Consider the following 418,007-nt stretch of genomic DNA (forward strand, 5'->3'; position numbering starts at 1 on the left):
TAGTTATCCTAAAACGTGATAGTCTTATTGGCTAAATCTGATTCTGATTTTCAGTCGTTTCCGACCATAGGTGATTTTGTAGGCATTGCCCACAAAGTCTTCCTGGTGAGAATTTTACAGGGTAGTTCACCGTTGCTTTTTCCAACCCCTCAATTTTATCCGGGCTCGGCATCTGGCTGGGACGTATTCATGAATGTAATCCATGTGTGTTCACTGGACCGGTTTGCCTGTTCTGGGGGACGAAAAACCTGAGTTTCCGGGTGAAAAAACTCCCTACCTCAGTATGAGACCGGATAATTCACCTTTAGTCGAAAGAGACCAGATAAAGGTTCCTGACGTCACTGACGGGAATCGAACCCAGGTCTTTCCAGAGGGCTTCGTCTATACTGACTGAGCTACGGAGGCCCCTTATTGGTGAAATGGAAAACTTATTGGCTTATCGATTTTTATTTAGTTGACGACCAAACTGGTTACCGTCTTCACGTATGTGAAGACGGTAACCAGTGTGTCATATAGAGGTATACATACGTCTTCACGTATGTATGCCTCTATATTACAGGCCTCTTCATCTTTTCCAGATATAGAAAAACAATGACGTTCACAGTGATACAGTGTTCAAATTAAGTTCATTATTTTATTGACTATTTCGATGTATTAATATGCACATGTATTTATTTAGCATAATTATTCTATCAAAAATTTGTACAGTAATAATTTGGGAGTCTACTCGTAATGGAAGATTATTATAATGAATTATAATATTATATACTTATTTTAATTCATATTATAATATTATAATATGAATTATAATATTATATTTTAATAAACTGTTATTATATTAATAACATTATAATATTAAATAATTTTATAATTTTATTATTATAATAATTTATAAAGGTGTATTACAGTATGTGTTTTACTTTATTATTTTTCACTAAGTCCTGATTAAAAATAAGTAACGGCAAGTTTTTGATATGCTTCGCTGATAAAATTAAAACGAAGTTTTAGGACTTTGTTTTAATAAACTGTTATTATTATTATTATTATTATTATTATTAAGAGAGACCTCCAGAGAGTCAGAGACTCATCGAGGCAGGCCACATACTACGCGCGCGCGCGCACGCACGCACACACACACACACACACACACACACACACACACACACACACACACACACACACACACACACACACACACACACACACACACACCAGCTATCATACTTATTCTTGAATTCATGCACACTGCTTGCACTCACAACATCCAATGACAATCCATTCCAATCACGCACCACCCTCTGAGAGAAAAATCCGGCCCTTACAACCTTCTTGGCAGCCTTAATTCTCAGCTTCCAAGGATGCCCTTGCGTCCTTTCCCCACCCTCCATAAATTGAAAAATCCCATCAATTGAAATCTTGTATGACCCTTTAAGCAGTTTGTAAGTCTCAATCATATCACCCCTCTTTCTCCTATTTGCTAGTGTCTGCAATCTACAAATTCTCAATCTGTCTTCATAATCAGTATTCCACAATCCTCAATTTCTAACACTCTCCTTTGTACCCTCTCCAATATGTCAGAATCACATCGGAGACCAGACCTGCACACAATTGTCCAAGTGAAGTCTTATTAAGGCCTTGTAAAGAGGCAAAATAACATACTTATCTTTACATATGAACGTTCGTTTAAGTATTGCAGTTATCTTTTGAGTTGTATTTGCAATCTTTGACACATGGCCCCTGAACTTCAACTTCCTATCTATTAACACTCCTAGATCCCTAGCCTCATCCCACCAATATAATACGACATTGGATAGGTAATCATGCCGAAGTGAATGACTTTACAATTACTAACATTGAACTGACACCCATTTTCCCATGCCCACAATTCCAGCTTATTCAAATCATTCTGCAAGGACTGCATATCAGCAGCATTCATGATTACCCTGCCTATCTTTGCATCATCAGAAAATAACTGTATTCGCTTGTCAAATCCTTCCCAATATCATTAATGTACAGATTGAACAACAGTGGACCAAGCACTGATCCTTGTGGTACACCACTTGTTACCTTAAACCTTGCAGACTCAGATCCCCCGTATACCACTTTTTGATATCTGTCAGTCAGCTATCCTCTTATCCATGCTAATGTTGTATAACCCAAACCCATTTTCTCCAATTTATGCAGCAGTCTGTCATGATGTATTCTGTTAAAAGCCTTAGCAAAATCCAAAAGTATCATGGTGTATCCATTCCCCTTGTCTAGTTCAATGGTAACATTCTCACAGAATGTGAGCAAGTTGCTAAAACATGACATTCCCTTAGTAAACACATGTTGTTCATTGCAAAGTAGAGATTCACTGTAAACCCATTTCTGAAGCGGGCCTTAACTAATTTTTCTAAAGTCTTCACCACCACTCCTGAGATACTAATTGGTCGATAGTTTGGTACATCGGTCTTTGCACCACTCTTATGCAATGGAATTACCATACATTCCTTCCATTCATGCGAAATCGTCCCTGTTCTGAGACTCATATTAAACATCCTGGTCAAAGGAATGATCAATTCAGCTGAACACTCTTTTAGCACACATGCTGATATTCCATCAGTCCCTATTGCTGAATTCTTATTCAGTTTGTACAAGAGCTCTAATACCTCGGCATCACACACCTGCGTTTCTTCATCTAGTGAAGAGGTAGGTAGCTCAATGTTGCGTTCACTAGGTTGATAGCTTTTAACGAAATGGGCACTCATTAACTGAACAACCTCTTCTGCATCAGTAACCCTCACTCCATCTGGATTTAGAAGAGTTATTCTTTAATATTCATTCTTTCTTTTACTTGCAGCATATCGATAGAATTCTTGTGGGTTGTCTTTCGCACGCAGAGCCAGTTTCTTTTCATAATCAGACTTTGCTTTCCGTACAACAGTTGTAACTATTCTAGCCTGCTACTTATAACGTTCATAACTGACGTCATCCTTATGCAAACGGTATTCCTTCCGTTTAACAAATACCCTTGCATAAATCAGTTCTTATGCAAAATTGTTAAAAAAATATCTGTCCTAGCATATGGATATAATTTGTCCACGGAGATGTTTATATTTCATAATTTTAAAACAAAATATTTCAGAAATGTTAATATCAAGACCTTTAACTGATATAATATTCTTCGAGGAATTATCGGGTTATAATCCAAGTATTAGAATTAATAAGAAAAAATAACATTAATACTTGAGGGATATTAGCATAGCATAATATGACAAAACAAATGGTACTTTCAAAGAAACATCGAAGAAAAACGAAATAGTAATATACGTGTCACGTTAAACTGTGTTGGATTATACTTTGCTGTTTGACTCCAAACTGTCTTTTAAGAGATTGCGATGAGTTCAGTAATTATATAATAGGCTATGCGGTTCCTTGAACCAAAAAGATGGGTATCATCACTGGTATCACATATTATGAAAATTGTCAGCCGTTGTAGTAGCAATTATTTTTTTATGAAAAAACAAAGTGGTCTGGACATTGGTGATTAAAGAAGGCGTTTCAAATATTACGCAATGTTTTCCCGGATACAGTGACATGCGGGTTTGAGCATTATTGTAACTGTAGCAACCAGTCGTGGGTGGTACACTAACGACAAACACTGCGCTGATGAGTGGAATATTTTTTTTTATCCTTTCATGGAATTTGTTACACGTTTTAACATGAATTTACAGAGTTGCAATCGCTGTAGACTTTTTTCAAAGAACCGATCAATTCACAGCGAATTTGATCATTTTAAACGCATGATATTTTGTGAAATAATATCATAGGATTACATAGACCAGATGACGGCAAATGTGGCTGCTGTTCACCGTTTCAATGCAATGAAAGGCACTTGATTTCCAGCGATGGTTAATTGCAAAACAGCAGTAGTAATGATTTAGTTGATTTTTAATTGTCGTTTTAGTAATATCCTTTTAGGATGACATGGTGTCCCAAATTTTAAGTGTCTCTCTTAATATCTTCAAATGATCCATTTGAATTTTTGTAGGGCTTCTGGGAGAGTTCATTGTACCCATGAAACTCTCGATCTCCGTCTTTGTAGTGTAGATTTCTCTCCAAAGTGATGATGCTACTGATATGCTCTAATTACCAGTCCAGGCTCCGACCTCCATTCTTTCCAAAAAATGGTACAATAACAAATACATATAGAAAACCTCATTAATCTCTAACTTCTTCACTAATTGAGATCTCTAATCAACCACGGCTAATACAGATTTCACGATATCTATTTGAACCACCTAATTTTGGAAAAAACATCTGTGCAGAAAGTGACTAAGAGAAAGCTGTTTTTTATATATATATATTTTCTTGTGATTTGATCAGGTCTGTTTCAAAGAACGTCTATGAAAATTCGTTAGCTAACGTTTTTCTCTACTGCATTTTGCAATTGTATATCCATTTTCTTCTGTCTCGCTCACTGAGTTGACGAAAGACAGCATTTTACTCTTCAACTTCTCTATTAATATCTGAGTGCTTCAGTCTGATGAAAGAACAGAACATTAAGTCCCGGATGCAGCAAAGTATTTGTTATTCTGTGTATTATCTTCAACAGACAGCAATCAAATTTATTAATGTTAGACTCTCTTACTGAAACATTTCACCGCTCATTTTCTGCTCTGTGAGATATACTTTCCATATTTTTCTTCCAGCTGATTGAAATGTGTAAGTTTTATATTTTTTATATATTTTTTTTATTTTGGAAAATAGATTTCTAAAGAAAAACTGTCAGTGATAATGTACTAACTTTCTTTCGATGAATAACCCTTTGTTCGTAAAATGTTTGAAGTCAAGGAAAAGACTGGTCCATCTTTATTGAGTCGTTCATGTACAGTACACACTTTTCTTAATTAATCGTTGCTGCATCTATCCTTTGGAGGTTAAGAAAAGCTTCAAAAAGGCAGAGGAAATGGAATTGAATTTTTGTTGTTGATGTGAATTATGCATACACTATTTACTAAATACATTTTCTGTATGCCTATGAGCTGTTCTTTGTACCAGTCACTTTGTTAATATCCTTGCGTATTTAGTAAATTACAAGCATACTGTAAGATATTTCTTGTAATGCGTTTTATTAAGTTGCTCTTAATTCTTCTCAATGAAATATCTAATATTAAAAAATAAGTACTCCTCGATTTTGATATAACGAAGTAAAGTATGGATTCTGTTTTGAACACTGCTTAGCAAACATAAGAAACCTAAACCGAAAGAGTGTCATATGATTTCTTCGGATTCAATATTCAAGCGGTCAATGCCTATATTTCACATTTAGATTAGTAGTAGGGGTCCCACTCATGACCAGATCAAGATCAAGATAAGGAATCGTGACGCGATTGTTTGCTGTTTTCAGATGAAGATAAGTGACGTCATTTGTTATTTGTAAAACGTGACGTCATTTGTTAGTTGTAAATAAGTGACGTTGTTTTGAATGGAAAGGGAGATATATTAGTGGATAAGGAATCGTGTCGTGATTGGTGGGACATTTTTAACCTGATCAAGATCAAGATAAGATAAGGAATCGTGACGTGAATGTGTGTTATTATAGAGTTTGAAATGTTTGGAATTTCGCTGGGCCCTCGTCTGTGAGGGACATCACGTGGTGTGTTTGGTTTGGTTGTCTATAGATGAGTGTACTAATTTTCCAATACATTTTGGGGTATTTCTTTTAAAGTATTTCTGTTAAAGGGTTGGGAAATCTTAGAGTAGAGTAGAGTCGTGATGGCGGCCGTGTTTAGGTTTTCTGAATAATTTAATTATATGCTAATGTCACTCAAACATACAGTTTTTTCTTCTTCTATAGATGGCTGTACTAATTTTCCAATACATTTTGGGGTATTTCTTTCCTGTTAAAGGATGAGAATTCTTAGAGAAAGTCGTGCTGGCGGCAGTGTTTCGAGCTTTTCTGAATAATTTAATTATATACTGGTGTTCCTCAAACACACACACAAATTTTTTTCCCCATAGCTCATCCGTATTTTCTTCTATATTCATATTCTAATTCAAGTTCATATTTTATTCATAATTCATCCGAATATTTTGATTTGTCTAAAATTAAGATCTTAAAGTTCAATAAATAAACAAATCGTGTGTGAATTCACGACGATTTCAAAAGTGATCTTACTTAAACATACATAACACATAAACGACACTGTTCTTTTACGTTTACACATTTTATTGCACAGATATTTACAATATAATATGCAAAAATAGGAATTTACAGACATCACCACTGTCTGTGAATGGAATTGTGGGCGATGTTTTTGAGATAAAGATATCTTGGAATTTTTCCCAGGGTGACACACATCCGTCATTTTCATCATATTTTGTGTTTGGTGTCTATAGATGCGTGTACTAACTTTCCCATACATTTTGGGGTATTTCTTTCCTGTTAAAGGGTGGGAATTCTTAGAGTAGAGTCTAGCGGCGGCTGTGTTTCGAGTTTTTCTGAATAATTTAATTATATGCTGGTGTCTCTACGGCATTTGAAAATAAATTAAAATAAACGCACAGTTAAATGGATTACAAAACCTTTTGTATGTATTCTAGAAATTCTAATAATAATTAAAATTACTTGCTATCTTTCCAGAATGGCTCTTCTAAATGCGAATATTCCAAAATAGTTGAATTTTATATCCACACCACAACACAAACACAAAAACCAGAAAGAACGAAATATCTGTAAATACTGTAAACTGAAATAGTTGGGTACTTCTTCCTTTAGATTTCAGCCAGTAGGATCATGCTATGTTATCGTCATGAGTAATAGCCCCCCAGCGAGCGGTTACTACAAATCGCGGTTTTCTTCAAAGGGGTCTTTTCATGAAGATGAAATGAGTCATATCCATAAATTGCGGTATTGTTCAAAAGGTATCATTTTATCAAGTTTGGATGTTTCTCAAATACTTACATATGACTAAGTGATTATCATTCACATGATTGTGATGACATATCTTAAAATTATTCATTCCTGAATTGCTGTAGTAAATGAATGCTTACATTTATTTTTTTTAAAACCAATATTGACTATTAATTTTACCAGTGATTCCTTGTGCTCTTAACCTATTTCTACAACTGAAATGTATTTATTTTATTTATTTTTTTCTTTAGCTTTAGTAATTTTAAGTAACAGATATGCAACAAACTAGGTTTTGAACTCGCCATTGCGTTTTCTGATAGAAATTTCTTTTGCCAGCACAACAAATAAATAGTTATTTCTTATTATTTCAAATGAATATTAGCTCTGTAATATACTTTGTTAATTTCTATGTTACCTTTTATTTGACTGGCTCTGTAAAATAGCCAAATTCTTACAGTATTGTAACTTTTCAGGTGACACTAAAATTCTGGCTATTAATTTAATACCCGATTATTCCTTTTGCTTCCAAAAGTTGACAGTTTCTTGAAATATTTGAGGGATTGCATGAACAAATAAGACTTTTAATTCAGTGAATCAAAAAAAAAGTCTGGTTAGTTTTTGATATGAAATTTCACAAGTAAAAAAAAATGTTATGGTCTTACTTAAATTTGTATAACACATCAACGACACGCAATTTGTTCATTTAAATTTACACATTTTATTTGAATGAAATATTATTTACAAATTGTATTTACTGAATCTAACATACAGAAATAAATAAAGTGAAAAATACAATCTATTTTTTTTGTTCCTTAATCTTCTTATTGTTAAATTTGCACTGTTGTTCAAAGTTTCTTCCCATGCTTGTGGAATCGCCATCATGTGGTTTTTGACAATGTGACTCATATCTGAAAGTTAATTTTCATCTGGCGATCGTTGGGAATTTATTACTGTAGTAAAATTAAGGGTTGGATATTTATTTTTTTTAAGCCATGATACTTTAATATTAGATTTTTAATATTTCAGAAAAGCTCGAAACACTGCCGCCAGCACGACTTTCTCTAAGAATTCTCATCCTTTAACAGGAAAGAAATACCCCAAAATGTATTGGAAAATTAGTACAGCCATCTATAGAAGAAGAAAAAACTGTATGTTTGAGTGACATTAGCATATAATTAAATTATTCAGAAAACCTAAACACGGCCGCCATCACGACTCTACTCTACTCTAAGATTTCCCAACCCTTTAACAGAAATACTTTAAAAGAAATACCCCAAAATGTATTGGAAAATTAGTACACTCATCTATAGACAACCAAACCAAACACACCACGTGATGTCCCTCACAGACGAGGGCCCAGCGAAATTCCAAACATTTCAAACTCTATAATAACACACATTCACGTCACGATTCCTTATCTTATCTTGATCTTGATCAGGTTAAAAATGTCCCACCAATCACGACACGATTCCTTATCCACTAATATATCTCCCTTTCCATTCAAAACAACGTCACTTATTTACAACTAACAAATGACGTCACGTTTTACAAATAACAAATGACGTCACTTATCTTCATCTGAAAACAGCAAACAATCGCGTCACGATTCCTTATCTTGATCTTGATCTGGTCATGAGTGGGACCCCTACTACTAATCTAAATGTGAAATATAGGCATTGACCGCTTGAATATTGAATCCGAAGAAATCATATGACACTCTTTCGGTTTAGGTTTCTTATGTTTGCTAAGCAGTGTTCAAAACAGAATCCATACTTTACTTCGTTATATCAAAATCGAGGAGTACTTATTTTTTAATATTAGATATTTCATTGAGAAGAATTAAGAGCAACTTAATAAAACGCATTACAAGAAATATCTTACAGTATGCTTGTAATTTACTAAATACGCAAGGATATTAACAAAGTGACTGGTACAAAGAACAGCTCATAGGCATACAGAAAATGTATTTAGTAAATAGTGTATGCATAATTCACATCAACAACAAAAATTCAATTCCATTTCCTCTGCCTTTTTGAAGCTTTTCTTAACCTCCAAAGGATAGATGCAGCAACGATTAATTAAGAAAAGTGTGTACTGTACATGAACGACTCAATAAAGATGGACCAGTCTTTTCCTTGACTTCAAACATTTTACGAACAAAGGGTTATTCATCGAAAGAAAGTTAGTACATTATCACTGACAGTTTTTCTTTAGAAATCTATTTTCCAAAATAAAAAAAATATATAAAAAATATAAAACTTACACATTTCAATCAGCTGGAAGAAAAATATGGAAAGTATATCTCACAGAGCAGAAAATGAGCGGTGAAATGTTTCAGTAAGAGAGTCTAACATTAATAAATTTGATTGCTGTCTGTTGAAGATAATACACAGAATAACAAATACTTTGCTGCATCCGGGACTTAATGTTCTGTTCTTTCATCAGACTGAAGCACTCAGATATTAATAGAGAAGTTGAAGAGTAAAATGCTGTCTTTCGTCAACTCAGTGAGCGAGACAGAAGAAAATGGATATACAATTGCAAAATGCAGTAGAGAAAAACGTTAGCTAACGAATTTTCATAGACGTTCTTTGAAACAGACCTGATCAAATCACAAGAAAATATATATATATAAAAAACAGCTTTCTCTTAGTCACTTTCTGCACAGATGTTTTTTCCAAAATTAGGTGGTTCAAATAGATATCGTGAAATCTGTATTAGCCGTGGTTGATTAGAGATCTCAATTAGTGAAGAAGTTAGAGATTAATGAGGTTTTCTATATGTATTTGTTATTGTACCATTTTTTGGAAAGAATGGAGGTCGGAGCCTGGACTGGTAATTAGAGCATATCAGTAGCATCATCACTTTGGAGAGAAATCTACACTACAAAGACGGAGATCGAGAGTTTCATGGGTACAATGAACTCTCCCAGAAGCCCTACAAAAATTCAAATGGATCATTTGAAGATATTAAGAGAGACACTTAAAATTTGGGACACCATGTCATCCTAAAAGGATATTACTAAAACGACAATTAAAAATCAACTAAATCATTACTACTGCTGTTTTGCAATTAACCATCGCTGGAAATCAAGTGCCTTTCATTGCATTGAAACGGTGAACAGCAGCCACATTTGCCGTCATCTGGTCTATGTAATCCTGTGATATTATTTCACAAAATATCATGCGTTTAAAATGATCAAATTCGCTGTGAATTGATCGGTTCTTTGAAAAAAGTCTACAGCGATTGCAACTCTGTAAATTCATGTTAAAACGTGTAACAAATTCCATGAAAGGATAAAAAAAAATATTCCACTCATCAGCGCAGTGTTTGTCGTTAGTGTACCACCCACGACTGGTTGCTACAGTTACAATAATGCTCAAACCCGCATGTCACTGTATCCGGGAAAACATTGCGTAATATTTGAAACGCCTTCTTTAATCACCAATGTCCAGACCACTTTGTTTTTTCATAAAAAAATAATTGCTACTACAACGGCTGACAATTTTCATAATATGTGATACCAGTGATAGTACCCATCTTTTTGGTTCAAGGAACCGCATAGCCTATTATATAATTACTGAACTCATCGCAATCTCTTAAAAGACGGTTTGTGGTCAAACAGCAAAGTATAATCCAACACAGTTTAACGTGACACGTATATTACTATTTCGTTTTTCCGAACACGAAAAACGAAACTTGTGTTCGATGCCATAACGAAAGTTATGGCATCGAACACAAGTATTTTATATGAAAGTGCAGGTATAAATAAGAAAGCATATTTTATTAATCGGCTTAGTAAGTTCAATAAAGTTAAATCAAATGAAAGGGTTACTTTGAAACTCCTTTGCGAATCAAATTTTGTTTCGAATGCTCATATTAAAGATAAATAATGACACTGAGACATAAGTTCAAGCTTATATTTTCCATCCAAGTGAAAAACACAGTATCTGAATTGCAGAACTCCCAGGAATGTCCATCTTCTACTTTACAATAACATAAGAATCAAAAATTAATGGAATCACAGTCAAACAGGAATAACCCTCAAAGTCTCCGTATAAATTGCTCGTCCACATCAAAATGTCTTAGTTTATTGAAAGACCCGTTGATCGACTAGTAACATCACAATTGTAGTATGTCATTAGACATTCAGGTACTTGATATTAATTTCCAGTAGTAGGAAGTTACTGTCATCATTAGCGTTGCCCTCGTGTTTCTCGACTTGATGATTTACTTTTATCGTAGTGTCTATAAAACTCGATAGATGGCATCACAATCTTTGAAATTCAAAATTATCTCTGCTTTACTGTGCCGGCCAGAGAATGTATTTGACTTGCTGTTTTCATCTTGAATGTGTTGTAGCAGGAACAGTAATGAAATGAAGTTCGCATCAGTTTTGATTTGTAATACTCTCACAGTTGGCCTCTGAGTTGAGATTTGAGAAAGTTTATCTTTAATGAATTTGCAGGCTGTTTGCAACAAGCCTGCGTAATGATGTCCAGCAAAAAAGAAGGAAGGAAGAACATGGGAGTGGGTAATTAAAAAAGAAAGGAACTTTCTCTGATCGATATCCTAGATGTTTCTAGAAGTCTATGAGGAAGGTAGCAGAAAACGGTATCGCTCAATAAAACAGGCACTGATCCCAGAACGGGGGAAAATCCGATAAAGTCTTCTGTAATCACAAGGCACCCCCTTTTTATTAAATGTATTCATTTCAGTCTTCTTTCTTTGAATATTTCCATGGCAACACGGATTTTCTGTAGTTGCAAAGACCTAAGGAAGAGTCAGTCAGTCAGCCAAAGCTGTCCAGAGATAGCACGCCACTAATCTGAGCTCCAGCAGGCACATCCACAAGTGACGTGTGATAAAATAGTTTATACCAGCCAATCACTAAGTTAGAAAGGTCCAATTTTTCTAACATGATTTGAGCCACTCCCATGAGCACCTTTTTTTCCATACGACCGTAGTCACCCCACACTGCCACCTGTTAATAAAAAACAAAAGAAAAAATAATTCTCAATGGACTCGACACTTACTTTATACTAAAATAAGCACGGAATATATGTGCATGCATTGAATAAAGTACACTAGAATTTAAATTAATATTTCTCACTTTTACATTTTACATTTTTTTATGGGAAACAGGAACAAGCAAGCAAAAGATGCATACAATAAAGGAAAAAAGCGAAAATTCGTACAGATTAAAAAAAGCTGTACGAATTTAATTTAAAAGAAAAAGCGCGTTAAAATAATTCAGATAAGTAAGTTTTAATTTTAAACATATATATGTATATATATATGTGTGTGTGTTTGTGGCATGTATATTAAATGAATTCCTTTTAAATAATTGGAATTATTCATGTGATAGTAAATCACATGAACTAGGAAAACTTGCACAAATAATATTGAAAGTGTAGTTCGTTACTTCCATTTGAAAATATCTGGGATAGAATATCCATAACGATCAAACTGGTAGGCACGTAAGGTAGCACCGAAGTTCTCAAATCCGATTGTAAAAACCAGTCATTGTTCTATATCATTTCAAGTTTCTCAGTAATGACTACTGGTTTATGTCACTAGTAGCCATTACTGAGAAAATGTAAACTTCTATAATTTATTTATTCATTTCTTTAACAATTTTATCAATTTCAATCAAAACCTCTCTAATTCGTCTTGTCTCTGAAGTTTATCACCTTCAAAATCGAAGTATTTTTCTTGTTAACAATACCCATTCACTCTGGATATCATTGGTTTCCCTCTTCTTTCTCTCTCTCTGCACTTCATTCAACATATCAGTATACTTGTTTTTTAGACAGTAATTCCACAATAATGACGCTTTGGTATCTAATGGAAAGTTTCTGAAAATTAATAAAATAATTGTTTTCAGTTTTGGTAGTTTTAGTAGAGTGGTGCGAAATTTTCATATTAGATTATTATTGCTAAGTTCTTTTTTACATCCTCCACTGTTTTAACTTTATGCATATCGAAATAGTATGCTACCCTTGGATTTTTCTACTCAGATGAAGGGCATTATATTTTTCTCTGTAAATCCGAATTATTGTTTTTCCGAGAAACAAAATATCATATTTAAGTGTACTTGAAACACTCTTTGCTTTTCTTTATTAATTACCCTTCCTATTTTGGTATCGTCTACTTCATCATTAAACTTTTAATTTAATAATCAATATCGTTGATCAACATTAAGAACACTAATGAATCTAATATATTTCTCTCTGTGCAATACTAGTAAGTAGTTTAGGGTCCAAGCGGCATGATCATCCAATACTGCTGTCGTTTTTCCTTCCTTAATCGTCCTTATGACAAAAATGATACTTTACGTTTTCCCCAAATTTGCGAATAGGACTAACTATTATGCAGTGTATTTATTCTGAAATGCAAATATATAATGTCGAATTTATTTCCAGCATCTAATTCCTTTGTAACAGTATAATAGCAATTAATTAAGTTTGATAAACTGGACTTGTCCTTTACAAAACCCTGTTTTTTTTTTCTATTCACTTATAATTTTATTTGCATTTAATCTTTAACAATATACGATTATAGTGTAATTCCGTGTTTCGCATTTTATCTTCCTTTATGAGCTGGATAAATAATTCATTTTGTTGACTGGAAATGACTTTTTTTACTTTTTGTACTAGAAATGTTCTTTCCCAGTCACTAGTTGTCCTAAATTCAATGAAACCTCACTATTAAGTTAACGGACTGATTGAAGCATCCTTTTGCCGGAGGAGATTTATTTATTTTCTTCCCTGAAGTAAATAAACCATTCTCCTAATGAAATAAATCTCAAGATTTACCTACCAAAACAATGAGTGAGCAGATAAAAGCTTATGATAATCCAACCCACGAAAATTTGTAAACCTACAGAAGGAACAAAACACGATACGATACTTTTTAAACGACTTCAAACCCCACAAAAAAAGCAGATTCGCACCACATAGTGATAATCATTTACCACCTGAAGACAGAATACTCGGGTGACAGTTTGGGATTTCAACCCAAATCTTATAGGTTGAAATGAACAGCAAATAACCAGGCTGGCAAATGGCATTTGGGCACGCCTTGTGTCATATGCTATTTTATTAACAGGTTTAGTGTAATTTCCATTACGTTAGGGTGTAGTTTTTACTAGACGATGAAAAGTCATCTGCCAAAGAATAGTTATTATTATTATCTGAAACTTCCAGGGAGTCAATCAAAGAACTCATCGAGGGAGGCTAATAAATCACCTAAACTAGCTGTCATACCTTCCCTTAAATTCATTCATACTAGATGCACTCACTATCCTTTAAAGGCAAACTGTTCTGCTGACTCACTGTTCTGTGAGAGAGAAACTTAGCTCTTACCCTTTCTTGACTGCGAAAAAACTTAAGTTCCATGGATGACTCTGTACTCTCTCTCCCCACCTTGCATATAAAGAAAAATTTCATCAGACGATATCCTATAACATCCATTCAGATTTATAGACCTCTATCATATCACCTCTCTTTCTTTAACCAGTCCAATCCACATGCTCGCAATCTGTCTTCATAATCTAAATCTCATAATTCGGATATAATCTTAGTAACTCTTCTTTGCACCCCTTTCCACAGCTGCTTTATCCCTTTAGAACCCGAGAGACCAAATCTGAGCACAATAATCCAGGTGAGGTTTTATCAAGGCCTTATAAAGAGGCAAAATGACTTCTTTATCCTTACATGTTAAGGTTCGCTTCAACATCGCAATATTCTTCTGAGTTGTATTTACAACTTTTTCTATGTGACCTTTGAACTTCAAATTCCTATCCACCATTACGCCAAAATCCCTAGCCTCATCAGTTTATTGTAGCATAACCAAGCTTATATAATATGTCGTTGGAAATCTCATCACACCAAACTTTACACTTACTGACATTAAACTGATAGTCATTTTCTTTTGCCCAAATTTCCAGCCTATTCAAATCATTTTGTAAGTGATGGATATCAGTACCATCCCTGATTGCCCTGCCTATCATCGCATCATCGGCAAACAATTGCACATCTAATGTTAGACCCTTCCTTATGTCACTAATGTATAGATTGAACAAAAATGGCCCAAGGACTGAACCCTGAAGTACACCACTGGTCACGTTAAATCTGACAGATCCACACCCACCACATACTAGTTTTTGATATCTGTCAACCATCCACAGATCCATGTCAAGAATTTATATTCCAATCCCATATTCTCCAGATTATGCAAAATCATTTCTGAGGTATCCTATCAAATGCCTTAGCAAAATCCACCATTATCATAGTGTATCCATTCTCTTTATCTAACTCGGCCGTAACATTGTTATAAAATTTGAGTAAATTGCTAAAACATGATCTTCCTTTACTAAACTCATGCTGCTCATTGCGGAGTATAGCTTGTTTTTCTACCCATTTCTGTATGCGAGTTCTTACCAACTTCTCTGAAATCTTCACTACTACACCAGAGTTACTGGTAGGTCAATTAGGCGCATCAGTGTTTGCACCGCCCTTGTACAATGGAACTGTCATCATTCCATCCATTTCTGTGGTATCATTCCTGAGTTGAGACTCAAGTCATAGAAACATGTGAAAGGCCTAGACATTTCGGTTGAACATTCCTTTTAGCAGACGTGCTGAAATTCCATCTGTCCGTATAGACAAATTCTTATCCAGGTTATGCAACAGCTTTTCAACTTCATTTTCATACGGCTCTAACTCTTCATTCAATGTAGCATTAACACTGTACACTATTACATACACCTGTGTTGCTTATCCGAAGTTAAGCAGCCTTTGTTTACATACATCGTATTTAACAAACAAAGTTGGCCTGGTTGGCCGAGAGGATATCATACCCGCTCTCCAACCAATTGTGGATTCGAATCCCAACTTAGGCATGGATGTTTGTAAAAGCTTGCTCTAGACGAGATTTTTGAGTTTATAAGGTTTGTCTTGATTGAAAAAAAAAGTTAAATAAAAACTGCTAAACTGCTTTGTATTTTGATATATGCATTATCAAAAGAAGCAATATAAAGAAGGGAATCTTATTAGGAAAATAAACTTCCATTATTTTACACCGAAAAGACTATTGATCCAAAGTTTCCCAGATAGGAAAAATAATATTTGATCCAGTTTCCCGTGAAAACAATTAGGGAATTTCCCAATGATTGATGAAGCCACACATGTAATGAATTTATAAAGTCCATATAGAAACGAAACCTCCTGGAGAATAATAAGTTTAATATATTACCTGTAAGACACATTTCCTATAGTTTTCATGGAATGCTAGTTGTTGTTGGTACAAGGGATCCAGTGTTCTCCTGACTGTTGACGTTTTAGCCTTGGCGACACACTTCCTGCCGTTTACCAAATATAATTTGACATACGGAGCTGAAAAATTAATGAAGTAGCGTTATTATTTTCAGGTTCATATAGAACAGTGTTTAATTAATAATAACTTGATTACAAAACTACAATGAAAGTTCGTTATAATGAGTTATCCTTGCGAGTTATCCTCGTATTATCAAAAAACATCACAGTAACGAAATTGCACTATCTGTTTTAAAATATAAGAAAAACAATTTATGAAGCGTTGGAAATGAATAACCTAATTCTATGGTAACATTTATGAAGTAGCGAAGACTAAGGTAAGCACTGCCTACGATTGAGCCTCATAATGTTTCCTCTCATTGAGAAGCATTTAATAAAATAATCACATATATTTGAGTTTATGCATTCTCAGAAAACTTTGATTTTTCACATCATCTATGGGTTATGGTGACCATATTTATTTACGCAAATTCGGGACAAACATTTTCTGTCAATGATGGAGGGGGGGAACCATTTATGTAAATTTACATTTTGTCTTAGTTCAATTTCTGAAAGTTTTCAGTTGATATAATCTTTTCAAACATGAAATTTCGTCGAATAACTCGTTGTCCGACAACTCTTTCGTCAAACTATTTTCTTGCAAAATCCGGTAAACCGAATTTTTTTAATATAACCCATTTCGAGTGCTTCACCATAGTTCCAAATAGGATACACAGTTTCCATAAAAGTTCACGAATTGTTTAACAAACTATTCGTTTTGTATATATTGCTATTGTTTATAGTTTTTTTTTTATTTAGCGAAGAATTTAAAGTTACTGGAACAAATTCGCAAGAAACTCTTTCATTATATTTCTAGAGAACAAATTGTTAATTGACTAATTAACATAATTGTTCATTAACTGTTCTATTAACGCGAATATAAGAAAAACATTAAGTAACCCTGTAGGTAGCACTATTCGCGTTATGAAATAATATTGCCGCCGGTGGGGGTGGTGATGACTTAATTATATTTCGTTTGAAAAATACCGTAACCTTATGAAAAATACTGTTTTTGCCGGAAACCTGCGAACTGACAAGACATTCAGTATTTCAGTTTTCTCGTGAGATTGAAAAAATAAAATAAAAAGTACTAACATCTTAAAAACAGTACTAATTAAAAAGTTCGGGTCGTTTTCCGGTATATTTACTAATGCCGGACAATGTATTAGAATCATGGAGGGTTGGCCACCCTGTCTATGTAAGTCATGCACATTTAAAATATAACCGTGTACCTTGAATTTACCAGAATCCACTCTTAATCAAAATATTGGTTTTAATTATTTACGAGATATTTTCATTTAGATGGGATTCTCATAAAGCCAAAATAGTATGTTGGTGTGCCATTTACTCTCAGATTTTCTTGTAAGCTTGAGATACCAACGATGTCTTGTACGCTTTATCAAACTACTGTGTGATTAAGTTGAAAATATTTTTACCTTTTGAAGTTATTTGTGTACAAGAGTTAGGAAAACAGGGGCAATTCTTAAAAATTGCATTTCAGTATTTATTAAATCTTCCTACATTCAGATTTAAAAATATATTTGTTAAATATTTTTTTAAAACATTTTAATTAATGAACGTTTTCTTTTAGAATTTCGAAACAATACTATTTATTTCAGCAAGTTTGATAGTTATAATTTTACTTTATATATTTGTGTATATCAGTATACATAAAATATATTTATGTACTGTATACAGTATATACACAAAACATTTTGAAACAACAAATAAATCAATAAGTGGATTCTCTTTATATTAAACAATTTTCGAAAATTTTAGATACTGTTTAAGGTTTTTAGGATATGCAAATATGCAATGTTTTATTATGAAAATTCGAAAACAAATCAAGCGATGCCGTCCGTCAATGTCTGATTACCTCCCTTCTCGAAGAGCACTTCATTATTTAAGAACTGTTAACTGTTTTTGTTTGAACAAACAGGGAATTACGCTAAGTATTTTGGACATAGTGAAATGATAATGGCAAAAAACTAAAATTTATAGTACTATTCGGATAATATTTATACCCTTATTAGCATTTTTATTGCTTGAAGATTTCAGAGAAAAGTGCCGGAGAGCATACGTCTAACCAAGCCTTTCGTCACACCATTTGTCCATCTAACAAACTTCATATCTACCTCCATTCACTCCAGATTACTAAACAGATCAGATTATCATGCTGGTACCCTCTCAAGTTCTTTTCCAACATTCAAGAATATCATAAGGTAGGCATTGCCTTTATCCAACTTTGCTGCCGCTCTATTACAGAAACGGAGTAAATTACTAAGGCGAGATCTTAAATTAACAAATTCATGCTGTTCTCTATAAAGTGTTATATTTTTATCCATTCATTTTTAAATTCTAGATTTAACCAACTTTTCCAAAACCTTAACCTCCATTTCTGAGATAGTAATAGGTCTGTAATTTTCAATCCACCTTTAAGTAATTACATACTCTCACCCTCCTTTCTCTCTCTTTTGGGGCTTTGCTAGAGCTCAGTCTTAAACAGTGCAGTCAAAGGTAGGGCTACTTTCTTTGCACATTTACTCAACACGCACGCCAATATCCCATCGAATTCCCATAGCAAAATTCACATTGAGATTTTGAAATATTCCAAGCATCTCCATTTGTTCTACCCCAAAGTCTACACCAATACCTGTCACATCAGGCACTGATTTACCTACATTCCAATGATAAACATTCTCAAAATAATCACTCAGTAATTCGACTATTTCTTCTGGTTCTGTTACATCATACTATTATAATTCTGTAAAAATATATTTCCATGATCGATTTTCCTCATCTGTCTACATAGCGAAAGAACTGTGGGATTCCTTTGGGTAACTAATTTCAGCTCATAATTTGATTTTTTTTTCTTCCTTACCACATGAAAATCTTTCTTTCCTGTACCTTGTACTGTTCTTGAGCTTGCTGATTGCAATCCACCTTACATTTATTCACACAACATTTACTTCTTTTGCATCGCATGCGTATTGCTATTACTCATCCATTTGATACTCATCTGTTTCATTTTGCTAGCCACAGTAATGCAGTTCGATTCTTCTTCCTTCAAATATCTCTTATTTTCCATGCACTTTGACTCCCACCCTTGCAGATTCTCATGAGTTGGAACTGCTCTAATCTTTACATAATTTCCAGATCTCTAACTACATATAATCTTCCATGTTAACCAAAGATTCAACATACCTAAACATCTCGCGGGACAACAATGAATGGTCGCTCTTCCCAGTTGGAGATAAAATGCTAATGATAAAATGCCGAAGCTATCACCAAATCCAACTCTCTCGAACCATGAGTTCCCTCCTTCACATGTTGTTTCCAGTAACTTTCTTAAGAGCTGTATAAATTTCATTCCCTTTCCCCATTCCCCTACTCTCCTTTCCTATCCCAAAGTCTCCCATAATAATGACTCCGGTCTTGCTCACAGAACTTTTCTGCTGATGCATATCATGTATATATACTCTTGCACTCCCAGGTGTATAGCAGCAATGAACAACATATTTTATCTCGCTTGTCCATATCTCACACCAAACGGATTCGAATGGACTGTCTCTCACACTCATCCACTGCCTTTCCGGCAAATCTCTAACATTGTCGGTTGCAATACCTCTATTATTATCTATTATTATTAACCTCAATACCAATAACAATAATCTATTATTATTATCCCACCTCTTATTTTGTTCTCTCTTTGAAAACACTGTAACCATTATGCTCTTTTCTTGTAACTGTATCATCCTTTGTTAATCAAGTCAAAGATAAAAAAAGTAATAACCAATTGGGTCCATCAGAATCGCTTGCTTCAATGCTCCCTGCATACACCTACTAGTTCCCGGACATTCAGTGTCTAGTTCTGCTAATTATATCTCTCCTTGACCAGTACTTCCTTCCAACAACGAACTTAGAAATTATTTAGCTGAATACCATCTTTCAAATATAATTTCTTTAATTCATCATAGTCACTCCATAATTCTATTAACCGCACACCATTCTTTCTATACAACATATGAATCAATTGATTGGTTATTATGTCCCTTCTGTTTAGCTTATTACTATTATTAGACACCTCCAGGGAGAGTCCAAAGACTCATCGAGGGAGGGAACCTGCTTCACAACTCTGCCTACTCCGCTCAGTCCACCAACTGACCGCAACTACACCAACGCCATCTACCGCCGACCACCACCACTAGTATTTCCAAAGACAATCGCAAACATCCATGTCCACGGCGGGATTCGAATCCGCAGCCTTTTGGCTAGAGCCGATACCCTAACGACTCGGCCAGCAGGCTGGCCGTCGCTTCGTTCAGTAACATTTTCATACCCTGTCATATCCATTCACATCCCCTGTTTGGTTTCTACAAGCGTCTCACATCTTTAGTTTTTGCTACATGAAAACACGATTTCTTTACATTCACGTTACGTAGATCCCTTATCGTGGAATGATCATATAATATATCCTTATTGTTTTCTCATTCATTTCGCTTACTCTTCTGTCTCTTCCCAAGAACCTCCCCTTTCCTTGTTCCTCTCTATCTTGGTATCACATCTTTCGACATCTGTTATATTTTCACACCTTTGACTACTCCCTTCCTGACTCTTTCTATCCATCGCATCCACCTCTGATTTTCTCTCACTTTCACACCTGACATTATTGTATTATATTTCAGGTCTCTTTATCCCACAATACTCTCTTTTCAACTCAGACTTCGTTTCATCTTTTTGCTTACCTGTTCTATACTGACAAGCAATGGTTTCTGGCCACTCTACGTCTAGCCTTCATTGGAAGACCAATGAAGGACGCTAAGTCTGAATTAAAAGTGCTATATTCTTCGCATCATTACCACTAGGAACGATCAGATCGGATAGCAAGTGCGGTCTTCCTCTTCATCTGCCTAATGGAATGGAGACCACAGTCTGTGTATGATAAAATTCTGATGCAATTTCTTGCTCCTTATGAACATAAGATTCTTTTGAAATTTCGCTGCGATAAGTTTTCGAGAGGTTTCTGCTTATGTAACGGATAGTCATTAGTAACCGCAATTGCAGATATATCAGATATTATCCGAAAATTATTGTCTTAAACAGCGAATCAGCGAATGATACTAGGTAAAACCAAAATTCTTATCTTGAGCGATGTACTATATAAAGTTATTTGATGCAAATAACTCAGTAAAGAATAATTATCTTCTCTGTTATATAGCACATAAGCTAATAGGCATGAAGTAATGGCAGGTTAGTTTACGAGCCGTTAATCATTTTCAAAGAAATTAGTAATATAGCATTTAAAGAAGGTTGATGCAATTAATCAACATCTATAATAAGTAGAAGAGTATGTTAACACTTGACATTTAACTCTATGCTGTGACGCTCAAAGGCAATTACAGCCCTATAGTTTGGCATAACGGAATGTATTCACGATTACTCCTTCGCAAAATTGTGAAAGAGCTATATAGCCCAAATGCTATTGTTTACAAAAATCAATTGCCAGCGAATCCGTCGTTCTTCACAATATGTATTATGTTATGCTACATTGTATATCTTCGAAGTGAACCAACCAATATTTCTCTACAATGATTCACACACACACACACACACACACACACACACACACACACACACACACACACACACACACACACACACACACACACACACACACACACACACTAAGGTATGCAGAACAACCACTTCTATCGTGGATAGAATGAACTTTAGGCACTATGAAAGAACGTATTAATATTGTTTTAATATTTTATGTAACTCACTCTCAGTAAACGTGTTAAACGTATATTACAATAGTACTATGAGTGAGGTTTTTTATTTTTATTACATTTTTTTATTTATTTTTGACATCGTACTGAAACCTTGCTCTGGAGACCTGGTGGAATTTTTTAAACTACTCACTGTCTACTCTGCCCACTTTTTTTCAAGGCTATTTACTATGCTGAAACCTAAGATATTAGATACCACTACTTAAGGAAGAACACCACATCGTACCAAAATTTACCTTTGCAACTGTATCCTTTAAAGGTGTAGTGTCAGTGGAGTTATATGGACTTTAAAGCTTTGGACCCCTCCCTAACTGATTTCAAGATATTCTCTTGGTACGATCTAGTGTTCTTCCTGAAGTAGCCGTTTCCAGGAAGAATGTTCTTAGTTTTCAGCATAATAGCATACTAGCGATATAGGGGACTTACCATTCTTTAATCCCCAGGTTAGTAGTTGAATAGCACAGGATATTGTTGAGGGATTTTAGGCCTTTTCTGGTCCTGCAAGTTGGACCATAATATGCAGCACTGTTTTTAGTGCGACCATGAAATTCCTACACACACACACACACATACAGGTATAAACCTTCATACCTGGTAACGTTTTGGCTCCTGACTTTGGCTGTAGTCCTCTGGCTCGGATGACTTCGATTTCAAGGTTTCCCTTTCGATCACAGAGACTTAGCTGGACATCCCCCAAACTAGGAGAGGCCAGGGCCTGGCGACCTACTACTTGACCAGGCCCTAATCCCTCAACGAAATCGGAAAACTCCCCTTCTGGAGCTATCCTTAATGAAGGCACCCATCTATAGAAATAAAGGAAATACCTAGTTGAATATGATAATAAAGAATCTTGTTATATTAAAATATCGTCTCGGTACAAACGAAATAAAATAAAATAAATGCTCTTAATCAGTTATTTATTGTTCTCATCTTTTGATTCTTTATCAGAAAGACTGAATTAGTTTTATTACTATTTTAATATGGCGCTTGTTATATAGTACACTTTCCACTGTATGCACTATTTATTTATTGTCTCTTAATCAGTTATTTATTGTTCTCATCTTTTGATTCTTTATCAGAAAGACTGAATTAGTTTTATTACTATTTTAATATGGCGCTTGTTATATAGTACACTTTCCACTGTATGCACTATTTCCTACCTGCTAGCCCCGTATGAGACAGGCTAACTTATCTCAGCTGAACAGTTTTGTACGAAGCGCATAAGTGGAGAGTTAAAATAAACTATACACTTGTGCTAAAAAAAAATGTTGTTTAACTTCAACTCACCATTCTGAAATAGAGCTAATTGGATTATATCTATTCTTTCCTGATATTTCCCAACATAGTATTATTATTATTATTATTATTAGAGACCTACACCTACGGGGAGTCAAGGGCTCACGTGGGAAGCCATACATGACCCACGTCATATGTGATATCTTCTTTTAATCCCGTTCATACCAGATGAACTGACGACTTCAACAGGCAAAGTTTTCCACTCATTTACTGCTCACATTCCTTACTTAAGCGTACACAAACTTAACTTCCAGAATGCTCTTGTGTCCTCTGAACCGATATCTTATAATAACTTTGCAGAAGTTCTATGGATCTCAATCATATAACCTTTTTCCTGTTAATGGGTGTCTGCAGCCACATATATCGTCAATCTGTCCTCGTAATATATACCATATTCGATGTAATCTGTGTAATCTTTGCACCTGTTCCACAGCTTCTTTATCACTTCGGAGCGGAATATAATAGAAATATTATATTCAATGCAGTGCTTTCTGTAATGAAGTTTATGCAAATTTTAACAAAATAAAATTAAATAATAAGAGAAGCGCCAAATGCAAAGAAATCTCTAAATCATCGGAACTGGAATATTTTGAAAGCAAAAATGTAAAGTTTATTTAAATGTTCCAAATAAATCCTATTTCAAGCAAACAAATCTGGCTGTGAGCTACACTTAATTAACATGAAAAACTTCTTTCATAGATGAACTAGAAGCGGATTGAAGAGTGGAGAGCCGATTTGAATCTATCGAGTGATTCCGCGATAAGGCCGCGGACTGAACTTCATGGAAGTGCCATAACAATAATAATTAATTAATCATAATATTCCAAACTTATCCTTAATGCGTCTGAATCTGAGTCAATATTTACGAAAATTATAAATGTACTGTAGCAAACTAATTGAGTAATTATCAGAATAAAAAGTAAAGGTGTATCATAGTTATATAAAATTAATTCATATATTTCTTGGAATGTATCCTAACGAATTTCTAAAGAGTTATCAAACTTTTTTAGCCTACTATCGGAGTGTATATTGTAACGAGAACATAGCTAAATGTGCGTTTGATATTTCAATTAAAGAAAAGGAGTCAGTCACAAATGCAGTTATATCACTCGCAGTCTTAATGTGTCTTATTTGGAAGACTGAATTTGAAATTGTCACAGAATTAATATGTTGACTCCGTGTAAGTCATGTAATGATAAACATATTCAAACTGCAAGGAGAACGGTCTATTTTTAGCCAATTGCATTGCTCTTGTACCAATTTCCAATTATATGTTGGTCCTATTTTCTGATAAATTCAGTTTTCCTGGAGGCTTCTCTGGATATGTATTGAGTGCATATATGTTCATAATATTTTTGTATTCATGGACTTATATCTGCTATCTGAATTTTATTATGATTGTTACTAAGAGAAATATAGTTAGAAACGGCTATGAAATAGAAACATTTACGATAATACAATGATGATGCAAAGAATGCAGCTCCAGAAGAGGTTACTATGTTTTGTTTGATTAATACCACGCTGCTACTATTTACGCAGTTATATGATTTGATCAAGTACTAACTGCATTCTAAAAAAAAGACATTATCGGATTAATTGACTTTCAAGTTATTGAAATTTAGAAGTGTTTGTCAGTTCCTTTGTTGACTCCTTTTAAGTTTATCTTGAAATATTCTACGCTTTCATTATTTCAGTTAATGGTTATTTTTCTAATCTAAAAGTTTTATAAAAACATGTATCGGTGGATAACATTATTTTCTATGATCATTCATCGATGTGATGTTCACTATAAAACTATGAAAAATATTTGCATATTATGCATTGAAAAAAGATAGGTACCAAATTAATTTAGTATCCATATTTTTAATGAATCTGTTTACTAAACCTGTTAACATTCATCATGAAAATACATCTTTTAACTGCTCAGATATGCCTGAATAATTAACACGCAAAACCTAAATTAATATTTTTAAATATTTAATATTTAAAAAAAATTAAAGCATTTTAAAATATGTTACGACGGTCAGTTTATATCTATCCCTTCACAGTGTAACATTTTAGAGATCTATGACTAGGGTGTGATATCAGTGTGATGACGCCACAGCAATAGATGTAACATGCAGAACAGTGGTCATTTTAAACATTACAGAGTTTAACTCGAAATCAAGTACTAATTGCATTCTAAAAAAAAGACAATATCGGATTAATTGACTTTCAAGTTATTGAAATCGGAAAGTTTCAGATTTTCTGAATTGAATTTAACAGAATATTAATACGCTTGTTAATAATCATAAATTCATGTAATATTTTAAGCACTGATAATAGTAGGTTTATGTGATTATTAAGTGAGAACTGCGCAGTAATGAGACAAGAAAAATGAAACTATTATGTTTGGCGTTTAAGAAGCAGAAATCCAGGAAATTACCTATAAAAGTAATTTCCTGGAATGTTTAGGATTTTAGAATTTTATAGAATTTTATATGTGTGACATCTATAAAGATGTCATCAAATGATTCTGACAGACAGTGACAAAATTTAGCATATGCAGTGATTTAAGAAAGAGTATGTTAGCAATTTACAAGTAAGGGACATTTTGAGTATAACAACAGATGCAATATATAATAGAAAAACAAATAAGAGCAACCAATGAACGAGCTCTCTATCTTGATAAAAATAATCATAAACCAACAAATCTTCAACATCAAAATATACCATCTACTGAGGTAAAGTTAATTTAAACGTAAATGTGGGTACCCTCTGAAGATTTATTTCCGTTAATGCACTCCGACATTGTTATCCACACTCCTTTTCGAACTCATTCAAAAAAAGTACTGTATCACTAAGTTGTCCCACATATCTTTATTACAATTGTAGATATGTGCTTTTTGAAGTAATGTATGTCCCATTTTTTTTAATGTTGGGATGGAAGCATTGTTCCACAAACTTCTTGAATTTTAATAATGCAGTTCTAACATTTGAATATGGATGGACACTCTTCTCCTTTTTCTTAAATATGCAAAAACTCTACTAGTGCTTATATTTTGTCATTTTGTTTTTTTTCTCGTAGTCTGTGTATATTTGTTGATGAGTAAACAATTTATGCATTTCTCTATTTTCTTTTGAAAAAAAAAAAAACTTGTGTCTGTAGCTATTTGAATAACAATTTACTTAATGGCTTTATTTTTGAATATTAAAAAAGAATATGGAGATGTCAGTTTAGTTTTCAAATCTTCGTGCTGATAAAGTACAGCAAATGTGTGGATCGATTAATTTCACAATATTAATACGAGCACTAAATAAAAATTTAAATTTTACACTCTTTTCTGAATTCTGACATATTGTTTAATTCCCTTGGTTTGGTTTAGTTTAGAATTTTATGTGTGCTGTTTTATGAATAAAGTTGCTTAAATCGTCCACTAAATAGCTGAAACTCACTAATCTAATAAAATATATAAATATTAAGTAATGAATGCAAACGTATATAAAAATAAGGTATATTTCAAAATTAAGTGATACAAATATGAATAATTTCTAAAGAAAATGTTAGAAAATAGTTTAGTAGTTAACATGAACTTAACACTCTCAAGTGAATCAACCTCGATTTGATTTTATTAACAAAATCATTCGATTAAGGTGTCGCGTTTATCCTTCTGTAATTAAAATAACTCTAGCACCGTTAATAATTGAGAAATTAATCGCGGTTTTATGATATTTCTAACACGAAGGGTTTTTATACAATATACAGCTGGTCTCATAGGTATTAGGAAAGGTTTTTCTCCTCTCGGAGGATCGAGTTTTTCATCCTTCCAAATAGGCAAAGCTGCCCGAAAAACTATTAACAGGCATATTAAACAGGCCTCATAGCCTAAGTTTTCTTAGTCAGGGAAAAAAAAAAAAACTAAAGCACATGAATATCGTTGGTGGACCAACGATTACATAATCTAGAAACTTTACTCCAGAGGCAGATCAAACATGGAACTTCTTCCAAGCCATTTAGTCCTTAATGAAATAGTCGGTGGTCATATGATCTACTGCTTGAAGACACTCACGTATCCGTGTCATAGTGGGATTTCCGCTCTATGCCTTGTAATTTGGAAAGCTGACACTCTCTCCACACCTGCCAAGCTGACTGTAATTCCTATTGTTGTGCAGTCGTTTAAAATACCGAAGAAAGTTTTAAGTTATCAACTGTTGCTTTTTTTTTTCAAAATACGCTGATTAACAAATTACATATGTATTTAAAACCGACGAGAATAAAATGTCAATTTCGCAAGTTCACTAGTGACGAGAACGGCTTTTGTCATAGTGGAGATACCCTGATTAAGCCGCGACGACCCACTGCTGTAGTTGTGACAGTGTTCAAACCAATTTTAACTTGTGGATCTAAGAGCTGAGTCAGAAATAAAACTTGACCAAAGACTAGAGACAGCAGATATTAGAGTCCTGAGAAAGTTTAGGGGCGTGAACAGATGGCATCAATGGCAATGTGGTATTAAAGACGAGGATATTAGGAAAGAACTCGACGTTGTTAGCATCCAGGAATGTGTTAGCAGAGCTAATCTCAGGTTGTATCAGATTGTGACCATTACAGATTGTAAGCTAATGTGTTAAAGTGCAGTGTGCAACTGTTTCATAAAACAGAATAGATATATTGCACATAAAAATATACATGCGTATTGATATACGCATGCAAAATAAAAGAATAATAATCAAATAAAAGAAATAAAAGCAAAAATATAATAAATATGATATATTATATCAAGAATCTAATAACTTAATAAATAATAATGTTAATAACAATAATTTAGTAATTACGTATTAGTCATTGCACGTTAAGTATATTATATACCAGAGTTTTCCAGCAGTACCTCTCACTCTTAAAATATATATTTCACTTCTCTATTAAGAATAAATTCAAATAAACACATTTTACACAAATATTAGCTATGAGGAAAGATACTTTTATATAAAACTGAATATAAACTTTTTAAATATAATATACTCTTAGAAGATCAAAGAAACCACTTCAGCACAGTAACGATTTCTAAAATTAGCATTAGATATTTCATACGAAAAATAACAGTGCATCATCAACAAGCAAGCAATTTAATTTAGAGGCAGAATACAAAGCAAATTCAACAATCGGTAAATTAGAAATCGCAGGCACCGCTTGCTAGAAGTTAATATATCAAACAAATGATTAATCAGTTTTGCTATGTGTTAAAAATAAGAGATTCCCAAACATTCGAGATTGACAAGCATCCGAATTTAAATCTGAATGATTTAAATTCGGATCGCATAATAAATCCTTTAAACTTTCCTTGAACAGATATTCATATTTAAAACCACTTATATGAATAATGCGGTTATCATTCCAACGGATGCCCTGTTCACCATTATCATTATCATCATCATCATCAAATTCCTGACATTTACCCTCGAGGGGTATACAGGATATGATAGTACTACATGAAAAATTTACATCATTACTAACTTCCTATCTACAATTTTCCTCGAAATCAATCAGTTACCAGTCAAAGCTCCACCATTCTCAGATCTTATATTTCTATCTAATAAGGCACTTTTTACCGTATCAATCCACCTATATCTTCGTCTGCCTCTGGGTCTTTTTCGTGCCAACCTGGCAGAGAACAGATATTTTGCTAATCATTCCTCTACCATTCTGTTTACGTGACCATACAACCTGAGATTAGCTCTGCTAACACATTCATGGATGCTAACAACGTCGAATTATTTCCTAATATCCTCGTCTTTAATACCATATTGCCATTGATGCCATCTGTTCACGCCCCTAAACTTTTTCAGGAATCTAATATCTGCTGTCTCTAGTCTTTGGTAAAGTGTTTTATTTCTGACCTAGCTCTTAGATCCTTAAGTTAAAATTGCTTTGAACACTGTCTTGCATACAGCTAATTTAGTGTTTTCACTAATTTCTCTCTTATTCCATATAAATTTATTCAGTTGACTTCCTACAATACCAGCTTTGTTGATTTTGTTGTCTATTTCCGTATTTAATTTACCATCTTCAGTAAAAATCGTGCCTAAGTAGCTGAAATGTTTTACTTGTTCTATAAGTTGTCCATTCACAATGCAGTTGATATGTTCAATGTTTCTGACTATTTTCATTGTCTTTGTCTTTTTAATGCTGACCTTCATATCATATCTATTACAACAGTTATTCAGTTTACTAAGGGAATCTTGCAGACTTGTAACGGATTTACTTAGAAGTATAACATCATCATCATAAAGCACAGAGCTGACGTTAACATCAACAATTTTGATATCAGGTTTAATACACTTTCCTTCATAATGTAATCCATATAGATAATGAATAACAGAGGGGATAATGTACATCCTTGTCTGACACCAGATTTAGCATTAAAGCATCTTCTTGTACTTCCGTCAATTCTAACTGCTGATTTACAACTAATAAAGACTATTGCTTGATATAATGCCCCACCGACAGCATACAAATGTAGCGTTTTTAATAGCTTCTCTCTTAACGCCTTGCCATATGCTTTTCCAGATCTACAAAACATAAATACAGATCTTTGTTCCCATGACTTCTCAACTATTTGTCGTAAAGTGAGAATCCGATCCTGACAGCCTCTATTTGGCCTGAATCCAGCTTCTTCTTCACCACGCTTTTCTTCCACAATTCTTCTCAACCGTTTCTCATGTATACTGGCATAAATCTAACCAGGAACACTCAGTAGAGAAATACCTCTGTAATTCTCACATTCAGTTTTATTTCCCTTTTTATGTATGGGTACTATGAGAGCTCTACTCCAATCATCTGGAATTCGTCCCTCTGTCCAGGCCTTCTGAACTATGCAGCGCAGCCACTGTAAGACCTTTATACCTCCATACTTGAGCATTTCTTGTCGAATATGTCGAATATCATCTACTCCTGCTGCCTTTCCACATTTCAGGCTTTTGATGGCTTTTTCTACTTCAAGTATGGATAAGTATTCCTGATTGCATGCTTGGTCAGTGTTTTTTATCACTGTGCTGTCATCACTGCTTGTTTCATTTAGCAATATTTCGAAGTAATTACTCCATACTTCAGGGATATATTTCTCCAGTTTTCATATCGCCTTTATCATCTCTGTTTCCTTTTACAGCATTCTTTCCTCCATTTCTGAGCTTCTTCAACAACCTCCAGAATATCTTGCCACCTTCTTGTTATTTATTTTCTGTGTTTTACCAAAGTCTTCCCATGTGTTTGCTTAGCTAGTTTTACACAGGGTTTAGCTTTCTTACATTTGTCTCTGTATTCTCTAAGAGCACAAGCTGACTTATTTGCCAGGAACTTTTGATCTGCTTTCTTCTTTTCCTTCGCTGCCTCTTTAACTTCCTGTGTCCACCATGGAGTTGTGATTTTTCTCTCCTTGCAGACAACCTCACTTCATGCCTCTCTCGCTGAATCAATCAGTTTTCTTCAGAGCTTGCCATTGAATCTCCAAGGGTTGATTCCTGTTCTTAAACTTTTTCATTTTTATTTGAATAATTTTTGTATATTTTAGTCTACAGTTCACATCTGACAGCTTCTCAAATTTTATTTGCTTTAAAACTTTCTTACATGTTCTTCTTTTCGATATGAAATTCAATTTTATCCTGCTCAACAGTAAATGGTGATTACTTCCAATTTCAAATCTTCTGTACACTAGTGTCCTGCACAAGAGAGAAAACATCACTATCAACAATAACATAGTCAATGAGACTTTTCTTATTCCTTGCATCTTCTCCCCATGTAAATTTGTGCATATTGTTCCAACATGAAAATGTGTACAAATTCACATGGAGAGAAGAGCAAGGAACAAGAAAGTCTCATTAACTGTGTTATTGTTGATAGTGATGTTTTCTCTCTTGTGCAGGACACTAGAGTGTACAGAGGATTTGAAATCGGAAGTGATCACCATTTAGCAGGATAAAAGTGAATTTCATATCGAAAAGAAGAACATGTAAGAAAGTTTTAAAGCGAATAAAAGTTGAGCAGCTCTCAGACGTGATCTGTAGACTAAAATAAAAAAAAATCAGCTAACTGCTTTTTTCCCCATATATAGGGAGTAGGCGAGGCTGTTTTTAAGCCCTATCTAACTTTTGGAGACTGAGTGGGCAGTTCAATCTCCACTGGTACCCAATCAGAGATAGCTGGCCCAAGCCTATCACTAATTAAGCGGCACGCAGTGAAGAGAGACAGCTCAACAAGTGCCGCTATTTCGTGGTCCTTAACCCTAACACTCGTATTTAATGTCTGAAATAATGCGGGTTCTACGGTCGATTTTCTTGAGTTTCCTGGACAAAAAATCCGAGTTTGCGGGAGAAAAACCCGCTTGCCCGTGCTAAAGATCGACTAACTCGGGAACCGGTCGAAAAAAGGATTAGAAGAATTTCTTCTAGTCACCGACTAGATTCGAAACCAAGAAGTCTTCCTTCGTGCAGTTTAGTGCCGTGTTGTGCAAACGTCACATCCACTGAGCTACACAGGCTCTAGACTAAAATATACAAACATTATTCAGATTTTCCTCTGTTCACCGAGTGATGAAATTTAAGATATCGAATGCAATGCTGATGTTTACTCGATCGTTTTCTTTTATTCTTTTTCTTTTTTTTTTCTTATTTTGTTTTTCACAGAGCGGTCATTCTGTTCAAAATACGTCAAGTTACGTTCGTTATACATCCGATAAACAATGGATAACGACAGAGCGACAGTTTGTCTTTCGCAACTGTAAATCGGTGCCATTGGCTCTTGCATTTTGGTGTGAGACCGACTGATGAGATTCAAGGCGCGAATGCAGTACTGAAGTTCGCTAATTCATTACAGTCGCAAGAAATCCGATAAACAATGGATAGAGAAAGTGGCGACAGTTTGTCTTTCGTTGTTGGTAAAAAATTTAAATTGTAATCATTGCCAGAAATGATTAATCAATTATTTCATTAATTAACCTTCTATTTCACAGATTTTGCTGTTTCTGGTTTATCGATTGTTGTAATTTGTATTCTCTCCTTGAATGAATGTAGAACGAACATTCCATAATAAATATGTCTGTTGCTAATTTTGAATAAACTATTACAGTGTAGAATATGTTTTTTAATCTGCTGGTATCATAGGTATCATTAAAGATATGATAAAATATTGCTTTGAAGAATCTTTCCTTGTATGTCGTATTGTCTTCAATTTACGTTTTAAAAATACATTTGAGGTGTTTATAAGAGGATATAATGTCCTTTACTTTCTAAAAACTACCACGACCCTCTGAGTTTAATTCTATAGTATTGTGTGATAACCAAACTACCTCAACCAAGCAAGGGTTTTTAAAATTATTTTTTCTCTATAAGTCGCATCCATCAACACCAGCATCCCTCCCCGAAAATTACTCGAACCCTTGCTTTGGAAACCTCTACTACCCATATAATATGTTAAGAAAAAAAAAAAAAAGGAGGCGATTTTAGTATTAAAGGAAATTGAATTTATGCATATTTGTAACTTACCGTGTTGTTTGACATTATCAAGTAATGTCAAACCGCGTTAACTCACAAATTTCGTAAATAAATTCAGCAGAATTAAGTTACAAAATAAGAAACTTATTGGCACATTATGAATACAGATTTGTTCATTCTTCTAGGATGCATATACTGGAATGCCCTTTGTTCATTTCTCTAAAATGGATATATACAATACAGTACATTAATATCCTAAATGTTACCAACGCGCTTACACCTTTTCTATCAGATTTGTGCAATAAGCCCACAGTACCTGGAGAACTATGTATGCTGCTCCCTTTAATTTTTGTCATTGAAGATTATTAATTTAACAGTTAGCAAGTACTATTTTTCTCTAGTTGAATGGTGGCTGTTACTCAGCAGGCTATCGCAGTAAATTCAGCATGCCGATGCATTACTGAAGACGATTCTCTGCACACTGCGTTTATAATCTTGTGTGGGTAAGAAAGGGTACCAGATGACTATGAAGACTTTTGACGAATGAAGCACTCTTCATTCATCCTACTCTTTCAACAATCCAAGTAATTTTCAGACTGTCATCGTTCCGGATAATCTTCAACCAGTGCCTTAAACATTTACCACCCTTCAGTTTGGAGATGATAATCCGGTCACCTACTCTTCAATGCCACCAAACCGCAGTCTTGCCTTTTCACTCCCAGTGAAAAGGCAAAACTGCGGTTTGGTGGCATTGAAGAGTAGGTGACCGGATTATGACCAGTGAAAAGGCAAAACTGCAGTTATCTTCCCTTACTCTCTCAGTAATACATAAATCACCAAACAAAATCAGCTCTCTCTCTCTCTCTCTCTCTCTCTCTCTCTGCTTGGAATGACAGTTACTTCCAGTCTTTACTAGCATAAACACATCGGTAGCTTCCTCAATCTCTAAAATGTGCATACTTTTCCGCTTAAGATGCTATTTTTCATCCACCCAGCGACTAAGTTTATACAAATACCAAATTCGCCCATCCTTAGACCTCTGTTTATGTTTGCGGGCTATGCACCCAACACCTTCCTAAAAATCCTTGATGCCTTACAGATGAGAGTATTCGTCTCGTGGATTATTGCTCCTTCCCAGACTCATTTCATGCGCTATCCCATAAACGCAATTTCAGCTTCTTTGTCTCTTCAGGTACATGGTCACTTCTCCGCTGAACTGATAACTCACATTCCTCCATTTTCTTTTCTTCCTGTTAAAGCAATAGAGCAGCTGCCCAACATCCCCTTTCAGTACCACTGGAAACACATTGAACCTCATTCTCTTCCTCCTCATTTATTCTATCTACCTCTGTGCTCTAGAACAGCTCTCTTCCTCACATAGTTTTCTCGAGACTACAACCTTCCATCTCTTCAAAAAAAAAAAAAGAAGTCAATAGATTTCGCCTTTCTCAGTCCTTACTCCACCCTACACACGACACTGTTCTGCATAGATTTTATACCTCCTCCTCGTGTATGGGATAAAAATACACATACTCGCCAATAATGTAATAGCTACTTAACCTTTTTATTAAAAATTTGAAACTCTAATTTTGTAGGAAAAAATTATAAACGAAATTATTAAAATTAAGGTTAACTTTGCTTATTTAAGGTTTTAGGTGCATTGTTAATTAGTGTTGCTTCCTTCGTTTTTCCGTTTGTCTGCTGCCTCATAAGCCCAATACTCTTGGCACGTGTAGTAGCCAACATTCTTCAAGAGTACAAAACATCATTTAAATGCTTTATCATGTAATAATTTGAGTCAATATCAGGGCAGGATTTTTGCGTATCTTAATATGGTGTCCACGAACATCGGAAATATGAGGTAATTGTCTCTAGGTCGTTCAGTTATGAGAATATGCGTCCGACACATTTCGAATTTAGTTTACAGCTTGGATGGCGAAGATGATCACATCATTGTTTCTCACATCACTTACAGCAAAATCAACCTCTACGGTGGTGTGCATTATTATTATTATCTTTTCTATAACCATCACTTTTAAGCTAGAAATTATTAAGTGACGTGCGTGATCTAAATTAGTTTTTAAATACATGTACATAGTTTTTTCAGTTGTTCGTTCCGAAACATTCTCGGGTCTCATCCACAACATGTGAACATTTTTTCTCACTTTTTCAGCTTTCCTTTTGTGTTAGAAGTGAGTAATCCATCATTTTATGTGATTGCCTTCACATTCTAGCTCTACTATGTGTTCATAAAAAAAGTTAACACGTGTACTTTTTGAGCATACCTAAACAATCCAGCCAAGCCTTCCATAGCATGACTGCAATCGTTTTTTATTTACTTACGGATTTTGGCATACGTCTACCTTAATAATAGTAAGCAGAGTAGCATCTTTCATATTTTCCTGCTACGAATTACACTTGGTTCCATAAACTAAGGAATAGAGAAAAATAGCGAAATATTTGGGAAATAAAGGGAAAAAACATATGAAAGGCAAGTAAATTATGTAAAAAGTGACGTTGAATCTGGTTATTGTATACAAATGAGTCGCACTCAGAGCGTATATGCAAATGAGCCATGGCATAAAAGCGAACGTTTTGGATTGGTTTTCATTTCATGTCTAGAGTGAAAACAAGGAATTTCGTGATAACCAAATTATTGGATATGGCTGCAACACATCATTTATATGCCGGCCAAGGTCGTCAGACGGATGTAGCCAGATGATTGCATAAGTCGTCCGTGATTCACAGACTGGAACCAAATCCAACTGTCACAAACATCATCCCAAAGAGAGATAGATAAGTGAAGGAAGAACTATTATCTTCCTTGCGAAACAGGAGTGATTCTCTGAATCAGCTACGATATGAACTCGCATCGCTACAAGATATACTTCCACTGTGCGCAGAACGCATCACGAAGGTAGCCTGTATACTATGCGTCCGGTAGTCTGCGTGCCCCTGTCCCCACCCTACAGAGAGAAAGTTTGAAATGTGCTAAGCTCTACATCAACCGGATCCAAGACCAATGCGGAGCCGATATTGTTTACAGACGAATTTTGATTTGCTCTACAAAGCGAAACCAGGCGTGCTTTGGTCTGGAGGGAATAGGAGTCAATTTATCATCCTCTAATATCCGTGAAAGGGATATTTATTGTGAAGGTAGTGTAATGATTTCAGGACTCATCTCGTTGGATGAACTCGCCAACCTGTATATGCTTCTTACAGTGAATGCAGAAAATTATATAGACGAGGTCCTGTACCCCTATGTCCGTTCGTATGAGCGTGCGATGAACATTCTACAAGACAATAATGCTCGTCCTCATCGAGCGATGGTCGTGGACCACTATCTACATGAAGAGACTATCGTACGTATGGTGTGGCTAGCGAGATCTCCTGACCTTAATCCTATTGAACATGCCTAAGATGCTCTAAGTAGACATGTTGCTTCTCTCAACCAGCCCCTCCTCAAAACTTCAGGGACTTAGGAAAACTTTGCAAAATGAATGGTTCTTATTGCCAACCGAGCTCCTAGACACCATTTTAAACAGTATGAAACATCGTTTTGAACGATGTGTTGCTGTGAGTGGCGACCACATTCCTTACTGAGGCACTTTGACTCTCTCATTTTGACCTCTTGTTTTTTTTGACTATTGATTTCATGTACTGATTTGGTAGTGAATTAAACTATTTATTCATAAATTTCGTGGGTGTTTTTCGCATTTCATATCAGTTAGAAATTTTTGAGATGGTAGTAACACGTTTTCTCTCTGGATTAGAAAGTACCTTTTTCCTTCTACCTAGCAAGTAATTGTATTCATTTTTATTGCTATTTTATTCTGAAATGTCTTGAAATATCTTTTAAGCTAAGTGCATACAGAGAGAGAGAGAGAGAGAGTAGTTAAATTTACATCACATTGCTCTTTGTAAATGTGCACAGCACAGCACACAACCTGTTCAAGTGACACTTATGCATATCGTGATGAACAAGTCACTTCATTGGACGCGTGATATTCATCATGGTGTTTTAATATTTCATGTTTTTATCGTGAATTTAATCATTGATGATTTTTTATCGAATATCATCAATGTTAAGAAACTTTTGTTTGCTTAGGTTAAGAGGACCGTCAGTGGTATGATTTTTCTGGCCAAGAGAAATGAGAAATATTTATACTTCCTTATTCATTCCATATAATTTACTTAAAATGTAGTTATGACAGTAATTACAAATATTAATAAGTATTATAATTAATTCAAAAATACAGATAAACACAATTCCATAGTTTTATTACCATGCACATAGATGTTTTATAGCGAAAATCGGAAAAATAGTGCTTGTAATGGTTTGATTTAAGATTGCACTGGCCAAGATGTTTTGCCTTCATAGGATTGTTAACATGATATCGCTGACAAGATCTCATAATTTGAAACAGATCAGTGTAATAACGTGTAAACTCTTGACTTTAGTGTAAAGTACTAAAATCAAAAGGATTTTAGTAGGTTTTGATGCCGAATAACATCATCATGATCTTTTCGTCTTTCAATATTTCATTTGATTTTTCAATTGATTTACATTGTATTGTACTGTGTTATATTATATTAGTCAAGTTATTTCTGTTTGTTTCACTTCAAATTTTATTACTTAAAATGTGAAGTGAATGCATAACATATAATAATCACTAAGGTAAAGCCACCCAACGCTTCTACATACCCGACATGATCACCAGATTGCCATTTGATAAGATAAATCTAGGGATCTACAGAGAGCCGAAACGAGCGAGCGAGATGAAAAATTAGACTGAAATTACTAAAAAAAAAAAAAACTCAAACACCAATACAAGGATACGGACACGCCTCCTCCACCCCACCCCTTCCTTCAAAAAGATTAAAGAGGGGGCATGCGATGGTTATCCGTGGCCGCGTGTACTCGTCTCTACACGTTAAACAGGAAAAAAATGCAGTTATGTATATCTTTTTATATACTGTTTATGTATATATTCCCGTACACATAAACGGTTCAAACGTTACCCGCGTTAGCTATGAGTACTGAACATATCCCGAAACCACCGCCGTCTAATATATTCCTCAGATAAGCTTCAAGGAAGACATCAGAAACGCCACTGAACAAAGAAGCAAAATGGTCACTGCAGCAGTAACAAAAACAGTCATGGATATTTATCAAAAACGAACGTTCTCAGTATTTTGTATTGAACAGTACTGTATAGTATTGAACAGTACTGTATATGAGCATTGAACAGTACTGTATATGTGTATCAGCTCAACATAAAAAAAAAAAAAAAAAAAAAAAAAATATATATATATATATATATATATATATACTCTGTCCAAACGCTAAACACGAACACTATTTTTGAAGACTACAACCTCAAATTCAGACGAACCAGCTTGTGACAATCGAGTAGAAAGCGGGTACACATTGAAATTTTCGAATCACGCGCAAAATGGTCACGTGGTATCACCCAACTCAAGATGGGTGATGCCACGTGACCATTTTGTAAACGAATGCTCTAAGCGAATTGTGTTTGAAGGAAGGTGTCTGATATTGCCAGAGAGATTGGAATTTCACATAGCATTGTATTCAGGCTCTGGGCAGCGTTACAAACCAATGGAATATGTTCCAGACGATTGCCAAGAGGTCGCCCTCGCTCTACCATGAAACAAGAAGACAGATTTTTGGTTATAACAGAAAAACGTAATCGACGCAACACGGCAGGTCAGTTTGCAACTTCGGGTCCATTCAAGAACAGGAACGCGATTATCTCAACAAACTGTGGCAAGACGTCTGCGACAGATCGTCCTATACGCACGAAGGGCTGTAGTCTGCGTCCATTTATCCACAGCTGATCGTAATGCACGTTTTCAGTGGTTTTTGGCATCATTAAAAATTGTGCAAGATATCAGTGGGCAAATCTACTCTGCAGGTGAGAGTCTTTTTAGTTTTTCCTCCGATTCCAGATGACAGTTGATCTGGCTTTAGAGTGGTACTGCTTATCATCGCGAGAATGTTATTGAAAGGGATTGATACGGCGGTGCTGTGGTTTCTGTTCACACCATACTTAATGGACGCCGAGCTACAAGTGCTGGGAAAAGGGAATATGACTGAGGAACGATATTGCAACGAAGTTCTTTAACGTGATGTGTGGTCGTTCCGTGGTGCTGTAGGTGAAGAATTCATTTTATGGATAACAATGTCACACCACATCGTACAGAACCGTGGAGATACTTCTGGAGACCGAGGATATTAATCGAATATAGTGGCCAGCACGCTCCCTAGATCTCAATCCCATACAACACGTTTGGGGCACAATAGTTAGACGCATTGCTGCTCTCGAAATTCCCCTCCAGAAAACTATAAACACCTTATCCTTTCTCTGGAGGAGTGGGTCAGTTTGCCTTAAGAACTCCTGAATTACTCGGTGCTAATCATGGTATGATGTTGTGAGAACTGCATCGCAGTTCGGGGTGGACATATTCCATATTGAAATGTCTTTCCGCATAGTTTTTAAGTCCTCAACTACGTCCTTAGGAAATTTGTAACTTTTGCCGAATACATATTGCAGTTTAATTCATACGAAATTTCTGTGTAGATTTTTTCGTTTTGCTGAAATAATTTCCTTTAGACTATGTTGTAGAAATTATGCGGACCTCTTCGCATTTCACAAAACTTTATTTTCATGACTCATAATATATCCGTCGTTCCTCTAGCAGTTACTCATTCTTTCTTACAATTATTGAGATACGAGTCCAAGTGCATACTACATATATCAAGTTATTTTCTAGAGCTTTATTTTTAATATTATTCTGTCATTGTTGCCATTGGTTCACTTATAGGTCACAAATGAGAAAGACTGATATGAATGATTACTTCTGATCACTGATCAAATATTTTATTGCTAATTTAGTCTCAAATCGGATACACAGGCTTACTATTAACACTTTCTTGGATGTTATTGCTAGCTTGGTTTTTTTAGTTGAATTATCTCATTTAATGTCAAACTGGTTATGATTTCTGGTGTCTAGTAACCCATACCCTTCCAGTCTAAGGGGGGAAATGTCGCTTCTTTTTTCGCGACTTTTTGTAATAGGTTGGAATGAAACAAATGAAATAGAATTTATCACTTAGTAGAACTTTCGTCTATTGGACAAAATCGAGAAATTTCGTGTTTTTGGTGATCCCACCAAACGCGTGCAAAAGTACTCCAGGAATAAATGGACTTGGAATTATTTGCAAAATGAGCAGATGTGGCTCTATCATCCCTTACGTTTGTTTTAACAAAATACGCAATTTGAGATGCATTTTATGTACTTTTAGCGACTTCTATGATTTAGATATGCAGAGAATGCTTTGAATATCCTGAATGCTCATATTTTTATTCATATTATATTTTTCTCTGTGCTCACTTTTGCATTCTACTTGTATGTTTAACGGTTATGAATTGCTAAGTGAATTGTCTTAGTCTCAACAAAAATGAGATTTTCGTCCTGAGGTTTCATTTCAAGTTTCAGACATTTCAAGTTTTCATTTATTTTGTTTATTTTGCGGTTCTGCTTTTTTTTGTTCATAGTTTGTGTGCTCTTATGCACACAAACTATGAACAAAACTTCCTGTAAATGTATTGCAAATGCACATCTATTTGTGACGTTTCTGTTTTGACTTTCATGTTTTCAGCATATACAAATTTAACAGACACAGCAGATGATACCGTCGCATATTTGACATTTTAAATGATATGCACTTGTGTAGGGCTGTTCATTTTTGTTTCGATAAGAATGGAACAACTAAGTTTTGTGAAGTAGCTGTTTTCTGCTTTGGCTGACAAATGAGCGATTATTGACACGAAATCATACAATTTACTTATATAATAAATACATACCTCTATAAATAAATCACCATATATAATAGGTTATACATATTTGAAAAACATTAATAAGTTGAAACATAATGCAATAATATTAATTTAATAGCTTTAATTAAACATTTCATTAAATTAGCGGATATCATCAAATATTTTATTTATTCAAAACTTTAATGTATGAGTATTTTAAATTTTATTATATTAGAATATAATATAGTTTGTAAAATAAAAATAAAACAGGGTTTGAACACAAAGGGGAAATGTGAATCCATCTACTACACCACCAGCAATACCATCATATAAATGCATGCAGAAGTCTAATACAATAACACAACACCAGATTGCCACATCAGACAGGAAGCAATTTTTTTTAAAAAAGGGAACACCAACCATCACCATAATTTTACAGTGTCATGCTAACATTGGGCAGCTCACAGGCCATGCTACCAGAACACACATAATACAGTTAAGTAAACGAGCATTTTATGTAAACAGACACAATAGTGAATTTTGTACTAACATAACGTTAGATATGGAAACAGATTTTATGGCACATCATCATCAAGTTTTTAACTAAATATCTAGATGTATAAATTATCATGTGTTGGTTTCTTTTACTATGATGATATAAGACTTGGTTCACTAAAAAGCATTTGTAAAATACTTAATTCCAGATGAAGCCAGCAAAATCTAAACTCATATACTTAGTTACTCTTAATGTGTGCAAACTACCAGAAAGTTTAGTTTGAATATATCAAAAAAAAGGACTTGGTATATAGTGCAATGCATACTTTATCAATTCATTTTATTGTGTATATATATGAAATGAATCTAGTAATAATAGCTTTATGGAATTGCCCAAGGCGCATTCAATCAATTATTGCTGTTCAGTTTGAGTTTTGCATTTTGATAGTTACAACTTTTTGTTGTAGCTGTGGAACTTAACAACAAAACATATGCAGGAAAAACTAATTTCCATAACTTTTGGTGCCATTATTTCTATCTTACTTCATTATTTATATTCAAAAGTAAAGCAGCTTGTAGTATGTAGTGATTCTGGGCATATATCATAGGCGAGATTTTATTTTCATTAATATATAGCATTTATATCTTATTCAAATGGACTCATATTACATTCTACATCCGTAACACCATGAAAGGCTGTTAGCCTATATTATATCATTGGTACCATTTGTAGGATACTCCTGTAATCCTGCTCTTCAGGCCAATATGAAACTCTTTTTCAGCCATCTCGGGTCAGACATGAAACTTTTTCAGTTACTATCAATAAGCAATATAGTAGCTTCACCCTTTAGGTGATCATGAAATGTATCACCTAAAGGCATTCACAAAACATCCATGCCCACAGTGGAATTCGACTGCACATTTATTTGAGAGCGGATACGCTAGCTACCATCCAGCCAGGTCCGTGCCAGGTGGCCGAGCTAACTATTATTGCTTGTGTCATAAGGATGTCTTACCTTTCTTTAAATTATCTTTAAATTAATACTAATATACTAGCGTTGGCAACTAGCTTTAAAACTTAACACAGTGCTAAAATTCGACAAAATTAACAATAAATCTCATTTGGTATACTGATGTTTCACAAGAAAGCATGTCCACGGATTTATATCTTCGTTGAGGGGGGATGCAATCTTTGGAACAAGCTAACTACGGTATATAAATACTCATTCATGTGTAACATATTTGTATACACATACTTCCCAGTTTCCTTCTTATTTAAATTTTATATGCACAATTGAAATTAAATACTTAAGTACTTTTATTTCCTTAATAAGGCAAAGAAATGCTCAAAATAGTGCCTAATGACAGGGTCTGTCAAATAAAACCGCATCTGGTATTACTACAGGTTCAGTAGAATGCTATAAGAAAATGTTCGCGCTTTAATTAATACCTATCAAAAGTTATAAGTTAAACGAATATAAAAAATAAATTCTTATATTTATTTTAACGGTAGTAATAGTCATTCGAACAGAGGCTGTCATCAAACAATCATTGATCTTCTGTGACCCTTAATGTACACCAGATTCCTTTTGCATATATCATTGATTAAAACATAATTCTGTGGTTTTCAACTGTCCCTTTTCATTAACAAAGTTCTCGAAATCCTCAATAAGTGCTGTTGGTGATTAATGAATTTTTATGACACAGTCACTTAGTATGTCCACATTTGAAGGTTTAAAATCATTTCAGATATAAACGCCGTTTCAGTACCGTTTACAGTACTTTATTTATGCATTATTTTTTATTGATTTATTTAATTTTGAGATAACGACATCAGTAGAAATTCTGTATTCATGACAGATCCATTAGCGATGGTATTATCCGAATTGTTGAACAAAGTGAATGTGAAAACAAAGTGAAAGTTTTTATGTTGTCAGAAATTTTGTCGAATATGCGTACCTTTTTCAGTTTTCCCACTATATCACGGCTGTTATCATCGTTGCTCGAATGACTATTGGCTATGTTTAACCTTCCGTCATATACGTATAAATGACAACACAGGCTACTTGTCGTCGGTAAAAGCAATCATCACACTTGATTTCTTTCAGACTATAACTACTACGAGGACCTAATAAGAATACCCGAGTTCCTTGTTATTTCTCACCGAAACACTCTCAAAACGATATTCTTGATTTTTCTACTCGAAATTATTATTTCAGATTAGAGATTATTTAGTTTTCCTCATTGCATCATATTAAGAGTAGTGCTACCACAAAGTCAATATGAAGCTTAACTAGAATTAAGAATTTCAATTTTGGAAATGAAAATAAAATTAATAATAGCCTTATATGATTTTATAATGAATTCCTTATTGTTAATTATATGATGCAGAAATAATGAAATTAACATTTTTGAAACAAGACACTTATTAAGGATTTGGTTCAGTACACTTCATTTAAACTTCATAAAGTCTTCATAGCGTACAGAACTGAGGAAATTCTGTAGTGCCATAAATCCTGTTTCTTTAAAACTAAAGCAAGAAATTCATTTCTTTACTTCACACAAATGTAATCCAATAGAAACATGACACCAAGTATTCGGTAGAAGTCTAATAGCCTTCGAATAGAAGAACAGCATAGGGAATGAAAATGTTAGGATCAAACATTTAGGGAAAATCCGGGAAGGACAGTGTGACATATCACAGACACTTCAGAAGGAATGAGGGGGTAAATAAGTAAGAAGAACATACTAAGGACGTGAACAATGGGTGTACTGGGGGAAAAAAGATATCAGTGACAAGGTAGGAAAACAGGTGAAAAACTATTAAGTATGCAAGTAAAGAACATGGAAATGTGTTCAGATTGGTGAAGTACACTTGTAAATGAAAGTGATACACCATTTGAGCATGCGTGAACATCAAGCAACGCTTACGACCAAACAAAAGCCATGCACATATTAGATGGACTAATTTTGCTGAAACACTGTGAATTTGATCCCTATTTTTAACGCCATTTTTCTGCGATTTTATCTCTTTCTGATTTATAAACACTTTTATTGTTGCTCTTTGTAACTATTAAAAGTAAAAATGAGTGTAGTCATTCATAATTTAAGTTGAAGAGTTTAGTGCTAAACCAATTTAAAAACACTCAAATATAATACTTTCCAGATTTTATTATTATTATTACAGTCCAAAGGCTCATCGAGGGAGGACACCTACTCTCCATCTCTTTGTCTCCACCAACTATAACTAACCGCAACTATACCAACGCCATCTACCGCCCGCCACCACCACTAGTATTTGCACAGACAATCACGAACATCCATGCCCACGCCGGCAATCAAACCCGCAGCCTTTGGCTGGAGAGCGGATACGCTAACCGCTCGGCCATCCAGGTCTGCAGTTAGCGTATTATCATTTGAATCTCGCTGAATATTCTTCTCTACGACAGAATTTCTTGCTATTAAAGAATTTATTCGAACCGTTAATATTATATTAACGGTCGGTTCGAAATTTTTATATTCAACACTAAAATTCCCAGTGTAGTTTTTTTTTTTTTAATTTAATGATTATATATATATATATATTAATGTGGACTAATCGCGCAGGAGAGGAGAGAAGAGAAAAGAACACTTCTTCCTGGCGGCTTTTTTTTTATTATTCTTATTTTCACAGTGTTTGAAATGGATGCTTAGGTGATGACTTTTCCGGTCCCGCTTATAGCATATATATTACATAAATTTAAATAATTTACCGTCAGTTGAAGAGCTCTTACAAAGGTTTCAGGTTAAAATTCGGGTCTTTGCAGTCAATGGGTAAATGCGCTATGAGAGAGAGAGACTTGCAAAGACTAATTTTTGGTGTATGTAATACATTACTTAAAAGCCTCCGTAGCTCAGTTGGTTTATACGAGCCCTTTGGTTGGAAAGACCAAGGTTTAAATTCCGTTTATGACGCGAGGAACCTTTATCAGGTGTTTTCAATCAAATGGTGAGTTAACCGGTTTCATATGGAGATGGTTTTTTTTTTCTCTTGGAATCTCGGGTTTTTCGTTCCTCAAAACAGGCAAACCGGTCGAAGAAAACATGATAGAAACAAACAAATATAGGAGACCTCGGGAATAAGAATTAACACCCTTTTCCACCGGATTTGGTTTCGAATACTTGCATGGCACAGGGCGGTTCTACGCTTAAGAGTAAATCAGAAAGGAAGGAAGGAAGAAATAATTACTTGGGAGAATACAGCCTTTGAAGAGTTGTGCTTTCTCCTACAGATACCGTCTTTGAATTAGAAACGTTTATTTTACGTATTGGCATGCGACTGCCAATACCTATCCTCTTCAATTCCCTGCGCATAGATCGGTGAGATATGGGTCGAGAACAGCCTTCATTAAATGATTCGGTCAACTACTGCATATATGTAGTTCTGTTTATCCATACAAGCCTTCTCGACGGCGATATCGTCGAGAAGTGTAGTCCTACGACAGACTGTCGTAGGACCCCAGTTATGAATCTTAGACAAGCGATGTGAGTTATTTTTCCACCGATTCAACACTCGGGATATCTCACCTTTTGAGAAGCCAGTGAGCTCTGCTGTTCCAGAAGACGGGAACCCACAATAAGCCCATATCGAACTCTGAAGGATCCTTTATTTTTCCCATTGCAATTAATACTATTGACTATTACTGACCAGAAGCATTCTTAACTAGTTGCCTAGAACACGTGGTGATGCACTTGACCAAGTATTTCACATACACGCTGCGTAAGTGACGTTACATGTATCTGCATAAAAGTTTCTAATTTAGTGGCCGGTATGTATAAGACGATATGCATTTCGGATAACCTGGACGCTATTTTCAAGACCGGAGCTGTTAAGCAAGACTTGGTTGGAATACAACTTTGCTAATGTTCGCTTCAGTGTCTCCCACAGAGCTCTTCGTATTCATGTACTTCATACCACTGCTACTTATCTTATGAACAAAGGAATCATAATTACATTCATATAAAAGAAAAATGTCTGTGTTCATATTTCTAACTAAAAATAGTTGAGACGGTCTTATATTTAAGAGAACTACCGATTTAGTTTAGTGCCTCAGTAGCATAGCCTCACTGAAAGCGGATGCGAGATTCCTCATTGAGTGGAAAGATCTGGATTCGAATCTACATAGTGCATAAGGCGACTTTATAAGTGTTTTTCAATTAAAGGTGAATCGTTTAAATTTATGCAACATACGCGATAAATGGGGTTATAAAACTTCAACTAAGCATGTTATTCGAACACATTTAAAATATCAAAAAAATTGTCAGAAAGAGTCCTATTTCTCTTCTTCCCTCTGTATGCACCTCTACTAATCATGAATAAATCGATTTCATCATTTGAAATATATTCATTTATATTCATTCTCATTTTTATAAGATCTTTTGAGAATTTCAGCATAAGTAGGCCAAAATGGAGGCAGAATGTTTTTCCTCTTAAAGATATCTACAGTTGGCATACAATTTTCAACCATATTTGGAAGGCAGTCTCTTTTGTTCTGAGAATTTCAATACAATTTGTTCAAAATAAAGAAAAGGTATAGGAAAGGATTTTTTTCTCCTCCCCTCAGAAATTTATGGATTGCGTCGTTCAACATTCTCGAATAGTCTGACTGAAGTTGAAGCGCACATAAGAAGACTGAAAAAGTTGCTATTTATTTGTACAGAAGAGATTCTCTTCTACACTCACCTATATAGGTTACATCGCTGAGTTGATTTCTACCAAGTATGGATTAGAATCTATATAGTCGGTATTAAATCGCTTAAGTTACCCTAGTAATTTCATCACAAAATATTAAGAGGAGTTGTGTAAGATGGGGGTCCTCCACTGACGATGCCCCGGCTGAAGTAAGAATGTTTTTGTTCGGCTGATTTCGACAAAATTTGGAATGTAACGTTTTGTATGTGTACATTGCTTTGAAATATCTAGGGTTTTGGCACAATCGGATTAAAATAAGAAAAGCGGGTGGGTTTTCAGGAAAATGTTTCTTTCATACGCCTACATCTACAGGATAATACCGATTTCTTTAAAATTTGTAATATAGCTCATTTCTTATATTTCTCGTTTTTACACGTGATCTTTTTAGAAGATATTTTCTAAATTTAATTTTTTTTTGCTATAAGAAAGTAATACCTACCAGTGCGTGATGAACAGAACTATGCGAATCGAATCGAATAATTGCGATAACGATACGATCCTTATGAGGTGAAGCCTGAAGAAATCAGTGGCGTTGCTGATGATAATAACATTATTGAATACGAGAGATGTAATGCTGTAATAATAAATCAATTCTTTATTATTATTTTCTACCGCTTTACGGCTAATTGTTTGCAATAGAAACTCCTTTCTAAATAAATTATGAATTTTATCATTACGGTATTTATACTTTTAGTAGAGTTTCACCACCTATATTAAAACATCACTGAAGTGCACTTCGCCGTGTCATTTGCATTTTCCTAATTATATTACATTTGAATATTATAAGCACGTAATACCTACCAGTGCGTAATGAACAGAATTCAGGTTTGTTAAATGAGTTCAAATGTGTTAGAATCTGATTTTAACAAGTTTTTTCCCTACAAATCTCTCTGCTCATTCATAATGCTAATATTTTATAGGTCGATTTGTCTCTCGTGTATGGTATTATAGAAAAGCAGGAGTAGTGATCCCACCAATATATATCTCATCAATGTTTCATTATTACTTATCAGTATTTGATGTGCAAATTACATGGTCCCATGAATTTAATTTAAATGAAGCAATTGACGCATTCTAGTCAGGAATGAATTACTGCTGCCGCACATTATTACAATAATGATCTATTTTATTAGGTATTTCACAAAACGCATGACCGCTTAAATATTCGATTTGTTCTTCCTTACTCTGGGTGAATGATTTTATTTCAATTTTTAATATTAGGTGTACTGTTAAAATTTGTGAGTTCATCTCGGTTTGATTTTAAATCAGACTATTTTATGTAAACATGCAGAACAATTAATCGTAGTAAAATTTAATGCTGCAGGACATTAAAATGTACTCGGTCTACAGCAGCCAAGAAATAACAAACTACGAACTGAATGCACTATTTTATTTCAAAAACGTTCTTGCTGTTGATTAATTCTTCCTTCTCAATTGTTCTCTACAGTACCGAAAATTTAAACTTTCAGTTAGGTAATTAAAACTGGGAACAGTTTGAGACATAATAAATGTTTTTCAGTGTATAATCAGTTTTCAGATTGATAAAATCAACAGAATATATGGCGTTAATTATGTTTTCCCTCAAAACGGAATATGTGCTTCTCCATCACCCTTCCATAGACTGTTACTTACAGGGAAATGTCACCATGATTATTGTCCATATTATCACTCGTAGACATCTGTCTAGTATGGTTCATTAAAAGTCCACTAGGTGGTAGGTGGTACACTTCTTGGCTACGCTGAATACCACTAGACCTAGGTTTCCTACCCTTGCCTTCTGGAATGGAAAAGAAAAATACCATTTCACTTCAGATTATGAGTTTCAGCAAATGATCGAGTAGGTCTCTCAAACGAAATGGTGGCTGCTGAAAATAAGCACTTAGGAATCAGATTGGAATTAATAGATTTGAAAATTAAATGAATATGGATTGCACGGCTGTGTTAGAGTGCATGAACCGTGAGGCTTGGTCAATTTTTGTATGCATTTTTTAATTTCTCTTGGTTTAGGATGCTTGAAACTCCCGTACGTACTGTATAGTGATGGTCATCCGAACCATCTAGATATAATGAAATATGGATTATGTACACACACACACACACACACACACACACACACACACACACACACACACACACACACACACACACACACACACACACACACACACACACACACGCACACACACATAATTGTTTCCTAATATAAAGTAAATGATTTATTGAATGCACAATGCAAGAAAATGTGTGCATAACGACGTGTACTGTATTTAGGCAAAGTGTAATTAAATGCAGAAATTTGAGCAGAATGCAGACATGCTTAGATTAAGTGTTATTTTCATTTTAAAAATTCAGAAAATTAAGACTAAAGAATTTATTCTTTATTTTATGTAAAACGGAGGGTTAAGGATAGGATAAGCTAGGAACTGAGCGTCAGACTGTATTTTTTTTTGCCATCAAGCCTTCCATCAAGCAATATGATGGTGCAACATAGTGAATGAAAATCATCTTCAACCTAAAGATGCTCACCTAAACCTGTACCATAGTGGATTTCAAAATGACTCTTTTGTGCAGAAGCAGAGATTTTACTAGCCTCCGCGTACAATCTTCCCGGACTTAAAATCCGGCTTCTCCGTAAGTCACTTGCAAACGTCACAATACAACATTTGTCCTTTGTGAAGAGACCTGTGTTTTTGTATTGTATAGAAAGCGAGGAACATTTATAAAGAATTTTCAGCTGAAGATGACTGAACTGAAGGCCAGGTTCATATGATTTAGCAGAGTGTTTCCTGCTGGAAACTTGGATTTTTCATCACGCTTCATATCTTACTGTTCCATGAGACACGTCATTCAAGTCATCAGTTAAGGAGCTTCGAGTTGGTTAGTTACTCTTCAAGAGCGCAATTTTTAAATTTTGCATATCCGTTTCTCTAAACCTTTTGAGGATGAAAGTAATGAACCCTATTTCCTAAGCTGCTGAATTATTTTGTTATTAGCTGCAAAACTTTCTCTAATACTGTAGGCACGCTGCTTCTTCCAAAGTAGAAACATTTTTACTCCGAAACATTTCATGATATCGATCATTCATATAGCACAGAGGAATAAAACACGGAGGAACAAAGAGGAATATAATTTTTGTCACAAGCTTGTTTTGATATTATTTTTATCAAACCATCTTTTAAAACATTTACGCAGGTCTGCTATATTCTTCCTGTTCGTTTTTCAGTTTGAGGGGAATTTCACAAGTGTTACTCTGGGTAATATTTTTTTTTGGTATTTGATATGTTTTTATTACTGAGTTAAAATGTCTTTTCCTCTTCTCAGGACCATTCGTAGATTGTTTCAAAGAAAGGGCCTTTATGTTTGAGAAACTCAAGGTAGAATACTTTCAGAGATTATATTTTATGTTATGATATTTTATGAGATGAGATTTTACAAGAGATGATATTTTATGTTAATTTGACTAATCAGAGTGCCAGCTTTATATGGAGGCGAAGGAAGTTTTCTTCGCGGAACTCTTTTTTTTTTCGAAAAAATGGACAAAAACGGAATCGAGAATGTGCGCTACTACCGAGCAGCTTATGTTGTCAGTTGTCTCTCCCTCTTCAGAAATGACTGCTTACTATGTACTGAATCAGAAATGGGGTATGCACACTGGAGATACAGAATTACTACATTATACTGTAGTTATGAGTAAACGAAATTACATATGATTTTCTCATTCAAAGCGAGTCGTCTCTGGCAAGGACTTGTTTATTCTAGTAAAACATTTATGTTTAAAATACGATGAGATTCATTCGTTGTTAAAGACTGTAAAGCAGCCCGTTTACAATTAAGGTCCATTAATAATGCTAGCTAAATAACTAGTGTAGCTCATTCAGTTAGCTTTATTTTTATTATCATGGCTAAAGATAATTTTCAGTTTTCCTTAGAACAAGGAAAAATATTTAAAAAGAAATTATTTTTAGCCAGAGATTTATCTTAGACAAGCATTTTTCTTTATTTAGAATATGTAGTCGATTTGAAACAGAACTGGAGTTGTAAGGTAATGCGGAGATATATTAGCGTGATCTCTCACCATTGGAAAAGAATGTTTTACTATTTTATTAATGTTCGACAGATTTCTGTATATATGAATATCGCAGTCTGTGTTTATCTTCTGTATGGTGGTGGTTAAGTGCATAGGAATATTCTACTTACGGAAAGGTTTACAGATTGGCAGGCAATCTTCCGTAGTTAATAATATTTCATAGTGAATCTTGAATATTAGAGATTAGAAATTTTAGGTAGTTTAATTAGATACAGTCGTTAATCCTTAATCAATGGTGTGTGTGTGTGTGTGTGTGTGTGTGTGTGTGTGTGTGTGTGTGTGTGTGTGTGTGTGTGTGTGTGTGTGTGTGTGTGTGTTCCTACAGGAAACCATAATTACAGAAAGTTTTTACTGGGAATCAAATCATAACAGCACGTGATGCCACCGAATAACCAAAGGAAATGTTCTACATCCATGACCAAAAAATAAACAATTAAGAAAGAACAAAGCAACTAAACTCTAAGCAAACCGATAAAATAAACATAATAACACTATACCTTAACATATTAATCTTAACACTACATATCGCTTAGATATCAACATCCCCTCACCCCACACAGGTAGGGGTTGGGAAGGATGGGGAGGATAATCACCAACTTACATTAAGCTGTCACCACTCATGCTGCCCTCTCCATCCGAGGAAACGCTACTGGATGTCTTCAGCAGGTGTCGCACCTCATCAGGAAGGATTTCTTCGCTGCGTTGAACACTGAAAGTGGACGCTCGGTTGCGACGGAAACCTAAACGCTTTTTATGTCCTTAATGGTAAAACGATAGGGAAAGGAAAGGAAAAGGGGAAGGAAAGAAACGATCACACCACTGCACACCAGCGTTGGTCCCACTGGGAATTATGACCATTTGCATATACATACATACATACAACCATCATGCGCATGCTAAAAACACATATAATGCACACTCATGCAGCTATTAATCGTGCATCACATGAAAATCCACTTTTAATTACAAATAGCTCGTTCATTTTAATCATAATCAAGAGATTCTCATGTAGATCAAATTCACCAAGTCACGTTAATTAGATATTAATTTTAAAATGACTGCTGATTATAGAAATTACAGTATTCAGAATTTCAGTTCATTTGCACCTCTTTATTAATATCGCCTGGTGTTGTTCTTAGAAGTAATATCTATATAAAATCATAAACAAATTTTAATTGTTTAATTAATTTCACTATTAATTCTAAATTCACCTATTTGCTCCATTCATCTCCTGATTCAGAACTTCAGATTTCCTAATTTGATCAAAAATTTTCAATATTGATAATCGAAGTAATATATTTCGCAACTTAAAGATAAAATAACTTTGTTTCAGTTATTCGTTGTAAATTAATAACAAGTTTCACATTACTAGACTTATTATTATTCACTTATACACTTTTGTCAGTTAACTCATAAGTTACGAATTATTATTTTTTTAATTCTAATTATTATTAACGTGACTTTGTGATTTCATATTATATATAAAGAACAATTTACATAATGTACGCAAAATAATATAGACATTGAAATTATGCCTTTTTCAGTGTTAAATGCTTTTGCTCTTGAAAAACGAATTCGAATTAAAATTTCATACATCCAAGCTTTATATTATAAGAGTTTGATAAAACTGAAGTTTTATTAAGATAATTAACACATGAATGTAATAGATTAAAAATAAATAATTAAGTTATTAAAGTTCAGTAAAGTTGTGCCTTTTAAGTATTTTATAAAAATTATAATATTTAACTTAGAAAAGCAAAGCACAGGAATTCAAGACTTCATATGCAATACTGATTATTAGAAATTCGAAATATATCTGAAAACAAATTAAATTACTTTTCTACACTGATGTTCTCGATAGTGAACATTTATGTAATCAGCGATGGAAACTGAAATACACGCAGGCATGCCTATACAGCTTCTGAAGTACATATTTTCGCATAATCATTGTTAATTATGGTGGATATGGAATTTTAACTTATTACATCTAAAATATTTGGCTAATATTTTTAAGCTTCCATCTTTAAAAAAAAAATCTTAAAATTCTGTTTATTGGTTGAACTGTCGAATACTCTATTTTTTTCTCCTCCCTTTCCAAAAAGTCTGTACTTAGTTCCGGAAAACCATTTCTATCACATGAATAACGATTATTTAGGAATTACAAAAACTATTATAAGTCAGCACGCTAATATCTGATACATAAAACACACCCACATCCACACACACACACACACACACACACACACACACACACACACACACACACACACACACACACACACACACACACACACACACATGCACGCGCGCACTCACGCACGCACATACACAACCGAAATTTTAACGCAATTAAGCAGTTGTATTATTCAGTGTATTGACACTTCAACTTGAGCTTCACTTTTACAAGACTTCACGCACAAAGGCGATAGAGGACAAAGGAAAGGGAATACATGCATGCTTAAACCACACTTTTATTTTTGTAATACATTGATTTATTCATAATGTAGAATTTATACTCAGGATAACATCAGTAAATATTAAGATTACTTTCGTAATATTTTCATCCTGAAATTCTCGTTAGATAGATAATATATTACATCAATAAAAACGAATTCTCGAAGACGATTATTCATTATATATATAATCACAAAAAGGTTATATATAATGCATAACCGACAGTTCTTTACTGAATTAATATACATTTCACTCTATTACATCTTTCAGAAACATTACTTAATTTAATAAGTATTAAGCAATGTATCAGTGTAAGGAGTTTTTATATTCTCATAATTTCATTTAACAATATTTCAATTGGAAGGGTAATTAATAAGGAATAATTATTCATTTTGAAAATGGTTGCAGTGAGTATGTTCGGAAGTTCAAAAGTTTTATACATTTTAAAATATAACTGAAGTGCATTTCAGATTTTTGTAATCTTTTTAGCGGATAAATCTTTTTTTTACGTTTTAAAACTTTTATATGCATAAAATATATTAAATGAAATTAAAAAATATAAAATAGAATAAATAATAAAATAGTATTCAGGAAGCTAGAATTTCTGGAACTACCCTCTGATAGCAAATTATTTTAAAATAATAGAATAAAAATTAGGGAAAAATACCGTTAAGTCGTGATTCCTTTATTTTACTGTTCCACACATGTTAATGCGGATCACATATTCTATGGTTAAACTTATGGTGAGTTTAAACTAACATCCCATTACAGTTTCGGACTTTACGCTCGTCACATCTTAAGGAAAAGGGATGATAAACAGTTATAATTTCTTTTTTTTCCCTCTTATTTTAATTCTTCTGGTATTTTAAACTAGTTTGAGAATTTTAATCAGGGGGGGTTTCCGAAATTCAGGCCTGTTGACTACATTTCTGAGTATAAAATTGGATCAACGCTAACTAAAAGGTTCAGAAAATTCTGTTAAAATATAAAATAGAATAAATGAAGAAATGTAAAATTTCTTACATAAAATATTTTATTATATCTTAATTTTCAATAGGTATTACTTATTAACATAGTTTATTAGTGCAGTTCCATAGAACCCTACGCCTTTGCTGACGCGGTCAAATTTACCTTCGTAATTAACGTCCTATAACAAATATTGAACATAAGTGGAAATCACTGAATTACAACAATTACTTATTTTCAAAATTAATCTGGATTAAGTTTTATTAAAAAAAGTCAAGGAAAAAAATGTTCCCGTCCTAATATTAAGCAAAATAAATAAGTAAAACATAAAACTGACATAACTGACATTTTTTTAACATAACGTAAAAAAAAAAAAAAAAAAAAAAAAAAACAGACAATAACGATTGTGCATCGAGTAAAAAAATAAAATAAAATAGACCGATCTTCTTATTAAAAAGATGAGCAGGAAAAATATACAGATTACATTACATTACATTTCTGAGTATAAAATTGGATCAACTCGAACCAAAAGGTTCAGAAAATTCTGTTAGAAGATAAAATAGAATAAATGAAGAAAGATTTGTAGTTCTACTGTTGTCTGACAGGTTACGTTTATTGTATTTCTTTTGTGAATAATTTTAACCGTTCTCTTAGTTTAAATAACATTTGCGAGTGAAGTAGAGATATGCTGATCATTCAAATATATGCTCCTACAGAACAGAATGAGGAAGCAGAAATAGATATCATGTATGATGAAATAGAATGGTGTATAAAGGGAGTCGGAGGCAAGAAAGATCGAGTTATTTGTGCTATGGGTGACTAGAACGCAAAAGTTGGATCAGAGAGAACATCTACACACGTGGGCGCATTTGCACTAGGAATTCGGAATGAGAGAGGACAAAAGCTGATTGATTTCTGTAACAAGCACAATCTCACCATAACTAACAGTTATTTTGAGCAAAAACCAAGAGTAAGATACACATGGGAAAGTCCGAATGGAAGATACAAAAATCAATTAGACTATATTGTAGTGAGTAACGTTACTTTAATGGAATACGGAACTCAAAAGGTGCAAGTGCTGACTGTGGATCTGATCATAGACTGGTCTTAATGAAGATGAATATTTGCTTGAAATCAATAAAATTTAAAAGAAGTCAACACCTAAAATGGGATCTGTAAATGGTACACAATCCGATAATAAAATCAAAATTTAATGAAAATATTTCAGAACTGCTGTCTGCACATTTGCTAAAATCACATCAATAAAAGAAGAAAGAAAAAAACCATGGATAACTCAAGAGGTAATCAACCTTATTAATGAAAGAAGAACATGGAAAAGAGGAGCAAATGAAGAAGAAAAGTTAACACAAAACTTTGGATAAAAGAATCAAACAGTTATGTAAAAGATTGAAAGAAAACTGGATAAATAGGCAGTGCACTGAGATAGAAGAATTACAAAATAGAAACAAAACCAGAGAAGCATTCCTGAAAGTGAAAGAACTTAATGGAAAAACAAAACGTACACAGTCTAATAACATCAAGAACAAAGATGAAAACATACTCATTGATAAGGAAAAGATAAATGGAAGTTGGGGATAATGGTAACATGTTAGATGATTCATGACACCTTAAGTTAAACGTAACAACAGATACCACTCTACCCACAAGAAAGGAGGTAGAACATGTAATTAAGAATCTTCCTAATAATAAATCTCCTGGCTGTGGTAATATTCCAACTGAGCTGATGAAAGCTTTGACTGGCAATAATAACAACTATTTAGTGGAATCCATTCAGGACATCTATAAAATAATACCATTACCTGAAGTTTTACAACATCTATCTGCATACCAATTCCAAAGAAAAAGAAACATAATGCACAAAATTGTGAGGATTACAGAACTGTGAGCCTAATATCCCATGCATCTAAAATTATTTTAACCATCGTTAACAAACAAATTTAAAAAGCCATAAGCGGTGAATTGAGTAAACAACAGAAAGGCTTCAGAAGAGGAATGGGAACCATTAATGCTAACCTGGAACTAAAAATACTAATAGAAAGATCACTTGAAAGAAATAGAAACATTTACATATGCTTCATAGACTTTCAGAAGGCTTTTGACCGGGTAAAACATAATAAAATGTTCAATATATTAGATAAATTCGACATAGAAGATCATGTACTTAAGATTGTAAAAATGATTTGCACCAAACAGAAAATGCAGCTGTTTAACTGTGAGACTTCTGAAGTGAAAATAAAAAGAGGAGTTAGACAAGGTTGTATCCTTTCACCAAATCCATTTAATATCTATACTGAGACAGTGATGAAAAAGATTGAAAAACAAAAAAACAGGAATTAGTATCAATGGTATAAAATACAACAATCTTAGAAATGCTGATGAGACCATTCTAATAGCAGAAAACAGAAACAAATTAATCAAATTACTGCAGCTACTAACTGAAGTAGGTAAAGAATTTGGATTAGATATTAATGCAAATATATATATATATATATATATATATATATATATATATATATGAAAATCTCAAAAGAAAGCAGATCCGAGCCAGAAATATTCATAAACAGTATGAAAATTGAACATACAACAGAATACAAATATTTAGGCACCTACTTTACTGCAGATGGAAAGCAAGATAAAGAAATAAAAATAAGAACAGCCATAGCTAAAGATGCATTCTGGAAAATTAAAGGTCTGCTCAGAAGTTCTGTGAGTATCGAAACAAAGAAAAGAATGATACGAACATTAGTGTGGCCAATTTTCACATATGGAAGTGAGACCTGGATATTCAAGAAGAGAGTAAGGCAACGGATAATGGCCTTTGAAATATGGTGCTATAGGAGAGCTCTGAAAATCCCATGGACAGAACATGTGACAAATACAGATGTCCTACAGAGAATGAGAACACAGAGATCTTTATTACAGGAAATGATCCAGAGAAAGATGAGATTGGCAGGACATGTACTGAGAGGTTCAGCAGGACAGAGGATACTAACAGTTTTAGAAGAAAAAATTATGGGAAAAGGATCAAGAGGCAAAAAACGAAGGACTTGATATATAGTCATGTCCTTCGTTTGCCATGTATAGCCATGTTATGATGGACAGGATCACATGGCTATACAGAAACAAAAAGGAAAGCCACCAACAGAGAGAACTGGAAGGACATGGTGCTGCACCCTCTCACTGAGGAAGCTACATGAAGAAGAAGAAGAGTGAAGTAGCCTTAGAACGCAGAACAAAATGGTAATACAACCATTTTGTTCTACGTTCTTAGTTTTGAAACTTTTTATGCGAATATCACCCATGAAAAATTGTAAAATTATCGTACCTTATATCCTGGCTGGGGTAGCGGTTAAAAAATTCGGTATCCAGAGAGTTCATCGAAAAGGCAATTCATCGAACGAAAATTCATCGAAAAAACAATTCACCGAAAATTTTAAATTTTCGAAAATGTTATGAGAAAAGTGATCCATTTAGAACAAAAACATTTAGAACCGTGCAGAGTGAGTTAGCAATTCCATTTAGAACACTATAGTTTCTTATAGTCTTTCTTGTCCGATAACTGTTTCATGTCTGTTCATGGGACTAATTTGCCTGTTTCCGGGGGGAAAAGCCCAGCCATCTCCGTATTATGCCTGCTAACTTACCTTTAGCTGAACAGGACTGATAAAAATTATGCGCGTCGTAAATGGGATTCCCAAGTCTTGCTAACTAAACGGCTTCGTTTATACCGATTGAACTAGGCAGGCTCTATTATTATTGTTGTTGCTAGTAGTAATATGCGACTTCAATACAGCAATTATGGAATGAATTTTACTCAGATTCGCTATTTGAAACTTTTACAAGAAAATGTCGAACCAGTTTTCAGTTCAGCTATATTCGGGGCGACAAAGAAATAACGTGTCCAAATTATGTACTGTATTACAAAAACTCTCTGACTTAAGGAATTAGTAGGTTGCCATTACAAGAAGTTGCCATTACCCTGTCTGCATGGTTCAGTTTTTGTTCTAAATGAATCACTTTTATCATAACATTATCGAAAATTTAAAAATTTTTTTGAATTGTTGTTTCGCTGAATTGCATTTTCGACGAATTTTCTTTCGATGAATTGCCTTTTCGATGAATTTTCATGTAACCAATAATTCGAAAACCGTGCTTAGAATCCTAGCTACTTCTCGTTTGCAGCCGACCTGTAAAGTAATGACTCATACGGTACCGACATTTTATAAGTTTTACGAATTTTCGTATGCGAAATTGATATAAAAAAATTAACGAACGATAAACTAAAAGATATTTTTTCAGAATGTTTCAATTAAAATATTTACTTTCAAAAACCATAATTATTATAATATCGGTAAACATCATTAAATAGTGAATAACAACACTGTTGAACAACTAATAACGGCGAATGTGGACCTGCTTGAATGTTGATTGCTATAAAAAAGTACTACAATTCAGAAATGCAGTGATCTTTAATTATGGCTTTTATAGTGTATAATAGTAGTCGGACTTGGTATTTATTGACTTTTGATGCGTTTTGTACTCTTCTTGCATGTACCTATTATTGTTAATGAAAGATATGAAATAGGAGTCTGTGGCTGTGTCGAATGGTGATACTTTTTAGTTCAACGTTCTGTGTAGTATGTTTTATTGTTATGTGCTCGCATCGCTTGGCATACATAAGTATGAACATTATAAGAACATTATTATTTATTCTGATCCATAGTATTCCCATTCATTGACACCAAAAATCTTCTGTTCTCGCTTGCTGCTCGACCAGGTGGGAATTATATTCAGATGTATCTCATGTCATTGTAATCTACTTTCCCTGTTGTCAAGTATGTCTGAAAACCTCTATGCCAGTTACTTGCCCTTCTGTTGACTTATTATTATTTCCAGTAGCAACAGATCCTGCTCATGTCCAAGCGTCTTATAAAGCGTCAGCTACTGTAGTGGAACACAGTAGTGATTATTGGGAGTTTTTCAATTGGGAATAGTTTTCACAGTACTCAATATATAAATAAATAAAATAATAAATAAATAAATTAATTAATTAAAACAAATCGCTGATGCTTTGTTCCATGATACAAAATCATGCGGGCAAATTTTATATTCTAGAGGAAAGAATAGAAAAATTAATAGAATAAGCGAAATAAGAATACAGAGAATATGAGGAAATACAGTATACAAGTAGATAAGACTCAAGAGCTGCACTGTACAGGGCAGTTGCATCTTTCATAGAGCGAAATACAATGGAAGATTTTAAATATTAAATTCATTACAAAAAAAAAAGTAAGCCATCCGGGAAACCAGAACGTTAATCCTACTTTTAGCCATTTGAATGTTTTCCAAATGATGTCATATGCTCTTTGTTAGTAAACGAACTGTAAATTCATCGTATGAATTTCCGTTTGATGGTCATTTCGAATGTATTTCTGCAATATTCAAACTGTTATTTATTGTAGGCAATAGATAATTTTTGCCGCTTTCTGTGCTGCTACGACAATCATATTTATTGGAAGCTTGAAGTGGCGTGAAATAAAGGTTATCGTTATTGAAATAAAGGTGCATAAATGGTGTGCGTGCCCAAAAGGTTTGCTGTCAGGCTTGCTGTTGTTTTTGGAAGAAAGCATTGCCATCTCTATAGAAATCTGCTTCAGTACAGCCCTTATATTAACTGCTCAAATATGTGCTTTCTATTTAGATACTCCTGTACATTACAATAAAGTGTCCATTGCCCTCTGTATCATAGGATGGTCATTTCAAATGTATTTCTGCCATATTCAAAATTATTCGATGAACTCAAATTTTTCCTTAAATCTAAAGGATTTAAACCGAGAGATCTAGCTGGCTAAGGATAAAGACCTCTACCACTACAGAGATTGGATAGCGAGAGTTTATGAAAATACCTCCGCCGTAGTGTCAATTAGATAACATTATCCAAAGGTCCAAGCTGATTAGAGTGCTTCATGTGAACCCGCCCCTCCTCCTAAGAAAGGCTCTTAGCCTATAGCACATTAATACCAGTGCATGGGTTGGCTAAGAGTTTAATAATCTGTTAGTCCTGTTCTCGAAACTTTTTTTCAAGACACTTGAGCTTCCAATAAGCAGGGCGGTAGTTTCACTTGAAATTATTACTCTGAAATCAAATTCATTTACCACTGTTCACAAAGTATCCATATCCATTGTAAAATTCGAATTGATAGCTTGTTGGTTGCAGAGTGTAACCGCTCTCCATCCAAAATTTGATATCCATGATAGGCCTACCCGCTTGTAATCATTTCTCATGAATATAATAGATTACTTCATAAAATATGAGCCTCCTAGCTCAGTCAGTTTCGAGAAAGCACGTTTGTTGAAACGGTCTTGGTTCGAATTCCCATCTAGGTGTTAAATAATCTGTATCTACTTTTTTCAGTCGAATGTGAATTATCCGGTCTTCGTACTGAAATGGCGGAATTTTTCTTCTCGGAAACTCGGGTTCTTGTTCCTTAAAATGGACAACGAGAAAACACACAAACAATATATATTTAGGCAAAAGACTAACCAAATTTTCCTAAAACTGTGTTACGAATGGCCATTGGGAAAGTCGATCTGCCTAAACAGGCCTGTAAGTACAATAATTGTTATTATTAATTCATAAAGTATTCTGAAGTATTTATTAAAAATTAGCATAACAACAATACTACTGTAGTACCTTATATGAGCTATAATGGACTTAGTAAAGGCAGTATATCACTTCGACCATGCCAGCGCCTCATTTAACTAGTGTCTCATTTCCACTAGAGGACTCTTGCTATGTCGTCAATCATTTACTCTTTTATAGAATATCTTCTTAATTGGAGAAAATGCCAGCTAGATCCAAGATGTAGTAGATGACTTTCATCGTTGTAACACACACGCACCACCTTGCTTATTGAAGACGTGTAGTGACTGATGCCATATTTTGGCCTCGGAGAAGAGGTTCCGGGGTCTGTTTCTCCCCACTCTTCAAATATTCAGTGTAAGTGATATTTCATTGGCATGGCAAACATACTGTAGAGTTCCTTCCGAGGACTTTCCCATTTTCGAGGCTACAACAGTGAAGTGGGTCGGATAGCACATAAGACTAAATCTGAGGACGATGCGTTGGGAGGCTTCCCAATCACCTGGTGTATAATTAATTTTGCTTCACTCTACACTTCCAAATTGAGCATGGAGGAAGGCTAGATGGTGGTCTTTGGAGTTATGCCATAACACTGTCTCGAGAGACCGTGTTATGACATGCCTGGAAGCTCTGTGTATGTGTGGGCAGTATTTCTAAGATATCTCCACCCTCACTGTATGTCTCTTCCTGCTGTTTTTTTTTCGTCTCTGTGAAATGCCACAACGTCAGTAAACGCAAATATGTATAGGACTACTTTGGTTAAAAAAGAAAGAAACTTCCAACAATCTAAAAATAGAATATAAAAAACTCAAAAAACGTTACCAAACATTTAAAACTCAAACAGCCTTATCAAATATTTTACAAAAACTGAAAACCTTATTATAAATCTAAACAAAAACCTTCCCCATCTACTTCATCAATATTCCTGGCATAAACACTATTTGAAATTATGTACCACCACCTCCTAAACTGATATCTATTTTTGATCGAACCACACATTTCAGTTACAACAACCACAGTCTACATCAACTGTCCAACTTATACCATTTACCATAATGATATAACACATGTACCTTTATGCAGTATGCTATTTTCTGCTAAAGAATCTAGACCCTTCTTTTTGATATACTCTGCATCAAAATTGCCTTGCTTCATTATCCATCATTCATTGCTAGCTTCTCTGTTAACCTGATTTTGAAAAGCAGTCTGTCTTTTTTTATTTTTTTTATCCAGACATTGAAGTAACTTCCTTGGTGACTTTAATATTCACCATTCCATCTGGCTTCCTTTTGTAAGAGAAGTTATATTCGCTGTAAGCAATGACCTAAAACGAGTTGTTCATCTGCCAACCAGAATACCAAACATACCGATCCCCTCATCGAGCACTCTCGATTTTTTTTTCTTATCCAGTTCTCCCTCCATGTATACTGCTGAGATCAGTTTTCCTGTCGATAACTCAGACCATAATCTCATACAAGTTTCATCTCAAGTGGAACGTCCTTCCCTCTGCATTACATCAAGCTCAGTGATAAGGCTTTTTGGAGCTTCGACTCCTCTTTCTCGTGGTCAGAATATTGTGTGATCATGGGAAACAATGGATGGGCCCTTGCTTCCCACTTCATTCAAATTTCCATCCAATATCCAAGCTAAGATTATCCAAGAAGTGTGTGAAGGCAGTCCAAGACACACACACGTACACACACACACACACACACACACACACACACACACACACACACACACACACACACACACACACACACCACCCATATAAACGCCAGTCATGCCTTCTCTTTAAACCAGATTGCACTATTGCAACAACAGCTAATGGCACTGCTGACTTCTTGGCACCCATTTCTCTTCCAACGCTCTCAGAGATATTGCACCACAGGCCTCCCGTGGTCTTCTACCAGAGTGACATCAGAAGAATCTCGAACAACCAAAAGGGTTTCTTATTCTGCTGGTATTTCCCTATTTTCTCCAGTTGTACATAAGAGATGCACTTCTGATTTGACACTCTCCTTTATTATTTATATTCTGCCAAATGAGTATAATATCTACTATACTTTACTCATCTTGAATCCAATCCATAGCACGAAAGCAAGTCTGCATACAGACCATTTCAAAGAAAGGAGATAAACTCTCATGAAACTATCGATTTGTTACTCTCGTCTCGGTGCTTTCTAAAGTAATGGAAATGGTAATCAAGAGTCAACATCACGTGGAACTGCCAGCCAGTCAGTAATTACCAGTATGAATTTCACTCAAGATCCAATTCAGATCTTATCTACATCATTCACTTCTAGGCACCTGTTATGGGAATGTTTGAAGAAATCTGTGTTTGTCGTTCACTGCATGTAATGGTGGATGGTGTTCTCTATACATAAGTGACTTTCTCTCGCTGATCTCGAACTCTATCCAAGTTTTTGGTGATAGCAATCTCTTTTTCTTCCTTTCATATGGCAAATCTTGTGTTCAAACCTCACGATCTTCAAAGAACTTCTACAACTAGTGCCTTAAACACTGATCACCCTACCATCCTTCGATGGGTGATAGCAACCTGATCACCTTTAATGCATCCAAAACATAATTTTATGGGTTTTTTTCATTAGAGAGATTCATTAAAGGGAATTAAGAGACATTAATTCCCTTTCTCTTTGATTCTCTTAGTTTGTACCTTTGATAATGATGACACTCAGTCCATCAGCCAAAACAAGATCCCGCTTCTCGGATTCTAGCATAAACGAATCAATTTTATAACATCCTCGGCTTCCAAAAACACTTGACATACTAATCTGGCCAGCTACTAACTCTGTTCAAATCACAAACCTGCCCAACCTTGGAATACTGTTCTCACATTTTAGTGATGCATCTAAGTCCTCTCAAAAGAATTCTTGGTATTATCCGGATAAGGGTAGTTCGGTTGATTCACGAACCGTCTTTCGCAGACTCTCCAGCACTGTCTCACAACGGTCAGTTTCCGCATTTGTATGCGCGCTGTTGAACGGAACTGGCATCTCTCATCCACACATTTTAGTTAAACCTAGCAACACGAGCAAACGTTAATCAACATCCATTTATTGTTCAACTGCTAATCCACCTGACCTGCTTACTTCCATTCGTCTTTCATTCCACGTACCTCTGTTCTCTGGAATAGTCTTCCTAAAGAATTATTTCCGAAAGACCACGGCTCTTCATAAATAATATCATATGCCTTCTCTTTAACTTTGCCTGCACATGGATAGTGATAGCTAATAGGTTCTGTAACCGCTCGGTATGGAGGAGGGGGAAGTGATAAAAATGTCCATCATTTTCAACTTAGCACTTGTAGATTTCTAATACTTGGTTTACTTGTACAAATTCTTTTGTATATTCCCAGAAACAAAAAGAATAATAACTTCATCTGAGACCTAAGATGCGTATGCGTTGTTTCTTTCAACATCTACTGCCACTGACAAGTGAAAAACCATTCAAAAACCTTTCATTTTTGAATTGCCACAATACGCGTTAAATTGATGAAACAAAGTCTGGACGATTTAGGCTGGTATAGTATCTCAAACAATGTACCATGTACCACACCATAATAATGTTGTCATGGTTAGGTGCAGTGTGAGAGCTGGCATTGTCTTGCATAACACAGCACAATATTGCTGAGATTTGTCATACAATCGTAGAACATCAGAACAACAGCTCTCAATGTTCACTGTTAATTGCATAATTGAGTTCATTTGCCGTTATCGTTATGTTTCATGTTTCCCACTGTAGGTTGCGATTTCAACTTTTTTGAAGATTACATCCAGTGTTTCCATCTCAAACGTTCCGTTTGTTCTGCTTTTTTTCATAATCAGTGAAACCGTACTCAGGAATATCTAAAATTATCTTCTTTAATTCAAAAACTCTGTTACAGATGTCCAAACGATTTTGGCTATATCTTTTAAGTTGTCAGAAATGCGATCTGTTCCAGATGATAACATCTTAGGCAGATCCGATACTAATCTGCACTGATGTGCTATTTTTCATTGTAGGTCACCTTGTTGTCAAAAATAAGGTCACTAACTTTGTCAATGTTCTGATCAGTTAGTAATGTGGATGCCCCCCCCCCCTTCATCGATCAACTACAGTAACCTTGTTTCTGCCATTTTGGGGCATGCGAATCCATTTGTATGATTCGTTATGGCAACGGAGTGCCCATACTGTCTTATATATAAGTCTTAAATTAATTCCCACATATAATACAACTCCAGTCCATAAATAGTTGAATCGCTGTACGCTATTCTTCTTTGATGCATGATTAAGTGGATCTTCGGTGATCAATTAATAATTTTAAAGAGAAGCTTATTTTATTAGTCAAGGACAAACAGCTGACCTAAAACAGCAAAGTTTCTTATTCATCGAAAAAAAAGTTAAACGATTAAATATTGTGGATACGGATAGTATCGGACTAAAGTTCGTGATGACTTTGATTAACTAGAAGTACTTTACATTCCCAGTAAGGTGTGGCATTTCATGACCATGTACTGCTTCCTTGAAGATTTGATTACGATCTTTAATGTTTAAAATCCATTTTATTTGCGAATCGTATTTTTTTTCATTTAAACCAACAAAGAATCTTTCCGAAATTTAACTATATAAGAATAGGTGTATACACATGGATGCATTTTAATCCACGTTTCATTAATTGAGAACTGGTGGTTTGAATGGCATACGGTGATTTGGAGTATTCCAATTATTAAACATAAAAGTAGATAAATGAAAGAAAGGCAGAATGAGGGAAAATATTCTTCATTAACACAAATTTGTGTGAAGTATTTTGCTTTCTCATTTTTCTACAATCTTTGTCTACAAAAAAAGCAGCAGAATCTCGGTGTGTCTGTCTTGGGGAAGAAGACTTCCATTGATTGACGGACTTGAACTTTCCAGCACATAACTATAGGGAGTCATCCGTTTAGCCTATCAAGTTAACTGCAATATTCACAAGGATGTTAGATTTTTTTTTCAGTGAGTTAAACTTCATTAGTAATGTGTTATTTCTATCGCTGTTACATACAGGTCCACTGCTTGCTTAAAATCTTTCTAAAATGTCTTTATTAACTAGCATAAACTGACTGTCTCTTTTACTGTGAGCAGGTATCGGTATTTTTTATACTAGGGGAAAAAGATGTATTTTGCTTTAAAATTCAAATTCCTTTGTTGGGAAAATATTTTGTATTCAAGTATATATTACAGAATATTCGATAATAAAATGCAGTCTTAATTTTATTCAGTTTTAAGAATAATTGTTTCGCTGTTCATAATAACAAACACATAATAATTCAATCCATAACAATATACCATCAACTTGAAAAAAGATATTTGCAAGGCGTGAAGTGTTAAATAGTGCATGAAAAATATAGGAAAAAATTATGCACTTAACTTTTCATATATTATAATGTTAATTCTGTTATATATTAAAAAGAAATATAGCACGTAAACTTCTATAGAAATTATGAGGCCTTTAAATTTTAAATTTTAAAATTTCGATTTGTTAAGGTATCACATTGATTTTTGCTGAAAAACGGCCTGTACTACATCACTTTTATTTACTAGTATATAATTTTAGCAGTTTTGTAGTATGGAATATTAATAAATATGTTAAGCTTTGAAGTTGTAATACGAATCGAGTTTCATAAATAGCCAATGGGACCTTCATGCAACTGTTAAACTACTAATGGATGGAAGGTAATATGACAGATTTAGAAATATTGCAGTATCTGAATAATATATAGCATTTCGTTCTGAAACTGAATGAAACCCCCTTCTTTTACTCTTAAGTTTCATACAAGTAATCTCGACAACCCATTATTTCCACCTATTCAAATATCTTACCTGTGACACTAAGCTGGGAAGTACTACTGCTCCTTTTTGATAATCCTGCAAATTGCGTTACCCTATTTCCACTGCTGTATCCCCTTCCGTGATGGTCCACTAAGCCGCCTTTTTCGGTGATGGAACCAATGGCGGTGTCAGAAAGACTGCCGTCCACTTTATCCTCATTACCTCGGGACGGTCGAGTTGGGTGATTTGGATGAACAGGACCATAACCTTGCATCCTGGATGTGAATTCACTGCAAAGAGAAACTCTCGTTCATAAACTTTCGTGTCTGTTTACTTGGTGAAATCTTTTTAAATTGATCTAGTTTTAGAACATTCTTTGTATTTGCCAGAATGATAATAAGCATATACTGTATATTATTAACAGAGCTTAAGGTTCAAGCTAGAATTTACGGCTACGTTAAGTACTTCATTCAACTTTAGTTATTTTGTAAATATTGAGATGCAAACATTTTGATCTTGATATAAACAGCTAGATTCACATGCAGAGTAGTTGAAGGCATTTGCCCTGTTTAAAAATGAGTATATTTTCGATTTTAACCTCTTTTTTTTTCTCACCAAGCGATAATTACTTCTACTGAATTAATTCAGCATCAAAGAACGATTCTTCTCATCTGAAGAGAAACGTGTAAGGATCGAAATGTTCGTTCCATTAATGGAATTTTAACATATCATTATGATTTTTCAGGAGCGTGCTTTTAGATTACGGTAGTTACTTAAAGTATCTCATAGTATAATAAATCACCGTTATTTATTGTTAAAGATGGTTGTTTACTTTCTTTACGACTGTTTGATAATTGCAAACAATCTAGAGGGTGAATTAAATTGAAATAATTTAAATACAAAGAAAATATCTATTGAGTTACTAAGCATAAAAATTAAACGCAGTTAGGCGAAAAGGCTTGGTTAGTAGACCAGTTGTAGATTCACACAGAGCAGTTTTCTGTGGTGATTTATTAATTAAGATAAGCATGATTAAGAAGCATGACAATCCGTGTGTGTGTGTGTGATTCTTTAAAAATTATCAGGAATCATTAAGAATAAGAACTGAAAACTGCTTACCCGATTTACTTGATCATATTTGCATTAGCTGATCTCATACAGAGGTAGCACGTTTTTTTACCCCCCGGAAACTGGGGTCGGGTTTCATTCACACATACAACCAAATGGATCACAGTACACACGCAATTTACAGACAAAATATACAATTATTTGGCGGTAGATGGCTCTGTGTGTAGATGAGGATGGACAGTGGCGTAGTATTTTGATGGATTAAGTAATATAGATGGCGGGTTGTGCGGAGTGGAGTACTCTCCAGTGATGACTCTTTGGAGGTGTCATATAAGAATATTTTGTATTTAGCACAAATATTTACACATGCACAAAGAGCATCTAGAGTTTTGTTCCAACATATTGGTTTACACAATCTACAATGAAGTGCCGCATACATTTTCTACATTCATTGTAATTTTATGTAATATTCAATATATTTTTTTATTTATTTAATTACAAATTTAATTTCTTAAATTTGTAATAAAGGAGAATGTAATCAAGTTATAGATAATTAAACAGTTAAGGTTGAACATTGGTAATCAATAATGATATTGCAGCGATAATTCCGTTTATTATACTAAACTATACTACTACTAAGGTTCAGTATAAAACTTCTTAGTGCCCTATTGAAATAAATATACATTAATAAATCTATCAATCTATTGTTTCCCCTGTTGCATCACCCTTTTTATTTTTTCGTTTTTACTTCTGTTCTACTAACATTCTTGAAGCTTGTGTTTTAGCTTATCTGAGAATGGTTTGGGATAGCAATGCTTTCGTGGTTTTGATTTAGTATCTACTTTAATGAAGCATCCTTTTAACTGCAGTTATATTTCTGACGTTTAAAGATAAATAAATTGTAAGTACATTTATTTGTTAATTTTCTTTGGGTTTTATCTTCGGTTGGGTTAGATAAGTGCGAATTAAGACTGAAGAGGTCAGGGATATAGAAAAAGTATATTTATGAATATTTGTCTATTAATTATATGCATTTTCTCACTACTTTGCCAACAGAATAATCAAAGACAGAAATAATGAACAGAATTTTCAAACAGTATTATGAAGAACTTTGCAGTGACAAAGAAAAATTTAGATGCAGTCAACTTGAGGAAGAGTTTTGAATCGGATGTGCGAAAAGTTACAAAAGAAGAGGTCGAAACAGTCTCAAAATCGATGAAGCAGGCAAGCGTTCCTTCCAAAGATAGTAGTCGAGTAATGAAAGTATTGAAATTTAGAGGAAGATCAGTGGCTGATTACCTGGCCGAATTCTTCGTTGAAAACAAAGAAGAATCCCATACTCTTATAATAATGCATTAGTAATAATTATTTACCGAAGGTTAAAAGTAAATATGAAATATTACAGAAAAATATCCGATAATTGCATTAGTTTGTTATTGGCAATATACAAAAACAAATTCACAAAAGTAATGCCTCAGCTTGAGTATATACCATCACAAGAGCAGCATATAATCGAATAATATAATAAGCCTCTTTGTTTGCCCTTCATGAATTTTGAAAAGTATTTGACTCCATTAAAATCTCGGTTACTTATCTTAGAATTACTGTTAAAACAAGGAGAATTATACACGGAAACTTTGTAAGATATAACACATTCAGATACCTCTATCATTAATCTGCCAAATAAAAGCGAAACTTTTCAGATAAATAGGGGAATAAAACAGGAAATACAGTTTCTTCTACACTCTTTAGATTTGTCTTAGAGAAAGTTTTTCATAAATGAATTGGAAGAATGGAGGAGGTAAAATTAATGTAAATATTCTGACCCATGTTTTGTTGATGGTATAGTTCTCTTGGCAGGACATGCAGATATAAAAATAAAATTAAGGGAATTAGATTGAAGATAAATTCTAACAAACTAAAAGTAATTACGAATGCAAGTTTGACAGCAAAATGAATTATAATGAAAGAAGCACATATGTGTTTTTGGAACAAATAAAAATCAGAGATGCACAAGTTGACGATTTAAAATGGATAGCTTTGGTTGGATCTTCCAAAGTCATCCAACCCAGGGGTCGGCAACCTGCGGCTCCTGAGCCGCATGCGGCTCTTTGAATTAATAATTGCGGCTCTTTTCGTTATTAAACGATCTATCTAAACATAGAAGTAAAAAGAAATATTTTCTAGGTCAAATGACCCCTAACCATATGTCGATACTCAAAAAACGTCAGTTTACATTGGGCGCGATCAGCCAAGCAGAGCGCTATGCGAGCGCTACTTTGTATCGAAAATTAATCGCAAACCATATTAATTTAATTTGTAGCAAATGACGATCGCTACGATCGAGCTGTTGGCTCGGATACATTTTTGACGTCACGCTAGGCTAGCACATGCAGCGTTACGGTTACGCTTGCCTGTCTGAACGTGCCTATTGTCTTCGCATATAGTGCAATTGTGGTCTGTAAACTGCTCACTTTGTTAAAATGAATAAAGGTTTTGTAGTGGACGTTGTCGTGCTTTTATTTACTGGTGATTGTGTTAGGTAGCGTGAATATTGTAACATTAAGTTAAATATTAAGAGAATAAAAATATTTTTATAGTATTTAAAATGTCAGCAAAGAAGAGCAAGATAGAACAAAAAAATCGGGAGTTTAAAAGTGAATGGACCGAAACCTACGAATTTGTAGTAGCTTTCAAACAATAAAAAATCGAATATACAAAGACATTTTTTAAATAAACACGATACATTTGACAAAGCATGTCCACGGGGAGATCAAAGAAAAAAGGCAGTAGAAGAGCTGCAAGGCAAAGTAAACCTAACTAAATGTTCATTTTCCAAATGGATAAAAGCATCAAGAAATACAACTATTGCTAGTTTTGTGGCTGCTCAAGAAGTTGTTAAACGAGGAAAACCTTTTACTGACGGCGAATATGTGAAAGAATGTTTTCTTAAAATGTCCGAATATCTTTTCTGCGATTTTAAAAACAAAGCGGAAATAATTACAAAAATAAAAGACATGCCATTATCTGCTAAGATTGTAAGGGACAGAACTATACGAATGGTAGAAGATATAACAAATCAGCAGGTTACCGATCTAAATTCAACACCAGGATTCTCCATTGTCTGTGACGAATCATGTGATGTGAATGACATTGCACAGATTGTACTTATTTGTAGATACATAAACTCTCAAGGACCTCAGGAAGAATTACTCGATATACTGCTACTTACAGGACAAACTCGTGGAGAAGACATTGAATCTGCTGTTACCACTTGCTTGAAAAGTAAGGGTATTAATATTAACAAAATAATATCTATTGCGACCGATGGGGCGCCGAGAATGAAAGGTACAAAAAAAGGTTTTGTTTCTTTACTTAAAAAACAAATTTTTCATGACGTGTTTTCCTTTCACTGCATAATCCATCAAGAGATACTTTGTGCACAAACTTTTCCAAAAGAAATAACAGTAGTGATGGATTTGGTTGTAGAAATTTTTAACAAAATAATGGCAATACCGCTACATCATCGGAAATTTTGTAAACTTCTTAAAGAAATCAATTGCGAATATGCCGATTTTCTTTTGCATAAAAGAATAAGATGGCTTTCTAGAGGTGCGGTGTTGATGCGATTGCCACCTGCCTTGGAGAGGTTGAGTTGTTTCTAAGACAAAAGGACCTTGAATATGCACAGTTAGAAGATACTCATTGGTTACAAAAATTCTACTTTATGATGGATATGACTTCCTATTTAAACGCACTAAATATGAAACTACAGGGAAAGGAAAATACAGCAGTTTTGCTTTTAGAAGTGATTTCGTTTGAACAAAAATTATATTTGTTTGCGACATACTTAGAGAAAGGCACATTATTACATTTTCCTACGTTGAAGAAATATCAACAAGAACAAGCTGATAATTCCATAAATTTAACCTTTTTCAAAGAAATTGTAGTAAATATGTGATCTGAATTTAATGGGAGATTTGAGGAGTTTAGAAAGAACAAGGCAACTATGTCATTTTTATTGCGACCACTTGAAATTAATTCTACCGAATTAAATTTTTCACCTTTTGCTGGAATGGATGAGGCTACATTTCAACTTGAGTTAGAGGACCTGAAAACCAAGGATTTTAGAAATCTTAAAGCTGACCTGGAGGAGTTGGAAAGACAAAAATCTACCCTTGCAATACAACACAAATGGTCTGAAATAGATCTTAAAAAGCAAGATCAGATTGTATTTAACACGTGGAATTGTTTACCGGACACTTATATTTAGTTAAAAACATACGCATTTGGACTTCTATCGATTTCCGGTTCGACATATTTGTGTGAGCAAATATTTTCTAATATGAATTTTATTAAAAGTAAGTTGAGAAACCAACTAAACACCGTAAGTCTTTCATCATGTTTGAAAATGAAAATTACGGCGTATTCGCCGCATAGTGAGAAACTATCCGAAGAAGTTCAACAGCAAAAGTCACACTAAGAAGATATTTTAAATTAAAAAAATTAAAGAAATAGGTATGTTATAAGTTAAGGGGATAAAAATCCCTTATTGTTTTTTCAGCCAGTAAGCGAAACTAAGATCGAACACTAGGGGATTTTTATCCCCTTAACTTATATCAACCTCGCCAGAAAAAAATAGCCTTTTGGCTTTTCATCTTAGTTATAAATAGGTATGTTATTAGATTTTATACATATGCTTTTGTAAGGAGAAGGAAATCTTTGTTTTATTATTTAATATTTTAAAATATCATATAATTTCATGTGACATGTCACCCTTGTGTTGTGTTTTACAAGTATGATAACGTGTTACCTGTAAAAAAAAAAAATGTGCCGCTCCCTAATTTTTTTTTAACAGATATAATTTTAAAAATGGCTCTTCACTTCAAAAAGGTTGCCGACCCCTGGCCTATACATAAATTACCTATCTATTTTCATTCACCAATAATCATGTCCACTGCTTTGATGTTGATAGTACTCTCCTTTTATCCTACTTATATGACATACTATGCAATGCTAAGACACCTGAAGCTTAAAGATCGCCAGCCACTATTGCCATAAACACTGAACTCCATACCACCCTTCACTGGGGAGAGGATAATTCCCTGGCCACCTTGAATGTGACCAAAGCACAGCCTTTTGCGGTTTCTCTCGTAAAAGGGATCTCAGTTCACGTACCTTCACTATCAGTAATGCACAATTCAACAGACATGATCAAATCTGTCCATTCTGGCTGACATTTACCTTTAGTCTCTAATGGCATAAATATATCATATCAATAGCTTCCTTCGTTTCTAAAAAGTAGGCATTCTCTATCATTCATCATACTATTTTTCACTTGGCTACTTAATCTTACAAATCCCAAATCCGCCCATACTTAGAATACTGTTCACATTTTTGAAGTGAGTAGTGCACCGAAACAAAATAAAAATTCTTCATGCTGTCAGAGGAGAGCAATTCGGCCAGATGATCTCTTTCTATCTCTCTCTGACTCACTTGAACCACAATCTCAAGATAAACTGCTCCAGTGAACTGGCAATCATCATTCCTCCATTATTATAATTACAGCTATTTTGCCTGCTTCAGTTTAGGAGTACCCCTGTTTAAATGTCATTGGCTATTTACTCATGGATTCTTAGGGCATTATGAGTGTAGATGTACTAAAAAGTATATGTAGCCTAAGGAATAGAAAATTGCACATACCTTTTTCTGGGTTTTGTGGCTTTTCCTCAGTCTGCTATGTCGAAAACTGGAGTGTGTGTGTGGGGAGGGGGTAGGCAGTTTGGTAGAATAAGTTAGAAAAACCCGGGTTTTTTTTTCGTAATATATAGAAACATATACTTTGATATAGGGTGTGGAAAAAAGTTTAAGGGTTAATTTTTTTTTAAATAGGGAGGGGAAAGGGGAAAGGTGGTTGACGGGGTGTGGACCGTTTCGACTATTCGTGGTCGTCATCTGAACACATTGGGAAAGTGGAAGCTATGTCAGGTCGGGTGAGTGCTTCTGCTTTAGAGGTGTTTGTGTTGTCTCCTATTGGTCGGGGTTGTGACCTCAATTTTATGTTGTGAAGCTTCCAAACCTCGGAGATTATGTAGGGCCTGTGTACGTTGATAGAATTCGCATCACACTTTATAGCTATTGTTTCCGATATTCTGAGCATTGTTTCATTGTCTTGTCTGTCTATTATGATGGCCTTGTCTATCTGCGGGGTGTGTTTTTGTTCAAGGGCGTGAACGGCTATTTCCGTTTTTCCTGTGTTTTGTATACGATTTTTCTTTTTGATGTTGCGTTTTTTAGTGTTTAAATGTTCTGGAATAGGGATGTTACAGTCACGGAAGTGTTCTTGTAGTCTTGCCCATAAAGACTTGATGGTGGAACCTGTGTAGGTGATGTCACAGTCTTTTTGGCAGGGAAATTTATAGACTACATTGTGCTGTTCAAATATTTCTTTTTGTGTGTGAGGTTTGGTGGATTTTAGGAGGTTTGCCAGTTTTTGGCTTGTGGTGAATACCAGTTTGTAGTCAGTATGTTTGAAGATGTATTTATAGGCTTTGTATGTGTTTTGGGTGTATGGTAGTTTGATAATTTTTTGTGTAGGGAAGTTCGTTTTGGTACTTGGGTTGTTTTGGCGGTTTTTTGCCGTCTTGTTTGCGTAGTTAATCAGTTGTGTAGGATAGTTGCGATTTAAGAAGATCTGTGTTAGTTTTTTTATTTCGGCGTTTAAACTATTTTGATTGGTTGAAAATTTGTAAGCATTTATGAATTGTGATAAGATGACGGATTTTTTAACAGAATACGGATGGTATGAGTGAAAATGGAGGTAGTTTCCGATGTGTGAGGGTTTGTGGTATATTTTCGTGGCTATTTTGTTGTGTGTTCTGGTTAATGTCAAGTTTAAGAAGTTGATGGATTTGTTCTGTTCGGTTTCTGTGGTGAATTTTAATCTGTTGCTGTAGCTGTTTAGGGATGTTTTTAAGGTGGTGATGTGTGTGGGATTACCAATGCACAGAATATCGTCTACGTATCTGCCATAAAAGGTGATGCCGGGGGGAAGGGAAGGGTGGAGTAGAAGTGATTCTATATGTGCCAGGAATAATTCCGCTAGTTGTCCACTGATGTTTTGGCCCATGGGGAGTCCGAAGATTTGTATGTACATGTTGTTGTTGAACTTGAAGAAGTTTGCCGAGATTACTAGTTTTATTAAGTTAATAATGTCAATGGGCGTTAGTTTAGTACGAGAGTGTAGGGTGTGGTCTTCTGTGAGTAGTGTGTGTACGATGTCTAAAGTTCTGGGGACGTCCACGTTAGTGTATAATGAGGCCGCATCCAAAGAAGTGAGGATGTCTTCTTGGGATAGGGTTAGGTTTTTTATTTTTTTGAAAAGGTCGTCCGTGTTTTTTATCATGAAGTTAGACGTTGTGGTTAAAGGTTTGAGGAGTTTCGCTACGAATTTTGATAAAGGGGCTGTGGTGGTATTTTTGTAGGAGACTATTGGTCTCATCGGGTACCCGTCTTTGTGGGTTTTTATTTGTCCGAACATACAAGGGGTGCGTGTGGTGCGGGGGATTGTGTTTTTCAGTGTGGTTTTGTCAATTTTATTTTCATTTTTTAGGATGTGTAGGGTATCGTTGATTTGTTTTATGAGGTCGGAGGTGGGGTCAATTTGTATTTTTCGGTAGGTGTGTGGGTCGGTTAAGATGGCTGTTATCTTGTTGTGGTAATCAGCTTGGTTTGTGATGACTACGGTGTCCCCTTTGTCCGCTTTATTGATAATAATGTTCGGGTTCTTCTTTAGGGATAAAAGGGCTTCTTGTAAGTTGGAGGTGATGTTGGGTTTAATTATTATTTTACTGTTTATGATGTTGTTAATTTTGTGGAATATTGTTTCTTTGTTAGGGTCATACTCTAATTTCGCTTGCATTTCGGTAATGATGTCTCTGTTTTGTATGTATTTTGGGGAAACACCAAAGTTTAATCCTTTGTTCAGGATGGTGATTTCGTCGGGCGTGAGATTGTGGTGTGATAGATTGATAATGGAATTGTTTTTTGTTGGTTCTAGGGCGGAAATATCCGAAGGGTTGGAAGCAACGCGATTGTTGTATTGGGTGTTTGTTAGTGTGTACCATTTCTTTGCGTGTCGATCTTCTAATAATAGCGTGTAGTCGTTTATGTGCGATTGGGTATTATCCCAAAAAACTGCCCATTCGTTAGTGGTTAGTAGCTTTTTCAATCTGTTTTTTGTTTTGTGAATGTCATTGGTAATCCCACACACATCACCACCTTAAAAACATCCCTAAACAGCAACAGATTAAAATTCACCACAGAAACCGAACAGAACAAATCCATCAACTTCTTAAACTTGACATTAACCAGAACACACAACAAAATAGCCACGAAAATATACCACAAACCCTCACACATCGGAAACTACCTCCATTTTCACTCATACCATCCGTACTCTGTTAAAAAATCCGTCATCTTATCACAATTCATAAATGCTTACAAATTTTCAACCAATCAAAACAGTTTAAACGCCGAAATAAAAAAACTAACACAGATCTTCTTAAATCGCAACTATCCTACACAACTGATTAACTACGCAAACACGACGGCAAAAAACCGCCAAAACAACCCAAGTACCAAAACGAACTTCCCTACACAAAAAATTATCAAACTACCATACACCCAAAACACATACAAAGCCTATAAATACATCTTCAAACATACTGACTACAAACTGGTATTCACCACAAGCCAAAAACTGGCAAACCTCCTAAAATCCACCAAACCTCACACACAAAAAGAAATATTTGAACAGCACAATGTAGTCTATAAATTTCCCTGCCAAAAAGACTGTGACATCATTTACACAGGTTCCACCATCAGGTCTTTATGGGCAAGACTACAAGAACACTTCCGTGACTGTAACATCCCTATTCCAGAACATTTAAACACTAAAAAACGCAACATCAAAAAGAAAAATCGTATACAAAACACAGGAAAAACGGAAATAGCCGTTCACGCCCTTGAACAAAAACACACCCCGCAGATAGACAAGGCCATCATAATAGACAGACAAGACAATGAAACAGTGCTCAGAATATCGGAAACAATAGCTATAAAGTGTGATGCGAACTCTATCAACGTACACAGGCCCTACATAATCTCCGAGGTTTGGAAGCTTCACAACATAAAATTGAGGTCACAACCCCGACCAATAGGAGACAACACAAACACCTCTAAAGCAGAAGCACTCACCCGACCTGACATAGCTTCCACTTTCCCAATGTGTTCAGATGACGACCACGAATAGTCGAAACGGTCCACACCCCGTCAACCACCTTTCCCCTCCCTATTTTAAAAAAATTAACCCTTAAACTTTTTTCCCCACCCTATATCAAAGTATATGTTTCTATATATTACGAAAAAAAACCCGGGTTTTTCTTACTTATTCTACCAAACTGCCTACCCCCCCCCCCCACACACACTCTGCAGTTTTCGACATAGCAGACTGAGGAAAAGCCACAACACCCAGAAAAAGGTATGTGCAATTTTCTATTTCTTAGGCTACATATACTTTTTAGTACATCTACACTCATAATGCCCTAAGAATCCATGAGTAAATAGCCAATGACATTTAAACAGGGGTACTCCTAAACTGAAGCAGGCAAAATAGCTGTAATTATAATAGTTTATAAAGAGGAGTAACATGGGAGTTTTCCCAGAAATAATATACATCATTCCTCCAGTTTCTGTTGGACCTGTTAATTAAAGAGCAGAAGCTGACAAACATCCATTTTCAGTACAACGTAAACACACCAACTTGATTTTCCTCTTCCTATTTTATTCCATCTGCCTCTGCCCTCTGGAACAGCCTTGTAGATGAAGTGTTCTTCCACAACAACATCCATTTCTTCAATAAAAATGTTTATAAACTTCTTTCCCAACCCTCACCTACATCCCACAGACACAACTCTGATGTGCTAATACGTTCTTCTAACTCTAGTGTATGAGTTCGACGTAAAAATAAAATTTCATTTATGGCATACACTTTTCCTTCTTGTTATTCATTAGTTTCTTAAAATGCAATATTTCTCCGTGATCTTTTATGATGTAAATCGTAACAATGGCCTTTTATTATTTTTACACAGCGCTACATACTCGTATATATAAAAGTGTGACAAACTTTGACGTTTGTCACACTTTTTTGCCAATGTCCTGTCTAGACACACTCCTCTAAATTCCTCCTTCAACAGAAATATCAGCTACTTGTTGTATACGTCTAGTTCACACTCAACGCTTCATTTGTTTCAAGGGTGTTTTGGTTGACAGGACTTATTACAGGGCAGTCCGAGTTTTTCCTGACATGGTTATGTTTTATAAAACTGCCACAATATACGAAGCATTACATTATTGAGAAGTGGTGCACGCGGAAGAATGAATGCCAATGGATTCAATTAAAGGTTCAAGTTCTTATTAGGAAAAACAGCTCCAAGCCATTGCACTTATACTAACTTTACAGTTATGATACTGTTTTCACATGTAAGGTGTTACCCAGGGATCTGTCACATCCACATTAGCCCATTCTATCGGATAGGGGTGAAGCATGATTCGTCGCTCTGTATCATGGGCAGAATTCACATGCGCTACTGAGCAGTCACTATATTCGTTAGACAGCTTAGTCCATGCTGTTGTTTATCGTGCTTATGTACAGTTGTCCTTCTGTAGAACCGAGAATCTACCAGCTCTTATCTTGGTACCTTCTAATCTAAAATGAAACTTTGTCGACTCTTAGAACAGCTACAACAGCTGCGTGCGTAAGCCAGAGAACAGATTTTCAAACAGTACTTTGGTCCTTTTTTTGGGGGGGGGGGGGTTGTGAGTTTCGTGGCTGAGATGGAGCTGTCGAATTAAAAACAAATAACTACTGATGCCACTTATGTCAACTTATTATTTATTTTTGCGACATTTTAGGCTACGTTTCATTTCCATTATCAATACAGGAGAAAAGAGATAAACATAAAAAAGTACAATAATTAAATTGCATTCGCGTGACAATATATGCGCTAAACAGATAACTGTTGGAAGATGACTCAATCTATGTTATTAGAATTCAAAGAATAAAATAAAAATTTTAATTTAAATAATTAATTAATTACAATTTTTATTAAACCCATGGGCAAGGAGGATTATTTAGGATACCTTCCCAAAAATAGAGAAAGTTTAAGGCAATTGTTTTTGTTGAGATTAGGATTGTGAATGCGTGCTTTGCAGCTTTTTATACAATATTATCAGAAGAAAATAACTTTTGTGTTATTTCAATGAATTCTGTGGTACAAGGCATGGCTATCCAAACCAGATTTCGGACTCGAAATAAAATTTACTCTTTATCTTCCTTAAGATAAATTTGAGAACGACCAGTCTGCCCATAAAAGCACAGGCCGCAAGAACAAGGGTTTCTGTAAACTCCAGGATAAGAGAGAGGAGGATATTTGTCTTTTAGAGAGAGAGGGAAAGTATTTAGTTTATGAACTGGACTTAAAGAGACTTGTAGGTCAATCTGGCGAAGAAGTCTTTCAATTTTCTCTGATAGTCCTTTAACATATGGAACAGAAATTCTAGAAACTTCCGAGGAGGATTATGATAAAGGCTATAATTATTTATTAATTTATTGATTGTTTTTGTATTATAACCGTTGGAGATGAAGGTAGATCTGATAACAGTTCATTATTTAAAGGAGAATCAGCAACGAAAGATTTAACTACACCGTATTTCTGACAGGAGTCATGATGTGAAGCAGAAATAATGTATTTGCCAGTGTGAGTCGGTTTTCTGTATACACAGAACTGCAGACTGCCAAAAAATTTACTTAATTAATTATTTAAATTTTATTTTTATTTTATTCCTTGAATTCTAATAATGTAGATGAAGTTATTCTCTTCAAGTTGATAACATACATTGTCACGCGCTTGCAGTTTAATTGTTCTTTTTTGTGTTTATCTCTTTTATACTGTATTGCTAATCGTTATGAAATGTAACCTAAAAATATGCAAAAATAAATAATAAATTAGCGTAAGTGGTATCCGTATTTATTTATGTTTTTATTCCAATCGATTTCTGCTAATGTTGTAAACAAATAGATTAGTGATATGTCTTCCTATGATAACATCTCTTCTAAGTCGTAAGTTCTTCTGCACGTGCTTTTGAGAGTATACCGATGTACAGCTCTCTGTATAGGTATATCTCTTTTCGTAGCTCGTCACTGCTCTGTATGAAATCAAAGATAATACATATGCACACTTATTGATGATTACTCTTACCTGAGCGTTCTACTTCCTTTATGGTGATCTACATGAGTAGAAAAGGCACTGGTGATGCTGAACTTGGACAGTGAGCTGCTTTCAGAGTCGCTTTCCATACTGTGACTCATTTCTCGGGGTTCTTTCTCGGGACTCATCATCACTCCAATCCCTAATGCTGCTGCCATGCGGCTGCCTCCACCTCTTCGTATAACTGTACTCTCCACTGGAGCATTCCCTCTGTGCTGATGGACGTGATGTCTTTTGCTATACGACGGTGTATGTCTAGTGTTTATTTCACTGTCTGAATACATGCTTACTGGAGTCACAGCTGGAAGAGGAACAATAGTTATGCAGTATTAAGTTACAGTTATTAAAAATACAAGTAAGAAACAATATTTAACTAAGCTTATCCAATCAGACAGGTCTTAACTTTACCCTATTTGTATAGCGTAATAAAAGTGCTAAATAAGAAATCCTCTAACTGCATTTATTACCCATGAAAATGGAAAGCACTATTTTAGACAACATTTTTTTGGAAATCGATATGCAGCTTTCCCTTCCCCTTCCTTCATAATCACAGTAGTTCAAGTTCATGGCATTTTAACGAGTACTTATTTGTATGTACTTGTATTCTTTGATCGCTTTTTGCTGAGTTGCGGGGGTAAAAACTTGTATCTGTTTAAGAAAAATCTGCCATGCAGCAAAGATCGGCGAAGTATGATATCGGCTGAATAAAAGCCTGAAAAGACACGATGAAATTTCTTTAACTTTAAATCTTCTTTCTCTTGAAATCCATTAAAATTTTGGGTGACTAATGTTGAATTTTGGCTCACAACTGTGGTCATCCAGATTTTGTGTGCAAGTCCTACGGTGAGGTTTATGAATATCTTAGAAGATGACTACCTCGCTTACGGGACCTGAATTGACATCGAAAAGTGCAATGTTTTGTCTCTAGATGAGGGCCGGATTTAAGGTTGTTGTGATCCTTAATTATTGATGAATATATTAAACAATAGCCCAAAGTCATTCTAGGATGCTTTCACTCTTAAGCACCCGACGTCTAGAAGTTTTCCCTGTAAATACTACTTCTGTCTACAAGTCTGTCTAGTGATTATTACATATGTGCATTTGTTCATTATTAGTAGGCTCATATATGCGGAACCCTATCAAGGGCTTTGTTAAAATCCAAGCAGATCACGTTTTATGTGACTTCCACCCATTAAAGGTTATAAACCTATTCTACATTTAGCACCATGAGCTGAATGTTAGGTAACAATTCCGTTACCTAACATTCCTCTAGGGACCAAACATGACAATTTTCAAGCTGCTTCACGCCTCTAAATAAGGCGGTTGTCTCAAACACTTGCCTCCTAAAGACATTCACAAACATTCTTGCCACAGTAGAATTTAAACCATCAGCTGTCTGTTAGAGTGAAAATAATAGTCACTCAGCAACCCAGTCACAAAGCAGCAACATCCATTGTGCTATATATCACGAGAGTTTTTCGTAAATAAAAATAAAAAATAATAAGTGTATGTGTAAAACTGGAACACACCTCAGAGAGACTGTGCTGTGCTCTGTTCAGTAATTACTATTAAAAGATAACGTGTTGCAGAGTACATTCTGTGCTTGACGAGAAAAATATTTCTTCAGAAAATGACATTGTTTTAGTTACCAAAAAAAGTTTAAGATAATGAGATAGTTATATAATTTTTTCCGAAATGTTTGAATTTACCGCATTTTTGTTATTGTTGTGTCTAATGGTATTTTGTGGTGCTTTCTATTTCTTTATGAGGTAAATTCAGACCCACTGGAAAAAATTTTATTTAACTATCGCAGTTCGTTTCGTAACTCTAATGATGTCTTTATCTTTTAAAATATAAACGATACGAACTTTACCAGAAACACTGCCCTTTATCAGTGATTACATAGTTCCATAGATACATAAGTATTTGCCCACATTATCCTGATAATTTTAAAGGAAGTTCGATACTGTGCTCAAAAGATAGTTCTGAACCAGACATAAAATCCTTGTTTTATCTCATAAAATGAAGCAAACCTTTATTTCCTCAACAATATGAAATGTGAAATGAAAAACGAGTTGACATAATATTTAATGCATTAACCGTCCTTCAATTAGATTTAAGATATATGACGACTTATTTTAGGACATAGTTTTGTTTTTTAATTTATCAATTGTGTGAATAAGTTTGTTTATTCTATTTTGCTGTTTTTATTTATATGTCTTATTAAATAAATACGTATTGGAGTGAAAAATTCTTTATAATGCACCAGTAATTAATAGGTTCTATAGATTATGTGCGGGATTCGTTCAGGAAGTCCATACTGCATGTGATACAGCACAGTAATTTCCTTGCTCTTCCTCTTCTATTTTACTCGTATTAGTATTGATTCTTTTAAACCAATTTTATCAAACTGGTATGCCGATAATATGGAATAATGCAATTAATAAAGGTTTTATGCTGCTTGCTTCAATTGATCAATTTATTGATTCTAATAGGAACCGATTCGGTAGTACAAATAATGACTGCCGCTTCAAAGATATATTTAATGCACAATAGTTGTAAATAAAAATGTGCGTGAATGTTGTGCATGAATGTATAATGATGAAAATAAGAATTCCTCCGCGTTGTACTTGGCTGGCCTGGTTGGCCGCGTGGTTAGCGTATCCGATATCCCACCAAGAGACTGCGAGTGCTAATCCCACCAGGGGAATGGATGCTGGTGATTATCCTCCTAACTTTTTGTGGAAAGAATATCTGCGAACCTACCACTTCTTCTAGCAGAAGGCTTCACTCTCAAAATCCAGTGAATTACGGGAGTAGCCACACGGCGTCAAAATGACTTCACATGTGAATAACTAACTGACATTGTACTTGGCTCCAATATACCAAGTACTGTACATCGCACTGTATGACAGCAGAATATCAATTGCAGGGGGAAAAAATTACGCAGTATTCGGTCTATGCAAATTCATATAGATGGGCAGTTATGTTCCTTGTTAATACAACTTTTGCAATGCTGCTGCTGGAAGGAGATTTGCACAGGCCTGTGTATATCATTTTTGCATTGTCAAATACTGGTTTAAACATATCATATCATGCAGAAAGATGGACAGATAGATTATTCATGTTCTTCATTTTTTTGAATATGCAAACATCGCTTTGCTGTTCTTCTAGAGTAGAGGTCTTCAACCTTTCAGACAGTGCGGGCCGCATTAAAAATTTCAGTGAAACCCACGGACCACTAAGCTATACTTCGGTATTTAAAATTGTGAGATGCTTTCCAGATTCACAAGGAACGCTGTGCATTTGATACTTTACATAAAATCCTATAAAAATAAACTAAATAAACTTTATCTACGCTCTTAAAAAGCTTTAAGAGCGTAGATAGGAGTTAGGTTCATAAGTAAATACAATCAATACTTGAAAAAAGATAATTTAATGAAGAAAACATTCATTTTTTACAATGTCAATGGGAAATTTGGCAATGCTTTTCCTTGACTAGCTTGTCGATGTTGTTGGCATCAATGTTGGAAGTCGCTATGCGCAGAGTATTCTCGAGATGTTGGTCCGTAATCTGAGTTCTTGTCTTGGACTTCACATGCTTCATTCTGGAGAAGAACTGCTCACATAAGTACTGTGTGCTTCCTAACAAAGCACACATCTTCAAAGCATGCCGACGAAGATTAGGGAATGTGTCCTCAGAAATGTAGTCTGTAAAATGCAAGCAAGGGCACATTGAATAATTTTTCTCTCAAAGAAGATTTGTTTTGGAGTTCAAGCAGCTCCATTTGTACAGAGCCTGGCATTTCGGCAGCATTGAAAATAAATGTAATGAAGACTTCTGGCTACGAAAATCACTAAATCCCTCTTCGAACTCATTTCGCAACACGGCTAATTTTGTAGCGCATTCATCAAGAGACGAATAGTTGGACTCAGCGAGAAGCTGAAAATGAGTTAAAAATCTTTTTTTGCGAGTTGTGCCTCCCAAAGTTTGAGCTTGACCACTTTGATGTGATTAAACAGAGTGTGCATCAGTTGATCTTTGGATTGTAGTCGCGTATTTAGGTCATTCATATGCAACGAGATGTCGGTCACAAAGCAAAGTCTGTCATCCACTTCGGATCGTTGAATTCCGCAATCGGCTTCCCATTGGTTTGCATGAACTCCTGTATTTCTCTCCTTAAGTCAAAGACTTTTAAGAACCTTCCCTCTGCTCAACCAACGCACATCACTATAATAAACCACATCGACGTGATCCGCTTTGCACTCTTAGGTCATAAACTGTTGGAATTAACGATGATTCAATCCTCTTGCCCTAATAATGTTGACGACAGTCACAATAACTTTCATTACATTCTCAAATCCAATAGTTTCCGCGCACAAATTCTCCTGGTGGATTAAACAGTGGTAATGGACGAAATATTATCCTTCTAGTTCCGCTTCTTTCCCACCATAGCAGGGGCACCATCAATTACCACACCCTCGAGGTTGGTCAAGCTGAGGTCGAAACGCTGGAGCGTTTTCTTGGCGCTTCAAGAATATTAGTGCCTTCATAGGTACGAGCACTAGCAGTTCTTCTGTCATAGTGAATTGTTGATCAGTGCACGGACAAAGATAGCCAGTTGTGCTGTATCCTTCATATCTGTGCTCTCATCTAAAGCAAGTGAATATGACGTAAATTCGGACGACCGTTTTTAAAATTCCTTCAATGTCATTAGCAAGTTCTTTGACACAGTTCCCCAGATAAAGGCAGGTTTTTAAGCACTTAATATTTGGGCACAGAATTTTCCCAGCAGCGATGAGACACTATTTCACAAACTCGGCATCCAAGAAGACTTTTGATTTTTTAGCAATTTTTTCAGCTATTACATAACTTTGTTTGACGCACTCTTCACTCTCTTCCCTCTGCCTTTTAAACGTACCTTGCTGGCATTTTAAATCAATTTGGAGACGGTTCCCTTTCTCCCCATGAAGCTGCCCTTGAAGCTGATCGAAATGGGATGCATGCTTTGTCTCATAATGTCGATTTATATTGTATTCTTTTGATACTGACACTGACTCACGACAAATTAAACACACTGGCTTATCGTCGATCGGCACAAAAAAAAGTACAAATTAGTCCACTTTTCATTAAAAACCCGACAAGAATCACTTAATTTACGCTTTTTACTCGTAGACGCCATAGCGATGGAAGGTGAGTAGTATTAGGGGCACTAATAACAAGATCAAGATAAGATAAGGATTCGTGCGTGATTGGTCGGACACTATGAACAAGATCAAGATAAGATAAGGATTCGTGCGTGATTGGTCGGACACTATGAACAAGATCAAGATAAGATAAAGCTGTATCTTATCTTGATCTTGATCTTGTTATTAGTGCCCCTAATACTACTAAGGTGAACCTAAAAAATGATTCAAAATGGCCGTGTAACGGTTATTATCCACTGAATATGTCTCCCACTAATGAAAAAATCTGGCAATATAAAACCACAATAGGCTATGGCTGACACGACAAACCTGCGTGCACTTATCCACGAATATCACACTGTTCGCAACTGACTGATAGTTGATGAGATCCTCTTGCATTTATATGACAATAACGAAGTATCGAGAACCTTCGAGATGTATCTGGAAGGCACTAGACAGCGCACCCGAACGAACTACTGCTTCAGCCATCTTCCCGCGACGTTAGTACTAGTACTTAAGTGCGGCTTGAAGCTGTTAGATTGTTAGATGGTTGAAGAAGCGTGTCTATTTAATATTTATTTTTATAGGATTTTATGTAAAGTATCAAATGCACAGTGTTCCTTGTGAATCTGGAAAGCATCTTACAATTCTAAATACCGCAGTGTAGCTTAGTGGCCCGCGGACTTCATTGAAATTATTTTTTATTTAATCGCGTTTTAATGTTAAGTAGTTATTTTTTTCAAAATGGCCACGGGCCACGGCAAAGAGCTCTGCGGGCCATGTGTTGAAGACCCCTACTCTAGAGGAACACTATACGTAACATTACTATAGATTGCTTCGCTGTTCCTCTAGACCAGTGGTTCCGAACCTTTTTCACACTTGTGTACCCCTTTTAAACTCATTTCTATAAATTGTATCCCTTGTTTTTAAATATTGACACTTTTGTTCAGTGCCTATCTTAACGTAAAATAGTTTACTTGTTTTTCCGCCATTACTGATTATTTTTCATATACCCCTGAACGGCCCAGCACGTACCCCCGTGGGTACGTGCTGGGCCAACGAAAAATAATCAGTAATGGCGGAAATGGCCTCATTTCCACTATTTTACATTAAGATAGGCAGTGAACAAAAGTGTCAGTAGTTAAAAACAGATATTTTAAAAACAAGGGGTACAATTTATAGAATGGGTTTAAAAGGGGTACACAAGTAGAAAAAGGTTGGGAACCACTGCTCTAGACTATAGTCTACAGCAACAGCAAAGCGAAGTGCAATTTTTTGTGGTCTCCGATTATCACACATCAAGTGACATTTATCAATATTTGGCGTCGGCCAACTATTGATATATGCCGTATGCCGGCAGAAATGTTTGTCATTGTATACCATATATTGGCATTATGCGCATTTAAACATATAGACAGAGGATTTAGTCTTCAGGTGAGGAAAAACCTCCGATCTGGTTCAACACGTTAATCGCTGGGACTGGTAGATCATTGTCATTATCTTCTTTGAAGAGAGAGAGAGAGAGAGAGAGAGAGAGCATTATGAAATGTTCATAACACTGTAATATATCAAACAAGGAAATCTTAGCAAAGGGTTTTCGATTTATCTTCGTAAAATAAATCTTCAGTTTCTCAAAATTTCAACTGAAGATTTTTGCGTATTTCTTCATAAAATGGATAGTTAAGTGCTGGTATATTAGAAAATTAATATAATAATATTAACTGATGTGCAATTTAATTATTGATCGAGCAATTTATCTTCTATAATTACTAAAAAAGTCATGATTTCCTAATATCCGAAAACAGAACTATACGAGTATATTTCTTAGAATTGTTCCTCATCTCGAGATAAATAAACTATATTCATTAACAGTATTGCTGTTACAAGGAAACCTGTCGCGAATTTATTGAGATGAAAAGGGAAACACTTACCTCCAGACCGTCCCGATAAATTCATTTTTTGTCTTGCTCTTTCTTCTAGATCAAGAGTCATTTGAATTCTTGTTGCTCTACGAACTGATGGTGGAATTTGTGGCAGCTGTCTTTTTTTCATTGAAGGTGTTCCAGTAGGTGTCCCACCAACGGAATGGGGATGAATAGCAGAGCGATTTGTCATTCTTGATAAATCTTGAACAGGGGATCTAGGCCTGAATGGAAATTTATGAAAGAAAAAGAATGATTGCCTTAAACATTTAATAAAAATAACCACTATCTCTATATTAATCTTTGTTAAATAGCTTATTAATTAAGAATGCCTGCGCGGTTAGCTTAGTGGCTGTGCGCTTCGCAACCATTTGACTGGGGAAGGAGTGTCCTAGGTTCGATTCCCGTCGACGACGAGAGGAGCTTAAGGATCATCCTCGACCATAGCCAGTCTTGGACTTGGTTCTTCATCCCGTAAGCAGACAAACCAGTCCCGTGAACACACAAGGATTACAGTCATGAATATTGCCAGCAGAAGAGTGGCAAACCGGCTGCATTAATACGCCAGTAATCCCTCATTAGGAGGGGACTCAACCCGTCCTTGGACGGATGAGAACAATAGGATAAGATTAATTAAGAATAATTAAATATTTTAATCGGATTATATTTCCATTATCATAACACGAGTGGGATGTTTTGTTTTTGAGTGTGATATTCAGACTAATCTTGTGTGACAAACAATAGTTTGGTCCCAAGCTAATGTTGTCACATTATGCTGTAAGAGTTGCATATCTCCGTCATTCTCTCATAATAGTACTTATCCTGTTACTATGTTTATCTGAATGCTTACCATTTCAACAGTGCTTTCACAACAATAGTGCTTATCTCAGTAATGCTCTGTGTGTGTGTGTGTGTGTGTGTGTGTGTGTGTGTGTGTGTGTGTGTGTGTGTGTGTGTGTGTGTGTGTGTGTGTGTGTGTGTGTGGTTTTCAACTGTTGCTAATGCCAAGCTTCCCTTATTAAGACGTTTTGCATAATTGTGTGAAGTAGGTTTCGTGGATGCATACTGTTTGCCAATTTAAGTTTGTGTGCGTGTATGTGGTATTCTACTGCTGGAGTCAGGCTGGTGGCCTGGAATCAGAAACATTTAAATTATTAACATTGGATTTTAATATTCATAGAGTTTTAATTTTCATTAAATATAAATAAAGGAAGGCTGCATGGTACAGAAAAGAAGAATAATTGAAGATAAATGAGCAGAAATACGATCACTTAACGCGTTTGTGTTTGGACTGTGAGTGTATGCTCTCTTGTTGCATAATGCTGTAATATATTGAAGAAAGTAGGTGGAATTAAATACCAAATAGGACAAGTAGCATTTTTTCATCACATCCTAAACTTGTAGCGTCTCAGCTTGTAGCGTCTCAGTTGGTATAGAGCAGTGTTTCCCAAACTTTCAGTACCTGCGTACCCTTTTAAAATTAGTAGCATCGGCATACTCACTGTCAGACAAATGGAATTTGGGGAAGGTGTTTATTTTTTAATATTTGTGATATAATAAATTACAAACTTAAAATATTTTGCCGCACGAGCGGTGAAACAATCGCTGTGGTCGAACTAGTCGAATTTGAACTTTTAATGCAAACACTTCGAACCACGTGCTTGGAATGCGATTTCCAATGCGTGTCGATTAGACGCAGCCCTAAACCGAGATTAGTCGATACATACCAAAAAACACATTTTGTTTAAAAATTCCTTGAGATTTTTTTACATATTCAAAAATTAATTATAGAATAAACCAGTGCTTATCTGTGAATAAACATATAAAATAAAAACACTGGTATAGACGATGTTATTTAAGAAAGACTGTGTTAGATTCCCTTCATCTCAAAAGCCCTGATTGAAGGCTCTTGAGCTGAAGGTAAAGTTAGCCAGTCTCATACGGAGAGGGAGGGTTTTACATCTCGGAAACCAAAACAGGCAAACTGCCCAGAAGAAAAAATGCAATTTATAGCTGTGGCAGACAATGTAGATAGGATTAACTGTCCTATCACAAACAGTGAAGCTTCTAAGAAAAGCGCTTGCTTGGCAGTGACAGGATATTCAGTCTAACACGAAAAGGAAGATTGACTCTTAAATCTGTGATGGAAAATGAAATTAATTAATGCGTGGAAAGAGACACTTGTTAATTCACATCAAGTGTCACTGTTTTTTTTTTTTTTTATATAAATTATTAATTAAATCAAGAGAGATAAAATCAAAAGGAACATTATTTAAATTAAAGGGATATCAAATCCCACATTGTTTTAAAACCGAATAAGAAACTCAAAGATCGGAATCAAAGAGTTTCATGCCGAACGTTGCCCTAGTTTGTACTACGTACTTAGACTACGTGCTTCAGCTCACGCTAGTAGTCGCCGGTACTTTTATAGGTACTACTATATTCGGCATGAAACTCTTTGATTCCGATCTTTGAGTTTCTTATTCGGTTTTAAAACAATGTGGGATTTAATATCCCCTTAATTTAAATAATGTTTTACATCGCCGAAATGAAGCCTATTGGCTCTTTATTTTAAATAATCAAAAGGAACATTTTTAATCTCTTCAAATTATATCGAATTTTCCAGTCTTTGTTTAGAAATGTCTGCTTAGTTAGATTCATAAGAAATATCAGTTAGAGTTTTAACGAAAAAAGGACATATTACTCAAAATTTATAGACATACTAGAAAAGTCTACATACATCAGTCTTTGCACCACTCTCTTTCAACAGAATTACCATATATAATCTTTCCACTCCTGCGGAATTATTCTAATTGAATAGACATGTATTCTTATTCTTAGTCTGTTTGTCAGAAAGATAGGTGTGATTCCACCTAGAAAGTGAAGAATGGGTTTAATTCCATATAGAAAGAGAGGATTTCAGATTTCGGTGACAGGATGTTTCCTCTTGGTTATCCCAGCATTCTTAAAACAGACCAAACTGGACTGAGAACACTGGCAATTTCCAGACATAATGCATTTGCCTTAGCATTCATTGTTTTGGCGTATTAATAGCTAGCCTTTAAACTTAGCTATATTCACTTTATGTCTATATTTACATTTTTTAAATTCTTATTTCCATTTTTTTTCTTTCATAGTATTTTCGAAATACTCTCTGTAGAGATTCAAATCGGATGTTTAATAAACGTTATCTTTCTTCCGCCCAGTTACAGATACTGAACCGAACAACATGTCGGTGTGTGTGTGTGTGTGTGTGTGTGAGAGAGAGAGAGAGATGAAGGCTTATGAGTCACTTTGAGGAGATGAGGATGACTACCATAAATATTTAAGAGAATTTCAGATCAGTCTATTTGTTCGATTAGTTTAAATACTATTATCAGTCAAAGTGCGATAAAATTCTAACATTACACTTCTCATACGCCTGCATGTCTTTCTCACTGGTACACTGTTCCTATCTAATTAGTCTATGATTAGACTCTCCAAGCAGAAAATGTTAACCTTACGCCCTTGGTAACCACACTCTTACTTATTTTCCCTTAAGTGAAAAGCAAAACCTGGAAGTTATTACTCGTTTGAATGAAAGATTTAAAATGTGTCTTACCTCATTTCAGGAGGAGACAGAGACCGAGATGATGTCTCTGTGCCTCTTCTAGATGGTGACCTTGATCGAGTACTTCCTTCACCTGGAGCCACCGATCTAGAACGTCCTCTAATACCACTAAAATCAGCAGCAATAACAGTATCTCTCCTTCCTCTTGTATACACGTCATCTCTGCCTATTACTGCAAACGAAATCTTTATTTGAATATATCAAAAATAATTGTAATGATACAGAGTAATCCACACTTACAATTATATATATATGTGTGTGTGTGTGTGTGTGTGTGTGTGTATATAAAGGGACCACAAAATCGAATTTTCAGTTATGGTGTTATTATTATTATTATTATTATTATTATTATTATTACATAATGGCATTTCCATATAGTCCGTAGACATCGCGGGAGGTCCATTACAAAAACATTAATTATCAATACCAGTACAGTGTCTTTTATATTTTACCTGGAAATTATTCATCGACAAAACGCACACATCCGACTCTGGCAAGCTATTCCGCACAGTTACAGATACTGAACCGAACAACATGTGTGTGTGTGTGTGTGTGTGTGTGTGTGAGAGAGAGAGAGAGAGAGAGAGAGAGAGAGAGTGACAAAGAGAGAGAGAGAGATGAAGGCTTATGAGTCACTTTGAGAAGATGAAGATGACTACCATAAATATTTAAGAGAATTTCAGATCAATTTGTTTGTTCGATTAGTTTAAAGTATTATCAGTCAAAGTGCGATAAAATTCTAACATTACACTTCTCATACGCCTGCATGGCTTTCTCACTGGTACACTGTTCCTATCTAATTAGTCTATGATTAGACTCTTCAAGCAGAAAATGTTAACCTTACGCCCTTGGTAACCACACTCTTACTTATTTTTCCTGGATGACCTCTAGTTTTCCTTACATATTTGTGTACTGAAATATTTCCTCAAAATCAATCCAACAAACCCCATCTAAGCAACTTGTATGTTTGTATCATACCCCCCATCTGTCTGTCGGTTAGCCTCTGGAACTCACAGATCTTCAATTTTCTCATATGGAGCATCACACAGACCTGTTATCATCTTGGTTACTCGCCTCTGAATCCGCTCTGCCTCGTCCACATCTCTAAGAAGCCCACTCGACAAGTTCTGTGCATAATCCAAATGAGGCGTTATAAAAGTCTTATAAAGAGGAATGATAACTTGCTTATCTCTGCATGCCAGAATTTTCTTCAATAATCAGGGAATCAGCTATTTTAGCCACTTTTGCGACATTCCCTTTGAACGTCAACTCCTTATCCACCAACACCCCGAATTTCTGGCTTTATCACTTTCCTGGAGTACACTTCCCACAATGTGATACACAGCCGGTAATATTTTCACCCCAAAATGCAGAACGTTACACTTTGCCACATTAAACTGACATTCATTCTCCTTTGTCTATACTGCCAGTCTCTTTAAATAATCCTGTAAAATATCAACATCATCATGTTTATTGACACTATTGCTCTACCTAATTTTCCATCATCTGCAAACAGCTGCATATTTCCCCTCAGATAATTTCTTATATCATTAATGTATGAATTTAATAGCAGTGGCCTAAGACACTCAGAACTCTGTGACACTCCACTAGTCACAGCTTTCTAGAGGTTTCTGCTTCTGAATAAACTATTGTATGATACCTCTCGAACAGTCACATTCTTTTATCTACATCACGAGCTTCAGGTTCATACCTGTTTGATGTAATTTATTTATTACATTCCATGCAGTATCCTGTCTAACGCCTTTGCAAAGTGCAATAGTATCACGGTGTAGCCATTACTTTTGTTCAAGTGAACTATCTCTTTATTATAAAAATTAAGTAAGTAAGATACTAAAACATGACCCACCCTTCATAAAGCCATGATGTTGCCCCCCCATGCAGTACCATACCTATCCACGCATTCCTGAATTTTGTCTTTAACGAATTTCTTCAAATGGTGTAGGTTTGCGAATGTTCGCTTTTTCAAAACCAGTTTTTGTCGAAAGTTCGTAATGGACTAAAATTTATAATAAATTGAAAACATATTTTTGTTGATCAAGAGCTGAATGAAGGCAAAATGAAAGCTAACAATTATGGTGCACATTGCTTTGTAAACATACTTCCCTATACATGAGATAAATTTTTATGTTCATGTTTTCATAGTAGTTATGAACTTCAAACTGTATCTTCCGTATATTTGTTCGCATTGAATTCATTTATTTGTTTTCCAGAGTTTGGCATCTTTCAGGAATCTTTTCCTGGGTGTATAATTCTGCTACTGAAAAATTTATTTGGAAGCAGACTAATTTTCATTGCACTCAATTTTAAGAACACATCTTCAACAGTCTTGATACATTTGTTGGCAAACCAAGACTGAGATAATGATTCAGACTAGCATTTGGATAACATTCTTCCATTCCTATAAGAACTGTTTTCAAGTATTATTATTATTATTATTATTATTATTATTATTACTATTACGTGACATCTCCAGGAAATCTAAAGACTCATCGATGGAGGGCACCTACTTAACAACTCTACGTCTCCACCACTCAATCTACCAACTACAACGAACGGCTTCCTTCATCTACACCAACGCCATCCACTGCCGACCACCACCACTAGTATTGATTGGTAGAAACATTAGAATTACAAAATTTAAAAGTCCAACGAAGTAAACTAATAGTAGAAATCACAAAAAGCATCTTATATACATTATTATTTTGCAAAACAACAACGGAGAGTGATTGTATGAATAGAGACCATCAACATTACCTTTTAATCTTAATTTACCGAGAGAGGAGCCAACATTTGTATCAGGGATCGCAAACTCATGAATCGCTATCTATATGCTGCTCTCTAACGCCTTTTGTACTATTCACCATTCATCGTTGTGTGTAAAATGTCACTACTTCAATACAGGCATTGTGCATATCAGGAAAAAATTTCCAAAAAATATGGCACTTAATATGGCAGTAAAGCAAATGAGTAAAAGACAAGGAATGTTACTGACAGGAGTTTATGACTGATCCCTTAATGCGCTTAAAAACCGAGTGCTAAGCTAAATCTTTTTCTTTACGAATTAATTAAATCAGAAATAACAATGTATCGGGTGTCATAAATAATATCGAAGAAGTATATTAGGTTGGCAGTCTCAGTTTATAAAACTGTGTAATTAAATGTTAGGCAGTTGTAATAGTCTATACTAAATATTGCAAATGCTTGACTCATGACATATCTATTATCAATCCAGTACGTACCAGTTCCAGATCGTTTTCGACTTTGTGATACCATATCTCTTCGCGATCGTCGTTCAATTGCATCTTCCGATATGAATGGTGAGCTACGGCTACTACCTACAGAGCTAACACTAGCTCCGTCTACACCCAGTATTCTCCTTTCTGGAGGTGACAGGGATGAAGAAGAAAAAAAAAAACATTGGTTAATATTGAGATCCTAAAATTAAAAAAAAAGGGGGGGGGGTTATCATGCTGCGCAAAACAGCACAGTAATATGTTGTTTTGCGCAGCATGACGAATCATAAGCGGATATATTGTTTGAAATTATTCATATATTTCATATACGAACCTCATCGTAAGATCAAGAGAAAGTCTCATGCCCATTTATACAGTGTTATATCGGAGATTATTTGCTGTTATATAACAGCAAATCTGTTAAGTTGTCAATCATCAGTGAAAGTGATATTTAGCGTTGTTTTTATTGCAAATGCAGAAATAGTTCATTCACAAACGTTTTGAAACTGTTGTGTCATTAGCAAATTTTTAACTTGCTGGCAAAAAAAAATCAATTTATGTTATTAGTTCAAGGCTTTCATTATACTAAAAACTATTGATGTTTACATTTTGAGCCGAATATAAAGCAATTTTTTTCAAATAAAATGATGGACTAGGATTTCTTTGTACAAAATACTTTACCAGTTCTCATCACACAGAACAAAACGTACACTATCTTCCATTTTTGTTGTTATGTTCTTAATGTTGTTGATATCTTCCATTTCTGTTGATAATGATACATTGTTGTTAGGTCATTCTATCAATTTAGATAGAATGACATGACCTAATAACAAGGTATCATTGTTTTCACTACACGTTTTTTCTGCAAATATTCTGTAAAATCTGCGGAATACTTGCAAATTTTACAGAATCTTTTAACAGTGAAATAATGAGCGTTACATAAAACATGAGTGCAAATGCATGTGATAATGGAAATATAGCAACAGAAAAGCTTGAAACAACTAAAGAAATTGATTCTGAATAAACTGCAAGGGATCTTTAATTAAGTGCTAGAGAGAGTGAAAAGAAGTAAGGATGACCATGATTCCAAAGAAAGGCAATCTCTCTAAATGTGAAAGTATAGGTGTCTGGATTATTGCAAATATCATTAGAATAGTTTAAGATAAGGACTGGTGTGAGACACGGCTGTATGGTGTCCAGATTAATTTTTAGCGTAGCCATTGAATGGATTATGAAAATATTACAAGCATAAGGAGAGGAGTAGAATGTAATTTCACAACACAGTTGGATTATCTAGATTTGGAGGTGTCATAATTTTAATATCATCCAAACACACATATATCCAAGCAAAAGAAGGAGATTGTATAAGGCAGTTGTATAAGGTGGATTTAAATATGAATTAACAAAATCTTTTAAATTGACGACAATTGCCAAAACGAAATTAATAAGTTGACCAACACAGAATAGTAGTCAGTTTAATATCTCAGGCCGTGAGTTCGGTCCTCACCTAGAACAATATTTTTTTTTTTTTTGGCCAGCCTGGTTGGTCGAGTGGTTAGCGTACTCATTCTCCAACTAACAGACTTCTGGTACAGATCCATCAGTGGGCATGGATGTTCATGAATGTTTTCGTGGGTTGTAGAAACAAGAAAAAATTAAGAATTTTACATATATGAGAGCTAATATTGATGCAGAAGATGGAACTCGAGTAATATAACAAGATTAACGAAAGCAAATACTGCTTGCTTTCAGAAGAATTGAATAATATATGAAAATCATCAAGATAGCATAATAAAATCAAAATAAACGTTTTTATTAACAATGTGAAGGTCTTATTGTTACATGATTCAGATACATGGAAACTGACAAAGAAACTGAAAGCCAAATTAAATAGTTGTTTTTTAAAAAAAATGCATAAAATATTAAAATTATTTTCGTCACAGCGTAATAAGATATTCGATTTATATATACGGACAAAGCAAAAACGTATTGCCAGTGAAATAACAAGACCTGGCTGGAAATGGTTTAGCCATGTACTGAGAATGGAATGTGAAAAAATTACAAGCGTAGCTGGCTTTGCATGGCTTGCAGAAGGGGAAAAAAAGAAAAGGGGAGGTGTAAACTAACTTGACAAAGATTGTCAGAAAAAGAAAGAAAGGTGGCTGGCTAGTAAAATAGGAGAAAAACAGAATTAGTTGCAAAAGTTAGGGATAACTCAAGAAGATGGAGAAGAGCGTGATTTCCTACAATTTCTTCTGAAGTAATGAGTTTTCATCCACACTTAAAATTGTTCCAATTTATGCACAAATAAAAGGGTAAACACAAACTATGCTTTTCATTCCATTCTATAGATTGAGGACTGAGTAATTTTACGAAATAATTTTGCGATTATCAATGTGCTTCACGATTTCAATTAACTTTGTTACTCTGTAAGATTATCACCCATATTTTTTTGTGCGCATTGCATAATTCCTTTTCTAATTTATTGTCATATCTGACTTTTCTTTATTACGTTGCTTATTATTTTCCATTAAGATTTACGCATTGAGGAATAAAGTTTGGTTTTGCAGTAATAAACTGTATTGTGGTTTAGTTTTTTTATAATTGTAATCCCATAAGACGAATTTGATTTCTTTAGTTTAAAATTTCAGAAATAGTATTCTAGAATTGTTATAAAATCCATCTGAACATGCATACTTGTTTAATGTTCTTTATGGCGATGGGGGGGGGGGAGAGCTGCTTTAATGTTTTTAAAATATTCCTAACAATGATCTCTGGATATGTATTTATAACGCCTGGCCGTAAACAAAGGATTGGATAAGGAAATTGATATATTTACTAACTAAACCGTTGGTAAAATGTGGGCATACCATTGTATCTTCTTTATTGTATCATACATTGCATGTTAACTATCGTAAATATCTTATCAAGAATCATAATCACATTCATTTTCTCTAATGATTCTCTTGCGTATTATTATGGAAAAATACTTATCATTTGAAATACTTCATATGATAAGTATTTCTCCAAGTATATTTACAAAAACGTGTAATAAATAAAAAAGACCTTCCGAACACTGCAAAAACTAACATTCTGTAAAATCAATTTGAAACAAAAACATGAACTTACCCCTAGCCAAAATACCATCGTCATAATCTAGCTCCGATAACTCACTATCCGATAGTCTAGAAGTTGTTGAAGGTGGAGACAAATGGTCAGTAGATGTAACGCTGCTAGTGGCCTCTGTGTCATAGTACATGTTCTGCCTTCTCTATGACGATAAAATGATACTTTTTCACAATATAGCTATACTAGTATTAGGAAAAATAATAATTTATATATATTTACTTAAGTCTGACAGTAAATATCTTTGGTGTGAATGTCGACTTGACTTTTCTCTAGAAGCAGCAGAAAACAGTACATTTATAGGACATGAGAAGAATTCAGGACTTTTCGACTGAAAGTAACTAAGTCGATCTTTTATATGGAATGGACAGAGATTTCTCTCCACGAAACCAGATTTCCTCTCCAGCAAACTAGAGAAATCAGTAAAAAAACGCGCAATGTGTTTTATTACTCCCTCCCATCCACTGAAAGTTCCAAACCTATAGTACATTAGTACTGTAGGCAGGCTAAGAATAGTTTTGTGTATATATACAGGGTCATCAAAATTAAAGTATCCCTGTTTAAGGCCTTGTGAAGTACCATCCAATGATCCAAATGCTGCGAAACTTTGTAGGACTACGTTGTGCTTCATGCAGAAACAATATCGGAGAGAAATAAATGCAGTTCTAAATTTACCATCAGGGGCGTTGTAAACACCAAATGCATGGGATTTGCATACCATGCAACTCGGTAGGCGCCACGAGGGTTTAAAAAGATGGACATAGGATTTTTCCCTTCAATCTGGTTGTAATACCGGCCAAGGTAACATACCTTGGCCCAACGTGCTCTGCTCGTGAAGCTGCACTATCTAAACAATTGCAATGTTGTTGCTGCACTCCGCGAATTTCGTCTCCTGAACAAATGCCGAAGAGGTCCAAAATATCCAAGTTCTCTTCGACGAACGATTAGTCGTTTTGAAGAGACGGGATCGTTAGGATTTAGACCTGGCAGAGGTCGAAAACCAATCAATTCACAAGTGAATCAAGTTGCTAATGCCGTTGGTTCCTGAAGTGCACATCCTATATCAAGACACATGGATGTGCCTTACACAACTCTGGAAACGTCTACCGAATATTCTGTAGACGTGGTGGCCGTGGATGATTTTATGGAGCGATAAGGCTCATTTTAACGTAAACGGAGCTTTGAATACTACTCACAATTTCCGGGTAAGGGCTACGCAAAACGCGCATGCAATTCAAGAAATTCCTTTGCATTCACCCAAAGGTACTGTCTGGTGCTGGTTAACATCTTCGTTTATCATTTGACCGTTCTTCTTTGAGGAGACATTCGCCGGTCAGGTCTTGTGAGAGTCATTTTCAGGCAGGATGGAGACCCTCCACACACATATCGATCGATTCGTACAGGAGGTTCGGCGAGAACATTTCACGGAAGCCATAGTGATCGATTGATCACTATGGCTTCACTTGATCTGACCGCCTGTTTTTCTGTGGATTTTCAAAAACAAGCTTTATCGGGTTCATCCTGATAACTTGTTAGCGCTGAAAGATAACTTAACGCAGCTTGTGAGCTATATCAGTCCCGACTAGCTGTGTTCTGCCGTTGAACATACTGTGCAAAGGATGCAGTTTGTGACATACGGAAGAGCAGCACAATGAACAGTACAGCCGTACATGCATAATGGATGTGAATCAAAGTGAATTGTTAATGCTTCTATTGCTTTTCTCCTTATACACACAGAGAAAAATTACTACATCTACATTCGGTACATCATGCACGCGCACGCACGCACACACACACACACACACACACACACACACACACACACACACACACACACACACACACACACACACACACACACACACACACACACACACACACGTGCGTGTGTGTGTGTATGTGTGCGTGCGCTCGCGTATGCGTGTGGTGTATGTGTTTTTTCATGAACCGCCCTTGCATTTATAAAACAATATTTATGAATGCAGTTTTGCTTGCCAAATATCAAGGTGTTTAAACTAATAAGTAAAACGCGAAAATAAAGAAAGAGAGTTACGAAAAATGTAAATAAATTTATTTACAATACATATAGAAAGAAATAATCAGAACTTCCTTTAGGCATGTTTAATTAGAGAGGTTTCTCTTCGAGTAACAAAAAAAAAGGGAATTGTGTAAATGGTTAAAATATAAAGCTGAAAGTACCTATGTTATATTATAATCGCCATTCCTTTGGAAAAGATTCTGTTTTGTATCGAATATAAACTTTAATCCATTTAACTGATTCAAGGATCAACAGAGAACTAAATTCAGAAGAATTTGGTTTTCTGTTGATTCCAGTATATAACGAATATAATATTTTTGATTTTCAAGAAAAATAGGTCTTTTTTTTCTAATTCAACGCTAATTTCGAACTGCTGTTATCAGCTAACGAGTTTAAGGAAAGTCAAATAAAATTCCTGATTCCATCAACTTCTTGACACACAAGTGGATGAACACCTGAGTTAGATCAATGTCGTGTATGGACATTGATATACGGACTATATATATATATATATATATATTCTTCTTCTGGTTCCCATCTGCCATACGGCCGCGGGAGGGTAGCTAAATGCTACCATTCTTGGTAGAGATGATTATGAGCAAGGTGGTTTCCCGTTGCCTTCCTTGCCGTAAGTATTTATGACTTTAACCTGTGTGTTCACGGGGCCGGTTTGCCTGCTTGCGGGATGAAAAACCCCAGATAAACTGGCGGAAAAAACCCTGCTGCCGACGCCCAAGACCGGCTAACTTGGCTATGGCTGAGGAAGATCCTTAAGCTCCTCACGTCGTCGACGAGAATCGAACCTAGCACACTCCTTCCCCAGGCATATGGTTGCGAAGCGCAAAGCCACTAGGCTAACCGCGCGGACTATATATATATACTTGTTCTGGACAAGTTCTTTCAAACAAGTTCTTTCATATACCAACAGCTTTAAAAGTTCAGTGTGTTTTATGACATGCTAATTTTGATCTTCTCCTGTATACGGACAAATATGAGTATCATATCTGTCCTTATTTGTCGAGCTCTATATATACAGGTTGGTTCAAAATTCCACGTACAAACTTTGAGGGGAGGTAGAGAACATCACAATCAACCATATTCACATAGGAAAGCATGACTGGAAACGCTACCGGAAGGTACTAACAGGGACACAAAGATACAGAAATAACACAAGGCAGTAAGTAGTGTAAAAAACTATATTAGACGTAACTGAACAGTTCAATAGTAGTTGGATACATAATATGGTAAACGAGATGCATGTCTGCCATCTCAGCGTTCGTAAAACGACGCATGTTCTTCGTGCGACGTCGAAAGCTTGAATGAGGAAGCCCCAATTGCTCACCTGGAGTGCTGGCGAACAGCGCCACCCTATCACTTTCGGGTGGCGTTTCCGGTCATGCTTTCCTTTGTGAATATAGTTGATTTTGATGTTCTCTACCTCCCCTCAAAGTTTGTACGTGGAATTTTGAACCACCCTGTCTATATATATATATATATATATATATATATATATATATATATACACACACACACACACAAAAACACTATGTTAACAAAAGTATTTGGACATCTTACGCGCAATGCATATTTCGGAACGTGCTGCATGTTTTGCACTGTACTTGATGTCAAGATGCCATGTTCAGCTAAACTAACAGACTTCCAACGTGTGATCGTAGATTGGGTGTCACATCAGTGGTTTTTCCGTCCGTGACATTGCTACCCGTGTCAGTATACTGAAATCCACCATTGCTCATGTCATTCGTTGATGGAAATTTGATGATGCTACCACAGCACAAAACGTTCTAGGAGGCCACCGACACTCTCTGATCGAGATCGATGAACTCTGTCTTGGAATGTTCAAGCATCCCGCATATCGTCAGCGGCTTTCCTCGCATGGTTAAGGAAAATGCTGCAGGGACATCTGTCATCACTAGAACTGTCCCCAGAGATTAGCATGCCTTATGTTACCATGGCAGAGCTGCTGCGAACATCACTCCCCTCAACGCCAATTGTGCCACGACTGGTGTCTATCACACCTTTCTTAGACGCAGAGAATCGGAAAAAGGTTCTATGGAGCGACGAATCACGCTTTCAAATGTATCACTATGATGGTCGTGTTTGGATCTGGAGATTACCCGAGAAATGTTTCTGTCAGAACTCCATCATTCCACTGTCAAGTTTGGCGAAGACTTGGTAATGGTATGGGGGGTGTTTCAGTTTGGATTGAGCTTGGTCCATTGGTGGACGTGCCCAAAACCCTGACGTCTGATGGTTACCTGGACATCCTGGAAATTACTTTATGTTGTCTAGGATTCTTCATGTTGTTTATGAAGAATAGTTGAGTAGTATTTGTAATGAAAAGAATATGAAAAGGGTGGGTTTAGGGAGTGGTATGATAGTTATTGTGAGAATAATGGCTAGGGTTTGAATAATACGATGATCATTGTTCATGATATGGAACTCAGAAGAAGATCAGCTGCGCGTTGATCTTCTAAACAACAAACTGTTACAAGCAATCATTATGCTTTCAAAAAATAAATAACTCGGAAACAGAAGTTTTGGATATCATCTCATACAACCTAGATTTATCTTCCACAACAGGTCGCCTCAGACGTGTAGTTACGAAGTTGGTCACCATGCTGACTGTCATTCTATGATTGTATTTGTCTCCTCGCAGGCCAAATTACAATCCTACTCACTACGAAATAAGTGTTTCCCAATGTAGGAAGGGATCACTGAGCAAAATGAGAGATACTGAGTGATTGAATATTATTCATCATTATAACTGCAGTAGAACAACGGCGAGTGAATTACACACCACCTAATTATTACACTTTTGTTTAAAGATTATTCTAAATCATTACTTCGAGAGGGAGATTACTGGACACAATAACACTAAATTGATAAGTTCTTCTTGGGCACTTACACAGCATTAAGAATATCTACTGGTCTATTGTTTATTATACAGCTCTCGAATTAAAGGTGTCTGAGATGGAGTGTTTGTTTAGTTTTTCTAAGAGGAAATTATTTTTCAACCCATGATAAATGTAACTGCAAAATCTATGAGAGGTCCTTTCTATGTTTAGTAATATCTTTTAATATTTAAAATTTAATTTTAATATAATTTTATACATCTATTACATGGCAAATATTAGATCATAGATCATATCAGCTTCTTGGGATCGGAAATAAAATCAAAGATATCGAAACATTTAAAATTAGAGATAATTAGAAATAACCCTACCCTTCACAAATATGCGTTAGTTAGATTGGTAAGAGGGATTGCCCTATGCCTTTTTTCTCCTTTATAACATTAATTATAAAGTAACATTAATATATCTCTCTGAAACTATAATGAGAAAACGTATTGCTTATCGAAATATTATGTAGGCTAGGTAATGATGATGGTGATGTTAAATTGCATCGCTTCGTATTTTTCGCTCATGCACTGACTATGATCATTGGCTATATAGCTACAGTATAGCTAAACTCTTCAGCAGTGTCTTAAAAGTATAATAATAGCTATTAATCCACGGAATTAGTAATATATACAAGTTAGTTATCATTAAAGAGTAAAAAAGATTCTTATGTTTCAAGTCGATCATGAATAATAGATGAAATAAAAAATTTTCTAGGAAAAAACATAATGTTGACAATCCCCAAATTAGTTTGGTGTTGGATACCTTTAGCTGCAGCATAAGAAAGAAACAAAATCTTATATACTTGGAATAATAAAATAATTGTGCCTCTGTACATGAATTAGATGAAAAGTATTCAGACCAGATATTGGTAGTATATTATTCATTTACTTCAGTAAATTGATTGATCTGCTCTCGTGATTGTAATCTTTAAGCTTAAAAAATAAAAATAAAATAAAAGAACGTTTATGTTCAGGCACCATCATTATTATCATCTATTAAAGTGCTTCTCTCTCTCTCTCTCTCTCTCTCTCTTAGGTCGTTTTTTTTCCTACTATCTGGGGAGGGAAAGACCAAAAATGTGAACGGGAAGTCAAATGAATAAGTGCACGTGCATGCAGAACCTGTCAATGCTCACTGCTAAACACCCGACCTTAAGGCGTCGGGAATCTTTATTTGGTTAAGCGTCATAACGCGGGAAAACAGTGGTAGCCGAAGATCATAAGGTATTTTGTAATTTTAAAAGAGATATATTCAGGTTGGTACAATAATATTCATAAAAAGCAATTACAGTCGGTTTTTGTCAGATTTTTCTCCTTTTTTTTTCCATAGAAAATATGAAATACAGCTGTGTGACAAAGAAGTAATAATGTGAAATCTTCTGAAGCAAATATTACTCTCGGCTACAGTGGCAGTTACATCAATAAATATTGTACAAGTAGGGTTGCGCTGGCATCTTGTGACGTTTCGATCAATCCGATTACTATGTTGGCGAATTCATTTTTACACGGTGTCAATGTGGCGAATGTTTTGTATTTTACCTGCCTTTGCGTTTTTATGATTGGAGGACGGAGAAAAGGTAATATTATTAAAAGTACAGATATATTTAATTTTATATATGCAAGGAATATATAAAATTAAATATTATATATGCAAGGAATCATTAAGAACAAATATTGATTTTTTTCGATTTATCAACATACAATGAGTCGTGCTTCAGCATGCTCGAAGCCATAGACTTCCGTCTCCTGAGCCGTGTTCGTTGTTGAGTTTCTTTCCTAGGCATGCGAAATCTCCTGTTGAAAACTTAGAATCATAACTTCGCTAAAGTAAGAGTAGATCGCGTATTATAGATAAAATTAATAACAGTATGCACGTTTTTCCGCTGGTTTATCTCAAAAAAATTAGCGGAACCTGATAATTAAGTGCAAATGCTTATTATATTAGTTTCTGAGTTTATTACTCAGATTCTGTTTGTTCTTTTCATACTTCATAAACTAGTTGCATTATCATTATTAACACAGTGGCATTAAAGCTTCTTTAAAGGCACTGCTATACTGAAAAACTGCAAACAAATCACGAATTTTTACGAATGACAATATTTCACAGAAACTTACTACAATTAAAAATTAAATTTCTGTGTTGTAATATGTAACAAATATGATATGATGACTTCAGAGTATACTAACTTTAACGTAGGGCGAGACGTAGGAAATACGTATTTTATCTTCAGGAAATATCAAACTTACACCTGTCAAATTCTTGCTGTACACTCTTCTATAAAATTATTCTCTAAAAACGCTGTTAACCCTCTGACGTTTGTGAACAGTGCAAGCTGGGTATAGACAATCAACTAGCTCGCACTGTTGTTTTCTGCCCTCAGGAATATCGGAGGATGGAAAACAACAAATATGTTATTTGCAACTAGCATGAGTTGCAGTAAAGAGTTTGTGTAGTTTGAAATAGGTTAGAACCGAATGACGCATCTGTACAGCAAGTTATGTGAACCTTCTGAAGTAAACAATAACTGGTGTTGTGAGAAAACAGAGGTGGATTCAAGATAAGGATTGAGTCCTGAAAATAGGGGAGGACAAATTATAGTTAATGACATGCATAAAAAATATGATCGATACGCCAGTTGTTAACAACAGTAATTACTGGTAAGTGTTTCCATTATTGTTATAAACTTCGAGCTTGTTTTTCATGGTAGAAACTGCAGATTACAGGTTCGCTTTATGCGTAAGCACTAACCATTCTTTGAAATGGTGCTTTTCTATCGTTCCTTAACTCCAGAATAAGGAAGTAGGTCACATGCAGCGATGAATTCTGTCACCTCGTAATGTTTTCTCCTGATAGTGGAGTTCGAGTTTCAGAATGCTGAACTCCCATCATGCTCAAGCATTTCAGTTTGTACGAATTATTAGAATTAAGAAATTAATTTTGGTTTTGAGCGAGACTGTTAGTCATAGCACCAAAAAAAACCTGAATACAAAAGTTTATATTGGCATTTAAGATAAGGCTGTTGTTTCACTTCTGTCGATTCTCTGCAGTTGAATCGATGTCCGTCCGAAGCACGCTAATTAACAAGCCTGCTTTAATATGGCTCATCCTTCCTGAATATAGATCTAAATCCCATCGAACACTTTCGAGCTTACGTAACGACAGATAACGACGCTGGTCTAATACACTACTTTAAGTGATGTAATATCACAGTTCCATACGAGGATAAAGGGCGCCAGTTAGATAGTGACCATGCATATGCAGTATCTTCATAACAGGTACAGCAGAAACAGAACATCTAAAGGAATTGTATATTTGAAAGCCTAAGCATTCCTTGTTGTGTTCAAAACAGGAAAAATTCTATATCTACTCTTCATAAAAAGGAATAGATCATGTAGTAAAAACAATGAGTAAGTTTCATTGATAAAGAAGAGATACATATCTCGAAACATGATTAAAAATAAATAAATAAGCTATATAATATGTGGCTCAAGGACGAAGTCTTCCCCGTATATGCAATTTCTCCTCGATTCCTTATAATTGGCGAATCTTTCGTTAAAAATATATATCTTTTCGTTACAAATTTCGAAAACATATAAGCTTATGAGGCTAGCATAATATGTCTTTGAATTCATTGTGATCTAATGAACGAGTTGTTGTTTTGTTTGACCAAAGCTTGACTTTCCGGGAAGTGAAATCATTTCACCGCAGTTTGAGACCAGTTAACTCTCATTCGACGCTTGTCATGATTCAATAAACTTGCAAAATGTTTTCAAAAAACTTATTTCCTGTACCTAGGGTAAACCCTAGGTACAGGAAACAAGCTTAAAAACGCCTTTAAATTATACATTTTCGATATTGAAAATAAACTAATATTTAAAAATATCATATATACTTCTGTTTGAAATAATATCGACTTGTTAACATTATTTATTTGTTCGTCGAATTCTGAACAGGATTGTCAAATTCAGTTAATTAGTAAATACTTCCGAAAACCGCAGCATTTATTCTTAGATAATTATAGTTTTCGAACTTTAAATAGCTATTATGCATCATATTTAAGTAGTTGTGTTGGATTTCAAATACAGTAGTAATATTTTAGTTCTTTACTAATATCAGTTTCCACGAGAATTTATTAAAACTTAATTAATTAATTAAACATTTCCCCTGTTTTTTCTGTTTTAAAAAATTAGGCTTCTTGTATTCAGAAATATATCAGTCGCTTTTAATAATAAATTCTTTTTTTTTTAGTAAAGTGAAGCATTGTAACTTTGACAGTATATTTGACTAAATAAAATATGGCTGGGCGAACAGAAACGCATAGATATATAAATAATATAGTTTATGATTATTACACGCGAATACAGTTTAAAGGAGTGCTTAGTATCCTACCTCTTACCTATTTCTTAATAGCTTTATGTTGAATTAGCTGCTCGACGTTCCACATTCAAGAAGTAATGAACAGATACTTCCTCTTCTTCTTCTTCTTCCTATCATAATTATATTCTACAAATCGTTTATATTAGTCCGTTCTAGTTTCAATATGAATGCTCAAAAAATAATGTTTTGCTCCCGAATTAGCTGAAGATGATATTTTGTGAATTCCTACATACTGCTGGCGTTCTGCTAGCCCTAATAGTCGACAAAGACGCTCTGCAGAAATAACCTTGAGCTGCTGTAAATGGTTAATATGTGTGACCACGTGTCAAGCTTCTTCATGATTTGCTTCAACTATCTGCTAAGCCGCACAAAACAAAAATGTAAGATTCTACTTTAAATCCTAGTTTGAGCCAACTACACAAAAACCACTATTACATCACTCACCAACTGAGAAGCCAGGCTCTCTTCATGCGTGACCAGAAAGTACCATTCTCCTTCATCATCTAAAGGTGCCGTTGCCAACTCGATAACGACCTGCGAAATGGCAAGATTAAGTAACTTGCTACAAATAGCTTTCTTTAGATGAGCTTTCAGACATTTATCATAAGAATTCAGAAACTAAACAGTGAAGAAATTTCGAAATACTTAAAATTCAAGTGTACTTCTAATGTTTAAAAAAAGTTACATAGATAATGCTTGTACATTTTATAATAGTCTTTTTAAAAAAAGAACATTACCTAGTAATTTCTCTTTTTACAATTCCACTAAAACTACGACTACATTAAAAATAGAAGTAAAGTAGCTCCATCTCTTGAGCATTGCGGATATTAAATAAGATATGCGTTCAGACGAGTTTTGTCTGCTCCATATTACGTCAGTATGAAATTTAGTGAATAAATTCGTTTATCAGAGATATTAATATCGAACGATTTAGTGTAAATGTGAAGTGCTACAACTTAAAAGCTGTATTGTGAGTCTTTAAATGCATGAAAGTGGTTCTTTGATTAACAGGTTCGTAGAAAGTTATATAAATATCATAAAACTAAGAGAAGATAGATACATATTGTTGTCAGTCCTTACGCAGATAGTTACTAGAATAAACAGTTTGTTTCACTTCGAATGAACTGGGCGATCTTTCATTAATTGGCATTTATTAGTAGTTATTACCATATTATGCTATTATTGACATCAATAATTTGATATTTGAGGAAAAAATATTCGATCTATTTATTAGATTTGAATTTATATACCAAAGAAATTAATGTCTGAGAAATACATTTAATTCAATTCACTGTGATCTGCCCTGAATCGAAGAATTTTAAGAGGTACTGACACGCATATAAAAACAACATTCAGCACCAGTCCTGTTAATGATTTTTATAAAATTAATATTTGTTGATCAGATAAAGAATGTTAGAAACTAAAGTGAAAACTTAAATAAAATGATAGTAAACATACTAATGAAAATATATGAAACCTGATTAAAGAGATTAGGAAATTATTCATAGGTTATTCATTATTGATTATGGAAACAAACGAAACTAAACAATGAAGAAATACTCAGTGCATATTGTCAAAGAAAATTTCAAAATACTAAAGAAACGTTAAAATTTTTTAAATTTAGATATACTCAGAATAATACAAGCTGCAATAAAATTTCAATTTCTCAAAAATCCACTACAGTTTTCTTCTATTACTTACTCTTACATTTTCTAATTGGTTATAGATCATAATATAATGTTGCTAATGGTTTCGTGTAAAGAATGATTACCTTACTGTGCTCAGATATATTGAAAGCAAGCACATCCTGAATAACTTCACTTTGCTAGAAATAAATCGAAAGCATTCGATAGAAAGCATTACACATCACTGCGTGAAGTAGTAGTTTCTAGTTTCACACAGTGAGTGAGTGGCGCTGCGATAGATCACAGAGCGCTGCGCGCAAGTAGTTCAAAAATGCCAGCTGTTGCAGATGAGTGTACTAAACAGAGAGTGGCGATTAAATTCCTTACTGCAGGAGTTGTGAATCCGTTTGAAAATTGTGCCCATCGAAGCTGCAAGTGGCATGCCCACAGCAGTGATGATGGGCATGAGTCATATTAATGAGCTGATCACTGAGGATTATCTCATCACTGGGCGACCTGTGCAACGCGGGAGGTATCAGAAAACAAACGGTTATCAATCTTGGCTATAAAAGAGTTTGCGCACAGTATGTTCAGAAAATGCTGTTCGACGAACAAAAATGCCCGGAAGTTCATCATTACGGAACTTCATCTGCACTATGAGAATTGGGGGTGAGGCTTTTCTGTCAAGCATAGTCATACGTGATGAAACATGGGTTCACCATTAAGACTCTGAAATGATGTGCCATCATCTAAATGTACTGCGCAAGAAAAGATTCAAAGGACACCTTGTGTAGGTAAAGATCGTGGCAACCGTATTTTGGGACAAAGGTGGGGTGTTGCTAGTGGAGGAAAGCTCCACGATCTATTCAGAATGGTACGTGGAAAGGTTGAAGAAATTGGGGAAAAAACTCATCAGTAAAGTTCTGTCCACTAGAAATATGAATGTGACCTTCCTTCATGCTAATTCTCGATCTCACACCAGTCTGCACACAAGGAATGCAACGTTTGCATCTCTTGTGTGCAATTTGGCTAGACTAAGCGTCCTCATCCCCATCCGGTAGCCCAGATCTCGCGCAGTTATGACATCAGGTTGGTAGTCTGAAGGACGCACTCCAAGTTTTCCATTTTGTCAACAACGAGCAGTTAAAGCAAGCTGTTCTGAAGAGCTCTGACGTCGGAGTAAAGACTAACGGACTCAGAATGCAGCATCTTAGTTAATGAGGTCAAAAGAAAATAATAGAGATTGATGCTGCAAAAAAAAAAAACGACAGAATACTAGTGAAATATGGAGGATTTTTCCATATGCAAGCCATTGTTAAATAAATTCTATTTTTTGAGGGTGAAAAACAGGAGGGATTACTTTCGTATTGCTACACCTCTTTTTGTATGAGATTAAGGGATTTATCGCTCTTTGTGAGAAAGATGACAAGCATTGTTGAGTTGTTTTATGTGAAGTGTTTTATAAAAACTTTTTGACGATTTTTATTTCTTTGCCCATGCAGCATTTTGCAACAATCTACGTGTAAATTTAGAAAAATCAGTAACCTCTAAGACAACGTACATAAAAAATAGCTTTAGTTGGAGTTATCTAAATTACAAGTTAAGCAACTAAGGCTATGAGATTATGTATGTTAGTTACTTGTATGCTTGCGTTTAACTGTTTTGCTTGATGAATGAAAACCCGAGTTTTCGGGAAGAAAAATTCTCATGGTTGAAAAGAAGACTAACTGAATTGACATTCATATTGAACATGTAAGTCATAACTTTCTTTTCTTCCCTATAGAGAAAAGAAAAGAAAGTTAGTTTAGTTAATTTGGTGAATTTGGGAGTTGTGCTGTGCCTGGAGCGGAAGGTAATCAGTTGCCATATTACATATTTTATCATACTTAGAAAAAATAATAGAATTATCACAATTAGTAGGAACCTAAATCGGATTAAAGATAGAGATATAAGATACTGACTTTGTAAAATACACAAAACAGGATATTTCACTTACATTATTTAACATTATTTGTATTTGTTAAATGCAGAATTTGTGTAACTAAATTCTTTCGTTTTTAGTATTTTATAAACTGAGTGGTATGGTATGGCATACCATACCGTACCGTACCATACGATTATGCCACAAACAATGTTTTCTTGCTCAGCCATTCCATGCCATTGGACATTTAATCTAGAATCTGCACGATTCGATCTTCTTTGATTAAAACGTATCTTGACTATTATTATCAGATTAATTTATTTCTATTGCTTTTAGATAACTTCCCTATAAATCATTCTTCAACTTTTTTATTATTGAATAGTGATTTCCTACTCCAGTTACCCCAACAGTATTGTTTGTTGCATTTTTTATTTTCGTAATGTTCCACGTCCGAATGGTTTCCGATTTTCAATTCTAACCAAGGTGTTGGAGAGATGTTGCTATCTGCTGTTTTATACACAAATTACTTATTTAGTAACCAAAATACCACTTCACATCATCACTCTGATAAGACATGAAATATTTTATTCATCAGTAATTTCCCTGCCCTGATATGTATGTGTTCACTACTCAGACCATAACCTGTACTTCACGAAGTTCTATCTAATAAGGTGGAGAATTTTTTCTCACAGTACCCAGGATTTTCACCCCACAAAACAGACTTACCGACCAGAAGTACACACTCATTTAAAACCTTAATAGCGTCTGACATAATTCAAAACTAAAATAAAACATTGCCATTCTGAGTTCCTTGTCATTGGATACAATAATAGTCAGAAATGGATGGCCTGCGTAATTTTGTTCACCTTTCTCTAGTTTGCAAACTGTTAATGAAAACAGTTAATCGAGTTCATAATACTCGTATATCGAGTATTCTAAACTTTTTCAAGGTGTATTGTATCTCATTTTATTGTGTTTTCATTATGTTGATCCAAAGATTGCTGCAGTCGAAATTATTGCTATATAAGGGATACAAAATATATCCTATTGTATGAATGGTGATTTGTAATAAATAATTATTTCAATTTTGCATACCAATTAAGCAGTTGTTATAGCTATTAAAATTACTTATCACACACATTTTTAAGAACTAAATGATATTTTTTTACGATGAATGTTCAAAATCGTATAAATTGAGACCTTCTACTCTACGAATTCGAACTTCGGCCTGCTAAAATCGAAAGAGTCCAAAATATCTGAGCACAAAAAGGGTGTTGAGCAGAAGAATAATGCATTTGGTTATTTCAAAAACTGAAGGATGTCGAAGTCACGCTCATTCGAGATACTACGTCAAGGCGATTTAGCTGTATATACCTAGATTATCTACTGAACTTAATACCCCATCTTGGTACACCATCTTCACCAGCTTGGCAAGTCAACAAAAGTTATCAGAATGATCTAAAATGTAGGTGAGAACAAATCAGCATCACACCTAACTCTGCAGAGAGTCTCTTGCCAATCTTCTAGATGAACATTTCTTCATTGTAAAACGATGTCATGACTTGACGCTTACATGAAGCAGAACATCGGCTCCCACTAAATAGTTGATTAGAGAACAGGTTCACGTTTTGCGTCGAGTGGAATTTAGTAGTCCACTATGTTCTAGAAGGGAACGCTATAAATTTCAATCTCTATTTTCAACAGCTGAAGTGAGTTCATGTTGTTCTCCTCTAGCGCTAACTACTACAGAACAATCGAAGCGATGCTCTCCCAATATGACAATGTCCCTGCAAAACCATAAGTTCAGTAGCAAGAAAAACAAAATTAAGGTAAGAGAAGTTTTGGAGTGGATGTTAGGAGTTTTTCGCGTCCAAAAACGATATTATAGAGGAATCAAACAACTTTTGAGAGATTGACAAAGACCATAGTGCATAATGAGCTATAGATGGTAAAATAATGTTTTTTCTGATTGTTAATATAAAAATTTTAAATTCCGAAAACGTTTAGGTACCTGTTACCGGAATGGAAGTCCTTTAATCCTCATTCTGAATTTCTAACCTCAATTCAAATCTCAGTCCTGTAGTAAAATAGTTCGATAAAAATGTAGCATATCAATACCAAAGGAAAGCGTTTTCTTTCCTTTCTACTTATACATAAGTTGGTAATAACTGTCAGAAACTCTCCTCAGAGCACATGCAAATTTCCTATCTATATGGAAGCGGTTGTTGTTCGTATTCTTGCAGAGAGCATTATTAACTTCTGACGAAATCTCTCACAATCAGATGGTCCTCTAGCACTCTCAAAGAAAAAGCTGACCACTTGCATCATTACTATATCAGATGCACTTAGCGCCCACGACGTTTCAAGTATCCATCGAGTTTGTAGCCGTAAATCGAGGATAAGGTGGTTAGCCCTATACCTCTAAGTATTCCTTAGTCTGTAAATTGTGTGTATTCTACTGGCCGGTTTACCTGGTTTGGGCATGAAAAATCCGAGTTTCTGGAGAGGAAAATGGCAATTCCTCATTCGGAATTGCCAGTTTTTCCTGAAAGGACCCGAAGAGGTTCTTCGCGTCTTAGATGGAATTCAAATCCAGGTCTTCCCAACCAAAGGGCTTCGTCTGTACCATCTGAACTATGAGGACTTTTGATCCAGCAGTCGAATATATCGGTATAGGTCCTCCACTCTTGTTGAGTTTATAAATGATAATGAAGCTTATTTCTTTGATTGTATCATTTCATCACTTTTTTTTATCTTGTCACTCTTCTTCTGCCTTTATCAACTTATTATAGCTGCTAGTTCTGTGTTTATTCTATTCTGTTCTTTGTTTTTTTTGTTTGTTTATTTTATATTTCAAAAAAATTAACTTAATTTTTTTTCCTTATTTATACAATTTATGGTTATTTTAAATGCTGTGGAAAATGTGTTTGCATCCATAGCGGTAGGCTGTCGAAAGTTCTGAGTTCGATTCTTGTCGATGATTAGATGAAATTTTCTGACCGGTTCCCGAATTAGTCGATCTCTGACAATGGCAGACAGGTTTTTTCTCCCGGAAATTCGAGTTTTTCGTCCCTTAAGCTAAACAAAATCGACCATAGAACTCACAATATTTGGAACAATACTATATTCGATATTGTATCAGGTTTAGGGACCACGAAATAGGTCGCTTATCTGCCGTTCTCTCTTCACCGGATTCCGTTTAAAATTAATGTTAGTTTTCGACCAGCTATCTCTGATTTGCTAATGGAGGAGACGGATTGACTGACTTACTTGCTGATATATCATAAATAGTGCACAACATTATTCGTCTGGGTTTTCGCCAACAGCACATCAGAAAAAATCTTAAAGTAATATTACTAAAAGTTCCTTGGCACTGATGGTATCTCCTCGATTGTATTCAAACGATACATGCGCTCCAGAATGAACACCTGTGGTACATCGTTTCTACCTTCTTTTACAATCAACTGACATCGATCTCAGTATATGGAAGCTAGCCGATATTCAGCTCATTCCAAAAAAGGGAGAGTTTAAAATCTGCCATCGGATTATTAGCTCATTGCTTTTTTTTCTCATTTTTCCTCTCTCAAATATGGAGGTCATTAAAAATCAACTTATTCTCTACTCTGGAAGTCGCTCATCCAATTAATAAATGACCGACAGCATGGATTGGATTCTGCAGCTGAACATCCACTGCAGAAATATATACTACTACTGTTAACATATCCAAATCATTTCATCAGGTCATCTGTCAACCCTGATCATCAAATTTTATCCTTTTATTCACATAACGTACGCTGTGTAACTGGTAGCCAATTTTCGTCTTGATTGATCACTTCTCTTCAGGACAGATGGCTCCTCTCTTCAGATTTCCTCCCAAATGCAGGGTGACTCCTCTTTCGCTTTCCTCACAAATGCATAATGACTCCTCTCTTTGGCTTTCCTGGCCAAATGGAAGAGCTCCTCAGGGTTTATTTTATCAACTACTCTCTTGTATATACTATTACCTACCATATCAGAAAATTAACTATAGATTACTGGTCAGTGAGAGCACATATAGCGTTATCTCACTCTTTCTGATTGATAATCCTCTCTCCTTTCTTTCCCTGACGATAGTACACTCTGTTCCTCCTACTCATTTGACAAAGCACTCAGTGGGAAAATAAATATCTCAAGCTTCAAGATCGGCAGCCAGCCCCGTAAATATGTTCTTTGATGGCATGAGGATAACCTCGTCATTTTCAATTCTGCCATAACAGACTTTTTGTTTTTCACAAAATACATATCAGTTTATTCACCTTCTCTTGCTCCTCGATAATACACAAATGGCTATACAGATTCATCTCCCTCTTCTTGGATCGCCATTTATTTCGAGACTTTCCTGAGATAAACACATTGTATCAGTAGCTTTCTCAACGTCTATAAAAATCGGTATCATTATCCACGCAAGCCGCTGTTTTCCACTGATCCAACTCCTAACTCTAAACAATCTCTAAAAAATTAAATTTATCCACTTTTATAGTACTGTTTTAATGTTTGGGGCGGCACCATGCACCTCACTAAAAATTCTTTATGTTGTACACAGGAGGCTGATCTAGCTGATAACGTTTCCTCTCTCACCAGTTCGTTTCACCCAGCATTTCACATTCGGTCCATTTCAGTATTCTGTAGGTATTTTCTATTGCCCACACGGAACTAGCGTCCATAATTTTTACGCTTTCCATTAAGCCTTTACGAGCAGCATTGTCCAACATTCTTTTACAATTTAACTTTAAACTTACCTGCATCAACCCCAGTATCCAGCTATTCAATAGATTCAACCCAAAAATTATTAAGAAAATTACTTTTCTTGTACCCCGAAAAGAAAAAAAATTATCCCTATAAAATATCCATACCTTAGATCGAGGTGCTTCTGAATGTGTGCCTTGTATGCTTATAAAATATCTTTCAGCCCCGTTTAATGCTATTAATCAAATCAGCTCTTTACTCAATCTACTAAGGATAGCGCATAACCTTTGCTGCTATCTGGAATCTATTCAGTTCCATGTAATTAAGAAACTTAAACTGAAATACTTTTATAATTAATTGCTGTTGATTAAATACCTTTCACTATGTTCACGTGTATTTTATTTTTATGGATTCAAAGTTATCTTTAAAAAAAATAAAAAAGTGCTCCTTCTCTCTTAGCTCATGTCTACACACTGTGATATAGGTTCTGAAACCTCGCGTATTGGTTGTCGTGTTTCTCCTTCCTACTACATGGTTTTTCATTGTTCAAGTGTTTAAGCATTTTGATTCTCTCAGTTGCATAGTGAAAAACCGCCTCGTTTTCCTCTACCTCTAGTTAGTATGTTGAAGTTCTGATAAATAGTTGCGGAAGGAAGATTAATTTTTTATGTTATTAACGAATTTAGTAAAGGCTTTTTTTAATATTTACTCGTACTTGGAAAATATCAATAACGTTATACTTACAAAACGATTTCTATGTTTATTTTTTAAATTAATATTCATTTTGCTCATAGGCAGTCCAATTCACTAAATAACTACACTTGAATTGTTTGTAAAAAAAAGTGTCTAATCCCAAACAAATCATTTTTCAAAATGGATTTCTTAAATAATCTCTTAACTTTAATCTCGGGATGAAGCAATTTCTTACCATTGATTTCTGGAGTTCGAAAAATGTAAAATTAAAAAATTGAATAAACGTCTACACCTAAACCTTATTGTCTTTGATTTGTAAAGTATATGAAAGCTTGTTCCCTGATATTTTTGTTACTAGGTTTGTTTTCTTTGGTAGAATACGAAGATCTGAAACATACAAATATAATAATGGAAATAAGTTACTTACAACAACGTTTTTGATACCTGTGGTCACATTGACAGATGCAATTTATTATGGTTATGAAACGCGACAATGCTACAAAAGTTTGTAGAAATACAATGTTCGTCATGCGGAAGCGATATCTGAGGGATAAAAGTTGTTCCAAAATTCGCCACCCGGGAAGCTGTATGATGTACTGAATGTAAATGTAGTATTTTTTCTGTGTGTGTGTGTGTGTGTGTGTGTGTGTGTGTGTGTGTGTGTGTGTGTGTGTGTGTGTGTGTGTGTGTGTGTGTGTGTGTGTGTGTAAGGAGAAAAGCGACACCAGCATAAACAACAAATTTTTATTCACTTCCACTGTGCATTCACTGGCTGTTCCGTTCAATGTACTTCCCTACCCGCTTTTCCACAAACTACATCCTTTGCAGTGTGTTCAACGCTAGAACCCAGCTTGTCGGGACTGGCAAATTATCAGGAAGATAAACACTGCCTTTGTCTCAGAGCCAGAAGTCACAGGGGGTTAGATCAGTTGAACGAGGCAGATATGCTGTGGGAAACACACGTCTGATCACTTTGGATTCCGTGCAATGTCTTCGAACAACCTCCTGTACGGATCGACCGATGTGTGGAGGGTCCTATATTGCATGAAAATGACTGAATCCATGAATAGGCACTGCCGTAGCTGTGGAACAACAAAATTGTTTATCATATCGCGATACCTCTCGACAGTAACTGAACAGATCACAGAGCCTGACATTCACCAGTCAGGCTCTGTGATCTGAACAGATCACAGAGCCTGAACAGTTCGTTTATCATTGGACTCCTCAAAGAAGTCCAATGATAAACGAACCTGTAAACCTGAACCAGGTAACTGTGGGTAAATGCAAAAGAATTTGTTGAATTGCATGCTGGTTTTGCGTAGACCATACCCAGCAGTTGTGGGTATTCAATGATCCGTTCAGATAAAAGTAAGCGTCATCTCTCTTCAACATCATCCACGGCCATTCAGCCTCCATCTCTAGTCGAGCAAGGAATATTAAAACGAATGTCAGTCGACTTTCAAAGTCCTGTGACCGTTTGTGTAAGTCACATTTGTATATAGATCGTGCACTGCAGGAACCAACCGTTATTCATAGCCTGCTCCACAACGGCAGTAGCAACTTGATTCACTTGCAGTGAACTGATTTATTTGGGACCTCTGCCAGGTCTAACTCCCAACTATTCCGTTTCTTCAAAACGACTAATCATTCGCCGCAGAGCACGTATATATAGTGGACCTCGTCGACATTTGTTCAGGCGACGAAATTGACGGAATGCAGCAACAACATTGCAATTGTTTAGACAGTACAGCTTCACGAGCATAGCACATTGGGGCAAGGGTAGTGTCATCACTGTGGACGGTATTAACAACCAGAAGGGAACGAAAAATCCTGTGCCCATCTTTTTAAAACCTCATGGCTCTTACTGAGTTGTGATATGAAGATTCCATGCTTTTGGGTTTACATCGTCCCTGTTGGTGAATTTTGTAACTACTTTTTTCTCAGATATCGTTTCCGCAGAAATTGCAGAGTATACAATATTGACTCAGACCATTATTTAGTAATTAGCACTATCAAGATCCCGAACCAGAGAAATAGAAACAATACAAGAACACAAAAACAAAAGCAGGAGCAATTTAAGATAGAACGTTTACAGCATGATAGTATCAGAGAACTATATCAACTAATACTTTCAAATTATACAAAGAAAATAAATGAAGATACAGATATAGAAAATGAATGGCAAGATATTAAACAAATAGTAAAACAATTAGCATATGAAGCCATAGGAACAAAACTGCAAAGAAAAAGGAAAAGACTCAGAACCTGGAACCCAGAAATAGAATCTTTAATAAGAAAGAGAAAAGAAATACCTTAAAAGGTTAAACGACAGAACCATAAGTAATGAAATATAATATAAAAGAATGAAAGCAATAACAAGAAGAGAAACCAGGAAAATCAGAAGACAAGACTGGGAAAATTTTGTATCAAGATTAGAGCATGTGACATAAATGGACCTCAACTAAAGAGCTATAAAATCATAAAATAATTAGTCAAGAAACAAAGGATAATCTACAATTAGAAGGCTCCTTCCCAAAAGAATGGACCACTCACTACACCCAGCTTCTAAACAATAATAATCAAATTGAAATAAAACAAGTAATAAGTCAAGAAACAAATGAAGAACCAATAGAGTTTAATGATCTAAATAAAATATTGGAAAAACTAAAAAATAGAAAAGCTACAAGAGCAGGTGGAATAAATTCAGAACTAGACTAATACAAATCGAAACCATTTCATTTACCATTAATTAAATTCCTAAACAAAATATGGGAAGAAGGAAACATCCCACAAGAATGGAAGACAGCAATAGTCATAAACATTTTCAAAAAAAGAAACAGAAAGGATTGCGGAAACTACAGAGGATTATCCCTATTAAATGCATGCTATGAAATATATTTAGATATAATTAAAAATATAATTAACATCATGGGCCGAGGAAATTATTGGAGAGGAACAATTCTGCTAGGAGAGGAAAATTCTGCACAGATTCTGCATTTAAACTCAAACAAATTATAGAAAAAAGAATGATTTAACCTGCCAATATATATGGCCTTTCTGGATTATGAGAAAGCATACGATCAAATTAATAGAACAAAATTAATTAATAAACTGTGTGAATTGAAAGCTCCACCTCAAACCATCAAAACAATAGCAAATATAATTGAAGAAAGCTATATTAAAATTAATAATGAAATAACCGAAAAGTCCGCGCGGTTAGCCTAGTGACTTTGCGCTTCGCAACCATATGCCTGGGGAAGGAGTGTCCCAGGTTCGATTCCCGTCGTAGACGTGAGGAATTTGAGGATTTTCCTCAGGCATAGTCAAGTTAGCCGGTCTTGGGCACGGGCAGTAGGGTTTTTTCCGCCAGTTTATCTGGGCGTTTTTCATCCCGCAAGCAGTCAAACCAGCCCAGTGAACATACGCTTCTACAGTCAAAAATATATCCCCCCTCCAGCGGCAGACCAGACGACAGGTCGGTTGGGAGTAGCACTAACAAGAAGTCGCATCTAAGTAGCACGTGGACCCTGCATTGGAAGAAGAAGAAGAATGAAATAACCGAAAAAATTAAAACCAATAGAAGTCTCATGGAAGGAAGAGGATTATAACGAATACGCTTCAATTTATATATGGAAAGAATTTCAAGAGAGTGGAGGAAAAACAAAATCATAGGAATTAAAATAGGAAATAAAGAATTAACCAGCCTTTTGTATGCTGACGATCAAGTTATTTTTGCTGAAAATGAAGACCAATTACAGAAAAATCTACACGTATTGAACAAAACAATAGAACAGTATGACATGAAAATCTCAATAAATAAAACGAAATCAATCGTATTTCAAGGTAAAGAAATTAAAAGATGATAACTAGTCATCCACAACCAAGTAATAGAACAAGTAAACAAATTTAAATATCTAGGAAATTACATACCCCCCCCCAATGGAGAAATTGACATTGCATATAAAAAACAAAATTCCTTACAGTGATTAGACACTTCAGTAAACAGATGTCCAGAACAACCCAAATAAAACTATAAACAATAGCCAAACCAATTCTGAAATATAGTAGTGAAACATGGACTTGTGGAGAACGAGATAAAAGACAAGTGGAAGCTAGAGAAATGAAGTTCCTAAGACCGCTCACAAGTTATAAAAGAATAGTCAAGATAAAAAATGAAGAAATAAGAAAACAATTATCCGTAATTAAGATAACAAAAGACATCACAAACTATAGAAAAACTGGAAAAAAACTATGTGGAAAGGATGAATGAGGACAGATGGGCAAAAATTGCCTGGAAATATAAAAAAGGGACACTAGTCAAGAGAAAGACCCAGAGGATATGGGCAGAAGAATTTTTAAACCCTTAAAAACTTTACAGGCAAACAGTTTCATAATACAGGAAGCCAAGAAGAAGAGGAATCGTTTGCTCATGGCCCACAATGTATTCCTGGAAAGTTTTGCAGCATTCAGATCATTGGATGGCGCTCCACAAGACTTTTAACAGAGATTCCTTAATTTTGATCGCCTCGTATTTAATCTGGCGCAAATTTATATTCTATTAAGTGTTGCTATTATTAACAGCAATAAATTAATAGTACTCTATCCTATTGAGTAACGTATTCATTAATAAAATAATATATCATTTTGGTTATTTTTTATGTTTTAGTATCGTTTAAAATACAGCAATCCCTCGATTAGTGCGCCTAATGCGTTCTTTAAAACAGGCGCATTAATCGAAAACGCACTAATCAAATATAATAACCTATTTGGAAAAAGTATAATTCGTTCCTTAAATTTCTTTTTGGCCCTTAATTTTTTTTTATAAAAGAATTAGGGTATGTCTCAGGGCCTAGTTAAAGGAAAACTATGAAGCTGAAAGACAATAAAACATATTCAGAATATAAATTTTATTATTCTACTTCTTAACAAAGAATTGCTTACTGCTTCTCTCTTCATCAGGGTCAGCCTCGATGCATTGCTGCTTAAAAACTTCGATTGTACGAAAAATATTTTCAAATTGTTTCTGTGAAATCTCTTTTGGCTGACTATCAGTGGTTAAATTTTCTTCATATTCTTCGGAATCTTCTCGCTGTGCATCTAAATTTAGCAGGTCGGAATCATTCAGTTCTTCAGAATGAGATTTAATTAACTCTTGGACGATATCATTGAAGGGGAGAAAGAAATGAAGGACATACGAATTGGTCGCCAACACGCGAAATCACGTGCTTTATAGATAAAATTTCCCAACAGTTATACAAGCAAAATAGTTACCACTTTAAAAACTACAATGATCATAAAAGAGAAGTTAATTTTCTGACGTGTAATAATAAACAACTCATCCCAGAAGACGGATCGATTACCCTATTATCGGAATGGATTCTCCTTTTTGCGACATGTTCAAAAGTGTCAAAGGGTCTTGAATCCGTGGGCGTACTATAGCAGACGACATAAATTTTAGCGGTAAAAATTTGGAACATAGTATACATAGTGTACACGGAAGTAGTGTAGTATGCCATTAAAAATAACTTTGTAAAATGCTTTAAATCGGTAACTAAATTATTTCATTCTGGTGAGTGATTTTTTTAAAATAGTTAGCCATAAAAAATGTATAGATCGAAATTTTTTAAAATCTGTAACATTTATTTTTAAGATGTATATAGGCGCACTAATCGAATTTGAGTATCGAAAAAATATAACGCACTAATCGAAAACGCATTAATCGGGGGCGCATTAATCGAGGGATTACTGTAAATATTATAATATACACCTAAAAATTTATCACCAGGTCTTTCTTTTAAGTAGTTGCAGGATATTTTATAATACAGGAAATATTGTAGTTTTAATAAGGTGACTGAATGAGAATTATCCAGAATATTGTTAAGTTGTCATTCATCGTAAATTTTTTGAAAAAAATGCGTGTTGATTAAAAACGTTTTATTTCCTTATACTATTTATTTACTTATTAGTGATTACATTAAATAATACCTTTAATAAACTTGCGAAGAGAATTAGGTAAACACACACACACACACACCAGATAAAAATTCGATCCACGGTTGTTGGAACATTCTCAGTCCTGTTTAACTCAGTCAGCAGTCATATAAAATGCAAGTGCATTGAGCTAAACGAGAAACCTTCATCGAAACAAAATTATCAGAATTTGTACGAGCGGTGGAGCAACTGGAGTGGGAGGGGCGATAAGTGGAACGTTCGCAAATGGCCGCCAAATAGCCTTTCAAAACAATTTTGGGAGATTACTCTCATTTGCTGCTCTTAGATGAGACAGAGGCATTACATAGAGGTGACGAAGAATCCAAAACTATCACATAACAAAAATCGACACAGTGTTCTCGCAAATATGGGTATCTATAAGAATCTATGGCAACAAATCCCATTCTTCCAACAGAATAGACTTTATCTCATCAGATAAAGTCTTTACCTTATCAGATAAAGTGTTAAAATGACTTTATCACTTAAGCTTTACCGGCACTGACCTTGTCATGCATGAACAGAAAATCTGGGTTAATCGTGCATAGTGTTCACAGATATAATCTCACTACCTGCGCAGTTGCGGTATCCTGGAACTACGGAGAGAAATTGAATTCACTAGAGGGATGCCGCCTTTGATGACTTTCCACATCCACCTTAAGTGTTGCTTTGTCTGATGTTGGAGGAATGGTGCCAAATTCCTCGTTCTCTCCAAATCAAATAACATCTGGAAGCCATTTGAAGACTAGAACAGATTTGTACCCTACTTGTCAGGACTCCAAATCACACTGAACATGTGGCAACAGTTTCGACTAGTTCTGCAGTGGTTCGTGGTTAATGGAATAGAAGCGCTTGACATCCTTGAGTAGAGTTCACTTGAATCGAGCCTTCTTAACACAATCTGGTTAGCAAAGATTTTACCTGTGTGACCAGCAGCAACCTGAAGTCAGTGAGGTTGTTTGCCGTTCCGTCTTGCTATTAGAGTCGGAGAGTGGTCTTTTCCGGTTGATGTAGACCATTGGTGACCTTTCCCAGCTCTTCTTGTAATGGTTCCTGTCTCTTGAAACTGCGTCCATTGTGCTCAGACAACACTTTGACACATTAAGCCAACAAAGGTCCTTTGCCTGCGAATGCGAAGTTCAAGTAGTCCAACCGCTCTTCATCTAAATGACGATTGATTGCTATTCTGAAGATATTGGAAATGTGATGGAAGTGTAAAGGGACCACATCATAGGCCTATTGAAATAAAAGGGATATTAAAAGGCAGGGGAGAGGTGGAAGGAGAAACGTGTTGTAAGAGGTTGGGAAAGGGACGAGAAAGGTAGAGGTAGGGAAAGAGAAAAGAATAGGTCTTATATCATAGTTTTCATCTTTCTGTCTCAGCGCTATCATATGATATTTCTTTGCAACAGTCACAGAGAGTAATACAAAATGGGAAAGGCCACAGAGGCAACCATTGCCCAGGTAGTGCGCCCTTTTCGGGCCTACCGCCTAGAGTTGGCTTTCACTCTCTGAGTACCTCTCTAAATTACCTATATAGATGTCCACGAACCTACTAGGAATATATTGGGTATTATTAGGCTCATAGCAATGGTAAATAAGATTTCATGATCCCGTTGCTCATCGTGAACAGAGTTGGTGGAGTACACCAGTTTATCTTAAATCTTTCGTCGCCCTGAGCTGCTCTTTGTACCCATAGGAAGTGTATGGAGAAGTAGAAGTTAAAATGTCGATATTTGCTGTACCTCCAGCATTATTGGCGGAATGGCGGTGTTCATATACCACTTTTTAATTTTCCAGGTGGATATTTCAATTCCTTCGACCATAAGTATTCTTTGTCTATAATGCTGGTGATATCGATATCCGAATAGTGGAGTTCTAGAAGCTGGTTGTACTGAACTGGGACAGTTTCCGATTTGGCGCCTTAATGATCTGTAATCACAAGAAAAGCTTGAAGAAATACTGAAATACTTGAAGCCTAAGAAATACTGCACAAAATGACTGCTAAGATGGTCAGTTTGCATCATCTTCTTTAGGTGATAATTGATGTTGATGAAATAGCATATCCTTACGAGTGGGAATCCAAAGCCTCCAAGCTTCAGAAGTAGAAGGATCTTGATATCAACTTGCTCTAGAAAAACTTTAGGGTTTCTGTACAGTTGATTCTCTTGATCTTCTTAGAAGTTAGTAATATTAATGACAAACTGATCAGCTGGGTAGATAGTAGTCTTGATGACTGTTGCCCCGAAGGAAAGATAGTTGTCCATTTTATCGGTACTTGAAGCTGTCGACACGTTTGACTTTTAGAAGGGTGATATCGAGTTAAGGTAGTGCTGAAAAAGGAACCCTGAAGATGGTAAGGGGTTATTCCCTAGAGAATAAACCAGGAGGAATATTTACTGCTTACCACACTCCATAACCCTTGAGCTGGATTTGTTGGATTCTATGTTAGTCCCGACACTTCGAATTTTTCTAAAATATTAAAGAAATTACTGATGTAGTCACTGTTCATGAGGATTTACACTACATCATCTGCATAAGTTATTATTTTTGATTCCTCTTTGTTGAGCTGTTTTTTTTTTTTTTGACACTGGAAAAAGCTCGGTTTAACTTCTGTAGAAATACATAAATGCCATTGGACACTTATTTTAATGTTCATCAGACGTAGACCTGTAATGAAAAACATTAAATTCTATTACACGGCCTTGGGACAACCAAATACATATGCACTCTGAATATGATCCCTTGCTTAAGTCGTTGAGGACATGGACGAGGATCTTATAGTCCGTATGCGAGAGGCTGATGGGTCTCCATTCTTGATTACGAAGTTCCTGTTAACATTAGCGTAAATACACTGTTGTACTCCGCAAACTCGCTTGGCATATTTCCGGAAAGGTGGACAGGAAGATATTGGATAGTGCCACGAGAACGGGAAGAAAACAAAACCCATGCTGCCATACGATAAAACTCACTATGTTCCCGGTCCGTCTGCCGAAAGTGCTTTCCTGACATGTCATTGCTTCTAGACTGTTATGATATCATCCGCCGTGAAAAGACTGGCTAACCCTCCGGGCTGTGTGCGAAGAGGGAGGGAGGTATTGTTCCAAGAGGAGTGGTCGTGGGCAGTACTGTTGCCGTAATAAAATTGTTCATAGTATCTCCGGAAGGCTTCTAGAATATCAGGTGTTGTGATCTTGTTCGGTGTCGATGATGTTAATAATAGTTCCTCTCAGAAGTTTACGAAAAATCCTGTAGAAGGAAGCCGAAGTACCGAAGCTGGGTACTGACTAGCATCAGTACCCAGATTTCAGCGCTGTCTTGTTCCGAAATCCAAACTCCCGATAGATGAAACGTCATTTTTAGCCCAGTTATTGCATTTTATCATGAAATGATAAAAGTGTGTCGCTCGCAAGAAAACAATAGCCTGATGAGTACTAGCATCAATTTCCATGCCTCCATTTGTTTAGGTGAAGATTGCGCTCTTTTAAGTTGAGAGAGGGATGCAAAAGGGGGGTGTCATTCAAGGTGTTTAGGATGTTACGTGTGGTCTAGGTCCCTTTATCTTTAACTGCTTGCTGAAACCAATTAAGGAGTTTATTCGAAGGGTTACAGCAGAATATTTACAACCTCCCGAAGACTTCCTTCAGGTTTTAGGACACGGGCTTGCCAGAACTTCACACTCATGCTTGTTGTTTTTAATTTGAAGCTTACTATCCTGTCCTCAAATAATCTGTACTTGTAATTGCTACATTAGAAGTTGCCGTGTACTTCTTTCTCTTGCCGTTGATGAAATTTTGGAGGGCAGAGTTTTCATGTCCATCTCTGCTTCCAGTGTTTCATTGGATTTCTTCCTTCCTTTCTTTCTTCCTGATGTACGCTTAAGCGTAGACTCACTCTTTATTGCAGACGTGACAGAATAGGGTGGTTAATCCTTATCCGCATAGTGTCCTATGTTTGTATGTATATGACGTGTGTTTTTCTACCCGTCTTCTTGTTTTTGGGATGAAAAAAACCTCAGATTCCAGAAAAAAATACATTCGCCTCCGTATAAGACCGACTAACTCACCATTTGATTGAAAAGATCATACAAAGAGTTCCGCGCGTCATATACAATATATATATTTCGTGTGTATGTATTTCGCCATTCTAGATGCCCTTTGGTTGGATGGAAAGGACCATTATAAGCACATGAGAACTTTTCAAATGAAACTAAGACAATGGATCTCATAGAGTTGGTATGGTTTCTCTCCCACAAACATGATACAGAAAAACCGGTCTACGAATACACTCACCGTCTATATATTATAATAACACTTGCTATAGCCTCAGTTTCCTTAGCATTTTCAAAACAATAATCCTTATCCTGCTAAGTGTTATCTCCATCCAGGAGGTTGGCTATCATGAGTCTCTATCTGTTTCTCTCTTGGGCTTCTCTCTTGCAGAGAGAAAGAGAGCAGCCCAAGAGAGAACTACATAGAGATCCATGATAGCCGCCCTATATGATATTTTCTTTTTTATATGTTCTTTAATAGTTCCAGTTTAGTAAACATCACCTCCAAAACTTAATTTATCTTCCGAATCCACGAGATTTTCAACGCTGTTTTGTATGTACGTATCTCAAAAGCATCAATTTTCCTACTGTCTGCCTTGTTATTGTTCATGTTTATAATATTATTATAATATTTGCAAGTTGCTCTGGCATTTTTGAAACAACAACTCAAATGTTTGAAAAAGAATAGGAATAGAACGTGGTATTAATTCTCTTCGAATGGAAATTTTTTTTCTAATTCCATTGACAAGAAATTGTAAACTTACAGTACAGCGCCTCGAGTTAGCCAATGGTTAGATGACAAATCATTTACGAATTATGCTCTCGAGAGTAAACTTGGTTTGTACTGCTTTTCCTAGCCACTTCCGGCCTCCATAAGTTGGGCGTTGGTCTCATATCTCGAGATGTAAACTAATTACTGACTAAAGAAATCAACAAAATCTATGCAATAAAATCTATAATTACAACGCAGAGAAGATATTCACTAGGTCTTGCAGGCTGGTAATTACTTCTGCAATTTTCAGGTAATTAGAAACTCAAAAGGTAGTGTGGAGGCGTTAGCATTATGTCATAATATCATAATCAGTACATCCTAAGGAGTTGGCATTATGGTATAACCAAAACTATGTGTGGACAAAGAAAGCAAGATAGGGATACACAACAAATTACTTAATCTGATTCTGACTGTTTTGCATTTTTGATATATATATTTATATATATGACATGATCTGGATGTAAATGTTGCTGCAGTACTAATTGATTCTACCGCCTCAGTTTGCAGTCTTCCAAAGAAGCTCTTTATTCACGGCACAAAGAACATTATTTGTGCCGTGAATATTTCTTATGATTGCAAAATTTCCAGTTAACAGTGAAAATTTATAAGCTTCAGTTGTTATACTTACTTCACCTAGAAAATCGTTAGCACCATAACGATCATAATCCCATACTGTTACTTCTAAAGCACGTGTCCGTAAGTCGGACTTCCTTAGTGGTGAATAAACGAAAGTTTGATTCCATTTAGGCTCGTTGGTGTTAGCAATTGTTTTGGTTCTCCTCTTGCTCTTCTCGCTAGAAAAGAGCATACAGAATAGAAAATCACTAAGATAAGGGCATTATTAATGGGTGTTTGTTTAACGTAGAGAGCACAGATTAATTATTTGTTGTCTAAAGAATCACCAGTTTGTATGTCTAATCCACTTTTAGATTATGAATAAAAGCAAGAGAAAAAAATAACGGTACGGAAGAATTATTCGTTGTAGTTAGATTAAGAGATTAATTTGCGGTTTGATGAAGTAATAATGAATGCTTTCTCCATACTAACTAAAAATTAGAAAGCATCGACTTTCAAAATGGGTTCCTTTTTTTTAAGATTTCCATTTATTTTCTTGTTTTTTTAATATTTATTTTCTTTTATAAAGAAGTCGGTAGAAAGGAAAGGAAAGGAAAGCTCTTCGTTTTCTAAAACGATTAGATTAGTGATGATTTAAATAAATCATCACTAATCTAATTTATTGGTGGTAAGCTTACAGGCATTTTCATTCGATTGATTTATTTATCTAATTTAGATGCGGTTTCATATTTTGAATCGTTTTGAATTGTTTGTAATGTTCTTCGTGATATTTCTTTCAGCGTGCAATATTTCAAGAAATACTGAATTAATTTTCACAACAGTACATGAAATAGTTCTTCATGCCCTGAAAGATAAGCATTTATTTCTTTGCTGTTCATTTTTCTCTTTCTTTCCATTTCGTTGAAACTTAAAATGTAGAAACTTAAAACGTATAGTTTGTAATGTTCTTCGTGATATTTCTTTCAGCGTGCGATATTTCAAGAAATACTGAATTAATTTTCACAGCAGTACATGAAATAGTTCTTCATGCTCTGAAAGATAAGCATTTATTTCTTTGCTGTTCATTTTTCTCTTTTTTTTTTCATTTCGTTGAAACTTAAAATGTAGAATGAGTTATGTTATAAGCTGTATTATCTATAGTTATTGTTCTGTCATCTTTTAAAATACCTCTCCCTCCACACACACACACACGCACACACACACTTTTGACGTAATTTACTATTATTGTTTTTGACTCCTGTCAAAAGCCATAAAATAAACACGTCTACATTTCTGAAAATGAATGCTGTAACAGTACCTCACGATGTATTTGATCTTGTTTTTAGATTCCGCCTCACGCCAGATGGCTTCAAACTCACTGCGACATGAAAAGCTCTTACTGGTATTACAATCATAGGTCTCAACACTTAACTGAATTCAAGGCATGCGATATCATTAGCAGTATGTCCCCTACTCTCCTATCCTGTCTATCCTTCCTAAAAAATACTCTACCCTCGATACCAGTTAGTATGTCTGATACTAATAGCCATGTCGTTATAATGTTACAATCTGAGGTTCCAATTTATTGATCAAGGCAACAAACTCTACCTGTTTGTTTCTGATACTCTTACCATTCGTGTACAGACATAATAAGCTGCCTATTGTTCTTTTGTATACCCTTGTCTGCAGTCTGTGTGACACAGTTGCACGGCTTGTAGATCTCTGTTCTTCTCCGAACTGGACGAACACAAAGTCGAAATCGTTCTCTCCTCGTAATCATTTCCATGATAATGCCCATTCGCGTTATTAACACAGTTATATAACATTGTCACTGTTAAACACATATTTTCACCATTCTTCCCATTATAATTTAGTTTCCCGACTCTCTGCGTTAGGTTTCATACTAGTTATTAGTTTCTTCAAGAATCTTGATGATACCAAACACATTTAATTATCGGCTGGCCTACTTACACAAATCTAATCTTCTCTCAAACGCACTCCACACATATCCAAAAACTCGCATCCGTTCCTTCTACACAACCTACGTATCGAATCGTTTACATCATAGCCCTTCTTTTTAATTCATTTTTGTCATATCGAGATAATGTACTTACAGTTTTCTCTTTCTTATTCTTCACTCTTGCTTCTTCCAACAAACCCTTTGTATCCTCTCTCATACTGAACTTATCGCTAATTAAGTCGTTAGTACCTACTGCAATTAGTAGTAGGTAGTATCCATTCAAACTCAATTGCATGTGGTATGTTTTTAATTTTTGCTCCCGGAAAACTTAGTTATAACCCGCATGTTTTATGATAGAGTAACCAAATAATATCCTTCTTTATACAATCAACGTTACTAACCTATCTGATTCCGTACTTTTTGGTAGTAAATTTTTCCCAGATAATTCTCTAGGAACACAAATCTATTCTTTTATTACCGTCGTTTTTTTTACATGAAATGGCAATATGCACAGTGTGCCCGCTAAGTAATGATTTTTTATAGGACAGAACTTTGAATAAAAGTAACAAAACGTGTTTATAGTTTTGACCGCTAGAGTGTGTTGTAATGGCAGGTGCTACTTAAAGTCGCGTAATGGAGCAGTTTTCGTGTGGCAACCGTTGAAGTAAGAGTGTATGACTGGAGCATGTCAAAAGTTGCGTCATTTAACAAAGAGCTGTGATAAAATTTTACTGTAAATTAAGTCCGCGCGGTTAGCCTAGTGGCTGTGCGCTTCGCAACCATATGACTGGGGAAGGATTGTCCCAGGTTCGATTCCCGTCGAAGACGTGAGGATTTTGAGGATCTCCCTCAGCCATAGCCAAGTTAACCGGTCTTGGGCGCGGGCAGTAGGGTTTTTTTTCCGCCAGTTTATCTGGCGTTTTTCATCCCGCAAGCAGGCAAACCAGCCCAGTGAACACACACGGATCTACAGCCATAAGTACTTAACCCCCCATGAGTGGGCTCAACTCGCCCCAATAGGGACGGGGGGGGGGAAGGAAGGAAACTCCATACGAATAAATAAATTAACTGTAAATTAGGGAAAGCTGCTACAGAAGTGTACCAAGACCTAACAAAAAGTTTACGGCGACGACTGTCTGAGCCGTTCACAGGTTTTCCGCTGATTTTCAACGCGTAAAGAGGGGGGAGGGAGTCCCTGGAGGATGAACCATGCTGTGAACGGCCAGTTTTTGCACCGACAAAAACCACTAGGCTACTCGCTATATAGCTTGGTGTCGGTAAGGAAACGGCCAGATTAATCGTCGAAAGACATTTACAGAATAGGATGATTTGGTCGAGGTTTGTACCGTACGCTTTGATACCCAAACAAAGAAAGCACTGGGTTGCATGCTGTAAAATTTTTCATCCATGTTGATCAAGATCGTGATGTGTTGCAAAGAATTACTACCGGTAATGAAAGTTTCCCCGGCAGAAAAAAGTCAAGTTGCAAAATTCACGTGTCAAGACAATAGTCATTGTTTTCTTCGACGCTGCTAGAATTATCCACTGCGAATTTGTTCCTGAGGGCATCAAATTGAACGATCAGTATGATTTAGGAGAAATGTAACATATGTACGCCCGCATGCTACGTGTCAGGAAAGAACCGTTCGATAACAACAATTAGTTTCAGTTGCACGACAACCCGCTCGTGCACTATGCGCTGCCTCTGAAGCAGATTTTGGCTTCAAAGTTGATTTGTGTGATCGAACATCTACCCCCCCCCCCATTTTCCAGATTTGGCTCCTTCAGACTTTTCCCCCTCTTTTTAAAGATGAAGCGTGCCTTGAAAGGGGAGCGCTTCAGCGACATTGAGGACACCCAACGTGATGTGACCGAGAGACTGAAGGATGTACCCGTTCAGGACTACCATTTGCCTTCGAACACCTGTAGGACAGATGTAAACCATGTGTGGAGTTGGAGGGAGATTATTTTGAGTCTATGACATTTCCAAATATAGTTCTTTGTTTGAATATAATAATTGTTGTCTCATTACTTAACGGGCACACTGTGTAAGTAAACGGAAGGGAAATTGGATTCTTTAAGTTATTTACATATTGAAATATGCATAAAGTGCTGACTTAGTGAAGTCATAAGTGCATCGCGACCATTTATCTTTCTGGGTTGGAATGACCTAGTTCTTTCCAACACGTCATTGTAACAATACCTGAGCTTGTTAGCTGAAGGTTAGTTAACCAGTCTCGATTTCTTATTGAGTGGGAGTGTTTTTCTTCCAGGAAAACCAAACTTTTCATCTCATACAATAGATAAATCTGCTAAAACATCACGCAGTGTCAACAAATATAAAACATTGGTCTCATAGTCTTAGTTACTTTGCCCGTGCTTTCAAATGACTTACCCAACCCTTCAGATGGAAAGAGCTGGATTCGAATCCCGTCTGGATAGAGGAATCTTTATAACTCTTTAACTGAAGATAACTTAACTGGTCTCATAGAGATGTGTCAAGGTTTCGTCTCCGGAACTTGCGTTTTTTTAATCCATAAAGCAGACTTACCGAGAGAACACATCGCACTGCTCTGGCCCAAATAGCCTTAGTTCGGCCATAATTCCGATCAGGTAGTATACAGTCTGATTGTTTTTAGATACACATACCGGCCACTGAATTAGAAACTTTTATTTTACATAGTAGGCATTCGACTGCATGCGTACTTATAAAATACCGATCCTCTTCAGTTCCCTGCGCATTCGGCACGATATGGGTCTGAAACAGCCTTCATTAAATGCTTCGGTCAGTTACCGCCCACAGGAAGTTCATTTTATCGGTACCAGCCTTCTCAGACTATGGCGATCTCGTTACTGACAGACTGTCTTAGAACCGCAGTTACGGTTCTTAGAGAAGCAATGTGGGTCATTTTTCCACTGATTAAACCCTGGATAACTCACCTTTTGAGAAACCGGTCAGCTCTGCTGTTTTCAGAATCTTGGCTGCAGCCAGATGGGCACTCACAATCCTTTGTTATTTTCCCATTGTGATTAAACTATTCTCGATTACTGACAGCAGCATTCTTAAATAGTTGCATAGAACTGACGACTTGACCAAGTATTTTGCATACACGCTGCGTAAAGTGAAGTTCACGTATATCTGCATAAAGGTTTCTAATTCAGTGGCCAGTTTATGTAAAAAATACCTTTTTAAGAAAGAAAGGGTATGAACAAATTTATAATATCAGTAAAAAAAAATATTGGTTGCATTCGGAAATTAGATTAATATGGAGCTATAACGTTTAAAGAGGAAAGAAGTTTGATTTAAAATATATTGGAAGTTTTAGGATGAAATTAAAAAACAATAAAGTCAGATAGGCGTCCTTTAAAAATGTATTCTTTGAACTTCACTTCATAAAATAAATAATTAAATAAAAACGTCGTTTTATTGCAAAAATGTAAATCTTAGTAACAGCGTTCTTCAGCTACCAGATTAATAAACAAATACTATATACAAATTAAAATGAAACATAGGCCAGTATAATTCTTTTATAGCTTTCGTACTTTGAAAATGTCATGTGGAATTTCAGGAATTAGGTGTGGAAAAGGGTTATTAAGTGGATTATGTATAATCCATGTAAGTGATTTTTCGGATATAAATGCAGCGTTTGTCAGTGAAGATAACAATTCCCCTCAAAATAGGATATGTGTCAGAAAAATTCAAATGATTAATTACAATTCTAAGAAATATTCTTGTTTTTTATGTAAAAAACTTGAGGAACTATTAAAAAACCTAAAATTAAGTAGCAACTTTTTTGCATGAAAAGAGAAGGCACTTGCATTTTTTACAGAGGGCAACAAACTTATCTGCAACAAGTAAATCAAAAATATTAATAAACCAATCATAAATGATAGCCTAAGGCGTGATTAAAGGGGTGGTGACATGAGGTATTTAATATTATTTAAAACTGCGTTATATTAGAATAAATGTTGTAAGTTTATTCTAAATGTTGGTAGTCATTAACTAGTAATAACATATTTACCTGCGATCCGGTAATAGGAACATTTTGACATAAGGATTCCTGGAGTGGATTCCTCCTCTAGGTGGAAGTTCTTTGGCGCAGAGAATGGTAACAACAAGATGAAGAGTTTGTGAATCATACCACAGCTTAACCTATGAGTAACAATTTAAATATTGCTGATTTTCCAGTTTGATTTATCTGAAGAGCTAATATTTTTATTAATAAAATGGAACAGTAACTAGATAAACAAGCAACAAAAGAATGACACCGATAATGGAAGCCGAAGGTAAAAGATCAAGAGTAATTTAAACTAATGAATTCGGTATGTATTCAGTTGTCACATAAATTACAGAAAATAAAAAATGCGAATTTTGGAATTTTGCATTGACGCATTTCAGCACATGTAACTACACTCAATGGACAAAGAATTAGAGATAGGATGATGGGAATTTGACACTGGTGCCTCTCCTCACGCAGATTGAAACGTATCCAACCCGAAAGCAGACGGTAAATAGACAGATATCCGGCTTCCCAACAGTGTATCGCAATCGACAAACTTGGGTCAGTGTGGCGATCTTAGCGACTCTGATCGTATTATCGGCTCTAGACATGGGTCATTCTATCACCCTAGAGTTCTCGAGGACAATCGTATCAAGGGTCTACCGCGAGTATACCATCAACGGACGTACTAACGCCCAGCGAGCAAGTGATGGCCGACCACACGCCCTTAATGATCTGGGTCGACGTAGGTGCATACAGACCAACCGCAAGGCAACGGCAGCACAAATCACATCCAGATTCAATGTCGGGGGTCCAAGCAGCGTCATCTAGAGAACGATATAGCGACCCTGCATACCATAGGCTACGATGCCCTAATCGTATGCCACTATTGACAGCTCATCATCGGGCATTGCGCCTCGCCTGATGTCGGGACCATAAAAATTGAACCTCTGTAGAATGGACCAGAGTCGTGTCTCGTGTGATGAATTCCGTTATCAGTTGTATCGAGCTGGCGGGTGTGGCGTCGATATCATGAGACCATGATCCCCCCGTCGTGCCAGGTCGGCTCCGTTCAGGGAGGTGGTGGCTTCGTGATGGTTTGGGGAGCCTTCTCATGTGACACATTAAGTTCCTTAGTGTGTCTGAAGAGGTCCTTTAACACTGCGAGCTGCTAGAATGTGCTGGCTGATCATCTACACATTTTCATGGTCTTCGCGCATCCTGTAGCCGGTGATCTGTATCAGTGGGACAATGTGCCGTCCCACCGGGCCGCAACCACCCAGGCATTGCTCGAGGAACACTTATCTGAGTTTGGGACCATCTAGTAGTCTCCAAAGTTCCCGGATTTAAATCCGATCGAATTACGTCTGGCAACCCTCAGTAATCTGGTGAAGTCAGTGTCTCGGAGAGTAGGCTATTATTCGTGTTAGAGAAACACCGACAGGCTATTAGGTAGGTATCTCTAATGTTTTGTCCATTGAATGTGCAAATACAATAGCCAAAATGGATTCTGTGTCTCCATGGAACGAATGCAACACACACACACACGCGCGCGCGCAAATTCTCCTTTTGAAATTGAAATTCCTCTTAAAGATCCAGGGAACTTTCAAGATCGTTTCAAGTCAGGTCGATTTATTCCATTTCATAAAGGAGAAATTATAATATTTGTATTCTAAAGTCAAATTTTTCCCCCAAGAAACAAATAAACACTGTTGAAAACCGTACCACTGATAGACATTGCACAATACTTCTTTCGAGACTCTAGTTCATGTGGGGTTAAAAAAAAACAGGCGCAGTGCACTGAAGTACAGCTTCTGTTGTTTTAGTAGTGTAAAATAACGATATCAAAACTGTTATGATATAAGATCAAAGGCGGATATTTGGTTTGCAGTAATGCTTAAATTTTCATTGTTTTCTTTAATGAGTTAGGCAATCGGATTTTGTAACCTATTACAGGATATGAGTTTTATATTCAGTTTGACTAAATAATTCGCCAAGCATGACGTTCACTCAATTTTTTAAGTATAGATTCTGTCAGCCGCATGAAAATTAAAAATTTTCGAAATTTCATAAAGTTGCTAAAATTACATGAAATTTTACAATTTCATGTAATTTCAGTAACAGTTTCAGCTTTCTTTTCACAGTAGATGGTAACTCAAGAATAGTGAATTACCAGAAGGCAGCTGGTCGATAAAATAAGACATGTGGCCTAGTTTTTTTTCTTTCGAACTTCAGTTTAATGATACAAAAAAGTTTTCCTTGTGGCTTGATTAATAATATAGACCATGCATCGGCGTTCGTTAAAATGTTGAAAAACTGTTTCTTTCTTGTATAATAACATGTTTGGATATGCCTGTAAGTTAATTAGACCAGCTGCAGTAAATGGGGACAGCACAGTTAAATGATCTAATATAATCAAGTGCATTTTGGGGTGTTCTGATGTTCGTGGTTTAGTGTAACTCTGAGATTATAAGCGATTTTGTGAGTTATAAGAATTAGGCCATCACTTTAGTAAATCTTTTTATCTCTCAAATAATAATATCATGCTATAATCTTACGTACTCTTAATCTAAATACTCTACCTGTATCCTTCCTCCAACTGAAATGCCGTGAGTTCTAATCCTTGCGGTCTCTGGAGAATCCGGCGAAGTGACGGTAACGCTAGGTCTTCTTTCCCAGTGTTTGCGAGGGTTGCTTTCTGTAAAATAGTTTATAAGTGTGATTAGAAAGACCACGCACTGACTTGAATATAGTCTAGATAAATTATTTTATACTAAAATTGAAAGGGGATGGCTGAATTTTGGATTATATACCGTATGTCCTGTTTTCACTTGTACTTGAACGAACTTTTTATTCGGTGTATGCTCGAAAGTACACGCAAACACATAAATATCTCATGATATGAGACACGAGCCAAAAGTTTTACTGCTTTCTACGTCAAGTTGCAATAATATCAACACTCATAACGTAGCGTAATGGAAAAGTCTTATAGGTATATAAAGAACTAATAGAGTTCTTGTCACTACGTATAGCGGTGGCTACACCAAAGGGGTGGGGTCCACAGACTAGGACGCGGTTATGATATTTTGACTGGATAATATAAAGAGTATGTGTAGATATCATAAATATGATTATTTTAATGTGTGTTTAAATAATCAATAATAATGTATTGTGGCGTGAATGCCTTTTGTCAAGTCTTATATTGCAAATGTAGCAACATAGAAATTGTGTCTATGTATCCACAAATATATGCGGGCATGGTTGGCTGAGTAGTTAGCGTATTCTTTCTCTAGTTAAGGGTTCGAATCCCGCCAAGGGCATGGATGTTTGTAATTGTTATACTAACCGATTACCATATATACTGCTATGTCCTGGCGCAGTACGACCTTTGATGTCCTTACGCCATAAAAAATCAAATGTTTACTTGATATTAGCTTTAAGGTTTATAAGTAATTTTGTTTTAGTTTTTTGCAAGGAATTCTAAATTTTCCATTAAACTAGAGTTAGGTTTATTTTTACTTCCTTTTGTTGTTGTTTTTTCTATTAAATATGTATCATGTGTATCTCATCATTTTTCCTTTAGTGTATTAAGCATCTGAAATACGGCTCTGTTACGAAGTTATGGAACTTTTATACACAGATGTTTATTAGACAAATCCACTTATTTTCACAACTTTATTAGAAATATCGCCCTATTTTCTTTCGATTGATGGGTTCTCTGGCCTGTTTTTTTCCCCCTCCCTTCTTTTTTCAGGATAAATTTCAAGTTTTCCTAGAGATAGACCTCACACAGCCACAGCTGTATGAAACCAGCTAACTCAACTCACCTTCAAGTGAGTTAGCCTGAGATGGCAGACGTACACCTCCGACCCTTTGGTGGTGGTGTGTGGCGGAGGTAATTTACCTGCAGTTCAAAAGCTTCTTTTGTAAATACTCCCGGTATGTGTTGGCTGGGTGTTTAGATTATACCAGGTCGACTTAACGACAGTTATCATGCGTAAATTGCGTGAGCGTTCATGCTGATTTTCCCATTTTATATGGGAAGAAACTCAAAAAATTTGTTTTCCTGACGTACGAGACCGGTTGATTAACTCGCCTTTAGCTAAAAAGCCTTTGTTTTTCAGCTAAAGATGAGTTATATCTCTATGGCTCTACAAATGTTATAAACATATGTAGAGCTTTCATTGAAAAAAAAAAAATATATATATATATAACGAAGTGCATCCGAACTCATTTGTTATCGATTTTTTCTTTTGGTTCAAAACATCTGGATTCTATTCTCGTCAAAGAATATTTTTAAGCCTTTATCAGCTGAAATTTTTAAGACTTTGTCAGATGAGTCAGCCAGTCTCATAAAAAGTCTCATCGATTTTTCTCTTGCAAAAGAGATAGCAAATCTGTCTATTTAGTGGCGTGGTCAGCGTATCCGCTGTCCAAACCAACAAGTTCAAATTCTGCCTTGGGCATGGATATTTGCAATTGTCTTTAGGAGGTGGTGAATTCCATCTGCCGATGTGAGATCCCTGCTCTGTGTTATTGAAGATGAAGTGGCTTGAAAAAGTTACTTGTTTGGTTTATATATAAAATATATAAAGTGAAAAAAAAAATAGAAAAAAAATCTTTAGCCTACCCACGGTACAAATGTACTATAGGTTTACATAAAAATGTCGACAGCATTTTACCTTATTACACAGACACACACACACACACGCGCACGTGATTTCAGGCATCGCAAATAATATCATTTGCCATCTTGATGTTAAATTTCCCCATAATTATTTGTTGTTAAGCTTGTCATATGCATCGCATTTCTTGATAAGCCTTGAGAAGGTTTGTTGCAGATAATAGGCTTTAAAATTTGCGATGGTACCTTGATCCATGGGTTTGAGGAGTAGTGACATTGTGTTCCGTAGGAGAAACTGTACTTGAATATTTTCACTGAAATCAACAACATTTCGTGTGTGACCAGCTGCATTATCCAGAATAACAAGGATTTCGAAAGGAATGTTCTCATTTTCACGATAGGTTTTCGATTCTTCGTGCAACTCTCCTGAAAAGCTGTGATTTATCCAGCTCTTCTTATTCGCTATCCACACAACAGCAAATCTTGCCTTTACATATTCTTTCAGTGCCTTAGGGTTTTCTCAGTGATGCACCATGAGGGGTGTTATTTTGTAGTCGCCGAAAGCATTGCCTCCCAAAAGCAACCTGCCGAAGTCTTTGGCTTTAAACCCAGTCGCTGACTTCTCTTCGATGGATATGTAATTACGACTGGGCGTAACCTTTTGAAACTGCCTGTTTTGTCCTTCCATCTAAATTAAACACTTGCTTCGGTGTATAAGCTGCTATCTTTGCTTTGAAGAGATCATGAAATTCTTTAGCAGCAACGTGATCTACAGCAGCATCCTTGCCAGTTATGTTGAGATTGTGGAATGCATAGAGAGTCTGATAGCGATCGAACTACTCACAACAAGCAGCAAAAGGTGCCGGTTGCTTTTTGTCTTGAGTCAGATGTTGATGCAACTTCTCCTTCTCTCGTAGGATTGCCCCAGATAAAATTATGTTCTGCTAATTCTATGTTCAATCCATATAGTCGGAAGTTTCAAAGTTTCTATCATATCATACCTACCTCTTTCTCCTGTGTGCTATCTGCATTCCACAAATTTTCAGTCTTCCTTCATATTTTCTTTCATTCATCCTTTCCATTTTCTCAATTGCATGAGATCGAGATTTCGTTACTATGATTACGCAGAGATTCGTGGATTATTGAGCACTTTAATGAATTGCATCAACATTATCACGAATGGTGTGCACCGCAGAATCAAGAATCACTCAATCACTCCTGTGGCTCTTTGAATGTCAATTCCACGTTCTTTATAAAACCGATTCAGAACTTTCAACTTCAGCTCTAAAGCATTGGATTTCCTTGGTCTTTTCTTCACTTGGTCTTTATACACCTTCTTTTCACTCTTAGTTGCCGTTGCTTTTCTCTTTCCAGACATCTTGCTCAAAGACCATCTGCACTATTTACAGATAAATATTTGTAAATAACGAAATGAAACTGTAGAGAGAGGTAGGAAAGAAGACGCATGCGCCGAAAATTCCACGACCTTGATAGGAAACAGATTACGTACCGAAATGAAACGTATAACGAGAGTTACCTGTATTAAGCGATTACCAAATTTTAAGTTTCATATTATCTACAAATATATTATTAAAATGTAATTACATATACTAATAAAACAGCCCTACCTCTCGGAAAGAGTTCTGAAGGTATATCTCCAATAGGATGTCTTAGAGGATTATCCTTAAGATCCATCCTTCCAAGATCACTGGAAAAGATTATAAGAAAATAATTTCACTTGTCGAAGTAAATAATTTTATTACTAAAATCTATTATATAAGATTAGGAATTAGATTAAGAACTATATTAGCGGGCCTAGCTGCGAAATTTCTCTAGAACAGAGAGAGAGAGAGACTGAAACGGCTTTTATATTTTTCTAAGAATCCTAAATAACATTTCAATGAGATTCATTGAATCAAAGTCCTAAATAACTTACATGCGACGGACATTATAAATCTTAACAGATTTATTCATATTTCAAAATGAAGATAAATATTCCAGCTAAACTGATATTTATAAGTTGGACGTTTAATTTTCAACTAAATAATCCTATTGATAAATATGAACAAACAAGATTGGTGTATAATAGGGTAACCCTATGCTACCTACTTTCAAGAAAAATTAAGAATTTCTAATTAAAACAAGAATTCATACTTCAATTATTTCACTTTGTATACAGCACTTGAGTTTCTCCATCGTAAATTAAACTTGCTAATTAAGATTTATATACAAGAAATAGAAGCAACATCAACTTATTATTATTATTATTATTATTATTATTATTAGAGCTCTCCAGGGAGTCAGAACTCATCGACGAAGTCCATATGTCATCCGTACCAGCTGTCATACCTATTTTGGAATTCATTCACACTACTCACACTTTTAATCTCCATTCCATTCCAATCACACACCAAGGAGAGAAAACTCTAGCTGTCATGCACCTTCTTCACTGCATTCATTCTCAAATTCCGTTAGTTCCCTCTCGTCCTCTACCCATCCTCCATAAGTGAATAATTCTATTTACTAGCATCCTTATGACCCTTTCAGACGTTTGTGGGTTTCTATCATATCACGCCTCTTTCTCCTGTGTGCTGTTGTGTGCATTCCACAAATTCTCAATCTTCCTCCATAATATGCATTCCACAATGATCTTTGACAGTCTCTTTCTCTCCGCTGTATCAGCATCACTTCGGAAACCAGGAGGCCAGATAGGTGCACAGTAGTCCAATGTGATTGGTCGTATTAAAGCTTTCTAAAGAATCAAAATGACTTCCTTATCCTTATTTGTTAATGTTTGCTTCAGCATTGTAATTACGTCGGAGTTGCAAATATTTGCAGTCTTTGTTATATTTGCACTTGAACTTAAGCTTCCCGTATCTACTAAAACTCCAATATTCCTACCTTTATCAGTTTTTTCTAGCAGCCTACTAATACAATATGAAATTGGATATCTGGTTACACCAAATTGCTCGACTTTACATTATTAACATTGAACTGATAGCAATTTTCACATGCCCACAGTTCCATCATTTTCAAATCATTCTGCAAGCACTAAATTTTGTCCGCATTCCGATTACTCTGCCTATCTTTGGTCATCATCAAACAGCTTGTATGTCACCTGTTGAATCCTTCCCAACTTCATGAACATAAAGTTTGAATAACAATGAACAAACGATTGATCCCTGTGGCACACGACTGCTCACCTTTAAATCCTGCAGCTCACATTCCCCATACCATATTTTGATATCTGTCAGCCATCCGTCCTCTTATCCACGCCAATATTTTATAATTCAGTCCCATATTCTCCAGTTTATACAACGGTATTCTATATACTGTATCTTGTCAAAAGCCTTATCAACGTCTGAAATTATCACGGCGAATCCATTCCTGTTGTCTAACTCATCAGTAATATTATTATAGAATGTGAGCAAGGTGCTCAAACATGACCTTCCCTTAGTGAAATCATGCTGCTCATTGCAGAGTATAGTTTCTCTCACAACCAATATCTGTATACAAGCTCTCACTAACTTTTCCAAAATCTTCACCACAACTCCAGAGATATGGACAGGTCGACAGCTGGAAACATCAGCCTTTGCACCATCCTATCCTTATGTTCAGATAAGTCAGTTTAATCCTTGTATTTTTAATGGCCATATTTCGTTATAAAGTTAGGTTACTGTACATAAATAATTTCATATTTAATTGTAATGTGCACGTTAAACCTAACGCTGTTAGGAGTCTAAATGTGAGTCTTGTGATCATAGTAACAAATAAATAACTAAATAAAACAAAATAAATTCTCTAACGCCTTTTATTCACCGAGAGAAATATGTGGAGTTCTTTTAGCTCTATCTGACTTTCGGAATACAGGTGGATACCACTCTCTAACTTTGAGCCAAGTTATCAGTGAACCAAGGCTTTCTGGAGAAAGTTTTTTTTATCACAAACAACTGCCGCCATCTCGTGTACCTTTACATTTCTACAGAGTGTCCCAAAATTCACGCAAGAAGTAATTTTGATAGAAAACACAAGTTTTTAATTAAAAATTGTAGTTTCGTATTGATTCATAAAGTATACAGTATAGGGTTATGCATGGAATAGCATATCGGGTAAATGGCCTCCACGGCTTTGCTGGCACATACGCAATCTTTTGTCGAAATTTTACATGACCGTTTTGCATAAATGTGGCTGAATTTCGTTGATACAGCGCTCAATTTCCTCCTTCAAGGCGTGGGTGGTCGTAGGCTTGTTGGCATAAACCTTAGACTTCAAAAACCCCAAAGAAAAAAGTCCAACGGCGTTAAGTCACATGATCTGGGCGGCCAATTCTTATCACCAAAACGGGAAATTACACGACCAGGAAATGACTCATGCAGTAATTGAATTGTTTCTCGGGCTGTATGGCATGTGGCACCGTCTTGTTGAAACTACATGTCGTCCATATCCATATCTTGCAATTTAGGCACAAAAAACTGGATTATCATGTCGCGATAGAGCACCATTAACTGTTATTGCCTTACCAGCCGCATTTTTGAAGAAGACCCGATGATGCCTCCAGCCCAAAATCCGCACCAAACAGTGACACGTTGTGGATGCATTTGTTTCTCAACAATCACTCGTGGATTTTCTGAACCCGAAATGCGACAATTTTGTCGTTAACGAAGCCATCAAGATGAAAATGAGCCTCATCGCTGAAGATGATTTTGTTCGAAAAATAAGCATCCACTTGTTGTTGTTCCATAATCCATTCAACGAACTCTCTTCGCTGTGTGTGGTCATTTTTAATAACCCTGAACTGTGACGCTGTCTTTTTTTTTCTCGTTGGCAACACTTTACCGCACAAATGGCGCTAAATTTAAATCTTGCGTGAATTTTGGGACACCCTGTATTTCTGATTAAGGATTGTATGAGTTCTACGCTCGATATTTTAGATGCGAGATTAAAATTCGAGTTTCCTGTAAAAATCATTCTACTTCCCAGTTCCAAGGATTGACTAACTGAAACGTGCCGAAGAAAGGCCTAGAAACGTTCCTTTATTCGATTAAAATAATCGCATTTATAATATTCTTTCTTCTAGTAGCCTAGCCTATGGAGACAAACGCTATTTCTAGAAGACTTAAATATATACATATATATAGTGTGTTTGTCCTTGGTATATTCACATATAAATATACCAAGGTTTTCCAAGTAAATATAGTCATTTGGAGATTGTAGAATTTTTTTTCTCCCAGAAACTATGGGTTTATACACAGTAAACCGGCCTCAAGACATTAGACTACTACGATGTGATTAATTCTCCTATCAGAGCAATAATTAGGTTTCAAATTAGCCAAATTACTTGGCCGTGATAGTTTATTGTGCCTAACCCGCAAGGGAATATTGTTTTTTAAATAATATGTAATGTTTTTCAAATGGTTTTGAAATTTTTGCATAACAAGGATCGTTTGCATAATGATATTCAAATATTATAATATGCATTCATATTAAAATAAGTAATTGTTTTAAGTTTGCAATATGCTATTCAAATACAAGATTATTAATATACGAAGTTTACTTATATACGAGAATGAACTGTTTCAAAACAAAACAATTTCCTGTTGGAAAATATTTATAGAGGCATTCTTTAGAAAAGTGACATTTAAATCTGATGTTCAGTGGGGGATATTAATTAGTCCTGTACTTCTTATATATCATATATATAACACTTTAAAACAAATGGGCCTTGAAAATTTTTACGAAAGAAAAAAAAAAAGACCAACTACAACGGGTAGGTAATTTTAGCATTTGTGGTACAGTCATTAAAATAAATTGGTGCTACGGTCATCAGGGCTCCAAGAGATTCTCAGGAAAACGTTCCCACACCATAACACTGTCACCTGCCTTTTTTTACTAGACCATGATATGAGGGTGGTTCCACTCCTCAGGTTTTCACATAACTTTCCACAATGCATAACTTGAAATGCAATTCATCCTGAAATGCATCTTTTTTCCCATTCTATAATGATCCCACGTCGTCTCTCAGAAGTAAACTGTAGGCATAGTCAATAAATTAGGCGTAAGTATGCCATTTTCCGGGCATCTGCTTCTGAGGCTCATATGTGGAATTGTGAACAAATGGGAAACACTGGTGTTTTCTCCTGGTTAATTCCGTGGTCAACTGTTCTACAGTTTTTCGTTTGAGCTCGCACAAGGATGAACCAGCTGCATTCGCTACGAGCATCAATGAGGCATGGATACTAACCATTTTTTAACGACTCTTATTTTATCCAGCATTCTTCCATCTTCGAACACCTTAACTGGGGTGGGTACTACAATGGCAGCAATTTACTGGATATTCCTAATCCTAATCTTGTGGCCTCCTCCCTTTGAGAGGCTTGCAGATAATTATTAGAAGATATGATTATGAAGCATCGTGGTTTCCCGTTGCCTTCTTTGCCATAAATATTTATGACTGTTGCCGTATGTGTTCACGGGTTCGCTGGTTTTGAGGGATGAAAAATCCGAGTTACCGGGAGAAAAAACCCTCCATCTCCGTATGAAACCGATTAACTCACCTTTAGTCAAAAAAAAAAAAGAGACTAGATAAAGGTTCCTCACGTCATGGACAGGAATCGAACGCAGGCCTTTCCGACCAAAAGGCTTTGTCTATTTGTCTATACCAGTGATGGCGAACCTTTTTACCCAGGTGTGTCACACATTTTTTTTTTAAATATTGATGTTGTTGATGTGCCACTTGCATACATGCATTATAAATTTAACTACATAATCATTGATAGTGACTTATACATATCATATTAGGCTATTTATTTAATAGGACATTGATATAAAATCTATGAATTCATATTATACAATTAATTTAATAAAGTGAAATTACAAACTTACATTACATTTAATGACTTTTCTGTTGCTGAGTACTGGAAGAACGTTGCTTTATAGAAGGGCTATAGTGTGTACATTTTAATGCTACACAGGCAGCGCTCATATCATTGCTCAATCTATTTCTCCCTTTCGATTTGATATTATTTAAGGCAGAAAATAGAGTTTCCCAAGAGTATGTAGAAGAGAAAATTATTAGAAGAGCTTTAGTTCTAACTACAAAATAAAATAGAAATAGGCTAACTATAAAATATAATTCTTTTAATGAATCGAAACCTACCTTCGCCCTAACTGAGAGCGATCTTACACGATTTATCGAACCTATGACACGCGTGTCAGCACTGACACACTTGAGGTTTTCAGGTGACACACCTTGGATGTTTTTTCATCAGAATACCAATATTTTTCAACATCCAAGGTGTGTCACCTGAAAACCTCAAGTGGGTCAGTGCTGACACGCGTGTCATAGGTTCGCCATCACTGGTCTATACCGACTGAGCTACGGAGGCTCATTACTGGATATTACCACCCTTTAACCAGTATCCTACAATAATTTTCATTTTCTTTTTCTTCGTGTTACGCTCACTGGTCTGTCCGACACTAGCTGGCTGCTTTAGAAGCATCATTGCTGTTTATGACAAGACGTCATAAACTATCCGCATGTGTGCTATGGCTGTAAATTGAGTGCGTCCTTCTGTCCGGTTTTCCTGTTTTGTGATATGAAAACCCCGAGTTTTAGAGAGTGAAATCCTTCAACCTGCGTACGAAACCGGCTAAATCACTTTCAGTTGAAAAAAGTTCTAATAAAGGTTCTTTGCGTCCCGGACGGGATTCGAACACAGGTCTTTCCATCTGAAGTGCATCGCCTATTCCGACTGAGCTACGGAGGCCCTATAATCATGCCTTTGTGAAATCCATTGAATGAACCAAAGCAGTTTCGGATGAACCATACTTCACACACCTCCAATAACGTGTATACTGGCTTTTACTATGAGTGTCGCCTGACGAGCTGGAATAGTAGATTATGAAATAAGGGGCCTATGGTCGTAATAGTTTGATTGACTGTGTATGAATCATACGAAACTCAACAGCTCAATCAAAGACTGGAGATCATGTATATAGAAATTCCATGGAATATTACTCAGTTTGAACAGATATCAGTGGATAAACCACATGAAACTGGAGATAATATAAAGACGGTTAACATTATTACCGTTAACCAATCTCTTTTGTAAGTGATGTACAAATGTACATCACTTGCTGCCCTGTCTGACTGTGGCTGGTATATATGTATTATGCTTAAAAATGTGTTTGTCAATTGGGCGGTTTTCATGAGGAAAAACGCGACTTATCGAAAGATAAAAATACTTCCATTTCTGCATGTGACCAGCAAATCTGCCTTTACTTAGAAAGGCTTTATAAAAGTTCCTGTCGCCTGACGGAATACTTGAGATTCCATCTCAATAAGATTCCATCTTATTGAGATGGAATCAAACCCAATTCTTTCTAACCGGTGGGCATTATTACTAACATCTAAACTTAGGAAGGCTCTGATGATCTATAATACTAAACTTTGATACAAATACAGAGCCGCTTACCTCAGTGGCCTACACACGATAAGTTCCACCTGTGGTTCTTGTTTAGATTCTGCTATAATACCATATACCTCCTCAAACGTTTTGCCTTGAAGTGATCTTCCATTCCATTCCAGAACTTCATCTCCTATAGAAAAACAGAAAAAGAAAGGAAATAAATAAAAATCTTAATTGACAGATACAGATTGATCCGATTACGTAAAGCAACATATTTATGCAATATTTGAAAAATAAACAAGTACATAAGCGATCCAAAAATTAAAACAACCTGATTCTTACATAATGATCCCTTTTAGTTTCTCCATACGTAAATAACATTTGAAGATTTAAACAAGAACTCTATTAGAGTACCTACAACCTCACTCCGGAAATAATTCGCACATAATTTAGTGAAAGCTGAGAGAATATATGTAGAAATTGGTTGAAAAGCATCTATTGAAATCAGACTATCAAAGATATGAGCAGCTTTCGTAAACATGCATTCAGTTACACATGGCCACGAATTGTGACTGACCCTCACATTCGAGTGTGAAACGTATAATCGAACTTCTATTTTAGTTCTAATGTCTATTGTATCAGATACCAATTATCCAAAATAACTTGGTGATACAGCTGTAGTATATAATTTCATATAATGTCTTTCTTACTTTGGGTACTGAAAAAATGACATTTTTGGCGTGTCACTGGTTCGTTTGACTAATTTAAAATAGGTACATTATTTCCTGATTTACAAGATTTAGGTTTAACGCAATTGAAGAATACAGTAAACCCTCGATTTAACGGACAAAATTTCCTGTCCGTATGTCACATGTGAAAATTAACACCCTGTTAATTTTAAAATGCTTTTAACCAAGATTTGCTTATAATTAAATTAACAGGTTATTTTTTGTTATTATTTTCCTGTTATTTTTAACAAAGTTTGGTGAATAGGCCATCATACGTTGGAAAAACACTTAGTAATTTAGCCGACATAAATCAGTCGGCGCTCATAAAACATGTTCGGCGAAATGATTAGGACGTGATCACACCAATCGCACTGTAATTGGTTCTTTTGTCGCATGGTGACTGTCTGCGGGCAGTTTTATTATACACATTTTCGTAATTTTAGGGAATTAATTATAAAAAACATTAGAATTCAAAAATTAAAAAAATACTTGAACATTAACTTATCTAAAAGTGTGTTGATTGGGCCTTTTGGCTAGGGATTCTTTAGCAGGTAAAAAGAGCTTCACACACACACACACACACACACAATGTGCGTTTCTTACTTTAGTTCTTATTACCTTTATCTTGTTCTAGATGATCTCGGTGTACCCATTAAATAGTCTACTGTGTTTTGTAGTTTGCGAATTTACGTATTCATATTTATTTATTGATATTTATCAATAGACGAAGCAATTTTTCGATTGCAAAATTCTTCCAAGTTAAAAAACCTCATCGCCACCACTTTCGCTGTGCATCAGGGATGTTCGCGGATCAAATGTGGTTATCTAGCAAATTTTAATCTACGAGAATATCTCTAGCAATTACTGGCCAAGGTAACTAAGCGGCATACTCTCTGCACAACCAACAGATTGTAGTTCGAATGACAATGTGGCATGCATGTTTGTAAAGTGGAAGATGAATTCATTGTCCTATATAAGACTACCACCCTGTTTACCAGAGACCCAAACTGGCATCATAAAGTATCATGTTTGATCTCTGGAAATGGATCCTCGGATTATTGAACACTTCGCCTAACAACGGCACTTTAAATATATTCTACGTTTAACCTTTCGCGGGCGGAAATGTCACTCGCGTGAAAAAAATGCGCATTTACCATATGCACATGAATATTTGATATGCTCTCTTTTTCTGTTTTACGTATGATGAACTCACCTGGCCGCAAATGTCCAACTGTGTCTGCTATGCTTCCCTTTTTCACTTTTGTAATGATGGCTCCTACTTTACCAGAGTCTAAGATTCTTCCACCTTCAACTTTTAGTCCTAAGATTGCAGCACTGGATCCTCCAGCTACACCCTCTTGAAAAGTTTTCTTTAGAATCATATGACCTATCATTTTATTGCCATCAGAAGCTGGTTGCCAAGAAACCGGATTCTTTAAAAGAAAGAAGAAAAGGCTGTAAATAAATATCCATATCTAGGATATATTAGTTCTACTGGAAGATCACTAAGATCATCATTAATCCAAAAAGAAAATATATCTTATTATATTTTCTTTGAAACTAGCGATATGTTATCAAAATAATATTAAAGATCCGAGTAAAATTAACATTAGAATTGAACGCAATAAGGATTCGCTCTGAATAAATGAGGCAAATGCAGTGAAATATTCCCATTTTACTAGAAAATTACCGGCCTAATATTACCAGCTGATTAACATTATAACATATGATTTATAAAAGTTTATAAAGCAACAGATGTTGTTCTATCAGTAAATCTTGAGTAAGTCTTGAATATTAAGATATCTGATATATACAAGTCCAGTTTGTTTCTTTTAAGAAGAAAAAAATAGAAGCCGCTGTTTTCATATTTAATTTCAGTAAATTTAGGATATGCTAGAAATTGCCTGAGTAAGAAATCGGGCAATTTCTGGCATATCCTGAATATACTGAAATTAAATATGATAACATGGTTTCTGTTTTTTTCTTCTTAAAAGAAACAAACCGGATATAAATCAGATATCTTGTATAAATCAGATATCTTACTAAAACCTTTGTGTTGCTCCATGTATTTTTCCCAACATATATCGCTATATTATATCAAGATATTCCGAAACAAGTACTTTCATGCTACTCAGAAAGTGTAATTATAATCTATCCTAGAGATATCCGAATCTCATCCAGGCCCACGCTTAATAATATCAAATAGCACTAACCTGACAGTTAATACTTATCTTCAAGCGAACTTCACCCCAAGAAAGCGCATCAAAGTAATATTTAGAAATGTTATATTAGAGACGGTAAGATTACATTCCACGATAATAATAATGCTAATAATAATATAATAATCATTCGCATTTTCATAGAACTCACTGGATGCACTCAGCCCATAATGATTTAAGGGTAAACAGAAAGACAAGTCAGAATCGTTACACATCAATAATTAACTTTCAGTTAATTTTAGACATCATAATGCATATGTAGTTATTACTGCCATAGTAACCTCTTCCAAAATGCTAATGATTTAGGCAATATTAATATCTCCACATTTATGAAGAATTTGTCTTAGATATTTTAATAATCTTATGTAAACAGGAGCTGTCATTGTTGTTTCACCACGTTTTAGCATAGTTTTATTTACTCATCTCACAGTTAAAAAAATAGAAACATCTCATTTCCATCTAAACTACAAACACCTTTAAGACAAATACGTTCTGCCCTGGAAAAGATTCCATCGTTTCCAAATTATGAGCTATTATTGCTAATTAATCCAAAAAGCTAATCAAAACGAAGACCGTGTTATAAATACAGAATTGATATCTTTTATAATTGACGCCCTTTGATAATTTTGTAATCCCATTAGCGATAATTACTATGGAGTTAACCAAAAGTGCTAAAACATACTGTATATATCAGTCATGCGTTCCTAAAAAGCCAATGTTTGTGAAGATTAATCAAGAAAGAAAGAAAGAAGCTTGTGATAAAATCATTTACTAATTTCATAAACAACCACATTTATCATTATACCATTAAAATTCTCATAATTAATGTTACTTGATAGAGTTGTTTTTTGTTCAGTTTGCCTTAAAGATATGTTTCAAGATTCTCAGTGGCCAATTTGTTTCTAGCATTTAATTTCTTTTTAAATAAAGCATCGTTTATTTCATCTGAATATTAACTGTTTTCTGGAAAAGGCAAGTAATATTTGTTATAGAACATGATCTTAAACTATTTCTTTCTGTATAATACTCATATCTATACATCAATCAATTGTTTAATAGATAAATCTATACCTTGTGATTAGTTTCTTCGTTTAAGGTGGCACTGCTACTCGTATCGATGCCGGAGTCCTTTGTTTGTTGATCGGGCCATATGAGGTCTCCCCAGTATGGTTCTTTTCCATTATCTCGATTGAAGCGAACAGTTTTCTTGAGAGCTCTGTTGTTGCCGTGATCCCAAATATCACGATCATCAAATGGAACTCCTGATTCCCTTTGGGTGTAATTTTGTCTCAAACTGTCTCCTTCTTGTCTGTTCGTATATCGGTAGTTGTTCGGTTCTCCTAAGAATGAAAGTGAAATATTGTGAACGAGAAATAAAATTTCAGGATCATAGAGACTTAATTGAAGTAGCTAATATCAGAAGGAAATGAGAGTGCAAAGATTGTACAGTCCAACACATATCCCGAATTTGATTGCTATAGAATTCAGGTTCACCAACACAGATCCTGATGTGATCTCTATAGAATTAAAGTTCGATATTCCCTGTAAACCAGTGTTGCTCTGAACTCTATACCTTTCTGATTCGAAAGTTTCACACCCTTCTCTGAATTTTGATATTAATACTCTTTAAATGTTGAAAATCGTAACCGTCATCTTCCCTTCGTGATTAAGCCTCATGGTCTGTTCCGAATCTCACACTATCTCTCTAAAGGTCTTCCTCTATTCCATGTTTTCCTTTTGCTTCATAGTTGACGATTTTTCTTGTCTGTCGGTGTCATTCTATTAACATTGTTAATCTGTTTGTTTCTAAAATTAATTTCTAAAGTTGATTCGTGTTGCAGTTAAAATTTCTTTGGTTTCTTACCTGGTTTAGTGTAACGTCCTGTTCTTCTCAATAATTTAATTTCAGCTGATGTTATTCTTTGTTAGTTATTTTCATACCTTTAATTGTTCATATTTTACTTGCATTTAATATAAAAAAGTTTACCTAAAACAGTGAATTATTCTTAATCTTGTATTTCTTTGTACTAAAAATGATGTTGATTATCATTATTGTGCCTCTCATTTTGTTATTTTTATATTTTAGATGGTATTTCTTCAATGCAGTTATATTATAGCCATGATAATTAACATTATTAACTGTCTCAACTGGTTGGCTAATTTTTACGTTACTCCCACCCACTAAAGGCTGTAAATCTAAGTACATTAGAATTGTGGGTAGACTAAGGATGTTTTTCGATTTTTATTAATTTTTATATTTTTAATCATTTTACTTGGTCCACAAACCCTACTTTAGAGATCAAACATGGAACCTTTTCAAGCCATTTCAGGCCTTCAATAAGGGCAGCAGTGTTCTTACACCAGGCGATGAAATTCATCTACTACAATAAAAACAATAACACTCATTCATACGACGGCGGGATTTGAATCTACGGCCTTTTGGTTAGCGTATTATTTAATGGTTAGCGACATATTTAGAACTATTTTTATATTTCTTAATGGCTTCCTTCCTTTAAATACCATAGCTTTTGTTTTATAAAAAGATATTCTCATGCCATATTTGGCAACAATCTTGTTAAAGTTGTAGAGAGTTAATTGTAGTTCATCTTCTCTATTAGGAATTAAGATTTGGCCATCTGCATTTTATGATATAAGCATGTTACTACTAAACGAATTTAGTCGAATTAATTTTGAACGTATATACAACTAATGGCGTTCCATTTGCACAGTAGTTACATGCTGTCAGTTCCTTTATCTATTGCTGTTTACCTTACGTTACACTTTTATTTACTTTTATCCATTTTGTAGTTATATTAATTTCTCATCCTTCCAAAACGGGTTGAGTTCCGCGATCAGGGACTTGAGGCAATTTAATGTGACCGAGTAGGGGTAAATATACTATGTTTGTAGAACTGTGTATTCAAGGGACCGGTTTGTCTGTTCTGAAGAACGAAAACCCTCCGATTGCTGGAGAAAGCCCTCTACCCCTCCCCCCTATGAGACGATCTAACTCACCACTTAATTGAAAAGACTTCATAAAGGTTCTTCACCTAATAAAATTGATTCGAATCGTGATATTTTCAACCAAAGCACTTATCCATACCAACTGAGCTACGGAAGTTCTCTTAATGACTTTTACTGTTATGATGTTATTTTATAATTGGAGACACTTCAAGTTTAACTAATATTTCAAACACTTCATTTCTTTTTACTAGAACAAAGTCTTTTTCATGTTCTGTGAATGGGATCATTTTATGTATCAGTCTTTAAGTTGAATTATTATTATTATTTGACACCTCCAGGGAGTCCAAAGACTCATCGAGGGAGGGCACCTGCTCTACAACTCCGTCTCCACAATTCAATCACCAACTGACAGCAACTACACAAACGCCACCTACCGCCGACCACCACTATTATTTCCACAGACAGTCACAAACATCCATGCCCATGGCGAGATTCCAACCCGCGACCTTTTTTTGGCTGGAGAGCGGATACGCTGTCCATTCGGCCAACCAGGTTGGCAATATGTTTTATTCTTCAATTAAATATTTTTCCATATGGTTGCTTATGTTTCTTTTCATTTTTGCTGTATATATATTTGCATCAAAAATTTAATATAATTATTACTCTATAATCTGAACATTTTTGTTGATCCCCCTTTTAAAAAAAATTATTTAAAAAAAATTAGTAAGTTAAAATCACTTACTAGTGATTTTAACCATCACTAATAGGTGACTTTTCTTTAGAATTTCAGTTAATTCATCTAATGTTATGCTTTTTAATTTACTACGGTTATTTATTATGTTAAAAGAGGGAAAATATTATCATTCCATAACTATTCATAATAATTATTCTGTTCCTTTTTAGTGTATGTACCTGTGTGTGTGTATATATACACTGATTGGAAAGAAGTCGGACACCCATGGACAAGGTGTATCTTGCCATGTAACGAGCCACATGTTTGCATCTCGTATTAATTGGAGAAATATGATGCTCCCCAAATCAGTGCAACTGTGTCCGGGTGAAATAGCTGCGAGAAGAGAACTGACTGAGTTTTGAAGGCGGTATTGTAATAGGATGCCGTGTTGCATACCTATCTGTTCAGCAAATTGTTGTCAAATTGGATCATACCAGTTCAACCATCAATGACACCACACTGAGATGAAAGCGCAGGGAGTCCGTTGCAAGTGTTACTCGCAGTGGACGACCTATCACACTCACCGAAGTTGACCGTAGGATGATACGAAGGATAATATGTAAAAAACCGTTATTTGTCGGCCGACACTGGGCATACTTTCCACAAAAATAAGATAGCGATCAATGGGAATTTTGGACCATTCTTCCTGTAGGCATATAATAAGGTTCTGGAGTGTTATGGGGAAAGCATCCCTTGACCTCACCTCACGCTCCAGTTCATCCTACTGATGTTCATTAGAGTTGAGATCAGGGTTCTGTGGAGGCCGGTCAAGTGTGGTGATGGTCATGTCCACAAATCACGCAGTAACAGCATCCTTATGACAAGATGCATTGTTTTGCTGAAGAAGACAATGACCAGTTCCATAGAAATGCCACAAAGTAGAAATCATTGCATTGTGCAGAATGGTCATATACCATTCGGAGTTCAATGTTCGTGGCACCACAAACAGAGGTCCGAGGCAAAACCAGGAAAAACATGATCATATCATCACACAGCCACCTCCTAATTTCAAAATTGGGGTTACGCACTCTGGTAAGAGACGTTCACTGGGTATCTGCCACACCCATACCCGTCCGTTTGATTCGTCGCTCCATACCACATCTTTCCAAGCTTCCACATCCCACTGCATACTGAAGATAACGCTGAATGTTGGTTCTGGTAATGCGAGGCTTGCATATTCCAGGTCCTACTATGGAAACCCATGTTGTAAGCCTCGGTTCTGAATGTTTTTGTGTAGATTCGTGTTCCAGTCGATGCCCAGAACCAGATCCGCATTCAACGTATCGACCGACGAATTCCCATTTTTACATATTAACCTTCGTAGCACCTCATGGTCAAGTTCAGTAAGTGTGGTGGGTCGTCCACTGCGAGTAGCACTTGCAATTGACTCCCTCAGTTTGGCATCACTGTCGCGTTGGGATGGCCCAATTTCTCAACAGTCTGCCGAACAGATATACCTGCAACATGCATTCTATCACAACACCTCTTTCAAACTTTGTCAATTCTCTTCTTACAGCCATTTCACTCGGAGACAGTTGCACTGACTCGAGAGCATCATATTCCTCCAATTTATACTGGCTACAAACGCGTGACTCGTTACACGGCAGGATGCACCTTGTTTATGGCGTGTCTTTTCCCTTTTAGTTCCGGCGTTTAGTTTAGTTTCAGTAGTGTCAAAAGATAATAACTTTCTGTAAACTTCATTTTTCTTTTTTATTATTATTTCTATATGGTCCTTCCAGTTTCTGATTTCTCTTTTTCTGCCACTTTTTCCAGTCTTTGGCCACTTTCTTTATTATACTACATATATTTTTCCATTCTATTTAATATTTTTCATTTATTTGTATTTCAAGAATTCTCTCCTAATTTTCTTTGGTGCAGTTTCTTAATATTTCTCTCTTCTTCACCCATTTTCTAAATAATTCCAGCAACTGCATAATGATCCTTTTCAATGTGGTCTTCTGTAAACTCTGATATATGTTTATTCCATTCTTTATTTTATTATTTCTTATTATGTAATCAGTAATATATTCGTGGGCCTCTAACTTGATTTCGTACTCCATTATTTCTCAGTTACAGTTTTTAATTGGTTTGAAGTATTCAAATGATAAACATATGCTAGTTTAAGCGTCAAAGTACAAAAAAATGGTCAGCTGTGTTTTAACAGCGAAATATAAACCTTAGGAAATAAACATCGGAAGTAAGTTGGACTAGATAGAGACATGATCAGTTAAGACAGTTACTCACCTATTATTACAAGGAAGATGAGTGTCCCTGAGCATCGTAAAATGTCAGCGATGATTCACCACACATTAGTAAAAAAAGCTCTGTTTTGAGGAGGAAATTTATCGTATAACTAAGATCAGAATTATAATATTCATATTCTAATCCGTTCATGTTACTCAATATTTTCTTCCTAGCTAGCTCACTTTGAAATTTTAAATTCTGCGCCAAGTAATCTGATAGAAAGTTTTGTTTTCCATTTGAAGCCAGTAACTCCAAGAGGCAATTCACTGCAAATCACTACAAGTAGAAACTTCTTCTGGATAAACCTTTAAAAGATTCTGGTTATGTTATTCTGTAATGACTGAAGTTCTTTATTGTGTGCTTTGTTGGCTGTTTGGCGACAGAAGCAGTCTCATTTTTGAAGCTCTCACAAATGTAATTGACTGGAATAGCCTTAACAAAAAATACAAATAAATAAATCAAGATTTTATTTTTATCATTTCTTTTTTCATGATGCTCGCATCGATGTCTGCTGCCAAGAGTTGTATTATAGCAGCTATATTTGTTTCTGGACTTTCTCTTACTTGGCATAATAAAGCCTGTGCCAAATGGCTCTTTGCTTTTATTGCATAATCACCTTATTCTTTTTTCGTCTTCGTTTTTAACGCATATACTGTATGCCCTGTATTTAATACAGCACACACACATTGAGTCACGGTTTTATCCTTTCTTTCATTGCTAGCCTATTTACATCGTTTGTGAATTTAATATTTTGATTATGCATTCCTGTTCCATGGTTCCTTTATATTTCCGTTTCTGTGTATTACTACTTGCTGTGCTTTAAAGACAGTTTAAACAAAAATCATGTAAATCTTTAAACACCTGTGTTAAATATTACAGGAATGGTAGATAGTGATATTCTTTATTTAGTCATGTGACCAAATAAAAAAACGAAAACATTGACATGGCGCCATCTTTAACTGCCAAAATCATATTTACTCTATGCTTTTGTTTGTATATTCAATTGCCAAAACATTAGAGATAGGGGTGATCGGGGTACCCAAACCGAACCCAGACAGAAAATAGGAAAACATCCGGGCTTCCTAACAGCGTATCGCAATCGTTGAACATGAGCGAATGTGGCGATCTTAACGAATTTGATTATAGACATAGTATCAGCGCAAGACAGGTAGGTAATTCTATTGCCTGAGTGTTAAGAACCCTAGGGCTCTTGAGAGCAACCGTATCAAGGGTCTACCGCGAATATACCATCAACGGACTTACCGGCGCCATGCGAGTAAGTGGTAACCGACTTCACGCCATTGATGATGGGGGTCGACGTTGACTGTCCACGTTCTTACAGACCAACCTCGAGACAACGGCAGCACAAAACACATCCAGTTTAAATGTCGGCGATCCAAACAGCGTCAGCGAGCGAACGATACGGTGTACCCTGCAAACCATGGATTACGAGAGCCGACGCCCTAATCGTATACCACTGTAAACTGCTCGTCATCGAGCATTGCGCCCTGCCTGGTGTCGGGACTCTCAAAACAGGACCTCTGCAGTGTGGACCAGAGTCGTGTGGTCGGATGAATCCCGTTATCAGCTGTTCTGCCTGACGGGTAGGTGTGGGTGCGGCGTCAGTAGCAGGAGGCCAAGGCCTCGTCCTGCCAGGTTGGCTCTGTTTAGGAAAGTGGCGGCTCTGTGGTTTGGGGAGCCTTTCATGTGACACGTTAAGTTCCTTAGTGTGTCTGGAAAGTTCTAACGCTGCGAGCTACCAAAATGTGCTGGCTGATCATCTACACACTTTCATGGCCTTCGTGCATCCTGCAGCCGATGGTCTGTTTCAGCAGGACACTGCGCCGTCCTACTATCCACCTGGTCTTCAAGGTTCCCGGATTGAAATTCGATCGACTCTCTCTATGGGATGTCGTAGAGCGAGATATCAGATTCATGTATCCGGGACCGAACGTCTAAAATGCAGTTGTGTATAATGCTGCGATAGTCATGGCTGTATTTTACCTCCGGCATCTGGTGCAGTCAATGCCTCAGAGTGCAGGCAGTTATTTTGAGAAGGATCAACACGCTATTAGATAGGTATCTCTAATGTAATTTGTACATGCAGTGTACTACTGATTAGCCAGTTTATCAGAGATGTCATTGTATACCGAATTAAACTGCCATGAGCCTTCTCTTTCTCTCTTCAGAACATCCTGTACGTCTGGGCCTGGTTTTTTTTTCAAGATCCTAGAAAGGCTCACCAGGTATTCTACACCATCAGATTTGCTAATGACGGAACCCTGTGACACATTTTTGTCATGTGATGAAACATTTCGTTTCATCACATGCCAAAGACCCTCAGTAGCATTGATTTGCTGGAGGAAATCAATTCATTAAGTTAAAGTCATTATCATTCCTGCAACCACGTGACTTGTGACATGACCTGTTAAATAACATGGAGTATATCAACAAACAAATTCTGTCAAATCAACTTAATTGGTATAGTTTATTGGCGATGATGTATACATCCCGTGTATCATTTAGCCTCACTCATCTGATATGAAGGGGCCCATGGAATTTCAAGACAGCATTCACTATACTGTAGTGACGAGAATCCGAAAACACTCACTGGCTGTCTTATACAATCAGATTTGCTAACGACGGGTCGTGTGACAAACATCCGAAAAACTGTTGCGCCTGTATATCTTAGCAGGATAACTGTAGCCTAGTTACGCTTTACCTATCCGTATTGTTCTTGCTGTCACCTCATTCCAAAGAAGAAATAATCAGTTTATTGCTTATCGGCTTTCATTATTGTGATCAGTAATGATGATCCGTGATTTCGTTGTAATTGCCATATCTTTGTCCTTTCGTAGTCATGAAATAACAGCAACCGAGGTTCATTACTCCATTTGACCTTTCTTCAGTCCGCTAGGGTTCAGTGATGTTCCTTCTCCTATCTTAACTGTGCGTATTTGTTTTCTTGTGTAGGAGAGGTATCTGAATGGTGATAATTGTTATAAATCATTTGGGACAGCATCCTTTGTGGTGTTCGTTCAGATAAATTTCCCGTAGTCTCCGTGTTGCATCACCCATTTGTTTGATCTGTCATACATAACACGTCTGCTGGACTTCAATCCTGCTAATCCATTGTCTGCCTCTCGCAGTGAGAGGCTACGATCCCATGCATGATATTAACTCGATGTCCGTTTATTGTACCATTCCTGGAATATCTGAAAAACTGTTGCGCCTGCGTATCCTAGCAAGGTCACGGTAGCTTGGATGTGATTTGTCTATCACTGTTGTTCCTATTTCCTATTATCAACCCTTCTCAAAGTCTTCCAAATCATGAACTCTCTTTCTCTCTCTCTCTCTGTGTGTGTGTGTGTGTGTGTGTGTGAGAGAGAGAGAGAGAGAGAGAGAGAGAGAGACACGCTCGATCGCGCGCGAGCGAGCACCCTTGAAAAACAGATGCTTGTTCAGGAGGCCATCTATTTGCATATATAACAGCAGGGTGCTTACCACATATGGTTAATCACGTACTACTGATGAATTTCATTTATCATGAGGATGACTGTGGTCTCTGTAAGTATATTCATAAAAAAAAATAACAGAATATAATCAGAAATATATAAAAATAGTTATACAGTTAAGATGATGTTAATAAGTTTTTGGCGCCTCACACGTCTGCCTTGAGAGAGAGAAGAGAGACCAAGATTTGCCCTTTACAATTTTCGTAGGACCTCCCTAAGTGCTTTAACTAGACCCATCAAGAGCCTTTTGTGAAACAGAGCTTAACATTAAAACTGATGTTACTCCCATTTCGTAAGAAGTTGGGGCTTCATATTCGAAGATAGTCGTCCGTTCACGTCTTGAATTTCTTTAAAGAATGTCGTAAAGTTAAAGCGTTATACAAGCGACTTTAATTCCATTCTTTTTTGTTTCAGTAACTGCTGAAGACTTTCTTTTACACACGTACATAAAAAAGAAAGAATAATCCTATCATTTCATTCTTTGTAAATGTGTCCAGTACTGTAGACTCTCTTTCTCCGAAATCTTAGCTTAATTTTTTTTCTTCTTCTCTGAAGACAAATTTAATGCAACTTAGCACTGAATTTAGAAACAAATAATTTCTTGTCAACAATTGACAGGCGCTTAAAACACTGTGAAATTGGTCATTACATGATAATGACACGCCATATGCAAAATATTTTTATGTAATCCAGGAAAAGTTGTAAACCTATTGTACATTTAGCACTGTGGGCGGGCAAAGTTTTTTTTTTTTTTTCATTTTTAGAAAGGAAGACCTTAGTTCTAGTCGCCGACTAGAGGACCTTTTTCTAAGCCTTTCTTGTACCATTTCCTGAGTTCATCGGTCACTGGCAAGCGGGTTTTTCGTTCCGTAATATACATATATGTTTTAACTTCCTAACTTAACTTCTCCTTGCAGAGGAAGTTAAGTGTCGATTAAGTTTCCCTTTTCAAAGTGGATACTTAACTGAAACAACACATGAACATCTAGAAGGTTGTATATATTTGGCTTAGTGTAAAGAAAACAAAAGGATCATAAAACAGAGACGAGTGCAGTTCGTTAATTTGTCCAGAACTACAACTGATCCCCCTTTCCATTCCATTATCCCTTGCATGTTAGGCTCAATGGCTCATCACGGCAAGGTAATTTCGTGTGTTTGAAACCTAATTTATGCTTTGATAGGTGGTCAGTCCTGTTGGCATAGTTTTGTATGTCAGTCAATTGCCCGTGTTCTTCTGGCTGGTTTGACTCTTTTGCAGGATCAAAAACCAAAGTTTTCTTGAGGGGAAACCCTTCTTCCTCGGTATGAGACTGACTATCTAATCTTCATTTGAAAGGTTCTGATTAATGTTCTTTGCTTCTTAGACGGGATTTGAACACAGATCAACCAACGGGCGTCGTCGAAACTAACTGACTTACGGAGGCTCAGCTGATACCCATTCTTTAATCATTTTGTAATAGTTTGTAATAGTTGTAGCATTGTGTGTGTATATATATATATATATATATATATATATATATATGAATACCACGATTTAAAACCTTACGGGAATCTAATGTCCAATATGAAATATCACAAATTTAGTATTTCAGTACATTTTAACTTTCAGTTATTCAGTAATAAACAAAACTTTTGCATACAGCGGCTCTTCTGTGTGTATGAAAATTACTCTTTTATTTGCTTCAATTAACGGTTGCGTTTCATATCTCCAGCGATTCCCGTTCGATTTGTTTGGCGTGTATTAATCGACGCGCCTTCAACGGCAATTCATGACTGTTTTATTTTCTTATCTAATTTCAATAAATAGACAGCTGAAAGCACTAGATGTGGCGAGCGGTAATAGGAAAAAGCTAGTGTCTGATTTTTTGAAACTATTGCATAGAGAACGAGAGGCAGCCAGAGAGAGAGAGAGAGAGAAGAGGAGTGAGTAGAGCATTTTCATGAATCCCTGTTGTTCTAGTTTGCAATAATTTTCGTCGTATCATCTTACAACTGCAATAAAATTTTTTGAAAATAAATTTTAAATATTGTTCCTCCAGATCGGGAGAAGTATTGTTTCTTCTCTGCATTCCACACGGATAATTCCTCAAAATTTTGTTCCGATTCAAAATTCTGATTTTACTCATCATTAACCCGATTTCATCATTCGCTGGTTTATGGAATGTTTTGTCCATTTTCATGCAATATCTTTGTCATTAATAACTCATTGCGAGAGTAGTAATAACTACCTTAATCTGCAACAATAGCGGACCGAACTGTACTACCACGGTCAAAGAGCTCTCTTTTTCAACACTTATTCAACTACTGATGTTCTGTCAGGTCTCTACGCAAAACACTTATGTAACTAGTCATCAATTTCGAGTTTTTAATAGTCTCTTGCTAAAGATTGTCGCACTTGAATCTCGATGTAGGCCTTCACTTCAAGGGTAGTGTTCTTATCGTCTATTCTGCAAAAACACTGTTCATAGTTTGATGATCAAGATCGTCTGGAATTAATAGAATTAATGCAACTCAGCAGATTTGGGACGAATTCTAAAAAAGGCATGTTCTCAGGATTTGCAAAATTATCGATACATGGACAGGACAGTATTCCTGCTTGACTTCAAGCATCGGTATGACTTTAAGTAAGCTTACATAGGAGACCAGTAATAACAGCGAAGAAAAGGCCATTCACCCCATTATTCGTTCATGATTATCTTGTGAGTTTCATTCGCATGATGAGGTGTATCAATTACTGTTAAGTTTACCAATATGAATTCAATTGGCTTCATAGATTCATATGGGCTGGAAAGCACATATGAATATATGAAGACGAGTTAATGACACACTAATTGAATCCGGTGATGTTGAAAGTTTTGACAAATCAAATTTTATTAGAATTCTAATAAAAGTATTAGGTCAAATTACTTCATAAGTGAGAAATATTTAATAGAAAAATGGGATAATTTGGAATTCGAGATTCTTCCAAAATCTAAAGCTCCAATTCTCCTTCCTCCTTCTCTCTCTCTCTCTCTCTCTCTCTCTCTCTCTCTCTCTCTCCCTCCCTCCCTCCATTCCCTCTACTATTTCTCTCTGAATGTGGTCTTTTTCGACTATAAACAAGATTTCTAAATATAGCTTTCTACACCGCTAACTTCATGACGTCATCTATTATGGACGTATTTCGCGACGTCATCGACCACGGTTTGTGTGTATAGTTGCTTCATTTATAGTTTCGGAGAAAGCTAGCTAGCGTGCAGAGTATTTTCAGAAATAGTCTGTCATTACGATAACAACTTCCACCCACATATCTGAACCAAGGTTTTTAACACTCCCCTTTTTAGCCGAACTTATGCACTTTACTTCACGATCGCAAACAAATGTCTAGCAGAATTTAGAGCCAAACCCAAGTGTAGGAGATCTTTCGGATGTTTGTTGTCCAAAATTATCGATACGTTTAGTTATATTACTGCAGATGTAACCAATAATAACTTCAGTAACTGAATACCATATAATAGCGACTTCACTTGAGTACTAAAAGTTTTTATAAATTATCTAAAGGTGGTAACATATCATTATTAAAATACTGTCCTACGATAAATAGATTAGGTGATTATCACAAACGCGCACACCATAGAACGTTGAACGCCATAAAATAGTGGGTGCCTTCAAGGTGTTCGCAAAACTATTTCTGGGAGTCCTTTAGTGTAGAACATTATATCTCCTGTAGCATGCACCAGGGATAAGGAACAAGTGACACGTATATTAGTTCTATGTTATATTAGTTATATATATATATATATATATATATATATATATTTCAAAGGAGCCCTCATTAAATGTATTTGACAAGATAATCATCACTATTAAAGGTGATGATTATCATTCATATTACCACTGTTTGCTCCCATTATATCCTTAATCATCTAAACTTGTGTCTGTTGTATTTTTATTCGTTTAAAGACTAAAAGGTATAAATAACTTTTTTCTATGCCTTTCAACCTGAAAAAAATTTCTGGGTTTTTAATTACATAACTGAGTAAAATAGATATTAAAACTAATTCGATTATACGCTCTAATACTGAAAAGGATTACGGGTACAAAATTTCCTGCTGCATCTTCGTACTCTTTCTTCTGTGCACATGGGTAGAAAGTGCACTAAACATTCGAAAATGATGAAGGTCGAACTTTCAACTGATTTCCAGAAAGTTATGGATAGAGTTCTGCATACTCCATAGATGATTTATTTATCTTATTTATTTTATTTAAAGTAGAAACTTTGAAGTAATAAAAGTCCGAATTGATTACGCAAGAATTTCTTCTTTATTCAGTTTTCACCAAATGAAGGTTGAATATAGATAATAAAAATGATGGGCGAAACCTTCTTAATTCTAGTAAAGTTGGCAGTTTCCCAGTTGTAGTATCAAAAAAGGATGTTTTACTTTATATATTATTACATATCATATGAAAATGTTTTTTTTTTTTCATACGATAAACGTTATTCCACTGAAAGTGCAACTGTTTAATGCTGAAATACCTTTAAGATATCTTGGTAATCTAAACTGCATGACTGAGTTGTTTAGAAATGTGTGAAGCTATTCAGCGCTCCCAAAATGGCAATTTATGACTGACGGAGAGTACAAATTTGAATACATGGGGAAACTAATACAACATATTACGTATTTATTGTATTAAATGGGCAATCACACGCATTCAAACAATTCCTTGCATTGAATTCATCTATGGCACAGTAATTTTTATTACTGCGTTGTAATTAATTTTATTTAATTATTTTCTTCTACTCTTTCTATCAATCCAAAGCTTACAGAGTCTGAGGAACAAACAAATATCTCCATAGTTTTCTACTCTACAGCCGTTAAAATGATATTGTTTATGCCTTCATTTTAGTCAAGAGAAGAACACAGGACTGGATAGATGAAAATGGGATACTGTATGGGGACAACATGGTTTTGTGAAGGGTAGATCATGCCTTAGTAACTTGCTTACGTTTTATAACACAGTGACGGCTGAACTGGATAAGGGTAATGGGTTTACAGTGATTCTGCTGGACCTTGCCAAGGCCTTTGACAGGATACCACATGGAACTCTAATCACTAAATTGGAGCAGATGGGGATGGATATAGGGTTGGTGAGATGGAGAGGAGAGTGATTGATGGAGAGATACCAGAGAGTGGTTTATTCAGGAGTAGAGTCCAAAAGACGGCTTGTGACTAGTGGTGTGCCGCAGGGTTCTGTTCTTGGACCACTACTTTTCAATTTGTTCATTAACGATATAGGAAAGGATCTGAGAGGAAGTGTTCACTTGTTTGCTGATGACGCAAAGTTGGGTAGAGCAATTGTGAGTGCACAGGATGTCAAAATTTTTCAGGATGATTTGGATAGTTTGGAGGACTGGGCTAGGAAACATGGATGTCAATTTAATGTGGCAAAGTATAAGGTTATGCATTTTGGAGGGAAACGATTAGCAGCAGTATATCACATTGGTGGAACCGTACTCCCGGAGATTGATGAGGCAAGGGATTTGGGAGTGTTAGTGGATAGGGAGTTGAAGTTTAGGGGACACATTGCAAAAATGGCCAGATCAGCTCATCAAATCACTTGGTTGCTGAAAAATACTTTAACAAGCAGAGACAAACAAGTTATTGTTCCTCTATATCGAGCCTTGATAAAACCCCCATCTAGACTACTCTGCCCAGATATGGGCGCCAAGGTTTCTTCTTGATGGGGCGGAGGTGGAGAGGATCCAGAGACGAGTGACCAAGATGATAGCAGGTCTATGGAATGAACCTTATGAGAACAGGTTGAAGATTTGTGGGTTGCAAAAATTGGTTGATAGGTAGGTGGAAAAGGGGTGATATGATTGAGACATTCAAATTACTGAAGGGTTTCTATAGGATTAATCCAGAAGATATTTTTCAGAATAGGACTGGTGGTGGGAGGACTAGGGGTCATACATGGAAGCTGGGCAAGAATGTGGTTAGCAAGGGTGTTAGAACTAGGTTTTTTACTTCGAGAGTGGTGAATGAGTGGAATAAGCTGCCAGAGTCTGTTGTGGGTGCTATGACCGTGAATGAGTTCAAGGCGAGGTATGATAAATACTGTGTGAATGTCGAATAGTTGTTCTTGACATGATGTTAGGGCCTCCCTCGATGAGTCTGTCAACTCCTTGGAGTTGCCCGAGATAATAATAATAATAATAATAATAATAATAATAATAATAATAATAATTATGAGTGCTGCCATGGAAAGTCATAAACCTAGGTGGTAGTTGACCTTCATCGCCCGTTAAAACACCATCACAATTTTGCTTATTGGGGAATTGAAATGACTAATGCCATGTTTAGTTACCAGAGCATGGTTTCAGGCTTCTGTCCCCCACCTTCTAAGATGAGAGAAGCTCTGTAGATCTGCTAACAGTATAGTAGACTGGCTACCATATAGCGTATGAGACTGAATTTCGCGGACGTGTTTAGGTGGCTTCTTGATCAGCTGGCGCATAATCCCGGTAACGTATACACTGCCAGGTCATGCCTAAAGGGAGATTATTTAGTGGTATGCGCGGGTGGGGGGAGGGGTACTGTCGTGACCACGTTATGCTTGAAAGATTGTATTTTGTATGGAAGACGTGTCTGTCTCCTCCCACTGCATGCTCTTAACACTAACATAATAATCAAATCAGACATTGCGTCGCTTTTTCAAAATACGGTTAAAATAAGCCACTCTTACATTTTCTTCAAAAATTAAAAAAAAAACAAAAAAAAAAGGAATTTTACTGTGAAATTTCTCCCAGGTTGACTTCAACAATATTAGCAGCATAAACACTAATTTCAGCTTTGTAAATCACACCTACCTACAGAGACATTCAATCCTTATCTCCTGTTTTTGGCCAAACTTCGGATTACTCCACGGCAACCAGAGTCCATCTTAACTGTCCAAACTACACTTTGTGTCATTCCCTCTACCAAAGGCGAGTTGGTAATTGTGCTTTTGTACAGTCTGACATTCCTTGCCAGAAGATACCAATTCTTGAATCTCCTCTTTTTGACCTTCTATGGCAGATATTTTTGTACCTCATAGTATCATTCATTTGCTTTCTACCGCTCCCACAGATGTGAAAATCAGTCAAACCTCTCTAAATTGTTATCCTTAAAGATTGATTTCTTCTAATCCAACTACTAAACAGGAAGTCTCTTCCTGGGTTATATTTTGATGTCCATCAGCTACCTCCTTTATTTCCAATGACACAGCTGAAAAAAAAATGCTGAGTTGTTTGCTATAGCAGTGTCTAAAGACCATTGCTATACCAAACTGATATATTGTTCATCTACCAACCAGGTAGAAATTTGTTGTGACCATGTTAAGAAATTATCTCTGTTCGAATGAGAGCCTTCGTTCCCATTCTGTTCGAAATTCCCTCCCAGTATCCAAGTTAACTGAACTGGGAAGGTACAAAATGTTCTAAGGCAGTTTTCCTTTCCCACCCTAAAAAATAGATAAATAAAATAAATAAAATCTGCATATCGTAAGTGGCTCGAGATAGTGCATAGTCCTAACCCTGACTTTGAAAGGACTAGATGTAAAAAAAACCACTTTCTGTGCCAGTGGCAATCGGGCGCCTTGAAAACGCTCTTGGACACAGTTTCTGCTCATCTGTGTTCCCCTTCTCCTCACCGAGATGACAATATCACAACTTCACCTAAAGGTAAAGCTGGCCTCATGCCTTTCATTATCTTCTCGCTTAACTTCTTCAAAGATGACCATAGAAAATTACCTCCGACTTGACCTGGAACATTACATCACATGCCTCCTGTACCATTCTGCCAGATAGTCATCATAAGAATCTTGAACAACCTGGATACCAAACCTAGATCCTGATGGTATCCCAATAACCGCGAGCAATAGATGTGCTCTTCAACATCTCTGCACTACATTATACTTAACCGGCATTCAACTCAAATCATGGAAGCAAGCTCATATGCTGCTGAATTAAAAAAAAAAAAAAAATAGAAAGAAAGAAGAAGAAGAATAAACGAGCATCTATAATAAAAGTGTCGACCTATTTCTTGGACATCAGTGCTCTCTCTATCTCTAAATAATAGAGAACGTATTCAGCAGTTGCGTTTTCAACACCTGAAAAACTGTCAACTAATCAGTGACTACTATCACTACGGATTACACTCAAGATTCGCAGCAGATCGCCTGGCTACGTCATCTATCTCCAGACATAATAGGAAGCTTTGGAGAAACTTATGCTATTGTGCATGACATTTCTAAGGCATTTAATAGAGTCAGACATGGAGAACTTCCAGAAAATTACAATCTCGTCCTCTGCCTAGCAATCTTTGTAATTGAATTGCCAGTTTTAGTTTTAATCAAAACAAGCGTTCCCTGTTTATTATTACCTAAGATCCGATCTCCTTTCTTGGACTGCCACTTACACCTAGCCTTTCCTGGAACAAACACATCACTTCTTTAACAACATTCTCACCTTCCAAAAATCCCGCATCCTCTTTCACTCAGGACATTACTTTTCAGCTGTGCAGCTTCTCTCTCTCTCTCTCTCTCTCTCTCTCTCTCTCTCTCTCTCTCTCTCTTCTTTCTCTCTCTCTCGTCATTTACCCACACGGCATGTGGATGAGTGAAATGCAGACTATTCTATCTAGTAGCTAGGGTTACCGAAAGAGCTGCGATATTGTTGGACTATAATTTGACAATGATTTCATTTTTATTGATAATACCATCTACAGAAGGTTGTAAAACTACACATACCGGCCACTGAATTAAAAACTTTTATTTTACGTATAAGCATGCGACTTCCAATTCCAATCCTCTTAAATTCCCTGCGTATAATTCGGTGAAATATGGATCTAGAAAACTTTCACTAAATGCTTCGGTCAGCTGCTGCAGACGGGTAGTTCTGTTTGTCCGTGTACAGGACCACAGTTACGCCTCTTATATAAGCAATGTGAGTTAATTTTCCACTGATTAAACACGGGATATCCCACCTTTTGATAAATCAGTCAGCTCTGCTTTTTCAAAACCGTGGCTCCAGCCAGGCGGACATCCACAATAAACTCTTTCTTGAACCCCGAAAGAGTGTTTGTTTTTCCCGTTGTGATCAGCGCTGTTGACGATAAATGACCAGCAGAATTCTTAAATTGTTGTCTAGAACAGCGCTTCTTAAACGTTTTCCACTCACGATCCCTTTTCACTCCAGAAATTTTTACGCGACCCCTGGTATATAGATATATAAAATAGTATACAAATCAAACATTTACTGATAATAAATCATTAAGAAATTTATTGTAAAACATATAATTGTACATATAATTATATATATGTACCATTATATCTCTGGTATACATATAATTTTACCATTTATATAAATAATTACAAGCAATAGCCTCGAATCTGAATTAATTTTTGGTCGTTGCGCGTTCAGAAACCTTTTACTGTTACCAAATTTTTCGCGACCCCACATTTGGGGTCGCGACCCACTGTTTAAGAATCTCTGGTTTAGAACACGTGATGAAGCACGTGACCAAGTGCTTTGTATATACGCAGCGTAAGGGACGTTTACGTAGATATCTGCATAAAGATTTCTAATTCAGTGGCTGGTATGTGCATATGTCTCAGAAAAACGGGTGGGCTATGGGTTTGATAATCCAGAAAGTTTCATCTGGAGATATACCATTACTTTATATCATCATTAAAGTAACCGGAGACTATGTCACCAATATTCAGAAATGAGCCAGGGAAAGATGTACTCGAAAGAAACTGACAATAAAAAAGACACGAATAAGAAAACACAATATATCTCAATATATCTTTAGATTCAGTAAAACGTTTTCTTAAAAGATCACAAAATTAACTGCATAATTACTACTTTTTACTTTTGTGTTTTACACAAAAATGCACATATATCAATAATATGTTTGGAATTCTTTATGAGTGACATTTTTAAACTGTGACTCCAAAGATGATACAGCAGTTCATAATATAGTGAAATTAACCGCCTTATTTTCCATTTCAAGTTTATTAGATTTGTTCCTTTTATACAATAAATAGTTTGCAGGTGTACGTCGATAGTGTAGAAATTGAACTAATCAGAGGCAACAAATATTTTGTTCGCTGGCCAATGAGACGTAACAGCTCATGTGAGTGTTAGAATTTTCATTACAAAGAATTTTCTTTAATGAGTACTGGAATAGACTCAATACTGGTTCGCTTCCATTTCGCGAGCTGTATGTATGCGATAATAAGGATACCATATGCTTTTCTTCGAAAAATTGTTTGGAAGAATTTCATGTCGAAATTCCCAGATTAAGTATGCCAGTCTCAGAGAAGGGACAAAGTTTTCTTTATTTGAACTGGCATAAGATACACAGATGTGTCTAATAATAACATAGAATGATCCTAGCTAATGCTTCTAAATTAAGGTTGAAACAGTCTAATCTGAGTGTAACGAGTATAGCAAAATTTATAATCATAGATAATTTTCCTATGTTCGAAGCTATTTATAGTCGATATATCCACTACTGTATTAATCATAATCGTATGTTTAATACGCTCTATTCTAATAAATAAAAATGAATAATCATAATCGGAGAAAATGTATAAGCTTCATGATGTCCGTAATAATTTATAGGAAATTTATTGGCATAAGCAGTTCTAGGGAAGATGAACGATAATTAATCGTTAATATTGGGATAGTTGTATACTTCTTTTGCTCACTTAATAATTCCAAAAATTATCAAGTCCCAAAACGAGTTAATTGTTATTTTGATCCTCATGGAATACGCATCGCCATTTGGGTGGTAAAGTCTGAATAATACTTAAGAATATATCCGCTGTGAGACCATGCAACCTTGCTTAATATAGACCTTACATGCTTGAAAAAAAAACAGTACCGTAGCATTTTTAGCATTACTTCAAAATAGCATAATTATCATGGTCAAAAAATTTCAGAAATGAGTAATCGTGTGACTTACACCATCATCCATCTATTTATCAATCTGCTAATATTACTTATCTCCTAGGTACTTAATCAGCTAGCAATATTTTTTTATGTAATATCTTACATTTGGTATTTTCTGCCACTTTTATTTATTTAACGATGTATGGCTGATTTTTCATAATTTTTCCATGTTTTCATTCATTGCAATATATATATACTATTGTTGCTCTTATGAAACTGCTAAATATTTTAACCTTGTTTGTTCATTGTCTATATTTTGTATACTTAAAGTAGGCTTAGAATTTCATACGTTGATTTTTACACATTAAAATTTGAAATTTTTTATGAGAAAAATAGAAATGCTCATTGTAGGTGCTATAAAGCGAATTTGATTACATTCTGTTAATTTCATTCGTGACAGCTTTTTATAAATAAAGAAAACCGCAATTAATTTTTTGTTGCATATTTGTTGCGTATTTAGGCCTATCAATATAATTTTCGAGATCAGGAGTGATGTGCCATGTGACAATAGCAAATTAAAGGATAAGAACTAAATGAATGAAATTAAAAACATTAAAAACACATCACTTCAGAGTTTGTAATTTTAGGGGAATTATTCGAAAACGACACTTTTGTGATGCAAGACGAAGTGCATTATTTCACTGGGTAAATGCACAAGCCACACTTGCATCTGTTTATGGTGTTTTTTTTTTTTAAAAGAAAATGATTGTCACTTTTGGTTATCAGTGACTGTCTGAAACAAACGGGCAGCAGTTTGAAAGAAAAATTTCCCACTTTGCAAAAAAATATATTATTTTAGTGATAGCTTATCCAGTTAGTATAAGAACCAGAAAGAACTTTGATAACTTGGTTAACCACAAAGGTGATTTTGATTTATTCCAAGAGTGGCACTTGTTCGAGACTTCACATGATAAGAACCTATGTGATAGCGAGTGGAACTCTCGAACGGTTGCTCATAAAAGCAAACTTTCAAAGGACTATTGAAATCTACATATTTTCACTTCCAACCATGTTTGACTTCTGTTCTATTCTAGCAATGTTGCTTATAATTATTTTGCATTAAATGAAGGCAAGGTTTGAAAAAGCAAAGAAAATTGGCAACACAAAAACGTATCACGGCTATGTTCCAGTCTATGAGAAGAAGGTCAAGTTTCCTTCCGCTACTACTACTGTGCTGAATTGAGAGACTTTTGATGTTACAGTCACTCGGAGTATCGAAGGTCATTTCTTCACGACTGAACGATATGTCTGCTGTGCTTACGATGATAACAATTAAAATTAAATGGACTTACTATAGAAATGCTATTAAAATTGACAAGAACAGACATCCTTTGTAAAAAAATATACTATATTTAAGTGGTGAGTACCAGCTATGTTTATTACATAGGTAAGTAAAGGTTAAAATGGAATTGAATTTTATAAACTTTTCAAATTGCTGCGCACATGTTCTTTACACACACACACGCACACACTAGTGATATAAAATTACATTGATACCATAGCTAAGTTACTGATATAGAAGTAAAAAAAAATGTAGTATCAATGTAATTTTTGGTCCCTCCTTACTTCACATAACTCCTGAGTGGTATGAAATAAGAGTAAAGGAGATCATAAAAACTTATATATTGATAAATAGAAGATGCAATTTTTTTTTTATTTTCCATAAGGCTATCTAGGCTGAAGCGATGAAAATAACAAATAGGACTAATTTTGCTTTACAGTCACCTATTAAGGGTTTTTGCTGGGAAAGAGGGATCAAAAAGTTTCAAAATTTTTGATCCCCCACAAATAACTTCTATACTGCAACTTCTGTGAGGGAGAAATGCTGTGAACCTTTTTTCTTCATATGATATTGGAGAATGTAGAGATGAGCTGCGAAAAAGAATAGCATGATGGCGAGATCCAGAAACAGAGGATTAGAATACTCGTATGTGGATATGTGTAGCGCATTTAATGAAAAAGGAAAGAAAGAACGAAAGCTGTACGCAAGAGTTCTTTTGGTCTACGCTTTGGTTCTGGTGTCAACAAAATATGACTGTGGCTGTATTCTTGTTGAAAATGATCGTGTTATCTTGAAAGATGAAAAGACGTGCTGTTGTCCGAAAGAGAAATGAATTTATTTGAAATTACAAGACGTGTACTTATGGTAAGAGTAAAATTTTGAGGAGAAGGAACTTGAAGAATGAAATCGAATGAAAGAACTTGATGAAATGGACTGAGAATAAGAGATTTTGTGCGAGCCTAGGATAACAGCATTGGTCTAAACTACAGCCAAAGTAAGATTATAACATTAGTGCATTCATTATCATCATCATCATCAACTACAACCACTCTATCAGAAACAATCAGGTCAAGTGACGCTGATCAAAGCTTTCCATTTATTTTCAGAATTCGGCATTCTTCCATAAACATTATTCCATCTCATATTTCTTTTTTTCTATATCTTCTCTTATGTGATCTCCCCATATTTCCCTTGGTTTTTCATCTTGGTGTTTTCGCATAATTATTATTTCCTATAATTTCCTACATTCTTCTGATATCATTTATAAATTCATTTTCTATGTGTCCAGGCTACTTCAGATAAACATTTCTTCAATACATTCTAATCATAAATCATCCCTAATGTCCATATTTCTTGTCCTGTCTTTCCTTGTGTTTGCCGATTATCCTTAAAACTTTCATATCCGTTGTCTATATTCTTATGTCCCTTTTTTCTAATGCATAATACAAAGTATTCAAAACGTTACTTTAATCAAAAGCTTACCCTTCAGTCGGACCTTACTGTCCAAAAACATACATATACACTTTACAAAAATGCTTTTGTTCAGTTAGATCTCCTTCTTTATCTCCTGATCTAAACTTCCATAACTAAAATATACATTCCAAATGTTTGATTCTTTCAAAATTCTACTCCTCGAGACTTTCCCGTTAAGTCTAATACCGTCAAAGTGTACATTTTCTCATTTTAAAAGGATTAAAAAATATATTCTCTCTCGCTTGTCCTACTATTAATATGTAACTCTAGTTTTGTGTCACACTATTCAATTTGTACAGTTTCTTCTATCGCCCTTCTTCTGATTTGTATCCAAATCACCTTATCATCTGCAAACGGTGTGTCTCTTCAAGAATACTATTCATCCACAACGAAAAGCAAAAGAGATAAGACATTTCCATTATTAAATGTATACTACTCCAAATTGCCAAATTTAGTCTTCACGCGGCTCCTCTTACATTTACCATACATATTCTTGATCATAGCTTTTCGTTTCTTATATTTATTATTAGTTTTTTTTGCCTTTGCTTTTCTATTGAAAAATAAGTACAGTGTAAGTAATAAGTACCATTTCAATAACTGAACTACCAGAATATCTATTAACTGAACAGAGAAATAATGTATTCCAAATGAATTTCCATTCTTCATGCTTTTCATGCTTTCCATGCTTTCTTCTGGCAGTCACAAGATTTCTATCTCCATTTATTAAAAAACGCAGTTCCTCATTACTTCTCCCGTAAAACATTTTCTTGCACCCATTAATACACCTTTCCTCCAACGTATTAACTCATATGCAAATTCAATCTAGCTTTTTATTTTTTTTCCTTTTGCATGGCTGTTTCTCTCCTTATAAATAATTCTATCATATTTGATCTAATCTTCATGAACTTCCGAAACTGCCACTCTCTCTCTCTCTCTCTGTTAATAATACAAGTATATTATGTCTCTTAACTGTTTGTATTCTCCAGGTCGAGTTTGCTTGTTTGTGGGGAAAAAAAACCCTGTCATCTCCGTATGAAATCTGCTAACCTTCAAATAAAAAAAAAATTCTTATACTATATATATATATTACTCGCAGCGTAGACGAGACCCGAACTCTGGTATTTCCAACCAAGGTGTACAAGCTGTGTTATCCATTGAATCGTGCTACGGAATCATTGATGACCGAGGAACCCAATTCGGATTATAGAAAAATGCGCAAAGCGGGGAAGTCACACAGAAGTAGAGCTTTTTTTATGAGAAGTATGAGGTTTAAGCTAGGAAGTGGCTAGAATTTTCTAGTATTAAAATACACTGGTGTCCAAAACGTAAGGACGAACACTATTTCGGAAGATTACAAGCATATGTTCAGAAGAATCAGCTTCTGGCAATTTGTATAACTCACGATTTTGAGTAGAAAGCGGGTAGGAATTCAGATTTTCGAATCGAAATTTATATCAACATTTGGCTGTATTCGTGAAAATGTTTTCATCTACAGGTCAAAATGTAGTTTGCCCTTTGCTTTTGGACTCCAGTGTATAAGACTATCACCTGGGATCCAAATGAAATCTCAATGAGTTCTGTGCTAGGACGAGGAGAGATGACTGTGGAAGGGGTCCTTTCTGGATAGAGAAATTTGTTGAATAACCCATGAAATTGTCTTAATAGAGCTGTTTAACGATTGCTTTATGAGGGTATCATTCAAAAATAAGCTTTACTCCGGACTGAGGGAGTGAAGTAGACGAAATGGGCCTTTTTATTTACTTTACTGTTACTTATTACCTCCATAGGTTTTCAGATGTCATCGGCGGGAAGCCACTTCACACTACATCTGTATTCTACCTACTAATGTGTTTTGTTTATTAAATGAGAATGTTCTCCACTTAGGTTGCCTGCTTTGCAGAAGATGTTAAAAAAACATCGAGTCGGATTTTATCTCTAACAACAAAATAAATGAATAAAGAAAGCAATAAACAATGTGACCTTTGCTTGAAACCTGCTAACACGTCTTCAGTTGAAGATACTTGCATAAACATCTTTCATCTTATGAGAAGAATCTCTAGCTCATGTCTTTTCTTGTCAGCTGGCATTTATCGCGTCGTCCTATCCACTGAGGAAGGCGGTGGGATTAAATGAAATTTTATTTTGGTGTATAGGATGACAGCGAAGGAATGACAGCACATTTTTTGTGATTGTACGATATCCTGCATTTGAGTCTTAAAAAGCGAGAAAAAAAAAAGGTAAAATATCGCCGTAATAAACGGATTGCGGTATATTTCTTCAGTGATAATTAACATTTTAGGGAAATAATAACATCTGTTAAATACAAAATAGACAGTTGAGGATGGATTATTTATGAAGTTCAACGTAGATTTGTTTAAAGGCCTTTTTAGTTATATGGTCAGATTTTATAATAACGAGTATAATAAAGTAACGAGTGAACGACAGGAGTGACAAATTTCTATACTAGAAAGGTGAAGACTTTAGATTTTGACGGGTTTAACGCATTTAACGGGTTGATCATTAAGATGAAACGAATGGGTTTAGGCATCAGGTGAGTAAATTCGATTACCAGTTAGCTCGTTGATATTAAAACGTTGTAGGGAGTACCATCAAGGAGTTAGGATATTACAATGGAGTTCTACATGATTCAGTACGGTGGCCATTACTATTCAGCCCTTGAATACTGTAAGTGGATTGCAGAAAAGAAATGTGCTGTGCGCATGTAAGTGAGAAGCGTCAACGGGTTATTACAAATGATGGTGATATACTGGAAAGATGGGACATCCAAGTGGGAATGACAATATAATGTAACCTGGTGTAAGTTTTGAAACTTTGGGATATACAAATGGAAGACAGCGTAGTATTACTCCCTGCTTCATTCATCCACTTCCTTTGAAGAAAATGAGGCTAGGGATATATATATATATATATATATATATATATATATATATATATATATATATATATATATATATATATATATATATATATATATATATATATATATATATATATATATATATATGTGTGTGTGTGTGTGTGTGTGTGTGTGTGTGTGTGTGTGTGTGTGTGCGCGCGCGCGCGAATGGAGCAGAACTTCCAACGTGCAGAATGCTGAAAATTTTGAAAATATACAAATAGTTGAAAGGAAGCTATCAGTTAAGGAACAATAACTTGCAAGAAAAAGTATCGAGCAAATGAACAGCTACCAGGAACGAGTTAGGCTTCCAGTATTGAGACAAGTACCTCAACAAAAACTGAAGGAACTCCTACAAGAGGCCACTGCTCAGAAAGAAGCAGATTATTGCATATGACCATCCATTCGTTTGCTGAAAGCTGTGTTGTCTACTTTTCGTGATATTTATGCAAACTATGCGATTTCGGTAGATGCATAATATATTAACCCACCGTATCGTCATCTCACATGTTACATGTTTACCAATCCAGTCAACCTTATTGCATTCACATACATATGATTAAATATCACTGTGATCTTAATGATCTTAGTGGCAATATTTTTTCTCTCCTTACTTCAAATCTGTAGACTGAGACATAAATAAATATGTAGAAATTGTGCGGAAATATATCTTATCATGTCAGTAAGTCGAGTGTGTGTCTGTGTGTGTATGTTTTTTCTATCGAAAAGGTAGGTTTAAATTTGATCAAGAACATTTAGATAATTTACCCCAGAGATATTTCTTAGTGGTAATATGCAATATCTTTATCTTTGAATAATTCTAATAATATTCATTGACGTCATCTGGCTATTGTCAGACTATGCATCTCCCTATGCAAAACGTCTTCACTTTAACAAATTACTGGCATCTCGTAATCTAGACAATTTTTATTACCGTTGGAAGGTTTCCAAAATAGGAGACTCAGATGTGTGTATCACTCGCGTTTTATTGTTCTTATTTTTTGCAAACTTTGTTTTGGTCAGTTCTTATTACTCTTAGCATTCAATGTCCATTCATGTGATGCGTACAGAACTGAAGAATCGGTGAACTAAGAGCAAATTAAAAGGATCCCTAGAATTAAATTAAGAATATATACTATGAAAGTTCAAGAGGAGCTGCGGAATTTTAGTTGGGAATATCGTACAAAAAGTATTTAACATGGATTTACAGAAAGCATTGAGGCAAAAGTATCAATGCATAAAACTATCTTTCATGTAAACACAGATTAGTTCAATTATAGTAAAATAAGCTAATGATGGTTTGCCATTACAAATCATTAAAAAAAAAAAAAAAAAAAACGATTTTCACCCTTCTTACTCTGGACAAGCGGCTCACTTCCACGGATGTTACAAACAAGCATGATTAATGTGGGACGTTCCATAGATAAATTACTAACTGAACGGCGGTTTACTGGTTGTTGTTTTTTTTTACTGGCCCTCAAAATTTTAATAATTTTACTCTGTTTTGAATCTTAATACCCCCTCTCTCTCTCTCTCTCTCTCTCTCTCTCTCTCTCTCTCTCTATATATATATATATATATATATATATATATATATATATATATATATATAGAGAGAGAGAGAGAGAGAGAGAGAGAGAGAGAGATAAAGTATATATCTAAAGTAAATATATATAAAGTTTGTAATCCAAAACCTTCAGGTTTCTGAAGGGGGAAAACCTTATTACGTATAAATTTAGTCAGTATAAAACCGACTAAACACACCTTCATTTGAAAATCCTTATTAACAGTACTCGTGTTATAAACAAATTCCAACCAAGATCTTTCCCTCCGAGTATGGGTTTTTCTTATGACTGCACTACATGAATCCAAAAACAACTGTTATTCAATATGAAAATAAATTCGCTTGCGAAATAATTCTAGATATGAGTAATCATGTCTCTCCACTCAGTTTCTTTTTATCTGCACTTAAGATGAGCAGTTTGCGCTGACTGCATTTTACAATTAGAAACCTTCGATTTGGGACAGTTTCAAATCAACGTAGCCTGAATTCTCCATTGTCCAAAAAGCCCTCATAACTAATGTTTCCTGACATTGTAGTTAAGGTTAATCGACTACACTTCACTTTCCCATTTTTCTTACATCTGTAGGATCTCAAGCGGGTTGAGATCAGGGAACCATACAAATTAACTAACTTTAGCATCATGCTCCTCAAACCATCATAGAAAGATTTGGCATAATGACTAGTTATGTTATTATCTTGAAAATAGCCAGCCATTGTTTTCAGGACAAAAATATAGTATTATAAGATGCATAGGATCTCAAATGTTGTTTAAATACATGATTGAATATTATTATTATTCCTACATACATGTAAGTGGTCTCGTGACGTGTTACATTCGCAACAGAATTAGACACCTGTACATGAACCGTCTGCGGCTGCCACAAACCATAGCCTCTTTGCCGTCTGTGCAAAAGAGTGTAAATCTGGACTTAACTGATTACCATAAAAAAGGCAACCAGAATATTTCTTTTCCCTGCCTCAATACTTCAAGCACTTATCTGTGGAAGCCACACGAATCTTTGCTTTCAATATTTCTCTCTAGAGATCCTGGTCTACAACTGGTGAACTTCATATTTCGTATTTCCCCGTATGTGATCATGGTTCAAGGCAATATTTATCGATCTCAGGATACATTGAAGGATTAGTTAATTGCTGAGTTGCGCAATGGTAACTGAACTGCAAGAGTTCTCTTTAAATCTCCAGAACTATATTATCCTCTTTTTTATCACATTCATTCCTTTCGAAAATGTTTTGTCTTCACGGGATCCTATGACATTTCGATTATTTATAGTTTTTCCTATAAGCGTTTCTGGTCGAGCAAAAAGAAGTGCCGTACTTTGCTTATATAAGCTATTGTTGTTGTTATTTTTAAGTAAAAGGCAACATTCAGTTAATTGCCTATTTTAGATAAGTCAGTCTTGACCTATTGGAATAGTCCACTAGGTTTAGTCGACCAGTGAACATGTGCAATAGGTTTGCAATCTTTACTCGTAGGTAGCAAATCTATTGCACATGCATATCGTAGGCCAGCCAAGGATGGGATAAATGGGAAGCATTGTTTTCTAGAGAATAAATATTTTTGTCATACCAGTTCATACCATATCGCTTCATGCCTGTGTTATGTAAGGGTATGGAAGACGAAAATTATCTACCACTTCAAACCTCTCACAAACATCCCTGCAACGGCGAATTCGAAATAATAGTCTATTTGCACCAAAACGAAAACATATTCCCTTGGTCACCCAGGCTGCATAATTTGCATACATGTTCTTTGAAATAATAATGCACTGATTTTCTGGTAAGGAATTAAATATTATGTTCAGTAGAGAGAAAGAGAGCGAGATACTTCTCAATTCCGCTGTTATCATAAAGTGCAAGGAAATCAGTAAGATGCTTACAATTTACAGCTTGAAAAATGTACAGCTTACAAATTACAGCTTAATATACATTGCTTTGTAAGGACGAGGGTGATGGCTATTGACTGTGTGATGTGATCAATATCGTTTGAAGAAATGTATGCATTCTGCCCACGAAAAGTTCTTAATATCTTGTGCATTAATACCGAGGGTGGATTAAGTAATCCGGAAACCTTGTTAACGAAACTGTTTCAAGCCTCGAATTAAGTGTCAGACTACCAGTGTGTGGTAGTCTGAAACAGGGTGATGAAATCGTCTGCCACTTTAAAACATTCACAAATATCCATGCCACTGAGGTATTAAAACCAATAGCTTGTTCAAAAAACGGAGCTGCAGCCCACTAGCATGTTGTCGAAGATTGTTATAAGAACTCGTGCAATGCCGGTTTGTAACACGTTTGATTGCTAGCAGCCGGTATTATTCATCTACCACCTCGGTAGAAGATGGAACATCAGATGGTATTCTTACAGGATATGGGTTCATATGTTCGAATATTCGTCGTTGGAATGTTTGCAAAATTTTTCTGCTTTGGAAATGCATTTAGATTGTTGTATAAAAATGTTCAGACCCAATATAATAATAAAAGAGAGATCCAATTTTGCTCAATCAGTATAGTAGAAAATGGTAATACCGCAAATTTGGATTCCACATTTTAAAACCTACGGTATTAGAATGGTCATCTTTCATTTTTTCATGTGCGTGATCGCTACTAAACACATCTTTAGGTCTTGTCATTTTCTAAAGCGCAGTAACAGTATTCTGCTCTCTAACTAATAAAATTAGTTTTAAACGGTACAATTTAAAATAATTTTGTTAGTTTTAAGAAATAATAAAGATTTTTATCAACTAATAAAACAATACAGCGCACTGGTACGTGTTCCTGAAAACAATTCATTTGTATTGTTGCTTAATCTAAGCGACAACATTCTAAAACTAGAACAAACTTTTGTCCTGTCGCTCAGTGTTTTCACTGGAGCGGAACAGCCGTAGAAAGAAAGAGAGAGAGATAGAGAGGTGCAGCACAACAAAAATAAAGTAAACTCCCACAATCTTTATACAGATCTGGGAATAGCTGGTAATATAGTAAATTAAATCGTTCCACGTTTTAAAGTGTAGCTTATAGTGATGAGAAACTGTAAAAGTCAGAATGATTTCCGAGTTGTAGAAATATTTTAATTGAATTTTCCATGTAATTTTTTCCCTTCGAATTCTGTTGGCAATGTTTCATTATATGAATGTATTTTAGTTGTATTACCTACACTAATACTTTTCAAGAAAGCATAGTAAAATATTGGTTACATAACTGGAAATATAACATCGTTTAGTATTTTTAAAAATAGTAATAAATTTTGTCTTAAAATAAATAGCTTGTTCAATACATGAAAATTAACAAACGTTATAACAGTATAAAGAAATAAATGAAAATTCAGTAATCTCGTGAACTGTTTAGAAACAGGAAAATTAGTGAATATATCAAAGTAATAACAATATTTGTGGACTGTCATTTCATAAATTTGAAAACTTGCAGTTCAATAAGAAATCTATTAAAATAATGCTGTTTGGAATAGATGTTATTAAGAGAAACTGGTCAGCTGAGAAGCAATTCAACAACTAGAAACTAGAATCATATTAGTAGTTAAAATATAAAAAGATTTACCCGTAGATCCTAGTATAGTACTGACGTATGTTTTTCCAGCTGCTTTCCATTTGGAAGCTTGGTCAATGATTTCTGATAACTTACTTTTGCCATTCTTCTTCATTCTTTGGTACTAGTGGAGTGTTTATTATCTTGGGCATACCCTGATACAAACACGATTATAATTTCTACACCATAAGTACTCCCCAATAGTGTTACTTCAACGAGTGTATCTGCTTCATTTTAAAGGCAGTATCCCAAATTTTGGCACTATATCTCATTCTTTTTTCTTAGGTCAATCGCGGCCAATCGCAAAAAAGGAACAGAGCGCCGTCTATCTTTACTACTACCTTAAATAAAATATCTATAGCCAATATTTATGAAAATTAACTTCTGGGGTAAAATAAATATTTATACGCAGTGAGAGAAACATGTCTGTCATCTTAAAGCAGATAAAAGTAGTTGGACAAGTGATTCTTATGGTAAAATATGGGTTCTAGATTATTCTTTTTGAAGGATGGAAGGGTCTCGTAAATTTTATCGAACAATTAGGAAACTTGGCTCTGGTTACAAGTCCCTCTCTCACTTTCACTCTGTCTGTCTGTCTCTCTCTCTTCTCTCTTTTTAGCCTATGCGAGGAAAAGGCCAGCATCTCATTTTTTCTTTAAAAATTGGGCCTGATTTTTGCAAGGCGGTTCAACAAGACGAGGTTTCTGATGGAATAACTGCATCATTCCAAATCATCCCATTAGCGTTTCTTTTTTGGCGCAAATGCAGTGAAAATGGAAGAATTCTAATGGATGCAGAAAGCTATTTGTGAAGGAAAATAGGTGGGAGTTGGTATGAGCGATTTTTTCTTCTTTATCAGTCAAAAATGAAAAAATAGGTTGTTTTACATATATTATTAGAAGAAATCTCCATTTCCTACTAAATCGTTCTGTTGGTACATGATTTCTCAATTTTTATTCATTCCGCAAAATAGTAGTTAAATAATTTGTTCCAAAAAGAGCGATAAAAATGGGCACTTTTTAAAATTTTATTAAAACGATTTAGGATATATACAAATATCATCGGCGGTCAGTTTTTATAAGAATTCAAATTCTTCTAAATATATTTTGAAAGGCTACACATCTACAAAAATCAAAATAAACTACAATAAATTATTTTAAAAAAAACTTTTTTTAAAAAATAATTTTGTCTCAATACATTTTATCTCAATGCACATGGAGAAACAGCAATTACTGGAAAGTTGTGTGTGGTAACTATCGGTGAAATAGACACCGAGAATACTTACCGGATACTCTTTGGAATAGCAGAAAGTGTCTGGTATATTTAACATTCTCCGTGGATACGAAAAATCCAGATTTGAACTCCCTGGATTTCAGGATATTGTGGAATATCTGACACTCGCATTTCGATTAGCACAATAAAGTTAGAAATAATATCTTGCATCATACACTTTATCATATATCAATATTTGGTCTATTTCCTCTTCTCCTGAGGAAGAAATCTTACTAAGAGGGAACAGGTAATAGTAGTTAAAGAGAAATTTGCAAATATTTTAACGCCTTTCGCTGTTTTGTTATTAGTTTCTAATGTGTCGTTTCACGTGCTGGTTTTGCTAGATATGAAGAGCTTAAATAATAGATTTATGAATATAGTCCGCGCGGTTAGCAACCATATTCCTGGGGAAGGAGTGTCCTAGGTTCGATTCCCGTCGGTAACGTGAGGAGCTGAAGGATCTTCTTCAGATATAGCCAAGTTAGCCGGTCTTGGACCTGGGCAGTAGGGTTTTTTTTTCCCAGTTTATCCTGGGGTTTTTCATCCCTCAAAGCAGGCAAACCGGCCTTGAGAACTCAACACTATAGGACATAGGATACACCGGGGCGTAGGGCTGATCACCTTATGTTGTGAACGGTTTGAGGTCCGATGATTAATAAACCCTCGACATCACAAGGTAAAAGAGGGTATAAAGAAGATGAGATGAGATTTATAAATATATTTCATTTCAGGATATCGTGATGTTGTAGGAACCAAATAACGTTCCATTGCTATATCTCAACTGTGTGTAGTTGAGAGAGATGAGAGTCTGTGAGATGGTGATTAATGCGTTGACTATAAACTATTGATACAGTTATATTCTTCTGATCGTCTTAAGAAGCACTGGCATATCTCTGTATGCATAAAATGGAGGAATGCGCGTTTGGGGCAGCTGTTTGAGAGGATCGTGCTAAATTATTCTCCATCATATATACTCCATTTTGTGCGCTCCAGAGGTAGTAAATTCTGTGGATTATTATATGATAAAATTCGGAATAACTGTTGATAAAAGTGCCACTTCAGAAGTTTTATTTAAAAGAAAAAGAAAAAAAGATGCTCCCTGGAATGATCTGATAAATATATTTCCTGAACTATAAGTTCCTTATGAAGAGTTTAAATAATAGATATATGAATATATTTCATTTTAGGAATTTTCTCTTAATGTTTGTCGGCTGATATTCTCCTTTTAGAGTAATACTGTATATTCTTTTACGTATTTGCACTCTGTTGGACTTTGCGATTCTGTCAATTTGTGATTCAGCCCTTACTACGCTGGTTTTAAGGAACCTAAGCATCGTCAGAAAAACATGCAGCACATTATCACTTCACTGTCCTATGTTGTGTGAACTAAGTGTAATAGTTCCATGAATTCGTCCTGTTTGCCATTTCCATTTTTTTCATCCGCATTAAATAACAAGAATCTGAATGTATTACTCCTTTCTCCTTATTTAGTTTTTCACATTTACTTTCTCCCGGTTTTGCCATAGATGCTTGTTTTCGTCGGAAAGTCGAAGAACTCTTAATGTAGGCTGCCATCCTCCCTTCAGAGTAGTACCGCGTATTCTTTTACACTAATTGTACACAGTTGGACTTTGCCATTCTATCGATCACTTCTTTTCGTTACTTGTCATTCAGCTACTTCTGCCACATGACCAATGTTGGCCTGATAATATTTATCACTCCTTTCTTGGTGTGATAAACAGACACCAGTAAGTGGCCATCTTAGCAGTGAAACAGTTTTACAGATGCTTCTTAACAGGTCATTTGGCTTTCGCTGTCATCCATCGTTACTCATGTCAAGAGTTTTGTCCATTATAACATACACTGAATACATATCTGGTGTCCCGAAGTCAATCTGTAGCTTGATTTAGCTGGTACCTTCCAGGAGTCATCAATCGGTTTTACTAATTTGAGTTCCATTTAGCTATTTGGGCTATTTGGAGTTATTGACGAAGTGGCTAAGGCTATGAGACCTTAGAGAGAATGAATCCCACCCATGAAAGATTAGAAACTTATCGTACATTAATATGAGCGGGCTAAAGATTACAGAATATGGAAGCTAATCTCTGAAGCTAACCTACAAACCACCTAAAAGACATTCCCAAACTCTATGCTCTCAGTGGGGTTAGAACCCATGACTTTTTTTGTTAGCCGAGGCACTATCCACTTACTTCTCAATCATCCCTTTTGAGTATGTATTTCCAAATCAGATGTTCCCTTATTTTCAATTAAGCTGGGTGATGGTCTCACATAGGATGGTGAATATCATCTGCCACATAATGACATTCACAAAACTGCAACAGCAGAATTCGAATATACACCCTCTTGGTTGTAAAGATAAAACTCTATCCACTCGGGCAACCAGGCTTGCGTTTGATTGACAGCCAAAAACTAGGTGTACACCGTTAATTATTGCGCCTTTGTCCTTATGGTACTGTTTGATATGTTTTTCCCGTGCAGCAGAAATATCAAAAGAACAATCTGAAAGGAAATCACACACACACACACACACACACACACACACACACACACACACACACACACACACACACACACACACACACACACACACACATCCCTAAACGGTTGATCTCGCCTAAGTAATCAATGGTCAAATTAAGTATTTTGTTCCAAAACATGTGGCTTATAATGTTTTCCTTTATATTTAAATTTTTTAACCACAAAAGCATTCTTGTATTTGTACAGAATATTTCAATTTTAAATGTAAGTTAAAACATGAAGTAAAATAATTAATTTTATTAAATTAATAAACGTTCTTTTTCTTATTTGAATAGGCGTACGCCGAGCCTTTTTCCTCTCAGGGATTTCAGGCAGTAATTAACCAGTATGTAGCAAAATGCATACAATACAGCTATAAGAGCTGTATTGTATGCATTTAGACATACAAAACAGACAAAAAAAAAAAAAAACATTTATAATAGTAGGTACATACTCATTATTTCTACCATATACTAGAAAATCAATTTCTCAGAAAAAAATAAAAATAAAACAAAGCAAAATAGTTTTCTCATTCTCGAATATTGTGATAATCACTAGACTTGATTGATGTGTATTACTTTTATTGCTGTCTCTGGGCTTAACCCACCGTCATTCTAAATTTCGATTGTTCTCTAAATCTAAATTCTGAAACTTAGCTTCAAAGGGAGGCAAAATGCGCTTTTATTACTTTATATATTGCCAGTCATGAAAGCACTAAGGGATTAAAAAATTCACAAAAAAACATAAATTTTAAATTACACTAGAATCATATAAATGCGCATATTTTATGTCTTACTATCAAAACCTGAATAGAAGTTACTGTCACTGAAATCATCCTTTCATCTACAGATGGACAGAATAAGCTCCATTCCATTAACGTTAATGTCTCTTTGTGAAAATGTGCCATCAAAGAAATCACGAAACCTTCCAGTTGTTCTAAATTTCTAAGTTTATAAAGGAAGACCAATAACTCTCCCATGTGATCCTTACTTTGATGACATGGTATTCAAGTTCGTTAGGCATTAGAGCTCACTGTCAGGTAACTGATAGTTTGCTAGGTAAGCTGCAAGTTCTATTAGCAATCAAGAAAATTTTAATTCGTTCGTTGAAAACTACTAGATCCATATATACTGTATAAATAATGCCGCGTGGTGCATAGCATTTTTTCCAAAAATAAATTCTCAAATAAATAAGTATGTGTGAAAATCCTCAGCAAACGGTGCTCCTAAATGATAAATCCAAATCAAGAGCTAACGTTGAATCCAGGTCTCTGGATTGTCTATTCTACTTTCTAGGCTAGCATTTGTATCTCAGGAAACCTTTCTAAAGCGTCCGCAAAGAAACTTGATAATATTAAAGATCTGATTAAATATGCTGACATTGGTAACATTGTGGACAAAATTGTAACTCACCGTCTGTTGGTTTCAGTTTTTGAACCAACCAACAGGGTTCCAGTTTCCTCTGTGGCATGGATGCTTGTGAAACCTTGAAGCGGCAGATTATCCCCCTACGTGATACCACGACTTGCTTTGAGGTGAATTAGAAGGAACAAAAAAGATCATTTTGGTCTCTAGAGAAGGATTCTTGGCTTATTCAATACTAGCCCACTGTACTTAATCTACAAACCAAAGGTTTGGGACACTTTCAGATATATACAAACACCTTTATGGAAATAAATTAATAATAATAAATCTGTTCAGAAATTTAATTTCTGTTCCACTGTTTCTTGGGATAACTACTTCAGTGCATCACGGATCAGATTTTACTAATTTCTGGTAATACGTTGGTAGTACTGTGCTTTATTTCTCCATAAAGGATAAGTAACTGGCACTAATGAACACGAGCTATCGTCTAATACATTTATAACAACCTGTTATTATCGTTGTTATTTCTTATTTTTATAAGATTAAAAACCACGTTAGAGCTGAAAGAATAAGAGAAAAATGCGAACAAACCCAAGAAGGAAGTTAGTTTTATCAGCAAAATTTGATTAAAAAAAAGGTGGCTATCTTGCTTATTTTGGCAAGATAAGTGGGATTTTTTATGGTAATATTATTTTATTCACGCCAATTTATTTCTCTACCGCCTAGTAGCCTTTTCAGGGTAATACCAGAGATATGATAATTAATCATAGAAAAATAACAGGTTCAAGAAGATTTAAAACAAAAAGGGAGATAGAAAACTGTTAAGTTGAAGATCTTGAAAATACAATCTCCCATGTTATGCTTATCATTTGTTTCGTAAAGATTTTTTATTTGCCTCTTTCAATTTTCTCTAATTATCAAGAAGACAATGGTATCAGTAGTATTCAATAGTTAAATAATTAAACTGTTTGGTTATTCGAAATGCAGGCGGCGAGAATTATTATAATAAAAAGTGATCTAACGTCTTGGATTAAACGTTAGCTTTATTTAACATCCATCTTGTAGACAGGCGTTAAATAAAGCTAACATTATTCATGATTTCTTTATCTGTTTATTATAGTACAAATACCGCTGTTACTTATAGCTGATATTTTATATGTTATTAATTATTAAATTTCCGCCTTATATCACTTGGCCATTTTATCATCTACATCGTCCTTCTGACTTCAGGAAAGAAGTTATCAAGTGGCTATGTGAATAATACTTCTGAATATTTTAATGTGTTTGGTTATGGAATATAAAATACATTATCACATATATCAGAGAACAATATTGCTCTTAAAATAATTAAAACTATTTACGCAGTATATTTAATTTCGATTTAGTAGTGAAATTCTATAAGAATAATAAACAAGATGCAAATAATTGCACATATATGTACACCCTTGTAAATTAAAAATTCTCATATAGATATTATATTCCAAGAAGGCATAGATTACTTTTCGAAGTAGAACAACAGTGGCTTAAGTATTAAAATTTGTTTTGTTGCACCACAGTTTTGTTCATTCCTTACCATGTTAATTATTGATTTCAGAAATAAAGAATTTCACTTGTACAACACTTGAAGCTGACTACAATTTCAAAGTTAATATTTGATATACTGAAACGAAACAAAATAAAACTCTTTGTGTGCTTTCATTTCGTAAATAAACATCCTTCAATCAGAGATGTCCTTTGGCTTTTTGCAGCGCTGACTTTTACGTGTATATCAGGCTGTTATGGTACTAATACTATACAAACAGAAAGATAAAACGGTATACCTAAGGAGGATTGGGTATCATAAACAGGTATTTTAAATTGCGAAATGTATGAAAGTGTCAAATTATCCATATTGGAACAAACTGTACAAGGGGCTAACGAAAGGTTCCGAAAATTTGACCAAAAAAATGTTTACCTACCATTACTCCTAGTTTCCTACTTCTGAATAAACCAGACAAGTCTGCAATATTTTCTGACTAAACTGAATAACTGTTGTAATAAATTTAGTATGCAAATCAGCAATAAAAAGACAAAACAATGAAAATAGGCAGAAATGTTGCAAACATCAACTGTATCCTGAATGGTTAACCTATAGAATAAGTAAAAATAAGTAAAGCATTTCAGCTATTTAGGCATAATTTTTAGTGAAGATGATGAATTAAACATGGGAATAGACAACAGAATTAGTAAAGCGGTATGGTAGGAAGTTAGCTGAACAAATTTATTTGGAATAAGAAAAAAATTAATCAAAGCACTAAATTAGCTATATACCAGACAGTGTTCAAACCAATTTTGATTTATGGATATGAGAGCTGTGATAGAAATAAAACACTTGATCAAAGACAGGTGACCACAGACATGAGAGTTCTGAGAAAGATTACGTGGAGGGAACAGATGGAATGAATGGCAGTATCCTATTAATAATGAGAATATTAGGAAAGAACTTGTCATTGTTAGCATTCAGGAATGTGTTGGTAGAGCTAATCTTAGATGGTATGGTCACGTAAAAAGAATGGGAGAGGAAACATTAGCAAAACAAGTGTTCTCTGCCAGGTTACCAAGGAAACCAAGAGGTAGGTGGATTGATGCAATAAAAAGCTTAGATGACAGAAAATAAGATCTGATAGTGTTGTAGTCTTCTTCACAGTTAACACTTTCATTGCCAAGCTGAAAATTGGAATTTCGTGTGGTGGCCAAATTTTTTTTACTTTTTTATTTAGTTAGCGACGTCCACGCGATAACGCGTGATCGGCCGATGGGTGAGAACTCGCATCGCGCGATATCGTTCATTGCCAAGCTGAAAATTGGAATTTCGTGTGGTGGCCTACTTTTTTTTTATTTATTTTTATTTAGTTAACGACGTTCACGCGATAACGCGTGATCGGCCGTTTGGTGAGCGCTCGCATCGCGCGATTGGCAATGAACGTGTTAACAGATTAATTTGGAAGAAAATTGTTAATCGGAAGTTAGTACTTGCATACCTTTTTCATGTAGTACTCTCATAATTATCCTCTATGCATATCAAGAATTTGATTATGATAAAGGTGATTCCACCATCTCTTTCAAAATAGTCCCATTGTGCATCCCATACAGTGATCCCATCGGTTTTTCCGTGATTCCATGCATTCCTGGAATCTTCAAGTTTGATGCTGTTGAACACCTCCTGCGATTCTCCTCAGTGGTATCAAATCGACACTCTTTCAGTCGGAACATCTTAGGGAACAGGAATAGTCGCAGTGGGGACGAGGTCAGGCGAATAGGTGGGGATGGGGGAATGACTGTCGTGTTATTGGAATCCAGGAACTGTCGAACAATGAGTGATGTGTGGGACATAAAGTTTTCATGGCGAAGAACCCAGTCTTTTTTCTTTCACTGTCTGGATGTTTGCGCCAAATACCCCTTAGCCGCTTCAAAGCATTCAAAACTTGACGTTCCTTGTATACAATGATTTGATGTAAAAAAAAGACCACTATTGACTTGCTTCGTTTGTGCCACAATTTTTTTTTAGTTTTGCTTTGACTCATAGCATGATTACCAAACTTCCTTAAGCATTCGGAGGATACCTGCAGCAATTTTTTTTTATAACTTAAAGCAAACTTTAATGCAGATTCTTCGCCCCTTAAAATCCACCATTTAAGTTAGAGAAGAAACTCGCCGAACCATTAAAACAGTATGTTACAAAAACGCACGTAACCCAAGAATGTAAGCCTCTCCCTTGCGGGCTGTTGATATACTGGTTCACACAGAGTACTATTCGTCCAATATAGCAGCGGAAGGCTGTGCTACAACCGATTCAAATTTCCCGAACTTTTGGGTAGCACCGCGTTATTGGTGAATACGTTTTAGTGCAGATCCCCTAAAAGAAATGCAAGAATCACTTAATTTCTAGCGGTGAAATAATGAGATCCGTGATAAGAATAGGATAAGAATCGTACCGGAGATTATGATATTTCAGTTGAAATAGTGCTGAAAAGAATTTGCTTGAGAAAATGAAATCAAGTAGTGGAGAGAAGGAGAGAGAAGAAGAAGATTAATAATTTTCCATAGTTTTCTGTAAATCATCTCCAGACGATTAAACATAAATATGTATAGCGAAACACCTTACCTTTTTCACTGACGCTTTCGCTTTCAATTTCCTGCTCTTCACAGCTGGAATATTCTGGCGTTGATCTGACTTCATCATCACTGCTACTAAATGAACGCTGTCGTAATTTTTTGCCTCTCCGTTGCCTGTGGTGTTTTGGTGGTGGAGGACGAACGCTCTCAGATTGGTCGGAACTCAGAGAATCGTTCCTCACAACTGATTCCGATTTTCTTCGGTTGTTATGGCTTCTTGATCTGCTGTCGGGCACTACAGATGCAGCAGAACTTGGATCGAGATGGTTTCTTCTACTGCCATCCATACAACGTAATACAGGTGAAGTGGATCGATAGCGTGAGTCAGGTTCACTTGAATACAAATTGGAACCGTGATAATCTCTATCAGACGTAGAGGAAATTTTCTGTTGTATTGGTCCCTCCCTTCTGTCATCGCACCTACTATGTCTTCCTGAGCTCAAATCTCGGCGGCTGCGGGAATGCTCACGATGTCTGTCCATTGGCTCATGGTGAGTGCTATCACGACGTGATCGGCGTTCAGTAGATGGGTCGCGACTTCTAGTTCCTTCGTCACTACGTAACCTATCTCTGTGTCTTGGAATTTCTCGAGAACCCCCTTCTCTCATTCTGAGGTCATCTAGTTCTTCCCTGCGTCCTACATCCCTATTTCCGTACTCCCTACTCCCTTTCCTGTCTCTGTACCTCTCACTAGAGGGCTCCCTATTTCGATGGTGATCTCTAGTCCTTTCACTTTCGTAATCTCTTCTGTTGTGAGAATTTGGGGAAGGGTCACGAGAATGGGAACCATCCCTTCGTGAATGGCGTCCTCTTTCAGTACCCTCGCGATGGTGTCTTGTGTCGTCTCTAGCTGCGTCTAAAAGATCGGCATTGGAACGAATTCTTTTTGGCTCCGAAGGAGGACTTTTCTCTGTCATTGAGCTACCCCTCTCGGAAAGTGGCCTCTCATTCTGTTTATCATAATATCCGTGGTCCCTTGAAGTGGTCTCACCGGAGCGAAATTCTCGCTCTCTTTCTTGAGAAAACTGTCTTCTTAATTCACGACTTTGCTGGCTACCTTGGCGTTGCAAAGATCCTCTTCTTGATGTCGTTGGCGTCCCATGCCCGCTTCCTGTGTGATGAATGTTTTCTTTTTCAGAACTGTGGCCCCTTTCGAGTTTTGCTTTTTTATCAGAGTTGGAAATGAAGTCACTGCTAAAAGGATTCACTTCATGTGGATTCCCTTTTCCTGTTACCCCTCCATGAACCCACTGCCCTGTTTTGATAAGAAGTTCTTGCTTCTTACGGCACACAATACATACCCAGATCACCTAGGGTGAAAGAAATGAGAAAGTAATCCATTAGAAATATTCCATTGTAAATCCATAAGTAAATAAGTATGAATTTGCATTTCTTATTAAACATAATTGCTTTCTGGCATGTTGATAGTGTCTTATCCATTAAAATGTCCCAGTAAAATTGCTAAAAACTAGAAGCTACGATTTAGGTTTTAGGTTCATTTTTAACTGCAATCTAAAGTACATGATGTAGCTGTTTCAGAGCTAGAAACGCTAAAAGTCCTGGTAAGTTCAGGAACATTTTTATCATTTGAGCCTGCGTGGTATGATTTTATTCTTTATTAAAAAACAAAATCATCTAATAATGATTTGTTTCATCGTCTATTAACAATAAAAATGATAATATTACATAAAATTAGGCTAGATGAACTTATGCTGCGCTGCTTTTGAGAACCATTTTAGGAATCATTTCAAAGCCAAAATGTATATGCAGATCTGATTAAAAAGCTGTTCGGTTTTATATCTCAAATCCCTTATTAATGAATTTTGTTGGATTATTTAAAGTTCAAAGCGCTGGCTCCTTATATAAAAATCAAACGCTGTGTGTAGCTAGATAAATGGAACTTTTCTTACATAGAAATTAATAGGCAGTGACAATATTATTTTATGCAGTAAATTATGGCTTTTTAGAAGCACTGTGTCAAAAATACATTTTAAGAAATTCACATAAAACTGCCAGTCTTAAATTTAAATTCCAATGTTTATCGTGGTCTGCATTACTAGCCTATATTATGTTAGACACTTGACCTTTGGTTTAGTCTCCTGGAAGACTATCGATCGACTGTGCACCCTGGATGGCTAGCTCTGCAGGGTTGCTCAAGGTAACCCTCCTATACGAAGTCAGAAAGGAAATGAGGGAAGAAGAAGCGGAGAGAGAGAGAGAAATGACAGCAAATGTTTAATGAAGAGAAGCAGTGGTAAGCCAACGATTCTAAGTTCATTTCATGTGGAACATTAGGCAGGAGTGATTTATTTAAATCGGGTTTTTAAAACCTTCTCTTACATATATTTATTAATTATTTAGCGTTTGTGTTTATAAACGTAAGCAATAAAATAGCATGCGTAAAATTACTTAAAATGTGATTAACACCGTTACAACTACATCATTGTAAAACATTAATCATATTCAATATTACCAGAAGGATATCATGGGTGATTCCAGTCGTGGCTTTAGAAGTCCAGTCGAGTATTGTTGAAGTGGTATAAAAATTATACCTACTCGTTGATGGATGCTATATACAAAATTGAAAGTAAATATATGAATAGAAATGGCTCAGTTCACTGTTAGTTCACTATTTTTGCTAAAAGTAGGAAATGCGTATTAGCAAGTAAATGCCCTGCTACCTTCAGATTAAGTCATCGTTGCATTTTAGTAAATGAAAGCAGTTTTAGGTTTCCTATTCTTCCTGCAAAGAATACGTGTTCACATTTAGGGAAGAACAGTGACTACCCCAAATGTGGATCACTTAAACTAATTGATAACACAAATGAAATAGTGTATCAAGTAGTTAATAATTGGTGTCTGTCTTCTCTCGCTCATTCATTTGTTCATTGTAATAAAAACATTGTAATTTATGCAACATGCTTTTCTATGGAAACTTTCTTGGGCATGGTTGGACTTATCGGCATCAGTGTTTTCAGTATTATTTAGTACACTTCCATGGCCAGAGTATTTGCCTTTTTGACCCAGATCAATATTGCATTAATAATTTTGGACATAGATAATAGTGTGTAAATAGAGGCATATTTCATTCCATTTCACTGTCCTTTCATTTGAGCGACGAACTATATTGTATATCGTTGACGGCTTTCTTTATATGCACTGATTCAATTTTGAATCTGTGCATATAAAGAAATGTATATGCACTGATTCAAAATATGTTTCCTTGAGGTTTACTAAACTGGAGTCTGCGCGGTTAGCCTAGTGACTTTGCGCTTCGCAACCATATGCTTGGGTAAGGAGTGTCCTAGGTTCCATTCTCGTCGACGCCGAGAGGAGCTTAAGGATCTTCCTCAGCCATAGCCAAGTTAGCCGGTCTAGGACGTGGACAGCAGGAGTTTTCTTCCCAGTTTAGCTGGGGTATTTCATCCCGCAAACAGCCAAACCGGCCCTGTGAACACACACACACAGATACAGTCAGGAATACCTAAGACAATCCCTCCAGCCATAGGTCTGAATTGTCAGCTATGCCGGTCCCGAGTCCGGATAAAAATAAGGGGGAAGAGGTGGTGCCGTACCTCCCCGTCAAAGGGGCTCACGGCCGTTGAATCACTATATGAAATAAATAAATAAACTGGACACAAAGATGACTTATTTCCAACCATCGTTTGCTCTGGTTTTGATTGAAATTCGTAATCCACAGTTGTTACCAAAACTATATTTCGCTAGGAAATAACTCCACGTTGAGAAAATAGAGACCACTTTACTTTTAAAAACAAGAGTGTTAGGGACTGCCACTTAATTCTAATGAAAATGGGTCGAGTGGGCAGCGTATTCGTTCTCCAATCAGCAAACTGGGATACATTCTTATCCCTTTATTCTGCTCATTCAAGCCTAAAGTGACTTGAAAAAGTTTCATGTTTGGTTTCATGTGACCAAATTTATACGTTTCAGATTTTCTTGTACACTCTTACTACATTATTGGATTCCTATATAAATTATAGAAAATGCAAATTTCACTAGTTAGAAAATTGTAAAAATCCATAAAACTGGAACTCAAAGATGCAACACGATCTTCGACTACGAGCGATTGTATCGAAGTGTGTTTCTATATGATCATGTGCATCATCAATTACGTGTTTCAGCATCGTTGATTTGTGAAGCATTTATCATATTTGGAAAACAATTGTGCAGTTACCTAGGACATTTCCTGGGCAGTTGGTTGGGTAGAAGCCTGCTCGACAAACTGTCGTCGTAACTGCCTTCTATTTCCTATAGACTTCTTTCACTCTTTGCCGACTTCTTCAGGGGTGAGAACATCGAAAGTAAAATAAAAAAACACTACAAAGAAACATTGTTTCACTACAAAATCGACTATAAATTTCAGTTAAGTTTGAACTGTAGCTACAGTCCGGGCGAAAGTTCTGTTGTTAGGCATCTGCGAGCGTGTGACTTCATGAGTGCGCCAGTATCTGATAGTGGAGCTAAATGAGTCCGATAAATTGTAACTAAGGTTACTTTATGTGATGAGAGTCCAGGACAATTTCCTTAGACTCGACTATGCGGCGTTCTATCTCGTCGTGGCATATATGAAGGCTTGAAGTTGTTGTCCAGTTTATCTCGTGTTGGCGGCCTTCAAAAACTATTAATAAACAACTATACCGCCGTCATCAAAACAACGTAGAAACACAGGACAACCCCCCAAAGGTTATATCTCTTTACCATACATCAGCTCGCTCTCCCAGAAACTAAGAAGAATTTCGAAAAAATTTAACATAAAAACATGCTTTTCTACTCTTCTAAACTCAGATCAATTCTAAGCAAACCCAAACGGGCTCACAACCATCTTCAGTTTTCAGGAGTGTATAAAACCACATGTGACTGCTGGAAGTCATATTATGGCCAAAATGAGAAGTCCATCCGCCTACGTCTCGAGGAACATCAAAGGGACATTGCTTACAACAGAACCAGAGCAAGCGCCCTCTCAAGCCATGTCCTGTTCTCAGTGAACATGACATGGCTCAGTGAACAGGACAGGACACAAATAGTGAAGGCCGCCAACATGAAATAAACTGGACAACAACTTCGAACCTTCATATACGCCACGACGAGGTAGAACGTCGCATAGTCGAGTCTAAGAAAATTGTCCTGGACTCTCATCACATAAACAGTAACCTTAGTTACAATTTATCGGACTCATTTAGCTCTGCTATCAGATACTAGCGCACTCGTGAAGTCACACGTTCGCAGACGCCTAAGAATAGAACTTTAGCCCGGACTGTACCTACAGTTCAAACTTAACTGAAGTTTATAGTCGATTTTGTAGTGAAACAATGTTTCTTTGTAGTGTTTTTTTATTTTACTTTCGATGTTCTCACCCCTGAAGAAGTCGGCTTTCCGACGAAACATGTTGTGTGTTAAATTAATTAATCATTTGTCTAATTCTCGGATTTCTATCAGTATAAAAAAATATGAATATATATATATATATATATATGACCTTTCCTCGCTACTGTCAAACGCTATCCCATCAACTTGCTTTTTTTAAGGATTGGCCATTTGAAAATCCAAATAGTCTTGACTTCCAGTATTCTGATGTAAGCAATCATCATGTTTTAACCGAATCCGAAAACGTCATGGAATCTAAATGCAAAACCCACTAACTCGTAAGTCACATAGTATTTTGAGCTTTATTAATAATTATAGTACTGCTTCCAGATTAATTGCATTGTTAAATGAATTTTTTGTTTGTGTTTTGTCCTATTTAATAAAAGCTCTTGAGATTTAATAATTTAAAAAATATATTTCTGATCTTGATGATATGTAATACAAATTTCATGATTTTTTTCATGAGTGGAATGTCTGTCTTCCTCTGTCTAATATTCTGCGATTGTCGCGTCTCTAAGACTTCATGGACACGTGAGGAAAGCAACAACGTAGCAAGTGTAATACGAAGTTCGATCCACATACTTACGCTCTAACTCTGTTTGGCACCTTGCCAATTCTCCGTTGACGTTAATAACTTTTTTTTGTAATGCCATTTCAAGAAAAATCTTGCTTCGTGCCAGCTGAGATTAAGCAATTAAAACATCCTGCGCTTTTAGATAACAGCGGACAGCAGCGACATCCCGAAAGTTATATTATTTTAAAATTGTTAAGTATGAACAAAAATTACTGATCAGTTAATCTGTAAATAATCAAAATCTACCAGAATACAACTTATTAAAAAAAGAAATGAGAACAGTTAATGTTTCGGTTCAAGTTTAGAGTTTAGGTTTCGTTATTAATGTGCTCATTTTAAAACCTTCACCCTATACAGACACGTTTGAAAATTTATTCCTTTAATTTTGCTCCTTCAGTTATAGTTGAGGATGCTGCAGTAATTATAGGCCACCAGTTTTCTGAACGAAGATATTGCAAATGCCGCCTTTAACGTGACTTGTGCGCTTATTGTTTTCCTCGGCAAGCTGGCAACATCAATCAGTCATAGGCAGTAAACTTCATGAGGAACTATTGCACATACATGCGATTATTTGTTTTCCACTGGTAACGCCGTTCAGCTATATCCTTATATTCCTTCCTTGTTAATCGTTCTTTCTTCCTTTCTCTTTTTCATCTCATCTCATCTTCCTTATACCCTCTTTTACCTTGCGGTGTCGAGGGTCCATTGATCATCGGACCTCACTCCGTTTACAGGATAAGGTGATCAGCCTTGTGCCCCGGTGTATCCTATGGCCTGTAGTGCTGAGTTCTCAAGGCCAGTTTGCCTGCTTTGCGGGATGAAAAACCCCAGAATAAACTGGGGAAAAAACCCTGCTGTCCACGCCCAAGACTGGCTAACTTGGCTATGGCTGAGGAAGATCCTTTCATATATTGACTTATTTCTTTTTTTTTACTACATTTTATTGATTCCCCTTTTCTCTCTCTCTTTCTCTCTGATGTCGAGATTTTTATGCCTCAAGACAATCCTACCAGAACAATACACTCAATTAGCAGATATTCAAGTGTTAAACTGCCCTCATAGTTGCTTTGTCTGTAATTATAAATACAAACGGTAATAACCCCCTCTCTCTCTCTCTCTCTCTCTCTCTCTCTCTATATATATATATATATATATATATATATATATATATATATATATATATATATATATATACAGGGTGTTCGGGATAAATTTGACATATTTATAATTAATTATATTTTTCCGTAAGTTACATGTATTAACACACACTTCTCTTCATTTAAAAGTTTGGACCCTTCTTCATTCATATACAAGATGTCAGAAAGGATGGATAGCTGGAACCCACCTGAATCATGGAAGAGAATAACTTGTATCATGATGATTCGTGCCCGCCATCAAAATAAGGATATTACGACTGCTGCCCAATGCTCCCTGAATACAGTAAAAACAATCAGGCATGAACTAGAGACTTGCAATGGTGACTACGAGGATGTAGCAAGAAGAAAGATCCCTAGCAGACGATCTGATTGCGTTCGTACAGCAGAATTCCTCGCAAATCTGCAGGAACAGGTGTTGAAGAACCCTGGCATTGGAATTCGGGCTTTGTTCGTGGAGTTGCTAACTATAGTCAAGCCCTGGATAACAAGGGTAGCCAATGGTAGGCCGTATGTATGGCAGCAGGATTCGGCCCCTTGCCACACCTCTGGGAAAAGTCAAAAATGGTTGTCTGAAAATTTCTACGACTTCACCAGTCCAAATGTTTGGCCTCCAAACTCCCCAGACCTTAACCCCATGGATTATTTTGTATGGGGCGCAGTTGAAAAAGACACCAATCGCACTTCCAGTAATACAAAAGCCCAGTTAATGGATAAAATTAAAACAGTTTTTGCGGCCCTTCCCAGGGAGACTGTAGCATCAGCTTGTTCGAGGTTCCGAAGCAGAATTGAAGCTGTGATCGATGCTAATGGTGGTTATTTTGAGTAAATCTTGTTGATAGTATTGTAATTAACTCTGCCTGTAATGTTTTTTTGTCAATTCATTAAATTTAATAGATACAAAGAAGATTTTCTTTTTCCTTACGAAACTGTCAAATTTATCCCGAACACCCTGTATATATATCACAATATTTCTATGGATGAAAGTAAAAGCTCAAAGTGTAAAAAGTCTCTGGTTTTAAAGTTTTTTTTCTTAAGAAGAATTGAGAAAGTAATAGTCGTTGCTTATATTCAAAGAATGCAGAAAACAAGAATTAGAAATTTGTAATAATACTCTTCCATAATTATATAGATTATCCTCGTCGTTAGTATCATGATAAAACACGCTCACTCAGCAGTAAAGATTTTATTTTAAAAATGGAATATATTCCGGCTGCTTGTGTGGAGAAAATAACCTAATCGCATTACTTTTCCTTCATGTCATGGGACGTCGAAAGCCTCGCAGTGTAACATGATCAACAGAATATAATACCATTCCTACTATTTACACATTTACTCACGAAACATAATTTATATCATACTAAAATTGAACCTGCTGACTTAATCTACTTGAAGTGAATTACCTTACTATATTGCCTTAATGTGATTAGTTTAAAACCATCGCCACGAACATTTGGATTTTTTTTCCTTTAAGCAAAGTATTAGTTTTTGGAAATTTTTGAAACTTGACACGCACACACACTCTTTATCATTTTATCATTTTTTGATGCTGAATAAAAGCAGTAAGCATAGTTTCAACCTTATAGGGTATCGTGTGAAACGTATTGATTGTAGTCTGTTTTACTTTTAAAAGCAAAGACACTCGTTATTCATATCTGTTTATCATATATTGTGTATCATTTTTAAATCTAAATGAATGTTGTATGGTTATTGATATCTTTCTAAAGTCATAGTACTGTCATATTAATAATGAATGCGAAAATTTCAAATGTTTTTTTTTAAAAAAAAAGTGAGAATTATGCAATCATTGAATAAATGCTAGTCATCGTTTCATCCTTTATCCAAGTGTAAGCAAACAAAGTGTACACGTGAAGTAACTTCACAACTGGGCAACTCGTATATAGAGGCTAATGACTTCACATCATTTGTTTTAGTATCCTATAATGCTAGGCACATATCCTTACGGTGATATATAATAATGCTATTCATTATGGGAAGGTCCACTTCCAAGAGTAATTTCGACCTTTATTGAGGTATTTAAGTACAGGAATACCTCACAAGACACTGAGTGATATACAAGATCACGCTAAATCTCACTGAGTGAGACCCTAGAAGATCACTACTAGATATTTAGCCGGATGTTGATATAGAACAGGGAGAATAGATGGTAATCAGCAGAAAATGTTTCGGCAAATTAGTTGGACAAGTGCAAAATGGGCGATCATTCTTTGAGACTTCAACTATAGCAATATAAACTGAGCAGAGGAGACAGCGTGCAGTAATAAGGGAACTGAATTTTTGGATTTCTTTAAGGACAACTGTCTTAGGCAGCATGTCGTAGAGAGAGAACACGAGAGAGTCTAGAGTTTATGATGTGGTCATAGCAATTCTTTTTTTTTATGTTGTGCCCATACACAAGAGGTTGGTTGGTCAACGTATAGTACATTAGTACTGGGTATAGGTTGGTTGGGAAAGGAGGAACTTGTTTATATTTGATTTAAATGACTGTAAATTGTATTCCTTGGGAGACACAGCAGGGGAGACTGTTCCACCGTGTAGCAGTTGCAGGGATGAAGGAGGAGGAGGAAAAGAAACTTGTTCTGCTTGTTTCTATGTGTACTGTGAAGGGATCTTGAGCAGCAGCTGCATGTGTTCCAACGAGCTTAGTACTGAGTGGAGGAATTATTGATGTTATTTCAGATGAGTATTTCCCATGGAAATATTTGTAGAATATACATATTGCAGAAACCAAACGTCTGTGCGAAAGTGGGGAGGAGATAGTTGGTAAGAGATGGGTCATTAATAAGTCTAATTGCTCTCCTCTGTATTGAGTCAAGCATTTTGAGGGAGCTTTTAGGGGTCCCACCCCATATGTGGGAGCAGTATTCAACAACTGGGCGGATTGTATAATGTGATTTGTATAATGTTAACGGCTGTTTAGGGGCGAAGTAACGTCTTGAGCGAAAGAGAAATCCTAGTTTTTTTGAAGCTGAGGATGCAATGGTTGTGATGTGATTGTGCCAGGAGAGGTCGTTGCTCCTGACCTGAATCACTCCAGGACAGGAAACTCAGCGGTGGTTCCACCCGGTGACAAGCAAATACCGCCACCAAGTGGAACCAAACCAACTCAGTAACAAATATTAATAAATGTCATGAGTGGGAACCAGACCCAGAACGATATCATGGTGAAAGTAATGCAGAAATCATATATTTCCCATATATATAAGTAGAAAGTTTTTCAACAAATACATGTTGAAAGTTTTTTCGCTTGGTTATACTATAAATTAAAGATGCCAAGAAATTATATTCTTGGTTTCAGCCTTTATCAAAGTTATCAAAGTTTGTGCGCGAAGTATTTCACAACTGGGTATTTCACTAACTTCACATCAATTATGAAGTGCATATTAAAATTTCATGAAAATCTGTTGAATGATTTTTTATCCTAATACTATCAACAGTGGGACAATCAGATACAACTACGTACTATAACCACATGTTTTAGTCATGAAGTTTAATGAAGAGGTGTTGAGGGATATATATATATATATATATATACTCCCTTCAACGAAAGTTGTTTAATCACTATCTCCGTAGAGTAGATTAGGACAGACAGATAAGTATCCAATATAAAGTGTTCCATTGTAATTTGTGCGCTGTAAATAATATCTAAAAAAATTATGCTACAAATTCCTCGTTCATAACTGCGATTCTTTTCATATGAGTGGCATATTTGGTTATAGCTCTTCTAGATTTGTCAACGCAGTAATAGGAAACTCTTCTAGATTTGTCAACATTGTCAATCTGGGGCACAAACTGCTGCATGGGTTATCCGAAAATATTATCTTATAATGAGTGACGGGGGAGGGTGAATATTATAAAACTTACTATTACGTTTGGCGTCCAACGGGATAGTTTTCACCTTGATCTTATCACCAGTGAGCAGATTTAAAAATTCCACTGCGGCCCTCAAATTGACCCCCCCCAAAAAAAAAAAGATGATAGGATGAAATAAAGGTTTCTTGTTCAGTTAAGATTACGCTAAAATAACTAAGATCATAAGGATAATATATTATTACTGTTACTTTTTATTATATTAATCTATCACAGTTGATTGTAAAAACCATAGCATAGTAGTGGCATAGGTGGAAAAGTGCCTGTGAACAGAGAAGGAACCTATAAATGATTTCCTCAAATAGCGAGACTTTGTATTTCCTAATGAACATCACTTCAGGAAGACTCAAGTGCAGAAGTTATGGAATGAAAGAAAAGGACGTGAAGTTAATTTGATAGTTTTAATGCCGTACTGTGATTGGATGTTGAACAACAGTTGTTCGCGTTTTCATGGGCTTAGCTCAAAGCTGAGAAATGATGGAAGCCAATTTTCAACGCTCATAAAAATATCTATAGAGAAGTAGAAATAGAAGTTCTGTAAGAAGTTATCGGAGTGAGTTATCAGTTTGATGATAACTCATTCCGATAAATTTCATCAAACCAAAATTCATTTTAGTAGACTTCAGAATATTTTGTCACGTATTCCAAATTTGAGGATTAGCACAATATTAGCATCCAGGCACCTGCGAAGCACTGTCTTGAGCAGAAAAGGAAGTCAAGTTTTTTTGGAGGACGAAGCTGCGGATGTGATGTGTTTGTGCCGTGTAAAAGTAGAAGTATAAAACGCCTGTACAAAGAAAGGGCAAAAGTATAAGACGTGTGTGCCAGGAAAGGGCAAAAGCATAAAACGTTCTGTGCCAGGAAATGACAGAAGTATAGATAGATCCAAATTCAACATTCCTCACCGATTATAATACTTATCCAGATCTTTCTTGCAGAAAAAGAAAGACTGCAGTTTGATAAAGTTGAAAAGGACGAGGTTATTCTACCCCCCCCCTTTTCCACTTTCCACTGTTCATTGAAAAAGAGGATCAGTATTTAAACAACCAGCAATGATAATCTGTATAAAATGAAGGTTCAGAGATAAAAAAATTCAAACAGGGAGATTTATTATCAAAATTAGGAGACACGGAGTATATTATAAAGTTTTAGAGTTGACATTTCCTCGTATGGAATATCGTTATGCAGGACATTAGTGTGCACAGTGAATTGGGCAGTAGTTGTTACGGCCAGTGAAGTACAGTAAGAAATTAAAGGTTGGGTCTAGATGTCTCTAAACGGTACAGCGTTTATGTTGTTGTTTTTTATCCTTTGGTTTGAATTTGTTAAGCTTTATTTCATTATATTATGTTTTATTCGTTCATTTTTTTTTATTTGAGAGTGTTTATTTTTTTCCTTCGGAGAAAGGAAGTGAGAATAAGAAGGAGTAACTAATGAAGTTTACTGAAACCGATATACGAGTTGTGATTGTAGGCTGTTGCGAAGGATAATGTGTAAAAACTGCCATTCGTTGGCGATACGTTGAATGGGGAGTTACTGGCATCGATTGGAACATGCATCTGCACAAAAATATTTAGAACCCAGGCTCACAACATGGATTTCCATGACAGAACCGCAATATGCAAACTCTACATTACTCGAACCAACATGCAGCGTCGCGTTCAGTGGTGCAAAGAGCGTGTACAGTGGGATATGGAAATTTGGAAAGCTGTCTTATGGAGCGATGAATCACGCTACATACTCTACCGAGAAGACAGACGGCTGTGTGTGTGTCTGATGTCCGGTGAACGTCTCTAGAGTGTATAACCCCAACTATGAAATTCGGATATGACAGTGTAACGGTATGGTCCTGTTTATTTCTGGTTTGGCCTTGTACATCTCTTTGTGGTGCCACGAACAATGGACTCCAGAATTGTCCAGAAAGTTCAGATACCTCTGAACATTCTGGACAATGTAATGCTTCCTAATTTGTGGCGTTTCTACGGAACTGACCATATGCTTTGTCTCTTTCGGCACCGTGTCATAAGGCTGCTACTGCTATAACTGCGCGATTTGTGGATATGAATGCCACCACACGACTGGCCTCCATAGAGCTCTGATCTGATCTCAACCTTATTGAACATCTGTGGGTTGAACGGAGCATCGGGTGAGGTCAAGTGAAGTCCACTCCACAACAGTCTAGGACCGCATTTCATACCTGTAGGAAGAACGGTCCAAAATTCCCGTTGATCGCTATTATACGCTTGTGTAAATTATGCCCGAATAATTACTACAGTCATCGCAGTGAAAGGGGATCCTACATGTTATAAAGGTGGACGCTATGGATGTTTGTTCCTCATACTATGGTGTCCGTTGATTCTTTCCAAGCAGTGTATTTATGTATCCTTGATTTGCAGCCATAGAAACAAAATGTTTTTAAAATCTTTCGACATTCAGATTCAACGCACACAAATGAATTAAATTGCATGCGTAGCGAAACAGTCTGAAACATTGAGCCTATACGAACTGATATCTACATGTTTCGTTGCATTATTGTGAACTACAAAGTATAAGAAGAATATAAGCAAAAAAGCCCGTTCAATCGGGGAGGGAAAGTTAAGCTGCAAAAAAGAACGTTGTTTACTGACGATAGCATTCCAAGATAACAGCAACAAGAAGTAAACATTAACGGATCGCTCTGTCACACATCAAAGAGACGCCCTCACGCAAATAATCAGCTCAGACGTCATATCTCATTAACCTATATCAGCATTGTTTCATTCAGATCAGCTTGGGCATAGACATTTCAGATCAGAATGACATTTATACTATTCATCAAAAGCATGGTTGTTGTTACATTTTGCTGAAACGAAACATGGTCCTCCAAATCATCCTGGTGTGTACCTGATGTGTTGTTATTGTGAGATGTTCTATCCAAAAACGGAAAAATCGGAAGCGGGGAATGAAACAGTACGCTGAAAAGGGCTGCTTGATCCCTCGTACAGCAGAATTCTTTTTTTATTCTTTTTTTCTTTTTTTGTTAATGGAAATACTCTAGAAATTTGTCTTAACGCTCCACTTTCCTGATTTGGGCATATCGCAAATTACATGAGCTATTATAAGAGTTTTCCTTTCGTCTATACGTAAGTCATTCTGACTCTGACCGAATGGATTTTACTCCAGCTTGGTATCTGATATGCTTACAAATTTCATATTCGAAAAGATTTCAAATACGAATTTTGTAATCAGTGCAAAAATTGTCGAATCATTCTAGTTTTTGATCATTCTAACCATTTTCAGGAGTTCAAATGAGAAAAAAGCGTCGAAATTATATGTTGCAATAATTTTACTGTTGTCTTAAATTAAATTTCATGCAGAAAGGGCGTGTCTTAAACCCCAGATTTAATAAAATTTCCGATGCATACAAGACGACGTACTACTTGCAATTTAAAATGGCACATTTTATTTGCAAAATATTTCGAACTGATATTCCTAATTCCTCTCATCCTAACTCCGCCTAGCCAGGCGAAATTTTATGTGAAATTTCATGATCTCTGTTAAAAGTTATCAAATAATTTTCTTTTGGTTTCAATCAGATCATTATTTATTTTGTTTTCTGGCAGAATTAAAAAAACAATACAAAATTATGTCTATAGGACATTAGCAGAAACGGATATGAGTTTAAAAAACCGTGCTATTATTATGAAATTCTTTACATTTTACATTCTTTTATTCCAATAGGTATTTAAAAAATTATAAATTGTGAAACACTGATAAATCAGCTGTAATAGAAGCGCTGGCCTACTTTGCGCAAAAGATAGAGTAAACTAATACTCATATTTGATACCAGAAAGTGAGAAGACATTAGTAACGCTTCAACAATAGAACCGAATATCTTGCGACGAGTCATGAGCGGAAGATGAATGACGCAAACGAGCTGATCCCCGCGTTTGAGGCAGTGCTCACGTATTGTTTTTTTACGTACAAGCGAGAGTAAATGCATCGGATAATGTTTTATGTAAGCGTCACACAGGAAGATAACGCGGGCCGAAGATAGTAGACACACCTACTTCTAGGAAAAAAGTTTTTATTAATATACGTGAGTCCTTTCTGATTATTGTTACAACTGAACCTTTACTATCGACTATGCGAGTATTACACGAGATAAAGGTAGTGTGCTCTGCTAGCAATACAGAAATGGAATTGTCTTGCTACTGTCTCCCTCTATTAAGAATGATAACTTTATCCTTCTTTTTATTTATTATTTTATTTACTTTATTGAAATTATTTTTCATTCCTGTCTATACCATGTTATAAAGTTTAAAGTGTTGTGGCTTCAGAAATCTTCCAGGATAAATTTCCTTTCGGTTTTACTAAAATGTTACTAAATTCTGGGAAATTATACCCTTAGATTAATGCGCTAATAATATAGTATTTTCATCTCTTTCCACTCGAATATTGACTGACTGCTAATTTCGATAAATTTTCCTGGGTTCCTATTTCTTTCCCACTTTGCGGTATATACTGTATATTTTTTCTAATGCCCTCAATATTGTCCAAGAGGAATTATTGCTGAGACCTCAAGTAAAGTGAGAGCCATTTTGCAACGATAAATGTTAACTTGGTGATTTTCTAAAGAAATGTTTCTTTCCAAAAATCCAAGTTAACTTTATAGAAACTTTCGAGATTCACTTTCGAAACCCTCATAAGGTTTCGAGAGTGAAGCTAGAAGAATTGGTAGGATCGCACATTCACTTTCCACACAGATTTAATAGGACAATCACAAACATCCTTGCTCATCGCATGGGCGTGGATGTTTGAATTTAACGATTTTAATTTTAACTAAAGTAAAATAAAAATCGTTAACTTGATGGTGCCAGCCTGGTTGCCGGAAGCAACATACTGCAAAATACAGTGGAAAAACCAGATGATTTACTGCATACTTCCTACTGTTTGTGATTAGTAGGGTATTTATTATGTGATTAGTAAGGTATTATATATGATATAGATTTTTTTATTTACAAGTACAAGTATACGTTAGATACTTAGTACGGTAAATTTACCATTTTTGTGAATGGTATTATCATAAACAAAATAGAAGCTTCCATAAACAAATAATAATATAGATTTAGAATATTTTATGATCATCATAATAATGAATGCATGCTTGAGTAGATAGCACAAAATACAGCAGCTTCTCGTAGCATAGCCGATAGCAACAACGTGCTTTGGAGAAGAAGCGGTGTTTAGAATTCCCTCTAGGAAGAGGAAAATGTACAATGGTTTTTCATTTGAAGGTGTGTTAGCTATGTTCATACAGAGGTTTCAGGGATTTTCCTCCTGAAAACTCGAATCTATCTTTCTAGAATACTGGCAATAAATGCAAAATATTATTACGTATAGCCTGACAGTTGTATGTTTTAAAATCTACATGGTTTACACAACCTACGATCTACATAATTAATACAATCTACATAGTTCACACAATAGAGTTTGTAGATTGTATTAAGCATACCATCTTTACTTTTATAGGAAGTTTAGGTGACCGTTATAGGCAGTGGAGCCTGTTGAGAGCTATTGTTTATATCTGTCTTGTAATAAATAAAGTTAATTTACATTAGTCATTATTTCTATTAATTTCCTGGTGTAAATTTAAAAAGTATTGTAATGGGTTGGTTTGAATGAAAGAATCGTGATAAAAACTTTACAATGAAAAGAAAGAAGAAAAAAAAGAAAATAAAAGTAAAAGAAATCAGGACCAAGGATAGCGACACTTTGTTTCCGAATAAAAAAAAATTCTATATCTTTGTAATATTTTTGAAAATTAATTATCAAAAATAAACAAATCCAGATGAATTTCATTTATTCTTGAATGGTCTTAATATTTATATTATATATATACATTGGATTCACGTTATTGACTATCGCAGTTTGATGTTAAAAGACGATTCTTTTAGTCAAAACTCATACAAATTATTCTACTGGTAACAATTACTTATATATATAAATAAATAAATAAATAAATATATATATATATATATATATATATATATATATACTCTATTCCCTCAGCCATACAGCTGGCGGGGGTAGCTATATGCTACCATTTTTGGGAGATGATTATGAGCAAGGTGGATTCCCGTTGCCTCCTTTGCATTAGTATATTTATGACTGCAGCTGTGTGTATTCACGGGACCGGTTTGCCTGTTTTGAGGGTTGAAAAACCCGATTTACTGGGATAAAAGCCCTTCACCACCATGTGAGACCGGTTAACTCCTTTAGTCGAAAGAGACCAGATAAAGGTCCCTCACGTCATAGATGGGAATCGAACCCGGGTCTTTCTGACTAAAACGCTTCTATACCGACTGAGCTACGGAGACTCCACACACACACACACACACACACACACACACACACACACACACACACACACACACACACACACACACACACACACACTTTGTGTTTTGTGGAGGTGGGGGTGTCAAGAGGGATCTGCTATACTTAATATGTAGATTGATCAAGGCATTGCAATCTAACTTGAATCTTGTCAAGTAGACAGGAAGTATGTTTAAAGAGTTTTAAACTTAAGATAAGCTAGCTAGTTTGATATGTAAAGAACAGAATTATTCTTCCCAAAAACTCGGGGTTTTAACTTTTTTTAATAGATAAACCATCCAAAAAACAGATAACTTCAAAACACAAAATTTCGCTTGACATGATATTCGTAGCTCATGGTTTAGCTACTTTTACCCTTATAATACTAAACAACAACTTTGTTGGGGTTTTAAACTGTCTTAATATACGATGGATGATAGCGTCTACATAAGGTTTAGTAACTTATTACCGTCAATTAATTTTGATAGGGAACGTTAGACGTTACTTGTTATAAGTTTCGAGTTTTTCCAATCTCCCTGTTGTTTCCTTGTCTCCTATGAAGACCTAATAATTTCCCTTACGCAGTAAAAAGGCTATACACAAAGACCAAGATTCGATCCTTACAAGGACTTTTCAATTGAAGGTGAATTACTTAGATAAAGCGAAAACTGGCGAATTTTTATTCCGCGAAACGGACAATGCAGTTAACATACTACCATGTTCTGAGTCTTAGTATCTTCGGTAATAATTCGAACAGCCTAATGAAGCCTCTAGAAAACACTTATTTTCTTGACGCATACAGTAATTACGTAGTTTGATGGTTTATTGCATGAAGTCATAGCAGATACTTCTTTAAAGTTGAGCTTAGAATTCTTCGCTTAATTAATCCTTCTCAATTAGTCGCCGCAAGTGTAATCGTAGCTATGGAGACTTTATTCCACTACACCACATTTTATAAGTCTCTATCTCTACAATTGCATCGAATCTAATATCGATACATATCAATACCACGCAAATAATTAAATGTCCAAGCGAAGAGAATCTCCATCCTCACTGTCATAAGAAGAATTAAATTTTCCACAATCGCTCACATATAGTCACTTCTGAAAGTGGTAAGCCAAATCGAGGCAACTGCATCTCATCTTAAGTCTAGCTCGGCTTCGCCTATCTCCTCGAATCACCTGTAATCTACTAACCACAGAACAGAATCAACGTCATCCGTATAGCCTCGACTTCAATACTCATCTTCTCATTTCAACAGCTGTTAATCCACCAGCGACAAATTACACGCATAACTATACAACGACTGCTTACTAAATTCCATGAACTATAGTTATATTCCGGTGATGCTATCACCGGAATATAACTATAACGGAATATAATTAACGACAACTAGCAGTATTACACCTGCTTAGTTTTCATTTACGCTTGCAGCATCACTTCTATTCTCCATCTTCACCATACGATTAAAATGAATATCTTATTTGCTTCATACTATTTCCACAACTCGATTGATTTTGATGAATTGTATATTGAGTTGATTAAAATGAAATGAACAAATTCAATTTTAGATATTACTAGGCGATTTGATCTATTAGATATGTGAAGAGCCAAAGGCTTCAATTTATTAGAGCACCTCACGGCAATACTCGTAGAAGGGGTACAAGTTCTGTTCGCTACAAACTTGATATTAACTAGGTCTGGCTACTCACTGATGAGACCTCAATAAAGGTCGAAACCGGTCTGGGTAGTGACCTTCTCTCATAATGTGAACAAAAATACAGTTCCTAGGAGCTAAGTTCACATTATGGGCAAATATCAAAAATAGTGATCGGAGCTTGCTCCACTTCTACCACGAGTTGCCCCAGCTTGCACTACCCTTTGGGATCAGTGCTGCAGTATCCAGGTATTTGCTTACGCTTGGAATCGCCGAACTTTATATAGTTTCTACTATATTCGGCATGAAACTCTTTGAGTTTCTTATTCGGCTAAGAAACTATATGGGATGTAATATCCCTTAACTTAAACAAGATTTGATCTATTTTTTGTACATAGAATTCCTTTATTCAAAAGGCTATTCACGATACGTAATACTCTGTTGAAGTATTTCTTTTTTATGCTAACAGTAAAGTTTTCTTAACAACTGCTATCATGGCATAACGTCTCACTACAGGTTTTGATTATCAAGTAGTGCTGAAAGTTTTTATTTTCAGTTTTCTAGCCTATTTTAGGTTAACTTTTAAAGGCTTCATGGTTAATTTTATTTATTCAATTTTATACTGGTGAACACTGTTATTTGTTCAGTTGATTAATTAGTAAGTAGTTGTTTATTTCTACAATACGTTTAATAGTGAGTGACTTAATAAGTCACTGAATCTAAAATTAATTAAAAACATGAAACTTGCAGTTGAGTTTTCCATTGTGAATTTCACTGCAATGTACGCACATATCAACTTGTCCAGGCAGATAAACTTACGCATTTAACAACGACGTTCTAATGAGATGTATTTTTATGAAAATTAATCCACCTACAGCAGTATTTGGAATATTATAAAGTGGAAACATTTTAATTTTGTTTTAAATCGAACAACGTTTAATAACGAAATTATGAAAAAGATGTAAAACAAAACCATATAAAATTTGATAGCCGACATACAGTTATTTGCTGATGATGCAAAGATAGGTAGGGTAATCAGGAATGCGATTGATATGCTGTACTGGCAGAATGATTTGTATAGGCTGGAATTGTGGGCAGAGTAAAATGGATGTCAGTTCAATGTGAATAAATGTAATGTCATTCAGTTTGGCGTGATTAGATATCCAGTGTCGTATTATATTGGGATTATGCTAGAAGAAACATATCAGGCTATGGATCTTGGAGTGTTAGTAGATAGGAAGTTTAACATCAGCATCATGTAGCAAAAGTTGCAAAGACAACTCAAAAAATAATTTCAATGCTGAAACAAACTTTGACATGTAAATAAAAGCATATCATTTTGCCTCTTTACAAGGCCTTCATACGACCACACTTGGACTATTGCGCGCAGATCTGGTTTCCGTTGTGATTCTGATACAGTGGAGTGAGTGCAAAGGAGAGTGTTAAAAATGATATCAAGATTGTGAAATACTGATTATGAAAACAGATTGAGAATTTATAGACTGCAGACACTAGCAAACAGGAGAAAGAGGAGTGATATGATTGAGACTTACAGACTTCTGAATGGGTCATAGAGGATTTCAGTTGATGGAATTTTTCAATTCGTGGAGGGTGGGGAAAGGACAAGAGAGCATCCTTGAAAGCTAAGAATGAAGGATTGAAGGCTAGATTTTTCTCTCATAGGGTTGTGCGTGATTGGAATGTATAGCCATTGGATGTTATGTGTGCAAGCAGTGTGAATGAATTCAAGAATAAGTATAATAGCTGGTGCGTGTAGTAGGTGGCCTCTCTCGATGAGGCCCTGACTCCCCGGAGGTCTCTCTTAATAATAATAATAATAATAATAATAAATATAAAGTATGTCACAGTGGTAATCACTTCCATGAGCATTCCGTAATGTAAGGGAATGCTCATTTCTTGTGATGATAAATTACTTCGCTATATAAGACGTATTATACAAGGTTCACAAATATCGCAGAAAGGTACAAAATTGGCAGTTGCATTAATAGGCTATGGAGCTTCTGCGCATTATGTTGCCTGTTTCCATCCAGGCTTGAAAATAGCCCTGATGTCTGCTCGGGCCATAAAGTATTTTTGTGATTTCATTCGATAGTGTTCATACTTGTGGATTGTGGACACCTGTTTTTAATATTGACTTCATACACACACACACACACACACATATATATATATATATATATATATGAAGTTAATATATATACTAATAATATATATATGAAGTTAATATATATACCAATAATATATTAGTTGTACGCATTTCTTTCTTGTTAAATTGCATTATATAAATATCATTCTTGCAAAACATCAATATTACTTAATAATTAACGTTTGCACCGTTTAAAAAATTTTGAGGTTTACATATTTGTGGATATTAGGAACGGGAGTGCTTTCCATTTTTGAACATACCAGTCCTGGTATGTTCAAAAATGGGTGATTTGGTAACCCATCATAGATTATACCGAGACAATATACATTATATCGGTTAACGGAAGACTGCATATTAAAGACAAATTATGTGGTATTTGATTATTTAAATTCCTGAGATTTATAGTATGAGTTTTATTTGTGTCATCTAATAAGAAACAATTTTTTTTTAATATTAACGCAGCACGTAGTGCTGGAGCACTGCAGTATGCCATATTTTACTAAACATAACAATTGTCCTTTATTACATTTTTTCACTCGATGCTAACTATGTCATTTTGCTTGCTTGTCTACAAATGTAGGTCAGCCAGTCTGTGCCGCATTTATCAGCATGGATAACTTTGTTGTACGATTTCAGGAATACATTCAGAAAACAAACGTGTTTGTTCTTTTTTTTAAATGTATATAACCGCAAAGTCAGATTCACACAAAATACAGTATTTTGGAACTGTAATCGATTTTAATGTAGCTAACTAAGCTAACAGTTCTAAACCTTGTTCATATCAAAAAAGGGAAGAAATATATATTAAAAACCTATGGACCAGTTTTTTCATTCATAGCTTTAGCAGTTTTATTGCTAACAATAGGCTATACTTGGCAAGCACCAATTTTTTCATTTGGCAGACATGGTGCTTTTTTGTCAACTCCCTTGATATATTGTCGCTTTACCACTTCGTAAAAATATTGATACATAATTCATGATTCATACCACTTTGCATAGCATTTCAAAAGCTGCGGTTTCGAATCCCACCGTGAGTATGGAATGTTTGAGATTGTCTTTAGGTAAGAGATGTGAATTTCATTCCCGGGTAAGACCACGGCCCACCCATTGGAAGCCTGAAGTGGCTTGAAAAAGTTTCATGTTTGATCTCTAGCGCAGGGTTTGCGGATTTGGAAAAAAACATATAGAATTCATAAAAAGAGATTTAAAAAATCCTTAGCTGCTCACAATATTAAAAATATTTGTATATCATGAGGCCATTGAAATATCGTAGAGGAGAAAAGTGAAGTGCTAATTATTCTTATTTTAGATTGATCAAAGTTAAAGAGAATTTCACGTTGCACTTTTGAAATCATGCTCCTTTCTTAAATACCATGACAGATTTGTGGCAGAAAGATCCGGCTCTTACGATAAATACACGATCATCAGTGAATAGCAGAGAATACTACTTTAATCTTGGCAGCTTAGCAGCACACTTACAGGAAATCTGTTCGTCCTTTATCAGAAAAGAACGTCAATCTCTCTCTCTCTCTCTCTCTCTCTTCCCCCACCCCTCTCTGTGTGCGTGCGTGTGTTTCCTTAATTTAACTTTGTAGAGAGTAAAGATATTTTACTTAAAGGGATATGGAAACGGAAAAATAGGACTTGCAGGCGAAAATAGCAAGTCAGGAGTTTCACAAAGTTACAAAAAGGTATGGAATATGAAATATCGAAGTTACTCCAGTATTTCAGTATTTGTGCATACATTATCATCATTATCATCAACCTGGCATCATTGGTTCGAAGAGGATAGAACGTATCAATTTCTGGAAATTAGTTCTGGAAACACTCTTTCCGTATAAAAATAATGAACTTCTAAACACTATAAACACTATAGTGTTTAATAAACTTCTAAACACTATAAAGTTATATTAAAAATCTGGAGTTTCTTTCAGCGTGAAACATAATAGTTATGCCACTGCTCTCCATTCGTTACAAAATTTTCAAATTTCTTTGAACCGAGTGTGTGTGTGTGTGTGTGTGTGTGTGTGTGTGTGTGTGTGTGTGTGTGTGTGTGTGTGTGTGTGTGTGTGTGTGTGTGTGTGTGTGTGTGTGTGTGTGTGTGTGTGTGTGTGAGAGAGAGAGAGAGATTTCAAATCATAAAAAATAAAGAAAAAGAAAAATATCTGTTTCTGATATTTTGATACTTCTAGGTAGTCACAACTTTTAAGTCCAATAACCGTTTGGCACGTCAAATTCTTTAATCTGGTAATCCTATTTATCAGTAGTGTTATATACAAATACACGTGTACCTCTTATCTAAATACATCCTGTTCTAACAACAAAGTTATATACGAATACACGATCTCTTTTTCTAAATATTTAATAACTTGACACCGCTTGCTCAATACAGATTTTCATTTAATTAAAAATGCAAGGACGCAGCAAAATGACTGATTGTATATGATACTTGGAATTGGCCTTTGTTTACACTTAACCGACTTTCAGCAAGTGTTTAGGTGTTACTTAATGCACTTGAAGAGCGGTCGAAGCATGCGATTTTGGAATGTGATACCAGAGAGAAGGAAGGTCTAAGAATGTATTAATCAAAAAATTCTGTAATTTTTCAAAATATATTTATCACATTTTCTTGGGTTCGATTCTCGTCTTGACTCGAGGTATCTATATGACGGCATTTGAAGTGAAGGCATGTTTTGCATACTGCCGAAGGTAGAGGGGCGTTTATTCTTGGAGAGTATACAGTTTTTATCTATAAAACAGCAAATAAGCCGGAAAAAAACATGTTAATAGACAGAATTTCAATTAAGTTGAATGGACTTGAGATATTTCAGTCCCTTCCTTCACTGAGTCCTGCAATTCCATGGAAATGCCAAGTAATATTTTTGTAATTATCCTTATTATCCTTCAAAGAAATTCTGTGTATAGTAAGAAAGATTTACACAGTATTCTTGTCATTTGTTAAACGTTCAGTTACAGAGTGCCACATTCCATTGTTGCATTAAGAAGCATTTATTTAGTCATTTATATAATTGTGTATAATAAATAGCATGTAATAATTACCTTCATTAATTTCTGAAACACTTAAATTCAAATATACATGATTTATGAATGATGTGAATTACAAATTTAGTGAGAAATAAACGAAGGGAGAAGAATGAAAAGATATAAAAGAAATTAAACCCCAGATGAAAGTATATAGAAGGTAAGAGAATAAATAAAACAAATAATAGGCATAAAATAAATTAAATGATAGCAATGAATTTAAGGGAAGTTAAGTGAAGTAAAAGTAAAACATAAGTAACTGAAAAAAAGTAAATAAATAAATGGATGCCTATAAGCAGGGGTGAAATTCCTATAAGTCAAAAGAAGAATATAACGATTAAGGAAGAAGGATTAAGGGATGTTTTTGTGATGAAAATGTTATACATATGATATAATTTTTCTTGTGACAATGGGCGTAATATATTTCACTTAGAAGAGATCTACATGAATGCTGTGAAGTTTGTTATGAAGGTATTCCATGTTTGGACAATTTAAGATGTCCGTCTCTTAAACGGCCAAAAGCATTTAACATGTGCTGAGATAAAGTGGTTTCGAGACAAGGCAAGTGTTTTTTTTTTCTTTTTCAATGCATCAACACGTACGACTTGCTAATACGATTGGTATAAAGGGAGTTTCTGTTTTTTATGACTTACACTATTTATTATGGTTGAATTATTTTAGAAACCACTCTTTAGTTTCTAAAATAATTCAGGATAGATTGTATCCTGAGGGATATGTATACGCTTACCTGGGTTCTGTTTGGGAGGTGGATTGAAAATCGTAACTGTAGCTTTCCTGTGATTGTAACAGAGAATAATTATTTCATTATCACCAAAATAGTTTGATCTAGTGATGCATTATTATGGCAAATTTGGTTTTATACTTCGTAATAACAGTGATCCTACAGTTTGCAGTGTAATTTCTTTACCATTTTTGAAGAGCGGTTAATCTGGTGAGAGGAATCATACATGTATCAATTATTGCGTTGGTGAGTTTCAAAATTGCTTGCTATAATTGATCAAAATGTGTTAAAATCTACCTAATATTATTTAATTAGTCCATTCCTGGACTAGCTTGTGGATTTAGCTGAGAGAAATCGTTTTTCATTTCAAGCTTGATCGGATGGAATGCATACAGTCTGTTGCTGGCTGTAGTAGATTAGTCTGATATTTATGCACGAGTAGATCTCTTTTGAGTAGTATGATATTATTCAGAAAGTTATGACTGAAGGTTTTTACATTTTTTTTTGTTTTCATGTCTTGATCGAAGCGCTTAACGACGAAGCCTTCCAGAATATTTTACATTTTTATTAAACAATTCATCGACATAGCCACTCTCTTCTGAGAATATCTGAGGTGATAGTTTCTTCTGGTGCTGTGTAATTTGGCAGTCTGTTGGCTTCTTGTGCATTTCTGTTTCTAGTTGTTATTTCTTTTGGGAGATTTTAGTTCGGTGCGTTTTAAGTTGTAATTGTCTAGAATTGTTAACATAGAAATGAGACCGCAAATAGAAACTAGTAGAAATTTTGTATAGATTTAACTAGTTTGAACCGTCTGTTACATTCTGCATTTTATATGATATATAAACTTTTTCGGAGTTCTCAAGTTCACTTATACTATAAAACGAGGTAAGTGTTTGATTATTTGCGATTTTAAAGATTATTACTGATGCTCGTATGTGCTTATGAGAACTCATATGTTAGCGTGATCAATGCATGATTTTGTGAGTATTTCTTCTCTTGTCAATGAGTTTATGGACGAGTTAATACTGTATTGACGTAATAGTATTTGTAACAGTATTTGTGACTCATGAAAAGTGGCATAGTACATTCATATGAGTCCTCGGTTAAAATGAGGGAATCTGTTGTTTGCATGCTAATGTCGTTTATACCTGTTTCTAACCTACGGAAGCAATTGTGCGGATTTGGTGTCGGAAATTACGTATATTGTGTTCATAATGAATTTGTAGTCGTGATTATCGTTAGCAGTGATGTCCATTACTAGTGTTTCTGTGTGTTGAAATCGGTCGAGATTTCTACGAAATTCTGTCCTTTCTTAATAAGTCAGAAATCCCCCCCCTTATGTCGCTTACATGAAGCGAAAATTGTGGTGGTATATGCATGTACTTGTAATGTAGCAGTCGCAGTCAGAATTAATTTCTCTCCAGAGTTTTCACCCTTACACGGTACTAATGTACTATAGGTTGATCAACCAACCTCTCGTGTATGGGCTTAACATAAAAAAAAAAAAAAATAACAAATAAAATTAGAGTGTTATCGAACAATGACATTAGGATGAATCAGTGTTTCTTTATCCTTTGTTGTGTTACCCAAGAGTTAAGTGTCTCTTTAAACATTCTATTTGAATACATTTGTCTATGTTCATTATAGATTTGTGTTGGCATTGACATGCGTGATGCACTTTATGGAATTTGTCATTATGGCGGAAGAAAATTACTAATTTCTGCTGTCGTCTGGTCAGATCAGAGGCACATGCGAGTACATATACTCGATTCTTATCATCTTTTCTCATATTTACTTATGCGAATTACACCCACGAAACGTTATAAACATGTCGCCCATTTATTGCCAGAGCGGGCGGAGTTAATTAATCTGAGAATCCTGTTGTAAACAGGATTATGGTCTGCTATAGGTGCTAAACAAGCAACCTTTTCAAGCCACTTCAGGCCTCCATTAAGCAGGGTTGTGAGATGACAACGTGCACAAAAATCGGAGACGGTAGTTATTGGAAGTGTTATTGATTAAACCAAGACGAGCACTGCTCTTGTTAGTTTAACATTCTCATGTGTTGTAAAGAGGTGATCTCTCAAACTAGCAGGTGAAATGTGGTGATTATTGGTAATTTCTCTTTACTGCATTTAAGGTACTCGGTTAACAGAAGTGTCTGTAGTTTCAACCGGAAAAAGTGTCATCGGTCCTCTCACTCTATTATATATATGTCAGTTTTTTTTTTCATTTTTAATTCAAGATTTTGTTAGTGTTTTAAATCCACTCCATTTCGCAATTCCGAGTTCTTTGTTTACGTTTTACTGCATCTCTATCACTTCCACAAATCTAATCTAATGCATCGAACTGTTTTCCGTGGTATTTCTCCACGATCATTATTAAAATTACACTTTGTAATTTTAATAATGTACTCTTCGTACTCTTGGGATTTTGTGTTGATTTGTTACATATGGAAGGTGACTAATTCTTGTATCATTTTGAATGAGTGTAGGTTATTATCACAGAATAAATCAGGAAGCAGTTTAATCTTGGTTCGCCACCTCTGTTGAATTACCGTTTGTCGTTTTAAATTAAACTGTCCCACTTGTCATTCCATGTGCTTGATTTCACAAATTTTTCTCTACTTATAAGTCCCAGAGCATTCATAATGAAACTTTTCTCACCGCGTGCGAGTTCAAAGGGACCCACTCTCATTGTAAATGGTGGTCGGCCGTGAATCGCTCTGACCAGCCTTTCCTGCCCTAGGCAGATAATCACTAATCAAGGCGTTTAATATGCATTGCAATGTTAGCTGTTTCGCTTAGAATCAATTTCTAAAGCGTCTGAATATATGCATAAACGAAAAACATATATATTTACTTTACTGTCGACTTTATCTGTTGCAGGCAAGTGGTAAACGTCACAATAAAAAGTCAATACTGAATGAGATCGATCAAGAAACTGGATCTAGGGACGGGTTACTGTACGTAGGTAGGTCTTGATTTGGAAGTTGAGAATGCACCGGAAGCTTGTTCTGAGGACTGAAATATGAGGGTACTTAAATTCATCCGTAAGATATCAAATTCGTGAATAGAAAGGTGCACGGTAAGTGAATCTGGAACTTGAAATCTCAGAGCTGCATTTAGGACCAATCTCCTTCTCTACAACAGCCATGTTATTTGAAATCTTCTTTGGACACTAATGCCAAATGGGATTAGTGTCCATGGACGTTTCTGAATGTCATTAAGTGATATATTAACTACATGTTCGGTGGGAATTCACCACCTACTTAATGGAGGTGTGTGAAAGATTTGCAAACCACCATGTTTGGTCTCTGACCGATTTTATAATCAGCCGACGATTATAAGTGTGTTGTCTTACAGAATTTCATAGATTGCTATAAAAATCTGAAATCCAAGACGAGTCTATAGGAAACTACATCTCTAATAATAATAATAAGTGTTAACAGAATCTGTGAATTCGTAAATTTTCGCTGCAACAATAAGCAGATTACATTTCGAATCAGATTACTTCAGTTTCTTGTTCTAAAAAGAAAGCTTTATAAGTTGAATATTTCTTTATTGTGTAATGATTACAATTTAATTTGGCTTTTGATTATATTGAATTGAATTTAACATAATTCATCATGAATTTTCAAATCTAAGATTTCAGACACTTATCTCCTTTCACCTTAAAATTAATAATTAATTTTAAGATCGGATATATAAGTTAGCTGATATTCTTAGTCTATAACAAGGATGGGAAAACTGCGGCTCGCGAGCCGCATGCTCCCAAAGCTGCTGTGTGCGGCTCCCGAGACAATATTGGTTTTCATTGCCATTTTTTCTGAACTTTTATATTAATAATCTACAGTAGTATAGTATTTACCAATATTAGAGTATTTTATTTCGTAAATACTTTAAAGATAAGTAAACAACATATATTTTGAAACTTTAAATTTTTAGCTTTTAAATGCTACCTGCCAAAATGGTTGTTAATGTGGATTTTATTATCGTATTTGGTTGGTAAAAAGTGTTTCGACATTTTATGGCCTGTTTCGCTCCCGCCAAAATTGTGACTACTATGATCGCTGCATTACCCACCGCCTCTATTGCCTGGACTCTGCGTCATCACTCTTCGTGCAGTACACACAAGTTAGGCGCTTGTGGTGGTAACGGAACATAACTAGTGAATTTTAGTGTAGATAAGTAGTTTTCTGATTAATAAATAATTAAGATTGATTTTAGTGAAAGTTACAAAACCCTTGTTTAAAATGACTGAGCAACAGAAGAGTATAAAACGGAAATAAGAACAAGAAATGAGAGTAGAGTGTTTAACCAACAATGGGAGGACGATTTTAACTGAAACAATACGAAGGTAACTTAGAACACTTTATAATGATTTTGAGAATAGGTTTGAGAAACTAAAAAGTTAAAGCCATGTTTTGAATTTCTTGTGAATCCTGTTGTTATTGATGTCATCATCAATGGATGTCCTGTTGTTGCGCCTTTTACCGCGGTTGTTGCTTCAATAGAGACAGCGCTTATTGAGCTTCAGGAAGATGTGGGTTTGAAGCTAGTACATAAAAGCTCATCTGTAACTGACTTTCGGAAACAAATCCCAGAAGCAAAGTATCCCAATCTTCAGGAAACTGGCTTCCGACTACTCTCTGTTTTGGGGACAACTTACTGCTGTGAATCTCTCTTCTCTGTAATGAAATCTGTCAAGTCAAAACATCGTGCTATCCTTACTAACAGCCACCCCACTTTATTATTTATAAATGCAATTTTAAAATAATATTTTCTGCGGCTCTTGAACATTCAAAAATATATTATATGTGGCTCTTATTACCGAGGAACTTGGCCACCCCTGGTCTATAATCGTTTACTTGGATATCAAATAAATATTGGAATTTGCTTTAACAAAAAATAGAAGAAATATTATTCATATTATAGTTACAATAAACAAAGAGAAATAAATTCTAGCAGGCAGTTAACATTCCTTGTCAGTAAATGCGGGAAACATGTAGCACATATTTACTTCATCGGGCTGCTTCATGGGCATGGATAAAGATGTAGTTTCCTATAGACTCGTCTTGGATTTCAGATTTTTATAGCAATCTATGAGATTCAGTGAGACAGCACACTTATAATCGTCGGCTGATTAAAAAATCGGTTGAGAGACCAAACATGGTGTTTTGCAAATCTTTCAGACCTTCATTAAGCAGGTGGTGATTTCCCACCAGAAGTATAGTTCATATATCACTTAATGACATTCAGAAACGTCCATGGACACTAATCCCATTTGGCATTAGTGTCCAAAGAAGATTTCAAATAACATGGTTGTTGTAGAGAGGGAGATGAGATTGATGGTCCTAAATGCAGCCCTGAGATTTCAAGTTCCAGATTCACTTACCGCGCACATTTCTATTCACGAATTTGATATCTTACGGATAAATCTAAGTACCCCATATTTCAGTCCTCAGAACAAGCTTCCGGTGCATCTCAACTTCCAAATCAAGACCTACCAACCTATTTACGGTAACCCGTCCCTAGATCCAGGTTCCTGATTGATCTCATTCAGTATTAAGTATCCGCTGGTTTAAAAAACCTGAGTTCGAATCCTGTCTAGGACGACTAAAAATCATAAAACCCTTAAACACCAATAAAATAATACATTAGAACATTACATGTTCAAATAAATGTAAATATAAAAATGTATTAAAAGACTAAGAATAAAACAAAACAGTGGTATACATGAAAAGCTAGTATTGGTGTATAATTAATATAAACTACAAGTTTTTTAGTTCATTGTCTTTTTATACAATTTTATATTCACATTTATTTCAGATTTGAGACATACAGAGGAAGATGACTTGTTTCTTCACGCTCCACATTATATTTAATCTTGTGCTATATTCGGCCCATTATAAGCAATAAATAAAAAGTAACATTTAAAGATTTTACAAAATATGGCGATTATCTTAAGAATATTCGGGTATGATTTATTGTCAGCATTCTATAAAAAAATAAATATTAATCAGTAATTTTAACACCTCATATATTAATTAACCTTGCGGTTTGTTTCCACTAATCATTGCTATTGTTTATTAGCAGAGGACCTTCGAGTAATACGAAATACCACTTTATATAAAACAGTATTCCGTATTTCCCGAGGTTATTCTATATAACAGTAATGCAGTTAAATGTAATAAAAGCAAATGATAAATCATTACGTGTGTAGTCAAAAGTGAAATTTACAGTGATCACAGGACATTAAGGACAATGATATATATAATGCATGCGTGCGTGTGTTGGGGGGGGGGTACAAAATAAATGAAAAGATAGATGTTGAGGTGGTTATATCACCTCAGCATCTATCTTTTCATTTAGGATAGTGATATTAACATTTTCTTAATTATGTTCATTGATCTTTATCGAATAATGTGGACCTTGCTAATTCTGATTGCATCTACTTTTGCTATACTAATCGTGTTGATAAAACTTTCACTGTTCGTAACTTAGTGTTCAGTAACAGTTTAGGTATTTTAGATTCAACAACTTACCACACAATGTTTTTGGTAAGTTTCTGAAGTGGGATAACTAAAGTGAGAGAATTGTTCTATAGTTCATCCTTTATTTAAGAAAGCCAAAGGTGAGGAATGAAGTGAACCTACTTGACTTTCAACAGTTGACTTCCTGCATCATCAGCTTTTTTTTTTCAATTTTGATCATCAAACCTAGTTGACTATCATCATCAGTTGCAAAAATAAAGAAGTTCATTTTCCCCATTATTTTTGAATAAGGTCAAATCATCAACTTAATCCAGATCAAAGTTCCTTAAAATTCTTAGATTGCTTTAATCCACAATCCTTACTTTTGTAGTTTAGTTCAGAAAATCACAAGAAACCAAACAAAAAACGTGACAGGGGACAGATTCTTGTTTCCTCCTGTTGAATTTTAAACCATTCACTAAATGTTTTATCAGCTTTAACACAAGCTTCCCAGTTATCATATAAAGCAGTCATGATGTTAATAAGTTTGTCATATATTCCGTATGTTCTTACAATCTTCCAGAATTTTCCTGTCTTCTGAATCAAAAGCCATTTTAAAGCAACAAAAATTTGTGATCACAGGTTTCTGAAATTCTAAACATTTCTCTGGGATCTGCTTTAATGAAAATATTTGGTCAATGAGAGAAGAGAAGCAGTGAGAGAAGATAAACTGTTGGGCATGTCATCCATACAGAGAGTGACTAGTCTCCTTTCCGTTACGAGGCCTCGACAGTGCCTCTCGCATATCACTACCGGACTACCTCTCCAGGCACAATTTGGCAGAGTATGTGTCATGGGGATTATGCGCCAGTTGATCAGGAAGCCTCCTGACTCGTAACTGATAGATTCGGGCCCGTGCACTAACTGGCGATCGGCCTACAGCACTGATGCACCTTCGAAATGGAGGAGATTACTAGTCTCCAAATATGAATGGTATAGCCCTAAGAGTATCACTCACATTACACGGAGAATTGATGGGTAGAACAGAAACTGGAATCCCTGCTCTGGAGACCAAGCATCGCGTATGCCACTTCAGGCCTCAAATAAGCCGGGTGATGGCATTTCAACGAGCTAGTTGGCACTTCCTCTAGAACGATATCCTTTTGATGCGGAAATGCTTGCTACGTGCGCTATAGCCCCTTTTGTGGAAGCATGGCCACACCACTGGAAAGCAGGGTTTGACTTGACAGGAACTTAACCGGATCACAAGACCGAATATTGTTAAAAAATTATCAAAATCTTTTGCATATCTCGTAATAATGCTATCTTGCCCTTCAATTGTGTTCTTATTTTTATCTTTTAATAACTTCACTGTATTCTCCCTCTTCCTACATATCTTGTTAATAATGTCATATCCTCCTTTGTGATTATTCTCTCTAGCCGCAATCCCTTCGATGCTGTTAAACCAGGAGTTTTTTTTTTCTATTTTCAACCGTGCTTTTATTTTTTCTTAATTTTTATTAATTTAATCCTAATTCTTTGGATGCTACTGCAACCTCTTCCTTCATTTTCTTCTTTCAGCAATTAAATTGTACTGCTTCACTACTCAAATAATTTTGATTTTGCTTCTATCCAGCCCATTCTTGAAGCCAACCCCACACACTTTATACGTCACCATCGTGAATAGTTCTTTCATAACATCTGAGAAACGCATCCTGATAAACTCTAGCTTTTTCTATATTGCTCAGTGCTTGCGTATTAAAAGAAACAGTGGTTGGTCTTGGAGTACATTTTCTAAGCTTCGACTATTAGAAAGCTAGTGGTCAGATCCTATCTCTTCACCTATTTGGTGTTTCACATAGAACTTGCCCATTTACTCTTAATAATGTAATCTATTGATGAACATAATCATTCATGTTCTTGTAACTACCATAAGGTGAGATTCAAGTGTATTGTAAATATTATTATGCTTGAAATCGGTGTTTGTTATTCAGTCCATTTGGCTTAAGTAACTGGAGGAGTCTTTCGCCATTGTCACTACAATTATTATTATTATTATTACTTGACACCTCCATGGAGTCCAAAGACTCATCGAAGGAGGGCTTACTCTACAACTCTCTGTCTCGACCACGAACGCCATCTACCGCCCACCACTAGTATTTTCACAGACATCCATGCCCACGGGGAAATTCGAACCCGCAGCCTTTTGGCTGGAGAGCGGATACGCTAACCACTCGGCCAGCAATTACCAATACCAAATGGCTTATTACTGCTGCTCAGTAATTGAGATAATCACTGCCAACCTTGGCATTCAAATCCCTTAAAATACCTGTTATATTTCATTTGTTTAAACTATTATGCATGTAGATCATTAAAGAAGCACGCTTTTTCTCCATCTTCTAAATTCTAAGCAGGAACTTAGCAGTTACTTTAAAAATTTAGAATTTTAATCCCATGTATAAATTTAGCTGTTAGGAGTCTTGCACTCATACAGTTATTTCCAGTTTCTATTAAGCGACAATAGTAGCTTAAATAACTTAACTTAGTGACTAACCTTGCTGATCTGAATCTTTCTGTCCTCATGTTCTGGGTATAGGAATCGAATTCTACCCTTCTGAATGCCACCTTTCCCTATCCATCTCACTTTCTGTATAGCAACAATCTCCAACTTATATCTGTGAAATTCTTCAGTTAGGACATTAAGCAAAAAGTGTTGGTTCACTATCCTTATATCCTAGGTTGCTATGGAAAAATAAGTTCCAATGAAGTCAGGTAGAAGAAGGATTTTTATTTGAATCTCCAGAAAAAACTCTGTGAGTTGTAGTTTGAATAATTGATCTTCCAACTCTCTTCCTTTCTCTTCAGCATAAACTACATAAACCAATTGTCAATAACACATCAGTTGTATCTGGCTGTGGCTTTATAAAGCAGTGGAGTCCAGGTACTTGCGAAGCTCTCATCTTTTAATTATTCACCAGCAGATATTAGGTAGGTATTTTGTGTCTACCCGATTCGGCCAGATCAAGCAAACAAAGGGGCACAGTGGCGGCACATCTTTCACAAACGCCTATCCGTGCAACAGTGTTTATTCTATATCTAAATTCAAAATCATAATCAGATCCAGTCAGTTTGTCAAGTAGAATCCCTTTGAAGTTTACTCAGCAGGGTGTACTAATAGTACAGTGTTACTTGCCATTTCTCCAACTTACAGTTGTTATGCTTTTACTAGCAATACTAATCGTAAGACTTACCTAATAATAACTGGTTATTGCTTAAAACTGAGCCTCCGTAGCTCAGTCGGTATAGACGAAGCCCTTTGGTTGGAAAGACCTGAGTTTGATTCCCGTCCATGACGAGAGGAACCTTTATCTGGTCTCTTTTAACACTAAAGGTTAGCCGGTCTCATACGAGGGTAGAAGGTTTTTCGTCCCTAAGAACAGGCAAACCGGCCTGTGAACATACACGGATCTACAGTCGTAAAATACATACTTAATCTCTCACTACTAGGGCTCAAGCTCGACCAGTCCTGAGGGGCGATCGAGGAACGTAGGGAACCCCACACGAATAAATAAAATAAATTGCTTAAAACTCGCATTTAGTTTAAATTATCGATGTGTTTTGAAATCTGGTATTTTATAATAATATTATTATTATCCTTGAACCAGGAGACATAAGTCCATTAAAGGTGGTAACTACATGAACTCCAAGAGTTACTCAAATTCATATTTATACCTGTATATGCATGTAATTAAATGTGTTCAGTATCAGTTTTAGGTTTGTGAAGGAAAAACTTGATCATTCAGAGAAAATTCAGTCCTACAACCACATCCTGAGATCGACTCAATGCTAGAAAAAAGAAGAGCAGATGAACCATACACTGACTAATCACCACTTTGGCCAAACGGGCCATACGGGTACTATATTATCCTTGTCATAGGGTATCTTGTGTAAATTCGCTCAGCTTATTTCATCTTTCATTCATTCTCACGCCGTTTTCTATGTTTTTTTTTTTTTCAAACATATTCATTCGCATTCCATGCATGCATATTCAACATCAGCACGTTCTATAATGCCAAATGAGATAATTATTACACATCAATTTTAATTATCTCCAACCATATCACCTATCCACTTAGTCTTAAAACTGCATAAATTCACCGCGCTTCTATAAACCACCGATGAAGGCTATTCCACATATTTTCTATCTAAACAGTAAAAAATGAACTTCTAATATTTTAACCCGCTTCTTTACTGTCTTTTTATTATGTCCTCTGTGGACCTCGCCTAGTCAAATACAGCAAACTCCTGCTATATATGTTATTCTATGCCTTAATTCATCTATAAAATTCAACGTCTTCTCTCTCTCTCTCTCTCTCTCTCTCTCTCTCTCTCTCTCTCTTGTGAGATAAATTCATCGGATTGCAACTACTCAGCCGATTGTCATAATTATAATGATATAATCTCTTGACAATATCTGAATATCCTCGAGTTTCTTGATATCCATTTAAAACCTTGATGAATAAAACTAGAAACCTTAATCCAGTATTGGCTTTATAAACGTTTGTATATCTGTGTGTAACTTCCTTTCATTCCCTACAAGTGAAGTTTATTTTAATTAATCCCACAACTTGCTGAGCTAATACATATATGATTCCTGAACTTAAATTCCATATCAACCGAATTACCCGAATCATTGTTTGCATCGACTTTTTCTGAAGCTTTTACATCTCAACATTTTATATGACTCCCACTGGTGAAAGGTTGTAAATCTATAGTACCTCGGCCTAAGTATATTTTTATTATTTTAATCAATTATTTCATTATTTAGCCCGCGATACTATAAATCTTTCATCAGTTCTTTATTTATATAGTGGTGCGTTAATATATTTTACATGTTATCATAACTCTACTCTTGAGACCAAACATGCTTTTATTTCAAGTCCCTTCATGCCTTTATCTGGTGTCTTTCGACTAAAGGTGAGTTAGCCGGTCTAATACAGAGGTAAACGGTTTTTTCACCTGGAAACTTGGGTTTTTCGTTCCTCAGACAAGGAAAATCGGCCCGTGAACACACACAGATCTACAATCATAAAATACATACTTAATCTCTCATTAGGAGAGCTCAACCAGTCCTAAGGGGCTGTCGAGAATCAGGGGAGAACCCTACACGAATAAATAAATAAATTTACTTAATCTATTTCCCTTGTTACCTTTTCATAAAAAGTAAGCAGGTTTGTTATAATGTATCTCTTCCCTTAAGGAAACCATGCTGTTCCGTATTCAACAAATAAATACATTAAGAATATCCTGGATACGATATTAACTAATTTTGTCCATAACACTAACAAGACTTGCTGATCTATAGTTCAGGCTTCCAGTCAGAAGGAACTATTTCCATTCTCAGCCTCTCATTAAAAATGATGAAAAGTGAATTAATTAACCATGGCATACATCTTTCTGCTACGAAGAGAGAGAGAGAGATATCATCCCTACCTATAACTTTATCAAATTTCCCAGTGATTTAAGATTTTAATTCATTTCTATTATCCTTAACCTTTTTTGCATATCTAAAAAAACTTTGATTAATTTTAATATTCCTTGCTAGTTATAATTTGCATTTGGCTTTACAGTCTAACATTTTAGATAATGCTACTTTTCACTTATATCTTACTTTATAATCTTCGCTTTTTATTATGTTTCTTTAAGACCTCATCCAGGTTTTTTACTCTAGGAATAAATTTAAGCATTAAGCTATGCAAGATACCACTTAGTGCTATCTATTTAGCATTAGAGTCACTTACATTAAATAATATCTTCCAGTTAGTACTAAATACTAGAGAATTCTCTTAACATATCATCAAAGGTAGTTTTTGTTAAATTCAACTCCGAGTGCATTCTGATTATCATTTCCTCCCTTAATATTAATTCATTTTTCAAGGTTAAATAATCGTTGTCGTGAAGGAATTTCAAGTAATTAATCACTAAGCATTAGTAATTTTCAAGTAATTCCAATGATAATAACGTTACATGTGTAATTAATATGGTCTGTCACTAATTCCTCTGATGATAATATCAAAGCAAAGATCCAATCTCCTCTAGTATGTTCTCGTACATGTTTTAAATAACTATCATAGAGTTGCTCCAAAACTTTACTATCTAGTTGCATTATGGGTTCTTTTATTCTCCCAGTTAATATTTTTCAATCAAAATCCTCCACTTTATCCTTTACGTTTCCTTATTTCTCTAATTGGCACATAATATTATTTCTACTTCATCCTACGGTAATACACTCTCATCCACAAATATCAGTACTTATTAAGCACCACAAATTCTATCTCAAAATCTTGTTCCAAATAGGAATTCAGTGTATTATCAATTCGATAGTCTGAATCTTTTCTGATAGGCAGTAACACGCTTCCTCATCTTTTAACTATTTGTTCTCTTTTGACAACATTCTATTTACGATTATGCACTTCAGTATCATTGATCATTAAGCCAAGACAGAATTTCGTACAGCGATGGTTCAATTTTTCCGGTTAATAAATAACCATATAAGCTTATTCTTTGAGCTCTGTCATTAGTATATAAGAACGTGATACCATTCGAGCTACACTTTAATGTTGTTTTATTTATATACTTGAATATCACTATTAGCATATATCATATATATTGCATACTCTTAGGGACCACAATAAATAGTTTTTTAGTATATCGTATGTCTGCGCGGTTAGCCTGGTGGCTTTGCGCTTCGCAACCATATGCCTGAGGAGGGAGTGTCCGGTTCGATTCCCGTCACCGACGTGAGGAGCTTAAGGATCTTCCTCAGCCATAGCCAAGTCTTGGGCGTGGACAGCAGGGTTTTTCATCCCACAAGCAGGCAAACCGGCCCCGTGAACACACACGGATCTGCAACCATAAATACTTAATCCCCCATGAGGGGGCTCAACTCGCCCCAATAGGGACGGGGAAGAAAAGGGAGGAAACTCCATATGAATAAATAAATAAAGTATATCGTATAGTAAATTTCTTTCAGTATAACACTGTACCTCGGAGGATTTCGGCTAGCATTTTCAGTGGTTGCTATAGTGTATGAATTTGTTATAATGGTTTGCTATAGTGAAATCCCACTGTATTAGAAGAATGTCTACTTTTAATTCCATTAACATGCATGGATCGTGTTTTCCTCCCCATTAATCTTATAAATAGCCGCCATATTTGTGTGTTTTAATTAATTTTCTTTCTTTTTTTTTCTTTTTTTTTTGTTGCAGCACCATTAAATGTCAGTATAGGAAAACTGTAAAAGTGCAAACAAAGCAAAAAAGAAATCCATTCTTCTATATAATATAAACATGACAAAATTTCATGCCGGCTGGGGCGTCGCCCGGTTAAACAAGGCCCCCGTTGTTTTCGCCAGGGAACCAGGGCAAACAGCGAAAAGTCAGCTACTGGAACAAATCTGAAAACAAACCCCAGCTCAACATCACCAGAGTTAAAGATTGGTACTATCAACGTAAGAAGCCTGAATGGCAAAGAAATGGAGCTAGCTGAGGAATTAGATAAGTACCAGATCGACATAATAGGGGTGACTGAAACAAAAAAGACCAAACCTGGTGAGATCTTTCTGAGCAATAAATACAAAATGTTATATTCAGGCAATGACAATCAAGGAAAAGAAGGAGTAGCCATAGTATTCAACACAAAATACGAGGCTAATCTTCTTGAATGGCAGTCAGTCTCAAGTAGAGTAATGTGGGCAAATATGAGAATGAGGAACTGGACAATGAGACTTATATGTGCCTATCGTCCCACAGAAGGTTCTACTAAGGTAGAAGTGGTGGAATTTTTTGACGCTCTAGAAAAAGCAACTGACATAATGAAAAAGAAAAAGTTGGTCCTTTTTGGGGATCTAAATAGCAGAGTAGGAAATGATTGTGAGACATGCAAAAATATTTTGGGAAAATTTGGAGAAAAGAGCAAAGCTAATAATAATGGCAAATATCTGTTGGATTTCTGCTCAGGACATGGACTGGTTATTACTAACACCATGTTCCAACATAAAAATGTGCACAAATTCACATGGAGAGAAGAGGCTAGGAATAAGAAAAGTCTCATTGACTATGTTATTGTTGATAGTGATGTTTTCTCCCTGGTGCAGGACACCAGAGTGTGCAGAGGATTTGAAATTGGAAGTGATCACTATTTAGTCTTGAGCAGGATAGAATTGAATTTCATATTGAAAAGAATAACATGTAAGAAAGTTTTAAAGCGAATAAAAGTTGAGCAGCTCTCAGATGTTAACTGTAGACTAAAATACAGAAAGATTATTGAAAAGAAAATGAAAGAGTTTGAGAACAGGAATCAAACCTTGGAGATTCAGTGGCAAACTCTGAAGAAAACATTGATTGATTCTGCCAGAGAGGCATGTGGTGAGGTTGTGTGCAAGAATAAAAAAATCAGAACTCCCTGGTGGACACAGGAAGTTAAAGAGGCAGTGAAGGAAAAGAAGAAAGCATATCAAAATTTCCTGGCAAATAAGTCAGCTTTTACTCTTACAGAATACAGAGACAAATGTAAGAAAGCTAAACAGTGTGTAAAACTAGCTAAACAAAAGTCATGGGAGGACTTTGGCAAGAATATAGAAAATAAATATCAAGAAGGTGGCAAAATATTCTGGAGGTTGTTGAAGAAGTTTAGGAATGGAGGAAAGAGTGCTGTAAAAGGAGTTAGAGATGATAAAGGTGACATGAAAACGGAAGAAAAGGATATCCTTGAAGTATGGAGTAATTACTTCGAAAAACTGCTAAATGAAACAAGCAGTGATGACAGCACAGTGATAAAAAACACTGACCAGGCATGCAGTCAGGGATACATATCCATACTTGAAGTAGAAAAAGCCATCAAAGGCTTGAAATGTGGAAAGGCAGCAGGAGTAGATGATATTCGACCAGAAATGCTGAAGTATAGTGGTATAAAAGTCTTACAGTGGCTGCACTGCATAGTTCAGAAAGCCTGGACAGAGGGACGAATTCTCGATGATTGGAGTAGAGCTCTCATAGTACCCATATATAAAAAGGGCAATAAAACTGAATGTGAGAATTACAGAGGTATTTCCCTACTGAGTGTTCCTGGCAAGATCTATGCAAGTATACTTGAGAAACGGTTGAGATGAATTGTGGAAGAAAAGCTTGGTGAAGAACAAGCTGGATTCAGGCCAAATAGAGGCTGTCAGGATCAGATCTTCACTTTACGACAAATAGTCGAGAAAGCATGTGAATATAACAAAGATCTGTATTTAAGTTTTGTCGATTTGGAAAAGGCATATGACAAGGTGCCAAGAGAGAAGCTATTCAATACGCTGCAGTTATATGGTGTCAATGGGGCATTATATCAAGCAATACTTAGTCTTTGTTTGAGTTGTAAGTCAGCAGTTAGAATTGAAGGAAGTACAGGAAGATGGTTTAATGTTAAATCTGGTGTGAGACAAGGATGTACATTATCCCCTCTGTTATTCATTATCTATATGGATCACATTATGAAGGAAAGTGGTGTTAAACCTGATATCAAAATTGGAGATGTTAATGTCAGCTCTTTGCTTTATGCGGATGATGTTACACTTCTAAATAAATCCGCTACAAGTCTGCAAGATTCTCTGACTAAATTGAATAGCTGTTGTAATAGATAAGGTATGAAGGTTAGCATTAAAAAGACAAAGACAATGAAAATAGGCAGAATCATTGAAAATGTCAACTGTGTTGTGAATGGAGAACCTGTGGAACAAGTAAAACATTTCAGCTACTTAGGCACAATTTTTACTGAAGATGGTAAATTAAATATAGAAATAGACAACAGAATCAACAAAGCTGGTATGGTAGGAAGTCAATTGAATAAATTCATATGGAATAAGAGAGAAATTAGTCAGAACACTAAATTAGTTGTATACAAGACTGTGTTCAAACCAGTGTTAACTTATGGATCTGAGAGCTGGGTCAGAAATAAAACACTTGACCAAAGACTAGAGACCACAGATATGAGAGTCCTGAGAAAGGTTAGAGGCATGAACAGATGGCATCAATGGCAATATCATATTAAAAATGAGGATATTAGGAAAGAACTTGACATTGTCAGCATCCAGGAATGCATTAGCAGAAGTAATCTCAGGTGGTATGGTCACTTAAATAGAATGGGAGAGGAAAGATTAGCAAAACAAGTGTTCTCTGCCAGGTTGGCAGGAAAACGACCCAGAGGAAGACCAAGATATAGGTGGATTGATACGGTACAAAGTGCCTTAGACGATAGAAATATAAGATCTGATAATGTTGAGTCTTGACAAGTAACAGACTGATTTGGAGGAAAATTGTAGATAGGAAGTTAGTAATGATGTAATTTTTTCATGTAGTACTGTCATATCCTGTACACCACTTGAGGGTACATGGCAGGAATTTGATGATGATAATGATGAGTATATCGTATAGTAAATTTCTTTCAGTATAACACTGTACCTCGGAGGATTTCGGCTAGCATTTTCAGTGGTTGCTATAGTGTATGAATTTGTTATAATGGTTTGCTATAGTGAAATCCCACTGTATTAGAAGAATGTTTACTTTTAATTCCATTAACATGCATGGATTTTCCTCCCCATTAATCTTATAAATAGCCGCCATATTTGTGTGTTTTAATTAATTTTCTTTCTTTTTTTTTCTTTTTTTTTGGTGCAGCACCATTAAATGTCGGTATAGGAAAACTGTAAAAGTGCAAACAAAGCAAAAAAGAAATCCATTCTTCTATATAATATAAATCACACGGAGAATAAAATCTCTATGAATATCGGTCAAATAGATTTTCAATATTCACTTCACACGAAACCTTTACCCCTTGAATAATAATGGAGTGTTCCATTAACAAGTAAATAAACTACTACTCCATATACTCTCTCTCTCTCTCTCTCTCTCTCTCTCTGACAGAAATATCATCCACAAATAATAATACAGCCCATAAGTCGATCAGCACTTCCTTTCTATTTTTGCGTATTAATTAATGGCTTTGATAATAAAAACTATTCAGGTTTCTTTACATTAAAACAGCTTATTTGATTTTCAAATATCTACAGTTAAAGGAATATATCCTAGGAATTCTAGCTTCTTTTCATCCATACTCTCTGACTTGTCTGCTACAGAAGACGGAGGTCTACTGTGGAACTGGCGTATTTCTGAATCGATTTTACTACGAGCCAGCTGCAAACAATGAAAAAATTTCCCTCTTCTCCTGTGTGATGTACGAGTACTTTGAGTAACAATGGCTGATAACTAGAATTCGCTCAGGCAGTGTTTGCTGTCAGAGAGCACACCAATATTAGTATTTCAATTACTGTTTAATTGCCTCATTATTTTAGATTTCAAATAATCTGGTAATGCTTAGTGATTATATTATCGTCATTGAACATTATCAAGCGATTTTAGATAGGTTCATTTAATGATATTTTAGTTGTGACAAATAAATTCTGCTACTAGATCTTCAAATCGTCTTCTCGTATTTAGTTGATATTTTACGTACTCTACGCTTACGAAATGACTTAGCAGTGGAAGTTGGGTAGGGCACTTTACATATTTTAATATTACGACGATACAACTAAAGCAATGAGCTATACATATTATTGGATTATATGCGATCTTGGGAGTTTGTTTTTGCAATGCGGAAAACTCGAATTTCAAGGATTGGGGAGGGGAGGGGGTCTTCCATAACTTCCAGTCTTTTTAGAAGTGAAGATAAGCATAAGATCAAATTATAGTTCAGACATGCGCACCACACTTTCAATCGAGTAAATATAATTTTGATTAGGCTTATATTCGCTTGCTGTTCTACTGGATAAAAAAAAAACCCTGACATTCCTGAAGTGAGTATCTTACCACCTAGACAGGAGATCGGTTGATTATCTTGTTTTCAAATGACAAGTCCTTATAAAGGTCCCACGCATTTTATACAGGATTTGAACCAAAGAGTTTACAATCAAAGGTTAAATGCCATAACTCCGTCACTTCGCTAGCAAGCCGTTGAAAAAAAAAAAAAACGGAAGAAGCAAAATTGTAGTGTTATATTTGTGCTGAAGTTCTCTATGGCACTCTCTCTCTTTCTATGAAATATCGTAACAGGCTTGCCATAACAATCATGGATTTTACAATTATTAGCCGGGTAATAAGATCCGCGCTACAATTTCCAAACGTTATTTCTAATCCGACTTGAGTTTGAGTGAAACAGGTAATAATTTAACACTCCGCTCCCCCATTTACATACTTCTTAAGGTATGTAAATTACAGTAGTATAACATTATAATTATCATGTGATACTACTGTAAATATTTTATAACAAAAATTACATGACACCGGTGAAGGTGGTTTGGGAAGCACATGCCAGAGAGAGAGAGAGACAAACAGACAGGCAGAGAGATAATTCAAATGGAACTATTGCTAAGAATTTAGAATTATAAAAAGCGACAAACTATATCTTTTCTCTTTTTCTCTCTCTCACCAGCAAAAAAGTAATTTTTTGTACTTGGAAATGTTGTAAAGAATCACGGTTTACTAATGATTGTTCAAGAGCACTTTCAAATTAGACATTCCTGTTTGTCGCTTTGTAACGTTAGTTGGTAATACGAGGGTAAAACCGAACGGTCTTTTCACTCTTATGAGCATATAGTATTTTCGACTTCCTTTCCTTTAACTTGGTCTTTCGGTCCGACTTTTCTAACTGTGAAATTATCTTTTAATGTTCACATTACCAACTGGCTTTCCTTCTCTAACTGCATAGTTCAAGCAATAGAGATACCAAAACATTTGCCCTTACAAATTATCTCACACAAATTGTTCACCCACCCACGAGAGTACCAGATAAACCTACGTTCAAACACTCTAGACCAGTGGTTTCCAAACTGTGCCCTGCAGCGCTCTAGGGCGCTGCGAAATATTCCAATATTTTCGCTGAAATAACCGCACCAACTGCAACTGTTAGCTAGGCCTATGTTCTGACTTTGGGCGCCGTGAATCGAAAAAGTTTGGGAACCACTGCTCTAGACCTCTTCCTCGATAGTGATCCCTATGAGCATACTGTGAAGATTCTATCTCCCTTAGGTAATTCAACACACAAGCTTATGTTTATCACTTCTCCTACCGACCAGCATCCACACAGTCACCCATGACCAATTACGGCAGTATAAGTACACTAAGTGGGATGACCTCTGTGATTTATAAGCCTCATTCCCTTGGTTCAGTTATTGCTTTCGACTCAAGAATATGAACGAAACGCATCATTGAAGTAATATTCACGGTATGGTAGCATAAATTCCCAATTTCACGCTAAAATCCCCACAACTTAAGTAAGACTTTATTCTCCAAAGGATATGCCAAGGTTACAAATGTCGAACCGAGCATATCGCAAATGGCTGTCATCAAGAACTTACACCAAAGCTCAAAATGCCTGAAAGAAAATCATCAATGCACTATTGATGATTTTCTTTCATTAATTTCTTTCATCAAACTGACTTTCAAAGAGCCAAAAGCAGAAAACTTGTATAATGCCCAAATGGCAATCGCGTTTTTTGGTCTCTTGCCAAAACATTGGCCACGACTTTTGCCCAACATTGCTCCCGCCGCTACGGCATCCAAATTCTTCTACTGCGTAGTCACTCACAGAAGAAAACCAATTTATAGATGATATTGATAAATATCCCCCTCAATACCAAACACTCAATTTTGCATCTGACTTTTCATCAGAAAGTGATCAGAAAAATTGAAACAATGTGGATTTTATATCCCCTTAATTTAAAATATTGTTTATATCGCCGAAATGAAGCTTATTAGCTCTTTATAATTAAGTAACTGTCCATATTCGATACCGAAAAGCACCCTGGTCCTGACGGCATTCCTCCAACTGTCTTGAATATTTTTGTTCGAGAGTTGACTTTTCTATTTCACCTTTTTTCATGCTCTCTTATTCCACTGGTACTTACTTAACACCCTGGAAATTAATCATTATACAACCCATTTCTAAGAAAGGTCAGAAATCCTGACCATCAAACTACTGCACAATCTTCCTCACCTTAATCCTCTCCAAAGAAATGGAGAGAGAACCATCAACACCTAACTGCAACGCTACTTTCAAGGTAGCATAGCATCCGAAAATATTATCCGAGGCGCTCAACTAATAAACGACCACCAGTATGGATTCCCCCGCCAATGCCAATCAATAGAGTATCTGCTCACCTATGTCATGCCATAGAAGAGTTTGACGAATCTCATGAGGTTGCACTTGATATCTCCAAGGCTTTCGACCAGGTTTAGCACAAGGATCTATTAAGTAAGCTCCCATCATTTGGTTTGACCCGTCACTTCTGCCACTTGCTTGCCAATGCTTTCACTTGATGCAAATTGTACGTGATAGTAGAAGATTCCCCATCTTTTAGCGATGTAATGAATGCGAGAGTCCTACAAAGTTCAGTTTTCTCACCACCCTGTTCCTTCAATATATCAGTAACCTGCTCCAGTTGACTACCAAATACATAGTTTCGCTGATTACAGTACAATATATTATTCTTTCTCACTTGACAAACCTTGCGCCGCATAAAACATCACAACTTACAGAGCAACAACCTCTGCAACCCTAAATTCTGATCGATCTCCAAACTAGTCTTCGATGGTGCTGGAATAACTCCCCCTCCCCATCCTTGTCGGTTTCAATGCCTGCAAAACAGAGTTCTGCCTTATCTTCCACAAAACGAACCATATTTTCCGAGTCTTACCTCTGACAACACCCAGATCTCCCTCACATTACAACCATCGTCTTGGCATCCAAAAAATTGGGTTTCCTCTTTCGCTCAACACACTACTTTACTCCTGAATAGCTATTAACTCTGTATAAATCACAAATCCACCCATTCCTCGAGTATTGTTCACGCATTTGGAGTGACACACCTAAGAACTCTTCCAAAAATACACAATGCAGAAGAGAGTAATCAGACTGTTTAATGACGTCTTCTTACCACTCACTTCAACCACTATCGCACAGACGTTTAGTATCTGCTGAAGCGTCTGTAAATATTTGCCTGGCAAATGTTCAACAGAACTAGCTTCAGTAATTTCCCATCTCTCTGCCAAATCCATGGAATCGCCCAACACCCCTTTCATATTCCAACTCCAAACTCAGAGAACAGTGTCTCTTCCTAATCTTTCATTCCTGCTGCTGTACTCTGGAATAGTCCCCTCCTATGTGTTTCCCAAGAATACAATGAGCAGGCTTTCACATCTAATGTAAAAAAAAAAAAAAAAAAAAGACTGAGTAGTGCAGGCAGTGGGTTGTACGCCCTCCGGTGATGAGTGCTTGGACTCCTTGACGGCGTCAAGTAATAATAATAATAATAATAATAAATTGCTTCAGACATTTCTTCCATCGATAAACAAAGAATATTTTTCCGATTCACGAAGTATATCCTAATGCTTGTTGCTCGACACGAAAAAAAAAATTCACAACTATTCTAAGAAATGCACAACATGAATAGTAAATATATCTATTTACTATGCAATTGTTGAGAGTTCGTGAAATTGTTTTATCGATACGAATCCTTACGCAACGCAAAATCCGATTTTGTAGTGTTATCGCTCGCTCATCTGTTTTGGGCCGTGATTCCATATATTTTATCGAAGTCACTTCTTGAACAAGATGTTTTTCTTTGGATGACTTAATGACTTATCATACATGAAAGTAATGAACTATCTGATGGTTCGTTCTCAACTACCCTACATTCAAAAATGTTAAACACCCATATGTAAAGCTTATATACTGTTATCATCATTCAGCTCTGGTTTATCATCTTTAGTACAATGGAAATTAATTCGTGATGAAGTGGATCTATATCAATACATTTCTGTTGAGAGCTTTACGATGAATGTTTGAAATAAAATCGAATATCTTGATTGACTCCACAAAGGCTCGTTCGAAATTTCTTAAGTATTTAATTTCCACAAAAAAAGAAATTATATATTCTATATTGATTTGGGGAAAAGCATTAACATTTTTCCACATTTAAATACTCTTTCCACCCTCTTAAAATTTAAACGTAAAATTTTAAATCCTTCCTTCAAAATTACATACTAAATATTTACCAGCCCTCATAAAAAGTAAATAATTTAATATCGTGGTTGAATAATATCAAATAAACTGGGATGAAATTGTTAGTATTTATCGTTAAAATAATGTTTGCTAATTCCCATCAGTAGACTAAATTCATTATTTATATTTAATAGCTTCGGTTTGTTATGCCTTATTGATCTAACTCTCGGTCTAGAGAATGCAATTAAATGTCAAATGAAAATAAGAAACTAAAGCTTATCATCAAACTCATCTCATAATTAGCCATAATTGAACCTTAATAACACTCCATTCGGTATCTTTATTTGCTTCGAGAACAATAATTATCATAATTTCTTTAATTCTTCTTACAGTGATACATGTGTGGGCCTTAAGTTTTGGTATGCGTCATTTTTAGAAAAATATCTTGAAATTTATGAAATTTAGAAATTTCAGAATGTTTTAATCATATTCAAGTAAGCATTTATAGCTCTTTTTATTTGTTGCACTATATTTGAGAAGAAGAAAAAAACTAGCTGGTGATTGGTTGATTTGATAGTAATTAAAAATACCCAAGGGCAGTGTATGATGTCTGTTAATTGCACGTGTTCTACTACAATCTGCATCTGCTGAAATTTTCTGCTGAAAAGTCTGTAAATGTTTGTTGCGTTCAATGTGGCAATTCAAACCTAGGTCTTTCTAACGGAGGGACCAAATATGATATCCTCACGATTTCCTTACAGAGTTCCCCCCTCAAAAAAAAAAAAGCACTTAACACCTTATGTACGAAAATTCTATGAATGTATGAAAGTGTCTGCATCTGTCTAGTACAGCTTCTTTGGTACTAGCCGAATAAAAATAATACTTTCATTTGTAATCATTTCCTTAATTTTCAAGAAATTGCAAAAATTGAGGCAATATAACATGTATCCTAATAGCTCATACCATCTGTATTACGTCAGCAATGCACGTTTCCTTCAACCTGGCGGCTGGGGGTAACAATGCTCCTTTACTAGTGAATTATTACAGAACAAGGTGGTTTTCCATTGCCTTCTTTGTCCAGTAGTATTTTTTATCTGCAGATATTCATGTTCATGGGGCCGGTTTGCCTGCTTTGAAGGACAAAAACTCGAGTTTCCAAGAAAAAAATCTTCTTCCACCTCCGTTTGAGACCTGCTAATTTACTTTTAATTGAAAACCCCTGATAAAGGTTCTTCCGATCACAGATGAGATTCAAACCGAAGCAGGTCTTTTTCACCCACAGGACTCCTCCGTAGTTTCAATTGAGCTAGAGAGGCTCTGCATCAGAAATACTGAACATTAAACATACAGGTATAAAAATGCAGTAATGTTTACTGTTTCATCAATATTTCAGTGTACTATCCTTTGTCTTTATTATAGCAGTATAATAACTCTATAGCATGATAGAAATCAGACTGCATAAAATGTACTTAGCTCATGTTATCACTAATTGTATTGTATTTGGATTAAGATCCGAGTATTCTTTTATTAGAGGTAGGGGATTAGATGATCAATTGTTAGTAAAAATGCGAACAAAAACAGTTCATTTAGTTAATAATTGTTGAAAGTGTCATAAAAAGGAGTCATCCTGAAATACGCGGTTTTCATTTTAACTATTTAATTATTAAATGCAATAGTCATCTGTCATCTTTTCAGGATGGCAATGTAGCAGTTACGTTTGACTTTCTTGCAAGAAACGTGGTCCACCAACTCCACGCGAAACAGAACCTGAAAGTTTCTTGGGGGTAAGAAATGTACCTGTCCTCCATTCGATCTTGTATGAGCCTCAGGTTTGGTGTACTGAATATGATCATTCCATCCAAATCTTGTAAGTTGAACTTCGATTCATTCGAGAGAAAAAAAATGCAGCATTCTATTGATATGAATTCTATTTGTCATGTATGTTCCTTTGCCTATTTTAAACGCGTCAGTAGTTTTTTAAACATTTTTTGTGTGTGGAACAATAGGCTTTCAATTAACCAACGTCTTCAGGGCTCGTTACTTACTATGATGCTTCCATTAACATTTCACTTCCGTTTCGGTTATTTGATGTATCCTTAATATTTTGTAGTGGTAATCACTTCAAATACCGGTCTTGCTTCTCTGTAAAGCCTCTTCCTTTCTCTACTAGGTTTTTTCTTCATTTATCTTATGTTTCTTTTCTCGAAGACATACAATCCTGTTGAATAATGGCAATCCATATTTTGTTATACCTCTCCTTGAATATCCTTCTTACGAAGAGCAAGCGCACTACTCTCTTTTTAACTGTGCCATTATACTCACAAATCCCTGTAACGTTAAGCCTTTTATACTCGCATAAATTGATAAAGTTGAAGTTGTATATAATGCAATATGGTATGTATTATGCATTCAACTTGTATTAAACAAAATGTATATCTAGGTGTTTATTTTTATCATCTTTTGTTTCTTGATCAAACATATCCTAATTTTTGTTCGACTTCGGCGCACACTGCACTGTAGACTAAGCAAACTGATGTTCTCTAGCACTGGAATAAAAATTCACTATGAATTCTAGTCGGCGCTGTCAAGAGACAAACTGATGAACGAACAATAAAGTTGTGGGTGTCAAATAATGGTTATTTTAGAAACAAAAATTAAATATCCATTCATATCGCACTGGTTATTGCTTCTATTTTCTTAGATTGCATCAGGAAAAAGTGGAATATTTTTTTTCGATAAAAACAATATGACATATTCCTCTTAAATAGCATATTCTTAGATCCCTCATTCTCTCACCCCCCCCCAGAAAGTTACGCAATTTATCGCGCAACCTTAATACATTTAATTCCGTATTGTAATATACGGTATATGATGCAAAACTTTGGAAACAATTTTATTTTTTAAACAGCTAAAAACATGTGACAAAAGAAATCTGGAGGATTGCTTGCGCCTTAAAACTGTACTGATTTCCTCAGAATCAACATAAGAACTATTTGCTTTCTGAAGTTGACCACACTCTAACTTTCTCTCCGTGTCAATAAGTAAATACATCATTCCTGGAAGGGTTGGTGACACTTCATATCTCTGAAACACTAATATGACCCGTAGGCTCGTCTTTCTTTTAAACCTTAAAGGATTTGAAACTAGCAATCTCTTTAGCAGACGACTTAAAATCCATTAATTTTTCACCGTTAGATTCAAGTTCCCAGTAAGAATATTTCCTAAAATTGTTCTAAGAGAACTTAGTCTATGCATAGTATATTTTTATTTAAAATCTTGTCAAAAACGGAAGTGAAGCTTTCTTTTTTGACGAAATTTTTCACACATTAAATTTTAAATAATGAAGAAACATGACTAATAATGAAATCTCATATCAGTCAATCATAGTACCTTACGAATAACACAGCATTTGCCAGGTTGTTCATGCTTGGAATTACTATTGAAGCAACTGAGGCTACGAGCCCGGCTTATTGTGTCTTAATTGCGTGTATTCAGTCAACCGTTCTGCCTATTTATTGTACTGTACAAAAAATCGTTTCCTCACCCTGTTAGATCGATTAACTCGCTTCATTTGAAAACCCTTAAAATATTTTTGCGTCTTAGACGGGATTCGAACCTAGGTCTTTTTATTTAGTATTTACATGACTCCCACGCTAGACATATACACAAATTTATGATATGAAACAGAATAACAAACTAGGATTGATTTTATATAAATTCATTCAACAATAAGCTTCGTGCACAAGATTAAAATAAATTTTCATCTGCCTTTAATTTTATAATTTTATTTATTCATTGAATACATGACACTGTGGAGAATATCAACAAATTTTGTATAAGAATGTTTATAATATTCTTATTATAATTTATAATTTATAAATATTATATTATAATATTTTGTATAAGAATTTACGATAGCAAAGTTTCTTCCTGTTTTCTTAAAGTGTTTTTTTTTTTAAATCAGGATTTTATTACAAAGTAATCCTAGGTTTGTTTAAATTAAGATACAGTTTGCTCAACAATCTTGTGCTGTTGTTGTCGATCTAATTGAATGGATCTAATTGTATCACTAAATAATAACAATAATAATAATATAAAATAAATAAAATGCAAAATTTAATAATAAAGAAAAGAGTTCACTAACTCCCAAAAGGAAATGCTATCGTGGTACAACGTGTCATGCAACTGACATAAATGAAGACAAATTATTAAAATCTGAGGCACAAGAAATTCTCAACTTTCTTACGGTACGAAGGAAAAAATGAATTCCGTTATCTACGACGACCTTTGACAGATGTTTCACACCTGGAAAACATTTCTCAGTATTTAGTTGTCATGTCCCTGCACCCCAATGCAAGCTAGGTTATACCAACTAAATCATATGCGTTAATGTTAACCTTTTTTTGGAAATGTGGCGTAGAATGTTTGTATCTTTATACCTAGTAAGTCCTCAATCCTCTGAAGAATTCTAACTCTTTTGTAAACTAAGGTTCGATCTCGTTGAGTTCCCGTCTAAGGACAATTTTTTTATGTAACACAAAAACCGTTAAGAGCGCATGACGGACACGTTCTTGCGGTTGTGAAAACACCTTGGGAAAAAATTCCATGTAAAATAACACTAGTATAATACTATAATTAAATTGTTGAATCAAGCCAAAACAAATTCAGTTTAGGTGTTGGATATTAAAAACAAATCTCTTACTGGTAAATATTGGAAGAATATATTACTAGTTCTGTTGATTGTTGTTGTTACAACTAAGATTCTGATGATGTCGGGATTTAAAAAAAAAAAGATTTTAGCTGGGATAAAAAAAATATTCCTTCCCCCCGAAAAAAATTGTGGGGGGAGGGATAAAGACGGGGGAAAATAAAGATCGAGGTGATGAGATAGAGAGTGAGAGGCGAGAGACTGGGAAAAAAAAAAAGATCGGAGAGAAAACAGTCAAGGGAATGAAGGTCTAGATGGAGGAAAGAGGTTGAGTGGAAGAGATCAGAAGGAAATGAAAGCAGAGGATAAAGAGTCCGTGAGGAGAAAGGTAGACGATAGAGATTAGGAAGAAAAGAGTGACGGGAATGCAAAGTAGAGCAACGGGAAAGAAGAAAAAAAAACTGTTGACAGACATATCTTTACTTAAACGTTGTGACTATCTCATGCAGAAGCGTTATCAGTCTTATAGACCGCTAATGGAGAACGATTAGCAGCTCAAGCATGTTGACTAATATAAATTTATACGATATACAGAATGGAGAATGTGGTTACTCACCGCCTCTGTTTCAGAAGCAATCCTTCATTATCAACGAATTTATGTTTAGTATTGCTTAACTCATGGTGAGCTCACGTGAATTTTATGCAACTCCTAGTCCCTGTATCATCCTATCCCCTGTATCATATCATATCATCCAAAACTTGTAATGATAATGATTTCCCAATGAAGTTGAGAATAATTTCAAAGGAGGGATCCTCCTTCAGTATTCTGTTGCTAAATCAGGCCAACATCGACTTCTTCTAATACGATGTAGTAATGCGGAGAAAAATGTTAGTAGGAGGGTCCCCCCCTCCCAATCCATTACAACTGAAAGCAAAACTAGGTCAGCCAATGACGAGCAAGGCTGTAGAAAGGACGTCTCTCACAGCCCCATCCTTTCCTTCCTCCCTCTCGGAATGTCTCGCCGAAATGATAGTCGGGAAGTTTCTTTATTTCCCTTTAGATTGCGACACTTTGTCTGGATGGTTTGTGAACTGGAAGAGGGGTTGCTGTTAGGCGCGCACTTCTTACTGTGACCACGTACGTCACTCTTTAAATGACAATGGGCGATTGTCCGCCGGGTGCTGCAGAAAAGACGCACCACAAGACTTCTGAACAAAACAAAACAGTGAGATCGATGCAACCAGGCTTATACCTTGAAACTACATGTGTTCGACAACCCTTATTAAGACCCTCGCCTCTGAAGGAAAGCGACAAATTTCGTAAGCTTATCCTTACGAAACAGAAACATAAAAATGCAATTAACTGCTTTCTCGTCTGAGTGTCTTCATCGATAAACTGTTTTCTCCTTACTAATACAAGAAATTGAAGTAACCTTACAATAGTGGAGTGGTCACAAGTTTTTAAAGCAGATTATTTGATACAGTTGAAGATATGTTTTCTTAAAATAACAATTCAGTTCATCAGTAACTGTTGGTTTAGCTTGCACTTAATCTTTTTGAAGTGCGGGTTAAAATTTCTTAAAATTGTTTGAGAGATAATAGAAATCAAGTTAATGTTACTCTTTGATTCTTTTTCCCCAGGTATTGTGTTAGGTATAATATCCCATCCATGGCCTATGAAGTCGTCCACAGGTGCATTTCGAAATTCTCGCCAATAAAAAGAAAAAACGTTACTTCCAAAACTTTATGAATGAATACATAATCCTTAAAAATAAATAACATGTCACTTAAGAATCATGACTAAGAAAATTTCAAACAAATTTTGAAAATAATAATAATGTTAATTTCTTTCCCAACAAAATCATCAAAACTCGAATCACTTTCTCATATTATTATTATAATATGGGAAAGGTTTGCACTCAAATAGAAAACTGCAATTAACAATTAACAAAAACTGCAAGATACGCAAATTTCCATTCATGTTCAAAGCCTGAAAAATAAAAACGTTCGCCATCCCTTTAGAAAAAAGTGCGATATCATTTAAAAATACCTCCCTCCCCTTTAATGATAGAATGCTATAGAACTTAGTTCGCTCCCCATACTTCATATTACGGTACATACATAAAAAAGTTCATGCATAGGTTTTACTTATAAAAATATTTTTCCAGATAAATTTATTTCTGCTTTTCTAATTTAGATATAATAACTATCCCACCATGTCAGAAAGTCAGAATATAAATCAATTTTATTTTATTCAGCAGTTCTCTAGGTTTCTTTTTAATGTCGGTATGAAAGCCGAAAAATTTATTTTTAAAAGTTTATATTTAAAAAATAAAGCTTGCAAGTTGTAACTTCATATAATTTCAGATTAATCCTGTCACAGAATTTCGCATTTTCTTCTGCTAAACAGAATTATTTTGGTTTAATGCATAGAATTACTTGGGTTTTTCTTCTGCAATACAAAGTTATTTTCTTTCAATGCACAATAGGAAGATAATTCTTGTCCTATTGTAAAACTCATATGATGTATGACAACTCTTGCGAAAACAAAACTGTGGTTTGTTAGTTTTCAACTTTTACTCATGCCCATGAATGAAGTTAAGTTGTAATTCTGAAAACCTGGTGCCAATGTACCCTTGTAGTAACGTTCAGCAGAAACAAGACCGTTATAACTGTGACCCCACTGACTAACTAGAGGAGGTTTTCTAGGCTATTTTTTTCCCTTATTTCTTATTCCCAGTAAGTCGATCTTTGGCATACGCGTTTTTTCTCTTCTCAGAAAATTGGGAGTTTTAACCCTGCAACTTAGAAAAATCGATAGTAGACAAGTCTTATTTCACATAAGAATATCGGCAGTTGTCTGTTGTACTGCCATCACTCGCAAGTCTACAAACCGATAGAAATGAACTTGACTACCGGTGAGGATGATGGCGATGAATGATAGAGCCCTGCTGCCTACTGATTTCCAAAAATTAGGGCTAAAATGGTTCCACTTACTGGTTTGGGTAAATGAAAAGGCTTTAGATGATTTATGTTTATTATTATTTTTGTCATCAAAATAAGTTAAGGAAATTCTTAACTCTAAAGTTTGGGTTGCATCATCTCAGACTCAGTGATGAAAGAACATTTTAGTCAACTAAAAATGAGGATTTTCTATTATAGTTATTATCTGTAAAATAATTACAAAAGAAATTGAGTAATTTTAAAATAAACGCTTATACGATAAACAAAATACGTGATAAATTTTAAACTAACTCGAGATCACAAACAATAATTTGTTAATCGCGTATTTGAGTGTCCTGAAGAGTTCCTATACCATTAAATCTTCATTTCGTATTACACTCACGGCTGAGTAAGTGTACTTTCTGCATTGTCTTCTCTGTTAATAAATTCCATTTGTCCTTCTGGATGGTTTTCCTGTTCTAGAGGATAAAAATACGAGTTTCCTGGATGAGAAACCCTTCTACTTTCTTATAAAACTGGCTAATTCACCTTCACTTGAAAGCCGTGGTAAAGGTTCTTCGTAGAAGCCAGGTCTTTCCCACTACAGGATATGGCAGATATCTACTGAGCCATAGTCTTGCCCTAATGTAGATTAAGGGAAAATAATTATCTATCTGTCTATACACACACACACAAACAAATAAAATGCATATAATCGAAATACTGGCCACCGGAGTCCATATTCATAAGTTGGAAGCGACTTAATATTTGAGTGATCTCTTCCGTCAGCAACAGTTTTAGATAATAAGAATAAATTTCAAAAGAGAGAGTATTCAGTTATTTCTTAAAAAGGAAAATATTTATTTATATCTGAAGGATAAAGCGTTTATTTCTAAAGGAAAATAATAGATTCGAAGACCATTTTTTTATTTTTTAGAAAATGATCAATTTACTGTATTACTGATAAATTCAGTACTTTTATTTCAAACTGATACCTCAATTTTTTCGTTCAATCTGTATTCCTGCTTCGTCTGCGGTCTCTCTCTCTCTCTTAATCGTACAAGAAACATATCACGTGCCCTTTCATTGATTTCTTTATCTTTTTTTTAATTCTTTCTCAAACACCTTTCATGACAGCCAAAATTACCGAATTAAAAATGGACTCGAATCATTTGCTTATCTTGATAAAATAACTCCACAAACAAATATAAAATTAAACCTATTATCTTTTGCTCTTTGAGTAAACTTACTGTTAAATATTTGAATTTAATTTAAATCAAATTTGAAACTATACCATCTTTTCTGAAGAGTGTTCGATAATTTTTGTAAGCTTTATTATTGCTGGAATTTATCTTCTTCTTCTGTGTCCTTTATGGTATATGACACACACACACACACACACACACACACACACACACACACACACACACACACACACACACACACACACACACACCTATGTGTGCTTGTGTATGACTGTCGATAACTTACTTTCGTTCTTCACAAGAAATGCCATTACTCTACCCTCTGTTGCAGTGACAAATATTTGAGTTTCAGTCAATAGGTATATCAGAACAATAGTTACCTTATACCTTTCACGTTACGATGTCCCCAGAGAAACCCGAATGTGTTTTCAAACTACCGACAGGAACTGATTACTGCATCGAAGTGGATCTATTTTTAGAACAGCGAGAGTTCAGTTTGATACTGGCAAGTGAAGAGGAAATCACAGTCCAAAGGGTGAATAATGTTCCCATGGCTCATATGCGATAATACAGTGCGCAGCTTTCGAGATGGCAGTGAGAAAAATTTGAAAAATGCTGGCACTGACGATGAAAGAAAAGTGATGAGGCGAAAGTAAAAATGATAAAAAAAAGAAGAAAAATAATATAAAAGAAAGATAGCGTTGTATTACATGTAATGGGTGTGTTATATTTTACATACTTGAAAAAGGGAAGGAAATAGCATTAGTAGATAGAGTTTAAAACTTTAATATCAAATAGGATTTTTCTACTCAAAATACTATAGAAAGTTTATGCAGGGTAATGAAAAGAAACAAAGTAAAAGATATTGTGGACTGAATTATTAAATTAGTTACGTTTCCTCGCACTCTTCAAATGTCATGGTCATTATATAAAGTGGTGCCCAACGCGGTACTTTTAAAACTTTCTTCCAAAACGTCAAGTTTTGGAAGAAATGTAGCAGTTATTATTATTTTCAAAATAAATCTCTGAGATTTAGATTTAAAAAAAGAATAAAAAATAAAAACCACACGGTTTATTTTTTATTGTGATATTTAACTCTTACTACGTTTCATATCGATTCTATAATAGCATTGTCTTCCCTCCCCCACTCTATAAATAGTTAAAGCTACAGAAAAGTATGGCTAAATGTAATACATAGAATTTGCAAAGAAACTTCACAGCATCGCTCAAAATATACTTACATTATTCGAGTGTAAATTCTGAACAATAGTTTAAAATTCTAAGCTAATAAATGATTCATTAAAAGTAAATGAAACATCTTAACTCAGTATCTAATAATTAGAACCTTTAAAAGACGCTTACTAATTGTATTACTCCTTACAAGTGTTGCTAGCAGTTCTACTAAAAATACCATGGTGAAAAATTAAATCATGTTACACAAATAAGCCGTTTTGTATACTGTGGATAAAAATTGATTTTAATAGACAAATTGCAGTACTTATTATCTGGTTTAAGAATAAACCAGAAGATGCAGAACGATGCGCATATGCAAACGATGTTCTGCCTCTTTATGTCCAGTTTACTTGTGTTAGCTTTGTTAAAATTAAATAAAATGATCAGATGATTTTAATCATAATAACAAATGAATAAATGACTCAAATACAACTATAATAAATTCCATTCTCCATGTAAAGTCATATCTTGCTAATTTCAAACACTTTATGCATGAAAATACGATGAAGTGCTATATTAGCTAATTGGAATATTTAAGAAATTAGGGAACGGCAAACTTTAGATTATTACCCAAACTTTGTTTAAAAATAATTCATGCTTTATTAAAAGTCGCTGTGTTTAAAAATGCACTACGACTTTTCTGCTTGATAGATTATGACCAAAGGCATTTTTTAATACTCAGTAAGGTGCTTTGATCATGTTGGTATGCCTCTCTGTCTCTTCCTACATCTTTCATATACATATACTGTATGTTATAGTGAAATGGCTTATTACCATCCTGAGAATTTTCTTTGTGTGTTTGTTTTCGAATTATGGCAGAAATAACTAAGCCATGGAGCCAATCTTGTGTCTGTTCATTGCATGTATTCATCTTTCATTTGAAAAGTACTTCACCTTAATTTGAAAAGCGCTTACAAAACATTCTTCACGTTCTAGACAGGATTCGAACTCTTTTCAACAAAAGGATATCGTCGTTACACTGAGCTAATGAGGATTATCCCTAGAAGACTTCCTTTCCGTATGTCACAAATTCATTACCGCATAGCATGCGTGACCTGCTACAAGCTGCCGGTATCCCACACCAGTAGCTCTTTTCAACTGCTTTCGACAATGCCAAAAAGCTGTTTTTTGGTTGTTTTTAATTACGGCCGAAGCAACTAAAGCTATGAGGCAATGTATTATGTCTGTAAATCGTGTATTCTTCTTGCCTGTTTTGCTGAATGAAAAATCATTGTTTCAGAAGGGAAAATCCCTGCTATCTCAATATGAGAATGTCGAAATGAATCGCCAAAAGAGAGACATATTGTGGATCTTCGGATCGGAAATCCCATACTTGTGAGAATGAGGCACATTGTTATCTGGGATATTGTACCTTCACTCCTCATGCTATATTCTCTGTCAGATGTATCCACGCCATCTGTCCATTATCCCATACCTTTCGCTCATTACGAGCACCCACTTTGCGTGCTCCTTTATAGTTAGCAGGGTATAGTTCGCTTATTTGGCGCCATTCTGTATACACCTTAACCACTCTGGGCCATAAGTAACCAAGGCATGCCATGTCTGGGATGGAGGCGTTCGACGATCATGCCCCTTTGTTATACCCCATGATAAAAGTAAGTTTAACACTTCAGTTTGCATATTCACAAGCCGCTCTCGCTAAATACAATTTTATAACATTTTGGATAAGCATAACAAGATTTCTATATGTTTCAATTTCATTTCAGTTGGAGCATAATTTAAATGAAAATTTTGGCAAAATTATATGACGTGATACTAATAAAATTGGCACTAGCTAGCAGATAGGATTTAAACTGTTTGATGTTTAGAATCTTTATTAAAATTTCTCGAATCGTTTCAGTTGGACAGTTGTAGCAACAAAATGTATTCTTAACACTAGAGAACATAAGCTAAAAGCGAAATAACCTGTGACACACTCGTCGAATTATCATCAAAGTAACACCACTAGAAAGAGTTCTTTCAATGTCATAATGATGTCACTAATATTACGATGCTCCCAAACGCAGCGGAAATATTCGAAACTAAACAATTCATTTTCTTGAATATTTTTATTGAATACAAAATGTTTACGCATGTTTCATACCAGTCTTTAATCATCAAACTGTCATGATAACATTCAAGTAGGATATAACAATGATATGCATGTGTTAAAGCAAGAAGAGAGTCAGAGAGTATTAGAATTGAGTCCAAGTATTTTTTTCTCTGTATATTTACACTCAACCCAGTCGCAATTTACTTCAGCATTAATCATCCATATAAACAAAAATTCATAGGGAACCGCCGAGAAAGATCACATCATCAACATTTTCATTTGAAAAGTACTTCACCTTAATTTGAAAAGCGCTTACAAAACATTCTTCACATTCTGGACATGATTCGAACTCCTTTCAAAAAGGATACTGTCGTTGCACACACACACACACAATATAAGTACTTTCGTGAATAAGAATAAAATCAAAATTTTGACTAGTAGTGGACTATTGAGAAGAAGTAACCAGCATTAACGCCAGTTATTATTTTTGTTTGGTGAAAACTAAGCTTTACAAACAGGTTGAAGGAATATCATGGAGTGGGGAAAAAATCCTCAGTCTTCCTGTCCGTATTGTCTACCATATTGTATATTTTGATGACAATTGTACAGGTTGGAATTCTTCATTATAAGTTATGAATGCTTCCTCTCAAAAATAATAACAAATAACATGAATAATTCTTTTCATCCAAGCATCCAGCTTTAAAAAGAAACCGATAATAGTCTTCCGTTGCCAGATTTGCTTATCCTAAGACAACCAAACTATATATATATATATATACTGACTATAACCGATACTAGAATAACAATTAAATTTATTCAAAACGCAACATGTTTCATCTGATTGTCCGACTTCTTCAGGCTTGGTAACATAGAAAGCAAATAAATACTATAAGAAACATCGTATCACTATAAAAACGACTATTATAAAATTCAGTTAGCTTTGAACTGTAGCTACAATTCGTGTTGAAGTTCTATTGTTAAGCAGCTGCGTGCGTCTGATTTCATGAGTGTATATATATATATATACTGTATATATACACACACACACACACACACACACACACACACACACACACACACACACACACACACACACACACACACACACACACACACACACACTCTAAAGGAGAATTCTCTTCAGATATTCAAATATCTAATATTAACTAGTGTCCTGTACTATTTATTATTTGTATAGTAGTGTACTATCGACTGTTCAAACTTATGCTTAACATCACCATATAAATCTCTCTTTCAACCAGTACAGTGTATGTCTCTACTCAAAAATTATTTATTTAATATTTATATTTTCCGTAGTCCAAATTTCTCAAGTGTGGTCCGTGGTCCGGTATTCTTGTCCTCGGAAAAAATAACAACAACAACCAAAAAAATCCAAATATAGCATGCGAGCTGTCGATAAAGAAAAATCAATATTAAAATGATAGAAAAATAAATATGCGTAACAATTTTTTTTTCAAGTATGTGATAACATGCATATTTCCTGAGTAGGAAATACGCATTTATTCTGGATCCATTGCCCTGATATCAGGCACCAGAAAAAATATACCACTTTTTTATTTTATTTTATTTTATTTTATTTTATATAATTTTATTCAACGAATTGATTACATACATACATGTATGTATAAATGATACTGAAAAAAAAAAAAAAAAAACCAGTCTATATAAGGTTTGGAAAATGCCTTTATAGTGCATCTGTTATCAGCGTGTAGATTCAACAGATTTTTAAGGTTATTATAAAACAATATTACTAGAATAAACTTATGTGTTGCATTGTAATAACTGGACGCATTAATTATGCATTCATTACTCTGATTAAATCACTCGGCTGAAAAAAAAATAATAATAGTGTTTTATTCAACAAAAAAAAAGAAGAAAGGAACCGTCACTTGCGTTAAATAACTGCATAGGATTAACTAAATGTCGTATAACTTTATATGCACAGTTTTATCATCGTATAAAAACTGGAAAATAAAGCCAAAATGTTAAAAATAAACATTAAGAAAAAATAATTATTAAAAAATATTAATCTTAAATCTCTTAATTAATTATACTCTTTATTTATAGCGAAAAGTGGAAAAACACTATTTATGATGGAAATTTTAATATGGCAATAATGATCGATAATGTGATAATAATTTTTAATGTAACAATATTGTAATAATATAATTTTTTATGTATAAAAATGATGCATATAGTATTCGCTGCAGATGGATGTAATTTCGCTAAGAACATTCCACATCCATCTTGAATATGCAGAAAGCAGAAGTGAAAACAGTGCAATCGACCGCTTGCACTATATTTTGATATAGTTATCGACTACAGACGACGAGAACTGTAATCTAAAAAGATAGTAATATATCCCTGTACCTTTTCTGCACAGAAATGCGATGCATATTCTCGAAATATCTCATTTCGTTCATCAGTGTATTTTCCCCATTATAGTTTATGAGTTTATTTACCACAAAAAGCGATGTGTTACAGAATTCATTAAAGTTAAAAGCACACTCACTCCTAAGTGCATTAAATGCTATCATCGATTTTTTGCAATCGTATAACGTAGTGGAATGTCTGGTAGTGCTGTGAATTCTTTCTTATCATACAGACTTCTTTTGTCGTTTGTTTTCATAGCATAGTAGATACTTTGGTTGAGAGAATTTTAATTCATTCTTTTCTTTAGTCGAATTTGAACAATTAACTGTAAAATTAAAGACACTGTTAGAATGAAAATGATTACATGTCTATGTATTTATTGTTATTTTCATTTTATTTAATTTTTTATTAGAATTAATCGCAATACACGGGCTTTTAACTCCTAATGTTCTATCTAACGGGTTGCAATCTGAGCGTTTACTGTTTTGTGATCTAACGTTGAGTGCTTTGCAAATTATCAAGTATTTTTAGAATTAAACATTAACAAGTAGTACAGAAACGAAATCATCCCAGTTGCATTCATTATATTTAAATATTCTAACATATTCAACGAATCTTTTTTATAAAGACGTACATTCATATATTTCACCTCGAATGTCAAGTATTAAAACGATTCGAGAGAAACAGATACATTTTGCAATAGTATTCTTGCATTGCTAATGGCATTCGTTATCACATCGAATCAGCCCCTCGAGCGAGACATTTTTGGCTGTTTGTTTATTATCATTTAAACAAAATAGGATATGAAAAATTATCAAGTCATTTGAATGCATGCTAGCAGGAGATAGGTTCAAAGGAAAACCAACGTGTAGACGGAGCGAAATAAATAATATTATACTACGAGTAGAAGACAAACATTTGGATAAATCACAAATGGAAGCATGATAAATGAAACAGAGTTCAATATAATATAATAATTTAGAAATTTGATAGAAATGAAGTCTTGATTATGTTGGTCTGCTATAATAATCTGCATAGTCTTTGAGAGTATATTTCAGGACATGATAATATTAATGTGTCGTGCGGAAAATATCAAATCTACCTCACACTTCATTCTGCAAATCTGGGATATCATTAATATATATGTAATTTTTGCATATTCTTGATATGAAATACATGAATCTGTAGAAAGGATAAAGACTAGTAGAAGGGAGGATGGATTGTCACATACTTATTATATGTCCTTTTTTTTTAATTACAACTTACTTCAGTTTTATAACATTTATTTCAAATGTTGAATTCTCTTATAATGAAACATATATGGATTCGGTTCTTTATTTTTGCATAAACATCTTTTGCTGTTACTTCTTGAGAGTAATTCTCACTTCGTAGATTCCACCGTTACAGTATATTATGGCATATTATGATTTTATTTATGATTTAATTCATGATGTTGGGATCTAATGTTTTTATATTAATACACGAAATCTTGAGACTATAGTTGTTCATTCATTCATTCATTCATTTTCTCCACTGTAAGTAGGATATCTCACTTGGACATAAAAGGGCCAAATATAGACAAAAGATGGCGCCACGTGCATTATGATACACATTACTCTCGCACAGATGCGCATGCACCTTTCATTCCTCTTCGAATCATGAAAAAGAAATAAAATAAATAATAAGGGCTTCAGTAAACGAAAGGAAACTGTATGAATTGTACTCCCAACTCGCATATTCACAACGAAAATTGAGAACCACACGCCAGTACAAAAACGGAAATTGAAATCAATGAGAATGACGTCACTGACCTTGTTCGAACGTAGCGATACTTTTCCCCCGCAACGAGCACAGCAGCGGACGCTACAATAATTACAGACGTGACCGACCCCGTCGGCGAACTTGGTCTTCAGACATATTTGACATGTAGCCTCCAGCTCAGTTCCTATCTTCCGTTGTTCTTCATTCCGCTTCCGGATAGCCGTCTCCAGAATGCGAACTTCATCTTGTTTCTTTCTGTAGGGAGAAGTAAATTCGACGTTATCTCTGTTCGATTAACAAAAGGTAGAAAAAAGGCATGAAGGAAAGAGAGGAAGAGAACATGCACAACACTGAAGAAGAGAAAGTAATGCACATATGAAGAGAGAGAAAGATAGAGGTAGAGAGAGAGAAAGACTGAAAAAGGGAGGGGCTAGAAACAGAAGAATAAAATAATCCAACATTCACAATGAAAGTAACATTCAACCAGGAAATAAAAAAATTCACCAGAAATCAAGACTTCTTGTTTACTTTTTCAGTATATGAAATATTGATAGTGAAGATTATTAATTATTTTTATTAATCGACAGCAGTTCATTGCATAAAAAAAGTTTTGTCGGTATTATAAATCAAATAATTTTGCTTCAGATTCAGTAAAGACGATGCCACGACTTCCATTCTTCCTTCATTATTCAATGTCATGTTGAATGATGCAATGAAAAAACTGTAATTTTCTCGGTTGCAGAATTATGCACTGTTACGCAACATATATTGATTTCATTTTTCTAAACCCTTTTTTACACATTTTTGTACTCTGTATGAAAACTATTGCATGCATTCATGGCCGAGTGCACGGATATGACGTTATACATAACAAAATTCATCCATCATGAAATTATGACACACTGAACACGTACCGTGAACAGTGTATTGGAGGATAACATCAACACGGGTGCTACTGTTGTCAGTTATAGATAACATTGTTTTGCTTAAAGGTAAATGTATAGAATATTATAGCGAAGCAACTGCTATATGAATTTTTGGTCGATCCGTTTACCCATCTCATTTGTTTCAATGTTGGGTCTGCACTTGTTTTTGGGTAGTCTGTCATTGTATTCCCTAGCCTCTCAGTGACATGGCGTTGTATGTATTATACTTGTAAATGTATTGTATTTTCATATCTTACTGACTGTTCTGTGTTACAGTAAATATATCGCGTTTCTGGAGAAAAAAAAATCCGCTCCTTTTAACCTGGCAAGTAAGCCATGCTTGAAAATAAATATTTTCTTCATTACAAGCACATAGGTCATTTTTAGTCAAATGCCAAATCTTCCAATGATTTCAGAGGCCAGCTTTGTTTTAATAAAGAATATTAAGCTGTAATAGCTTCCTAAATAAGTAAGAGATTCGGGATGAATTGTTGTTTTGATTAAACACAATAATACGAACTCGAACATTTATCATTGCATTACTACAGACGCACGTTTCGCCCTTAAATACTTATGGTATCTTTAGGACCATTCGATAGGCACTATTTATTTCAGCAAGGCTAAACTGACGAAATCAACCAAGTGAGTGCCCATAAAACTCAGAAAACAGGAATGAATGAATGACTGAATTTATACGATGGAAGTCGTTCATCAAAGACAACACTAATAAATCTTTCCTTGCATTTATGCACTTCATGTTCTTATATTAATTGGGCTGATTATTCCTTAGCATTCCTAAGGAATGTATGGTATATTACATTTCCTGATGAGTGATTTCCACACGTCGCGTAATGTTAGTAGTTCGTTCTCGCTGGTTGTTATTGACTGTGTTACCTTCTCTATTGACGCTTTGAAACACTTCTTTGTAACCATATTTACAGACATGGGAGTTAATTCTCTGTTCATTATCAATTTTTGATCTAGAAAGGAACGCTGCCCTATTACCAAGAGCCAGCTTATCTGTCATTTGTACTGGTATATTTCTCTGCACAAGCAGCAAATATTATAGATACTTCAGTACTTAGTTAAGATAAAAAGCCAAATGGCTAGTTTTCTGGCACCTTAATATAGAAAATAAGGGGATAAACATCCTTTGTTGTTTTATAGCCAGTAAGCGAAACTAAAGATCGATAACTACGATCTATCAGTTTCATGCCGAAAAACTATCGGCGAAGGCAATTCGAAGTAAAGGTGGAGCAAGCTCCCTCACTATTCTTGATATTTTCTCATAATGTAAAACACAGCTCCTAGGAGATGTAATACTGTCATTACATTATGAGGAGAGGTCACCACCTAGACCGGTTTCAACCTTTCAAAAAAGGTTGAAACCAGTCTGGGTGGTGACCGGTTTCAACCTTTATCCCCTTATTTTCTATATTAAGGTGCCAGAAAACTAGCCATTTGGCTTTTTATCTTAACTAAAATATAATTACACCTTTATGGCATTCGTATAGTGAAGGTGTAAGTTCTTTTCACTAAGCTTTGATATCTTTCAGGTCTACCTACTCACTGATGAGACCTCAAAAAAGGTTGAAACTGGTCTAGGTTTCAACCTTTAACCCGGTAAGTTCTTTTCACTAAGCTTTGATATCTTCCAGGTCTACCTACTCACTGATGAGACCTCAAAAAAGGTTGAAACCGGTCTGGGTGGTGACCTCTCCTCATAATGTAATGACAGTATTACATCTCCTAGGAGCTGTGTTTTACATTATGAGAAAATATCAAGAATAGTGAGGGATCTTGCTCCACCTTTAGTTCGAATTGCCTTCGCCGATAGTTTTTCGGAATGAAACTTATAGATCGTAGTTATCGATCTTTAGTTTCGCTTACTGGCTATAAAACAACAAAGGATGCTTATCCCCTTATTTTCTACTTCAGTACTTACTTTTTAAACTCTCATATTTTTATAACATAAGTTTTGAAGTGTTTGTAGTTGCTATTATTTCATATCCCCAAGTATATTAACAGTGCGTGTAAAGATTCCCTTCATATTAAAAAAAAAAAAAAATCAATCTGTATATGTGCGCTGATATTTGTCTATGTAAAATATTCTATGTAATATTTTTCTGCCTGGTTAGGTATTTGCTTTTTCAAATAAGAAGCTTGGATATTATATTCATTTGGTTTGTTTAAAAGCGAAATTGCTTTTCGTTTTGATGTTCTAATAAATCCGATTTCTGAACTGGTCTATAAGGAGGTGACTGAACTGTAGATACTAGCTGGTATAGATATGTTTTCTTTAAATTTCTGATGAGATTTTATGTCCCCTGTTGAATGCATGACACATTTGAACAGTAATTCGCTGTTATGATCAACCTACATATGTAGAAATTTGAAGAAGCTGCTTTCTCTGGAACCATATTGAGGTGTTCTGTTTTGTATGCACTTAATTTATAGTAATTGCATTTCAAAACAGTTTCTGAGAAAGCAGCTTCTTCAAATTTCCACATGCGTAGGTTGATCACGACAGAATATGATGGCAATCCCACAGCTAACATACTTCTGATTCTAAATTTGTTTCTCCACTTGAATAAATTATAGTTCTGTCGCAGATGGTGAGTTGTAGCGAGTTGGATATTTTGACTTCTGTGCTCTAATTTAAGGATACCAGTTGCATGCGATGATGTCTCGTGTAATATTATCTTGATTCTGTTGATGATTATGATTATTGATCCATTTTAAGCAATCGATGCAGAATTCATCTTACAGATGGAACTTAAATTTTCAGGTGCTGAAAATGTTACTTTTTTTGTTTTGTGGTTCAGACTTATATTATAATACTCCCTATTCTCAAATATGGTCATAAAACATCGATAATGAAATATTTAAATATGGAAACAGGAAATTTGCGTATTGAAATGAAAGCAAACTCCCTTATTTGTTTAATCTGATTTCCACTGAAGAATTTGATTTTTCAGAGTGCTTTGGTTGCTTCAAAGTTATTGTTCTCCTGTAAAATGGTAAAAGGGACAAAATGTAGCATCACATGGCAGCAATAGAATCACCGTTAGCTGTCAGTACTTTAAAATATTAGTCGTTGAATTAATTTAGCTAAAACAACAAGAATAACATAGCCAGGCCTGTTTCACTAATCAGTAATTCGTTAGCTGTTTTGCATTCTTGGACGGTTTCTCAGTTCAAATATTGAGGAATAGTAACCAAAAATACTTAGTCAAAACCACGAACAGTTAGTGCTGACTGTCAGTGATGTTTATTTTAGTCAGTGATGTATGTGACAATTGATGTGTAGTTATATGATTACGTGTGTAAATTGCGAAAGCAGCGAGTAAACTGATATTAACTCGTCGCTTAAAAAAAAATAATAATAATAATAATCGATAGAAAATAATCCTGGAAAAGGTCAGGGAGAATCAGTTGCTGTTTCTGTAATTATCAATTTTTTTTAAATGTTTGGATATCAAAGGGATTAGAACAGTTCACCAATATTCTCTAATAAGTTTACCGTCATGTCATCAACGCTTCGCCAGAAGAAATGGAACACTGTTTTACAGAGAGAGGGGGGGGGGGGTCTGGACGAAGAACTGCTGGAAAAATGTTACTTTCTTTAACTCAAATTTTGCGTTTGCATACAATGTTCGTTACTGAGAGGAATATTTTATTTATTTCCTTTTTTTCCAGCTGTTCAATTTAATATATATATATATATATATATATATATATAATTCGTTTATGTATATAACTTTTCCCTCATCTTAGCGTCCACTTATTCCTTTAACTTATTCACAATATGCTCGAAAACTTTTACCTATTAGTCGCTTCTACTTCGTCGAAATTTTGTTAGGAAACTAATTACTACTTAATCGTGCTTTTATTCTCCATTTTTGTAATTTTTTCATCCGATAAAATGATAGGAACATTAAGCTGCAAGAAATTCCGTTAACTGAAAGAGAATGAAACATTCATCTTCTACGAAATGAACTTCACATGACGCATCTCCCTACAAGGTCGCTTTCAGAGATTTAGAGACAAGTGGAAGGAAAGATAAAGATAGGAAGCGACAAATGAGGCTTAGTTGGCTTCGGACAGATGTTAACTAGAATTCCGTCTAGTAAAGCTGGATAAGATATGGTGATTCAAAAAAAGTTGAAAACCACGCACTTTAGTCTGTAAATTAAATTTTCAGAATTTCGGTTAGCTTGTAATTAACGTTCTCTCTCTCTCTCTCTCTCTCTCTGTGTGTGTGTGTGTGTGTGTGTGTGTGTGTGTGTGTGTGTGTGTGTGTGTGTGTGTGTGTGTGTGTGTGTGTGTGTGTGTGTGTGTGTGTGTGTGTGTGTGTGTGTGTGTGTGTGTGTGTGAGAGAGAGAGAGAGAATATGGAAAGATATTGTGACCTGGATGACTCTGAATAATGATGATGTTGGAAGCCGGATGGGTTGATAAGAATATCGCTAAAACTGTTGTCCATATAGGATGCCATGCGCAGCACAAAACCATGAAGACACGAGTAGCTTTTTTTTTCAAGATAAAAAAATAAAAGAAAATCCTAAATTAATTACCTCCGTTTATTTGATTGATTTATTGAATATTAATAACTTGCTTGCTTGGTTTATTGTTTTGAGTCATGCTCGTTTATAAGCTAAAACGTTTTTAGACTCAAACAATATCTAGTCCACATAAGCCTAGTTTAAATAATAGCCGCATTAATTTTACTATTTAGGTCTCTATATATTTTCATCTCGTTTTGCAGCAGTCACTGGCTATTAGTAAAATCCCGCTAAAAAGAAAAAAAAAAGAAAAAGAAACACACACACGAAATTCATTATTCAGAGTAAATACGACAACTGTAATCGTAGTGATTTTTCCATTATGCTATTTAGTGATAAATAGTTTTAGTTCCACTGAAGAGACCTCAATAAAGGTCGAAACCGGTCTGGGTAGTAACCCTTCCCATAATGCATAACATTATACATATCGGCAAGATCTGCTATGCATTATGGGATACTAAGGAAAGTGATGAGAACTTAGTCCACCTTTGCCACGAGTTGCCCCAGCCCTGAAGATACTAAAGGCGCAAACTTTGTTTGCTTACACTTGGATAATGGATTAAACTAATTATATACCGTATTTTTCGGACCATAAGACGCACCTTTTTACATAGAAAAATCGACTGAAAATTGGGGTGCGTCTTATGGTCCGATGGTAACATTAAAATACGAATCTTTACACTGTACCGAAGCTGATAGCGAAGTTCAGTTACTGGCGCAATATGTTAATAAAATTAGTAAGTACGCCACTGAAGGCAGGTACCTACGTTAGCTCGCTGCATGTGGGTGAATCACCGATTTAGAGCGTCAATAGTCATTGGTGTGTAAACATATGAGCTTTTGTACGGTTCATTTGAATTATGTTTTATAAGCCGTTGAAATTTTTATCTTAAAATTAGAAAAAATGAGTGTAAAACAAAAAAGACTTTCATATAACGTGAGTTATAAATTAAATGTGATAAATTATGCAAATGGAAACAGAGCAGCAGAAAGACATTTTGGTCCACCACCAACAGAAAAAATGGTTCGTGAATGGAGAAAACAAGAGGAACAATTAAAACTGCTATGTAAATACAAGAAAACATTCCGTTCGCACCTAGAAAAATGGCCAGAATTAGCAGTACAAATGAAAAATTGGGTAAAAAATCATCGAAACATGGGAATATCTGTTTCTACGAAAATGATAATTTTTGAAGCGAAACGATGGGCAACTGCTAATGGAATTTTAGATTTGACCAGATCACCGTATTGGTGCTTTAGATTTATGAAAAGACATGGGTTATGCATGCGTACAAAAACCACTCTAGCCCAAAAAATGCCGGCTGACTATGAAGCTAAAATTATAGAATTCCATAGATTTGTCATATAAGTGAGAAGGAAATTTAACTTTGAGCTTAATTAATCAATTTGCGAATATGGATTAAGTGCCTAACTTTTGATGTTCCTTCAAATCGGACAATAGATTCAAAAGGCACCAAATTAATAGTGATCATAATAACAGATCACGAAAAAACTCACTACACTGTAGTTTTAGCTTGTTCCGCGGACGGAACAAAACTACACCCCCCCCCCCATGTTAATCTTCAAGGGAAAAACGTTACCGAGAGATAAAATCCCCGTGGCATTATTATCCACGTTCGAGATAAAGGCTGGATGGACGAAACAGGAATGAAATTATGGATACAAAAGATATGGGCAAAACGTCCAGGTACGTTGTTTAAAAAGCCTGCGATGTTAGTGTGGGATCAATTCTGAGCGCATAAAACAGAATCAACCAAGAAGCTTCTAAAATAAATGAATACAGAATTAGCTGTCATTCCTTGAGGCTTTACAAGTCAATTACAACCCTTGTATGGATCTATTAATAAACCATTCAAACATTTTATGCGGGAAGAGTGGAACAAATGCATGTCAAAGCCAAATCACGATGTTACAACAACAGGACGTATGAAACGGCCAATTTCAGAAGTATGTACCTGGGTGAAAAATTCATGGGAAGCTATGAAAGAAGAGACGATTATAAAGTTATTTAAGAAATGCGGGATAAGTAATGCCATGGATGGTACCGAAGATGACGCAGTTTTTGAAGGGAGTGACAACAATAGTTCAGACGAAACTAATACGAACGGTGACATTAATGAGACGAGTGATAGTACTGAGAGTGAAGATGAACTGAATATTGCTAATACAAATGATTGTAACAATAAATAAAAATTAAGTAAGAATTTGTAAATATCTTTATATAATAAAATATTTCTTTCTAAAAATAATCGTTTCATAAATTTGGGGTACATCTTATCGTCCGAAAAATGCGATAATTTATAGTTTTAGTTCCCTCAGTTAGATCTTAAATCAACACACACACACACACACACATACACACACACATGAAAATGTTAACGTTCTAGGTAGTTTGAAACCATCACTTTCTTAATCAATTTCTATTTACAGAATGCTTTATTATCCCCTCCCAAGTTTATATATATATATATTTTTTTTTTTTTTTTTTTGCAAATAATGTTTTAGATTTCGTTGTTATTCAGAAACATTTCTTCCGTGTTCAATCACTTTTTAACTTATAGAGCTCCTTAGTTATTTTCTTCATGAAAATCAAAAATAAGTAGCAATGTTTTAAATTCTACTAACAGCCAAGACAAGCTAAATCGCGTTTAAATTTCCATATAACTCCCAAAGTGATCACTGTATTGGAGCATCCAAGACCAAGCACTGTCGTGCGTTTCTTTGTTCATGTGAACACATAAGCTATAAAGATCTTTTATTCCTCCTTTAAAATATCGATTTAAAAGAGGAATAAAAGATCTTTATAGCTTAGTAACTATTAAGGACAAAATATCCATATGACTTTATAAATCGTTTATAAACACAATTACGTCAACCAGATGAAGGTAGATAGCGAACTGCTCTCCGCTGTACGGATACTGACATGTTTCTTACCAGCAGAGTGCTGCTTCTCGCTCCTTCATTTGAGGAATTAGAAGAGAATTACAAATATTTCGAACAAATAATAACTTGCCAAGGTGTAGCAAGGTGTAGTTAGTTATATCTGAAGTCATATTCATGAAATTACATGTTTAAATATATATACAGGTACGAGTATTTCTTTATGAGTAGGAAGATTTTGGAATCTGCGCGAGACAGTGTTTTTGTCATTACAAGGCGACTCTTAATTTGTGCATTAGGAGATATACAAATCGAACAATTCAGTGAAACAGCCACTCTACTGCAGCATCTGTAGCGCAATCGGAAGAACGCGTATTCCTTAGAGGGAAAATATATGAATCCCGTCAAGGACGCGAGTGATGTTTTCTCTGCCATTTCAGCTGCAGCTGAAATATCCGCTATCAGACGGAGAGAGAGTGTTGTCTCCCTGAAATAGATTTTCTCTCTCGCAAAATTACAAACCAACCGATGAACACACGCTAATGACAGATATGATAGCCTCATATCATGATCGTGACCGCTGAAACATTATTTATAGCCTATTCAACCTAAATTTTCTGATGAAGCGATATTTTATATTTTTATGTAAACTGCGAGTGATGATTTAAAGCTCAGTTTTTTGTTTTGGAGGAGAAAAGTTTGCTAGAAATTTTTCTCAGTTCTCTCTTGTGTAGGCGAAATTAAAAATTAATTTCATATGTGAAATTAATATATCCTTAATGACTTTATGAAATGAAAAATGAATGTTTTCACTTCTCATTACTCTTTATTTATCAATTGTTATGAAAGTATTAGAAGACTGTTGCTGTCTTCTAAGACCTTCGAATGTATACCTTAATGAAACTGAAGTTTTCAGAAAAGATGGCAACATATGGCATGATCAGACAAATCATTGTTTTCTCTGAGTAATAAAAGGAATGGTCAGTAATATAAATATAGTCAAATGAAATGAATGAGCAATATGAAACTTGAAAACGGTTTACTAAAAGAACGGGACAGAAGTCATGTCGGAGATTCGTATTTTATCATTAAAGGGGGGGGGGGATGCTATCTTTGGCGACGTTAACTTGTACTAAAATATTTTAATCTCAAAAACCGCAAGACAAGACAAACATTAAATTAAGTGATCATCTCTGCTCTTCTTGATTCTCTCGGTTTCTTATTTGAACTTCAAGGAGATAGCATCAGGATCTCTCGCTTAACGGCACGGGTAAAGAGTTACCATAGCAACGGTCGTTAGCAGTCTCATCCGTTAAGAAACAGTACGAGAACAAGTATCTACATATAGACAAGCAAAAGAGCGGAGGAGGAAGAGAGAGAGAGAGAGAGAGAGAGTGTGTGTGTGTGTGTGTGTGTGTGTGCGAGAGAGAGAGAGAAAGGGGGGGGGGGAATAAGTTTTCAACACACGTTTCACAGTACTTTGTGCACGTCCCAATAGGAAGAGGACGCTTGATTGCGGCTATTACGTTGATGGGGACCAAGGTAATTTCTCGGATATCTCGTCAAGTGACTGATGGATACTTGCTTCTCGGCTTTTCGTAGAAGAATGGACAGAAGAAATGAAAACGTGAAGTTAGGCTAATTGTTGGAGGATGACTAATAACTCGCCGATATGAGTAAATAGTGGATGGTTTCACATAAGTGACACCAGAAGCTGTGAAAATTAGGAACTCTAGTTAGTTTCGTCCGAAATTAACACTTTGTTTTTAAAATATGTCGAAACTGTCCAAGTTTGCATACATCGCGTAGTTTGTGTAATTAATGCTGTAGTGAATTTCTGAAACATCTTTTGCAAAGAATTGTCTCCACTCGCAGAATCTTTGGGAGATGTGTCATACGTACTTTTTAAGAGTAATTATTGGTTTTCTGATAGTATATCCTTTAAGAAATATATCGGCCTCTACCTGTAACTTTGCTAATCTCGTAAATTTGAATTCAGTATAATCAGAAATCTAGAATAAAACATTCTCTAATCTTGAAATTCCGTTCATCAACCATGCGAATGTAAGAAATGTAATTGGCCTCGATAAGAATGACCACCTTCACGTTTAATTTTCGAAACCACTTTTAAAAACATGAGGCGGTCAAAACAATTATAAAACTCGCAAAGACTTCTGTGCAAGTCAATCAAAATTACTATGATAGTGTATTCATGTGATTGTCACGACGTCAACTCATTATATGGCAAAATGTATACATGCTATTAGTGGCAAGAGCTGTAATTAGGTTTGACCTTAGCCAGATAAGTTCTAGAGAGTTATGAAAGTAACGTAAGTTTCTTATTAAATAAAAAATTACACATCGTTTCATATATTTTGCATCAGAAGTGTTGCTAATAGCAGCCGTACTGTGGTTGTCTACATGACAATTCATGGTAAGCACATCTTCATGAAATTTTAGAAATAATTATGGGCTTCAAATAAGTAGATCTGCGTATTCGTTGGTTGATTTCATAAAAGGGGCCTTTGTTAATAACATAGAATTTTTTCTAAAGAGCACCTCCTATTTGGAGAAAACGTTATTTAGGCATTGGGGACCGAAATCATGATGTTTTCACCACTGAGCGCGGCATCACTCAGAGCTGTACTTTTCAGGGTCTTCAAGCGAATAAAATCACGTTCAAATATCAGGGCAATGTCTCCAGTTCCCCATTCCCTCTCCCTTTTTCTCATTTTACCATGGGATATCAGTGATGTCCTTCGAGGACTGGAAAGAATACTGAGGAAAAAGAGCAGCACCTTAGCGACATTCAAGGATTCATTTTTCTGCATCAGTTACGAGAGAGAGAGAGAGAGAGAGATCGAATATAATTATAATGCATTTGAAGGCTTCTTCTGCAAGTGCACGGCTGTGAAAGTATGTGTTTTATATGCGAAAAAGGATATGATAACGTTCAGGTTTGGTAAGAGCCCAACTTTCACTTACAAATATGTTGCTCCTAAAACACTCTTAACCTTCACATTATTTCTTATATATAAATATATAAGACAAGGAAAAAATACAAGTTCAGTCTTCAAGATTCCAAAAACAAATAATCTGGTCTCTTTGGACTAAAGGTGGATTAGCTGGTCTCATACGAAGGTAGGGGGTTTTTCACCTGGAAACTCGGGTTTGTCGTACCCCAGAACAGGCAAACCGGCCCCGTGAACACACATGAATACGTCCCAGCCATATGCCAGTCCCGAGCTCGGATAAAATGGGGGGGGGGGGGGCAAGGTGAACTAACCTGTAAAAGTCTCACAAGGAATACTTTGTTGGCAATGCCTACAAAGTGACCTACGGTCGGAAACGACTGAAAGGGAAAACCAGGATTATACTTTCATCTTAAGAAATTCACTTACATCATCGATCCTCCAAAAACAAACACTTACTCTAAAACAGACTTCTCAGGTCTGTTACTAATCATTTATTATATATTTCCTAACAGCTGCAGCTGCGATATCATGTCAGAGAATGTCTGGCATGTACGAGCTTTTTTTTCTTCTGGTGCACAAAATTTTCTCATTTAACTCTCTCTCTCTCTCTCTCTCTCTCTCTCTCTCCCTCCCTCCCTCCCTCCCTCCCTCTCTCTCTCTCTCTCTCTCTCTCTCTCTCTCTCTCCCCCCTCCTCTCTCTCTCTCTCTCTCTCTCTCTCTCTCACACACACACACACAAAATCAGAAAATTTATGAAACAAGAGTCTTAGTCCAACAAGCGAAGTCACTGTCTTCATTGACTTTAATGACAACTCTGGCTCACATTTTTACTACCGAACAAACACCAAAAAATTTTGTATAAGCTCCAACCTCATACGATTAATATGTGTTGTCTTTTAGAGAACACATATTAGAGTTTTAGAGAATTTTATGTGAATCCCATTCATGAAACATAAACGTATACCTTAGCACTGTGATGCACTAAGGTTTAAACACTCTGGAAACTTTACTCGCGAGAACAAGCATGGATTCAGACTACTTCAGGCTTATAATAATAACCAGGGTAGTGCTCTCATATATATAAAGCAAAGCGATTCATTTTCCATCTAAAGAAATTTAGAATGCTTCCATGCCCGCAGTGAAATTCTAATTCACAGCCTATCAGTTGTAGAACTGTGACGCTATCCAGTGGATCTTTCAGAAAGCATTTGTTCAACATTTTTGTTATTTTATCATGGAGTATATATTATTTGTGTATCGTGTGTTAATCCCTGTTTAATGTGGTAAATTTATATAAAGAAGGCCACCGCTCGATATCTAAATTTATCTCAGCTTACTACTTCCTTGGGAGCAAGTATGTGAGAGAGGGGGGGGGAGACTGGTAGGTCAAGACTAATTGATAATATACTATAAAGATAATAAAAGACGAATAATGGAGAGTACAAATAAAATAAATGTAGTGGATGCTACATTATTACTTAAAATAAGATCTTCAAAAGAAACTTATTCACTTCTTAAGTGGGTTGTACTCTTCAACCTTCTCCAAGGTTGGCAACTGAATACAGGTCCTTACTTAACGCGCCGAAATTAATTCCGGCAATCCCTTGATATACGCAGCAAGAGTTTTGATTAACGCGCCTTTAATCCTGAGGAGCTCGCAGCTGATCTGACAGATACATGCAAAATGTTTAATATAAATATTCTTACACAATTCAGTGTATAGCTTGGAGGTCATGAGTAGCGGTGCATTCATATGTTACGAGTGATATTCCGCACTGTTTTTTGCTGTCAGTTTGGTTTAACACATGTTATATAAAGGTTTGTGATATTTGACACTAAATTGTATCTGAGAAATACCGCGACCTCCGATGTCAGTATAGTATGGTTTAGTATTCTTTGTTCAATAATTTCTAGATTGTAACTGAAAATAAATAAATAAATAAACCATCATGTATTACTGAAATAGACAGCCAAAGGCTTATTTATCATACATGTCCTCTAGGAGATGTGCTTTACATTATGGAAAATACAGTACTAAGGAAAGTGATCTAGAGCTTACGTTACCTTTACTACGAATTGCCCATAAGGTTGCTTTATGCTTGCATCCGCCGAAACGTTTAGTTTCTATATATTCGGCACGAAATTCTTGTAGTTTCTATATTCGGCTATGAAATAATGTTGGATTCAATATCTACTTAATTTGTACCATCATGTATTATATTTGCAGTGTTTTTTCTTTATGTTTTATTGCTTGTTTGCTGAGGTCTGGAGAGTCATTTTGCTTGTTATCCTAGAATTTATGCCGATAAGGAAAAAACTAAAACTGTTCAAACGACTCTTGATAACTTCTTTTGATAAAAAAAATTGCAATAAATAATGTAGGTACAAAAATTTATTAAACATTTACTTTGCATTCATTTTTTATCTTTCCTAAAAGAGTACCATATAAAACGAATTATTAATACAGTAATCGATCATGGACGAATTGTAATTTTTACCATTGATTATTAGATTTGATATACGCAGTAACATCGAGGGATTAATTAACCGCGTTAATCGAGAGATACCTGTATATATATCTTTTAAAAAATATCTAAACTCACAAATACATTATCTGCGTTAACTGCCCTATGTACACCTCAAAAAATACGATTTCATTATCCTTTATGAGTAGCCAAAGTGCGAAACTTCGTTTCCTAAAGAACTCTCTCTCTCTCTCTCTCTCTCTCTCTCTCTGGTTGGCCTTAACTTGGTGTAATAAATATGTATTTTATTAAGTAATAATGGAAAGATACATTAAATACTTTGGAATATTGAATTATGCTTTAGTCTATGCATCTGAAAATTCCGTATAGGAATATAGTCGCATCACTGTACGTTTCTTGAGATTACACGTATGCAAAGTTAAGACTTTGAATCGTAAAAGTGAGAACCCCGATGATGGAATGATGGGGTTTCATGTAGTCACTGTGCAGATTAATTTATATACAGTGTTTTGAAACTGAAATGCTAGGTCCTCTCATCAAATTGTAGCCAGTTTTTTTTTTATTTGCATTGATAAGATACCTTGTAGAATGGCACATTTTATCCGCACTGCAAAGCAATTCAGTGTAACTTTTCATGCTACATATCTGTAGAGTAGTTCAAGAAATTCTGTAGCCTGAATCTTAGACCTATTACGTACATTTGAATAATTAGGAAGGAGTAAGATAGGGTGATTCTCATTTTATGAATGAACTAACTCTTGATATAAGAAAAACAGCGCAAGATTTCAAATCTGTAATAAAAAAGCAAATTATTCAGGGTGCACTCGATGCTTAATGACTGCAAAATTGATAATTCTTGCCATCATTACATTAAATTTCAGTCTTCTTCGGATCATTATTTGTGTGTGTGTGTGTGTGAGAGAGAGAGAGAGAGAGAGAGAGAGAGAGAGAGAGAGAGAGAGAGAGAGAGAGAGAGAGAGAGAGAGAGAGTTACGTAGCTATGAGGAGAAGACGGAGGGTATGGAAGAATTACTGAAATGAATGATATAAATATACTGCAATCAGAGCTAGTGTGCCGTACAGAATAATTGGATTTACAGGGGCACACCATAGCTGTGTGCCCCTGTAAATCCAATTTTTGTTTTATAACAGTTGTAATAATTTTGCAAATTCAGTAGGTCTGTCATGTAGAAACCTCAGGCTGTGATATTTTATTGAAAATATAAAAAATATAATTACATTTCTTTATTCGATTAGTAGCTCAAACAGCTTCTTTGGCTGGATATATACCAGCACAGAGTAGTTGGAAAATGACTCTACTACTTCAACATTTTAAAATTTTATTGATAAAATATTTATTAATAATTAATAACATAATATAATTATTATAATTTGTGATTGTTTGTGAAATTACTAGTGGTTGTGGTGGGCAGTAGATGGCGTTGGTATAGATGATGAAGTTCGATATAGTTGGTGGATTAAGTGGTGGAGACAGAGAGTTGTAGAGAAGGTGCCCTCCCTCGATAAGTCTCTGGGCTCCCTACAGGTGTTATGTAATAATAATAATAATAATAATAATAATAATAATAATAATAATAATAATAATAGCAGAATGTCATATCTTCAGCTGTACTTCCAGTTTTTATCTGTGATGTTAGTACTAGACCTTTCGAAATGATTCCTATTACATAAATACAGCATACGGGATGGGGTATTGAGTCAACGGTTAGGATATGCTGGAAGCTCTATTCGAGTGACCCAAGATGGTCTCAGGCTGCTTCACGCATCGAATAGACAAGATGGTGGTGTCATGTACTGGACGTTGAAAATCTTGTGTTCGCAGTGTTGTTTTGGTGCGGAAACGCGTGTACTGTTTCCATATTTACATCCCTAGAGAAAATAGTTGTAGTAGTTGTTCGACTAGATTCGGGATTCAGATGGAAGAAATAGTATCGGAGCTCTCACTTTTACGATTCAGAAATAAGAAATCAAACGTAGTTTTTCAATGCAAATTTTTCGTTAACCATTTTGAAGTGCATTTGATTTTATTTTTGAAATAAAAAAACTTTATATGTCATGCAGTTAGATCTTTATTGCTAGCAATAGAGGTGATTTCTATGTTTATTGAAATAAAATCATAGCAGTTCATGAAAGCTGCCTTGCTTACAGTGACAAAAACGTGACTGAAAACAATCTATTAAAGATCCGTACTAAGCCGGCCGAATGGATAGCATATCCTCTCTGCAACCAGCATGTTCGGGTTGTAATCCCACTATGGGCATGTAGTTTGTGTAAGGATGTGTAGCAGAAATTCTTACATATCTGACAATTCAGATATGTAAAATCAAATGTAACTTTATTAAAAAATTCTTTTCCAGTGATCATCATTAGAATTTCTAGATTATCTGACACTTATCATTCCTGAAGTAGCAATAAGTTCATAACCTTTCGCGGGTTGAATGAAATGCCCAAAGGGGCATTTCATCCCCACACACAGGTAAATTAAGAATGTAATAGAAATACCTGACAGTGAACTATTTCAGGGTTTAGTGACATATGATAATTTCAGGATATAAGTAAATAAAAAAAATCTAAAACAGATTCTTAATAATTATGCCTGATATCTTAACCATAATATACTCACGATAGTAATATACAATAAGTTTACATTCTATCATGTATGAATTGGCATTAAAAAGTTGCTTATATACTATCTACAGTAATTGTCCGGACACCCCTGTTATTTAAAGTTGTGAAACATTCCACGTTTGTTAATAAGGTAAAAACCGGTGTACAAATAGTTGGAAACAGTATTTCCTCGTAGCAGTTAAATACAGGTGGTATGGCAACACGACGTGAGATCAATGATTTCGAGAGAGGTATCATCGTGGGCTGTCATATTGTAGCATGTCCATACATGCCATTGTCGCTCAACTGGAGCATCCAAAATCAAAATCAATCATTTGTTGATCACATCGCCAACCGATGTGATCAACAAATGGAGACGCTCTGGCATCACTAATGCAGGAAAACACCCAGGGCAGCCGCCGAAAATGACTGACAGGGAAGGAGGGTGTTAAAACGGGTGGCACGCAAAAACTGGCTAAAATCGGCATAAACTGTCCTTGATGAGTTCCAGAACGCCAGTAACACCATGGTGAGCACTCATTCTGCACTAAAAGAACTCCATTTACTGGGTTTACATGGAAGAGCAGCGGTACACAAGCCGAACATCTCAACAACGAACAAGGCGGCTCGGCTGGTGCAAACAGCGTGTGAACTGGACAATTGACCAGTAGAAAACAGTACTCTGGAGCGATGAATAAAGGTTCACCTGTTTCCAGTCTGATAGTAGGGTGTGGGTGTGGAGACAGCCTGGTGAACTCTTGTTGCCACAGTGTGTTGTACCCACAATAAAGTTTGGTGGTGGAGGAGTAATGGTGTGGAGTATTCAGCTGGTTCGAAGTGGGACCACTGGTTTGTCCGTGGTTCCATGAAGGCAGCTCAGTAGCTTGATATTCTGGATAATCAGGTTCTGCCCATACTGTGGAGTTTTTTTATGTTACTATGTTGCTATCAAGACAATGCCCATGCCACCGAGCTGTAGCTGTTATGGAATGGAACGAATTGGAGCAGCAATTGAAGCCCAGAGCAGCACGTTCTCGATCTGTCGCTGAACTCAGTACTGATTTCATGGAGAAATGGAGACAAATTCCACCTGATGTCTTCCTCACATTGGTGGAGAGTCCATCAAAGGATGCAGGAAGTGATCAAAGAGCCAAAGGTGGACATACCTGATATTAGGGTTCGCCTGCTGGTATCAATCGTAAATTGCTAAAGTGTCTGGACAATTATTGATAGATAATGTATATCACTATGCTTGAAAGTTAGTGATCGTCAGATTTCGCTGATATTTGATGGCCATATTTATTGGCTTACATCTTAAGTTATTTATATCGAAACTATTACCAGAGCTCAAACAGATACCTCTTAGAATACATTAGGAACATTTATGTCGAAATAAAAGCAGTTCGTATCTTCATCATCATTGAAAGTGTGCATAATTATTTAGGAAACACCCTGAAATGGCTGAAGTCGTAAAATCACGAAGTTTTAAAAATCCATATTTCTTAGGCAAAAATTTCAAAAACACTCAGATTTTAATATAAGATATTATATTTATTGAATGTTTTGTATTATTTCAATACGCTATGGAAGCATATGAAAAAATGTAACAGCAAAATAGGCTATAGTCATTGAAAAGGAAATATAACTAAGCATATGACTACGTTTCCTTAGATGACTAAACGGTTACTGTCTAAAGAGCATAAAGGTATATTATTATATTTAGTGTGATTTTAAAACATATCTTAAATACCACTTCATTACAATACACCTCTTCAGAGTAAGGTATTGAATATTTGAAATCGTACCATCAATGAAAACGTAGAACTAAAAATAAGGAATGGAGTCACCTTACTTTCGATAAAACCTGAAACCTTACTTTCAGCTTTTACTGGATTGAAATTGAATTGAGGAAAGAGGACAGTAAAAGGAATCGGAGATTATAAAGGTGATATGAAGACTGAAGTTAAAGATTGTACCATATGTTTGGAGTAATTACTTAGAGAGATTGCAAAATGAAACAATGATAGAAACAGATGATGATAGATAAATGTATAAGTAGTCAGTATCTTATCGCGGAAATGTAACAAGGATCTATATTTAAGTGTTGTAGATTTGAAAATTATTTCACAGGATTCCAAGAGATGCATTGTCCAAAATGCTACAATTATATATAGAATCATATAGATTCTATATATGATCACATGAGGAAAGTAGTAGCATTAAACCTGATGTCAAAATTTGAGATATTAATCATATCTCTTTACTTTGTACAGATGATGATATATTCCTAAATAAATCCAGTGTAGGTCTGCAAGATTCCCTAAGTTGAATGTTGTGATGATATTGAAAACAAATGTATCCTGAACAGAAAAACTTTATAGAACAAGTGAAATATTTCTGCTATTTAGGCATACATTTTAGTGAATAGCAAATTAAATATGGAAATAGACAACAGAATTAGCAAAACGATATGATAGGAAATCAACTGAATCAGCAGGAAGTCAGCCTAGAATACATTTTTATTGAATAAGAAAGAAATTAGTCAAAACACTCAACTAGCTGTAGAAAAGACAGTGCTCAAACCAGTTTTAACTTATGAATCTGAGACCTGGGCTAGAAATAAAAGTTAATCAGGTTTAATGCTACTACTGGATAATCAGGTTCTGCCTATACTGTGGAGTTTTTTATGTTACTATGTTACTATCAAGACAATGCCCATGCCACAGAGCTGCAGCTGTTATGGAATGGAACGAATTGGAGCAGCGATTGAAGCCCAGAGCAGCACGTTCTCGATCTGTCGCTGAACTCAGTACTGATTTCATGGAGAAATGGAGACAAATTCCACGTGATGGTGGAATTTGAATTCATACACGCTCTACATACTTTAATCATTTACTTATTTTTATTTTCACACACACACACACAAACACACCACTAGTCTAGTGGCTTATCAACTAAAAGTGCTGTTATCGGTGAGCCAATCAATATGCGAAAATATAACTACCCCATTAGCTATCTACACGGAAAAACCCACTAAGTAAATATACCATGCATTGCGTTTCAAAAAGTCAAAAACAAACTTCCTAACAATAACAGTTCTGTACAATACAAAATGAACAGTTACTTCGGTAGCCAAACATTATCGATCAAAGTTTTTTCTATATTGGATGATGTTAATTTTTCTTATTTTCTTTAGATCATGTAAGTGAAGCATGGATAGAGGTTATGATAAACATGTTTTAGAAATAATCAGAATTTCTTGGAATTAAAGCTCTTGGCACTTTTAAGGTACAATTTTATGGTACTGTGTTTATATTTCTATCGTTAATAAATAATATTACTTTTTTTCCAGTAACATAGGTATGGGCTAGACTGCACAAAGAAGTACTCTTCATCGAAAAACTCACATTGAGTTAAGTAAAATAATAGCAATATATAGGCTCGTTTATGTTTAATTTTATAATTGAGAAAAAAAATTAATTAACATCATCAATACGAAGAGTACTCACTAGCTGTTTGAAATCCGTATTTTATGAAAAGCATTGATTTACGTCGTTTTGTATATGATACAGTCGTGTTCTAATTTTTTGGAGCAAATTATTAGTTGAGATAATTTAATGAATAGCGTAATATATAAAAATAAAATTTAAGAATAAGTAATAGATAAAAAGGTTACTATTATGTTCTCATTTATGTTGCTTCCATCCACGAAAGGTTATTTGCAAACCTATAGTACATTTTGTAACGTGAGTGGGATAAGAATTCTTTTCTGTTTTTTTTTCATCAATTTTATATATTTTTTGCATTTTTAATTTATTTTTTACATCTTCCGGAAATTCTGCTCTAGAGACCAAACATGAAACTTTTTCAAGCTACTTCAGGCCTCCAATTAGCAGGGCGGCGGTCTCGCACTGAGCGATGAAATTCATCTTACACCTCAAACACAAGCACAAACATCCGTGCCCATGACGGGATTCGAACCGTCAGCCTTGGTTGGAGATCGGGTATGCTAACCACGGGTGCATCCATGCTGACAAGTTAAGTTTGATGTGCTCTAAAATTCAAAGAACATTTTGCGGGAAAATTGACTCAATATAGATTGTAGTGTATCAAACTAATCAGAGTTGATTTCTATCTCTTATGCAATTAACTAAAGCAGATTAACCTACTATTAGTGACAACACGAAATACCCCATTAACTTTTGTGCACTTCGAAGTCACATATTAATCTTAAATATCATTATACTGGTAAACGTTGGAGGATGGATTGGATGTTTTATCATTCCAAGACAAGAAAAAATAGCATGGTGTTTTAGATAATTTTTCAATAAATACCGGATTCAAGTGGCCTCCATGAATTTGGGAAACAGCCGTGTGATATCCAAGCCGAGAAAGGTTGCTCCAGAAGCATTACAAAGTTAAACCTTAGTGAAGATTGCTGTTCGCTGAATCTTTGGAATAACAGTACTATCACATGGATTTATTGTTACCTTCATATGTTTGGAAGAAATGCAGAATTATACCTTTTATAATGATATCATAAAGTCGATACTTTATGTTTTTAAATACTTTTCATTCACCATTTTAGTTTAGAATTTTAGAGCATGTTTAGTTGTTCGGGTTCTAATCTGAAAAATTCAAATTCAACTCGAAAAATTCTTGGATTATTCGAGATATACTTTCTTGATCCTTGTCACATTTTATTGAATCACTCCTCATCTCGTTAAGAATGTGGCACTTTATAAGTATGATCCGTCACTGTACTAATCATTCACATGTACAGTTTAAATAAAAAAAAGCAGTATAAATACAAGTAAAATTTATGGAAAGTTTGGATAGACAGCAGAATATCAATAAAAACAAAACTTAAAATTGGCATTGGCTTGGTTCTGTCTGCAAAACTTAAAATTGGCATTGGCTTGGTTCTGTCTGCTTTTCGTTACGGATCTGAGACATTGACATTGTGTAAGAGTGATACTCGGAGATTGATGCTTTTGATTGGTGATTAAACAGTGTTTAAGGAATATTTTGGGAGTAAGATGGTTTGACTTCATGAATAATGATGAGATACTTCGGAGGCGTGGTCAACCATCTCTTAGCACTATCTTATGTTAAGAAACTACGAATATTTGTCGGAATGCTGAACATTCGATTGACTAAATACATTATGTTCAGTAATGCAGAAGGTGTTAGGAAAATAATAGTCACCGAATTAGATGGATTACGAATATCAAACAAGACCTAAACAGAACTGGTATTCAGTAGCATTAAGTAAGTAGCAGTACAGGTCTCAAAGCAGACAGACATCTGGAGTAGGAAGCTACTCGATCTGGTCAAACGTCCATGATTGTTTTCTTGAGTAACTTGTATATACGTATGTATGAAATGCATAAAGGAAAGCAAGGTATTTAATGTTCTACTATATTGGGCATAATGATTTTTATTTGGTTATCGCAAATAAAAATCAGAATAAAAAGCAGGTTTGACTGTATTCCCTGTCCTTTATTGCATATTGGATTTGCCTTTCAAATTAGAGTTTGTTTCGACAGAAGCTTCAAGAATCGGCACTTTGGGATTTTTAGCTGAATGGGAATTTCGAGATTTAACTTTGACAATAAAAAAAATACACACACACTTCATTGCTTGAAAGCTACACTGCTTGGAAAGAAATCAACGGACATTATTGTCGTCATTGTCATATCCCCATGGGTCATGGGGATATGACAATGACGACATTGACGTCGGGTCGACGGTACAGAGGTCTGACATACGTCAGTTTACAGGCCGAAGTTAACCCTGCGAGAATGGCCATTCCTCAGCAGAGTGCCAGCAGAAGCATAGAACGATTAAACCCTTCCAACTACCAACTGCGCTCAGACTTGCTTAACTTTCTGCGTGAGCCATTAGTAGCAGAGACTCTACCAATCGACCAACGTTTGCTGGCAAACGGACATTATAGTATGATTTAAAAACATCCATGACGCCCACCTATAAGATCATCCTTTCGCTGCGATGACAGCAGTAATCCTGCGAGGCATACTTCCCACAAGCATACGATAGCGATCAATGAGAATTTTGAACCATTCTTCCAGTAGGTATGTAATGAGTTCCTAGACTGTTGTGGGGCGACGTCCCTTGACTTCACCCGGTGCTTCAGTTCATCAAACAGACGTTCAGTAAGGTTGGGATCAGGGCTGTGTGGAGGCCAGTCAAGTGTCGTAACGTTTACGTCCACAACCCACAGTTACAGCAGTAGCCTTATGATACGGTGCGTTGTCTTGCTGAAAGAGGCATTGGCCATTTCCGTAGAAACGTTGCAAAGTAGGAAGCATGCATTGTCTAGAATGTTCAGATACTTCTCGGAGTTCAATGTTCGTGGCAACACAAACAGAGGTTCCGAAGCCAAAATCAGGAAAACATACCATCACGCCGCCATCTCCAAATGTCACTCCCACACCCGTCGATCTGCTCGGTAGAGGGTGCGTGCTTCGTCGCTCCATAACATAGGTTTTCAAGCTTTTTCCACGCCTCACTATACACGTTGTTTGCACCACCACTGAAAACGACCGTGCATGTTGGTTTGGATAATGTTGGGCTTACTTATTGCGGTTCTACCTTGGAAAACAATGTTGTGAGCCTCGGTTCTGAATGTTTTTGTGCAGATTCGTGTTCCAGTCGATCTGGAACTTCGCATTCAACGTGTCGGCTGACGAATGGTGCTTTTAACATATTATCCTTCTTATCACCCTAAGATCACTTCGGTGAATGTGGTGTGTCGTCCACTTACAGTTGCTACACTGTGGGTAGCAGCTTCCCTGCGCTTCCATCTACGTGTGGTATTACTGGTTTTTGACCTGGGATAGTCCAATTTTTCAACGATTTGCCGAACAGATGGGCCTATAACATGCATCCTCTCTCACAACGCCTCTTTATAAGTACGTCAGTTCCTTTCTCACAGCCATTTCAATCGGATACAGTTGCACTGAATTGGGAGCATCATAAACACGTGACTCGTTGCATGGCACCATGCTCCTTGCCCATGGGGGTGTCTGTTGACTTCTTTCCATGCAGTGTATATACATTTTCCTAAAATCAGCAGTATTCATAAATAAAGCTTGTAAATATCCTCACAAAAAAAGATAAAAAATTGCAATTACTGCTCATGAGAAACATGAGGAATGACTAACCAGGATGAACTTGTAACTTTGATTAACTATATGTGAATTTGATAATAACTGTTCATTTTAACTCACCAAATGACTACTTAAGTTCTGTGATGAGATTAGGAGGATATACTGAAATGTCGTCATGAAGAACCGCCCTGAATCAGTAATTATTACTAATTGGTGATAATTCCTACTGACTTTATTATCAAATAGCATAATATCTTCCGATTTTAGATTAAAAAAATAAAGTTATTAAGATGACTATAATAACTAGTCTTTTTTTTGCTAAAAAAAAAAGACTAGTTATTATAGTCATCCAGCTTACAACTTTTTTTGTAACACACACACAAAAAAAGTTGTAAGCTTTTGTTTCGAGGAGATCTATTTTGCTAGGCAGTCTATGACTAGGAAGTGTGTTCTAAAAATCTATTCAAACGGTTGCGCAACTTATGAAAGAACCCTTTATTCAAAACGTACTGTAACGAATATATAAAATGTAGATGTTAGGAAATGGGACACGTTTCTGTCATAGCAACAGGTAATAGAATATAAATTAAAGGTCGAAATAAGAAGGTATGTTCTGTAATCGTTTTAAAAACTGAATTCACGCTGTGATATTTTTCGAAGTATATATATATATATAAAGAATAAAATATTAAAAATGAATAATAATATTTGTTATTTACGAACAGACTGAGTCACTAATATATGTGATGAACGTCCGCACCTGAATTGAGCATGCTAAAAATTGTATTATATCATCACACGTTAGTCACTTTTCAGTTACATTTCACAATGAAGGGCAATTATCTTATTTGCCCTGTTTGTACATTGGTCCTCTGCACGTGCAATAGTGGAACCTTTATTGTGTGCCACTCAGGCTTTGAATAAAATCTGCTGTTTGGGATCTTTACTAAACACTGTAAACCCATTCCAGTGTTGTTTTAAATGATTAATATTCTTAAAATTTCTCTTTTTGTTAAATGAGAAATTTTAAGAATCTTAATTTTGCGTATAAATATTTAGATACTAAAAGTAGGAATAGGTTAAACTATAGGTATTTCCCATATTATACGAATTTATTGGGAAACTACTTTGTAAAAGAGTCGTGCCTTTATCAATACCAGGCCATGTATAAACATGTCTAAAGCATATATATTAAATTATAAGTATGTCTAATTTATAATGTAAGGCGCTTGCATTTATTCTGTAAGCCGATACAGATAAAGTACGATGGGAAGCTGGAAAGTTCTGATAAACACCTAGAACAAAAATGATATTAAAGCAACTGATATAACCACAAGAAAGAACATACTACTAGCAGAGTTAGGCAGATAAGTTATTATATTCTTATATCCTCGTATGTTCTTTCTTGTAGTTATATCAGTTGCTTTAGTATCTTTAGTATATATAGAAAATGCCAAGTTGCTTTTCATTCTAAGTGCGTATCAGAATTTTCCAGCTCCCCTTAGTAGTATTCTTTCAATTTACTGTTCTGTTTAACATTTTGTCCATATTGGAAGTACGAAATATAACTTCTTAATCGAAATTCAAAACTTGGTTCAAGTTCAGGTTGCTAGGTCACACTCACACTTCGAAGTACAGCGATAGTTACTCTAACCATTGCATAATCACAACGTTATCGCTATATATTTCTTTTCTGAACTTTGAGAAAGCTTTGCTAACCTTAACTTTTAACCAAGGAATAAAGCAAAATTTTATACTTCTGATAAAAGTTCATATTCATATTTCTACTGTTTGTTGGCTAAATATCCTCCATGGCATCAATGGCAGAATTATATTATGAATATTATGTTTGAAAGGAGCTATCTTACTAACATTCAGGAATGTGTGAGGATAGCTAATTTAAGTTGACACAGGCACTAAAACAGAATGGGATAGGAAAAGTTAGATCTGGTGGTTGAGCGTAAAAAACAAAATACAAGAGGAAGATCAATTGTAAGTAAATTAATGCATGATTATGTGCAAATTTATTTTTATATAATATTATTTCCTTATTTAGCATGGCGAAGTTCCTGGAACAAAAACTACGTGAAACGGGAATGAAAGTAAATAATTAAGTAAATTGATTAGTCACAAGCCGATATTTCGCTAATTCAAGATAGCATTATTTAAGACACTTGAAACACAGCGAAGAATGAAAATTAAATGACCTCGAGAACAAGGATAGTCAGCTGCATGGAGAGCAAAAATGGCGTCCTTGCAGTGATCTTATCTAATTACTGCTGATGAGAGGATAGAGTGGTGCGGCAAAATTTGTGTAGGGTCGCACCATCAGTTATATTCGGTTAACCAAGTTCTCTAAACTTCAGCCACTTCTAGGAACAGTCTCAGTCTCTGTGACTTAAACTGAGATCTGTGTATTAGCATGTTTTTTTTTTCAACTGATGAAATTGTCGTTATCTAATGCATGGTGTGCTAGTCCTCTTTTTTTAATTTTTTTCTCAAGACACCTGGGAAGGAGAGAGTCCTTAATCCGTCTCAAGAAAGTAGAAAATTTGTCCAAACATTTGTAAGCTGTTCTAATTTTGTGTTGTTTTAGAAGAGCAAGGTTGGTCTATCTATTATACCTTTGATGTAATAGGGATGTGGTGTATGTATAGTCTACTTGGGGGGGGGGGTTTCTTTTTAAGCAATTTAGTCAGGATGTTTTTGTGTGTATGTGTTGTAATAGTTTCTTCGAATGGTGTAAACAGAGCTGCTATTCCAGATACAGCACAGGTCCCAAAGAGGAAATACTCTGTCCTGGAGGCATGATTAATTTGAAGTAGCAGCATGTAGTTATCTGCTTGTTTGTAGGGGTTATGATTTGGGGTATAGTGAACAAGTGAGGGACCCATCAGATTGCCATTCCTCTTCAACAGCAAAATTTGAGTGGATATTGTGGAAGAACTATAAAAAATTAGAAAGAGCCTGCGTGTGAGCCATGGGAATAAATGGCAAAGATGTCGATCTCAGCCATACTTGGGTTTGAGGGGAAATCAAAATATTCCATGCATAAATTTGCAATGGGGTAAAAGTGGGGAGCCCCCTTGTTACAATTTGTATAAAGAGCTGGTTGTTCTGCATAAAATATTCACGATCTAAATTAGTTTGCAGATGTCAGCGGGAAATATTTTGAAAAGTAACTCTAGTGTATCGGCTACTGAAACATTAAGTTAAAAAGTGACGACATATCAAAGTTCACTACACAATCGTTCTCATCCAATTAAAGGTTCTGCGTGGACATTTTTATAACAGTGCGCTTGTTAAGTTTAGCTGCAGTTTTTGTGCCATCCACAATGGAATGCAGAGGGACTACAGGAGTGTGCGAGTAAAAAAAATAATAATTTGGAAAAGTCTCCCTTGACCAACTTTGTTATCTAACACCTTTATAGTTTTATTTTTTATCCATATTGTAAGATCCTTACAATATGGATAAAATTTAAATGAATAAAATTAATAATAAATGTATTATTATATTTAGGATCACCGTGGCATTTCCTTGGTCTACCTTTACCATAATTATATTTTTATTTTTAAATTTCTCACAGCTGTTTTTTCTCCCTTCGTGATATTGCTTTTTGAATGTCTTTGCATTTTGGTAAGGTAGATGCTTCAAGTCTAATGATGTCTGCTTCATTTTTAATAATCTTTTGATGACGAATTTGATGTTTGCAATAATCTTAGCGGATGGGATTTTTTTCCGGAGCAATTACGAAATTGAAACCTTTACTTAAAGTTTTGGTTTCATCATTATTTGAAAGTTTATAATCCAACAAGTTGTGAATCACGTTATATTCACCTATTGCTTGAGATTATGCTTTTACATAATCCGAAGCTCTGCTGTAGAGGGCAAACATGGAATTTAGCTACTTCGGGCCTACAATAAGCTGAGCAGTAGTCTCGCACCGGGTGATGAAATTCATCTGTAGAATTAATTTACAATACAAAGTACAGGTTAATTTGGAAGACGATTATTTTGGGGGATCTATTAATAACGTAAACTGAATTAAATCGTATTATGACATTGTCTTGTGCACCCCTTGGTACTTTTTAGCAGTGGAGGGGTACTAAATGTCAATAAAATTCAACAGCTATTTACTTCCCAGCTTCAAACCTTCAGAATTAATTTCCTGTACTTTTTCATTCCACACACCTATGATATTGGGAAAAGTTTCCCCACATTCTTTTCACTAAAGACTACATCCTCCATCTGCAAAGAAAAACAACCACAAATTCCTACTTTCTGTTTGATATCTTGCATACGTCATCCATTTGCTATTGCAATCTCTCATGTGCGGGGTTGATAATAAATGCAAAACCGAACAAAACAAGAACAACAACAACAAAAAAAATGGCAATCCAAAACTACAAGAGATATACATAAAAATGTAAGCAGAAATTTTTGGCGCATTTTATTCAAATTTGAATACGCCATAGCTGAATAAATGAATGAACCCTGAACGCAGACTCAATGAAATCTGCTATACTATGATATTTTAACTGTAAAAAGTTGCATTTATAAGGAAATGAACTCAGTTGTATTCTTGTCTGTAATCTGCTAATTCGTCAGAAGTATTTATTACAGAATTCATTGAATTATATGGGAACCTAGAATGCGTTTGGAAGGTAAAGACGGAAGGGTTACAGTAACTAACCTAGTCAAGAAAGAACAGGCTTATGAATTATAGCCACCAAAGTGAAAACAACTAACGAAGTATAAATCGTCACTCATTTGATAGTATGAATCAAACGGCAGCATTGCACATAACTTTCTTTAGTAGACTTCATTGTATAATTGCAACGATAATGAACTGGCTGTAAAACTGTTGACAGATAAAAGTTCCTTGACGGATTTTTTTTTTTTTTTTTGTGCTATATACGTGTGGTGAGAAAATTTAATATTTTCAGACTGCGCAATTAGAAATATAAAACTATGAGTATGAAGAGACTTTAGAAACAAAGTTTCTGCTTTTTTTTTTTTTGGGAAGGGGAGACATTGTAGGTCAAAGAACGATAGTTATCTGGCAAGTTGCCATTCTAATGTAGAATGGTTTACGATCAAAAAAAGAGTCAAGAGAACTCATCGATTATCTTGTCAGCCTTTTTGACCGAGAGGATAGTATCTCTGCTCTCTGAACTAGACTTGTAGGTTCAAATTCCAAGGCAGCATGGGCGTTTGCTAATATCATCTTTATGTGATATTTTCATTATTCAGTGTGAGTGATCACATATTGGACAATAAAAATATTGTAATTCGAGATCTGAAGTAGCTTGAAAAAGGTGTGTAGTTGTATCCTGGAACACGGCTCCGGATCCACCCCTTGGTCATTCGGGACCAGTGTGCTATATTTACATTTTACATCCACCCGCATTCTTCGGGTGACATTCCCATAAAAAATAAATAAATAAAATAAAATAAAACGTTTTGGGTAGTTAATCCAGATATCAATATATAGCGGCAGGAATATATATATTATTAACCAATAAATCAGTACATAGCGTAAATGTTACATTTTTCTATTTTTTATGCTTCTTTTTGACATTTTGATATATAGTGAATTATGTTTAGAAGTATAGTGAATGTGTGTATGGTTTTGCTGTTTAAATAGTTATACACAAATTTCACTAAAGCCATCAAGCGACAAAATGGATGAAAAAAATAGTTTTTGTATAAGACTGCACTTTTCTGATAATTATCTTATGAATATCAATTTCGTTAATATTCGATACGTATTAAGGAAATTGCTATGCAGACTTATTAGAATAACTTAATTCAGCTGTTGTTGTAAGTGTGCAATAATACACATCCTATTCTCTGTTGAAACAGCAAATCTGAAGTAAATTTTGATATTATGCATGAAATCATTATTTCATATTTGAGACCTAAAATGTTTGGTTGAAATGTTGTTTGATTCAACATTGGCAACAATGCCGATTAGTTTTCGTTTAGGGCTTCTTTGTACTCACAAACAAAGGTGAGAGTAAAATACCCTTTTAAAAACAGATTTTGTCCTGGTACTTTTTGTTACTAATCGTTATAACAGCCTATAATGTGTTATGCTCTGACATCATTCTGTAGCCGAGTGACGCGTTCACCGCAAGATTAAGATTTAAATCTTAATCGCGCCCTCGGGCTGACGGACAAAACTACAGCGGTAAAACCGTTATGATACTCTTGAAATTATCTTGTAACATGAAGTATGAAAAATCATTATAAGAGCAATGGAAACTAAATTAGTTTCCATTGTAGGAAGATAAGATGAATACAAACACAAAATATATAATGAATCGATTCAGTAGAACTGATTTAGGATGTGGTTGTAAGAAATGAACAAAGTAGACTTGAGAAATAATAGAACACTTATAAAATTAACCGTGTTGAAAGAAAACTAGTAATGTCAATTGTCTCGAACAGTACCTATCCTATGCAGCCCTTGAGAATGAATTCCAAGAACGGATGAAGCCTGACATTTTGTAGTATAGTAAAGTAAGTAAGCATGCTAGACCTATTTAAGGTTTCCTTGACTTAATATATTCGCCAGACAGACAGTTACTAAATCTTACTAGTAAATCAGAATACAGCAGTAATCTGAATATTATAACATAACCTGCACTTTTTTCCAGTCTATTGAGAAATTTTGCCTTCCCTTTATTTCATGCAAATCGGTCGTTCGTGTCTCCAAATTCTAGTGAAATGAACGGACAGCAGAAAGTCTATAACCACCCTTCATAGACCCTTCAATATAAACCCAGTTTAGCAGTTTGCTTAATCGATTGGTAGCCCGCTGGACTCTTGCGCTGCAGAATAATCAAAAACGAAGCAAGCTCCAGAGGCAATCGAACAAGGTTTCACGAGACACCTAAGGTAAGTATACATCTCTCTCTCTCTCTAATCCTGAGAGTGTGTACTTTGAGGGAATGTATGTTCATTCTTTCTACTCTTCATTTTTTATTCTATTAATGCAACTGTAGTCGTGATTGAAATGGATGGCGCAGAGTGAAACTCAAAAGAGGTAATTTCGCAATCCGTTATGATTCCATTAAAATTTAGTTGAAATGTCTTAGTGAAGTCTCATTCGAAATCCTCGATTCTATCCAGAAAAGAGCACTAATCTCTCACCGGTTCATTCCACTCTCCAATACCCAGACACTCGGTTCCAGTTGTGTTCTACTTTAATTTCTTCTTCATGCCTTTTCTGGAATTGTCTCAGTACGCATCTTACGCAAACTGGAACTCTTCAAACGAACAGTGTTTCACATTTGTAACGACTATAATTATTTTTTTTGCATTTATATGACTGTTCATACAGGATATTGTAATTATCTTGAGATCGTTGATTTTGTTTTCCAAATCACTGTTTTCTGTTATTGCATGTGGTAGAGGAAGAGAGGGGATGAATTCATAACCTTGGAAAGACCTATTTGTTTTATTTGAGTTGCAATCGAGATATGTACTTTTTTTTTATTTATTTACACATACACAGTTTCAAAATTTTCAGCTATTTAAACATGAGTGAAAGTAAGTAGGCTTATATACGTGTGTGTTTAATGCAGTGCAGTACATCATGATAGATGTAAATTCATTCAAGTTTCTTAACTGTGTAGCATTAATTTTTATAAAGGACAAAATTTGGGAAGATATTAATAAATTCTTCATTAAGTGCATAACAGTTTATGCTGAGCGTGAAATAAGCGTAATAAGTACAATTACAAGCGACTCATAACTGTTTCTTATCAACTAAATGAATTGAATGTATGCGAAATCAATAGCATGAATGTTTAAAAGAATAACAAAACAACAGTATTGAGAGTATCTACTATCTTTGTTTGTTGTTCATAAAACTGATTCTTAAACAGTACAATTAAATTTCTCCTTGAGTTAAAATTCTTATAACAATTCAGGCATTTAATCAGATGTGGATAATAATTAAGATTTTTTTTTCACTCTCGGTAATCATAAATATAAGTTTACTAAGACCGCGTTCGATTAATCTGTTAGGAGAGCTTACCCTTGCTGTTGTTTTCATTGAAGCTTATAAGATTACCACTTGATGAAATATATTCATGTGAGTATATCATTACGAACAGTAAAATAGGTGAGTAATTACATCACTGGCTTTGATTTAATGTTACAATTAGATTACAATGGGGAATTCAAAGGATAGACCGAAAAGGAAAAGCCCTCCCTTTGGTTGCAATTATTTTATATAAACGTATGAAAGTTACATATGTATAATGATTAATTACTCAAGAAGGAAAGAACTTCTCTAGTTCCACAATCGTGGGTAGCGAGTACCAGTTATTTAGAAATACTTTAGGGCATTCTTCAACTGTAGCATGTGTTCTTTATACATGCTACTTGAAGAATAGCTGAAGTACTATTCTTCAAGCAGGGGTATATAAACACCTAGGGCGCACGAAACCGTTCATGCGTAAAGGCTGTTTACACTGGAAATAAAATTATTTCTCTGCATCAAGCTCCTTTCATTCAACTATGGACTCTACAGTGTAGATTTTTTAAAAAATTAAAAACTATTAGTTGTAGTTTTAGGTTGAGGAATTTCTTTTAATCCTTCAGGACTATTATAATTTTATAACTATTTTAAGTGGTTATAGTATGCAAGATGCTTTCTAATTCCTAAACATTCTCAACGGATGCATGCGAAAAAAAGATGAAGATTCTACTTTATAACAAAAGGGATAATTTGAAAACGGAAGTTTCGAATTTCACATCATTCAAATTTCCAGTTATTTTTGCACTTCAGCAATACTGAGTAGAGTTTTCTCTGTAATCGATGAAGTGAACGTTTTTCAAGGTTGGGGACGAAAATTAATACTTCCTCGCCATAAAATGGAAATTTGAATTATGTGAATTATATATCCTGGAAAGATGAGAGGACTTCATATTTTGAAGTGAGGTAGAGTTTGTTGGTCTCAGATGTGGATGATAGTGATTTGACGTCTAGACATATTACTAAACTTCCAGCAAAATAAGCAAATGGGCTCTTACAAAGTGTGCGATTAACAGACAAAAACTCTGGCCTATACTTAGTTCTTGGGTCCGTATAATATTGATCAGTGGACAAGTAAGTAATCACACCTCTTTCCCTTCTTCAACAATGGAGTTCAGTTTAAAGGCTACACTATTATAGCATTTCTGGAATTTTACTATTTTTTCGTTATTTCATATGATAAGCTTAATGTATTGTTCTTATTTATCATGTTTCATCGCATTCATAATGTTCATTCGATAAGGAAATTATGCGTGTAGTGTAGTGTAAATTGCACCAAAATATTGTTCCTCTTCAAAGTGGAAAGTACTATAATAGGACCTACTGGCAAGTGGTATCAGTAACTGATACCATTTCGTAAAAGTTACTCTTTGTAGGCCAAGTAGCCCGGTTAACTTGACATTTATTATTATTATTATTATTATTATTATTATTATTACTGGCAACTCCAAGGAGTCCTTAGACTCATCGAGGGAGGCCCTAACATCATGTCAAGAACAACTATTCAACATTCACACAGTATCTATCATACTTCGTCTTGAACTCATTTACGGTAATGGCACCCACAACGGACTCTGGCAGCTTATTCCACTCATTCATCACTCTCCAAGTAAAAAACCTAGCTCGAACACCCTTGCTAACCATACTCTTGCCCAACTTTCATGGATGGCCCCTAGTCCTCCCACCACCAGGCCTCTTCTCAAAAATATCTTCTGAATTAATCTTATAGAAACCTTCAGTAATTTGAATGTTTCAATAATATATAACCCCTTTTCCGCCTATCAACCAATTTCTGCAACCTACAAATCCTCAATCTGTTCTCATAAAGTTCATTTCATAGACCTGCTATCATCTTGCTCACTCCTCTATGGATCCTCCACTTCCTCCCCATCAAGAAGAAACCCTGGCGCCGAAATCTGGGCGCAGTAGTCTAGATGGGTTTTTATCAAGGCTCGATTAGAGGAACAATAACCTGTTTGTCTCTGCTCGTCAAAGTATTTTTCAGCAAGCAAGTGATTTGATGAGCTGATTTAGCCACTTTTGCGATGTGCCCCCTAAACTTCAACTCCCTATCCACCAACACTCCCAAATCCCTGGCCTCGTCAATCTTCTGGAGTACAGTTCCACTAATGTGGTATACTGCTGCTAATCTTTTCACCCCAAAATGCATAACTTTACATTTTGCCACATTAAATTGACATCCATTCTCCTTAGCCCAATCCTGCAAACTATCTAAATCATCCCGAAAAATTTTGACATCCTGTGCATTAACTATTGCTCTACCCAACTTTGCATCATCAGCAAACAAATGAACCGTTCCTCTCAGATCCTTTCCTATATCGTTAATGAACAAATTAAACAGTAGTGGTCCAAGAACAGAACCCTGCGGCACACCACTAGCCACAAGCCGTCTTTTGGACTCTACTCCTGAATAAACTACTCTTTCCATCAACCACCCTCCTATCCATCTCACCAACCCTATATCCATCCCCATATGCTGCAGTTTACTGATTAGAATTCCATGTGTTATCCTGTCAAAGGCCTTAGCAAGGTCCAGTAAAATCACTGTAAACCCATTACCCTTATCCAGCTCAGCCGTCACTGTGTTATAAAATGTCAACAAGTTACTGAAGCATGATTTACCCGTCACAAAACCATGCTGTCCCCCATACAGTATCCCATTTTCATCTATCCATTCGTGTATTTTCCTGTTGACTATTTTCTTCAAGACCTTGACAACAATTCCTGATGTGCTAATCGGTCGGTAATTTACAACAGCAGTCTTGGAACCGCCTTTATGCAGTGGAACTATTTTCCCCTCGTTTCCACCCCCTCGGGACTAACCCAGACCCGAGACTCAAATTAAACAAAATGGTTAAGGGTACTGACAATTCTTTAGCTGCTTCTCGTAGACACGAGCTGGTATACCATCCAATCCCACAGATGTGCTGACATTAAGGTTTTGCAATAGACTATTCACCTCCACTTCATTCACCACAATTCCCGTATAAGCTGTTGGTTCCTTCATTCCTGCAATGTCACCACCTGGATGATATACTCTTGCAAAGTGCTCGCTCAGTAATTCCACTATATTAACTGATTCGGTTACCTCCCTATCATCGGCATTCTTTAAAATCATTCTGCCGTATATTTTTTTCTTTTACTTGCAACATATCGAAAAAACTGTTTGGGATTCTCTTTAGTCTGCATGGATACTCGATGATGTTCACTTCGTATTTCGGTGTAATGTAATCCTTGCGTAAAGTTTTCATCGATTCATTCAGCAAAACTAAATCTCTTGGGCCTTTTGACTTGGATGGAGCATAAGATGTTACTCAAAATTAATCATTCACATGAAATTAATTTATAATGGGAGCTCTTTCCGAAAATGATCAAATCAGACTTCACTTTCTTACGAAAAATTCTACTTGATTCATGAATCAAGAGTACACGCATTTCCATTTGAATTCAGATTTTAAGGACTGAGTTCATTAAAAATATGTAGGACATGAGGCGGCAGTATATATTACGTATACGCAATACGGGCGGCTGATGCATAATATATACGTATACATAAGACGCCCGTATAATGCACAATGTTTATTATATTTGTCAATTGTGTATTCTCAGTATGTCAGTTTTACACCGTAAAACTACAGTTTCTGAAAAAATTACATCTCCGTCTAAGAACTGTGTTTGAGGAATAAAATAAAATATATGTTAACCAAAGGATGCATTTTATTCAAAGAAGTAAAATCAAACTAGAAAAAGATTCCATGATAGGATATCTAGAAATTAATACAAAAATGAATAATCGGAAAAATATATAATTGAGAGCGGGGGGGGGGGCATGTAGCACTCTACAATTGTATCCTATTTTTATTCTTCTTCCAAAATTTCCCCATCTGTTGTTTCCCATTACTTCTCCGAAACAAGGAACGAACTGCATTATCAGCTAAAAAAACTGAGTTCGTTTGACTGAAAATTTTCCATGCCGGTTCATCCATCCACGAAATGGAACCCTCGATCAATACACGTTCTTTAAATGTCTGCGAAGACAGACTTCTACTTTCTTTCTAACGTAGTCATTCCCAAGCGAAGATACAAGCTCAGAGTGTTAGTAGTATGTTTTTGGGAGATGTTCTAATTAAAGCAAATAAAGCTAAATAAATCAAAAAGGGAATGAAAAAGGAAGAATCCCTGCCCTCACTGAATCTTTTATGTAACTAATAATTCCTATTTTCATTTTCCTGTAATGTCTATTCTAAAGTTAATTTCATTCTGAAAGAATTAATTACTGAAAACTAGTTGCTTTCGTTTAACCGTAGTAATGATTCTTAATAGGAAACATCCATTTTTCCTTAGTGTCAACATTGCTCGCGATAGTTCATATCTCGCTACAACCGGAATTACATCAAAATGGAAGAGATCTCGCATTACGACACTTGGCCTAACTGTACACGAAAGTAAGTTGATTGCACGATAACTGACATACTTCAAGCGCTCTAACGCACATTATTCAAGATGAAAGAGATTTCGTCGCATGACGTTGTAATATTATAAAAAAGAGCTAGTTATATTGTACCAATAAGGACGTTATCAACGTACCTTTATCGACATTCTGCATGAACGTAATTGCTAACTTCGTTAATATATATATATATTCTAACATTTAGATAGTGGTAGTCTCTTCGTTGCAAAATAATTTTCTTCCCGTATGTCATTTAGTGTAACATATTCAGATTCATTATCTAGGTCTACTTTACGTAACCGAAGTTCAGTCTTTTTTTTTTTAATATTGAGCCCATATACAGGAAGTTGATTGGTCAACCTATAGTACATTAGTACCCTGTATGGGTGAATTAAGTCTGCTAAATTAAGGTTATAAAACAATTACAAAAATGTGTGATGCTTATGTACTGAATAGTAATGGCGAATTTTGGTATTTAGACCACGATCATCGTGGTCTAAATACCAAAATCATGTGTCGATCATGTGCGCGAGGAAATTTTAGAGACTTTTTGAACCGAGACCAAATTAGACAGTCTCATCGAGCGATTAAACTAGGACTATAACTGGAGTTCATTTTGAGAGAAAATTGTGTATTAATATGTATGTGTCGCGGTCGTGAGCATTCCTTTGAAAACAGAATCGTTTAAATTGGGCAAAGATAAATAAAATCCCCATTTAAAACATAACTACAGATACAAACAATTGTATTTTTCGAAAGTAAATACAGTACTCGAAACTTTATTATATTTGTTACGAGCAGAGAAATAGACTCAAGAATATGTACAATTGAAAGAGACAAAACTTGGTGCTTCAGTTGCTTTTGTGTTGAAGCAAATCAGTACTGCTAAACCAGTTATGACAGTTCTTATCCTAGGATCAGTCTGTAATGATTATTTATAAAGTTAGAGATTTTCTAAAGTTTTCATTCTTCTTGCATTCACAGGGGATTGGATATATTATCTTTCATCATAATTATGTTGTTAAACTAATGATATCAGAATGATTGCAAAAGTATTTATTTCTCTGTGTAATGGCATTTCGACACTCATCTATGATATGCGGAGTTTTTTTTTATTTATATTTTGTTTATCTCTGTAGACTTTAACATATAATTACAAAAGAAGAGAGAAGGATGGCTCAAGGGATATAGAGGCGATGAGAAAGAACAAAAATAGCAAAAATCAGAACAAGATCAATAATAATAATAATAATTTATTCTGTAACATTGCTGGAAAAGGTTATATTATATCTGGGTGAATTCAAACAACTGATGTGTGATCTGAGATTGAATTTATGATCCACATTATTATACTTGAATATCTGTTGTGAATAATTAAATTTAATAAAATTATAAGTAGGTTATATTAGCAATTTGAAAATATGTTCAATACAATACTGTATAAAACACTTATTTTAATAGGAAACTAACACATAGGTTACAAGACCTATAGCGCATCAGTGTTGTGTAAACACCCTTTATTATTATTATTATTATTATACATCACGGGTCATACCTTCTCTTGAATTCATTGACACACTAGCACTAACAACCTTCAAACGCAGGCCAGCCATTCCAGTCACGCACCGGTGTATTAGGAAAAATCTTAGCTCTCACTCCTTTCTTTACTGTTTTCATTCTCAACTTTCATGGATGCTCTCTCTTCCTCTCGCCATCCTCTATGAATTGAAAAATTCCATCTATTAGTATCCTGTGTTACCCTTTCAGAAGTTTGTAGTCTCTGCTATATCGTCTCTCTTGCTCCTGTTTGGTAGTGGTCTGCAAATTCTCAATCTCTCCTCGTAATCTACATTCGACAGTCCCAATATAATCTTCAAAACTCATCCTTGCAACCTTTCCACTGCATCTGCATCACCTCGGAAACCAAGAGACTGGATCTGCTCACAATAGTTCCAGATGAGGTCGTATCAAAGCCTTGTAAAGAGGCAAAATGGTTTCCTTCTTGCATGCCAATGTTCATTTCAGCATTGCACTTACGTGAGTTGTATTTGAATCTTTGCTATAATGGATCCTGAACCTTAACTTCCTAACTACTAAAACTTCCAAATTCCTAGCCTCGTCAGTTTCTTCTAGCATAATTCTCCAGTATAATACGCTATTGGTTAGCGTATTATACTGGAGAATTATGCTAGAAGAAACATTACACCAAAATGCATATTTACTTTACTAACATCGAACTGATATCCATATTTACATTTACACAATTCTAGCTTATTCAAGTCATTCTGCAAGTACTGATTACACGCATCACTGATCACCTTCAATCTGACAGGCTCACAACTCCCATACACACTTTCTGATATCTGTTAGTCAGCCATTTCTTATGCAAACTAGCAGTTTAAAATCCAGTCAGTGTTCAATCTTCTCAAACTGTGCAACAACCTTCCATGCTAAATACGGTCAAAAGCTTTTTTATCACTGTCTTTCTCTAGTACTATAATATGACTATATTGATGATTATCATTTCAACTACTTGACTATTTCAAATCAGTGCAATTTAATACTTCTTTTGCACAGTGATTACGAATACAAATTAGAAAACTTCTAATTTCACAATTAGCAAGGATAACGTTGTCATTTACTAATTTCAATGCATATATATGAAATAAGAGAAATCAGCTAAAACATCAACATACAACATTACGCTGTTGCATGCATTGAGAGCTTGGGTTCAAGTTTCACACCAAACAATGTTTGGGATTTTTGGCGTGGTAGATGAATTTTGTCACCACCATCTCATCTACTGAAGGCCTAGAATTGCCTCAAAGTTCTATGTTTGGTCTCTAGAGTAGGATTTAGTATTATATACTCCATCTACGGTGCTGATAGTAATGTAAGGTTTTTCCTTTTGTGGTAGGATTCACACAAAATATAATATGGCTTGTTGTTTTCAAACTGTTAAGCATATGTACCTCCGAATTCGTTTATTCATAAACAGTTGGTGAGAGTTGATCACGGACTGAATAGCTCTTGATATGAGTTCTGAGAAAGAAGATTGAACCATTTGTGGAACGATATTAAAAATTAAGATATTTGAATGAATGTAATCTTAATACTATTCAAGAATATATAAACTGAACTGATTTAATTGGTACGGTATTTAAAAATATTAACAGAATGTATATTACGAAGAATGTATTCGAAACCAGATTTATGCTGAAAAGTTGTAGTATATGATACATGATTTCATCCAGTTGATTTCTTTATACAAAGCCAACGACAGAACTAACCATGTTTAGCTGAAACTGTGGATATTGAAGTAGAAAATGTATGGCAAATAAAATTGTAGGTTATAACCCTACAAATTTTAGGATAACGTTGATTAAATTGGTTCAGAAAACTGAACCAATAAAGTAGCTAAAAAGCTTAAAGGGAAAGAATTTTTTACAGTCGATCAGTCAGTGTTTCATTATTAGAAGTAGTTGAAGAATTTTCCAGTATCTTAAAAATATGAAATGCATTAAGTGGCTAAAACTTCTCAATTAAATTGCTAAAATGGTCAAAAATCATCGATTTGAAAATGGAATCGTGAACTACTTATTTTAAATTTGACGTGTTTAACCCAAAAATAATGTGGACGTTTCGTATTCTGTTGATAACAGTATATAATACAAAAATTCAAGATAACTTAAAACTGCTGTCAGAGTTTTTTCTCTCCCGGAAACTCGGGTTTCACGCACCACATACAGACAGATAAGCCAGGAAATACATACAATTTCAATGAAAAAAAAATACTATTGGTAGAAGGTGTTCCACGTACATACAACACCTTCTACTATTGGTAGAAGGTGAAGTAATAGAGACGGTGGAGACTTCAAAGGATTCCAGTGAATCATTGCGGAGTGCTCCCTCCGCAGTGAGTCACTGGACGCCTTTGGAAGTGACCCGTAATAATAATAATAAGAATAATAATAATTGCTATTATTTTTGTTATTATTGCGAATAAACTTCATATGGCAGGTACACGATCTAAAAAAACTTAAAGATAAAAATTTGGTATATTATTCCGGAAAGAATTTTGAAAGCATTACTTTTATATCAGGAAATGTGATAAATAGACAGCGTCTTCTTTCGTATAGCAAAATGCCAGTCAGTAATATCAATTGACTCATCCCTTTCATTACAACCAGCACTAAACTAAGTAATGATGTCTGTAATAGTCACTTATAGAAGATAAAAAATTAGTTGTTTTTCATATATTAATACCATCTTCCATTTGTTACTTTAATCAGATACCTGTCCTCAAGAAGATTATCGAAAATACAAATTACCAGCAGCCCAGATACTTAAGTAAAATGTGTGCTTAAGAGTCACATATATAAAAATCATAGTATTTTTTCCCTTTTGAATTTATTTCCGAAATATTAGAACGAAAGTTTATATCTATCAAATATTCAGTTGTTCAACCTATAAATGAATCAAGTTTCACTTCTGAATTGCTTATGATATTTGTTAGTATTCAATAAACACTGAAGAAATCACACTCGAAGTAACTGTAATGTCGATAAATACTATTTTCTTTAAATTAAAAAAAAAAAAAAAAACTGCTGATGACCTGATAATAAATATCGTTTCCTAGCAATGGTAATTTGCATCGTGGCATCCAGTCGCTTTATGACCTACTGACCTCAAAGAAACAAAATAACGCTGGAAGCAATAAAATTATCTTTTCATCGTCTCCTTTTTTTATCACAAGAGAATACCATCAGACAAACAACATTTGGCATTTTACATCTCCGATGGGATTTAAAATGACGTCATCTAATTAGTGTTGGGGGGGGGGAATGGAGCATCGGCAATAAATAGTTTGCTTTTCTTCTCTATTTATATGAATATTTTCTAACAAAACATCGAGTAACGAACTGAATTTTGAATAACATTTTCTCCGTCTCTTTCCTTCATGTCTTTTATCGATCCATTCAACTGGCAAAACTCCTATCTTCATTAACATTCTAGAAAGCATGCAGGCAATCTCATTTTGAAGTCATGTAACGGTTTCATTCCTCTTTTTTCGCTTTTCATCTGCATTGTATTTCAGTGTTTCTAACTTGTGTTGCATTTTAAGTTCCTAGCGAGTAAGTAGACATATGGCATAGAGAAGAATAGTAACTGTCGAACGGCATCTGTATGCAGCACATCGCATTGAATCATTGTACTATCTCGTTTTATGTAAATACATATAGTCATTGTGCGTTCTTCGGGGATTTTATTTTCTTTATGAGCTTGTTCTAAGGACTATAGGGATACCTGAGAATGCATAAGAAGACTATAACCGGAGCTCAATTTGAGAGAAAATTGTATATTAATATATATGTGTCGCGGTCATGAGCATTCCTTTGAAAACAGAATCGTTTCAACTAGGCAAAGATAAATAAAAATCCTCATTTAGAACAGATATTGCATTTAAATAATTTAAACTGCCATAGCTATTAATTTAGATAATCAATGATAATTATGTTTGGCTAAATCAACTTTTTTTTGTGGGACTATGTGTAGTGATCAGAAACTCTCTCTCTCTCTCTCTCTCTTCTCTTTCGTGTGTGTGTGAGAGAGAGGGAGAGAGAGAGATTTCCCCTATCGTCGACTTTTGGTACTAAATCTTTTTTTTTCGCGGAATTCATCTCCCCGTGCCTTCGAAAGTCTCAATATAAAATGTGGTCTCATTCCGTGTATTAGTTTTAGCTACAGATACCTCCAAAGAGGGAAAGTTAATTTATGGCCACCCTGTATATATATATATATATATATATAAAGTTAGTCACACCTTATATAGAGGGTGTGACTAACTTGCTTGATCACTTATTCATATCGCGTGATTGAAACCAACCCCTACTAACCAAGTAAATTTATCAACGTAGGCTAGAAAACTGAATAATTGGCATGATGGTTAATACTTCCATTAAAAAAGCCAATCAAATGTAGCTGGTCTAAATTCCATATCGTTCGTCTAGTGTGTATATATGTATCAAGACTGTTGCATCCCTTTCATTTGTTTCAATATTCCGAATATCAGGCATTTTTTTCTTTAATAATTCAGTTATTACCGTCTAAATATTAATGGTAACTGAATGATAGACAGCTGAATTATTTGGTATAGAAGTTAATAGTCCTCCCTCATCCATCCAGGTAATTCAATTTTTTTTTTGTCAGTATAAAATCCATAAAGATTGTGACGATGTTTATTTGACCATCAAACGTACTGTTGCAAGTTATTAATTATTTGCAATTTCCTTGATCTAAAACTGATTTTCATAATGCAAGTTTCTGTTACATAAATAATGGCAGATGTGCTAAGAATGGTGTACGTGTTTTATGTAAACACTTGATAAGTGTCCGCTATTGATTCAGCTGCTGCGTAAAGCGTTTTGCTGATTCACTCTCTGGCGTTTGCATGATATTATTCAACCCAGTGTTTGTTTCATACTGTTCGTGACTTCTCTTACGAATGGGATTTACATCTTTTGTTCTTAAAAAAATGTCGACTTAGTCATAAATTAATTTAATGAAGGTTAAAAAAATCTGTACAACATTTTGATATTCGTAAGAAGTGTGGAGATTTCTGTACTGATGATGGCAATACATCCGCTATCCATATTTATAAAGATTATTCAGTATAATGCCGAATATCTTTATTTTATGTTTAGTTTTTTCTAAGTAAGTTTTTCAGAGTAAAGCATATTTAAAATTTATGAAAGGTTATCAAATATTCAAAATTAAGCAGTGGGGATTTTATGTCTGTTATCATAGAATGAATTTTATAGTTCTTTAATAGTTCTTTAAATAATAGTTCATTAATAGTTCTTTCGAATACAGACTTGTGATATCATTCTCGGGCAGCATGCAGTCTGTTAAATTGCAAATAAAATTCCTATTAGATAATTAAATTATACCGCCCTCACTTTAGATCTTCATTGATATATTCGTAGGTGTATATACAGATTTCTGTACATTTACACTGTAATACATACACATACAGAATTCTATAAACTTCCAAATGAAACTAAACAAGGAGCAATACTCTGGTTGCTTAAAATAGTTGATCAATGTCTGTGGATTTGTATTGAATCGAAATTATAAACCGTCATCCTGGTTCAGAAGAGTTCTATAGAGGCCTCCGATCTAAATTTACATTAATGAATTTTATTCTTTTTCTACATAAACTTATAAATTATTGAGGATAATGTGGTCAGTAAGACTCGATTTTTATTTTGTAAGAATCTCATGTAATTTTTGTTCTGTCGTTTAATTCTAATAACTCCACCACTACTATATTGAGCAAGCAGTTTATTAGAGATACTTAAATAATATCGTATTGAATCACTATGCGCCCTCAAACAGCCTTTATAGCCTATGTATGATCATCTACTCCACGAGGTTCCAAAAATGATCCGTAGGTCTCCTCACACGCCCACCTGATTAATTATTTCATTTCCATCAGATATATTGACTGTGGGTCCGTGCTCCAAGCACCTCATTCCACTGTACTTAAAGATGCTTATTAGAATTTAGATTGTTGACTCAAGGTAGAGAATAATTCATTCAGGTTAAGTCACCGGCGTGTTCCTGTAACGATTCCTGAACGACACATAGCCTGGGCACTACGCGCGTTGTTTTGTTTGAAGTCTCCATCGCATGGAGAATGGTCCAAATTAATATGTATATTAATATGTATTACTCTGCAGCCATGTGCAACTACGCTGCATTATTCACTTATTGCTTTATTGATATCAAAGGATTTAGACCTTTTGATACCAATAAAGAAAATCAGAAAATTATTCCGCAGACCATCTCTCCACGGCCTTGCATTGTTGCGACCAAGAATGGACTGTCTATTTTATGTTGATGACGCCATTCCCTAGTCCCTCTATCGGCATGAAATAACAAGAAAGACTCATGAAGATTCAGGTTTTGAGAAGACTTACAGCTGGAACCGGAATATAGATGTGGATAGGCTCTTAAAATAGAAATGTTGAGGAGTTCGGTGGATGGGGAGTTTCTGGGAATTACCCTATCCAGAAACATAAATAAGTTTCATCCTTTTAACTGCTTTCATTTAATTCCGGTAGTGCAATCAATTCAGACAGGAAAGAAGGAAAGGAAGTAAATCGTAAATTCGGAGAGATTTTGAGGAGTTTACACGAACTACATAGACGATTCCTAATTTAAATTGCAATGATTTAATGCAGTTGAGTAGGATCTGATCAACTCTCTTAGGCCTCTGCGATTGTGAATTGACTGCCAAAACTTGCAAATTGCTCGTATATCATACCTGGTTTTCCCTCTCAGTCGTTTCCGACCGTAGGTGACTTTGTAGGCATTGCCCACAAAGTATTACTCCTGGTGAGATTTTTTAAAGGGTAGTTCACCATTGCTTTTTCCAACCCCCAATTTTATTCGTGTTCGGGACCGGCATATGGATGGGACGTATTCATGGCTGTAAATCCATCATCCTGTTCTGGGGGACGAAAAATCCGAGTTTCTGGATGAAAAATATCCCTACCTCCGTAGGAGACCGTCAAAGAGACCAGATAAAGGTTCCTCACGTCACTGACAGGAATCGAACCCAGGTCTTTCGGACCAAATGGCTTCGTCTATGCTGACTGCGCTACGGCTGCTCTTGTATATCGTGCCAGCTCATTATGCCGTTTTTTAATGTGTTTATTGTGAGTTTTAATATTGTAATATGTAGGATAGACTAACAAGGACAATAAAATTTACAAGGTTAACACATAACGTATATTGTTTTTGTGCGTGTATACTGTGTAGATGCCACTGAAGTTTGACGTCCGCGCGGTTAGCCTAGTGGCTATGCGCTTCGCAACCATATGCCTGGGGAAGGAGTGTCGTGGGTTCGGTTCCCGTCACCGACGTTAGGAGCTTAAGGATCTTCCTCAGCCATAGCCAAGTTAGCCGGTCTTTGGCGTGGACAGCAGGGTTTTTCCCCCAGTTTATCTGGGGTTTTTCATCCCACAAGCAGGCAAACCGGCCCTATGAACACAGGGATCTACAGCCATAAATACTTAACCCCCCCATGAGGGGGCCCAACTCGCCCCAACAGGGACGGGGGAGAAAAGGGAGGAAGCTCCATATGAATAAATAAACTGAAATTTGACAACACTAGTGGGTCTATTAAATATTGCTCAGTATTTTCTTTTTACAAATCTGTATAATGTTGAAATCAAAATACAAACTTAAATCAGTTCTCCTTTCTCGTCATTGTTTACGCACACTGTGAGATACAGATTAAAACAGTTGAAGTTCTGCACTTTGTTTCTGTATGAATATAGTTCGAATCGGATTCACAGTAATGCTTTCGTTCGGCTTAATGTTTTTGGTATATAAGGAGGATCCTCATTGCTTTCGTGAAACGGTTGTTTGAATTGTTTCATACAGTTATGTTTTTATCTCGTGTCGTGTTCTGATAATCCGGATTTTTTTTTGGAAATTTGAACTTCTTTCTAATTTTGAAGGACTGGCCCATCTGGCTTACGTAATTGTTGTCATATATGCATCAAATTTTGTAATATTCTGTGGAATTTTCAAAGTTAATTCGATGGGGATCTTTTTGCAATCTAATTAGTTTAGACCCAGTGATTAGGTGAAAACACCTCCAGAAATATGAAACAGTCCTAAAAATAAAATAAATATTAGGGTAGGACTAGCACATTAATTCCTCTAAAGAAAACTATACTAATCTCATTTAAGTTCTGTATTTACTTAAGAAACATCGAGAAATATACAGGTTCCCGTGCACAAGTCAAAATGTCATTACCCCCCCCCCCAAAAAAATGAAGGCCGTCACAAGCCCCCATTTTACAAGAGTGAAGACCAAATTATTAAACCAAATATTGGACAAAAACAAGGGATAGGCGGGAAATACGAAACTTTATTTTCTATATGCAACGATTCGAACGCTGTAATGGCGGATTCAGATTGTGAAGACCCTTTCCATGTTAAGCTAAGAGCATCATCTTGTATCTCGTTCAGAAAACAGTAGTACACGAATGTAGTATGCGGATTATTCTAACTTCTTTAGCACGCATACTTATACAACAGTTGAAATGACGATGAGACATCAGCTTGATTCTATACTTTTATCCTCAAGGAAGTGTTTATAGTATAAAGGAAAATACATATTTAAGAAATAAGTTAGAATTGTTCAAAATCATAATAGAAGAGGCATAAATGCTAAGAATGATTTGCTGTTCTTAATGGGAGAGTGGTGAAGAAAGAAAAAAACTCGCTTGCTAACCCTATAAGAAAGTGTAAAAATAACACATGAATGACAAAGTAATAATTAGAGCTTCTCCAAGAGGCGCGATTCTTCAAACTTGATTGTCTGCTGGACATAATAATTAACTTTTTGGAAAAGAAGACGCTTCTCCAGCTGCATTCATGACATTGTGTTACACCTTTTTCAGTTTAATTGTTTTGGTGATTCTTATGTGCTCTTCTAAGCTAATGACGATGGTGGAGGTATGGTCTGACGAAATATCAACATGATTAAAATATTAATAATCAATATCAATTTCTTGTCTTATTTTCATAAAGTCAGTCATCGAGGAAGCTGAAAATATCTTATGCAAAGAAGAGAAGCAGCTGCCAAGATATGCCCACCATGAGTATATGTTATGGAAGTCAGAGATTGGAATCTGTAAAATACAGAAAAGCATGCAGTTATGCTCTTTTTATGTCAGTACAGAATGAGGTTCAATTGGATAGCTATGATCAAGTCATAAAGAAGAGTAGAGTGCTTGGTCGGACATCAAACTATCAATAGTTGTGTTCAGGTATAACAGCAGGGGGGGGATTACAATGAACACAATTAAAATATGGTACCGAATGGCTGCATGAATAGAATATATTTTTGATGATAAAAAGCTTTCATAATGATGGACTGTTTTTAAATATAAACGATCAAGCGATTTGGCAGGTGGCAGGTGTGATATTAATGTTTTTATTAAGAGAGCGGTAAACTAAAAATATTCCAAATGAGGTAGCATGCAAATATAAAAAAAGAAGCCATCAAATAAGCTAATATATGCGAAAGTTGTATACGTTCCATTTGTGTTAAATGATAGTAATATAGAGAGCTTGTTTACTTTGTAAACATAAGCTCTCTAGCTCACTCGGTATTTAATCTTGTTGTCCATCGAACTCTTTTGATGTTTTCCTCTCCTCCTCAGCCTTTCCTAACCTAGCTATGTTTTCCAATGATTCATCTACATGCATAATATGTTCAAAGTACAAAGACTTCCGCTAAGCATCAATTATTCTAAGGAACATTTTGTTATGTACTCTAAAACCCTTCCTTTCTTCCTTCTTTGTTAGTCATGTTCATGAGATTCTTAATAGTCTCAACCACGTCTTAGATCAAATCAGATCACCTTCTGTCTTTCTTAGTAATCAAGCTTTTGCAGTCACATATCACTATTGATTTAACATTTCTAACTTTTGTTGGAAGTTTTTTAGTGACCCTTCCCATAATGCATAGCATTATACATGTCCGCAAGGTGTGCTTTGCATCATGGGAAAGTGATGTGAACTCACTCCGCCTTTGCTACGAGTTGCTCCACTCCTGAATATACTTCAGGCGCAAAGTTTGTTTGTTTACACTTCACTTGGATAAAGGATTAAACTAAATATATAATTTATTTCTAACTTTTCTTGATCTTACTAACTTTTCAATCTTTCACAATGGTTGGCAAGTTTAACAGCTTTTTTTTCTGTAGCTGTTCTTCTTTCAGTATCATCTTCACAATGACCATCATTTCTTATTCTGTGCCTCAGCACATCATAACTTTCAACAACCTCTGTTACATCTCTCTCTCCATCATAAATTCATCCATATTGATTCATATCGGCAAGTTCCTTTATATTATGTTGTCCATCGAACTCTTCCGATCGAACTCTTCTTAATTAAGTAAAAATAAGTAATAAAAATTACTTATTTTTACCTCTAATCTTAATTCCTGCTGAGTCTTTATCTAAATTTACCATTCACAAAACACACACACACACACACACACACACACACACACACACACACACACACACACACACACACACACACACACACACACACACAGTCTGTTATAATCAGGCATAGTCAAATGTATTCTTATAATCAATGAAACGTGGTTTTTTTTTTGCAAAAATTCTCTTATTCTTTCCATAATCCATCTCATTTCGCTGTCTCGTCTGTATTTCTCCATCTCTCCTAAAACCTGACTGTTCTTCTGGAATTTCTCTATTCACAATGGTTCCAGCATTTCTTTTTGGATTACTTTCAATATATTGCTTGTATGTGAGAATTACAATAGTTGCGTAATTATCTTCGATTTGACATTTTGGGAAGGGTTAGAATGAATACTAATGTGTTTCAATCTCTTAGCCAGTATATTTTCTTCCAAATCTATTGATAGACTGCAACTGCTCTCAACAATTTTACTGTCGTTCCAACAACTCCATGAGATTTTCCTTTTGGCATCTGCTCCATTACCCATATCATCACTTTTCATTATCATAAGTTCCTCAGTGAAATCTCTCCTTTCAAATTCTCCTTCAATGTCAATAGTTTTCGTATATTCGCTACATACTTTTTCATCCTTTTTTTTCACTTCTTCCACAAACCTTTTCACAATTTATTTTACTTCTCCCAAACTAAGAATAAATTTTCTTGTAAATTAATTTATCTTTCTAAATATTAAACACGGTACACAGTGTTTTTCTGCTTCTGTGGCACTTCTCCATCTTTTACCTCTAACAGTATAATCTGATTTCCTTGGAGAAATCAGATTATACAATTTGGAGAAATCCATGTGCCCAATCTTTTTCATGTTGAAAGTGTTTGCAATAGAAAAAAAATATTTTCTACACACAACTCTAACACCTTTTCTCCTTCTTCATTCCTTAATCGAAGACTGAATTTTCCAGTTGAGCTTCTTTCTTATTTTTCTCCCACTTTTGCATTACAATCTCCCAATATCAACAGAAAATCTGCCTTATCAATACTATACACTATTTGTTGCAGTCTGCTATAAAATTCTTCTGTCTCCTCTTCACTTGCATCTAGTGAGTGCATGCACGATTGTGGCATTCACTGGACATTTGAGAATGATAACGATATAGAACTTAGATTTTTCTGAAACTAAAGTTTCATGTCGCTCCAAATGTCAAATAATACAAAATTAAGTTGTCATGATGATGATGCATAAATAAGACAATTAAACAAGATAAATTATGAATCAAATGGACTATAAATTTTGAAAAGGATAAAACTGTGTCAACTAAACGTTTTAAGAACCAAGAATTAAAGATCGAAAAGAAGAAAAAACTAGTAAAATAGATACAGGAACAGCATATGATGGTAGTGATGACCGTTCCGTTAGAATCATCATCAGATGATAAAGATATAAATCATTGAAAACCTATTATTAACGAACATTTAAGATGCAAAAAGAGACAGTACTTGTCACAAATTCCAGCAAGTATAGATAATGATTTAGAATTAAGTACCAACTTTACTGCTCTGTTTATTGAAAATTCAACTTCAATTTTTTATCAGTGAATGATGGTAAGACGTTTTAAACAGGAAACATTTTATTGGCTGATATATGAACAATATATTTAATAAATGTCTCAAATTCGTGTGTAACAGAGACAACACGATGTCATACTGATATTAAGGTCCCTAAATTTCGTATGGGGTTTATGTAGCTTAGAGACAACAGAGAGCAAGGGCAATGAAATGGGATTATGTAACTGATTAACAAACATACGAAACTTTCCACTTAATAACTCAGATGTCACTGGATCTATTTGTTGTTGTATTAAGATGTTATGTTATATTACGTTGTGAGGGTTTGTTACAGAACAGGTGACAATTCGGACCAAGATGCAAAACATTTCGATCAGTTCAAATGTATCGGTCTAAGTTTAGGTCTCAGTATAAATAAAAAATAAAAGTTTAATAATGGAAAATTAAGTTTGTTTTTCATTCTTTTCCTATCCTTCTTTTAAGAGAGCATTGTGTTTGATCCTGTACATAACTTTGAGCCTTTAAATTATCTAAACTGTTAAACGTATTGTGAATGATCTAATCAATCTAAGGCAAGAAGCAATAGTTATGCATCTATATAGTAGTATGAAATGGTAAGAAAAGTTTAAGATTAATTTAGTATAGATAGTATTTGATGTGTATTCCTTGTGGCTAACAACTACGTTAATTAAGTACAATATTTTTGTGATCAGTGAGTAGTTTATTTAATTTATTATTAATTATTTATTTAATTTATTTGGTTTGTTAACTATTACATGTGATCCCTTGAAAGCATTTTGCTCTTAAGCTTCAGACGTGGATGGTGTATGAGCTTCGCTTTCTTGCATCCTCATGATGAATCAAATAATTTAATTCTGAATAGTATAATTGAATTGTAAATAAAAATATATTACTTTATAGTGTGAACCTCCTCTGTCTATTCCATATGACAATTATATTGGTCGCCTTACACCTTTCCACGGATGACCTCATTGAGCAGCTTATACCTATGAAATCACAAATGCCTCCTTGGTTAAATGATAATCTCATATGATATTATTTGCGTTATTCTACCTAAAGTTGAGCTATTATTGATGTGTTTTTCATTGCAATCACGCCCACTCATTAAATGAAGTTACTATCTGAAAAGCTACTTAGAACTAATCTTGGATATTCAAAGGAATTTGCCAGTGATCTCATTGTAGAACGTGGAGAACAAATTTTAATAACTTAATAATTAAATTCAGTAATACAATGTGACACTACCTTAAGAAGATAAAATAATTATTTATTATATTAGCGTAACCTGCACCAGTTATATTGCATAAATCGTGTTCAGAGAGACAGGCATCAAGGGACAGGAAGCTAACGCCACGCCTCTTTACAAATGAGCAATAAAGACTATAAGGATGACATGCTACATGCCTTCCCTCGATGGTGGAAAAGTTAATGAAAAGGTGGATTAGAGATGAGCTCATTAATGTTATAGAGGGCTTTGGAGGATTAAAGAAGATACAATACTATTTACAGTCATGAAGACAAGGTTGGAATTATTTAATACTTCCTCTATCATAAAAGTGGCTGAGAAAGTGCTCTGGCAAGAAGAGGTAGAGCTTAAATGCGATTAAGAAAATGTGGTATGCTAATAGTTCTGCGTATTCGGTCAAGAGATATGAAACATTTACTTCTCAATGAACAAATCGTCGTGAAAAGTCTATACGTTCTTGTAAAAGCAACAAGTTAGAGAGATTGTGCTTAGTTGTCAACTTGTTGAATTTGCATTACGAAATCTTATGTTACACGAGCCATCGCACTAATCAATGACCATGTGTATCTCATTAAGTTGGTTATGCAGAAATTTTTGTTGCAAGGAATAATATTAAATTACGCAAACTACGATAGTGATTTATGTGAAATAGTTTAACTTCATTCTGCGAGATTCACTCTAAGGTCGTTCCCGTGATAATTGAAACTTGAAGCACTGTAGTAATGAGCGAGGAAATTTCGATTAAGAAAACTAGATTATAACCAGATTGTAAAACGATTACAGTATTTTATCGAAAATAAGTATTTAGAATTTAAGAAGCAGTAGGAACAGATTTTATAAAATAGGCTTTACGAATAATTGAAGTAAAGATTATAAACAATACACATGAATTGATACGAAATGACAGATCTGGTAGAAACGTATGGCTATTATTTTAGTTCTACATTTCAATATTAATCCTTCATAAATTTCTGCATTTCAGAAGTTAATTGAAAGCAAAAATTGTAATTTTTTCATGAAAATTAAGTTGAAAATTTAAAATTAAAGAAACTAAAAAAAAGTTAAAAACCGAGGTTTTCCTTCTTCCTTAATAGAAAATAATCATATTTAATGATTATGTTGATATATACATGCGCTTTTTCTCTTACCAATTTGTTTTTAAAGAAGGGGGAGTTACCAGGACAGATAACCTTGTCATCCCCACTATGGGATAGGCTAACTTGAAGTTATATCAAAGTGAAGAGTAAAATTCATTCATTTTTCATTGCATCATCATCATCGTAAAGAGCTGAATGAGTTGATATTATCGGTTAAGAATCTCTCTCTCTCTTCCGTATGATTCAGACGGGTTGGGTCTCCTCCTAATGAGCAGTCACGGCGAAATAATGCGGCACGCCACTCCTCAGCTGCATCCCTAATGGAGGTATTCATGACTGTAGTCCGTGTGTATTCACCGGGCCGGTTTGCGGAATGAAAAAAAAAAACAGCTAAACTGGGGGAAAACCCTACTGCCCACGCCCAAGACCAGCTAACTTGGCTATGGCTGAGGAAGATCTTTAAGCTCCTCACGTCTCCTAGGGGAATCGAACCTACGACACTCCTTCCCCAGGCATATGGTTGCGAAGCGCACAGCCACTAGGCTAACCGCACGGACCGATTAAGAATAAAAGTACAAAAATACTAACTGGGGAAAGGTTACTTTAAAAAAAAAGAAGCAGATTTTCTGTAACCACTTAGATGTTCTTTTGAGCCTGCTACAAGACCAGATCAAACTGGAAAGTATACTTTAATAATTGAAGAAGTAGCTCAGTAGCAGTTCTGAGAAATAAATACAAAATATTATATTCCGGCAATAGCAATCAAGGAAAAGAATGAGTAGCTATAGTATTTAACAATAAATACGAGGCCACTCTTTTTGAATGGCAGGCAATATCAAGTAGAATGATGTGGGCAAATATCAGAATGGGGATACTGGACAATGAGACTAATTTGTGCCTATGATCCCACAGAAGGTTCTATTAAGGTAGAAGTGGAGGAATATTTTGAGGCTTTAGAGAAAGCAACTGACACAGTGAAAAAGGAAAAGTTGATCCTTGTTGGGGATCTAAATATCACAGCAGGAAATGATTGTCAGACATACAAAAATATTTGGGAAAATTTGGAGAAAAGAGCAAAGCTAATAATAATAAATGATGGATTTCTGCTCATGACATGGACTGGTTATTGCTAACACAATGTTCCAACATACAAATATGTATAAATTCACATGGAAGGAAGAGGCGAGGAATACGAAAAGCCTCATCGACTATGTTATTGTTGATAGTGATCTTTTCTCCCTGGTGCAGGACACTATAGTTACAGAGGATTTGAAACTTGGAAGTGAGCACCATTTAGTCTTGAGCAGGATAAAATTCAATTTCATATTGAAAAAAAGCTTTAAAGAGAATAAAAGTTGAGCAGCTCTCAGATGTGAACTGTAGACTAAATTACACAAATATTATTCAATAAAAAATGAAAGAGTTTGAGAACAGGAACCACACCTTGGAGATTCAGTGGAGAATCTTGAAGAAAACATTGGTTGATTCAGCCAGAGAGGCATGTGGTGAAGTTGTCTGCAAAGATAAAAAAAATCAGAATCCATGGTGGACACAGGACGTTAAAGAGGCAGCGAAGAAAAAGAAGAAAGTATATCAAAAGTTCCTGGCGATTGCCTCAGGTCTCTTAAAGAATAGAGACAAATGTAAGAAAGCTCTAAACTCTGCGTAAAACTAGATAAACAAAATCATGGGAATACTTTAGTGAGAACATGGAAAATAAATATCAAGAAAGTGGCAAGATATTCTGGAAGTTGTTGAAAAAGCTCAGAAATGGAGGAAAGAGTGCTGCAAAAGGAATTACAGATGATAAAGGTGACATTAAAACGGAAGAAAAAAAAACCTTGATGTGTATCCTTGGGTTAATTATTTTGAAAAATTGCTAAATGAAACAAGCAGTGATGACAGCACAGTGGTAAAAAGCACTCAACAGACATGCAATCAGGAATACATATCCATACTTGAAGTAGAAAAAGCCATCAGAAGCCTGAAATGTGGAAAGGCAGTGATTAGATGATATTCGACCAGAAATGCTCACGTATGGAGGTATAAAAGTTTTACAGTGGCTGCACTGCATAGTTCAGAAGGACTAGACAGAGAGACGAATTCCAGATGATTGGAGTAGAGCTCTCATAATACCCATATATAAAAAGGGAAATAAAACTAAATGTGAAAATTACAGAGGTATTTCATTACTGAGTGTTCCTGGTAAGATATATTATGCACGTATACTTGAGAAACGATCTAGAAGAATTAGGGAAGGGAAGCTTGGTGAAGAACACGCTGGATTCAGGCCAAATAGAGGCTATCGGGGTCAGATTTTCACTTTACGACAAATAGTTGAGAAGTCATGGGAACATGACAAAGATCTGTATTTAAGTTTTGTAAATCTGGAAAAAAGCATGAAGGCGCTAAGAGAGAAGCTATTCAAAATGGTACAATTGTATGCTGCCGGTGGGGCATATATCAAGCAATACTTAGTCTTTATTTGAGTTGTAAATCAGCAGTTAGAATTGAAGGAAGTGCAGGAAGATGGTTTAATGTTAACTCTGGTGTCAGACAAGGATGTATATTATCCCCTCTGTTATTCATTATGTATATGGATCACATTATGAAGGAAAGTGGTATTAAGCCTGGTATCAAAATTGGAAAGGTTAATCTCAGCTTTTTACTTTATGCGGATGATGTTATATTTCTAAATAAATCCAGTACAAGTCTTCAAGATTCCCTGACTAAATTGAATAACTGTTGTAACAGTTATGGTATGAAGGTCAGCAATAACAAGACAAAGGCAATGCAAACAGGCAGAAGCATTGAAAATATCAACTGTTTTCTGAATCGAGAACCTATAGAAAGAAAGTGAAACATTTTCAGCTACTTAGACAACAGAATCAACAACACTGGTATGGTAAGAAGTCAACTGAATAAATTTATATGGAATAAGAGAGAAATTAGTCAAAACACTAAATTAGCTGCATACAAGACAGTGTTCAAACCAATTTTGATTTATGGATCTGAGAGCTGTGATAGAAATATAACATAGGGGCGAACAGATGGCATCAATGGTAATATCATTAAAAACGAGGATATTAGGAAAGAACGTGTCATTGTTAGTCCAGGAATGTGTTAGGAGAGCTAATCTCAGGTTGTATGGTCACTTCAAAAGAATGGGAGAGGAAAGATTATCAAAACAAGTGTTCTCTGCCAGGTTGGGAGGAAAAAGACCCAAAGAAATACCAAGATATTAATACAGTAAAAGTGCCTTGGAGGATAGAAATATAAGATCTGATGATGTGAGTCTTGACAGGTAACAGATTGATTTGGAGGAAAATTGTAGATAGGAAGTTAGTGGTGATGTAAGTTTTTCATGTAGTAGTATCATATCCTGTACACCCCTTGAGTGTACATGTCTGGAATTTGATGATAATGATAATGAAGTAGTTCCCTTAATTTTGAATTTATGAATACTAGTCTCAACAAGCAGAAAGGTGAAGGTCGACAACCATAAAAAATATATGCGTTTCTCAATAATTCACGGAGTTAAAATTGAGACAACCAAGGTAAATTTTAGATTGCATCATAAATAAAAAAATTTTATTTATTTCCATATCACCAAAGAAGAATAGTTACTCTCATCGAATTGACATTCAATTCAAATTCGAATTGACATTCTAATACGAATAGTCCAGTTAAAACCAAAATTGAGGTAAGAGGACACGTTTTTTTTTTCAATTCTAAATTTCTTTAAATAAGTTCATTCCATCCACATCATCATCATTACTTATTTGTATAATTCGACACGCCTTCCAAATTCCCCTACAAATGATTTGAATGAAACAAAAATCGTGGCTGAATTTGTTTGTAAGCATTCCATAGCATTGTAATCATTGTTTGAAAGCATTCAGTATATACTGAATTGCATTAAAACTGCCTACCCAGATTCCTGGAATAACATACATACAGACGGCCTGAAAAATGAACCTGATGCTTATGCACTTTAAATGCAGTTTAAAATTGCTCAGATTTCTTTACAGACAGAGCATTTGGAATTGTCACTTCCCTCTTAAAATATAAAAGAACTTTGAGGTGGGTAAAACAGTAATTGTCAATGAAATTAAATTACGTCTTAAGTTTTTATTAACAAGAATATGAGATTCAGCTGAATCGACTAAGCAAGTGAGATATTTTAGTTAGTAATTTATATTATTAAATCATGGTTATTCATGAAGCATTTGAGAAATTTAAAAAACAGTCCATACGCATTTTGATAATTGCAATTCCAATACAAGAAGAGAGACAGAGAATGAAGTTATAATAAATCTCGATACTAAAGCTTACCAGGTAAGCTGTGTATAAATGTGTTTCCTGAATTAGTACATTCTGGTTGTAAAATTCCTGTATCTAATTGCCAAATAGTACTTCTGCAGTAGGGAATAGAATAAGAATAACTCCTTCTGTTTCCTTGTCTGTATATCTGCCCACGTTAACGTTAGGTTAAAAATGGGAACTGATCAACAAACTTCTGTAGTCAAAGTGAGAGGCATTTACCCTGTCTCACCATTATTTAACTCAGTCGATTGCTAAATCACAATGTCCACGAAACCCCCTAACATCAAGAGTTTCATATAATTGTCTACGTTTTTCGCAACAACTAGGGCGTAATTCACGAGGCGTCTGCCAAAAGACAGACTGTCTTGTAATACAATAGTAAGAAACACAATACACTTTTCTTCTTGCCATTCGTTTAGGATATGACATTAGAGTAGCCTTCCTTGATTGAACTTTTTCTAACCAAACACGCGTGGATAATCAGCTGGACATTGAATGAAGAAACGTTAAATTTGCATAAATGTACATTATTTATTCAATAATTTAGCAATTTTCCATTATGCGTAATATCGTATAATGAACTGTAAAATTTATTTTATTGTGTGGTACGTAAGCTCTGTGCATTCTTTTCATTGAGGGTAGTATTATGCAATCTTGATACTTTATTTTACTATTCCTAATTTCGTTAAATGGCATAACACTTGAGGAAGATATTTGATATAGAACTTCCCTTAGTATTCTATATGAAATAAAAAACTACATTCGATGGATCGATTACTTCCTTTTTTTTCTGAATCGATCATAGCGCTATATGTCAGCGAAGCATACTTTCTTTCACCTTTCATAACGGCACTGAAGAAGCTGTATATACATACCTGACATAACATTCGGTTATGATCACCCTTATCCAAAGTGGAACAGACCCTTTAATCACATTGTAAAGGTATGGTGGTATTGCAGCTTGTGCTAGCTTCGGTGCCTCCATTATGTCTAATATGTGCCATATCCGAGACAGGGGTAAGTATTTGAAAAAAGGATGGTCGTCGATAAGTAAAGGTACCTTGGTTTATATTACTACTCTGTAGGTAAAACTATCAGATTTGACGTCCCAGTGCAAATTTTTATGTTAATCATACACACACACGAACGAAAGTTTGGGAAACTTATGGCCCATTTTAGAACTATTTAGATGAGAGGTTAAATACTCCAGGAAATTATTGTAAACGCCAGGAAGTATAACTTTTTGTTCAAGGTGGTGGTGGTGGTCTCACACTGGACAATTAACATCATCTACGACCTAAATCTAGTATTGCCACTTATAAAATTTGCAGAAACAACACCCAAATGATGTTGTTCCTTACTTTTTCACGTATGAGACTTCAGAACCAAAGTCCCACGAAATGAAAGTCATCATCGAAAGTTGTTGCTGTAGTGTCAACAGCACGCCAGTTAAACACCAGATAAATAAAGGTGTGCTAGTCTGACAAGTGGCGGTTTCTGTTGCACCACGCCGATGAGCGGAGAGAATATCCACTTTCCAACCGACAGGTTCCTAGTTCGAATATTACTTCACATGGATATTTGTGAGTACATTAAGATAGTAGATTTTCATCACCCATACAACCACCATCCTGTTTATTGAAACGTAACTTATCCTAAAAAAATGATTTTTTTTCCTTGAGTACTTCTTTCTGATCATTAAATTTGTCGCATACGTTTTCTGGCCTACAGTGCGGAATATCTTTTAAAAATTAATTGTTTTCAGCGGTTAGTGGAACCGTAGTTTTATATTGATTTGAATTATAAATTATGATCTCAGTACTCTTTAAACACTGAGATTATCGCTATTTTTAGCTTGGAAACAAAAAAGTCAAATATTTGAGTTCAGCTCATTTTTAATATATGAAAGCAATTTTAACATTTGGATATGCTGGAGATATATCTGAATTTTTTAAAACTCTGATAAACTCCTATCTGCGATATTAAATCACTACAAAGGCGAGATGCATAAAACCTTTCTCCGGTTTCTTAGTTAGAAACTAAATTAGTGGATGTCTCAAATATGGTAAAACGTTAAGTAATAAAAATATACACACTTCGGTTAACAAAACTTAACATCCCAAGGCATAATTAAGTTGGAATTATTATTCAGTGATGAGTTCAAGAATGAAGGAATAAATAACAGTGATAGAATTGAAAATTTTATGCCATCGAACCTAATCAATCATGTTTTGAACACGGTAACTTCAACTGTATTAATAATCATTAGAGCTGAAAACTCGCTTTCAAAACCATCTCATTTCAGAAAAGTCACGAATGATATGTGTATCAGGTTATATAAATAAACAGTTTACTACTGTTTATGTTGTCTCCACATATACAGAAGGTTTGTAAAGAAAGTAAAAGTCATCTCCCACACACGAGGGATTGCAAAAACAGCGTTGCATTTCAGTGTGCAGGCAACATGGTAATCATAAAAAAGAATGAAGGTGATATCTGATCTGCTCTAGAAAATATCTCTAAACAAAATTCTATATGTTATCAATTAATTTTCATATTTTATATTCATTATCTTTATTTCCGTATATTCGTAAGTTAGTATACTTTTATTTAGGCAGTCTTTCAATATGTTTATATCGTGATTTTCCTTACATTAAATGTCATCCGAATGCATATGACAGCTTAATGTCCACTGTAACATTTGATTAATAATCTCAAAGCATTCAACTGGCGAAATATCCGACTGGGGGCGCCTACATCGTCATATTATGCCGAATTTTAAAGATTTTTCCTTTATTCTGCAAAGAGAATGTTGTCAAGACGAAGTTAAACACACAGTTTAATCTGAATTGGTATCGAACTTGGACGACTTTGCCCCTTCTTCAACGTAGGAATAAAAGGAAACATTGTTTTTAACAAAACAATGTTTCGTTTAAATTGTAAGAAATGCCCTAAAACAAACTATTCGATTTAGTTATTCTCTCGAATAACTAAATCGAAGAAGGCTACCCCTAAATATTTGTGATCATTCAACAAATAGCCCCATATGCTACTAATTATTCTATTAAGTGTTTAATGTCATCTGACGTAATAATTTATAATTAACACTAAAGATCATATGCGAGTTAATTTGCATGAAATACCAATCTTTTTAATCTAAGCTCAACCGTAGTACCAGTGCCATCGACATAATGAACAGCGCGTGATAATGGCATCACATATTTCATCGCAAACTTTGTGCAAAATCAAAATGGAGTGGAATTAGCTTATAAAAAATATATCTAATTATGATCTTCCTCTGTTACAGGCATATGACTATCAATAAGTTCTATATCTCATTTAAATACTATTTAGTTCAGGAATAGGAATAAAGGAAGTATTTAGCAGTGAATAAGACTAAGACTGATAAGTCAGATAAGTCAAGTTTTAGTTGAAATAACACCTTAATAACAAGTAAGAAGTTATAGTAGAACCAGAAGCTGATATTGACAGAGAGTCTTATGGATGCATTCTATCTGGCGCGTGGCTTCTCTCAACCTCTTAAAACTCTTCATGCATTTTGCAGAAATCAGACTTTCATCGTCGGTGTGAAAATATCTCTTTTCCCTCTTTAGGTGCCTTAAGTTGCTTGCAGCAGTTCCATGTTTGGTTTCTAGAGCAATGCTTCTCAAAAGAAACCAAAAAAAAAGAAACTTCATGAAAATACGCTAAAACAATCTTGCGATTTTTATGTATCATTTATTACATTACAAGGCGCTGTCATTAGTGAAAAACGTGTAACTTTGTAGTTCGCCTTGGCTCCTGCCTTGATGATTGCGCATGATTACCACGTTTGCATAAACGTAAGAAATAGTGCCTGTGGCTTTCCGCTTTTGAGTTAGAATCGTGCAGATTTAACAATAGATTTTCAGAACTCCCTTAGGCACACTAATTTTCTAGTCTACCATGTCTTTGTAATAATTCTGCAATTGCGAGGCTATTTTATATATATATATATATATATATATATATATATATATATATATTTTTTTTTATATATAATGTTTAATTCTTCTTATTAACTTCAGAATGCAAACAGCAAGTTTGGCCTAGTATGTATTCCAACTAGTGAACCAAATGCTTTAAAAATGAAAATTTCAAAACATCTTTTGAAATTTTCTTTGAAAATAAAAGTTAAATGATATTTCATTTTTATTTTCGATTTATTTCTACTATATACCCCTCACATTTTTTATGTTTTATTTCGTTAAAATGAGAGGAAGGTTTGGATTTGGTTGAAATTACACCCTATAACGCCAGTATATCATATGCCCTTAAGTGCTTGTATTATGCTTTACTTGTTTTGATGAAGAAATTTGACAGCGTTTTGTATAGCATGTTTGTGAAATTTTTATGTAATGTTTGTGTTCAATGCCAGTTGTAATTTATTATGTTATATCGAAAAGTGTTTTCATTTTACTCAAAAAGATTACGTCACGATCTTCTCTCTCTCGTTCAGTGGTGTGTGTGTGTGTGTGTGTGTGTGTGTGTGTGTGTGTGTGTGTGTGTGTGTGTGTGTGTGTGTGTGTGTGTGTGTGTGTGTGTGTGTGTGTGTGTGTGTGTGTGTGTGTGTGTGTGTGTGTGTGTGAGAGAGAGAGAGAGAGAGAGAGAGAGAGATAATAATTCTAGGAGTAGTTATCTGTCAGTGTAAGGTTCTACTCTACATCGAGAGCGAACTCTTTTTTACACATCAAATAAGACGAATTTGTTTTCTTCCCTTATTTTCTAGTTTGTTTTCAATGTATACTGCATTTCCATCTTTATTTCGCTCAGAAAGGACAGAAATTTTATGACTATATTGTAATACGATCATTAACAGGAAATCACTTAACTAGTACCACCCATAAAAATGGAAATTCTGTACGATTGATTGAAGTTATCATTTCGTCAGGCAGACAAGAACCCTTCTTGACTATATGAGTATTACACGAGGATATGGAACTATTTCAAATTGTGTTTAGAACGATAACAATAACTGTTTAAATAATAACGTCTGTGTGTATATAAGAGCACATTTTTATGTCAAATCCATTGACAAAAGGTTCAAACCTTTCATAAGAGGTTTACGACAAACTAAGCGAGGAGGGTAATAAGACCTACTTTGGAACTAAAACGTACTTGCATCATGGGAATATCAGTATTGTATTGCCAACAACGACCTTGAATTTTTCAGTGCTTTTGGAGCCAGTGTTTGGCTTCGAGGAGTCGTTTGCTTGTTGGCGAATGAAATTGAAGTAAGCAGATGTCAAGTATTTTGTAAATAAAACGACTAAGCTAAACTGACATTCAGAACTACTATTAGAACTAGTAGCTACTGTTAGAAATAATTTTAGAAAATGAGTTTTGCTGAATGCATTAATGATCATCATCATCATCATGCATATCAAGAATTTAGGCCTTATCCTTGATATGCATGATGGATATGCATATCCATCCGGCCTTAGAAGTCATCGTTGAATCGTTTAAGAGGACGTCCTGGTTTTCTTTTTCCTAATGGCTTGTACTTTAAAGCTTGTTTTGGTAATCTTTCTGTTTTCATTCTTTGAACGTGTTCCATCCATTTATGTTTATATTTTTTAATTTTTTCTATTACTGGTTCTTGGTTTAATTCTTTCATAATTTCTTCATTTCTTTTGTGATCAAATAGGATATACTTTGCAGTTTTTCTCATAAACTTCATTTCTGCTGTTGTTAATCTTTGTTTGTCTTTTTGTTTTATTGTCCAGATTTCGCTTCCATACATTAAGACTGGTAGGGCTAATGTATTGTATACTTTTAGTCTTGTTTGTTTTTGAACTAGGTTTGGTTTAAATATAGAGTTAATTACACCTGTTATTTTTAAATATTTTGCAATTTTCACGTTTATATCTTTTTCATTTTCATATGTGATTGTACATCCTAGGTAGTTAAATGAATTCACCTGTTCTAAGATCTTGTTATCTATTACTATTTTAGTTCTTGCTGGATCTTATCCTGTAAAGGCCATAGTTAATGATTGATGCATTAATGATTGAAACAATAAATATCATAACTTCACTGCGCGCAGTACTTCATTTAATTATTTCATTTATTGATTAATGTAAAAAAGTATAAGTCGTATAATATGGACCACATAAAACTATATTTTAAACAAATTACATACATTAACAAGCATTTATTATTCCGGAAAAAAATAATACTATTTTTATTTTATGCGCATAGGAGATGTAAGGAAGAATAAGAAAACATGCATAAAACGCAAGTATATCATATCATGGTGCATGTATATTGCATGATACAGAGTTTAATTTCCAGGAACAACAATACTCAAGTATGTTTTTAGAATCGTAATCGTAATCTTGGCATGTAATTATACCATGAGATCGTGACTTTACTTTTTCGTTATTTCTGGTATACAAAGCACATAGTATATTGAGCTTTATTTGATCTGTCTGGAAATAAGGTTCATGTGGCTATTACTGGTAAAGTTATTTGTTCATTTACTTAATGCTCTCTAAGACATAGCTTAGATCTTTAAGTCAATAAATCTTTCATCTTTTTATCACGCACATAAAACTGTCCTATATTCTATATTAATCCTGCGACCGGCAAGTTCTTCTTAGGCATTCCATATTTACCTAACTTATGCATGCTGCAGTGGTGTCACGGATTAAAGAGACATTCCTCTTTTCCTGCTTCATGAATTCTTGATATTCCATTTGTGATTTCCCAAATTTGACGAGCTCCCAAGTTTTAATTCAAATGACCTAAATTTGAATTAAAGCTTTGGCTGAATTCAGCATCCATTACTGTAGCTATAGCTACTGTATACGGAAAAATGATGAGAGCATGAATTTATGGCTAACAGTCATGTCCGTGTTCTAATCTCTGTGCGAATTCTTTCCGGTTTTATATTTACAAAAATTTTGGGGTGACATGACTTTCATCGCCCATTATGAGACCAGGTCCTTGATTACTAGAGGCGTGAAGTCGAAACTTTTCGTGCTTGGAACCTCTAGAGCCCCTTTCTCAGGGGCTCGCATTGGTGAGTACGGGCATGGCAAACCCGAGATACCCAAGCTAGACCTGATCTTACTTCGTACAATATACACTTGGTATATCATACCAAGAGCGAGGGGTGACTCTTTCCTCTCAAACTGTAGTTTCCACTATCTACTAAAAAGGCAAGCCTAGTTGTCTTAAGGTGGCAGCCCCACCACTAGGATACCTATCGTCATGCTAGTCACTTGACATAGGGAAACGCGTATTACTTTCAAGTCTCAACGAAATCAAACCGGACAGAAAACATAGGAAACGACCACAAACTGGAAAAGGTTAAGAAACTTTGGAAAAAGAAATGCGTGGTGAAATATGCTACATGGAACATTAGAAGCATAGCACATAAAGAAGAAGAATTAGATAAAATTTTAAATGACGAAAATATAGAAATTGCAGTTCTTACAGAAACAAAAAAGAAACTTAAAGGAACAAAAGAAACAGCTAACTACAATATCATATTTAGTGGAGTGGACAAACAAATACATTCAAAAGCTGGTGTAATGATTTCATTTATTGATTAAAGTAAAAAAGTATAAGTCGTATAATATGGACCACCTAAAATTATATTTTAAACAAATATAAACATATCCTGTACACCCCTTGAAGGTACATGGCAGGAATTTGATGATGATGATGATGATGATGATGACAAATATGGACTACCTAAAATTATATTTTAAACAAATATGGACCACCTAAAACTATATTTTCCATAAATCAATTAAAGCAAAAATAACTCATTATACATACTGGATGAAAGAATATTGGAAGTGCGATTAAAATTAAATAAAGAAAATTTAACAGTTGTTGGAGTGTATGCCCCTGAAGAAGGAAAAGAAGAAGAAAATGATTACTTTTACAAAGAGTTAAAAGGAATATATGAAAAATTAAATAAAACAGACCATATAATTATAGCCGAAGATCTTAATGCCAGAATAGGAATGGAAAAAATTAACAATAATATACAAAAATTTGGAGAACCAACAGTTAACAAAAATAGAAAGCGACTCATTGATTATACAATATATAATAATTTAAAAATAATGAATACAATTTTACAAACATAAAAATATGCATAAATATACGTGGTGTGCAAGAGGACAAAAATCAATAATAGACTACTTTATAGCAAATGAAAAAGCAGGAAACCTCTTCCTAGATGTTAAAGTTAGAAGAGAGCTAGAAATTGACACATATCACTATTTCGTACAGGCAAAACTAAGATTTCCACCAAACTGGCTTCTACAAAAAATACAAAAAAATAAACAAACTAGAGAAACAAAATCTAATTACAAAGTAAGACTACTAAATGATTCAAGTATAAAAAAAATTATACCAACAGAGGATTAATAACTACTTGGAAAAAATACAAGAAAAGAAGACATCGAGAAAGAATGGAATAATATAAAAGAAATTATCACATCAGCAGCATATGAAAGTCTAGGAACACAAAAAAATATCATAAAAATAAAAAAATTACATATATGTGACAATGAAATAAAAACAATAATTGAAAATAAAAAGCTGGCTTTTAAAATATGGTTAAGTAGCAAAAAACAAGAAGATGAAATTGAATATAAAAAAAAGACGAGCAATAGCCCACATGAGAAACCAGAAAGAGACACAGAGAAAGCTGGGAAAAATTTCTATCATATCTAGAAAATGACATATGCAAAATAAGACCCAGTGCGTACAAAATACTAAAACACATGAATGCAGATATAAAAGAAACTGCAAATATAAATTGTGAAATAGATGTAAAAGAATTCTTGGATTATTTACAGATCTTTGGACGGATAATAGTGGCATCAAAAATAATTACACCAGAAAACTTACAAAATACCTTAAATGATATGATAACAATGAAAGAATTAAAGGACAACCTAAATAAAATAAAAAGTGTCAGAACAACAGAAGATGGAATAAACTCGGAACTGTATAAATTTGCTGGAAAAAAATTTCATCAAAGATTACTAAAATTTTTAAATAAAATATATACAATGGACAAATACCAAATAGAATAGAATGCAAGCATAGTAATACCTATATTTAAAAAAGGGGATAAAACAAAACCTGCTAACTACAGAAGTATTAGTTTATTGAATACATGCTACAAAATATATAGCAGAATACTTAATGAAAAACTAAAAATATACAATGAAAAAGCATTATTAGAATGTCAAAATGGATTTAGAAAAGGACGCTCTACAATGGATGCAGCTTTCTGTTTAAAACTACTTATAGAAAAAAAAAAGAATTTAATTTGGAAACTCATCTTTTGTTTATAGATTACGAAAAAGCATTTGACAAAGTAAAAAGATATATACTGTTTGATATATTACAAAGAATAAATATACCTAATATTTTACTACATACAATATTGAATATATACAAAGATAATGAAATAAAAATAAATGAAAAGTTGTCTGAAAAACAATGTATAAACCAATGAGTAAGACAGAGATGCCCTCTGTCTCCAACACTTTTCAATATTTACATTAATGAAATATTAATACAGTGGAACACCTTAAACAATCAAGGTATAGAAATTTCCCGGAATAACAAAATAAATACGCTATTATTTGCAGATGATCAGGTGATAATATCAGATAAGGAAGACAATTTACAAAGAGCAATATATAATTTAAACATTATATTACAACAGTTTGGAATGAAAATTTCCATAGATAAAACTAAAGCAATGGCATTTTGTGGACAAACTCCAGTTAGAAGCAAAATAGTTATTAATAATAAAATAATAGAACAGATAAAAACTTTTAGTTATCTTGGATGTGAAATATCATATGAAGGAGAAAAAGGCATAAAATTAAAAACTTCAAAATGTTTACAGATTATAGGCTTGATAAATAGAACACTCAACCCAAATATAGTACAAAAAGAAACACGCTTGAAAATATACAATACTTTAGCAGTGCCCACATTATTATATGGCAGTGAAATTTGGGCAATAATCAAACAAGATAAACAAAGAATAAAAACAAGTGAAATGAGATTTATGAGAATAACTGCAAAATACACATTATTAGATCAAAAAAGGAACGAAGACATTTTAAAAGAACTAAAAACAAAATCGATAGAAGAAAACTAAACAATTATAAACAAAAATGGATTGAACATGTAAACCGAATGGCCAACACCCAACATCCTAAACAAATACTAAAATATAAGCCAATTGGAAAGAGAAGGCAGGATAGACCTCAAAAAAGGATATTGGATGGATAACGAGACCGGAACAGACCAATATGGTCTATACACATAATTAATGTTATGATGATGATGAACCTCTAGAGCAGTGTTCCAGGATTCTCTGACTAATTCCTCACCCGTGTTACTAAAATGTGTGCTATAGGTTTCCATATTTCCGTAGGTAGGACTGGCTTAAAAAAGTCACAGTATTGTATTGTATGAACAAAGAGTTTCTACTGAATGCTTCTTATTTCTAAAAGAGAAAAATGTCATCTATATATTAAGTTCGTCTTCTCCTCCATCTTCCAAAATTGTTCTCAGTTCAACACAGAACGAAGAAACTTTTTAATTAACACAGATATATCCAGATATAAACTGAATGGGAGGATTATCAAGAAGTTATTAAAACTTTCTTTCGCTTTTAGCTTACATTATAAACTACAAAGTCAATTTGTATTTCCTTGACGGGATGATTGAAGCAGAATTATTTTATCTAATCGTATAATTTCTTGAACTCTGTAAATCCGAAGCTTCCAGAAAAAGTTTCCCAAACTTAATAAGTTGTTTAATTTTTAGCATAAGACACGGAAGTCAATAAAATACAACCTTTAGAAACGGCGTCGATCATGTTTTAAGTACTGTTTTTTTTTTTTTTTTATTAGAATAAGGACAGGACAGAACAGTATTTTTCACTTGCCAAATTAACATTTAAGCGTGCTAAGCTTCCACTGATTTCTATTCCTGTCTCCCGCTGGTACAGTCATTAGTTGTTTTTAGCTTTTGTTTTCTGGAGTGTTCAACGCACTAAATGGGTAAAAACCAACCAATCAGTGAAGCAGTCGCTTCGCGAAAAATTCATCAATAATGCAGAGGAAAACAGCACGCAAGGCAATAATAATATACGTTCAAACCCAACACTAACTTGCGTGAGCAGGTTTTACTTTAAGGCATTTTATGGATAACTCACTCCAGTTACAATTTTCTAAAAAAAAAAATAAAATAAAATAAATAAATATGCGTGACATCCATTAACTCCACTAATGCATTAATTTCTACGACACAAAAATTATGAATTACAATAAACAATGTACTCGTAATGTAAATATTGCCTTGTAACTAGTTCATATGTGTTCTTTTCTTCTTTCGCGAGAGATTCATTAAGGGGAAAAAATCATATAACATTGAAGGAGTTTAAAGAGGAACAGCAGTAGGAAGGAGTGAATTCCGAGAATTGATAATTAGAAGCATGTTAGATTGACTGGTTTAGAATTTTCTCCAAGGCAAATGCTGCATTGATATGTCAATGTATTACGCTTGTCAAATTCAAATAATCGTTCTCAGGCTAATATGCTTAATGGGATAAAATCAACGCTTCCACTTGTCTTGGCCTAACTTGGCATTACTTGAAAATTCAGATCGTTTCAACCTAATAAACGAAAGTACCTAATAGGTACTTTCGTTCTTCTCATTATGCTTATGGACGCATTTTAAGTAAACCAACTTAATGTAGTTTCTTTTTCTTATGCGACTCCCACCCATGAAAGGTTGCAAACCTACAGTACTGATGTACTGTAGGTGGGTTAAGGATTTGTTTCTATTTTTATGAATTTTATATATTTTTATTTTTAATAATTCAGAAACTCTGCTCTAGAGATCAAACACTGAATATTTTTCAAGCCACTTCAGACTTCCAGTAAGCCTGGCAGTGGGCTCTCACACCAAGCGACGAAATTCGCCTCCCACCTAAAGACAATCGCAAACATCCATGCCTACGATTCGATTCAAGCCCCACAGCCTGTTGATTGAAGTATGGATACGATAATTCAGCCAACCAACTGAACTGATTGATAAATGACGCAGATCACTGAAAACAATATTAATTAATGCGTGTTTTCAGATATTAAGGAGGTGCTACCTAAAATTTTCAGAATAGACCGAAAGGAGCTTGTAAGCTTAGTAGTACACACAGCACAAGAAATGCAATGAAGTTTGGTAAGGAAATTTTGAGTTACAGCAGATCAAACAGGGGAGAGATTCGGAGTTTATCATTCCCTAACATGGGATGTCGGTTCAGATGGATGGATATCTGTCATCTGTGACCTTAACTTATATCTTAAGTTAACGTGTAAGTTACGTTTTATGATACTTGTCGAGGTCGCAAGCCGTTGTTCTCTAAATGGTGCATACGTCATTTAAATTGCTGTTAAGGTGACAAATATTGGCGATGTCGACATAGAAACTTTGTTTTTATTAGTAACAGCAGTGTTAATATTTGTGTTTTTGTTTCGGTTTTGATATCTTTATATTTGTTTGTTTTTGGTGTGTTTTTATCGGAGATTTATTGTAATTTACAATAAAACTTAATTTTAATGAGTTGTTCTTCATTGCTAGCGGAGAAGAATAGTTAAATAAAGATTAGGGCGTATGCAGTGAAGTGAAAGACTGAGGAACATCTGCTGTCACCGAAGGAACTCAATCTCCTGTCCATGTGCGACCTTGACAGTTCCTCTAGCACAGTGTTTCTCTATCTTTGTACCCCTTTTTAAATTTTCACTATTACTAAGTACCCCTTAATTAATTAATTAAAAATAAATAAATAAATTAATTAATTAAAATTATCAATTAATTAAAAATATAAATTAAATTTAAATATCTGTTTTATTTGAATTTATATGTTCATGTAAACAAAAAATATGATTTATTTTTAAATTTTGGTTCTCTAGAGATGTCAGATGACATACTTCAATTTCATTTGATCCAGGTGCAATATCAACATTTTCTTGTTGCTTACAGCTACTTGTATTTACTATATTGCTCTCTTTTGGGGGTTTTATAAATCCAATCTTTAACCAATGATCCATACATAAGAATTTGAAAGCTAAAAAAAAATACCGTATTTACTCGAATATAACTAACTTTTTCCTCAAAATTAAAGCTAAAAAATCGTGTTGCGAGATACTTGCGGGAATTTTCGGAAACTAAAGTTTTCAGAAAAAAACTGAAAATGGTGCGACTTACCAAGAAGCTCCTACTCGCTATCACTACTTTTGGCATCGAGGACAGTTTCTTTGTGTGATCATCGTCAAAGTAATCTACCCAAATAGCGTCATCTTCTTTCCCATTATTTCAAGCAAAAATGACCAGTAATTTACAAGACTTGAGATACGTACAGCAGCGAAGAACTGCATATGTTTGGTGCGGTATTAACAAAAGATCGCGCGAACCAAAGACAAATTAGCATTTCAACAGTTGAGTTGAAATGCTAATTCCCTTCAACCGAATTCCATAATATCTGAAACACATTCACTATATATTTCTTAGTTTTAACACGTTAACGACGGGGGTGGTGTCAAGCAAAACCATATGTTCCACCGGCAACATATGGTTTTGCTTGGTCTATACAGCAGTTTCTGTTGGAGAGGGGATGTGCTTCATTAGTTAGTGCCATTTTATCCCGGTTGTCTCTAATTGCACTGTTTATTGAAAAACATAATGACTTCTTTAATTATGCATAGCCGAAAATTGCCACATACCCCCTAACGGCCTTTCGCGTACCTCCGGGGGAAACACTGCTCTAGCATATCAGTATACTTTGACTCCTTCCAGACACGATATGAGCAAAAGCGGTGGCAGAGTTATTCTGTAGCTGGTTGGAAGCCTCTTGATTCGTTACATTCGTTTCAAAATGGAAATTTGAGAAATCAGGTCATTACAGAAGTGAGGTGAAGATTAAAAAAAAAAAAGAAAAACTGTGTGAGTGGGTGGGTGTCTGCGTGCGGGGGGGGGGGGAAGAAGAAGCGACAAGTATGAAATTAGAAAACAAAAAAAATCTAATAAAAAAAATCATTTACTATGTTTTAATAAATGTTACGAAATAAGTCGGTAAACAAGTGATTAGCGACTGGAGAATAAATTTTTCATTGATACTATTTTAAATCTCGATAAATATGAGGTTCACGTGTTGCTTTATCTGACATTCTAAATACGAAACGATTTATTTCTGCAATTATACTTTGTACTTATTCACCTGCTGCGTATAGTGTGCTTTTAAACAGAAACTACCTCTTTGCTCCTCCCTCCCACTTTCTAGTTTTGCATTTCTACTGGCCATTATACTGAATAGTGAAAACCTTTCCTGAACGTACGTGTCACCTGAACTCCGTGAAGTCAGTTGTTGAACACAGTAAGAATATAAATTATACTTTAACAATGCGTGTTCAGAACTCAATGACCACTTTAATAAATTCTCGTCATTATGAAGTTATGACCTCTGTGCGCACAGCAACACGTGCAAGCTGAATTCTTTGAGCTCGCCCATCTCATAAAACTTCAGAGCGTTATATTTTGTATTAGTATCACTCTACTGAGAATTAATTTCTAACCACATTTAAATAAGTACATAATACGGAACCTTTTTTCTGGTATACCTATCATATGCAACAGCTCATTGTAGGCCAAAATCGTAATTCCACTGGTATTTATCATAAATGAAGTGTTTTTCGTAAGAAATAAAGTACTTCGAAAACGTTAACGCATCACTTTCATCTTACTTATACTCACTAAAGGTCTACAAACCTGCATTTCTCTAATTAAAAAATTAAGAGCATTAGAGTATCGATAGGCCTGATGCTAATATACAGTAATATTTACAATAAGCAAACAAAGGAAAATACAACATACGTACATATAATATGCTCTTTTTTTTTAAGAAGCTCGGTAGTTCAAGAAGTATCTGAAATGCCTTTTTGGTTGGATAAACTTGTTTCGAATCTTGTGCAGAACACGAAGAACCCTTATAAAGAACCTTTAAGTAGAGGTGGGTTAGCTGGTGTACAGTGGAGGTCGTATTTTCCTTTCAGAAATTCAGGTTTTTAATTTCCCAAAACAGTATCCGGCTAAGAATACATACAATTGACAGACATAACGCTCTGGTCTAAGCTGCTTCGTTCATAATTCCAGAGAATAATTTTTTTTCTGAAATTAATTGAACTTGAAGCATGAAAGATATATTTTACTTTGCTTATACTGCTTAAAGACCTCCTTTTTACAACCTCAGATTGGGCCCACATATATTACTGTAAGAAGTAAAGAAACGCAGTAGTTGTTTTTCCATAAAATAATAATAAGTTATAACAAAGACAAAACTTTTTTGTAATTTAATTTCATATTTTATTAAATAGAATTACTGGTGTTTTGTTCGTATTGTTATTTTAATAACTGCTAATACTTTTATATCTGGGGCATCTCTGTAGTCGTATGGAAATGGGGTACATTCGTTTCACTGTGCAGACAGACGAAAGAAAAACCGTTATAAGTTCCCCCAAGACTCGAATATGGGGAAACGTTTTTTTTTCTAGGCATCTTTTCAGCCAGATCCCGAGTTATTCGATCTCTGGCACGGGAAAGTAGGATTTCTCATTCCAGAAAGGTTTTAACTCCGGATCTCAAGAAAACACTCACATCAGACAATAACATATAGTAGGAGAGTTAAGGACCATGAAATTGTAGCAGCTGTTTGCCATACTGTTCTCCCCAGAAGATACCTATGAAAATCACTAATAGCCTTCGGCCAGCTTTTGGTGACGGCTGAGAGCGGATATTAGCTGCCTAGTAATTTTCAAAAAGTTAGGACTAAACGGCCTCGCCTATTTGGGGAAATAAAAATGTTAAGCAAATTTATTTCTCTATTTTTTTTTTAATTTTGTGTCTTATTTTATACACAGAAAGGTGTTTTTTCGAAATCGATGTGACCTTATATAGCTTCAGTGAAAAAATAGATGGTGCGATTTCGAAATGACTGTCATACAATGCCAGTCAATTAACAAATAAAAGTTAAGTAAAGAAGCAAGTGTGAACAAGGAAACAAAATTAAGTTCATAAAATTATTTATTATGTATAAACATATAAACTCATATAAACAGTTGCGTAAGCAGCATACATTACGTTTTAACATGTTCATTGCCAATCACGCGATATCGCGCGATGCGAGCCCTCGCCAAACGGCCGATCACGCGTTATCGCGTGGACGTTGTTAACTAAATAAAGAACCGTTGGCCACCGCACGAAATTCCGATTTTCGCTTGGCAATGAACGATATCACGCGATACGAGTTCTCACCAAACGGCCGATCACGCGTTATCGCGTGGACGTCGCTAACTAAGTAAAAATAATAATAATAAAAAAATTTGGCCGCCACACGAAATTCAAATTTTCAGCTTGGCAGTGAAAGTGTTAAAGAACATTAAAACTATATATGCAATGACAGCCTGGTTATGAATCATGCCATTTAATGGTTTTCACGACAGACCTGCGTATTTGTGTGACCTGATGACTAAAGTACTTAGTTATTAAATAAAGCAATATCTGTTTTATATTATGATACTAAGATCTTAAAATAATACTCACTTTTTATGAAGATTGCTTGTGGTTTATATAGGATTAAATATCATCATCAATTTCCTGATATGTGATCTTGAGATGTAATCTCAAAGCATCTGTAGAATACTGTGACAGTGTTACATGAATAAACTGCATTATTACCAATCTTCTATCACCAATTTTTCTCCAAATTAGTCCATTCCTTGTCATCACCCCAATATTATCATATCTAATATTTCTGTCGTCTGGGCACTTGTGACTAAATCAATCACCCAGATCTTAGTCTTTCCCTCTCTTTTTTCTGTCACCTTGGCGTCAAACACCCGTTTTGCTAATCTTTCTTCTGCCATTCTGTTTAGCATTATATTAGCTCTGCTCGCACATTCTTGAATGGTGACAATTCCAAGTTCCTTCCTGATATTCTCATTCTTAATACCATTCTGCCATTGGTGCCATCTATTCACTATCCTAATTTTTCTCAGTATTATCATATCTGTGGTCTCTAATCTTTGATCAAATGCTTTGATTCTAACCCAACTCTCAGACTTATAACTTACAACTGGTTTTGAACACTATCTTGTATACTGCTAGTTTAGTGTATTGAATAATTTAGTCTCTTATTCCATTTTGATTTTTTCAACTGACTCCCCACTATACCAGCATTGCTTATTCTGTTGTCTATTTCCATTTGCCATCTGCACTAAAAATTTTGCCTCAATAGCCGAAAATATTTTACTTGTTCTGCAGGTTTTCCATTCAGAATGCAGTCAAAGGTTTTCATGTTCCTGCCTACTTTCATAATTTTCGTCTTTTTTATTTCTGATTTTCATATCAAATTTATTATACCTCTTATACAATTCAGTTAGATATTTCTAGTGACTTGCACTGGATTGGCTTAGGAGGACAACACCATCTGAGAAAGCTAAGAACAAGTTTGATATCTCCGATTTTGATATCATGCAAATGTCGCTTTCTTTCATAATGCGATCCATCTAGATGATGAATAAAAGTGCAGATAACGTCCACCCTTGTCTTTCATCTGTTTACATCATCAAACCATCTCCCTGTATTTTCTTCAATTCTAACTGCTGACATAACTCAATTATAGACTACATGTGTTGCTCTGTATATTATTCCGTTTACCCAGAATCGTTGCGTTTTGAAAAGCTTTTTGGGTATCTTGTATACAAGACTTAAATACAGTCCCTGTTATATTGTCACGATTTCACAACTGTTTGTTGTAAAGGGAAATTTTGATCTTGAAAACCCATATTTGTCCTGAGCTTATATTGTTCTTATCCAAATTAATCTTATCCTCTTCTCGAGTATGCTTACATAAATCTTGTTTGGAACTTAGTAGAGAAATTCCTCTGTAATTTTCATCATTCAATTTTGTCATCTTTTTATAGATGATAACTATGAGAGCTCTACTCCAGTCACCTGGAATTCGAACTTTTGACCAGTCATTCTGAATTATGCACTGTAGCTGCTGAAAAATTTTGATGCCTTTTTATTTGAGCATTTATGATCGAGGTTCATCTACTGCGGCTTCCTTTTCATATTTGAAGTTTTTGATAGCATTTTCGTATCTCAAGTATTGATATGTACTCCTGTTTGCATTCCTCTCGAATATATTTTTAGTTCTGTTCTGTCACTGGTTGCTTCATTTATCAGTCTTTCAAAAGTAATTACTCCGGACATCTAAAATATCGTTATCATCAGTTTTCATGTTACCTTTAACATTTTTATTCCTTTTAGAGTACTTACTCTTTCCTCCATTTCTAATTTTTTTCAATATCCTCCAGAACATATTGCTATCTTCCTGATATTTATCTTCAATATTCTCATCGAAATTTTCCCATGACTTGCATTTAGCTACTTTTAGACATATCGTATTTTTTACATTTTGCTCTGTTTTCTTTTAGAGCAACTGCCGAGTTATTTGCAGGGATCTTTGGGTATGTCTTCTTCTTTTTTAGGACTACTTTTTTATCTTATTTTCCCACTATTGTGTTCCTATTTTTCTACCTTTGCATGTAACTTCCCAATGCCTCCCTAACTGAATCAATAAATGGATTTTAAGAGTTTGCCAGTGAGACTACAAGGTTTGGTTCTTGTTTTCGAACTGTTTCATTTTTTCTTGAATAATCTTTGTATACTTGAGTCTGCAGTTCCCCTATAAAAGCTTCTCAAGTTTAATTCTTTTTAAATTTTCTTACGTATTGTTCTTTTCGGTGTGTTAGCGGTGATCACTTCTAGTTTCAAATCCTCTACGTATTCTTATATCTTGAACTACCATGAAGATATCGCTATCAACAGACTTTTCTTATTTCTTGTGTCTTCTCTTCATGTGAACTTGTGCATATCTTTATGCTGGAACATGGTGTTAGTAATGACTAACATTAATAGAAATCTATCAAGTACTTAATAGGTAAGCTTTTCATTTTTCTCCGGTTTTCACAAGAATTTCCTATATGACTTATGGGATCATTTCCTATTATGCCGTTTAGATCTCCAACAAGGAACCAACATTTTTTGCTTTCTTTATGTCTGCTCCCTTCTCTAATGACCCTGAAATTTCTTCCTTAGGAGAACCTTCTGTGAGGCCATAAGCACAAGTAAGTTGCAATGTCCACCCCCCCCCCCAATTTTGAAGTTTTCTCACATAACTCTACTTTCATGGTTGTGTTGAATGCTCTGTGGGAAGTTTTCGGTATTGAGACCACATTGTAATATAAATAAGGAATTTATTAAAAATAAGCTATTAAAATCCGACAAGTTTCGTGCGCTGTAAGAGATGATCTAAGATCATCAGGGGTTGTGGTACATAAAAGTTTTAAACAACAAAAGCCTATTAACATTTAATTAACAAATTAGAACTAGAAAGATATTCTGGTTTATCAATTATATTTAGCAGTTATAAAGTTATCAAAAACATCTAATATTTGTAATTAAATGTTAATATGCTTTTGTTGTGTAAAAACTTTTATGTACCACTACCCCTAATGATGTAAGTCTTACGACGCACGAAACTTGTCGGGATTTAATTGCTTATCTTTAATTAACTCTTTATGTATGCTGCAATGTGGTCTCAATACCGAAAACTTCCTACAGAACTGCTTAACCAGAGAAACCCGCGTGTACATCTGATGTTGAATGCTATCCTGTTCCTTCTTTGCCGTGATCATTGTTGCTCGAATATAAACCCTATACTTATTATTTAGTAGGATAGGATTTCACCTGTTTTAGGCTTCTTTGTCTCAGCAATGCCAATCATATATACGTGTTACTTTTCAAGTTGTTCTGCAAAGATCAATTTCCTTTGACTCCTATCTTATGTTGTAGCATCATATTTATTTCTGGTTCAATCCAATGGAGAGTACAGTGGATATCTACTAACATTACCACCATGAAATGTGAGGATTGTACTTTACGTCAAACTTTATTGATTCTCCGCATTCCTTAAAGGTTATATGGAGGTATCCTTCCCGTAAACTGGCTTTGACCCTTATAAAGCTACCCTCTGGTTAAATATTTCTCATGTAATTTTCGATAGAAGGCTATTTGTGTGGCAGTATGTGACAAAGGGAGATGGACCCGAAAATATGGAAAACAGCGTTATTTATGAAGATCTCGAATATTATATTCTTTCTATATTCGCAAATCACTATGTCTTATTTCGATTTAATTAATTAGCGTATAAAACATCAAATAATTTTGTGAACATCTGATGTACACACGAAAGGTCATACAAGGCCTATAGTATATTATTGCCCTGTGTGGGCAGCATTTAACGAATATTAAGAATTTGTAACAAAATATATACTTGAATTACATATAATACGCGAGAAACATTTAAAAGAATCGTGTGAAGGTGAGTAGCTGGTCTCGTTAGAGTGGCACAGTTTTCTCCCAAAACAGATTGGTCAGAGAATGCCAACTGTTGAGTTACTACACTCAGCTCATTGTCATAGCTGTGTGCAATCGTAGTAAACAACTCATTTTTAGAAATCATCGTTTCCAATGCTGTGCCATATACTTACTATTCTTAAACTTTCCACAAACTGCTTCACTTTTTACATTATACTCTTCCTCCTTCATCGAGGGAAGAAGTGTTGCGTCTCATTACAGCGTTTTAAAAATGAATGTATTCTAAAAATTAATATTAGAATTTGACTAATTGATAGCATTAACTGTTGTTTAATCATGGGATATCTCTTTTAACTAAATATTCAATTAAGCTCGTTATCTCTTCTCAAAAATGTTTTTAGACTGACTACTCAACTATTGATCATCTGAATCAATTTATAAGTTAGTAATATTTTGTTTATTAAAAATTATGACTTCCATTATTCATTCTGAGAATGGATACCATGGTGCAATATCTGCTCGTTACTATATCATGAAATAACATACAAGTAGCCTATTAATATTTAATACCGTCTTATCCTTCGCTGAAACCTTTCTAGCCTCTTCCGAGACTAACTTGCACTAGTTATGTAAGAAATAAGCACAAATTGGCCAACAATACTGAACATGTCAGAAATATGATAATAATAATTATTATTACATTTCTGGCATGTCCATTATTGTAGGCCATTGAGAATAGTATGTTATTTAATAATGTTCAGTTCAGAATAGAAAACTTTTCTAACAAGCATCCATTCAGATTTCATTGTGGTTGAGTCACCCATGTACAAATCCTTGCCATCTGGTTCTATCTCTGGCTATTTCTGTCATCTCCTCTGAAGCTCGACAATTGTGACCTTTCCTTCAAAGACTGTTGCCAAGTTCTTTTTGATCGTCTTCCTCCAGTGATTCCATTCAAAACTATATATGGTAACCTTTGAATGGACATTCTCTAGAAGTGTCCAGACCATCTTAATTGCTGTTTAAGAATTATAGCTATGATGTATATTTATTCTCTATATTTTAATTCGTGTTTGATTTGCTCATTTGTTTTTTGTTCTGACCAGTCAGTCTTCTTTAGTTTTCTTAAGCTCCTCTGATTTTCTGTATTTTTTTCTGATTGAGTGTCCAAGTCTCGACTTAGTACGTTGATGTAAGTATAATAATGATTTTATAGAGTTCTAGTTTGAGTCTTTTTGCATTGCTGTTATTTTTCCATATTTTGTTTAATTTATTCATATTATACCATCCTTTGTTAACTCTGTCTCTGTGTTGTCGAGAAATGAGACTGCGAACCTATGGGAATTGCTTTACTTGTTTAGGTATGTGATTTTCTAAGTTTATTGACATTTTTCCTTATCTCTTCCTATTTTCATTGTTCCAGTTTTGTTCATATTTATTTTCATTCAAAACGTTTTGCACTCTTAATTTAAAATGTTTATTTTTTATTTTTTCAAAGGGCAAAGAATTCTTGTTCTTTCTCATCCGTCAGATGACAGGTTAAGTCTCCTACATCTTTGTCATCTGGCAAAGAATTATATATCGATATATATATATATATATATATATATCGATATATATATATATATATAGAGAGAGAGAGAGAGAGAGAGAGAGAGAGAGAGAGAGAGAGAGAGCGTATATTCTATAAGCAAACATAACGATTTCGTGCTATTTTAACGGAATATGGTTTTTTTTGCTTCTTCTCAGCTTAATCCATAATGAAGCAAAATTAACTCAGAATAACTAACACAAATTCATCTCATCTCTCTCTCACCCATGGTAATAAAATGTACGATAGATTTTAACCTTTCTTGTTGGATGTTCAAGTAAAATGGAAAGAAATGAACAGCTGTATGTTTGACACTGCAGACTCGGTGACCATGTTTAAAATACACTTTAAGGCACAGTAGTGTGCCTAGATGATCGGTAGTGAGGAATGATAGTGAGGATTGTGTAAATTGGTGCTGTATACTAACAGTGAAAATGACGATGCGGGAGTCAGGTGATTGACACATAAAAAATAAACACGCTTTGTGGAGAATGAAGCCTTATATTTACTCCTGTAGAGTAAATATAAGGGAGAAAGAAATTAACATATTCTTATTTAATAGGACTTGGCTTAAATGTTCACTATTAACAGAAAAAAGGCATGTGAAAAGAGGTCCGCGATAGACCAGCCTGTTTTCATATTTCTCAGGATATATCCATGTATATCTCGAGGAATTTGATAACTGTGTGGCCACTAAGCAGAAAGAGAAATTTATTAGTATGTTACTAGAAATATGTGATCTGTGTACAGTGGAGGAGATTTTGTTCAAAATCTCCTCTACTCTCTTGTAAGCGTTTTTTCAGTCTAGAGATTCTTGTTTTAAATTATTAGCTGAGGCACTAGATGAGATTTTTGATTAAGCATAACAAACTGGAAGCCTTGTTGAACCATTTTGTTTCATATAAAGTTATGATATATGATGTTATCACAGTACTCGCTGAGAAATCTGCTTGTAAAACAAAATAATGTTTAATTTTTAATTTCAACACTGTTTTGTGCTGAAATTAAAATTAAAGCCCAAACGTTAAGTTTGTTAGTGTTAATCTTTACATTTTGTCATCGTCAGAAAAGTGATATCTTTCGACTATTTTAACGCAGTGCTGCGCATTGTTTTAGTTTTAATCAAATCTCATTACTTAGTAGAGTGTATTTTAACATTAAATATCGAGTTTGTTTCATCGTTTTCCAGTATGTTAATCCAATTAGTACTCTTCGAAACTAAATCCATGTTTAATTCAATTCTTAATGCATTCTCCGAATGGGTAATCCATTTAAATTTTAAACTATGGAATTATTAAATGACGAAGTGATTGAGTGGATGGCTTTATGAAATCATAAGATTGTCAGATACCTGCAGTCATTATAATCTGACTCATTGAACTCTATACATAGATTATTGAAAATTATGTATACTATTGTTGTATTAATCAAAGTGCATTAGCTGCTACGCTACCGCTATACTGTTATGAAACTTTTCGGCATTACGTATCAATTTCGCTGGTAGAGAACACCTTTAATGGCACGACATATTAGCAATAATTGCCACTGTTACACATGAATTCCATATGGCATGTCAGTGCGCCTCTTTAATAGCACGCCACAGTTATCCTTCGTGTTGCGCATATCCTGTCTTAAGCTGATTGAGGTTAATGATTTCTCTAGAAGTTCCATATCAAAATATAGGGTTCTGTTTCAATTATGATCCAAGCTGAAGTTTTAATCTGTTTCGTTTACGGTCTTCCTTTATACTAAATATTTCCAGTTGTGTGTTTCTACTTTATGCTGGCATTATGCCAGGAGTTAAATACAGGGTTTACACAGAAGGATACCGGTCGTTTAGATGCAAACATTTTTCAAACACAAGTGTTCATAGTTAACTAAGTATTGTGCACATGCGTTCCCTTTCTAATCTAATCAGTCAGTAATCAGATGGCAACAATTTAACTGCAAACAGTATATTTTATGTTACGCAAAATTTGAATCAAGTGCAACGAGAATTATTCATCAAGCTACTTCACTTGATGGTAACTGCATTAAGGTCAGGTATAATAAGTTTAAAGAAACTGACAGTGTGGATAAACACCGTAAGTCAACAGATGTCCGTAAATTTCTCAAGAATGGTTGTCCAGATCTTATACTCTTGGAGGTTTTCTGTGCAATCATGTAAAAGATTAAAATGCATATATCAAAAGTGACCTCACTACAAGAGTTAAAAGGTAAAATTAGAAATTCTTAGAGATGCTCTAGCTGCTGTCACTCCAGAAAGCTTGTAGCTCCGCATGACAAAAGTCAAGTATCAGTTGTACACAAAGTTTACTTTGAGGGAGGAAACAACGTCACACATCAACGTCAAACTCTTATGCAAATATTTGTTACTGTTTTCGATAAATATTTGCATATACCACTGATAGTATTTTGTCGAAACCCTATATGTAAACCGTGATTGACAGTACCACAAGTGTTTCATTAATTGTTGCGGAGTAACACTTGCTTAAAATTCGGTGGTGTTTGTACTGAATGAGAACATGGAAGTTGAAGTTATGGGAGCTCATAATCACATTCTAGACAATTCAGCTTTGAAATTCATTGTGAAAGACTATCGTTACATGTCTGTTCAAAATCTATCTTGAGTATATGAATGAGGGGTACCCAAAAATAACCGGAATTTGAACTTGGGGCGCGCGCATTTTCTAGTTATGGATGATGCCCCTAAGCATCGTGAGTGTGCGATTTTTCGCGCAGCCTGGCAAGTGGCGTCATCCTGTGTGAATTGGTTCCTTGTTCTGGCTGATTTTTTTGTTAGTGCTTAGAAGCAATTTGGCGATTTTGTGATGGCTGACCACAAGGAACAGAAAGTGTGCGTGAAATTTTGTTTTCTTTGGGTAAAACTGCAGTCGAAATTAATGTTATGCTTCGGCAAGCCTTTATCGACGACGCTTTAGGTAAAACACAGGTGTACGAGTGGTTTTTCCCGTTGTAAAAATGGGAACATGTTAGTTGAAGGCCAACCACGATCTGGCCGACCTTCGACAAGCAGAAATGATGAAAACATCGGAAAAGATTTGCTAGGCAATCAATGAAGATCGTCGAAAGACAAATGGGCAAGTTTCTGAAGAGAAACTTGCTCAAGAGAAAGGGAAACGGTCTTGAAGAGAAACGGCTTTGTCTTCCAACAGTTCTTGACGCAGAACAACATGGCGGTTGTTCCCCACCCTCCCTACTCGCCCGATCTCTTTTCATGTGACTTTTTTATTCTCACGGATAAAGAAAACCATGAACGGGCAACGATTCGTTGATGTTGACGAAGTGAAAGAAAAGTCACTGGAAGCCATAAACAGTATTCCAATTCAGCTGTTACAGAACTGTTTCCATCGGTGGGGGAAAAAAAACGTTAGGACAAATGCATTGACTCACATAGAGAGTACTTTGAAGGAGACTAGAATATGGTATTATAAACTTTAATAAAATTAAATAATATATATTCCGGTCATTTTGGGATATTTCGGTCATTTTCGCGTCTGTTATTATGACAGTCAAAACGTCTGCGTATAGACACTTAAGCCATAGGCTGATATGTATTGTCAGTGTGCTGTGATGAGGCCAATAAAGCTAAACCACTTTTGTGATATCTGAAAGCGTGGAGCAAGGCGTTTACTAAATTTTTTTAAAATTTGGAAAAGGAACAGTTGTGCACATTATTTACTATAAGTAGCATATCAAGGTGCGGTCATAATAAACATATGCCCTACAGAGGAAATAAAAATAAAAGTTCGAGATATAGAATATATAATTATATTATATTATATTATATAAAAAAATCAACTAACACCTTTTATTCCCTAATAGGGATAGGCGAGGCCTTTATACCCTATCTAGCTTTTGGAGACTGAGTGGGCAGTTCAATCTCCACCGGTAGCCAATCAGAGATAGCTGGCCCATGTCTATCACTAATTATAGCAGCCGCCGATGAAGAGGCTGGCAAACAAGTGCTGCCATCTCTTGGTACCTAACCCTAACAAGATATGTCACTGTCTGAAATAATGTGGGTACTACGGTCGATTTTCTTGAGTTTACGGGACGAAAAACCCGAGTTTCTGGGAGGAAAAACCCGCTTGCCTGTGCCAGAGATCGACTAACTCGGGAACCGGTCGAGGATAGGCTTAGAAAAAAGTTCCTCCAGTCGGCGACTAGACTAGAACCTAGGTCTAACTTCAAGCGGCCAAGCGCAGAGGACGCAAGCGCCACTTCCACTGAGTTACACAGGCCTTTATATTATATATTATATTATATTATATAACAGAATAAATATATTATTATATAGAATATAGAATTTAGTTCGAGAAAAGCCTAAGGAATTTCCTTAGGAACTTGGGACTTTGAAAATCTTAGCACAAAATGAGATGAGATGTTCACACGTTATTAAAGCTTCCAGCATTTTATTTGTGGTGTTGAATGCGGAACACTACACACGTTGCTCGTGTGTAGTGTTCCACATTGAAGACAATTATACGATGGAAAAGGTACCTTAATCCACCCAAAATCCCTAAATTCCTTTCCTCAGAATTTGGAATACCTCAGAGCCAGGTAGTAAAGTCATATTCAGATTCGCATAACAGTTACGTTCCGCAAAGGAACTATTACTTATTATTGAGGGACAGAGAGAGAGAGAGAGAGGATGGAATAAGATTTCCAGCTTTACGATTTTTGCCTGTTGAAAATGTCAGTTAACAGTAATGTTAAGTAATGTTTTATTTCCACGTTACAGTTCTGCTTATTGCTCAGTGCATGTCTAAATAAATATTAGAGGGTACATATTACGCAGGTATATTTTTTTTGCTATTTTATTTTATGTAGCAGTTTTATTAGTAGAACTACCTAGTATAAGTAATTGTAACATAGTAAAATTTTACTATTTTGTTATGTTACTGTATTCTGTTTTACAACCTCCAGCTGTGCAAGATAATCAATAAGTTCCTTGTTTCTGTTTAACCACTTGCCGCTTCACCACACGATGATAATATAAAGTAAGTGTCAGATAAGTACCATGAAAAGAAGCTGTCTGTGGTGATTCTGATGTTTGTTAACTGGCCTGAAGTTTTTGTCGGTATTATATTGCAAAACAGATTAGTTTTTATGTATTTGTGAAAGTATTTTGTTTACAAATTAATTAAATATGAACTATATCACTTTTGTATTGAGCTTTCTTTCTGTATACAGGTAATGACCATTTTTATTATTTTTTGTTCTTTCTTTCATTCGTTCATCCTTCATTTATTATGTTCGTGACCTAACTGATCAGTTAAATTGCTCTGATTTTCTGTATTTATTTCTGATTCAGTGTCCAAGTCTCGGCTCCATACGTTGCCGTAGGTATAATAATGGTTTCATACAGTTCTAATTTGAGGCTTTTTGCAATGCTGTTATTTTTCCATATTTTCTTTAATTTATTCATATTAGACCATCAATTGTTAACTCTGTTTCTGTGTTGTCGACGTTGTGAATGAGTGAGTGTCAGACTGCGAAGATGTGTGAATTGCTTTACTTGTTCGAGTATGTGATTTTCTGAGTTTATTGAAATTTTTTCCTTATCTCTTCCTATTTTCATTGTTTCAGTTTTGCTTATATTGTCTTCATTCAAAACGTTTTGCACTCTTCATTTAAAATGTTTATTGTTTATGTTTTTTTTTCTTTTTTTGACAAAGAATTCTTCTTCTTTCTCATCAGTCAGATTACGGGTTAAGTCCCCTTGCCACCTGACAAAGAATTATATATTAGTATATATAGAACATATATTCTATAAGCACACGTAACGATTTCGTGTTATTTTAACGGAATACGGTTTCTTTTTTTTTTTTTTTACTGCTTCTCAGCTTAATCCATAATGAAGCAAAATTAACTCTGAATAACTAACACAAATTAACCTTATCTCACCCATGTTAATAAAATGTACGATACGTTTTAATTTTTCTTGTTGGATGTTCAAGTAAAAGAAAAATGAACAACTGTATGTCTGACACCGGTGATTATGTTTAAAATACACTTTAACGCATAGTAGTGTGCGTAGCTGATCTGTAGTGAGGAATAATAGATAAAATTAGATTGTGTAAATTGGTGCTGTATACTAACAATTAAAATGGAGATACAGGAGCCAGGTGAATGACACATAAACAAATAACACCCTTTGTGCAGAAAGAACAGTTCCTGTAAAGTAAACATAAGGGAGAAAGAAATGAACACATTCTTATTTAATAGAAGAACTTGGCTTAATTGGTCACTAATGAAAAAAAAAAAGGCATATGAAAAGACGTCCGCGATAGACGCCAGCCTGTTTTCATATTCCTAGGGATATATCCATATATATCTCGAGGAATTTGATAACTGTGTGGCCACCAAGCAGAAAGAGAAATTTATTAGTATGTTACTAGGAATATATGATCTGTGTATAGTGGAGGAGATTTTGGAATAAAATCTCCTCCACACTCTTGTAAGCGTTTTGTCAGTCTAGAGTAGGGATGCACATCCCGCGGGCCGCATGCGGCCCTCCGTTGATTTGCTGGCGGCCTGCCTCACCATGTGTTATTTTAACTTTAACAAGTTACATGATAGGTAATTTTTTAAAATGGTACATGCGCAAAGCAAAGTAGTTGTGACGTCACGATTGCCTGTCTACTTACGATAATCGGTTAATAATAATGTTAACAAATTTTATAATTCGTCTATTTGTCATATGAGTATTTTGTTTTCGTAGGCTCGGTTTCTGCAATTAATTATCACCCCTAGGAAACGGTAAAAAATAAATTCTACAATGGATAAAGCAGGGCCAAGTAGGAAACGCAAACTACAAGATGAAAAACGGCAGTTTCAGAATAGCTGGACGGAAAAATATGGTTTTGTGCAGTCGTTTAATAATATCATGTGCTTGATTTACAAAAGTGCTGTAGCCATACCAAAAGAATACAATATAAGGAGACAGTATGAAAGTCTGCATTTTACATTTTCAAATCTACCCGAAGAACTACGTAAACAAAAGATTTCATTTTTGAAACGAGAATTGACAGGTCAGCAAATGATGTTTACAAAACCTATTCAAGATTCGGAAATTGCAACAGAAATAAGTTTTGAAATATCTCGCCTTATAGCAAAAAGGTGCCGACCGTTTACAGACGGAGATTTCGTTAAAGATTGCCTTGAGATAGCTGCTAAAACAATTTGTCCTGAATCAGCCAAAAATGTTGAGAAAATTCAGTTAAACAGGATGACTGTGCAAAGAATTACTGCAATGTCGGAAAATGTAAACGACCAATTAACATCTTTTCAAAGAAATTTGCCTATTTTTCATTAGCTATTGATGAATCAACTGACATTACTCCCGCAGCCCAGTTGTTAATATTTGTGCGTGTAATAACGCAAGAGTTTGAGGTAAGTGAGGAGCTGATTGGAATGAGTTCATTGTCAGATCAAACGAAAGGTTATGACATGTTCACTGGGCTTTTGGAACAGTGTTTCAAAATTGATTTAGATCTGACAAAATTATCAGGTATCACGACTGACGGAGCTCATTCCATGATAGGAGCTAATTCTGGATTGGTAACATTATTGAAACAGCATTTGGGACGCCACGACAATGAGTTGATAAAATTCCACTGTATAATCCACCAGGAGAGCCTGTGCCCTAAGAAACTTGGATTTGAACATGTCATGAAAGTTGTGGTTTCAACGATTAATTTTATAAAATCCCGTGGTCTTAATCACCGACAATTTAAAAAGTTTCTTGAAGACATTGAAAGTGAATATGGTGACTTAATTTTTTACACAGAAGGCTAAGTCGTGGACAAACATTGGAGCGGTTCCTAAATTTAATTGATGAAATTGAAATCTTCATGACTTAAAAAAACAAAAACGTCCCTGACATAAAAAATACGGATTGGTTATGTAACTTAGCCTTTCTGGTTGACATTACTAATCATTTAAATACGTTAAATACGCGACTTCAGGGCAAAGATCAATTGATTACTCAACTTTATGGCCAAGTTAAATCAGTGCAAGTTTAATCTATTTCAAATCCAACTGAAGTCAGGGGAATTACATCCATTTTCCTAATTATAAGAAAGTTTTTTAAAAGTTCAATGTCAACTTCAAAACTGTGTATGTTGAAAAGATTGATAACTTGATATCAGCCTTCAAGGATCGGTTTTCTGATTTTAAAAAAGTGAAACCGTTGCTAGATTTATTTAGCAATCCTTTTGCCATTTTGCCCGAAAATGCACCCGAATCAGCACAGGTTGAACTCATCGACATTCAAAACGATGAGAGCCTGCGAAATAAATTTAACAAAGGCAATTTATTAAACTTCTATCGTTGTGTCGATAAAAACAATTATAAATGGTTGCTAGATAATGCATTAAAATGTGCAAGCCTCTTTGGCTCAACATATATTTGTGAACAAACTTTTTCAGTCATGAATATTAACAAATCGAAAAATAGGAACCGCTTGACTGATGAAAATTTAGAATCAATTTTGCGGTTGGCTACTACAAAACTCGAACCAAATATCAAAACAGTTGTCAAATCAATGCAATATCACGCATCAAATTAAATTCATTTACTTTTTATTACCTTTGTTGTAACAATTATGATAGGTATAAATAAAATAAACAATATATGGTAGATAACTTTCAAGTTTTTTTTTGGCGGCCCTCCCATAAGTAACAGTGGAACTATGCGGCCTTCGGCCTTAATAAGTTTGTGCACCCCTGGTCTAGAGATTCTTGTTTTAAATTATTAGCTGAGGCATTAAATGAGACTTTTGGTTAAGAGTAACAGAACTGGAAGCCGTATTGAACCATTTTGTTTCAAATAAAGCTGTGATATATGCTGTTATCACAGCACACACACCGAGTAAGTTACTCTTAATAATGAACTCTAGAAGTTATTTAATAGAAAATCTAGAAAATCGTCTCTCACCTAAAGATCTCCACAAACATCTTTGCCACAGTGGAATTCGAATCCACAGTCTATAGGTTGGAGAGCAGAAACGCTATCCATTCAACTACCAAGGTTGGGAAGATTCCTACACATGTGAGAAAAGCAAAAGTTGTGGCCTCTCTTTTATGAGGTTTAAAGTTGAATATATGCTTGTCTATAGTATAACTATTTTGTAAAATGGGTAGCCGACTGTTGATTGAGTCATGTAATAAGCATAAATAAAAAACCTCCAGAGTCTGAACAACGAGATTTCATTTCGATTGTAAAGAATGAGCCTTCAGATCTCATCTGGGATCCGAGGAACATTTATAAGGAATCTTCGTCTAACGATAAAGTGATCTGGTCGCATATGGAAATGGACCTTTTCCCTCCCAAGAATGAGGATAATATAAGATACCGTCTTATATAATACAGTGGATTATATAATATATCGCCTAACAGCTGTTGTGGTCTTGGCGTATTAACTACAAATCAATAGTTTAATTTTAATAATTACATATAATAACGCAGACATATTATTATTATAGTTTGAAATAATAAGATAAAATAACTAGATTCTGTTAATATGAAGTAGGTTTTAATCTTTGATGTTTAATCGTATTTAATTTGCTGTGTTTACAATCTGAAACTTTCAGATGTGCTTCAAAATTGATATGTGACATCATTCTAGATATGTCTTTCTTTGTCCATATTCATCTATTTGAAAAGCTCATATAAAGGTTCTTCACATCATAGACGGAATTCAAAGAATCTTTACAAGAGATTTTCAAGTAATGTGCATTTTTTTAGTCACAGTACGAAGTGGCAAAGTTGTCTCTTCGGAAACTATTTCATTCGGTAAAACAGACAAACTGTTCCGAAGAACATACACAATTAGTATACATAGTACAATGTCCTCACAGCTCTAGTAATTCGAAACAATCAAACAAATCTATTACAGAGTGTCACATTTATTCAAATCCCCTACAAGGATATTTACTACATCATTTAAGGATGACTTCTTTAACTCTCTTTCCTTAATATATTTATACTGGTGAACTCATCTTCTCTAATCCCCTCGATTACTCCTCTCACTTTATCTGTAGTGTAATATCGCAGATAAAGCCGAATTTGTCAGAATAATCAAACTATTACCTCTGAAGTGGAACATGCACCATACATATATACACCATACATAGGAATTCTGCATATATAGAAACAATGCGAACAACATGAAAAATGCACGCGTTTTTCATAACTCGCAAAGCACCTCAAAGTGATTTTAAAATAATAAAATAAAATAAAAATAAAGTACCGACCAACAAAATTCCTCAGTAGGATCATATATGTTGCTCTCTCTTTAACTATAAAGGTGATATAAAAGAACAAAAAGCCGACAGGGATAAAATATTATCTGCCTGTCGGCTTTGGAAATTCAAAGCGAAATTTTCCATATAATGCACTCGTCTACATCAGCGTTATATTTCCTTGTCATTTTTTTTCTTTGTGGGACCAAACAGTCACAAGAAAGAAAGCAGAACCTATACGGAAACTCGCCAGAATGATGGGCCTGTTTGAAACAAACAAAAATATTTTTCTCTGTGTAATGTAGTAATGATTTCAAAAAAGCTTATAAACTATAACTTTTAATCAGTGTTGGAAAAATAAACCAGTGCTCTTATTTGAAAAATTATACAATCAGAGAGAAATAATACTAGTCAATTTCGCAGAATTTACTGTACATATTGAATATCTTATTCCTAATAATCATTTCAAAAACATGAAACTTTTTAGTTACTGAGGTACTGGATATTTAGAATTGTGGTATTTGATGCAATATTTATCTCGTCAGCTCATCTTCTCTAAGCCCCTCGATTATTACTCCCACTTTATCTGCATTATATCTCAGATAAAACCGAATTTGTCAGAATAATCAAAATATGAATTTATTATTCTATTCCCTTACTACGATTATAAATTACATAAATTAAATTTTTTCTATGTATGTAACAATGATTACATATTTCCTCTTTCTCTTTTTTATGCCTTTTGTTTTCTTTTAGAAAATTTTTGTTTGTGAAACGGGCTCCTGAAATTTCATAACTCCCATCTCACCACTAAAACAATTAACCATTCTTGTTTTAGAATATGTTTTATATACTTGATTGAATATCTTAAGTTCGAATACGCGGATGCAACGACAGAATGCAGAAATATCGATGCATCTTGCATCCAGGAATGTTCCTCTCACCCCTATACTGTTCGAATGTACCTGTCCTACCTTCCCACTGACACGCATTCTCGAGTTCTGTCCAAGCTATACTCAGTCTCTCCTCTGCACCCACACATGTGTGCACTATACATACACGTTGTAATGCAAGATCTCAGACGTCTGGAGAACCTTTTTACGTTTATCAATAACGCTTGCAAACTTCTTCTGTATGGTTTTTCTATTCCTAGAAACTAACCTGAAGGATGCTGACAATAGGTGACTTGTATTTCGAGTATCTTATTGCAGTCGTTTTGACAACAACAACTAAGAAAAAAATAAAATAAAATTAGAATTTTTTCGCAGTGTGATGAGCAAAAAAGACAACTCTCTCTCTCTCTCTCTCTCTCTCTCTCTCTCTCTCTCTCTCTCTCTCTCTCTCTCTCTCCTTTCCGTTTACCTCAAGTCCAAAATTAGTGCAGCATAGTTTATTCTGACAACTGCTTGCTCTTCATGATATTATTGGCCTATCTAAATAAACCATTGATATCATGAATTCAGCCGACTCGTATGAAAGCGATACACGTATAACCAAAATAAACGAACAGAATAAAATAGTAATAATAATCTTCCATTGTGATAGATGGTAAACCAAACAACTTGATACTCTCACTTACATTAAAATTATGACACAGTTTTTAAACTTAATTAGAGTAATATATATAACATGAAACTGCAATTAGATGTTCTTCTATACACAGTGTGATCAGATCATTAAACTGCACTTTGCTCTGAAATTGAAAGGTCAAATTTTCTTAGATATACGTGCTTCAGAAGGTATGAACGATAATTTAAGAGCGACTATTAACTTTGCAATTGTAAGAAGAAGAAAAAAAGTGTTTGTAAGCCGCTGCCGTCAAGTGATCCAGTCTTAGATAGCATCTCCACAAAAAGGTCTTGAAAATGGCACTGCAATAATTAACAGATCATGAATTTTGCAAAGATTATATTTCTGCAAAACAATGTGATATTATACTTAATACTTTTTTCATGTATATACGATGTAAATTTTGAATTAACTGCCTTATGGCGCTGCACTTTTAATATATTCCCATTTATATGTGTACTTTCTATAGATTAATTAGATTTATTATTATATATTACATTATAGATATTTTGTTATACTTTATTATCCAAGTATTTCCAACTGAATGCAGAAAACATTGTGGTGTCGGTACTGATTTATGCAAAAACCCCATATAACGCCCTACAGTATTCTGCCTCGCATTAAATTTTCTCTGTAGATAATTTAATGTGAGGCAGAATCAACAGTTAGAACGAATAACAGTTTTCACTATATAACAATTTCTTTATAAAACTATCTCTGTTGCATGGTAATCTTATCTCGGTAACTATGACAAAATATGCCTAGAGACACGTGAACAGCATGGACAAGTGAGCCCTTCATAGTAACCTACAATATGAGAAGGTACTTCATTGATTATCGTTAGATGTGTGTGTGTGTGTGTGCGCGCGCGCGCGCGCAAAGCCTCTTTTGCTAAGTCCTAAATCATACATCATCTTTACCGATCGAACTAACATGACTGCTGCCAAAACTCACTTCCCCTTGCATTCCCTGCAGGTTTCATGGTGTTGCACGCACAGGACATGAAATTCACATGGAGGAAGGTTAAAAAAAAAAAAAGTTGGCGTATGAAAGTGATTCAAACTAAAACATCTCGAATATTTACTGCATACATCTTAATCACCGTTTCTGTATGTACTGCGTGAAACTGAAGACAGTGCGTAAAGGTCAGTGCGGGTTTTCGTGTGTGTCGAAACTGCAGTAAAATATCTTTAGCAGCATTTCTAACAGTTGTGTAACAACGTGCAAACAGTGTGAGTATTCTAGCATTGCAACAGCAATATATCGTTTTACTGACTACAAAATAAGTCGAATTATAAAAAACTAGTCAATACATCAATATAATCCTATTTGAAAAATGGTGTTCCACCCTTACTGTTTCTTGAATTCCTTATTCATGGTCTAATACTACAACTAAAACCTGTCGAACCAAGAACACACGATGAATATTTTTCTTAAGGTTTAATTCTCTTCCTGCATGTGTCTGTTAAATATCAATGTCGGCAGTGTTCTTTGCTAAAAGCAGAAAATCAACCTATTTTATTATATTTATCCAGAACACAAGCAGATATTGAAAAAAAAAAATCTTTTATAATAATCGGGAGCGGTCTCGTATCGTTCCAAATTTGTTCTTCCATTTCTTTATTTCGCCGTTATTATTCACTTTATGATGTGCTAATTTTCTAATTATGCATTTTATAATATAATTATTGAAGAAATGGCATTGGCCATTTCTTCAATAATTAATATCAATAACAATAGCTGAACTGATAACAGAAGTGCGTTTTAGGAAAATTAATAGCATTGATAGTAATAGAATATTGAAATAAGCAGTAACTTATTTCTGACACTTCTAACTGAATTCTAATATTAAATTTATGAGAAGCACTTCTAAATAGTCATACTCAATAGGAGCCTAACTTCTATACCTGGTGTTTGTTATACCGCAGAGCATCTCTGACTAACATACAGATTTTATGAAGATTAGGGTTTTGTTTATAGAGAATTGCATTTTCTATATACGCCAAATCAGTACGAAATAAATCTATCAAAATGAAGCTCACACTCATCAAAAGAATAAGATGTGAACAAATAAATAAAAATCGTCTAATTCATTTTCATTCCACAATGAAAAGACGCAGTTCCGAAAAAAATAAAGTTCGCCAAAACCAAACGGCGGAACTCTTTCGATCTTAACTTTTGGAAATCTGTTAGAAATTAACTTAACTTCTTCTTCTCCCGTAGTCCTAAATGAACCGTTGGGTTATTCATGGCTGGTAGGTGATACTCTTTGCTAGCCTCCTCCAGTCGTCTCGGTCTCTTGTCTTGATGTCAGTTGAGAAAGGGAGGAATTTGTCCATTTTTTGATGTTATCAGTCCATTTTAATCGAGGTCGGCCCCTAACCCTTGATCCCGGAATGATTCCTTCTAGTGCTTGCTTTGGAATGCCATTATCCCTCTCCATATGTCCTAACCATTTCATCTGTATTCCTCTGATGACTGTCAGAATATTTTCCCTTTTGCTCCCATCTATTGAATCAATCAGTTTTCGGACATTTTCATTGGTTTCGTGAGCGGTATAGGGAATTCTCAAAAGTCTTCTGTAAGTTTTCATTTCGAAAGACAAGAGAGACAAGAGTCTCCTCTCATCTTCCTTCAGTAAAGTCCAGGCCTCACAACCATACAAGAGGACAGAATTCACCAAGGTGTCAATTAGTCTTAGTCTGGTTGTGATTGCTATTCTGTTATCTCCCCACAACGGTTTTAACTTCTGTAGGGCCACGGTTGCCTTAGCAATTCGGTATTTAATGTCGGTTTTTGAACGACCATTTTAACTCAACGTGCTTCCTAGATAAGTAAACTTCTTTACATTCTCAATTTGCTTATTGCCAATTTGTATCTTTAAGAATTCAATGTCTGATTTTGAGGGTATCGTTGTTTTTGTTTTTTGTAGGTTTATGTATAATCCATATTTTTTTAATGTTCCGAAAAGACGGCTGGTTATCTCTTGTAATTCTTCTTCACTTTCAGCCAGAAGATCGATATCGTCAGCAAAACGAAAGTTATTTATTCTTAGTCCGCCAACTACTATTCCAGTGTCATATTCATAAAGAGCTTCATCTATGACATATTCCAGAAAACAATTAAAAAGAAGAGGGGACAAGATGCATCCCTGTCTTACTCCCGTTCTTCCCGGAACGGTTCACTGCTATAATTTTTAATTTCAATTCTCATATCAGATGAGGAATAAAGAGATTTAATAATCCTAATGATTTTGTTGTCAATACCATAATGTTCTAAAATTTTCCATAGTGCCTCGTGCCATATTGAGTCAAAAGCTTTTTGAAGGTCTAAAAAATTGTGACAGATTATTTTGTTATGTTCTATGTATTTTTCGCCTAGTATGTGTATTGTAAAAATATGGTCAATTGTACTTCTGGACTTCCGGAAACCTGCTTGTTCATCTGATAGGCTGCTTTCTATTTTCTTTTCGATTCTTGACAATAGTATTTTTAACAGGATTTTGCTTGGATGACTAATAAGGCTTATTGTTCTATAGTTGCTACATTTATTGCTGTTTCCCTTTTTAGGAATAGGTACAAGGACAGAAGTCCGCCAATCAGAAGGCCAAGTCTCTGTGTTCCATACGTCCTGGAATAAATTTAGCAAGGTGTCTATGATGATGTCACCTCCTTCACGTATCAGTTCCACTGTGACACCATCACTTCCCGGTAATTTTCCTATTTTTGAGGAGCTAACTGCTGCAATGACTTCTTTTAATATCGGGTAATTTTCCCCCGAACCTCCCGGCAATCCGTCCAAAATATCATCAGTCAGTTGAGGGTCTTTTTGAAAACGTTTGGTTGCGTAACATTTCCATCTACTAACTATTTTCTGGTTATCCGTGATAGGAGTTCCATCTTCATCTTCTATGCTCCAATTAATTGCGGTAAAAGGTTTGGTTAACTTATTGATAATTTGAAAAGCACATTTAGAATTATTTTTATTTAAGTCCTCTTCTATATTTTTGCATTCATCCTACATCCATAAGTTTCTAGAATGTTTGATTTCTTTTTTAATAATCTTAGTAATATTTTTATACTGTGCTCTATTATCACCGCTATTAATATGAGATTTCAAATATCTTCTTTCGTCGCATAGGTCCAAAATATTTTTGGTTATCCATGGTTTATTTATTTTCCTTTTGTATCCAGGGTTTTCTTCAGCTGTCTCAGTTATCTTTTGTGAGAAGTATTTTGTAAGGTCTTTTCGGACCTAGTTTCGACTTATCCCCCCTGCCTTACCAAAGGATGCGAACCTTCATAAGGGCTTTTCAACAGGGGAATTAGCCAGTCTTATATGGAGATAGACCGGACATAGAATACTTGAGTGGCTAATATCTTTTACAAATAGACACTTGCCGACTTAGTAAACGAATTTTGTGAATTTTCGCAATAACAACAACAACAAAAAGAAAACGTGTACACTGACTTCAACAAGCGGAGTTCAAATGCGAACGTTCCAGGCTTCACTTTCAATTCCTAACCAAATCTCCAACTTGATTGTTCAAACTACACTATGCATGATTCTATCCATCACAAAAAAGACACAAAGCATTTCAGATTTGGAATTTTCTGACATCGGAATGTCGGAGATAGCACTTATGAACTTCTATAGCTCAAAATTTATTGGCCTCATTTTATAACATTCATTTTCTTTTTCTTCTGCTCCACATTCTGAAATGATTGACTATAGACTTTCTACAAGTCTTTCGCTGTCCGGCTACCGAAAGAGTGATGTAAATTTTACAAATTAATTTAATGTCCACACCAAATGGCTTTCTTTTTCAGGGCCACTGACCAAGCTGTAGGAAATAAGCATTTGTAACAACGAATGACGAGACGCATCCATTTATCCAATAGAATACTAGATTGCGTTTACCACCAAAAGTCCTGATGCTCCCCCCCCTGCTAAATGAGTTATTTTAGGTACGCCTTAGATGTCAGTTCTCCTCTCTCCTCAATTCACACCAACCTCATGCAAGTTTCATTTCTTTCAAGAACAACTTTCCCCCTCAGCTATTCTTTAACTTTCATACCATTCATTGCTAAATGGAGTTGTCCCTGAATATTCTACTCATCTTTTCCACTATCCAATTGTTGTTTCCAAAATCTCCTCATCAAAATATTTATTCTGATCGAGTAACAGAAATAACTTTTGCCGGGATCTCTTTCCATTCGAAACCTCCACCCAGTATCTAAAATCTTGAATTTTGCAAAAAAATGCCTAGGCATGCAAATTCAAAATGGAAGATATCAAGTAACTTGTGACAAAAATTCTAACTTTGTTCTTAATATAGACGGAAACACCAATAAATCCGAACTTGATTTTGAATGGACCAAATGTAGAAAATTCTCTTGTGTAAATTGCTGGGCCTACTGCCATTTGCACTACTGTCAATAGCAGTAGGGACGGCCTTCTCACCAAGGCTACTGGAAGCGACTCTTTCCTACCGGTGTTTCTGACTTCTACACACACACACACAGAGAGAGAGAGAGAGCGACATTTCAAGAACAAACATAACTATCAAAAGACAGCCATCTGGCACCATTATTCCTTCCAAACTCCTGCATGGACAATATAGACAAATCATCTCTAATAACTTTCGATTGGAAAAAAGTGAGTTCGGATACTGTATACACCTTTTATAAGGGCTTTAAGATGAGGTTTTCTACAGGAAACGTTTTTTTTTTTTAAAAAAAAAAAAAAGAGTAGACCAGACAAAGAACACGTGCAATTAATAGACATTGTCTCACTGCCTTAAGCCTTAGCTGCTTCGGACATCATTCCAACCAAATCAGACTTCCTAATGCAGGAAATATTATGTTGCACATTTCCTCTAGTATTCGCTAGAAAAACGGAAATTATGAATATCTTATATTTCTGGAACATAAGTTTTGATCCAGATGCTATCTTTCCCATTTATACTCAGAACTTATATTTATGAACAGGCATTATCCATACTATCATTCCACAGCATGAAGGTACGTCTGTATTCAGCCCATTGCTGAAATGGAAAATAAATTTTCTTCAGCGGGTCCGCTACCTAAAAACTTAATCAGTAACCACGAGTACAGATTCCGTTATTGATCATCATCGTACTTTTCATGAATTTAGGCCTACAGTGGCCTGTTCCGGCCTCAGAAGTCATCGTTGTATCTCTTTAGAGGACGTCTTAGTTTTCTTTTTCCTATTAATAATCGATAGCGAATTACTTGGTGGGCTAAAAAGGAGATTCAATTCATCATTCAGCTCTGCATGCATGCAACGAAACAGTTTGGAAACTTCTGCGCAGTTGCTGTTGACAATTCCAAGGCATTTCATTGTGTCTTACACACGCCTCCTTGAGTAACCACTGCTATTCTATTGCATAGCCAATTTTCGTTTTCGTGTCTGTACATTCTTTATAATAGTGAATGACTTCCTCTTCTCAGACTTTTCTACAAATGAAGGAGTGTTCCTAGGCTCCATTCGTCTGTTCTCTCTATTCATAAATGATCTCTAACTGATCATAAATCCCAGCCGTAGTTTTATCGATAATGGTAATTCCCATTTCCTCTTCTTGTTATGCGGTTAAATGCATGAATCAGATAAATACAACTGCTTTCATCTGTATATTTAATACATACCTTGAAACTTTAAAAGCCAATTTAAATAAAAGTCATCCAATTTAAATAAAAGTCATATCAATAACAGTGATTAGAGTAATACGTTAATTACTTATTACAAATAATTTATTTGACATGTTGCCTTAGGGTTATGAACATTTCAGAATATGAAAACGAAAGATGAATCCTTTTTTAAGAAATGATTTTCTTTGTGATATTTGTCATCCGAGAATGTTGCACTAGGTGATCTTCGTAATTGAAGTGTTAAAGGAATTAAATATTTGGTTGTTTTGGAAATACGGCCGAAGCAACTGACCCTATGATGCCAGCGTACTGTGTAAACTGCGCGTATTATTCTGATCAGTTAGGCTATTTTGGAGGATGAAAACCTTCGAATGAGACCTGTCAACTAAAGTTGGAAAAAAAACTTAAATGTAAAAGATTCTTCAGGTCTTAAGTGGGATTCGAACCTAGCTCTTTCCAGCCAAAGGGCAGCATAAATACTGAGTAATGTACCGTAACTCACAGGAGTAACTAATGCTATATTCATGATAATCTGCTTCTTCTTTGAGGTCGAAGGTCGGCGACCACCTTGGCAAAATTTGAGCGATCTTCAACCACTCTGAACAGTCCCTCAGAACTCATGCCATTCCACTGTCTGATATCTGCCAGCCAAGATTTTCTTCGTCTTCCTTGTCCTCTTCTTCCATTTATCTTCCCTTTTATAATCAGTTGGAGTATTTTATATTTTTCATTACGAAGAAGGTGACTAAGATATGCAGTTTTCCTTCTTTTTATATTTAAAAGTTCACATGATTTCCCCATTTGTTCCAGTACTTCTTGAATTTGACATTTTTGCTGCCCATGGGATTTTTAACATTCGTCTGTATAAACACATCTCAAAGGCTTCAAGTTTTTTTTATAGGTGTTGTCTTCAATGTCCAAGTTGCTGTACCGTACAGCAGTATAAACCATACATAGCATTTAGCTATGCGTACTCTAAGCTCTAATAAATTGCGGTTACACAGTGTTGATTTCATCGGGAAAATTTTTTTCTTGCTATTTCAATTCTAACTTTTATTTCCATTTCTGGGTTGCATTCTTCGTGTAACCAGCATCCAAGATATTTTACACTTTGGCACTCTATGTGTTTCCCATTTAAATAAAGTGCTGAAATTAAGATTTGGTTTTTTGCTTATGCCCATGCATTTAGTCTAGGACTCTAGGTGATATTTATTTTTAATCCATTTTTTTTACTCTCTTCATTCTCTAGTTCCAGAAGATTTTGAAGATCCTGAATATTGTCAGACGGGAGAGCTGTGCCATCAGCATATCGAATGTTACTGATGGTTTCACCATTTACATTAATCCCTTCCTCTTTTCCCTTTTAAGAGTCATAATAATACATTAAAATATTAATACGTTTGGGTTTCAACATTAACGAACATTGCCAGTGTGTGTGTGTATGTGTGTGCATGTGCGTGCGTGCGCGCGCGCGGTCGCTGCGAGGAACATAGTAAGCGTCTTTTCTTCTCTCCCTAAAGAACTCAAAACTGTAATGAAGGCCAAGAATTCATTCATCGCTTGGAGAACACTGATACCACGAAGAGGAGTTCTCTAAAATATCAGTACACAACAATAACAGCATCGAGTTTTCTGCCACTTTGAATCATACATGGTGTCTTTCAAAATCAGAATGTCCACACTATATTCATTTTCCTCTACATATCATTGTTAGATGCAGCAAGTATTATTCGCAGAAATTAACTATCAGACTCGAAAGCAATCAGAAATTTAATTGGAATAAAACTTTTATATTGTGTTATCTTTGAAAATATAATATAAAATATGGAGGTGAGTTAAACTGCTAAAAGTAACGCATGGACGTTATGTAGGGAATTAACGAAGAAAAAGTATTAAGATATGGTTTTCTAACTTCACGAGTTATGAGAGGTACTGTGTGTTTTGGTAGAGTTAACGAATGTATTGAAAGATCATAATAGAAAATTCAGTAGCTCTTTAAAATTTTAATGAAGATAAACCAGTTTTAGAACAGTTGCATCTGACAAACATAACAAACTACTCTTTGGAAGAGATGTGATAGGTAGGATGACAAATGAAATAGATCTGCAGTTTTAACACCTTTATCGAGTTTGATACTCGGAGTAATAATAATCATTTGCCTCAACAAAAAAAGAAGGAAAATTACTATATATCAATTTGGTATATTGCAATATACTAGAGATTATCACAGAGTTAATATGAAGGTAACTGACGTAAAATTCTTGTGAAAGCAAGTCATTATACACTACTTGGAAAGAAGTTAACGAACACTACACTGTGTGAAGAATAAATAGCCATGATGTCCATCTTAATAAGATGGAAGATGTTTCACTGCAGTGATAGTAGCAATTCTACGGAGCATACTTTCTTCAAGCGTACCATAGTGATCAATGGGAATTTTGAACCATTCTTCCAGTAGGCATGTAATGAAGTCCTGGACTGTTGTGGGACGGACGTCTCTTTACCTCGCCCGGCGCTCCAGTTCATCCCGCATATGTTCATTAAGGTTGTGATCAGGGCTCTGTGGAGGCCAATCAGGTTGTGTTAACGTTCAGGTTCCCCAAACCACGCACTTACAGCAGCAGCAGCAGCCTTATGACATGGTGCTATATTTATCGTGCTGAAAGAGACATTGGTCATTTCCGTAGAAACATTACAAAGTAATGTTTCTACGGAAATTGCATTGTCCAGAATGTTCAGATACCTCTCGGAGTTCAATGTTCATGGCACTACAAACAGAGGTCTGTGGCCAAGCAAGGAAAACTAAGACCATACCATACCATTACCGCCACCTTCGAATTTCTCAGCTGTGTTACGCACTCTTGTGAGAGACGTTCACCGAGCATCGCCACACCCACACCTGTCCATCTGCTCGGTACAGGGTGTTGCGTGATTTGTTGCACCATAACACAGCTTTCACATCCTATTATATACGTTCTTTGCACCACTGAACACGACTCTACATGTTGGTTCGGGTAATGCGGGGCTTACATATTGCTGTCCTACCATGGAAACCCATGTGAGCATCTGTTCTGAATGTTTTTGTGCATATTCACGTTCAAGTCGATGCCGGAACTTCGCATTCAACGTGTCGGCTGACGAATGGCGGTTTTTATATATTATCCTTCATAGCACCCTACGGTCACGTTCGGTGGGTCGTCCATTGGGGTTAGCACTTGCAGTTGACTCCCTGTGTTTCCATCTCAGTATGGTATCACTGATTGTTGACCTCGGGTGGCCAGATTTGTCAACAATTCTTCCTTCTTGTTCCTAATACTTCTGGCATTAGTATACATGAATTGTAGAAGCCGATTTGTCCCATCCCTATTTTGATGCCTTATACTAACTATCCCATTTTGATTCGTGGTCTTTCATTCACACACACACACAACTGTCACCCTAAAGTCTGCATATCTACTCCCCCCCCCTTAATAACTCCAGTTTCCCTGATTCTGCACATTCACTTCCACTACATTCGACAACACCTTTTCAAGTCTCCGTACACCAAATCCATTCAAATGTAAACCATCCATTTTATATAAATCCTTTCTCCCATCGAACTCATTCCACACATCCACAAATTCCACACCACTCATCCTGCATAATTCACTCATAACGTCATTAGTAATTATGGCCCTCCTTCTATACTCTTCACTGTCATACCGTGGTTACAGACTCACCATCCTAACTCTCTCACTCTTCTCTTTTGCTACCTCAAGCAAAGTAATCATTATAAATGATTACCTTATTTATTCTTGCAATGTTCATTGACTTGACTGTTATTTCCTGACGGTGTGCCAATAACTTATCCTTAAAACAGACAGCACATTCTTTTGATGTATGCTGTTTTTATTTATTTGTTATATATAACTAGTCTGATTTTAAATCATAATGTTCTTCACCGGCATTGTCCGCGTAGCCTTTCGGAAATCCAGAATACGTCCTCCGTTATTTTTTTGCTGTCAGTTATTTGTTTGGTAACGTCACTTAAAACTGCCAAATGTTACTATGACCAATGTGTACTTGTTTTAATTTACTTATGATATAAGAAACAACACCGAACTTCAATATTTGCTGAATTTTCAATAACTGAGATTCTTTTTAAAAAAATTGCATGATGCACCTACTTGTTGCTCATCTTCAAATGGAGTTACACCTTAGGAGAAGTAAGGCGGTTCTGGAAAAATGACACACTATCACAATAACAGGGTATACCTAAACTCATGTCCTGTTGCAAATATGAATCGCTATTAGAGATTAGAAAATGTTGAAATTTTCAGAATAGAAACGTAGAGTTTCAAATATTTTAAAAACTCGCATGCATTGCTTTAAGATGTTTAAAATGTATTAAGTCTTCTTTTCCACTTTCAAACACTCGGTATAAAATGAATTCTCTTTGTTGAATACAAACGAAATCTGTTAACTAACATTATAATTCAACCTTCATCACTCTCTGAACCGATTCATTCTACTCATACAAAAAAAAAAAATAAATACTCATCACTTGACTCACTTTTCCAGGACGCTCCTTGCCCAACTTCCTCTGAAAAAAATCTATCAAATCTCTCAGTCACTTTACCGTTCTTCCTTCTGTCTACAAAACTACACATGGAGTTTACGCACTCTCAATCCTACCTGACGTTCCAAATCCCCAATATCATCCTGTTTTCTTCTACCTTCTCCAACGTTTCCTTATCTCCTCGAAGTATATGACTATATCTGCATATACTGACTCCTTCATGGTTCATAATCCTAAGTAAGCTCATTTCGTCTGCTGTCCTAAGTGAACACATCATAATTTTCCTTCCTATATCGTCCAGAAATATGCTGTGCCTTTGAACTTTTATTCCTGTAAGGTCATTTTATCTCAACATTCTTTACGTTTCTCTAATACCATTAATCTTCGTGATAGATTCAGTCTGTCGAGACCCCACACTCATTCCCTTAATACTGATAGTGATATTCCTGTGTAGAAAATTAGCTCGTTGCTAGTAATTTAGCCCGTATACTTTCTACTTTGCTCAGGCTCCTATTGCCAAAAATAAACAGCGAAATACAGTTTTCAAAATACGACTTTTTGTAAATATATAACTTCGCGTTATTTTTGCATTGCATTCCTCTGAAAAACCAGTGGTTGGGTAGGGCATTGTTGCAAACTACAGCATATTATTATGGGTGTGCCAAAAATTAAATAATATAGAAAACGCTACTTCAGAAATCAAACGTGGTTTAATGTCTTTTCAAACCTCCAATAAAGAACAAAAATTATTTATCCATAAAGATGTTTAACACACTTTTATGCCACAGTGAAATTCGAACCTGTGTCCTTCGGTGGGTTTGAATATTTTCCTTATCATAACATTTCAGCATTCTGTGAAATGCTGAAATGTTAATGTTTGTCAACAATCTAGACTCTGGAATAAATTTCGAATGCTGAACTATTTCAGCATTCTGTGAAATGTTAATGTTTGTCAACAATCTAGACTGGAATAAATTTCGAATCCGAGGTGTTTGGTCGGATTCGAAAATCCCATCTATTTGGACAAAGCGCAGTCGATTTCAAGTAATTCATAATTTAGATAATATACATTGGTTAAACAAAAATACATAAAATGGGTAAAATATAAATGTTGCATATCCCATTTGAGACAAGAAATTTTATAATTCGGAGATGGGTGAATTCCCGCTAATCTATAATCATAAACTGCTCATAGTAATAGGTTGTTCTATCTGAATATATGTACAGTAATCTATTTATTGTAAATATTTCATTGCTGTTCAGAAGGCTGAGTTCATTCGATTAACAATGATTCAAGTAGGTCTTTTGTAGATTAGTTAGATTTAACTTGCAGAGGTTCTATGGGTGCAGAGATACTTTGAAACCAACTCGCCAATTATCTCTCGCATGCAAATGAGTGTATCCTATTTATTCTTCTGTATGTACCATGACACTGTGAATAGTTAGCAAGTGTACCCGAATATCGACTACCGGTGTTGGAATCATTGTCGACCTTATTAATATTGATATCTTCGACCATTTGAGTACAGGTTGCTTAGTTAATAATAAATGCGAAGCTAAGGTTCCAGTTCTTATAATTATAATTATGTTATGAGTATTCGAATCCAGAATGCATATACTGTACAGTACAGTGCAATACAATGATTATTAACTGGAGCTACTCGAAAGCCTGTTCTAAGTCATCATATTGGGCGATTGAATTAAAGAAGTCATAAATTACCTTTTTGGAACATTAGAAGGCAAATATATTAATACTAAATATAATGCTTATACCTTTAAATAATATACGTAACATAACCACATACATACATAACCACAAAAATGAAAGAGCTGAGTTAACATTATGATCCCATGGCAAATGTTTCGTTTATATCTTTAATGCTCAATGACCTTTCTAGTGCGTTAGCTTCTGATTGCTTGCATGTCATTTTATGCATATACTTTTTTTTTTACTTTGCTCCAACCCACGAAAGGCTCTTTGCAAAACTATAGTACATTGTGTACCGTGGGTGGGCTAAGGATATTTTTTCTCTGTTTTTATCAATTTTATATATTTTACTGTATTTTTTATTTTATTTATTTTTACATAGTCCGGAAACCATGCTCTAGAGACTCTGGAACTTTTCCAAACCACTTTAGGCCTCCAATAAGCGGGACAGTGGTCTCACACCGGGCGATGAAATTCATCTCAAATACAATTAAATGCTTAGAATTTGTTTTATGTCGCGTGGCTAATTTTTGTCTTCGATGATGGTACCAGAAAAGGACCGAGACCTAATACCTCCCTCTAGTTGCAAGCATCAATTACTTTGAGATATTGTTTATTATTTCAACATTTCAAATGCAATGTAAAATAAAGGGATAAGATAACTACGAAAGTGAGAACCTGAAACGAAAATGTGATAAAAATATCAGTGGACTGGGATGTTTGGAATTACTGCGGAATCAAATGAGGCTGAGGCCAGTGTATTATGTCTCTTAATGGTTAGTGTTCTACTGGCCGGTTTACTTGCTTTGTGTGTGAAAAATTACAGCTTACTGGAGGAACACCCTTTGACCCTTATGTGATCATTTAAATCACCTTCGGTTGAAAAATCCTTATAAAGGTTTTTCCATTCTAGATTGTATTCAAACCAGCGCATCGTCATTACCGACTGGTAATTCATGAGCAGAGGTAGTAAAATTATTATCTATGTTAAATAATCTTACTGCACGCTGTTCATATGAAATTGTACAAAAATTGGTGAGTCAATTGAATTAGATAATGTATACGTAGTATTAACTGGAGTTTAAATCTTGATCATTATTATTTAAACAATTTTATCTATGTTTGTCCATGTTTAAGTGTTTTGGAACAATGCTTAAGTGACTATTAGAGTACTGTAGTTTAGTCCTCTAGTACTGTGTATGTACATAACAGTGCTACTCTAGATGGAAAAGTTTTAGTAAAATTAAGTAGCTGAGGATTTTTACTAAAATTTGTCGAGTTGCTTCACTTTTGGATTAAATCGGAACAACACAGAGTACAATCCTAATTTGAATACAATCCTTAAAGCAAATTTATGCCCTGACATACGAAATTATATGCCATAGCTTTGTTGTATCTCCCTCAAAGTTTGGCGCGCAATTGCTGTGGTAACGAATGGCGTCACTCTGCAATAACTATTTATTTCACTATCACAGAAATTGCACTGAGATCACGAGAATGGCGTGTGCGCATCTAGCAAATGTCTATTATTACTATTATTTTATACTGCAATTGTGCATTGTGGCTTATAATGCTGGAATCACAAAATATGTGCGTGCAGTAGGAAACCAGAAAAGGGGTGAAATTATGCCTTTTTTATTATTCTCGGATCATTTTCATACTTCCTACATTGTCTATTTTTCTACGAAAAACATCCAGAGTAGGAAACGGCGATATTTTTTACGCAGGTCGATCAGACTTCACGAACCGTTAAGTATATATCAATATTTTGAATAAAATAGCTCTTTATTAAAACACCACTTATCCTCTGTTACTGAAAACTGAATCAAGGTATGCCTCTGTTTATTCACCGTGAACTGGTTTACACTACAATTATGATTAAATGTAGTTTTCGTAATACGGTGAGCTGTAATATAACGCATGGAGATTTAAATATCTAGAGTCGATATTTATATAAATATCTCATCCGCATTATCAGTTTTCGTATTCATTGTTCCATTCAGTGAAAGATAAATGTTGCGTTGAACGAGAGAAACATGAATACTTATTTTAGTTTTGAATGGTTTAGTTTATAACTAAAATAATGATAGATCCAGCTGCCTATGCTGCCCTATTAGTTACATTGAGATTGTTAGAAACCTCAGTTCATTTCTAGAACTCCGAACTAGGATAAATAGTAATATATTGAAGTGGAATTAACTTAAATTGTAATAATAATATATCATGATATTGGAAACAACTAATATGAATGCTGAACATGTCTCTCCAATTATTATTTTTTTTTTCAAATTCTGATTTAGTCTATTACAGGAATGCTTAAGACTTTAAAGATGTTTGTCCTTTAAGAGCGAAAATCTTGAAGCATATTTTTCATATACTTAACTTTTAAAACCGCAAACTCACGCAGTTCGCATGTACAATTTTTAAATTTGGAAGTAAGTTATTATAAAATATTTATTTTTATTAATTTTCTCAGAGATCCTCTTATTTTTCCCATAAATCAGCAATTTGCCATTATTGTTGGAAATATGCATATATATATTATAAAAATAAGAAGTTACTCTTGGCAAGTTCACATTGGAATATAATCGCTCGTGGTCTCTTTTAACTAAGACTATGAGGTTATCCCTACTAAATTGTTTCGCCGACCTTTGCCCGTTTTGTGTGTGAGAACCAGTGGCGACCGGTGAAAATTTTAACTGGGGGTGCTGCATATACAAAAAAAAAAAAAAAAAAAATTCTAATCAGTAACGAATTTATTAATAAATAAATTTACATATTAAAAATTGCTTTATTAAAAATATTTCATCCTCACCACGAACAAACACCAATAATAAAAGTTTCGTATCAATAGCAATGACAAGCGAAAACGAATATCGGCGTTAGATCGCAGTGCATTTGTTTCGTGTAACAATAATTGAAAAAATATAATTCTTTTCATATTGAAAATATGAAAAGGATTATATTTTATATTTTCAACATGTGACACTCGTCATAATTCAGCCTTGTATCTATAATAAATAAATAATTATATGTTATTTTAACAAAATAAATAATATTGACAAAAAATAGTTCACCACGCACACGCACCAATAATAAACGTTTCATATCTCACAGAAATAACGTGCGTAAGGATACTAAAAATACACTGCCGTTTGGGCAGTTCTGAATGACACAACGTGCAAGGACAAGCGTAAGCGAATATAGGCGTTCGATCGCAGTGCATTTGTTTCGTAATCTTAAGTGTTAATCGAACAATTCCAATTATTAACTATTCAATCAATGTCAAAACATAAACTGTAGACTTTAACATGTTGTATTGCATTTATATAAATGTTGTAAGCATTGTTATTATTTATAAACACAAACAATTTAAATTTTTCATTTTTTCCTTGGGGGTGCTGCAGTGTCGCAGTGCTTATGTACGGGTCGCCACAGGTGGGAACAGGTTCAACTTTGAAAGACGAAATTTTGCCTGTTTGTCAGACCAGCTAACTCACTTTCAGCTTAGGAGACCATATAAAGGTTCTTTTTTTTTTTTATGGCGCAATGACATCAAGGATCATACTGCGCCAGGACATAGGTCACAGCAGTATATATGGTAATTGGTTAGTAGGATAATCACAAACATCATTGCCCTTGGCGGGATTCGAGCCCGCAGCCTCATGGCTCGAAGAGCGGGTGCGCTAACCAGGCCGACTGTGGAAGTACTTACATTCTGGGTAAAAGTAAATTGGGAGTACGGATTCGGCCGATGGATGGTGAGATAAGCACCACTATTATTCTACACAACAAACTGTTTATTGCTTCGTGAGGTTTATATATCAAGCAGAATGCGGTATGCAGTCAGACTGATTAACAAGATTAAATGAAAAAGAAAACAGAAAGATCTTAAAAGAAATTAATCATCATATTAACTAATATTCAGGAATACTATGTGTTATATAGAAACTGTGTGTGTGTGTGTGTGTGTGTGTGTGTGTGTGTGTGTGTGTGTGTGTGTGTGTGTGTGTGTGTGTGTGTGTGTGTGTGTGTGTGTGCGTGCGTGCGTGCGTGCGTGCGTGCGTGCGCGCGCGCGCGAGAGAGAGAGATACCGATTTAAGCAAATATTCCACTAATTGGAACATATATAACTGGTAAGTTGAAATGAAGCCCATCGACGGTTTCTTTCGTTTTTTGTATATTTCCTAGTGTCGTATATGTTAAAGAAAAAATAGCGTTTGAGTGGTTTCTTTTAAAACAAACTTTTATGTAATAACCTGGGCAGGTTTAACATTCCTGATATTCAAATATTGCAGCACATACATATATATGTATGTGTTGCATTAACAGACATACATATTAACTGCGTACCAGTTTGATTTGTAAGATGAAAAACCTGAGTCTCTGGGAGAGAAAAAAATTATGAGCACCTATGAAATATACTAACTCACTTGTAGTTGAAAATACCTAATCAAGAGCTCTTCAACTGCAATCAATCCTATCAGTGATGTGAACGAACTTTTGGGTTTCCTTAACATCCTTGATAGGATTCAAACTCTTTTCGAAGAGCAAATGTGATTTTTTAGGTAAACAAAACTGTTTCAGGTATTTAGAAGTTTTTGTAAGATTTTTGTACCTGTAAATGGTCTGTTATAGACAAACTGGATGAATAGCCAACATCCATCTAGAAGAAAATAAAAAAGAAAACTGTTCCTTTGTCACAACAACGGGCAAAATCAGGCCATGTCTGGTCACTATCCACAGAATGTAGAAATATCACTATATGTCATCCCACCAAGTTTAAACATGACTCTTCTGTTATCGCCAACTACTCTCAAAAAAAAAAAAAAAAAAAAACGTTCAGACGTTACATTTACCTTGGTTGCCTTTGACTAATTTTAAACAGCCGAACCCAATGCTTTAAAAAAAAATATTTCAAGTTTCTGTATTAGCCTGCCTAGAATACGGGTCGTATGAGTAACAGCACACAATTTCATTTCATTTCATTTTGCATGAAAAATTTGGTATACATTTATAATTGCAAATGTTATTAACTCATGTCCACTTGCGATTTTTCAAGCTCTCGGGAATGAGGTAATATATTTATTTATTTATGGCTTTTAGAATCGTATACATGTGTGTGTGTGTTAATAATTTATATATATATATATATATATATATATATATATATATATATATATATATATATATATATATATAGTTTTTAGAAACAGTAAAAAAATATGAATTTTGGATATTTATGTCTCATGGAACTATTATCTCAGTTTGTCCTTATTTGAAGACATTCATGAAGACAATAAGAAAAACTTAAAAAACAAATATGTCAATGTCTCAAAGTCAAGTTAACGTTCACGAATATGGTGACTAGCAAATGAACATCCACCAAGAGTTTTGACCTTTTTCTTGTTATTTATCTCAAACTGTTTTGTGTTTATTTTTTAATAAATACTCTTGTCGTTGCTGTTTCTTAGATTATACTAATAGTAAACTCACTGAAAAACGGCTTGAAAACTCTCTTCTACATTTCTTTCGACATTGTTATTAGTCTTAAAATTTAATAACATTCTCTTAAGGCGGTCTCAATAAATCTTGTGTAACTATCAGACTTTTTTTATCTTCTGATCAATCGGATGATCTTGTAAATATTTCCTTAAGAATCACACCCGCATATTAAAATAATTAATTCCTTATACTTTATTTTACGATGAATAATTGCGAAGACATACTGGTTCCTTTATGTTACAATCCATCTTTATTATATAGTTCTTCCAATTAGCAGCTATGATTCATTAATGGTTTCTTAAAAAAAATCTTTCATTTGTTATGTTTCTTAATAAGAAAATACCTCAAATATTTTAGTTTATACTATAAATTCATGTTTATATTATATCATAAACATCTATGTAAAAAAAGTGCGCCAAGTACTTTGAAGGAGATTGACTGCAATATAGAATCAATTACTTTACTGACATTTCAGTAATGAGTGATAGTATTCTGGCTATTGTTATGGCATTGCTCGAATTTTAGAACGGGAATTGCATTTTCAATAATTAAAAATAGAGGAACTTCGGGTAATAAGGAATATCACCATTTCTCGCCTATAAATTGTCGAATACATATAAATACTTTATAGATGAGAAACCGTAGTATTCCTTATTGCTATAAGTTTCTCTAATAATATTCAACTAAGTACTCGCTTGTAAATTGCAGGCCAACTTCCTGTCTTCAGTGCTAGGCAAACATATGAGATTTATTTTTATAGAATAGCTCAATTTCCCACGAGGATCTTAAACAACATAATAAATTACAATATTCTATATCTGTCGAAAACGGTTGAAAAATACGATTTGATGAGATGTTTGAGGTGGAAGCAAAGCGATCTCCTAGCAAACTGTCGCTAGTTGAGCAAAACAAAATTCCACAAATTGATCTCAACGTTAGAGAAACAGCTCTAATTCATATTTGGCTGGAAATAGTCGAATAATGAAACTTATAGTACCTGTAATGTCTGCGTGAAACTTCAATAACTGTATTACAAATTCGGTCTAAGTAAACTGACCGATGAAATCTTCAGAGGCGTCTGCAGAGAAGAAAAATGGAGTTGGGTTCTTGCTCTGTTGACTGAGCCAAAAAGCATCACCGACGAAATAAAAAAAACAGATGGAAATGGATTGAACACATGCTGAGAATGGACAGCAGAGAGATTTCTAGAGTGGCTTTGCCGTGGATCTCGGAAGTAAAAATGAAAAAGGGGAAGCCCAAATTAACTTGACAGAGAATTACAGAAAAGAAAAAAGAATGACTGGCTGGGAGAGCTGGAGACAAGCCGAACCGGTAGCTCAGGACAGAGGTATCTGGAAGAAATGGATCTCTTATGTGCCATGAGGCACGAAGACAATGATTAGTAGTAGTTCTTTTCGCCATGTCGAAGTCTTATTTTATTAATTGGAATTAACGATTCAGTTTTGCCAGACTGTGTTCTTTGAATATCTCTGTCGAATGAAAGTGACAAACTGCTAATATTTCCCTGGAAATGGAGTTACAGTGTGTCATATTGTGTTCCTAATGATTCTTTGTAATAACAGAAAGCAGAGACAAGATACAGTACTTGGCTAAATTACCTTACTTCTTCAATACTCATAGTTTCACTGCAAGTATATGAAGGTATGCAGTGAAGCTAATATGAAGGTTTAAATGACGACTATAATTAGTCATCATTTAAACTTCAAAAATCTCATCCCTCGAAACCTCCATTTCGGGAGAGGAGGCTTGAGATGTTAGTCTACTCAAATGATGTCATGCAAATTTTCTTAGCTATTTATAAAGAAATGTAATAACGAAACTTTCATGATCTTTCATTTGGGTAGAAAATGAGCAAATTCCTTGCTAACAGACGGAAATCTTCTGCAGGGAGACCACCTGTAAACAGCTAACGTAATAATTTTATTTTTTATATAAATTCCCATTATAGCTAAGGGTTCTGTAAAAGATTATTGTTGTTATGTAAAAGATATTTTGCACCACAGATAATGGTGCAAAAATGGCACATCCTATAGTTGTTGAGAAACTCAGTTAAAGACGGGACTAACGTGTACGAATAAAAATAACAATATTATAAGAAACTCCGCCCATCACACTGTTACGTAGAGAGAGAGAGATAGATCTTATATTTCTGAAAGTTCTGATAGCGTATGACATATTTAAAATACACTTTAATAAATTTCCCTACTACTCTGTTTCAGTGAGTAAATGTTTGACTAGATACGAGAATAACTTGAACAAATACAGCACATCATTTTATATTCTAGCTAGAATTAATATTTTAAAGTTAAGATATCGCGTTTGTTTCATAATATAAACTTTATATTAGAATATGGAATATTTGCAATTAATCTATAGGGAAATCATAATCTGAAGAAAATTAAATTTTAATATTGCATTGATTCTTGATTTACATAACAACATAACTTTACGTTTACAGTTTTATCTTTTCTCGTACTGGTAATTTAACAGAAATGATTTTTAATATATAAAATTCGTCTACAATATTCACGCCTCATCCATTACATTGCAGTCAAAAATATGCTTAAGTGATTAAATAGTATTAGTTATTTTTCTTGTTTTTGTTTACGTTATGCTTTGTTTCTTTTGTCTATAATTGAAGAACATTTCGCAGATCATGCAGACATTTTTGTAAGTCAGGCTAAAAAACAAAACATACTAAGTCTGGTTAGAAAGTAATAATACAAGTCTATTTACTTATGCGGTTTGAATTAATGCGTTTTATTTTGGCAATGAACTTTTACGGTATCAGGAGACATTCTGACATAATGTCTCATGATACAGTAAAAGTTCATTCGATTTCGAATCCCACCAAGGATGTGAGAAAGTTTTATAAGGACTTCTCAACTAAAGGTGAATTTTGCTGGGTTTCATACGGGAGTTGCAAGGTTTTTTTTTTTTAAAAAAAAAAGCTACAGTGTCAGGAACTGTAGGTTTTTATTTTCATACCGCAAAAAATAAATAAATATAAATAAATAAATAACCCGGCTAGTAGAAGATAGGCAATTAACACACTGGCCTCGTATTCCTAGTTGTTGATTCCACCTAAATTCCAAACAACGCAACGCTATAGTTAATACAGTGCAGCACATTTTAAGATAGTCCGCCCAAGAAAAATTGGCACAGTTAGTTTCTATGGATAAAAACACCTATATTGGAAGCATAAATTTTTATTACATTTTTACATTTATTAGTTGAGGTTTTTCTTGAACCATTAAAATTTTAAAATGTAATAAAAAATTTAAAGGAATTTACGCTTATAATAACATCAAGCGCAACATATCACTGCACATTCAACACTGTTTAAATTAATTATAAATGAGAATAAAGTGGTTTTGGAACAATAAGTCACGGAATTTGAATTGAATATTTCATATGTAATGCGGAAGTCGGCATCCCTTTACTCGTAGCGTAAGCTACTTGGAGTACTTTGACCGACTTGCACTAATGAGATCTGCCTTCCACAAAACAAAATAGAATGGATCTTCAATAGTCTTACAACGAGTTTAACAAGAATTTCTGCTGTATGCAGTCAAACAATATCGATAAAAATATTCTTTCAAAGCTCAAATATGTGGTACTGTGATATTGTAATACAAAACGAAAATTTTCGCATTTCGTTTATTTTTAGTAAGAATGAAAACTTTTTTTTACTTTATCATAATATATATTTTTGCGATAGACTGGCATTGTGACTTAACTCGTTAGTTGCCAATCCCAGAAAAAAGTGACACAAGGTATGTGGTTGTTGACTGCTCAGAAGTCAAATGTAAAGCGCAAAGTTGATTTGATGTTCAACTATCTGGTCCCTCAAAAATGACTGAAAACTACGGTGATTTCGGGTAAATGAAGATAATAACCACAAAATTTATGTATGCTAAATGAACAAAGTTGGTTACTTATTACGTCATGATGAATATCTCATTCTCGAGGGCGATTTCACAGAAAATTAACGAACTTTCAGTACGCTTCCAAATGAATACCCTGTAAGTCGAATAAACGAGGGTCAAATGTTTTGTTCCCTCTCTTAGATGCTTCGATATACCTGTCTTAAATGGTCCGTTAGGCTGACTTTTTGCAGGTAATACTGCCACCATGGTCTAGAAACTCGGTTAACAGTGGACCCTGATAGTTAAAGAAAACACAGAATTACTGTTTTAGAAATCGATTGTAAGATAGGCATGAACGCTTATTTGACATATTTCTGTATTACTACACACCTCTCCTTTATCTACCTGTCGATTGATAGCATTCCTAATACCATTTAAAAACAAATCGACTTTATATAATTGAAATGCTTTCACGAGGATTGTCTTCAATACAATGAAAAATATGGATAAATAAAAGGAATAATTTTAAGACTCTTCAGCACAAATGTAAAGACTATTCTACTATATGGATCTGAAACCTGGAGATTAACCAAAAAGGGATTTAAATAAACTGCAAATTTGCATAAATGTATGTCTTAGAAAGATATTGGGAATATACTGGCCAAATAGAATTTTAAAAAAGACATTATGGGACAAAACAAATCAATCTGGCATCAAAACAGAAATAAGAAAAACAAAATAGAAATGGATAGGCCACACAATCAGAAACCCAGATAAGGATATAGCAAAGACAACTATGGAATGGAAGCAGAAAAGGGGGACGCCCCCACGATGACTTGGAGGAGAGAAATCGAAGCAGAGATGAAATAGCTGTGAAAATCCTGGAATGAGATCAAGAAAAAAGCAATGAACAGAGTCCGATGGAAAACAATGGTTGAGGCCCTATGCTCCGCAGGGAGCGAAGTGGATAATTAAATAAGTATGAGGAGCTGATCGAAATTTATTAATCATCTTACTATATTTACGCCGTGACATGAGATTAATAAATAAAATATTCATTTTAAAGAGACTACTTTTGTATTTGTATTTTCCAAACAGTTCTTCTGTTTATGGAATACTGGGATATTTGTAAAGATACACAACAAGCTGCCATCCCGAATTTTCTCCTCTCCTTTTCGTTTTTGTCGCCAAATGTCACAGAGCTTCGAATACCTTACCCACGCTTCCTCATAATTTGTAAAAGGAATGGATTCTGTGTAAATACATAGTTTTTTTTCTTTAACATGTCAAGATAAATATATTTACATTTTTGTAACTTTGTTAATGATAGATGGGCATAACCACACAGATTATAATTGGATTCTTTTCGTATTCATCAATATTTCTAATTTCGAAATGTAAAAAAGGTACGATCTTGAATAATCTAAATTAGAATTTTATATAAGAACATATTCAATACTTTACTTTGTGAGGATGCCATTCTAGAGATACATTTCCTCATCACAGAACTCCACATATTTCATATTACATGCTCAAAAAAAAAAAAAAAAGATAGTGGGAAAGCTTAAGGATGTTTCATTATTTGAAATAATAATAAATATATAATTACATACCACAGTGCTACCTTTAATATCCAATAATAATCACTAAATGTATTAAAAAACATAACATCATGGATATTTCTAAAACAAGGCTCGATATGGTTAATACGTATCCAAAAGTTGCTTACATTCTGATATTGAAAGAGAATAATAATTATTAAAGGACTATAGGTCATCTACCTTCTTTTGTTTGATTTTAATAAGCACAATTTTTCATCTAAATAGAAATATAATCTACATGAAAGAAAAATTTATACACAGAACTTTTGTTGCTCGTAAGCTCCTTTATTATGTAAGTACTTTTCATAAAAACCACAAAGAAAGCTTGTATTAAAGAAAGCAATATTTGTTAAAATATACATATCTTGGCTTTAAATATAAAATAATTTTAAATGTTAAAATATTTTACAAAATTGAGAGTATTAAATAAAATATTTAAATTAAAAATAATTAAAATAATAATTTGGAGTCTACATTGCAAAGAACGTCAATAATTGCATTCTTCGCATAGAAATGTGTATCCAAATATACGTTTGAACACACATTACTTGTATTAAAACTGTATTGTTTGATCATATACAAATACAGACATCGTACCCCCTGCGATTATTCTTTTACAGTAAATATTTAATTTATCTCTTAATTGCTCGGGCATTAGTACCATGTACGTGTAACTTGAAATTCTAGAGTTATAAATCGTGATAAAAAAATAGAAATAATCTTGGTTTATCAATTTCCACGTCACTAATTTGCAATATCGACTAGTAAAAATCTAGTTACAATTAACTAAAGCTTTGTAGTCTGACCTTTTAACATCATTCATTTTGTTATAGATTTTAGTTTGGAAAGTCGAAAACCATATAATTATATTAATAGTATACACATAGAATTAGTGGTGTTGATTTTCTTAATGAAAGTCCTTTGCATAGTGACTGAAAAATTTGTGTATGGCTACTTTGTATTTTGTGTGTGTGTGTGTGTGTGTGTGTGTGTGTGTGTGTGTGTGTGTGTGTGTGTGTGTGTGTGTGTGTGTGTGTGTGTGTGTGTGTGTGTGTGTGTGTGTCATACATGATAATTTCAAAAATACCAGAAACAAATCAAGAAACAAATAGTGTTATCACATAACAATATCATCCTATTCAAAGCATCCGTAGCAGAGGTTAAAACTACCCATGATGCTTTGCTTGAACAGTCATCTGGAGAATCTTGAACCTCCATACGAAACTGATCTGTTTCTGCTCTGAAGAAAATACGAATTTCAGAAAGTACATACTTAATTGAATGATCCTATATATATGATTCATTTGAACTGTACACTATGTTGTTATGTATGTATGATCTTATTACCTATATTTTCAATCTGCCATATCTACAGCATAAAATACCTCAGTCCATGATCATATTTGAAGGTGATTCATGTTTCTTGAATACCACAAAACGAAAATGGCAAAATTAATTATATATATACCACTTACTTTAATACTTCATGTTCCTTGTCTTCTTCTTCGCGTTGTCTTGCCATCACAGACTCTATAATTTTTCTCTCTTCTTCTGTCAGATGACTGAGATCTGGACCTGCTACGACACTTGACTTTTCCGTCATTTTAACCGATGGAAGACTGCAGCAAAGCCGTTAATGTTGAGAAGCCTATCCGTTAGGCTTAAAATGAGTTGTTATTGAGATCACTGGCTCGTTGATTCACACTTACCGTCGATATAAAAGACCGCACAATTCATAACTCCAGCCAACGTGGGTGGGTGTGGGTAGCGGATGAACGCGCGTATATATATATATATATATATGTGTGTGTGTATTTATCTATTTATCTATATATATATATATATATATATATATACGTATATGTATCACTGACCTATCAGTAGGGAGTACGAAGGATTTATCATTTTCATCACAAGATATACAGATTGAAGGCTGATGTAACCTTTGTGTTACCTGCAGCAGGTACCCTTCATATTAATCACCACCATATCCTTCCTATTAATTCAACACCATGTTCCATTAATGATTAAACAGCCGCACAGGCCCTACACGAGAAAAACAAACTACCCCTATTCGGCGACATTATAAAAACTTACTACACGAACCAGAGCCACCGAGCTCTGCGACGTCCAACCGCCGACAAAACGCCAATGCGCGATGTTTCTCATCAGTACACATACACACGGAAGGCAACTGGAGTGTATAAAAACCTAGAAATTCATTTAACTGATGTAGTTCACAACGTCACTGTTTTGTCCAATCAGCTATCACTTTAGCTCTGACGTCATTCAGCAGTCAATTGAACCGTTTAATAACGTCAAAAATCTTTAAGATGCTGAATGAAAGCCAGTTTCACAAAGAAACTACTAAAGGACAACTGAAAAAACGAGAAAAAATTTATTTTCCCCCCAGGATTTACTCACCTTCGTTACTTACTAGAAACTAACTGTAGTTCAAACAGCTCAATAAGACTAGGATGGACACGTGGAGTCCTCTAGTGTTATTTTTTCGAATTGATACTCAATCACCACATGTTTATTGATATGTTAGATTAAACGAAAATAGATGCTTAGTAATACATGTAGTGATGCATTTTTTATAGAATTAGTGTAACCTTAAGCTGCAAATACATTATTAAGGTAAATTTTAAAATATTGCTGGTACATCGGAAAGCGATCATGAAATACCAGATATTTTATAATAAACTACTTTCTTCTTCCCCCTTCTCTTCTCTTCTATTTTCAAGAGTAATTATTAAGAGTTACTATTAATGGAATTTTAACAGATATAAGCTATTAACTTAGCATTTTCTAATTCACTACGTAAAAATGAGAGGTGTGATATTTATTAGAAATTGTCGTATTTGGCAGGGGGTAGGGGGGAAGAAAACAGTACTGAACTTCGGCATCCGTTTACTCCATAACATATATTGTTGTAGTTATTTTATTTATTATCTTTTTTCCCCCGCCATACTGTATAATAATCATTATTGCTAACAGTGAATTATTCTGTGATGAATACAGAGAAAATTGTCCTATCCACAATGACAAATGTTGATGCTTTATAATATTCCAGATCTAAACGATAATTATGTTCTTCAGCACAACCACACAATCTCTCAAGTAAACACAAAATTTTGTATTTGCATTTTATGCATTTCACATAAAAGCAATTGGCTAGTTGGTTGGTTGGTTAGTTATTTGAGATTGACGGCCAAAGCAGCTAAGGCTGTGAAGCCTATGCATTATGACTCTAAATTGGTGTCTTCTTCTAGTCAGTTGCCTGTCTTGCGAAATCAAAAACCGCAGCTTCTGGGAAGAAATTCCTGCCACCTACATATGAAACTTTACGAAAAATTAGTAAATTATTAAATTAGCACTATGGAGACCCTAGTGTTTTCTAGGGTCTCCATAGTGCAGCTGGAAGAATAACATATGCCCTTTGACAGAATAGATACGTTTGAATTCCACTTAACAAGAACAGCAAAAAAAGATTTATAAGAGCTTTTCATCTAAAGTGAAATTGAATGGTTTCATGTGGTGGCAGAGTTTCTTCTCTGGGAAATTTCTGGGAGGTTTTATCTCTGCGAAACAGATAAACTGCAGATGAACACATGCAATCAACAGAAAAATACATCCAGTTTAGGACCTTAGCTGCTGTATCGCATCCTAATCACCATGACCATCCGATGTTTCCTCAGTATTCCAATTGTCTTCTAAGTAACGGAAATAGTTACCTTTTAATTATAATTCGTTTAACTTATAACAGACATAGAGTAATAAGAAACAAATAATAAAATGGACTAAAAGAAAATAGAGTTGAGGAAATACAGTGAATTTCATGTAAGTACGTTCCTAAAATATAATCACCTGCCAAACATGAGTGGTAGCAGGATATTTCAACTGCAAAGTGTGATTCCTGAATATTCACAAGAGACTGATCTGTGGTGGGCCAGTCATTTTTAATTGCAGAATCTCAAGTCACGTGCTTAGAAAACAAGAGGAGTAATCTATCATGTCAAGGATTTATTCCTTTACAGATCAGAAAAAATAAATAAATGAAGTAAAAAATAACGCGCCTCCTATTCAGGAAAAAATGGTAAGATGTGGACCTTTCACCTCACGAGTCAGCGGTTACTAACTGCATTGTTACCTAACGGTGCGTGTATCATGATCTAGAAATGTATTGCAACTCTAAATCGACGTGAGAATTATGGAATTTTATACATGTGATAATTAAACACGTACAGTTAGTTCGCACCGTTTGTTGGAATTTGTAAAAAGTTTTACTGAACTGTCATGTTTAACTGTGTGCTTCAAGGAAAATATGCCTGATAAATATACAAAAGAAGAGTACGTTACATTTATAAAAATCTAAAGTTCATTCCATATACGATTTTGATAAGTGCAACTCGACAGATACTGCTGTTTAGTAGCGATGGGGATTTTCACAACCATGTTGTCGTAATCGGCAACTTTCCATTGATGTAGGATTTTCCATTGATTATAAAGAGGAATGACAACTCCCGAACTCAGCTTGTTAATGTGTTCTTCAGTACCCAAGTAATTCTGTGAGCTATCCTGGCTACTTTAGAAATATGCCCTCTAAACTTCTTCAACTCTCTATCCTACCACCCCAAATCCCTGACTTCATAAATTTCCTGAAGTACAGTTCCCTCAATGTTGTACACGGCTTGTAATCTTTGTATCCCAAAATGCACAACTTTTCACTTTTCGACATTAAATTGACATCCATTATATTTTGCCCATACAGTCAGCCTATTTAAATTATCCATACTCTCTCTAGATCACCTTGATTAACTATTACCCTACCCAACTTTGCATCATCAGCAAACAACTGAATAACTACTTTTAAATAATTTCCTGTATCATTTATGTGCAAATAAACAGCAGTGGTCCAAACACAGAATCCTACAGCACACAAGTATTCATCTGCCTTCTCTTGGATTCTGCTCCCCCATATACTACTTTTTGGTATCTCTTACCCTTTTATTCATATCACCAGTTTCCTATCGATTCACATTTATTGCAGTTTGCATAACAGAGTATCCTGTGGTATCCTGTCAGACCCCTTTGCAAATCCAGCCGTATCATCGTGTAAGCAATCCCTTTATCCAACTCAGCCATCACTCTATTAGAAAAAGTTAGTAGATTACTAAGGCATTACCGATATTCTATTATGATATTCTTATCCATCCATTCCTGAATTCTCTTTTTGACCAAATTTTATCACCACTCCTGAGACACTGATAATTTGCTGCCACAGACTTAGATCCTCCTTTATACAAAGGAATTATTTTGCCCTCGTCCTACTCTCTTGGGACTTTGCCAGAGCTGAGACTTAAATTAAACAGCCTAGTCAAAGGCGAGTTCCCCTGCACATTCTCTTAAAACGCAAGCCTATATATCCCATCCAATCCTACAGCTGTATTTGTAATCAGATTCTGTAATATCCGAAAGTACCTCCAGTGGATACCTCTGTTCTCACGTTAGTTCCTGTCACCTTTGCCATGTCAGTATCTTCCCTTGGATGACATACCCTTGCAGAATGGTCACTCGGTAGCTGAACAATTTCTGCTGCCTCTATTACCTACCTACCATCTACCATGTGTGCAGATATATTTTACAGATCGTATGCACTGATGAAACGAATGTTAATATAATGCATAAGATCCATAATGAGCATTTATAGATTGGTAGAAATGCAACAAATGAAAGAATTTCCAAAATAGTTTTATGTACGTATATGTATGGTAAGGGCCAAACAATTAATCAGACCATACATGGTCAGCATTTGTCTCAGTGGCGAGAAAACATCGATGCGACTGGATATTTCCCTTATGATGGAACTTTACCACATTTAATCCGACAGGCTTCCGTTTATTTGAACAATTGTTGTCCCACTAGTCAATCACGATATCAAATCGCCTGATCCTTTTTAGACTGGGGTCATATACTGTATAAGCCCACTGGGGTAACAAAGAATTAGTATTAGTGCGAAACGTTAACGATAGGAGTAGAGAGAGGGAGAACACTGCTGCAACATTGCTATTTTGAGCAGTTGTTGTAAAAGCTCTACTGAAGTTAATTTTTAAAAATAATTTTCCATCTTTCTAACATAAGAGTAAATTTTAAGATGATTTTAAAACATTTTGTTACATACTTTTAATTTGTTATATTTTGATATATTCTTATCCATTGGTGATATGATTAAAACGTTTACGTGTTGAAAGATATTTACCAAATGATATTTTTAAATGGTACAACAAAGGAAAGGGACAGTGACTATGGGTTGTCTCTGGAAGTCGTGAAAGAACAAAAGATAATGGTTATTTTTGTGTGCATTGCCGAAATGTGTTGTGAATGAGTTCGAGATTCAATATGATATGCTGCTTGCTGATTAAACTTTTCATTAGGAGTCTGTGGATTCCATGGAAGTTTGTTGAAATAATAATAATAATTTACATAATGGTAAAGGTTCTGCACGATACTGAAATGTGAACTGCGCAATTTTTTCCTTTCAGTAAAGAATAAAGTATATCATAAAATACTTTAAATATTTTTCCTGATCGAAAATAAAAGTTCATGTAGTTTGTATATTTCGTATTCTGTTGCAGCTTCAGGCTTCTGTTCTCCACGTTAACCGCCTCCTTTTAATTTGTTTTTCTAATAAAAAAATATTATTAGTAGTAGAAGTAGTATTATCTGAGACCTCCATGGAGCCAAGGACTCATCGAGAGAGGCTATACATCACCCAGAGCAGCTGTCATGCCTTCTCTTAAATTCATTCACACTACACGTACTCACTAACTATTCCACTCATTCACTGCTCTCTTACCTCTTTCTTGACTGCGAGGAAACTTAACTGTGTAACTCTTCTTTACATCCTTTCCTCAGCTTTTTTATCCCTTTGAACCTGAGAGACCAAATCTGTGCTCAATAATCCAGGTACGGTCTTATTAAGGCCTTATAAAGATCCAAAATGATTTCCTTATCCTTATATGTCAAGGTTCGCATCAACACCACAATTATCCTAAGATATTTGCAATTTTTGCTCTGTGACTCTTGAACTTCAAATTCCTATCTGCCATTACGCCAAGATCCCTAGCCTCATCAGTTTCTTGTAGCATAACTCCGCTAATATGCTGCTGCTGGAAATCTCATCACGCTAAAGTGCATAACTTAACATTTATTAACAATAAACTGATAGTCATTTTCTTTTGCCCAAATTACCAGCTTATTCAAATCATTTTGTAAGTGCTGAATATCAGTGGCATCCCTGATTGGCCTGCCTTTCTTCGCATCATCGACAGACTTTTGCACATCTCCTGTTAAACCCTTTCTAATGTAATATATAGAACAATGTTCATATAACAATGGCCCCAAGAACTGAACCCTGACGTACCACTGGCCACCTTAAATATGACAATCACACCTATCGTGTGCAATTTTCTGATATCTGTCTGTCAGCTATCCACTAATCCAAGTTAAGAGTTTATATTCCAATCCCATATTCTCCAGTTTATGCAACAGCCTTTCGTGTAGTACCCCATCAAATACCTTAGCGAAATCCAATATTATCCATTCCCTTTATCCAACTCGGCCGTACTCTTGTAGAATGGAACTAGCATGCATTCCTTCCATTCCTGTGGTATCATTCCTGAGCTGAGACTCAAGTTATACAAACGTGTGAAACGCCTAGCCAATTCGGTTGAACATTCCTTTAGCAAACTTGCTGATATTTCTTCTGTCCTTATTGACAAATTCTTATCCAGGTTATGCAATAGCTGTTCAACCTCATTTTCATGCAACTCTTACTCTTCATCCAATGTAGCAGTGGCACTGTGCACCATGTTACATACGCCTGGTACATATACCCTTTGTAGTTCAACATGTAACCTGTCCTAATGGTAACATCAATATAATTAGATACGTATTAGATTACATATGCATTATATACATTTGGAATTATTTTTTGCAATTTAATTTTGATAACATATCCTAAGAATAATAATTCCTACCTGAAAGATTGCAACTAAAATCTAAGGAAGTAAATATGGATGCCGTGATTTTCCCAGGTACTTATTTCCGTATTATTATTATTATTACTTGACACTTACCAGGAGTCCAAAGACTGGTGGACTCCTGTGTCGTTGTGACTACTGTCACAACGACGCTATCATCAGTACACACACAGCATCGTCTACTGCCTGTTGCCACTAACAGTATTTTTTGTCTGGAAATTATGTGCGTTCTTATCTCAAGATTTGCCAGTATGCCGGATATATAAAAAAAAAAAAAAAAAAAAAAGTTTTCCATAGGGAAAAACTCTAACACCTTCTTATGAGATCAGCTAACCCATCTTCATTTGAAAATGCCCATATAAAGATTTCTCTCATCATGACGAGAATCAAACTCATGTCTTTTCCAATTGAAGGATGCAATGTCCCGTTGTTCTTCAGTTGTCACACTATCGACATAAAAGAAGTTGCAATGCTACTTCTCTCTTGGCGCTCCATCATGCAAGTGAACTATTTCACCTTCGACCGTATAGAAAGGTGAAGTCCAAAATAAATTAGATCCGAAGATTTATTCAGAAAAAAAAATGTCCAAACGCATACGTAGAAAAATGATTTATATTTATTTTTATGCATCGCTTTTTTTTAAATGATGCATTTTAAACGATTTAAATTTTAAATATTTTTAAGAATATACGCTAATTTATTGGAAAAATCTCTGGAATTTAAAAAAAAAAAACACTTGCAGTTTAGCTGGATTATGAGGGTGGTCTGAAACGTTCTTGGCCTAACAATGAAAAAACGAATTTATAATTTCAAAATTATTTTTATTTTTCAAGATAATCTCCCTTAACACTAATACATTTATTCCAGTGATGTTCCAGCGCCATTATCCCTTCCCTGTAGTAGTTCTCAGTAAGATAGATCAGAAAAATATCCCTCTACAGCTGCAATCACCCCTTGATTCGGAAAAAAAAAAAAAAAAAAAAAACGCTGACCAGCGAAGAAGAGTTTTAGTTTTGCGAAAAGATAGAAGTCAGAGGGAGCCAAATCTGGGGAATAGGGCGCATGTTCCAATAATTCATAGTGAAGATCCTCCCTTAATTTTCCCATTGCCAGAACACCTTTCTGGGCAGGTGCATTGTCCTCATGAAAGATGATTTTTTTTTTTTCCTTCTGGAAATCGGGTCTCTTTTCTCGGGAAATTTTTTCGTCCTAGTCTGGTTAAAAGATCGGAATAATATTCCCCGGTTATTGTTTTACCCTTTTCAAGATAATTAACAAACAAAATGCTTTTAGCATCCCAAAACATCGTTGTCACGACCTTTCCTGCTGATGGAAGCGACTTTGTCTTTGGCTGAATAACCAGCTTATGTACACTGTTTTGGCTGCTGTTTGGAATCCGTTGTGTGATGGTGAATCCACGTCTCATCCATAGTAATAAATCGACGCACAAAATCAGTTTTATTCTTATTAAAACGCTTCAAGTAATGTTCAGAGATTTTCATGCGAGTGCATTTTTGATCTGCTGTGAGCAAGCGTGGCACCCATCTTGCACAAAGCTTTTTCATATGCAATTCCTCATGTAAAATATATCCTAAATGTTCTTCTGAAATGCCTATAGTCTCCGCAATTTCACGCACTTTGACTCGCCGGTCATCCAATAGCATATCATACTTGATTACTGATTTCTGGCGTTGTTACACTTTTTGGACGTCCTTCACGTGGATCGTCTTCAAGGCTGGTACGGCCACGTTTAAACTCGGCAGCCCAGTTCGTAATTATCGCAAACGAAGGACAAGAGAGCCCATAAACTTTTGTGAACTTCAAATGAATTTCTTTTGTCGTTAAACCTTTTACAAAGAATTTTATAATCGCACGATACTCAATTTTATCCATTTCAAGGGACACTGACAACACTTTTGCTTCAGACAGCTGTATAAAACAAACTACCTGATAGAATGACTTGCAATTTCACATGGATGCTTATGGCAGATATACCAACTTGGAAAAACAATCTTGCCGATAATGTTGCCATCTGTGGCCGAGAACTTTCAGACCATCCTCGTGCAGTTACAATTTAGGAATCCTAATCTATGCTAAGCTAAAAATATGTCTTAAAATAAATATGAATAAAACAAAAGTTTTTTCTGAAATTAAAGATCAAATGCCTGAAAGAAATGAAAATTGATCAGCATGCAGTAGAAGAAAAAAATGCCTAAATGTGAAATAATGTTGATGCTTAAGGTGAAACTGAACATGATATAATACGAAGATTGACAAAAGCAAAGACTTCTGTAAGCAAACAGACAATGTATGGAAATCATTCAAATATTTTAATAAATAAATAAATCAGCTAACGCCTTTTTGTTCCTGTATAGGGAGTATGCAAGGCCATTTTAGCCCTATCTAACTTTTGGAGACTGAGTGGGCAGTTCAATCTCCACTGGTAGCCAATCAGAGAAAGCTGGCGCAGTGGAGAAGGTGACTAGCAGGTGCTGCCCCTCTCGTAGTCCCTAACATAACACAATATTTTTTTCTGAAAATAGGTGTTCGACGGTCGATTTTCTTGAGTTCACGGGACGAAAAACCCGCTTGCCCGTGCCAGAGATCGAATAACTCGTGAACCGGTCGAGAAAAGGCTTAGAAATATGTTCCTGTAGTCGGCGATTAGATTTCAAACCCCAAGTCTTTCTTCGTGTGGTCAAGCGCAATAGAGGCTCTTTTAAATATTTTAATAAAACCCAAAATTAAAATGCTCAGTGGCAATGTTAAGACCGTCTTATTACATGAAACAGGAGAAATTGACTAAAATAACAGGAAACTAAATTAGTTTTCAACGAAGCAAAATATTAAAAATATCTTTGCACTAACGTATAAAATGATAGTTATATTATATTTTTATGGAATTCGGTGAGAAGTATATGATATGAGATATGAAAGAAATACCCACAAAACTTGCGAATAAATAGTTCAGTAACAAATGGATATGTGAAGACAATGTTCTAAAACAAGAGGTCAAAATGAGATTGTCAAAGTGCTTCAGTAATAACAAATGGGGCCGCAATTCACAGCAAGACAGCGCTCACAAACATGTTTCATACTGTTTATAATGGTTTCTATGAGTTTAGTTGATAATAATAGTAATCTCTGCAAAACTTTCCTAAGTCCCTCGAGGTTATGGGGAGAGAGTCTGAGAACAGCAACACATCTACCTAGAGCATCTCAGACATGCTCAATAGGATTAACGTCGGGAGACCGAGTTGGCCAACTCACGTGTACGATAATCGCTTCTTGAAGATGTTGGTTTACGAGATTTGCTCGATGCGGACATGCATATCGTCTGTAGAATAAATGTTCCCCAGTTGCATCCGCATATGGACGAACATGTGAATTCAGGACCTCATCTCTATGAGTTATAGTACTCATTTTGTTAGGGAACACATACAGGTCAGTGTGTTCACTAAACGAGATATCCCAAAACTATCATGATTTCCTAGATATTGTCGGGATGACAACACGTCGCTATTTCTCTCCAGATCAGAACACGCGTAGTATTGATTTGTAGAGCAAATCGTGACTCGTCAGTAAACAATACCAACCCTCATTGGTCTTGGGTTCGGTTGATGTGGAACCTGGCCCATTTCAAACATTCTCTCCTGTGACGTGGGATAGGAACATACAGACAACCGGTCACTTAGCTAGCATACAGACCACCATGAAGCCTTCCACACACATTTCAGGCAGATACAGATGTTCCTGTACCCTCTTCAGGGTAGCACTCCTGTTTTAGCGAGCAGGTAATTGGAGATATCATTCATCACTGTAGTTGTAGCCCGTGGCCTTCCTTTACCTTATCATCGAGGTGCTGTTCGTGACCGCTGGAATTTTGTCCACAGTATTCCAAATATGGGACGACGGACATGCTTATCTGGCCAACTTTAGTCTTACAATGGCTCGCCACCTGAATCCGTTGGTTAAATAATGTCTTGCAACCATATTCATGAATTTTGCTATCACGAAATGGCTTGTTCTCATTCAAGACACGAAATGGAAAAACACTCCAAAAGGCCTACTTTTATGCCGTGCCTCTTGTATATACCGCTTATAGTGCCACTGATTTGTATGGAATAATAGGTATGGAGACTATAGGCATTTCATATGAACGTGTAGGATATATTTTGCATGAAGAATTGCAAATTTGCACAATATGGGTGCTTCCCTTGCTCACAGCAGATCAAAAACGCACTTGCATGATAATCTTTGAACAGTGCTTAGACCGTTTTAACAAGAATAAAACTGATTTTGTGCATCGATGTATTATATGGATGAGACTTGGAGTCACCATTACACACCAGAATCCAAACAGTGGACAGAAGTAGGTTGTTCAGTGCCAAAGAAGACAAAGTCGGTTCCATCAGCAGGAAAGGTCATGGCATCAGTGTTTTGGGAGATGCTAAAGGCATTTTGCTTATGAATTATCTTGGAAAGGGTAAAACAATAACTGGGGAATATTATTTCGATCTTTTAACTAGACTAGAAGACTCTATTTGCAGAAGGAAAAAATCATCTTTCATCAGGACAATGCACCTGTCCACAATGGTGTTTTGGCAATAGGAAATTTAAGAGATCTGCACTATGAATCGTTGGAACATCCATCCTCTTCCCCAGCTTTGGCTCTCTCTGACTTCTATCTCTTTCCAAAGCTAAAACTCTTCCTCGCTGGTCAGCATTTTTCTTCGAAGCAAGAGGTGATTGCAGCTGTAGATGGGTATTTTGCTGATCTGACTGAGAACCACTACAGGGATAGGATAATCACGCTGGAATATGCATTAGTCTTAAGGGAGGTTATGTTGAAAAACAAAAATAATTTTGAAATTATAAATTCGTTTTTTCATTGTTAGGCTGAGAACTTTTCAAACCATCCTCATATGTGTAAAAGATATGCAAAATATCTCTACTCAGATTTTAACTAAAACCCTTCTCAAAGCCTTTAAATATAAATATATTTTAGTTATTATTATTATTGTACCCTCCAAGGAGTTTGTCAACTCATCGCTGGAGATCCAAACTATCCACACAATATTTATCATGCCTGTCCTTGACTCCATCAATAGACAAAGTGCTCATGACTGATTCTGACAATTTCCGTTCATCAACTCCAAGTTCATCTTCAAGTTCATCTCCAAGCGAAAAATTTAATCCTCATCCCAACCACTCTTAACTTCCACGAATGATTTCTTGTTCTGCTCCCTCTAGTGAGGTGCTAAAACATCAATCCTATAAAACCCTTTAAGCAATTTAGATGAGTCTATCATATACCCTCTTTTTCGCCTATCGACTAACTTCTGCAAGCCACACCCTCAGTGTGTCCTCGTAGGAAGCATTCCATGGACAACACATATTGGTCACTGGCTTCAGGATTATCTCCACTACTTACTCATCCCCAAGAAACATAGGCGACAAGTTATGACCACAGTAATCTGGATGTGGTTGTATTAAGAGTCATGACACCTTTCGAATCTCTGCTTGTGTGCCTTCAGTAGTCAATTAATCTCCTGTGAACTACATTGCCCATACCTTAGCAATATGCTTATGCTAAGGTGTGGATAATGTATCCCTAGCTTCATTTATTTTCTGGAGTATATTCCAACAATGTGTTACACAACTGGTAATCTATTTATCCCAAAATGCATAAATTCCTGTTTCTCCACGTTTAAATCATACCTATTATCTTTTTTTGCCCATACTGACAGCCTATTTAAATCACCTGCCAGCTCTCCACATCACCTTGATTCACTATTACCCTACCTATTTTTGCATTATCAGCAAACAACTGAATATTATCTATCTGGTTATTTCCTGTATCATTTATGCATAAATTATTTATGCAGGTCCTAGCATTAAACCTTGCGGCACACCACCGGTCACCAGCTTTCTCCTGGATTCTGCTCATGCATATACCACTTTTTGATATTTGATGTCTAGCAGCCACCCTCTTATCATTGGTCTATAATTTGCTACTGCTGCCTTGGAATCTCCCTTATGCAAGTGAATTATTTTGCCCTCTTTCCACTGCCTTGAAACTCTGACAGAGCTAATGCCTAGTCAGAGGCATTGACAGTTCTATTGCAAATTCTCTAAAATGCAAGCTGATATTCCATGGACGTAATTACATTGGGATTCTGCAATATCCTAAAATCTTCATTTCATCCACCTGATACAAAATCAATTCCTGCCACATGTCATTCAGTAACTCAACTGCTGTCTACTTCTGTCACCCCACCACCATCATCCTTCCTCTTACTTGCAAATTAAGGAAAGAACTCTTTGGGATTTCCTGTTCAGCTACTTCTCATAATTCGATTTTGCCTTCCTTACCATGCTAGTCATCATTCTTGCCTGACCTTTATAGCTGCTGCTTAATGATACTACTCATCAATCTCAGAATGCTTCCTCCATTTGGGTCACTTAACTACATTTCCAATATTCTAATAACATCCTTCCTTTGCAGGTTTTTATACCATCTCACAGCTTCAAGCTTGTAATAATCACCTGCCTCATAGTTCCACATATATCCCTTTTTGAAAGAATATTCCTCATGTTTTACAACCTCCCAAATGGAGACTGCATGATCACTCTCCCCAATCAGAGACAATGCCATCTTGGTTATGGATAGATCTTCTGTTATTATGACCAGATCTAATACTCTTGTAACATTACCCTTCATTCATATGCTGCTTCAAGCAATAATCTTTCAGCGGTTGTATAAATTCCATTTCCATCTTTCCATATGACTTTCCTCCTTTCAATCTACACTGCTCGGAAAGAAGTCAACGGATGCCATAGTGTGAGGAACAAATAGTCATGATGACCACCTTAATAAGATGTAGGACCTTCTTTCGCTGTGGTGACTGCAACAGTCCTATAGGGCATAATTTAAATCATCTGTACGATAGCGATAAATGGGAATTTTGGACCATACTTCCTGTAGACATGTAATGAGATGCTGGGCTTTTGTAGGGTGGGGTGTTCCTTGACCCCACCTAACGCTTCAGTTCTTCCCACTGATATGCAATAATGAATGAAATCAGGCCAATCAAGTGCGGTGATGTTCATGTCAACAAACCATGCAGTTATAGCAGCAGCCTTATGACATGGTGCATTGTCTTGTTGAAAGAGACAATAGTCAGTTCCATAACACCACAATACCAGTAATAAGTATTGCATTGTGCGGAATAGTCACATACCTTTCAGAGTTCAATATTCATGGCACAAAAAACAGAGGTCCAAGCCCAAAACAGGATCATACCATCACACTGCCACCTCGGAATTTCATAGTTAGGGTTATGCACTCTGGTAAGAAGTGTTCACCAGGTATCCACCACACCCACACACTTCCATCTGCTCAGTAGAGGATGGAGGATGATTCGTCGCTCCATAACACAGCTTTCCAAGCTTCTGCATCCCGCTATACACGCCTTTTACAGCACTGAAGATGACTCTGCATGTTGGTTGGGATAATGTTAGGCTTGCATATTGCAGTCCTATCATGGAAAGCAATGTTGTGAGCCTCGGTTCTGAAGGTTTTTGCCAGATTCGTGTTTCAGTTGATGACCGATACCCCGCATTCAACGTGTCAGCCGAAAAATTGCAGGTTTTACATATTATCCTTCATAGCACCCTACAGTCACGATTGGTGAGTGCGGCTGGTGGTCAACTGTGAGTAGCACTTGCAGTTGACTCTATGCTTCCATCTGAGTATGGTATTACTGATTGTTGACTTGAGATTGGCCATTTCAACATTTTGCCAAACAAATAGGCCTGCAACTTGGCTTCCTATCACAATGCCTCTTTCAAACTTCGCCAGTTACCTTCTCATAGCCATTTCATCCAGACACAGTTGCCCTGACTCGGGAGCATCAGATTCCTTCAATTTATACAGCTCCAAACACGTGACTCGTTACATGGCAGGATACACCTTGCCACTGTCTACTTTCCAAGAAGTGTGTCTCTGTAGTTGAAATCCCCTTCATAATTACTCGACCTGCTCATCGTACTAATTTGCTTATGTATGCCTTCCAGATCATTCATGGAATCCTCTGGCCTATATCAGAAACTGAATATTTTTTCATATTGAACTCAATCTCACACCAGACTGCCTCAAAAGAGCTGCCATCGTTCTGCTTGTCTTCTATTTTTTTTTTTTTTTTCGCTGCAATTCATCTGCTGTCGTCAGTACTCCACCCTGAAAATACTCAGTTCTTCACATTCTATCCCTGTAATTATATCATCTACTGTTAGCCAACCCTCACTAATTCCTAATAACTTTTGGTAGAGGTTGCACTAACCATTGCCAAAAACTTCTCTCTTTTGTTCTTCATACTTGTGGGCATTAGTATATAGAACTGTAACATCCCTTTTGGTCCAAAACTACATTTACTTCCTGAATTTACCATCCTATTTTCAACTAGTTAGAAAAAACAATTTGAAATTGCTAAATTTACCAATAAAATGTGTAAGGATAACCAAATTATAAAAAAATTGCAAAAAATTATTTGAAGATGAAAGCAGTGCCAAATGTCAGTGAGGCAAGATTTTTGAATAGTACTAAGTACAGATCGCGAGGCGCTTGCCTCAATAGTTTATTTCTTTTTATCTAATATTTATTTTTCCTTTAATTTATTCAATTTACTGCCATAATATAAATAACGGTATAATATTTACATAGTGAATTTTGTTCAAAAATTTAAAATAGCAGACATTTACAATAGCATTAGTGGTGGTAAAGAGAATCCGATGTCAGAAACAAATACACCTTTCTTCTTCACCAATGAAATAAAGAAAAGAAAAATCTAAACCTCAGCACACAAAAAAACACCCTGGAGATTAGTTGGAGACTAATCTCCAGGTAGATCCAAGATACTTCTATTTCCCATTACATCATATTTTTCTATCATAAAAATTCATAACGAATTTCTAATATCAAGTTTTTCAGAGATCTTATACGTCAGATCTTTTAATAATAATAACGATCTTAGATATGAGGAGGTTGCTGGAAAGTTCTTATAAACACCTGGAACAAAAAATGATATTAAAACAACCGATATATATATATATATATATATATATATACAGGGTGTTCGGGATAAATTTGACAGTTTCGTAAGGAAAAAGAAAATCTTCTTTGTATCTATTAAATTTAATGAATTGACAAAAAAACATGACAGGCAGAGTTAATTACAATACTATCAACAAGATTTACTCAAAATAACCACCATTAGCATCGATCACAGCTTCAATTCTGCTTCGGAACCTCGAACAAGCTGATGCTACAGTCTCCCTGGGAAGGGCCGCAAAAACTGTTTTAATTTTATCCATTAACTGGGCTTTTGTATTACCGGAAGTGCGATTGGTGTCTTTTTCAACTGCGCCCCATACAAAATAATCCATGGGGTTAAGGTCTGGGGAGTTTGGAGGCCAAACATTTGGACTGGTGAAGTCGTAGAAATTTTCAGACAACCATTTTTGACTTTTCCCAGAGGTGTGGCAAGGGGCCGAATCCTGCTGCCATACATACGGCCTACCATTGGCTACCCTTGTTATCCAGGGCTTGACTACAGTTAGCAACTCCATGAACAAAGCCCGAATTCCAATGCCAGGGTTCTTCAACACCTGTTCCAGCAGATTTGCGAGGAATTCTGCTGTACGAACGCAATCAGATCGTCTGCTAGGGATCTTTCTTCTTGCTACATCCTCGTAGTCACCATTGCAAGTCTCTAGTTCATGCCTGATTGTTTTTACTGTATTCAGGGAGCATTGGGCAGCAGTCGTAATATCCTTATTTTGATGGCGGGCACGAATCATCATGATACAAGTTATTCTCTTCCATGATTCAGGTGGGTTCCAGCTATCCGTCCTTTCTGACATCTTGTATATGAATGAAGAAGGGTCCAAACTTTTAAATGAAGAGAAGTGTGTGTTAATACATGTAACTTACGGAAAAATATAATTAATTATAAATATGTCAAATTTATCCCGAACACCCTGTATATAACCACAAGAAAGAACCTATCTTAAAACCCTTTAACTCTGTGTTTCATCAGATTGTAATAATTTGTTCTTTTTTTTTTAGGACATATAAGACAAAATTAATTTTGGTTGTAAATGTTTATCAGAATTTTCCAACCTCCCCTCATATGTAAGATCTTTATTTGCATTAGATTCGTTTTTCTTAGGCCTGTGTAGCTCAGTGGAAGTTGAACTTGCGTCCTCTGCACTTGGTCGCTCGAAGTCAGACTTAAATTCAAGCCTAGTCGCTGACTGGAGGAACTTTTTCTAAGCCTTTCTTCAACCGATTCCTGAGTTAGTCGATCTCTGGCATGGGCAAGGGGGTTTCTCCTCCTGGAAACTTGGGTTTTTTATCCCGTAAACTCAAGAAAATCGATCGTAGTACCCACATTATTTCAGACAGTAACATATCTTGTTAGGGTTAGGTACCAAGAGATTGCAGCACTTGTTTGCCAGCCTCTTCATCGGTGACTGCTATAATTAGTGATAGAGATAGGCCAGCTATCTCTGATTGGCTATCGGTGGAGATTGAACTGCCCACTCAGTCTCCAAAACCTAGATAGGTATAAAGGCCTCGCCTACTCCCTATAAGGGAATAAAAGGTGTTAGCTCATTTTTTTTCTGATTCGTTTTTCTTTTTAACTCCAAATCGTCTATGATCTGACTTTGCATTGGCTATGAGAACACTGGCATCTACAGCTGTGCATTAACAATAGTGGTTTGTATTCTAGGCAACCGGTTGTCTGAATGCCTCTATTGCTCGTCACAAGAACATTTGAAATGTGGCAGGCTCCGTGTCAACTGAACTAGGACTAATGAGGGTCGGTATTTTCACAGACGAGTCACGATTGGCTCTACAAAGTGATACTATGCATGTTCTGATCTGGAGAGACCAGGTACAAGGTTACTATCCCTCTAATATCAGTGAAATTGTGATGGCTTGGGATATCTTGTTTGGTGGACACACTGACTTGTATGTGTTCCCTAGGCGAATCATGAATTTTGCAACTTATAGAAACGAGGTCATGAACCCCTATGTTCGTCCATATGCAGATGTGATGGGGGGACATATATCCTAGAGAAAAACAGACAGGAAACCAGAAGTACAAAATAGAACCATAATAAAATTGTCTGATAAACAGATGTAATGCTCATCCTCATGGAGCAAAACTCGTGGACCAATATCTTTAAGATGAGATTATCATACTTCTGGATTGTCCACCGAGGTCTCCTGATCTTAATTGGACATGTCCGTGATGCTCTAGGTAGATGTATTGCTGCTCTCAACCTCCCTCCCCAAATCAGCAAGGTACTTAGGAGAGCTTTGCATGGGCAGTAGTTATTACCAAGTTCTTGGAAACCATCATAAACAGTATTAAACATCATACTGTATTGCTGAGTGATATCTACATTTGTTATTGAGATACTTTGCAATTTCATTTTGGCCTTTTTTTTTTCTGAATGTTGTCTTCATATACCTGTTTGTTAGAAATTATCTATGTATAATTTTTGTGTTTTTTTTTCATATCTCATTTTCACCCTATTGTGTTTAGCTTAATAATCTTTCGTAGCCGAACCGATCTACAAGTCAAATGCATCTGTCAGTTTGTGTATGTTCTCTGGCTGAGTTGCCTGTCTAGTGGAATGATAAAACCAAGCTTCCTGGGAGGGAAATCCATGATCTCCATACTAGGTCTGCTAAAGGTACTTTCATTTAAAAATGCAAGCCTCAAAACTCGTATCCTGCATGTGGTTTGACGCCAGATCTTTTCAAAGAAAGATCGTCAGTAACTCAAGCTTTTGACCTATGGAAGCACCTTTTACCAAATATTTATCATCTGGATTTTCTCATAATTTATATATAATGTCCATGTTAACTTTCAGACAATTTTATTACAGTTCTATTTTGTACTTCTGGTTTCCTGTCTATTTTTCCCTAGCTATTTTATTAACTTTGTTCGTATTCGAATCATATCTCAGCATTGCTTTCATTTATTTTATGACATGCAATCTTTAATCACAAATTGCATTGTCGCCCTATTTTACACCTCTCAGCAGAAAATAAAATGTCAATCCTGTATGACAATATTTCAATCCTCAGAGGGCTACACTTAGATTATCACTCCGAGACTGCAATGTAAATGCTACTTCCATTTTCGTGTTGTACATTTCTTGTACTCCATATCAAATATAAGTGTGGATGCAATATCATACCAAAAATCATTTTCATTGTATCACTATCTGACTTTGGATTATTCCACTAATACACACATTATTCTGCACATTAAAGTAACGAATTAACATTGAAATTTAAAAATCCAAATACACCAAGTACTTTATAAAGAATGTTTCTAATTGCTCTTTGTAATATTGTTGGATCGTACTTCCTTGTTTTTGATCCGCCATCTTGTTTTAACTCTGTTCTTAAACAAGTAATAAGTTGCTGGTTGATTACTACTTTAAATATAGAGAAATTTATATTTTTAGACTGTGCCGCTCTATATATATATCTAGATTAGTCTAATGAAATGTAGTGAAACCAAACATCAACTAAATTTATATCAATAATATTTCTTACGTTGACCGAGTTTATCTCTTAATTTGAAGCTCCCGCTAGGTCCGATAATTTCATGAACAGTGCAGTAAAAGAGATTCAGGCAAACACAATTTTGAAATCATTAAAACAAAACATTTAATTCAGGGTTATTATATATTATACATATAAACTCAATTCTGAGAACAAGATAATATAAATGTCTTAGCTTAACTGGCCACAACATCTTACAGATTCAGTCTATGGGCATTCTGCTATCAGACTTACAGCTATTACATATTAAAATGACTTTTAATTGAGTTCAATATCACAAAATCTCTTAGTAACAAATTTTACTATTATCATACAGTCAGTAAAGTCTCAATACATTAATGGTGGCAATAACTGCTTCATGAGTATACACTTTCATACTCCAGCTGATTTCAGCAAAAAATGTTATTGTTAATGTAGGGAATAACATGAAGAATTACACATATATCTCTGCACTGAAGTAACATAAAATTGGACAGTTCTTACTGGATAAATCCTTTGCTCATCAATTTCACTATGGACACACTTTATAACTATATTTACTTAGCACACTATGGCAACACTATTTAGAATCAATCTTCTCAATGATAACTGAACTATTAATGGTCGCACTTCACGTGTATAGACGTACTTGGATAAAGGAAAATGCTCATTCCTTCTTTAACACTATTTGACCAATTCAGCTCTCTGTTCAAGTCCCATGAAACTAATGGAACACGTAGTAATTCTTTAACTTCTAGAATTATTCTCAGTCGCCTATTACTTTCCCAGTCCTCAAATATTCCGATTACAGCACTAAAGTTCTAGACACAGCAATCCTTTGCATTCACCTTGCTGCCTCTAGTATTCTCCTCGTCTGTCTGTGCTATACTCCCTGCTCTCGTGTCCCCAGCATGGTCAGTCCTGAAAAAGAGAAGAGCCCTGGTTTTCTCCGCTCTCAGCTTATATATCTCCCTTCCTTTTTCCCGCCCAAAATTGTTTCTCACGTTCTCTTATGTCAATTCCTTCTCTGCAGTTGAATACTATATCTCGCAATCCAAGCACGCGCCAGCTATTTCTAGCCCGTCTCCATAGTAACAAATAAAATAAAATAAAATAAAAACAGAAATATTGCATAACATTATACCTTTACATACTGGTAGTGATAAATAAAAAATCAAAATATTATAATATATTAAACTTATGTATACAATTCCTCATAATATTAAATTAGGAATAATCAAAATAAACAGAATAATATTTCAATACAAGGTTCTATCATTGCTAACACATATTTTAGATTAATTAATAAAATTTAATAAATAAACTCAAGGCAATTACATGAATAATAATTTACAATCATGGGATTAATATCAAATAATTTTTACAAATATAGCCTTTGGTATGGTGGATTAAGTTGGATTCTGTAAGGAATATTAATAATTTAAATTTCTCCTTATTCAGAATCCAACAATATCTTAGATAACAAATGTTGATTTTGGAAATTTTTTCCCACTTGGTTAGATTATGATAAATTTAGTTTAATCCTTTATCCAAGTATAAGCAAACAAAGTTTGCACCTGAAGTATCTTCAGGGCTGAGGCAACTTGTGGTAAAGGTGGACTAAGCTCTCATCATTTGTCTTAGTATCTCCCATAATGCAAAGCACATCTCCTTGCAGACATGTATAATACCATGCATTAAGGGAAGGTCCACAACCAAGACCGGTTTCAACCTTTATTGAGGTCTCGTCAGTGGGAGCCAGACCAAGAGGTGATACTTCCAACATCTTTCTCTAATCCAGGTTAATTTAATAATAAGGTGAGACACCTTTTGGCAACTCGTATAGGTAAATATGACTTCTCCATTACTTCCACCTTAGTATCACCTCTGGATCTGGCTCCCACTGACGAGATTGGCCTGGGTAGTGGCCCTTCCCTTAATGCATAGCATTGTACATGTCTGCAAGGAGATGTGCTTTGCATTATGGGAGCTTAGTCCACCTTTACCACAAGTTGCCTCAATCCTGAAGATACTTTAGGTGCAAACATTGTTTGCTTACACTTGGATAAAGGATTAAACTAAATTTATTAAATGTTGATTTTGTTAATGATTCTGGAGTATGGTAGGAAGCTCCTGTAAAAAAAAAAAAAAATTCTGCTTTATTGAATTTTCATAAATTAAATTGATGTATTTTTCATATATTATTATAGTTTTTGGTGAATTCTACCTAATGTGTGCTAAGCAGATAATTATCATTGGTGAGTTTATCCAAACATTGATTGGGTAAAAGAGAAATCTCATGATAAGAATAAAGGGATAATTTATTCAGCTATTGTGAGACAACTTTCTAAAGCAGCAGCATGTGAAAGGAACTCAAGGACAAAGAGTGTTACATTTTGGCTTTAGTGACCATGCTACACTGTCCTGTGAAGTACCTAACTATAAAGCTGGAAATTAAGAGAAACTCAGGAAAATACCATTGTTAAGTCCCAGGTATTATTTCTTGGACCAATGATGTATCAATTACTGAATGTGAAGGATATCAGCAATGCATCGGGACTTTTGAAAAGATGTTTAAATGATGCAGTATCTGAATGCGTCCCCAGAGTTGGAAGAACAGATAAGGTGGGAGTGAAATCCATAACAAGAAGACAATGTAGAAGGAATATCACTGGAATAAGACTGAGAGAAGTTATGAAATATATAAAGCACAGGTTTGATTTACTTAATTGACTAAAAACAAATCCATTAATGCTTTTTATTTCCCTATAGGGATTAGGCAAGGCCATTTAGCCCATCACCTTTTAGAGATTGATGGGACAGTTCAATTTCCACCAGTAGCCAATCAGAGCTAGAGCAAACCCTGAGCTATCATAAATTATAAACTGCATCCAGTGAAGAGATGGCAGACAGTGTCATGATTCCTAGCAAAATGTATTTATTGTCTGAAATAGTGGTTACAGGAAAAAAACTCAAGTTTCTGGAAAAAAGAACATGCTTGCTTGTGCCAAATATTAACTAACTCAAGAGCCAGCCGAAAAAAGGGTTGGAAAAAGTTCCTCCAGTCTACAACTAGATTTAAACTGAGAACGGCTTTCTTTGGGCAGCCTAGTACTATGGTTGAAAATGTCACTTTCACATGGCTACACACAGGCTGAAAGCAACCCAAAAGGAATTTTATTGCTATGCTGCAAGAAAAAGCAAAAATGAATGTGGAAAAATAATAGCGAATGCAGACAGCATTCTTGTGTCAGAAGCTGCTGCAGTTATTCAAATAATGAGTGCTCACTTTGCTAAGATCTATCAATCAGGTGTATATAACATGGTGCACAGTGCTACCATGGTATGAATGCTCTATGAAGAGATATAGGTACATAAAAATGAGGTTCAATAGCTGTTGCATAACCTGGATATCAATTCTGTAATAGGGCCAGATGGGATATCAGCATATGTACTAAAGGAACAGTCAACCGAATGGCCTGGCCCATGACATATTTGTGTAACTTGAGTCTCCACTCAAGAATAATTCCACAGGAATGGAAAGAATGTATGATAGTTCCATTGTACATCAGTGGTACAAAAATCAGTAGGTCTGATTACTGACCTATCAGAGTAATGGTGAAGATTTAAGAGGTAATAAGAACCCATCCAGAAATGGGTTGACAGAAAGCTATTATTTGCAAAGAACAGTAAGTGTTTAATAAAGGAAGATCATGTTTCAGCAATCTGATCATATTTTATACAGAGAATTCATACACTATGATGCTGTTAGACTCTGCTAAGGCAATCGATAGGATATCACATGCAAGGCTTGAAGAATATGGGATTTGAATATAAACTGTTAACTTGGATAAGTGGGTGGTAGATGGATAGATATCAGAAAGTAATATATGATGGGTATGAATCTATCAGATTTCAGGTAACCAGCGATGTTCCCAGGAATTATTTCTTGGACCAATGATGTTTGTATAAATTATTAACGATATTGGGACGGACCTGACAGATGCTTAACTGTTTACTGATGATGCATAGATATGTAGGACAATCAGGGATGTTATTGATATACAACACTTATGGAATGACTCAAATAACCTAAAAGAGTGAGCAAATGATAATGGCTATCAATTCAAAGCTAATATGTCATTTGAGACAAAAATTCCTGCAAGTTACAAAACAATCAACAACAAAACTAAGTCTGGTTTTGAAAGAGCTAAATGTAGAAAAGTTGCAGAGGACTAGAAGGCAGTTGTGCATTCTGCTACTCTGCAAAAGATACTGAACACAATTTCTGTTCTGTCTCCTCACCTAGATGATACTATTGTAATATCACCTAGAGATAAAGTTGACTCATATCATTCTTCATATCTAATCCTGCACATGACTAAGGCAAATTACTTCCAACTATACCTAGAACCATTATACCACATGTCTGCTGGGTAGCTTGTTCACAAATTGATTTAAAAGTCTGTATATTGTATTCTTGGGAAATGCATCAGGGGGAAGACTGTTCCATAGTACAGCAGTTGCAGGGATGAAAGAGGAGGAGAAGAAACTTGTTCTGTTGGTTTCGAGGTGCACTGTGTAGGTATGCTGAGCAGCAGCTGCACGTGTTCCAACAAGCTTGGTACTAAGTGGGGGAATTATTGATGCTATTTCAGGTGAATATTTTCCATGAAATATTTGTAGAATACACATAGTGTGGAGACCAATCTGTGTGAAAGTGGGGCGAGTGAGTTGGTAAGAGATGGATCATTAATAAGTCTGATCGCTCTCCTCTATATTGAGGGAGTTTTGGGGCCCACCGCATATGCGAGAGCAGTATTCAATGGTTGAGTGGATTTGTGATTTGTATAAGGTTAAAAGCTGTTCAGGTGTGAAGTAATGTCTTGAGCAAAAGAGAAATTCTAGTTTTTTTAGAGTGCTTCTGGTCCTGATAGCATTCCCAAATTGTAAGAGCTACACTCCTGACACCTGTCATTTATCATCTATACACTGTATCATACTCAGCTGGTATCCAACCAATCTTGTGGAAGGAGCCCATATTCACTAAGAGATAAGTGTGTGATATCAACCTAATGACCTTTAGTTTTCAACCTGGTGCAGTCTTAAGTAATAACAAAAGTCAAAGTGTAAACAACTTAAACACCTGGTGAATTGTCAATAATTAGTGACTACAATATGGATTCTTCCAGTCAAAAATCCATATTGTTGTTATTGATTAGTGCCATAGTACATCTCACCCATATCTCCCACCTCTGGGCACCTGACATGGAAAAGTCTAGAGAAACCTGTGCTGCTCTTACATTTAACATTTTCAAGGTATTTGATATGGTCTGGCAACGAGCTCTCAAACAAATTCCAATCTTATGGTCTACCTCATCTTCTGTAAGTGGTATTACAGTTTTCTCTTATGTCATTCTCTGTAATGATGGATAGTGTTCTATGTGGATTTTGCTACTAACATTCATTCTCCAGGGCTCTGATGCTTCACCCACCTCTTCTCCATATCTCCATATAAATAAACGACCTTCTTTTCATCATCTTCAAGCCTATTCAGAGTTTTGCTGATAGTGTTCTCATATGACAAACCTTGCAGCACTTATTTCAAGCTTTAAAGCCTTTACAACTAGTGCCCTAAACAGCGATTTCCATACCATCACTCAATAGGGTGATTGATAACCTAGTCACTTTTAAGTGTTTCCAAAACATTTCTCCCACACACACACACACGAGATCTAAATTCTTCTGCCCTTACCTTCTTTGGTAATGCTCACTTGACCACTTAAGACTGACATAGTCTTTCCTGGCACAAACATCATTTCAATAGCAACCTCAGCTCTCAAAAAGTAGCCAGCTTTTTCATCCAAGGTATTACTTTCCAGCTGTCTAGCTGCTAACTCTACACAAATCTGCCCAACACTGGAATACTGCTGTCACATTTGGATGCACCAAAAACCTCACTAAGAATTCTTGATGCTGTCCATAACAATAAGTTCAGCTAAACAATACTGTTGTTATGTGCCATCCAGTCATTTTCAACTCTTGGTGGTGATCTGGATAAAGGTCCTCCATCCCATTCAGTCTCTTGTGCATTCTTTCAACTAATCATTGACTACCACCACCCCTTCTCTGAAAGATCTTTTCAAACAACTACAACTGTACTGTACCTTTTCCTGAGAGAATTCCATGGGTGCTTTTCAGCAGAATTGGAATTCCATCATTTCTCCCCCCCACCACCATTTCTGTTCAACTTACAATAACATAAGCAACAGCTGCCCAACATTCATTTAGCTGTTGAATTACTAATCCCCTGCCACTACCATTCATCTTTCATTCCATCTACTTTTGTTCTCTTGAACTTCACCATTAAATGTTCCCCACAAATAAATCCTCTTCAAAAAGTATATCCACAGAATGTTTGCTATAGCAATGATTTGTTGTTATAGCATTCTACAAGAATTATGGGGGAAGTGGAAGAATGAAGAAGCCCCGATTTTCAGATGTTTACATGCAAACAATGACAGGTATGCAATTATAGCCAGTAAACTGCTTTCAAGTCCTCCCCCCCCCCTGCACTACACTTTCTACACTGAAGGTTAGCATTTTTTTTTTTTTTAATAGTTAATATGGTTAATTTTCTCACCAAGTTTTACTTAAGTTGGTTTGCACAGTATAAATTAAAGTGTAACTGATTTAAGTAATACCAACTCGGGTAACTTATTTTTCTTAAGTTGTTCTTAGTTTTGTTGTGTAGAGGCTTAAGTGCTGTGAGGACATTATGTTGGAGGTTTAATGGATTTTTTACAACACTCAAAAAGAATTAAAATAGAATTTAATACTTCCTATATTTCGTCCTAGTCACTAGGACATCTACGGGGATTACAAAAACAATTAACGTAACATGCACACAAAAACTTATAATACTAAGCCCAACCACGTGGGTGACACTAAAGTGGATTGTGTATTGTGCTATCCCGCGATGAGTGTTTGGCGGTGTCACATAAATTCTGATAGAAGAAATCTTTAAAGACTTGAAATGACAGAAAAGGAAAAGTCTTCCAGATGGTGAAGAATAATGTGATAAAAAATACTTATTTTCTAGCCAAATAAAAGACAAACAGAATTTACACAGGTAGAACCAATGTTTATAAACTTATGTATACGTTGTAATGAAAAGCAAAATATTGTATGCAAAATAAAAGCAAAATAAATGGTACTTCGGAAAAAATAGCCAAGATACTAAAAAAGTATAACCTACACACAGCATATAAGCCCTACCGCAAACTTGCTACCCTTATCCGTTCTACAAAAGATCAACTCCCTCCTCTCTCTCTGCCTGGAGTTTACAAAGTACCCTGTTCCTGTAAGCTTGCGTACTTTGGACAGACAGGCAGATCAGCATCCACCTGCCTGGAGGAACACAAATCGTACATCGTTACATCGTTAAACACAACTATGGTCATTCAGGCTTGGCTGACCATGTTTTGGACACCACCCACAGAATATCATGGAAGAAAACCACCATGCTCCACCACAGCAAATTCAAGAAAGAGAGACTTTTCTTAGAAGCAGCAGCAGCAGCTCTCAGAAACCAACCAAATCTTAACAAATATGGTTGCATTACGCTTCCGAAGATTTGGGAAACACTCATCACCAGAAGTCCCACCTTACATTCCAGGCCACCTACTACCGCCCTTATAGGGCACTCCACCTAGATAGGACTTTAGTGTCACCCACGTGGTTGGGCTTAGTATTGTAAGTTTTGTGTGCATGTTACATTAATTGTTTTTGTAATCCCCGTAGATGTCCTAGTGACTAGGACGAAATATAGGAAGTATTAAATTCTATTTTAATTCTTTTTGAGTGTTGTAAAAAATCCATTAAACCTCCAACATAATGTTCTTAGTTTTGCATATAATGAAAGCTATGCTCTCACTTGAATGTCAGTAGTATTTTGCTTTTCATTACAATGTATACATAAGTTTATAAACATTGGTTCTACCTGTGTAAATTCTGTTTGTCTTTTATTTGGCTAGAAAATAAGTATTTTTTATCACATTATTCTTCACCATCTGGAAGACTTTTCCTTTTCTGTCATTTCAAGTCTTTAAAGATTTCTTCTATCAGAATTTATGTGACACCGCCAAACACTCATCGCGGGATAGCACAATACACAAACTGGTATCACATTATTTAATACTCTATCCATCTTAAGTGGTATCCAATGAAATGTTACTAAGCTTCAATATCATGAAATTACTGGATACCTAAAAGCAAAGTACTACTTAACTTGAGAAAACATTTTCAATTATAATAATACAGTGTTAGTTTCAGTTAATAGATTTCAGATAAATAACTGAAAAGTAACACCCATGTGTGTTTGTGCTGCTATTAATTAGCTATAGATTTAGTTCTGCACATCCGTGCTGTTTGGAAAGTATCTGATTTTTTTCCCATTTTTTTTATATTGTGCATAAGAGAAATACAAAACATAACACTTCAGTGGTGTATGAGCAAGAGGTTAAGAATAAGGAGGAAACTTACTGATAAGTTGAATACATGGAAGATGTAGTCAGATGTAGCCACTCCAAAGAACAGAACCAAACAGCATGTAAGACAATGATATAAATCTGAAGCTAAACTATGAGTGGATTGTGATGACTGATTCCAGGAATGATGGTGGAAAATTCAGCAAAACAGCATCTGTGCCTGTGAGACTACCCTTTTCTGGACAGCATCAGGCATTTCTGGGGAGGGAGGTTTTTGGTGCACTATCCTAAATGAGAACACATATTTCTAAAGTTGGCCAGATTTACTGGACAGCATTTGCTGGTCAAGTACAAAGTAATACTTTGGGCAAAAAAGGACCTTAAGTTTTTTTTTTAGAGATGTAGGAACAATGAATTGAATACGTTTGGGCCAGAAAAGAGAGATGTAGTAGATCAGGGTAAGAAAATAAATTGGATCTTACTTGAAGACCTACATGCCATTCTCCAGAAGCAACTATCGCTACGAGGTGAGAATATACACTGTCTGATGACTTCGGATGCTCTCCAGCAGTTCGCATGTTTTGTGAAATGCAAAATCAAGTCTTTCAAGAAGGGGAAACCCTGCCACCTCCACGAGATCAACTAATCACCTTCTGTTGAAAACATTCTCATAAAAAATTATCATCAGAAGGTAAGGTAAGGTGAAGTGAGATAAGAAAACACAGGACTGTGTTTTGGTAGCAGTGAGTTTGATAAGGCTGTCCTTGCAACTACTGTAGAATTGTAAGAAGGTAAGTGTTTAAGCCATTAATTAGGGCAAATCTTAAAGCTTTGGAGTGTTTGAGCACTCTGTTATTATTATTATTATTATTTGACATCTCCAGGGAGTCCAAAGACTCATCGAGGGAGAGTGTGCCAACAGCATCGAACGATTGACCCCTTCCAACTACTAACTGCACTCAAAGTTACTTAACTGAGCCATTAGTAGCAGAGGCTCTATCAATCGACCAACCTTTGCCGGCGAGTGGTTTAATTACCAAATTCTACAAAACCAACAAAAACTGCAGGTTTAAATCCCTCTGAAGATATGCAAATAACTATAGGACTACTACCTTGCCTGCTGGAGGCCTGAAATGGCTCGAAAAAAAAGTTGTGTTTGGTCTCTAGAGCAGGATTAAAAAAATAAATGAAAAACAAACAAACAATAAATACAGTACTTTTCTGAAACTACAGTTTCATGTTGCTGCTGTAATTATGACATTCACACAGGCTAAAATCATTATGTCCCTCTCCCAAAGCAACTGAACTAAATCCTACACCATTTTAAAATTCCCTTACGTTCACAAAGCCATCAAACAAATTTTCAAGCAGTGACAAAATACAAAATTTACTTAAACACAAAACTGCAACACCATGATTACAATATCCCTTCAGAGTACTTATATCCCACCACTAAAAAGAAACACAAACACACTAATATTAATAAAAATCCTACTAGTGAAATTTTGCTGGACAGCACAATCTAAACACACCCTGAAATTGAAAAAGTTACCATCATTGCTTTCCAAGAAAACAAAACCAAATTACATTGCTCTGAATCTCTAGTAATAAAAACTAATCAGGATACTATAAACACAAAAAAAGGCCTATCATATCTCACCCTCTTGGCAGTTAAATAATATACATTACTCACCATTAATCACACAGCACACTCACAGTCGCTTTTGCGCTTTTCATCTCCAACGACAAATTTTTTTCCCATGAAACAAAGGCCAGCACATTGTCATGTTTCTGATGCTGTTATATACTTCACTAGTTTCTTTTTTTTTCTTCCAAATTTTTAGATTTCGTAATTTTTGATCTAAACGTATAGCTCATTCCATTCATTATCTTCCTTGTTTACTGTTTATATTCTTGTTTCATTTTCAGCTAATCAATGTACACATCTAAATTTCATATAACGTCATTCTCAACACTTGGGTTCAAATCCCATCTAGGACGTGATGAACCTTATCAGGACTTTTCCCTTCCAGAAACTCGGATTTTTCATCCCACAAAGCAAACTGACTATGCAAGTCAGTTTGCAAGTTAACAGACATGCAATTAACAGATATAATACAATTCACATGCAATTAACAGACATAATATACTGGCCTCATATCCTGAGTGCTTCACCTGTAAATTCAAATAAACCAAATTTTAACACCGATCTCATAATGTACATTTCAACTGAGTTCAGGTTAAAATATCTTGCCATCCCTACTTTCTAAAATTGCACTAACAGGTAAACAGGTATGATCTTTAGTTATTTTTAATATAATCTAAATTTTATATTATATGTAAATTTCCCTTTGGTTGGTAAGGGGGTAGTTTCATCATAAAACAAGCTTAGCTATTTTCCATCATTACTATGAAATATATATATATATATATATATATATATATATATATATATATAATAAACGACTCCCACAGTACTATGTTTATGAAATTGTAGAAAGATTATGCTAAACTCTGTTAATATTACCATCAGCAATTTAGATAAATGTTATCAAAGAAACTAATGTCACTGTTATTTAATATTGTTATTCATATATATATATACACAGAGTCTGTCAAAAAAAAGTATACACACTCCACAAAACAAAAACCTGTATAAAAATTGTTATACACCCAATTCTCCATTTACATGGTAGATTGGTTCCAGAAATAACCATGTAAAAAAGCATACAGTGCATATGAAAAAAAAATAGAAGAATGGTTATTTCCAGATGTGAAAACCCGATACAAAGAATAAGTTATTTTCAAACAAAATATATGAAAATCATTGAATAAAACTATTTAATTTTAACAGAATGTTTTTTTTTTATTTTAAATATTTATTTAAAGTACATGCATATGTATCTTTCTTAAAGAAAACAGTGTGTCACTAATAAAACAGAAATTCAAAAATGTTCAAATACACCACACATATGGTTATTAGTTAAATTTTATTCGGCGTCACTTACTGACAGTAGTAGCTGCATTCTTTTGTGGGAGACTACAATTAAATCACTTCCATCACTTGAAACACTTTGGCCTTCCTGTTCATACTACAATGGAGAAACATTTTCTTCAGTAAAAAAACTAAATTAACACTAATTTCCAATAATTCTGAAGGTTGATTTTTTTTTTTTACCATGAACTCTGTAATTAATCGTTGAGATCCTGTTTTGACTAGATCTTTGTATAATCCTTCATATCTCACCATACATGATTTTAATTCATATTTAAACTGTTCATTCAACTCATTCGGTATTTGGATCATGTGTAAGAAAATGACTGCAATTTACTAGCCATTTGAAGCCCTTCTTTAATTAATCCTGCAGTGAGTGGGATCTCTTCATCATCAACATCACTTTTTTTCTTTTTCATCGAGATTCTCAAGGACAGCTTCTATTATTTCGTCATCACTAACAGCCTTGTCAACCATCAATTCTTCAATATCTACAGACGAAAAATCATCAAATCCTTCTCAGCCAACTGCATGTGCTAATCTGATGATATTGGGATATCCAGAATGTGTGAAAAAGAAAAACCCTGTGCAAAGGCACAGGGTTTTTCTTTTTCACACATTTTGGCCAAGTAGCTTTCCAGCATGCATTTAAAGTTGATGGTTTCAATTCTGATAATGCCAATTTAGAAAGTTTGATGCAATCCAAAACAGAAAATTTCTTCCACACGTCAATAACTGTCAGTAAATTACCCTTATCTAATTTATTCAAAATGTATTGGAATGTTCTTCTTATGTAGTAAGTTTTGAAAGTAGTGATCACACCATGGCCTAGTGGTTGTATTAGGTGGCAGAAAGCAAAATTCCACATTCGGATGTTCTAAAACAGGATGGCCAGGCACATTGTCTATAATCAATAAAACTTTAAAGCCCACATTTTTTTTTTCCCCATCAAATAATGTTTAACTCCAGGAACAAAACAATGATTGAACCATTCATTAAAAACTTATTTTGTAACCGAACCTTTTTTTTGTTTACCTTCCAGTGCAATGGTAATGTGTTAAAATCCACACCTTTCATTGTCCGTGGTCTTTGGGATCAATTAATGAGTAATAGTTTTAAACATTTCGAATTGTAAACAAGAAACGATTGTTTAGCAAACAGCTTTATATAGGCGGGCCTCTGGTAACGGACTAACTTAACTTCGAGGAATCCGCATAGCACCCCTTCTGATTCTAGTAACCAATGGCAAGTGAATATAACGGATCATCCGTCGGCTTAACTTCAGGGAATAGTAATTACAAAAATTGATTTTTTTGTTATCGTCACAATTGTCTACATTCTGTAGAGTAGAATAATCCGATATTTAAAACATCAAGGGGGTTCCCAAAAATTCAAGTACATATGTACCATTCTAGGAAATTATAATGATAATGGAAATACCCTTTATCCTTTTTAACAGAAATGAATTCAAACAGAAATTTTAAAAATAAGCGGCATGCCATTTGAACCATGTAAAATCAAATTATGCTGTGTAAAAATAAAATTGTTTCTGTTTTCTAAACCGTGTTATTTTGAAATCATGTTAAAAAAAGGCTGTGTAAAAAGAGAATTAGCTGTACTAAATTTATATAGACATCAAGGGATGAATACAAGTTACCTTTGACTTCTACAATTACACGAGCTGCTCAAAGTGGTTACCATTAGTGTCCAGACACTTATTATTACAGCGCATTACTGCTTGAGCAACGTTGGCCAAAGTGTCCATTGGGATTGCTGCGCATGCCATTTCAATTTCTTTCCGAAGTGCCACCAGTGTAGCCAGGGTGAGCTATAAGGGGCTCGCGCAAGCCCTTTGTTAAATTTTTTTCTCAAATTTGTGAGCCCCTTGTTCTTCCTTGTTTACTTTTTTTATTTTTTCAAAAAAAAAAAAAACATAATTATTTGGAATATATTAAGCGACAAAATCATACAGTAACCTATCAAAAATTAGTCTATTCGGCAGTGTATAGATTATTTGGAATTATTGTTTCAACTCCCCTATAATGAATACACCCATGTTTGAAAATAAAATAAGCGTATGTGCAATCTTTACCCTTCTCCCTTCAGGTAGCCAAATGTAGTAAAACCACTAGCCAATCAAATGTTCGTAAAACTCATCAATGGGTTGTTCCACTGGACATTAGTTCTGTGTTTGCCAGTACACTGATGTATAACAATTGTTTCTGTTTAAAATTTAAAAAATAATAATAAATTAAAAAACTGTATATTCAGCAAATTTTATTTTTATAATTGTAAAAGTATTTTTACCCATGAAACACGAAAAGACAGTCAAATTTATTAAATTTTTTGGGGAAAGAAAAAATAATGAAAAGTGATTCTGCTGATTCTATTGCAGTTGAAAATGAAGTTGAAGATAATACGCACATCGATTCAATGAATATGCAACAAGTTGGAGGAGAAAAAGAAAATCAATTATCTGATTGCTGGAACGAGAAGCAAGCATCGTATTTCAAAATGCAGTATAAGTGGTTAGAAGTTAAAAATGGTAAATTAGGATGTTGTGTTTGCTTAAAATATAAAAATTTAGATGTTGAAAGAGAAAAGAGTTCTCACCTATCAAAGGGATTTGTAGAAATGAAAACAGAACTGAATGCAAACACTACAGGCTCAAGAACCGCATCTCTCCATATAAAGTTCTCCAAACATAATGAATCATTTGCTCATAATAAAATCATAAAAATAAATGACGAATGTAGCAAATCTATATTACCAAATTTAATTGACAAACTAAATGAAAAAGAAATTTTGATAACTTCAAAAATGCTTAATTCTGTTTATAGTTTGGTGAAGAGAAACTGGCCAATGTCGGATTTACCAGATTTAATCGAGCTGCAAATTAAAAATGGTATTGATCTAGGATTAGTAGAAGGAAGAATCATCATGGAAAGATGAAGTTAAGGGATAAAAGTGGTAGAATGGTAACTGCTGCAGAAGAAATTGTTGATGTATTCAGTGATCAATTTATAAGTGTGTTTCATCCTGATCAGGGTGGAATCATGAGGAACTTAAGTGTAGAGGACATAGGAGAGGATAGCTTAATTGTGAGTGACTAGGAGGTATTTGTGGAAATAAATAAATAACCTTGATGTTAATAAGGCGATAGGATTTGATGACATATCACCATGTATCATAAGGGAATGTTCCAGGGAACTGGTAGTGGCATTGACGTGCCTGTTTAATAAAGGTTTTGCAACAGCACAGGTTCCAAGGGACTAGAAATAGGGTAAAATTGTTCCTCTGCATAAAGACGGTGATAAAGCTGTAGCTTCAAATTATAGGCCGGTCTGTATATCAGGAGTTGTGGTGAAGGTCCTGGAGAGATTGGTGAGAAGTAGGATACGGAAATGGGTTGATAACAGCAGTATTCTCTGTGGTTATCAGCACAGGTTTGTTAAGGGGAGATCATATTTCACTAACTTACTTATGTATTATAACAAGGTGACAAATACCTTGGACAGAGGAGATGCATATACAGTGGTGTACTTGGATTTTGCAAAGGCTTTTGATAGACTGCCGCATGACAAGCTCTTAAATAAATTGAAACAGATGGGATTGGATAACAGACTTCTGTGTTGGATCAGTGACTGGTTATCAGATAGGTATCAGAAAGTTGTATTTAGAGGTGCAGTATCTCGAAAGAGAAAGGTCACCAGTGGTGTGCCGCAGGGGTCAGTTTCAGGGGCCATTGTTGTTTAATTTGTATGTTAATGATATTGGGTCGGGTTTAACTAGTGATATCCAGCTGTTTGCGGATGATGCAAACTGGGGAGAGCAATGCACAGTATGGTTGATGTTAATGCCTTACAAGAGGACTTGAATAGATTGCATGAATGGACAGGTAAGTGGAACTGTCAGTTCAATGTTGCCAAGTGTAAGGTTTTGAAATTTCGTAAGCAATGATGGGATGCAAAGTATACACTTGGTGGGGAAACTTGAACAGAAGTAGAGATGAGAGATCTAGGAGTGATGGTGGACAAGGACCTGAAATTCAGGGGCCACATTGCACAAGTTGTGAAGACATCACATCAAATGATGGCAATGATGCAGAAAACCCTGACATGCAGAAATAGAGAGGTGATGATTTCATTGTATAAGGCCTTGATCAGGTCTCATATGGATTATTGTCTACAGGTTTGGTCGCCAGGTTTTCATGGTGATGAGGATATGTTGGAAAGGGTACAGAGAAGATTCACAAAGATAGTCAGTGGTCTTTGGAATGTGGAATATGAGGAGAGATGGAGAGAATGTAAGTTGCAGAGCCTCGTGAATATGAGGATGAGGGTGGGGATATGATTGAGACATATAAGCGGGTCAGGGGTTGTTATCAGGTAGACATGGAAGATATTTTTCAAAGAATGGGAGAGGGGAATAGAACAAGAGGCCATTGCTGAAAACTGTATAAGGAGGGTGTGAGCAAAGGAGTGAGAAGCAGGTTCTTTGCATGGAGGGTGGTCGGTGAGTGGAATGCATTGCATAAGTGTTGTGGATGTGGACACACTGAATCAGTTTAAGATGCGGTTGGATGAGCATTGTATGCAATAGCGAGTACCTCCTGCGATGAGTCTCTAACTCCATGGAGGTCAAATGTTGATAATTATTATCATCATTGCATTCTAGATTCTCAGGAATTAGAATAGTTGAACATATTTCTAAACAAATAAAATTAGAAATATTCTCCAAAATAATAGAAAAAAATTGTAAAATTTCTATAATAGCAGACAAATTGACAACATTATTGAAAATAAGTGTTTTAGTTATTCAAGTTGAGCTCACTGAACCATGTATGATTTTTGTAGATCTTGTAGAACTATTATATACCACCACAGAATGTATACATGCTGCTATAATTGCTACTTTAAATTCATATGGATTTTCTGATAACTATTTAAAAAATCATCTCATTGCATTTTGTTCTGATGGAGCTAGTAATGTTAGGAAACAAATCAGGTGTTGGAATCAAACTTCTACAAAAATTTCCCAACATTGTGATTTAGCAGTACGTAGTTCATCGTTTACAATTAGCATTAGATGATTTGATAAAAAACATTAAGGAAATAAATCATTTTGAAATATTTATGGATAAATTATATGCTTTTCATCATCAATCACCAAAAAATCAACGAGAATTAAATACAATTGCAAAAGACCTTGGTATCAAAATTTTAAAGATCAGCCATGTGTTTGGACCACGATGAGCAGCTTGCAGTTTACAAACGACTCTTGCTGTGCGGAGAAATTACCCAGCTTTATGCAAGCATTTTGCATCGAACGATAAATATAATGGCTTTTTAAACCGACTTCTCAATTTGGAATTTTTAAAAGATCTAGCATTAATGATTAGTATCCTACAGGAATTATCATATCTGTCAGAAGCTCTACAAAGTCACAATATAAGTATTATAACGGCTAACTCCTTAATCATGCGAACAATTAATGCAATTAATAATTTTAAAAATTCTGTGTGTTCTTATGAATCAAAAATTGATATCATGTTAAAATCAAAAGAATTTGAAGGAATAGCAATTGAAAGCAAAATGAGATTTCACAAATTACCGCGAGAACCATTACTAAACTCTCTCATGTCTTTAAAGGATAGATTAATGCAGCAAAGTAATTTTAAACTTAAAAATGAAAATTATGAGGATTTGGAAGATGAAGAACCGAAAAACATTTAAAATGTATGTTATCCTGAAACATGGAATATGGAAGAAGTTACGTGTCCATGGTTAGAAGGAGAAAAGAGAATAAGATCTTTAAATTTTATTTTAAAATATATTAAAATTAATGATTTTAGAGATTTAGTGGAAATGGCTTTGACTGGAAAGTTATAAAATGAAATTCCCAGCATGGTGAAAAAAGCCAAAGTGATTATGGCGACAATTGCAGTTTGCAGAGCTGAAGCTGATCATCGCTCGGCTATAGATCCTCCTAGAAGAACACAAGACGTGAAGGAGGAAGGAAATAAGGTGTGGAAGCTGTTGTCATAAGTATTTCCTTTAAGTAATTGTTTGTAAATGTTAACCTTAAAGGAGTGAGTTTTTTCTGGGTAAATGTACATCAGACAGTGAGTTATTTTTTTTCATGTAAAATTGTCTCATCGTCTCTAAAGTGATTTTATTAAATAAAATATTATAGTTACTGTTACCACCATTTTACAAATAAGAATTCACTTTTGGTACTCACATATAAATAAACAGGACTATAAAATAATGCCCCTTGATTGGTACAGTTGATTATAACTTGAAGTATAAAAACAAGAGAAATGTATTTCAACATTGTGTTTAGATAATATTTATTTATTATTTATAGATTGCTTGTCATAAAAACTTCTATCGCAAATAAAACAAATTTATTTTGTTTATAAAAAATGAGGACTATTGCATATGTGCGATTATAAAAGATTTTATTATTCTTATATTTTGATAGTTAAAAAAATGTTTTTCTTATGTAAGATAAATTAACACAGATGATTGTGTGCAAATATTTCATCTTTAGATCATGAAATATTTATTTAAAAATGATAGCCTTTACAGGTTGATTGTCCCCTCATTCTTTTTGATTGGCATTTGTACACAAGCTATATTAATAGAAGTGTTTGTGTGAAATACAGCTTTTTTTTTTGCTCAATGATGCGAGCCCTTTGTTAAAATTTCCATAGCTCACCACTGAGTGTAGCTGATTTTCTACGATACACTACATCCTTTAGAGTCACTGCATCTCTTCGTCCTATCCACTGTCCCTGCAAACTCGCATCGAGGTGAGCTCTCACGTCTTGGTGGTAGTGTGCCATCTTGTTGGAAGAGAAATTGATCATTCCCATAAAGTGCATGAATGGCAGGTAAAATGGATGTGCATAGCATGTCTAGGTACACTTGACCAGCAACAGTATGTTCAAAGAAGAATGGTTCTATTAAATCACCAGATAACAATCCACATCAGACATTGAATCCTGGTAAATTGACCGCCTTGTCCACATGAACGGTTGGATTTTCTGCAGCCCAGTAAACACAATTATGCCGATTCACTATTCCATTAAGCTTAAATTGTGCTTCATCAGAGCAAACCATCTTCCTCACAAACTCCTCATCTACCATGTGTTGAAACCGCTCACAATACTGCATTCTTCGATCAGAATCATCTTCATTCATTGCATGTAATAATCTTGGGATGTAAACTTTCCATTTAGCTGCTTTAAGATTGCACCATATGCTTGTACTGCTAACTCCTATCTCACGGGCACATTGTGTGGTAGACTTCTGTGGCGAACATGTCAACTGTTTCAACAGCATAGCCGAGGAAACAAGACCTGTTGCTGTGCAAGGCCTCCCTTATCTTCTCTGGTGAACATCACACATGGTACAGTGGATCTCATACTTATCACGAATACATGCAATTGTCAGGCGTGTTGGAGGTTGTGTTGCAAACTCATGCCTCCTTTGTCATTAAACTTCAACAACATTATCAAATTTGAAATACAACTTTAAAATGGTCATGCATTCATCAAACGACAATCATGCTTCAGCCATTTTGTTTGACTGTCCTACTGGTCACGTGTTGATGCTAGTATTTATGTGAGTAACATCATCTTTTGAAAGAACGTCATGCTACACATTTCTACCATAATTCGATCCAACTTTGAAAAAAGTCCGTAGATGACATCTGTTAAAGTGTGTATCCATTTTTTGATGGACTCTCTGTGTGTGTGTGTGTGTGTATATACAGGGTGTTCGGGATAAATTTGACATATTTATAATTAATTATATTTTTCCGTAAGTTACATGTATTAACACACACTTGTCTTCATTTAAAAGTTTGGACCCTTCTTCATTCATATACAAGATGTCAGAAAGGACGGATAGCTGGAACCCACCTGAATCATGGAAGAGAATAACTTGTATCATGATGATTCGTGCCCGCCATCAAAATAAGGATATTACGACTGCTGCCCAATGCTCCCTGAATACAGTAAAAACAATCAGGCATGAACTAGAGACTTGCAATGGTGACTACGAGGATGTAGCAAGAAGAAAGATCCCTAGCAGACGATCTGATTGCGTTCGTACAGCAGAATTCCTCGCAAATCTGCAGGAACAGGTGTTGAAGAACCCTGGCATTGGAATTCGGGCTTTGTTCGTGGAGTTGCTAACTGTAGTCAAGCCCTGGATAACAAGGGTAGCCAATGGTAGGCCGTATGTATGGCAGCAGGATTCGGCCCCTTGCCACACCTCTGGGAAAAGTCAAAAATGGTTGTCTGAAAATTTCTACGACTTCACCAGTCCAAATGTTTGGCCTCCAAACTCCCCAGACCTTAACCCCATGGATTATTTTGTATGGGGCGCAGTTGAAAAAGACACCAATCGCACTTCCAGTAATACAAAAGCCCAGTTAATGGATAAAATTAAAAGTTTTTGCGGCCCTTCCCAGGGAGACTGTAGCATCAGCTTGTTCGAGGTTCCGAAGCAGAATTGAAGCTGTGATCGATGCTAATGGTGGTTATTTTGAGTAAATCTTGTTGATAGTATTGTAATTAACTCTGCCTGTAATGTTTTTTTGTCAATTCATTAAATTTAATAGATACAAAGAAGATTTTCTTTTTCCTTACGAAACTGTCAAATTTATCCCGAACACCCTGTATATATAAATTTGTTAAGTTCATTTCTTAGATCAAAACAAAAACTTTCGAATAAGTTTGCAAATCTTAAATCTAAGAATGAAGTGTACATTTTATCTTAATGCCAAAACTCTGTAAGATTCCTGAGATGGATTTTATGCTATAAATCGAAAGGAATCCGCTGGTAAATACATTCTTTTGATTCATTGCTCCACCCTACATAAAAATTTGGAATTGTCAAGATTACTGGTTCTTGACAATAGCCACTGTTGTTATTTGAAATTATGGTCAAAGCAATTAAAAGCTATCAGGTCAGAGTATTATGTTAATTGTTTTTCTGGACAATATGCTTTCTTTGTAGGATGAAAAACTCTTCCATCTTCATATGAGACTTACTCACCCTTAGCCGAAAAGTCCATGTAAAGATTCTTCGCAATCCCAGCTGGGATTCAAACTTCTGACCTTTCTTCTAACAAAAAGGAAATGATTTCACTGATTGAAACTGAATTACTGAGGTAACTTGTCCAACTGGGCACACTTTCTTTTCTCTTCTATGGATGATTCTCTTATACAAGAACTACAATGTATTAAAGATAATATATTTACCTCATTTTCCTATCCAAAATAAAACAGATATAATTACTATCCTACATCAGATATTAATATAGTATTCATTGATTGTATCAAAGGCATTTCAGGATGGATCTCTAAAGTTCTAATTAAAAATTCCAGATGATTCACAAGCTATTGAGAAACAGATTTCTTTTATTCTTCCCTTCATTCAACTTCCTCTCTTAGCAGCACACCATGAAATGACTTCATTCCTTGTTCCTGTATTCTCTTCTGTTCTAAGACTGACCATACTGAAGATATCCATCAACAAGAACATTCTGGATTATATCCATTTTCTTCAGCCTGAGAAGAACAGTTCTACAGAATATGGAGTTCAGCTAAAGAAGGTCCTTCCTATAAATTATTTCAAATTTGAGATACTACTCAAAGCATGCTACTAAGCTCTCTGTAGTCAATCAAATTAGAATCATGGAAATTGCTTTAAAAAGTTGAAAAATTTTGGGATCACTATTATAATTATTTTATGTATGTGCATTATGCATAACCATACATTCTGTTTGTGTGTATATGTACATACAAAAACTCAGCAGTTCCCTTTTAAAAATAAAAAAAAAGTTGGGGAATGTATAAATTTGAAAGACTACTCATCAAAGAATGCTACAAAATTCTTTTCAGTCAATCAAATTAAAATCATGGGAATTACTTCAAGTTCAAAAAATTTCACGAAATGATTTTTTCGTTGCCAATAAAATTTGTTATTGCAAGGTTTATTGCATTAACAGATTAATGCAATAAAAATTGCATTAATCTGTTAATGCAATTTTTATGAAGATGAATTTATTATGCATAACCATGTTTTGTTTATGTGTGTGCATATCTATCTATCTATCTATATATATATATATATATATGTGTGTGTGTGTGTGTGTGTTTTAATTATTTCATTTTTTACATATACTTTTGAAATCTATGTTCAACTGACTTGGTTTTAAGTTATTGCTCAAGTTCCTAATGATATTAAACTGCCAGCATCAGAGCAAATCTTTCTTTCTTAGAAAGAAGAAAAAAAAAAAAGAGGATCAACTAGTTTGTTCCTTAGTGCAAGCAGATGACCCTTTCTTCTTCTTTCCACTATATGCCAAATGTTAAGGAACATTTACAATTCCTTTTATCACATGACATCAGCCTAAATGAAATACATTTAACCCTTTGCTTGTCCTGTGCATCATACACGATGCACAGATCAGGCAAAGGGTTAAGTCTCAAAAAACTTTGTTTTTACAGAAAAATTATGGTAGGTGCTTTTTTTTTTTTTAAACTAATATTATTTTGGATATTGATTTTAAAAAGTCTGATAACTGAAAGATCAATAACTGCTTTAGCATTTGGAATATTGAAGTAGTACAGTGATCTCTCAATTATCAGACCTTCAAATGAATGAACTTTCAGTTTTTCTATCCTTGAATGGGTTTAGTGTCAAATGACTTTTGGTACAGCACCATGTAATTATACCTTCAGTTATCCAACCAGCAAATTGCTCTCCTGCTATAAATGAATAATTAAGGGATTATCATATATCAGCGTATCCCAACGTTTTTTTGGATCATGCCCCACCTCAACGCTTCAAAGATTTTGATGCCCCCCCCCCCAGCATAATAGTCAGCCAAGTTCTGAAAAAGTATAATATAAATATATACTTTAAATAAAAAAGGAACATAGGTAAAACTTTTTTAATTTGACTTTCTTCAATTTTATATTACACTTTGTATATTATAAGACATAAATCGAACTGAACTCGGGAAAATAAATTCCAAGTTAATGCGATCCTTGAGCTTGATGTCTGCTGTAAAGAGTTATTTATTTATTTGAGGTACTAATTTAATCATTTTCAATCTCAAATCCCCATGGTTTGTGATATCCAGATGTTTTTTTTTTTTTTTTTCCAGTAGCAAGTCATTTACAGCACTAAAGCCACATTTCATCTAAATATGATGACAGGAAGGGCAAGTTTTTATTTTTGCAAAACTAGTTGAATTTTAGTATTTCATTTCTGTCTCATCAGAAAGCCATGCCATTGTTCCTTTTATGTTGAATAAAGTTCTAACAGACTCATCATTTTGCTTTTCTGAGAGTTCTTCTTGATACTGTGTTTATGTTGACTGCTGTACTAGTGATGTCAACTTTTTTCTCGGAAAGTCAGGGTTGCAACATCGACAATTTATTGCCGACAATGCAGAGTTTTTTTTTTTGAGTATATCGGTGATGAGGTGAAAAATGCAACATCATTTTCTAATTGCCCCCCTTGTGGGGGGGGGGGCGTACACCCCACGTTGGGAAACACTGCTGTATATCATCTAACTTCATACATTAACAAATCAGGACTGGGGTAATGCCCATATTCAGTTTATATAACTAATTATACCTGCATTATTTTACTATGTTTTGTTAGCCATATGACAGTTGTCCTTTACATGAATTTTCTCTGAAGATGTGGGCTATCACAGCCATGTACAACAGAAATTACTAATAATATAGTACAATTTCCTATGCATGGTTAATTTCACAAAAAATAAGTAATATTTAATAGCCACCATATTTCTATATCACAACATACTAGAAGCAGATCATTGGGCTATAAAATAATAAACTGGTTATTTAAACTATCGTGCTTTATTACAGATAAAAAACAATGCACTTGAAGCAAGATTCTTATGTTCTGACTGGTATACCAGCATTCTCCGCTCACCCCTATACAGACCTCATATTTGGAAACATTATACTGGATGGGTTTCATAAATTTGGAAACATGGAAAACCAAAACTTGTAGAATTTTTGTTATTACATATATTCCTAACACAGGATAATAACAGTTCATGATGGAAATGAATAACAGCCTCTCATTCTCAGATACTCTAATCAAAAAAACTACAAATAAACTGGACTTTTGCATCATTTGCCACAAACCCCTAGATGGAAAGGTACACCTGCTTGTTTCATTTTTCCATTATGGACACAAAAATTAGGCATCATATCACATTAGACAAGAGGAATCAGTGACTGATAGAAAACATTCTCCCAACAAGCAATCAGAGCATTTCATAAGTCTTAACAAAGATAAACTAAAATAAGACAACCAACAAACTACTGTCATACAGGAGGAAAATTCCCCCCCCCCCATGTAGACTCACAATATAATGAATACCTCTCTAACATTTGTCAATTGACCACCATATGAGCAAAAATTACTACAAATACAAAATTAGAGATCAAATTAGAATTAATGATTTGGTGTCACTCTCTCTACTATATGTAGAGCTGTATCATGTGTAAGCATAGACATAGAAGCACTTGCACCAATTAACATACACTGCTAAGTATAAACAAATATCTGATTATCATGTTCTGGTAACAAAAGTAATGGTAAGTCAAGTAACTGTACATATGGGCAACTAAATCAGTGCTTATCAACTTGATAACACTGCCGATAGGTGGTATATTGTGTGCAGAGAGGTTATTAGCACTCCGGAAGAATAAGAAACTTTTTCGTATTATAATTGATATTAGGTTAACTTGTTGTATTTTATTTTAAACAGATGTATGATTGACTGTGTCATTTAGTATGTAAGTAAACCTTGTATTTTTTTAACATTTTTATGTTTTTAAATATGATAGTCAGCATGACCCCAATGCATGGTAGAACAATGGCAGCAAAAACCATGTCTGGTAATTTGACTTTTTTTGGGGGGATTTTGTGAGGAGCAGTGTGAGCAAAATATATTCATCGAGAAAATTAAAGGATAATGTGGAAGGAAATTGAAATTGGAAAAAGAGTGTGTATTAAATGTTTCAGAAGTGAGTGCCTATTAAATGACCAGAACACAACAAATGTTAGTAGAGTGGACAATATCGACATGGAAAATATCAGAATTAATGTTGAATGTGTGGCCGTGAATATAGAGGAGAACAAAATGGAGATAAATAAAGAAATAGCACGCTCAAAAGATAAATCACAAATAAAAAAATTGCAGAAGTGGAAAAAGATTAGTAGGATTGAGAAGAGAAAGAAGCAGGCAGTCCAAAGTAGTAATAAAGAGCAAGTGAACAAAAAAGAAAAACAAGTTAAGGAGAAAATTATTTACGAAGACTCAACGATCAGGGGAGCACTTAATGAAAGTGCGACAAAATCGTTTTTTCCTTGTGCAAAAATTCATGATATTAGTCATGCCATCTGGATGCAAAAAGTTAAGGCGAAGGAAATGATTGTCTTGGTTGGCACAAATCATTTGAGAGACAAGAAGTATTCTATGAGGGAAGATATGAAAGAGTTATTGGAAGAAGTGAAAAAGATGGATGAGAAGATTGTAAGTCTCCTGCAATGCTATGACAGGGTCGAACTGAGGAGGAGGGTGTGGATAGCTAATGAATCAATATATATATAGGTTGTGCAGAAGGAATGATTTAGGATTTGCGGCTCTGTGGTCAGTGTTTGACGGAAAGAAGGATTTGTATAATGCTGATGGACTGAATCTAAATGGTTTTGGCGTTAGGTGTCTAGAGAGAGACAGCTTTGTTCAATGATCATGCTGAAGTGCTAATTCACAAAAACTTAAGCAATTAAGGCGGAAGCAAGTGAGTTTGTGTGAAGGCACCCATGAGGTGAGTGAGTGAGTGTGAGAATGACCAAGTGTAGAATCTAGTCTCTCAAGCAAAAATAATGAATAGGGTCATCAATTCAGGAAGTAAAGGTGGGTGGGAGGCCTAAGGGGATGCTGTGGTTTCTACATACTAATGCCAGAAGTATCAGGATCAAGAGGGAGTAGTTTTTGGTACTGGTAAGTGCAACCTTGCCAAAAGTTTTAGCCATTAGTGAGACTTGGCTAATAGCAGATGATGTAGTTACAGGGATAGAATGTGAAGGGTTTAGTATTTTCAGGGAAAACAGAGAAGATGGGGGGGTGTACTACTGATGACAGCAGATGAATTGCAGCAAAAAAAAAAGTAGTAAATAGGTGAGAGGGTGGCTGCTCATTTGAAGCAGTCTGGTGTGAGATCAGGGCCAGTAAGACATATACAGTTCGTTCTTGCTATAGGCCAGGGAGTTCCACGGATGATCTGTAAGACATGCATCGGCAAATTAGTACCCATAAGGCAAGTGAGTGTGAGCACAGGTCAAGTGATTATTATGGGAGACTTCAACTATGGAGATATAGACTGGAAGGAAGGAAATAGAATGTATACACCTACTGAGAGATAATTATTGAGCCAGCGTGTGATGGAGAGGACTAGGGATGTGAGAATACTGGACCTGGTTGTAGAATCAGAAAAGCTGTCCACAACCAAGGTGACCACATTGCCTCCGATTGGTGAAAGCAGTCATGCAGTCTTGATTTGGGAGATTGTAAACCATGAAGAATATTATATCAAGAAGTTGTATATGTGGAACTACAAAGCAGGTGATTATGACAAGCTTAGGAAGAAGCTTAAATCAGTGTCATTAAATCAGGTGAGCTCCTTATAGCTCACCATAGTCAGTGGTGAGCTATAAGGGACTCACCCTTTGTTAAATTTTTCTCAAATTTGCAAACCCCATGTTCTTCTTGTTTACTTTTATTTTTTCAAAGAAAAAAAAACATAAGTGAAAAACTCATACGGTAACTCATACCTAACAAAGTGATTTTATTAAATAAAATATTATAGTTACTGTTACTACCATTTTACAAATAAGAATTCACTTTTGGTAATCACATATAAATAAATAGAACTATAAAATAATGCCCCTTGATTGGTACCGTTGATTATCACTTGAAGTATAAAAACAAAAGAGAAATATAACGTACTTCAATATTATTTATGGATTGTTTGTCATAAAAACTTTTGTCGCAAACAAAAGAAATTTTGTTTGCGACAAATTTATTTTGTTTATAAAAATGTGGACTATTTCATATGTGCGATTATAAAAGATTTTATTCTTATATTTTGATAGTTAAAAAATTTTTTTCTTATGTAAGATAAATTAACATAGATAATTGTGTGCAAATATTTCATGTTTAGATCATGAAATATTTGTTTAAAAATTATTGCCTTTACAGGTTGATTGTCCCCTCATACTTTTTATTGGCATTTGTACACAAGCTGTATTAATAAACGTTTTTGTGTGAAATAAATACGGCTTTTTTTTTGCTCGACGATGCGAGCCCTTTGTTAAAATTTCCATAGCTCACCACTGGAGATAGTTAAGAGTCATCTAGAGGAAGCAGTATATTAAATTGTATACCTAAGGTAAGGAGGGTCAATCAGGTAGGAGTTAGATGGATGAGTAATATCATTATGCATGCGATGCAGAAGAAAATGCTATGGAGGGTATTCGAGCCAGGTCTGAAAAGTTCTCGGCCTAACAATGAAAAAAATGGATTTATAATTTCAAAATTATTTTAATTTTAAACATAATCTCCCTTAAGACTAATACATTTATTCCAGTAATGCTCCAGTGCCATTATCCCGTTCCTGTAGTGGTTCTCAGCAAGATCTGCAAAATACCCCTCTACAGCTGCAATCGCCTCTTGAAGCGATTTTCTCGAAGAAAAACGCTGACCAGCAAGGAAGAGTTTTAGTTTTGAAAGACAGAAGTCAGAGGGAGCCAAATCTGGGGAATAGGGTGGATGTTCCAACAATTCATAGTGCAGATCCCTTAATTTTTCCACTGCCAAAACACCTTTGTGGGCAGGTGCATTGTCCTGATGAAAGATGATTTTTTTCTTCTGCAAACCAGGTCTTTTCTCATGTGTGTGTTGCTATCGATATAGTTCCGTACCAAGATAATTTTGTTTCCCGGGCAGACTCCGTGTCTAAAATGCCCCTAAGTTTTTTTTTTATACTTCAGTACTTTCTAAATTGTAATTATAAGTATTTTTTCGAATTATTAATAATTTCATAACTTCATTATTTTTGCTTATCATTTTTATTCACTCAGATATATTACACAAAAAAGAAACAAATAAAAATAATTACAAACAAAAATTATTGATTTTACACTGTAATTTTAATTTAATCAATCATAATGTAGATTTTTTTTTCTTGATTTTAAATCTGCAAAAGCTTTTATTCTTTCGCTAATGTCTATTTTCTAAGCCACAGTATTTTCAATAGATAACAAGGCTAAAGAATTTAATCTCTCATTCCCCATTGTCGATCGCAAATATGTTTTGATAAGTTTTAATCTGCTAAAACTTCTTTCAGCTGTTGCTATTGATATAGAATCATCAGTAAAATTCTCAATGCGACGGCGACCCACTTATTTGGAACTACATTCTGCAAATTGCTTGCTTTTAAAAATTATAACGTTTCTAATGGTGAATTAATGTTTTCCAGAAGTAAGCTGTCATTTTTGAATTTGAAATTTGTGAATCATTATTTTTGGAAGGAACGCCGGCTCTAAGGCCCTAGTGCTGGTCTTAGTTTTTGCATCCCCTACATTTTGCACCCAGGGCAAGTGTCCAGTCAGCCCGCCCCTTAATCCGGCAATATGTGTATATAAGCATAGTGTATTCCAGTTAATTGAGCTACATCGGGAATAGTATAATTTGGCCCGATTAAGCAGCTGCCTCGATTTAAATAAAGTTGTACAACAAAAGATTAAAAGGTGTTTGTACATAAAATAAAAATTTAGATAAGGATTTTATTTATTGTGTAGTAAAATTAGCAATTTATTGATAAGCAAATTTCTTGAATTAACATGAAAAAACACAAGGGATAAGTAAGACTGTTTATTTGAGGCCATATATTTCAGCCTGAATATTAAAGGCCATCTTCAGTGGCAATAACAGTTAATTATAAAATAGAAAGCAAACAATAGATGATTTGAAAAAATAAGCTGTGTGATGTTATTACATAAAATAACACAATGCTATATATTGCAATATTGGTAATTCATTAGCTCTTTAAAAAAAAAAAAAAAAAATGAGTGATTAGAATAAAACTTTCCCATATCTTAGATGGAGAGAGACAGTTGTTCCAATTAAACCAAAATAATTCACCTGATGGTGTATGAAGGAGGAGAATATCTTAAAAGAGCAATTTGTTGTTTTCTTCCATTTCCAAAAGTTTATCACAACCTACTTTCACTGGACACTACATCAACAGCAATCAGCTCACCATCCATCACAGAAGACTGGAATTATAAAAACTTATGTGCTCATACTATTTGTTCTACACCTCAATTATTACAGCAGGAACTCTTAAACATCAACCATATATAAAACTCAATGGCCTCTCAGAAAGGACCATCCAACAGCTTGATTCGTATAATCCTAGCTCAAATAACAAAGAAACTATAACAAGTTACAACCTCATACATTTCTGGCATCTTGGAACCCATTTCCAGAATTCTTGAGAAATACAGTTTAGTGGCTACCTTTTTTTATATCAACAAATTATGAGCATGATTCCATTTTCAAAAGATAAACATCGTCAAGCTCCCCTTCTGCTGTCTGCCATGTTCCTCGTGACTGTCATCATTCTTACTTTGGACAAACTGGACACTGTAGAAAAGAGAATACAAGAACACCAATCATATATTAGCAACAGATCACATCCTATGGTCTGAAACACACCTACTTCATCGATGTTGGTATAAATTTGAATGTTTTTTAAAGAAAGTGCTGAGGCTTTAGATCACTGTCTGAACCTAAATCAGAGCAACTACCTCTCTCTAAGATATCGGAAAGTCTTATTTTAATCATACATCAATATTTTTTTAAATAGCTAATGAATAATTAATATTGCAATATTTCCTCAGTTATACCATTGTGTTGTTTGATATATAACACCACACAGTTCTTACTTTTTCAAATCTTCTATTGTTTGAGTTCTATTTTGTAATTAACTGTTGTCACCAATGAAGATGGTTTATAATATCCAGGCTAAAATATATATAACACCACACAGTTCTTACTTTTTCAAATCTTC

General features: G+C 35.1%; 1 protein-coding gene across 2 annotated transcripts; it reads right to left on the reverse strand.

Annotated features, from left to right (window-relative positions):
• Nucleotides 1–10,813: 10,813 nt before the first annotated feature.
• On the reverse strand, nucleotides 10,814–369,757 carry LOC150094669 (regulating synaptic membrane exocytosis protein 2-like). Of its 2 annotated transcripts, XM_090410907.1 has the most exons (21): nucleotides 369,115–369,757; nucleotides 253,369–253,573; nucleotides 189,532–190,852; nucleotides 150,051–150,319; nucleotides 147,974–148,193; nucleotides 146,099–146,222; nucleotides 139,253–139,332; nucleotides 135,583–135,698; nucleotides 133,022–133,152; nucleotides 127,113–127,278; nucleotides 107,154–107,243; nucleotides 97,377–97,518; nucleotides 94,254–94,394; nucleotides 90,985–91,165; nucleotides 87,393–87,607; nucleotides 80,266–80,575; nucleotides 66,929–67,167; nucleotides 48,525–48,669; nucleotides 22,656–22,867; nucleotides 16,157–16,296; nucleotides 10,814–11,882 (listed from the first exon to the last, which is right to left on the reverse strand). In XM_090410907.1, exons 1-21 carry the CDS (start codon nucleotides 369,240–369,242, stop codon nucleotides 11,691–11,693), a joined length of 4,767 nt encoding a protein of 1,588 aa, XP_090267033.1. In that variant the 5' UTR covers nucleotides 369,243–369,757; the 3' UTR covers nucleotides 10,814–11,690. The 2 variants fall into 2 exon arrangements, with proteins under 2 accessions (XP_090267033.1, XP_090267034.1); XM_090410908.1 differs by lacking the exons at nucleotides 10,814–11,882; nucleotides 16,157–16,296; nucleotides 48,525–48,669 and having other exon boundaries at nucleotides 22,703–22,867.
• Between the last annotated feature and the right edge of the window lie 48,250 nt (nucleotides 369,758–418,007).

This window comes from Typopeltis vanoorti, chromosome 21 (assembly GCF_054136105.1).
Source record: "Typopeltis vanoorti isolate ZY-2024b chromosome 21, IOZ_Tvanoo_1.0, whole genome shotgun sequence".
Classification (NCBI taxonomy): domain Eukaryota; kingdom Metazoa; phylum Arthropoda; class Arachnida; order Uropygi; family Thelyphonidae; genus Typopeltis; species Typopeltis vanoorti.

What these genes read in the sequence shown, in the direction of transcription:
- LOC150094669 (XM_090410907.1), bottom strand. Translation starts at nt 369,242, where the DNA reads ATGACGGAAAAGTCAAGTGTCGTAGCAGGTCCAGATCTCAGTCATCTG. An exon ending in AGGAGCCAAAACGTTACCAG is followed by an intron (nt 16,297 to 22,655) that starts GTATGAAGGTTT and finishes TTAATTTTTCAG; the next exon opens with CTCCGTATGTCAAATTATAT. An exon ending in ATAGGAAATGTGTCTTACAG is followed by an intron (nt 11,883 to 16,156) that starts GTAATATATTAA and finishes TTTTATTAACAG; the next exon opens with GTGGCAGTGTGGGGTGACTA.